This window comes from Centropristis striata, chromosome 9 (genome assembly GCF_030273125.1).
Source record: "Centropristis striata isolate RG_2023a ecotype Rhode Island chromosome 9, C.striata_1.0, whole genome shotgun sequence".
Taxonomy (NCBI): domain Eukaryota; kingdom Metazoa; phylum Chordata; class Actinopteri; order Perciformes; family Serranidae; genus Centropristis; species Centropristis striata.
Window position 1 is genome coordinate 27,877,918 of NC_081525.1, and position 511,845 is coordinate 28,389,762.

Here is a 511,845-nt window from a genome sequence, read left to right on the forward strand (position 1 = left end):
CACACACTCTCCAGCTCGAGTGTTGGGCTTTGTAGGGCTCTAATTACCTAAGCTGCCAGCACCAGGTGAAGTGCATTTCAGCTAACGAGGCCTTAAACAAGGTTCATCCGGGGAGTGAGGTTCAGAGGATGTGTACTGCAATGAAGTTGAGTCTTGAATGTGATTTATTTTCTGTTATACTAGATGATGTTACAGAGACGAGCAGGTATATTATTAATTGAATTATTCTGTTGGGGAAAATTTTTATTTTTAAAGCTGTCAATGCAGATTCTTTGAACATTAATCAATTTAGGATGCTTATTAAACGTTATTTTGTTTTGGAAGGTTATATTGCTAATAGGAATGGTGATGTTGGACGGTATTTGGAAAGGTGGGAAAGGTTTATTGAAGTGGAAGGCTGGCATTTAACTTAACCCTTTATCATTTTCTCTTAGGTTATTAAGTTTACTGATATACTGTATCTTTTATGTGGTAATTACATTACATTACATTACATTACATTACATGTCATTTAGCAGACGCTTTTACATTACATTACATTACATGTCATTTAGCAGACGCTTTTGTCCAAAGCGACTTACAATAAGTGCAACCTAATGGTACTAGACATAGACCATAGGAATCAAGTAAGTACATAACTTTAAGAGCTAGCTGTCATCGCTACAGGAGTGCTATATGTTAAAGAAGAAAAGAATAGAAAAGAAGCAATTTTTTTTTTTTTTATATATATATATATGTTAGGTGACCATGGCTTAACTGAGGTATTGTTGGAAGAGGAAGGTCTTCAGCCTGCGGCGGAAGATGTACAGGCTGTCTGAGGTCCTGATGTCGGTGGGGAGCTCGTTCCACCATTTGGGAGCCAAGACAGAGAAAAGTCTGGAAGTGGTTCTGAGGGAAGTTGACCCACGCAGGGTGGGAGTCGTCAGCTGTTTGGCTGATGCAGAGCGGAGAGGACGGGCAGGGGTGTAGAGTTTGACAAGGTCCTGGATGTAAGCTGGACCTGAACCGTTAGCAGCAGAGTACGCCAGAGCTAGAGTCTTGAAGCGTATCCGCGCAGCCACCAGTAGCCAGTGGAGGGAGCGGAGGAGGGGTGTTGTGTGTTTGTTTGTGTCTAGTTTAGTTTTAATGTTATTTAATGTGTTAAAGTTCTTATTATTGTTGTTTTATTTATTTATTAAGGTTGGTTTTGTGATTTTTGTTGTTGTTCTTTTTCTCTTTTTTTACTGTGTTTGTCCATTGCTGATTTAAGTTGTGTTTTGTTTAAATTAATAAAAAAATAAAATAATGCAGGTATTTCCATCCATCTATTGTCCATAACTGCTTAAAGGCTAATACATACTCAGCAAGAACAGAGGTGGCTTTGAGGTGGCCAGGACATTTCATACTTCACGAAAAACTCAGGTGCAGAACTGCTGGGAAATCCTCATAGGGCCCTCCCACTGCAGTACACGTCAAATTCAAATTTCTGACCACACAATAGTTCTTGGACAAGAAAAAAGTTCTGCAAAGTTGATGCGTCAAGAACAAAGCAATTTGTTCTCTCTGCCAGGGCTGCAAGAAGAGAATGGCGTCATATGTATTAGCCTTTACTTTGGTCATGGGGGGCTGGAGCCAATCCCTGCTGACATTGGCCGAGAGACGAGGTATACCCTGGACTATCGCAGGGCTGACACATGAGCCGTGTTTCTACTCAGGGGGGAAAGTGGCCACCGGGAAAGTCTCAGGCCACACCCTCTCGAAAGTCGCTCACTCTGCGTGTCTCCACTACAAGTTAGCCCCCAGAGGGATTTAGAGACTCTGGAGGTGACGTATGGTTTTTGCTGTCGCTAATTGCAATAGCAGCTGAAAGCAGCATGGCTAATTATGCACAGTTATGCATAGACCCTTCGAGAGGGACTAAAAAAGTCCAGAGAAAAGCCGGCTCTGGACTGCTCGTATTCAAATTAGGGGCGTTTTGGCGAGTGAGACCCGCCTCATTCCGGGTATTGCCTGGTAGTGGAAACAGCCCTATGGAGACAGACAACCTTTCACACTCTCACTCTCAGTCACTCCTACGGACAATTTAGTCACCTACTCAACCTAAGCTGCATGTTTTTTCACTGTGGGAGGAAGCTGAAGGACTGGGAGAACATGCAAACTCCACACAGAAGAGAGTGTAGCCCGCAGGCTTATCCCACATAGCATGCTAGATGTGTAATGAGGCCTAATTTGACATATCCAAATGGAATACAATGTTTACATGAGTCATATTTAGAACAGTAGTGGAATATTAATTGGAAGATTAAAGCTGGATCCCGATATTAAATATAATAATTGCATAATTTAACTGTGCAAGAAAAAACACATATGATTTAGTTCAGAAGAAGTTTACTAGCATTTACAATGTGATGAAAAAGTGTGACAATGACATTTGAAGAGTATAAAAAGTTTCTTTATGCCAACTTGCTATGCTGACATCACTGTTGACACCTTGGCGAAGTGCTGTTGATGAATGAAAAGAGAGTGTCAGCCATTGTATATTTTCTTGCTCAAGGATATTTCACCAGGCCTGATGGCCGATGATATTTCTTTTCCTCGAGTGAACATAATAATGAACTGTTACCTTAAAAGGTACAGCTGGCCTCAGCTGTGCCTGCATGTGGTATTGTTACAAGACTGATCAAAGAGTAATAATAAGATCCCAAAGGCACTTTATGTAGCTCTGTATCTGCTTATATTATTGGTTATCATGAGCATCATTATTCTACATGTTCGCATGCTACAACACATCTTTGCCCACATGTATGTACTTAAGTCGGGCCCCATGTGGCCTTTGGCGTCACTCCCCTGCTGTCCCATCTGCTTTCTGCTTTCCTGATGGAGCGGCGTGCCAGGGGAGGCCTTCTGTAGCACAGACCCGCCCGGCCTGGACCCGTGATGCTCCAGACAGGCAGCCCCTGTTAGCCGCAGTGACAAAAGACTCTGTTGGGTTTGTGTTTAATGAGGCGCTACTGTGTATTCATTCAATAATAACAGCCAGATGGTTGTCATCGCTGAACATGCCTCCACACTTTGCTAGAAAGTTCGGCTGCGTCTCCAAGGGAGGACAATTAGCATGGTGATGTGCAGTGCATTGGGGTGGGTGGGGGTTGCTTTCTTATGTTTGTTCATCAGTTAGAAATATGACTGTTTGGAAATTTAGAGTTGGGAGTTGACATCATTAATCAAGTGCCAAAATAACCTCTGCCTAATGATCTCAAGCACATTGTGGGCTACAGTCTCTGTAGCTCTCGTCAACATATTTGCTATCAAACTACTATTTATTGGACATGTTTTATTCATCTATTGGCTCTCTATATCTTTTCTTTAACCTATTTTGTTGCTGATCAAGTAACAGGGCATGGGCACAAGGTCCCAGGACAGGCAAATGTGGGACAGAGCAGGTTATTATTGAATAATAATAATAATTATCTATAGCAGCAGTTGTTCACCTGCTACACGTAAGCTACCCGTTAGGCAGCTTTCTAGTTCCTGCTTTTTCCACCTGAGAAATATCAGCAAACGGAGAACAGTAATTTCAAATACTGAACTTGAGATGCTTATACATGCCTTCATCTCATCCCATATCGACGACTGTAACTCACTTTTTTCCTCACTCAGTATGTCCGCTTTAAAACGTCTACAGTCAATTCAAAATGCTGCAGCAAGGCTCCTCACTAGGACAAACAGACGATCTCACATCACCCCGTACTCAAATCTCTTCACTGGCTCCCAATTGCATACAGGATCCAGTTTAAGATTCTCACTCTGACCTACAGGGCACTGCACAATCTGGCCCCGCATAAGGAACTGAACTACTTCACCCATATCCCTCTGTTCGCTCCCTCTGATCAAACACCTTAAATTTACTGTCTGTCCCTCCACCCGCCTTAAGACTCGGGGTGATGCAGCCTTTGAATCAATAGCTCCCAAACTCTGGAACGCTCTGCCTGCACGCTTACGGTCTGAGGTATCTGTGGATTTTTTTAAATGTAAGATTAAGACAGATCTGTTTCGGCAGGCATTTAGTTTACCTGGTCAACTAGACGTCCAGGCTTATATATGTTTTCTTGATGTATTTCTAGTTTTTCCTGTGTTTGCCTTTATGTTGTTTTATACCCTTGTAAAGAACTTTGTGGTTTTATTTTCCTGTGAAAAGTGCTTCATAAATAAAATTTACTTACTTACTTACTTACTTAAACCCACGACCCATTTGCTGTGATGCGAAAGTGCTAACCACTACACAGTAGCCCATCATATTAGACTTTATCAACTGATAACAGTTGGTTATAGTTTGGAAGCATAGGCTATAATAACTTTTACTATTAGTCATTAACTGGATCGTTTTAACTACAGCAGCGTCCCCCCCTCTCCTGGAGAAAAACTTGTCCTGTGTTTTAGATCTCTGCTCCCTGCTCCAACAAAGCTCATTCACATGCTCAGCTTGTCATCAAGCAGCTTCAGGAGTTCATAATAAGTTGATCATTTGAATCAGCTGTGCAGGACAAGTGGTGCTCAAGGAGAGGTTTGGGAAACATTGAACGATAGGATGAAGGATACATATTTATTTTATTAATGGGAAAAGCAAGCATTGCTTTGCTTCTGGTACAATTTTTTAAATTATTTTTTAAAAGAGATTGTTCTTGTTTTTATTCAGTTCAATTAAATTAAACTGTATTAATATAACACAAAATCACAAACGTGCCTCAAAAGGGCTGTACAGCATGACAGCCATGATGGAAGAAGAATGAAGTTGAATTTCTTGAACAAAATCTGCTTTATCACACGCAGTTTTGCTGGTATTGAAGTAATTTGTTCTTACATGCAGCCAGCTGTGTCTTTCTCAGCCACATCTATTGTCTCTGCAGTAGTAGAAGTCCATGGATGGGTAGACAGGGTCAGCCAGAGCTTAAATCACATTCAAAAATATATGTTATGTGGAACTCAATATTAAAACCACTGCAAAGTCAGTCAAATGCCGTTGTCATTACAAAAATGTAGCTCGTTACTGACATCAGCGGATTATAGCGCACAAACAATTACTGCCTAATTTTCAGAGACATACATTCACCTGCATTTCTAAAGGATTTACAGCATAGGAGCACCCGAAAACAAGAGCACAACAAAAAAATTGCTTGAATCTCAACAACACAGGACTTACAGCTCCGGCGCACCTATACGACCAACATTATAAACACTGCTCGCTCATCACATACCAATAAATCTCCAAGCAAAAGTTCTGGTCTGAAAAGCCTAAGATGAAGATGAAGCCTAGATGTTTGACAGAATACTGACAAGATACCCAAAACTGACTGTCATGACACCATTATGATGGTGTAATGAAGATATTCTCTGACCTCAAGTAAAGTGGTAACATTTTGATTTGTCATTAACATATCATGAAGTATAATTTGACTGTCATGACACCATTATGACAGTGGAATGAAGATATTCTAACACCTTATAATGTGCTGTTAGAAACTTTGTTAAGACTTGTTCTGTAACATTTTGACCAAGCACAACAAACACTGTCAGTAAACAATATAGCAGTTTAATACTGTGACAACATGCTCAACATGCATAACATACTGACATCCAACATAGTACAGTCAGCATTTGTAAATGTCAGAAAACAACAAATAAATACTTGAAGAAACATGTCTGGCATGATTGACTGTCTGTCAAAAGTGATTACTTTTGTGCCTTCTTTATCTCGTGCACTAGTCGACCCAAAATGCAACCATGATGCCGAATCCCCAGCCAGTAATACCACTCAATCATCTTAAGGTGTGTTTTGAGTGATTCTTTTGATCTATTACCTCTCAGTCGCCATATTTGTTGTTTGTATGACTGCCATGCCCGCTCTATATGCTGGGTATGGGCTCCAGTTTGTGGGTTCACAAAATTCTACTTATGGCAAACACAAAATTGTTTGTACCCATACCGGGCAAGGCGGTCCTTGTAAGCGCGCCACTCATCAGAGACAATGTTGGCATTCCGCCTGACATGCCTCAGGATTTGGCGCAAGAGGGTTCTCCTGCAGCGGTTCCTCACTAGTTTCAGGATGGGTGTCCTAGATTCCCCATCCACTTCCAACATCCCAAAAACCCAGTTGTCAGTTTATACTTCATGATATGTTATTGACAAATTAAAATGTTACCACTTTACTTGAGGTCAGAGAACTTCATTACACCGTCATAATGGTGTCATGACATGTCAGTATTCTGTCAAACATCTATGACCAAGTGCTAGAATTGGTCTGTAACCTTGCACATCTAATTATAATAATCATTATGCCAACTTGCCATAAACACAAATATAGAAACATATTTTGTTTATGTCAAGTTGCCATGACAAAGACATTTTGTGGTAATGTCACTTTGATTAAAGTCAAGTTGTCATGATAAGGACATCCCAAACAAATTTAATGTCAAGTTGTCATGACAAAGATATTTTGTGGTAATGTCACTTTGATTAAAGTCAAGTATTCATAATCAAGACAACCCAAGGAATGTCAACATGACAAAAACCGAATGACACTTAATGACAGCAGTCATGAACGTTTATGACATTGACATAATGTTTATGACACGGCAACATTTTTTCATTTTTAAGGGCGTTTTCAGTTTTTTTTTATCTAAATTTCAATTTTGCGAAGGGTCTCAGTGGCCAAAACAAGTGTATGCAGTTAGTGTTCTAAATTAAAAAAAACTGCCTTGACTTTATCTTGCCACTGGCATTTTACAGCTCAGACCAACTCAACATCATTATTGTACTGATTATTCATTTGGACATTTAAAGTCAGTGTTTATCCTGCACATGGGCTTAGAAATTTCAAATCAGAACATTATTATATTCTGCACTGTGGTACAATGATGCAACTGAATATGATGCTATACGAAGCTGTGATTCACAAAATGTGTATTGTGTTAGAGACTGTCTATTTTCCACTCCCCTAATGCATTTTCAATTTTCACCTATTTTCACCGATTTGATGTTTTCAGAAGCAGCTGAAAACATCGGATCTGTGTGGACCAATGAGAAGACTACAATGTTCAACATAAAAGACATATTTCCATGTCATATTTTACATGGTTTTCCCCTTTTTGAGGTTTGACTCACGCCATCATATTGTGCTTTCCTCCTCTGCAGTGGTTATATGGCACGGGATTGGAGAAATCTCATAATGAAATGGATATAAATGCACATTAATTTCCTTCTTTCTCTGAGCAGATTTCTTAAAAAGTGGTCAAAAAGCTCACAACATTTGGGCTGAAATCTTTCGAACTACATATTTCCCAGACTGCTGATGTTCAGATTACCATTCGGTGCAACGTACCCGAGGCAAACTATTCCCATAAATATCCACCTCAGCTTGGTTTGAGTCACAAAACAAGAGGAATAGATGCAGAGAATGAGCCAGGTGTCTGCTCCACAGAGACAGTGTAGTATATTCTGCCATTACACCTCCCCTGCTCTCCTCTGTGTGTCTCAGGCCATAAAACATCTCCCTATTAGCATCCCAGACACTTAGCTGAGGAGCAGCTTCTCTCTTTATATGCAGGCTCAGGCACATGATCATTTCCATTACAATCATTTGGGTGAAAATATGCAGCAGACACAAACATGACATTAATTTTAATGCTGTGCCACAGCTCTGTTCAATTACATTCCATAAAATATTCACAGGGGATCTCACTCGGATTTAGGTAACGGGGGTAAAGCACAGGTGGAACTTCATGGGTGTGCTAACACTGAAGATAATATAAAAGTGTGTAGGAATTTTTCATGGCAGGGACCCTATGTGCTGTGAGTGGAGTCAGGGTTTCTACATGCTGTCCTGGTTTTTTATTCTAGGGTACTTTAAAGTTCTTTCACAGGTTGCATATTGTAACATCTGCGATTATGGAGCTGATTTGGAATATAGCCCTATAGAGGGGCTGGATCTGCATCAAAAGCTACAGCTGTTATTTTAGGATTGTAGCTACAGACCAATTATCATTATGGAAAAAATAGTACATTGTTAACAATATAGGCCATTCCCTTTTAGGCACAATGTCATAAAAAAGAAGAAACAGCAGGAAATGCATTGTAAAAAAATACTAAAACATCTTCCAACGGGATTACACAAGCTGTTTTTAGCCACTATGGCGGCCATCTCTGAAACCAGCTTCCAGAGACCATCAAAAACGCTCCAACTATCGACATTTTTAAAACAAAAGTGAAGACCAAACTCTTTTTGGATGCTTTCTGCAGTTAATGCACATTGTTTTTATGTTCTTATGTTTTTTGTCTTTTTTTATTATCTCGTTTACTTTTAAACTGCCTCTTTGCTGTTGATGTTCCATGTATGTATATATATATATATATATTTTACTTTTATTATTGCTAAAATTGTGTATGGTTCCATATTTTTATTTTTTAATTTGTGTGAAGCACATTGAACGTGTATGAAATCAGCTATACAAATAAAAATGCCTTGCCTTGCCAAATTAGGCCAATGGTGTAAAATTAATGGGCACATGGTTCCTTCCCTATTTCCTACTCCCTTACTTCCTGCATCCCGGCTCAGGCTCAGACGACCAATTTTCAAACTTGGTCTTCATTTTAATCTCAACTACACACTGTAAAGTTCCAAACTGCATTGTGCACAGTTGTGATGCTAGCATTGACAAAATAACAGACATATACACGACAGAGTACTCAAAACGGCTTCTCTGCTAGTTCCCACTACAGTAGGTGTCTCCAGGACCATGTTTTGCCATCCATCCTTCCATCCATTGTCCTTCACCGCTTATCCGGTACTCTGGATGCTGGGGGCTGGAGCTAATCCCAGTTGACATTGTTTGAGAGGACAGGTCGCCGGACTATCATAGGGCAGAGACATAGAGACAGACAAAAAGTTGTTCTCATTCACTCCTACAGGCAATTAAATGTAACCAGTTAAAGGGAGGAAGCCAGAGGACCCGGAGAACCAATGCTGACACTAAGAGAAAATGCAAAAAAAAGAGCTGCAAGCCGGATTTGAACCTGTGACCCTCTTTCTGTGAGGTAACCTCATGTTTTGCCACAATAACACACAAAAAGATCACACTGTCTCTCAACCTTCAATAAAGCCTTGAAAATGGCCAAAAATCTTAAAAGAGAACAAAAAGAAAAGAAAAAAAGATCAAAGGGAAGACTGTTTTCTGGCTAAACCCTGCCACCATTCCAGAAAAGAGAGCCTACTTCCAGCACACTACACCTGGACAATTCAACCTTGCCAGCTCATACACATGAAATGCGTTCACAGTCATTCAGTAAGTGTGTGTTTCTACAGGGGCCTGCCACATGCCCTATCAATCTGACAAACAAACAGCTGCTGTGAGCATCTCTCCACAGCAACACCACTGAGTTTAAAATCTAAATTTAAAAGTATAATCCAAATGGAATACTACTGCTGAAACATTTACACAATATGTATTAGTGACTTGACAGTGCTGAGGGTCTGGTCTGTCACTGATTAAGTTTTGCCCTTCATTACAAGAACTGCAACAGGAGGGAAGGTATTTGTCTGAGAGGATCATTGATTTACTTGTTTCAGCAATTTTGAAAGAGTGTTTAATCTCTGTTTGACCTGTCAACCAACTGAACAAAAAGAGTTTGAAAGGAGCTGAAAAAGGTTGGTTCCCTAACACCTCGTAGAGTCTATTTTCTGAATAGGCTGACTCATATATTTCAATTATGGGAAGAGTCTCACTGGCCAAAACAAGTGTAGTATTTGGTTAGTGTTCTAAAATAAAAACTACCTTGACTTTATCTTGCCACTGGCATTTTACAGCTCAGACCAACTCAGCATCATTATTGCACCGATTATTCATTTGGACATTCAATGTCAGTGTTTATCCTGCACATGGGCCTACGAATTGGAAATCAGAACATTATTAAATTCTGCACTTTGGTACAATATTCTAACCAAACATGATGCTATAAGAAACGGTGATTAATTAATTAATTATCCAAACGTGTATTGTGTTGGATGTTTATTTTCCACTCTCCTTATGAGAAAAGAAATGTAAAAGTCAGATTTTTCACATCACTAATCTAAAAACCACATGTCTTTTACTCTCCTCCCCAGAAAAACAACCCTATATATCGTTTGTATGTCTTTTATGACCCATATTTTGATTTATTGTTAGGTAGCCCTCTCTAATTGGCCCTAGTGCTTATGGCAGAAGCCAAGGTAGAAGTGAGGATACAGAGTATAAAGAGCGGAGAAGTCCACTTAGGGAGGGTTGGAGGGTGGTGGATAGGTCAAGCAAACACCTGACTTTGAAGTTACTAATGCATTTAAATTTATGTGCATTGCTACATCACGTTATGCCACCTATGTGACTATTATAGCTCACATCCAGCAGTACTTATTATGCACCAAACTACCCTTTCCTAACCATGTGATTTTCTTTTCAAAACTTAACCGAGCGTTTTGGATATTTTGCATTGACCAGACTGTGACTGTTGTTAATTAATTTGAAGATGTATTAAAATATCAGACATATAGCAGTTTAAAAATGCATTAAAACATGTTTTGATAAACACACAGAAATCTGACCAACAGTCACAGTCTCTTCACAGGAAACTTCTGCTTGATTGAGATATGAACAGCTCTGATTTAGGAAATCCCAAGTGTGCTCTTTTATCAAAAGTGGAACATAACAGGAAATTACAGGACATTGAACTTTAGTTACACAGAAATAATGACGCACGAACCTGCAAACTAAAAAGAGAAACACAGTGTGTTGTCTCTCTCAGTGTTGTTCTGGTCTTTGGATTTGTCTGTCACCTTTGGCATCTGTATCTGTTTTCGATATTTACAAATAAATCCCGCACAAGGCTGCTATTCAAATCTACCTGGTCGTCAAGTGTTATTCTTTAAAGATTTTCTACAACATAAGCAGATTTAGGATGAGTTGATTTCTGCCACCTGTAGGGATGGTAATTTAGGGAATGCTTCTGTGGTTCATATCAGAGAGTAAGAACAATGACATACTGCATTTGATCATATAGTTTGTATATTTTCCATATTAAATGTGTAAAACCCATGTATGCTTAAAGTGACATCAGTGTCCATGATATGTGAAATGATGTGTCACATACCATAAATACCATGTGGTGTTTTGGTGTTTCACATGAGAAATGTTTAATATTAACATGCCTATTTGACTGAGTAGAGATTCTTTGCTGCCACTCCACCTGCACACCAGAAGTTAAATAGAAGTTTAAATTGTCTGAACATTATATGATGAAACTGGTATCCATCAAAAGCCATTTTTGATGGGTTGTCATTGATAAAGTAAGACAAAAGCCAGGCCACACCCTCTCTAAGTTAGCCCCCAGAGGGATTTAGAGACTCCGGAGGTGACGTATGGTTTTCACCGTCGCTAAATGTGCACAACGTCAGCAGCTGAAAGCAGCATGGCTAATTACGCCCAGCGTCTCCGCTTATCATAAACATAATCATTGTGAATTAACGGCATCACTAACTGTGCACAGAGTGTCTGGTGCTTGTTGTAAACAAACAGAGATCGCTAAGTGAACACCTCCTGTAGCAGCAGCACATACACACTGTACTGCTACAGAGCTAACTGTAGCTAACTGCCGTTAACAGCGGCTCTTCTTAACAAGCCGGCCTTCTATGAGAAATCATGAGCAGAGATAAAAAACGAAATTAATAGCTGTGTTGTTAACCAAAATTAGAATATCAATACAGACCAGTATTGATCATAAAAAAGATAAATGACAGAAGAACTGAAAAATATTAAGATCAGAGTTAACATAGATTTAAATAGAATGAGCAGCTGTGCTTCATCCAGCAGGAAGAAGAAAACTGCTTTTGGAAAAGTAAGAAAAAAATCACAATGTGACGTACATATGGTGTTCTACAGGGACCCCTCAATGCTGATGTCGGGGAGTTGAAAATAACATTTCCTGTCCCTCTGACAACTGTCACCAATACAGGTTTTGAGCATAAATCATCTTATTCTGTATGTAATGCTGTAAGGGTGAATGGCTCTGCCTACCAGATGGACTGTAATGTCAGCTAAATCTACCAATTCCCCACAGCTCACCTGGGACCAACCTCCTCCATCAGTATTAGCAAGTGTCCAGTTCTTGCTAAAAACTGACTTCCTATTAGTGTTAGCATCCGTTCCAGTACTTTTATAAGGTGGATGTGACGCCTTCAGAAAAAGGGCATTTGGGTTATCCTATGGTGATGTGATTCAGCATTGTCATTGCCATTACAGTGAGGTCAGGAAGGTTGTAGAAATTGGCAGGAAAGGTGAAGTGAGACCGTGATATGAAACTCTTTTCATATAGGAGGCTGGTGGTTGAAAGTGGTGACAAAGCATAGCTGGCCAGGAACTGCAGCATATTGTTTGCTTAGTTCTGTACTCCTGAACGTTGCTACTGTACTGGCACTGTGGGCATAGCATTCATAATACAATATGGGGGTTTAAAATGTCCTAATATGAGCACAGCTGATCAATGCATTAACACCTGTGATAAGTAATGTACCAGACCATCCTCACCCAAAAACAATGGCTGTATCCCAATGTCAAGGAAGGATCCTCAGACGGCTGAATCTGAAGGATACTACGTCATCAACATCCGTCGGAGGACTGTCCCGATGTCCAGGATCCTCCAAAGGACAGAGCTCTTCTTTTGCCCAAATTCCAAGGATGCACGTGTGTGTCCTCTGTGCGCCCTGAGTACCCATAAAGCCTTGCAACCGGGTTTTAAAAAAAACAGCGACGCCGGCGGCGCAATATGCATTTAAATATAGAAGCATTTTCTGTTTACACTGAATATTTGTTATCACATAACTTACAAAACTTGTGTTCAAAGTCAAGCAAAACATATGCACAAACAAATGCCAGAATATTTAGCTAAAAGATCATAAATATCATCTTGATACATTGCCAGTTATGTTAATTGATGCGTCTCAGTCGCTAAAGTTGATGATGATGATGTACTATGTGCAAAGTATATATAGCTATGCCATTCAGAAAGTTATACATTTGTTTATTGTGTTAACAGACCGACAGTCCGCTATTAACCATTATTGTTATTTATAAATAACTGTTACTGTACTGTACTGTAAAATAAAATTTAAAAAATCACAGAACACATCTCCATGGTGAGTTATGCGTTGCTGCTTTTATGAAACTGAGTAGAGGCCAAATTCAGCCAGGACCAGTGAAATATTCAAGTTAAATTCACTTTGTGGCTTTTTTTTTTTTTTTGCTAAATCGTGGAGATTCAACCATAAAGCATTTATGAAACTGAGTAGCGGCCAAATTCAGCCAGGACCAGTGAAATATTCAAGTTAAATTCACTTTGTGGCTTTTTTTTTTTTTTTGCTAAATCGTGGAGATTCAACCATAAAGCATCTTCTTCTATGTGTCAGAGTGCTGATGCCAAAGTCACATCATGTCTCAACTGTTTTTTAAATTGCGGCGCTGAATTTAAGCAGGACGTCGAAATGAATTACGAAATGACGCACACCTGCACACACTGAAGGCTGTCCCATTAGTGCGTTTTTACAGTGAAGGAAGGACTCTGGCCTCGTCTCTGAAGGACCCGACTCCGAAGGCAGGAGCCTACCAAGGGAGGATCCTTGACATTGGGATACAGCCTATATGTCTTGAAGTTAGGTGGCGACCTCTCAAGGCCATAGTGATGGTAAAGGCCATAGAGGTATGGTTTGGGTGGAAGGGAGATGTGGTGGATGGGTCAAACATGACAGCATTTGACCCTGCAAAATAGTACAGTCAGAGTTGAGTTATTTTAATTTAAGTGACGGTTAAGTCATGCAGCATAACAAGCGCACACCATTTTTTTTACTAACCATAACCAAGTAGTTCTGTTGCCTAAACAAAACCAAGTAGTTCCAAAGAAAAACTGTGTGACGGTGTGACAATGTTCAATAGATTTACAGGTTATGAGAGTCATTGACAAACAACTAATTATACTGTCTAGGAATGAGGATGTGTTTACTGTTAATCCAAAGAATCAATATTTGGGGAATCTCTGCATAAGATAAAGTAACAGAATAGTTAAGATGAAATGCAATAAACCTTCAGTAGCCTTTAAATATTCATCATGTCTGTCAAGTTTGACCACAAGCACTTTGTAAAATCTTCAGTTGTGACTGAATAAAAATAGCTTTTGTCACCAAATAGTATCAGACACAGTTGTAGAATAAAACTAAACCTACCTCCTGGAACCAGAGGTAGAAAATGTGTATACATTTTAGTATGGCTACAAGCTATATTTACAATGTTTAGATGCTGTATCTTTGCAGATTGCCTCAGAAAATGTCTATCCCAGATAATAACTATTTGGAGATCGCTGGAACTACTGAACATACATTACATTTAAATGGGCTGATATGCACATGGATAGATGAGATAGGATAGCATTATCCTCATGCACCCATGCCTGCTTTCACCAGCAAAAATAGTATTCTACAAGGGTGTAGTAATCTCCTTCTTCCTCTATCTTTCTTCTATCTGTGAAATCTGAAAGGCTCAAATTTAAATGTGAGAAATGCAGGACAATTTTGTTTTGTGTCATTCATTCAATTTGTGCTCACAATCTGCATGTAATTATCATGTGATTCACAAAGGCGGTAGCTTATCACACAATCATGCATGCTACTTTCGAACAGGTGCCTTATTCCAGGGAAGGAAAAAAAGAATGAACTTGAACCTTTCATGCAAATTTGTCCCTTTTATTTGTGCAGTAGAAATGCCAGAGTGTGTGCAGAGTGTGCATGATTCCTGGCACAGGAAGTTAAGAAACTAAGGGCAAAACATTGACTGCCAATCACAGTATCTCTCATGGCATTTGTACAGTATAACACCTAAGACACCACCACATTTATCCTAGTGGTGGTAATAATCATGCAGCCTTGACCTGAGACATTAAATTGCTTTGTAAGTACAAACTGCCACATCAAGAAAAAGGTGAACCATCACCTTAAGTGGGATACACTTAGTATTAGCTTGCTCATGGTCTGCAGGTACTTTTTTTCAAAACTTTATTGAGAAGTTCCAATTACAGTCAAAACATTAATCTTGGGTATAACAAAAACAAAGTCTGGCATCACAAATTGAGAAAATAAATAAATATGAGACAAATTGAATGAAGTGCATAAGTCAGTACAGGTGTAAATTAACCCATAAGAACCCAGACCCAGAAATCCTAAAGGAAAAGTATGGGGGATTTACCACGTAGAACACATTTATGATGTTTTTATAAAAATTCTGCCCCTCAAATATCTTTGATGTGACATATATGATACAGTGGGCGTTTATTGTATTTATGTTTGTATATTTCTTGTTTTAAAATTAAAAAAATATTAGACACATAGATAGATAAATAGACACATTTTCTGCTTATAGAAACAGAAATTTGCCTTTTTCTTTGCATCTCCACAACATATTTCAAAATTGTGACGTTATTAGTGCTGTTTAACAATAAATTATTTTTCAGATTTGTAAAAAAATAAGAATAAATCAAAAATGAATTAAAACAAATAACCTTAATAAGCCTTTTTCTTTGCATCTCCATAGCATATATCAAAAATGGGACTTTAATTCATTCAGTTCCCTATTAACGGATTAAAATTGTTAAATGGGTTTAAACTTAGCCTCGTAACAAAAAATAAGCTTTTGAAATTAGCCACTTTCACACCCACATTTTGGAGAAGTCACTTCTTGTCACAGTCACATGACCACCACACCAGGGTGTTGAGTATGTGTCGCTTAGGGATTTAATGAGTTAAGGTGAAGCATAAAGCTGAATATGGGAGATTCTAGAAGATTTAAAGTGTTTGTTACACAGGTGTCACCGTGGGTTCTTATGGGTTAACCCATAAGGACCCACAGTGACACGGGTGTCACAAACATTTTAAATGTTCTAGTAATGTTCATGTATGTTTTCTCAGGTACATAAGTGTGTTTTTTAATGTTCTACAGCTACAGTAGCTTGTTGAGACGCCGTCAAATGAGGCAGTGTTATTTATATTTATTTATTATTGATTTATTATTATTGTGTTACTAAAACAAATCTGAAATGGAATTTGTTGTCTAACAGCACAATTAATGTCACACTTTTTATATATGTTGTGGAGATGCAAAGAAAAAGGCAAGAAAAGGTGTCTCGTTATAACACCATAAACGCCCAATGTAACATATATGTCACATCAAAGATCTTTGACATTTAGTAGGTAGGTAGTATTTTTTTTTTAAATATCATAAATGTGTTCCATGTGGACCACTTGGTCTGTTGTATATCCCCCATAACTTTGCTTTAAGGATTACTGGGTCTGGGTTGTTATGGGTTAAGGTATGTTAGAGTTAGGCAACTAAAACACTGCTAGACAATGCTAGACAAAAAAACACAGTCATTTGTTTTGTTTTTTTAAATATTACTGCAGATCTCTGAAAAGTTGTGTGTCCTGTGTGAAAAGGCAAACACCCTTATTTTCCTTCTTGTTACAAACATTACTGGGCACATTACTTCATGCATTCATATTGGAGGCTTGTAATGGCATACATCCTAAGGATGGTACTGTCCAATGTGGACGTATCTCCCAAGACTCTTGGCTGGTCAGACAGACTGTGATTCAATTCTCTTTGAAACGAGGTACTGATATTGAGGTTTCACTTTCTGTCTATAATGTAAGTTGCATAATCATAAATGGTACAGTCTAAAATACTGCAGCTGTCTCTCCTGATGTGTTTCAGGTGTGTTTCTATTTAATTTCCTGTTGGATGACGGCTTGTGATGACAGAAATACGGCACTGGGGTCTGATATAATCTAAAAAAAAATCCTATTGAATAAAATAATAAATATAAATGTCACAATTTGCGTCATTTATTCCTGCAATTTATAATCTGTTGCAGCATAAAGAATCAGCTGTCTGAGGTTCAGAGCACATTTGTTAGTCATGCTTTTATTTGGGACATTAATGCATTAGAGGGTGTCATGATTTGTTGTGACTATGCACAGCACCATGCAGGCCAGGTACTGATATGATAACCTGTGTGAGTAAACAAACATGCTTGGCTGCACAGAGTGTTGGGATGCCTGTCTAAGGGTCTGAGTACACATGATATGACCTGGCATTTGGACCTTGCCAGTGCCCCTTGGCCGGCTAACTGCTGTGCCCTCTAAGCCACCTCTTGCTTGGAACAAGGTGGATTGGGATACAGACAGAGGCAAATCACCATAGTGGCATCATTTGGCTGTCGGCCACATTGAAAGACAGGCTGTCAGCTGGGCCTGCAGACCTGACGTCAGGTAGTGTTGTGCATCATAGCATTACCTCATCCTCTGACAGTACCTGCAGACCCAATGTCTGTCAAAATTTGATGTTAAGCCATCGATATACTTTTATATTATAGCAAAAAAGAAAGGAAAATTCAACACTTAATTATATTAATTTGATTATTCTAATGGCGAAATTCCACAGACATAAAGCCACATTTTCCAAAGGTCGACCTTTCTTTCCTGTTTTTGAAATTTAATTCAAGAACTACCTTGAATGTATCAAAAGAATTGATAATAACAAATGTGCACATACTGTTAACATAATTCAAGAAATATTTGGAGAAATGTAATATGTCATGCCTTTTTCTTTTTTTCCTCCTTCCTTTTTATTTATTTAATTAATCTGTTTAACCTTAGTTTATTTGCCATAATGTCTAACCTGTTGTCATGCACATATACTGCCTTTATAAAACATTTTTTAAAGCATTTTAGACAAAATTGTTCTTTAATGAAAAAGGCAAATTGTCCTCACCCATAAAATAAGCAAACAGCTTATTACTGCATACATTTACCTCAAAAGGCAAATTTTCTCCCCTGAAAAAAGCCTGGTTACTGATTGGATAGATCACTAAGTGGGATGTGATGTAGTACTCTATACGATAACAACACACGCCATTTGTATAAGCCGGCGAAGCAGTGTTCCCACCTTAGCGACTTTGTTGATAAATGTAGCGACTTTTCAGACCTCCTTTCAGACCTTTCTCAAGAAAGCGACTCGAGACAAATCCAGTGAATCCATCTTACTCTTCTTAACGAGCTGCTAACGAGCTGGAGGCCGGCTATGAGAGGGTGTGGCCTGAGACTTTCCCAGTGGGGCAGCTGTGGCTCAGTTGGTAGAGTGGGTTTCCCACCGATCGGAGGGTTGGTGGTTCAATCCCTGACCATGGCAGCCTACATGTCAAAGTATCCTTGAGCAAGATACTGAACCCCATATTGCTCCCGATGCTGCGTTCATCAGTGTGAGAATGAATTCCCAATGGTGGCAGGAGGCACCGTTTAGGGTAGCCTCTGCCACCAGTATGAATGTGTGTGTGAACGGGTGAATGACTGTAGTGTAAAGCGCTTTGAGTGGTTAATAAATAAGTGCAGGTCCATTTACCATTTTTACTTTTTCCCCTAGGTTATTTTGGGAGTCATTGGCAAACAGCAGACTGGTTTAAAAATGTGCTGTTTGTTTGATGGGATGGAGGATTCCTTTTGCAATTAAGTATTCAGAATACTTCTGTAACCTGCATGTAAGAGCTAGTAAACACCAACTGGCTAAATCCATTTTTCAGAAAGACCTGACAACCCTCTGTAAAAAGAAAGAGAAAAAGAAGGGCGACATGCAAACCAGCTTTTCATCTTTTCAGTGAAGCACAACCAGACCAGACAGGTGAAGTAACTACACAGCATCACCGTAACCAGACAGGCTGAAAGAAGCAAAACAAAAACTAGCAGAAACATAGCCCAGCACATGATACAGTCCTTGCATAATGGACAATAAACACAAGGAAATATTTATACTAGCCTGACAGGGAGAATTTGGCTTTCTCCACCTGAGGGATCCCAGGGGACGCCTTATAGCGGCCCTTCAGCAACTTGACAGATATCACAGCAGACAAGGCGCCCAGTGAAAAGCTCCTCAGTTCCTTGGGACTGTAAATAGTCAGTTAGGACTTTCCCTAAACCGTGCCTGAGTCTGTATTTGACATAATCTAATATTCAGGCAAAATGCAAGGACAGAACAGAAGTCCATGGCAATGCATTTATCTAACCTTTGTAAGATAACAAACTCAACACAAGGTTCTGTTGTCTCCGTGTTATTCCTGCCAGTATTCCTTTACATCATGGTGTGTGCAACCAATCCAGGATACCCTATGAAGTAGCTGGTTATCAGAGAAAATCCCTACCTTCAGGCTTGAACCTCAGAAATCTATAAACATAATATCTTACCTTCCTTTGGGGTGATCACATGAAATGAAATAATGAGCTACAGTTTTAATTTGTGTAGAGTGTACGTGGGTGGTGAACCCACTGGAGGTGCATCTTTCTATGTTAATAATGTGCCCTTTAAATAGTAGGAAAATAAAGTGCCCTTTGCTTTAAGACCAGATTTGTATTGGCTAATGGCGTAATCACGTTCTGATGCCTGAACATAGTGTAATATGAGATTTATTTTTCATAGGTTCCTAAATGAGGACATTTCTGCTGAAGAGAGGGAGGAATGTAATATGATTTATTTTGTTTCACAACTATTTTGATATTAAGTAGGCCTATTTTCTTATTTTCAATTTACTTAAATATGACTGTTGTTTATTACATGTTTAACTAGTTTAATTTGTTGTGGAATAACTTTGGTCTTCTGGGTGAAAGGTGATGTTTTTTCTTCGGCATGTGAGGGGAAAAAGTGTTGTGGTTGTTTTTCCTGCACGCCTGAGTAAACAGTGGAAGCCTGATTTGGTCCTTGAGCTTTTCTCTTAACCCACGACTCAAAAGTAACTAAATCAATTACCAAGTGAGATTATAAATGAATTAACATACGGAAAGACCTGCGTTACAACAGCAATACCCCAACAATGTTACCACACGTCAGTTTAAGAGCATTATGTGTGTTGAGATGGGCAGAAATACATTTTATGTGGGTGCAAGGTGAAAAAATTCCACTGGGTCGTTTTGAAACCAGCAATTGAGACAGAACACCACGCGTCATACTCTCGCCCGCCAAACTCTCAGTGCCACAATATACAATCCAACAAGTTCCCCAACAGAAACAGCAGAAGAGGTCAGGTGTCAGTACCACAAATTACGGCCGCATCGCGGCTTGTATTTCAGGGCACATATGTAGGTACAACCATAGACATCTTATACATAGACGCAGCATCGAACGCTAACTGCTCACTGGGCTGACGAGACGCGGGGCCGCCATCTTGAAGTGGTGATCCGCTCCACTCAGTGTAATTAATTTGGCAGGAGCAATGAACTGTCAGTGCATTTAATTAATCTTACCTCACTGAATACCACTAATTTTCACGTCGTTTTTTGTCATACGTGTAGCTTTTCCCCCTTTCTCTGAGATTATGTTCCCAGTTTTGATCTCTTATAGCATATAAGAATATTCTATTACTGTTAAGCCAACTATGAATAATAAAACACGCCAAAAAATGTGTCCTTTATCATGGCTACACGTATGACAAAAAAATGTGTGAAAATCAGTGGTATTAAGTTAGGTAAGATTAATTAAATGCGCATTTAATTCAGTTCATTGCTTCTGCCAAACAAATTACACTAAGTGGAGCGGATCACTGCTCCAAGATGGCGGCCAAATTTCTCGCCTCACAGCAGCCAATGGTGCGTCTATGTAGATACATGTCTAAATAGCCCACACGTAAGGTCCGCGTTGTAAAAAAAAAGGCTGCAGTTTCTGTGGATTTATGTTGTAAAATCACTTACCTAGGTTTAGGGCAAAAAATGTCTGGTAAGGAGTTATAAAAGACAGTAAATAAATGTATGTAAATGCTGGAAATGAGGTAGTTACAAGGGTCACATGAATACCGCAAGTCACATAAAAAAATGATACGGACACATAGCTCATTTTTCGCTGCCTGTACACGTGACCTATATTAAGGTTTTTGACAGGAGAACAGGCTGCACAATCACGAGCTGCAACGCAAACAGAATGCCTGTTTCTAGCCAGAACAATAAGAATTGCGCACATCATATGGAAATTTTAGCACTAAATGTTCACCAGAAAGGACAAGTTGGCTGTAAGAAAGCTAATGTTAGCTGTATAGCTAAGGCACTTAATACTGCACAGCTTTCTGAATTATCCACATTTGGCTACAACACGAATTATATATTGTCAAATGCTTTAGCTTAACCCTCTGGAGTCCATCTATTTATTGAAAATACATGTTTTATTTACAGTAATAACTTTATTTATATATGATATGGAGACAAGCTGAGAAAGCCAGTTGAAAGTGCAATCATAGGAGCTTTCACAGTGTGCCATTTATGTTTCTAGACCATTTTTAAAATGTGAATTTTCTTTCTAAAATGAAAAAAATTACTATTTTTAATTTACATACAAATGGACTGTTTTGTATTTTTATTGTTTTACTGTTTGTGTGTTTATAAATGGTATTAAATTAAATTAAATTAAAAATGGTACATTTCCATAGAAACCTGTGTCTTTTGTTTGTATTTTCGGTTCCTGGCAGCTTTATACCTTTGTCCATTAAAGTAAAATGAAAAATCAGACTGATAGCCAAGTTTGTGTGGAGAAAAAGGAGCCATGCATGTGATGTAAGGACAGACTGAAAGATACTAAACGGATACAGAAATCAATGCATAGGAAGTTGACAAATTTGAACAAAAATCTCCTGGACTTGGGAGGTTTATCGTACAGAAATGTAGTAAGCCTAAAAGTGACTTTGAATATATGACTTAGTGACAAAATGCACTGCATAAGTAAATTTGCAGTCAGTTTCAGGATTCACACAGTTTTCCCCATTGTAACAACTGATGTTTCAAGCGTGTATGTGTGTATCCACTTTTGTCACTTTAAAAGTTCAGTTTTTCGGTTTGTAAGATTTTAAAATCTTAATTATGGGTTCTTTATCCTGTTGGTAGAACACCACACAGCAGCTTTAAGACATTTCCTGTTGTTTGCTAAGAGTCAAGGAGGCTCCTTCTTTTAATACAAAGTTAATGGGGAGAGATCGAGGTCAAAAACTAAAAATCCAAAAGATACATAAATGGATAACAATAAACTCAAAAATAATAATAAAAAGACAATTTCATCAAATAATATATGACATGAGATGTACAATACAGCACACAGAAACAACTTTCTTCTCACACAGGTTTGAAAGCCTTGGAGAAAAAATGAGTTTTAAGAGAAGATTTAAAAATGTCCAAAGTCTCTGACGACCGGATATGCAGCGGTAAACTGTTCCACAGTTTAGGTGCAGCCAAAGATCGATCGCCTTTTGTTTTTAGCTGCATTTAGGCACATCCAGGTAGGACTCATTTAGACCTCAGAGCTCTGGTCGGTCTGTGAGCATGTATGAGTTCAGCTAAATACGCTGGAGCCAATCCGTATAAAAATTTTAAAAACAAACATCAGGATCTTAAAATCAATTCTGAAACGGACAGGAAGCCAGTGCAGAGAGGCCACAACTGGGGATATGTGTTCACGATTCTGTTTTCCTGTTAAAAGACGCGCTGCAGCATTTTGTACAAGTTGTAGGCGTCGCATTGAGCGCTGGTCTAAACCTACATACAACGAGTTGCAAAAATCCAGTTTTGTGGAAATGAAAGCATGAATAACCTTCTCCAAGAGATGGATTGTTTCCCCCTCTGATGGTGCACTGTCTCTATGACAGGGTTACACTGCCCTATGAGACAAACAAGTGTTCTTCCCTGTTGTTTCCTCCTAGTAGTCCAGAATGTTGCTTGTAACCAAAAGCGTAAACACAGACTTTCCCTAACTAAGCATTTAACAAATTGAACCTTTACCACAGAAACACTCTCACTGGTATGTGATCCATTTACCTGCAAATGTCTTCCTGAAGTGTGTATGCTGTCGCTGACATTTGCAAAGATAACCCCTGGTTTTTGATGGGCTCTCTTAATGCCTTCATCCCCACACTGAACTATGGATTCGCTGTCTGATGAAAGCCCACTTCTTGGATGTTTATTATGTGAGTGTGAATGACGGCAGGGTGGCATGAACAGAAAGTCTGATTGGATAAGACATTGAATAAAATAAAAAAATCCGAGCTGCTCTTCCCCGTCAAAGTCAGTTTTCATCAAGGTAGCATGAGTGGAACACCTCGTTCACTCAGACTCTATTGTGACAGGAGAGAGAGTGAAATAGACAGCAAGTACTATAGCGCAGTTAGTTTTACATCAAAACCCAGTGGCTATTCTTTTTTTCTTTCTTCATGGTTGTTGCAGACAGCCCCACTGTAAATGTCAAGCCAATTCACAGATGTCAAATTTGATGCAGTCATGCAGTTTGGAACAGAGTCTAATTAACTAGAAGTGAGACAATGCTCTTTGTAATGATTAATATGTTGACATGTGCATTTGAAGAATATTTAATCTGGCTGTTTGAAGAGTGTTTGAAATGTAGAGCATTCAACAGGGAAAGTGGCTTCTTCCCATGGTTTTAAGTTAAAGCACTCCTTTATAGAGGCTGATCATTTTTGTCAGATTCTGGATAACTTTTTTAAACATGTGTGTTTGTTGCATTTTGATATAATTCAAATATTACAAAAAGAACACAGACAAAGAACAAGCAAGATACTGTTGGGATCATACCACAGGTGAATCTTGGGTTCATTTGTGGACTTTGACATTTGTGGACTAAATGAAACATTTTTCTGAGTTAACTCACAAAATGGCAGGTCAGTGCCATTTTGTGTCCTCTCAAAAACTTCCCTCCCAGAATGCACTGCATTTACGACACCTTCCAGGTCACCCCCCCCCCCCCCCTCACTCCCTGCTGAGATCCTCTTCATCTGAGGGTGAGACCTCATTCAAAATCTCCTTTCCATAAGGAATTCTGGAACAACTGCAACTCTGACCTTCTCTGCGCACCAAAGTTGCATGAATGACCACAAATTTCATTGCAACTGCCAGGGAAAGCTTTACCTCAACAACAAAGACAACCAGCAACTTAATTTGCAAGACGGCAATCAGCAGAAACGATTTGACCTGTAATTAATGATTTGGTTTATATGTGTGTTATAAGTATATTTGTGTGATATTTGTGTTACAATCAAAGTTGTATGTTAATCTTGCTTTATACAGACAGTCAGTCATATATGCAACTAACTTTGACCTGCTCACACACTGATTTACACATAATAAATATTTGAAATTAACTGTAACCAAACACAGTTTTGCAGCTCTCACTAGGCCAAAAGGCAAGGCCTAGTCACCTGGCTTCACAGCTGGAATTTTTTACGACTCATTGAGTGGGGTGCTTCACACACACACACACACACACACACACATACGTTCCCTCTATTTTGTAATGTAGTTTTCTATACTTTATAGATGTGTACCTTTATTTGCTTTACTTGTTTTAGAATAAATACCTTTTGATTATGAATGCTGTCTATTTAATGTTGTACATTATGAACAATATGCTGGCCTCTGCTGTGACAAGAATTCACGATTCCTTCAACCACTACTAAATATTAATGTGGTAATTTGATTATAATTATATCATAATTAATAATCAGTGTTCCAAATTGATAGTTTAGTAACTTTATGAGACTTTATGAGATTTAGGTGAATTGGCTATATTTTTCTCTGTTTTACAGAGTGGTGCCCCCAACTAGCTTACTGATAGCAAATCAAGTCATATCATTTCTTATGATTAATACTTATTTATGATAATTATTAAGGCCTCGGGGCAATCGCACCGAGCACTACTGTTATACTGTGGATTTCTTCTTATTCTTCTTGCGGACGCAATTCCGTCCCGCTACTAGTCCTGCAACTCGAAGAGTTGCTGGACAAATTACATATCAAAACGTGCGGTTTAATCGGGATCGGTGTGCTATTACTTTTCTCTACGGAATACGAATTTTTCGCGGCGTAAGTCGCGAAAAACTGCCCAAAATTTTGCATTGAAATGAATGGGACAGCCGAAAGAAAATGAGCAAAAAAGAACATTAATTGAAGATTTTCAGACGTCTACTTCTCCGGCATAATTTCAACTAGAGACTCCATTTAAACTTTAAACAGTAGACACAAGTCTTGTGTATTGGTGTATTAATTTGCGTTTCGATAGGTCATATAGTTTTTTATCAATCCCTGTTCAATGACCATGATAATTTTTGGAGAAATTCTGAGATTATAATGGGTGTGTATTGCACGGAATGTTCGTGTCAGAGTGTGTGATGTCATCGCTCAGAGTGTAGAGGGAGAGGTAAAACTGTCAAAAAATAAATTTTAAAACTGCGCTCCAGGCCGCAAATTCCACTCTACAGAAATATTTTTTACATAGAAACGTAGGAAAATTTGTCTTCTCACTCACAATCCTCTGGTAAAGCTGTCAGAGTTATAGTTTGGGCGTAAGACGCAGAGATGATCCACCAACACCACCAACTGCCTCATTGGCTCCCATATTAAAAACGCAGGGAGATTTCTGAGCTGTCTGAGATTTAACTGTTTTTTTAGATCGCTCTAACAAAGCTATTTCTTTTATTTTTCTTCACAAAAAACATATGTAGACGTTCAGGAAGAACTCAGGACGCTCAAAGTGAAGTCGGATCAATATAGGTATTATGGTTTTGCCAAAAATGCTTTCTGTTCGAGGCCAGAAATTCCAGTCCTGGACCTCTGTCCACTGGCTGCTGTCACAGGTGTCAGTTATTTCTGTTGATTGCTTTGATCTGATTGCCTTTGATCTTTCATGTGATTACAGTTACAGATACCCACACACACACATGCGCGTAAGCGCTCACACTCCTCACACATGCATACACATGCTTCAAACACGCGCGTGCGCACACAGGTAATTTTATGTGATTTTAATTACACAGACAAACACACACACACACACACACACACACACAAACACACACACAGGTAACTTTATGCAATTTTCGCTACACACACACACACACACACACAGGTAACTTTATGCGATTTTCGCTACACACACACACACACATTTTGAGGTTAAAGGGCATAGTTTGAAATCTCTGAAGAGTCTCATCATAGTGTACACACACCGGCAGTAGCCCCCGTGGCCCTTTCAAAATTTCCCCTGAGGAAATTTTCTAGTTAATAATTCTTATAGCCATCTAACCACACTTTTGAACCGTGAGATCCACACAAGTGTTGCTCAGGTTCATCCCTACATATTTGGTATCCTTATGGGAGGGATAGCATTTATTACAACGCCCTTTTATTTACATATTTGACGCCCTGTGCATTCATAAAAGAGGCATCCTTAATTCCCAACATTTTTGGTGATCCTTAATGGAGGCAATTGGTTTCTGTAACCAGATACCCCAACATATTTGACGCCCCATTGCGTAGGCCCAACAGTACAATACAGAACATTCACAGCAAGACATTATCATAGTATACATATCTAAATGTCTAAAACAGGACTGCACATTGAGTGGTCACACAAGGCCAGAAATAAATACTCAGAATTCTTACCCATAAAATCCTGACCGACCAAAGGGAAAGCAAAAGGGGGGGTCATATCAGAGATCAAAACAAATTGTAATCTTCTCCCCCTCTAGAAATGCCATAAAACATTCCCATATTTTATCAAAGGTGGAATATCATTATTATTAATATCCCTAAATGTAAGTTTTTCAAGTGCAAGACATTTTGACAGTCCTGCAAACCAGACTTGCAGACTAAATAATAATACCTTTTTTTATATAGCACCTTTAAAAACAGCATTCACAAAGTGCTTTGACAGAAGAAGCATGGATAAAACTCCTGCAAGAATAAGAAACCAATAATGAAGAGGAAATAAAAAAAATAAATAAATAAAATATATATATATATATATATATATATATATATATACACATACATGCACACATACATATACACACACACACACACACACACATATATATTTATATATATACACATACATGTATACCACACAAATAGAAAGACATCACATGAATGCAAGTCTGTAAAAATGTGTTTTGAGAAGTGATTTAAAATAATTCACTGATTCAGCGAGCCCTAGGTCCTCAGGCAAGGCATTCCAAAGTCGAGGGGCCCACTTGGTCTCGTACCAGATTTCCAGTATTTGGCTATGGTGTGTTTTGCTTGTAACAAACAATAGACAACCATTTTCTTATCAGTACTACTTAGAAGACAATCCACAGGAAAAATTCCAAGAATGCACAGTTTGGGGCATATGATCAACTTTACTCCAGTGACATTGGAAATTACCTCCAATACCTATATAGATTCTGATAACTTTAATTGCTCTCTCATGCTGTTATCTGTTGAAAATGTTGACTTTCACACGTATTCTCTTGAGTCCATACCTCGTCACACATATATTGTTTACATGCCAGATGTTTCACTTGGTCACATCTGCAAGACCATATGTACTGGCTTCCCAGGGGTGATAATGAACCATAGTGTTAAATCACTCCTTATACTAGTCTCTGAGCTTCTGCCGTATGTACATCAGCTGAAACATGGTTTATCCACAATTTTCATAAATTCTTCAGCAGAGCAGCTACTGCTGTGCTTCCAGGTATTTCCTTGTGTTTGTTATGTGTTCCCCTCCCCTTGTATCTTCTCTCTTCCCTTTTTTTTCTCAGTGGGTGGATCTCAATTCCAGATTTTGTGCCTTCTCATTTTCTCGCCTCTCAATCTTGTGGCTTGTAACCTGGAAATCGATCTTAGCACTCAATCTTGGAAAATGTCCCAATTCCTTGAAGTATATTGAGGAGCGAGGAGAGCAAGGAGGCTCGATGGAGGAGATATGCTGCGTTCGATTGCACTCGGAACTCGGAAATATCTGAGTTGGAAACTCCGACTTCCGAGGTAAATGCTTTTCATTGCTCAACCTCGGAAAACATGGCTGGCCACAGCAAATTGATGTTTGTTTGGATGTCTTTCGAGCATTTAAAAATTATTCTGGGGAAGTACATCAGCTACCTAATATGGGAAAAACTATAATATATGTTACACTTTTACTGTGCTTTTTCGTCCCTACTACGCTCACACAAACTCTTTAATTAACAGAGTGGGAGTGTAAATACCACTACCAAGTAATCCTACACTTTTAGTAAAACAAATGATAAATTAAACGACACATAACAGACTAAATGTTGAAGATAAAGTGACTGTTTACCTCTCAAGGTGTGTGACGCCATTTTGCTTTGACGTTTTCCTGTCAGGGCTGAAGACCAGAACTCAAATGCAGACCAGAGATCAGAGTGATAATGGTGAATTTATTTGAGGTTCACAAGAAAAACAGGTCGTGGTGGGAGTTGCTGGGAATTCTGATGTGGGTCCGGGCTCCAGAGCTCTCGGTTTTGGCTGGGCTGGCGGGCTGGACTGGGTGCAGGCTGGGGTGAGACGGTCTGAGGCGAGAACAGAAAAAACAAGTTTAGATACAGGCATACAATTTAGAGTTTACTTCAGTATTAGCTGGTGTGTCTCATACGAGCTGATACGACGATCCGGCGGGGACTGGAAGGTCGGTCTGGTCTTTATAGGAGAGTTGCTTGTGGGATGAGGATTGATGAGATGAGTTGCAGGTGTGTTGGCTGGAGTTGCAGTGACCACGCCCACCAGCGGTTCATTCATGTGGCTGTCAGATCACAGCCGGAGGGTTGTGATGTTTCCACGTATTTCCGACCTGCTCCGGCTGCTTGGATCCTACCCAAATTCCCGAGTTGGAATCCTGAGTTCAAGGGCCGTTTTATTGCACTTTTCCGACTCGGAGGTCGGATCTTTCCGAGTTCAGAGTGCAATCGAACGCAGCATTACAATACACAAGTTTAAGCTTTGTGGAAGTTTTGAGTTAGTATATCTTTATGAAATAAGCATAATCAATTTCCGTCTCAAGTAATCAGGGATAGAGAAGAGAGAAGGAATATTGAGATCAATGCTGAATCTCGATGCCGACACTCACAGACTTTGAGGCACGTTTTTATGTGAAGTCTTACGGGGCTTAGAGCTGTCCCACTGCCAATCGTCAAGTGCTTGAGGGCTCCCTTGCGGACATTTTGAGCCCTTTTTGCATGATTTCTAGAAGTCCACATTTCTGCAGACTTTGGCAGGTGGCACATGGGCGTTCAGCTGGGCATATTAAATATAGACAGAAACATTAACAAGGATGAATGGGGAAAGAGATTACATATTCAACACATTAAATCAGACAAATTCAAGCATAAGCTGTTTTACAATCCATTTATTCATCAACCATTTCTTTTTATTTTGCTTAATGATGCTGTTCTGACAAAAAACAAGTGAATTGATTATTTGAGTATTTTACCTAATCCCTTAATTTTGAAGTAAGTAAAATACCTAAAATTAAACGTCCCAATTGTACAAAGCATGCAATATTTGCAATGTGTGCCAGGACTTTGAAACACATGCAAATGTAGCATAATGCATCTTATTTATTATTTTTTAACTTGCACACAATGCCAAACAGTATATGGAGCTTGGCATTTTTATAATTCTCAACTGTATATAATCCTTGTATTTAACAGTTTACTTTGTGGTGCTTAAGGCCTCGTTCAGACTGCCAGCCAAAATCAGATTTTTAGCCCATCCAGATTGGAACTGGATGGCTCTTTTGAAGTCTGAACAGTCACAAATCACATGAAATCCGATTTTTGCAGACCAGATCGAAACCACCTTCGGGAGGTAGTTTCAGATTGCATTTGGACAGATGCGTCTCAGTCTGAACCGCTCCAAACACTCAGATCGGTTTTGACTGTCTGTGACGTCACTCTACGCGGCACGCGTAGCACGGGAAGCGCAGAGACGAGGTGTCTTCCGGCAGCTGCGCCCGACTCATGCGGGCCCCGACGGGGGCGTCCATCCGCCCGGTTTCTCCTCTGGTGCGTCTGAGGTGTTCAGGACAGTGATAAGGCCAATATACTGAGGTGACCTGCCTCCCTCATGTTTGTTGTTGTTGATGTTGTTGTCGCTGTCACAATTATATGGCGTCAGACGCTCTGACGCCGTTACTACAGCAACCTGTCAGATCAGTCAATAATGTGGCCCAGGCTGAACTGAGCCATATCCGATTTGGACACTTTCTAAAAACAGTGTGGACAGTCAGCCCTAAAAATGTCTAGAGTAGGAATCTGATTTGAATCAGATTCGCCTGCAGTCTGAATGCAGCCTAATTCCCTCACTTTCCTGGCTCCTGATTTCTGCCAAGATGGTTCACCTGGTTCAGACTGCACACCTGCAACCAGTTCCACTAATCAACACTGCAGTATCAACCCCAGCAATTTACTCATTCCTTGCCTGATCATTTCTCCCAATTAAAGTTGTAATCTTGTGTTGTTGGCCACTTAAATTGTTGACTTTATTTATTTAATGCTGGGCTTACACCAAAATATTTCCCCAGTCCCAGACTACAAACTCAAAGTCTTTAGTAAATCTAGGAGTTTTACTGGAGTCACAGCGCTCCCGTCATCTCGATCATTAAGTTAAAGGTAGTAATCTGCTCTGATTCATATCAGTCTTTTCCTAGTCTTGGGTTTGGATCATATCAAATGTGTTTGATATTATCTATCGGGTAAAGGTCCCCGGTTCCAGACCGGCCAGTAAAACCACTACCACAGGAAAAAGGAACATCAAAATAATGCTAGTAAGCTCATTCCTCAATAAAAATATAGTGATGTCATATATTTAGATTTTTGGGGGCGCTGTTTCTTAGTAAAGAGAACAGTAAGGAGATCCAGTTAAAATGTATAAATAAATATATACATAAATAAGTAATAAATAATGGATGATTGATGTATGATTAACTAAATGAAAATTGATAGAGCTGATGAATATAATTATTCAATTAAACAAATTATAATTAAATAGGACATAAATGTATATCATGAATTCATTTCTAAATGTTCCTTTCCTTTATTCTTCCTTATATCTATTTTTACTGTAAAATAGTCAACTTTTCATGTCAGATATACAGAAACCCTTTTTCAGCTTTGTGAGGGGGCATTTTGTGGCGTCTTCTCTTCTTTTTGTTTTTTTGTTTTTCAACACAAACCACTGCACACACTAGAGCAGCCAGAGCCAAAAGCTGCTTCTTCTCCATCTTGTAAGTTTTTACTAAGAGCATGGTAGGAAAAAACTGCTAAAAGAATCTAGTTGTAGTCTTATAAATACTGACCCTGCAAGATTCACAGTCTTTGTAAAATCTCAGTGTGAGACTGGGACTAAAAACTCTAAACACTTGTCTTTAGATGTGAGCAGGTGTGAGCTGATAGTTTTCTGGGAGTCTTTTCCAAATCTGTTCCAAGTCTTCTGATGTAGATGAAGTCTAACTGCAGTAACTACACAAAGGGTCGAACTGAGAAAAACTGCTTTAAAGTTTTTAACGCGTTTTAACTGGCCAGCCAAATTAGTTAGACTTAATATTATAAAGAAATGTTATATTTTAGTCTTAATATAATTGTATCTCACTTTTGTACTTCACCACTATCTGGATAATAATTTCCCTTTCAAATAAACTGATAATTTCTATTATTTTTATGTTTAAATTAGTATATATATCCAAAGCAGACCGTGTTAAGTACAATTACTGCTTGGTTTTGAGTTGGATTTTGTGGGTTTTTTATCATTCTTTCTCTGAAATAAAGCAAAATTGAAATCTAAAACTTTGTCACAAGATAAAACAGACATCAAGGAGTTCATTTTTAGTTATAACTAAATGTTGACCAAACATGTAGTTACCGCAATAGGTAGCATTAGTTATTCTCTTTTTTCTTGCTGAGACTTGAGTCTAACTAGTTTTTCCTTGTGCCCTAGAATCTCTGCCTTCCTGTTCATTAGCTGCTTAACCACAACCAGATCCCAGTTATCTCTGCTCCGACCAGGCTGATTCCCCTCAATCACTTCCACCTGTATGATATGCAATCAGGCAAAAATATCTTCCTTCAACATTAATTTTTTTTCCCAGCTTGTTGATCATAACATGAATTGTACATAACAGACAACTACAATGCACTTTTACAATCTGGGCTCATCAATGATGTGTCATTTTGTCATTTAGTGGATTTAATAGGTGTCCTTGTCTGCTTCAGCCTCACTGTAATTTATGCTGCGGGAGCATTTTTACATAAAATGTTGATTAGTGCAGCTGCAAGACAGCTAATGGTTTTTAAATGTTTTGGGTTTAATTTTGTCACAGTAACACACACTTCTTAAAATGATCTTGAACTTGCTTGCACATTTGCTGTTCGCTCCTTTCAAGACATCAATTCCCCATCCTTTAAAAAATCTGTTTCTTAGCCAACTGGACATCTGTCTTTCCCAGTGTTTTTTTCCTTCTTCTATCCAGCCATCCATTCATGCCTGCTCTTGCATTCCACTTCTCACTCGCCTCCGTCCACCACCTTTTTCTGTTCCTTCCTTTTAGTCATCCATCTGTGACAACCTACACCTCCCTCAAACACTTAAAGTTTGTCCATTTGTTGCTCTCTCTCACAACCCAGACGCACACCACCACTCGCCCAATTTGTATGTCTACCTGGTTGTGTGTTCGTCCTACACGCACTCACACTCTGCAGCCTCTTTCCTGACACCTCTCCTCTGTCGTTCTCCTGCACAGCACTTATTTTGTCTTCCCACATTGTGGGTGGTATAAAATGCTTGTGTTACAGCTATGAATGCACCATTTCTTAATTTCCCTCCACTAGCTAAAATCAACCCAACACACAATGTTTTCACATAGACACACAGTACTGCTTTTGAATGTTGAAAGGCAGTACTGGACTGTTTTGAATTGGCTTACCATCCGTAATATCTCAACTATTTCTGCTTGCTCCTATTTGGGTTTGCTGATGTGTAAAACTACTAAGTGCAACTGTATTTGTGACTCTAACCTTAAAAAACAGCTATAGGTAATCCGTGCAAGCAGCTTATTTTGACCCATATTTTGTTTGTTGTTTGGCTCAACCTCTTGTGGCTGCAGTGATTATGAAGCAAAGGAGGGTGTCAGGTATAAAGGGTGACAAAGTCCACATAGAGAGGAGGTTGGGGTGGTTATACAAGTCAAACAACACAGGACTTTCACCTAGACCAGTGTTTATGTTCCATAATTTATCAGAGCCATTGGTTTTGTGATATGCTTAAATGATATTGTCAGTTTGCTAACAGCACATAACTTTAAAATGTCACAACGTATTTTCCTAAAACTAAAAAAGTAGTTTTGTTGCCTATAAACTTAACCAAGTAGTTCTGTATCTTGCGAGTGTGGCAGTCACATGTTTAAAACAGACACTGTGGGGTCCTATAGGTAGTTCTAAGAGTTATTACCCGTGTTTCCACTAGGGGAAAAGTGGCCACCGGGAAAGACTCAGGCCACACCCTCTCAAAAGTCCACTCACTCTAACTGTTTCGACTACAAGTTAGCCCCCAGAGGGATTTACGAGACTGCGGAGCTGATGTATGGTTTTCGCGGTTGCTATATGCAATAGCAGCTGAAAGCAGCATGGCTAATTATGCACAGAGTCTCTGCTTATCATAAACATAGTGATTGTGAATTAACGGCATCGCTAACTGTGCACAGAGTGTCCGGTGCTTGTTGTAAACAAACAGAGATCGCTAAGTGAACACCTCCTGCAGCAGCAGCACATACACACTGTACTGCTACAGAGCTAACTGTAGCTAACTGCCGCTAACGGTAGCTCTTCTTAACAAGCCGGCCTCCGGCTCATTAGTGGCTCGTTAAGAAGAGTAAGAAGGAGTCGCTGGATTTGTCTCCAGTCGCTTTCTTGAAAAATAGTTGCTAAGGGGGTCTGAAAAGTCGCTAAATTTAGCAACAAAGTCGCTAAGTTGGCAACACTGCTTTCACAAATGGTGTGTGTTGTTGTCAGGTAGAGTACTACGTCACATCCCGCTTAGTGATCTATCCAGTCAGTAACCAGGCTGTTTCAGGGGAGAAAAAAGACCCTGCTCTTCTACAGGGACTAAAAAAGTCCTGACAAAAGCCGACTCCGGACTGTTTGTATTCAAATTAGGGGTGTTTCGGCGAGTGAGACCCGCCTCATTCCAGGTATTACCCGGTAGTGGAAACAGCCCTATTGACCTTTTCTGTCACCGAGATATTAGGACAATTTGCACAATATGCTTGAATCCTTTGATAAGCAGGCTAACCAGAGAAGCTGCTCTATTCTTGCAGTACATGTGTAAATGTTATAAAGAGCACATTTGATTTGGATACCACTCCGAACACTTTTCCCTCTTGCTTTTTCATCGACTTTCTATAGTCTAGACTCTAGAGAGACTGTTTGTGTTCATTATTGTATACATTTATGTATTTATTTATTTAGTTAGTATTCTACAGATATATACTGATTATTCTGAAACAACACATTAATCATTGCATATTTTGCATCCATATCTGCAGCTCTGGTGTTATTGCCTCGGGCTGTAAAGCTCCTTACTGTGCCATCTTGACTGATTTATTTGCTCCCTCTGTGAGTCACTGTGTCACTAGATACCGCCTGCTACGTTTGAAATTCTTCTGCGCAATAATCACAAAACACATTTTAATTCACATTCATGAAATAACAGTAGAAAATGTATGGAGCACCTTCTTCTAAATCATCACTGACAGCCTGCTATTGTCTTTTCTATGGCTTTTTCTCCACTCTTCTTGGCTGTAAACATTCATATACAACTGAACACTGAAAACATTCCTAGAAAGATAAAGGTACTTTGTTTATTGTGAAAGGAAACTATGTTGTCACAGTCACATTAGACCTGGGATGAAAAGAATAGCACAGGATAGAACAAAGGACAAATAAAAACTCTAAATTAGAAAACGTGGTACTCTACCCAAGCATCCGTATGTGAATATAATTTAAATCAAAGTCTCTCTCACACACAGATTTATAAAACACCACAGGAGTAAGATTTAGTACCTTTCCCACATATGTAATCATACAAACAGGAAACTATTTTTTATTCACCCAGCACATTCATTTATAGTGTCTTCATATTAATGCGTCACGTCATGGATGTGATGTGGTTTCACTTTGTGAAGAGGGCATACAAGGACTCTGCAGGGCCCTTCAGACTTCAGTCTGGAGGTTTGATAGACCTCACAAAAGCCAGTTCTCCCTGAAATGAAAGATATGGGGAAATTGGGAGTAAAATGGAGGTCCACCAATGTTATTTTTCCAGGGAGATGAAAAAGAAGGCTTTATTTTTTTCTTCCTTTTTTGTACTCAGAGTGGCTTGGGTGTGTTGGACTGAAAATATGGGGTGTTATTCATTGGGTTTCAGGACACACTCGGGATAGAACAAGGCAGGGGGGCCATTGTAGTTACTTCAGAGAGGGAGAAAAAAAATCGCCAATCTCTTTCTTTCAGGATCTTTCGTCCTCCACCAAAGTGCTAGATAGAAAAGGGGAGATGGATCACACAGTTGATTGCTGTGGAATACAAAATATGGATTTGAGTGTTTTACTGTTCTATCGTCAGCCTACCTGAAAATAACATCTGTTACAATCTAATTAAAGAGGCAAACAAAGTCACAGTCATTAAAAGATCATACAGCTAAACTAAAAGCTCTTTAAAATATGAGCCATTAAACAAGGAGTCCTTGTGTTAAGCTGCAGCTTGAGCTTTATAGCTGTTTGCAAGTGACATGTGGGTGACCATTCAAATATCAAAACCTTATCAGACTAATGACTTAAACCACCAATATTGTGAAATGCTTACTATATTGATCATACCTAGGGATACAAAATGAATGTGTACAGATGTCAAATTTGACTATTATTTAGCAGATAAATGGATACATTGCAGCAGAATACTATGACTCCTGTTTTTTTCTCATCATTGTGTTAATTGCATAACAATCTTTTTTTTTTACTTTTAATTTATTTACATGTACAAAGAACATGAAATCATCATGGGCGTTACAGTTAAAATCAAAATATTATTTTACACATACATATACATCATTGCATAATGTCACAATATTCAAGGTGCATACACAATCCCTTTTTTCCAGCGTTCAGTACATTTCTCCAGCTGAAGTCTTACAACAAAAGTAAGTCTCTCCATACAGTAAATTTCTTGAATGATCCTGCACCACTGGACCAATGTTGGGGGATCTGGTTGCAACCATTTTCTGGTTATGGCTTTCCTACTACTTGCCAAAAGGATCATCAGTAAGTATTTGTCCTTGTGCAGGACTGCTTCCCGAAATTTACAGAGATATAATGTAGCAAAAGAGAAATCAAAATCCACCCCTATGATTTTATTTGTCTCTGTTAATACCTCCCTCCAGAATGACTGGATTTTCGGACAGGCCCAAAAATGTTAAAGTGGTTAGCGATAGAGGTTCCACATTGTCTCCAACAGAAGCCTTGGTTCTGTGTGCCTGTTTGCAGTGCTGTTATTTTAAGAGTTATGAAAAATCTCACGACATTCTTCCAGCCAAACTCTCTCAACGATCTTGAATTTGCAGTAGTCACTTAATTGCATAACAATCTTAATCTTAACAATTTCTACATACATGTAAACATAATATGAATGTGGGACATGACACAACAGAGAGATGACAGGCCTGATCCCCACTACAGTAAATACTACTACTACTACTACTACTACTACTACTACTACTACAACACTACTGGAACGGCTCACTCACTGTAACAAACTGTAATATAGGAAGCATTAAACTCTGAGGCTCATATTCAGAGGAACACATTCACTAAAAATATAACAACGAGATTAGACAAATTATGATCCACTGCAAATACCCATGTGGGTCCAATAAAAGTACAGTGATATAAATAATACCAATATGAAACCATCAAAGAGTATGAAGCAGGTTTGGTTGCTATTGGAAACTGCTTTGCAAGGGAGTGGCTGGTACTGTCCCTAATACCTCTGAATCCTGGTGTAAATAGTCTACATATATATGTATGTACATGCACACACAGACATACACACAAAACAGAAATGACCGTCCCCATAACACCACTGTCTCCTCAGTAGCAACAAAGAAGATGTAATCCACCCTAAAACCCCAAGAAAAATAGGTTTGAAAATATTTCTTCTAAATAAATTGATCTTATCTGCGCCGTCTTCAACATGATCCACGAAAAATGGTTCTGTTTAGTTCTCAATATCTAACTTCAACATTTATTACTGGACGACATGTGTCTACACAACCCTGTCTCCTAAACATTATGTTCCAATACCATGAAACTGCATTCTCAACTACATTTCCGGGGAACTTTATTTCCTCAGTCAGTTTTTAACAACCTGATCTTACAAAATTACGTTAAATGAGCATGTTTTCTTTTAACATAGAATATACGTGCCAGCAGCACATAAACTGTCCCAATGTAAAGTCAATGGATTCTTTTTCGTGCTGGGCACGTTTTCCCTGAATCATCGTTCTAAAAATAGCACAAACGCCACGGTTTATGCTTGTAAAAAAGCTGCAGTTTTGGTGAATTTATGCTCTAAAACCACTGACCTGGGTTTAGGGCCTAAGACTTCCTGGTAAGACTTTAAAAAAAAAGATGTAAAAGGCATTTAAAAAGTAAATAAATACCGTAAATGAAGCCATGGCAGTTACAAAAAAAACGTAAGTTACACACAAAAACATGATTCACAAACTGTAAGCCGCGTAAGTTATATCGAAAAGTGTAAATTACATAAAAAGTCATCAGGCTGACAGTTTGGTTAGGTTTGGGCAACACAATTATGTTTTGTTTTGTAAAAGATTCTAGTTTGGGTTAAAATGATCGAATGAATGTTTTGTACGTACAACCCAAATTCTAATGAAATTGCAACACACAAAACTACGGCATTCTGTTTTATTTACGTTTTAGGTTGTAAGTCAGTGTTTTCTTTTGGTTTCACACAGGATGTGACCAGCAGAACCCCAGCCTCCACCATGCACAGCCATCCGTGGTCTCTGATTAGAAATATTTTTGTGATATGCCAAGAACAAACATAATCCAGGAGAGAAATATGTTTCCCCCAAAATGTAAATGACCATGCAGTTTCAATGCATGGAAACATATTTTTTAGAAGACAAAACTGGTCCATATAAGAGGATCAAAAATCTAGAACTGGAAGAAAGCAAACACTGGTCTACTAATGCTGAAGACCAGAGAATTAGATCTGGCAGAGAGTGCTTGAAAGTGGGCCGTAATATCTACTACGTGGCTAATAAAGAGTGTGATCAGGTTTAGTGGTAGGCGGGAAGGTTAGGTACTGCAGGGCAGGAGGGAGTGGCACAAACGACAAGAGAGCTAAAGCACGACAAAGAAACAAAGCAGTCAGGACTAGGATTCCAAAGGGGTGGTAAATGTACGGTAAATTTTCAGTAACTTTCCATGGGAAGTTAAGCTGGGGAATTTTGGAAATAGAAACTCAGAAACTTTAATGGGAATTATGGAAATGTATGGGAAATAACTGGAAATTGAGGTTAATTTAAACAAACGGTATCATATTATTTTACTGAACAATATATTATTTCATTGAACAACAAAAGCATGTGAGTTCAATATTATGAAAAAAAAGTCCTATTCAAAATGTTAAATGAAAAGAGCCCCTAGAGCCAACCTTCCATTTTGTACATTTCCGGTTTATTCCCAGTTATTCCTATGAATTCATGTTAATTCCCATAAATTCCCAGAATTTTCCACCCCTTGTCAGGACATTGTTGGAACTCTACTTTAACTCACAATTTGAGAGAGGTTTTTCTTTAAAGTATGGTATTGTTACCATTAAAAAAACATACCTACTTTACCTAAATACCTAATTTCCTAAATTACCAAGAGTTCTTCATCTCCCAATCAACCAACTGACCAAACAATAACCTAAAAACGTGTTCACATGAAGCAACATGTGCTATCTTCATCCAGAATCTTATTCTCCTCACACTATTTACTGATCAATAGGTGCATCATCGGCAGCAGTCAGGCTGAATCTGTCTGTTTAGGCGTCACTTCATCTCTGTCTCAGTATTGTGGCAAGACAAGGCTCACCTGGTGCTGCAGGGCTGTAAAGTCTCCCTATCCCATCACCAGCACCACCACCCACCAGGAGCTGATTGGCCCTGACAACCGCCCACTGTGGACATCCAGCAATCACTGGGTGGATAGAGCTGGGAAGCAGAGACTGATGGATAAATTCTCAGTGGGTGTTCTGGGTATTGGTAGGGCAATGGACTGAGGACAGACAGGTGGGATGTGAGGTAAGGACAGGTGAGGGAGAAGTTATTGAGATAACATGAGACTTAAACAAGGTTGATCATTGAATCAGAAATTACAGTATAATCTGGAATGCACACTGGAAATGTGATATCAATGATGTGAAAAGTATTAAGTGTTAACAGTAAAAAAAGGCGGCAAGTGGTTATTGCTGTGAGGACATGACAGGTGAGTTGTGTTGGGGGTATGGTTATGGTACTGCAAATGTTAAAAGGATTGGGCTGGCGTCTCTGTGTTTGTGAAGTGGCAGTGTGGGACAGTCTGAAGAAGTGCAGACAAATAGCACACCTCTCTGCAGCAGGTTAGAGGTGAGAGATCAACAAAGGATGAGAAATAGAGAGACCACTGGGTGAGAATGAAAGATGAGCTGAGAGTAGAGAAATGGAGAGTAAGAGACAGACGGACAGAGAGAGATGAGGCAGGTGAGGGAGGCAGATGGATGGACAGATTGAGGGAGTGTATAGCTTCAGCATGATTAACTGCCATGCCACACTCACAGCTCTCTCTCTCTCTCTCTCTTTCCTCTTCTTCTTCCATATTCTTGCCCTACTCCTCCTTCTTATAGATCCATTTATAGAGGGGAGGTCACACAACTGGCCTAGTCCCTGCTTAAGTCCATTCAGAAGTCAGAAATTCTTTGTCGCTATTGGTTGGAAAGTCTTTTCATTCCAACCCTGAATTTCATAAACGTGGACATGTCCTCTGTGATGCCACTAAATGACTTGTGGACTTTTGAAGCGTGGAGTTTGGCATTTTGGCCATAGCCATTTCGATTTTTTTGGCGACAGAAATTTACGTATTTGGACAGTACACTGCAAAAAAGGGGTGTCTAAAAACAAGATAAAACAGATCATTTCACTTGACAAGATTTCTTAAATTAAGATTATTAAATCTAGAAATAAGCATGTTGTAGGTTTAAAATAAGAAATTAACTCTTAAAACAATATAAATTAATGCTGCAAGCAGCATGAACTGGTCCAAGCAGAGTGCGCTGCAAATTATTTGTTTCTTCCCAAGAAAAAAAAAACCCAAATTTCTTATTTTAGGCGTTCAACATGTTTATTTCTAGATTTAACACTTTTCACTGTACATGCAGCAAGATCATTTCCCTCAGATTTAGTGATTTTATCTTGTTTTTAGACCCTTTTTTGCAGTGTGGAGTTTGGGAGTAGCATGCTTACTCATGAGCTAAAACTAGCAATAGCTAGCTAGTTTGGTTAGCAGGGTCTTTTAGTACTATTGAATCAGGAACAAGACATTTTCTGAGACCAAAATGTACCAAATAACTTAAATGAACTGGGAACACACTGAAAAGATCAAAGTTCTAATAAAAAAAGCACACATGTGTGCCATCATAGCAAATTGTCAGTCACAAGCTAGCCATCATGCTATATTGAAGAAAACTTATAACTAGCAAGTGAGACTGTAAACTCATTAGGAAAAAGTTTACTGTGGTAATAAATCAGGTGAGAAGTAGGGTAATTAGGGCCTCGGGGCAATCGTACCAAGCACTGGTCCCATACAGCAATAGCTGTAGGGACCAGTGCTCTGGGCGGAGGTGTGTTCGCCCCGAGCACTGGTCCCTACAGCTATTGCTGTATGGGACCAGTGTTCGCCCCGAGCACTGGTCCCATACAGCAATAGCTGTAGGGACCAGTGCTCGGTGCGATTGCCCCGGACCCTAATTACACAACATTGCAGTTTCACTCACAAGTACAGAGCATTGTAGCATCTTTCAGCTCATTGTTTTGGTTATAGAGTTCAAAACATGTGGTTGGATTGCTTTACTCATGTTTCCAGCTGTAGCACGCAAGTGTTGTCACCAAAAAACTGATTAAGACATTCTATGCTTCCCGGTCAGTAACAAAGAACAGCCAGAAACAGTTAGAAACTAGCTGTTGAACACAATTAAGTTTTAGCAGCCAGATTTTTCCCTCAGGAGTTGGTGGTGACTAAAACAGAGGTAGAAGAATGTGTGAACCTTGAACTTCCCTTCCCTAGATGACCAAAAACAGGACTCCCAATGAAAGCCTGCTACATGTCTGCTGGGTAGAAATAGGCTGCTGTTTCCTATTAGGTCCTGAGCCTTTTTTGATTTTTTAATTGTGCATACAACATTGGATGTAAGAGCTAAGAAGGATAATAGAAATGGGTTTTGTTAACATGATGTAATTCTCACCACTCTGGACTTCTCCACGCTGCCTTCTTGGCAAGACGGCACCCCACCTGGTCCTGTCTCACACCAGGCTTTTTCATAGATTACCTTTCATAAGAAATCACATCACACCTGACTGATCCCTTCAGCAACGCATAATGTATCATCCAGTAACAGGCACACAGCAGTTGTTTAGTCTAAGCTTTCAATGCAGTTGTGGTAATGCTACAGTACAGTAAGCAACATTGTGTCTTAAACCAGTTGGTCAAAGTACTTGTCACTCATGTCCAGGACCTCCCTGAGGTAACTGTCTGAAATCCAAAAGGAAACAACTGTCAGTCTGCAAAGCACAGCTGATCATCTGATCACAAAGATGTCTTTTACTTTGTTGTTATTCAAATAAAAACAGGCTTAACAATTTTAATCATCTGTTTGTGTGGAAAGAAAATATTTGCAATTATATTAAATTTTGGTGACAGTTCTATTGTGGATCCAATCATTAGACAAAATTGTAGAGAACAACCACAAGATAATAATATTTGTTGATTTCGGAGATGACTTGCATCTTGTATTGTTGCAATAGACTATTTTTTGCGTCCACCTAATCGCAGGATTCATTGTATTTATTCTTTATTTATTTTATTGTGGAAAAAGATGCTTTAACTAATGAATGTCTTCAACTGTTATGTGTAAGCAAGTTACACATGACTGATTTAAAAATGTAGTTTTCTATTATGCACTAAGAAGGATTCTGTCCAGTACCAGCTGTAATTTAAATAAGTCGTGCACTGTTTGACAGCCTCCAATTTGTGTAGCTTACTGGGGATATTCTCAGATCATCAGTAATGTAGGCGGTTGGGTTGAAGATTGAACATTTATGACCTTTTAAAGGTACGCATGGATCCTACCTGTGGCTCACTAAACACTCATGGCCATGGGCTGCGTGCTTAATCATCTTTATTGTCCCAAAGAGGTGGTTTTTGTCCAGACATCAAGGTCATATCAATAAAAATCTGATATTTAAATATCACTTGGTTAGGCATGAGTCTTGGGAGGGATGAAAAAAAGGAACAAATATCTCCTTTAACGTTTCAGGGTTATCTCACTCCAATACATGATGGATGTTCAGTACAGCACTTTTCCTACTTCATGTTAATGTTGATGCTACAGTAAATGCAGAAACTGTGACCTGTGTAAATGAGAAAACCATTTAGCACAGTTTCAGTGTTTGGTCTGTTGCCCTACGATATATGGAGATCTATAGAAAAGAGGAAGACATCATTAATGTTTGAATAATGTCATATTACTTCAGTACATCCATGTTAATTTATTGACGAGTGTGTTTATTTCAGCCATTGTAGTATGTTGTTGTAGTATGTTGGCACTGGTGCAATTTTACAATGAGCAGAAATTCCCCCTTATAAGTGACACTGGCCTTCATTTATCAAATGAGCGTACGAAAGAAAGTGAGCGTAAAGTGGGCGTACGATCATTTGTACACAAAGCTCGGCATTTATCAATGTGGACGTGAGCGAAGATTACGATCAGATCTCAGTCTGCTCTCAGCTCGTGTACGCAAATTTGAGTCAGCGTGAAGTCCACACGTCTGAGTCTGAGAATTGATCTTAGACTATTGTATCGATGCCTGGAGCTGATAAAACTCTAAGGTGTTTTTTAATGGTGACAAACCAAAACATGTTTAGACTACATCATTTATCATTAAAACATAATTTAAATAAATACACCCTGCGACCGTGAAATTCTTTGACCAGAATATTAGCCGAGGCTATTAAATGTTGTTGTCTTCTGCTATTAAATGTTTTCCGTTATCCTGCTGGACACCAGAGCGTCAGCGCCTCCTCCACCAGCGGTTCTGCCCAAATACAAACACTTCCAATCAGCGCTGCCACACGCTCCTCTGACTGGGACAGAATTATTACTAAATGTAAAGAAGTGAATAATATCTCTCCATCATAATAATAACACTATTGTATAGGCTAACAGGCTTTATATATCAATGTTTAACCCATTAAGGCCTAAAACGCCTGGAAAAAATGCCTGGAAAACCTATGGGCGATTTTGAAAGAACCCCCTAAAACCAGAAGTTTTTCTGGAAATTCAACTGAAGATTTTTCAGCCTCTGTAGCAGATAGAAATGAAATTCAAAAAGTATTTGAGAGCTTATACCCGTGGCTTTCATGAGAAGTTGAGTTTATTTGTCCAAACCTTCAATAAAGTTTTTTTTTAAATCAACAAACTCAGCAAATGTTACATTTGACTGAATAAAAATCCTATGCATAATACTAATACATGCCCATTAGCAAGATGCAAACATGATATGACCATTGGAAGAAATAGACATAGTTCTCATTAGCCTACTGTAATAAAAAAAAATAATAATAATTATCCTAATAATAATAATAATAATAATAAATAATAATAATAATACATTTTATATATTGCACTTTTCAGGGTACTCAACAACGCATAAAGTAATATAAGACATAAACAGTCATGATTTCTTATATCATCATCACAATCAATTAGTGTTATTATTAATATATTATTAATGAAATTATTATTCTCTCAAGATGGCTAGAAATCTGTCTGTTCTTCGGTGAAAATATGTAGTCTAAAAACATATTCCTCATCCATAAATGCCGATCGATTGGTTCCGAGGGTTCAAAGTCCGGATCAGCAATAAAGTCATCGGCGCTGTTTTCATCAAGATCGCTTCCGTCACTTACTTCTGAGCTCCTCCACTATAGTCATCCTCCGCCATGATTTCAAAGTTCTGGAAAAGTCCAATGTTGCATTGCGACACTCCCACATGTATTCTGATCATGATTCTGATGCATTTCATTGGCCAAGAGACCGAAAATAGGTGGAAAAAAATACAAATACTACAAAACGACGTATCCTCTGTCCTGGCCTTAATGGTAGAATAACGCAACAGCGTTCCCGGTTTTAATGGTAGAAATGCGGAAATGCTTTCCCGGCATAAATGGGTTAAATTAATTACTCAAACCTCACTTTCTGCCTCTGAGAAATTCCTCTTCTTTTGGGATTAAAACTTTAAAACATTGTTTACCTCCTTCAACCAAAAAGCTGTAAAAACTTTTAAGCTTGTGCTCCAAATGTAAAATATTCACCGAACTTGTTTGAGTTTATAAGTACTTTTATTTCATAAATCCCCGTCACTGCATATTTCTGTAATATGTTTATTTCCTCATGTTGTTATTTGTAATGGTGCACTTTGCTAATAAAGCATACTTTAGGGGGAAAAATCCTCTTTTTGGCCGCATTGCGTCCTTCGATGTTGTAAACTCTGCAGGCAAACCATCTGAATCAGGTATATATTATATATATATGTATTATATATATTAAGGCATGGTATTTAAATGACGCTTGTTTCAAGCCGCAACATTTATCAACAGCCGATCATTCAATCGTTTGATAAATCACATGTGGACCCTGTCGTAAGACGAAATATACACTCAGATCTGCGCTCATTTCTACACTGGTCTGATAAATGAGGACAACTGTGTCCACCCAGCAGGTTATCCATTGTTAAATGATGGCAAATGGAGTGCACTTACATAGCGCTTTTATCCAAAGCGCTTTACACTACAGACTGCGCTCATTCACCCGTTCACACACACATTCATACTGGTGGCCGAGGCTACCAGGGCACACTGATGCCACCTGCCACCATTGGGGATTCATTCTAACGCAGCATCAGGAGCAATTTTGGGGTTCAGCATCTTGCTCAAGGATACCTCGACATGTAGGCTGCCATTGTCGGGGATTGAACCACCAACCTTCCAATGAGTAGACGACCGCTCTACCACCTGAGGCACACCTGACCCTAATGACACTGTCCAATTAGATCAAAATACAGATACTTGTGAATGGCACTTAGATGTAGGGTTAGGGTTGTTGGGTTGTGTTTATGATCTGGGTTTACCCATGAGCAGTTGAGTCGTAACTTCATAATAACAAATCTGTATCTGTATTGCATCGTCACACACATACACACTTGGGGATGTGATCCAGGAATTCATTGTTTTCCACTTATCCACAGTTTGTATGGTTGACTTCAATCAGTTGAAGGTAAACACAAACCACATGTTGATTTTTGTGACAACACAATCAATTCTGGTTCCATTTCCACATCCAAATGCAAACTGTGTTCCCACTACAGGTTAATTTAATAAGGCAGCATTGATTTGTTTGTCTTCCTCTGGAATCAATTTATCATCTTCGAAATTATGAATCCTGTGTTATCAAGCATCCAAAATGAAAGTCAAAACATTTCTAAATAATGACAAATAAAAATGACAGATCCCTGCTATCCAAATCTCCAGCCTTGCTAATATCATTTGCATAATTCTGACATCTTCACACAAGATTGGTGACATCTGGGGTAAGGGGGCGAAGGGAAGAGAAGTAATTGGCGAAAACAACCATTTCGCAACTGGAACACAGCTTTGCCAGTTTTTTCCCACACTGGGGAGAGAGATAGAGATAGTGAACGAGAAAGAGACAACAAAAAGGAGCCGAAGAGAAGAGGGGGAGAGAGGAACATCTGGGGTCTGCTGGAGACCGAGGAGGTTCCCAGCTGTCAGAGTTTCCCAGCTGCTCTGCCGACCTTCACTGTGCCAAAAAGGGAACCATGGGAATGACTTTGCTGCTCCCCAGGTCAGGAGCTGATCTACATGGCCTATAATTACTTTTTTTGCCTCATATTGCCCTAATATCTTACTGTGTTTTGAGAGAGTAAAGTTTCAGGATTTTCATTGCTGTCAGTGTTGGTGCCCTTGATCATATTAGTATTTAAAGTCCTGAGCGGTCTTGAGACAAAACCGAGCATAACTAGAAGGGCATGTAACGCCCGAGAATGGAATAATGCCCACAAACATAATAAACCACGAACGTAATAAAAATCTGCAGCTTTTAATGCAATAATCCCACAAACGTAATACATTTTCCACAAACATAATAGCTGCTGCCGACTACAAACTCGTGAAACTTGTATAGTTTTCACACCCAAAAAGTTAAATTATCTTGTTAAAATCCTTTTCCCTTATTAAAATCCAGAATCAAGAAATATGCAAATATATGATGTCCCAAAAGTTTGAAACCCAAACATTCAAGTGTAGGAACAATATGAAAAACACATTTTTGAGTGGAGGGGGATGCGTGGGTCAGTGCGTCTTTGGTAGAGAGAGAGAGAGAGAGATAAAGATTTCCACTTCCCCACAAATGTAATAGTTACTGTAATAGTTATTACTTTTGTGGGAAATTGCGTGTTACATTTGTAATAGGCAGCGGCTAATAAATTTGTGGAAAATGTATTACGTTTCTGGGATTATTACATTCAAAGCTGCAGATTTTTAATACGTTTTAGGTTGATTACGTTTGTGGGCATTATTACATCACACACACCATCCTGCGCCATGCCCTATATTACAATTTTAGCAAAAGTGAAAATTAATTTGGGTACCTGCCTTGGCCACCAACTTTCATGAAAATCAGGGAAGTAGTTTTTGCGTAATCTCTATAACCTTTCCATAATCTCTGAAGCCATTGGTTATTGTCTGACGATGAATTAACCTCAGGGGGCAAGGGTCAATAGTTTTTGGGTTCAGGTTTAGACAGCGGATATGCAAATAACACATAACGGATATCAAGACCAAGACTTCCTCTTCTGCCTGCTGGTCATTGTTGACAGTGCAATTAACAGCTTGAGACGTGAAAATAGAAGTCGAGTTGATAGATGACGTCTATGACTAGACTGCTTCTCTGCATATATGTGGATACATTTTAAAAATCTAATAAAAAAGCTAAATCGTTGTCTCGTAGACTAGAAGCCAATGAAACTGAGGCATTATAATAAGCAATAATATTGGAATAATATGGTGACTGTCACTAAGCTGTTCCTTCCAACATTAAAAGTTCTAGCCTTGGAGACTAGACAATAAAGTATGGCAGAATGTGCTGGTGAAAAGAGAAGCCACTAAAATATTTTTAAAATATTCCTTTATTAACTCGTAATATTTCTCTGTCATCAGTATTTATTCCTTGTTCAACTTCATTCTTTCACTCATCCTGTCATGGGTTTTTTTTAGACTCCCAAAGAGTGATATTTTACTGAAGTTTTATCAGTTTAATAATATTATCAAGACAGCCTGTGCGTCCTATCCACAGGCTGTCTAGATGGGAAGCGGAGAGATTTGTCTGCCAGTTGTCAGTCAGAGGTGGAGATGCACTGCTCAAAGCTTCTCACTGTAACTGAAATATTCATAACACACCCACATTATGATCCCCACACTTTGCACAACAGCATCAGGAAACTAGAGGCCTATTTACTTTATATTGTTACTACTTGAATGCAGTATGGACAGTATTGACAGCCAGCCCCGCTGTGTCCTTTTTGCATAACAGAACCTTAATGTACAGCACAAGCAAAAAATGTCAAAAACTTTGTGTAGGTAAATATTAACACCAAACAAGCAAATCTACAGCCAAGGTGGGTAAGGAAAACTAACAGGAAAGGCAAATGATGACTCTAAATAATCATGGAAAATAATCCAATCCAATCCACTTTATATGTATAGCACATTTAAACAACAAAAACGTCTCCAAAGTTTTGTACATAGAATCAACAATAAAACAGACATTTCCATATAACAATCAGCAATAAATAATAAGTGTATAAATCTAAAATGATGCTGTAAATAAAACAATAAAATCAAACAGATAAACATAGTAAAACAAATAAAAGGCGTAGTTAAAAGTAGTAAAATAAAATAAAAGACAGAGTACCACAAAACTCATGCAAAGTTAAAAAGCCAGGGAATAAAGATGGGTCTTAAGACGAGACTTAAAACACTCCACTGTGGGGGCTGTTGGGACATGGAGGGTCTCTGGGTCTGGGGCCCACCACAGAGAAAGCCCTGTCCCTTCTGGTTTTAAGTCTGGCTCTAGGCACCACCAGCTGAAGATGACCCTCAGACCTCAATCCATGCGCTGGAGTCTAGATTTGGATGAGGTCCTTCATGTACTGTGGGGCCAGTCCATTCAAAGCTTTAAAAATAATCAATAAAATCTTGAAATCAATACGAAAATTAACAGGGATCCAGTGCAAAGACGCAAGGATTGGGGTAATGTGTTCCCGCTTTTTGGCCCCTGTTAAAAGTCGTGCCGCGGCGTTCTGGTCTAACTGCAGACAGAGAGGGCTTTGTGGCTGAAACACCTGAGTAAGGTGCATTGTAGTAGTCCAGTCCAATTGGACATCAGGATTCCACCCTACTAGCTTCAACGTTGGTGTGCCAGCCAGGCCAGCTCCAGAATCAGCACCATGGACAGCGGTCTGAAGACTGCACACTATGGCCCGATGAGTCTGGTCTCCCCCCAAAAACAATCCTATAAGCGGAGTGTAAATGCAGCAAAACGCGACTCACATTTATGCTTTAGACTGTCCCCTATGCCATCTTGTGGAAGTACTAGTAATATTTGACGACGATGGGTTGAACAAATGGCCGACTTTCACCCAGGAGAATGGGGGTACGTGTCTTATGTGAAAACAAAAGTAAAAAAACATTTTTATGTAAGTTCCTTTTTTTTCGTAACTTCCGTGGCTCAAGTCACCCTCATAATTACTCCACTTCCAGCATTTACATACATTTATTTACTGTTGAACTTTTTATAAACTTTTATAATGCCTTACCAGGAAACTTTTTTCCCCTAAACCTAGGTCAGTGGTTTTATAGACTACATTCACAGAAATTGCAGCCTTTCTTACAACCAAAGCTAAACATGTATGTATAATGAAGTGTGTGCCCTTTTTACTACACTCTGCACTACAGTGAGAAGCGAAACGCTTATTTTGACAAACGCCCTATTCTGTCGTTCAGGTTGGAGATCTTGTTGGCCTGGACACAACCAACCAAAGGTATAACAAACAATGATTTTGCTCTGTTGATCATTCACATTTACCAGAGGACCATTTTTTAGTGTCACCCTAAAAGAGCTACATAGAACCTGTTATAGTGTGTTTTGATACATTGCTCATTTTGGTATTATTTAAAGTTATACATAACTCTTTAATTTTGTTTATAAAGTGGCCATTGCCACAGTGTTGTCTTTCAGTTTTCTCTGTTTGTGTCTGTATGTCTTTAAACCAGTCTCATTCATTTACTTGAAGGGATGTTGACAAGCCGGAAAGACAAAAATGTAAAATATTCATCAATGTGTGCAATTGTCTGTAAAATGTTATGTGCGCTTGAATGTCAAACATAAACTACATAGGAAGAAAAAATAAAGTGGTGATTCAAATGTAAATGTCAGAATCCAACAAGTTGATGATTATGCGTGCAATTTTTACTTTACAGAAGACCACAAAATCGAAAGTCCAGATACATTACACAACCCACAGAAGAGAATACAAATTTCTAGACAAACCATAATGAATTTCTGATAATTTTCTTAATACCTAAAATGTACTTACACCATCTGAAACAGGAACACATCTCTGCTATGCAGTATGTTGTGTCTTCCCGCCCACCCCTTATCTCTTTCTGTCTCTCTCCCGTGGCTGAGGGGTGCCTCTTATGTAAGTCTTTGTTTAAACATGAACATCTGGCACAATTGGCAAACACCATTGTTATAACTCTGTTGGAGATAATCACTTATTCTAAAAAAGAAAGAAAAGAAAGGAACTGTCTTGAGCTGTCATCAGGCTGCAAATTTCAACTGTGTATTTATAAACTCTTTGCAGGTTTTGGTTATAAATTACCTGTATGAGAAACAGATTGGTTGCAGTCATAATAAGATTGGGAAATACCAATTAACTCTCAAGGAGTCAGCACATTTATGCCAAATTTAATCAGAGACTCTAGTGGCACAGTTGCCAAATTGTACAGACTCTATGTGTGTTTGCACTTATCCAAGCTGCACGGTGTGATTGTGTGTGCGTGTGTATGTGTGCTAAATCTGTGTGTGCCTACATATTGTAGACATGCACATACAAAGTAAGTATGAGATTGAATAAGTGAGTTAATCCAAGGATTTATTTGTCCATGGAAATGAGCCATTGAAAACAGTTGACGAGTGTGCCTCCATGTGTTTATATCTACTTACAGTAATAATGTCAAATATCAAACATTTGTTCAAGTGGATCTGTGTTTATTGTACACTCGCACCATAGATTGGAATGCATTTCTGCAGGCTGAGGTAATAAAGGCACCATTACTGCAGTGACATCTGAGTTGTGAAATAGCTCAACACCAATCTTGGAACCCAATGGCTGCTGACGATGTATCCTCTGGGGACAACGACAAATATTTTGATGTAGCCAGATATTCAGATAACGGACATCTGGACCAGGACTTCCTCTTCTATGCTCTTATCATTGTTTGTATTCCAATTAGCTCCTTTTGTAGGTGTATTAGGTTCAGACAACATTTTCTGGGGATTTTCCTCCGGGTGCCAAACGGCCGTGGAACAGCTCTGCCGCAGTATTGCTCCGTCCTCTGCTCGGCGTCAATTCACACAGGGCGCGGAACGGCAGCACAGCGAGCCAGCCGTATACACACGAGATAACGAGAACATGTGATAATTCTGAAAGTGATAAACTGTGTGTATAAAGTAAACAACAACAACAACCAACAGCTTACTTTGCTTCTCCGATGTGGAAGATCTGTTGATCTGACCATCTATCCTTATAAAAAGAATGTGTTATGTCATAAATGATTGTATGCCGTTCCACTTCAACAATCAGTCTCTCGTCGTCCATGTCTCCGACCCTTTAATTGATTGATTGCTGATCTGGTGCCACCGGTCAAGACGTAATGTTAATGTGAAGTAGTTTAAGGCTGCATGAACTGCGTATTGTGTTTTATTTTGAAAGGGGGTAAAAGTGTATTACGTTGATTCTGTGTCGGATTTCCTGTCTGGTGGGATCTGCTCTGTTGAGCTTGACGCGGTTTAGCAACGGCTCGCACAAGAATAGAAATGCTACCGATCGCTGGGACGCTGCTGAACCATTCGGCGCTGCGCCTGGTGGAAATGGTCTCATTGATTAGAGTGGCAGCGGTCAGCAACGGAGACCGCAGCGCAGCCGGTCGTTCCTCGCCCGTCCCTCGCCCGGTGGAAATCAGTCTCTACGATTATGCCTCTATACAGATATCTGCATGCGAATGCAGATAAATTAAATGAAGCTAATAGAAGGTAAAAGGCAAGTTGTCGTCCGGTGATAGCATGTGGGTCCCAGGGTTGCATTTTGGCCAATGGGTTCTGCCTCTTTTTGCAGGTACTGTTTATCTGCTTAAACGTAATTTGTTATTCCTCGGACTCAGACTACAAAGTTAAAACTAGAAAGTTAAAACCAGAATAATTACGAACGCTCACCCTGCTGCCCGCTGATTCTGCAAACCTATTCAAATAACTGTATATACTGATTAGCTTAAAACTGTCTTGCCTGTTATTTATTTTCAATGTCTTTGCACAGATTTTGCCAAAGATGTCTCCAGCTGATTCAGTAGAACCTGAAAAACAACAAATCATGAAAGGTGATGCAAGCTAAGGCTCCTGTGGAGAACAAACTTTGTATTTTTCTCCTTTGTAATAACCAATATCAGACTGAGTTGTAAGAATAAAGAACAACCACATTCACAGCTACATTAAATAAGTAATTAAATCCTCTAGCACATTAGTCTGTAGGATGCGTGTGTATGCATACATGTGCATCTGTGTTAGTGTTCCTATGCACACCATCATATGTTTCCTCAGTGTAACAAGATGTCAGGGGGGAGGCAGACGTGTAGTAGTCCGGCATTGGGTTGGGGGTGTGGTGTTGTTGGGGGGGTCGGCTGGGTACGAGGCACCCTGTGGGAGAAGCTGGCACAGATGGAGCACCGAACCCACTGAGCAGCACTTGATGTCAGCTGCACTGCTCAAGAGAGCCCCTGGGATCCACGGGGCCTTTGGCAGACACGAGCACTCTGTGTTTTAGTCAGCAATTAGTTTAATGGAGCAAAGTCCAAAATCACTTTAGACCAACACAGCTATGAAAAGAAATGACAGGGGGAACGGCTTTTGGTCATTACTCAGGTCTAATTCAGGTAAGCTGTTTACATGGACAGACAGACAGACAGGTTGGTCCTTTTGGATCTCTGAGGAGTCTCTAAAGAGGTTTTTGGCACCAGCAATTAAGTTGTAGCTGCTTGGCACTGACATGTTCACAATGGGAATACCTAAATCATATTAATTATTTCATCATTACATTGACAAAATTGAATGTGGTTTCATAATTTTTCCTCGAAGGGATTTAGTTAGACATTCTAGTACTTAAGTTTGGACTTTGTTCTGCCAGGCTATATAAAAATTCCTCTGGAATATAGCTCAACTTCCTACTGTGCCCATTCCGTCATGCCACACAGATTCCCACTCAAGTGACGTGAACGTCACTTTTTGTCTGTTTGTCCCTCGACTTTTCTATCTGTCTTCCTCTGTACATCTAGTGCAGCTCTATACCCCTTATCCTTCATAAAACAGGATCGCTTGACTGACCATAAAAATGTGAGAGCAAGCAATGCAGCCAATTAGACCTCTTTCACTTCCCTTCACTAGAGGAAGGCTACTGACAAAGTCCAAGAGTTTGTGTGTGTGTGTGTGTGTGTGTGTGTGTGCGTGTGTGTGCGTGTGTGTGTGCCTGCATGTGCACGCAAGGAATTGTGGTAGTTCTCACTGATAGGTTCCACACTAAACAGCCAAATGTATATATGTGCAAATATCCAGATGACTTATATAGAAACATAGTAAAAATATACATTATAAATAATTCATCATGGTAGATATGTTTGTGTGTGTGTGTGTGTGTGTGTGTCTCTTTGGTAAGAATATATTCTTCCTTCCTTTTTTTTATTACAGTATATGCATGATAATAGATAGCCGATTTAGCAAAGGTTCTGCAGGGAATATTGTAGAAAAGTAATGCAGCACTGAAAACTGAGTGTGTGCTGCTGTCTGAAAAGCAGTTATGGCAAATCAGATAAATATGAGGATACTTTTGGCTCATCGTTTTTGGCTTTGTCAGTGCATGCGTGAACATGAGCAGAGAAGCATACAGATATGCAGATTCTAAATAAAATATTTCCACCTTGACCAATGTTTTTGCTTTTACCATGTTATGCCAAAGCTGCTCTAATGAACATATGCTGATTCACTTTACCAAACTCCTAACACAGTAAGCTGTAGAATAGAAGGATAAACCAGCCCAGTCACCAGAAAATGTTTTTTTTTTTTTGGCATTGTATGTTTAAAAAAAAAACACTCATACATACTTTTTTAGCATCTTGCATCATCTTGCATTTGGATCTCTGAGGAGTCTCTAAATCTAGCAACACAGGGTTTTAATGTAACTCCAATTTAAAAACATTGGCATCAATATTAGATGCTCAGAGTGCTCTGGAAGCCAGGTGACACAGTATAATAAATTATGGGACAGGAGACTCTGTTAGTGCCCCATTAGTGTCCATTGTACAAGTCAAGGTTAAGCTACGTAATACAATTATTTTAACCCAAACGACAATCGTTCCCTAAACATAACTGAGTAGCAGTTGTTTGAATTAACATTAACCACGTTTTTAAAACTGCGACTGTGTTATAGTGTGACAGGAAGGGCTTCCAGGAGTATTTAAAGTGACGTCAATGTGTACTGAGAAAGCGTGAGTATGTGATGAATATTGTTTCAGCTTATCAGAAACGTTGAGATTCAAAATGTTTGGTTTGCAGAAATATATAATGCCAACATGGTATGTAACGCCCGCAAATGTAATCATGCCCACAAACGTAATAAAGCACAAACGTAATAAAAATCTGCAGCTTTTGATGCAATAATCCCACAAACATAATACATTTTCCACAAACGTAACAGCCGCTGCCTATTACAAATGTAACACGAGATTTCCCACAAATATAATAACTATTACGTTTGCAGGGACTTATTACGTTTGTGGGGAAGTGAACATCTTCAACTTTCAATATTGTAATAACTTCCCACAACTGTAATAATGCAATGAATGGTTGGTGTGGTTATTGTTGTTTGTTTGTTTGCCTATACACACACTACTGACCGTGGGTGCAAAATCAGGCTGCTGGCTCTCTGCTCCGCTATCACACAACGGACGTAGGTACGCACGCAATGAACATGATTTGCCATAACTGGTTCTCAGACAGCAGCACACACTCAGTTTTCAGTCCTGCATTACTTTTCTACAATATTCCCTGCAGAACCTTTGCTAAATCGGCTACCTATCATCATGCATATACTGCAATGAAAAAAAGGAGGGAAATATCTATTCTTACCAAAGACACACACACACACACACACACACACACACACACACACACACAAACATATCTACCATGATAAATTATTTATAATGTATATTTTGGAAAATGTATTACGTTTGTGGTTTATTTTGTTTGGGGACATTTTTTAACATTCGCAGGCGTTACATGGTAAATGGACTGCACTTATATATCGCTTTTATCCAAAGTGCTTTACACTACAGACTGCCCTCATTCACCTATTCTCACACATTCATACTGGTGGCCGAGGCACACTGGTGCCACCTGCCACCATTGGGAGTTCATTCACACACTGATGAACGCAGCATCAGGAGACATTTTGGGGTTCAGTACCTTGCCCAAGGATACTTTTAAATTTGGGCTGCCATGGTCAGGGATCAAATCACCAAACCACTGAACGATCAGTGGGCGACCACTCTACCAACTGAGGCCCAGCAACACTTCATTCTGGGTTGGGATCAACACAACAATGGCTCCGGTGTAGCTGCCACTAAAATACTGTACACAGCAAAATGCGGAGTGTTAATTCAACTCAAAGAGTGTTAATTTAACACTTTTTTGAAAAGTGTTAATAGCACTTTGGATAAAAGCGATATATAAGTGCAGTCCATTTACCATGTAACGCCTGCGAATGTTAAAAAATGTCCCCAAACAAAATAAACCATACACTTTTTTGAAAAGTGTTAATATTTTAACTCTTAATAGTGTTAAATATTTGACACCCTTGGTGTTGTTTTATGACACCACATAAGTGCACTTTTAACTCGAAATTGTGTAATTCCTTTTCACTGTGAGTGTTAATTTTTTAACATATATTGTGTTACTTTTACACATTAAAGTGTATTTTCAACCCTAAAATCATGTTATTTCCGTTTACTAATGTGATAATTAACATTCATTGTTTTGTTTTACGATACATTAAAAGTGCATTCTATCTTTAGCCTAACAAGTGAATCTGAAGTGAATCTAACTCAGGTGTCAGGTGTTAACAACATTGGCAGAGCTTTTTGATCACTAAAAGTGCTAAAAACAACTCCAAAATCAACACTCACCAACTCAATATTATTAACACTGAAAAAACAACACTACAGATTTTGCTGAGTAAAGGCTGACAAAGCATGTAGCTCTGACTATCATTATGGTGCATTGAAACAACATGCCCTGTTATTAAAACCTGCAATATTAAAGTAGGAAAATGTTCACGTTAACATTCGCTTAAACATTCTCATCTCTGAAAAGTATTTGCCACAGCCTATTTCCACTTTTTTCACCCAATAAAGCAATATTATTGCATTAAATATTTAAATATAATTTGCATTCGTTTTTCATTATAATAAACCACATAAACTTCCAGAGCATAATCATGCATTGCTTTCATATCAAAAGCCTAATACACAAGTTAAGTTTTGACAAGGTTGTATAAAACCTAACGGCAAAATATTAGTAAATTTTAACCAATAAGAACATTTTTGCTGCAGTCCCAGTTTATCATCTTTGCCTTCAGCATCTGTGCCGCAACAGACATCACACAATTTCATTTCCGTTAATTGACTATTTTGAAGTGGAGCAACGAGAGTTTTCCATCATCATATTGTCAGGAAGCAGCTGCCAGCTGCATAGCAAGCCCATAATGCAATCAGCTACTTTGTGGAGGCCTTCAGATTCTCATTGTGTTAGGCGTTGCTTAGACTGCTAATATCCCTCCACTGGTCAAAACATGCATCATTTGTCTCAGATGGCACTATGTGTCCACAATTCATCTTGAACTTCATCTTTGGTTTCATTTCATCATTGCATTGATTTTATATGAACTACTGTATGAAAATATTTGCTTTGAACTTGCATTATCAGACGTTTGCCTTTGATGTTCAATAGGTGAAACATTCTGGCTTCCACATCTGCCAAATTCATCAGTGTGTTAGTAATAAGCCATATCAATTTTTGAAACCAGATAACAACCATGAAGCCTTCTAGACAACAACATAAATTGGGTGATAATTTGGGCAAATATTTTGCATGTTTTAAAATGATGTGAAATAAACATGACAAATGGTCATCTTTATGCCAGAAATTCACTCAAATGAGAGGAATAAATGCATTATGTGCTAGCCGCATTATTTCAGGACCAGACTACAACTCCTTATTAAAACAGAATCTAATGAATTTTTTATTTAGTTCACAGTTCCTGAGGCATGAGGGGCAGCTTTCACTGCAAGTGTAACAAAGTACCTCCCCCTAAACCAATCGTCACCTCTATAATATCATGATAAGCAACATTTTCACTTTTTGCCCCACTTCTTTTTTTATACCAATTTCAAACAAATGAAACCCATAGCAGTAGCACAGCCAGGGTTGGCAGTTTAATTTCCATACATTAAAGCATGGATATGAGGCACAGTAGGATCACACAGGCAACTGGTGTAAAGAATACGACTTTGCTACATGTGCACATCAGTGACACTCATCACATCTTTAGTCTTAACGTTAGACCCTCCATCAGTCTTATATATATATATATATATATATATATATATATATATATTATATATTCTGCAGGATTTTAATCATCAACCAATCAAACGCTAAACTGCCTTGATAATATCTTTTCATTCTGTGCCTGCATTTATTTGTTTATTTCTGTCATCTCCCTTTATTTTAATGAGTAATATCCTGAAAGGATTATGGCTAGCCTCAACACAGTTTAGTAGTCAGCGAGAGATAATTACTACTCTTAAGATTGTCACAGTTTGACTGTCTGAGAGGACTCTAATTGTTTTTGACTTTTCTTTTTTTAATTGCTGCACATTAACACATATTTAGTTGTCACATAAGAGTAGCTGGCTCACAATGAAGCAGGAGGCAGATTGCAGATGAGTTGTTCTGTATGAGGATATATGGATAATTAGTGGAGGCAGTAATGCAAGAATTGATGGCAGCTGGAACGTACTGCTGTGATGGCAACATGGACTCAAAGTGAGCTTCTATGTTGTTGCTAGTAGAATGTAGATGCTGTCATTTTATGTTGGCAATACAGTACAGTACAGTACAACTAGACAGAGGAAGCCAGGGAACGCTGCATAACATCACAGTTAAACCTGTTTTTAAAGGTCACACTTTTGCAACAACTGATTGTGTGTCAGCTCAAACCCAGATAGGCTACATTCCCTTTAAGACATGAGGGTGAGATGGTTTTACATTCAAGTAAGGTTTTACATTGTATTTTTACATAATTTTGGTGCAAACAGTCAGCCATCTATGGCTACAAAAACTTCCATCCATCCATCCATCCATCCATCCATCCATCCATCCATCCATCCATCCATCCATCAATCCATCCATCCATCCATCCATCCATTTTCCTCCGCTTATCTGGGGCCGGGTCGTGGGGGAAGCAGGCTAAGCAGGGCACTCCAGGAATCCCTCTCCCCAGCCACAACGTCCAGCTCCTCCTGGGGGAGGGGGAGGGGGAGGAGGGGGAGGAGGAGGAGGAGGAGGAGGAGGAGGAGGAGGAGGAAGTTAAAACTTGTAAAATAAATGGAATAAATTCTGTTGCCTTACCAGTCAGTTATTTTGTCAGTTTTTTGTTGTTGTTTAGCTTCCTCTACTGGTGGATTTGGATGGCAGTAATTTAGGTCATATGGTATGTCTCTATGACATCATCAGTGGCAACAATAAGAGGTGGGGGAAAAAATTGATGCAGCATAGTACCGCGATATTTTGCATGGCAATGTTAAATTAATTCATGGCCGCCTTTCTGGCCAGCTTTCTGACGGCCTGCCGGCAGTCACTATTTTCGTCGTTTTTCTTTTTTCCTGGAGGCTCAATTTTAGGAATAAACTGGTGATACTGTTGTCATATGAAACTACAAGATCTAAGGAATCTATAATAAGAACCATGTATGTCAGGTCGGGAAGTTGTTGAAAATAACGCTGCAAAGTTAGGCTATTTTTTAATGTTTCATGGTGATTTCAAAGTGGTCATGTGACCTCTGAAGTCATGCTATCACATGAAAAAAGGGCTCTCTGGCATCCTACAAGTTGACTCTCATTGTGGAGAAATAAAATGACTGAAGTGAAATAAAGAATTTTCTATCATTTGACAAAACAACTCTTGATTAAATTACATGTTTTGGACACAAAATGCAGTCAAATAGTAAAATTGCAATAATATTGGATCGTGAATAAAGTATTGGGAAAAAATTGTATTGTGGGGCCCCTGGTAATTCCCTCCTCTAGCAACAATGTAGTCCTCCATGTCAGAGCCAGGGGAAAGCCCATGCCCCTTTGTTATCAGACATAATCCTGATGGTGTTCGGGCGCTTGAAAGCATCATCGGTATCTTAAAATGAACTTTGAGTTCATCATTTATCAGGTATATTTGAACAAATCAGAGATATGTGTATGATTTATGTGCCCTTAAAATACAGATCCAGCACATAGCAAACAGACACACATTATTCTCAATCTATGGTCCAAACACTAGGGGGAAAAAGTAAAGCAGATCACTTGAAATGAATGCATTTATGTAAAGGAGTGACTAAGAGAGCAGTGTATATGACCTTACTGTGCTGCCTCAACCATCGCTATGCATAGTGAATTATTTTAGTACAAAATACAGGAGGTCAGCGTAAACAAGCCTGACATTAAAAGGTGCTGTGTAGATCAGTGAGTACATTGGATGCTTATAGCAGTAATGCAGATATGCTGCCTGCATACAAATAGAAAAATACAGTTTATCCAAGTAATAGCTTCTTCCTCTGTGCTCCACAAGTTTGGCTATGACAACAACATAAACCTAATATTCTATGTCATGTTTATTCTGCTAGATAATTGCTTTGTTCATTTTAAGAAATTAAAATTGAGCAAACCAACACAGCTGGATTTACACACCGCACTTTACATCTTACTGACCAGCTTTGAGAGTGAGCAGGTGTTACTCAGCTAAATCCAGGTCAGGCTGAGGGAATTTCTACTCCCCTCACATTGTCTTCATGGCCTGTTCCTGTCTTAATTAAATTGTTCTCCTGAATCTGTCTCTTAATGATTTCTGTTAGCTTAACGGAAGGCAGTCTATAGTGCTACATGGCTAACAGTTTGTTTTTATTGTTTTTTCATTGACAAAAATGTGAAAATGTGGACTTTATGCTATTTTTGCTACCCAAATTGCGCTGAGTTCTGGCTATCAAGAGTGGCAAGGTTGAAGCAGTCATGACATCAACGAATTTAGGAACCATCATCTGCTGTCATTTAACAACGATTTAGCCCCTGGAGCTAGGGCTGATATTGTTTGGGATCCAATGAGGCCAGCAGATATCCAGGCCTGGAGAGTCCCTCTCCCATGCGCTGGTCATTGTTTCCAGTTCATATACTTGAGAAAAGAGAATGGAGTTGGTGTTGAGAGTCAACGTCTATGACTGGGTTGTTTCAGAAGTAGCTACTTTTGCTAAGTTAGCTAAGCTAATAAAAAGCTAAATCAGATAACGTCAGATAACAGCTGATGGGTTCCAAAATTTAATTTTGGCTAATGCGTTCTGAATGTTTTGCTCTCCACATCGACATTAATGGATCTTCTTTCTTTTTTCTCTTTCTTTCTTTCTTTCTTTCTTTCTTTCTTTTCAAATTGACTGTATTCTCCATCTGCTTCTTCTGCACCTGTGAAGGTGGAGAGTGACAGTTAGCCCCAGCAAGCGATGACAGGTTTTGGGATGGAAACTTCACAAAAGAGGGGCAAAGGCGAGAAACCAATCATACACTTACTGCCTGAAGATGAACAGGTTCATATTGTACCTGTTGTTGGGATTCTGTCCCTGGAACCAGCTTTAGCTCTTGGACCTAATCTCTTAGCCCAAACCTCACTCAGAGCAGACTGTCTAGTTTTTTAGTTTAATCCAGATGCCCCCATGTTTCACCTATTCACCCCCTATACTGCCCTTATTTACCAGAGTCTTTTCATCTTCTACATTTCTTTCCTGTATCTCTCCTCCTCTCATATACACATTAACTTCCCTTTCACCTGTTTTTCAGACACACATTGCCTTCATCTCTAGAAGTCTTGTTACAAGGGGTCGTTTCCTTGGCTGCAGGGTGGCCAAGTAGTGAGAGAAATTTTCTATTGACCAAAAGGTTCAATCTCTGCAACACCTTGTGTTTCCCAGCAACAGCTTCTGTATAAATCATGTGGAGGTGTGCATGAACAAAAGACTGAACCTACAGTTATTGTAAACCAGGTTAAAATGCCTGCTAAGTCCATCATACAACTCAATGTCCGTGGCTGTCGTCCCTTTACCCTAGTTAAGGATATTGACAAGATACTGTACTGGGGATGTTTGGTGAGATAGTGGAGACCCTGCTTAACACCAGAAAACACACCTCCAAACGTAGGGGCCCTATTTTCTTATCTTTATCCATCATAATGGCTTTTAGTTACATTAGATCAATTGACTAATGGCCACTGCTGTATACAATCACGTATACTAGAGAAGACTGAAAGTGTCAAACAAGATGCATTTTTACAAATGGAATAAGGCAATTTGTTGTAAAGTAATACCGTCAAATTGTGCTTTTTTATTGATAGAAAAACCTTGTAGAGAAAGGTCAATCAAGAGCAGCTTATTTTTTACCCTGGTTTCCTTTATCCATGAAATAGTTCAAATATATTAATCATAACTCTTAATATTTTTCTTCATTTAGTCGAAATGTGTCTAATTTGGGATGGATGCTTATGTGAAACTGTCAGTCTCTGTGATGCTGACTTAACTGAGGGAGCATTGGAAGAGATCTGAGCACCTGCTCCCCAAAGGCTGAATGTTACATACACTAAGAAGTTCTTTAATGGAAATTAAAACATGATGTGAGGCAATGTCCTTTAAGCAGTGCTTGACTACCAATTAGCCATTACATAAGCAGTATTTATCCTCAGCAAGGAAATTGATCAAATCAATCAAGGGCGGGTAAACATAATTCAGAGGTAATTATGAAGTCTGTAGACAGAATGATGAATAACATACATGGCATACCTTTAAATGGTGTTTACGCGACAAGGCTACAGTAAACACAATTTACATCCTTTTTTCTCAGTAAGCAGGATTTGCTGGGGTAGTTTATAATTGAGTCTAGTGGTGCATGAACTTTATACAGCTGCAATCTGTCTAAGCACAGCTATTTCTCCCTCTGCAGGCCCCAGCTTTCTTTTGTCATCTGCCTCACGTCGCAACAGTCCCCAAATGTGAGAGATCTTGATGAAAGCAGAATGTAATTATTAGTGTGGTAGTTCTAGGATGGTGGCAGGATCTTTACATGGTTCAGCGATCAACACGCTCTCTGTTCAAATGAAGAACATTCGCCTCCTTTCAAGGGCAATTATTTCCACCCTCAGTCAACCACCCCTCTTCCCCTGAATGTCAATGGAATAGAGTTGAACTGATGTAGAAGTTATCCGACAATCTCATAATATATTGGTAGCTGTTATAGTGTTCCTTTGCATCAATATAGCATAACTGAACATTTTTCATACAGAGCAGAAAAGCTACATAGGACATATCTTACATGTCATCCCTGTTCCCAATGTTTCTTATTTCTTTTATGTGTCTGTAAAACTGTTGAGAAAAAAAGTTCAAAGAATTCTCTTCGGAGAGTGGGGCAACAAATCAGCAATACTGCAGGAAACATACAATATGTCAGGTTTTCTGTGGTCATGTTCAGCTCGACAAAGCTTCCAGTCCCTCTTCAGCATAAGATCAAGGGTAAGTGACACTTTTTAACCCACTAACCTCCCACCATCACCACTTGGCTTCATGCTGGATGATGCAATCTTAATATGCATATGTGGTAGAGTGTTGGAAGGGCTTTTCTGTCAGGAGTTGAGAGGAAACATGGCGACTGCAGACTGAAAATGGGTGATTGGCAGCCGAAAGGAAAAGAAGAGAAGAGGCCCTTCTTTAATCCGCTGAGCAAAAGAGGTTAGGTGGACTTCGGGAGCTTTGTAGAGAATCAATAAGGAACGTGATGGAAGGATTTTGAATTTCAGGGCTCATGGAATTGTTAGATTTTTTCCTTTGTTGGATGGAGTTGTTGCAATGATACACTGACAGAGTTTGAAGACACACTTAAAGGTATACATTTCTCCAGCTCACAGATTTTTTATCAACCCTCTGAGAATGTGGTGGATGATGACAGACACATGTAAGCACAAAACAATGACAGTGGAAACAAAGAAGGGAATTCTTTTGGATTAGGTGCAATGTCTGCATGAGAGCAACTCCCCTGCTTTATGCTTCCCTATGGTTCAGATACTTTATGGCTTGCTCTCTGCTTTGTATTGTTTAGTTAATATTGCCATATTTTTCTTCCTTACTAATCGAGAACAGTTCTAGGACTTTTAAGCTTTTATTTTTTTTCATTTATCTTCTGCAGTACCATATCTTTCCCTTCCCAAAAGCTTTTAGCAGTGTTACTCATACCTGGAAACATTGCAGTTTGCAGTTAGCTGAAGCTAACAAGCAGCAAGTTACACACACACTCCAGAGACAATGATCACACACTTCAAAAGAGGATAGTAATACTTGAAACCTACATACAGTAGATCCGCCAGGTAGAAATCAGTCGATAAATTCATGGACACTGGGAACTACCTTGAATGTACACTTGGCAATATGCAACAAGAGAGGCTGACTAATGTTAGAATAATCTGTTATTCTGTCTCTGTTGTCTGTCTCTGTGGATGGGGGTCACTATCTGATTGACGCAGGTCACTATCTATGCATGTGTAATTCACTAACTGTGTATGTAACCTCTCTCTGTGCATTTATAGATTAATCAGGCAAGATGCTTTGATACAATGATCATGTGCTAATATTGTTTTAAAACTAGATACATTTATTCCATCTGCTTAAACTTTCTCTGCCCTACTTAGAGTAAGATTCTATAATAAAAAACAAAAATATGTATTTTATGTTTTATATTTTATATGGACATTGCCAAATCTGTGTCTCCAATAATATCTCTGCAAGTCATACCAAGGCAGGAGTTGTTGTGTTTTGAAAGTTTTGTTAACAGGTCAGGTCACGGACATGGTGTGCTGAGCACAAAGATAACTGGTTTCTCTGCTTGGTGACATGACGTGTCCACGTATTGAATAAACTGACAAATCAGCGGATCGAGAGGCGCCACCTTCTGGAAAGGGATCTACCTACATTCTTAGTAAACTTTGTAAGGCAATAAAACTTGGTTTTAGGGAAATTATACTTGGTCCAGACTTCATGAACTGATCAGCCTTTGTGTAATCAGGGATGTAGATTGAACCCAGAGACTCTGTAACTGCACATTTCTTGACGTATTGTAATAAAATGAATTTAAACTGAGAACTTGAACGTCCCCTGCTCATCCTTTCCCCATCAAATGTTTGGCGCAGAGAAATAGGTGAGGATTTTGTGTTGGAGTCAGATAACAATGCTGATCAAACACCAAAGCACTGTCACATGACAGTAAAGCTCAGCCAATCAGTAAAAGTGCTCTTCAGATTTGTTAGAATAACTCAATCCAACTGGGAACTGGAGAGATAAGAGACAGCAAAAGTGGTTGCCATTGTAAAAATAAATGTAAAACTCCTTAACAACTGAGCCTGAAATTTAAACAATTTTCTAGCACTTCTGCTGACTCACATCTCTGATGACCCAGCTTCACTCTCGTCTATTCTTTGGCCTCCATTGTATAAAAATTGTATATGTCGAGGGAAGAAAATAAGACTTAGAATAGCTGTGATACTGAGGTATGCAGATGACACCCAGATGTACCTCGCTTTGTCAACAGAAAACTGTTGTCTTAAAGAGTCTGTCGATAATAAAAGAAAGTTAACATGCTGTTGGACAAAATGACTTAAATTAAAGGATGACAAAGAAGAAATATTTGGCAACGCGGATGTTGGTTTCATTAGTCACATTAATGCAATAAATAAATTAATATTTTATCATTTCAAACAAATAGCAGGAATTAGTGGATTTAAGTCCACACAAGATTTGGAGAAACTTGCCCAGGCTTTCATTTTCAGAAGGAGGACGACCAATTACAATGGTCTTTTGTCATGTCACTCTGCTGGACTCTAATTAAACTGAGAAGCTCATACATATGTGCATCAATAAATAACGTAGGGCAAAGTACAGATAAAATCTGTATTTTACCCATATTTAGCTAATCACACCACAATTTTTTGAACTACCTAATAACGCTTTGCACTTGGTTCATTCTGAGTTACAATAAATATTCCTTGCTCTGATAATCCATGTCTGGTCTGCTGCCTAGTGTGAGGTCCAGCAATGCTATAAGGTCTTGAGCATATAGGCTATTTCTGTCCTTAATTGAAAGCCTTTCTTTGATTTAGTGGAAGGATCAGCTAGATTAAAGATGATCTTACCAAGAGCTGAATAAAGACTCATCACCTATCCCAACTGTTCTTGACAACTCTTCCCTCCCCAGAGGGTTATTGACATGTTGGTGAATTACAGAAGAACTATTAGAGCTAATCAAAGGCAAGTAGGTGGTGGGGTTCTTTCCCTTGACCTTTTGCCTTGCTATTCCTGTCTAAGTCATAAATCAGTGCTTTTCCTTTACGTTCAGATTGGATTTCTATCTTGGAAAAAGAAGTAAAAAAATAACGAATTAACCCATCCATTTTCAACTTGTTTTTTCCTGCTCAGGGGCACCCAAAGAGTCCTTTCCCACAGTTTGCTCCTGCTCCTCATTGGGAGGAGGTCTTCCAGGTCAGCTTAGGTATGTAAGCTTGATAATGTGTCCTGTGCCTGCTCCTGCTCCTGCTCCTGCTCTTAATTAGCTAAATCTGTCAGACTCGCAGGTTGTATAGATTCAATGGTCAAACAGCACATGATGTATAGTACCATGAAATATATCATGATAGGAGAAATAAGGGTGAATAAAGAGATAACAAATTGAAACAAAAATACAATTTGTAGGACTAATGATATAAATACAATGTACATCTGTTTTGGAAAGTGTAATGAGATAAAGTATATACAGTACATAATGTATTCTAGTCTGTACAAGGGTCATTTTGTTAATATAGCCTTACTGACAATCCTTTCAATTAAGTACTTTGACTATTATATGAGCACACAATTATTTCAAGTTAGTGTTGTTTTGATCAAATCAAGGACTTTTTCATTTGCAAACTGCAAAGGGTATTTTTATGACTGGTGGATGTGGTAGACATGCCATCACACACCTGTCTCTTTGGCACACACTCAAAACTTCCAAATTTGGGCTGTTGGATCCACTCACTGTTCAAGTGGGTGGGAAGATAAAAACACAGCAGACCTATTTTCAGAGATTAAAATTGTGAAAACTGCCATGGCATATCTTGGTACAGTTTGCTGAATGAGGCTTGTCAGTGTTTGCTTAGTCTTCCAGGACGTATCTCAGAGGTAATTCAAATTAATGGTGGCTAATCTGATGCAATCACTGTTTGTTTGTGGCTCAGCAGGCAACCAGTCTCCCAGAGGTCTGTTGCACCAAAGCTAAGCACGGAAAAACTAACAAAGAGCCAAGGCAAAGAACAATACACCACATCAAATGCTGTGTTTCTCAGGCACTTTATCCTTCCTGAAGTGTGCACCCAAAGGCATGGTAACCAAATTTTAAAAGTGGTGTTAATTTGTGTCGCACCTTTCTATAATATTGCTATCCCACACGTGATAATGACAAACAATTAATAGTGTATAGAAGAGATTTCTTTTAGCTACAAAATTCCAAACAATGTAGTTGCACATAATTATTCTTATGGATAATGGCTTGTACTCCCCACCCTGTTTTTCTGGCTTTTTAGTAAGAGGAAAAATGTGAGATTTGCTTTATAAATGGAACATCATCGTCCTTCTTCAACCACAACTCAGTAATCATTAAAAAGAAAATCTGGGGCATTTGACAACATAAAACCATGACAGATAAAATATTTGTTTTAATACAAACCCTTGTTATTTTTAGGTTTACGATAATTAATCCTATTGCTGAGAAATATATGATCCACCACTATTATTTCATTGTGAATTGTTAAACTTTAAATGAACCACATGGGCTGCATCTTCTTTTAAATTTGTTTTGCGAGTAGCTCACAGTGAAAAACTGAAAGCAATTGTATTCAGACTACATATTAGTCCCCAAGGCCTGTTTGGCTGGACTCCTCAATAACATAATAACACTAATGGATTTGTGAGAATCACAGGTAAGATGCAGGATGACAGGACAATGAGTATAACATGGAGCTTAAAATATTACGCTTTCATTGCTTAGGCAATTGTGATGACCCAACAACTTCAATTGTTTCCAAAGTTTGAAAACTACTGTGTCATTTGAATAGAGTCACACCTGAGGCTCAATTGTTGTTCAATTGACCATACCTGCCGGGGACCTGACTTGCTGCTCCATTGTATTCAGGTGGCAGGAGCAACAAACAATAATGAAGAACATCACACTTATCGCACAACAAATCAGGTCATTGTTTACAGACCAAATCTGGATTATGGAAAGTATTTTAATGTTAAAAAAAACATTTTAGTTGATGTAACTTGACTGCAGCATCACTGTAACCTTACAGTATATGCAACACATGCATGCAATGCAGGACATGCCTTGTTAGGTGCAGTAATAGGCCATCATTTTCTGATCTGCCACCTCAAAACTGGATTATTTGAGTTGATTTCATGCATTTGTCACTACAATCACATTTGTAAACATCAAGTCCATGTGACCTAGGGTCCTAGGTGGACCCATTTTACTCCTGGATTACTTCATCCTTATGTTATCTATATTTCTACCATAGATAAATGGAGTGTACCATACTCTGCTGCTGTTAATAAACCCCAGCAAAATTCTTAGAATCTAAACAAAGCTCCCTCATCTGATTTGTCGCTCGAAATAGCCCAGCTCCAAAGGCAGGGATGCCGGCAGAACTTGCTTGTTTTGTTCAATGACATTCCCCAAACAAAAGCTGAAAAAGAAGCCTGTCTTCTTTAAGGGGGGAAACAAAAAATGAGGATATCTTCCAAGAGGTGCCAGAGGGATCTGTCTCTCTTTCCTTTCCATCTCCCTGCCGTGACCGGGAGGGGGTTTTCTGAGGAAAACAACGGTGCTGTCGACAGCTAGTGCAGTGAGCGCTACAGGCCAAACGGAGGAGGAAGCATCACTTAATGTAAGGGAATGGATTAGAGAGGCTGATTATGCCTCGGAGGTGAGAGCAGAACAAAGTGAAAGAAAGGAAAAGCTGGAGCAAGCGAGAGTGAATTTGTCTGTGTGCATGCATCTCTAGCAGGCCTGTGTGCTGTATGTATATATTAATGAATGTATGTATGTATGTATGTATGCATGTGTTTGTAGGTTTCTTGGTGTGCCTGTTTCTAGGTATATGAATGTTCAACTACATTGGTTGGTTTGGTGCACTTCATAAATCATGTACTGTATGTGTTTGTGTGTCAACTTCTGTGGATGTGAATCTATTCACAAATACAAAAAAATGTGCCATTCCACATTTCCATGTGTAAATCTATTCCAATATACCAAAGTAGTATAATTATCTACACCAAACACTCGTGATAATGGATCATATTACAATGGATTGGTGTACCTAATAAATTGGTGAATCATTTTTTCATTGATATCTTTTCCATGAACCAAAACACTAGGGCAAAATCATAACAAAAGAGCCTCTATTATATCTAATGCTAGTGGTACTGTTATGTGGTGTTTCTCAAAACTACAGCAATATCAGGTTACCCTTTAACCCTGCATTGCACTTGGTGCTGCTGCTGTCTCTGCCACTACTGAAGAAGATAAATGTTTAAGAAGTGACTTTATAGTGGCCTTTCATTCCTCTCACCATCTGCCATTGTGAAAAACTGAAAGCTTTAGCTCCGTTTTAGCTGGTTGTACTGGAAGAATCATGTCATAAATCAGAAACAGCATAATTCCTGCCATCTCTGACCTGGTGGCACACAATAAAAATGCTGTGTAGAGGCCTGGAATCTACTGAGTGATGTTTTCTACATTTTTAGGAGCTGTACGCAACATTCAAATCATTAAAATAGGAGTAAACAACTATTTATTATATGTAGCGTGAAGGACTGTTTGCAGTGGCGTTAGCACCATTAGCTGCTAGCAACTGTCTTAGCCAACACCAGGTGGAGAGCCATGTGGAAACAATCATTCTGCTCTAAATTTAATTTACAGACACTTTAAAGGGTATTGGTTTATGCAATATAAGTCAGAACTAAATATATTAAAAATGAATATAGTAGCCTATACAGGCATAGATATGATTGTAGACCTATGTCTTTACTCTGTCAAAAGCACACCTATTGTATGAGCACCTAATTGCACTGGTGACATTGGAAATATTTGCCACATACTCAACACAGACAGTATCTTCTTAACAGGAACAATTTACAGCAAATAATAGTTGCCAAGAATAAATTACCAGCAAATGTCTGGCTGCCACTGACATGCCTTAATGGTGCCTGAGGGAGCAATGTCATCATGATGTGCACCCTAAATCTGTAATCCAAAAACCACAATATAAGATATCTCATTACGTGTTTTATTACAAAATATGGGTCCTCAAAGATAAGGAAGAGAGTGCTCCCGAGATTCACATGCTCCGGTAAAGATGGTGATTTGGGAAGAGAGTACATGTTTCAAGTGTTATTTGTTAATTTAATTGCAGATTTATAGTATAACAATATTATGAAGAAAATTTTGTATTTAGAAAAGGATATTTTTTTGTTTTCACCATATTTGTAGCAACTACACTCTCCAGACATGCCTGGAATACAGTGTGTGTTTATGGCCATGTATTACTCATGTTGTGGGGACATACATATGTTTACACAGTTAAAATGTGGGGACTCACCTTCTTTATGGGGACATAAAGTCCCAAGTCCCCATAATGTCAAACATTAAATATAAGGATAGAGATTGAGCTTATATTTATGATAAGGGTTAGGATTAGAAAAGTATGTGAATATGTGGGTTTTGTGTGCAAGTGTGTGTGCGTGTGTTCTCATATTTCCTACATAGTGAGGACCGGAACATGTTTTTAACCAACAAAGAAGGGACAATTTCAGGAAGGGAAGAATTCTCAGTTAGTCCCCACTTCTTGACCTGTTTGAGAGTTTAGATTTAGTTTTAAGGTTAACCAAGCTCAATGTCTAAGGCTAAAATATGAAAAAAATGTGGAAGTGCCAAAAACTTCAGTTCCTCAAATAGCCACTTGAGGCTGGCTCCTAAATCAAGACAACCCCCACTGAATACACCCTATACAAAAATGTCCAACTTTACAGCAATGTGTAGAAATACACATTTAGTCTGGTGTAAAAAAAATAATATATATATATGTATATATATATATATATATATATATATATATATATATATATATATATATATATATATATATATATATATATATATATATATATATATATATATATATATATATATAGTTTGGGCCTCTATAGCCAATGTCCACATTCAAAACAACTGTACACAGGGTTACTTGCGTGACTCAACCATTTAAATGATGTGTTATACAGTCTTTATTTCCTTTACATAACGTAATGTTGACTATAGGCACCTGTTTATATGTAATGCTATGAAAACATCACAGGCTGAAATTGCCTTAAAATTGCTTTTCAAGGTCTAAGAATCATGTTGATGGATTTCCTTTTTCACAAAACATTATTTCAAAGCTGAATTTTTGTTTCACATTGCAGTATATCACTTTTGCTCACCTGATAGTTGTTGCACAACTGATTCTTGTACAAAACCTTTCTATACCAAGGATTGAAGATCTAAAATGGTATATGAGAGTAAGACAAAATGTTAGAGAGATTGTGGTGGATTAGACAATGGCTAGGAAGGTGAAAAGAGAGGTATAACCAGTATTAAAGTTAAGGAGCTGTGAAAACCATGAATGCAGTGGCAGTTTGTATCAGCAAGTTTTATCACATTTTTACAACTCCTATGACACAATAAACTTTATTCATGACAGCCCTGTAATTAAAGGCTGTGTTGTCATGCATGTCAAGAGGTCTGCTGGTTAAAATGCAAATCATGAAAAATAGATGAATATAATTAAAGTATGTTTGCCTGAAACATGTATCAACCACAACTTTACATTTGTGATAATGAATTTTAGCAAATGGCACATTTACTCTTAATTATAAGACAGAAAATGTCTTAACTAGACATGGTATTTGGGTATTCGTCTGCCCATAATAACCTTGGTTACCATAGAGACCAGTTACCACTTCCAGCAAGTTATATTGCTTTATGGAAACTAATATTGTTTGCACAAGATACTGTAATGAGTTTCATTCAATGACACAATCATGCCTCCCTTTTTCTGCATTTTCATCAAAATACCCTCCACCTCTGACTGGAATGCCAATGATTTTATTGCCAAGTCTGTGATATTTGAATTGTTTCATTACAAAATGCTGATAGAAAAAACAGTTACTTGTAATTCCTCACTATGTGGTTCAAAATTATACATCATCTTCAAACTTGTCAATGTTTTATAGCAGAAGGTAAAATATAACTGCTAACTTCAGTGTTTCTCCAGAATAAAGCTTACACAGCGTAATGTGAAAATTAAATAAATATTGCCTGGGACAAAGGTTACACTTTGTAACATTAGTTCTATGAGAACAGGTAGAGATTAAAGGCAAGGACACTTCTGCAGAGCAGCACATTGAAATTTGTAAGTACTGGCTTTGGCAAAAGGGCCAGACAGTGGCTTCTTTGGTTAGCCTTGTCACCTTCAATGACTAAATGTGACCAGAGTTAGAATAGGGTACTGGAGAACATCGCATTGAAGAAGAGGATACACGGCCAACCTATATTGAACCAAATTGTCTTATTTGTTTGTACTGCAGTTTCAGGCAATGAAAGAAAGCAGACCCCCGGGTTATTACTGTGGAATGGCCATTTCCAAAGGAATCTGTAGGTCCATCCTGATTGGCTGACACGGTGCGAATGTCATTGCAGTTCAGTTAAAGTCTGGAGTCTGAAAAAGGACTAATTCCATCAGTATGTGTAGGTATTACTGTTTCCTAAATGTACATCAACCATTTGGAGCCATTTTAAGCTAGAAACCACACAGACAGCCAACAGTTACCTACTTGCAACCCTTTTGCTGAAAAAAGATTCAATGTGTGTCTTGGATATAATCTCAGCATGGTGGGAGTATGTATTCCACTCACAATGTCAAAAGAAAAAAGAACAGGAATTAATTTGTGTCTTACCTTTTGATTATATTGGTACCCCACACTTGTGATAATGACATAAACCATTAATGGTGTCTAGGAGAAATTTCTTTTAGCTACAAAATTCCAAACAATGTAATTGCACATATTTATTCTTATGGATAATGGCTTATTCTCCCCACCCTGCTTTGCTGGCTTTTTAGTAAGAGGAAAAATGTGAGATTTGCTTTATAAATGGAACATCGTCATCCTTCTTCAACCACAACTCAATAATCATTAAAAAGAAAATCTGGGGGATTTGACAACATAAAACCATGACAGATAAAATATTTGTTTTATACAAGCCCATCCACGGTGCGAATGTCATTACAGTTCAGTTAAAGTCTGGAGTCTAAAAAATGACTAATTCCATCAGTATGTGTAGGTATTACTGTTTCCTAGATGTACATCAACCATTTGGAGCCATTTTAAGCTAGAAACCACACAGACAGCCAACATTTATCTACTTGCAACCCTTTTGCTGAAAAAAGATTCAAAGTGTGTCTCGGGTTTAATCTCAGCGAGGTGGGAGTATGTGTTCCCCTCTCAATGTCAAAATAAAAAAGAACAGGAATGAAAGTAGAAATCACTGATTCTGTTTAATCTCCAACATCGAGGCAGCCTTAACTTTATTTATTTGTGTTTCTGAACTCTACTGACATGGTGTTCACTGTAGCTTCAGTGAAGTTCAGCAGTTTAAAATTCAAGTTTAATAAAGTCTAGCATTTCCAAGCTGTAACGCCCATTCTGTGTTGAGTGTATATGTACAGCTCTTGATATTCAATTCAATTCAGTTTATTTGCCAGGCTCATGTCCAAATGCCATGCAAGACAGGACAGATAAAAACAAACAAAACAAGACAAGCAACCAAACAAGAAGAAAACAGATACAAGAATTTAAATACGAACCTGGTCTCACAGGAATCCGTGAAATAGCCTCGGATTTGCTTAACTCAAAATCCATGGAATAGCCACGGAATCACTCAAATTTCAGTGAAACTGACACGGATTTCGCTACAATGAAAGTAAGTATTTTTTCCTATTGGTTTGTTCCAAGTCACATGACTTTTAAGGTCCCGGCGGTCAGAACAAAAAACATGGCATGGCATGTATGTTGGAATAGCCATGGGATATGACTGTCATTAACTTGCATTGTAGCGAAATCCGTGTCAGTTTCATGGAAATTTGAGTGATTTCGTGGCTATCCCACGGATTTTGAGTCAAGCAAATCCGTGGCTATTTCATGGATTCCTGTGAGACCATGTTGTAAAATACATACAGACATTTCAGCCAATGTCCTCTCAGTGTGGATGTGTACCTGGAGCAGCTCACCAAGGGATTTGACAGTACCACCACGATACTGTTGGTGGACTCATCCAGACGTTGCATAAACTTAAACATCACATTTCTTAAAAGTGCTTTCAGTGTGCTAACTCCTACAGATACAAACATCTGACTAGCACTCCCTCCTCTGGGAAAATTCTCATTGCATCATTGTAGGCAACTTGTAACTTCTGCAAGCTGGATTTTTGTAAGAAGACCACAGATGGGCAGTATGGAGTGGTGTGCAGTAAGCTTTGAACAGAGCCACTTTAACTTGAGTAGAACAGCAGCTAAACTTATGTGCTATGGTGTTTGCCTGTGCATATAACTTACAACACTGTTCAGTTCAGTTCAGCTTTTTTATTTCGAACATGTGCGAGTAACACAACAAAGTAAACTCAAAAACAAACAAATCCAATGAGAATAATCAAAACAAAAAATAGCAATAGTCAAAACAAAAGCTATAATGTGAACGCAACGTGTCCGAAAAGGACTATATCATCATCATCATCATGATATGAAACCCACAAATATAGTTTATGAGTGTAAGGTAGGGGGATCTTCAATCAAAAGATTCAGATCCATTTACTGCTGCCTGGCCCCTGTGGAGAGATCAAACAAGCTAAAAATCATAGAGGTAATATGGTTTCACATCATCTGTGTCATGACTCACGCTTCTGGCTTAAACCATGCACTTCTTCCTCTGTTACATCTCCCTTTTTCTCTTCTCCGTCTCTCCCTCCTTCATTCCGAGTGTCTTTACTCAATCACTCCTCCACTGCACACTCCTCCAGTCTTTGCATATCTTAACAATCTCAGGTTTAGTAACAAACCACTGCTCCTTCATTCATTTCTTTTTATATATCATACTCGTTCTTTACTTGAAAGATAGAGGAGATAGAGTATGTGTGTGCGTGTAAGTGTTGGTGGGGGTGGAGGTGGAGGTAGTGGGGTGCTTAGGGGATGCCTGAGGCGAGACAGAATGTAAGCACAGCATGAGTAATGAAATAATGACTGAAATATAAAAAGACGAGGCAGGCCGTGCTCTCTCTATCCGGGGGCCGACAGGTGTTTGCTGGAGCGCCGGTGCAGAATCCATTAGAAGGCTGTCAGAGGACCGCCGCCAAGAAGTGAGGGTGCTGTAATTACAAGCCATTCGAGACAAGACAATGCTTCATTCCTCACGTGTGCCACTAGAAAGAAATGCAGAAGGGTGGCTGTGTGGTCTAGTGGACACCTTTTTTTGTTGTGTCCTTTTATTCTTTCTAATAACCAAACCAATGCATTTTTATTGAACAAATAGGTTCGTATGGCAGTATGGATTTAACAGTGGCTTGTGGTCACCATTCACTTTTTAGAAAAGGGGGTCAAGAGGCTAAAAGGATTGATGGTCACCATAACGCTGTTTATGAACCAATGAATTGGAGGTCATAAACACAATGATGGCATATTGGAAGTATGTCTACATTTCCAAAGCATTGAAATCTCGCATGTCAAAGTATTGATTAGATAGGTTAATTGATAGGGAGCATAACGGGTGGGATGCATAGTGATTTATATCGGCATTGACTGAATTCTGGCCCTGGTTGTGCCTCTTGTACATAAAGCCGCCTATAATTGGATTTCCATTTAACGGGCACATCAGAACTAGTTAATTAAACAATAAACTCTCCAAATGTCTGTTTCTCACAGTCTACCATTTACACATTCTTTTAACCCCGTTCATTTTAGCCTGTATTGACTCAGGTAATTTATCAAGAAAGATTATTAACTGCCACCGTGCATGTCATGCAAATTGCAAATTGTTTTTCCAACAGCTGTTCTCTTTCTCTCCTGTGCATTGTGTGTCACACTGAGATATCTCATCGACGATATCTTCAAAATCATATGTAATGCTCCTCAATTTGACATTTGAATCAACATTAATTAAACATTTGAGAGTAGGTGTGCCAAAACAGCAGAAGCGTTATCTGCAGTCGTGTATCTTAGGTTTGAATCTATTTCAAATGACTGAGGAGCCTAAATATATGCACATATTTCACACTAAAGATTGCTTGCTTGTTTGCACTTCTTGTGTGAAGATTTTGGGGGGGAAATCCATTCATTTAAGATGAGACATTTCATCCAGCTACCTGTATGATATACTGTAGACTTGCCAACTGGCCAACAGATCTAACAGTCCCTGGTTTATTAACATTAGCCCTTTCAGACAGAGGTAGTACATAGTCATTGTTTTGCAAGCCTCAAGACTGCACTCAAGTCTTTTTCAAGTCCAAGTGTAGTCAAGGGCTTCTGCTGTTAAAGTCCAAATCAAGTCTCACTTCTGCTTTTAGAAAAAAAAGTTCCAGGAACTATGAGACAACAGCAACTAAACTAAAAACTTTTTTTGCATTCCTGTTTGTTTCCTCTTCATCTGAAGACCTATGGCCATTAAGATAACGAGCCATCGTGTTATTCTCGATTGCATGCTGGATGTTTCATTGGATGTAATGAATGAATAAGAGAGGTCAAAAAGGAGAAATCTCCACAGCGACTGTCTAGCACAGTATCGCTGAGTGCTTGGTGGTTATTTATTTCACTTCAATTAAGCGGTTTCATTTCTCTCCTTTACTGCTCTAATCACTGATCCCTCTCTCATTCACCCGCTAACCCCCTCGACTGCCACTCTCTCAAGTCTTATTTCCTCATTCTCTCAGCTTGTTCACACACTCTGTCTCCCTTTTCCATTCACTCTCTTTAAAATGTATCAGAAGCCAACAACATAATTGTCCAGCACTCGTCCTAATAGTGATACTGCAGTTCCCCAGTACTTGAATGGAGCTGTACACAAGTTGAAGTGACTGCACGGTCTGTATATTACCAATCACCAACCCTGCAATCTTTGCTCCTATATTTCCAAAAACTACTAGAAAGCCAGTTTTTTGCCATCCCAGTTCCTAGGAAAGTTCCTGCAGTGGATATATGCCTAATAAGAATCAATTGAGTGACCATAGTCTGCAGTATCAGGACCCAAAAGCATTGGTCAATCAACAGTTAAAATCAAAACAGCCCACAGGTTCCTCACTTCAGCCTCCCAATGGAATAGCAAACTCCAGCTGGAAGTTTAGAGGTTGGGTCTGTAATTGTTTATTTTTCTTGCCCAAGGACATCTCAGGTGGCGAGTAAATGAGAGAAAATAGAGCAGCTAATTAGCATTGCATGCATAAATTAACTGTTTGCGATCTTTCTAACTACGTCTACATCTCACCCTCTGTGCATGTCCATCACATTAGCAACATCATTAGCAAAGCCTCTTTCCAACATATTTGCCTCCATCCTGCTGTCAAGTCTTGCCAGCAGTTTCTGATTTGAAAGAGTGCTTGTTGGATAAATAATGGTCATCACAGTACAGTTTATATTTACTCCAAACTGCGTAGGCTCTGCTTCTTCTTCAAGGTAAAACTAAGATATGCAGGGTATCTTGTTGATAAGGCAGCAGAGAGGTTCCTGTTTTCTCATGACACAGACAGAAGAGAAGAAGTCATGAATTTATATGAGTTTCAACAGCAATGAAGCACCGGAGAGCATTGCCGGTGCCAGGTTTACCAGGCCGAGGACCGACACAGTAATTTTATGGGTTCATCCAAAGCTAGTGAGGTGTAAAATAGACTGTGGCGATAGCCCAAACACACTCAATGGCAGCCCTTGTGTCTCCACTAGGCTCTGAAATCATATTCAGGGATAACAATGAGTTGTGGAGCTGCAGAGAAAGTCATAGCAAACTGAGACACGAGGTGTGCCAAAAATGCTTTGAATAACAATTTGTAGAAAACTCAAAGGATAGTTTAAAAATAATATTCACATGTAGTGTAGTGTAGTGCACATTAACCCGAAGTTATTTTGTGAAACATAATCCACTTGTGAAAAACAAACAGTTTGCTTATTTACACTTGTGAGTTGGGTTTTATTAAGATCTCCCACAATGTTACATCTTTGTTATTCATTTGTGACATAAAAGAAATGTCCCTTCACAATCAATTAGTTGTTAGTTATTAACAATATTAAATCGAACCATTGAGCCTGTAATCATTGTGTAGATGTCTTGTCAGAAGACAATGCATGACAAAACTTTACATTTGATCAAGGCTTTTGAAAGACATTATAAAATGTAACTTCCATTTCACCTGTCTCTATAATAAACACTGCAAGTGTCAACCACCACACTTGGAACCAAAGTGGATTTGGAAATCATTGACTGTAGACTTAAAAATAATTTAACATTAATTTCCCATTTCCCATTTTTGCATTGTGAACCCATCTGTGTCTGTTTAAATACTGCACTCTTAAAATAGCTGCTTTACTTTAGACCGTTTTTTTGTTGGTCAATTGTGCAGTCACTCTCGACTGCTTCAAGATAGAAATGCACAAACACTGCCCTGACCACACTTCATTTTAAGACTCCCATGGACAGGGCTGGACTGGGACAAAAAATCGGCCCTGGCATTTTTGCCCCGACCGGCCCATCACAACTGATAACTCACCAACTACCTTAGTGCTCTCCTAACCATGTAGATATCTGAACTATATCACTCCACACTACACTACATTTAGGCTACATAAGATGGCCAGTGTCAAAACACAGGAAGTCAGAATGGATAACTTTAACTTTTTAATATCAACGCAATAACATGCAGCACAACAAAGCAAGATAATAGGCCTGCGGGAAAAAATGAAAGAACACACAGTACTGTAAAAGTACAGTGGCAACGCCATGCTTAATTTAAAATGGTGTTCTACTAATGCTCAAGAAACAAATGTTTACATATCTAAAAAGATCCTTTTGGGTGGGCAAATTAACCTGCAGAGACAGAAATGTCCCACTAGCACATTTAACACTGTCACACTAGTATCATAACCTTCACCTCCAACTGTTAGTCTGTTTATCACCTCCAAATCTATCAACAACTGATCAAGCTAGCACAGACAACAGCAAATCAGCTTCAAACACTAACAGGACTGACCAACATGAAATTTTGACGAGACACTAGACTGTTAAACTGGTAACAACAGCTAGCCTAGCATGTTGCTGTGCCAGTCAATGAACTTCAACCAAAAGTCATTAAGTTTAAACTCCATTAAAAGTTCAGACATGCCAAACACGTAATGCAGGCAGCAGAAACATTCCTCTCTTCCTGTGCTTTGCCCCCTGGCTGCACACGCAACTGTTACTGTTTGGTTTTAATGAAGGCTGGGACTTTAACGCGTTAATTAAGATTAATTAATTACACAAAAATGTACGTGTTAAAAAATTGACGCACTTCTCACTGGATGAGTTTCAGGCAGACCGATTATATTGGAGCACCAACTAGCGTTCATGAGTTCAGACAACAACAAACAACAGTGAACATGAAGGAAGAAGCTGATGAGACGCTTTGGTTGGCCCCGTGGATGATGGGACATTTTGTTACAAAAAACCAACGGATGGAAGCGTCGATAAGAGCATGGTTGCGTGCAAGCCATGACCCTAAAACCAAAGTATTATAGTTTACAGAAGGTCTACCTACCTATAGGCTACCTGAATTTCTGAAACGTACTATATTTCTAAATATGCCATTGCTACACTTAATGGCAAAAATTGCACTGGTCTGTTGGACTTAAACAAAAATAAACAATATTTTTGTTGCTTAAGCTTATGTATTCAGTCATTATTCAATGGTATACTAAAAATCTATGTGAAAAAAATTACTTCTCACTGTTCTCAGGTCAAATATTTATATGCGATTAATTTCGATTAATTAATTACAAAGCCTCTAATTAATTAGATTAATTTTTTTTAATCGAGTCCCGGCCCTAGTTTTAATGTCTTTCAGCAACAAGCTACACATTCCCACCTATGGAATCAGTAGTCCGACATAAGGGGCGTGGTCAATCAAAAAATGTAAAAGTATGTACAGTATATCAGTTAGCAACTTGTATTATGTTCTGTGTGGTGTTGGACTTTTATTCACCTCGCCAGTATTAAGATGAAGAAGCAAGTTATCGCAGCAGTGACTTTCGAGGGTTGTCTCCCAAGACAATAAATTGATATGCAGAGACTTGCGACGTTAAGCCTTCACACTGGACTTCCTGAATTGTATTTCAAACCCTCAGTGAACCAGATGCATTCAAGTTCACCAGCTGGTAGGCAACATTCACCTTCGCCTCCCCTATCTGATCCGCTGTGCTGAAATAAAGTGCTATGATAATGCTGCTTAGCTTGGAGCTCAGGATGAAAGGATTCATTCCAGGCATCCAATATCTGAGAGAGAGCCTGAGCAAATCCACCGACATGTCAGATACGTCTCAAAGAGTGTCAAAAAAACGGAGTCAAGTTGTTCACTTTTGAGGATTTTCTACTTGCCATTGTGTTCTTTGTGAGAGCTCTGAGTGCTGACATCCTAAAAGTTTGATGTGTATATGTTAAGCACTTCCTGTATGGGAACTAAAGCAATGATCTGTCCTGACCTTTGGGTTTGTGTGTGGGTAGTGATTACAAGAAGATTAAAGATTGTGTTGTTACATGGACATTTCTATGATTCTTCTGCTTTATTTAACCGCAGCTATTTTGATGATATTGGATCCTTTTAAACAATCTGTAACGCATGGTCTTAAGTTCATGATGCATGTACATTTTGTGTCCAGTTAAACAGCGCACAATTTGGGCTCAAAGTAAGGGGCAGTGGCAGAAGAGTTGTATTTTGTCTCTTAATTAATCATCATGTCTTGTTTCCTTTAAAAGCCAAGTGCTCCTTACACACTGCTATTTAAATGTCGGATTCTGCAAAGTGGAGAAGCAAGCTTGTTTCTGTCCCAATCCTCTGTCCCATCAACAACTCCATTGGACTGTATATGAGCAAATGCACCAATAACCTATTTAACTCAGGGATGTGCAGCAGTGCTCATCCTCCTGTATGTATATGTACTACACGCCAAAAGTTTGGAAGCAACTTAAATTTTGTGTTCACAATGGTTTTCTTAAAAACAAGTATGGATTCTTTGGATTTTTGGATGTGTTTACTGCATGATCAGACTTTACCTTTATTGAATTGAACCATTTTCTGAATAAATGTTACCAAAAAAAGAAGGGCCTAGTTTTAGGGTCACAACTTCAGTGCAAATGTAAAAAACAAATCGCAGTTTGTATTATTCACTTTAGCTCTTTGGCTTTTAAGTTTGGATACAAACATCCCATTAAATCTTAACTGTGTTCATATCTCTGACAAACTACCACAGAAATGGCTCAAATTGAAGCAACTGAGTAAAGAAACAAGAGAACAGATTTATACATTAAAGAAAGAAGGATACACAAAGTCTAAGCAATAGAAACCCAAAAAGTCCTGATAATTGTAGTAAAAATGTGTTCTAATAAGTGACTCTTTATGTAATAATCACCTTTAATTCGTTGCAAAATATACCAATGAAACTATGATATTTTTTGTACAAATTATTTGATCTTGCTTCCAAACTTTTGGCCTGTAGTGTATATAAGCAGAATGTTTCTATTTGGATAGTGCTCTCCTAAAATAGCTGAAAAGACTGCACCATTTACTTTAGACCGTTTTTTGTTGGTCAATTGTGCAGTCACTCTCAACTGCTTCGAGATAGCATTGCACCAACATTGCGCCTGACCACACTTAATTTTAAGACCAGCACACCCAAAGGAGCACAACTTATGTTTCTTAGGCTGCTGGGCGGGAAAAAGCCAACTGTGTCAGTCGGAGACAAGCTATGACAGTTGTGCTGTGCTCTGTGCTGCTTTGCTCCAGGCATAAGATAGGGCCTGTTGTGTCTGGGTTACTGCAACCTTATGCATGTTTCTATGCATCATATAAGCTCTACTTCCTTTTGCTGTGTACTGTATGTGGTCTAGGAACCGAAGCTTATCCTGCTGTTGGACTCACACAGAGTTCAACAGCAGCAGAAAGATGTCTAAAATGTAAATGTAGCAACGTGGTACTTGCAGTTCTTTAGCTTCTCTTTGATAATTCACTTTCCTGGTCTTCCTCTCTTTCTGTTGAGGTGATTCTCAATGCTGACAGACTTTTGCAACACAGCATTACATGAATTTATCACTCAAGCTTGAATTTGCCAATATGCAAAGTTATAACTATTGTACAAAGTAAAGCCGCCCATTTTCCTCTTTATCCTATGATCTCTTATTATGGCAATTATAGATTTTGTCCTCTACAAGGCATTAAGGGGAGAGATGAATTATGTTGAATTGTTTCTGAATTTACATCATTCTGATTCATATGCTTATGTTTTTTATTTTCATTTTGATCTGAGCAGCTTGCATTTTTTCTGTCTCATCTGCATAGATTCATGAGATTTTCACTTTTTCTATTTTGAGGTGATTTTATAAACACCTTAAGGTTCATTGTCTACCCAGTATGAAACTGTGAGATTTTTAATGTGCTATATAACAATCTCACAGTTTGTTAGCATAAAATCATGGCATGGATAAATCATTCAACAGATTATATTAACATTATAAACACCTCTGAGCCTATACCTAATTCTCCTTCTCACACAGTACCGTGGCACACTCTTCTGTAATTTCAGTCACACTTACTCTAAGCCCCCGATTCAGCATTCATAAACAGTATAGAGACATTTAATAAATAGTTTATTATTTACCAAAATGTTCTTGGAAGCAAGAATAAATATTAAGTGTTTATCAGCAATCATAACCTCTCCTATAAAGACTATGAATATTTTATTTTATAACAACTGAATTACATTGTCATTTATTATGTGTTTATACTCCACTAATGAGTGCCTATAAGACAAATAATGCATTAATAAACACTTACATCTGCTTACAACTACATTAAAGTATATTATAATCCTTTTCTTAAATGTTTATTTACCGGCTTAATGCTAAGTAGAGGGGCTAAAGGCAAAGCTTTGCGGTATTTTTGTACATTCATGACTTTGTTGCCCTTCTGCTCATTTTTTGCTCCTACCACCTATCCTCTTTATCCCATTCATCTCTTCTTTACCTCATACGTCAAAACTACAGTGAAGTTGATTCATGCACTGGATCTCATAGATAAGGGCTCCCTGACCTGTGAATGTAACAGAGAGAGAATGGCTTTTCACAAACATAACCCTCTTACCTCCTTCCTCGTCCAATCAGGTGAGAGGGAAAAGCAATGGGGATGTTATAGTGAAAAAAAAAAGCGAGTGATCTGATGTGATTATTCATTAGGCTATTGAATTTAGGTAATTTCAGCTTTCTTTGCTATCTGTGTATCTTTTATGTTGGTTATATGCGTATGCTTGTAAGCTAATAAAAAAGGGTAGAAAAGTCACTTTTCCCCCGCATGAGCATCCTTTGTGAGCATTATATGTTGCAGTGCAGCAGTGGATTTGTCTTTTTTTTCCACTGTTTGTATGGTTCCCTTGTATATTCATGTGTGCTCAAAGGCTCCATGTGATTGAATATTATCTTTGACTTTTGGGTCACCTTCTGTTTCCTTCGCTTCAGAGAGTTTATTTAAAGAAACTTGGCATGGGATGAAGCGTGGAGGAGTCACTCCTCTGCAACCTGTGAATATTAAACTCAGCTATGAGATATCAATATCATCTTGAAATGATGATGTAGATTCATAGTTTGTAGAAGCAGATTTCCACTTGCAATGAATACTGAATTGAATTGAATTGAACGAATAAGTAAAGTATATTTTTTTCATCCTCGTCCTCACAGATGTCAGAACCAGTCGTGGCAACTTAGCCATTCAGCTGTGCTACCAAAAGTCTCTCAGAAATAACATGATATTTCATTTTAATATTAAACAGTGACATAATGTGTGCCCTTTGCTTTTTTGGATTGGATTCCATTTAAAACACTCTTCTGGTATCCGTAAATGCCTATTAGTCGGGAAACCCTACATTCATTTTTGATTTCCAAGGGCACTGAACAAAATACCTCTGAATAGACCCACAACGGATCAGTTTTTCAAAGGAATATGAAAAACAGGATGGCCAGGCCCAAACTTTCCAAACAGTACACTACAATGTGTCGCAAAACATTTGAACCACACTGGATGTCAGTGATCCTTACCAAACCCAATGTATATGACATAAACAGTCGTAATGCTACACTGTCGTAATCTGTCTAAATGGAGTGACCAGGCTCATCTGCTGGAGCAAATAAACCATGAACATGGCTGATATGACTAGTTTCTAGGTTAGTTTTCTATGGAAGGGGCTTTTGGTAATACTTTAATTGCTAAAACAATATATTACCATCTAATCACCAGGGGCCTCATGTATCAAAGAGTGCATAGCTTTCAAATTTGGTATATATATCAAATAGTGGAAATAGCAGAATATATAGACTTAAGAAAATAAACAATCTTAACATCAAAACATATAGACTTCAACATACTATCGCTATTGCACAAGTAAGCAGCAGTACGCAGGTGAATATGATAATAGATGAAAAGAAATCATCTATCCCCTCATATTTACAATGGGTTATTGGTCGTAGAAAATGGCATTTTTCCTCCAGTTTCCGAGAGCTATGAACTATAAAAATAATGCCAGTTTTGTGTAGTTTGAGTGTAGACATGAAACACATTTTAAATAGAGCATAAAAGACAGTAGTTTCTTCCAAACAAAAGTTTGCAGTGCCACTCACTCACATTCTCACGGCACGGCAAAACAGTGTATGCAATGTTTTTGTGCTCACGCAGCATTGATACATGAGGCCCCTGGTGGTTTTAAAACATTTCTCTCATATTTGTTTTTGTGGACTCCACCCTAGTTTTCAAACCGATCAGTTACCTGAAACAGTTGCCTTTACCCCTTTTACACAGCCATTTTCAACACAGGAGTGTATGGGTTTGTAGAAGTTTTTGAAGACAAAATTGGAAGACAGACTTGTTCTAATGGAACAAAATCGACATCTCTGGGAAAGGGGCATGGCTGCACAGCTCGACCAACAGGTGGATAAAAATGTGATGAAGCAGCGTTCCGAGTAAGTTACTAATAACTTAAATTGCTTGGGGGTAGAACGGTCTCCACCCTGGCAGTCTGTATCTCCAAGTATCCTTTGAGAGTTTGGGGTTTTACTATGTTACCAATGTTGATCTCACTGATGCAAGGTAGCCTAGCCAGCAGTGTGCGAATGGGTTAATGCTCACTTGTAATATAAAAGCATTTGGTCACAATGACTATATAGCAATAAATATTGCTGTACAAATGCAATCCATTTATCATTTGGACGCTGACGCTGCTGTTTACATGTCATGTGTTTTTTGTTTCCAGAATGCCGCCATGCTTTCTTAAATCACACACTGGGGAGGCATTATGCCACTGTTGTTTGGTCCAATGTGTGTGTAAAAGAGACTACACTTTGACACAGTTGTAGTTTGTGATTGCTATGAAGGAATTTGGTTGGTTTTGGGGGTCATGTTTCAACTCAGTAAAGGATGATACCAAACTTGATCCCATGACCAGCTGAGAAAATATAACCTTGGACCACTTTGGAAACAATTGGTGTCCACATGTCTCTAAGCAACATATGCAAGACCCCCGCCTGCTACACAGGAACAACTAACCAACAGTAGAGAACTGTGGTTGGCAGAAATACATGCTGAGAACTATAATTAATACATACAGTGTGATAGAGCTTGTTACTATATTCAGGAAAAAACTTCATTAGCTAAGTATACACAATGGAAATACACGCTGAGTGCTGTTTTCTTCAATTAACATACATAGAATACGTTACTTCCAGATGGAGTCCTCTAGAATGATGTGTAAATGTATTCATAAGGATAAAGTATTTAATGATTTCATGTGTAAATATCAACACCTATAGTTGATTGAAATTGTTCAATTGCAAATTATTAAGATGTCTTTTAAGATGTTTTAGGAGTGTAACCATCTTGATTAGGATTAGGATTAGGATTAGGATCTGTAGTTTTAAGATGTTAGCCTATGTTTTAATTTAATTTTTCTTTCTTTTTAATACCAGCAAAATGCAAATGCTGCATCAATGGGAATTAGGATTATTCCCTTTAACTGAAGAATATTTTTCTATGTCTTTATTGCAAATAGTTTCTATTTTCAATGCAAAACAGAATCTTTCGAATCTTTCAGAGTCTTTCTACAATTTTGTCCTCCAGTTAAAGAGGTTGATGTGGTTTAGACAGTTCATTAAAACCTAGGTTTTTGTGTATTTGTTTTTTAAAATAGAGCAAGGTACACTATAAGAATGTGGAAATATATATTTCAGAATTCCATGCCAATATTAAATCATTTGGCAACAATTGCATTACTGAGCAATATTACTGTAGAAAATACGTTGCCCAATTTGAAATTACTTTCTGGATGAACCATGCCCATTGTAGCTATTCTATCCATATACAGATATAGAGACAAATAATATTGTTAGTTGAACAGATACATATACGGATAAAGATGTCTCTGTACACCTCTACTGGGAACTCATTTTAGATTAAACTATATTTTGTATTTGCAGTGTGGTAAATGCATTTCCCAGGCTCTAAGCTCTATGTCAAGTACAGTATGCCCCTGCTAACTTTTTCTTTCTGACCATCACACACTCACACTCACAGTCAATCAAACTCATTCTATTTTTACCCTTAGATCTCAACACAGTGCCATGCACACTTTCTGTATTACACACACACACCAACCCCAGACACGAACACTGAACCAGCCGCCAATTATACATTGTGATTAGGATTCGGCGACAGGCCCTGCTGCCACTTTCAATTGGCACTAACATGGCAGTGGTGTAATAAGGCAGGTCTGCCGGGTCAGCGGTGGGACATGGGGTCACATCAGCCATCTGATGTGATGTCAGAAGTTTGGCCTCCGGGTTCAACGGGCCTCACCAGAGTCAGAGTCAGACTGGGGAGGATTGGAAGGTTTGAAGGGGACCTGTATGACAAATGTGGGAAAGCAGTGTATGTGTCGGAGTGAGTGGGGTATTTTTATGGTACGCAGCTGAAGGCAAGACACAGTTTCTCATTTGACAACTTAAAAATTCCTCTGAGCACCAAAACAAGGCCCCCACGATCAGATTTAACTTCTACATTCATGCACAAAACAACCACAAAAGACACAAAATGACTAGAAAGAGATTCAAAAACACCCTGAATAGATATAAGCGGCACAACTTAGAAACAAAACGATCAAAGAAAGACACAAATGATGACAACAAAACCCCAAATTACCAAAAAATACAACATGGTCTCACAGGAATCTGTGAAATAGCCACAGAATCACTCAAATTTCCATGAAACTGACACGGATTTCGCTACAATGCAAGTTAATGACAGTCATATCCCGTGGCTATTCCAACATACAAAGTGATTATGTTCACTCACTGAGTGACTATTTAGAAAATAAAACATATATTTCTCGCTAGAAATGTAATCAAAATCCATTTTTATGCAGAAACTAAGTCAAAATATTGATTTTTTCACTAAAAATGAGAGAACTGTCCGCCATGTTTTTTGTTCTGACCGCCGGAACCTTGAAAGTCATGTGACTTGGACACAAACCAATAGGAAAAAATATCAATGGAATAGCCACGGGATATGACTGTCATTAACTTGCATTGTAGCGGAATCCGTGTCAGTTTCACGGAAATTTGAGTGATTCCGTGGATATTCCACGGATTTTGAGCTAAGCAAATCCATGGCTATTTCACGGATTCCAGTGAGACCAGCTTCCAAAAATAACACACTAAGTGATTATGAAGAATAGAAGAAATTACTACAAAGATACCAAAAAAGACACAACATGACTATGAAGAAACCACAAACAAAAGACACTATAAAGAGATTTAAAACTACTGCAAAAAAACAAAATTACCAAGAAGACACAACATTAGCATGACAAAAGTCAAATAATGACTACTGAAAACCAAAAAGGACAAAATGACGACAAGAGACACAAAATGACTACAAAGAAACCTAAAACAGACAAAAGGATACAAAGTGACTATTAGGAGGTTAAAACATCAAAAAAAGAGAAAAATGACAACAAGTACAAACAAAACAACAAAAAAGAATACTACAAAGACACAAAATGAACAAAAAATAAAAAATGACTATAAAGAAGTTTCAACTGACCATAAAAACACACAAACAGTGGCGGTTCTAGACCAATTTTACTGTGGGGGCCAAGGAGGGGCCAGTGTTTAATCAGAGGGGCACATTAGCACATGAAAAAATGGCAAAGATGATATTTAAGTATTCAAAATCTTTGAATGTCTTGAAAAAGACACAAAATGACCAAAAAAGACACAAAATGAGAAGACAGAATAACCAAAAAAAACCCACAGAAGAAATAAAAATGACAAAAAAAAGACACAAATTTACCAAAAAAGACACAAAATTACCAAAAAAAGACACAAATGACCAAAAAAGACACAAAATGACTTACAAAGACACGTAAAGACATGAAAAGGATCCAAAAATGGACAAAATAGCCCCATAAGACTCAATGGAGTTAAACTATTATACAATGTACACATTCTGGGTTCCTTTTGTGTACAATGAGATATTGTTCCATTGTTCATTGTTATAAATTGATCATTTTATTATTAATTTGACACAGGGGCCACAGCAGGGGCCAAAGGCTTCTTCACAGGGGCAGTGGCCCCTGGAGGCCCCTGTGTAGAACCGCCACTGCACACAAATGACTACAAAGACAACTCAAAACCAAAACCACCACAAAGTCTGTATGTCTTGCTCTTATATAGGAGATGTGATGGGGCCTTTTGAATGTCTGCACCCAGGGACCCACTGTCTCATAATCTACACATGGTGCTTATCCACAACATTTTATCCATTTAATACTTGCCATGAGCAACAATCGTCATATAGTATAACAAAACAACATACCTCATGTAACTTATGGATCATTTCACTTGAGATGCTCATGAAGATTGCATCAAAATCTTCCTTGGTCATAAAATTTAGACAGCATTCCCAGCATTTGCAATGGAGATCAGGACGTTAGACATGTAGAGCAGCTTTAATGTATGGAACATGTTTCTTGACGAGCCATAAAGTGCATTACAGGAATAAAAACATGATGAATAAAACATAAGGACACATTAAAGATCACAACACAAGGAAAGGCTGTAAAACCCAAACTCTGAAAGGTTATTTTACACAAGGATGTTATCAAGGGGGCTTTAAATGAAAATACAATATAGGTAAGGTTATCCAAGGAAATAAAACAATAATTGAATGAAATGAAAACACCACAAGTAAAGAAGCGACCACAAGAAGGTTGACAGGGGAAAGGATATAAAATCTAAAAGGCTATTAAAAAGTGAGTTATCAAGAGAGGATTAAAAGATAACGGAGCACAACACAACACTGGGATGGTAAACAAAGACATGGTCAGGAATTAAAGGAAGGCTTTTATGAATATGTGTTTTAAAAATAAAGCAACAGATTGCACAGAATGTCAAACAGCCTCGGGGCATTACAGCATGAGACCTTGGCGTATAGAGAGGGCACTACACACAACACAATAAATACACTCAAGATTTGAAACATATGCCAACAACAACAAAAAAAAAGAATTCAACAGTTTTTACACATTAGAAAAGTATTACCAGTTTACAATTGAATCAAGTGCTCAACAAAAATGTTTGCTCAACATCACATTCAGGTCTGAGCCAAGTCTGAGTCTGAGCCAAAAACTAACAAACTGTTTTAGCCCCAACCTGTTCCAAAACAATATAATAATGTCAAAACTCTCTCTCTCTCTCTCTCTCTCTCTCTCTCTGTCTCTCTCTCTCTGTCTCTCTGTCTCTGTCTCTCTCTCTCTTTCATTCATTATAATAAGCTAACCAGTGGACCAACTGTAAAAAAAAACTAGAAAATTTCTAAAGAAATTTTGATTGTGTGCTTGCCTCTGGCCCTTGATTCTCGTTGATTAAATCAGCAGTTAAACAGGGACTCTGCTCACAGACACCTCATACAAGTTTCTAGGACAAACGGTCCATTAGTTAGTAAAATGGGGCGTGGCTAATGAAAAGGGGCGGGGTAATCAACCACCAATTAAACAGGAACTCTATGCCGAGTAATCTGACACCTTATACAAGTTTCTAGGAGTTTATTAGTTATGAAAGGGGGTGTGGCTAATCAAAAAGGGCGGGAATTTATTAAATATTGTTATGTAGAACTGGTCAGTGATGAACCATCATCATGCATGACAAGTTTGAGGCAGATTGGACAATGTATTGTCAAGTTATAAGGTCTCATGCTTTTTGAAAAAACACCATGTCCGTTAAGTTAGAATGTCTGTCTTGGAGGAGCAACCAGGTGGCCAGGTGGAGTTGACCAATCAGAGCAGAGCAATCAAGCCGACGACCGCCATCCTCTGCTTCAGAGAGACAGCATGCACCGCTGGACTGCAAGGTCTCTGCTCCGTGTCACAGCAAACCCATTCAGAAACAAGAAATATGGTGTCATATTTGAGTCAAAAATTCGCGCAAGCGATATCACATCTGCACGCGCATTTATTTCGTGTCACGCAGGCAGATTTCAACTGCCGCGCGTACTTGTTTGATCTACGCACATATTCAGCAACTGAGTGACTGACTTTTGACACGTTGGGGGCGGGGCCAAGGCTGACCCCGGGCCTCTTATGATTGGTCATTTTCCAGCCCTACACGTGGGTGCCTTTTCAGTTTACTGCTGACAGCTGGGAGCGGAGGCATCATCTAAAGAACAACAAAGGTTGTTTCATGACGTTCACGACTACAACTCTACGCTTCATCACTGGTAATAAAAAGGTTAGAAAATGCTGTTACTTTATGGCGTCATATTTGATTCAAAAGTCGTGCGAGCGATAACACATCTGCATGCGCATTTATTTCGTGTCACGCGCGCAGATTTCAACTGCCGCGCGCACTTGTCTGATCTTCGCGCACATATTCAGCAACTGAATGAAGCAGATTCTCCCCCGTGCTCGCTCGCGGTGGAGCTCTGCTCGCGCGGAGCGAGGACTTTTGACACATTGGGGGCGGGGCCAAGGCTGACCCCAGGCCTCTTATGATTGGTCCTTTTCCAGCCCTCCACGTGGGTGCCTTTTCAGTTTACTGCTGACAGCTGGTAGCGGCGGCATCATCTAAAGAACAACAACGGTTGTTTGATGAACATTGGAAGACTTTCTGATCAGAGACTGGAGCGGTGGTCCGGAGAGAGGAGGATGTGGAGCCGGAGCTCGTCTGGAGGGGCGGAGCGGGTCGGCAGCACCTGGTGTCGGTGTGTCCTGAGTCTATCTGCTGTCAGGAGGCTGACCTGGACCATGCCATGCGTGGTGAAGCATGTTTAACAAATGTTCGCACATTTGTGTGTCGCGGAACAGCGGCTGGGAATCACTGGACTCGGCCTCTCTGGCTTTTCGTCTGAGGTAAGAAATGTTTTTATTTGCTGTATATTTCGCTAGCATACTACCGTTACAATTGTGCCTTATAATGTTAGCATTTTCATATTTGAACTTTTAAACTACTGTCGAAAATTTTGTGAAATGTAGTTGCAAGTTATTTGAGGTTTTTTTTGGAAGATGTTAGTCGCGGCTACTGGTCTTAGGTCTGAGCTAGCGCTCTCTAGCGAGCTAGCTTTAGCATCATGTCAAGCAATTTACAAATGGTCCGTCGAGGCAGAATATCTTCACAGTTACTCCATGTTACAGTTACCATGATGCCAACAGTTGTTATAACAGTAGATGTGTCTGGTGTTAGCAAACACTATTGATTCTAAGAGTGCATTGCATGGTTTGACTGATTTGATCCTACTGACAGACAGCCTATAATGCATTGTGGGTTGATGATCTAGGCCTCAAAAGTTTATGATTGCTGTGTTTTGTCTTGTGTCTATCTGGGAAGGGGTCATTATGCTAATAATAATATAATAATGCTAAAAAATTGATAGCTTATACTATTTTCCTTGATTAATGTTGTCCAAATGCCATTTTTAATGTAGGGTTTGTGTACAATGTTGGCCTGACTACTTTTTGTTTAACTGTGATATGTAGCTAATTGTATGTGGATTTTGATGGTAGCTTCTTGATAATGTAGTCCTGTTTTTTGTGAGGATGTTTTGGTATTCTTATGTAATAAGGTGTAATAGTAATACCAATGTCATACTCATCAATGGCTAAATTTGAACATTCGGTGTATTTGGATAATATTAAACTGAAACTCATGTCACTTGGTAATGAGAGGTGAAAAAGAAAAGATAATCATGGGGATATACATTTAACCATGGAGTCAGGGCTGTAAAAATGTACTGTAATGATGAACTTTTACTTCACCATTTAAAATTTACATTGTGTCAATGTCAATGTTACTCACTACTGTTAGCAGACTATTACCAAAACTATTACCATTTCTTTTTTCCAATTTGTCATGTCAACTGGTACCTGAAGTATGTGTTCCTTTGACTAATATTAATGTACTCTGTGTGTGTGTGTGTGTGTGTGTGTGTGTGTGTGTGAGAGAGAGAGAGAGAGAGAGAGAGAGAGAGAGAGAGATTTATTGGAAGTTGAAAATGTAGGCTTAAACAGCTTTGGATTAATTTGTGTGTGTGTGTGGCCTCAAGTGGTGCTGCTCTTTTCTTCTGATATTAATACTGCAGTACTATTTTGATAATAGAGGTTATTACGTAATAAGGTGTATTTGTAATACCAGAGACATAGCCATTAATGGCTTAAATTTAGTATAGGGTGCATTTGGGTACTATTACACTGAAAGCTTTTGAAAGTATTCGCCACTATTATCAGATTATTACCTAACTATTACCATGGTGTTACCGAGCTGTGGTGTCAATAGAATTATCAACCGATCCATTCATATTCATCTTCTTAGCAAGCTTTAATCCTGTTTTTCACCTCACAGATTTACAGCTTGACCATTTATTTACTGGTGAGTGTTTGTCAAAGACTGTTATTAACATAAACTACTTGCATAAATTATGCATTTTTTTTTTTTTTAACCCTTGTGTGGTCCTCCCGTCGACTATATACCCATGGTCCTCAGGGGTCAAAAAGGATCCCATGACACAAGACTGTTTTTAGGACATGTAGAAAAAAAATATTACCAACTTTTTTTTTTTCTTAATCATTTTATCATTTAAGGCAACTCATGCCCCAGAAATTGATTGATTGATATATAATTTTCATAATTTTTTCTTTATTATTGGTCAATTTTAGTCAAATATTCAAAATTAGGCCTCCACTTCAAGAGAGAAAAAAGTAAAAAAAAAACCTGGATACTTTTTTCAATAGTAATAGTGGAAGAAAATAATTCTTGATTGGAATGCACAGAGTAGGTCATGTCAACTTTTAGTGAAACTTATGTTTTGATATTTGTATATTTGAATAAAATTGATCAATAATAATGAAAAAAAATGAAAATGAAATATACTTTTTTTTGGTCATGAGTTACCTTAAAAGGTGAAAAAAAAGTTGGTAATATTTTTTTCTACATTTCCTAAAACCAGTCTAATGTCATGAGGTCCTTTTTGACACCTGAGGACCATGGGTGCTATAAAAATGTATAAAACATGTAAAAAATGTATGAAGAAAGTTAAAATGTATATTATCTATAAAGGATGCAGAGGGGCACATATGCTGAAAATTTTGCTATGTTTCTAGAGGTGCTATATGTGTATTTAATCCAAATTATTATATTCAGCTTCATACTGATTTTTATGAATAAGTGATACATTAATTCAGTTATTTAAAACATTAATAACACATTATTGTTACATTGCTGCAATGCTCACGGTTGTCATCCTGTTCTAGATAAACACTACTTCACCTAAGAGACTTGAGTATCCAGTTCTTCATTGACCTTCAGCATTCAGTTGTTTGTCTTCACCTTTTCAGGTAAGCAATTTAAAAAAAATGCTTCTGTAATGTTGAGAAACACTGAAATTATTATTTATAAAGAACTTTCAACCACTGTTCTGTGATGTCATGTATAGTGATATACAAATATATTTGAAGGAATGGGGGAAAATAGATTCTTAGTACAAAAACTAGTAACTAGTAAAAAAAAAATTGGTAACAATAATGTTCACTCATTAATTGACGCTTGGTCAAACTCTCATCTAATTAAGTATTGCTGTCTCATTAACATGTTGTATTTATTTATTTTGTAGGCTAAAACCAGAGAAGCCATCTCCATGTTGTTGTTTGTTGTCATTATGCAGATTTTTCAGCATGTGGTCCTCAATATATAGTATAGAAGTCACAGCATTTTCTGACTTTTCCAGGTTTCCTGTGTCCAGCATCTTCAAGCCCTGCCCCACTTAGCCCAACCACTTCCAACCATGGGGTACCTCAAAGACCTCTGTCAACCAGCCGGCTGTGGATGATGGATAACAGACCCACAACTCCTTCTCCAGTCTACAAGGTATGGGTTTGTTTTTTTCCCCATCACAGTGGACACAGACATGGTCTGATAATACAATCTGCTGTCTTAACTACTTCCTTTGAATAATAAAATATTAATTCACAATTGAGTATTTATAATGTATGAATACATTTGGTATTGTGTGTCATCAGGTTCTGAAAATACAGACACCCCCACAGTCCAAGAACAGCTGGATGACCTCTGGACCCACTTGCCCCCGTTCACCAGTTGAAAAGATAAGCTTTATAAAAATTCTTCAATTGTTAATTCTGCACAAAGTGATACACAAAACATTGTCTGTATTCCATTTCAACAAACACAAACATGAAAAGTATATTTAAATACATGACTTAATGCAAGTCATTCATACTAAACATCATCTTTTTTTTTAAACCAACCATTGCACACACTTCCATCCAAGGAGAGGTTACATCTTGATGGTAATTTTTTAGATTAACAAAACTTTTGTGATATTTGTAATTGCTGTTGCTGGGGAGGGGGCGGAAAGGGTAAGTCTAAACATTGCATGCAAGAGACCAACACCGGCGTCTCAGGGGAAAGCTATCTGTATACATAACTATCAATCTACTTGGTTGCTTCAAAATTTTACGATAGTTTTGCAAATCCTGACCCAGAGAGAAACACATCAAACAAACAAAAAAGCAATGGTAGATTTTCAAGGCCTTTCAATGACATTAACATTATTTTCAATGACATTCATTTTGCAATTAACATTAGTTTTATCTTCTAAAACATAACTATAATGACATTCAAATGTAGATTACCACAAACACAATAATAAACTTCAAGTCTCATTGGATAAAATGAAAAATTATTGACAGTCCTGAAATGATGGGTTAAACATCCTTAATAAGCCCGCATTAATAATATATTAATTTCAGGTGAAATATTATTTTTTTTACTTTAAATTCTAATCTCATTTAAAGAAATTGATACTAATATAGTATTTTTCGTATGAAATTATGTAAAAACAAAGAGAAAAGAAAAGTCTAAATCTAAAAAGTGATCTTCCTCGTCTCACATGGTCTCTCAGCGGCAGAGTCGCCGGTTCACATGGTCTCTCAGCGACAGAGTCACCGGTTCGCATGGTCTCAGTAGCAGTCGCAGGTTTGCATAGTCTCAGTGGCAGTCGCAGGTTCGCATGGTCCCGGTGGCAGTCGCCGGTTCGCATGGTCCCGGTGGCAGTCGCTGGTTTTCATGGTCTCAGAGGCAGAGTTACTGGTTTGCATGGTCTCAGAGGCAGAGTTACTGGTTCACATGGTCTCAGCGACAAAGTTACTGCTTCACATGGTCTCAGCGGCAGAGTTACTGGTTCACATGGTCTCAGCGACAGAGTCACCGGTTCACATGGTCTCTCAGCGACACAGTCGCCGGTTCGCATGGTCTCGGTGGCAGTCGCCGGTTCACATGGTCTCAGTAGCAGTCGCAGGTTCGCATGGTCTCAGTGGCAGTCGCCGGTTCACATGGTCTCAGTGACAGTCGTCGGTTTGCATGGTCTTAGCGGGAGAGTTACTGGTTCACATGGTCTCAGCGACAAAGTTACTGCTTCACATGGTCTCAGCGACACAGTCGCCGGTTCGCATGGTCTCAGTGGCAGTCGCCGGTTCACATGGTCTCAGTAGCAGTCGCCGGTTCGCATGGTCTCAGTGGCAGTCGCCGGTTCGCATGGTCTTAGCGGGAGAGTTACTGGTTTGCATGGTCTCAGAGGCAGAGTTACTGGTTTGCATGGTCTCAGAGGCAGAGTTACTGGTTCACATGGTCTCAGCGACAAAGTTACTGCTTCACATGGTCTCAGCGGCAGAGTCACCGGTTCACATGGTCTATCAGCGACGCAGTCGCCGGTTCGCATGGTCTCGGTGGCAGTCGCCGGTTCACATGGTCTCAGTAGCAGTCGCCGGTTCGCATGGTCTCAGTGGCAGTCGCCGGTTCGCATGGTCTCGGTGGCAGTCGCCGGTTCGCATGGTCTCAGTGGCAGTCGCCGGTTCGCATGGTCTTAGTGGGAGAGCTAGTGGTTCTTATGGTCTTTGCGGGAGAGTTACTGGTTTGCATGGTCTCAGAGGCAGAGTTACTGGTTCACATGGTCTCAGCGACAAAGTTACTGCTTCACATGGTCTCAGCGGCAGAGTTACTGGTTCACATGGTCTCAGCGACAGAGTCACCGGTTCACATGGTCTCTCAGCGACACAGTCGCCGGTTCGCATGGTCTCAGTGGCAGTCGCCGGTTCGCATGGTCTCGGTGGCAGTCGCCGGTTCGCATGGTCTCAGTGGCAGTCGCCGGTTCGCATGGTCTTAGTGGGAGAGCTAGTGGTTCTTATGGTCTTTGCGGGAGAGTTACTGGTTTGCATGGTCTCAGAGGCAGAGTTACTGGTTCACATGGTCTCAGCGACAAAGTTACTGCTTCACATGGTCTCAGCGGCAGAGTTACTGGTTCACATGGTCTCAGCGACAGAGTCACCGGTTCACATGGTCTCTCAGCGACACAGTCGCCGGTTCGCATGGTCTCGGAGGCAGTCGCCGGTTCACATGGTCTCAGTAGCAGTCGCAGGTTCGCATGGTCTCAGTGACAGTCGTCGGTTTGCATGGTCTTAGCGGGAGAGTTACTGGTTCGCATGGTCTCAGCGGGAGAGTTACTGGTTCGCATGGTCTCAGCGGCAGAGTTACTGGTTCACATGGTCCCAGCGACAGAGTCACCGGTTCACATGGTCTCTCAGCGACACAGTCGCCGGTTCGCATGGTCTCGGTGGCAGTCGCCGGTTCGCATGGTCTCAGTGGCAGTCGCCGGTTCGCATGGTCTTAGTGGGAGAGCTAGTGGTTCTTATGGTCTTTGCGGGAGAGTTACTGGTTTGCATGGTCTCAGAGGCAGAGTTACTGGTTCACATGGTCTCAGCGACAAAGTTACTGCTTCACATGGTCTCAGCGGCAGAGTTACTGGTTCACATGGTCTCAGCGACAGAGTCACCGGTTCACATGGTCTCTCAGCGACACAGTCGCCGGTTCGCATGGTCTCGGTGGCAGTCGCCGGTTCACATGGTCTCAGTAGCAGTCGCAGGTTCGCATGGTCTCAGTGGCAGTCACCGGTTCGCATGGTCTCAGTGACAGTCGTCGGTTTGCATGGTCTTAGCGGGAGAGTTACTGGTTCGCATGGTCTTAGCGGGAGAGTTACTGGTTCGCATGGTCTCAGCGGCAGAGTTACTGGTTCACATGGTCCCAGCGACAGAGTCACCGGTTCGCATGGTCTCTCAGCGACACAGTCGCCGGTTCGCATGGTCTCGGTGGCAGTCGCCGGTTCGCATGGTCTCAGTGGCAGTCGCCGGTTCGCATGGTCTTAGTGGGAGAGCTAGTGGTTCTTATGGTCTTTGCGGGAGAGTTACTGGTTTGCATGGTCTCAGAGGCAGAGTTACTGGTTCACATGGTCTCAGCGACAAAGTTACTGCTTCACATGGTCTCAGCGGCAGAGTTACTGGTTCACATGGTCTCAGCGACAGAGTCACCGGTTCACATGGTCTCTCAGCGACACAGTCGCCGGTTCGCATGGTCTCGGAGGCAGTCGCCGGTTCACATGGTCTCAGTAGCAGTCGCAGGTTCGCATGGTCTCAGTGGCAGTCGCCGGTTCGCATGGTCTCAGTGACAGTCGTCGGTTTGCATGGTCTTAGCGGGAGAGTTACTGGTTCGCATGGTCTCAGCGGGAGAGTTACTGGTTCGCATGGTCTCAGCGGCAGAGTTACTGGTTCACATGGTCCCAGCGACAGAGTCACCGGTTCGCATGGTCTCTCAGCGACACAGTCGCCGGTTCGCATGGTCTCGGTGGCAGTCGCCGGTTCGCATGGTCTCAGTGGCAGTCGCCGGTTCGCATGGTCTTAGTGGGAGAGCTAGTGGTTCTTATGGTCTTTGCGGGAGAGTTACTGGTTTGCATGGTCTCAGAGGCAGAGTTACTGGTTCACATGGTCTCAGCGACAAAATTACTGCTTCACATGGTCTCAGCGGCAGAGTTACTGGTTCACATGGTCTCAGCGACAGAGTCACCGGTTCACATGGTCTCTCAGCGACACAGTCGCCGGTTCGCATGGTCTCGGGGGCAGTCGCCGGTTCACATGGTCTCAGTAGCAGTCGCAGTTTCGCATGGTCTCAGTGGCAGTCGCCGGTTCGCATGGTCTCAGTGACAGTCGTCGGTTTGCATGGTCTTAGCGGGAGAGTTACTGGTTCGCATGGTCTTAGCGTGAGAGTTACTGGTTCGCATGGTCTCAGCGGTAGAGCTAGTGGTTCTTATGGTCTTTGCGGGAGAGTTACTGGTTTGCATGGTCTCAGAGGCAGAGTTACTGGTTCACATGGTCTCAGCGACAAAGTTACTGCTTCACATGGTCTCAGCGGCAGAGTTACTGGTTCACATGGTCTCAGCGACAGAGTCACCGGTTCACATGGTCTCTCAGCGACACAGTCGCCGGTTCGCATGGTCTCGGAGGCAGTCGCCGGTTCACATGGTCTCAGTAGCAGTCGCAGGTTCGCATGGTCTCAGTGACAGTCGTCGGTTTGCATGGTCTTAGCGGGAGAGTTACTGGTTCGCATGGTCTCAGCGGGAGAGTTACTGGTTCGCATGGTCTCAGCGGCAGAGTTACTGGTTCACATGGTCCCAGCGACAGAGTCACCGGTTCACATGGTCTCTCAGCGACACAGTCGCCGGTTCGCATGGTCTCGGTGGCAGTCGCCGGTTCGCATGGTCTCAGTGGCAGTCGCCGGTTCGCATGGTCTTAGTGGGAGAGCTAGTGGTTCTTATGGTCTTTGCGGGAGAGTTACTGGTTTGCATGGTCTCAGAGGCAGAGTTACTGGTTCACATGGTCTCAGCGACAAAGTTACTGCTTCACATGGTCTCAGCGGCAGAGTTACTGGTTCACATGGTCTCAGCGACAGAGTCACCGGTTCACATGGTCTCTCAGCGACACAGTCGCCGGTTCGCATGGTCTCGGTGGCAGTCGCCGGTTCACATGGTCTCAGTAGCAGTCGCAGGTTCGCATGGTCTCAGTGGCAGTCACCGGTTCGCATGGTCTCAGTGACAGTCGTCGGTTTGCATGGTCTTAGCGGGAGAGTTACTGGTTCGCATGGTCTTAGCGGGAGAGTTACTGGTTCGCATGGTCTCAGCGGCAGAGTTACTGGTTCACATGGTCCCAGCGACAGAGTCACCGGTTCGCATGGTCTCTCAGCGACACAGTCGCCGGTTCGCATGGTCTCGGTGGCAGTCGCCGGTTCGCATGGTCTCAGTGGCAGTCGCCGGTTCGCATGGTCTTAGTGGGAGAGCTAGTGGTTCTTATGGTCTTTGCGGGAGAGTTACTGGTTTGCATGGTCTCAGAGGCAGAGTTACTGGTTCACATGGTCTCAGCGACAAAGTTACTGCTTCACATGGTCTCAGCGGCAGAGTTACTGGTTCACATGGTCTCAGCGACAGAGTCACCGGTTCACATGGTCTCTCAGCGACACAGTCGCCGGTTCGCATGGTCTCGGTGGCAGTCGCCGGTTCACATGGTCTCAGTAGCAGTCGCAGGTTCGCATGGTCTCAGTGGCAGTCACCGGTTCGCATGGTCTCAGTGACAGTCGTCGGTTTGCATGGTCTTAGCGGGAGAGTTACTGGTTCGCATGGTCTTAGCGGGAGAGTTACTGGTTCGCATGGTCTCAGCGGCAGAGTTACTGGTTCACATGGTCCCAGCGACAGAGTCGCCGGTTCGCATGGTCTCTCAGCGACACAGTCGCCGGTTCGCATGGTCTCGGTGGCAGTCGCCGGTTCGCATGGTCTCAGTGGCAGTCGCCGGTTCGCATGGTCTCAGTGACAGTCGTCGGTTTGCATGGTCTTAGCGGGAGAGTTACTGGTTCGCATGGTCTTAGCGGGAGAGTTACTGGTTCACATGGTCTCAGCGGCAGAGTTACTGGTTCACATGGTCCCAGCGACAGAGTCACCGGTTCACATGGTCTCTCAGCGACACAGTCGCCGGTTCGCATGGTCTCGGTGGCAGTCGCCGGTTCGCATGGTCTCAGTGGCAGTCGCCGGTTCGCATGGTCTTAGTGGGAGAGCTAGTGGTTCTTATGGTCTTTGCGGGAGAGTTACTGGTTTGCATGGTCTCAGAGGCAGAGTTACTGGTTCACATGGTCTCAGCGACAAAGTTACTGCTTCACATGGTCTCAGCGGCAGAGTTACTGGTTCACATGGTCTCAGCGACAGAGTCACCGGTTCACATGGTCTCTCAGCGACACAGTCGCCGGTTCGCATGGTCTCGGTGGCAGTCGCCGGTTCACATGGTCTCAGTAGCAGTCGCAGTTTCGCATGGTCTCAGTGGCAGTCGCCGGTTCGCATGGTCTCAGTGACAGTCGTCGGTTTGCATGGTCTTAGCGGGAGAGTTACTGGTTCGCATGGTCTTAGCGGGATAGTTACTGGTTCGCATGGTCTCAGCGGCAGAGTTACTGGTTCACATGGTCCCAGCGACAGAGTCACCGGTTCACATGGTCTCTCAGCGACACAGTCGCCGGTTCGCATGGTCTCGGTGGCAGTCGCCGGTTCGCATGGTCTCAGTGGCAGTCGCCGGTTCGCATGGTCTTAGTGGGAGAGCTAGTGGTTCTTATGGTCTTTGCGGGAGAGTTACTGGTTTGCATGGTCTCAGAGGCAGAGTTACTGGTTCACATGGTCTCAGCGACAAAGTTACTGCTTCACATGGTCTCAGCGGCAGAGTTACTGGTTCACATGGTCTCAGCGACAGAGTCACCGGTTCACATGGTCTCTCAGCGACACAGTCGCCGGTTCGCATGGTCTCGGTGGCAGTCGCCGGTTCACATGGTCTCAGTAGCAGTCGCAGGTTCGCATGGTCTCAGTGGCAGTCACCGGTTCGCATGGTCTCAGTGACAGTCGTCGGTTTGCATGGTCTTAGCGGGAGAGTTACTGGTTCGCATGGTCTTAGCGGGAGAGTTACTGGTTCGCATGGTCTCAGCGGCAGAGTTACTGGTTCACATGGTCCCAGCGACAGAGTCGCCGGTTCGCATGGTCTCTCAGCGACACAGTCGCCGGTTCGCATGGTCTCGGTGGCAGTCGCCGGTTCGCATGGTCTCAGTGGCAGTCGCCGGTTCGCATGGTCTCAGTGACAGTCGTCGGTTTGCATGGTCTTAGCGGGAGAGTTACTGGTTCGCATGGTCTTAGCGGGAGAGTTACTGGTTCACATGGTCTCAGCGGCAGAGTTACTGGTTCACATGGTCCCAGCGACAGAGTCACCGGTTCACATGGTCTCTCAGCGACACAGTCGCCGGTTCGCATGGTCTCGGTGGCAGTCGCCGGTTCGCATGGTCTCAGTGGCAGTCGCCGGTTCGCATGGTCTTAGTGGGAGAGCTAGTGGTTCTTATGGTCTTTGCGGGAGAGTTACTGGTTTGCATGGTCTCAGAGGCAGAGTTACTGGTTCACATGGTCTCAGCGACAAAGTTACTGCTTCACATGGTCTCAGCGGCAGAGTTACTGGTTCACATGGTCTCAGCGACAGAGTCACCGGTTCACATGGTCTCTCAGCGACACAGTCGCCGGTTCGCATGGTCTCGGTGGCAGTCGCCGGTTCACATGGTCTCAGTAGCAGTCGCAGTTTCGCATGGTCTCAGTGGCAGTCGCCGGTTCGCATGGTCTCAGTGACAGTCGTCGGTTTGCATGGTCTTAGCGGGAGAGTTACTGGTTCGCATGGTCTTAGCGGGATAGTTACTTGTTCGCATGGTCTCAGCGGCAGAGTTACTGGTTCACATGGTCCCAGCGACAGAGTCACCGGTTCACATGGTCTCTCAGCGACACAGTCGCCGGTTCGCATGGTCTCGGTGGCAGTCGCCGGTTCGCATGGTCTCAGTGGCAGTCGCCGGTTCGCATGGTCTTAGTGGGAGAGCTAGTGGTTCTTATGGTCTTTGCGGGAGAGTTACTGGTTTGCATGGTCTCAGAGGCAGAGTTACTGGTTCACATGGTCTCAGCGACAAAGTTACTGCTTCACATGGTCTCAGCGGCAGAGTTACTGGTTCACATGGTCTCAGCGACAGAGTCACCGGTTCACATGGTCTCTCAGCGACACAGTCGCCGGTTCGCATGGTCTCGGTGGCAGTCGCCGGTTCACATGGTCTCAGTAGCAGTCGCAGGTTCGCATGGTCTCAGTGGCAGTCACCGGTTCGCATGGTCTCAGTGACAGTCGTCGGTTTGCATGGTCTTAGCGGGAGAGTTACTGGTTCGCATGGTCTTAGCGGGAGAGTTACTGGTTCGCATGGTCTCAGCGGCAGAGTTACTGGTTCACATGGTCCCAGCGACAGAGTCACCGGTTCGCATGGTCTCTCAGCGACACAGTCGCCGGTTCGCATGGTCTCGGTGGCAGTCGCCGGTTCGCATGGTCTCAGTGGCAGTCGCCGGTTCGCATGGTCTTAGTGGGAGAGCTAGTGGTTCTTATGGTCTTTGCGGGAGAGTTACTGGTTTGCATGGTCTCAGAGGCAGAGTTACTGGTTCACATGGTCTCAGCGACAAAGTTACTGCTTCACATGGTCTCAGCGGCAGAGTTACTGGTTCACATGGTCTCAGCGACAGAGTCACCGGTTCACATGGTCTCTCAGCGACACAGTCGCCGGTTCGCATGGTCTCGGTGGCAGTCGCCGGTTCACATGGTCTCAGTAGCAGTCGCAGGTTCGCATGGTCTCAGTGGCAGTCACCGGTTCGCATGGTCTCAGTGACAGTCGTCGGTTTGCATGGTCTTAGCGGGAGAGTTACTGGTTCGCATGGTCTTAGCGGGAGAGTTACTGGTTCGCATGGTCTTAGCGACAAAGTTACTGCTTCACATGGTCTCAGCGGCAGAGTTACTGGTTCACATGGTCTCAGTGACAGAGTCACCGGTTCACATGGTCTCTCAGCGACACAGTCGCCGGTTCGCATGGTCTCGGTGGCAGTCACCGGTTCACATGGTCTCAGTAGCAGTCGCAGGTTCGCATGGTCTCAGTGGCAGTCGCCGGTTCGCATGGTCTCAGTGACAGTCGTCGGTTTGCATGGTCTTAGCGGGAGAGTTACTGGTTCACATGGTCTTAGCGGGAGAGTTACTGGTTCGCATGGTCTCAGCGGCAGAGTTACTGGTTCACATGGTCCCAGCGACAGAGTCACCGGTTCACATGGTCTCTCAGCGACACAGTCGCCGGTTCGCATGGTCTCGGTGGCAGTCGCCGGTTCGCATGGTCTCAGTGGCAGTCGCCGGTTCGCATGGTCTTAGTGGGAGAGCTAGTGGTTCTTATGGTCTTTGCGGGAGAGTTACTGGTTTGCATGGTCTCAGAGGCAGAGTTACTGGTTCACATGGTCTCAGCGACAAAGTTACTGCTTCACATGGTCTCAGCGGCAGAGTTACTGGTTCACATGGTCTCAGCGACAGAGTCACCGGTTCACATGGTCTCTCAGCGACACAGTCGCCGGTTCGCATGGTCTCGGTGGCAGTCGCCGGTTCACATGGTCTCAGTAGCAGTCGCAGGTTCGCATGGTCTCAGTGGCAGTCGCCGGTTCGCATGGTCTCAGTGACAGTCATCGGTTTGCATGGTCTTAGCGGGAGAGTTACTGGTTCGCATGGTCTTAGCGGGAGAGTTACTGGTTCACATGGTCTCAGCGGCAGAGTTACTGGTTCACATGGTCCCAGCGACAGAGTCACCGGTTCACATGGTCTCTCAGCGACACAGTCGCCGGTTCGCATGGTCTCGGTGGCAGTCGCCGGTTCGCATGGTCTCAGTGGCAGTCGCCGGTTCGCATGGTCTTAGTGGGAGAGCTAGTGGTTCTTATGGTCTTTGCGGGAGAGTTACTGGTTTGCATGGTCTCAGAGGCAGAGTTACTGGTTCACATGGTCTCAGCGACAAAGTTACTGCTTCACATGGTCTCAGCGGCAGAGTTACTGGTTCACATGGTCTCAGCGACAGAGTCACCGGTTCACATGGTCTCTCAGCGACACAGTCGCCGGTTCGCATGGTCTCGGTGGCAGTCGCCGGTTCACATGGTCTCAGTAGCAGTCGCAGGTTCGCATGGTCTCAGTGGCAGTCGCCGGTTCGCATGGTCTCAGTGACAGTCGTCGGTTTGCATGGTCTTAGCGGGAGAGTTACTGGTTCGCATGGTCTTAGCGGGAGAGTTACTGGTTCACATGGTCTCAGCGGCAGAGTTACTGGTTCACATGGTCCCAGCGACAGAGTCACCGGTTCACATGGTCTCTCAGCGACACAGTCGCCGGTTCGCATGGTCTCGGTGGCAGTCGCCGGTTCGCATGGTCTCAGTGGCAGTCGCCGGTTCGCATGGTCTTAGTGGGAGAGCTAGTGGTTCTTATGGTCTTTGCGGGAGAGTTACTGGTTTGCATGGTCTCAGAGGCAGAGTTACTGGTTCACATGGTCTCAGCGACAAAGTTACTGCTTCACATTGTCTAAGCGGCAGAGTTACTGGTTCACATGGTCTCAGCGACAGAGTCACCGGTTCACATGGTCTCTCAGCGACACAGTCGCCGGTTCGCATGGTCTCGGTGGCAGTCGCCGGTTCACATGGTCTCAGTAGCAGTCGCATTTTCACATGGTCTCAGTGGCAGTCGCCGGTTCGCATGGTCTCAGTGACAGTCGTCGGTTTGCATGGTCTTAGCGGGAGAGTTACTGGTTCGCATGGTCTTAGCGGGAGAGTTACTGGTTCGCATGGTCTCAGCGGCAGAGTTACTGGTTCACATGGTCCCAGCGACAGAGTCACCGGTTCACATGGTCTCTCAGCGACACAGTCGCCGGTTCGCATGGTCTCGGTGGCAGTCGCCGGTTCGCATGGTCTCAGTGGCAGTCGCCGGTTCGCATGGTCTTAGTGGGAGAGCTAGTGGTTCTTATGGTCTTTGCGGGAGAGTTACTGGTTTGCATGGTCTCAGAGGCAGAGTTACTGGTTCACATGGTCTCAGCGACAAAGTTACTGCTTCACATTGTCTAAGCGGCAGAGTTACTGGTTCACATGGTCTCAGCGACAGAGTCACCGGTTCACATGGTCTCTCAGCGACACAGTCGCCGGTTCGCATGGTCTCGGTGGCAGTCGCCGGTTCACATGGTCTCAGTAGCAGTCGCATTTTCACATGGTCTCAGTGGCAGTCGCCGGTTCGCATGGTCTCAGTGACAGTCGTCGGTTTGCATGGTCTTAGCGGGAGAGTTACTGGTTCGCATGGTCTTAGCGGGAGAGTTACTGGTTCGCATGGTCTCAGCGGCAGAGTTACTGGTTCACATGGTCCCAGCGACAGAGTCACCGGTTCACATGGTCTCTCAGCGACACAGTCGCCGGTTCGCATGGTCTCGGTGGCAGTCGCCGGTTCGCATGGTCTCAGTGGCAGTCGCCGGTTCGCATGGTCTTAGTGGGAGAGCTAGTGGTTCTTATGGTCTTTGCGGGAGAGTTACTGGTTTGCATGGTCTCAGAGGCAGAGTTACTGGTTCACATGGTCTCAGCGACAAAGTTACTGCTTCACATGGTCTCAGCGGCAGAGTTACTGGTTCACATGGTCTCAGCGACAGAGTCACCGGTTCACATGGTCTCTCAGCGACACAGTCGCCGGTTCGCATGGTCTCGGTGGCAGTCGCCGGTTCACATGGTCTCAGTAGCAGTCGCAGGTTCGCATGGTCTCAGTGGCAGTCGCCGGTTCGCATGGTCTCAGTGACAGTCATCGGTTTGCATGGTCTTAGCGGGAGAGTTACTGGTTCGCATGGTCTTAGCGGGAGAGTTACTGGTTCACATGGTCTCAGCGGCAGAGTTACTGGTTCACATGGTCCCAGCGACAGAGTCACCGGTTCACATGGTCTCTCAGCGACACAGTCGCCGGTTCGCATGGTCTCGGTGGCAGTCGCCGGTTCGCATGGTCTCAGTGGCAGTCGCCGGTTCGCATGGTCTTAGTGGGAGAGCTAGTGGTTCTTATGGTCTTTGCGGGAGAGTTACTGGTTTGCATGGTCTCAGAGGCAGAGTTACTGGTTCACATGGTCTCAGCGACAAAGTTACTGCTTCACATGGTCTCAGCGGCAGAGTTACTGGTTCACATGGTCTCAGCGACAGAGTCACCGGTTCACATGGTCTCTCAGCGACACAGTCGCCGGTTCGCATGGTCTCGGTGGCAGTCGCCGGTTCACATGGTCTCAGTAGCAGTCGCAGGTTCGCATGGTCTCAGTGGCAGTCGCCGGTTCGCATGGTCTCAGTGACAGTCGTCGGTTTGCATGGTCTTAGCGGGAGAGTTACTGGTTCGCATGGTCTTAGCGGGAGAGTTACTGGTTCACATGGTCTCAGCGGCAGAGTTACTGGTTCACATGGTCCCAGCGACAGAGTCACCGGTTCACATGGTCTCTCAGCGACACAGTCGCCGGTTCGCATGGTCTCGGTGGCAGTCGCCGGTTCGCATGGTCTCAGTGGCAGTCGCCGGTTCGCATGGTCTTAGTGGGAGAGCTAGTGGTTCTTATGGTCTTTGCGGGAGAGTTACTGGTTTGCATGGTCTCAGAGGCAGAGTTACTGGTTCACATGGTCTCAGCGACAAAGTTACTGCTTCACATGGTCTCAGCGGCAGAGTTACTGGTTCACATGGTCTCAGCGACAGAGTCACCGGTTCACATGGTCTCTCAGCGACACAGTCGCCGGTTCGCATGGTCTCGGTGGCAGTCGCCGGTTCACATGGTCTCAGTAGCAGTCGCAGTTTCGCATGGTCTCAGTGGCAGTCGCCGGTTCGCATGGTCTCAGTGACAGTCGTCGGTTTGCATGGTCTTAGCGGGAGAGTTACTGGTTCGCATGGTCTTAGCGGGATAGTTACTGGTTCGCATGGTCTCAGCGGCAGAGTTACTGGTTCACATGGTCCCAGCGACAGAGTCACCGGTTCACATGGTCTCTCAGCGACACAGTCGCCGGTTCGCATGGTCTCGGTGGCAGTCGCCGGTTCGCATGGTCTCAGTGGCAGTCGCCGGTTCGCATGGTCTTAGTGGGAGAGCTAGTGGTTCTTATGGTCTTTGCGGGAGAGTTACTGGTTTGCATGGTCTCAGAGGCAGAGTTACTGGTTCACATGGTCTCAGCGACAAAGTTACTGCTTCACATGGTCTCAGCGGCAGAGTTACTGGTTCACATGGTCTCAGCGACAGAGTCACCGGTTCACATGGTCTCTCAGCGACACAGTCGCCGGTTCGCATGGTCTCGGTGGCAGTCGCCGGTTCACATGGTCTCAGTAGCAGTCGCAGGTTCGCATGGTCTCAGTGGCAGTCGTCGGTTTGCATGGTCTTAGCGGGAGAGTTACTGGTTCGCATGGTCTTAGCGACAAAGTTACTGCTTCACATGGTCTCAGCGGCAGAGTTACTGGTTCACATGGTCTCAGTGACAGAGTCACCGGTTCACATGGTCTCTCAGCGACACAGTCGCCGGTTCGCATGGTCTCGGTGGCAGTCACCGGTTCACATGGTCTCAGTAGCAGTCGCAGGTTCGCATGGTCTCAGTGGCAGTCGCCGGTTCGCATGGTCTCAGTGACAGTCGTCGGTTTGCATGGTCTTAGCGGGAGAGTTACTGGTTCACATGGTCTTAGCGGGAGAGTTACTGGTTCGCATGGTCTCAGCGGCAGAGTTACTGGTTCACATGGTCCCAGCGACAGAGTCACCGGTTCACATGGTCTCTCAGCGACACAGTCGCCGGTTCGCATGGTCTCGGTGGCAGTCGCCGGTTCGCATGGTCTCAGTGGCAGTCGCCGGTTCGCATGGTCTTAGTGGGAGAGCTAGTGGTTCTTATGGTCTTTGCGGGAGAGTTACTGGTTTGCATGGTCTCAGAGGCAGAGTTACTGGTTCACATGGTCTCAGCGACAAAGTTACTGCTTCACATGGTCTCAGCGGCAGAGTTACTGGTTCACATGGTCTCAGCGACAGAGTCACCGGTTCACATGGTCTCTCAGCGACACAGTCGCCGGTTCGCATGGTCTCGGTGGCAGTCGCCGGTTCACATGGTCTCAGTAGCAGTCGCAGGTTCGCATGGTCTCAGTGGCAGTCGCCGGTTCGCATGGTCTCAGTGACAGTCATCGGTTTGCATGGTCTTAGCGGGAGAGTTACTGGTTCGCATGGTCTTAGCGGGAGAGTTACTGGTTCACATGGTCTCAGCGGCAGAGTTACTGGTTCACATGGTCCCAGCGACAGAGTCACCGGTTCACATGGTCTCTCAGCGACACAGTCGCCGGTTCGCATGGTCTCGGTGGCAGTCGCCGGTTCGCATGGTCTCAGTGGCAGTCGCCGGTTCGCATGGTCTTAGTGGGAGAGCTAGTGGTTCTTATGGTCTTTGCGGGAGAGTTACTGGTTTGCATGGTCTCAGAGGCAGAGTTACTGGTTCACATGGTCTCAGCGACAAAGTTACTGCTTCACATGGTCTCAGCGGCAGAGTTACTGGTTCACATGGTCTCAGCGACAGAGTCACCGGTTCACATGGTCTCTCAGCGACACAGTCGCCGGTTCGCATGGTCTCGGTGGCAGTCGCCGGTTCACATGGTCTCAGTAGCAGTCGCAGGTTCGCATGGTCTCAGTGGCAGTCGCCGGTTCGCATGGTCTCAGTGACAGTCGTCGGTTTGCATGGTCTTAGCGGGAGAGTTACTGGTTCGCATGGTCTTAGCGGGAGAGTTACTGGTTCACATGGTCTCAGCGGCAGAGTTACTGGTTCACATGGTCCCAGCGACAGAGTCACCGGTTCACATGGTCTCTCAGCGACACAGTCGCCGGTTCGCATGGTCTCGGAGGCAGTCGCCGGTTCACATGGTCTCAGTAGCAGTCGCAGGTTCGCATGGTCTCAGTGGCAGTCGCCGGTTCGCATGGTCTCAGTGACAGTCGTCGGTTTGCATGGTCTTAGCGGGAGAGTTACTGGTTCGCATGGTCTTAGCGGGAGAGTTACTGGTTCACATGGTCTCAGCGGCAGAGTTACTGGTTCACATGGTCCCAGCGACAGAGTCACCGGTTCACATGGTCTCTCAGCGACACAGTCGCCGGTTCGCATGGTCTCGCTGGCAGTCGCCGGTTCGTATGGTCTCAGTGGCAGTCGCCGGTTCGCATGGTCTTAGTGGGAGAGCTAGTGGTTCTTATGGTCTTTGCGGGAGAGTTACTGGTTTGCATGGTCTCAGAGGCAGAGTTACTGGTTCACATGGTCTCAGCGACAAAGTTACTGCTTCACATGGTCTCAGCGGCAGAGTTACTGGTTCACATGGTCTCAGCGACAGAGTCACCGGTTCACATGGTCTCTCAGCGACACAGTCGCCGGTTCGCATGGTCTCGGTGGCAGTCGCCGGTTCACATGGTCTCAGTAGCAGTCGCATTTTCACATGGTCTCAGTGGCAGTCGCCGGTTCGCATGGTCTCAGTGACAGTCGTCGGTTTGCATGGTCTTAGCGGGAGAGTCACTGGTTCGCATGGTCTTAGCGGGAGAGTTACTGGTTCGCATGGTCTCAGCGGCAGAGTTTCTGGTTCACATGGTCCCAGCGACAGAGTCACCGGTTCACATGGTCTCTCAGCGACACAGTCGCCGGTTCGCATGGTCTCGGTGGCAGTCGCCGGTTCGCATGGTCTCAGTGGCAGTCGCCGGTTCGCATGGTCTTAGTGGGAGAGCTAGTGGTTCTTATGGTCTTTGCGGGAGAGTTACTGGTTTGCATGGTCTCAGAGGCAGAGTTACTGGTTCACATGGTCTCAGCGACAAAGTTACTGCTTCACATGGTCTCAGCGGCAGAGTTACTGGTTCACATGGTCTCAGCGACAGAGTCACCGGTTCACATGGTCTCTCAGCGACACAGTCGCCGGTTCGCATGGTCTCGGTGGCAGTCGCCGGTTCACATGGTCTCAGTAGCAGTCGCAGGTTCGCATGGTCTCAGTGGCAGTCGCCGGTTCGCATGGTCTCAGTGACAGTCGTCGGTTTGCATGGTCTTAGCGGGAGAGTTACTGGTTCGCATGGTCTTAGCGGGAGAGTTACTGGTTCACATGGTCTCAGCGGCAGAGTTACTGGTTCACATGGTCCCAGCGACAGAGTCACCGGTTCACATGGTCTCTCAGCGACACAGTCGCCGGTTCGCATGGTCTCGCTGGCAGTCACCGGTTCGTATGGTCTCAGTGGCAGTCGCCGGTTCGCATGGTCTTAGTGGGAGAGCAAGTGGTTCTTATGGTCTTTGCGGGAGAGTTACTGGTTTGCATGGTCTCAGAGGCAGAGTTACTGGTTCACATGGTCTCAGCGACAAAGTTACTGCTTCACATGGTCTCAGCGGCAGAGTTACTGGTTCACATGGTCTCAGCGACAGAGTCACCGGTTCACATGGTCTCTCAGCGACACAGTCGCCGGTTCGCATGGTCTCGGTGGCAGTCGCCGGTTCACATGGTCTCAGTAGCAGTCGCAGGTTCGCATGGTCTCAGTGGCAGTCACCGGTTCGCATGGTCTCAGTGACAGTCGTCGGTTTGCATGGTCTTAGCGGGAGAGTTACTGGTTCGCATGGTCTTAGCGGGAGAGTTACTGGTTCGCATGGTCTCAGCGGCAGAGTTACTGGTTCACATGGTCCCAGCGACAGAGTCACCGGTTCACATGGTCTCTCAGCGACACAGTCGCCGGTTCGCATGGTCTCGGTGGCAGTCGCCGGTTCACATGGTCTCAGTAGCAGTCACCGGTTTGCATGGTCTCAGTGGCAGTCGCCGGTTCGCATGGTCTTAGTGGGAGAGCTAGTGGTTCTTATGGTCTTAGCGGGAGAGTTACTGGTTCGCATGGTCTCAGAGGCAGAGTTACTGGTTCACATGGTCTCAGCGACAAAGTTACTGCTTCACATGGTCTCAGCGGCAGAGTTACTGGTTCACATTGTCTCAGCGACAGAGTCACCGGTTCACATGGTCTCTCAGCGACACAGTCACCGGTTCGCATGGTCTCGGTGGCAGTCGCCGGTTCACATGGTCTCAGTAGCAGTCGCCGGTTCGCATGGTCTCAGTGGCAGTCGCCGGTTGGCATGGTCTTAACGGGAGAGTTACTGGTTTGCATGGTCTCAGAGGCAGAGTTACTGGTTTGCATGGTCTCAGAGGCAGAGTTACTGGTTCACATGGTCTCAGCGACAAAGTTACTGCTTCACATGGTCTCAGCGGCAGAGTTACTGGTTCACATTGTCTCAGCGACAGAGTCACCGGTTCACATGGTCTCTCAGCGACACAGTCACCGGTTCACATGGTCTCGGTGGCAGTCACCGGTTCACATGGTCTCAGTAGCAGTCGCAGGTTCGCATGGTCTCAGTCACAGTTGTCGGTTTGCATGGTCTCAGAGGCAGAGTTACTGGTTTGCATGGTCTCAGAGGCAGAGTTACTGGTTTGCATGGTCTCAGAGGCAGAGTTACTGGTTCACATAGTCTCTCAGCGACACAGTCACCGGTTCGCATGGTCTCGGTGGCAGTCACCGGTTTACATGGTCTCAGTAGCAGTCGCTGGTTGGCATGGTCTCAGCGGCAGAGTTACTGGTTCACATGGTCTTCTTTTTGGGTCATTTTGTGTCTTTTTTTTTCGTCATTTTGTGTCTTTTTTGTCAATATGTGTCTTTTTTGGTCAATTTGTGTCTTGTTTAGTCATTTTGTGTCTTTTTCTGGTCAATTTGTGTCTTTTTTTTGGTCATTTTGTGTCTTTTTGGTCAATATGTCTTTTTTCGTCATTTTATGTCTTATTTAGTCATTTTGTGTCCTTTTTTGGTTAATTTGTGTCTTTTTTGGTAATTATGTTTTCTTTTTTAGGTCATTTTGTGTCTTGTTTAGTCATTTTGTGTCTTTTTTTGGTCAATTTGTGTCTTTTTTTGGTCATTTTGTGTCTTTTTGGTCAATATGTGTCTTTTGGTCATTTTGTGTCTGTTTTTTGGTCATTTTGTTTCCTTTTTTGGTGATTTTGTGTCTTTTTTTATCATTTGGTGGTCAATTTGTGCCTTTTTTTGGTCATTTTGTTTCCTTTTTTGGTCATTTTGTTTCTTTTTTGGTCATTTTGTTTCTTTTTTGGTCATTTTGTGCCTTTTTTGGTCAATTTGTGTCTTTTTTGGTCATTTTGTTTTCTTTTTTTGGTCATTTTGTTTCTTTTTTTGGTGATCTGAACTGTGCGTGTGAGATTGTGTTCAGTGAGCGGGGTCGCTGACAACATGCATGTTAAATTGGGGGTCGCGACTCAAAAAGGTTGAGAATAGCTGCCATAGGGTTACATTGGGGGAATTTTTTGACGTGTTTTTGCCCAATAATTTGCAAACCGTTTGTCAAAACCCTTAGAAAAGCCATAGCACACTTGTCATGGGTGAGTCGGTCGATTTGATACCTTTTTTGTGTATGTGCGGCCAAAACTCTGGGAGGAGTAGTCGACTGAAAAATGACACGGAAGAAACGGAAGAAGAATAAAAAGAAGAAGAATAAGCCCGGTGAATAGTAGTTAGTTTGCTTTTTCAAGCAAGCACACAAAATTAAGACATAAACATAACTGATATAGCTCTCACCAAGTACAGAAAATCAAGCCATTTCTGGGGACAAAAAACAATGCAAAACACATCATGAAAACACTTTGAATTACTATTTAATATTGTAATCTTACCAGAAAAATCTGTAAAATATGACCTCACATTTTATGTAAAAATGTAATTTTTCAATCCGTAGAAAAAACACTTTGAATGACAACTGAGCACTGTAGTTTTACCTGCATCTTAGTTTTCATGAACAGGAAAAATCTGTAAAATATTACCTTACATTTTAAGTAAGAAAACAATCTCAATCTGTAGAAACCTAATACATTGCCATAGAAAACACAATATCAATATGATCTTAAAATAACAGTTAATTACTTTTATTATTTATTTAGTCATTTTAAGCGCAAGCTTTCATTTTACTGTCAATGTCTGGAAATTTACAAGCTTATTTCCTGTAGAATTATGTGTATTTTTTACAGTGTAGTACAGATTCTTTAACACTTTCGCACTTTGAGATTTCCTGTAATGTAAAGTGCATTACAAATAAAATGTATTATTATTATTATTATTATTATTATTATTATTATTTAAAGCCCTAAAAAGAGGAAACTGTTATATTCTATTATTTTTAGAGCGGGGACTTTAACGCGATAATTAAGATTAATTAATTACACAAAAATGAATGCGTTAAAAAAATGGACGCATTTTAATCACACTTATTTTTGCACCGCAGAACGTTTCTCACTGGATGAGTTTCATGCGGACCAATTATACTGGAGCACCAACTAGCGTTCATGAGTTCAGACAACAACAAACCACAGTGAATATGAAGGAAGAAGCTGATGAGACGCTTTGGTCGGCCCCGTGGATGATGGGACATTTTGTTACAAAAAGCCAACGGATGGAAGCGTCGATAAGAGCATGGTTGTGTGCAAGCTATGCAACAAGGAATTCACACCTCAATGCAAAAGATATAGCAGCTAGCGGCTAGTGTGGCAGCTAGCGTGGATTGTGTTTTACTTCAAAAACCAAAGTATTATTATTATTTTTTATTAGTTTACAGAAAGTCTACCTACCTATAGGGTACCTGAATTTCTGAAATGTACTATATTTTAAATATGCTATTGCTACACTTAATGGCAAAAATTGCACTGCTCTGTTGGACTTGAACTAAAATAAACAATATTTTTGTTGCTTAAGCTTATGTATTCAGTCATTATTAAATGGTATACTAAAAATCCATGTGAAAAAAATTACTTCTCACTGTTCTCAGGTCAAATATTTATATGCGATTAAAATGCGATTAATTTCGATTAATTAATTACAAAGCCTCTAATTAGATTTTTTTTTTTTTTTTTATTGAGTCCCGGCCCTAATTATTTTATATAGTATTTAATTTTTCATATTCTGCAAAAGTAACCTTTGCACCAAATGCACAGCCAACACTGTGTACACTTATGTAATGTTAACTTGCAAGACTGGAATTCTGTTGCAGTGTATTGGTTGATTGTATTGTTGAATGGTTGCATTGCTGATGTTTTGTCCTTATGTTTGGTGAGTTAATAAATGGTTACACACCTAATTTTCATCCTCAGCTGCTAGTTTGTAGCTGTGCTCAGGTGTTCAGCTCCTCTAGCTCAGTTACAGACACACATTGTATATGTATATTTGTGCCATCGCTTACAATAAAGTTGTTTCTCACAATAAAGCTGTTCTAAGACCAGAAGTGTGTTTTAATCTTCATGTGTGCCATTGCTAACCAGCCTGTGTCGCCTAGCAACGACAGCCATTTGCTGTTGTGTGACGTGTTGAGGTTATTTGCATTATTTATGTGGCCTTCTTGATTTCATTTGCATTACAACAGGAATGCCCCTATCCTAATACATGTACTTTTGTCAGAATAAACTATGTAGATTTTTAGCAATTACCATGTGCTCCTTCAGGTGTTCACAGTGCAGTACATAAGACTTCAACATACAGCAAAAAATCTGAATAAGAATCATGTACAATCAGTACATACACATTAATAAACATCATACAGTTAAAAAAAAAAGGGCAACAGAACTATAATAGTAATTAAAAAAACAAACAATAAAACGAATATGCAAACAGCATATTTTTTAAATGGGTCTTTTAAACTCGTTTGTTTCTGACATGATAAATATAATACTTTGTGTGAATAATAATAAACCATGTTCATTGTAGCAATTAAAAAAATTGTAAGCCCTCCTTTGTTTGGTTTATAAATGATTTTAAAATAATTTTTCTCATCACTCAATATAAGCTAGTAACCAACCAGTGTGAATCATGATGTGTAGGGGTGAGCCATTGTTTTAAATATTTTAAATGACTTGACAGGTGATATAATTCAAAGTTGGGTGCATCTAGTCCTCCTTGACACTTGGGTTTTTGTAGTGTTGATAGTTTTATGCAAGGTGTTTTATTTTTCCAGTCGAACTTTGATATTGCTGTATTGAGGGAATTAAGCCAGGGTAAATTTGGAAGTGAAGGGATCATGGTGAAAAGGTAATTGATTTTTGGGAGGACTGACATTTTTATGGTTGAGATTCTTTCTGACAGTGAGATTGGTAGATTTATCCAGCGATTGAGGTCATTGTGTATTGATTTGAGTATTGGTGCGTAATTTAGATTGAACAGCTCTGACAGCTTGTGGGATATGTGGATTCCTAAATATTTAATATTTCCTGTGGGTAAGTGAAACTGTGAGGTGAGGGCTGCCACATCCCTTTGGTCCATGCATAGGGGTAGGATGGTGGATTTGGATAAGTTGATGGAGTAGTTGGATAGAGATGAGAATGATTCAATGACTGACAGACATTCTTGTAGTGATGAGTGGGGTTCTTGAAGGAGGATCAACACATCGTCTGCATAGAGGATTGTTTTGTGTTCTGTGGATATTGATCTGATACCTTTGATGTTATTGTTTTGTCGTATACTGGCTGCAAGTGGCTCCAAGAAAATTGTAAAGAGTGACGAAGAGAGGACATCCTTGTCTGGTGCCGTTGTGAATTGTTGTGAAGATAACCCATTAGTTGTGATAGTGGCTGTTGGTGTAGTGTATAGTGCCTTGATCCAGCTAATGAATGACTCTCCGTATCCAAATTTTTGTAGTGTTATGGAAAGGAATGACCAATTGACTCTATCAAAAGCTTTTTGTGCATCTAATGCAAGTCCACTCTTGACAATTTCTGCACATTTGCAGTAATATAATGAGAAAAGACCCTAAAAGAATTATTTCTGTTCAGTTTTGTTTTTTCAAAATGACCAGAAGCAGAAGTCCCCACTTGGATAGGGTAGGTTGATGGTCCTCTGTTGGCAATATCGCAATGCATGTGTGTATGTTTTGAATGTTTGTTTTTTTAGATAATGCCAATATGAAAAGTCAGTAACCAGTCAGGTGTTTACGTGCAGGTAAGTATACTATGGTGTGTCATGGTGTGTGCTAGTTGCAATGTGTGTTGATCATATGGTGTGAAGTCTATGTGTGTGTTTGTCTGTGTATATGTGTGATGATACTGTGTTATATGAATACATGTTGATGTTAATACTGCAGTCCTTGATATCATAGTACATGTTGCCAAGTTACTTCTGATTTTCATGCAAAATGTGTATTTTTAAAAAAAATTGCCACGATTATTTTTGTAGTATTTGTATCATCTTTTATATTTTTGCAGTTGACAAACACTCATTAGGTGAAACAGTTAGTGCAGCCTGTTTCACTGCAGTCCATGAACTGGTCCCCTCTTTGTTGCTTTGACAGGCAGTGATCTCTCAAAGATGCAAGTCCCCTCTTGGCAAATTCTGCACATTTTCAGTAATTTCATGAGAAAATACCTTAAAAGAAGTATTTCTGTTCAGTTTTGTTTTTTCCAAAATGACCAGAAGCAGAAGTCCCCACTTGGATAGGGTAGGTTGATGGTCCCCTGTTGGCAATATAGCAATGTATGTGTGTATGTTTTGAACGTTTGTTTTTTTAAATAATGCCAATATGAAAAGTCAGTAACCAGTCAGGTGTTTCCGCGCAGGTAAGTATACTATGGTGTGTCATGGTGTGTGCTACAGTAGCTTATGTACATATGCTATTGTGTGCTTGTCAAAACTGTACCTAACTGAAAGTGTCCCAGAGCATTCGTTGTAGCGGCTACAGATGATTAATGATTGTTGACTCAAACACAAACACTGGGAAGCATAGACAGAGTGAGACAGATGAAGACAGATAGAGGCAGAGGGAGAAGCTCAAGTTAAATACCCCCATATCAACATTGCAGACGCTGTGTCTAATAGGCCTCTAAAGGCACTTCTTTTTCACCACAACCACCTCCCTAAAGTGCTGCAAGAGTACAATTTGTATAAGAGAGACAGGAAGGGAGGCACGTTGGTGAAGAGAAAGAGCAGATCTGTAGGTCATGCTGTTCACTCCACATTCAAACACTTACAATGTATTTTAACATGACAATCCTGCAGCCTTTACACTTTCGCTTCTCCATGTCTTCCCATGTCAAAGACTGGTTAGCTTGTAGCTGTCACTTGGGTTCATGAAGTGTGAGAATTTGTAGTTCAAGCTGAGCTCCATCGTGTTTTTGATTGATATCTTGTCATGTGTGGATCCAGAGAACAGAGTTATATGTTCCTTTACCTGTAAGCAACCTTTTAACCTAGTGATCCTAACAAGTCATCTTCTCTATTATTTATGTCATCCTTATTCGTGTCTTCTTGACACATGTGAAATGCTGGAGATGGAGAAAGCCAGTGTGCTCATGTGTGCCTGTGAGATAAGGGTTGAAAGCTGCATGCAGGTTAAGAGAGTTCAGGCATCAGTACGAGCAGTTGCAGTAGCAGTCGGGGGGTGTCTTCCAGCTGATTATCTGCAGAGGGATATCCAACCAGGCTGAGCTAATGGAGACTACACTCCATGAAAGGTAGGAAACCCACCAGGTAGCAGTGTGTATTACACAGGTTGAGATCTTGTTTGAAAGGGACAGTTCACCACAGTAAATGCATATTTGTTTATCTTACCTGTAGTGCTATTTATCAATCTAAATTGTCTATATCTTGAATAGTGTGTGAAAAAGAAAAGAGTACAAGAAGAGGTTGAGCAAGAGAGAAAAAAAAGTTAAAAAAAAAGAAAGAGGTTGTTAATCGGACAACTTTGGCCACACATGAGAGGAAATATGTCTTCAGGACAACTTTAAATTGCTTTGGGTTTTCCAGTAGAGCAGAAACAGATGATCAGTCATGTGAATCAAATGTTCGCTATGTCAGAACTTATTCAGAAAAAGAGTTTCCATCCCCCATTTAGCACATTAACTATTTTTCGAAAAAGACAAAAACCACCTCAAGTGTAAAAGCTTTTATGCATTTTTGAAAGTTTTAATGAATTTTTGTGTTTCATCAAGCTTTTTAAAAATGCACAAAGAAATTTGTTGATGGAAACATGACTATAGAGACAGACAACCATTTATGCTGTAATTCAGACGTACTTTAGAGTAATCAAATAAAGGGATTTTTTTTCTTTTAACCAAATTTTTATCCTCTCTGTCAGCCTGAACTAGACTCATGCTTCCTCCGACACATGAGCAGTTAGCTTCTTGTCATGAACACAAATAAGTGTTGAGTCTTGTTGTTGTTTCATTTAATGTTGTTGTCTTGTATTTATTGTTGTTTGTTTGTTTTTAAATGTTCATCTTTTATTTTGTGTTCAAATAAATTCTCAATCAATCAAAAAACCTGACAGGGGGAGTTTCCCCGTCAGGACGTAGCACGTGGGAGGATCACGTTATTCCCACCGTTTTTTTTTCCCAACCATCAGGCGCCCCGACCGACCAGAGGGGGGCACTATACCGACCAGGATCACTGAATGTTTTTGTGAGAGGTCCCTGTAAGGGGAACCTCGTGGGACAAGGGGAGAACATGCAGACTCCACACAAAAAGGCCCTTTTGCTGACCCCACCAGCCCCACTGGCGCTGGGGACATGCCAGTGGGGACATGCCTCCAACGCCCACAGCGTCCCTGGTGGGAATCGAACCCAGGACCTTCTAGTTGTGAGGCAACATCGCTACCACTGCAGACTATCACCTACTATTGCCTATAGAAGATGATGGTCGGCTAGTTCCCAGCTTGAAGATCCAGACACTCCAGGCAGGAAAAATGCATATTTTAATCACCTAAAAAAAGGCCCACTCTAAAAACGTTATATCCCTTCATGTATATGATATATTAACATTATGTCCACCCACTTTTGTTGCTGTCTTCAGCTGTTTCATTTGGCACTTTTTTTCAACCGCAGGACTTCCATGTTCCTACACATAAGCACCGCAGATCGGTTGTTCCAAATCAATCAGAAACAAGTCCCATTTATGGTCCCAATAGCTCTTCAGGTCTGCAGGCGGTTTACAGTTTATACACAGGCACCACCAGGTAGCTTGGGCTCTTTCTGGGCTTCACGTTTGCGGTCTAGTTTCCACAAATGTTTCCCCTCTCTTTCTTTGCAAAAGTTCATCTTCCATGTATTCCAGTTCAAAGCATATTAGTGCGCTTATGTGTAGGAACACAAAAAAAGATGCACTTTCCCTTTAAACCTCAGCAGGATGCCTTGGACTGTGATATGATGCCAGATTCAAACCCACAACCCTCAGTGTAGCGACTACACCACTGTGTGTCCCGCCATTTTTATTATAATGTGTGAACCCTTTACTCCTTTTTGTGTTTACACACAGAGCTCTGTCTCTTTTTTCATAAGTGAAAGCTATTTCCATCCTCAGATGTTATCGGCAGCCTCGCTGCTTTATCTTGTGCTATCTCAGTTTAAGCACACACGCGTCAGTTCCCATTCTTTTGAAAAGTACACATCTCTTTGTCAGTAGTCATCTTAACCTCAGTCATAACCTCTCAACGAACAGCAAAGTAAGCGGCCGCTGGCAAAACATTGGTAACTGACCTGTCTTAGCTTGTTTGTAGAAATAGAGCTGACATAGCAGCTGAAAAATGTACACAACAGTAGATTTACTATTTTCAACCTGCTGTATGTTGTGAGCGAAAACAAATAAATGGTGCAACTTAAGGATTTATTCATGACTTCGTGGCACCTGTATAGCTTTAATGTTGCTCAGAGTGCACTGGTTTATCACTGGGTTATCAAGTGGGCACCTCCCACCCCAGATGTTTCTCTGATTCAGACCCCAAACACTTCCAGAAGGCTGTACTGTGACCTCTGGCGTTCCATCGTGAATTATTATGTGTTGTAATGTATTCCATCTGACAACTGCTGCAGTATCTGTACTCTCACAATTTTTCCATTAACTTTTAATTACCATACCTGCTAAAGGGGATCCATTTAATTTTCAATTTCTCAGGATTTCATCTGTTATTAAAGCCTTGAATAATAGTCTACCCCCCCTTCATCATTACTTGTCAGACCCAGGAATACAGTATGTACTGGGAATTGTTAGTGAGAGTTAAATAGGTGGGAGTTCTTCCATGAAAGAATAAAGTGCACATTTGTGATAACGAATGTATGAAAAATATATTAAAAACCTTGAAATATAGCTCAGTAGTCTCATATCTAATTCATGATTTAACTTACTTATGTAGCACACAGGAATGTTGCGTTTATGATCGCCAAAGTTAGAATTGAGAAAATAAGTGTGATATTATTTACACTTGTAATAAGTGCAAATGTATAATGATACCAGAGAAGGAGGTTGAGCAGCACTGGAGGCATTCAAGGTCAGGCAATTTCAATTCAAACTTTCAAGTCAGTGAAAGGACTTGCATTTGCAGCAGCTACATCACAAGTGGTTAGACAAATTAACATTTTTCTTTTTGTGAAGTTGCACATTAGCACACTAGGGTGTTCCTAACAGCTGAGTATAACACTCAAGAGACTGCAAATCGCTTAGTAACAACAAGGCCCAATTCCATTTCTTATTTTTACTCGCTTTTCAAGGCATCGTAGTTGAGATCCTCCCCTATAAACTGGGACAACCCTCATATGAGGGTGTTGTACCATGTGAAGTCTGTGAAGCCCTTTGAGGCAAATCTGTGATTTGTGATTTTGGGCTATATAAATAAAATTGATTTGATTTGATTTGATATGTCATCAGTAGTTGTTGATGTAGTTTATATAAAGAGTTTGTTGCCTGAATAAGCAAATAGGTCAAAAACAGGTGTTATTTTGGGAATCTATGTGGTTACTGTGGAAAGCCTACTTTATTAAAATCATAAGAAAGTGCCATAATAACATATTTTAGCCTTGCTCAAAATCTCTGTGGATCACATGACTGCCAGCCTGGCTACATGGTGGGGGCAAGGAGGGTAAGAGTGACACAAAGACCCCGTTTAGAGGAGGAGGTTAAAACGACAAAATATTTTATCGGAAGTGCCTTCCGTTTAGACGGTGACAGTGTTTTTGGGGCTTAAAAACGCAAAAATCTGAAACCACCCTCCAGAGTGTAAAACTGTAATCCGCACTGCCGTAGCGTGTCCGTCTACACTGACAAGGCACAAAACTCTGCTCAGATCTGCTCACGCCACGTACGCGTTTACGTCACATACATGCCCCAGTGCAGGGAAACAAACAAACGTGGGATTATTTCCATGCGTCGGACCTTCAAGCTGCTCTGGCAGCTCTAATAAACTTACAGGAGTCTTTCCACCAAATGTACAGGATATGTACAGATAGTATTAGTGAACAGAGAAGGATCTGTAATTACCTCTATCACATTTGCACCAATTGGTGGGAGGCGAGCCAGACGGCTTTGGACGAGACCTGGGTGATCTTGTGGATGGTGGAGAACTTTGTGGAAGGAGTAGCTGATGAAAATGCGTGTCGTGAAAACTTCCACATGCCCAAAGATGCTCTTATCGCTTTAAGTGATGCCGCCTGGCATGCATACCCAATCACATTCACACACTTTATCGTCACCGTATGCACGCAGATTTCCTCCTGAAAACGCTCGTCTAAAGACGGAATAAAAAATGAAGACGTGACGCCACTTTTGCGTCTTCTGTTCAGACCGTCATCATGTAAGTGTAGTGTACAAACATGCTAGCAGCATATTGAGGCTGTGAGTTAAAGGCTGATGGGGAACAAGAAAGTTGGGTTGTTGTTGTGAAGTTGGCTGAGTAAGGCGAAGAGTGAAGTGTTGCTGATCAAAGATATCTGTCTCCATCCTGCTGTCTCATTTTATAAACATACATCTGTGCTAAATGTCATGGTAATAAATGCTTTTCTCCTCAGAAACACAAGAAATTTCATCCATCCATTTTCCTGTGCTTATCCGGGGCCAGGTCGCGGGGGCAGCAGACTAAGCAGGGCATTCCAGACGTCCCTCTCCCCAGCCACAACGTCCAGCTCCAAAATTTGACAGATCAAATTGTGAATTAATTTTTTCTCCATTTATACATGCGACCGAGTTCAAGCTGACTGGCTTGAGTTGCTTTGACATTCAAAAAGAACCTGTGAGAAGGGAATGATGCTGAACTAAACACTGCATACAAGCCCAAAACTGTAATCTGCCCTTATCTGTTAGGCTTATTTCCTCCCTTAATGGTACCCTCATTCCCTGAAGGTGACGTTCTGTAGTAGTGACACGGTAGTGGTGTTGTTCGAGGTGATGCACCTCACCAAGGTTAAGTCAGATCTTATCACAGCGCTGGTGCGAGAGGGATGCTGTTTTGCAGGCAGTTGAAGTGGAGCGGAGAGGGTAGGCAAAGGTTGGCTGATAATACACTGATGAGCTGCAGCCCCACTCGCTGACTCACTGCCGGCTTTTTTCTTCCTTTGGTGGTCCTGTATAAATATATAAAGCGCCTGTGCATAATGTTAAACTCGCTCAGGGTGGCTCCTGTTTTTTGTTCAGTGGAGCATGGCACTACACCTGTCAGGGTTAAAGGTTTCATTCTCAGTGTTTACAGCCATGGAACTGTGAGGCAATTTAGATAAAAGCACCCATTGAAAGACATTTATTAATTTTCTAAAATATCTTTTGTATTTGTGCCATCATCATGACATGCTTGTATCACCACACTGTGCGACAAAGAGTTCCACCAAAACATCCACTGACATGTTTTAATTTCCCTGAGCTTCAATGAAACAAGCCTATTGGAAAAGTGCATTGATGAATGGCTTGTACCTGTCGTAAAACATCACAGTTTAACTGTGTGAGCAAGTGAGAAACAATACAAAATTTAATTGGTGTTCTTTGTGCACTTTAACCCTCTGGAGTCCATCAATTTATTGAAAATACACGTTTTATTTACAGTAATAACTTTATTCATATATGATATGTAGACAAGCTGAGAAAGCCAGTTGAAAGTCAATCATAGGAGGTTTCACAGTGTGACATTTATGTTTCTAGACCATTTTTAAAATGTGATTTTTTTTTCTACAATGAAAACTATTACTGTTTTTAATTTACATGCAAATAGACTGTTTTGTAGTTTTATTTATTATTTTTTTCTGCTTTTTGAGTGTGTATAAATGGTTAAAAAATGGTACATTTCCATAGACACTTGTGTCTTTTGTTTGTATTTTGGGTTCCTGTCAACTTTATACTTTGTTAATTAAAATAAAATGAAAAATCTGACTGATAGCCAAGTTTGAGGAGTAACAGGAGCCATGCATGTGATGTAAGGACAGACTGAGAGATGCTAGACAGAGACAGAAATGAATTCATTGGAAGTTGACAAATTTGAACCAAAATCTCCTGGACTTCAGAGGTTTAAATACACCAAATGTGTTTTACCCATTTGTTTATTAGAACAGTGGTTCTCAAATGGGGGTATGCGCACCCCTGGGGGTACGTGAAGGCACTCCAGGTGGTATGTGAGATTTTAAAATATACATTTAAAAAGTAGAATCCATGCAAAAATCCTTTAAATATAATTATTTGATAAATAATTTAGGAAATATATAAGTATATGTGCATAAAATACATTTTATATTCAGTAGGCTATTCAATTTCATGATCCTAAAAACCCAGAGTCTCCCCCATACCAGGATGGTTGGACCCAACCTGTCATATGCCACCTGGCATCACCTGTCAATCACATGAAAACTCAAAGATGGAGTCGTGGTTGAAGCGTAACAGTTACAGTTTTAAATGGTTATATGCTCACTGTTTTTACTACATTAGTTTGAATCCCTACATTTTAGTGATGAGAAATATTTGCAATACATTTAGTCATGGATTATTAACATTTAAAATATTTGAATTTTTTTTTTTTCAAATGTTTGCATTTTGTATGTGTTTATCAGTTCCAAAGTTTAATAAATCAGACACTGATGGCGAAGCGCTGTGTTTTTAAGGTTGTGGTTTTTTTTAACCAAAATTGCTTTGTCCTGGTTAGGGGGTACTTGGCTGAAAAAATATTTCACAGGGGGTCAATCACTGAAAAAAGGTTGAGAACCACTGTATTAGAATGAATGAAAGAAACCTTACCATTATTTTAAAAGCCCGGCAAGGGGCGGCAAGTCGACTTCTGATAGGCGCTCTATATACACATGATATATAGAACTGTGTTTTCCTATGAAACAATGTTTGCCTGTTTTTCCCATTAAGTAAATAACTAAATACAGGCATGGAGGTGCAAACATGATCAATTATTTATGACAAACTCAAGTGCAACAAGCTTCTACAGAGTAAAGGTCCAGGTTTTCTATTTTCCAATCCTCCCTGGTTCTGCAAAAATAAAGTCTGGCCATCACCTGCTATTGTAGATACACCTTCCCTCTTCTTTCTTTAACACTGTTTTCTGATGGAAATATTTCTGCCCCAACATACAGGAATATGTGAACCATGTCACCTTTATGGATTTTTCTCGAAGCTATAGTAACCAACAGTTGGATTTGAAAAAGTTATATAAATAGAAACAGAATATACCTGAGAAAAGATAGACAAGGTGGAAGAAGATAAAGGTAAATAAAATGTACCTAATAAACCTCCACAGATCCTTTATTCTTCACTGAAACTAACCTGTGTGTGTGTGTGTGTGTGTGTGTGTGTGTGTGTGTGTGTGTGTGTGTGTGTGTGTGTGTGTGTGTGTGTTACACATATCTTTTTTTTCTTTAAGGATATTTTTTGGGCCATTTTCAAGGCTTTATTAATAGTGAGAGACAGAGTCGGATTCGAACCCGGGCCACCCACTCACGAGGACAGGGCCTCTATGGTACACGCTCTACAGGTGTGCCACCCATAGACTGTATATAAATAATGGACGTAGTCACCATGACGTCACCCATTGGTTTGTGGTTCGTTGGAAGCATCGAGTTCATCGTTGCACTCGTCGCCAGCTTGTGTCGCCATCTTGTTTCCGATACGGGGAGCAGACCATAGAAGTCGCTGCTAATTCATGTTAGCATTAACTGGAGCATTAACTGGGATGTTAGTTTTGGCTAGCAAAAAACAAAAACAAAATGTATGTTACTGACCTCAGAAAACTGAACAGCGACTCCTTGGAGTGTCTGTTAGTCCAACCAAACGCTGAACAAGACATTTTTACTGAACAAAACGTTCAAATAAACTGTCAATAAGTGAAAATACAGTGAAAGGGTCAAAGTTATGAGACCAAACCGCTAAACGTCCTTTTTAATATCTATGTAACATTATATTTAACTTTATTGACATGTTGCCATGGACACACATTGCTCTGCTTCTCTCCTGATGATGGCTCACCTTGTTAGTGACCTGTCAATCAAAGGTAGCCACGCCCCAAATCATACGATTCTTTATATTCTATTTTCTTCTAAATGGGGCCATTATTAGAACTATTGACATCAAATTGTCTTGAAGAAGATTTTTTACTAGTGATTGAGACTATAGTGTTGTCCTGAAAAAAAATTCTGAGGTAGTAAATCAAGTGAGAAGTTTTCAAAATTTGCACTGAAATTAATGGGCAGATTTTTTTTTGTTTCGGTTAAGACTTGGTTTTAAGGTTTCAATACCTTTAACCAATATTTTTTGACAGCTAATAATTGCAAAAAAAATGGCGTCTACACTGCTGGAAAGGATGAAACGGTCCAAAGTGTGGCTTCATTTCAGAAAAAAAAAGATGACAACAGTGCTGCTTATTTTGTTTGTAAATTGTAGTTTTAAGTAAGGATGGAAATAGCAGCACACTGTTGTAGCAGGCCACTACTTTAATGTCTGCCACCACAAAAAAACTATCACGATATTGTATGAATACTCATTTTATCTATCAAAAATGAATGAAAAATAATAATTAGTTCAAATTCAGTCATCATAAAATGGTTGCATTGATGCTGAAAAACCTATGTCAGCTTACTTTTTCCCCGCACAGAAAATAGACGAGGAATCTATAAGGGGATCAATGAAGAATTGGCCCAATAAGCGTATCAATATTGGCTTTATTATCAATAAAATCGTATAAATTCCCATCCCTATGTGTGTGTGTGGATAAACTGTACAGCACTGAATGTATAAATCTAACTGTGCCTATGCCAATGCGTGACTGAACATGAAACATGCAAATACAAATATAACCAGAAGATCATAACAGCGTTTTAAAAATCATGCCTAACTGGTAGACTGGAGTCACTGTGGGCCCAGATTGCTCATTCACACTATTTTCCACTCGTTAGTATATTATGAATCCAAAGGAGCCCACCCAGAACTATTTTAACCAGGCTTTACTCTAAATATCCACTAAATTGCTATGATGATAAGCCAACCTTGTGAAGATCCTGTATTTACGCAGATATCATCTATCATGTGCTTGTTGGGTTTTTTTTCTGAGGGATGTTCACACCTTCGCCCACCTGAATGTCCTGTCAGGCTGTTGCTATAGATATCCACGCAGAGCACAGCGAGGAGGAGCAGGCAATGACTGAGAAAAAGTGAGAAGGATGAGCAAATGAGAAGGAGCTACAGCAGAGAAAAGACAGAGTCGGGGAGCGCAGAGAGCTTAGAGACAGCGAAGACACCGAATGGGGAACAATAATCCGTCTGGTAGTGAGTTTATCAAGAGTGAGTGAATGTGTGAGAAGAAAAAAGCAGGAATGATGACAGGGGAAGAGCAGGAGAATGAGCTCTCTACCTGTCATCTCATCAAAGCCTTGTCGTGTCATATACTCACCCGCTCACACACCCACTCATCCCCTCAATGCCTCAACCTAATGAGCCAAGTGCCTCTCAATGGCTCCTGTATACACCAGCACCCTCACACAGCCATTATAAGTCTGTGTTATAGACAATTTATCGCCCTGTACAGCAGTGATTCTATTTCCATGCGCTGTTGTCACAACCTGCACCCTTCATACTGTCATGTTACCTACTCACTGACTTTCTCCATAGGCAGATCTTTCCTAATGCCACAGCATTTGTCATTGCATGGGTGGTTTCTATCCATTGCACCTTACAATAACATGTGACTACACTTGGGTGGATGGGAACTTTGACTGGGAGCTGATACCCCAAGCTTGTTAGGACCATCTCTAAGCGACATGTCTGTGGCAGGCATTGAATTAAGACAGCATCACGATCACCTGCTATTGTAGGTACGCCTTCCCACTTCTTTCTTTAACACTGTTTCCTGAAGGAAATCTTTCTGTCCCATCATACAGGAATGTGTGAACAATGTCAGCCTTATGAATTTTTCTTGAAGCTATAGTAACCAACAGTTGGATTTTAAAAAGTTATATAAATAGAAACAGAATATACCTGACAACAGATAGACAAGGTGGAAGAAGCTAAAGGTGAAAATGTACCTGATAAACCTCCACAGAATCTATGAAACTAACCACTCAGTGTGTGTGTGTGTGTGTGTGTGAAACGTGTATCTGGAGGATAGGGCGCGCTTGTGTGTGCGTATCTGTAACTGTAATCACATAAAGTTACCTGTGTGTGTGTGTGTGTGTGTGTGTGTGTGTGAAACGTGTATCTGGAGGAGTGTGCGCGCATGTGTGTGTGTAGCTGTAACTGTAATCACATAAAGTTACCTGTGTGTGTGTGCGTGTGTGTGTGTGTGTGTGTACTTGTACTTATTAAATAGTATGGACCAGAACAACTATTTCAACCAATAGAGTGAGGACAGTTCGGGGAAGTCAGGACATTTCAGTCTCTAATCCTGTTTCAGCTAAGACTTGGTTTGAAGGTTTCAATTCCTTTTATCAATAATTTTTTTGACTGTTGGTTATTGCAAAACAACGGCCTCTACACTGCTGGAGACTTGCAACAAGAACGAGACATCGCGGATAGGAAAGTGTAGCGACATTGCAGGAAAAAAAAATATGACAACAGAGCTGCTCATTTTGTCTGTAAATTATAGTTTTATGTAAGGGAGGAAAAAGCAGCACACTATTGTAGCAGGCTAATGTCTTTGCATCACCTTTTTAAACTCTGAGGTTTTTTGTGGCCTGGCTGATCAGATAAGATCCCATCCCACTGCATTGGTTCATTCAGATCATGTTTTAAAGCCATAAATGGGGTGAAACATTTTCAAATGTTCTTTTATTGTAACAACATATTCTTCTCTTTTCAGTTTCTGTATTTGTCAGGAGCTATATAAATACACTTGTCTTGCATAACTGTTTATACATTGTGAAGTTGCCAACAATTGTTGAGAACAAGAGCACGGAACAGATCAATAGTTGTGGTTGTATTTCTAATATTAGTCACCTTGGTAAAGACAGTCCTTTCTGCGCCACAGCTGATCCTCGCTGCAGCTGAAAGGATATGAGAATGAACAGATTCAAATACTAAACTAGAATGGCACTAGAAGAACATAGACCTGCTTCGAGCCCAATGCTGCATTCAGGTGTTACAGACATGAACAAACAACATGTGTTGTGTGTTATTGTTCAGAGCATTTACCCAACTTGTTGGTAACCATTTCCAGCATTTGCATAACTATGAAGAGCAAAGAAAAACAGAAGTTAGCCATGAAATATGGAGATAATAAGGTTCAGCAATTGAATTGTATGTAACGGATAAAATTGGCAACCATTCTTCTAATTTCAGAATTTCTTTTGGAAGAATGTGAGAACTTGAAAAAGAAGAAAAAATGGCAAGTAATGTTTGGATCAAAAACAATCTAAACAGAAAATGACGTTTGTCAATACCAACAGAATTTAGGCTACAAAACCACTTACCTACATTTGGGGGCAAAAAACGTGCTGGTCAGGCATTATAAAAGACAGTTGCCGGAAGTGAAGAAGTTATGAGGACGATGTGACTACTACATAAACATAAGGTTTGCCATTATAAAAACAAAGGCTGCCAGTTTGTTGAATTTAGGCTACAAAACCACTGATCTAAGTGTAGGACAAAAACAGCCTTATTTAAACAGTAAGTCAATGAACATAAATGCAGCGCGGACATAAATGTTGGCGCTCCTCACACAATGAGTCGTAAAAAGTTCAGCTGTGAAGAGCCAGGTGACTAGGCCTTGCCCTGGTCATGTGAACTGTTACCAACTGTGTTTAGTTCCAGTTAATTTAAAATATATCTTGTGAAAATCAGTGTATGAGCAGGTCAAAAGTTAGTAAGTTAGTTGCGTATAAGACTGACTGTCTGTATAAAGCAAGATTAACATACAACTTTGACACGAATATCACATAAATATACTTAAAACACACATATAAATCAAATCATTAATTACAGGTCAAATCCTTTCTGCTAAAGTCCTTGCTGATTACTTATCTAAGCCCAGTTACATTACTCATGAATCCAGTTGAAAGGGGGGGAAATCCTTTTTCAGTGGCAGGCGTGGAAAGAAGGAGTTCAATAATTTGACGTCTTGCAAATTAAGTTGCTGGTTGTCCTTGTTGTTGAGTTAGGCTTTCTCTGGTGGTTGCAATGAACTTTGTGTCTGTTAAGGTGACTTAGGTGCGCAGAGAAGGTCAGAGTTACAGTTGTTCCAGAATTCCTTATGGAAGGGAGATTCTGAAGTCTCACCCTCAGCTGCAGAGGATCTCAGCAGGGAGTGAGGGAGGAGGGGGGCTGGTGCATCCAGGCCTCTGGATTCCCTCCTGAAGAAAAGGTGTTACCCCTCTGGGAGCGGTGGAGAAAGAGGGCAGGGAGGACTGTCTCTTGATAGCAGACTAGCTGACCTCCTGTGGTGTCAAGAGTGGCTTGACCAATGATGTGACCTGGAAGGTGTCGTAAAATGCAAAGCATTCTGGGGAGGGAAGTTCCTGAGAGGGGACAAAATGGAGGTGACTTGTCATTTTGTGACTTGACTCAGAAAAACCTTCATTTAGTCCACAAATGTTAAAGTCCACAAATGAACCCAAGATTCACCTGTGGTACAATCCCAACAGCAGTAACTATGTTTTTGGGGTCAAATAAATCATCATGATTTTTGACACATGTAGAAATAAGTGTCCCCTACTTACCTATAACCCATTTGGCTGGCCAGTTAAAACACGTTAAAAAACTTTAAAGCAGTTTTTCTCAGTTTTACCTTTTTGCATAGTTACTGCAGTTAGACTTTGTAGGGCAGTATAGTTCATTTCACTCACATATTCTGAGGCTTACATCTAAATAATTGTGGTTAGCACTGAGCTGGAGTTTTGAAAGAAAAGCCAGAGTCAGTGTGGGTTTGAAGGGATGGCTGCTTGTATAGCGCCTACATGTTGCTGAAGTGTTGCTTCTGGTGTGAACTCAGAGTTAGAGCCCTTCTCTTCTTGCTAAATGTCACAGCAAGTCAACCCCGCCAACCCCCACCCCCCCAGGCAGCAGTCACGCCATGCTCTACTCAACTACAGTACAGGCCCTAAGATCTTTAACCGTTAAGACTATCGTTGCCGTGTGGATGGGGCTCACTTTGATTGCCATGGTAACAAAGAATCTCTCCTCAAAAGCCATATCTGCATCTCTCTAAAATGTAATAAAAATTACCCCAATGTTGGCCAAATCTCCACAAACACACACACATTACCTCTCTCCCTATTTCACTTGCAATAAAAATGTGTTTATTTAAAATACCACAGATCTTGTGTCACTGTCGCTGCCCAAATGTCCTGTTTTTCCTATCCACTTTCTGCACTGTCAGTCAATATCCTTCAAAGGTACTGATATACATTTGTTCAGGTATCATAGGAAGAGAGAACTGGGCTTCTCTAATAAACCATGCCCTAAAGCAAGAAGCTGTGAAATTATAATTTTCATTATTCCTTTTCAGGAGCTAAATTATACTGATAGTCTTTTGAATAACAAAGCTTTGGGTAAATGGGTAAGGAGCATCTGAGGGTGTTAACAGATTTTTTTAGGTAAGTTCTCTTTGACAATACCCACGTTTCTGGGACATTAGTGAGCAGCACAGGGGCTCCACAAGGCACTGTTCTGGCTCCATTCCTGTTCACACTGTACACAGCGGACTTCAAATACAACTCTGAGTCCTGCTACATCCAGAAGTACTCGGACGACACTGCTATTGTGGCGTGTATCAGGAATGGACAGGAACCTGAATATAGGGATCTGATAAAGGCCTTCAGTGACTGGAGTCACAAGAACTATCTCCTACTGAACACCTCAAAGACTAAGGAAATGATCAGAGATTTCCACAGGTTCAAGCCCCGTCTTCAGCCAGTGAATACCTGTGTGGTGGACATGGAGGTGGTGCCAAGTTCTAAGTATCTAGGTGTATACCTGGATAATAAGTTGGACTGGTCCCTAAACACAGACGCTTTCTCTACAAAAAGGGGCAGAGTCGCCTCTTTTTCTTCTTGAAGCTCAGATCTCTGGACATCTGTAGTGCGATGCTGCAGATGTTTTATCAGTCTGTGGTGGTGGTAGTGTGTTGTTTTATGCTGCAGTCTGCTGGGGAGGCAGCATCAGACACAGAGATGCAAGGCGGTTGGACAGACTGGTCTAAAGAGCTGGTTCTGTGGTTGGAGCCAGGTTGGACACACTGGAGGAGGTGGTGGAGAGATGACCTGTCAAGATGTTCTAGTCCATCCTGAAATACCCAGATCATCCGCTACACAAAACCTTTATGGACCAAAAAAACAGCAGTGGACGGCTCCTCTCTCTCTGTTGCAGGATGGAGAGATTCAAAAGGTCCTTCTCTCCTACAGCCATCAGGCTGTCTCATTCTAACAGAGATTCTACCAGACTAACTGAATTTACCTTCGGGGATAAATAAGGTAATTTTGATTGTGATTGTGATTTTGATTGATGTACAGGTGTTATTTGAGCCCACTGCCTCTTTCTGCTGTAGATGTCCCAAAGCTATTCGTCTCCCATTTTACTTGCAGGTAAATTAAGTGGTAAACACAAATTATAGAAACAACATGAATGGAAATCCAATATTGTCCAAGGTAACTGAAAGACTGTGACTCAAATGCTGCTTTTAATCCAGTCTGGTCACATTTTCAGCACTCTTATTGCTGAAATCTTCTCTCCCCAAAATACCACTTGTTTACGTCTGGTTTGCATCAAAGCGTGCAAATATTACGATGCATAGCAGAACGGCAGTAATGATGGATTTCTCGTGAAAATGGTTTTAACAATATGCTCAGTCTCATTATGTGAACTGTCACTCATTGGCTCATGATTATTATATAATACTCAAGCTTCTTTTAAAAAATTCAGTGTTGTTATCTTTCACTGAGTGGTACAAAGTTCTCCAAAGTTGTAATGATCGTAACGGCTGCCAGCCTGGGTATCTTTTATTCTACAGACTATTTTAGTTTTTAAATTTTTTCAGATATTCTGTGTTGACATTAATGCAAACCATGAAACATTCTTACATTTTAATGGAGGGGAGAAGAAGCCACACGATTTGAATTATCATGTATTATACTCTAAAGGTAAAGAAATGTCACATTAATCTGCGAAAGAAAAGTGTGGATTGATTGATTCATGAATTAACTTAACGCATGAGTGAATGATGCTTGATGATGATCATGATAGTTCAATGTAGCGCAATTCACATGGCTGAACAGAGTGCTATTGGGGACTATCGTGTTGTAGCGTTCCTTTCATACTTCCGTGAAGGCCCCGGACTCGAGCACGCCCTCTGTTCAGCAAATCAAAAAAATGCTGGTATGGGGAATTCAAGATGGCGGCCCGCAGCTACTGATGAGGAAGAGGTCTAGTCCATCCAGTGTCTGCTCCGTTAGCCTGCCAATCCCTGGCAGCAGTTTTCCCAGTCAGTATTATATGTTGTAGCGTTCGCTTCTCACCATTGGATTAATCCACTTGCTCCAAAACTCCTGGCTTCAACCCGATGGTCCTTCTCCGATGTCTGCCGCCAACCGGGAGGTAAAGCCGCGGTCAAAGCTGGTTTATTACTTTGCTTGGGTTTTGGTTAACCAACTTTTATTTTCCAAAAACTGACTATTTTGTTTATTTATTGGGTACCTGAAGAGGACTATTTTTGGTTGAAAGAAAGAGACTATTTTTGGTGTTTTGGCTGTGTGATTTATGGGTTAAATTTGGGACACTGAATTGTATAATACACTGTGTTGAATTGCAAATTATTGTGTGTGTGTGTGTGTGTTTTGTGTTTATTGGGTCGCCTTTGGAAAAGGTTATGCTTGATTTCTGGTTGTTAGTAGGGTCCATGCATGGGGAGGCATGGGTCCTGTGTAAGTTTGACGAATCAAAAATACAAAAGATAATTGTCAGATTAACTCTGACTGGCACTGTCAAACCGCTGCAGTGTAGTAGGGAGAATAGTAGAATAAACTAGAAAATTTCCTCTGGGGAAATTCTGAAAGGGCCAAGGGGGCTACTGCCTGTGTGTGTACACTATGATAAATCTTACAGTCAATGAGGAGCAGAGAGAGACATGGCCGCACTTGGAGGCTACCCATTTAAATTCAATATGTCTCTCAGATTTTTTGAGCACATTGTGAGAGACATCAAGACAACAAGTATGTCTACAAATTAGGAAAAAAATAATGTGTATAGAGTGTAAATTGTGGCCAGGAGGAGTGTGGAAAGAGAAACGTTTCAGACAATTTCAGACCACTTCTCCCACTCTGAGCGATGATGTCACACACTCTGACACGAACATTCCATGCAATACACACCCATTATAATCACAGAATTTCTCCAAAAAAATGATCATGGTCATTGAACAGGGATTGATAAAAAAACTATATGACCTATCGAAACATGGTACAACATAGCTCTTAAACTGATTTTTTATGCTAAAATATAATTATTATTGTTGACGATGAATTTTCAAATTTACCTTTTTACCAAAAAACTGTAAAAAATAAAAATAAAATAGTAAAGCACACTATTATTTATTGATTAAGATGTCAAATTATAGTTATTTATTTGCATTCCTAAACAGAACAAATAGTTTTAGTGGTTGACTGTTTTGCTTGATTAATTTCCAACTTCTCAGAGAAACCCAGTGAGACAGCTCAAATCTGGGTAAAAAAAAAAGTTTAAAAAAAATTCAGTTTGTTATTTGCCAAATTAATAACAATAACATTTAACGTCTTAAACAAGCTTTTAAAAATATTTGTGTTTTTATGACAGGTGGTCTAATAAATTTGTTAAGCACTGTGTGTAAATGGATATAAAATCCTTAACTGTTTAACAATTGGCTTGAGTGCAGGTTCAGTAGACAAACACTAGCAAATACAATATGTACAAAATTGGACTGTAATTGCAAATTTGGTGTGGTTTGGATAAATAAATCACAACAGTAGTGCATTATCTTTATCTCTAATCTAAGTAAAAGCTCTTTTAGTGTATCATGGAGGCTGTATAACACTTCTACAATCACCAATCAATTCATGGCCTTGTCCGACTTTTCTCCAAGCTAGTGACTCTTGATTACCCCTACTTCTCCTCTAATGAAACCATTCTTCCAGACACTCTGACTGACATGTGTTTCCACACACAGGTAAACATATTAAGAAAGAGGGAAAAAAGTTAGACAGATGCAAAGTCAAGTGAGCAGGGCAGGATTGGAGAGGAAGTAAAAGATGAATGGTGGTATGGAAAGAGGTGAAGGGAAATAGAAAAAGAGCAAGCAGAGAGATGCTGTGAGAAAATCAAAGACATGGTATAGTGTCTTTTTTTAAGCAGAGTGGGTGTACCACTCCGCTTATCTTTATTTAGACAGAAGGGCATCTGAGAGGGACACAGACCCGAGCAAACACCAGAGGAAATGTTCAAGGCATTATTTCCAAGTATAGGTGTCATTTTATCAGGAAACGTTGACATATCAGCCCCAATCATGTCCCCCGCACTACACTATGTCAAGTGTCTGCAACAATCTCAGCCCTCCTCAAAGGTATGAGTAACTGTGAACTCACTCAGCTACTTAGTCATTTGACTTGCTTGAGTTGGCTAAAACTACACCTACATTTCTCTTCAGCTGAGGTCAGCTGTTAGCCATCATGCACTCTAATTAAGATGTAACAATAACCTGCAGGCCTTTAGGCATACAGCAAATGGTAGTATTAGGGTGCTAATTTTCTTTCAGAATTGTGTTTTTCTTTCTTTTTTTCCTGCTCAGGCAACAAAGAAACCATTGCATTAAAATCACAGCAGAGTGGGATTGGATTAACCTTGTATGGAACAAGGTAATAATAGTTTTGGATTTTTCATTAGTTTTCATTTCGTTGTGATTTTTTGTTTTCAAATTCAGTTAGTTTTAGTTTGTTTTTAGAGTGAGTTTACTAGTTTTAATTGGTTTTTATTTTTTGGAAAATGCTTAGTTTTAGTGTTAGTTTTAGTTTTTTTTATTGGGGTTGGGTGCCAGATTAAAAAAAGTCACAATAAACGTTTCCTTTATTTCCTTTGTCTTATCCATCTCAGCCCCAATAAGGTTATTAAGTCATAAAACCAGATAGATGAAATAGATTTCGTATCAACCAAAAAGATTTACGTATGAAAAAAGTTGACAAACACCAAAATTAAGGACATTTTCACTATAAGTTATTAGTTTTAGTTAGTTTTGTAACCACAAAATACAGTTTCAGTTAGTTATCGTTTTTTAAAAACTCGTTTTTATTTTTATTTCAGTTAACGAAAATGTTTTTTCAATTCTAGTTTTCCTTATTTCGTTAGTTTTCATTAACTATAATAACCTTGGTATGGAAGCTGGATTCTTCAGGTATATCGTGAGATCACACACACAAAAACATTAACTTCAGGCTTCAAATAAAGCATGTGGGCGTGGTTTAGTGGTGTGTAACGACATCGAGAGGCGACTGTTCGGTAATTTCTAGAGGTTAGGATAGACGCTGCCAGTCCCCAGCAGAGTCATTTCTGAAAGTGCAAACCCTTTTCCAAACAGTTTGATTCCTTCTCAGATTGTTCTGTGTAACCATGGTTTGGACAGCTGCAGAAATACACAATGCAGAACTGGAGAGTACTACTTTATTCTGATTTTGACACTGAAGACACAAAACAAATTACAATTCTGTTTCTCTCAATGTCACAAACCCCAACGACAATGAATCACGTTCTTATCCGTTCAGATTCCTCCAAATTTCCACTTCTTTCCCCTCCAGGGGTATTCCTAGAGCGGCATGGGGTGTCAACTGAATTATCATTGCAGCCCCAGAGGTGTTTCCAGGTCTTGTGCAGTACCACTTTTCAAGTAAGAGCCTCTTTGTGAGTGCAAAGAACAACGCACAAAAGCAAGACAGAGAATTGTTATCAGTGTGTTCTAGCCAATTTTTCAATGCTGTGTTTATTTCTGACGTCATTTTCTGATTTCCCACAAGCTCCCTGTGGTGCTTGTTTTCCTCCTTTGACACCTCATCTTAAAAATCCTGAAATTCCCTGTTGAACCTCAACCCTTTCCGTAGCTGATTTCCTCCATTAGTCATATACTAGCCTAGTTTCACTTACCATATGTTTTTATGATTTCCCGCCCTACTTTCAGGTGTTTTCTTCCTCCTGTTCTGCCTCACCAACCTGTGTTTTATCCAATGGACGTAGTCACCGTGACGTCACCTGTTGGTCTGTGGCCCGTAGGAAGCAACGAGTTCAGCGTTACACTCGTCGCCATCTTGCGTCGCCATCTTGTTTCCGATACGGGGAGCAGACCATATCTGGACTGTGGAGGAGCGAGAGGGATCTGATCACTGACTACAGCCTCTCTACACCTCAACCTGACTGAGAGAAGTAGCTGCTAATTCATGTTAGCATTAACTGGAGCATTAACTTGGATGTTAGTTTTGGCTAGCAAAAAACAAAACAAAGTGTTCGTTACTTACTTCAGAAAACTGAACAGTGACTCCTCGGAGTGTCTGTTAGTCCAACCAAACGCTGAACAAGACATTTTTACTGAACAAATTGTTCAAATAAGTGAAAATACAGTGAAAGGGTCAAAGTCATGAGACCAAACCGCGAAACATCCTTTTTTATATCTATATAACATTATATACAACTTTGTTGACACGTTGCAGTGGATACGCATTGCTCTGCTTCTCTGCTGATGACGGCTCGCCTTGTTAGTGACCTGTCAAATCATAAAAAATCATACATTTTTTTATCTTCCATCTTCTTCTAAATGAGGCTCTTGTTAGAACTGATTACATCCAACTGTCTTGAAGAAGATTTTTTACTAGTGATTGAGTCTATAGTGTTGTCCTAAAAATACATTTCTGAGGTAATAAATCAAGTGAGAAGTTTTCTCATTTTGCACTGAAATTAATGGACAGAATGTTTTTGCAGCCAAACTTAGCGCCCCCTGTTGGAATTTTCGGTAGAATGCAGCTTAAGTCACTTCCTGGTTTGCCTCCATGCTCAGACACGGAGGTTGCCGCCTTGTTTTATCCTGCTTGCCTGCTTCCCGGGTCTTCTCTCTTCTGCCTACCCCTCACTGAATTAGTTAGCCTAAGTGTCTAGTATTTGACCTGGTTAATTGTCCTTTTTTTACAATTATTGTCCGTTCAAGTTTCAGGCTTTTGGATTCTCATGCCAGTTTCCTCGGAAACGTGTCACACTGAGATCAATTGAGAAAACTTTTGTATTAGAATCCAATGGTTTTCATTGCAATAGCCTTTCTCATTGTGCTTCTTTGACCCTGAATAGGGCCACTGCAGCTGAGACACATTAATTCATTGTCGTAGCTTTTTTCATCATTGAAGTTATTTCTGAAACACCCACCTTGAAGGCACAGCAAGGCCGCAACAGCCATTGTACCTCGGAAATATTCAGGCTAAGTGTTTCATTGATTGGTCTTACACGTGTAAATTGAATTTATGGAAATGTAGCAATTTACGTCACAGTAACGTCACACTGCAAAAAAACAAGATAAAAACACTTAATTTGAGGGACTTTACATTGCTGCATTGACAGATAATTTCACTTGACTAGATTTCTTAAATTAAGATTGTTAAATCTAGAAATAGGCATGTTGAACGCTTAAAATAAGAAATTAACTCTTAAAACAAGATAAATTATCTAACACTTCTAAATCTAAAGTTTTTTTTATCTTGGTAAGAAACAAATAATTGTCAGTGCACTCTGCTCGGGCCAGTTCATCGCTGCTTGCAGCTTTAATTGATCTTGTTTTAAGAGTTAATTTCTTATTTTAAGCGTTCAACATGCTTATTTCTAGATTTAATAATCTTAATTCAAGAAATCTTGTCAAGTGAAATTATCTGTCCATGCAGCAAGATAATTTCCCTCAGATTTTATCTTGTTTTTAGACACACCTTTTTTGCAGTGCACCTATTTAATCACCACCAGTGAAGGAAAGTTTTATCAAAACCCCAAAATCTGCATTTATAAAATACTCATAGTAAATATTCCTTGATCCTACATGCCACTCTCTTAAAACCAATTTAGATTACCTAGATGTAGATGGACTAAAACATTTTCTAAACATAAAATTAGAACACAGCAAAAGCACACATTATACAAGAAGAGACAAATATTAAACTACATACAGTACCCGAGAGCTTATTGTGAAAAGCTCACTTGTAAAATCCTACATTTAACCCTGCTGACTGTTGCCTTGCGATTCCTGATGCCCCCTTGCTGGCCAGAGTACACATTATCAAAGGAATGTCCAATTATCTGAAGTAAAGGCAAAGACAGACAAAGGACAATCAAATTATCAGTAGTTCAGGGGACTTAAATGCTTTAGTTGGGCTTAAAGGTCACACATGGTTCTGTCTAGCTCAGTGGGAAGAGAACGGTTGAAGACTTCCAAGGTTAGAAGTCTCATCCCTGCTGGGGCCACAAATGATGAAATTGTTAGCTCTTGCTGGGTGCCCATCCAGCTCTTAATTTATGCCTCATCATCTCTTTGTTCTACCTGCCCGTGGCGCAGGGAACGATTGACGTCTGTCATCTTTTAAGGACCACAGACATATTTTGTCATGTTTCAGCCCATTCTCTAGAAGTCAGGCTGACTTTTCATTGTTGCCAAAATTTCAACTCATGTCAGTTCAATGACATTCTCTGTGCTTTACAGAGGCAGTCAGTCACTTTGAACAAATTTTTTTTATGTTTTGAAAAGACAGAATAGAAACAAGTGGCTGTGTGATTTGGCAACAAATACAGCTTTAACCCTCGATAATGATTTGTTTTATCATAATTAATGCAGCTTGTAATAGTAATTTGCTGTGCGTATGTAGATGTGGGACACTATAGGTCAAAGACCTCATCACATATACCTTACATATTGTTTGCATCTGTTATGTTTTGAAATTAATACAACCCCGAAGAAGTTGAGACACCGTGCAAAACCCGTAAAATCGAATCAAATTTAGAATTTAGTCAAAAGTTTATCAGTTTGAACATTAACCTGTTAAAAGCCACCCACACTGGTAGGTTTCCTTGCAGGGCAAGGGTTGGGATTAGAGCAAAAATAACTATTTACATTTCACATTATACCATATTACTTTTTTAATGTGTTCATTTTGCTTAAATCTACCATTGCTAGTGCAACATTGCATCACTTACAATCCCGGATTTGTTTGTGTTGGCATCATGTTAATGTTGACATCAGGTATGTTGTGTCTAAGTTAAAGCAAAAACAAGAGCATAAGTTAGTTTCAGCTAGCAGGTATAAACATTGTTTAATTGGTTGTTTCTTTGTTCATACTCACAATTGTTGTTCCTTTGCTCAGACCCACCATGGGGCCAGCCATTTTCTCTCCTTCCATCTTTATTGGTAAAGATTACATTATACAAATGATACAAAACACATAGAACAAGGCAGACATTTAAAATAGTTACAAAAACATGCATCGCCAGGGGTTTGTTTGTTTAGCCAAGACTGATAAAGAATGGAACAAATTCAGTAAAAAAAAAAATCTATCTATCTATCTATCTATCTATCTATCTATCTATCTATCTATCTATCTATCTATCTATCTATCTATCTATCTATTTATATAGATAGATAGATAGATAGATAGATAGATAGATAGATAGATAGATAGATAGATGGATGCATTTATAATTATATACTCACACAAATTCAGTAAATATGTTAAATCTGGAGCAAAGAATTACAGTCTTTATAGCATTTTGGTTGAGGGAGTTAGACAGCGTTTTAAAGTAAAGTTCTAATTCTTTTTTGAAGGCACAAAAAGCAGGTTGGGTTTTTAGAACCTTGCATATATGGATATAAAACTTAGCTAACAGTATAATGAGGTTGCATTGATAATATTCATTTTCAAGAGCCAGCCAAGGATTTCCAGATTTTTATAGTTGCTGGTGATGTCATCACTGATATAACTGGGGCATACCAAGTGGAGGATTTTTGTTCAGTTGAATTGTTTCTTTTGGGTTGTTTGTGGGGTTAAGTAACATGGGTTTGGATTACAAATCTTTTATGTAGCCATCTAGCTGAGTATATGCGCTTATAAAAGTGTCCAATAATATTCTTTGATTTTCCTGGTCTAAAACTATTTGGGTAGAGTCCCCTACTGGATTAATATTGGCCAGAGCACTTAAGGTGTAAATGGATCACCATATAAAATGAAGTCCAGGCTTTGCATGTATGGAGGTAGGTGAGCTGCTGCTGCTGCTGCGGTTTGATTGAGTTGCTTTTGTGCTAGTTCCCTTTATGTTAAACTTCCCTTTACTTTACACTTTTTAAAATGTGTTATTTTTGCCTAAATTGTGTGTAATGGCCACCACTGTAAATAAGTAAATATTAAACTCAATATTGTACCCATCACCTTCTATAACCCCAAGCTAGACTTTTCTACAACAATGTGTACATGTATTGAGGGAAAGCATGAAGGGCCAAGCTCCAGCAATGGGCTACACCTCAGCTTGTCCCTGTGAGAGCATCTGTGCACCAATTTCTGGAGTGGAGGAAAGCAGCCCTGCCACTTTAAAGATTTGATTAAGTAAAACCTGCAGCTGAAGTTGATTGATTAAACGCCCTCGCAGTCTTTTTCTTTCAGTTTCTTTTAGCAAGCAGCCAGCAGCAAAGTCAGAATGCAGAAAATACCTTACAGCTTGTTCATCCATTGTGAGGAATTTAAATGCATTTGGAGACACTTTAAATATGCCAGTTAAAATAGTCTGTTAGTCACTGTTATCCACTCATCTACTCCATTAAAATGATTTTGATTATAAATCAGATTGTTCTACTCATCCAAAAGGAAGAAAATCACAAGGGGACTTGTTTTTACCAACTTTCAGTATTTATAATAAGAAATCATCATAATGAAATATTAAACATCATGTGCACTGGAACAGATTAAATCAATCCACAGTCCCATTGACAACAATTGCATTTCCTACTCAAATCAAAAACACACGAGTTGTTAAATCACTGATTTATTTGCAGTGTAGTATATGATATACACGATGAACCTCACCTATAACTCTGATAAGAAGATATGATGCTTTATCTTTAAGATGCACTGGCTGCACCGGGGAGGGGGAGGCTGCCTCGACTCAGTGTGCAGCGCGCATTGGTCTGTTTCATGCTACCTTACCTCCCCTCTTATCCCGGGTAAAGGCAGCCTGACGATGCTACTGGACGATACCTTCAGTGAGGCGTGGGGTAACGCCATGACTTCATCACGTCAAGTGGAGCACTGCAAAAACATGTCCTCAAAAGCAAGTTATCCAGCCTTGTGTGCCAGCTTTAAACCTGATTTAAACGTATGGAGAAAAAGTGCACCCACTGCTCAATAAACAAAAGATCGCTGTGCTAATGTATATGGTTTATTTTGGAACATTAAGTAACATTTTTGTAACCTGTTTGGTAAAAGTCTCTCCAAACCGAAATTTAAATATTTTGTGCTGGATTAAATGTTGTTTTTTGTCTTTTTTTTCAGTGCAATTGTTAAAACAGCGTGCCATAACGAAAGAGGGGGACGGTGAGAAGAGAGAGGGGGAGAGAAGATTGAGAGAGCCGTGAGTTAAGGGGTGGCTGGAGAGGGAGGGCCGGACGCATGACATCATTCCCTCAGCTTCCCTGCGCGGACAGAGCTCTGGTTTCTCCAAGTGCGCACGGCGGCTGCTGCTGAGGGAGCGACTCCTCCTGCCGTACCCAGACGCGTCCTGAGCAACCTGCGCTCTCGGGGTGGATATTAAAAACATTATTTAACCCGGCAGAGGAACCCCGTGAACCGCTCCTCACTGGACCTGCCGCAGGGACGCACACACAAACCCCGGGGATTATTGCTTGTTTTAATCATGAAGATGTGAGGGTTTATAAGCTGAGAAGAAAGAAAGAGGAACTCCGAGGCTGACAAAAAAGGTAGGAACACTTCCCTTTCTTTCCCCCTGACTCTATCCTGCTACTTTTATCTGCCGGGTTGTTTTTTATTATGAGAGCTGGGAATTTAAATCACAGCTTTGTCATTTTCTTGAACAAAAAAATTGTCATGTGGGCATTTGGTTTCGGAGCGCGCATTATTCTGCCGTCTTAACACCCGCACAGACACACGGGCAAGTGCCAAAAGAGAAGCATCATATCAGATACTGCAAAGAGGCTTGCGTACGGAGCTTTGCAATGGAGAGAGAGATGCTCGATAGTCCCGGACTCAGCGGGAGACCCGACTCTGCCACTGCAAAGCTGCTGGTGAGCACAGCATCTCTGCTGCTTGAGGACGGAAAGATATCCATCATTGTGAACGACGCTCGTAACAGACACGGCTTCCCTTCCATTCCCCCACTGAGAGTTAATTACAATTTTAATCCCCCAAAATACAAAAGAAACCTGGGTGGTTTCAGTAGCAGAAAGAACAAGAATTTCTCTCACACTTGTATGCGTGTACATAACGCATATTTCTGAATCATCTTTTTTTTTTCGGGCGGAGGTGTGTGTGTGTGTGTGTGTGTGTGTGTGTGTGTGTGTGTGTGTGTGTGTGTGTGTGCGCGCGCGCGCGTGTGTGCGTGCGGGAGGGTGCTCCATCTAACAAGTGCATCTCCACAGGGGGGCTGCTTCATTAGCCAAGTCAACCGCGAGAAGCTTTGCATTAGAATCCACTGATATGAACATGCCAATAGATCATGAGATATTCAGTTCTTTGCAGGCATCAATCGGAAATGCAATTCTCCATATTCCATCTCTCTCTCTCTCTCTCTCTCTCTCTCTCTCTCTCTCTCTCTCTCTCTCTCTCTCTCTGTCTCTCTTCTCTCCCACCCCCTCTCCCTCCCTCTCTCCATCTGTGTGCGTGTGCGGACCGGTTGTTTGATGTGATGTCAAAGCCTGAGGTATACATGTTGCACTTTTTGAGAGTATACTGTAGTGCTGGTCTACACCCCTGGACCGGATTTGCCTTTTGCGCATCACGCTGTCAATGGCGTGTAAAATGAGTTGGGGCTTATTTCGAGGTGCGCAACTCGAGCTCTCCACAGCCCCACCGAGGTGGAGTCAGCACGGCAATGACACTGACTTTTTCTAAGTGCTTGTGATGCCCTTGTTGAATGTTGGACTCTTTGACTTGAATTAAAACCTTTGTCAGCGGGTCTGTTTGTTGAGATGCAGTTTTATGTCCAACGAAGAATATAACAATGAGCTCTAGAATAGATCAGTTACAAACTTTCAAATTGCTTATCATTTTAAAATGCCTCTGGAGTCTTTTCGCGTTTTATGATGATTCTTGGAAATTACGCACAGAACTGCTGTCACATAATAGGGCTCCATGAGCGTAAAAATGACATATGATGATAAAAGATGAGTCCTATTTGTGTCTATTTCTATAAAACCGGTGCAGACACTTAATTCATTATCTTAAAAAGCATGAGAGAAGATTTGTGTTATCTGATGAGCGAATTTTCTATTTGGATGTTCGTGTTTAAGCGTTTGCAACAGAACAATCTAGTCAATTTCCCCTCCCGAAGTTGTGCATTTTCCATCTTATTCGTCTCCTGCTCCGATCTCGAGGAGCGCATCGCGCGTCTGCAAAGCTCATAAAAGCCAGAGCAGAGAACAATATCTCGCCAGCGCCCGGGTTGTTAAAAGAAAATGGCTTTATTCATTTTTCTTTGTACCCGTGGTAACTTAGTTATAGCTTTTTTATGGTGCCTGGAAATGGCTTACAGGCTTGCAGTGCAATGTAATGTAATCAAATTTATGATGTTGCTGTGTATTACAATTCCCTGTTATGCTCCGTCACATGAGAAATTTGAAGTGACCCCCCTCGCTTCCCCTCCTCAACACACACACGCACACGCACACACACACACACACACACACACACACACACACAGAGCAGAATGCACAGGAGCATCAGAGCAAGGCAGGTAACATCCACCAATGGGTTTGTAAGAGAGGGGGCACACACCCCACAGTTGCACCCAACCTCTCTGGAAATAGTCCACAGTCCTTTTTAAATATATTCCGACTTATGCTACCACTGATTTATTCTGGCAACCAATCATATGCTTCTTGAGTTTTGCCTTTTCCATATTTCATGCATATTTGTTAAAAAATAACAGCAGAAAGTTGTGACTCGTGCAAAGGAAGACATTCAAATATGTGGAGCTGAACCACACTCATGAAACAAATGATGTAATGTATGCGTTACACAAAGACATGCACACAGATTTGCATTCTGCTTCTCTTTGTGATGTCACATCTTTTTTTTATGCATGACAGCACCCCAGGGATTTTAGGCTATTATTTTCAAATATCTCAGTTACAGTAATTCTTATTCCCACTTTGTCTGTATGAGTCCATGTGGTGCCACCCAATCACGACTATGACAGGAGGGAGTCACTCACACTCTGCTGTCTTAACAGACAGGCCTGTGGAAGGACAGCTATTACTGGAGTCCTTCCGTCAGACTTAATGGGCTGGACACATTTTATGAAGCGTCTCCTCACCCCAGCGTTTGCTCATGGAGCAATCAAATACCCATGTTGGACATGCCTAGAGGCCACACACTCTAAAAAGTAGTGGTTCACTGGAGGTTCCTCTGAGCTCTGAATGCCAGCGAGTACTTTAAGGTGCTTTACTTGATAAAATAAAGTATAGCTTGAAAAAAAAAAACAGGTAATAGCATTCTGTGAACTACAGGGTTGGCTCATTTTACCCCTTTGATAAAAGGGATCATCAAAGGGGTACTCATACCTTGAAGAAGCTGTACACTGTGAAATCCTTGGTTTCCTATATTAATACTACTGCACTCTCACCAAGTCTCAGAGAAATTACTACATGACTGTAATTATGAGGCCAATTTATTATCACAGGTCACTGTTAAGTGAGGTGGCTCTTGTTAATGGAGAAGAGGAAGGTTTCACTGTTTACACTTCTTACTCTGACATCAATCAACCCCTCTCTGTATGTATGAGACGGGTGACTGGATGGCATGTTCAAGCATCCGTTGTTGTCTTTTGCAGAAATGCTCTTAAATCATGTTCACCTGTCACCAGCCGGGCAACAGTGATCAACATGCACCTGGTTACACACACACACACATGCACATTTATTTTTATTTTATTTACAAGATGAGCTATACGTTACATTTGGCAGTCTCATTACCGGCCACCGAGCCTAAGTGTGTGGCCATGTCATTAATGCAGTCAAAATGGAAATATATGGCTGGCAGAGCTGTTTAAGGGCACCCAAACACGTAAAGCGAGAGGAGACAGAGAGAAGAAAATATTTAATCATAAGCACACTTTATGGAGAGCTTCGCCCATGTGCACTGCGGCAGTCTAATTACCAGGATGGTGCTTGTTAGTTGTCACCTCCAGATAAACAGCAGGCTATTTTTTTCCTCTCATGTTTTTCCCCTGCCTGTGGCAGAATTTGAAATTCTAAGTAGCAAAATGTCAATTCAGAGTATCCCATTTCATCCAATCCTCACCTCCTCTCCTCGAGGCACATGCAAACACACCAAGGTCATTTGTTTTTTATACATGTCAACCGTCAGGGTAAATAAAACCAGTGAAAGATTGACATCCATAACCAAAACTCTAGTAGCTTGCACTACAGAGGTAATTTAGATTGAGTTAATCCTTATAGAAAAGCAAAGGAGGGATTGTATAATGTGACAGAACATTTTTGTACTCAGCCTTCTGCCCAATGGTGCCATATTGTACAGTAAATCTTGTCAGGAAGCATATGGTCCTCAAATCCATATGCAAATGAGTGCTGGAATATTCTAACAGCAGAGAAAGAAATTGTCCTTGCGTCTTTTGAACACCGCTTTTTCATTTGAAATGGCTGAGATATAAGCTCTTTAGAGGAAGTCTTGACTGCCAGAATGAGGGCAAAAAATGCACCATTCACAAGTTTTCCATGAACATTCTGACCTGGTTTAAGCCCACCGTGGCGCTTGACACTTTAATGGCTTTGATGTGTACAAAATTTCCTGGTACATTCCCAGATGTGAGGAAGGGAAAAGATGGGCGACCCTAGAGTGATGCAAGATTTCTCCTCCCTTCCCAGGAAGGAGAAGACCACTTGTAAATGGTGGGAGGTAAAGCCTCAGGGCCCCTCTCTCCCTGTCAAATATGTTAAGCTTCATTTCAAAACACCATTACATAAATCAATGTCTATTCATGTCCGTCAGCCACAATCCCAATCAAAACAATGTGAATGGGTTAAAGTGGCAGCTTTTTTTTTCTACACGGAAGGTTTGATTATGTGGTTTTCACAGAAATAACAAAAGTGCATATATTGAAAGAAAAATGTAACCCTGTCAGGGTCCAATTTCACTAGTAAGAGGAACACATCATAATCACAGAGGAAGTCTTAGTTCAGGTTAAAACAGCATGTTAGGTGTTCAAAAGGCTCTTTACTCAAGGATAATTGCAGGGGTAATGTGTGTGTTTAGACAACCTGAGAATATGCCAGCAAATAGTGCGTCCAGGTGTAGTCTAAAATACATAGTCAGGGGACATAATAGGAAGAGGGTCAACTGTGGGGCCAACTACAATGTGTGCAGTATGTCCCGTGTCCATGTGAAAAAAAATATTGCAGTCATGTGTCAATGGGGAACTTTCACTTGATACTAATGCAGAATGGTTTATTGATATTTGAAAGAAAAGTCTGACAAGATTGAGACAACTGCAGCCAACAGTCTAGTCTACTAAAACAATTAGAGTGCAAAATGGCAATAATATATAAAGTTAATATAGATGCATTTTTCTCACTCCTATTATTTATTTATTTATTTTACTTCAACTTGAGGGATAATCAGTAGTTTGGGAAAAAATAAATACCCATAATGCTTTGGGAAACGTACACAGGCAGTGGCAAGACCCCCCTTTTCTAAACTATTTGTTTAGATTTTGGCAAACGAATTGTGTATAACGGTTCCAGTTCGCAGTTTTATTTTTGGATGTGCCGTCAACTACTTCTGGATTACTTTAACACGGAATAAAACTTAAAAACGGCAATTACCAGGAACGTTCTGGGATTGTAAGGAGCGTCTTTTTTCTCTCATTTCTAAGTGGATTTATGGACGTTTATTCGCAATGGACACCGGGGATACTGATATCCTGTATAAATGTAAGTCACACCCTCTCTTTAAATATGTTTACCACACCTGTGTGTCAAGATTTGAGTATGAATTGTGATGCAAATTGCAGCATTTGGGCATTATGAGTTAGGCTACCTTAGCTAACATCACCATAATTAGGTTCTAACTCATGCAGTGTCTTTGCCTCATGTGACACCCACAGCCTCACAGTTTGAAATGAGCTACAATTATAGAACTCATAAATGTTAATTTACCTAAGATATTTTTACTGTGAAATTTTCTAGACATTGAGCTGTTATTGTGCATCCAAAGATGTGGATGAATGGTGGCTTTTATTTCTGCTAACAACATTTCTGTTGGTGCCAAAAATACACATATTTAAAAAAAAAGTCACATTCCTACACAGTGAATTAGGGCTGGATGATTTGGACCAAAAGTCATATCCCAATATATTTAGGCTGGATATCGATATACGATGGATCCCGATATTTTTATCACAAAGTGAGAGCAAATGTTCAGTCAAAGTCAAAGCCAAATAGAAAACCAAAGTAGTTTTATTGAAACTGCTTATTTTAGTGAACATAAATACTGTATAACAACAGGAGTACCTTTTAAAAAAAAAAAAAAAGTGCACATTTAAATAAATAAAAACTTAAATAAAAACAAATTTGACTCTGTTTTCACTTAAACACACTCATACAACCAAGTGCTTTCCAAAATCAAGCTTTAGAAATATTCTACATTAATATTATTTTCTCGTTTCATAGTGTATTTTTTAATCAACACCAGTCCTAATCATAAATATCAAATATATCATTCATTATATTTTCTTAATATTAATCCTGAAAGTGATTTTTATGTAAATTTGCGCAAATTTGAACGATATCTATATATATCAATACATTTTTTTATTGATATATCGCCCAGCCCTACAGTGAATGATTTGATAACTACACCGTCTTGTGACTTTGTAACTGTGTGTTAACTGCATACATTGAAGCTGACATTAAAGCAAAAGTTGTTGCATTGTAAATTATCATAAATAACAGGTAAAATTTCAGTAGAAGTGCCTTAAGTTTGGGAATAGCAGCTGACCATATCCCACTCTTTATTAACCATATGGACCCAGCTGATCTGAATAGTTAAAAGCTGTCCATGTTTGCCAGCCTGGCAGGATGTTTTCCAGAAAAGCAAATAGAGAACCCCTCACTGGATGAGACAGATGTAAATCTCCTCGGGGGAGAGAGCTTACAGAGGTTTATTCACCACTCCAGCCACCACCCACTCCCGAGAGTCGTAACTCTTGAAGGTCACGGTAGCATTTCACCATCCCCCCCTTTTCTTGCCCACGATAACTCCAGAGGGTATCGCCGGATGTTTCCCGCCATGATAGTGAACTGGTGCTGATGATGGTGGGGTGGGAGGGGGGTTATGTGAGGATGATGCATCCCGACAACAGCAGGAATAACAAAACGCTGTCTCGCCCGTTTACTACTAGCCTGCATCATAGTCAAAGGCACCATAAAGAATGAATGATTCATACACTGTCTTGGATAGTCGTTTATGTTTAATTCACAACTGTACTGTAAGGCGCCGGCCATGGTCCTCTTGTGGCATGACGGGGTCGTCTCCTGGAGTGGGTGGAAAGTGCAGGCGAAGAGAAGGAGGAGGTGTGTGGAATGTCACGCTAGAGCAAGGCAGAATTAAGACAGAGAGAGGAGAGCATTGGCGGTGGCCTTGTATGTTTCATCTGCAGGCCCTAATAAAACCCTCACAGGCCGGCATTGATCTCTCCCAGAATAATCCATTTAGACTGAGCGTGCCTGGCCATGTGGGGCCTCTTCAATTATTTATGGCAGAATGCTGTGCAAGCTTCCGTTGGGATGCAACAATGTGCCCTGGGAAACCTGTGAACTGCGGATTGCAGGAGAGCACAGGGAGACACGGAGGGTGGAGAAGGAGACATGGCAGATGGAAAGAGAGGACTGGCTGGGGAGAGATGTGAGGGGTGGCAGAGGAAGGGGAGGAGAGGTGGAGGAAGGAGGTGATGGAGGGCAGGTAGATTACATTGAGGGCTGCAGGGAGAGGTAGTTGAGGAGGAAGTGGGAGAGCTGAGAGGGAGATGAAGATGATGAGAAGGAGTGGTGAGAAAGATGCACATGTATCCATACATGTGCATGCATGAATGAATGAGAATAGTTATTGTAAGCAGGAGTGACAAAAAGCTTAGGAAGAGAGAGTTGAAATGGAGCAGATCAGAGTGAGGAATTCATTGAAGAATGCAAAGAATGAGTAGAAAGGAGAGGAAGGAATGGAGCAAGGAGAAACAAATGGGGTGTTGGGTCATTGAGGGATAACAGAAGAAGAAAGAGCATGTGAGGAATGATTAGATGAAAGAGAAACTGAGAAGAAAAGCTTGAGGAAAGAAGAGAGATTCTATAAGAGATGTGAGGAAATTAAGAAGGAACTGAGGAAAATGCAAGTGAAGAAGGAAAGGGAGCTAGAGAAGGAAAGATTAGCGAGAAGAGGTCAGGAAGCACGAGAGGAAATGAGGTAGAATTATAGATGAGACAAAGAGGAAGAGATGACTGGAAATGAGGCAGGAACTGATGCATAGGAAGAGGGTGGAGAATGGGACCTTTTTAAAGGAAGTCATGGAGAACTATTGATCACATCAGAGTTATTGTTGCTATTGAGCTAAGTGCAATAATGCCTACAGAGCACGCCACTCCAGCTGTTTTAAGATGTCACAAGAAACAAGAGGATTTCATCCCATTGGCAGGTGTTCTTTATTGAAACTGTGTGCTCAGAGCTACATATCATAAACTCCCCTCTGTTTGCCCGGTCTATCGTCCGCTATTAGGAGCTCACACTCGGCTCTCATAAATCCAGACAGATTTGTCTTACCTGATTCCCCCAGCATTCACCATCAAGCTCTCCTCCTATTGCTGTAATTCCCAGCACCCTATTAGGCTTTCCGCCCATCGCCTGCTGCAGAATCAAGATTTCTGATCCAGCTGAAGACAACTGGAATTGAAATTTCCATCTGTACGGCCGAGTGATTATGTCTGGCACATTTTGAGAGGGTTTCACTATATTTCACTAGGGCTCTAACCCTTGTGACCTCTTTGAAGCTTTTGCTGAGACTTTTTAGTCAAATTTCCACTATTTGGACATGACATTTTCTTTTTGCATTGTACAAGTACCTCTTTATTTAATTTAGTGTATTTTGCATATGTGCTGTGTCTGTAGTTATTTTAAAAAGTCCCTCTGCATTTATAAACCCTATAATATTACTGCGGATATTTCATTTTCTTGACACTTAGACTCATATTCATATAGTACAATACAAACTTTCTGGCAGTTAAACACCCACACTGATTCTTGCAGCTAACAAAAAGCTAATCAACCTTAAAGGAATGGAGCTGTATGTCTTGCACACAGTAAGAAAAAAGGTTTGTAAAGGCTATTACACTGCCTGTGTCAAACAGCCTAATCAGATGGGCTAAACGGTGTAGCGGCATAGCTATTAGCTAACGATAGCATACCAGCGGGTTTCTGTTTAATTAGTAGGAACCCATTCCACACCACTTGTCGTTGTCTGAAGCAGCCACCGAGGATTTATTGTTTGTCCACAGCCATTGATTATCGGATTCTAGTAATTGTTTTGCCTTCGCTTGATTAACAAACCTGTGTTTTCTCCAGAGGCTAGCTCAATAGCAGCCTTTTAATGGCAGGACCCTAGCCAAACTCCTAACGCTAACAGAGTGCTCACTATGATGATGGAGAATCAGAGAGGGGGGTTTAAGAGGGGAAGAGAAACCTTTCTAATTCTCTCATTTTTGTGTCGGTGGGTGGTTGTTGTTTCACACCAGTGAGACAGTTCATTAATAAAGGTGCCAGTGCCAGTGAATGGTTGCATACACAAATCAGTGCATGGGTGGCCCCTCCGCCTGATGCTTCCAGGTGCACTGTGTTTTGCGGTTCCTGTCCAGCAGTGATTGATGAGAGATGTGTGGCATTACTGGCATGTTAGGAATTTGAGAAGACTGCCTTGTTCTTTTTTTCCTCTTTCTTTTTTTTAGCAAGGTTCCAGGAATACAGGGTGAAAAGTAGAATGTATCCCAGCTGCGGAGGAGTAGATACATAATGATTAGGAGGAGGAGCAGAAGAGGTGATGGAGAGCTTTTGGAGCAACTTCAGGTCATGCTTTGGAGCTCAGTGGTTTGGAGGAAGTGAGGGGGTGGGATGTAAGCAGCATACTTGTCTTTTACTCAGTATGTATCGCCTTTCATAAGCCTTGACTCATGTCAGTTTGATTAGGTATCTTTCACAGATGTAGGGCCTGGAACCTAGCATCCCCCTGAATCAATGTTTTTCTACTTACTAGGAACACTGCGAGTTCCTAGAAGGGTGAGAACTTTTTGTTCTCGTCTTATTCAACACAAGGGCATATTCATTGTGCCGTTGAACTCTCACTAATGCAGGATGTTGCTTCACTCCAGCAGATTCTTCTCCTTGGTGATTCATTTTGGATTTTGGTTGCAGTTGGAAAACATCTTGCCAAGAAGTGCAACACCTTGCCAAAGTATTCCCTTTATACATCTCTCTCCATTTGTTTTCCCTTGTAGCTTTCTTCTTTGCTCTTACACATCTTGATCATTGTCAATTTCAAGACTGTACTCTTTGAAAGTCCTCCAATAAGGGAAGCAGGACAAAAAACAGTAAGAAGGACTTTTAAGGCTGCAGTCGACTACCTGACTCTTCCCTTTTTCTATCAGTTTGCGCCGTTAGCTCAAACCAGCTGCTGAGGGAGAGGAGGAGCAAGGTCTACTTAAAGGTAATTTATTTCTGCTGTCGCTTTGTTGGGTGAAGAGGAAGTGACAAATGCGAGCTGGTTGTTTATGAGGCCTGGCTAAGTGCTGGCAGGGCTGCTTTCCTCTGAGGAAGTTGGCTCTCTGTTTAATTCATGTCCTTGGGAGGTGCATTGCTTTGTGGCATAGTGTGTGGCAGGCCAGCTAATGAGAGGTGAACCTGTCTGCTTCTTATTCTCCATCTGCTCCCTGCTTTCTCCCACTTTTTGCCCCTGTCCCTCTCACTTTTCTTTCCTCCATCTCCTTTCTGACCTCTTTTACCTCACACTCTGTCCTTTTCTTTCCTCATCCATCCCTTTCTTTTTTTCAATCTCTAAGCCTTGGAGTCAGAAAAGCAAAAAAAAAATCTCCCTCGAATTGCCCCAAGCCTGCCCTGCTCGTCTGGAATGGAAACATGGAAATGGAGAACCCTCCCTTCAATCACCTCAAGCCAAAATAAATCAGCCAGACCTTTGACAAACCCCAAATAGGACTGCCAATTTTTCAAAGCTGTCCCGTTCATCAGTTTGATTCATCTTACCGGTGATGGAAGGCATGTTTTCTTCCCATGTCATCTTTTTTTTCTCCCCCTCCTACGTTTACGGTCAGTGAGTTAGCGGGGGAGGCCGGGTCACTGCATTCAGTCTTCAGTGTTTGAAAGGAAAAGCAGTTCAGTGCAGCACCAGTGGCCAGGCTGTGAGCTCTAAAACACTCAGAGAGATGGACAGCAGAAGGACAGGGTGAGCTAAAATGTCGACCTCTCCGCCACCTCAGCTCAGCTACATCCTCTGTCTTTTCCTCCCCGTCCTGTATACCTTTGTAAAAGCCTGTTTTAATTGACACTAAGAAAGAAAGCTCTCTGGTTATCTGGCTGCCTGCTCTTGTTTCACGTCAGTTGAGTTAATTTTTTTCCCTCCTGTTCCTTGTCCATCATTCCTCTTCTCTGTCTCTGCCTCTCGAGCTGTCCCTTCTCTCCTCTATGCTTCTGTTTTTCTCCGTCTCTCCTTCAGCTCAAACCCATCCCATTCCCCACTGACTGCCTGTGTTGTTTCTCCTTTCCTCTTTCCTCCATGTCGGGTTATTTACATCTCCCTCTTGTCTCCCCTGCGCTGCTCTCTCCTCGGCTCTGACTTCAAAAGTTTTATACGCTTGCTTCGCAAATTACAAAATGAAGATATCGTCTGAACAATATAGATTCCGTTTGGAAAACAAAGCAGTGAAAGTTCATCAAAACGCTGGCATTTCTCCACAAATAAGATTTTTTACATGATGAATAATTAACATCTTGTACAATAACTGTAATATTTGTGATGTTTACAAAATCATTAGTTAAACATTAAAAAAACATGATCAAATAGTCTGTACATTTTTAAATGCATTTTTGACTACTTACAAAGGAAACCTAATTTTGTTGATAAAATATGCAACAAATGATGATAATATGTTGCAATAACTGACTTTTTCTGGGTTTAAATGCATTGTAAGTAGAATTTACTCATATGACAATGCAGAAACCCATTCCAGAATTACTCCACTTCTGTAATTCTGTCTTATGTCCTATTGATAGCACATCTTTGAATAATTTACAAATTGTATCTAACATGACTGATAATAAAATAATAATCACTTATAAAAGATGGGTTGTGGTTTCATAATGACTTATGAAAACATTAATGAAAGCTCAACAAATTTCTATTATATACAAGTCTATATACATAATGTTTAATAATTAATTCCGTAATGGTTAATAGATAACCACATCACAGTGCCTCTGCAATATCGCTTTATCTTATATTTTACTCTGAATGGGACCATCATTCACAAAATAAACGTAATGATGTATTAAAGAAGACTTCAAACTATAGAGACCATAAATACGATAATTACAGAATGTTCACTGAGGTAATAAATCAAGTGAAAAGTAGTAATTTTTCTATCGATTTATATATAAACAGACTTCTATTTGCAACCAGTGGAGTCGCCCCCTGCTGGCCTTTAGAAAGAATGCAGGTTTGAGGCCTTTCCATGTTGGCCTTGCCTATCAGGCCCAGGGGTTGCCGCTACTTTGCGAGGTCATTAATAACTAATTTCAAATATTTTTTTGTTTGTTTTGCATGGAGACTGCTCTTTATTAATTTAATTTGAACAGTTGAAGATATAAAAAATATATCAATATATTTCAAATGTGATATGGAATTGGATCATATCATATATATCGATATAGTTAAATTTTTTTCTTTCTTTATATATTTCTTTATATATTCTTTCTTTCTTTTCTATATAAATGCTGGCCTTACCAGGGTTTGTCATATTTAGTTCTTTTGTAATGTTCTCTATTATTTTCTCATATAAATATATTCATTTCAGAAAAAGATTGGCGATTTTATTTTTATATTTTATATTTATGTTGACTTAAATAAACTGTTTCGATAAAACTACTAGTGGCATGTTATATCTGGCTTTAACTTTGACTGAACATTTGCTCTCACTTTTGCTTTAAAAATATCAGGATATATATCGTATATCAATATTCAGCATAAATATATCTGGATATGACTTTTGGTCCAGCCCTACTCGAAGATGGAAGTTACTTAAAATCCCAGCTACAAACGAAGCAAAATGAACACCTACTGGCACTCCTGAGTTCCAACCCTTCCTTGATTACTGAGCTATCTGAACATTGATCTGACATCGCAGAAATAAACTTGCACTGGAAAGATTCCTCCCCTCTCATCCTCTGCTCTGAGGTACAAGAAGAGTTTTGTTTGACTGACACCTCTGTATGGGCTTCCTATGTTCAGATCCTTCAGCCCTGAAACAGAAAGTAATACATTTTCACATAGATCTGTTAAGATTGCTACCTGAACACACACCTCTCTGCCTCAGTGCTATGTATTCTTATTTTTTGCAGTGTATCATGAGCAGGTGAATCTCATCCAGGCGTACTTCCCCCTGTGATAGGAAGCAGGACTGACAGGAGACAGACAGATGGCAAATGTACTTTGGTTTTCAATGAAACTGTTAACAACCAGGTCTGTAGAACACTTTGAGTAAGTGTGCGTCTTTCGTTTTGGCATGTAGAGTGCCACCAACCATATATGATTGAGTTTATTATGTGCACAAGTGATGTCAGACAACTTTATGGCTGTCACTCCCAAACCTTGGGAAATTATACCCTAAGCTGATGGATAGATACTGCTGTGAATGTGTTTTTTTGGTATTCAAACTGTTTTTCCATGAGCACGTCTGTGATGGATGCTGATATGGCTGATATGGCTAAAATCTACTTTATAAAGGTCAAATCATTGTCAGTTTCTAACAAAAATTGTATGAGAAAACTAAATACATGAAAGAACCTGTTTCACATAGATAGGTAGATTAATGTTGCATTATTCAGATGCTGTTCCTATTGTAGATATACTCATTTCTATATGACGCCTTCCAAAAATAGCTCTTAAGTGCACAGCCTGTCATCAGGCCCTATGTACAAACGCCAGACCCACTTAACATTGATAGTCACCCATCATGATTTTTTTCTTTTTAGTGCCTCTCCCTGTTTTTCATCCCTCACTTCCTCCCTCTGCTCCCATCCCTCTAACCAGCCACTTCTATCCCTCTGAGATGTGGCTTTAACCTCTGGTGCAGGTTTTCACAGGCGCCCTTTGTTTTCATCTATTGTTCTTAAAAGTGATTATGCCCATCAGACAGGCCCATTAAATATTTAGCCGCTGCTTTCACTGGCTTCACAGGAACACACACCACAGATGTTCAAAGTGTTTCTCTGCAGCGGGGAGGTGCACAGATATTGCGAGGGGCAGTTGCTCAATTACATAAAAGCCGCTATTTGACACACGGCTGAGCATGTGTATTTTGAAGGGTGATGCTCGTGCATGTGTGCATCTGTGTTGTTTAGACATTAACTTACAGATTTCTGTGTGTTTGTGTTCCGTGAGCATGTGCGTGTGGTACATTTCCGTTCGTGTATGTGTGGTCTTTGTGCCGTATTTACTGCTATAATCATTTCTGCTGCGTGTGTGTATTTTTCAGTGGCTGCCCTTCAGATTACTTCGCTGTTCAATATTAGAAAATGTATTTGCAAGTCCATCCATTATTTCCACTGCAGGAAGAATAGGAATGATCAGTTGCTTGAGAGCACAATAAATAAGCTGCTCTGCTATTGATTCATCTAAAGACACTGTGGGACAATAGCTGCACAAATTATCTCTCCTTTTACTGCTACGTTTAAGGATGAAGTTGAAATCTAAGAGATTGCACCCTTGTGTTATACTTTATGCATATACAAGAGAAGTTGCATTTTATGTGTGATATTATTCTTTTAAAGGAATTCATGTTTTTAACCCCCTTCTCTTCCTGTTGCACACTTTTTCCAAATTAGAAATATATACCCCACAGGTATGAGGTCATATTAGGGCTGGGCGATATGGACCAAATGTTATATTCCGATATATTTAGGCTGAATATCGATATACGATATATGTCCTGATATTTTTATCGCAAAGTGAGAGCAAATGTTCAGTCAAAGTCAAATATAACATGTCACGAGTAGTTTTTTGAAACTTTTTAAATGAACATAAATACTGTATAACAACAGGAGTACTTTTTTTTCTAAATCAAAGATCCATAAAGTGCACATTTGGATAAAAAATATCTTAAATAAAAACTGCAGCTTGCCTGGAGCAAGGATCACAGTGCAAATTTGAACTATACCAGTATATGCGATATGGTCTAATTCCATATCACATTTGAAAATATATCGGTATATCTTTTATATTGATATATCGCCCAGCCCTAGGTCATTTGTATCGCTAATTATTCTTATTTTAACTCACTCATGTTCAGCATTGAAGTGTTAGATTGATCAATAGTTTCTTTGATGAGGGACTCATTTTATCATTTTAACTAGTGAATAGAAGATTACTGGTTAAAATGCTGTAAAATGTATTGTTGATCTCATCATGTCCTTGTAGCAGAGCAGAGCTTTGTTGTCTCAGCTGTTATTATTCAAAAGGAGCTGAGCAGCATTAGCAGCCAGGGGTCCAGTGTCTTGCTCAAGGATGTTTTGGCTGTTCTATTAATGAAATGTGATGTGCCAGTTATGAGACTTCCAACCACAAGCCCACTCTGCCAGTTTATACTTAATGCTGAGGAGGAAGGAAGGTTTATACTTAATGTTGACTGCAAGAGATGCAAGAAATACTTCACTTTCTTAAACAAAACTCAATTAAGAGACTCAGATTAAAAAGGATTCTAAATAGTAACCTCCCACAGTCCCAAAGCAAAAATGTAATCTAAATTAAAGGACAAAATACATTTTTTGTCTATGCATTAAACAACTGGAAAAATAAATGTAATCAAAAGTTTAGACAATAAAAATGGGGCAAAATCAAAGTTTGTCTTAGTATGACTACTTTATAAAAGTAAGGGAACTTGGTTGCAGTACACTTGGTGAAGTTTTGGGAAAAATCATCATTTAAAAAAAAAAAAGTTAATCAGTTTGAAACAAACCAATGTCTCAAATCTTGCGATTGAGACCATAAAGTCATTAGGAAAATTTTTACTGAGGAAATAAATCAAATTCGAAGAGAAAAGAGAAATCATATCGTTTTCTTATAGACTAAGCATCAAGCTTCTTTTTGCAACCAGTGGGGTCGCCCCCTCCTGGCCATTAGAAAAAATGCAGGTTTAAGGCACTTCCATATTGGCAGCAACTAATGTGGTTTTGAGGCACTTGCTGAATTGACTGATGCCATCACAAAGACATGCAGGTTAGTCTGACTGGAGAAGCTGAATTGTGAACTGCTTCTGTCAGCTTTTTATTTCTGAGCCTTGTGGAATTGGCAAACTGTCCAGGATGTATACCCTGCCTCTGGCTCATTTTGTGCTGGCAAAGGCTCCAACCTTGTGAACCTAAACAGCAGTTTACAATGGCTGGATGGATGGGAAAAAAAGAGGTGTACTGGAAACCAAAAAATGTTCTCAACACATTCGGATATTTCCTCACTCAAGGTGTGGTCCTAACATTTCCATGTTCAAGAGGCTTCATGGAAAGATTCATAACCATAACTGAACTCAAAATTTGTGTTTGGAGACAGACAGTCAATTAGTCTACCTCTCTCTGGTTTGGAGTGCCCATTCTTGGCTGTTGTCTTTTTTTTTTTTGATAGATAAGACTTCTTATCAGAAAATACTGGGAACAAATTGTAAATACTTTAGAATCTGTTGAAGCTAGGAGTGTGATGGTACACAGAAGTCACCCCAAATGCATAATAATATGTTTCTTTTCATTTACTTTGAACGGACTGTAGCGCAGGTGTCAAAGACAGAAAATCTTCTTGCTGGGGACGAAGGTAGCATTTTGCCCACTGGCAACTTTGGTAAACTATTTTCATTCTAAAAACAAGGTACAATCAATTTCTGTATTATAATGTGCAAACACTGAACAAACAATTTCCCAAAAGGTAGTAAAACAAAGAAGCATATCTTATGCTAGATATTGAAAATACATAGAATAATGTAAAGTAAAACATTAGAAGTGTTCATTGGCATATAGGTGATGCTGTTGAATGTATGTTAGTATGTGGTTTCCATTCAAACATCCAACAGCAGTTAGCAACGGCGCACACCATCCTTGTCTTAGTCACTACTCTGTCATTCTATTTCTCTTGTAGCAGACTAGGGCTGTATCCCAAAGTCAAGGATCCTTCCTTGGTGGGATCCTTCCTTCAGAGACGAGGCCAGAGTCCTTCCTCTGACTTTAATAACACATAAATGGAGCAGCCTTCAGTGTGTAGGTGTGCGTCATTGCGTAATTGGACGTCCTGCTTAAATTCAGCACTGCAATTTAGTTATAACTTTATAGTTATTTATAAATAACAATAAAGGATGATAGCGGACTGACGGTCCCTGTTAACACAATACAAATGTATGATTTTCTGAATGGCATAGCTATGTATATTTTGCACATAGTACACCATCATCTGACGCATATAAATTAATTAACAATAACTTTCGCGAGTGAGACAGCATTAATTAACTTAAACAGCAATGTATCAAGATGACGTTTATTACATTTTAGCTAAATATTCTGGCATTTGTTTATGCATATGTTTTGCTTGACTTTGAACACACGTTTTGTAAGTTATGTGATAACAAATATTCAGTGTAAACTAAAAATACTTATATATTTAAATGCATATTGCGCCGCCGGTTTCGCTTTTTCTGCGCTCGCCATTTTTAAAGCACACTGGTAGACCGGTGGATATACACATGCATCCTTGGAATTTGGGCAGAAGAAGGACTCTGTCCTCTGGAGGATCCTGGACTTTGGGACAGTCGTTCGGCGGATGTCGATGACGTAGTATCCTTCAGATTCAGCCGATTGAGGATCCTTCCTTGACATTGAGATACAGCTTAGGAACCCAAATAATTCCCAAAATACAGACAAGTCCGACCTTTCATTTGTGTTTGCCACCGTGTGATTGACTTGTCCGCCAATCAGCTTGTTGTAGTAAATGTTGTTTACGACATAATGGCTAAAAGTTTATGGAAGGAACTCACGCTTGTTAACTTTGGTTCCACATTATAACCATCAATCTACATACAATGTATTTGGCATTCAGCTGCGTGCTCCGGACAGTGAAACCCATACCGCTACAGTACGACAAGAACACACAAACCATTACTGGAAGCTGGATTAATGAATATGTCTGGCACAGCATAAGGCTCAATAGAAGATTAAATAACTGGATAGGGCCAATATATGTTGCAGCAAAGAGGCATCTTTTAAGAACAGTTTCATACTTATGCAAGTCCAAGTTGAAAGTCCTTGGTTTTAAAGACTATCTAGTAGTTGGTATGGAGAAGAAAGTGACAAGCTATGATATGTGCTTGTATGGGCCAGCCAGCTAACCCTCTCTAGCTTCCTCTCTCTCTGAGTCTTTGCCTAATGGCTGATAATGAAGAGGGCATCTTTGCCGATATGACATGTGCACGTCCTCTACTGGGCACACACACACACACACACACACACACACACACGGAGCACAGAGAGAAGCTGGGCTGACTGCCCTTCAGAATACCAGGCCTGACATTAATCTTTAAATGACTGTTGCCTCTTCCCCAAGACTTTCAATCCATTAGTGGCCACATCTTGAGATGGAGAGAGATTGCCATAAAGGAGAAGAAGGCAGGGAGGATGCAAGCATACACTGTGTGTATGTGTATGTATGCGTTGAGGGCGGGGTGGGAGCGGTGGAGAGAGCGCGACAGAAAGGATGATGTCAATGATAATGGAGGATGAGGACGGAGAGAGAATGAAAGAGAGACAGAGAAAGGTTGAGGCAACATAGAGGTATTAGAGAGAGAGGGATGCACTGAGAGAGAGAAAGAGAGAGGACATGCTTTTGCTGCTGGATGCATGTAATCACTTCTTTTTGTTTGTTGGGAGATTGAATAGTGGACGTGAAAGACTAAACAATGACCAAGTTACTCTCTTGGCTCATAAATGGTACTGTGGGGTTGTTGTTTTTCTGGGTGATCAGAATTTCTTGTTATTGTGAAAGACACTATAAACACTGAATGAAAAAAAGAAAAAGAAAAAAGTCAGTGGACTTGTTAAGCTACGAATATTTTGTCTAAATGTTGTTCTCAAGGTCAAGAAAGGAACTTCCACGCTATCACTTTGGATGTTCTATTCCCACGCCTCTTTTTTCTCCGTCTACTCATCCAAATGCAAACCCATCCTTTGTTTTCTCTCTTCCATCTCGACTCTCCCTTCTCCTTCTCCACTGTCCTTCAACGTCTCTCATCTCTCCCTTTCTTTTTCCCACCCCTCCCACCCCGCTCATGTCCTCCTTCCACATCTCCTTTTCTGCTTCCTTTCCTTTCAATTCATCTGTCCACCCACACCTCCCTCTCTCTATTCATTCTCGTTGTTCACTTCTTCCTCCTCAGCTTTGTAGTCTCTGCTTACTTCTTTCCCACCTTTTATTTCTAGTCTCTCGCTGCTCCCATTCTTCTATTTTCTCCATTCTCTCTCCTCTCTACCTTTTTTTCATCTCCATCTCTCCTGCTTCCTCACTTCTTCCCATCCTCTCTCCTCAACCCTCTTCCCTTCCCCACATCCTCCTATCCCCTCGTATCCTTTCCTCTGCTGCTCCAGCGGTGAGCTATAGTGACTCTGACATCATTACCCTTGTTGTGACAGGTTTCATTTGTCCCCTGTGGACCTATACATCAGCCTGAGTGATAGTCCGGGGCCCGGGGCCAGCGGAGCCCCGCCCAGACTGGGACAGAGTAACAGACAGAACAGTCCTAAAAACCACTCCAGCTCGGGTACCACTGGATATTTTTCCATTACCCATTCTGATATGTCAAACTCGATGCCGGTTCAAAACACGCCCCAACCATTGGCTTGCTTGAAGGAACACTCTGAGACAGTTTTTATAAAAAAAATAATAAAAAAAATCCACTGTGGCTCAACAAAGAAAAGGAGGAGAAAATCCAGAGAAAAAGATGTCAAAGTAGCACTTGTACTGTTTGATTGACAGGAAAGTGATTTACATAAAAAATAAAGAGTGTTAAATACCAAGGAAACTAAAGAGAAAGTCATTAAATATGGCATTTAGCTCTTTTTCTCTATGCAAGACAAAATGTCGGTTGCATGAGTTTTGTAAGGTGATAATTTACTTGTTTCCATTGAATCACTGACAAAAAGAAATCCTGTTCAAACACGTTCTTTAATCATAAGGTGAGTCTGGAAATGTCATCATTGATTTGTATTGATTCTGATGGAGTTTCAAGGTTGTTTCAACAATATTTCTGAACCACCAAAGAGAGGCTCAATTTAGTCTTACGGCTCAGTCAATACAGGACACTGTATGCATAACTCTCCTGTATTAATCCCCCAAATGTACAATCCATTGACACTGTTTACTTCATACTTTATGATAGATACTTTTAATTGAGAATACAGGGTTTTATCTTTAAGTCATTATAAATATTACAAGGTTATTTGATTACATAAAACATAGTTCACTTTGTTCTTTTGGAGCTTTAATGTTTGTTATTAAATACATTATGAACTGTGTTTTATAGCTTGTAAAGTCTTAACAGTACCTTTGAGTAATTTAACAATGCATGAGTTTCTCTACAGATCTTCAGAAGAAGTTTCCTTCTGCAGCGAGGCAGCATTAAAACAATTGCATCACAATTAAACAAACAGAATTAGTTGTAACACACAGTGAGTTTAATTTCATTTCATTGTGATTAAGTTACGCAGATGATACAATGTTCCACGTCATTAAATCATGAGTCGAGATAACAAAAATTGGGCTCCACATTGTAGATTTGTTAAATAGCTTGGTTGGATATTTCCCATGATATCATCCAATCATTATGTCCACTGAACATTTTTCTTGTGTTGTCAGAAATAAATATTTCAAAGTGTGTAAAAACGGGTCCTATATCATTTTAGCGGTCATCATTTCCACGATCACTTCATTCATCGAGTGAATTACTTTCTAAAATGAAAACCTTTCATCTAAATAATGTCTTTCTGTTTCTCATAAATTGTTTCTACTTATCAATAATGCTAGTTAGCACTTTCAAAGGATTAGAGGTCTTCCAGTCAACCTTAACCCATATCCATCTCTGCAGCCCCATAAATCCAGCCAATACATCAACAATACCTTCAGACTGCTCACAGCCCCATTGATCTGTGGTCATATTAATGTGCGGCTTATGAGCTGGCTGGCATCCTTTGTGGCCAGACAAAAATGAATCCACTTGAGTGTGGAGCTTTTAATGGTCAAACTACCCTGTTCTTTCACAATGGAACAGATCCCCATTGTATTCATTCCGTTGTACGGACTAGAAAGCTTGGAACAGGACCATTAGTGAAGAATCAGAGGCGCTTTCATTTTACAGGCGCCTGGACCCCCGTCAAATGTAAAATGGAGGTATTTAAGGAGGAATTATGGGAGAGGTTTGAACATAAAACTAAGTGGTGTACAGAAGCCAAAATCCTGCATCACAATATTTTTGTCATGATATAACAGGATTGGATTTTTCGGATTCTGTTTTCTTTATATTCTAAAATGTTTCTCCCTTATAAATTACCTTGGGATATGATGTGTTTTTGTGTGTGGAGAACATAATTATCACAGCACAGCTTCTCAATAGTAAATCCTATTTCTAAAATACTTACTCTTGAATTTCAGGTATCACTTCTTTTCCAAATATGCAGTTAAGCCCTTTATGTGTCCTGAGACTGTTCTGTAACTGAGACGATCTAATGATACCTGGTGATGAGGTGTGGTTAGCTGTAGTCAAAATCAATCATTCAAATTAGGGCTGGGCGATATGGACCAAAAGTCATATCCCGATATATTTAGGCTGAATACCGATATATGATATATATCCCGATACTTTTATCACAAAGTGAGAGCAAATTTTCAGTCAAAGTCAAATATGACATGTCACAAGTAGTTTTATTGAAACCGTTTATATAAGTGAACATAAATACTGTATAACAACAGGAGTACCTTTTAAAAAAAAAAAAAAAAAAATCTAAGCTCCATAAAGTGCACATTTAAATAACTAAAAAACTTAAATAAAAATTGCCTATGAAATAAAATAGGCCAATCTTTTTCTGAAATAAATATATTTATATGAGGAAAGAATAACGAACATAAGAAAAGAACTTAATATGACAAACCCTAGTAATGGCAGCATTTATACATAATGAAATAAATTATATCGATATATGCGATATGGTCTAATTCTGTATCACATTTAAACATATATATCAATATATTTTTTTATTTATCGATATATCGCCCAGCCCTAATTCAAATCAAAATCAAAATGACTTTATTCATCCCAAAGGGGAAATTCAGACATTGAGACAAATTGATGGCTGTAGGAGCGAAGGACCTTTTGTATCTTCAGTGATGGAAGTTCTATGGGTTGAGTTCTTTCCAATGGTCTTGTGTGCTCATCGTGCTGCGAGGCTTCCTGGTGGCTCAGCAGGAGCGTTTATTAATAAAGGCTAGCTGTCTTGTTCTTTAGTCAATACCCCTCCATTCACAACCGAGGTTAGCCAAGAAAGGAGTTGAGCTCAGACATTTTTTATCTATTATCCTCTGGAATGTAACCTTGTGGTGATAATGTGTGTGTGTGTGTGTGTGTGTGTGTGTGTGTGTGTGCAAACACCTGTGTAGGTTGGTTTACGTTTAAAATGTCTGTTCTTTTTGCCAGAGTGCTTCCACACCGGAGCCTCTGTTTATGTGTGTGTGTGCTGGAGAAGGAGACTGACCACACAGAAGACACATTAATCATCCTGTTTTTTTTTCACCCTCTGCCTCATGTAGTGTGAGTTGAGACCTGATGGATGGCTCGTCTCTTCCAACAGAAAGGCTGTAGCCTATCGACAGGCCAGAGACCCCTTGGGGAATCCCCAGCTTACCCCACAGCCCATACATCTCTGGACACTCAGTGGCTCCTCATGTGTTTATTCCACAGATGGTGGATGCACTGTACCCTTTTTTTAAAGCTGCAGTGGGAGGCTGTGCACTCACAGTCCAAAAGGGCGGCACATTACACCAGCACGTTCTCATTCATTTTTAGTTAAATTGGACTCTGGTTTGTTTTCCTCTTGGTGCTGTTTTTTTGGGCATACGCACAGTTATCACACTGTAAAAAATGTCTGTAGATTTTACGTTGAAAAGCTGCTAAACCATGACAGTAAAAGACCGTAAAATGATAAATGGGTTATTTCAGGCCCCGTTCACACGAGGACGGTCTCAACAGAAGACGCAGAAGTGGCGTCGCGTCTTCACTTTTTATTCCTCGTTTAGACGAGCATTTTCGGGAGGAAATCTGCGTGCATACGGTGACGCAAAAGTGTGTGAAATTCGATTGTATGCATGCCAGGCAGCATCACTTAAAGCGATAAGAGCATCTTTGGGCATGCAGAAGTTTTCACGGCACACATTTTCATCAGCTACTCCTTCCACAAAGTTCTCCACCATCACTAGATCTCCCAGGTCTCGTTTACAGCCGTCTGGCTCGCCTCCGACCAATTGCTGCATCCAAAATGTGATAGAGGTAATTACAGATCCTTCTCTGTTCACTAATACTATCTGTACAGATCCTGTACATTTGGTGGAAAGACTGTAAGTTTATTAGAGCTGCCAGAGCAGCTTGAAGGTCCAACGCATGGAAATAATCCCACGTTTGTTTATTTTCCTGTACCGGAGCATGTATGTGACGTTAACGCGTACGTGACGTGAGCAGATCTAAGCAGAGTTTTGCGTCTTGGCAGTGTAGACGGACACGATATGGCGGAGCGTATTTAACTTTTCCACTTTGGAGGGTGGTTTCAGATTTTTGCGTCTTTAAGCCCCCAAAACGCCGTCACCGTCTAAACGAAAGGCACTTCCGATAAAATATTTTGTCGTTTTTACCCGCGAGCGTCCTCGTATGAACGGGGCCTCAGTTTCAGTAACAATGAAACATCGTAAATGTATATATCAGCCAAAACAGTATTTTTTACAGTTTAAAAAACAATTAAAAACATTACTCCACTGTAAAATGCACTGGCACCGTGTTTGTAGCAAACATATACTGTAATATATGTACAAGCCATCATTTTTGCATTTATTTTTGGTAAAAATACTTTTTTTCACTGTTAAATGTACTAAACACCAAATCTTTACATTTTTTTTACATTACATGTCATTTAGCTGACGCTTTTGTCCAAAGTGACTTACAATAAGTGCATTCAACCTGATGGTAAAAATGCACGAGAGAGTTACAGCTTAAGCTATAGTTTTAAAGGCAGAAGACCACACCCCCAGAAACTTGAAAACAAAGCCTTATTTGAGCCAATTTGAGCTAAGTAACTAAGGCCCGTCAAGTCAAAACGAACTAAATAGAATAAAATAAAAAATACAGCAATACCAGAGCAAGCAGAAAAGCAAATTTAAAGCATAAACTTTACAGTGCAGGTGAGTGCCAAAAACACCGGACCAAGACCCTTTTTTCTTCTTGTACCGGTCCCACAAACTCTGAAGCAGTTTGTTTGTTGTGGTTCAACCTTGACTAGCCAGTATGTAAAATGGTTTGTAGTGGTGCATTTTTGTTCGCCTGGATTTTTCATTCCGTAGTTTACAAACTGATCGACAGATTATGACCAGAAAAACTATAGATACAAACTTATTTTTGTATTTGATTTATTTAAAGTAAACTGAAGCGATACATTTCCCTCACTAGGATTCCATGTGGTCAAAACTGGTGAGTCTGTAGCATCTGAACTGAGTGTTGTGTTGAAGTCGAGGCTAATATAAATGTAATTTTTTATTCTAGCTATTATGCATTTGGAATGCATTACTAGACTCCATATCACACCTTCTTGTGACATGTTATGCTGTATATCGTACAGAAACAAAGCAACAAACAACTGATGTACATCTTCCTATTTTTTATCTGTCGTCCTCTGTCAACAATATCTGAATAACAAGAAATTTAAATAAACTGTAGAAAGATAATTAATGTATCATCTTTACATCCATCCTGTGAGGTTGCACTGTATTGCTAATTAGAAATGAGAAAAATGCAGTATAGTCCAATTTTAGAATACAAACAAAGATTTCAAAATATAGTTCAGCTGCTACACTAAAACATTTTTCATATTTTCTTGACCTGTAAATGCACTTTGCCTCCCAGTTTGCTCTTTTAATATCCTTTTTCAGAGGTGGGAGGAGTAGCATGTGATTAGAGTTGTATGTAAATGAAGTAGCACATCATAATACATTTGAGTGAAAAGTGATTACTGTCAAGGAGGGAGACATCTGTTCACTGTGCATTTGCAGGATATTGCCTCTGCTCTACCAGCATCTATTGTCCACATGGTCTAAATGCATGAGGGCCATTCTTTTCAGGTAATTCCCTCAGCTGTCTGTCAGAAGAAGACTTGCATTTTTTTGAGTCTGACAGTGTTGATCTTTGTTTGATTAAGTAATCCATGATATTTTTACAAATAGTCACGTTAACAGGATTACTCATTGAAATCATGTTAGTGGCTTGAACAGACTTTTCTATGTTTGGTACATAGACTGTATATGAATAATGGACATAGTCACCGTGAGGTCACCCATTGGTTTGTGGCCCGTTGGAAGCATCCAGTTCAACGTTACACTCGTCGCCATCTTGTTTCTGATACGGGGAGCAGACCATATCTGGACTGTGGAGGAGCGAGAGGGATCTGATCACTGACTACAGCCTCTCTACACCTCAACCTGACTGAGAGAAGCTGCTGCTAATTCATGTTAGCATTAACTGGAGCATTAACTGGGATGTTAGTTTTTGCTAGCAAAAAACAAAAACAAAATGTATGTTACTGACCTCAGAAAACTGAACAGCGACTCCTTGGAGTGTCTGTTAGTCCAACCAAACGCTGAACAAGACATTTTTACTGAACAAAACGTTCAAATAAACTGTCATTAAGTGAAAATACAGTGAAAGGGTCAAAGTTATGAGACCAAATTGGTAAACGTCCTTTTTTATTATCTATATAACGTTATATATAACTTGATCGACACGTTGCAGTGGATACGCATTGCTCTGCTTCTCTCCAGATGACGGCTCGCCTTGTTAGTGATCTGTCAATCAAAGGTAGCCACGCCCCAAATCATATGATTCTTTATCTTCTATTTTCTTCTAAATTGGGCCATTATTAGAACTATTAACGTCAAATTGTCTTGAAGAAGATTTTTTACTAGCAATTGAGACCATAGTGTTGTCCTAAAAAAAAATTCTGAGGTAATAAATCAAGTGAGAAGTTTTCTCATTTTGCACTGAAATGAATGGACAGATTTTTTTGCAGCCAAACTTAGCGCCCCCTGCTGGAATTTTCGGTAGAATGCCGCTTAAGGCACTTCCTGGTTTGCCTCCCTGCTCAGACCGGGAGGTTACCGCCTGGTTTGGTAGCAGTCATTATTGCACTTAATAAAAATAACGCAATGTAGAACCGTGGAATAAACTACAGGAATGATTGTGTAGCAAATTGCCAGTGGCTAAACAACATTGCTCCTGGGTTGAGTTTGGAGAGCATCTCTGAGCACTGCCGTGTCTTATTTGTGTTATCATGAAAGTGAAACAAGGGTTGGAAGCAAACATACCAAGGGGTAATTTGAGTTTCTGTATCATTTTTTTGAAAACCATATTTTGTGAGTTTGCTGCCTAACAGTGCAATCAGTCTGCCCACAATCCCCTCCTGAATAACTAACCCAGATACACCATCGTGTCACATTTACACTTTCTTTTGTAATACAAAATCTGAATCTGTCTCTTCAAGAAACATATCATGCCGTTCACTCTTTCACTTTCCTCTCTTTTCTAAATAATCCTCCCTTTTTATGTTGAAGTTTTGAGACTTGAGTGCGTTTATACAGGCAGCAAAATACGACTCATATTTACATTTTAGACTTTCCTTCGATGCAATCTTGAGTTAGAGTTGCTGATGTGCTAGTAGTGATTGATGCTGATGGGAAGTTTAAATGGTGGATGTCACATTCGGGGTGGGAGTGATGGAGAGGAGGTGGATGGGTCAAATAAATTACGGACTTTAACCCAGGAGAATAAGGTTCGTTATTTCTCTGGCTCAAGGTTTGTGAATCACCTTTTTGTTTCGTAACTTCTGTGGCTCACATCTCCCTCGTAACTTCTTCGCTGCTGGCATTTTTGTACATTTATTGTCATTTATAACACCTTCCCAGAAAGTTTTTCCCCCTAAACCTAGGTCAGTGGATTAATAGCCTAAATTCACAGAAACTGCAGCCATTTTTTTACAACCGTGAACTGAACGTGCATACATAATGACATGTGCTATTTTTTAGGCTCCACTCTGTACCTTGAGTACCTTGAGCCGCGAAATGCTCATTTGTGTTGCAATGTATTGACAAATAGTCTATTCTGTGGTTTAGGTTGGATATATTGTTGTATTGATCTATAATAGTGGTACTAACAGGAATTGAAATCACCTGCCAATTTTCCTAAATGCAGATTTTTTACCTCTCAAAAACCAAACGAAAAATCAGATCATCTCCACTACAGGACAATATATTGATTGTCCTGCATCAGGTTGGGTTTCTTTCTGTGCTGGTCAATGCTCCTCTTTGACCTTCGTTTGGATTATTTGCAGCTCCTTGTTGTGTGACAATTATTGATGTAGAGACAGCATTAGCTCCCCTCTTTTTTCAAGTGACAGAAAGAGATGGGGACAAGGAAGTAAGGCAGAGACTATTGTGAGCGGGGAAAGAAGCATTATTTTTGTATTGTGAGTGTTTTGAGAGTCACAATAAGAAAAAAATAAACCGACAGAGAAAGAGAGAGAGAGAACAGCAACAAAAAAAACCTAAGGGGGAAATGCAGAGGCAAGAGGCGGCTCGGAATTCTAGAAAAAGATGGAAGTAAAAAGGGACATGGGAAGAATATACGGATGGACGTGACTGAAGCCTGCCTCTCCTGTTTTTATTCCCTCTATGTCTGTCTCCTCCCGTCTCTTGTGTCTCAGTAACTCAGCGTTGTCATTCACCTAACCTTGGTGGCAGAGTGGAAGGTTTCTTTGCGCCTGCCAGTTGTTCTTGGCACGGCAAAGCAAGGGAATAAACCTCAGCGCTTTCATGATGAGGCGCTTAGCAGATGTCTGATGAACAGCTCGACGAAACTTCGATCTCCCAAGGACACGGTACCTTTGGGACCTGTGGTGGGATGTGCATGTTTATATGTGTGTGTGTGTGTGTGTGTGTGTGTGTGTGAAGAATCAGATATTGAAATAGTAAATCAGATATCAGATGGTTAGAGATATTGGCTTGGTGGCCACAGTGCAGAGAGAGAAAAAAACCAACTTGCAGTAAATAGAAATGCATTAATACACTGCAAGAAATATGTCAGTAACATTCCTACTAATAAATGCCACAGAATTTTTTTTATATCAGTGTGTTCATACTCATGAGGCTCACTGTAACCTAAATGAGCATTAAACATAATGCAGAGGTTGTAGCCATCAGGGTTGCAAAGGGGTGGAACATTTCAGGTACATTTCCAGAAACTTTCCAAGCTGGGGTATTTTTGAAATATTCAAAATGTAAGAAATCAAAACATTTCAACAGATTTATTTGTAAGTAGATCTTCATCAAGTTTTGATTATTTTAATCAATTCTTTCATGAACAAAAAAAACATGTTGTTGAGTTAAATACTACTTGTCAATCCCCGACCCCACCCCAAGTAAAATGACCCCCCCCCCCCCCCCCCCCCCCCCCACAACGCCCACAAAAAATCCCCAAAAAGTCCCATTCCAAATGAAAAAAATGAAGAGTCCCTCTCCCTCCAAAAAAAGAAAAAAGAAATCCCATTACACATGTAATTGTTGATTTGAACATGTGATGGAGGAATGCACAGTGCATGTAGGGGGCGTGGCCTCTGTACAGGGGCGTGGTCTTGGTAGCTCTGCAGGGATGGGCAACTTAAATGCTGGAGGGGGCCACAAATTTTCATGGACACAACCACAGGGCCACATATAGGACCGTGCACTTAACCAGATATGATGAAACTGCAATTTTAAATATGTTTACAGCGCAGTAACTTAACATATTTCATGCTCAAATGCATGCATAACAGTATAAATAGGAATACAAAAGGTTTGAAGCAAATAAAAAATAACCACTTACTGTGATTTATTTTTTTATCAGTGCAAGAACAGCAGACCAACAGTTATTGCAAGAAGTAATTTTGTGCATTTTTACACTGCACTTTTAAGATTTCATGCCCAAATGCATGTAGTTGTACTGAGGGCCACTTCAAGTGAGTTGCCCATCCCTGCTCTGCAGTAAGCAGCTATGTGCATGTGATTGAGGAGCATAGATATTTAAGTGAAGTTGCATGGAATCTGGTTGTTTTAGTCAAGATAGTCCAAAATATATTTTCACAAACTATATTTGAGTTCCCTGTTAAAGGCCAACCTTCAATTTTGTAAATTCCCTGTTTATTCTCATTTATTCCCATAAATTCCTATTAATTTCCATTAATTCCCATAAATTCCCATTAAAGTTTCCAACTTTGAAAATACCCAGAATTTTGCAGTCCTAGTAGCCAGAGTCTGTATGAACATAACTTCACCTGGAAGTCTAATATTTACAGTACAGTTGGGGCCTGCCTTCATTGTGTAGGTAAATGGATGGTGACAGACGCTTGTGTCAATGCCAACTGACACAATTGATTGTGACGGTCTGGGTCGACGTGTTCTGAGAGCAAAGGAACGATCGTCTAGATTTCCAGCAGGAGATGAAGAATTTTACCCCCGGGATGTCTCAGCCTTGAACATAATCGAGCCTGTCCACTGCCAAGGTGGATGGACTGCTCCGAAGAGAGCTGAAACAAGGTTAAAATGTGGATAGCATACCAAATGCTAACTGTATGTAAGGGACAGGAGTTGCTTCCAGCTGTCGTTATTGCTTAAAATAAGTTAGAAATAAAAGAGGGACAAAAGTTTGAGTTTGCCCTCTCACATAAATATTTCTAAATATAGCATTTTGGTTGTTTTTTTTTAATGTGAGAGCTCTTTGAAATGGTAACTATTTTAGGGTGAAAATATCTGACTGCACATGCTTCACTGGAAAAGCCTTCAATTGTAAAAGCCTTACAGTGACAGAAATCAGTTCAGGCTATTTCAGTTGTTTTCTATTGATCATGAAGAACAACTCTGGAACTGATTCAAATGCTAAAGAGATCATTTTGAGTTTCTGATCACCACAGCTTTGTTTTCCCTCAAATGGCCTATAAGTTTGTTAGAGGAGCTATTTTAAGGTCCCCCTTGAAAACTACTCTGCTATGATAAATACATGGTAACATACAATTAGTACCTTATATCAGTATTTGTACAGAAGGTCTGTTCATAAAAGGGAACACTAAGTATAAAGCTGAAGAATGGGCTATAAGGACCAAGCATTGGTCACAGTGGGTGTACTTAAGCAATGCAATATATGTGTATATATTCTGAAGTGTTTATAACCAGGAGGAATATAAGTATTTTATCTTTTACAGTAGAGTATCCATACCACTCTAAAAGGGTGGTGTGGATTAGGACTATGACTTGGCCTGAAAAAAAAAAAAGATTCAGCCTGAATGGTTTTTTTTGTGTTTAATCCCTGAGTGCTCAGACATCTCCCTGTTCAGTAGAGGAATATGAAAACACCTCTCTTGAGAGAAACTTGCACAGATACAAGTAAATGTAGTCAAGATTAGACATTTTAGAGGCATAAAAACATGAGAAAAACATATTTTTTGAGCTCACATGTTGGTAGTGTGCTTTAAATGCATTTTGATAGTGTTAAAAATAAGTTTTTTTTGGTTGTTTTATTTACAAATTCCACGCTAATATTAAGAGGTACTGTTTATCTGCAGGCTTTCAGTTCAGCCTAAAGTGTTGACTGTTTCCAAATCACAAAAAGCTCTGCTCCTCAGGGGAAAAGATAAGCGGATCCAGTTAGCCTCCCTGATGCATACTATTCTGCATTAAGTAATTAATTCTACAATGGCAAAATCATATTTTTCCATAACATTTCAATGCCCATGCATTACAATCCCTACCATAACTGCACGGTTAAATGACATTGTGATTCAGCTGCTTTCACTCTGGATAATCCCAGAAACAAGTCAAGTTCCACTTCAAGTCCTTCAAGTAGTTCTGTGTGCGTGTTGGAGTATTTGGCAAGCTTCTTGCCCGGGTTAAATACCTTGTTCCTCCATTGATCTTTTTGCCTGTTTCACTGGCGTTGGTTGGGCCGGCGTATTACCTTGATTGAAATGTGGTGGCTGGTACAAGAGGTCGTAAACGGGGGTTAACAACTATTGTGATTAAGCCTCATTCTCACCCAGCATGTCGCTCCATAAGAATCACAGCAGCGTAGCCTACCAGGTACGAGATGGCAAATAGGCAAAATGCTGAAAACAGCCTCTTGTGCAGGCGTTCCCTCTGTGACTCAGAATGCAAATTGGTCCCGCTCTTAAATCCAACTGTTTCAGCGAAATGGAAAGGGAGGAGGGGGGCACTCAGGCATTGACACAAGTGTACAAAAGCGGACACAAAAGCATTTATACACACACAGACACACCTCGCTCACTCTCAAGGTCAGGAAGTATTGGCAAATGGCAAGATAAAAGCATCCCTGGCAGCCATTGAGTAGTCTGGAGATAACATCACATTCAGCACTACATGAAACACAAATGCGGCTATGTATTTAGGCTATGTATTTATTTATATTGGTGCTTTTTTTATGAGCGCTTGTCTTCTTTTCATGATATTGAGACAAATTGCGTTGTGGCCGTGAAAGCTACTCTGCTGATTAACTCTTCGCGGATGGCTTTTTATCTGTTGGCATTTGATGTACGACATCTTTGTAAGGGCTACGGTCGAATGCAATCACGGGCCCTTTCATTGCAGGGGCCTCCCTCAGATTGCCTGCTAGTTCTCGAGGGAGGCCATCCTTCAGAAAATATTGACTGTTGGACAGTGAGCGCCTGTGTGTGTATTAGGAGGGCTGCTTTAGAGAGAAATTGCAAATGCTTTTGTGTGTGTGTGTACGTGTGTGTTGTGCCTGTCTGTCTCCGTGCACTAAAGGAGAAATAGGAGGAGGGAGCCACCAGGAGGGCAAAGGTCACCCGTCTTGTAAAAGGGAGAGAGGAAATTCCATTTTCCCTGGATACATTGCCCCCAAATGTACCAACTCTGTTTTCCCTCACTTTTGATAGCCGACACTTAAACACACGTGAAAAGCTCCCGAGCTGCATCTCACCTGCTGCATTCTCATCATTCAGCAAGGCTCTCTGCCAAACCCAGGCAGGCTTTTCCTCTCCTTTTAACATGCCTCAATCATGAGTAACTGCCTTTATTGTGTCATCTTTGTCCTCAACTACCATTTTCTGTTCCTTTTGTTCAGTTTGTGAGGAGAAGTGTCAGGGAACTTCGTGGCAACATCCAAGAAATGACACTGTCTTTCTTCTTACACTGAAAAGCTTTTATGTATTTCTGCACTTCTCTTTCAAACAGCACATGACCATTTTAAGGGCTCACAACAGACATAGAAAGCTCTTGCGGTTCTTACTTTTTCATTTCTACCAAGGGTTGTAAAATTCCGGGAATTTTCAAAGTTGGAATCCATGGAAATTAACTGGAATTTATGGTAATATACAGGAATAAACCAGGAATTTACTAAATTGAAGGGAGGCCCTTCACAGGGAACTTAAATGTAGTTATGGAAAATACATTTTAGCATAATCGACTAAAATAACCAGATTTCATGCAATTACAAGAATATCTGCTATTCCTCAATCACATGCACATAGCACACTGCTTACTGCAGGGCTACTGAGGCCACACCCCCAACATGCTCTGTGCATTCCTTCATCACAATTAATTTACATGTTGAATGGGACGTTTTTTCATTGAAAATTATTTTTTGTGGGTATGAGTAATATTGACTCAATGTTCATGTTTCTTTGGTTCAATGAAATAATTGATTGTTCAATAAAATAATTAAAACGTTATAAAGTTCAACTTCAAAATAAATTTGTTGAAATGTCATTTTTTTATCTTCTTATCTTTTATCTTTTTTATTTTCAATATTTCCAAAATTCCCCAGCTTAACTTCCCATGGAAAGTTTCTGGAAATTTCCTTTGCAACCCTATTTCTATCTACTCATTACTTGCATGAATGATTGTGCCTACTGTTTAAAACAAAATAGTGCAAGAACAAGTACATTGAATAGGTGGACTTACCCTGCAGGCAGGACTAATACGTTTGTTCTGAATATACTGTATTAAAATATACCACTGGGTGCTGATATATCTCTCTCAAAGACATTTCCAACATGGAGGAAGGTTATGCTCTGTTGCCCAAAAGCCATCCAGCTTCCTGAAGAATGCCTGGTGGGATTTGGACTTTGTGGTGACCTTTATAGGTCACACTTGTCATGCCCCGTCCCATGCCGATACTAAACTGAATATCAAGTGACAGTAATGTGAGCAGTGTCAAGGGTTAATCTATTGTTTGGGTTAGGGTTAGAAAAGGGGTCAGGTTTGGGTTGTGGTTAGGCTGGGAAAAATGGATCAGTTCATGGCTAATGTGTGGATTTCTTTTTTTTTTTAAATCAAAATAACTTTGTTAGGAACTTAATTTGTGTAAAAATGGAGGATATTTAAAGGCCTTTGATTAGATGCAGATGTTAGATCTGGTCCAGTCCAATGATTTTGCTGCTGATTTAAAAAAAATGGGTGGATGTTGCTCAAAGCACAAACAAGTCATGTTGCAGAAAATGATAGATTTAATGAAGCACCTGTAGAAAGCTGGGAAGACTGATAGATAGTTCCCTCAGAGAGAAGAGGAGTTGCTGACATTCAAAGAAGATCATTTCACGGTTTGGTTTGAAAGTGAGTTTTATGGGGTTGAGGTATTTGTCTGCATCCACAGCCATCGACTTTAACCCTTTGGAGACTTGGACTCTCATTTCTGAATACTTTTATATAACACTTTATACTAATTTACAGTGACGACAAGTACAGTTACAAACAGTAGAGAAATACAAATTCAAAATACAAGATAAATGAATGAGTAAAAATGCTGATTAACCCTATGGAGACTTGGGCTGTTGGGCAGTTTTTTGAAGATTTTTCATTCTGCCACTTTACTAATGTTTACCATGCCAGGTTGGTATCATTTTTTTCAACATTTTGAACACAAAACAAACACAAAAATACAAAATCGGATATCTAAAATGTTTAGGTTTTTTTACTTTCAAAACATAATCACGCTCAATTAAGAATTTTTAACGTTGCAAATGTGAACACAGTTTGCAAAAATAACATATAAGAGATAAAATTAGGAAAATGTCTAGTTCTATATTTTTATGCTAAATATGTTTGACATTATCTCTGTTTTCACTTATTATCATCAAACAAAAACTGGCATGGAGTTTCAAGCCAGGACTTTAACCCATTTAGGCCTAAATCGCCTGGAAAAAATGCCTGTAAAACCTCTGGGCGATTTTAAAATAACCTCCTAAAACCTGAAGTTTTTCTGGAAATTCAACAGAAGTGTCAACGCCTACTAAATAATAGATTTTTCAGCCTCTGTAGCAGAATGAAATGAAATTCAAAAAGTATTTGAGAGCTTATAGCTGTTATATCTGAGCTCCCTTTTGATATAGTCGTCTTCCGCCATGATTTCAAAGTTCTGGAAAAGTCCCATGTTGCATTGCGACACTCCCACATGTATTTTAATGCATTTCCTTGTCCAAGAGACCGAAAAATAGGTGGAAAAAACTACAAATACTACAAAACGACGTGTCCGCTTTCCCGGCTTTAATGGTAGAATAACGCAAGAGAGCTCCCGGTTTTAATGGTAGAAATGCGGTAATGCTTTCCCGGCTTAAATGGGTTAAATGGAAGTTGACGGCAGGGCATGACACTGTTTAGTTTTTAACTTGTGACATCATGAAGAAATTTTGTGGACTCCAGAGGGTTAACTAAAGGCATGGTGAGCTGTCCACAATGGAGATATGTGACTGACTGGGTTGGTTTTGGAGACATTGGTTTGCAATACATCAGCGTGGCACTGGGAACGTTTGTACATTTAAGTTTTTTCACCTGCTTGGATTGCACTTTTGAAATGAATTGCATTTCTAATAGATCTTGAATTTTAGTTCACTGTCCTCAGTAGAAGCACAGATATCTGGGTCTAAAAAAACAAGTAAGTCGGACAAGAGAAACAGCTGTTCATCTTGTTGAGAGGCATCAGATCATGTCATTTTGAAAGGCAAGAACAAATTGCATCCTTTGTTATTTTGTTTTTCAGGGTTTTTTGTTTTGAATAATGATTCACCAGGCTTCTTGTGTTTCAAACAACTCTCATGTGTGGAGAACCTGTGTACTAATTGTTTGAATATTTGAAATCCAAAGCCATTATAGCCACTGCAGTCACAAATGTACCAACTCAAACAAAAGGAACCATCACCTGCACGCAGCAGGTAAACCCAAATGTTAAAAAATGTTTATTAACAATTCATTAGGATCAGAACTGCTAATGTTCCTTACATCAACACTATGTCCTTGAGAAAATCAGTTAGACTCTATACCTGCTTTCTCCTTTTTAATGCACCAGCAGTTTGGATACACTGTAAAAAAAGGTGTGTCTAAAAACAAGATAAAAACACTAAATCTGAGGGAAATTATCTTGCTGCATGGACAGATGATTTCACTTGACAATATTTCTTAAATTAAGATTATTAAATCTAGAAATAAGAATGTTGAACACTTAAAATAAGTAATTAACTCTTAAAACAAGATAAATGATGTAACACTTCTTTAGTTTTTTTTTTATCTTGGTAAGAAACAAATAATTTGCAGTGTGCATGTGGTGCTCAGGGCTCGGCCAAAAGGCAAATACATTTGAAAGGAGGTTTCAATTCCAGAAATGAAGCCTCAAATAGCTGGTGTAAGTTTCTCTTACAAAGACACAGTCACTAGCTAACACACATTAATCCCCGCCAGTGCTATGAGCTTTCTGCTTGAATGACAGTAATTATCGCTTCAGTCTTGACGTGGAGACTACAACACTCTTGATGTCTTTGTTTAAACTAAAGTGAGAGGCCTGCCTCAAACGCCCACACAAACACAGTTGTCTGGCTAGATGTGCAATTTGTGTGTGTGTGTGTGTGTGTGTGTGTGTGTAATGTCAAAATCAATTAGAAAAGGCATTTTGCATCTGTTCTGGATGTTTGTGAAGTTACTTTATATTGGGGAGGAAAATGCATGTGTGTTTGCATGTAATGGTACCATCTAAAGATGAGGGCATTACATTTTTAAGGTATATAATCATAAGAGTTATCCTTATTGGGGAAATACAAGTAAAACTGTGTAAAAAAAAAAAGTTATAAATCTATTTAAGTTTATAAAAAATATATAGCCTTTGGGGTTTTCAAAGTCTTTTCAAAGACTTGGCCCCGCCTCCACTCACAAAAAAAAGGAGACAGCCCCTAATATCTAATATAACTCTGACATCATTCTGTCAGACAAGAATTACATAACTGGAGCCTTTAAGAAGCATGATTTAACTTGTGAGGTATCCCTGTCAGGCACTTTTCAATTATACTGTTATCTGATTATGGAACCAGAATTTGACCCAAAAAAAGATTTTTAGCTTCTTGAAACCACACTTAACCTCAATATCCAAAACAGATATCAGGTCCATCCATCTGGTGTCTCTGGAGGAAGATTAGAGGAAGCCTGGACAGGAGAGCAAGGTCACACCTCATGATGCCCGGGCTAAAAACATGTCTTTGCCCAGTGCAGGGCGGGATAGTATGTCATGTAGCGACTCTGCCTTGCTCAAATAATGTGAGGGATGTCGGAGGAAAGAGAAAAAAATCAAGGTCTTGCCCTTTTTAACCGTGTTCCTTTGCTCTGGGGTAACAGCCCCTGGGGTAGATAATAATGGAGTAATCCTCTTATCTGTTGCTGCTTCCCTCACCCTCACAGATCATTTTTCTTCTGCTCTAGTGTATCATTCCATACTGAGCTGGCACAGTACTGAATGTTTTCCCATTTGAGTTTTGTGCACAGTTTGGCTCGGTTCAGATTACAGTGGTGAAATGCAATGAAAATGAGAACTTATGCAACAGTTTTCAGAGAAAAGTCAAATGATATTAGTACTGTATCTTACCAAGAGCGCTAGGGCTGCCCCCTCCATTTCATTGATTAAAATGTATAAAATTACTGAAGGGAGAAACTGTCCATTTCCTTTAATGAGAAGTCATTTTAGGGCTGGGCGATATGGACCAAAAGTCATATCCCGATATATTTAGGCTGAGTATCGATATACAATATATATCCTGATATTTTTATCGCAAAGTGAGAGCAAATGTTCAATTAAAGCCAAATATGACATGTCACATGTAGTTTTATTGAAACCTTTTATTTAAGTGAACATAAATACTGGATAACAACAGGAGTACCTTTAAAAAAAAAAAAATCAGAGCTCCATAAAGTGCACATTTAAATAAAAAAATATCTTAAATAAAAATAGCCTATGAAATAAAATAGGCCAATGGTGGTATACTTTGTCCAAAATTAGCTGAAAAACATTATTATATATCTGTGGCCTAGAGGTTAGGAAATCAGCTTGTTACCACAGGGGTCGCTGGTTTAAATCCCAGGATTTACAGATCAAGTACTATTTGTCAAAAAATAGCGAAAAAAATACCACATTATGGGATATCCAAAAATAATTCCCTCAAAAAAACCCCTCATATTACAGTATGTTTATTTTTGTCAAAAATGGTCAAATTTGAATATGCCTAAAAAATGCTTGAAATGAATCAATTATAGTCTGTTGAAACATGTTTGAGCATTATATGACCAGAATATTTATATTCATATGAGATAAGAATAACTAACATGACAAAATAACTAAATATGACAAATCCTAAAAAGGGCAGCATTTATATATAAAGAAAGAAAAAAAAATTAACTATATCGATACATGCGATATGGTCTAATTCCATATCACATTTAAAAATATCGATATGTTTAAAAGCAGAGAAGCTAAAGACTTTCTCCTGGTTCCTGAGGATATATGTCCTTGGTAACATGCAGCATTCTTTGTTAGAAAACACAAAAGAAACTCACTGGCACAGATGCACACAGTAGCTGACAATAAACCCTGCAAAGCTACACACATTGGCACACATATCTGCGCCTCCATCCAGGCATGTTGGACATGGTGTGTGAAAGGTGTCCTGCTGTGTGGTTGGTGACAAAGACTATTTCTGTACTCGCTCTCAGACAGAGACACAAGCAGGATGTGAAGGAGATGAACTCTCATCACACTGTGCTAAATAGCACCAAGGGGCCCTAACCACACCTAACATTAGCCTGATCCTTTTCTAAAGCTGTCATGCCTTTGGGCCACCGGTCTGCAGCTACTGAAAGGTCATATGAGACCCGCAAGTACATACACATATCGCTGATGCATAGGATTTTTCATTCATCACTGTTGGCTGCCTATTAATCATATTATAGCTCATTGTTTGGAAAAAGCTGTTCCTTGTTCCTGTGATTCTTCTTGTGTACATATCATGGGGAAAAATACTCAACCTGCAATTTATTGTAGCAATAAATTCAGCTGCCACTATTACCTGTTACTATTTTTCTGTTCAGCCAAAAGGTATGAAATGATTCTCCTAGTTAGCCAACTGACTATGAGATAAATACAGCATGCACTTACTCTATGTAAGCAAGTGTTTATATGACCCTACTGTGATGATGGGTTGTAAAGAAAACTACCCTGGTGTGATGATAGCTATGGTGAATGAAGTGAATGGCAACACCACCAGCTCCACATTTTTCCTCCTGTATGTTTCTAAGTGTGTGTGTGTGTGTGTGTGTGTGTGTGTGTGTGTGTGAAGGCGTTTCTCAGAGGGCTTCCCTCACTGTGAATCCAGCAGCCTCTGACAGGTGCTGACTAATTCTGTTCAAATGGACACACGTGTGGAAATGGGAAATTGCAATTCCAGAGTTGGATTATGAAATAGATTGGTCCTGGAGCAATATCTCAGAGCCATGGGCTTTTTTGGGAGCCTCATACAGCAGCATTCTTTGATTTTATCTGTTACACATTACAGGAATATTTTAACCTCTTTTGGAGTCGCCATTGTTGTTTTTAACAAGCAGTCGCCTCTTCTTATTGTCACAATGTCACAAGGTAGCTGCCAGTAGTTCCTCACAGGACACTGTTCGGTCCAAACCTCTGTGGCTCGGACTCAAAAGCTAACCTGAAGCCAGACAACGTGGATTTGCAACCTTGTGATCCCACACTCTCGTGGAGTCCAGCTGTCGTGCGGGGAAATAAAATAGCTTCAAAAAAACATTTTACAGTCATTTTCTATGTCAGAAAACAAATTCAAATGTTGGAAGTAAACAGTGTTTTTTTGCTGTTGAGGTTTACCACAACATTTGAGAATCTCTTCATGTGTGCATCAGGGTTAGAAAAGTGGATTTGTGACTACAAGGTCATCTTTTAAGACCCTAAAGATGGAAAAATACTGGAAGGTAAAGTGAGTGAATAGCACTCTGTCCTTCCTCAGTCGTGGCTATACAGACAGACCAGGTTTTCTGCTTACATGGAGGATATACTTACTAACATTTTATCACCTTTGCTCAACACAACTTTTTTTTTTTTTTTTTTTTTACAATTTCTTTTGGTGAGAAGCATGAATACACAAACACAGCGCTTGATATACAGTTTTACAATTTTTTGCAACCCCACCCCTAGAACTAATCCTCAGAATAACCAAAAAACAACAACAAAGATAAAAAAAAAAATAAAAAACAATACATTAAAAGACAAAAAACAATAGATAAAATTAAGAGAGATAATTTTTTTCTAAATGCTAAAAAAGTTCTCAACGCAGCTTTTCAATGGGTTGCTACTGACATTGGTTTTAAAATGGTTTAACTATGTCTAAACTGCAAATGCAAATAAAGCTTTTGTTACTAGCCTGTTACTAGGCGAACTGTACTGGGTTTTGCACAGCTGCAGCATGTCCCAGTCAACTTTTTGACCTTTGACCTTAGTTTCTAATATGAAGGTGTGATCACTCCCAAAAAACTCTGTTCTGCATCTCAAATCGTCAGGAATGAAGCTTCATACTAAGTGACACGATTGACGTCTAATCTTAAGACTTAAGGAACGCCGTGGAGACGTTGGATCATCTATGCTCCTCTCCAGAGCACAGGGTTGTCCTGTCATACCCACAATACTTTTCTGCTATCACCTGCACTTCCAGGTTGTGATCAGCCAGGGTCTGATATCGTATCACATAATAGAATCTAATAGAGGTGAGCGACAGGCGGACATAGGGAGATGTATTGTTTGTTGGAGGAGGAAGAGTGGGGCCCATTTGTCACGCCGTTATCGGTAGCATCCCGGAATTTGTCAGAGTCAATAACAAGACTGGCTGTGCATTGACAGACAAGCCTGTAACGTACAGTGAATCTGTAATTTTTCACCCAACATCAATGTCTATGCATCAGCTCTATATATATTATGGCTTGTTTTGGCAGGGATTGAGGAGACACGGAGGGGACGCCGCTAACAGGAGTGGAATACCAACTAAGTGTGGCCTGGATGCGTAAATAGCAGAAGAGTTTAGACACAACAGCCTATTCTTGTTTGTGTTTGAAGAACCAATATTGAATTTGTAGATAATGTAGCGGAGATGAAACAATGACTGATCAGACGGCTATTAGCTGCATCCTGACGCTACTTGTTTAAAGTGCTTTTTCGCTCGCCTCTCCTCACACATAATGTTCTTTTAAGTGTACTCATATTGAATGTTGGGGAGATACAAATCTTTAAATAGCACTGTGGTGGTAGGAAGGGTACTTGCGCAGGAGGGGTGCAAAACAAGTTGATCTTTGATGTCTGTGTTTTACTTAACCCTGCAAAAGAAGCCTTGATGAGATTCCAGGATCGATAAATCTCAAGGGAGTACAAAAGATCAAATATGGGCCCTTTGTTCACTTCCACTTTTTCCTTCTTATTCCAGTCCCCTCGGCGGGTCTTGTGTGCGCCTGTGCACCCAAAGGAGCGTGTGCCTCTGCTCATTGGCTCCAGTTGCATTCTCATCCCTGCCCGGCAGCCGCTTCCATAACGTAATGATTAGTGTTTGAGAAAAGGGCCTCCTGGGGGTGTGGAAGCAAAGCTGCGGTTGAAAAATGATGTTCCCACACAATTATGTGAGGATAGTGTTGGATTCCACCCCTCTTCTCTGCAACTTTTGGTCAGCTGACAGAAGGAAGGAGAAAAATGCTCGCCGTTAGCAGCAGATTCAAAGTTGTGGTTGGAGTCAGCAAGGTGTGCCAAGTATCACAGCTGTATCCTGCAATCGATGACCTGGCTACCAGAGAGCCGGGATCAATGATGCCCTCCCTGTTCACACTGCAGGCTTCTCTTGTTTTTTTCTCATGGGCATGTGCTACAATCCTGTTTTTTCTTTGCTGAGCCTAGGTGGTGAGATTAGTTGCAGCATAATTTAAAGCAGACAGATGGAGACAGATAAGTACTGAGTTTTATATATTTATCTATTCAATGCAGATTGACTGCAAATACCTTTTTTTCTGTCAGCCAAATTTCCAAGGGCTGCTCATGAACATGTGGTCACGGGCTTAAAAAATATAAAGCGTCTGGCTGTCTCGCAGATTTGATCCTTTATTACGGGGTCAGGCAAACATGGCATAGCAAGAGCTAATTTCCGCCGGTTTCGAGGGCAATCGGCTCATCGGGTCTTTAAATCCCTGCAAGGAAGGAGGATTGTACTTAAATAGTGGCTGATACTCTGATGTCTGTTGTGTTGAAGAGGCAGAAATCACAGCTGAGTGCTGTCTGCTCGCTGTGTCCGCTGGCTAGAGTCTGCTTCTTAGATAAGTTTGAAGATGGGTGTAAGTAACTGGTGTGAATTTTAATGCAGATTGTTGATATTTCTGCAGTGCAATAATGTTTACAAGTTGTCACTATAATAGGGCTGGGTGATATATCAATATTAAAAATATATAGATATATTTTTCAATGTGATATGGAATCAGACCATATTGCATATATTGATTTAGTTAAATTTTTTCTTTCTTTATATATAAACACTGCCCGACGTGCCCGTACTAGGGTTTGTCATATTTAGTTATTTTGTAATGTTCGTTATTCTTTTCTCATATAAATGTATTTCTTTCAGAAAAATATTTTTATTTAAGATATTTTTGTTTTATTTAAATATGCACTTTATGGAGCTTTGATTTTTTTTTTTTTTTAAAGGTTCTCCTGTTGTTATACAGAATTTATGTTCACTTACATGAAAGGTTTCACTGAAACTACTTGTGACATGTCATATTTGACTTTGACTGAACATTTGCTCTAATTTGCTGATAAAAATATGGGGATATATATCGTATATCGATATTCAGCCTAAATATATCAGGATATTACTTTTGGTCCATATTGCCCAGCCCTACACTATAGGACTGTCACAATTTCAATTCTAAATCAAAGGTAGATTGAAATTAGCTTTTCAATTTCAATTATTTAAATTGGAAACATAAAATTTGACCTATGGCCTTAGTGTGATAAATGACATTCATATCACGCTTGATGCCATTTAGAGAGGAATTCTTAAAATGTAATAATTGTCAGGGCAACCAATGATCTGTGGATTTGAATTAAGACTTGATAGTCAAACATTGGCCAAAAAATGTTTCAGTCGAACTGTAACCTTAAAATCAAAAGTCCAACTGAATCGTGGATCGGAGACTTGTGATAACTCTATAGCTGTCATATAAAAAGTCATAGAAACAAAAGACATGTGGTGAACTTGAGCGCAGCGGATCAAGCCGGTTTAAAATATGGAAGCTGAAATCAGGAAACAGCTGAACATATCTCAACAAATTATTTGGATGGGTGAACAGGGTAATTGCTGACTTCAGATGTTTTTGTGGTGACATCACACTTTTGTCAAGATGAATTTAATTGTTCCAACCAAACCTACACTTAGTCATACCCTTGTCTTGCATGTTACGCCGCCAGTGGAGCTCAAATTCTAAACTTATAAGCTCTTGTCTGAATGATAATGAGACGTTTTCCAAGAGGGACCCAGTTCCAAAAAGGCATTGGGGCAAACGGGGAGCTTCTAATTCCCCCTCTGCCTCTTGGGTCTTTTGGCAAGCTAAGAGCTCAAGAGAGGGAGAGGTTGTGGGAACGCCATCTCCCTGCTCTCTATCCTAATTCTGCTGCCCGGCGCAGTCGGATCACGGGGCCACCGGCACAGCCTCCAGTGTTTCAAGTCTGATTAATCCTCTGATTAGGTTAATCCAGCTATGCTTCAATGGAGGGAAGCCTTCCCCCTAAGTCTCTTGCTCCGAAAGAGACTGTATTTTTCTTTGTATCTTTTTCTTTGTATCTGTTCTCTGAGGTTAAAGGTGTCGCTCTTTATCACACACCTCTCCTAACCTGAAAGTCTTTAAACTTTACATCAGGATTGTGTTTCCTCTGAGGATCTGCGCTGGACCGCCTCCTGATTTAATTTCAGTTTAATTTCTTTTAGTTTCGTCTCCCCAAGACAAATACCTCCTAAAACCTGTGTTCGATCGAGGCTCTGCTTATTGTTTAAAGAGACAAAAGCTAATGAAAGTCAAGTATGGGAAAAATGCTTTAGTGCACGCCACTGGATACAATAGGAGCCATTTCCTGATTTATCACCAGAGTTGGAGCAATGAATAGAAGATGTTAATGAAGGTCAAATGACAAAACGCTTTCTCTGGGTTCAAAGTGAGGTTGGGTCTATTAAATGCCCCCTCCCCCTTCCACCACACACACACTCACGTACCCACACACAAATTCATTTATTTAGCCCTCTGCTGCTTAATGATCGGCGAACATTTACTGCACACAGTGTCTCCTGTTCTACTGGATAATGTTTTTGTAAAGAGTTTCCACCTAATTAGCCTTTTTGCTCTCTGTAACACTAGATAAAAAGGATGTGCTTTGCTGATGTGCAAACCTCCCAGGCAATCCTCTGGTGTATTTAATAGTGCATTTATTTTTCAATAATCAAGCATTAGAGATTGGTAGTAATCCTGTTTTTCTTGGAATGCTGCCTTTGTCTTCGGAAGGACAAATTAATTTCTTTAGTTTAAGTGATTTGAGTGATCATAATCACTGTGATTATTCCTCCACAAAAGAGACTTGGGGGTTCTGTTTGTGTTTGCCTCACAGCAAAACTACTATCTACACGGTGTAGCATTAATTTTGAATAATTTTTTCAATTTGTGTGATAGGCAATTGTCCTGCATTTGTGCACTGTAGGAGTAATCAGAAACATTTGTTCCTGGTCATATTTCATGGCTCACCTGATCAGTTTTATATTTAAATACAGCATTTCACTGTCAAACATCTGAAACTGCCAATGAGCTAGTCCAGGGGTCTGCAACCTTGACTAACAAAAGAGCCAAAAAAAAGAGAAAAAATGTCGGAATGGAGCCGCAAAACAGCCTAACTAAGTCTAAATGAGCCTATCAACATGATTAATAGGCCATAATGAACATTTATTAATATGAAGAATGCAGCAAAGGCCAAAGTGCAAATAAGAGGCTGGACACCGAAGAAATATCTCAGGAAATTTGGAATCAAAAGCTCGCCTTGCTAGAAAAACTCAAAACTAGACTTGAAGTCTACAAAATTTAGAGGTTAAAGCACCGGGCCATAGACTTTCTTAAGTTTCATTAGCTATGATGCAGATTTTAGTTGCCTTTTTTTTAATGCCATGCACATTTTTACAATTGAAAAATACAAATTCCAATGGGCCGACGCCAATGATAAATAAAAACAAAAAATGTAAAGAAATCAGTATTCATTTCGTATAATTAATTTATCACAGACACAGCCTCAGGTTGCCTACCCCTGGGTTAGTCCAACCCAATTATACAGCAGGTACAGGTGTTGATCCAGCTTATCTTGGCCAGGTTGAGCACCTCAAGCCTAAATTTCTGTTAGACGTCTCATTTTCATGTAACTAAGTTGACTTTTCGAACTCTGTGTGTGTGTGTGTGTGTGTGTGTGTGTGTGTGTGTGTGTGTGTGTGTGTGACTTTGAAGAGTGGGAGGGCTGGCTGGTTGAAAGTAAAACTGGCACATAGTTCAATCATCCTCAAAGTAGAGTCTTTGAAGTTTGGTTTACATTTACGGCTTTTGGCTCGTTGTGTCACACGAAGTGAGTCAGTCGGAGGGAGCAAGTCGGAGTTAGGTGTCTTGACACTTTGACATGACACGTAGCTGCGGGTAGAATCAGTGTTGTGCTGTGAGATCAAGCCGGTGACCTTTTAGTTACACGATATATTCTCTCTAACATCAAGGCCACCCTGCTTCCTCTCCGGATGTAGGGCCCCAGAGCAACAAGCATCACTACTAAGTACTGCTGTGACACAACTCTGGTTGGATATCGGCCCTTGCAACCACAGTGCTTCAAGTTACACTGGGCACCAACCTAAATGGGCTTAAATTTTTAATTTGTGCTGGAGTACAGAGATCACATCTTGGGAGGATAGCATATCTGTAATTTATTTAAGAACCCCACAGAGGGAGAGTTATTTTGGAGGCAGAGAGCTGGAAGGGAAGTATCCATGTGGCATTTTTTGTTCAGCCCAAGGGGCTTGTAGGTAGACTCCACTCGGCAGTGACCTTCTCGGTGCTGTGGAGGAGCGCTGAGGATGAACATTCTATTTATGTTCCAATCCTCGGGTAAAAACTGTTGAGTGCAGAAACTATTTCTCTTCCATCCCGAGGAACAATGAAAATGTTTGAATAATTGATTTGAAGTTTTGCTAAAACTCTGAATCCTTTTAAATTTTACCAGAGAAAAAGTGATTCACTAGCTCTGTCACCCCACAGCTTGTCTCATCTTGAATTCCTCCTCCGTTTAAAGATGCACTTCTCTGAAGAGCGCAGTGAAGAGTGCTCAACTTGGTCAAACACACGTCACCTCCACTGGCTCTGAGTAAAAGCTTTGTCGCTATTAATTAAACTGGGCCTGATTAGCGCTGACAGGTGTGGCAGGTGCTCTGTTTACTCGGGCAGCGGCAACAAACATGCACGCAACAATCTGCAGTAATTTATTAAAATCACCATCAAAGCTGCCACTTATCCATGGTAGTGGGGTGAGTGTGTACTCAAGTGAAAGTGGGGTAAAGGGGGTGGGGTGGGGAGTCTGCTGGTGGTGGCACGCTATCATGCAGTTCATCCTTAATGAGTGTGGATTAGTGGGGATGATCCGGGCTTTGCAAAACCCCTGGTCTAGGGCTGGTGGAGGTTGTGTATGTGTGTGTGTGTGTGTGTGAGGTGACATCATAACTCAAGCCAGTTTGGAAATCTTTCCCAGAATTCTCCACAATGGCAGATAACTGTAATAATACATTGGATGAATTAGAGTGTCTGTGTGTGTGTGTGTGTGTGTGTGTGTGTGTGTGTGTGTGTGTGCATCTTCTCCTCTCCCCGCCAATCACCATGCAGTGCATCAGCCACCTCCCTCCCTCGCAGATGAGCCTAAGAGCTGATTAATATTTCTCTGCAGTGATTTACTCATTCATTTAATTATTTGCGAGCTGTTGCCTGCGAGGGGATAACAAAACATGTTTGTTACTCTTTTTTTTTTTTCTTTTAATTTCTCAACATTGTATAAAGAAGAAGCATAGACATGGGGAAAGGGAATTAAAATGTTATGATTATTTCATGATTGGACTACGGAGTGTTTTTGTATACTTTGTTTATAATACTAACCCCTTAAGGCATGAATTCCTGAGTGTGCTGCTACTCAGGGCACAAATAATGCCCGCGCTTACAGAGGGTTTGGAGAAGCATGTGACTTGGGACTGTAACATCACTAGTTTGAATTGGCATGCTGGAAGTTCAGTCAGTGTCTGCATGGAGGAGCATGTAAATGAGTTAAAGTCTTGCTCGGTCCTTTAGCAACTACTGATGAGCCTCTCTTGAACTTTGCAACTCAACCAGTGAAGCTGCTCATGCAAGCAGGTAGAGGAGCTGGGTTTCCTTTAAAAAAAAATGATAATACCAGTACCAATACCAGTAGTCTTGATGTGATACAAATCCCAGTAGAGTAGGTCATTTTATACCTTTTTAATTACTACTTTATTAGATATTGGCATTTGAATATATTCAGTTGCATAAAATGCCACCATCACTCGTTCCCATCAGAATAATTTTTTACCCAAATACATTGAATGGTGAAATACACCACTCTCAACTTCAGCACACCACACACTTTATTGGTTGTAGCTGCTGTGATAGTGGGCCAATCACACAATGCATTAAATAAAAAAAAAAGTTTGCTTTGATCGTCTACAAGCAAAACTAATAAAAATAATCTTTTTTTCTAGATGTGGGTAGACAGTATTTATGTTCACTTAAATAAATGGTTTTAGTAAAATTACTGTGACATGTCATATTTGACTTTGACTGAACATTTGCTCTCACTTTGTGATAAAAATATCAGGATAAATCGTATATCCATATTCAGCCTAAATATATCAGGATATGACTTTTGGTCAAAATTTTTGGTAAAAAAATGATCAATTACAGGTTTTTTTCAAAGTTTCAATACTGCTGGATACCATTTTGGTTGATATCTTAAATGCATTAGGGAAGAGGACAAAAGTGTCTTTTTAAAATGTTCTTCCCTAAATGATTGATTCCAAGCTGGAAGTTGAAGAGTCAGGAAGTTGCTATTTCACAAAGGTCCTGAAGCTTTGGCATTCCAAAATAAAATAGCTGATGCCCTAGTTTTGACCCCAAGCTGTTGACTTTTCAAACACCCCATAGTCTCAAGTTCAATGACAGCCATGTCTTTCCAGCCAGTTGCTAATCCAGAGATTTTCAGCAGCCACATTAAGACCTTACAATAATATGTTTGCTGTCAGAAATGAAATATGGGCCATTGACACAAAACAGCCGGGCCATTCTTCGAGTCAACCCTAGACCTTTACTGTTGCAAACACAGTGCACACACTGCAGTGCACCCGATGGAAATCGCAAAGTCAGGCAACAGTTTGAGTAGCAGCCATAAACATGTGGCCTGGGAGATGATTTATAATAATTAATCCGCTGTGTCCAGTCCCAACAGCCTCCCACTCTAACCCCCCAACAATCCACCACACACACACACTCACAACCTCCCCACCCCCTAGCCAGTCAGGCTTGGGAACACAGCTGTGACCAGCTCGGCGCCTTTCCAAACCAATGTCACCAACGTCCCTATCGAAGGACATCGAAGGGGATTTAGTCTGTCTGTCTCTCTCCCTGTTAAACCTCCTGCACCTTCACAATGGAACATGCGCCGTACTTTATCATGGCCATCATATCATGAACCATTAACATGAAGGCCTACAATAACATTATTTATGGAGGCGTTAATATTAATATCGACCTGTGTGCTGTCAGGCGAGTTGATTTAGTGAGCGCTGGAATGCCGGGCCGTGTAGGGGTGGCAGGTGGACTAATTGAATATCAGTCATGGCGTACAGCATGCCGATAGACACTCACTCACCATTGAACAAGAACACGCACAAATGTCCAATCTATACATGCCAAAAAACGTACACGCATGACCTCACTCAAACTCCTGAACTACCTCGTGTGCACAGGTGTACATCAGACAGACTTTTACCCAATGTTGCATGGCAGTAATTATGACTGGGGCTTTGCTGAGAGCATGTTAGTATAATGGAGGCTTTTGCACTTATCTGCACAAAACAGGCCTCACTAATGAAACTTCAGTCAGAGTGGCTCATTGCTGGAGTGTTTCATCTGCGAATGGTGGTGTTTGAGTCTACGGAGGTTGTCTGACGGAGCACGGAGGTGCAGGATTAGTTAGCAGCCGTGGAGAATAATGAGGAAGCAGGACAAAGGCACTCTGGTTGAGTGTGGAGTTTGTTTTTGAAGGCAACTCTTGCCAGTTTCACTGATTTTGAGGCCATTTGACGCAAAGGGTTTTCACAAAATATGTTACAGGAAACTAGTTGAAAGGGCTTTCTTTGTGCATCTTCCAGCAGCGTTACAGCTGAATCAGCTGCTTCCTAGTTTGAGGACAGCCGACTCCTAAGCGAAAGCACATTCATGGACCTGCAGCCTTTCATTTTGCAAACATTTTCCTGTTGGTTCACATGCTGTATGTACTGGTCGTGCATTAATCCACACATGAATGAATGAACTGGAATGAATAAATGCTAGAAACACAGGGGGGAATTGTTTTACTGATGTGATGTGAGAAGATCGATCAAATTGGCTCTTTCACAGTGTTTCCTTTTTTTGAACTCGTTTTGTGCATTAGAGACAATAATTGAGATAATAGATTTCTTGCAGTGATCCTAATCTGAATTAGAGTGCGGTAAATGACGTGCATTCAATCTCTCTCTGCATATTAACCATGTGCTGCTGCAGCCTTAACATTAATCTCACTGCAATCAAATTGTTTAAAGTAACCAGGGTGCTTATTGAAACATGAGTCCAACATTTCTGAAAGGGCTTAAGTGAAGGCTTGGGCTGTCACGATAACCGCAATATGGCAAATGCACTATTGACAAGCCAACCGCAGGGGATTGAAGCAACTGCCACAACCACTATGTTCACGTTTTTTTCTTTTCTTTAATGTGTAAAGGTCTTTCTTGTTTTATACTCCAATGTGTATGAGTTGAATGTTAAATGAATGAATCATAAATTCATAAGAGTTTATTTTCCAGCGGATAAGGGGGCCATTTATGATTTAAAAATGGAATCGCTTCCCTTGAAAACAGGCTAAGGAGTTGGTTTCTTAACTTAAGTTACATTGTGTACTTAAGTTACATTGTGTACTTAAGTTCTGTAAATCACATTTTTGAACATAACTGTAGTCCGATGACCCTTGTAACTACTTCACTTCCGACATTAACATACATTTATTTACTGTTTAAACTGTGTTTTATAACGTCCTGCCAGGAAGTTTTCTCGCCCTATACCTAGGTCAGTGGTTTTATAACATAAATCCAAAGAAAATGCAGCCTTTTTTACAACCGTGAACCACACATGTATGTATAACGACTTTTGCTATTATTAGAATGTGCCGCTGTACCGCATAACGTGTGCTGCGATATCTACATACGTGTTGTAATGGGTGGTACTGACACACGACCTGTTCGTTCGTTTAGGTTGGAGATCTTGTTGGCTACATGCTTGGAAAGGGATCAGAGCCTGGTGAGATAATCAGTTGATTGCATTCTGCAACGCCACTGGACTTTTGATAAAACCATTAGATAGCCCTTTGAGACTATTGTTAAGCTAGCTGGTTAAATACGCAATTGTATAAAACAAAGAAATAGTACAAGGAAGACATGAAGACATTTGGTCATTTGCAGTCTTTTGTGGGTCAGAATGTTGCCTGGAGTAGATTGGAATGCATTTGAATGACTAAAGGAGGTTATTATCCAATGAATGTCTCATTATTTCTTTGTCAGAGCCCAAAGGGGCCTTGAGTGGTGCCTCAGTGCCTTTTCTAAATGGCTTTGAATTGAAACAGTAACTTCCATGAGGTTGATTCTTCTCCTCTACATTTGCATTATTTTAGCATTTAGCCAATGCTGTGAACCAGAGCAGCTTACAGTGACTGATCAGGCACAGACTTGTTCAAGGACACTACATCAGGAGGGCACACAAAGCTGTTGACAGCATTTCTTTTCATTAGGACTCGGGTTAGGATTCTCAGTCACCCAGGCGTTTTTTTTCTTCTGTAAACACATAGTAAAAGTGCTTCAAAATAATATGCTATCAGAATAAGGAATATGAGAATGTACTGCAACAAGGTTGAGGTCGATTCATTAATGATTTTACTGAGTTCCAACAGTGTCTCTTTGCACCGTCAAGGTCAGAAAGCTTCCATTCCTGGTAGAGAAAGCAAAGCTGAGTGGTATGCCAGAATCTGCCAGCTGTTTATTGCTTGATATAATTCAAACTGAAATTAATCTTATATTACCATCTTTTATATGAGCAAAGAAATCAGAGAGAGAGAGAGAGAGAGAGACACGATAAAGTTACACATTTTGATCCCATCATTCCTTACTCAATATCTTCATGATTTCACAATTATATATATATAATTGTGAAATCATGAAGGCATATTGATTTGTAACTTTATCACCTCTTCCTTCCTAATGTTTTGACAAATCTGTAACTTTTCAGGATGGAAGAGAATGTAACGTTGCATGTTGTATCAGCCTGACAAAAAAATCCAGTCCAACGACTTAAAAGCACTTATCTTTTTGCTAAATACTTGCTCAAATGTTTTATTCATTTTTAAAAATGAGAGATTTAAATTTGGATTGCACATGAATTCACAGAAGCAGCATTTAAGCTCTATTGTTTCCTCATATTCCCGACTGCCCTCCTCTCTTCCTTTTCCTGATCTTATTTCTCCACTTGTCATTTCCTCTCTATTCCACTCTCTCTTCCTCTTGGCTCGCTCGTTTGTCTCCACCCCCATTATCTCCTCTCTTGTCTTTTCCTCTCTGCTCATCCTTAATTCTCCTCCCGAGTTTCCCGCCTGCCTTCTCTTCTGTCTTTTCCTCTGGCTTGTGTTCACCTGTCGTTTCCTCACTGCTTTCCTCTCCTTCAACTTGTCCCGTCTTGACTCCTCCTCTCTCCTTCTTGACTTACCTTCTCCTCCCCTGTCACTGTCTGCTCTCCTCTCCCTGAACTCGTCCTCCGCCCCACTTTTCCTCTCGTTTTTCTCCCTGACACATCCCTGCTTATTGATTACCTGAACTTCAACCCCCCCCCCCTTCCACTCTGCGCTTCACACCATTTTCCTCTCCTCTCTTTTCATCCTCTGCTCTCTTCTCTTTTCTCTGATAAACATTTGGTTTTAATTGCTTCAGGGCATTACAGTCCTTTTATGCCTGGAGAGTGATGGAGGATGAGGGGAGTGGGTGAGGTGAGGACAAGACAAGAAGACCTCAGGTGCCACCGTGGCAAAAAATAAATAAATAAATAATTCCAAGAGAAGAAAAATCTTTTTACTTTTGTCAAACCGCAGAAACTGTATTGACATTTCATCATCTGAGGTTGAAATGTGCAGTTTTTCACTTCTCTGGCAGCAGACCTGTTGACATTTGCACAGTAGGTCAGCCTTGCATTTTTTCTTACTTTGGGCTTTTATTTTTTCACGTATGCTCAGTGAGTGAAAGTTCCCCTGTTCTTACTATTTTGAATGTACCCTATGTGGTCACGTTGCTGGAGAGAAAATACATGGACCCATTTCTGAGCATGCATGTTTTCATTTCCCAATTTGCCATGCACCATGATGCTCGGCCATCTGTCTCAGCGCGGTGACTAAACTCAATGCCAATATGTTGCAGGGTCATGAGAAAACAAACCGGAGCTGCTTTCCACATGAGTGGACGAAGCATAACTTAACCCCCCGATCCACGGCAAAAAAAACAGAGCATCTTGCTCTCACCTGCATGCTATTGTGAGGACGCCGGGGCGATATTTCCACTAAGATGTTGATTTAAGATGAGTTTTAGCTTCCGTGCTGTTCGGCCAACCCTTCATTCCAGCTTATTAATGGCGACTCGCCCAGCCAAGGGAGTGTCTCATGCGACGGAGGAAGCGGTAGTGCAACAGCGTGTGTGCAGTGAATAAATGCTGTACATTAAACAAATTCCCCCGCGCTCGTCTTGGCAGCCAGGCGTGTGGGAGGAGGAAGTATTGCAGAATCTGCCTCACTTTTTTTCTCTCATACACATGCAAGCATGCACAAGTGTGCACACAGCTACACCTGCATTTTTTTCCTTTTTCAGATTTTTTTGTCACAATCACACCACATCAGTGCTGCTTGCTTTGAGACCCACAACATGCACTCCAAAAAATGTTTTGTTGAATGAACATCATTTCATTATGACAAGTGGTTGCACGAAATAATTTTATCTGAATCTAGATATTTTTATTATGTTGACTGGACTTATACATTTTAAGTAAATAAAAAAAAAATGATATCATGTAATTCTTTCTCAATTATTTTTGAGTTCATTTTACTCAAATTTTCTTCGTAAATCCAATCAAACCCACTTTAAATTAACTTAAATAAATTGTGTGGAGTTAAATAACACATGATTTCTATTAAAATATGCTTAAATAATATATGTAACATTTACTAAGGGTCAAAATCATTTTTTTCAGTGTGCAAAATGATGTACATACACTTTACTCACATGCATACCCTTACGGATTTATTGAGCTTCATAAGAACTGTATTTGCCCCCATATGCACTCTACATCACCTTCACACACCCATGTTGTAACACACACATGTACAGATCCATGCCATAAGCTCCCCTGTGCTGCAGTCAGTGTATCAGGGGATTCTTCTGCAGCCAGCCTGTTAGTTGACACTGATTGGCCAGCAAGGGCCGACCTCACCCCAGTGGCCTGTCAGAATAAAGGATCATGTTGACCGTTGGCCGTTGAGGTAATAATGCCCATAGAGGATGCTGGGAGACCGTCTACCAGCAGCATGCAGTTCCTGAGCCAAAGAAGGAGGGGGAGGAGGAAGTCAATATCAGCAGACTGAGGACCGTTAGGAGACAGTAGATATTTGTTGTTGTTCTGTTGCCAAACACAGCATAAAGTTGTCTTAACTCTATGGAGTCTGGGGCTATTTTGTCCATTTTTGAATCCTGTCTGTATACACCACTTAAAAAATGTTTAAATGCCATGTTGGTATATTTTTTTTCAGCACAACCTCACCTATATGACCTAATAATAATTGAGTCTTTATTCTGACTTACTGGATCAACATTTTGAACCAAAAAGAAACAAAGAAAAACCAACATAAATGTGATCTTGTGTGTGATCCTGTCATCCAACTCTGGTTTTTATTCTAGTAGGACTCGATTTTATTTGTGTCTTGTGTGTTTAGTGTAACAATTTTGGTCATTTTGTGTATTTTTCAGTCATGCTGTGTCTTTGTAAATAATTTTGTGTTTTTCTTGTGTCCTTTTGATCATTCTGTGTCTTTTGTTGTGCCTTTTTTTGTTATTTTGTGTCATTTTTTGTCTTTTTTTTTTAGTCATTTTTTGTCTTCTGTGTTTTTGTTGGTCGTTTTGTGTCATTTGTTCCTTTTTTAGTCATTTTGTGTCTTGTTATGTCTTTTTTAGTCATTTTGTGTCTTCGTCTGTGTTTTTGTTGATCGTTTTGTCTCCTCATTTGTTCCTTTTTTATTCATTTTGTGTCTTTTTTGGTCATTTTGTGTCTTTTTTGGTAATTTTGTGTAATGTTGCAAATGTTTGCAAAAAACAAAGGTTGCACATATAACATTTAAAAGGGTTACATCCATTACATCTACAAAATAGCTTGTGTCCAGTTTATATATCATCATCAAACTGAAACTGGCCTCATGGAGTTTACAGCCACTTTAGAGGTAAATTTACAGTAGGGCTCCACGCTGCTTTGTTTTCTAGTCTGGATGTGATGAAGAAGTCATGCTTTGGAGCTTTTGGTGACTCCAGACATAATGTCAGTTTTTATGGGACTTTTGATAATGTAGCAATTAAAAATTACGATGAAATTAGGTATACCTTAAGGCTCAACACAAACAACAGCATCTTTGCCCCACAAGAAGAGGGTTGCAGGTTTGAATCCGGCTTAAGGCTCTTCTGTGTGGAGTTTGCATCTTCTCACTATCATTTTTGCATTTATGTTTTGTAAAAAATCACTGTTAAATGTACTAAACATCATATCTTTAACAAAAATATACTGCAATATTTAATGGTAAAGTTTTTAATTCATGCATTTTCATTTATAAAGTATTTTCTTTTCATTTATATGGCAGAACAGCATGTCTTTTGATGGAAAAACCTTTTATTTATACGGTAAAAAATGGAATAAAATGGCAGTCTTAAACGTGAAATCAACAGTGCTAATATCTTTTTACCGTAATATTAAAACAAGCTCTACCGTATTTATTACGGTAAAGTTCTGCTGCCGCAACCACAGCTGCCGGTTTTTTACTGTAAAAACAACAGGTTTTTTAATTATTTTTTTTTACAGTGTACCTCAAAAACATTGCAAAGGGAATGCTGGCAGTTTTTGTTTTTTTTAACTTTCTCTGACCTCTGTACACCGTAATTACTGTAACATCTGTATATTCACTTCAATTAAAATGCCTATGTTTTATTTAATTGCTTCTGAATTTGATAGTATACTGTTGCTGAGAAGACTGACCATTTAATCATAATGGAATGTTTTTTTATAATTAAAAAACTTGATAGGAATATTACTTATTTAACTTAAATTAAACTGAAGTTGATACTTTATTTTTTAAATCAAATCTGCAAGGGAAGTTCAATTTCAGCATCACACCCACATGATGCAAACATCCAGAGTTCGAGTTGCTTTAAGGAGCAGAGCGCTCGACGGTAGCAGCACTCAGCATAATTCAAGAATCAAAGCATGAAAACATACATAGACGTTATGCCTCGTGGATAATGATATAGCATGAGCATTGCATTTGCGCTTGGTATGAATTATGCGTTCTCATTACTTGCACTCTATCTGCATAATGATTTGATGGTGGTGTGCAGAACTTGCATAAATATTGTATTTTTAACTCCCTTTTTTCAACACAAGCTTCAAATCAAAACTGTGTTAATTTGACCACAACAAGCACTGCACACATTGCATTTGGGGAAGCTCTATAGAAGCCTCAGTGTCCGTATTAATCGATCATGCCCCTGTCTTGCATTCCAGCAATGATTTTCATATCGTTATCTGGAAGAAGACTCTGGGCGCAGGGTAATGATGAGCTCCTCTGACCTTTTAACTGGAGATAACCTTCCTCAGCTGCTCAGTAGAAGCTCCTTAGGGGTGGACTCGTGGCCGCCCACAGCTGCAGACTGTACTGAGAGTAATGACTGAATATTGAGTGAGGCTATGATGCAGTAGACATGGCCTCCAAATGCATAGAAACTCACACAAGCATGCATTACATTAAGAAGCGCAAAATAGGTCGATATACAGTATGGAGTCATTTATAAGCAGTTGAAATTACAAAAATAAAGCTCAAACATAGATACATGCCTCCACAGATTATGGATCTGCACATGTATTGACCACACTCATGCACACACGTACACACACATAGAGTTGGACCAGGCTCATTAAAGATGTGAAGGAGAAAATGATCAAAAAAAAAAAAAAAAAAAAAAGCCAGCAGGGATTTCATGCAGATTCGCACTCCACCGCTCTCAGGCAATCAGCAGCAAGCCTCCTCTTCGCCCGAGAACTGTCGTCCTGTGGTCACAAAGGGCAAGGAGTAAAGAGAGAGAGAGAGAGAAACTCATCTCAGCGTTTGTCCAATTCCCCCACCTACCACTTGAGGAGGCAGTTCATTTAGTAGTCCCTTTCATTAATGTTTCTCTTTCATCTTTCTCCTCTTTCTCTTTTTCTCCCTCTCCCCCTTTTTCTATCGACTTTAAAGGTACAAGTGAGCGAGTAACAAGAAGAAGAAGAAGAAGAAGAAGAAGGCGCTCGAGCAGCTGAAGATATGAAGCTAAAGAGGTTTTGAAAACAACCCAGTGGTAAGTGAACGCCTCATTTTTCGCACAGTGCTCCGCCACATTAGGAAAGTCATTTTGGTCTCCAGAAGGAGTCTCCCTCCCTGCATAAACACTGATTTTACATTGTTGGGCTCAAATCTACCCTTTTTTATTATCCTCAGGTCTGTCTGGGTTTTTTTTTAGTCCATCTAGCTCTTCCTCCATCTTTCTCTGCCTGTGGTTACAGATTTTTGATAGTCACAGTGTGGTGTAATCCAGTGTGAATAAGATATTTTCTGTCCATGTCCTTCTCGTGTTTCACACCACTGCAGATGGCACTTAATAACTGTCTGAAACAACTCTGTGCTTCAAAACACTGAATCGATTTTTCGATGACAATTTCCATTCAATATGCAGCAAGGAAAGCCTCTTTACGGTGAAATACTTCACAAAGTAGGGCTGCGACAGAGCCCCATCCCTGATTAGGAAGCTGCAGAAAACTTCTATTTGTCAAATTTATTTATTTATTATTACTGTCCCTAATGGACTGTGGCACACTGTACAGAAAGCAGGTAATTAACAGTAGAGACAAATACCCGGAAAAATACATTTTTAACAATAGAATCATCTGAATTATCACTAAAGTCATTGCCTTCAATTCACAGTATACACCGTTAAAAACAAAAGGTTATTTTCCTGTAATTTACTGTATTAATTTTGCAGTATTGTATTATTTCTTTTTTTCATTAAGTGCAAATACCATAAAAAAAGTAAATTGTTTTTTTGTTTGTTTTTTTACAAATTATTCCATAAACTGGAAGTTGAAATCTGTAAATTAATAAATTAAGACAACTTTCTTTTTTTTCTCTCTTTTTTAAAAAAAGTAAAACTGTTAACCTTTAACAAAATTATGTAAAAAAAAAAATGGTTAAACATCTTGCAGCAAAAGTTGCGAAACACTTACTGTCATATTGAATTAAAATGAACTATTCTACAGATATATAATACAGTTATTTACCGTATATTATCTGTATTTTTTAAGAAATTATCAATGAAATAACTTAGGGATGTTTACTGTTATATGATGGTAATAACAGTGTTTAGCAACTTTTTCACAGTGTACATTTTCTGTGCACTCATGTCAACTATTTTGGGCAAAGACATGCACAAAACTGTGAAAGTTTATTAAAGTTGGGTTGAGAAGTGACACTGCAGGACCTGTGTCCTTATTTTCCCTTCCTAATGATCCCCATAACACGACACACCTTCCGTCATCTTCCTCCGCATATTTCCGTTCTCCCGGTGCCAAAGCCATCCGTCCATATTGACAGCTGAGCTGAGGCAGAGAAGGAGAGAGCTATCATCTACCTGTCACAGCCAGCTGACACTGAGCCGCTCCTCCTGTATCTCTGCAATTCTTTCATTCAACAATCCGCACTGGTGGTTTCCAGACCTGGAAGCTATCACACATCAGTTTAGAAGTGTAATGTACCCAGATGCTTGACTTTTTCCAGCTTCATTCATATTCACCGCTCTTCCATACCACTAAGTGCAGAATTCATTTTAAAAGCTTTCCACACATACTCGCTTTGAAATTGATTAACTAATTATTTTTGCACTGTGTGCATCCTCTCGAGATTAAAAGCTTTGTAAAATAGCATCCCAGGACTCCTTTAATTGAAATCTGCTTTTAATTCTACCCGTATTGTTTATTTATTTAACTTTTATTTTACTGGAATATTCTCTTGAGATTAAAAACATCTCTCATTCTGGGAATTCCTGGACAACATGACAGCACATTCGACTGATTAAAAATGATGCACATTGATCATCGTTCACATTCTTGTACTTAATATGTTAGGCAATATGGACCAAAAGTCATATCCCAATATATATACGATATATATCCTGATATTTTTATTGCAACGTGAGAGCAAATGTTCAGTCGAAGTCAAAATCAAATTTGACATGTTACAGGTAGTTTTATTGTTGTATAGGTTTTTTTTAATAGTTTTATTTATAACTACAGGAGTACCTTTTTTCAAATCAAAGCTCCATAAAGTGCAAATTTAAATAAAAAAATATCTTCTATCAATCTAAAAATAGCCTATGAAATAAAATAGGCCAATCTTTTTCTGAGATAAATATATTTATATGACAAAAGAATAACGAACATTACAAAATAATTAAATATGATAAACCCTAGTAAGGGAAGCATTTATATATAAAGCAGCTTTCCTGGATCAAGGATCACAGCTCAAATTTGAACTTTATCGATATATGCGATATGGTCTAATTCCATATCACATTTAAGAAATATATCGATATATATTTTCCATCGCCCAGGCCTGTGTGTCACTCATATCAGATTATTAACCCCAAAACTATTATTGTTATGTACCTCTTACCTGTAGTTCTATTAATCAATCTTGATTCATTTGGTGTGAGTTGTCATGTATTGGAGATATGCCTGCTTTTTCTCAAATATAATGCAACTAAATCACACTCAGCTTGTGATGTTCAAAGATTTTTTTCTTTCTACTGAACTACACTGGCCAACCATATCACTGCACACTGACACAAGCACCAGCCTCTTGTCCATGAGTGGATGCACGCTTCCTACTCTGTGGATAAAAATGTTAACAGGTGTAGTTCGGAAGAAAGAAAATATTAAATGAAACTTTTCATAGCAAGGTCTGTGGATTATCTCGATCAACCGGGTCATAGTTTGTGGAAAGAGACATTGCGGTTGAGTTTTTTCAAATGTATTATTTGGGCACTTTTAGCACCTGAAGCGATGTGCTATCTAGTTCCATTATACCCAAGATAAGGTTAATATCTCTAAAATTAATATTTTCAGCACTCTGCCACTCACCCCAAAGCAATCTAGATTGATAAAAAGTACTACTGGAAAGAGGTAAATATGTTTTTTTTTTAATTTTGGGGTGAGCTGTAGCTTTAAACTTTATTTTTTTTTACCAAAATGAATGGCATTAGGGAGAAACATACACAAAAAATGCGATTCTTACAAACCGGTAACGATTTACAGAAGACAATCGTGTGTGTTTTTAAAAAAAATTAATAATAATCATCCGTTTTTGTTTTTCTAATGCAGTTATCAATTTTCATAATATACCTCACCATTTAATTTATTGGTGCACTGTATGTCTGTGTAGATGAATTCTATTCATCCAGATCAGGGATGGGCAACTGGAGGCCCGGGGGCCGCTTACGGCCTGCACCCTTATTTGAAGTGGCCCTCAGTACAGCTACATGCATTTGAGCATGAAATCTTAAAAGTTCAGTGTAAAAATGCACAAAATTACTTCTTGCAATTAATGTTGGTCTGCTGTTCTTGCACTGAAAAAAAGAAATCACAGTAAGTGGTTATTTTTTATTTGCTTCAAACCTTTTGTATTCCTATTTATACTGTTATACACTGCAAATTATTTGGTTCTTAAGAGAAACCAAACTTAGATTTAGAAGTGTTTGATCATTTATCTTGTTTAAGAGTTAGTTTCTTATTTTAAGCGTTCAGCATGCTTATTTCTAGATTTAATAATCCTAATTTAAGAAATCTTGTCAAGTGAAATTATCTGTCCATGCAGCAAGATCATTTCCCTCAGATTTAGTGTTTTTATCTGGTTTTTAGACACACCTTTTTTTTTTTTACAGTGTACATGCATTTGAGCATGAAATATGTTAAGTTACTGCACTGTAAACATATTTAAAATAGCGATTCATCACATCTGGTTAAATGCACGGTCCTATATGTGGCCCTGTGGTAGTGTCCATGAAAAATTGTGGCCCCCTCCAGCATTTAAGTTGCCCATCCCTGATCCAGATATTACTGTGCACCGTCAGATCATAATGTAACCTCTCATCGTTTGGCAAAATGTCCTCATCTCTACAGCTCCAGTCCAGTGGATAGTTTAATTTCGATCTGAAATATCTACTGTAGTTGACTCCGCTGCCATTACATACACTGCACACCCCGTCCTCATTTCCATATCATAACCTGATTATTAGTGCTGCTGGCAGAGCGCTAGACATGCAGAAACTGCGGATGAGTGCGAGCTAATGGGTGTCAGAGCAGATGCAGGCCCAGACTTCCCCTCTCCATGTGCAGGGGGTGGCCTGCTCCTCGTCACCTCGCCGCCGGGGGCCACCAGCCTCATATTAACAGCTGTATTTGGCACATTGGGCTGCGATGAGAGTGAGGCCTCGCTGACCTGCTTCATGTGACTGCAGAAGTGGTTGGAGAGGCGAGATAGCACATCTGGACCCCCCACAATGGGCTCAACAAGCTGGAAACTGAAAGAGCACAGCGGTGGTTTTACTGCCTCACTGTGTTTCTTTTACACATCGGCATAGGGGTTTCTGAGAAATGTCTTTTTAATGTGAAGCAGGAGGTGATTTCACCTGTGCAAAGCTTTAATACAAAAAAGACACATTTTGATTAATATATTGATTAACAATAATCACAGGTATTCAGGTACCTTGCATAGCAAAACTTTGTATTTTAGGGATATACCCTGATTGCTTTTCTGTTAACTCTAAGTGTAAGACTCTGATCAACTCTGGCCTCCTACAGAGACTGAAGTATCCTCTAGTCTACACAATCTTGGATTAGAGAAATGCCAAAGTGTGTTGCATTAGAAAAGCTAATCTATGTAATTAGGGGTAAAGTGCAAGAGATGTGGGCACCCTTAATGGACTTTCTCAAGCAACAGTAGATTATGTTTATCTGTAAGGCTATGTGTAACAATTATTATTTATTTATTTATAATATGTTTTATTATTTTACGTATGTACTTAAAAAAAATAATATATATGTATATATATATATATATATATATATAGTATGTTTGTGTATGCAGCGAGGTTTACTTGCTTTTCGTCTTGCAATTAGTGTGGGAAGTGTTGATGTATTTTGAATGTTCTTATTGAAAATTAATAAAAACATTGTAAAAAAATAAATAAATATATTGATTAACGTCACTGTATCACCAGTCGGACAGCTTTTTCACATAAAATAAATAATCATTTTATGTTTACATTTATTGAGGTGGTATGAAACTAGAGTCTAACTTCTTGTCTTTCAAACCATATATTTCGTGTGCGTTAGCCTCGGGTTTACCAGAGTCGGCTAAAGGACACTAATGCCGGTGAATTAGCCGTGTGATATCTTGTGTCACAAATCGGACACTTCCATCTCCTCACTGCAGAACAATGGGCGCTGCTGTTTTTGGGGGAGAAATTGAATGTTTCTGGGCCCATGGGTAAGCCAAATAAATATCAGCATTGTCCTTCACAATAGAGTACACACACTTTTAAGGCATAAAGGTTATCACAAATGTCGCCCCAAGCGTTATAACTTTCTCTCATCAAAGTTACTTTCCTATTGTAATTAGAAATGTTTATCTCCATTTACAAAAACAGAAAGTTCACAAGTAGATTGTAAAATATGTACAAATCAATTGTACTCAATCATTTTCAAAATGCTCATGAAAACAAGTTCATCGTTGCATCCGACTGGTGAAATAGTTACTATATTCATTCTGTATCCCAAAGTTTCCTCAAATGATGGAAAGCACCATTTTTGTGGCTGCAGATGCTCTCCTGATCAATTAAAGAAATGTTGGCTTATCTTACAGAGGTCAGGTGGCACCTACGGCCAACAATGCCAATGATGTTGGCCTAAAATCTGCTTGGTTTCTTGAATTTACATTGTAAATTACAGAGGTGCAATAAAATCCCAGTGTTCTGGCTTCACTTCAGGATACTTTACTGCCCAAACAACAATATAAACATGAGCACATAATAAAGCAATCTTACCAATAAAAGGATTACACGATGAAAAAGCACATTAAAAATATATTCTACGTAACAACGAATAGATGTAAAAGCATTGTTCAATAAAGAAGAAATCATTACACATAAAGGAATAAGGACATTGCACATTAAAAAGTCAGTTATGGCAGCAATGACATTACACCCACACAGCACATTAAAATGAGATTGGTGCCTTACATTGCTGCATGCCTTACATATTGATGAGTCTAATTGCAGGCGGATAAAACACGTGTTCATGTGTCTCTGACAAATCCTGACTATTATTCGAGAAACAGGCAAAACCATTTTGCAGAGCTGCTTCAGGTCTTTTACAGAGCACCATTAAGCCTCCAGCAAGGATACCTTCACACTGATAAAAGGTCATCAGTGTTAGATTGCACTGTGCCGCCAGGTGTAATTTCCAAGTTTTAGTTTGCCCAACAATAACATTTCCACCTCCAGAGAGGGAACAGCATCTAATTGGACAAAATGTCATTGACTGTAATGTTTGATGTTGTTTATCCCAACTAGTGAGGAGAGAGTTTGCTTTTAAGGATGGTAATTTAGTTAGATTTGTTTCTGGTTCAGTACTTTGGTGCAAAACATTTCAGCCTGGCCTCCAGGGGCCACTAGTAGATGTTTTCTTGGTTTAAAACATAACGTTAAGAGAAGAAACCCTTTATTAATCAGCCCACTGAGATTTGTTTGTCATTGGATCTGTTTTACTTCCAAAGATCTATCTCAGTTTGATGCTTACCTGTGCAATAGAGCGCTTGTTGCTGATTCAGGTGCCTCCCTCTACAGGGCGGGGTGCTGTGGGGGGTTCTCTGAGCCTACCTGACTTGGCCAAATCCCTAAGGCCTTTGCACCTGAATGCACATGCAGCAGCAACTGTTGGCTTAGCTTTTAAAGACAGTTTCTAAGGAAAAAAGAGAGCAGCAGCTTTTAAGTGGCTCCTAGGATGTTAGCAGCACAATTAAACAAAGCTCTGCTAATCTTTACAGCTGGCGTCAAGAGGCACTGTGTTCCCACAGAGCGGTGCATGGCACTGGGAGTCTGACAGGCTGGATAATGTGCCCTGCGAGCTGCCGCCACCCTCATCACAGCAGTGCCTTCAAAGCGCACGTACTGTACTCCCAACAACCCCGAATATACATCATAAAGAGAGAAGACAAAAAGCACAGCGATGAATTAGCATTATTCAATTATATACGCTCCACTTATTTGTAGCGACATTTAAAGAAATGTAAATTGACCTCAAGTTTGAGGTAATGAATTTGATTATGCCAGCACATGTAATTTCATGGCATTTGGGAATGAAAGATGTTTCGCCTATTACACTTTCTACACAGCGGTGGTGGAAAGTCATGCAGCGTGATGCATTTTAAAGGTCCCCTTTTTGTTTTATGTCTTGTATCATAATGACAGAATTTTCCATTTTCTTTCTTTGGAACTTGGAGCACATCCAAGCTTAATTTATGCCATTACTTGTTCAGTGCAGCTCAACTATCAATTCTGACAACCTGTTACAGGTTGAACTCATCTATACACTGCTTTTTATACCAGCTGGAGGGCTCTGGCTGACCCTGCCAACACTCAAAACTTTAACACTTAGCCCTCAAGTACTTTGCAAACTATCCTGCTTAACTTTGGGGGAGCTGATGGATGAAAATAAACAACCTGCTGATGTGTCCTAATATGAAAGACTTGGATGGAAATTTTTAGGGTGGGGTGGGGAGATGCTATCTTAGGTCTATTAATGCAGTCATTGCTGTGTTGCCCCGGGCCGTAGGGCCTAATCCAGAGGAGGGAGAGTGAATGGGACTGTGGCTCGGGCTTGCCAGACCTACTTAGGTTCTGGTTGAGAGCACAGTGCTGTGTGGGCGAATCTATTCTGTCCTGGGCAGGGCACAGCATAAACATTGCCCAGGGAACGCAGGCAGGCAAGCAGGCAGGCATGCAGGCAGTCAAGCGGACAAGAGCAAAACTATAAGGATGGTTGCCTTTAATTTCCTTTCCACTGACTCCCCTCAACTGTCCAGGGCCTGAGAGCAGGAGAGGGTAAAGAGAGAACAGCGTGTGTATGTGAGTGGAAATTACCTGTAGAAGCGATCTTTTTTTCCAGGGCTTCACCAAAGTATGTACTGTTATCCACCCTCCTCTGTCTGTCTCACACAACACACACACACACACACACACACACACACACACACACACACACACACTCCATCACACTCTTTCACGGCGAATCTGCCCCGATCCATCCGGTTGACGGCCGTGAAGCAATGACTCGCTAGCTCTCTTACTGTCTTTAAGTGATCTGTGTTTGCTCCATGGCACTCTGGCGCTCTGACCTTCTGACCCTGCGTGTAAACAGAGCACCGCTGCTCCCCCTCCCCATCCACTACCCCGCCACCACCATCCCCCACCCTCCACTACCAAATAAGGAAGACGGAGCCACTGAGAGCCAGCAAGTCGGTCAGCCAACCCACTGAGGAGGCCATTAGTGAGCCAGCAAGCCAGCGGAGGGGTTGGTAGAAAACCACCTCTGGCATCACTCATCACTCCTGGCCTCTCTTGCCTCACCCGCCTCTTCGCGGTGCAGAAACACACACACACACACACACACACACACACACACACACACACTGCCAGGATGTGCACAAACACTCGCTGAAAGGCACACTTGCATCCAAACACAGCAGCATGCGCACGGTGACCCGAAAGCGTTAAAGGCACTCAAATGCACACACATACAGTAGGCTGCATACAATGACACACATTGAAAGGCACATGTGCTTGAATATACACATTGTGAAGGACACGTATGCACACACAGCACATTAAGAATCACTCAGAGGCACACGTACACAAAAGACATATTCATCGGACGCTACACGCACACAAACATGTACACAGAGTAATGACATATTACTACATAAAAACACCCCTGCACACAGCATAAATTATACACTGTGCTGTTTCAGCAAACAATAAAAGATGTGTTTCAAACTTTGCTGAAAGATGGATTTACATGGTGCTATACTATTACAGGTACTTATCACTCAGTAAAAGTGCTTATTACTGCAGTAAAAACAAGCCAGCACAGAAATCACTGAGCATAATAAGGCAAGAAGACTTTTAAACGCCTGTAAGCAGAATTTAGATTTAACATGCTGATATCTGGCCTTTACATTTAGTCAGTTTTAATCAGAACCTCATAGGATTCTGTTTACACCAGTAGTCATATCATGCCTTGATACATTTTGGGATACATTTTATTTAAAGAGACACAAAAAAATATCTAGAAATCGCCTGAATTAAAAATCTTATTATTGGAATGAAATAAAATGGTTTTTTTTTTACTTTTCTTCTACATACAGCAGCTGTAGTAATGTTGGACCACCAGCATTGAGTATTGACATGACTATCTGATATACAGCGTGTAATAACTCTACACATGATGCACACCAGTGGAGAGCATATGAAACCTTCACTAGTTTACAACATTCACAGTTAAACTAACTGTCTGCTCAGTCCAGTAATGCCAACATGGAAATAGAAATATACTGTAGTAGTGGGCACCGTATAAAACCACACTTGTCAGTTTAACAGTATTCACAGGACACACCGTTAAACACAGTAATACAAAACACTCCCTCCCTGTCTGTGTTTTGGCTCCTTCTGTCCTCGCTCTTTCTTCTGAAATTCTTTGGTTTATTTAGCTGCACTCTTTCACCTGCCTCCAAATGTCAGCCGAGTTCAACAGAGCTGGAGGGAAAACACTCTCCGAGAGAAAGCCGTATTGAGAGTGAGCCCGTTAAAAGAAATGCAGGAGGATTGAAGGAGAAAGAGAGGCTGGAGAAAGTGTGTGTTTGGTAATAGAAAAATCCTCCAAGAGGGTTATACTGACTCTAATGCATTATACTAACAAATAACACTCTGTGATTTAGGCGTTTATCTGATGTCTTCCCCACAGAGGCTATTGTTAGACTTGTTAAGTGAGGACTCTTATCACGCAATCATGCCAGGATGCATTTAATGACGGACTGGATGCACAAAAATGGGATTCAGCTCTATTGCTCTGAGGAGTGAGCAAGTCAAAATACAATACCAGTGAGCAGCATCACCGAAGATGTCACCAAAATCACCAAACTAGCACAAATCAGATGCTGCAGTGCAATTGCTCATAGTTATTTTAAAATGGTGGGGAAAATGGAAAAAACTAAACAGATTTTTTTCAAACGCACTCTATCATTACGTTTACATGACACACACAAAAAAACTAATTATTGCCTTAATCTGACTATAACTGGACAACTGAAGTGCATGTAAACTAGTTGGTCCGACTGATGTCGGAGTTCTCCAACTCTGATTAGGACACCCAGATAATGTACTTTGAGGCGTGTTTGCCATCTTGCTTCTTTGCGTAAATAGGATTTATTTTATTTTTTTACGTTTTCCACCGGTGGCACACAAAACATCCTTTTTTAATTCCTTGTATCACCCCTAGACAAGTTAAGCATTGTGATGTTTGCAAAAGTAGTGAAAGTAGGTGTGTTAAGTCTTTAGACCAGAACCATCACTAGACCAGTGCCAGCTGTTGGCTGGATGGTTTGTATACCACACACAGAGCTGACAGAATAGCTGGCTAATCATGAACTAACCTTCAAATTTCTCCAACTTTTGCAAACTGCTCTTAAAAAACCCATAATGAGATGACTATTCCAAATATGTTGCATACAAAAATGTGTAAAGACTGCTTATAAAACTGAAAAAATAGCGGCATATCTGACAAGACTTAATCAGAAAAACTCCTTATATCCAAATGGAAAAAGCTTTTGACATGCCGCCTATCAAATTCAAAATATTGACATATTTGGAATAATAGTGTAATATAAGTGTGCATGTGAACATTGTCAATAAAAACCGTTACGTTGTGTCGGCCCCATGATACCTGACGTCTAATGCACCACACACAACATGGCATTTAAAGAGCTCAAACAATGCTTGAAATACAGACAAAACAAAAAGATTTATTTTATTGTCTAGCCGGCAGCATGTAATTCATTGCATTCCCATCCCGGCCCCACCCAGTACACCCAGCGAGCTCCCATCTCCATTCTCCGACTCCTGTCTATCGCGGCGCTCACTTGTGTATCAAGGTAATGAATTCATAATCTCTCACAAGCTCTGTGTAGATCTCTATCGTGGTGGGAGATAAGAGGGAGCATCGTTGCACTCTAATAGCCGTCAGTCTGCCTGTGTTCCTGCTTCTGTGTGTGTGTGTGTGTGTGTGTGTGTGGGTACAGTATGTGTGTGTGTAAATTACCCGTCGCCACAAACCCCAACACACTATCCTCCATTTTGGCTTCCAGGGTGAAAAAGGATTCTAGCCCAGAGCAGAGTCACTTATCAGTTAACTGTTGAGGCTGCGTGTCCACCAAAGACTGACGTTCTTAGCGCTCCTCTCTCTGAGATGGGGAAGCACCGAGCGCCGGCCCACTTTCTCTCTTTCTTCCATTGTTGTGTTCGCACTGAAACACCACATAGCACTTTCCAACTTATCTGACAAACACTCAACCACAGGAGAGTAAATATCTGAGAGGGCAAGGCAAAGTAACTAAACTTGCGACTGGGGGTGGCTCTTGAGGGCCGCCGACTGCCGCGTGCGCGTGTTTTTAATTGTGTTTTCGGCGGGGTGATGAAATGTCCTCCATTTGAGCGCGAGCTGGCAGTAAGTGGGCTGTCGCCTCCAGGGACAGAGTGAGCGATGGCCCGCTGCTATCGGAGGTGATTGTGCCTCAACCCCTAGGGGTGACAGATGAACGGAGGGGAGCAGGGAAACAATAAGGGAAGAAACTACGTTCTTCTTTGAACAATCTCACATGGAGTTAAAAACAGGACTGGGGGCTAGACAGAATTGGGAGTATGCATTTAAATCTCGAAAAACTAAACTTAAGTAGTGTTGACAAGTTTGTGAACCTCCCTTTTGAGTTGAACGCTTCTGTAAATATAAATAAAGCAGTGATGTATTGAAGGAAAAACATGCCTGAACTTAATTTATCCACCCTTTTGTTAAGGAAATACAGTTTGCTGAACTTTAAATGGTGGCATAAATATTTTGGATGTCAATGAAGAAGCAAATTCTGTAGGTTTTAGGCATTTTAAATTGGGGAAAGCAAAACATGACACTCTTCTATTAGTCTAAGCCAGGGGTCGGCAACCTTTTCTAGCAAAAGAGCCATTGTTGGACAAAAAATAGAAATAATGTTGGAACGGAGCCGCAAACCTTATTGTGAGCCTCACAAAGAAGATGTAACAGCCTACTAAGTCTAAATTAGCCTACCAACATTACTAATAAGTAATAATGAGCATTTATTAATATGATTATGACTTGAAGTTGGCAAAATGTAGATGTTAAGGTGCCGGGCTGTAGACGTTTTAATACCGTTTATCCGGAAAACAGAAATAACTGTTCATGTCGTATGATTTTTTTTGTCGCCACAGGGAGCCACTGCAGAGGGCCTAAAGCGCCACATGTGGCTCCGGAGCTGCAGGTTGCCTACCCCTGGTCTAAGCTAATGCATTATTAAAGAAATGATGACCACCAACTGGGCGAGTTTATTGCTTAGGAAAATCACAGATTGGTTCCAGTGGATCTACACGTCTATGGACATTCCTATCATGTTAATGTTAAGTTTCATGGCCCCAAGTCCTTTAAAATCATGTAAAACAACTATATTTCATACATGGAAGTAGTTGAAATGCTTGTGTTTTCTGTTGGAGAACAGTGATAAGCTGACGTGTTGGTGAGGATCACCTTCACTTGCAGACATAACAGTCGACAGAAGGAGGCCAGGAGCTTCAACAGGGTTCACTGGTCGTTGGGAGCGTCTTTGCACAGTACATGCTGTTACACGATTCGGTAACAAGACGCAAACGATTAAGCGCTTTCCCTTGAGCACTCGCCACATCTTCCGCTCTCTGAATTTACATGGCGTTTATGAACACTCACAAGGAAAACAAAAAGTGGAGAGGGAGAGGGAGAGGAGGGGGAAGAGAGCTCCTAGTGTGGAGGAGTCTCATTATTCCGTTATGGATTGCACATGTCAGGCGGTAAGTGCTCTTTTTATCCTTCTAAAGCACTAGCCTCGGCCACTGAGCGCATTTCCCTACCCGAGTGAAATTTACCATGTTAAGGCTCACGCCACCAGGGGAATGGCGGTGAGAGCTCTGGGTTGCCGCTAAGATTTACCGGCCTGATTAAATAAGAGGCTGTAGTGTGAATAAGAGGCCGAGGGAGAAATCTACGTAACATAAACGCATGTTTTTTCACTCACCGGTTAAATTGATTAGACCCCCCTCCTCACACCCCTTCCCACCTCTTTATGGTGTGTTACATGTCACGCTGGGTTTTAAACAAAGAGCAGAGAGAGGGCAGTGGAGGATTGCTTGTGGCTCCGGATGGCTTTCTGCCAACACACAGCTAAGATGGGTCTTTTTAAAGAGGTCTGTTCCCATCCATTACTGCCTGCATACCTTGAAAAGTTCACACAAAATATATTGCTACTCTCCTTCCAATTGGGCAGGAGAGGCCTTTCATTTGATGCACTGTGCCGCACAAATTGTAGCCCCCTTCCCAAGACTGCCAAATTCAATCTCATTCCCTTCAATTTCTCATCATAACCCCAGGTCCTTAAAGCTTCAGGAAGGTGATTTGACGTAGCCGGCGACAGGCATCTTTCAGCTGAGCAGTTGTGGCTGGGCTAAAGGGTCAAGTTTATGTTTTTTTTTTCTGTTCAGAGGCCACAATGGCTTGTAAATCCTAGAATCAGCCGGTCACTTTCCCCTTCCTTCTGAGCCAGAAGGGATTAGGGATTAGAATAAACTCAAACAAAAGTAACGACACTTTACTGACCTCAGAGTGAGATGAGGTAACTTTTGGCTGCTGGTAACTGGCTGTGGATTGATATGTCTCCAACCTGTGTCCCACCTCCCTACTGGACAAATGGACACCAGCTGTTCAAATTCAAATTCTACCAGCCAATCAGAGTTTGTAGCTCCGCTCAAAGCTAATGCTATTGGAGGAAATCATTTCCAGATCCCTCCTCACTTCCAGCAGAGTTAAAAGAAGTGATGACCCTCAGCAAAAGATGTTGAAAATCAATGTATATTTTTCTGTAATTAATTATATTATATTAGACACACAGAAATGATCACAGAAATTAAAACAATTTCTGCTAATTTTACTAATTTTGAAATTTAAATGGGGACAAGGACAAAGTAGAGTGGCCATTGAAAAGTAATTAATATTAATTTAAAAAAAATAAAAAGTCACAGAGCAATTCCTGTTGGTCCAGCCTTGTACTTTAGCTGACGTGCAGTTTGCAGACTGTATAATGTGTATGCTACTCCGTGATAACTCTAATGATGCTGCAATTGGATCAATATTGGCTAATTGCTTAATCTACACTGAACATTACTGTGCAGTTCATCTGGACATCTAAAGTTGTTCATTATTCCAACCATATGCTGAATCTGGGTTAATATAAGGACATGTGATGTTTCATTGGATATGCACATTTTGGCACCACTGACTCTTTACATCTCTCTCAGTGCTTATCATTCATATATTATTAAGGCAATGCAAATGCTTTAGAATCTGCTTTTTAAACACATTCTGTGTCATATTGATGCAAATGTATGCTCTGATAAGTTGACTCTGTTGCACTGAACATGTTACTTTACCAAAAGTGAATATTTTGCTATAGATTAAGCTAGAGCTGCAACAATTATTCAATGAATCGAACAATAATCAATTATTAAATTAATCGTCAACTATTTTGATAATCAAATAATTGGTTTGAGCAGTTTTTAAAGACAATAAGTCCAAATTATCTGATTTCAGCTTCCTCAATGTGAATATTTCTGGTTTCTTTGTTCCTTTATTACAATAAACTGAATATCTCTTTGGTTTGTGGACAAAACAAGAGATTTGAGGACGTCATCTTGTGGTTTGGGAAACACTGATTGATATTTTTCAACAATTTATTGACCGAACAACTAATCAATTAATCGTTTATATAATCAACATATTAATTAATGAAATAATGAAATGAAAATAATCGTTAGCTGCAGCCCTTGATTAAGCCTATTTATAGCTAATTGAAAGTAGATAAAAAATGCTTGGTAACAATAGACATTTGTCACACGTTTTACTCCTTGCATGCAATTTCATAACTTTTTATAGAACATTAGAACATAGTGAGCACAGTGAAAATTGCATATCAGGTTCTTGTAGTTTCGCACCTTATCCTAGCAGTTTGAAAAAACAAAGAAAGAAAGAAATCTTCAAACACATTTCTCTTCTCAGTGATTTATTCCACCACACATTGCTCTGAATATCTGTCTTCTCTTCATGCTGCCACGGCTGCACAGATTTATGAAAATAAAAGATCAGCCAGGGTAACTCGTTCCGTTACAGGCCCCATTGTGTTATGATTTCCGACTAAACGTGCTTGAACGCACCGAGTGGTCGGATTTACGATTCAGCAGAAGTCAAGAGACGAAGTTTATGAGGCGGCATTGAACGCAGCACAAGGCTCCGTATTTTTTCACTGCAACAGAGGGGAGGGAGAAGGGGGGTATTTGACTCCTGTCTCCCCACCCCCAGTCCGTACGAGGTGGATTTAGGGAAGAAAGGAACCAAAAAGCTGGGACGCGGAGATAACGACACACACCAATAAAGAGAGATACATTTGGAGATCCGCGCGCGGCGGTGTCGCGCACGGATTATTATAGGCTATTTTTTATTTTTTGCTTCCACTGAGGAGATTCTGGCTCGGAGCGTCTGATCCGGGGGGGAAAGGAATACAAACGCACCGGGAATAATAGAAGTATCTATACTCTCCCTCCGTTAACAAGTGACTGCTCTGCTGCTGGACAAAGTGGAATATAGCGGGGCTTTTTCTCCACCGTCTGGGATGCCAAGTAACAGATTTTCTGAGGGAATACGACCGCTCACCCACAAAGAATACGGATTTTAAAAGCTGTCCCCCGTAAACCAAATAGGGGGTTGTCTCATAAATACTTTTTTCACGCCGTTCAAGTAAGTGCTTGCAACTTTTCTTCTTCTTGAAATGTTTGATATGGGTTTAGAGAGCAGGTAACGGAACCTATAAGGTAAATAAATGTGTGTGAGAGTGGGGAAAGATCCAACTCTACAGCTTTTTTTAACCCACTGCTGGACCGTTTTATCTGCCGGGGGTCTCTGCCAGTCTGCCGGGGGGAAAAGAGAATAGTTTTTGCTGTTCTCTCTTATTCTCAATGTGTTTAAGAAGAAAGTTATTTGCCCTAAGATTTTTTGTTGTAGGAAGTTTCTTTGCCTTTGCGATTTTGTCCCGAGTCTGCGCCTTAAATGCAGATGTTCCCCAACAATCACACCCAGGACCCCCCAAATACACATAAAGTACTGATAGGCGACATGCTACCATACCTCAGCACTTTATTAAACTGGTCACATAGTAATTACCCAACAAACTCTAGTCATTGCTTAATGCTCAGTGTTCAAATGACAAATACTGAATTTGGAAAAACTGCTTTCAGTTCTTCTGCTGATCTACCTGGAACATCTTACAACATTCACTCAAACTCAACACAATTATAACTATGGGCCAGTTTAAAACTATGATAACCAATAACTCTGCCTTTCACTGTAACTGTTTTTAATGGGGTTTTTTTTGCATGCATTTTGTCTGTGCTGTTTTGTGTTTTCTCTCTACTGTTTTGTGTTTTCTCTGTACTCTGCTTTCTCTCGATTCTCGACATCATTGTAAATGAGGGGTTGCCCTCAATGATTCCTCAAGAAAATAAATAAAGGATAAATGAAATGAGAAAATGTTCCCCAACAATCACATCCAGGACCCCCCATCTACACAGAACCAAAACTGAGCCTGAATTCTGCTGAGATTTTGACCAACACATTATTTTGCATTTGGAAACCACTTCCAGCGACTTGGTGTGCGTCTTTTGCTGATGTGATGCATGGCAAATACATCAACAATTTCAGTGAAATAGCCTATAATAAGCAATTAATGTTATTAATGATAAGGGGAGAGGAAATTGCAGAATAAGAATCATGTAAATCATGCCTGAGTGGTTTTTTTGTCCCGTTTTGTAGCTGAAATGTTGTTTTTACTTGTTATGCTACTGTAGTGAGCTTTTTGTGGGGTTTATTTTAATTAACTGGACTCTTTGGTTTTAACAGGGCTGTTTTCTTCTTCTGATGTTTGTACAGTCAATATTCTTTTAATTTTTCACCATCACTTCTTTTAACTTAAGGCAAATCCCCCGCCTTGAGAAGTAACTTTTGTCTGATGGTGTTGGAAAGTTTAGATACAGCTCCAGGCTATGGCTTTTTTCTTTTCTTTAAGAAATGTTGTTATGGCAGACTGCAGTAAGTCAAGTGAGTCCAATTTGAATTGCAATGGATCTTAATTTTATCAGAACATTTAAGGCTAAACCTTCCCTGGGCAACATACACCCCACCCCTCCCCTCTTTACCCTTCCACCCCAACAGCAACTGCATGCCAAAAAAAGATTAGTAATGCATTTGGTTTACTGCGACTTGCTGAATAGAAGAGACCCAAACACTGTTGTCTTGTTATAATTAGCAGGGTGGTTTCTTAAAACTTAGTGAGGTCAGAGGTCAGGGTCAGGGCTGGAAATGGAGATAAAAGACAAAGAAGTCAGTTTAACACACCAGTCAGTGCTGCTTTTATTGGGTTTTCCCTTTTTTTTCCACATTTGTATTCTGTTCTATTCTCCTTTTCTTGAAAAATCAACATAAATTCCACCACTTTTCCATTCGTAATGGAAAATCTGATTTTTACCTGTGTTGTAACTCCAAATCATCCGTCTTGCACTCCAGTATTCAATCAGCCTGCTCGCTTGTATAAATAAACTCATTTGTCTTATGATGAGAGTCACATGTTGATTGTCAGTAGCAAGAAGGAGTCTTGTCCTTCAGAGTAATTGGACAACACGTATACCGAGAGGCTGTGCGTCAAGTGTGTTCTGGATTCTTAATGTGGCTTTAATTGAACAATTTATCACCCCTGATCACTGTCAAATAACTGGGCAAGAAAGACAAAAGGCAATGAAAATGCCATGGATAAGCTGCCAGGCACAGCCAGCTGAGCGTGACCGCCGTGTCTGTCACAGCTGCATCAGCAAGGTGCTGTTTTATTTAATTTGACTTATTTATTTAGTTTTTGTCCGTTGAAATCGCAGATCGATGCATTTGTGAGTGGCACGCTTGTAAGCAGTGGTAATGAATAGTGGAGAAGGAGGGGGCAGTGAGAACATTACATCCTTGAAAACTTCTTTTATTGGACAAAACTTTTGATTTCTCCCCGGAGCTCCTTTCCCTACACTTGGAAGAAAAGCTAATTGAATTGTGCCCCGGATATGATGCTTTTTTCCCCCCAAAGTATGAAGGTGTTGAAGAAGTGTCCTCCTCTGGGTTTTGAAATTCATTTCCTTTGCAATTATTACTTTCTGAGCTGTTTTCTTTTATTTCCCCTACCTCAACAGTAGGGTGTATTCTTCCTTTCATTTTCAACAGGATCAAAGGGTAGAAGAGAGGGAGATTCTAGATAGCTACGGGCCTCACAGACTGACTGGGAGCCTTTCAAAGACGTCTATTTGACTTCAGGAGAGTTCACAAGTTGTCATCTTTCTGACTTTTATGTAGTTTTTGTTCTTTGGGGTTCTTAACATCAAGTGCTTTTTTGACAGTTTGACATACAACCAACTTAAGCTGTTGGATTTTTATTTTAGAGGCAAAGCAAGCAAAGCTCTTGAGCCTTTTATCATCGAGACTTTCCAGATGTTGCACTGAAACTGAAACCTAATAGAACCATTAAGGAAAAAAAAGTCAGAATTAGATCTCTGCCATTTGTATCAGTCATATAAACTCATAAATAGGGCTGGGCAGTATATATCGATATATTTCTAAATGTGATATGGAATTAGACCATATCGCATATCGATATAGTTCAAATTTGCACTGTGATCCTTGCTCCAGGCGAGCTGTGGCTTTTATTTAAGATTTCTTTTTATTTAAATGTGCACTTTTTTGGAGTTTTGATTTTAAAAAAGGTACTCCTGTTGTTTTACAGTATTTCTGTTCACTTAAATAAACGGTTTCAATAAAACAACTTGTGACATGTCATATTTGGCTTTGACATTGACTGAACATTTGCTCTCACTTTGCTATAAAAATATCAAGATAAATGTCGTATATCGATATTCAGCTAAAATATATCGGGATATGACTTTTGGTCCATATCGCCCAGCCCTACTCATTAACACACCTAACGTTTATATTGGATGATGCAACAATGAATAATGAGTTCCTATTCATAACTTTTATCTCTTAAATGACTCTAGATCAGTTATTCTGATGTTAAAACATTAATCAGCAGACTGTTCACATTGACTGTATGTATGTGTGTAAGCCAAGGCCTTTGTTCAAGGCTTTTAGGCCTACAATTGCACAGTCACCCAATTTTTTACCAACCAGTGCCCTGTTTACGTTATTCAAATTCAAATTAAGAGCATTTTGGTGGCATCAAGTGCTTTGCAATTAGTCACATCGCACTTGACGCAACAACACAGTTAATAACAGCTGCTCTGAAGTGACTGTCGTCGCAGAGAGAAATGTGCGCTTTGTAGAGGCGCTGTTGCACTCACAGCTAATTGTGTTTATTCATTTTAATATGCTCCGAGTGCTAAATCAGTGCTCTTCCAGCGACACAAGGTGCAATTAGTCTGACTGTGAAAACAGGCAGTGTGTCTTGTAAAGTGTCCCCTCCTCTCCTCTTTGATTTGTGGATTAGCCGTCCTCTCGTCATGCACGTTTCTTTTATTGCCACATTACCAGGATGGGAAACACTCAACATATAACAACTTCATGGCATCAAAGCCAATACGCACACAATGGAAAGATCATGCACATTACAACATTTTTGCATGTATATAAACCTACTGTAAGAAGTAAACACTAGCTCTAGATATGACAGTTATGCACAAAATATTAGGCTCTGCTTTATGATGTTGTTATATAATATAATCCATTGTACTCATATACTTTTAAGCCACAAGAGATCTTGGCCTGGTGTCAGCTAGAATACTGGAACTCATTTTTACAGAACAATAGGACATGTTTGTGCCCTCGGTAATCCATCATCTTGGACTTTATTTGTATTTATTCAAACATTCAGCAGCTGATGACTAATAAAAATAATAATATCCCATGTGTTATAGTCATGAACTGAGGTGCACTGTGTTGGGTTCCTATATTTCCAAGAACAACTTTTGGCAACAACAGGAGTGACCTTTAGGATATTGAACTGTAGCTAATATGAGTAGTGGAGTTCCTTCTATCATGAAAAGTAATTATTTCAGCCCTTAAGCCTGAAACATCATTTTGTGCCCGAGAGTCTGTAAACACATGCAGTGTCGCTTTTACCAAACCTGAATAAAAAGCAGAAAAATAAGAAACTTCAAACAGTAAAACACATTTTTACTACTTATGTTTGTGCTTTTAGCTTGCATTGTCATTTTGTTCCATGTAGAACTCATGCTTTGTGTTTTGTATTTTGACTTTTGTGTGTTCAAGCCTCTGCAAGCTGGAGTTACTCACAAAAACTTTTTCTGCTTCAAAACACACAAAAGATTGTGTGCTGCGCTTGATTGTTGTAAATGAGACAAAGCCAGTAAATAATAGCTGAGGAGAGTTTTTTTGTGGTCTGATTCATTGTGAAATGTTGCTAACCATCACAGGCATTAGAGGATCTCTTAAAGTCCCTGGAGCCTCCCATTTTGAATATGCACTCTCAGCACTGTAGGGCACTTTGGATAAAAATGTCAGAACTTTTACACCTGGGAAAGCGTTATTTGTCAAGACAGAAATAGCCAAGCAGTGAAAGAGGAAAACCAGAACATTGCAGTCACGACAATTTAAAACATCATCAAGGTTAAACTTCCGGAGGCTGGTGTGTCATTTTCACTCCGTAGACCTACTTTTTCACCCTGGCTATAGGGGTAGAAACTTGAGCCGAGTGGCTGGCAGAGGAATTATTGACCACTCACTCAGACACCCCTGCTGGTTCCCTCGGGTCTAAAATTGGTAGCTCTGTCCTCAGCAGACCTTGTTGGAGGTGAGAAATGGCCCCGGCAGCACCCAAAAATTCATATTTACACACCAACTCTCCTGAACTCTAAAGGTCAGCTCTCCATAACCAGCCGGCGATGGTTTTGGGCAGAGGTGACACACATTGAAAGGCAGGGGCCAGATAAGACGAGACTATGATAAGGCATGTGAACTCAGTAGGATTGGAGCACAGGATATATTTTTTGCTACAAGAGAACTTGGCCTGGTGTGAGCCTGATCACTGGAACTCATTTATTTTGTTGTTTGTGTTATTTTTTGGCCATGCTTTTTATTGACAGTGGAGTGGTACAGAGTGAAAGGGGGAGATAGAGGGGAAGACATGCAGGAAAAGGCTCCGAGCTGGATTTGAACCCGGACCACCTGCCTGCCAGGACAAAGCCTCTGTGGTAATCGCTCTACCCCCTCATTTGTTTTTGTCTTTTTGCATTTATTCAAAACATTCAGCAACTGATGTGCACCACTGTTGACTAATAAAAATAATAAATCTCATGTATTACAGTCGTGAACTGAGGTGCACTGTTGTTGTGAGTTATTTTGGCGAGATAAGACGAGACTATGATAAGGCATGTGATCTCCGCCTGATCTGTCCCTCGCCTCTTGACTTAGAGCCCACCTCCCAACTTGGCATTCTGTCAGCCCCAGTGTTTGTTCACTATTTAGTTTCTCTTCATCCCCATATCTCCCTCACTAAGTTCCTCAGTCACTCAGTTCCTGTCTCTCTATCTCTCTGTCCTCTGTCTACCTAACTTTAAACTGTTCACATGTAAAATGCCCCTGTCTCCTGTCTAAGGGTGTTTCCACTACAGCCCAATACCCGGAATGAGGCAGGTCTCACTTGCCGAAACGCCCCTAATTTGAATATGAGCCGTCCGGAGTGGTCTTTTGATGGGACTTTTTCGGCCCTGTTGAAGAGCAGGGCCATTTTTCTTCCCTGAAAAAAGCCTGGTTACTGATTGGATAGATCGCTAAGCAGAATGTGATGTAGTACTCGACGCCACAACAACACGCGCCATTTGGAAAAGCCGGCAAAGCAGTGTGGCCAACATAGAGACTTTGTTGCTATATTTAATGACTATTTTTTTGAAAAGCGACAAATCCAGCGACTTTTTCTGGTGTTATTGGAGACAAGAATCGAAGCTGCACAGTCCTCCAGCAGCAGTCTCTCCCAGCTGCAGTCACAGAGGAGGGGATGTTCCCCCCTTAGCGTCCAGTCTGCAAATTGCTAATAGGCTAACAGTTAGCTCTGTAGCAGTACAGTATGTATGTGCTGCTGCTACAGGTAGGTGTTCACTTAGCAATCTCTGTTTGTTTACAACAAACACCGGACACTCTGTGCACAGTTAGCGATGCCGTTAATTCACAATCACTATGTTTATGATCAGCGGAGACGCTGTGCATAATTTGCCATGCTGCTTTGTTTACGATCAGCTGCTGACTTTGTGCACAGTTAGCGACAGCGGCCACAGTTGCGTTTCCTGTGTCTAATCTGTCGCGTATGTGATCACGGATCACGGTCGAAACTGTCCCTAAGCGATTTTGTGAGGATCGAAAACCATTCTTCACCTCCGGAGTCTCTAAATCCCTCTGGGGGCCTTTTTGTAATGGAGACACGCAGAGTCTCCATTACTTCTTTATTTGGATTGTGCACCAATTTTGCACCAAGGCAGAGGTACTCGGAAGACTTCTTCTCATTATCCATTTAAACATATAATGCATTACATTGTCAACCAGTTCTAGAAATAAAAACTTAAGTGAACGATAAGTAAACATTAGAACTTTATGTTCAGTATCAGTTAATTGCTGACCATTTGAATAAAACAAATCAAATTAAATTAAAAGTGAACACCATTTCTAACTCACCGCAAGCAGTATTTTCTGCAGTGTATGTTATTTTAAAAAGAGGTTTTCATATCGGTTCATATCGGACTCCATGCATACTGATTCTGTTAGATGCCAATATTGTCAGATATTTTCACATTAAATGTATACGCTTCATGCTTTTTTTTTTGCACTTTATCACCTTAGATATGCCAGGTGGAAAAGGGCTCTTCTTCAGAGTATTAGCAGCCATCAAGTTATTGTGTTGAGAAGCGAAGGTAGCCCCTCATACACATAGACTCCACTAATCCCTGCCAGACTATCTGGTAAAGCCTTGGGGAATACATCGACACACTGTCACCTCCCCAGCCTCCCGCCCGTTCCCCCGGTACCTCCAGGTTTTACAAAAATGATTCGCTCCAGCTCCTTCTGATGAAGTGACAGTAATCTGCTTTTTGACGACGAGCGGTAGCCGACCTTCTGTTGATGCCTGCTACTCCCTCCTTCACTCCAGCCTGCCTCCCTCAAGATACAACACACTTTCACAAACGTAGTGCATAGTTTGTTAAAACCCCAGAGGAAACTATAACCAAACACCGCTGTACTCACTCACATAAACACCCATTTGTGCTCCTTTGCCTCTGGCCCTGATCCTATCCTCTTTATGGTTATGGAGTTAATGTGAACTGGTGTTTCATGGTGAGAAGTAATTAACACCCAGTCTGGGACAGGCATCAAATGGATGTCTGATCCTGTCTCTCTGTCTGCATCTCCTCTGGCCGTCTCCTGATGCTTGCTGTGGGGCTGTTCTTCTGTTAGTGTGATTACCAGCTGGCCTCCCCCAGATTGATACACAGAGGTTCCCCTTGGGGTGTCTGCCTCCCCTTCCTCCTCCTCCTCCTCCTCTTTGCAAACTAGGTCTGGCAGGAAGGGCTGCCCTGCGCCCTGGTAGTTTGACCCCTCTGAGGTTTCAGACACGTGGGTGGGGTGGGGGTTCTATGGACACCCATTCTTACGCCCCAAGGGTTCAAACAGGTTGCATTTAGCTCATTTAAATGCTGCTCATGGAGGCCGTTAGATGGTCCACACCAGCCTGTTGAGCCATCTGTATGAAGTGTTTATCTGTGAAGCAGGATGCAGTGGAGTGGAATATTTTCCAAAAACATTACAACACTATAATTAGAGCCTGCTTTGAATATTTTGCCATTATCTGTGGTTGGTCTACAATACACTGTAATAAATGATTTTGTAGTAATTTCATTTTACTTTATATATTTGATAAAATGTATTAAATATAAATGCATCCTTGATTTTAAGGCAGTTGTTTAAGTAACTTTAATATAAAAATGTTTGGGATAGAATCTACTTGTTTTGATCACATTAAATATAATCTTTATGTGTATGTAATTCTAAATCAAGAGAATTTTGAAAGAATCCAACACAATAGAATTAGCCTGTTTTTAATTGACAGGCACTTCCTGTTAAGTTGTTATTAACTCAACTTGTAACGTAGTTAGATTTAATAAATAATTGATATTGCTTGCAATCTGTTGCCTCAGTTTTATTGAGTAGCTATTGTTTTGTTTACAGTGTAGGACTTGGCGATTGTACGAATATACCGATGATTGACAATTGGGGTGGGTCATTTTTTGTCTTTTAAAAACATTTTTTTTTTTAATTTAATGGTCTTACTGCAAAGAAGGAGTAAGTGCCACTGTTTATTGGGCAGAGTGAGTTACCAGGATGGTTTTGGTGATTTTTCTTTCTTTTCATCAAGTTTGAATGAAGTGTGTTTTATTGTGCGTTAACAATACAATTAAGCTTGTATTAGTTCTGTGAAAGAGAGAGACTTTAAATAATAAGTTGTACGGTTTTATTTTTCAGTTGAATAAGAAATAGGTGGAAGAATATTTCCCTTTTTATCATTTTGTGAGTTTTTGTTGTTTAGTTATTATTAGACTAACAAATCTAAGAGTTTATGGAACAAGCGGCATGAATGTATCAGCAAGCCCCAGTTTTTGGGTTGATGGTGGCTGGTGGAAAGTTTTAAATATATCATCCCCCAACAATGTCAAGAATGGATTTATTTCTTAGTCTCCTGCTTATTCCCACTATCGTTCTTCCCACCATAACTTACAAGACACTCTGACTGCAGACGCCACACTGCAAACAAGTGGTTCTTAGTCTACCGTTTGCTTGCAGTGCTGTATTTAAGAGCAGCTTGGCAGCTTTTCCAAATGTGCCAAATAGCACTTTATTTACAGTTGTTATTTATTCAGTTACTATATGAAAAGTTAATGTGACTTTCGCTCCAGAATCCTCCATCCATTCAGCATTCATCCCTTTGGAGAGAAAAAAAAGAAATCTTAAGGTTGAAAAGACTGCAAGTGCAGCCAGCTATTGTAAGTAGAAGCACATGGTAATATTTTTATAAATTAGCAGAGCAGTGTCTGACCTTCATAACATCTTGGTTATATTAAGACTCACAGACACCGGTCCAATAGCCAGCTTTGACTAATTCACACCAAACACAAGCCTTTCCCAAGTTGCTGTTTCAGTGTGAATTGGTTATAAGAGAGGTGAGTGGTTTTATGTGTGTATGTGTGTTCTCAAAGCTGTTAATCTGATGGTGCTTATTGTGTACGCACTGAAAGCCAAGGGCAAGATGGCTTGGCCCATTCAGACAAGTCCCCCGCACCCACCCATCCGCTTGCCCCCCAAACCCACCACTCTGTCCTTTTGTTCCTGCCTTCTCCCCACATGCACACCCTCACCCAAACTTTAGGGACATCTGGTATGAGGGGGGGGCTACAGGAGGGGTGAGGGAGGAGGAAGGAGAACAAGCGTGTGGGGAGGTACACTCAGATGCCCCGAGGGGTGGGAGGTGAGAGATGGGGGTCGCAAAGAAACATGTGTATGCAGGATAGTGGGGGTTGTTGTCATAGAGTAGAGAAAGGGAAGTGGGCTAGCTAAAGAGGAGTAGGCAGATAATTGATGGATGGAAGTAATTGTGTGTAATGCAAGCAAGGAAACATGGGCCTCTGGGAGGGCGAGAGATAGAGAGGGAGAAAGAGAGGGAGCCAGTGCATAGGAGTAGAGAGAGGAGGGGTGATAAATAGAGGAAAGAGAATAATGAAGAGAGGGAGTGGGCAAGGAATAGGAGGCTGGAGAGAAAGACGGAGATGAGGAGAGAGCGAGGAAAAGTACAGAGAGGAGAGGGAAGCAGGGGAGGAGGGGAGGAGGAAAGGGAGGGGGCCTGCTGTTCTGTTGCATCACTCAGCACTAGCCGGGGTTAAGAAGGAGTAACTACCTGCCTGTCAGGCTGATTGTTCATCCCTATGCATCAGGGGATACGCGTCCTGGTTTATGAGAGATGGCGCAGAATCACTATGTGGGCCACTTAACCACAGAAAATGGCTGCCTGTGCATCTCTGGGAATATAAGCAGCACTGCCAGGTTGGGCTTTCTGAGCCGGCGGTGGTTGCTTTGTATGCAGATGACGCCATCATCTCCTTTACTACAATATGCTTGTTGCCGCGCCTTTTTTGGTGTTTTTCTCACTTTCCATTCGCAGTCTGGGCTGACTGCAATCATTTATTTTGTATTAATAATTCCCCCACCACAACAATACCACTCCGTTGAAAACCCCCCAATCATAAGGCCTCCTCGGTAATTACAACTCCAGCAGGCTGGCCGCCTTTTCAAACAGCACGGTGCCTCATCTTTCAGTGAAATGGAAACAAAGCCTATGTACTTCAGTCTGGATACACAAATTACAGCATACCAGTGGCGCGTAAAAAAGAGAGCGAAGATAGAGAGAAGGCACCAGAGGCAAAATGCATTGAGTTTCTTCTCACTTTCTCACTGTGCATCACAAGCTTGTCTCCCAGACGGGGAAGAAAGGTTTGTCAAGCGCATCACGGTGGAGAGAGTAAAACCTTCCCCAGCCCCTGGGAAGATAGAAGGTGACATTTGTATGTAAATGGAGACAGGCACTCTCCACTGTATTGCAGCTGACAGGAAACAGAGTGGGCAACCTGGCGTTTCTTTTCTTTTTTGAGAAGTTGAAGATTTAGTCATTTCCCTGACATTTGTTTTTTTGAGAGGAAGACAAATAAAGTAAAACGGCTGCTTTAAAATAGTTGGTTGCTTGTTTGTAGAGAAAAATGCTTCACAGACATACAGTACATGGACACATAGAACAATTTATGAAACTGACTCTGTTTGGGTTTAGCAAGACCCCAGTCCACACACAGCAGTAGATTGTTGCTGTGTTGTTCTGAAACATTGACCAACATGGTTGTCAGAATGCTACCATGATATTTATAGATGTAGTTTTGGTTGCAGTCTGTCCTGTTTTCTTTGCTCTGGGTTTACAGAATAATTTAGAGCAGAAGAACAATAAAGATAATCCCAGTAATTCCAATAGGGCTCCAGCACCTGCAGTGGCTGGACCTCTAATTAACTCTTGAGTCTCAGTGTCAGAGAAGATAATCCTGATTAAAAAGTGATGGAGGCTGGTGGAAGAATGACAACATAGCAATCAGAGATACCAGCCACGGTTTGGGAGATTAGCACTACCAGAGGGTGGGGGGCTTCCCCCTTCCTGCTCTCACCCTTTTGTTTATGGATCAAATCCATGGCACGGTTGTGGAAATTTTATTTTTTTCCATCGGTTTTATGTACTGGGGAAAGATTGTCTTGGAGACCAAAACCGCTATATAGTGTAGTGGTAGTGGTTTGTAACAAAATAGAGTACAGTAGCTGGTTATGAACATTAGGAGTACTTGTTTCCAATGTTTAGAATCAAGCAATAGGTTTATTTCAAGTATTTTAATTTAAAAGCTGCCTGAGTCATTTGAATTGGTTGTGGAGATGTTTGGCCAGGTGGTCACTGGACAAAGGGGCAGCTGATTTGGCGTCTCCAACAGGTTTTCAGAAACAGCATGTCAGGGTCGTTATGGCGACTCATCACCCCCCTGCTGTTAGAGGGTCACTGTTACCCAGTTAAATCGGCTTCCCTGCCTCGCCAGCTTGTATAAGATAGGGCAACACAGAAGTAACAAGGCCTGGTTAAGGAGTTCGGTGTGTGTTCGGTACCAGGGAAACACACTTAAATGTGTAAGAATACTGCACTTTTTATTTGTTTTGAGCAGATAGTAGTTCAAGTTTTAAAGTCAGACAAAATCCTCTTGCTGAGGACAGATGTTACATTTTTGCCTCCTGGCCACTTTGGTAAACTATTATACTACTATAGGGAACAAAAAACTTCTACGTTACACTGTATGGAAACTGAAAAAAGACTTTTCCAAAAGCCAACTGCTCACAAAATGAAACTGAGAAGCATTTCTTCAGTCGAGTAGTAGAACAAGCTGATTTCTCACCCTGGCAAATGCTACAACACTTAGTGTGTGTTTCACCTTTGAGAGATGGTCTTGTAACTGTACAGTCTCAGTTATCCCTGCAATAGCAAGGTTTATTCATCACTAGCGGCAAGTCTTGTGGGAATGTCTGCACCAGCTACACATTTGCAGATTGTTGTTTAAATCCCTTCACTATAGAGTGTAATATGTAAGCAGTCACTCGTTGGTTTATCCAGTGAGAGAGGGAATTGGGCAAGCAGAGTTGGAGTAAAGTAGATGGATTTTTTAAAGGGAAATAAATAAGGCTGTTATCAGAGTCTGTCTATTTGCCGCTGATACAGGGAGATAGTGTTGACACAGAGGGAAGCGGGAGCCAGAGCTGCTCTGATTATGCTTGCAGCCTGATGCCACCAAGTGGGAACTAGAAGAGAAATGCACTTCAGAGATAGCGGGACATCATATACGTAGATGAAGACAGTGCAAGGATGCAGAAAGAGAGTCTTACTTGACAGAACCAAACACAGTTGCAAAATACACTAAATAATTCAATTGGAACTCTTAATCCTTAATGCACTTTTTTCAGAAGCACAGGGTGGTAAGTTACAGGAACATATTTAAATGTTTGATCCCAGCAATGCCCAGTGATGCACAGTGAGTGTCCTTGAGCAAAAGCACCATCTGCAGTATTTGCATGCTCATTATAAGTTATTCTAAGTAAAAGTGTCAGCTACAAAGCTAAAATGTGATTGCAAAGCTAAAGCCAGGCAAGGACACACCCTGTCTACTGTTTACTGTGACTCAGTATTTTAGCCAAAGGGATAGGTGGGGAGTATTTGGAGATAAATCTCCCCCCAAGGCAGGCCCTGTGACATTTGTCATCTTACAGCCCCCAATCTGTAGTCTCAACAGGGTGGAGGTAGGGCTAAAAACACAGGGACAGAAGGGAAGACAAAAGCAGGTCTGGCATGGAAATGGGGGTTGCTGTTCACAGCCCCACCATACTTGCCCTTGGGTTAGTGTTGCTGAAAAGGAGGGAGAGACAGAAACAATGGAAGGAGGAAAGACAGTGAGAGAGCTGGAAGAAGCAAGAGAGAGAAAAAAAGAGAGGGGGAGAGGAGGAGATCAGGCAGGAGGGAAATGGAGACTGCAGCTTAGAAACAGGAGGTAGATGGAAAGCAGAGGGTCTCCCATTTTCATGGAGATAAAGGAGCGCTAATGAATTTGAACCAGTGCCCTCCAGGGATATACCATAAGGGCAAAAATAGGAAGGAGCAGATTGGGGTTTAGTGGCTTTTTAAACTACAGCCAAACTGTCTTTTAGGCACACAGGGGTGCTCCCAATCCTGCAATCACTAAGATGGCCGTCACCCTGCTTGCCAACTGCCGCGGGTGAGGCCTGTGCCAAGGCTAGGAGAGGATTTGATGCCAGAGGAGATAAACCTAACTGGCCAGGCCAGAACCACTGCTCCAGCCAACGAGATCATTTATCTGCCCATCTAACTCAGTTTTAGTTACCTCGTTTGCACAGCACAGGGTGTGCTGATGTGTTGATTACAGTGTAGCAGTATGAGGTATACTGCACCATAGTGTAGTCTGGACCCGTGCAAAATAACAGGAGGGATTTGTTTTCTTCTCTAGCATTCTGGGTAAACTTAAGCACATAAACTCCCTGGGTGTCATTCTAAACATCACTGCATTCATGGTGGCATAAAATGCTTTGGATAAGAGTCCACCAAATGACAGATTTTTATTACATATGTCTACAGTTCTTACAAATAACCACATTAAATGATCAGTTTTAGGCCGTGGTCAACCACAAAGCTAACATTTAGCAATGCTTTTAGAACACCATGACTTAGAGTTTGCCCTGAGCCTACACTTACATACCATATCTATCATTTTTACAACGTGTTGTTTTACAACACAGAGAGACCAACTGCGGCCTGTGGCATCCACCCCCATGTGGAGCTAATGGTCTGGCCCCCAGGCTGTAAGCCTGTGACTTAATAATGAAGTGGGCCCCTCAATTGTAAATCACAGAGGGGTCTTGTTTGGCTGACGCCTTTGGGAGAATTGCATGGAAATGGCATGTGTTACGAAGGACAGCCTGGCTGCAGTGCACGCAGACACTGGAAGAAAGAAAGAAGGCAGCTTTGTACATGATGGATGGTGGCCTTTGCCTCTGTTTGTGTCATATGGGTTCTGAATATTAAAAGGGAACTTAGGAGATGAGACATGAGCTGGGGTGTCATATTTATGTTCAGTCAAGGGCAGTTTGTTATGTTTTATTCTTCTTGGGTATTGGCATTTTCATCCAAAGCGGGGATGGCTACAAACTTTGTGACCTCTTGCAACTTTTGCTCCCAGAACAGCCTTTTGAACTTGGCAAAGATGACTGGGAAACCAACATGCCTTTGTTATTTAAAGAGCTGACCAGTGGGATGCAGTTACATTTCAGTTCAAAGTCTTGGTGCATTTAGCTGATACACATAATGCAGATTAAACTGTATTGAAAAAGTAAGAAATAAAAAAGTTATTCTCAAATTACTGATCCAAGCAAACAAGTAAGAAGTAGAATCTGATTTACATTGGTTTAACAGTGCAAGATTTATTTGCTGGGCCCTATGGTTGCGAAGTATAATGGTGTGATAGGGAAGGACACAAGAGCTGAGGAGAGAGGCAGGAAGGCGATTCCCTCCTGTGACTTTAACCTATTTGGAAGAAATTTCAAGTGTAACAATTTTGCTATAATGCTTCTTGCACACTGACAGCCAACATTAAGCCTCTCAGGCAGAGTGGAGTTGAACGTACTATGTTTTAAAAAAAGAAGCCAGGAGGAACCTTGAGGAACCTGGGCCGTTCTTTGAAGTCAGCTATTTTCCTTCACTTCAAGTGCGTCACTCACTTCAAAGAGGGAATTTCACACAAAATGTACTGATTCCCTCCCCCCCCTTTCTCCTTTGTGTAGAATTTACAGCATATAAAAGGGGTCTGGGTCGACTTTGTAAGAAGGTATCTGTAACCTAAGATGACTCCGTCTATGTGTGTGAGTGTGTTTTCATGCCTCTGACAGCTTGCAGGGGCCTACAAAGCCCTGTGTGTGATCTTGCGCATATCCACATACAGAGGCCTGCAGATGATGCTCGGTGGTGGTCCGAGGCTTTGCTTTTGTTAACGAGATGGAATCCAGAGAGCGTCACTCGCGTGTGGAGTCATGGTTAGATAGGTTTGACCCCTGTGGTTTATGGTTAAAGAGGGGGATTTGAATGTGGTTGGTGAGTAAGACTCTTCAAGTGTTCAAGTCATCAGCCTTGCTAAAAAAGCTTCAAATTCACATTCCAAGTGTGTGAAAAACAAAAACTGCAGCAGTTACAACTTCCCGTGTGCTAATGACTTTGATGTCAATGAGATTAAAGGCATGCGCGGTGAAAAATGTTTGGCATGCCATAGAAAATTAGCTTTGCTTGTGTGCGTGGAGTTCAGTCGTGTTTGTACGGAGGAGTTTTAATGGTCATTAGCCCGTTCAAGCACCTTTAATTTTTTCTTCCATGATTGTAATTGGACCCTCTACTTGATACTTTCCACTTAAAAAGCTGAAGCCAGCACTGGCACACGAGCTTGTAAACAGATGAGGGTGTCCTCTCCAGTAACCGCAGCAGCGTTGGGTGTTTGTGCACGCTCACACATATTACACATACTCGACTGTCTGCGTGTGTCTGAATTCGTTTGTGATCGTCACGTAATTTGTAACAGAAACCGTCTGTGCATGTGAAATTGTGTGTACAATTCGCAGCTGCAAGCTTGTTCGTGTGTGAGTGTTTGGCTGGCTAGTGAGGAGCTTTCCCTTTCCAAACATGAGTGGTGAACAATGGAGAATTGTGTCCCATTCATCTGTAGGGGTCAGAGAGTGGAGGACCAGTTTGGGGGCATGCTATCAATCAGCTTGCACAGTCTCGCTTGTGATTCCCCCACAGCCCATCACCTTCTCCCATATGTACCTACCAACCACCAAGCACACCCGGCTGCACCCCCTCACACAAGTCTTATTCCGAAGGTGACTTTGGCCCCCAGTATTCCTGGCTTCAATTTATCTGCTGGCCAAACAACACTGTAATTGACTCTGGAATAACAAACAGGAGGACACTTTGCCCTTCAACAACCACGCAAGATGCTACACAATTTAAAATGCTCTTTTGTTCATTTTTGACAATGCAGATTGGATCTGATGCGCATAAGATGTTTTTCAAGAGTTCAAATCCTTGCCCACCGGCATCAAATGCGCTGCAAAGTCCCCCCTACACCCCCCCCCCCCCCCTCACAAAGCCAATTTGCACTTTGGCTTTGAATAGCAGCCAAATGTGTGAGATATTTTTACCCAGAGCCCGTGATCTCGCTTGATCTGTGTCGGTGCAGGTTGTTAGCTGAGGCGATTGCATGCACTTGATCTGTTAGCGCGGGCGGCGTGGGCACACAACACTGGGTGCTAAGAGAGGAGGGAGGGGAGAAGGGAAGAAGGGAGAAGAATGCAGAGAGAAACACACACATACACAGCAATTTTTTCTCTCTACTAGATAGGCAGGAGAGAGAGATGGAGGCAGGGAGTAGGAGGAAGAGGTGGAGAAGAAGGAGGGGTAGATGCAAAGATTCCTCTGAGACTGAGGCTGCCAGCCCCGTCAAGGAGAAGACTGGAGAGGGAAGAACAGAGTGCATGAAAACAAGAGGGGAGGAAGTATGCGAGTGAGAAGAGAGAGCAAATTAGAAAGTATGAGAGAGAAAAGGAGAAGAAAGACATGACAAGGAAACTTTATTACAGTGATCGTGAGCAGTTAGCCCCTCCCCTAAATGAAAAAAGAAAAAACCTTCTGTTGGTTTGACGTACCTAATGTTTGACCTGGTGGTTTGATGTGGACCTCATCAGATTTTAATGATGCTCCACTTTGCCGGTGGGCAATTGTGTACCCCTCTGAGATTAGCATGTCAGCGTATTGCAGGATAGGGGAGCGAAGGCATTGGAAGGACATGGCCCGATACCCCACAAGAGAAGCCGTCCCCCCCCCACCCCCCAACACTCCCCTTTCCTTCGCCTTGTTATCCCGTCACTTCCCCTCCCTCGCCATTGAGGAATGAAACAATGCGAGCGAAAAGCTCTACAGCTGTAATCTTCTCTTATAGCCTATTCAATGACAAAGTCTTTCCCCCTCATTTCAGGCCTAATGTAATACATCCACCCATTTTTACCTCGGCGGGCCCTCTTACTGCTTACTGTGCCTAGATTGCAGTTGCTGCCTTTGGGCGACCTCTGTGGTGGGGGAGAATGGGCGACAGGCTACAGATGGAAATAAGGCGACAGGTGATCTGCAGTGCTGTAATTATTGGAGGCAAGGTTTCTTCCTGCCTTCAGAGGTTGCCTTTGGACTATTAGGGGCCTGTTTGATTCTGCATGAGCTCTTCTATCAAGTAAACATGGCAACATGGTGCGGTATCGTTAGCCTTGTCAGGATGTGTTTTTATCATTTCCTGGGCTGAATGTCATATCAGGTTGTAGTGTTGTTGACATCAGGTGAGTTAACCTCCCCTCTGCTTTCATCTTTAAGCAGCACCCGACTCGTCACCTGGCATGCCTCAACAAAAATCCGATGATGCCGCTTGATGTTAACTTTAGTTTCTTTATTCCTGCCAGCAAATGTCAGCCCAACTTTTATTCGACATGATGTGCTGCCACTGAGCTCCTTCTCCACCTCTCTCATCTATCAAATTGGCCTGTGGTGGTTACCGGCAAGTTAAGCATGATGGGTAATGTAGTTCCGTCATGTCACTCCCAGCATTGATGATCCATAGCAGCACACAGGCAGTGACTGTCACCTGACGCTGTCATCTTGTCCTTCACACGTCAGCTCAGATTTCACAGCAGGCTGCAGTTTTGACAAACAGAGACTTTACACTGTCGAACAAGTCTGTCCCTCAGAGAAGGTCGTTGATTGGATTAGCGTCGTGACATTGCCATTGATGTCTTCGGGAAGAAGATGGAACCCCCTTTGAAGACGGCCTGACGTACAAACAGCTGTTGACAATTTCAGGGTTGCCCGTGACAGGAATGTTGTCTTGCTATGGTGCGGCGGCATTTTCTCAAGCTAACCTTGCTATATTCACACCCTCGCCCCTTTCAACTCGCCACATCTCAAAAGGCTTGTGGCGTGCCGCAGCATTGTAGCGTGGCATCCAAGAAGAATTGTCCCCTTTGCCACGATAACCCTTCATGTGGCCATGTTTTTATTTGGTTTTGGTACCCAGCTGTCGCGTTGAGGCTCCCAACCACCGTCACATGGTCTTTAGATGTAGTGCTTGAAGCACACACATTGTTTTGGGCTGTAAGCCAGTGTTAGTCAGACTGCACTGCAAAAAAGGTGTGTCTAAAAACAAGATAAAAACACTAAATCTGAGGGAAATGATCTTGCTGCATGGACAGATAATTTCACTTGACAAGATTTCTTAAATTAAGATTGTTAAATCTAGAAATAAGCATGTTGAACGCTTAAAACAAGAAATGAACTCTTAAAACAAAATAAATGATCTAACACTACTTTTTTTTTTTATCTTGGTAAGAAACAAATAACTTGCAGTGCACTCTGTTCGGGCCAGTTCATCGCTGCTTGCAGCTTTAATTTATCTTGTTTAAAGAATTAATTTCTTATTTTAAGTGTTCAACATGCTTATATCTAGACTTAATAATCTTACCTTAAGAAATCTTGTCAAGTGAAATTATCTGTCCATGCAGCAAGATCATTTCCCTCAGATTTAGTGTTTTTATCTTGTTTTTAGACACACCTTTTTTGCAGTGTGGATAATGGCAGTGACTGGACGAAGGAAGGTTTTTCTAGTCAGAGCTGTGGGTGTTGGGCACATTCACATCCCACACAATGTAAAGCTTTAGCACATATAGTTAGCTAACTATAGCTTCACGGCCACATGTAGACTGACATCCATTGCTAAACTCAGTCCCCACGGGCTGTGGTATTTTCCAACATTGTGAAAGACTTCTGTCTCCATTTCTTTTATTTAGCTAGAGAGATTTGCAGAGGATACGAGCTGTTTTTACGCACTGTCTATCTTCATATTTATCCAGCTCCACACACCGTCTCCTGGGAGCTCCCTGTTAGATACACAGATACTTATTTTTTTACCAAAAAGAAAATGTATCATAGCCTTTGCATTGGGACGCCAAAGAACAGTCTCATCAGAATGTAGTTAACAAAAGAGAAGAGTAACTCTGGACATTAAGAGTTCACAGCAGTGGTGGTGAAGTCATCTTTACTGGCTCCTTGAAGGTCCTAAACTTACTTCACCTTATCTAAACCAGAGCTGTCTATGCTGTTACATTTAGCTTCCAAACTCGCACCTTAAGATATAAATTATAGCATATATGCCCACACTGTTTGAGGAGAAAGAGCAGTGAAAGGGCCACGTGAATCAAGGCAGGCACCGTCTGGAGAAATAAAGCTATATTTTTGGAGCAGTAACAGCATAACGGCTCAGAAAGAGAAAAACAGCTTTAATATAGAGGCCTTTGTTGCCCTTAATGTCATCTTGTGTCCTTATAAAAATGCCAAAAAATGTGTGGCGGGATGGTGAATTCTGGGTAAATTTGTTTTGAGTTTTTATACCCTGGAGTCATAATGTTTTAATTTGGCTCCGGCCCCCCTGGTTGTGAAATTTCCGTGGCCCGCTGCCGCGTAAACAAAACACATTTAGCATAATTGCACCTTTGGTGTAGGCCTCTCTTTAAGGCAGGGTATTGATTTTCTCTCTCCCTCTGTCTCTCTCCCACTCTGCTCTTTGTTTTTCTTCTCCTCAGCTTTATTTTCCCTTTTGCATTCCTCGGCTGGAGTGCTCGCTCACATGCTCTCTCTCCACTTTCTCTCTCTCAGTGTCCCCTGCCCTCCCCCATCACTTGCGCTCTCTTTCATAGATGGCGCTCAAGTGGAAAAATAGCAACAAGAATGCAATTTGATTACAGTAGCCAAAATAATGTTCACCTTAATGACAGTGAAAAGCCTGGCTGACAACCAGTCCATCTCTCCGTTTCATGGTGAAGTTGTAGCGGCTGAAACCAGTGCTGTTTCAGTTGAGGAAGTAAAGAGGCTTAAAAAAGCACTTGTAGCTGTGATTTATCATGTTGATTTGTTAAAGGACACAATAGCAGCTCTGCAGCATGTGGGAGGAATCCTGCAGACGGCTTCCTCTCTGAAATTGGAGACGAGTGGAGTGGAGCTGTTCGGAGTCCTACTGTGCATGACACACACAGATGCACATAATTCAAACTAGGGTTGTCACGATACTAAAATTTTCAACTCGATACCGATACTCAGGAAAGTATTCGAATCTCGATACCATTTTCGATACCACATACCAAATACAATAAACAATAACAATTAGAACATTTTGAGGTTGTATGCTGTGCACAATATTAGGCAAGCTTGATAAATCAATTTTTCTGCTTCATTCTGGGACTTCAAGAGAGAACATAAAACTTTTCAGTCACCAACATTTATGTAAACTTATTAATTCAATGCTTATGTATACTGACACTGTGTCAATTAACGTAATATGGGCATACTATGTGCCTGATTTATTTATTTATTTATTTACGTTGTTTATAATCATTAACGTGACGTCAGCCTTTAATTGCTAGCTGCGGCTAATGGCTAATAATAACACGGCCAACAATAATGTGAACCACCGGCCACGATAACATCAAGTAATAGGTCAGTTTAAAATGAAAGGTCGGGGGGGGGGGGGGGTATCGATACTTTAGAAAATGAGTATTGTATCCGGATACAACGTTTTAGTTGACAACCTTAATTCAAACACAGACTTTCAAATGTGCATACCATTCACCATTATACAGTTTAGATGGATAATATCTTTATGAGGACTTCTATGGTTTAAAAAAAAAAAATCCAAAATGCATTCTCCAGGGAGCAACCTGCTGCGTTGCCTCTTCACCAGCAGGTCAAACACTTGCTGTGCTTCTCGACCAACACCCCCACACCCCCCACACCCCTAAGCTCACCAGCTGCTCCACAGTTTTATCATTCCTAAATGATCTGATAACTTCCCCTCTCTTTAATTAATAAGCAGCACTAGAGTCCAGAACATGTCCAACAGGTTTTAAACTGATCAAAGAGCGTAGGCTCAGTGGTCATTACGGTCCACATCTCATCTCAAGTGTTTTTTTTTTTTTTCAGCTCTTACTTCATACCTCTCAAACTGTTTCTGTCTCCCCCTCTTGTATGATACATCTACCAGAATGCACCTTCAAACTTTTCTATTATCCAATACAGAGGAATCTTCAAATAGCAGGAAGGAGAGAACTTTGGACAATGGGGTTAGACAAGTTTTTTTGTAAGTTCAATCAAAGTCAGAGTATTTTACATCAAGGCATACATCTGGTGTTTCAATAATCTGTTGCAAGCAAGAAAATTCACCAAATTCTTACATCCAACTATAATTGAGAAGCAGTATTGCAGGTTGTCTCGGATGAGGACCACAGGACAGTTTTTCCTCTTCTTTTTTGAATTTCAAGGTTTGAAAGAGACTTATTCCATTCCATTTTTCAGGGCTTGAGGGAAAGGTTACCTGTAGTGTGCATGCACTTCTGATTTCAATAGTGCACCTATCATTCCCTTACCTCTTGGATGTAAAGTGGTCGTTGAGTGGTGCCAGTAAAGGTTGAATATTGGTTGTAGTCTTTTCGTGTAAATTGTCAGCTTCTCATGAATTTTTTATTCACACAGAGAGAGATTGAGGCAAAGAGAGAGGGGGTGATAGTGGATATGAAATGGCTGTGTATAGGGCCTGGGCTTCGTGTTGATCTTTCATGGTGTCTCTGCGTCAATTTTCATCTTTCTCTCTCTGTTCCACTGTGATTTTATGTTGAATTCAATCTGTGTTATTGGGCAAATATGCCAAAAACGATTTCCAAATATGTCAAAAGATCTGAAATGGTAGCCTCTTGTCTCTGCGTCTATCTCTTTCAGTTCTCCAGTTCCTCAGCTCCTTTATATTTATCAGTAGAAAACATATTGACCGGTTGTCAAAAGATAAATCACTATACTACTAGAATATTGATATCGGATTTTATTTGAAATTCAGAATTATTTTCAGAAAGTCAAACAGAATAACGCTGAATTCAACAGGTTATAAAAAATACAAACAAAAAACTCACCAGAAGCAACCTCTCTTTTTTTATTTTTTCCCCACCACATAATTGGCTCCTTGGGTTCTTTTCTGGCTGTTATTCAAGACCTCCTAATATGCAACAAATTGCATCTCCCCTGTCTGTGTCTTATGCTGTTTTTATCCATGGTGCCGCTCTGCTGAATGTGTGTTCCTGCTGCATTTGACCTACTCTTATCAGACTGCAGCCACGGGTTAATTTCTGGTCACACTGCTAACAGAATATTGAGTTTAAAGGTGTACCGTACCTACATAGAAATACACAAAGTTACAATACATTTGAACTTCATGAAGTTCAAGCAGGTGACCCATTTATAATGACCACCAACATTTCAACGGACTGATGTAAACACACTTTGTGACAGCCATACACAAACACACACGCTAGCCCAGATTTAGATGGGCAACTTAAATGCTGGAGGGGGCCACAATTCTTCATTGACGCTACCACAGGGCCACTTATAGGAATGTGCACTTAACCAGATATGGTGAAACTGCAATTTTAAATATATAACTTGACATATTTCATGCTCAAATGCATGTATAATAGTATAAATAAGAATACGAAAGGTTTGAAGCAAATAAAAAATAACCACTTACTGTGATTTCTTTTTTTTTCAGTGCAAGAACAGCAGACCAACATTAATTGCAGGAAGTAATTTTGTGCATTTTTACACTGCACTTTTAAGATTTCATGCTCAAATGCATGTAGTTGTACTGAGGGCCACTTCAAATGAGGGAGCGGGCCGTATGTGGCCCCCAGGCCTCCAGTTGCCCATCCTTGGTATAGATGGTCCCATACGGGTTATCACATGCCGTGGGTTGTGTTTCTTGATGTTTAATTTTCATGTTAGCTGCCTCTACGGTTGACCACATGTCAGCTGAGTACTTGTCTGCTCCTTGTCTGACTGGACACACTCGTGCCTCTCAATGTCAGCACACATGTAATGCCATGTCGCCAAGTTTATTAACATACATAAGACATGCTTAGGAAAATATGCATGGATGCACGCTGTACAAACACGCTCTAATGAGTACATGTCGCTACTGTACATTTCTATAAATACACTCATTTGCACACATCAGCTTGACGTGTGTGTAATACGTTACAGTGTGTGTGTGTGTGTGTGTGTGTAAGAGAGATGGAGAGAGAGAGTGAGGGGGAGGCAGTCAGGAAGTTATTGAGGGCCCCTCAAGTCTGGTGGAATGCTGAAACGGGGGGGGCGAGCAAGGTTTGGTCTGACAGAGAGGAAAGTGAGAGAGACTTTGAGAGAGGGGTGTGGTTCTCTGAATTCGAGAACACACACACACACACACACACACACATTCAACAGCCTTCTATATTTTTACAGTATGAATAGGCTCTCACAGATGTTCACTGTTTATATGGCCCTCATCAGCTCAGATTCAACCCTCCTTCTGAGCAGCTGCGCCAAGCTCACACACACACACACACACACACACACACACACACACACACACACACACATATAGTAACAGGCTGGAACTTGCTATTTTTAGCCACAGCCTTGGGTGATGAGGAAGCTAAGAGTGCAGCAACAGGCTTTACTTGGAAGAAGAAGAAAAAAAGCTAATTTGTGGTTTTCTCTCTTCATCTAACACCTTTTCTCTTCTTACTTTATCCTGGCTGACTGGATATAATATTCACCTCGTAAGCTGATAGGAGAAGGGGTTCCAAAATGAGGCCTAAGCCCTTCCTCACCTGGTTTAAATAATGCGGGCGACAGAGGAAAAAAAAATTCAAATCAGCATTCTTTTAAACCACATGCTCCTCAAAAATGTCTGACACCGACTTTTTACTGCCACTCTCTTATTCATTGTTCATCCTTGGTGGTTTTATCTTCAGTTGATAGCAGCTGGCAGCGACAGTAAGAGCACAGAATCCAATCTGTGTGTATATTTGAAGGTTGATGCCAATATCAGTGCCTCCGATTGAGGATTTAGCCAATGTTTTGTTGTCCCGATAAAACGGTGGAAGGTTTTTGTGCAGAAGGAAACATCGTGACGCTAAAAACTCTCAGTGATATTCATCATATTTTAGTGGATCAGCATGTTGGAGCAGGAACACTAGTAGTGGATGGTACTGCTGGACTGATTTTAGATTAACATCATCACAACACCTGAGCAAATAAAAGTTTTCTTTGCGTCCTTGTTGTGGGGTTACTCAAAATGATCAATGACTCTGTTGCAGGATGAAAACATTGATCTTTATAGTGTGGTTAGAAAGCCAGTAGTTGATAGTCATACTGTGATATCAGCTGTAGTGTCGCATAATCTTCAAATATATGAGAGATAGAGTGATAGATGTGCTACTTGTCAGCCGACATCACACTCAACAGCGACCAAAATTGTTAAATCCAGTCACGAAATCACAGTCTGGAAAAAGTGGAGAATACTGAATTGGATAATGTGAAGGAAACTTGTCTCGTGTTGAAAAGCCTGAGGAGAATCTCACTGCTTAGACTGACTTATCTGACAGAATTACACATTACATGCAGTGGAATGGACATGTTGCTAATGTTGTAGTATTTCCACGTGTGTCCAGTTATTCGGCTGAATGTCCAGAGCTCGGCAGCACTAAACTAATAAAGAAATGTGTGTTTTCAGTGTTTTGAATTTCAATGAGGCTCAGATGCGTAGTGATTGGAGGGGGAAGGGGGGAGGAGGGGGTTAGGTAAAATTGATTTTCGGCTGAGTAAAAGCAGATGCATGAGAGCGAACGAGCGGGCACAGGCGAACACACGCACACACACACACACACACACACGTCAGCAGGAATATGCCAGCACATATGCACAATCACACACACTCGCACTCACTCAGACTACTCACACACTCTCCTGTATTCAGGAGGAAGGTTAATTGAAGGTTATAACTGGGGAGCTGAAGACGAGAGGCTTTCAGCAGTAGCGCACGTGTGTGTATGTATATGTGTGTGTGTGTATGTATGTGTGTGTGTGTGTGTGTGTGTGTGTGTGTGTTTCAGCCCCTTTGCTTGCCCTGACCTCCCCACTCCCAATTCATCCCCATTTCTTTCTCTCTCTCTTTCTCTCTCTCCTCACCCAAAGCCCAGTTAAAATGTGCAGCCATGCAGATACCTACAATCTCATTAATTCAACCCATCGGCTATACTGCAGTGCTAGCTCTCTCTCTCTCACTCCCTCTCCTTCTCTCATATGCAAACGCTTCCTCTAAAAGGTTAATATAATCTGCAGCTGCTGAGGTTAACTATCTGTGGATACACTCTAAGAAATGATGTGTCAACACATCTCTCTGTCTTGTATCTGTCCATGAATCTATTAATCTACATAGATTTTTAAATGCTAGGTAATGTGAAAGAATGTCATTAAAAGCAACTTATCCATAGCCTTAATGTGTATTATATATTTTTTTTGTATAAAGTGGATGGACCAAATAAAATATTTTATACATCATAGACTGTATGAAGCATGTTGCTGCCTTGACTTCCCCTGCAGGTTTGTGAGATGAGGCGAATGCAGCGGCTACCAATCTGTGATGATGCCCACCTTGCAGAGGACGCACCCTTCATTATGTATAATGTTAAGCCTTAGTATAATTTGTAACCTATATAAATTCACCAACCATTAATTTGTCATGAACAGAAATATGGGCTGTAGAGACCTACATTTTTTTTTTGTTCCAGGCTGTAAATATGTGTATTTCCTTTGTTAATTTGGCCATTTTAACATGTGGGTGGATGGGAATTGATTAATTTTTGGAGCCAGCCTCAAGTGGCCAGTCGTAGAACTGCAGTTTTTGACACTTAAGCTTCGGCTTCATGATCAAAACTTGAATGGATGTGTGGTTTTGAGTAGGCTAACTTGGTCACAAAAGAAGTTCAAATGGACTAAAAGCCATTTGTAACGTTTTAGTGATTTAGTCTTGTTCTTTCACATGCTTTAAACCTCATGTTATTTTCAATTTTGGTAGTCTAGTTTATGGCGAAAAATGTCCCTGAAATAAATGACCTGAGTTTAAACTTGTTGAACCTGGGAACCAGAGATAAGCGTTGTCCAACTTCCTGCCTGTCAAAGTGATTTCAGGCAATATGAATTAAACCCCTATAAGCTCCAGTGGGCTGCTCTGTAGCTGACCCTGACCTCTGACCTCCGTGTGGAATGGAAAAGTGATACTTCCCTGTAAGCATCAAAACAAGATACCATCTCATCATTAAATCTTCTTTTTCACATGGACTTCCTGGTTGGCAGGAGTGGAACTCTTTCCAGGGAGACGACAACGTGCTTAGCTGTCAAAACACGGCAGCCATACTTTTTTTTAATGCTCTGGCTTATTGTGGAGTTAACTGTTGGCGTGTCAGAATGGAGATAGTGAACACAGTCCGTGAGCACTGGCGAGTTGTTTGCAGTGATTATTAAATGTCTACATCTCTACATGGCGGAGACTTGTGTCGTCGAGGATAAAACCCTTTCGTCAGTGTCGAGGATTGGCTTTACGTGATAGGAGGCTTTGATGACTGTGTGTGTGTCTGCTAATGTGCATGTGTGTGCATAATAGCACTTTGTATTCACGTGTGTCCGTCTGTGTGCGTCCATATATGTGTGTGTGCATGTGAGTGACACTTGTGCACAGTAGCCCTTTGTATCAGTGTGTATTAGTCTTTGTGTGCATCCATGCGCTTGTGCGTATGTGCAACCTTCTATCGTCACCCTCTCAGAGCCTCTCTCCCACACACACTCATTAAAATGTCATCCTAAGCAGGGCCATCTATTCTATCTGTGGAATGCAGTTGGCTGGGAGGGAGTGAGGCGGCAGCCATATTGAATTTCTGGAAAAACGGAGGGGCTGCGAGGGTACAAGGCATAATGTAGCTTTTTGTCAATGTGTGTGTGTGTGTCTGGGTATTTTCTAAAAAAGCCTTTCGTGGGTTTCAATTATGTACATTCAAAGTGTTTATGGTAATCAATAATGAACTGTTGTCAGAAAACATTTACCCAAAAGTTGAATTGATTAGTTGATTAACACATTGATTAACAACAATTTTGATAACTGATTAATCACTTAAATGTACAAAATGTGATTGCTCTCAAAACAAAACAATAACAAAAGACTTGATGATGTCGTAAAGCAGTGTGGGATCATGGGAGTAGTTGTTTTCATAGTTAAACAGCCACCATTGCAATGAAAATCTTTGTGACGGGACTCAGGCAGAAATATTGTTCATATTGAAGTAAGTCACATTTATGCACCTTATATCATTTGATTCTTATGAAATAGCTGCAGTCATCTGTTATCAGGGGTCAAATCAATCATTCTAAAAGTTAACTTTATGCACGTGTTAAACATTGTAATGTAATATTATAATGTTACCGTACGCATTATTTTTTGGCTGGAGTAGGACATATAGTAAACTGCAAAACTGTGTTGCAAAATGGCATGAAATGAATGAAAAATGGATGCTATGTGGCAGAAAAAAATCCTGTACTCACTACTGACTTGTTATGGACAACCAAAAACCAAAGATTCATCAATAAAAAAAAAGAAGTGTCCCCATAAGACAACATATGATAAGCCTGAGGGTCGTCTGTGGCCATAGAATATCTCATAGTGTTTTGTAATATCACCACATAAAGACACATTTTAACTGTATAGGAGGATTGTAAGGATATACTCAAGGAGATACAAACTGCAAACTAGCAAAAGGCTTCTACAAATGAATTATTGAATACCACTGAAACACACTCGGATTATTATAGTAACCCGATTGTGAAACCACAGCAAATAAGAAATGCCTAAAAGTAGATACAGCTGCCGCAGCGTCTACTCAATGCAGCAGATCATTATTGTAAGATAGGGACTTCACACATCAGAGGCTCCAACTTTCTCTCACCTCCATCTTTTCCCATTTCCCCAAACCCCTCCATTTCCATGGTAAACAGACAGATGAATAATTTAATCACGATCGATTCGTTTGTTTCGGGCTCAAATGTCAGGGTGTCATTTGATAGCTCCCCACCCCTTCTCCCTCCACTCTACCCGCCTGCCCGCCTCCTCATTACTCTGTTGGGCCAAACAACAGGCTTTCCTCCTTTTAATGATGATGATGATGAGGAGGAAGATGCCTCTCTGTCACCGAAATGTGTTTATTGAAAGAATTGCTGTTTGTTTTTAGCACTGATCTGTGTGTTTCACGATTGTTTGCTACTCGTGTGCGTGTGTGTGTGTGTGTGTGTGTCTTTCTTTCTGTGATTCTTCTATTCTGATCGTGCAAGTGTGTGTGTTTTTACACAACCTTAAAGATACGACTACGTGTGTGTGTATCTTCTCTGACCCCGGCGCTGTTAGCATTACTGTGTGAAGACCAGTCACTATGTTGTTATTTTCTTTTCTTCCTCTGCTCGCGGAGAGCAAAGGAAGCCTGGCAGACAGGGGGTGGACGGAGGGAAAGAAGTAGAACAAACAAGGAGAAAAAACAGGCAGATGAGTGATGTTAAGATGAGAAGAAGGGGAGAGAAGGATGAGGATGGAAAGCAGCAGGGGAAGTTTTGAAAAAGTGAGGAAAACAAGTGATTGTCAAAGGAATTAAGGGAGGGCATGCAGAGCACGGGGGGAGATTGAATGACAACATTTATATAAAATAGGGGGAATAAAAACAGAGGAGTGTAAACATGAAACAGAAAAGCCCGAGGTGTACTTGCTGCATTACTGCATCAAACAAAACAACATGTTTGTGAAGAAAATCAAGCATATTACCGCCAGTGCCTGATTAAGCCATGAATAAAATATAATTCATTCAAAATATCACATGATTGGTTGCTTTCCTACTTATTTTGTGGGAATGAGTCACTGCTGTTTACATCCAAAGTCACACCAAGTGTTTGTGCATTTTTTTGGTTTGATTTTGAAATAAATATTATTTGTTGACGCACAAGACAGTAAAGTAAAGGAACGTGACTTTATGTTAGTGTCATGCAGACAATGCGACCGACCCTCATGGGTTTACAAGACACCAAAAAAAAACAATTTGTTACATTTAATGTAATTAAAAATGATCAGATATTTAACAGCTTGGACTTCAACAAAATATTCACTGTGGTAATTCTTATGAGACAATGAGCTTGTAATTTTTGTTTATCAACGGACCATTTTTCTCTCTTTTTTAATTATTCTTTGTATTTTTTTATTTGTCATGCCAGGCACTGTTTTATTATTTTAGAGGATCTAGTTGAAACTCTGTCAGTTTGAGAAAGTAGCAAAACAATTAATTCCAAAATGTGTCTAAATCCTAAAAGATACTAAATGCTCAAGATTGGCAGTAAAGCAGAAAAGAGAGTTGAGTTAGAGTTGAAAAGAGAGAGTGGTGAAAACAAACGACAGTGAGTGATGGAGAGAAGATAATAAGGTAATGAAAAAGAGAAGTAGAGAAAGTTTTTTTGTGTGTGTATGTGTGTGTGCACGTATTTGTGTGTGTTGGGGGGCACAAAAGCCCCTGTGTTATCTGCTGAGGATGATGAGGGAAGAAGGGGCAGCTGGTTCACATTTCCATGGTGCAGGGAGATGGCAGCCAGCTGCACTACAGCGCTAAAGTAGCCTGCCCCTCGCACGCACACACAGACACAGACACACACATACACACACACACACACACACTGTCACTGTGGTGGAAAATGCTGGATATTGCTGTTGTTGCTCTGGGTTCATTCATGAGTCGACCTGGCTACAAGCTATGCTGCAATGCCCAGGTGACTGAGGCAGCCTCACGGGACCTTGTTAGTGTAGACACATACACACACACACACACACACACTCGCCATACACACAATCCAGCCCACATTTGATATCTGGGGCACAGAGCAGTCACCAAAGAGACATTTTGTTGCCTGATTCTGACCAGCATTTGTTTGTGTAAAATATATGAATGATAATATTCACATAGAAGAAGGTATTGGTGATAGAAGAAAAACAAAAGTTATTTTTACTTCAGTTTTATTTCGTTAAAATAGATTGAAATGCTGTTAATAATAATATAATAATGCTAGTTAGTTATGTTGTATTATTTTTCTGAAATAAATATACTGTATTAGTGCTGAGCAATGTATAGCAAAAATCCCCAAATCCAAAAGAAATTTCATATCTCCATATTTACCCCGATACAACATGTTTTCTGGTAATAAAATAATACAATTTCCCCGTAATTCTATTTTTTTACACTCCCGTGTGAATAAATACTAATTTTAAATAATACTAAGATAGTTTTTTTTTTTTTAATTAATAGAATTTCTTTAATTAAGAACTTTTACTTCAAAATAAACATAACAGTTTCAAGTGAAATTATCTAGATTTTTTTTTTAAATACATTTGCGCTCATATATGCCTGTAATTATAAACTTAGATGACGTGATATCTCTTGATTTATGATGACATGATTCCATTTCATAAACTGTCATTTTAAGTTATTGCCCAGCCCTACTATATATACAGTATATCTTATCAAACGTAATGAAATATTGAGTAATTTATTTTATCTTTATTGCCCAATTCTGCTGCACACAAATTCTGCTTTACTGAGTTGTAAATGAGCCACAGTGTTAAACTTATAGTGTGCCGGGGGCCTGGGTGGGTTCTGGGGTTTTGGTCTTGTTGACTCTCCAGCTGCTCATATTGTGTCATTGTCTCTAATTTACCTCAGAGGCTTTCCTGCTTTCATGCCAGCAAACACAGGGCTGAAACGAGGGATGAAAAGGTAATAGAATACTGATTAATTTTATAGTACCTGTTAAGCTGCTGTGTGTATCTGTTTGTGTGTGTGAGAGTGAGTATACAAGAGATAAGTGGATAAATAGAATATTGTCAGGCACATTGCATAACCGGGAGAATGGACACAGATTTGTGCATGTGTGGGTATTCACATGAGTGCACGTGATAGTAAAAGCTCATGCACACTTGTGCAGACAACACACACTCACACACACGGAGTCTCGAGAGAAGACGGAGGGGTGGGTTGACCAGATGGAGCAGCCTGCTTCTTGCTGAGCGAGCTTGACGACAGCTGAACAGCTTGAGGTGTACCGGAGTGGCAGGCCACAAACACACACACACACACACACACACACACACACACACACACACACACATATACTGTACTTACAAACACATTGACACACTGCATTATGCCCTCATGTGTCTGTAGACTTGTCATAAAGTCACACGCATGGACAGTCATGCTCACACGTGCTCTCATTTAGACATGCTCCTAGAGGGCCAACACTCTACACACTCCATACCACATTCCATCAGACGAGGCCTTCAATCAGCTCCCATTTATGTATAATCAAGAGCTATGCTGCCACTGCTAGTAATGGCTTTTTGGCTCGCTCTCTGTCTAGCCAGGTGCCTAAAAACATATTGTTTCTCATGATAGCCACTTCCTTCCCTCTCACACTCTCCCGCTCTTCATTTTCACCTCCTTCCCTCCTATCCTCCATTCCTCCCTTGCTACGAATCGTGACTCTCCAGTCAGCCTATTCCCTTAGCTGTGATTAAGGGCTTTGGATTCCAGCCTGCATGCATTTCAAGGCCCGGAGGCTTTGGAAAAAAAAAACCAGCCGTCTTTTTCAGTCCAATAAAGAACGGCGAGTGAGGGTGATCCAAATATGCGAAAGCGAGCAAGCGAACGAGTTGTACACAACTCTTATGGTGAATAAGCAAAACAAAAAGAAACATAAAAAGCAAGGGGAGAAAAAAAATGGGCCTCCTGGTTGAATGAAAGCCAGCACTCTGCCTGGCGCCAAGAAGATGAGCAGCTTGGTGGTACGGCAGCCTGGCATGGATGTCATCTTTTTATGCTCCTTCTCAATTTTTTGTTCACTTTGTCACTCTTTTCCCACGATTAATTGCCCTGGTGTTTGTGTGGTTAAAGCTCTTTTACTTTTTTACATCTGCTGGCCTGATGTTTTGATTTAAGCCTTTAAAGGCAGGTGGTCGCTTTGTTCCAAAGCCTCCATCATTTAATCAGAAGCCTGAGTCAGTGTGTGTTCTCATACCACCGCTTCCACAACATGACATCCCCTGATTTCACTCTTATACCCCTTTATTCCCAGAATTAGCTCTGGTCCTTAAACCGGTTCAATTCAGGATTCTTGAAACCCTGGTGTTATCTACCAAACCATCACGTTTGCCACCAGTTTTGAGCTGAACCTTTGTAATCAAGTATGTGTCATAAATAGAGGGTGTTTTCACAATGCACACCTATATATGCACTAATGCACTGAACTATTGTTGCAGTATTGTGGAACACAGTGATTACCTGCAAGCTTTTAATTTGTAATTAAATATATTAGTTTTTATCCAAATACAAACCTAGACCAATTATGAATGGAAAAAAAAATGTAGAAGACTATAATGTCTTTCCAACCTCTGATGGGTCCAAATTAGATGTGGGGAAATGAAAACCAGTTCTATGTTAGAGGAAAAGAGGATTCTGTTCTTGACCTTTTATTGGAAGAAGTTCTAAGCAAGTTCAGGCTAATTTATCTACAAAGCATTTCGTCAGAAGCATGTTCTGAAAGACTGAACAGCTGCAGAAAAAACTGCCTAAGTCTAACTCATCAGGAGTCAGAAATAGTAATGTTACTAATTATAACAGTACCTTACCACACTTTTTGCATAAAATGGCCGTAAAGGAAGATAGTTGGCCAGTGATGGTGATTCATTGGCAAAGACACGCTGTGGAAAATGGCCACTGGGTTCATACATGACAAGACAATGGAAGAAAACATTTTGTGTCTTCACTTGGGAACCGGCTGTGGCTTGGCATCTTCCACAGTTTTGTGTTTACCTCCTGATAGCTCCTCAAGGGAGAATCACAACATGAGAATGCAGGTTGTTGGAGTTCTGGCCCAAAATAAGAAAGAGCTAAAGACATAATGGTCGACACCAGTTGCCAACTGACAAGTCCAAAACAATAGAAAATGGGTCTCCAGACTTGACATTAAACTGAGAACAATCTTGAGCCTGGTTTAGGATTACATTGTAATAAACATGGTAATCCATAACTGGATTACAATAGTAAAACATCTATAATGTAGCTTAGGGCCTCCTTCCATCCTATGCAAAGCCGTGGGCCAAGATTCTGTCTCTGGCTGGCGTAGCGTAAATCACTGAAACTGAAAGGTTTCTGGTTTAATCCTGAGACAGGAGGGTCTTTTTGAGCCGCAAGCTGCTGATTCAAGGGCGGCAGGAATTACAGTACCTGCCAAAGTGCTCTTGAGCTAAGTGCTCAGTGCCTAAACTGCCACATGAAGCACTGACTCTGCAGTGTGAGGTCTTGCAAGACTTCCCTCTCTAACAGCCTCTCGGAGTATACATTGTTCTTTAGATCATTGTCGCTGGCAGTGGCTCCACAGCAGTGTCTGGGGCCAATATGATACATTCATCCGTCTCCATTAAGTCTGTATCTTAGACCCCCACCACAGCACATCCCTCCCATGGCTTCATCATCAGCCTGTCAGACTCATCCGTCGATCAGACTCATCTGCTCTGGATGTGGTTTCGCCTGGTGTGTGACTGTGTCTCCCCCTCACTCATGTGCTCTCTCTCCTAATCTCTCTCTCTTTTTCTTTCCTTTACTCCTCGCCAGCTACTACCACATATTCGTGCATATAGACATATGTGGCTCCCTGGGTGGGTAAGCATGTCACATTCTTTTTAAAGTTATAGCTTGAGTGAAGCTATCTGCCTCCCACCCCCCCTCTCTCTCTTTCTCTTTCTTTCCCTCTCTCCTCCTCACTCCATGTAGCGAGGCACACAGCACAACAATACACAGCATGGGTGTGTAAAGTGGTAAACACACAGAGGAAATGAAAGACAGCGAGACGGAGAGAAAGGGGTCTTGTTTATGCATTAGTTGCAGGACTTAAAAGCGCCCCCCCTCCATAACCACTCTACCACCACTTAAAATCAGCGTGGGTACTGTAGGCAGAAAACCAAACAAACCCGGTACCCCCTACCCACCCCATCTCTACTGGGGTGTTGCTTTTTTGAATACCGCGGAATAAATTTGCTTTTGTGTTGTCAAGTTGACAAAAAATATATGCATACCATAGCGTAAGTGTGGCATATACACACATTTTGAGGTGTGAAAAATCTTGTTGCATACATATGCTCAGAGTTAAAAAGCTATAGCTAGCAGAGCCCTGCTGTGAAGGAATGTGTGGTGTAAAGAAGAAAAAAAGAGGGTTTAAAGAGGTTTACCAGCTGTCTGACCTCTCACCTTTGACCTCAACACCCTCCTCCGCTCCCATCCCTCCCGAGACCCTCTGAAATTCATTCTCAAGTCAACGACACACAAAAGGGCTGTTTCCACTACCGGGCAATACCCGGAATGAGGCGGGTCTCACTCGCCGAAAACGCCCCTAATTTGAGTACAAGCAGTCTGGAGCCGGCTTTTGCTGGGACTTTTTTAGTCCCTGTTGAAGAGCAGGGTTTTTTTTTTAACTCCCGAAAACAGCCTGCTTGCTGATTGGATAGATCACTAAGCAGGATGTGACGTAGTACTCTACACAACAACAACACACGCCATTTGTAAAAGCCGGCAAAGCAGTGTTCCCAACTTAGTGACTTTGATGCTAAATTTAGCTACTTTTCAGACCCCCTTAGCGACTACTTTACAAGAAAGCGACCCACCGTTAGTGGAAGTTAGCTACAGTTAGCCTTGTAGCAGTACAGTGTGTATGTGCTGCTGCTACAGGATGTGTTCACTTAGCGATCTCTGTTTGTTTACAACAAGCACCGGACATTCTGTGCACAGTTAGCTATGCCCTTCATTCACAATCACTATTTTTATGATCAGCAGAGACTCTGTGCATAATTAGCCATGCTGCTTTCAACTGCTGACGTTGTGCACAGTTAGCGGCAGCAAAAACCATACGTCACCTCCAGATTCTCTAAATCCCTCTGGGGGCTAACTTGTAGTGGAGACACACAGAGTGAGTGGACTTTTGAGAGGGTGTGGCCTGAGACTTTCCCAGCGGCCACTCTTTCCCCTAAAGGAAACACGGCTAAAGTGACAGGCTTTGGTGGGGGTTTGGAAGGGTCAGCAAGGGGGTGCTTAAAGGAGTGATTGCTGACTTTGTAGACACACTAAAGTCCATGTGTGAGAGAGAAACACTGAATACACATGAGATGTTTGTGTGGCCACTGTATGAGCCACTTCTAAATATGTGTGCGAGCGGGAAACTCCATCATGTTATCACCGCCTTTCTCCTGGCTTTTGCCCACGCGCATACCCGTGGTTCACAACGACCTTCTGTCTGCGACACAAACAAACTCTTTATTCCGCTGGGTGGGAGGAAAGTAAGTTCCAGTTCGCAACACTGGCTCTGTGTTTCAATAATTTATTGTGGAGGAATACATTAATGCGGATCATGCCGCATTATTACCTCCCACTGAATCACCCCCCCCAACCGACCGAACAGCATCTGCCAACCGCTGGCTAAATGCACAACAGGTCACATGAGGCGGCTCCAGCTTCAGTAGTTGGCCAAAGGACACAGGGCTTTTCACACTTGGTCGTCTGATGGTTATCAGAGACAAAGGGGGATTTTTGTGGGAAATTTTGGCTTCCAAAAATACAGCTCTTGAAATTATGTGATTATGTAGTTTGTCTTGTGGTCTGGGACCTGGACAAGAGCAACACAGAAGCATCAAAATACATTTAGAATAGTTTTATTATCACAACGTAGCCCTCTGAATCGGAATCGAATGGTGAAGTTCCTAAGGATAATGCTGACCTTTTTCTTTTGAACTTGGTGAAGCTATGATCACATAACTTATTTATCACTTCCCGTTCTCCGTCCTTTCTCTTTAGGTGTTTCAATGCAATCCCTATAATGTGTTGCTCATCCTTTTGCTTGTAAGGATGTGTTTTAGTGATCTCTGCTCAACTTGTCTTTGTTATTTCATCTGAAGTAAGTGGGCTTTTTCCTTTCTCTCTTCTTTTCTTTGATTGCCTGGTTTGTCTGAACCACACCATATCGGAAAGCTGGGGCTTGGCTTTTCAAGATGAAAGTCCCGATTCAAAGCGTCACATTTGCTGCTGTCTGTTCCGTGGGCCTTTTTAAAGTGGTTGTAAAAAACAGTTGTCTTTCCCAGGCTTTCAGTGGTAATGCTGGTGGTGGGACCTTGATGGGTGGACTGACAGGCAGAAAGACTGAGTGTGGGTCAACTTCACCATCTGTCTCTGCTCTTTACAATGCTGTGTGATTGACAGGGCTACAGACACTCCCCTAACCTTCAGCATAGAACCACAGTCTGCTGCACAAGAAGTTGCACAACACTAATTGCTATGGTAGCATGTTTATCTTCTTTCTTGTACATTGAACCATGTAATCAGACCCAGTCACTTCAGTCAAACACAGTAAAAATGCAGCAATTTGATGTTTGTTCATTCATTATCCTTAACCGCTTATCCTAACTCGGGTCGAGGGGGTCTGGAACCAATCCCAACTGACATTGGGCGAGAGACGGGTACACCCTGGAGACGGATTTCTTGATCAATAATTTTCTTGTTCACTCTTTCAGTCAGTTGTCAGAAAATAGCAGAAATAAGAGCAAATTAAATACACCTTCCCCACTCACTCTGACATAGAAGTGGTTAAATCTTAGAAACTCTGGCTTCCACAGTGAGGTTACTAATGCTCCTCAACCAGCTGATGGGCTCTGGCCCAGTTTCAGAGGCAAACTACCAGGATTAACTCCATTTTCAATTAATTCCCCTGAAAAAAGGAGCTTGAAAAAGATGACCACCCTTAATGAAGAGAGTGTCTGTTAACAACAGAGCCAATAGAGTTTCCCACGTGTGCTCTTCTATCAGTGTGTCTTTGTATGTGAGTGTTTGTGTGTGTCTCTCTCTCCATTTCCCACTCCTGAGACATACAGGATTAATCAAAAAAGCTGCCAGGACAAAAGAAGCCTTAGATATGAAAGCTGTAAAAGCAGACTTGCTTCAGCCAAGGTTACAAACTCAGACAGTATGTTACTGAACGACCATGGCCAAAGAAGGTGAGAACCTTATTTTGAAACCTGCGCATTGAAAGGCACAGCATTGTCCTAATATGCTGGATGCTGCTGGCTGAAGGCCGTGTCCATGTATTAAATAACTAAATTGAGAGGACTTCTAATACTGCTCTAAATTATTATATTAAGCTGTCACATTCCCTTGATGGCTCTGTGGTAGCATATTCTTCTCTAATCATCTGCCATGCTGAGTTTATAGTGCAAATACTTCAATTTAGGGGTGTAACATCCTCTTTAGCACACTGAATGTCTTTATATTTACATGACAAGCACTTAGTAGTTACACTGAGCTCTCTTGTTCCACTGCTCTTTTATTTCAGAGGGAAAAAAAAATGGTTCACTTTCTGTATAACAAGAAGACTTTTCATTTAAACTTTTTTAAAGCAAATGGCCAAAGATAGCTCTCAGTTGTGAATTTTCTTAACATGCCAGCAGTCATTTTGTTGTGTAGGTGTCACAGTTTTTCAAATGGTATATATCTCATCTTGGAAATGAAACTTCTCAAACCACACAGCAAATGTTTCACGGTGAGCGCTGCCAATTACACAGAGGAGTTTTGGAGACATTTTCTAAACACCCTGGTCTGCCAGTCTTTCCCTCCTCCGCCTCCTCCTCCATCACTTAGAATAATCTCATTCCCCCCCATCCGCATCCCATTTCCGGAATGAATATAAAGCCTTCTTCCTCAACTGTCCCGGCCGCCCTTCAGAAACTTCTCTACCCCCCCCTCCTCCTCCTTTGGAAATTTTTAAAGGGCGTTCAAGCCCCTGGCCAGTCTGCGATGCTTGTCAGACAATGTTGGCAGGAGGCCAAATAATTGTGTCACCCTACATACCCCTCCTTTACCCAGCTCTCCTAACCACTACAGCCTCTCTTGCACTCAGACCAAGGTTATAATAGTTTTGGATTTTTGATTTGTCTTAGTTTTAATTTCGTTGTGAATTTTTGTTTTCAAATTCAGTTAGTTTTAGTAAGATTTTAGAGTGAGTTTGTTAGTTTTAGTTTATTTTTTATTTTTTGAAAATGCTGTGTTTTAGTTTAGTTTTTATTAGTTTTAGTGTTAGTTTTTTCTAATGGGGTATTTGTTGGATGCCAGATTCAATAAGGCCACAATAAATGTTGCCTTTATTTCCTTTGTCTGATCCATCTCAGCCCCAATAAGTTTATTAAGTCATAAAACCAGATAGATGAAATATATTTCATATCAACCAAAAAGGTTTACATATGCAAAAAGTTGACAAAGATGAAAAATTTAAAATGTTTTTTTAATTCTAGTTTTCGTTATTTCGTTAGTTTTCGTTAACTATAATAACCTTGACTCACACACACACACACATACACACACACACACACACACACACACACACACACACACACCACATCCCCAACCAACTGCCTCTTTATTGTCAAGGACTGTCTCACACCCCAGTCTCACATCCCTTCTCCAGCTTCCAACTGTGACCTGTACTGTGTCCTATAATTAAATGCCTCCTCTATATAATATGTAGCAGGCTCTTCTAAGACAGTGCCACCTGTAACCTTTCACGATCCGTGGCAGCCAGTGTGACAGAGCAGGAAAATAAACCCCCAAAAACAACATGTGTTCCTCTTTGTGTGTGGATCTTGTCTGCCAACTTGTGGCGTCACAGCATGGCGAGGTTACACGGGAGACAGATAGTGTGTCACCCCCTCGGTGGTGAACAAAATGGCTGTGCAATAAAGTCCACATTTAGGAGGTCAGCTTGCTGCCCAAGCCTCCCAGCTGCCAATCCGTTCGCCCCCGCTGCACGACCCCGACGCTTGCTGCTGTGCACTCAACCTCAACCGAGGTGGATTTCAGCTAAAAGCCTCACAGCCCCGGGTGTTTATTGGGAGGACAGTGCAGCCTCATAATGCTCAGAGTAAACCCATTTCCCAGCGATCGAACTCAGGGCAACACCTGGAGAAAAACAAAAGGTTGAAGATTCAATGGGCTTCAGGTAATTTGGTCTTGAATCTTTTTGTAAACCTCCAGTTCCTTTTGGAGCCAGTCAGACACAGCAGTCTATCATTTTCTTTTTCTTTTTTTACAAAAAGCTGTGCAGGCTGCCTGAACATTGATCAGGCAACATCACAAAAGTCTGATGATTCTGAGCTTAAAAAGAGCAATTTTGAGTCTGACTTCAGTAACCCTTAGAATGTTACACTTGCCAATATTTCACAAGTTGGCAACATCTAACAAAAAAAAAACAAAAAAATTGTGATTTTCAGCAGTTCTTTGAAGCAAAACTTCTTTTTATAAGGCAAAGCGGAGCTCGAAAAAGCTCATAAAATCCCTGAGAAAGGTTATGGCGCTCTCAGGGGGATGGCAGATGGCCGACACAAGGTGTGTCTGAGGTGTCAAGCACCATTTCTGGGTCTGGGAGGTTGGGAACAGTTGAGGACAAATGCTCATGGGAAAAGTGCTCCAAGGAGAGGTTGCTAGGGCAGGGCGTTCTGCAATCTCTTAATGAGGTCACGATGGTGCCATTTTCCCTATGCAAACAATCTTCACTTTGGGAAAAAACAGGGTGCTCATGCGTTGCCATAACAGAAAATACATTTCAGTTGAAATATGATCTGGAGTTTAGCTACAAATATCATTTGCTTGTTTTTTTTTCTCCTGGATTCTTTTCATTCAAAGACCAAAGTGGATAAAAACTAAAAATCTGGCTGTGATTTATAATACCAAAGCATGCAGGGTCACAGAAATAGCTGTCATATTTGTAGTCGGAAGACTTTGGCTCTGATTCCTGCACACCTCACTACCTGTTGCATGAGTGCAGTTTATCCTACTGTTCCATTTAATGTAAGTCAAAGCCAGATGTTTCAAATATTAATGTTAGAGACAATGCCATGCAACACCTATGAAATGTTTTCTTCTCGTAAGCTCTTCTGCTTCCACTGGGGCTTCCCAGCACATGGTGGCTACCGACAGGTGTTTTCAAATTCCTGTGAAACAGATCTCTCCGGATGGAGCGGATGGCGAAGAAAAAGGGAAGCTGGGAGGTAGATACACACTAGGCCATTTACATAATAGTCCTGCAGTTCCATGCAAATTCATGTGATTCCCTACCAAACATCTGCAATGCAAGCATAGTTTAGTATGCATGAGTTGGAGGGAGGGAGGGAGGGAGGGGGAGGAGGAGAGAGAGGGGTAGATGGAGAAGAAGAAAACAGAGATGGAGATTTTGAAGGACGACTAGTTTGATCAGGAGGATATATTTAGAAGCTAAACACACCTCCCTTCACACACACATACTGCCCATATGTCTCTCGCCATTTACAGAGCTTTAAGGTATTACAGAGCAGCATACACCAGGTTGGATTTTCCCTTTTTTTTTTTTTAGCGTGGTGGATTTTGCCTTCAGATGTGGCCAATATTCTGATGCAGAAGGCTAGAAGGGTGCAGCGAGTGAGGGATAGAGATCGAGAGAGAGAAAGAGGGAGGGAAACCTCACCAATGACACATGGAATCAATACTGTTTGGATTTCAGAATGGTGAAAAACAGATGGTTGCTGTAGACTGGTTTTATAGCTGAGGTCGCGGTGTGTGTCTGGGTATATCGCAGACACACATATGGGCGCATAAATAAGTTTGCTTTAGATTATTACATACTTATATGCCAAATGCACACATAATGCAAAAACATGTGAAATCAACTGTACACAAACTACTGCAAGTATAAAGTACTAGGTACATATATGCAGAAATAAATAACATACGTGTGTGAATACATACTAATATATTTTCAAAGATGAATAACCTCGGAGAAAATAACCTGTTCATAACACATGGAAACACATTGAATTACGTGCATCTTACATCAGTGTGTTGTTGGTCTTATGTAGAATATGAATCAATGAAGGGCAGTGAAGTGGTTGAGGTAAAAGCCTGACACTCGGGGCTGACGCATAAAAACTTCATCTTAGGTAAAAGACTGCAGAGGGAGAGACCGTGGCTGAAGGCTGAACATAAACAGCAGATAGAGTTTAGAGCAGGTCGCTGAAAAATATGTATTTTTCCATCATCCTATGGCAGAAAACGGTACAATTGTGTCATAACAATACTGCTCTACAAAGCCTAACTGCAGAAACTACATTTTTGGTCGAAATTAAGTTATAACTAAAAGTGAACTCCACAGTTTTATCTTGTGACAAAGTTTTAGATTTCAATTTTGCTTTATTTCAGCAAAAATTATCAAAAATTATATATTTTGCATTAACATTGCAGCTATACAAAACAAGTAACTCCATTTTTGGGGTCAAGGGTCAAATAAATCGTCATGATTTTTTAGCATAAAAATAACATCATCAATACATGTAGAAATAAGTGTCATATAACTTAGCGACCTGTAACCCATTTGGCTGGCCAGTTAAAAAACATTAAAAAAAAACTTTAAAGCAGTTTTTCTCAGTTTTACCCTTTGAGTAGTTACTGCAGTTAGACTTTGTAGGGCACTATACTGCTTCTATTTTAAATGAAAAATCTATGATAAGGAGTGATTTCAAGTCATTCCTGTTGATTTCTGCTCACCAAATCCACATAATATTGTCCTAGGAGATTACTTCAGACAGTTATTTTTCCACATATGCTCTATTCTGGAGACAATGCTGCATTGTGAGATCCATCTCTTTACCCTGATACTGTCCATTTACCCCACCTGTAGTTATCAGAACCACCGCGTAATGCATAATGTTCCAGCGGGCTGCTCTTTGTATCACAGACGTGGAGACTTAGTGCTTCCCTGAAACATTTACACAGAAAATGACATGCCATTACACAGCAACAAGACAATGACTGCTGTTGTGCAGTTTGGAAAGGTCAGTCAGAACACTGAGAGCTACCAGCAGCTAGCGGCTAGTTAGCCATTCATATCAACCATTTATTAACCAAAACATCTTTACATCATTACTATGTGAAATGATATTCTCAGATTTCTGATTCCCGAGACACATTTGACACAAACAATCACACATCCTCCTCAAGTTGGCTAATTTCAAACTTTTTTCATTTTAAAAGTAAGTCACATAAGATGCATTTTAAAGTCATTTTAAGAAATCGGTCAGGCTGTTGTTGCAGGCAGTGAACAAGAACGCTGATGTTATTCATTTGGTGGCCCTTGTTGCAAATAATGTTCCCATTTGAAGGAATTAACCTATATAGGTCTCAGCTCATTTCATATGACCTGTGTTGCCCTTTACAAATATAATAATAGTTAATAATAATTGGTCATTTCACTTACAGGAGCTGCTTAAGTCCTAAAAGGTTGAATATGTTATGGCCCAGACACACCAACCAGCATCAGCAGCTGACTGAGGATGACTCATGAGTTGCCTCGCATTGCATGTCTTGGCCAAGAAGTTGCACTTGAACACACCACAAAGATGAGAGCTAATGTCACACTTACATCTGTGTTCTGTCAGATGGTTATGTTAGGAAAATACTCATATGATCAGTATGACAAATTAGCCTTATGACGTTTTCTTGTTTTCTGACTTCCATTTCTCTTCTCGTGCACTGATGCAACAGCCAATCAGAAATACTTTGGTCACCAACAAGCTCTGCTACCAATTTAACAGACAAGATACAGTGGTGCAGGACACCCCACAAAAACTACCTTTGTGGTATGATTGACTTTGCACAAGCTATCCTCATTTAGTATCATTCTGATTAGCCCACCTAACTCTAACAACATTTAGCAAATGTTAAACTTAAATGTTAAACATCAAATGTTGTTGGGTTTGTATTATTGCTGCACTGTATTTTTTAGGCTTGTATCCTGGGAATTCATGTGTTGAAAATTGGATTTTCTAAAAAAGAAAACCTTTACTCCCTCCAGTGACATTTAGAGAGATTTTCTGAGGCTGTTTGCCATAACCTCCTCAAAGTTCCTCACAGGGGAGAGGGGCCAATACACATCCTTGGAGAATAACCACATCCGTACCGGTCTGCAGCAGGGAGCCACTATAAACAGGCCCTGTCAGAGTCCTGGAGCCAAAAATGTAGATGTTGTTGATACACACACTCTAGAAACCAAACAATGCACGAAAACATACCCCTGCAGAAAGTCCAACTTTTTTTGGACTAGACAAACACAGAAAATATTATTCTTTTTGAAGTTCTAGACATCAAACACTCCGTTTTGATCATCAAGCCCGACCAAACTGAGGGCTTTTTAACTGTGCTGTGTGTGTGTGTGTGTGTGTGTGTGTGTGTGTGTGTGTGTGTGTGTGTGTGAAGTGAGCTTACTGTTCACCTCATAAAAGGGATTATTAATGTGGTCCCTCAGGTGATGAGTTGTTGTTTTTCCTTGCGAATACAACTTCACATCTTTGCGGCGTGTGTGTGGGAAGAACTGAAGAACTGTAACAGTACAGTGTGTATGAGTGGATGGAAATAGCTTGGTGTCTTAAAGTCACTAGACTCATCTCTCCTTGAGTAATTTATGTACATACTTACGGGGACCTTCATTCACTTTGTGGGATTCGCTCTTTCCTTTTTAATTCTTCTTGGCCCATTGTGGCATGTGTGTAGATATGCACAGTGTGCACAGTTTTATATCCTATCTGTCCTGCTCTCATTTCATGCTCATGGCGCAAAGTCCCATCTCCCCTTCCCTTTGCTGCCTTTCTCAATCTCAGTAATCAAATGCATTAGTATCAATATTGCATGGGGAAACGAGCTGAATTTAAAGCTTGACCATGTCAAAGTGAGAGTCCCTGATAGCCAGTGACTGCCACCACTCTGTGGGAATTGGGCTGCCATTTTGGCTGTAATTACTGGAGCTTGACGATTGGTTAATATCTGGAGTGATGGCCAGATATTTTTTTTTAAAAAAGTTAAAGAAGTTAAAGCTTCAAAATATATTCATTGCCCATCAGTGGGAATAACCTAAAATTTAATAGACTTTGTCACAGTAAATCTGGCTTATAAATGGTTATGTATGGTGTCTGAGAAGGATCACATGAATGCAGCAGCTGCAACGCAAATGTAAAAGTGAGCTTACATTGGTAACACTTTACAATAACCAACTAAATGATGTTTATAGATGGTTATAGACCAATTATTAACCATTTACAAAGTGCTATACATATTTTTTAATCTTTAAATGTTTTCAACCAATTTCTTAAAGGTATATGAATCATTTTATTTAATGGTAAACAATAAATTATAATTTAATTGTTTGTTAATGGTAAAGTAACTATAAACTTACATCAATATACCATCTATTGTCATTTATAAATGATGAAGTTAGTTAAACATTAAAATATTATGTATTTACCATTCTAAATGTCTATATACGGTTTATAAATCTGTTTATCATTTATAAATGATGGTTATTGTAAAGTGTTACCCTTACATTCGTATGAACCTTCTCAGCCACCATACTTATGACTTATATGTTATCTAGCTACTGCACAACATTGGCTTGCAATTGGAGTTGCACTTAATGAATGAGAGTGCATTATTCAATCTGGTTTGGTGGACAAATGTCTCGGAAAAACTTGCTACCATAAAACTAATCTTAATATAACACTTGGGAGTTGTCCTTAGCTGGGTACTTTACTGTGAATTATGCCAGTGCGGATTTGATGATGCAGCTCCATTGTCACAAAACTGCTGCTAGCACTGATTTCCCCTCATTACAACAGCTAACGTTGAACAAAAGCTGTTTTGTTGGGTTAGCATACAGTATTAAGTTACTGCAGCCAGCAGTGGCAAATGACTTGATATATGGTGTTTTGACTCCCAGTGCTCTTCAACTATTGCTAATGAACTTCTTTCCCAAAGAAATTAGTAAATTGTTGCAGTTGTCCTTGTCACACTGAAGTCTGCAAAACCTGACCATTAGCAGTTTCCTCTCGATCACAGCCTTTAATGTGGAAGCACCTGAGGTAATGGTTTATCAATCGATTGGCCTCTCTGCTAGCATTGCCAGAATGCTAAATACTCTATCTTTCCTCTGGCCATTTCTAGAGGCAAAGTGATGAATGCTTTTAGCAAAAGTTGACAGGTTTTCCCATGGAAGTGCTAATAGCAGGACACGCATGCTGTGCTTCCTTCCTTCTGAGTGAAAGAATATGTGCAGGCATGTATGCACCTAAACTTCTTTATCTATCCTTGCTATTTTTTTGTTACCGTGCAGCGTTGAACTGTGTAGACGGGGTCTATGGTTAGACTGGAGCCCCACTTGGCCTCAGGTTATGTTTGGCAAGGCCGTTCAACAACAATAGCTGTTGTAATTGTGTTGTGAAGTTTGTATAGCAACCAGAGGTGGAGATAGAAAGCCAGGCCCGAAGGGGAGGGTCATAAATCATAACCTAGGCACTTTGAGAGCATAGATAGAGTAAGTCCCTACAGGCATGGTGAGATTCCCTCCACCTCCACCAATGTTTACAGTCAGAACAATGGGGGCATCATTCAGAGGTCTCCTGGATAATTTGATACTCCCCCATTCTCTCTCTGTATTCATGTTTCTCCCTCACTTCTTACCAATGACATCACCTGCCCCGCAGGCCAAGAAAAAGGAGAAAGAGAAAAGGAAAACAAGCAAGGACACACATGTTAGTCGTGTGTGTATAGTATTGTGCTGAAAGATGAGCTTCTGAAAAGACACCCACTCCTTCCTGGCATGGCGTCGCCACAAAAGACCTATTGTTGATCTCTCCTTTTGTGTTTTTGTAAGTGTGCATGTGCCACGCGTTCTTAAATTTCCCTGTTTGAATTTCGCACATCAGTCTTGTGTCTTATATGGGCTTAGCCGCACGCATTTGTGGTTTTATTTAAAGTGTGCTTGCTGCTGCATGTGTCTGTGTGTTTCATCTCGCCATTTGTAGAGCCTGGTCCTGTAGCTGTGAAGGGTGGGGCGTCTGTATACGCCTGCTGTCTGAGGTGCTTGGTTACACTGCAATTAGCTGTGGCTGTCTGCCTCTCTCACAAGGCCACAGTCACAAATGTAGCACTGTAAAGCAGCTGCATATATTAACCTCTCAACTCCAATATAAAACTTTTCAACCGCAATTTAGAAGCTTGATATGGCTCACGTAATTCCTCAATTTTAAGTAAGGTGATATCTACTACTTATCTACTTTTCTTCTTTATGTAAGTGAGGTATTTCTCTATTGGGATTATATATCTCTCCATTCCACTGGTGTACTTTCCCTGTAAGGTTGTCTTTCCTGGGCGATGTACTTCTGAACCTGATTGCATCTGAATGATAGAGATTGTAACTGTCAGTCAGTTATGCTATTTTTGAAGTACATTCAGTTCTCATTTCAGCCACTGACACTCTCGTCAGAAGCAACTCACCGTGAGTTGGCTGGTGAGGCTTTCATGAAGTGTTCAGGGACAGTTTGAAAGTGGCCGTTTCATGGATCAAAACTGTAAACCCATGTTGACAGAATATTATCTTCAACCTCTGGGTTACTCAGGAAAAAAACAAGTTGCTTTAGGGCCTCTACAATAAAAATGCACACTCTGTGCACAGTTTGTTCTATATCGCACCCTGTTAACCACCCAGTGTGCAGGTAATTAATCTCACTTCTAGAGTGGCCCTCGCCACTGGTGTGGTCTCAGCTGAGTAGTAGCATCCCTGCAGCTGAGAACGCTTCAGTGTCTCGCACAAGGACGCTGAAGCAGATCAGATGCTGACACTAGGGCTTGTACCTGGGTCCTGTCCTCTGAGAAAAAACTGTTTAGTCAAGTTTATTTTTATAGCATATTTCAACAGGTGTATTTTGATTAAGATGTCAAATTATAGTTATTTAGTTGCATTGCTGAATACAAAAATTAGTTTTAGTGGTTGAATGTTATGCATGATTAATTCCCAGAGGGCTGGCTCAAATTTGGATATATATGAAGGTGAATTCAGTTTGCTATTTGCCTTATAAATAGCAATAACATTGTAGTTTTAAACAAGCTTTTGAAAGATTTCTAAAATATTTATGTTTTCTCATTTCTTTTGACAGGTGGTCTAATAAATGTGTAGCTTGATTACTGACACCACTATATAAGATGTATAGATGATAATTGACAAACTCATTATATTCATGTCATGGATATGTCTCACTGCTCTCTGTCTTTGTGTCTTTATTCACGTCTTTTTAATTAAAGAGTATGTATAACCACTGGGTGGTGGCTCTGTGCTGCACCAGACATATCAATGAGAGAAATAATGTGTGTGTGTGTGTGTGTCTGTGTCTGTGTCTGTGTGTGTGTGTGTGGTGGCGGACCTCCCCAGTCCTTCTGTTCAGCTTGGGGGATTAATGGCAATTTGACTAAAACAAAGAGACGGTGCCTGGAATATCATTGGGTGCCTGTGTAATTACAAGGCAATGAGATAAGCAAATAACGACAAGATCCGGCGATTAGGAGGGAAAAAACCCCGATAGAAAACAGTGACTCCCCTGCTAATTAAGAGATGTGAGGAGACCCTAGTTGAGAGCTGGGGAGGTTAGGGGGTTTTTGGTTATGTGACACTTGCTTCTGTTAGTGTCACCAACACCCAGTTTCTTCCATTTATGTGTCAGCAGTAGGGTTGTCATGTAGAACCTGAAAATGTAATACATTCCCAATAATGTAATAACCCCGATAATGTAATAAAATCTGCACTTGAGTCCATTAAAAATGTAATAAAACCTGATAATGTAATAACTTCCTGATAATGTAATAAAGTGCATTTCCCAATAATGTAATACACTTTTTTACCAATAATGTAATAAAGTATTACATTATCGGGAATTTATTACATTATCAGATTCTACATGTCACGATACAAAAATTTTCAACTCGATACCGATACTCAGGAAAATATTCGATACTCAATACCATTTTCGATACCACCAGGATAAAAACAAGAGAAATATGCTTTCAGTAGCTTGAAATGTGACGTAAGTAACACATGAGACTCTGGCTGGCCGCCACAGTCTAGGTAATTTATGGGAAACCCTTACACCACTACGTCAAGAAGTAGGAATGTTGCCAATATCATGATATGCATTTTTTTAACTGATAAAATAATTATATCGGTACAATCGTGAACGATACGATATGGCACACCCCTAGCATCGATACTTTTGAAAATGAGTATTGTATCCGGATACAACTTTTTAGTATCAATACTTTTTTGAGTATCGATACTTTTGACAAACCTAGTCAGCAGCAATGAAAGGTTGTGCAAATGTGTTTTTATCCACGTGACGTCACATGTCCAGAACCTTCACCTTTTTACTGCACGTGGCTCTGGCTGAGAGCATACTGTCAAGTGCTTAGAAATAAAACATAGAGTTGGGCAGCATTTCATTTGGGCACTCTCCAATCTAGAACTGGTGACTCATACTATTTGTAAAACCGTCTGAATGTTTACATTGCAAAAAAAAAGTCTAACTTTCCTCGTCTTTCTTTCTGTCTTTTTACAGAGTGCCAAGCCGTCCTGCGTGAAGACCCCAGCCTTCCCTGCGCAGTCGGGGGCCTCGGCTCTCCAGCCAGGTCAAAGATCAGTCCCACCCCACCCCTCCCTGCCCCCCCCTTCCCTACTGGAGCCAAGATGGCCACCAGCGGTGCCCCTCGCCTCTCCTTGCCACTCCTGCTGCCTGTCACCACTCTGCTGCTATCACTGCTGCTCACTGGCGCACACGCCTTATGTAAGTATCAAGACACCGAGTCGCCATGCTGCCGCTGATAACTTTTCCGCCTTCCCTGCGTCGTGCCCTTTGCAGCTCCATAGCTGATACAGTATATGATACACGGTTAAAGGTGGAGGCTGGCAAGATAGAGCTCTGGTTAGCATTTCCTTTCTAGAGACATTCATGAGGGTACTTCAGCTGCTTTTCACTACTCTCCTTTTGACTTTGCTTTGGCTGAGCATGAAAAGGCATGTATTACCATCTCAAATTGTTGATATGTCATATATAAAAGGCTGTGTGCTCCAAGATTCAAGGACAAGGACAGTTTGTTGTTATATAAACTGAACATGTGATTTTTCAGAGATCAGATTTTCCTGTGAGATAAATCAGCCCCATATCCATGCCGGCATTTTAAAATCATGCTTATCTCATACTATTTGCAGTTAATGCATGATGCCTATCCATATAAATCGTCCTCCATAACTTGTCATGTAAGCAACGGAGAAACGTCAGTAGTCTCTTATCCCACCCTGTCAACTCCTGCTTAGGATTTGTTCTGCACCATTTCCCTGTTAAGATGGGCTTAGAGAAGCATTAAGGAGACAAAACAAAGAGGAGGCTCTGCAGAGAAATAGAACAAGAGTGATGGTGAGGTGGGGAGGTGGGGAGGTGGGGAGGCTCCCCCTTGGGTTTCATTGTTTGTAAATCCTGTGTGTATGTGTGTGTGGGTATATGTGTGTTGGTGAAAAGAATTATGCATGTATGGCGTGTTGATGTGTGTATATCTGTGGATCAATGTGAGCACGTGTGTTGGAGTGTGTCAGTGACAAATTTATGCAACATGGAAATTATGTGTTTTTATCTGTGTTTTATATATGTGTCCAAGGAAAAGCAGGTTGGAACTAATCTCATTCTCACTCTAAATTAAACATTTGCTCAATGAAAAAGTAAAAAAAAATAAATAAATCTTAAGTTCATTTTTTAAATATAGCTCCTAAACAACAAAATATGTTTGTACCAAAATGCTTTTCACAAAAGGAGCAGGTATACATACATTTGCACGTAAATGATCAAAATGCAAGAAGCTGTTTTCAGATGTCAACCAACTTCAAAACTAAATTAAGTCTGCAAACACATAATGGAGTGAGGAAAGTCAAAAAAAGTGACAGAATCCCCCCCAAAATGAGTAAAACATTAAAATCTGTCTTAAAATGGCACTTAAAGTGCTGCCAATGTGACATTTCAGGCATTCCAGGTGCCACGAATTATCTCCGAAAGTTGAGTCATGCTTGATTTCTCTGTCCATCTTCGTTAATTTGCAAGATAAATTGCATTTCTTTTTTTGCCTTGTTCCCTCTCTCTTTTCATTCTTCTGCGTTTCTGACATCCAGTGAGTGTCTTCTGCGGTAGTTCAAGATAACATGAGGAGGACTTGATTTTTTTTTCTCATGTTGCAACAGAGCTGTCTGCTCTTGATTGCATGGCGGTTTGAGTGTCTGGTAGGATAATTCGAGTGTCTTTCGGCTCAGCTGGCTGAAAACATCTGAAATTGCACTCAGACAGATGTCAAACAGATGTCTTTGTTCTCTTCCCTTTTTTTGCTTCTCCTGTCTCGCTGAATGCAAGGCCACACAGTCATTTCCAGAATGAGACTAAAGTAAATGTGGAACTAGAGTAAAGGTGCAAAAGCTGCCTCTCTTAACATGCTACGGCAGTCTGTTGTATATTCTCATCTTCAGTTTACTTTTCTATTTTTTTATTTTTTTGGCACAGTTTTCAAAGAAAGAAAATAACATAACAACAACAATAATAATACAATTTATATATTCCATATACATATTGAATTCAAATAAAGACACGCCAGGAAAACCCAAAAAACCCTCATAGGGCTTGAATAGTGGGATATAACATAAAAATAAAAAAGAACAAGGAACATAGAATTATACAGAGCAAGAAACTAGAAAAACAAAACAAAGGCACAACATAGCAATGAAAGAAGAATTATAATAGGTTATTGAAATAGGTTTTTTAAAGATTTTTTAAATGATAAACGAGAAAGGTGAACCTGGTCTCACAGGAATCCGTGAAATAGCCACGGAATCACTCAAATTTCCGTGAAACTGACACGGATTTCGCTACAATGCAAGTTAATGACAGTCATATCCCGTGGCTATTCCATGGATATTTTTTCCTATTAGTTTGTGTCCAAGTCACGTGACTTTCAAGGTTCCGGCGGTCAGAACAAAAAAACATGGCGGACAGTTCTCTAATTTTTAGTGAAAAAAAATCAATATTTTGACTTAGTTTCTGCATAAAAATGGATTTTTATCACATTTCTAGCGAGAAATGTTTAATTTTCTAAATATTCACTTTGTATGTTGGAATAGCCACGGGATATGACTGTCATTAACTTGCATTGTAGCGACATCCATGTCAGTGTCACGGAAATTTGAGTGATTCCGTGGCTATTCCACAGATTTTGAGTTAAGCAAATCCGTGGCTATTTCACGGATTCCTGTGAGACCATGTTGGAAAGGTTGACTAAGTAAGGAGGAAGTGAGTTCCATATCCTGGATCCTCAATGCTAAACTTTGATGAGGTGGTTTGTGATTTGGGAGGCCGAAGTTGTAAAGCTTTTGTTCTTACTTGCCCACTTCTTCTTTCTCCTACTCTATACTTGAACTTATTGATAGCGTCTGTTTGCTCGCCCTGGTTTAATAACATTCAGTCTGCTCATCTTTGATGAACACGCATACATACTTAGAAACACACTAACAGCATGGCTCCCTCCCATCTGTCACTCTCTGCCAGTCTTTGTCTGCTCTGCCTGTGGATATGATCACTGTTTTCGTCGAGCTCTCATTGTCTCTTGCTCACACTTTTTTTCTTTCTTTTCTTGTCCTACCCCTCCCAGCCACACACACACACACACACACACACATATTCTTGTAAATCTATCTTTGTGAGGGCCCTCGTTGTAATAGTGAATTCCCTTGCAAGGTTATAATAGTTTTGAATTTTTCATTAGTTTTAGTTTCAATTTTTGTGGATTTTTGTTTTCAAATTCAGTTAGTTTTATTCGTTTTTAGAGTGAGTTTGCTAGTTTTAGTTTGGGTTTAGTTTTTTGTAATGGGGTATTTGTTGGGTGGGAGATTAAAAGAGGTCACAGTAAATTTTGCCTTTATTTCCTTTGTCTTATCCATCTTCATTATGTATGAAAAAAAGTTGACAAAGACGAAAACGAAGGACATTTTCACTATAATTTTAGTTAGTTTTGTAACCACACAATACAGCTTCAGTTAATTATCATTATCATGTAACCTTAACCCATAAATTAAAGTCTGAAATCTCAAAAAAAGCCTTTAAAGAAGTGAGGACTGGCCAAAATGTCCTCACTTTGCAAAAATGTCCTCACTCTGTTGGTTAAAAACGTGTTCCGGTCCTCACTATGTAGGAAGTACAAGAACACACACACACATACTTTTCTTTCTCATCTCTTTTCGGGGCCACTCAGCACATGCCCCACAATTATATCTGGAAATATATGCACACATTCACAGACTACCTTTTTTACTCTCCCTGATTGTCTTTCACACCCACATGCATAACCACACACACACACACACACACACACACACACACACAGCCCAGTGGTGCAGTTGTCCAATTATATTCACTCCCACCTGGTCGACAGAGGATTGGTGAGGGAAAGGGGGGGCGACAAAGACACCAACCCCCACCACGTATCACTTTTTTTCTCCAACACACTGACGCACACACCCACACACAGTGGATGCCACCCTTTCGCAGAAAAGCCCAGCTGAAAGCATGATGTCATCCCTTCCTCTCACATCCCTCCCCCTCTCTCTCTCTCTCTGCCCTCCATCCCTTCCATTAAAACCCATAAATCACGGTGAGAAGGAGACATTTTTAATCAAAAGAGAAAGAAAGATGGCTCAATAAATCCTGCCACCCAACTGTAATAATGCTTGGCTCCCTGTTTGTGTGTATGTCTTTGCATGTTTGCATAAAATATGTGCACGCACGTGTGTGTGTTTGTGTGTAAAGGCTGCATCATACTAATGTGTGAGGTGTCACCTGAGCTTTTTTATAGGTGGCTATAGCATATTGAGCAAGTAGGTGTTTAATATTTGTTGTAGCACAGCTATAAAAGTAGATGGCAGTGTCGTGCATTTAATTTATGAGAATAACCCCAAGTAATTATGTTGACATGTAATATTCTTTTTTTTTTTATTGTTTGTTGGGACCTTTTAACTCAAACACACACCATCCAACAGCCCATAAATAACAGAAATATTTAAAACATGTATAAGTTTGACACCAGCAAGCTATCACCATATGTGTGCTACAAAACATTTCCACGCAAAACAACTTTATTTTTTAATAAAACAGAATCAAAGTTAATTTTTTGTCATTGGACATTACTTGCAAAATAGATGTCATTGTGAAAGTGCAATTCAAGTCAGCTATTTATAGAATTTATGCAAAATTGCAGCCCAGGGTGCTTTTTAGTCATGATTAAAGGGGGGGAAAGCATCAAACAAAGATCCAACAGCACTGAAAGTTGTATGAGTTAAATATATAAGCCAGTAAATTAAACAGTACTGGTGGAAAAAAACGGAATCAAACACAGTCAAAAGGTGTGTTTAATTTTTCACTTCAAACACCTAACGGTTGTGTTTCTGACATTATCAGGGAGGCTGATTAAAAAATCCTCGCTGAGCATTGAAAGTGTAGGTAATTACTGAATTTATTAGATGTATGAATACCATCTTGTGATATTAGTTTTTTTGATTTATGAGCTGCGGGGTGACAGAGTTACCACACACACACACACACACATACACGCTTACTTACCCGCCCTTTCACTTAGGCTTAACATAACCTTAACCACTGACCTAAAAATCAGCTTTTTCCCAACTGGGGACACGTCTTTTCCCCCCAGTTGGACAAGCCACCCCCCATTAACTGGTCTGCAGTCCCGAAAATAGTCTGAGAAATAAATATATACACAGACAGTGGACACTAAGACCGTTGGGGCACAGGTAGGGCTGGGCGATATATGGATATAATAGATATATCAATATATTTTTTAAAGTGATATAGAATTAGACCATGTCACATATATCGATATAGTTCAATTTTTCACTGTGATCCTTGCTCCAGGCAAGCTGCGGCTTTAGTTTAAGATAGTTTCTTATTTAAATGTGTACTTTATGGAGCTTTGTCTCCTGTTGTTATACAGTATTTATGTTCACTTAAATAAACTGTTTAAATAAAACTACTTGTGACATATCAGATTTGGCTTTGACTGAACATTTGGTCTCACTTTGCAATGAAAATATTGGGATATATATCGAATATCAATATTCAGCCTTAATATTTTGGGATATGACTTTTGGTCCATATCGCCCAGCCCTAGGCCCAGGATTACTTGTACAAACAACGGCCATTATTAACAATTACAATTATGACAGCTCCTTTAATTTGTCATTGCATGTTCAAATCTTCCCTAAAAGCCAAATGCTATTGTGGTTTTTGTGGGGATGACAAAAATGCAACAAACAGCAGTGTCATGTAGAGAGGAAGATTCTTCACCATAATGGTGTTTTGATAGGCTTAAGTTGATATTTCCTCACTGAAAGGAAAAACAAAACATTTTCATCGTTTTCCAATATATTGCAAGTTCTTCTCTTTTCTTCAGTTAAGTGACTCTTCTATTATTTGTTTGTGTTTGTTTTGTTGGACAGGAAGATAAGGTTATTTGTCAGCCTTCTTCTTGGCCTTTCACCTCCTCTCCACTTCTTCTTCTCCATTCTTTTGGCCTTTCAGAGTCCTCAACAGTAGCATTCTTGGCAAAGTACTCCTAATAGTAATTGGCCAGAACTCACAGTGATGGGGTGAGGGTGTTCAATTATTTATATTCCTTTGAAGCTGCCAATTGGAAAAAAATGAAGGCCCTTAGTGGAGCTGTTATTTTCTTGTTCTTGTTCCCTACATCTCGGTCTCTCTGTTGCTCTCTCCTTGTTTCTATTGCTCTCTGCCTCCCTCACTCCTTATCTTTTCCATTCAAATTATGTTTGAGCCAACACTGTCAAGTTAATTCTGTCAAATTCAATTTTATATGCTCCCTGCTGTTTCATGCTTGGCCCCAGTGCTTTTCTCTATACACTGTTTTTCTCTCAAATGAGAAGAAAACAAGTACATTTTTAATTGAGTTAGAAGCACGAGTTCCTGCTAAAGTAGCCTGGCACTGTTGACAATCTGAGAGTTGTTGTAGGTTGAATTCACAGAGCTGTATGCTTACATTTGGAAGAGGGAACCAGTTTGATTTAGTAGTGAAAGACAACATCTTTTCTTCTTGGTATGTGTCCTTTGAAAAGATCAAACTAGGGTCAACACCATTCTCTATTCCAACATGGTCTCACAGGAATCTGTGAAATAGCCACGGATTCGCTTAACTCAAAATCCGTGAAATAGCCACGGATTCGCTTAACTCAAAATCCATGGAATAGCCACGGAATCACTCAAATTTCCGTGAAACTGACACAGATTTCGCTACAATGCAAGTTAATGACAGTCATATCCCGTGGCTATTCCAACGTACAAAGTGATTATGTACATTCACTGAGTGAATATTTAGAAAATAAAACAAGTCAAAATATTGATTTTTTTCACAAAAAATGAGAGAACTGTCCGCCATGTTTTTTGTTCTGACTGGCGGGACCTTGAAGGTCACGTGACTTGGACCACAAATAGCCAAGGTATATGACTGTCATTAACTTGCATTGTAGCGAAATCCGTGTCAGTTTCATGAAAATTTGAGTGATTCCGTGGCTATTCCACAGATTTTGAGTTAAGCGAATCCGTGGCTATTTCACGGATTCCTGTGAGACCAGGTTCCTCTATTCAGGTACATAGGTACAAAGTGCAGCGTACAAATGTTTGCTTCTAAGACAGCTGAACAGTGTTGAGAAAAGAACTTCCTCTCTTGCAATATTGAGATGATTTCCAAGGCTTACCGATAAACAGATCAGCTAGTCCATATGGCTGATTATCAAGAGGTCTCAGGAAAGCATGCAGTGAATGTCGTCGACTGTTAAAAAGGTTCTGAAAGATTAGTCATTGTGGCGATGGCGTCATAAGAAAATCGAGGCAATTTAAGGTGAAATGTACTTCTAAAAGCACAGTTTTGGTCAGCACAATGGATGAAATAGCTGTCCTCCAAGCTTGCAGCCACAGCGTGGGTGATGCTTATATCTCGTCCTTTTTTCTTTGCCATCATCGCTCCTTCTCAGTCTCTTTTCAGTCACATGCTCCAGTAGTTTGAGGGATGTTATATGAACTCGGTTTGACAGAACAATAGGAGTGATTGAAGTGCGTGAAAGGCGCTATCCCTCGACGTTTTTTTTTTCTTTTTTCGAGCAGGGAGGAATTCAACAAACCACCAAGGTGGCTTTTAAAATTGTAATGCTTTCCCTGCTTTGATGAACAAGTTTAGATCTTCAAAGGTTTTTGAAACCCTCCCATAGAAAGATATTCCTCGATGCCTGACTACTGGTCCAATAATTCTCAGCCTGCACAGGTGGAGACTTTTCCTTGTATATAGCTTTACTTAAAATACAGTGTTTTTTATTTCTTGTTTTTTGTTTTGATCAGACCTTTAACATCTTTTGCCAATTGTGTCCTCTTCATTTAATGAGCCAACAAGTGTCGATTGCCTCAAGTAATTCTAAATGACACAAAATTGTTCCCATTCCACCTCTTCTGTGTGTGCTCTGTGGCCGTTTTGAAATCAGACACACACTTAAGCTTAATTTCCCTTCCCTCTCTCTGAGGAATTGAGCCTATTTATTTCCAATGGGCGGAAGGATACTTAGTGTGTTTCACTTTTTTCTTTAGCCTTCAACAATGGTTTCAATGGGACCAATTTGTGCATATTATGAGTGTGCCACTCTTTTTAGAAATGCAGCCTCGCTGTGACAGCAGTGTGGTCGGGCAAAGTTTTTCACCTCTGGGTACTAACACTCCAGAACTTATTTTATACTGGGTTCCCACATCCTGCCACAAATCCCTCATGGACTGCAAAGCCTGAGCCCTGCGAGTTTGCTTGGAGTGCAGTCACATAGATAGCACACTGTGTGATGCAATGGGGAAGGGTTTGCACAAAAACATCTCATCTTTCCTCATTGCATGTACTACTGAGCCCTGAAATCTCTGTTTTCTCAAAACAAAGGAATGCATTTCCTAATGAAGTGACATCATTTCAGTTCTTGGCAGTGGAAATCAATTGCTTTGAGAATTGTCTTGAAAGATGTGATAATGCTTTTAAGTTAGGGCCTTCTTTTTACTCATATCAAGAAATTGTAATTTGCTACATGAAATCTCTTCAAATAAAGTTCAATTATACTCAAGCGGACAAAATAATCCTGCCTTTTTATTAAATTGTTAAATGGAAAATTTGATTTCAAGACACAATTTGAGGTGACGAGATGGAGAGTTTCCAACTGTGGGAACTGCCTGTACGGTCCAAGCGGCACAAACTCACTATGTGAATCATTATAGCCACAACTGCTTGACACCCCAGCTGCCCCTAGAGCAAATCCCAATTAGCCTTCTTCCTTATTTTTTAATTGGAAAAGCAACTGTTTCATTACCCTTAAGCCTGGACAGCCAAGGTAAAGGTTACATAGGGATGGAACCTGACCCAAACACAGCCAGTGGAACATGCTGAGATTGGCTTAGACAGAATTGTTTTTTTATCCTAACAGAACAAGCATGCTTATTTCATGCACAGCGTTCAGCAGTTTCAGAAATTCACACCTCACAAGCACAATCTTCAGCACAGTTGTTTCATAATTGGCGCTACAGAGTTCTATAGGTGCTCCCAATTAAACTGATATGATTTCATGGAAATGTACTGCCATCTTCCAAGATTTGCTAAATTTGATATGAACATTTATATCCGACAACACATTTTTGACTGCATGAAAGTAAAATTGTCAGCCCTGTCCTCCTTCTCCCTAGCTTGTGTATGTTAATGCCACCAATTTGTCCATATTTTCCCGCAAAAACTTTTTCCCAACAGAAATTGGCGACAGACTGAACTTTTTTTCCTCTCCTGCCTCGCCGGGTTCAAGTTTTTTGCAGCAGTCTGCCGGTCTTTGTTGGCAGTGATTGCGTGTGAAAACCTCCAGACAAGACAAAGCAAGAAGGCTTTAGAGTAAAGGCTTGGTTTCCATAGCAATGGCACTTGCCCAGGCAGCTTGTGAGAATTGGTCCTGATTGATGGGGCCTGGTTGTTTAGGCCTGGAGGGTGTGTGGTGCGCGTGTGATTGGTGAGTGTGCCTGTGCCTGTGTGTTTGTTTGTTGGTGTGTGCTGCTCCATGCATCCATGTGAGTAGATGTGGAATACAATCTATCTATATGTCCGTCATCCTTGCATCTCTATGGATATAGATGTATAGTGTGTGTGTGTGTGTGTGTGTGTGTGTGTGTGTGTGTGTGTGTGTGTGTGTGTGTGTGTGTGCGCGCGCTGATGAAAGCTGGTAGAGTTTAAGTCAGGTCCAGGACTGACGGACAGGCAGTTCTAGCAGCTTGGCAGCCTGCTGAGTCTTTTGGATAGCTGTTAGGTGGATACTGCAAGCTGGTAAATCTCTACACCTCAGAGGTTCACATGGCTGTAGTTCAACGTCAGCAACATCTCTATGCACTGCTAGTCCATTTGACATCTTTTATAAGTGAACAGTAAAAAAAATTGTTGAAAGTTCAGAAATGTCTCAACGTATATTCGAACCAAAAGAAAATGTCTGAAGTGCACCATTAAAAAGGTCGTTCTGAACTAGCAGTCAACCAATACAGGTTTTTTTAAGGCCGATGCCAATAACGATTATTTTGACAGTTATCAGTTTTAACCGATCCCTGATGTGTGCTGCAGATGTTTTTGTGTCGATTCTTGAAGCCGATATTGACTTTTCTCCCTCCATTTACATGATAAAAATAAACCAATGATAACACATGTTACACAAGTCTCAATTTAAACAAAAAAGAAACTTTATTAACAAAACAAACAAACATATAAACATTTGGATAGCAAACAATGTTGTTCGAGGCCTCGAGGTGGTGGCGCCTCAGATGATCCACATATTTGATGTGTTTTTCATGTATCGGACAATGCAGATACAAGTAGAAAACTCAAATATCGGCCCGATATATCTCTATTCTGAACATGTCGGGATAAGAGCCCGATCAAAATGGGAATTTTGAGACAGGTGTTGATACTGATTTTGGAGAAAAGTAAAAAAAAATATTGTAGCTTTTTAACTGGTATGAAAATAGACCTTTTTTATGTGGATTGTGCACCTATTTTTCACCACTCTGCAAATGTACCCAGAGGGCTACTTTCTCAAACATTAATAATGTATAACAATGTTAAATTTAATTATATACAGATACAAATAATGTATTATATTGTCAGCTAATTCTATAAATTATATCTGAGAAAATAAGGAATAAATAGGAATATAATAAACTGCTAAATAAACATCATTACTGTTCAGTTTCTTAACAATTGCTGAAAAAAAAGGAATAAAAAATAGCTAACACAATTTCTAAATCGCGGCAAGCAACAATTGCTGCATTATATATTGTGTAAAAAAAGTTCACATACCGTCACATAACAGACAGTATATACACCAATGCGTTATGCCTCCGAGAGGCCAATATCGGCTGATAATATCAGTCAACCGATATATCTGTGTGGCTTGTTGATGCCAAATTGTTCCACCTTCAAGTGTTTTTATCCTCAAGCAGCCTGTCTTGACAGTGCCCGTTTGTGAGTCATGTGTCTACTGTTTGGCTAATACAAAAATTAAGTTTAATCTCAGCCAGGATTAACGAGTAAATCAACTTTAAATCAGTAACACACAGTCATTCATATGGCTGTCATCCACTTTGTAAGCATACTAAGGAAGACAGGAGATCATATCTGTTAGTACAGGTAGTGGAGTGTCTGTTGAGAGATGAAGTGGCAGTGTGTGGGATGAAAATATGTAGAATAGGTTATATGCTTATGACCTGTTGCTCATATTCAGAGCAACTAAAGAAAAGGGAAATGATGTGATCCTCACCAGTATCCCAACCTTGACCAAACCTTCTTCACCTCTTGAGTGGCAGGAGGAAGTGAAATTTGTACAGATAATAGTACCAAATGTTCTTTTCAGTCATTGCTGGAAAAAATGTCTCTGTGTGCTTTGAAAGATACCTATTTGTAACAAGATGGATAGTGCCCTTTCCCCAATTCTCTGCAAATCACTGAATGACTGGGCGTCATTTTGTCTCCCACTTTGCTAATTCAGCGGATAATGGATCCTATTTATGACCCAAGAAGCTTTTCCCCATCAATTACTGTATTAGTCATAAACCCAGCCCCCTCCCTCCTCTTACACCCCCCTCAACCAAACGACAACAGAAAAGAAGTGTAAATGGAGCGGTTTCATATTCACATACCCACCTCCCACTCTCCACCACTTAATAATCACAGTTCTGGTGTATTCTGTCTTATCAGGCCCAACAGAGGTAGCAGCCAGTAGCAGGTGGTAGCTGTATTAGCTAAACAAGCGTCTGTGTGCACAGTATGAGTTTTTCCCCCACCCCTCCTGCTTGCCGCTCGTGTTTGTGTGGATCTGTTCTATTCTCGGGGCCTTGTGAAGATAGCCGGGCCCCCATAGCTGGTTATTTTAGCTCAGGCCATGTCCCCCCGCCAGGCAGATAAAGACGGGTCTTGTGTGCTTATCTGGGCAGTACCGTACCTCAGTCTGTCCGAGGGAAGCTTGGGGAATAGAGAGGGACTTAGGTGGAAGGGACAAATGGCCACTGCGGGTGCAATGTCCTTTCAATGTCATCTCTGGTAACATAACGCACACCGTTTGGTGCAGACTTTTTTACAAGGTACCTTACAGCAGAAGAAGTGTACATTTTTAGAATAGGCAGCACCGGTGGGAATCAAACCTGAGCACCTCTGGGTAACAGAAAGGACATTCTAAAGCATATTATACAGCCATGAAAAGTGGAAATATACTTTTACCCTGTCAACCTTAAGTTGCTTGATGATTAAAGATGCTTAATGTAGTATGATTTACTATTATTAAAAAGCTAGAAGTAATTATACAATTACTCTAAATTAAAATACATATTTCCTCTTACCTATAGTGCTATTTATCAGCATTTTGTAGCAGTTCTATGTTGGAATTATATCAGAAAGAAAATAGTTCCCATTGAAACTGCCCACATCAAGGTCTGTGGATTATCTTGGGCAACCAGGTCATGATTTCTTGAAAGAAAAACATTGCTGGTGAGCTTTTAAAATGCAGCTTTTAAGTTCCGTATCTCCAATATCTCCAATATTTGGCATCAAAATTGTCAAGATTAATAAATAGAACTACAGGTATGATGATGAAAAGCATTTCTGATTTAGGGTTGAATTGTCCTTTTAAGCATATTATTATTTTTTAAATGTGTTGCTTTACCACACCGAATAGAGTAGAAGAAGTGGATCAGAGATAAATCTCCCAAATGGGAAAGCAACAGGTTTCATGAGAAATATCGTTTTTTATATAATTATTTAGCTCACTAACACTAGACAGCACTGGGCTGAGATAAGATGAGAGTGAAGCTGGTTCTAGCTGATAGTAGTAGAGACTGACATAAAATATGAATGTGATTTATTGATGTTTAAGGATTCTGCACATGGCACCATTAAAGAGACAGTCTTAAAAACAGGAAAGCCACATGTTTGATTCGCCACAACAGCCAGCTTATAAGCTTATCTGTTGATAATATATTGTGGTCTATGCCATCACTCATTATTGAACATTTTTTTAAGCGTTTTAATCCCCGACACCACTCAACCTTTTCTACCCTGCAATTACTGGCTACGTACCAAGGTTCAAATTCTGAGAAAAAAAAAAAAAAAAGCAAGACTCAAAGTCATCGGTAACTGGCAGCAGAAGCCCAGAGGCACACAGCCGAGGAAAATTGAAAAAAAGGTTAATTACGCTCATCAGAGTTCATGCAATCACACACTGCATACCTGTAGTAATTGCACTGTAGTAGACATTAATGGGCCCACAGCTACAGTCTCTACCCCTTACCCAACCCGGCTTGATTGGAAGTTAAATAATGCTGATGTTCAAACAATATTAAACAGATTTCCTGAATAATGTAAAAAATAAATAAAACTGCAAAAATAAACAAAGCACATAAGTGGGTAGAGAAGTAGACAGAAGAGCTCTAATTGTACTTATGCAATATAATTATATTTAATTCTATGGTTTGCGGTCATGTCTATGTGGAACGCCACTTTGAGACGCACGATTAACTTATGACAGCAGGCTAATGTATGATGTATGTATGATGTGAATCATTGCATAGTATCTAGTGTCACAAATATCTACTGAACAGGGCGTCATATATAGTTCAAGGGGACCCTGCAGGACTCCACAGACCAAATGTGATCAGGTAAAAGGCATAAAGTAGGTTGCCAGGTATTCAGGTGCATCTCCATAAATTAGAATATGATGGAAAAGTCAATTTCCAGTAGTTCAAGTCAAATAAGTATTGAGTCTATATAGCTGGACATACTTTTTAAAATTGGTCTTTTCTAATATTCAAATTTTTTGAGATTGAGATTATAGGTCTTCATTAAATGTGAGCCATAATCATTATATTTGGAATAAATTAAATAAATTAAGCCATGAAATGTTTCATATTGTGTGTAATGTCCATGTATTGTCCAGCCTATATGACACCCTGCTGTGTGTATGTTATATATATATATCCAGAGCACACTTCATCACATTTTCACCATTTAAAGCAGAATTGATCATGTTTTCTCCATTTACATTCACCTAGGAGGGCACTTTATCATGTTTTATCCACCATGGGGACATTCAAGATGGCACTTATGCAGTATTTTATTCCTATAGAGAATTAGCATTGTGGAAATTGATGCAGAAGAAGGTTGAATAGTGTTTTTTTTTAGATTTCTTTTCTGATGATATATTCAACATTTTCTGTCCTCCCTTTTCACATCATCTCCTCTCGTCCCTGGACCTCCTGTCACCTTCACTCCTCTCCTCTCCTCTTCCAGCTTTCTCTTCATCACTGACCTCACCACCTCCTCTTTTCTGTCATTCTCTTTCTTTTCAACCAGTTTCCCTCCGAGCTCCCTATCTTTCTTGTTGAAAACTATATTCAGTCCATTATGGGAAATCTTGATTCTGTCCGGAGCTTAATTCAGACTGACATGCCAGTTGGCACATTTATTGTACACTTCTCTGTGAAGTGAGATAGAAGGAAAGCGAGAAGACGACTGGGTGGAAATGTCGACCGGTCCAGGGGAAAACTAATCAAAGAGTGCTGGCCTTCAGCAGAACCACTGCCACAGGCCTGCTCTGTGTAAATCCCTCTTCTGTCTCAACAGAGGGCACATTGCAAGAGGAGGTCAAATGCAAAGGAGCCGTGTTGTGTAAAGCTGTGTTGTGTCATTACATGAATGGAAATTGAGATTGAAGAATGCCAAAAGGGATCATTGTATGGAGCAGACAAACAAAGTAGGCCTATTCCTTGAACTTAGAGAAAAGCCGCAGTGCTCACATATCCAATCCAATAACCTTCATAATGTTATGTACTCTTGGGAAATATACAAGTAAATAGACATATTTATGTTATTCTTTTATTCTTTTATTTGCTGGGTAATCTTTTACATGTATAATCTTATGAGAAGGTCAGATTTGTTCATAATTTCACATCTTAATAATGCATTTAAAACACATATGCAACATGTGGAGAAGACATTTTCAGCCAATACTCCACTTTTTGGCTTGTTTGGAAGATGATAATGTATGATGTTTAAATAAAATTTTAATAAAAGTAACAACAGTGCATTAAGCAACATTTGGCTAATCTGCAGTAAATTGAGTTTTCTACCATGTACATTTAGAAACTGGTCTCCCCTCAAAAACGACAATATAGGTTGTTTGTACAGGCAGCAAAATACGAATCTACCTCTAGTATTTACTTTTTAAACTATGTTTTATAACTGTATTTTTTGCCCTAAACCTAGGTCAGTGGATCTGTAGCTTAAATTCACTGAAACAACAGACCTTGTATGTATAATGACGTGTGCTATTTTTTAGAACGCTCCACTGTACCGTGAAACGCTTATATGTCATTATGGGTGGGTCTATTTTGTTGTTTTAGTTGAGTTAGTTGAGTGTTTTTGTTGAAATGTAAGATGTATAGATGCAGCATAAACAAAGTAAGAGTGGCCTTTTCTGACACTACATATTGTTGTCAAAACTGGCCTCCACTTATTATTTGCTTTGAGGAGAGTTTTTGTGATTTGAGAGATAAATAGAGGATTGTCACATTGCAGCAGTCTTCCTAAAATGTTTATCATTCTGTTATGAACCTCTCCAGTGTGTCAGGTTATCTGACTTCACCGGGGGTTATTTTTTATCCGATGTAGAGTAAGACTTAAAGAAATTTTTGAAGGATGTTACGATCAATACACTTTAATTTGACCATCAGAAGGACAGGGATCAATATCTCCCACATTAAAATGATTGCCAGCAACATGGCCCTTTAATATCTCTTTTAAATGCTGAAGAGTTTCATCCTTACCCTTTGGCTGATTTATTTATGTTGTCTCACAGCCTGTCAGAATGCTGTATTATCATATATGGCAATTTAATTCACATATGGAATGAAGTTAGCACTTTGTGTGCACAGTGGGAACTACACCTTTAATCCTGGCAGTGTTTTCAGTGTCACACTCTACCTCTACCGCTACATATGCCCCAAATTAACAAAAAAAAAAAAGGGCATAAAAAGTAGACAAAAATCAAAGCGAGTAAGAGTAGCTCTGCTCATCTGGAGGAGAGCAACTCTGGCTGCTTAAAGAAAAAAAGGGATCATAATAGTTTTTAGTTGAAAGCAATTTTTTTTATCTTCATTTGACCATGGACAGCATAATGAGCACATATTCTTGCTTTCAGCGATAATCTTGCATTCTCAGACATCTAAGCTTGTAAAATCAAGGTTAAGTGTGTCTCACACTGGCGCACACTTGTAAGCAGGGCAGGAACACATTTTGTATTTGTTATAACGCGCATAAGCACTCATCTTCAACATCCTCTTCTGGTTGAGGAAGTTGTGGAAAATGCTTTTGTTATTAAGTAGCCACCAACCAGTAGTTAAACCAGTCTGTGAATGCTTGTGGGTTGTTAGTTGGAGGCGGTGAGATGAACTCTGAATACGGTGCCTCCGCTTTCCTCAAGCAGTACACTCACCCTTCTTCTCTTCTTTTCCCTTGTCCTACGGTATTTCTCTTTGCCTCGTTCTCTCTAAAATATTTGCTCTCTATCTCTCTTAACCCCATAATGAATGCAGGAAGTCTCCTTCATATGTGTTTAGTAGTGCCTGGAGACTGGTGTCGGCCCATGGTCCCTTAATTATTAATTTGACGTTATGCGCTGGCCGTTTGATCATCCCCACATATCTGTATGATTCAGATTTAACAAGTTCCCCAGGAGATTCTGTTTTCTCTCTCCCTCTCCGTTTCTCTTTCTCTATCCGACTTGTTGTCTTGAACCTACTGCAACCAAGGCATCGGTGAAAAATCTCAGCACCAAAACTCTTTCTGATGGACGTGTTAACGAAAGAGTCTCAGTTCTGTGAGTTTAGACTTTTGAAGTATGTGTGGCCAAGTGAGAATTGAACCACTGACTGTGTCTTTGTCAATGCTATACTCTATCCTCCTTGAAAATCAGACTTTACAACACAAAATAGACACTTTTGTTGCCTTATGGAAGGAGTCTCTGCCTGTCCTTCGATTTTCTTGACTGTTGGTCTGATCCACGTCACATTTGGTAGGTTTATTGCTGAGGAAGTGCATGAATTATTTTGTCACTGGAGATAGCCAGGTCCCAGATAAGTAGCTGCACACTGTAAAAAAAATTCTGTAGCTTTTACGGTTAAAAACTGCTACACCATGACAATAGAAAACCGTAAAATGATAAATGGTATAATTCAGTTTCAGTAACAATGAAACACCGTTAATGTATATATATCAGCCAAAACAGTATTTAAAAAAAATGTTTTTTATATAGATTACTCTACTGTAAAATAAACTGGGACCGTGTTTGTAGCAAAAAAAAAACTACTGTAATATATATACAAGTCATCATTTTTGCATTTATTTTTGGTAAAAATCGTTTTTCTCACTGTTAAATATACCAAACATCACATCTCTAACAGAAATATACAGTAATATTTAATGGGAAAATCTTTAATTCATGCGGCATTTATAAAGTATTTTCTTGTGAAATTATATGGCAGAACAGCGTTTGTTTTGATGGAAAAATTTTTTATTTTTTTTTACGGTAAAATGTGGAATAAAATGGCAATCTTAAACATGAAATCAACAGTGTCAATATCTTTTACCGTAATATTACAAAAAGTTGCACCGTATTTATTACGGTAAAGTTCTGGCAACAGCTGCTGTTTTTTTACAGTACATGATGTGTATACTTGCATTGTTGGACTCACCTATATCATGGCAGATGTATTGTGTAGGATCAAAGGAAGTGCAGTGTCTGTACTGGTTATACCCAGGCTCCATTTTCCCTATGGAAAGATCTTTGAGCTACTAATCATCAGCATTTTGGCAAATCATCATAAACGCACAGCACAGAATTCCATAGCACTGTAACCGTGGTACTAGATGAGCCCAGTTCTTTAAGTGTGTGCTACAGGGGGGATTCACATGACTACGTGGCCTTGTGGTTAAACGGTCCACCCTGTCACAAAGAACATGTTCAATGGGCAAATCCCAAGAGCCCCACAGTTAGGACACTTGATTTGATGGATAAAAGGCAAACTATCTCTCTTTCTGTTTGTCTGTCTATTTATTCTGTGTCTCAACTCAAACTGGCTGTCTCCCATTACTTATCAAAGACTTCGCTCTGCTGCAGAACAGTGTGTGTGGGTGTGAGTGAGAATAAGATGCAGAAGGGGTTGGGGAAAGGAAAGTGTGGGATTGTGTGACATTATAGAGACGTGTGTCTGTGTGTGGAAATAGGCATTTGGTAGTCAGTCCTTTCAGAAATGTAATCACACTTATTTAACGCTGCCTTGAAAGGAACTGTGTTAGCGACCAGTGCTAATCCCTTTTCTCTCTCTCTCTCTCTCTCTCTCTCTCTCTCTCTCTCTCTCTCTCTCTCTGTGTCCTTCCCTAGCATCACCACGGTTCACTAAAGTTCCCGTCGACCAGATTGGTGTCTCAGGGGGAGTGGTCTCCTTCGTGTGCCAGGCGACGGGCGATCCTAAGCCAAGGGTTAGCTGGAATAAGAAAGGCAAAAAGGTCAACTCCCAGCGTATAGAGGTGAGTCACAAGCCCGGCTGCACTTGGTGGATGAGAAGTGCAACTATTTTGTTTCTGTCCTGTAACACATCACTGAAATGTCATGCAACACTACGCTAAAGTGTGGGATGAAAAACTAATATGTGACTCTGTTTAACCTTTGTTTGCACACACAAACATGATATAAAAGTGGTGCAAAGCAAAAAGAGCAGTTTTATCTTGCAGTCTGGTTCCACACAAACACAGAAAAGGGTGATTTTGTTTTCTTTCTCCACCCTCAGTTTCTGGACAACAACTACCAATCTTTTCATGGACTGACCTCTCTAGCCCCTGAGCAATGTGCAGGTTCACCATTGGCTACAGTTGCCCAGAAACCCAAAGCGGAACCAACCAATTCTTGCCTTTCTGTCCTCTTTGCACTTGACTGACTCCGTCTCCATTGTCACATTCTTGTTTCCAGAGCCGCTTCTTTTTTCTGCATACCGCCCTGTCTGTGTGAATGCGTCTGTCTGTGCGTTATTCATGATGTTTGTTGTTAGGTTCTCGGCAGGCGTCCCAGATGGCATCTCTAAAAGTCTTGATTGATGCTCAGTGTCTCTTAATTAAAAAGTTGCTTTCGTTAACGACGGCAGTGCGTAGAGATAGACATGCACACTCTGAGGCTTCAAGACAACCACAGGGGAGGGGGCTAAAAAGCGAAAATGACAACAACATCAACAGGGGGAGAGGCAGCATCTCAATGGAGGACAAAATAAAAAGACAAGTTGTGTTTGTACGTTCTCTTATTCTGCATGCTAAGTGGGAAACAAAGCCAAGGGCGTGAAGGAGCCGGCAGAACGGACGCTTCCCTTCCTCCGTTTAGCATGAAATAAAAAAATTTGCAAAGGGGTTTTGAAGTAGTTATGATCCCCCCCCCCGTTCTACCCTCTAGACAGCTGCTTTGATATCGATCATGATGCCATGCTCTGCAGTGTTTTTAGCCTAATTAGCGGCTCAGCCCTGAGATGTGCAGCAGTGGAGCAGCAGGGCTGCTGAAGACTCATACTTATATCTCAAAGTCATGCTTTGCTCCGAGATCTCAGCGGTGAATCCTTCGTCGAGAAGCTCGTCTGAGGAGCGATAGATGTTGAAAGAGTAGGTTTGGACTGGCAGACGGGCTGACCATCTTCTCTAACACTTCATCCAAAATGTAGAGCAAAAGAGATTAGCGGGGAAATGCCTGGGTATATTAAAAGGAAGGGGTACTTGGTTCAGAAATGCCACAATTTAAATTCCAGTCATTTACGTCAGTCTCCAGGTTGGGCTTCTAGCAGGATACATGGCTGTTAATGTGATTTTCAGGAAGATCAAACCTGTGGCTCTTCAGAATGTGTCTGGCGGACAGTTTTTCTAACTACTATGTCCTACTTTAAACTTTACCCATTGGCATCACATTAAAAAAAATATGCATTTAAGAGGTCCCCATTAAAGTATTTCTGCTTAAGTCCAGACTATTTCAGACATATAATCTTGATTTTAACATTTAAAACATCAGGATGCTAATGTCCTGTTGGGTAAAAGTGAGTTCGGATTTGTGAAATTGGCAGTGAATTATTATAATTGGCCTTAATACCATGTAGATAGATAGTCATATTAATGCTGTCCTTTGCTATGTTTTGTTACACTTGAATGCTTCACATTAGAAAACTCAGTGAACAAAACCAGCTTTGACAACAGAACACTTTCTACTTTTAGAGTTAAGAGACGATGACTGATGTTGTTACTGCGAGTAGCCTTTATCATTTCTGATTTTGACACATAAAGCATATCTTAATAATTCAAACATAAAGGTTGTTAATGTTTATTTAGCTCTTCTTAAGTGGATTCATTTTTGAAAGTGATTTTTTTTTATTGTAACTAAAGCTGTCTTTACTCAGTATTCTCAGCACACGTTGCAGTCTGATTTTGTTTTTAAGAAGCGCTTTCAACAAGGTTCAAAACAAACGGGCTTTACAGAGAACAAAGGGCATAATTACAGATAAAAACAAGAGATGAAAACATGAAAAAGCGAGCACATTACATGCTGATAAGGGGCCGGCATTGTGTGAGCGTGTTGTGAAATAATGTCTTCCCATATCGTTAGTGAGAAAGAATGGAAACACGATGCCTTTATTACCAAGAATATCTCATTGTAACTTCAATCAGCCTTTGCCGTTAGGTCAATTAAAGGATCATTTTTGAGAAACTGATATGTGAGTTATCATAGTTACAGATGGAAAAATAAGAACTCTTACACCAAACTAACCCTCCAAGAAAACTGTTTGCTCTGGTGCTCTTTTTACTCACCTATTATTTACTCTTCCCTACAGACGATTGAGTTTGACGAGGGTGCGGGCGCCGTACTCAGAATCCAGCCTCTCCGAGCGCCACGTGACGAGAACATCTACGAATGTGTTGCAGAGAACAGCGAGGCCGAGATCACTGTCAATGCCAAGCTGTCCATCATCCGAGGTGAGTCCTGCATTATGAAACACTGTAACACACTGCAGAGGGGTAACTACAAAATAAATCATAAAAAAGGACGCCTGTGAGCCCCTCCGGTTTTTTTATGAAAACATCTTGCCTTGAAGTTCTTGAAGTGCACTTGCCAGTGAGTGAGAGCTGTACTTTGCTTGGAATTTCTGGAGGCAGTGCTTTAGTATTCTGGTAAGACATTTTAGCGTTGTTAGAGCTATTCAGCTGGATCTTTTCACATATGTGATTTTATCACATTTATATCATACAAAGATTGTCTTCCTGTGTGCTTTATAGACCTAACTCATAAAAGCATTCATTTACCACAATATAAGCTAAATTAGTTCCATAAATCATTCAAGAGAAACCAAATGAATATAGGTGGAAAAAATGAGGATTATCTCCTATTGTGCAGGTGTACGTCACCGTCTGAAATAGACTCATATTCAACAGATTGACAGTTTATCAAGGATCTTTCAATTTGATGGAACTAATCAAATGTCCATTCATGTAAGAACTGACCTTCTATTTTCCGGTGATGAAAATCCATAGGATCCCGGAATGAAAATACTGATTGGTGTCCAGCACGCAGCCAGGACACGGAGGTGGATAGATGCACAGACAGATAAAATAACAAAACAGCTGAACTTTGTGGACCCTTTATATGCTCCCAACTCGTCAGTAACCAACACTTTGTGATGGCACAAGGCAGCCTTCAGTGTGCATATGAGAAGCACCAGGTGTTGCTTTGACTGTAATGTAAACCTGTCCGTGTTGCCCTTATATAGCCATTTTATCCAAAGCGCTTTACACTACAGACTGCGCTCATTTACCCACTCATTTACACACACATTAGAGCTGTTTCCACTACCGGGCAATACCTGGAATGAGGTGGGTCTCACTCGCCGAAACGCCCCTAATTTGAATATGAGCAGTCCGGAGCCGGCTTTTGTCGGGACTTTTTTAGTCCCTGTAGAAGAGCAGGGTCTTTTTTCTCCCCTGAAAACAGCCTGGTTACTGGTTGGATAGAATGCTAAGCAGGATGTGACGTAGTACTCTACAGGACAACAACACAAGCCATTTGTAAAAGCAGGCAAAGCAGTGTTCCCAACTTAGCGACTTAGTTGCTAAATTTGATGACTTTTCAGACCCACTTTTCCCCCAAGTCAAAACACAGCTATTCATGCTGGTGGCCGAGGATCCCAGGGCACACTGGTGCCACCTGCCACCATTGGGAATTCATTCACACACTGATGAACGCAGCATCGGGAGCCATTTGGGGTTCAGTATCTTGCCCAAGGAGTCTTCGACATGTAGGCTGCCATGGTCAGGGATCGAACCACCAACCTTCCGATGAGTAGGCGACCAAATGAGCCACAACCGCCCCGTGCTAACGCTAGATAGCATGACTAAATGAAGAAATTTAAATAGCACAGATATTCAGGGAAGGTGGGAGAGGAGGTGATCGTGAACAAGGAACTTTATTTTGAAAAGCCACGAAGCATGTAGGTAGTTGAAAATGACACACTGTCCCTGACGTGTCCAAAGCCGACACAAACAGGTTCCATGTGCGTCAGCATCGCACGCCGATGTCCACAACAAAGCGTCAGCACCCGACGAGTTGTGATGAGAATGTGTTTGGTATACCATTCGTTTAGCTCTAGCTTTAGAGGTCATGGAGGACGGTATCCTAGGCAAACAAGCATGTGGTCCCACACTCCTGCTTTCTTCTCTCTCGCTCTACCTGTCTCTGTCTGCCTCATATACATAGACACACACACACCCAATGTCTTCTCTTCTGTTCTCTCCTGCCGCCATCTGCCATGTTTCCAGGGCTGGATGAAGCTGAGCTATTGCTGGCTGGCTGGCAACACACAAGCTAGGCCTTCCTGGCTGTCAAATCCACAGGCAGTGTGGTGGGGTGGGGTGTTGGACCAGGGATTGGAAGCCTGGCCCAGCATCCTGGGTTAGTTATTGTTAGCAACAACCCCCCCTCACCCTTGAAGCATGCTGTTGGGTGCTAGGGGTGTGTGATTGCCTCAGGCGCCCTTCAAACTTGATATACATTTGAAATGCAGTACTAAGACTTTAAAAATATGTTTAAGTTCAAATTTGTGGCAGTCCTACTCATGCCATTGCCTGGAGTGATGTACATTGAGGGAGCAGGCAGCAGTTCGCTGCTCCACTTAGACTTTTTCTGCCACTCCTCGTGCTATTGTATCACCTTGTAGGACCTTGTGTGTAGCTTATATGGCATTACAGGAACCAAATAAAGCAAACTGTACAACCTGTATCACTAGCTCCATAAATTATGTTTATCTAACGTTTTTCATATTTAGAACCAAAGTTATTTATGCTGTGGAAATGAAGTCCAGAAACAGTGGGCAGACATAGATTGGAAACAAGGAAATGAAAAAAAAAGAAGCAAGTAGACCATATTTTAAACTACAAGCCCAGACATGTGGACTGCAGTGTGTGTAGTTGTGTGTAAGAGCACAGGGCCATCCACGGGAGCAGAGGGAAAATGAAAAGTTATTGGAATCAGCTCGACAAGGTTTCCTCAAGAGCCCAAAGGAAGACAGCAGCTCTCCTGCCCAGGCAAGACCCAGCACTGAAGGGAGGAGAGGGTGTGATGATGGGGGGGTTAAAGTGCAAGATGAGCAGCAGAGGAGGAGAGCAGTAAGTTCTCTCTGTTTTCCATCTTTAATGAGGTCGGGTCCCCCTGCATTAACCCATTAGCAAGGGAGAGAAAACTGGAATATATGAGAGGAAAGAGCTATAATTTAATTCACAGCAAATGCATGTGAAGATGGAGAAAGGTGTTTAGGGTGAAAATGGGTAGAAAATGAGGAAAAGATTGAATGTAGAGAGAGAATGCAGTATTGTAGAGATGGAAGTGGAGCAAACCCGAGGAATAAATAGAGAAAAAAAAATTAGAAAAGTTGGCCAAAGATGAAGGGAGACAACGGGGGGTGTTGCGGACGATTGGCAATGTAGAACAGGTGAGGAGGACAATAGCCGAACATGGGTTCTTGGAACAGGGGCAAAGGATTATGGGATATGGGACACGGCGCAAGGGACACATCCAGAGTAAACAGAATGGTTGTGGTGTGGGATCTGGAGAGGCAGAAAATGGGTCGCCACGATGGGTGACTTGGCCAGAAAGCCATGGCACACATTTGCGAGAAAACACAGCTGGATGCACACACGCTCCCAACTAACTAATAGAATAACATACATTTAAACAAACATGGCTTGTACATTAATGTAAAGCTGGCGTGAGAACACAATTACCGACAAAAGGTCATGAAAGTCTCTGAACAGGTAAATTACCATGAATGCTTCCAATTTGCTGGAGAACGAGAATCATTTTTCAGCAGTGCACATAGACAGGCACATGAATATATGCATAGTCACTGTTTAGCACACACACACACACACACACACAAAGAAAGCGTGTAGTCCACCAGCTTTTCCTGTCTTGGCGCAAACTCATCTGCCATGACAGCATCTGGACTCTGCCTAGAGTTTGAAAGGAAATGAACAGCTGAACAGTGTTCACCACACAAATACCTTAATGCTTGTCTGCACTGATAAAGATATGCATATAAGATACACACACACACATACGATGATGTGCATGCATATTACGACTCCAAAAACATACTGTACATCATCTACTTCCACTTAAACACATGAGGGTTGTTTCCACTACTGGGTAATAGCTGGACAATACCCGGAATGAGGCGGGTATCACTTGCCGAAACACCCCCAATTTGAATACGAGCAGTCCGGAGCCGGCTTTTGTCAGGCCTTTTTTAGTCCCTGTTGAAGAGCATGGTTACTGATTGGATAGATTGCAAAGCGGGATGTGACGTTGTACTCTACACGACAACAACACACGCCATTTGTAAAAACTTAGCGGCTTTGTTGCTAAATTTAGTGACTTTTCAGACCCCCTTAGCGACTATTTTTTAAGAAAGCGACTGGAGGCAAATCCAGCGACTCCTTCTTATTCGCTATCGGCAGTTAGCTAGAGTTAGCTCTGTAGCAGTACAGTGTGTATGTGCTGCTGCTACAGGAGGTGTTCACTTAGCGATCTCTTAGCGCCGGACACTCTGTGCACAGTTAGTGATGCCGGTTAATTCACAATCACTATGTTTATGATCAGTGGAGACTCTGTGCATAATTAGCCATGCTGCTTTCAGCTGCTGACGTTAGCACAGTTAGCGACGGTGAAAACCATACGTCACCTCCAGAGTCTAAATCATTCTGGGGGCTAACTTGTAGTGGAGACACGCAGAGTGAGCAGACTTTTGAGAGGGTGTGGTCTGAGACTTTCCCTGTGGCCACTTCCCCCCCTAGTGGAAACACGGCTATGGATACAGACATTCTTATACACACAAATACTTATACAGGCATTAATGTATACAAACAACGTTAAGACTTAAACCTCATCTCCAATGACACAACCCCACCTTCTCTTCTGTCATCTCTGTGTCTGTGTATGCGTCGTGTGTGTTGGTGGAAATGGCAGGGTGCGTTTAGGATCAACTATGACACCTCCTTGGCTGTTGCTCCACTGCCTCAGCTGAATACCTAAGATGGGGGCCATCTGGCTCCACTAAGACTTGCACACAGTCCTCTGGGAGTCCTTGGAGAGGGACTGACAAGCGTATGAAGCACACTCTTGAGATCTGACTCAACTTACAGCTTGCTCTGGGTTTCTTGTCATGGGAACATTCTTTTTTTTGTTTTTCGGATTTGCCTTTTTTTTCAGGCAAGTGTTTTCGAGTGTCAAAAGGAAAGCAAAGTTGCCACTGGGATACTGTCAGCTCATGCTGTTGTGGGGAGATCATGGGGAGTTATCTGGCGTTGTGTGCTTGTGTTTTAGACTGCTGCAGTCTTTAGCCTTGTGATTACTGTTGCAAATAGATTCTCCCCTGTGGCATCCCAATGAGCCAAAACTGTGATTGATGAGATTTGGTCTGATATTCCGCTTTTTTTATATTGAAGGAGTTGTAAATATGATGTGTCTATCTGTGGAAAACCCACCTTTCAGATCACAGTAAGCCAGAGCTCCTCTCAAGGCAGAAACAATCATGTTGGCTGAGTTAAACCTCAGTGTCAAAGCCATGGAGCTGCAGTTTTTCTCGTGAAGGAACAGTCAAGTACGCTCTGGGCTGTTTGATCCAGCTGGCACCAGAAACTCACCTCTGATACACTTGCACACACACAGTTCAGCTCTCTGCTCTGGCCTTATGAGTACTAGATAGCAAAAACAGCCCTGACCTTCATTTTCAGCCGTGCACCTGTGTGCACACAGTCACGCTCACATCCTGCTTCTTTTCTGTTGCCACTCCCAGCCAGGTGGAACCAATCAAACGTACCCTTCTCTGTCTCTCACCACTTTCTCACTCTTTCCAAACCTTTTCAATCAGCTTGCTTTCTGTCTGTGTATGCCAAGTCTGGTTTTTATCCATAGCACTGATTTAGTCCATATTTTTTTAGGGGTTTCTTTTTCATTAGTTCCATCTCTAACCCATTCTAACCTCACTCCCTCCTCCTCTTCTTTCTCAGCTGAAAGCTTCTTGGTGAAATCATTTGTTCTCAGCAGAGAAGGCCTTCTAGGTAGAGTCAAAACAAGTCAGATCAGATAGGCAACTTATACAGTACTGTGCAAAAGTTTTTAGGGAGGTGTAAAAACATACTGTAAAATAAGAATGTTATCAAATAAAATTGTTAGTTTATTTTTATCAATTAACAAAATGCAAAGACCATCCTTAAAACCTGCATCAATTCTTTGAGGCATTTTTTCACACCTGCTTAAGACTTTTGCACAATACTGTACATCTAGAAGTAATGTCTGACAGGGTCAATGCAATCAATATAAATGTCTCTCAGACCAGACTTTGATCTAAGTTTATAATTGTTGGCAAACCATGTTATCAGAAACTTTTCAACAGTTTCCATTTTTATGCACCAGTGACAGCCTTCTCCTCACCATGATATCACACAAAAGCCTGGAGAGAATTTATTTAAATTGGCACAAAAGTACTCTTAATCTTAGTTATACACTGAAAAAAAACAAAAAACTTGTTTTTACGGTAAAAAAAATCACAGCAGTGGTTGCCAGAACTTTACCGTAATAAATATGGTGCAACTTTAATTAATATTACGGTAAAAACGTATTGGCACTGTTGATTTCACATTTAAGGTTGCCATTTTATTCCATTTTTTTCATTCAGGTTTTTCCATCAAAAGACACACTCTCCTGCCATATAATTGACAAGAAAATACATTATAAATGAAAACACATAAATTAAAGATTTTACCATTAATATTACAGGATATTTTTGTTAGGGATACAGTGTTTAGTACATCTAATAGTTAGAAAAAGTATTTTTTACAAAAGATAAATGCAAAAATTACAGTGGTGGCTTGTGTATATATATATATATATATATATATATATATATATATATATATATATATACATTACATTAAATATATATTACAGTGTATTTCACAGTGGAGTAATGTATTTTTCAAAAAACTAAACTGTAAAGAATACTGTTTTGGCTGATATATACATTTACGGTGTTTCATTGTCATTGAAACTGAATTAACTCGTTTATCATTTTACGGTCTTTTACTGTCGTGGTTTAGCAGCTTTTCGCTGTAAAATCTGCAGACATTTTTTACAGTGTATACTAATTCGATTTTTGTGATCAAAGTTCAAGGTCACTGTGAACACACACTCAAGATTTCCTCCTCTAAAACGATCAATATTTCTGTGATGTTCTGCAAAAACATTTTTCTGGCAATTATTTAGTAGCTCAGGAACAGAAGGGGAGATAGAGACCATATTTCACATAAGGTTGGGTTCTAATCAGTGTGAAGTATCCCTGTTAGAATGTGTTGCTTCTTTGTAGCAGGATTCATATTTTTGAAGCATTCTCTATCACGGCAGACTTGGTTGTAAACAGCAACTTGACTGGTTTGCGGAGGCATACAGCCACAAGGAGGTTAATCTAGTTTATTATGTTGATTGTTCAAGTGGGATTTTGTTTTCTTGCCACACGTTGATTCAGTTCAACACAAGCTGCGTGTGCCGTTTCATTTGCTGGTTTTAAATTGACTGTGAACTCCGCCCATCTGCCACAGTGAGCCGGTCAGGTTGGAGAACGCACCCACTATTACCCAGAGGGGAGTTGGGGCGTAGCGTGCCTACTGTTTGATCAGGCTGTCTGCTAATTGGCCGCTCTCTCTTGTGAAGGAGCAGGTAATGGTGAATTTTAATGGGATTCTGGATCCTGATACATGAACAGTCTGAGCAGAGATCAAGCCCAGTGAATTCCTTTTATGGGAGACGGGTTGAGAAAGAAGGGTGAATTGGGGGTGGGAGGCAGACAGAGGTGTAATGATGAGAATGGAGGGAATAAAAGTGAGCTGCAGCAAGAGGGAAGGAGAACCGGAGTGAAAAGTTAAAGGGACGGAGACCAATCAACCTTTCAACTAGTAGTGGCTCCAGGCCAGGCCTTAAGACATTCTATTTCCTGTCTTCACCTTTGCTTTCTGTTCTCCATCTACCCTTTTCTGTCTCTCTTGCACAATATCTCTACCATTATGTTCTAGGCTCTCTCCTCTATCTCTCTCTTGCATACGCCTTTCTGTCTCTACCAATCTTCTGTCTTTGTGTTTCAATGGGTTCTGCGTGTGTGTGACAGAGTGAAAGTGCAGCCTGTTGGAGTGGACTGCAGGCTAGAGGGGGATGTGTGTAGTCACGGGTGTGTATGTGTGTGATGCAGCCATTTATCAAGTGGATTTTAAGCAAACTGCAGAAGCATTTCTTAAAGGTGTGCTGGAACACGGAAAGTTAAATATTTTTGCAAATGTACAGAACTGCAGAGCATCCTACAGACTGGGCATATTATTTTTAGTCCTTCATTTCTTACAAATCCTTTAGAAGACAACAATATTTTACTTGAGCATTAAAATGCTTTTGCTGTACTGCAAAAAAATGTATATATGTATGTATATACTAGAGAAGAGGTTGAAGATTTGCCTTACATTACATTCTGATCTCCACGGTTTTAAGTGTGAGTATATTTGCAATCCAAGTAAAGAAAAAGTGAGATTTCAAGTGTGTGTGATGCAATCTGATTTCAAAATTGTTTCGGATTTTTAAAAGTCTGAGCCCAGGCTAAGACAGAGAGGAAGAGACAGTTTGAGAAAAGGAAGATGATAAGAAGAGAAAACCAGAGAGAAAATTTCTCCTCCTTGCTATTCATTTCATCAGTATTCCCTGTACATATCCAACAAGCACCAGCACAAATACACATTTAGTTTAGTGAAATATTCCCCTTGAGTCCATTCATGACCCCCTGGGTTTTTGTAACCTCTTAAAAGTACATTTTACATTCTCTCACAAACATATGGTTGTTAAAGAGAAAACTTTTCCCTCCTTAAACTTGCTTTTTGCAGATGAAAGTTTTTCTGTTTTTACATTTACATTTTTCTTTTGCATTGATTTGTCCGTGGTTTCTCTTTGTAGTGCTAATGTCGTGCTGTTATGGAGTTGAAGGGTTGAATGCTTATTTTTTTTGTGTTCATTTCAGGGAGAAAGAGGTGAGTCCAGGGCATCAGACCAGCTGTATGAAAAATTAATAAGACACATAGTGAAACATGAGCGGGTGTATGTGTGTGTGCGCGCATGTGTGTGTGTGTATAAGACAGTTTCTGATGCGTGTGCAAGTATGCATGGTTGACAGCCGGTGTGTGACAGTGTTTGTGGTGTGTTTAAGTCTAATAGTGTGTTTGTTTGTGTGTATGCGTGAGTGTGATTGTGTGTGTGTGTGTGTGTGTGTGTGTGTGTGTGTGTGTGGGAGAAAGAGGAAGGCAGAAAGTTAGAGAAATAGAGCCAGCAGGCAGGCTGTGACTGCCCTGTAATGAGACAGTGAAGAATAAGCTTGGCAGTATCAGCAACAGATCTGGCTGTTCTTCCTCTTCCTGTCTGCCTGCCTCTGAGGTGACCTTTGCCCTCTTCCCCTAGTCTCATACACCTATAGTGAGAGCAAGAAAGATAGGGGAAAATGTAGAAAACAAAGACAGGAAGGTGAGAAGAAATTAAACACTAGCAGTAGTGTCATCAAGAAATAAGTGAAGGGTTCATTGGAATGTTTTCAAGTTTAGGAATATGCTTTAATTTCAATATACTGGAAAAATGCTTTGACTGTGTTACATTTAAGTGCAATCTGGTGTTGAATCTTTGGCTGCGACTAACGATTATTTTAATAATCGATTAACCTGACGATAATTTTTTCGATTAATTGATAAATCTCATTCAAAATAATACAAAAAAGCATTAATTTCCAACCCTGTATTCCAAAAACAGAACTGATAAAAATGTAACATGATTAACGTTAGAAGTTGTTCTCTACTTCTCTACTCGACGCATTTTAATCGCACTTATTTTTGCACCGTGGAACGTTTCTCACTGGATGAGTTTCAGGCGGACCGATGATACTGGAGCACCAACTAGTGTTCATGAGTTCAGACAACAACAAACCATGCTGATGAGACGCTTTGGTTGGCCCCGTGGATGATGGAACATTTTGTTACAAAAAAACAACGGATGGAATCGTCGATAAGAGCATGGTTGTGTTGCTATGCAACAAGGAATTTGCATATCACATCCAGCCTCAAGTATCACCTCAATGCACAACATATAGCAGCTAGCGTCTAAATATGCTATTGCTACACTTGATGGCAAAATTTGCACTGGTCTGTTGGACTTAAACAAAAATAAACAATATTTTTGTCGCTTAAGCTTATGTATTCAGTCATTATTCAATGGTATACTAAAAATCCATGTGAAAAAAATTACTTCTCACTGTTCTCAGGTCAAATATTTATATGCGATTAAAATGCGATTCATTTCGATTAATCAATTACAAAGCCTCTAATTAATTCGATTAATTTTTTTAATCGTGTCCCGGCCCTAATAATAATACATTTTATTTATAGAGTGCTTTACATGGTACTCAAAGACACTTTACAGTTAAAACTCAGTGAAGACATAGAACTACAGGACTAAGCATGTGGAGAGATAGTCTTCCTCACTGAACGTTGGCTATAGCTTCATATCTTATCTTGCACCGTTGATGCAAAAAACATAAAACATCTCTGGAGACTTCATGAAACGTTGACTTCTTCCACATCGCAGTGCTTCTTTTGCATCTTGGCTGCAGGTGTTCTGCTCGTATCCCCTCCAAAGTTTCCGTTTTTTGTCTCCTAGCCAGTACAGCCGTGCTTAAAATGTTTATACTTCTATGCCAGTTGGATGAAAGAGTCCTCAAAATGACACGTACATAGATGTCTGAATAATAGAGTGAAAAGAAAATAAGGCATGACTCTCTTAACGGAGCCAGAGACCTTGACTTACCTCATATGACCGAGTCCAGACTGAACTACTCTCTCAGTTGTTTTTGCCAACTGCTTATCTGTAGCTCGTCCCTGACAAACAAGTCAATTCTCATTCCCAAGCAGCTCTCACCGCCTCCACCAGTAAATAATATATTTGTTTAGTGCTGTTAAGATCTACACCCACTGGCGCAGGTTACCTGCTCTCAGTGATCCCATTCTTGCATGAGGCACCTGTTATCTGCTAGTCAGTGCAAGCCTTATTTTCAAATGCTCTCAAGCCACATGCTTTCTCTTTTTATGCACAGTCACAATAACTAGCCTTTCAGTTTGTTTTCTTTCAGCAGTTATTATTTGGCTCTTACTTTTTAGTAGGATTATGTTGGCAGCAATTTCCTTGTTTTGTTCTGTAATGGTGCTTATGAGGTGCAACTTCGTGCTGTGTTAGGATTCTGCTGTTATTGGTATATAGTAGAGGTGAGGCTTGGCACAAACAACAAATCAATAAGTGATTGTTGACCACATGGATGCCACTCCTGCCACTCATTTGTCATTGGAGGCTTAAGAAGTTTTTTGTCTTTTATTCCAAAATAATCCCTTTGCTGTCCTGCAGTGATTTCGGAACTTCCTTTTCACTCTTGGATGATATCTCTCTACCTACCTTTCACCTTTTCCTCCTCGTGCCATACTTCATACCTCCATTTTGGCATTTGTATGCCTGCCAGACTATTGCCAGCCTTCTATCTTTCTCACTCCGTCTTTCTCTCTTGTCAAAAAAGTTCCCTCCAGCGGAAATTCACTCAGATGAGAGTTTATGGCCTTTGAATCCTTTGATCCTCGGAACCTGTAATGCAATAATCATGTGTGATTGAAGGATGAGGAAGAGGGACACAAGCTGAGTGGTAGCAAGGAAGATAAAGGTGAAAGAGGGAGAGAGAAAAGAGGTGGTGCAGATGGAGCGGGATAAGTGGAAGGAGCTTGCCTCTAGCCAGGGTTGGCTAGCTCCTGAATCACCGCCATCAATTTCATATAATTCCTCCTCAAGTAGAGCAACCCTGGCCACCCTAGACATCTGGCCAGCCTAGACATCTGGCCACAGCCAATACAAGACACTGAGGTAGAGTAAAAAGGAGGAAAAAAGGGAGAGATGAAGAGGCAAGGAGTAGGAGAAGGAGGTGCGAGCAGAAAAGGAATTAGGAGTTTGGTGATTGGTTTACTTCTGGCTAGAAAGTTGAGATAATGGATCCTTTGTCGCAGGAGCGAGTTGACCTGGAGACTGAATTGAAAGATCAGTGTCTCTGAGACACTTTGACAACGATAAGCACTCACAGGGCTGATTGTCTTGGTGATTCACCCTGTGGAGGTGGGAACCCTTATGTTTCCTCCCATATCAGGTCATTTTCATAATCTCTTCCTTAATGACAAACTGAAAGTGGCAAGGCGGAATTGTTTCGTCTTTTTTTATTTCTACCTATGAAACAGCCATTTCCACCTTCCATGTGTAGAGCCCCAAATATGACAAATGTAATGTCGACTTATCTGATGGGTATAAAAAATGTATATCAAATTTTAGGCACAGTGTGTTAAATAGATTGCCTTTGCCTCCACTCAATAAAACATAAAATGAATCAACAACTTACTGTTAGATGTCCAAAAATATCAAATCAAATGTTTTTAACTTTAACATTTAACTTTAAATCAAATTAGTAGTCAGTTTTTCTGCAACAATGCCTTTCGTTATATTTCATTAAATTATTATTATTTCATTAAGTATTTTGGTCCCATATGATTTTGCTGATGACTGAGAAAATGTCTGCAGCTACTGCTGTTCTATGTGTAGATCAGGGATGGGCAACTGGAGGCCCGGGGGCCACATACGGCCCACACCCTCACTTGAAATGGCCCTCAGTACAACTACATGCATTTGAGCATGAAATCTTAAAAGTGCAGTGTAAAAATGCACAAAATTACTTCTTGCAATTAATGTTGGTCTGCTGTTCTTGCACTGAAAAAATAAATCACAGTAAGTGGTTATTTTTTATTTGCTTCAAACCTTTTGTATTCCTATTTATACTGTGATACGTTCATTTGAGCATGAAATATGTTAAGTTACTGCACTGTAAACATATTTAAAACTGCAGTTTCATCATATCTGGTTAAGTGCACGGTCCTATATGTGGCCCTGTGGTAGTGACGATGAAAAATTGTGGCCCCCTGCAGCATTGAAGTTGCCCATCCGTGGTGTAGATGAACATTTAATGTGCAATTGGAGGATCAGTGCAGATTCACTTGCCGCAATAGTTTCTGATTAACCTGATTTAACTAAAAACAAAACAAAAAACACTGATAATAAATATTGCATTATGGAACAGAATATATTTTACATATTTACATGTTTAATAAGCATGTGGAATTTAAAAAAAATATATAGATGCAATATCGATGCAATAACAATGCGCAGGAATCGAATAAACAATCCAAACTCTACCAGGATAGTGTAGGTGCTCCACACTAAGGTAAGGAATGGGAGTTGGGAAGTCGAGTTGGTTCCTGTGGAAACGGTGTGAGTGACGACCTTTGGAGCGGCCCTTCTCATGCATAAAGAAGACCAAAGGGATGTAGCCTGGACCACCAGATTCATGCATATACATTAGCCCCCAGCCCAGGTGACTGAAGTCATACAACGTGGAGGTTGTGCTGGGGGCCCTGCAGGATAGACAGAGTTAACTCACAGTCCTGCATGCTTCACAAGTGCTGCGCCGACGCTTCCAGGATGGAAAGCAGGATGGAGGGATAGTATAAGTGTATTAAGTCTCAAACTAGGGATACAGCTAGGGTTGTCACGATACTAAACTTTTCAACTCGATACAGATACTCAGGAAAATATTCGATACTCTATACCATTTTCGATACCACAAGGAACAAATTATCATAAATATCATAAACAATAACAATTACAACAATATTTTGAGGTTGTATGCTGTGCACAATATTAGGCAAGCTTGATAAAAAAATGACAATAACTTAACTTAAGTGTTCCTTCCTTGGCTATGCTTTACACACATAACAATAAAGTAAATCGATACTTTTGAAAATGAGTATAGTATCCAGATACAACATTTTAGTATTGATACTTTTTTGAGTATCGATACTTTTGACAACCCTAGATACAACCCAATCCATGCACCTGCACTTTAGTTATCATTTTGCAGATTTTTTGTCACAAGATTGTTGGTCGCAGAGTCATTCATGGCTCCCAGTTGCACTAAGGAGCAGAGAATTTTATTTATTTTTAAAAGATCTGGTTTGTGCAAACGCTTTATTTTTTGGCAAAATAATGAATAACAAATGTAGAATAAAGTGATTTTGTTCTTATTTTGCCATTTTAAGCTTAGATGTGGTTATTTCCTCCAGATGGAAGTGTTTGTCACACATGATTTCTTCATGGACCATCTTAAAGTTAAAACTCCAGCTTTATTTTCTGATTTATCAGTTCATGACTGTGATAAATTGTGTCTTTTTTGTAATATGTTAAAGAAAATATGTTTTCTAAAAGCCTCAGGCGGTTGTGGGGTTCAGAGGGTTAATTTTATGAATAATTTCAGAGCATTGCAGTTCTCAGTGAGATGTAAGGTGAAGTTATTAGAGTGAACAGAGAACAAGAAGGAAATAGCAGTCAGAGAGAGGCCAGGTGGAAGATGCTATCCAGGACTTCTTGGTGATTACAAAGCTTGTGTTCTGGAGTGCAGCCCAGATCCTACTGGATTTAACCACAGCTGTTCATATTTAAAGAACATTGTGCTCTTTGGCCTCTAAAGGGCAACGTCACTTCCAACATGTGTTGCTCTATAGCCTCTGTCTTTCCCTTCTGTTCACAAAAGCATACACCCACATTTTCTGTCACATCTTTCCATTGAAATACACAGAGTTCAGTTTAATCATCACTTCTCTGTGCGGAAGGGAGCATCGATGGGTTGCTACAAGGGGAAATTGTTTTTTTCTCTGTTGGTACTCTCTGTATTTTTCCTTTCCTTTTCTTTCTGTTTATTTATCATTCACCAATTTATCTGTCAAATACTGCTTTACAACAGGAAATGGTGGTGAAATTGCAGCTGAGGTCTTGTGTTGTCCACTTTTCCCTCATAACGGTTACCTTATCAGCATATCCTCAACCTCTCCCTCTTGTCATCTTTTTACGTGACTTCTTTAACCAGCGCTCCACCTCTTCTGTCCCTGGTGAAGGCCCACCTCCTTTGGGACCCTCATTGCTAATAGATATACTGCCCTACAAAGCCTTACTTTAAAACTACATTTTAGGTGTTTTAGATTTCAATTTTGCTTTATTTCAGATAAATAATTATATAAAAACCACAAAATCCAACTCAAAACCAAGCAGTAATTGCACTTACCACAGTCTGCTTTGGATATATATACTAATTTAAACATAAAAATAATAATAGAAATTATAAGTTTATTTGAAAGGGAAAATGTTATCTAGATAGTGATGAAGTAAACAAGTGAGATAAAATTATATTAAGAATAAACATTTCTTTATAATATTTCTAAAATACACACATCTTTGAATAGAGTTGTTAAACACTTTTTCATACACTGATAACAAAATCCATTTGAAAATGTTTATTCACTGAAAAACAAAATATAGAAGCTGAAAGAAGACAAAAACGTTGTAGTTACTGCACTCTGTTTTTGCATTACTATTAGAACCTTTTACAGCAAAACCAGAGAGCAGGAACTACATTTTTAGTGTCAAAGGTCAAATAAATCGTCACGATTTTTGAGCAGAAAAATTAAATCATCAATACATGTATAAATAAGTGTCATATCACTTACCTACCTATAACACATTTGGCTGGCCAGTTAAACAAAACATTAAAAAAACTTTAAAGCAGTTTTTCTCAGTTTTACCCTTCAGATAGTTACTGCAGTTAGACTTTGTAAAGCAGTACATATAAGCAACGGCCTTCACTTTTTCCAGCCACTGCATGTTCACAATTGTCTCACCAAAGGTACTAATGGCCTACCTAGACAGCAACCTCACGCCCCAGCTACACACACATCTCTCTACAACTCTCTCCGAACCCTTTTGCAATTACTTTCTGACTTTGTTTTCAGGTTTCGGTATTTGTTTGGGTTAGATTAGTCACTTTGGCAGAAATGGCACGGTGCAGCAGCTCAGCCTTCTCAACCTGCCGTTGTTTTGGCCCACAGTTGTTTGGGAAGCTTAGAGAGGCCTTTGTCCCACATGTCAGGAGCACCACGTCTTGATTCTCACACACACATATGCCCTGTTCACCTCCCGTTACAGCAGCGGCTTCGGCATTCGGTCTACCATATGAAAAAAATACACGTTAACTTTTTCCACACAAGGCCGCCCTAAATAGATCCCCACAGAGGAGGCACTGCCGACGAATGGTGATGAGTTGGAAAATATTGACACAAGTGTAGAGGAGCATTCTCAGTTATCATGCAGGCTGTTTAAACGATGAATTCTAAAACTTACTTTGCAGTTGAAAGGCTTCCTATGACTTCATTGCCAAACTTATGGAAGATGCTGCGCCTCAGTGAGCCGTCAGAGCCCCCCCCCCCCCCCCAGAACACTTTCTCATCAATGTCATCATTAATTAGGTATGACATAAAGTTATGCTGCCTAGTTACATCGCCTGGCAGGATCCAAGCCACTTTAGTTATTTTTTTAAAAGTTCTATGAAATAAGTTGAGAAGTTTTGGCTCTCATGTAGCTCCTATTTTTCCCCACACACTGCAGGGGGAAAATCCCTGAAGATAACATGTCTCACTACCACACATTGGCTCAGTCACAGTAGTTTCATTATCAACACGTTTCATTTTGCGGATGGGAAGCGATAATTAAATGTGAAATGTATAACACTGCTGACTTCAGAGGAGCACAGGACATGCATTTAGGGTAATACATAATAATGTTCAGTTCGATTCACACTATCAGAGAGGAATTCATTTAATGTTTTTGAGGCTGAATTGGACTGCATTATATTGAAAGGTTTTTCAAATATTTCGTCCACCACATTTACATAAATGAGAGGGGCAGAATCGTAGAAACACCTTTTGATATTATACACCCCAGTACAAAACTATCACCCACTTTGACTTTGATAATAATCATAAAGTAAAACAATTACCTTCTGACAGTGTAAAAAAAGAACTCTCTTGAGTCCCCTATTGTGCCAGTGTGATCAAATCACGATTTCCTCATGAGGTCACAACATATAAATGAAGCAATATCGATTCCTGCTGCCAACTTCCCTCTCGAGCCTGACTTGAAACCTCATGCCAGTTTGGTGATGATTTGCCATTTAAAATCAGTGATATGGTCAAATATTTATTTGAAACCTCTATCCACATTTGCAACATTTAAAATGATTCACTGATTAAAAAAAACATATTTTTTTTTACATTCTGACTTTCTTTGTGTGTTTTTTTGTGTTCAAAATGTTGATCTAGTAAGCCAAATTGAAAAAATAATTATACAGTCAACTAGGTGAGGTTGTGCTGAAAAAATCATACCAGCATTGCATTGTAAACATTTTCCAAAGTAGTGTATAGAGGCAGAATAAAAAGTCAAAGAGTTGGAGTACATTCCATTGTACAAGTACCTAAAGTGTATTTTTGTATATAATATGCCATTAGACATTGAACATACTGTTCCTGTTACTATGGCTGCTTTGAAGTAAGGCATAGTTAAGTGCTCCGATGTTCTTGTACATATTTCCATAGTGATTTTCATGAAAAACCAACCTTGACAGCAACATTTCCAGAGTGGCGTATGCATGAAAGAGGCTATACATTCCATTCAGCAGAATATAGCAGAGCTCTTCTTGTGTCTTGTGTGGCTTACATTACATGATACAACTCTTAAATCTCTCACAATTAAACAACAGAAGTCCATTTTTTAGAGGCTTGTACAGCAGAGTTGCCACCCACACTGTGTGATAAACCAACATCAGGTTTCAAGGTGCCCACTGCGCCTCCACACACAGTCCCACCCCCCCCACCCCCAAACACATGTGCATGCATACTTACAGGAACACGCACACACACTCAGAGCCACCCACCACTAAACCAGACCTGACTGGTTGACGTTTCTCTACGGTGAAGCATTTCCTTTAATGGCCCCGGCCTCATCCCCTGTCTCCCCAGGAGTTCGCCTGTCTTACCCCAGACGCCTCAGGAGCCTGACAAGACAGGGGAGAGAGAAAGAGAGAGGGAGAGAGAGAGGGAACTCGATAAACTTCCACCGGTTGAGGCGGATAAACAGAATTTTTTTTCCCTTTTATGTTTTTTTCCCTCCACCTCTTCTCCTCGCCAGCAGGGGATCTTTGGAGCTGTCCTAGACAATTACTCCTCTTTCTTGTCTGCGCTGTGTCTATCTCGATGGCTCACCACATCAGGGAAACGGCCTGTATTATATGTTTTTCCATCAAACACTGGACCCTGGCTTCTGGCATTTACAATTATAGATACTGCAAGGACAGCATGTCAGTCATAGGAGAGCCTTCTGATCGGGTGAAACACATGGGCTTGGTAATAAAAGACACTGTGAGAAAAATAATGATGAGAAGCTATCTTGCATTTTTCTGCAATATGTGTGTGACAGTCTTCATTGCAGCTTCCTTCGGTTCATGAGTTGTAATCTCGATTATTGATTCAAGGAATGATGAGGCAGTTAAGGCATTCTGTGCTTTGTCAAAGTAGTACAAAAGGGACACGTCACGAGTCACATAAGGTTCATATTACACTGGTTTAGTGACAAATACCTTATATATATATATATATATATATATATATATATATATAAACTAGTGGTACTACCACCTTATAAAGTCCATACAAGGTAAAGCATGTTAAGATTGTAACTCATATACAACAACTCCCTTACTTACTACTAATAACCAATAATTCTAAAGTTATTGAGCAAAAACTCTTAGTTAATGGCTTACTGGTTGTATAATAAGGCCATGCAGAATAAGGCATTAATAAGTACTTAATAATGACTAATTGAGAGTCAATATGTTACTAATTTGCTTGCTAAGAAGCAACTTATTAATCTTGACTATGTGTACCTTTATATAAAGTGTTACCATATATTGTATAATTTCAAGAAGTAAGCAATTATTCAGTTTATAATATTATTAAGATTAAAAAAATGTTAAAAAAACGTTAGAAGCTATTCAAATGCCACATGCAACAGACAAAAAACTCATTGACAATTCATTTAAATTATTTGAAAAGCCTTATGTTCTCAAAATATAGCAGCCTCTGGAGTTAAACGGATAAAACCAAGTCCTTTCTTTGCCCATAATGGACAGGAAATTATGCCCTACCATTACCCAGCTCAGCCTGGGGGTAAACTGATGTTTCCTGCCTCGTGCTACAAACAAGCTTTTCTTTACTTGTTTTGGTTCCTGGTACCTGCCAGTACTTCTTTGACAAAACTGTGGTGGTAGTTTCTACCTGTGACGGTTGTTGCCATTTGTCCTCCACCTCTTGGCTGCAATCACTGTCTTTCTTTGGCAAACAAGCTGTCTACTCTCTGTTTAGCTCCGTGCTGATGATAGCTTTATGAATGTGGCCTAATATGGGGATGTGTTCAGTATTGGAGGTCGTGTGGAACGTGTTTGCAATCAGCCGACAGTCAGACCAGTCAGTTTGAATGCCAGACTAGAGTTCTTGTCACTCACATGTACACATATTCGCATTTTGAATATAGGGTTGAACTGCAAGAGTCATGGACAGGTCACTCATTCCAGAGCACATAGATTCTAAAACCCCCATATTCCTTACAAAAATAGTCCAGAATAGATTTTTTTTATTATTCTCTCTCAGCTTTAGAGACCTACAGGGCATAGAGTCAACCAACAGTTACCTTGAATTCTAAAGTAAACTGTGAGATGCATATAAAACTCCAACAAGAAAAAATAAAGCAAATAGATGGTTCGCCCTGAGGGGTCTTTATATGCTCACAAAGCTGACCCAACAAACTCATTTTGCAGAGCAATAAGCAAACTTCTGCCTTACTTTCAATGTCCCTCACACTTATTTCAATCTTTCTGTCTCTCTCTTCCTTTGTCACTCTTTCCTCTGCCTCTCTTCTGTTCTTTCAGACTATTTCTCTCGGGTTGTATTTCGGAGATTTGGATGTAAATGTTGCCCTTGGTGGCTAGATGTGCTAGGTGTGAAGAATACCAATGGGACATCAGACGTCTTTCCGGGAACAGAGCAGGGGGGTAGAGGTTGAGTGCTCGCTGTATAATAACCATTATTCAGCTGAGATGGCTATCCAGAGAGGGCTATCGGTGCCGGGGCCAGAGACACTGTGATTAGATTTCCCCAGTGTTGCTATTCTTCTTTGTCCCTGGCTCTTTCTGTGTCACTGTTCCCCTGTCTTCTTTTGTATATTTCTCAAACAATTCAACAGGAAGTTGCTATAGATTTCAGGGAATGTGATGGAAAGATGCATTCAAGATAGGAAAATGACAGATATTTCTTATGCTTCTATTCAGTTTGGTTTGAGAATATACATTTGGCAGCCTTGCCATCTGTCAGCCACAGACAAGAAAGCTGCTAAGTGAAACAGACTAGGGTGCTGTTTGTATAGAATAAAGAGCAGAAGCTTACACCTGGTTTCACACATTTTTTTCCAATAGCTGGTGGCTTTTAGGTGTTCACAAGAAGTGCAAAAACAGATTGTTCTATTCCACAACATAAAGAATAGAATCTGGTTTTAAATGTACCCTGAGTCAGGAAACGTTTAGCCTAATAGCATATATGGTCATTGGAATGAGAACTATGTGATCCATATGTGATTTATGAAGCAACCTTGTTGACTCAACTATTATGGTAGCTAAGGCCCAACCCAAGTGCGATATTTGAGACCAGTTCAGAATTTAGAGGGAAGAAATTCACAGCATTTTTAGAATTGAATAAAAAAATAAACCTTGTGGACCAATTTTGCAATGACATGAGCTCATCAGAAATCTGCATGTATCCCAGTCCTTACTGCCTTACTGTTTGCTGACGCTTTTTAATGAGTTAACATTTCGTTAGTGATCTGTCAACAAACTGTGGAAATGATTTCTTAAAACTATTAAGTCTTGGGCTATTTTGTCCAATTGGAATCCTTTCCATCCTGCCTGTATACACCACTTTAAAAAAGTGTTTAAATGCCATGTTGTTATAATTTTTTTCAGCACAACCTCACCTATATGACCTGATAATTGTTTTTTCATCCTGACTTACTTGATCAACATTTTGAACCCAAAAGAAACAGAAAAACGAGCATAAAATGTGATTTTGAATCAGTTTTAAAAAAAACTTCCAAATCACAATCATGCTCAATGGAGGATTTTGAATGTTGCAAATGTGAACAAAGGTTGCAAATATAACATATAAGAGGGTTACATCCAGTTCTATAATTTTATACAAATATATTTGACCTTGTCTCCAGTTTTACTTGGTATATCATCATCAAACTGAAACTGGCACTTCTTTAGAGGTAAATTTATGATGCTGCTTTGTTTTTGGTGACTTTTGGTGACTCCAGAGGGTTAATCACTTCAAGCATCATTTTCTGCATCATATATTCCATATCTTGCCTCACAGCAAGAGGGTTGCTGGTTCGACTCTGGCCTCCTGGCGACCTGTCCAGGGTGTAACCTGCTTCTCGCCCAATGTCAGCTGGGATCGGCTCCAGTGCAGATAAGCGGTTAAGGATAATGAATGAATAGTTTTCATATCAGTGCATATTGGACAACATATGAATATACCAATATAGCAAATAATATCGGTGGGCAGATATATTGTTCTTGCTTTAATGGTGCCAGGTGCTGAAACTATCCTATATGCTTATCATGGATGGGGCCTTAGCCATCTTCTAGTTGGTGCTTTAAATGTGTGCATGCTTCCAGTAGATATGGCAGCATTTGCCAAATACATACACCCACTGACCATTCATGCACACATGCATTCTAGAAAATAAACCTTCAAAAATACCCTTGTAAACCAGTTGTACTACACAACATCCCTCTTAACACAAGCACTCTTCTCTTTTCTCTGACCTTCCCGTTTGATGTGAACAGTTGTGTGTGTGTTGTAGGTGCAGATGAAACTGCCCATTAGTTAAACATCTATTTATATGGGTGTGAAAGAGTGCGTTCCATCAGTATTCTTCTTCCTCTTTCACTATATTTATCATCCTCTCTATCTGCAGCTTCTACTCTTTCTGTATCTCTTGCTCTTCTCACCCTGTCTCTCCTCTCTGTGGTATTAATGCACAGACCTGCTTAAAGCCTGTGTCTCTATGCTGTGGCGCTGGGTAATCAGTTAACCTGATTACGCTGCTGATGAAATTAAATCATTTCAGTAAGTGAAAATAATAATATGAGTAATGGGTGCGGGGGACGCTGGAGCACCCCACGGCATTTGCTGCACTCCCAGCCAGTCGGGTTTTACCTCTCTGCCTTTCTCTCTCGCTTTATCTCTCTCCTCTCCGGGAGATAATTGATGGCTCAGAAGAAGCACCTTTAAAGCCACTGTGTCAGAGATTTTGACATCAGATAAAAATAGATGACGTGCAGTATAATAATATAAAGATCCTGACCAACGCTCAGGACTAATGCTACTCTTAGTGATTCAGTTGCCGGTTTCTCTTTGTGTCAGTCAATGGGGGGGCAAAGGCCTAGAACTGGCGAGTAAAGTGCTCGTTGAGTTGCGAATAGTTTCGGTGTATAATTAATTTTAATAACGGAGTATTACATTGTATTTGCTGGTGAATATTAGGTTATTATGGTATAAGGTTCCGGTGTTCCGGTCCGGACCATTCAAGCATAGCCTAAGTATACTGTATGTTGGAAATGGAAAATGTGCCCATTAAATGTTTCAGCACAAAGCCCTTTTGTATAACACTGTAGAACTCAATATGTGCATTTATGACCATACCAGACTTAGATTTTTTTCTATAAAAAAAAGAGATTTGGTAGCAGTGAATCACTGGGAATGGGATTAGTCAGGATAGTTAAATGAGTCTAAAGGACGGACCTTTTAAGAGGGCCACACTTAGCATGATAGAAAGCAGAACGCAACAGCAGGCATGAGTCTGCAGATTAACAGCCGGGCAGTGGCTAAGCTAACCAGAGGCTGATTAAAGGCTTTGCACCTGTCACTTGTGTAATGATATTAAATGGTGAAGCGAAATTAAAGACAATTATGGATAATGATGGCACTCAAGCCAACCCTGAAAAAAACAAAGACAATGACAAAAATCACAATTGAGAAAAGGTCAACTGAAGCCTGTAAGAGGCTGGGCATTTGAGTCATGCTGAGCACGCCAGCTGTTGCCTGAACGGTTTGCCATTACAGTAATCCTGGGTTACCATTCTCTTCTTGCATGACTCGAACGCTTTCCAAACTACGGTTATTGTGTGATAATAAATGCATTCTTCACTGTTGAAAACATGTTTGTGGGTATAACATTTTTAGTCTGATTAACTTCAGAATGGTCTCAGTGGTGTTTGTGAAAAGTCCTTTGTCATTGCTGCCCAAGTGCTACACATCACAGCAGTTTAGAGCTTCCAAAATGCAAAGTGTATGAGCACTGACCAATTTATGAATCAGTGGGATGCATCAAAATTGGTTTTGTGGCACTTTAAAAAAAACAATGTGGCCCAACAAAGGGGACTGGTAGCATGCTGCTAAGATTAAGATTGTCTGTCTAAGCCCCCCACCTTGTCTTATGAAAGAAGTATACCTGTGGAGTAGTCAAAGTTTTTTTCTTTTGTAATCCGATGGTTGAGGCTATTTTGGAAGATGATAATGACATAAGAGTTAATAAGATAGTTTGATTGAGTAATTATATTTTAGCTTTAGCACAGGGGTCTCAAACTCAAATTACCTGGGGGCCACTGGAGGCAGTATCAAAATTACTAAAAAAAAGACACAAAATTACAAAAAAGACACAAAATACTGAAAATACATTCAATTACTTAAAAAAGACACAAAATTACAAGAAATTACAAAAAAATACACAGAATTACCAAAAAAGACACAAAATGACCAAAAAGACAGAAAAAACGAAATTACTTAAAAAAGAAACAAAATGACCAGAAAGACACAGATTTACCAAAAAAGACACAAAATTATTAAAAAAAGACACAAAATTATTAATAAAGACAAAATTACCAAAAAAAAGTAACACACACAACACGGTAAAGTGCCATTCATATAAAACTCACATTAAACTTTCATATCAAGGTGGGGGCCGCAATTGGCCCGCGGGCCGCGAGTTTGAGACCCCTGCTTTAGCACTTATACCGTGATGAAGAAAAAAACATTGTGAGTGAATGCTTGCATCTGTGAGATGGAAAAAATAAATTCAAAAGTGATAAGGTACTTTGAGAATTATGGCACAATGAAGGGTGTAACTGCAGCATGTGTCTCATGGCCCTGTAGTAGGATGATTGTTGGCTTAAGTGACAAAGGTTGCTCTTGGCAGAGTAAACAGCGACGTTGTCATTGACCAATAGTGCACGAGTGTTGATTCTATTTGGCCTGCCAAGACTTGTCATCCCAGAGAACCCCCAGTACACATCATAGAAATGCAATTGCTACGCCATTATGGGCGACTGGCCCTTTGGGAATTCTAGGATACTATCAGCCCATGTCATTGGTTTGCCTTCTCCTCAGTGAGGATGGCTAACCCTGAAGTAACACTCCCTCGATGAGTGATCTATTTATTTTTGCATGGCCGCCTTTATCGACAGAGCCTGTAAGCTTCAGGGGGAAAAGATGGTATCAGATTCTATTCCTGGGGAAGTAAGCAACCAGCATACATGCCATTTATTCAGGAACGGCTGCCGGTGCAGTATCAGGTCAGAACAGCTGTAATGATAGCATCATCTCTCCATGAATCCACCATCCCTGCTTCTTGTTTACAGCTGTTTTGGTCGGGTTGTTTGTTTGCCCACCTTTTTTCTCTCCTCCCTCGCTCCTTGAGGCAGATTCCCTCTGTCAATTGCCTAATTTCATTAGTCTCAAATCCACTTACTGTGCGTATGTTTTCAGCTTCATTAATGTAGTCTGTGCAGGCCTCTGTCTTCTGTTTTCATACCATGGAAGCAATGTTAATGTGATGCGAAGCCCAGATAGGGCTCGGCAACATCAAATACATCAGAAAGCAGATCCAGAACACCCAGAGTGCAGGCCAGACCTACCTTTCACAGACAGAACTAGCTAGAGGGCTACCAGAATGCAGCACCTTTTATGGCATCTTATACATAGATCATTGATGACACACACAAGAGGGAGTATGTGAGAATGTATTGCTTTGACTTGTTCTGAAGTTTCTAAAGTGAAGCGTAGGCTTGCTGTTGCTTTTCTAAGCTTCAGGGGAACTCTGTATAAAGAGATTATACACGGTGATCATTAATAATCAATGGAGAGGATACAGCACAGAGCCTAAAACAGTGTAAACGCCTGTACTTCTCTGAATCTAGCATTGAAATATTCATGTGTTCTGTTGATGTCAGCCTGAGTTAGTAACCTGTCTGGACTTAGTTTTGGGGCCTCCTGCTCTTCTCCCATATGTCATTTATTTTCCAAGATTCTATTTTTTCAAAATGTGAACAAAATCAATATGGACTCATGGCTCTCGATGCATAAAACAACACACAGAATAAAATATTAGGGTTAATTCATTATGTAAGCAATGTCAAATATGAAATACATGAATATATATTGCCATCCTTTTAACATGAAAAACCTGACTGTCATGACTCAAGATTTTTCTTTTTCTATCATGATGTCATTGCTCACAGTCCCATTTGTGTAAAATGGAAAATGTAATATGGAATCCATGTCCAGACAGACCAAGCCTGCTTTTAGATTATGTCACTCGCAAACTCAATTTGGTCTGTCCAAATTTCCTTCAATTTAGTGCTCCGCGGGTGTCAACGACACCCATGTGATGTCTGCGGAGTGGACATGAGGTCACTGACTCTCGGGATGAACAGTGACCCCCGCTGTGCCACTGGCCACATCTGAGTCAGTCAATCTCCTCTGAGTTGCGATGTGTCCCTGGGCTTCTGATGCATATTACAGCTCAGGGTGCTTTCCCCTTCGGCTCTCATCATCTAAGGATGAGTCACGGCTCTGGCTCCAGTCGGGCCAGATGTCAAGTGATTTGACCCATGGGACTAATTGCCCCAAGAGATCAAGAAGTCTGCAGAAGGAGAACAATGACCATAGAGCACACTACGCTGTCAACTCTTAACGGTGAAATAATTGCTCAATCATGGCTGAGTATTAGCTGCTATGATATGACAGCCTTTGCTGGCCGGTGTAGCAATATTTACAGTCAAGGAGGCTTAAATCTGAGTCTAATACACAACCCGAGCACCTTTAAGGCCAGAGTGAAGTCTAACCGATTGGTTTTCAGTCCTGGACTGTTGGTGGTTATTATGTGTCTGAACCAAGTAGTGGTTTTGCAGAGCTTTGTGCAATCTCAAATTGACTTGAGTGCCATGTATTTCACTGAACATGGGGAAGCTAGATGGTGAAATCACCAGGATTACAAAGCTTTTCTTCTATTACTGATATTACTCCCTCTCTGATCTTCTATTTGCACCAAAAGCCTTTTTATTTTGCTGTTTGTTATACTGAGAATATGTGCAGGGAGTCAGTGTCTTGCTTTAGGTAATTTGTTTAAGACAGATGGTCCATAATGGACAGGCTGGTTGATAGTGGGAATGTAGTGTCTGGCTACAGGATGGATTCTCCAAGTCAAAGAAAGCACAATGGTTTCCTTCATTCCTAAACCTCTCTGATGCCTTAACGCAGCCCTCTGGGAGAGCCTGGTTCTTAATGAAATGCAGTTTATTCAAGTCTTATCTCCTCAAATGGTTTATTAATTTATCTGGCTACTGTAGATGGCTGGCTATAATCTCACATTCCAAAGGTACATTTGTCTCAGTGGTCAAGGGTAAACTGGGATTAGGAAAGTCCTCTGAGATAAAGCACAATGTTGAATACAAATAGATAATTAGGCTCTGAAGTCAGCCTGTTTCATTTTATACTTTTGAGGGAATTTGAGAATGAGATTGTATGATTTCAAGGTGGCTGATATCCAAAAAAGTGCGCAAGCCAGAGGACTGACATTTCTTCTCTTCCTGTTCTTCTCACAGAGGACCTGCTGCCACCAGGCTTCCCTAACATTGACATGGGCCCTCAGCTCAAAGTGGTGGAGCGCACTCGAACAGCCACCATGCTTTGTGCCGCCAGTGGCAACCCTGACCCAGAAATCACCTGGTACAAGGACTTCCTGCCCATTGACCCCAGTGCAAGTAATGGGCGAATCAAACAGCTACGCTCAGGTAAGGAAAGCCCATGTATAATGTTACTGCCTGTTTACCTTTCATGAACTTGTTTGATTTCAAGACATTTTGTTCTTAACATGGCAGTTTTTGTGCTTTGCAGCTAATGTGGCTTCGGTGCCCATTCTCTTTTTCCCTCAAATTGTTAGATATTGTGAAAAGTGTAATTGAGAACCCTTTGTTTTCTCTACAACATATTCATATCTCCAGCTTCGGAACATATATGTTTGGTAAGGAAGTTACTGCAACACTCTGAAAGATCACTTCAAGTGACAACATGGAACTAAACAGGAACTACAGATTCAACACTATATCTTGCGTTCAAAATAAATCAGATGTGTCTTGACCCAACTAAATGTGGGTGTTTACTATCTTTAAAGTGTTTAAACATCAAATCATTTGGGCTTTATTTTATACATTACAACACAAGAGGCTTCCAGTAGTATAAAGGTCAAGTTTTATAGCCGTCATGCTCTGACTGATCATCCTTCAGAACATTTGTAGAAAACACAAAATTAGATTTAAGAGCAGAACATTTCTGAATGAGGTCAAATGATTCACAACATCCCAGAAGTGTGTCACAGTAGACAATGAGAGCAAGGTCCATGTTCTACTGACACAACTCAGCGGCTGATATGTTGTCTTGTTCCCATTGATTAAACCCCACTGAGAGGCCCAGTAAGGCAAAGTCTAATTATATTGCTAAATAAGTGCAGGCCCTGGAGTGGCCTCGGGCAATAAGGGGTAGATATTTTAGGTCGATGATTTGTCACCATTTGAAAAATCCAATGAATCCTATTTGATTTGTTGCTGCAAACGTAAATCAGTGTAGACACCACTAAATAAAGAGTCTGTTGCCACTGAGTCTTTGCCCCAGTTGTGGCCCTCATGAGCTGTACACTCAGAAGAATCAATGTGTCATCTCATTATTTATGCGTCGCCAAGGCCACAGCTCCCAAAGATGCTTTTTAATTTTAGATGTTTCATATTAGGCTTACTCAGGCACAGTTTTGAGGTAGACTTTTGACTCTTAAGATGCCCCTGCTATCGAAATATGTGTGTCTATTTGCTCTTTCTGGGATGATGTACAACCTACTGAAATGTCGGCCCAAGGATTTCCTCTGGGGATGCTAGGTTGTCCTCAGGTGCTCTGCAGAAGGCTGTCAGCCAGTGCTTTTCCTCTAGTTTAAGGGAAAAATAACCTCCACAAGGTACTCTTTGGAAGAGTGCTTTAATGTAAATGTTTTCACCTTCATACTTTCATGCTCATCTTATTGCACTGCCAGCCTTTCTGAAGCAATTTAGGCCTTTAACCTTAAAGGTGCACTATGGAGGTATACCTTGTAAAGGAACCAGAGATGTTAACGTTAAGTGTTTCTCACCAAAATGTATCCTTGAGGTCCAACAACATGTCAGAGCATTTGCTTCAACATAAAATAAAGGATATTTCTTTGTTTCAATATTTGTTTAACAGCACTACGAGTGGTCAAAAGCTCCATGGGGTAACTTTAAATGTTCAGATAGTGTTACATTGGAACTTTACGATGTTGGGGAAATTAAAAAAATTGAAGGATATCAAAATATTCAAGATTTCTCAAGACTTAGATTAATATTAGAAAATGCGGTGTCTCTTTCTGAGGTTCATTTGGCAGCTGGTAAGCCTGTCTACTCCACCAGAAAGTTCCTAAGTTGTATATAATCGTATGGAAGGACAGCTCTGCTCTAAAACAGGATTACCTGTTCACTTTTTCAACATGGTTTTGTGAGTTTTGAGCCTCTATGATGGACAAATAAATCCAGCTTCCTGTCTGTTGTCTTACCTCTGTATCATCTGTCTTTATCTGTTTTCATGATTTTGTCAAATGTCTTTGTATGTTCTATCTAACTGAAACAGACTGATGTTCTGCTGTCTTTCTCTTTATGTGTTTTGTCTCTATTTGTGGCTGAAACTCAGATGTGTGTCACATCGCAGAGTTTTCAACACATTTCATTTAGTTTGACCCATAACACAGGATAAAAAAAAAATAAAAATAATAAATAATCCAACAAATAAAATCCAACAAAAAATAAAACAGAATCTTTAATTGTTTTCCAACTGACACCAAAAATGGGTTAATGTGTTTTTCACCAAAAAATGTCTCTTATTAGAATTATAAATTGTAAATAGAATTTATGTAACATTAAAATACTGAAGTGGAACACAACACCCAACTAAACAGTAGTCCTTTTAATTCTTGCGTGGCAGTCACTTAAACCTCAACCTAAAATGAACTATGTTGTTCTTCCCTTTTTTCTATTTACTTTCCTCTTGCATTGTCATTTTCAGAAACCTTTGGTAAGTGTCTTTGCAAAGCCCAGAAAGCCCACCCACTCTCCTTGAAGCAGATGGCATATTTAAACTACTTTCCAAAATGCATGCATCCCCCTGCTTTCCCCTCACCCTTGTCCTCTTTTACCACTTGTTCCCTATGTTCTGTTTCTATTTATGTTAACTTTTACTATTGTTTCGCCCGCACTCCTTCTGCCTACTTTTCCCCCACACTGGAACTTAAAAAAGGCAAATCAAGGACAAGCAGTAGCACGAGTTGGGGAGGTGGTTACAGAAGGCACCACAGTCCACCTTAAAGCAGCTCAGTTTTATTTATATGGGAAAGACTCGCTGAGCAAGTCTTCTGAGGGAACATCCTGCTTCCCTTTTAATGCTAATATACATAGAGACTTGTGTTGCTCAGTTTAACCACCTTTTCTGCATCAACTTTACTGGACTATTTGACGTCATAAGTACCGTGTGCAAGGTTACCTTGGAAGTAGCTGTTATGTACCTTATGTACTTTTTACCGTGACCATATTATCCAGATTTTACACTGCTGATGCCTCCTGTCATGTTTAGTTCCTTCTCTCTGCTGTGTTGCGAGACAGCAGGCTTTGAGGAAATAATTGGACTCTGCTTGAATCCAAGACAATTATTCCTGTGCAGTCATAGCCTACAGTATTTTTGTCTTCTTGGTGAGACATATACTAAACTCTTTATTTCACTTTCACACTGTTGTATTATACTGAGGTGTAAACAGTCAAACTTAACTGATCACAATAACAACTCTGCTGCCCAAAAATAACCTTGGAAAGTGCAGCGAGTACTGAAAGGGGCTGAAAGAATCTTGAGTTCTTTCCAGGTGAAGGTTACTGCAGGACCGTTGTATGGCTGAACCCTCCAATCCCACACATGGGCTGGGTCGACCCTCTGGTCTTGGCCAAATATTTTCTCAAGAGAGCGTTTTCTTCTCTTGCCAATTTGGCCCTCATCCCCACTGGCTTACAAATCTCCAGCTTAGGCTCTATTGCCCATGCTAGAGGGCGAGGGCTCAACTGATAGTTACATTTGGCCACATTTTATACTCCTCCTGACTTTTTGAACTACTTGCAAAAATATAGCCAGCCATTTTAAGCTGGGTGTATTTTACCAACAGGTCAAACTATTTGTGTATGTAGGAGGGCAGAAAAGGAAATTACTTTCCCTTGTTTCAATAGCAAGGCTCTCATAAGGTAATGTTAGCTCTTGCCTTTTTTCTGTAGCCTTTTTGCTGGAAAGCTCATTCAGCAGCCAGGCAGGATTTATACTGATGAGAAAAAGGCCTGCTTGCTCAAGCCCTCCAGGTTGCCATCTTCTTGTGTCCTCAGCACTTTGAGTAGCCATCTTGGGTCTACAGGATTTGGCATTTAGTCATTTCAGGGTTGTTGTTTTTTTTCAAAAATAAAAAAAAAGGACAAAGATCAAAGTTTTTGTGGTAGTCTTTGAATGGGTTTTTTTCAGCTTCTTCTGTTGATCAGATTGCTGTTGACAATTTTGAGGGCTACCTGTTTGCTCTTTTGCTTCAGGCACACTCTGAAGCCTCAGGGGGTAACTCTGATGGATGCTTTCCCATAGAGGATGGTAAAATCAAGACTTCTGGGAAGAGACGGGGGAGCAGAAAAAGGACAGGGGAAGTGGAGTACGAAAAACATACTCAGTCTCCAGCTCCTGCAAATGAATCCCCCTACCTTTCTCATTTGATCTTCACTCCATCTTAAGTTGAAATGTGCACACTGATCCGTCTTATTCCTGCCGAAAAGAAAAGACAACATTGCAAGAATAATTTTGAATATATATATATATATATTACGGGTGTGCTATATCGTATCCTTCACGATAATATCGGTATATTTTTTTTATGGCTAAAAAAAATGCATATCATGATATTGGCAACGTTCCTATTTCTTGATGTAGTGGTTAAAGTTGTTTTAATCACAAAAAGCTACTTACTCCCTGTCGCTAAACACATGCAGCTTTCAAAATAAGAGCACAGTGTGTTAAGAGAATCCACCACAGAATTTACAAGAAGACTGTCAAAATAAGATGCCTTAAATAAAACATAGAATAACCTTTATTCTCCTTTACAAAATGTGATTAAAATATGCCCCCGGAACCCCAAAATGGTTATTTTTATTATTTGCTCATACTCGAGTCAAGAGTAAAAAATTTTGTATTTGGCAACTGTTTAGATTTGCACTTCAAACTACATTTTAGATTTTTAATTATTTATACAGACTAAAAAAAAAACATATTTTCTATATATTTTTAAGTAATTCCTAATATCGTCAAGAATATCGTTATCGCAAAAATAGCCTGCAATATCATGATATTCTTTTAGGGCCATATCGCCCACCCCTAATATATATATATATTAGAAGATAGAGCATCCCGCACTTGTTTGTTAAATAGCTTCCTAGCTGGTTTAGTCGTTCTTCATGAGCCAGACCATGCTGTGCTGGCGGGGCAGTGATATTTGCGTCAGGCTCCCCTGAGGAGCTCCTCTAGAGGTGTGGAGGGAGCCTGACATTTCTGCCCAAGTCCCTGTGGCTGCAGACCCCAGGCCCTCACTGGCCTTGTCAGCCAGAACAGATTAACCAGAGGCAGGCGAGACAGTGAGAGGATCAGCAGGAGTGCATATTCATAAAGATTAAGGTCCTTTTAAATATACAGGTTTAAAATCATGACCTGGCATTGGATGGTACAGATTTATGTGTATTCCAATGTTAATTCATGCCAACTTCTATTCTGCTTCATCTGAAATGTGTAAGAAAATGCTCACATTTGTTGGCATCAAAGCTGCTCGGCAGGGAGTGGCCAGGAGCTCTGCAGATGTGGTAACAAGAGCCAAGTTTTCCCTGAGACCTGCTGAGACACCACCAGGACCCCAGACGGGTGTCTGTGTTGAAGAGAAGGTCAGCCAGACGCCCTCTGGAGGGTGGTCAGGCTCTGACAATCGGCCAATCACGCAACCCCATCCGCCTCATACGCAGATGGACAACATCTCTGGCCAGATTGCCTTTGGCCAGACTACATCCTTCAATGATATTTTTAATATATTGAGAGGGTTGTTTAACTAAACAGCTGGGCTGTTCTGTGGAGCAAATAATGCCACATTTGGTAATGCGAGTGGGTCAGCGGCCTGTTGAGGTAGTTTTAGGTCACTGTCACTGTAAGCTGATCAACCCCTGGCTGACCAAACCTAAGAAGGGGAGCTTATGGCCATTAGGTTGTGTGTCAGCTGTACAGGTGGATTTGCCATTGTAATTGAATACAGCCTGGCCACTCTAAACCCAGTCTGTCTGAAGTTTTATTGTTATCCCCCAGTGCTGCTTTATCATTCAAATATTAGTTATAAGTTCCAATGACCTCCTCATTTTTTTCTATTTTTTTCTATATATTTTCTTTTGGTGGAACAAATTCCTTTGAACTGAACAACCTCTTGTCCCTCTTCCTCCTTATTACTTCCCTCTCTCTTTGCGTCCATCCTTTGTTGCCCAGGCCTTTATAAGGTCCACATGTGATGACCTTGTCCTTTATAAACCTGCTTTATTAACCTTAACCTTATCCTAACCTCAACCTAACTTTGACCTTAACCTCACCTAACCTTTAACTAGAAACCTCCTAACCCCCAACTAAAATTTCATCACAGCTAAAGCAAAATAAACCAACAGCTTCTGCAGCCTTTAATCAAACTCTAACTTTTTAACAATGTAACATTCCCAGAGCCCTATTGTCCTTTGTCTTGTGATTATCGATGATTATGTGGTCTCCAAAATAATTGCGGAAATGATTGTGTTTAATGTTGTTTTGCCTGGTTTTTCAATGACTCTGAACTACCTCAAAATCTATCCACTTTAACTGTGGGAATAGCTGAGAATAAATGTGATTTTTAAAGACATTTTCTACTTTCCTCAAACAATGTGGAAATCTATTATAAATAAATTTATCAAATGTAATCATTTTAAATTAATGGATTGTTAATGGCAGTGGAGTATGAAGATCCAGTATAATAACATAAATCCATGCTTTTGTTTAAATCCTAACAATATGTCCATAATGGTATACAATTATGGACATATTTTAAGATGTATACATAAACACAGTACAACACAGTGCACAGCAACTCTAAAGAATGGAAATAAAACCACCTGGGTTCATTGTAAACCAGGCAGAACTTCAAACTCATTGATTGCCTCCTACCTGCTGGTATCACAAAGGACGCCTCTGTATGCAGATCTGGAACAACGATGCGATCATAAGGCAGTGAATATTTCATCCACCTGCCCAGCCGCCCACACCCCTTAATGTAGTGTGTAGGATATGGAAATTACTGGCACCACTTAAACTCCAGGTTCTCTTGATTTTATTTGATTTTTTTAACTGTGAGAGTTGTTGAGGAGATCGACAAGCAGATTGGTAGGACATCAGCAGTAATGCAGAGGGAGATGAGCCAGAGGGCAAAGCTCTAGTTAACCAGTCAATCCGTGTTCCTTCCCTCACTTATGGTCATGATTTTTGGGAGATCGGGAGCACAAGAAGCCTAAATTTCCTCTTTAGGATGCTGGGCCTTACCATTAAGTTATATCTGTAAGTATGCAAGGCTCCACTAGGGTCCATGTGACATACATTTCCTCATCAGCTACTGCTAGTTTATTGTGAACATGACAAGCGGTGGCATTGCAATCTACTTTGCATGTGATGCATGTGTCGTCCAAGCAGCTAGAACTATTCTGCCCTACAAAGCCTACCTGCAGTAACTACATTTTTGGTCGAAATTGAGTAATAACTAAAAATGAACTCCTTGATGTCTGTTTTATCTTGTGACAAAGTTTTAGATTTCAATTTTGCTTTAATTCAGAGAAATTATTATATAAAAACCACAAAATCCAACTCAAAACCAAGCAGTAATTGCACTTACCACAGTCTGCTTCGGATATATATACTAATTTAAACATACAAAAAATATAAATTATAAGGGAAATTATTATCTAGTTAGTGATTAAGTAAAAAAGTGAGATAAAATGAGTGAGACAGGAATGATATTAATACTAAAATATAACATTTCTTTATAATAAGTCTAAAATACACAAATCTTTGAATAGAGTTGTTAAACACTTTTAAATACATTTATATAAAATCAATTGTTTATTCACCTGAAAACTAAATATAAAATATGAAAGAAGACAACAGCATTAGTAATTACTTCACTGGTTTTGCATCACTATAAGAACCTTTTACATAACCCATTTGGCTGGCCAGGTTAAAAAACATTAAAAAACTTTAAAGCAGTTTTTATCAGTTTTACCTTTTGTTAAATGGACCTGCACTTATATATCGCTTTTCTAGTCGCTTTGCCACCACTCAAAGTGCTTTACACTACAGACTGCGCTCATTCACCCATACATTGATATTGGTGGCAGAGGCTACCCTAAACAGTGCCACCTGCCACCATCGGGAATTCATTCTCACACCGATGAACGCAGCATGGGGAGCAATTTGGGGTTCAGTATCTTGCTCAAGGATACTTCAACATGTAGGCTGCCATGGTCAGGGATCAAACCACCAACCCTCCAATAGCTGGGCAACCCGCTCTACCAACTGAGCCACAGCCGCCTGCGTAGTTACTGCAGTTAGACTTATAGGGCAGCATACGCTAACCAAACTTTTACTACACATCCATGGTGTCCCAAGCGGTCCATGAACACATCTGATTTGGAGTATAAATGGAAGCTTTATAAATAGGGTAAGGAGCTCGGATATGTCAAGAATGCACAAAGTAGAGTTGCTACTCCGTTACACTGAAGGGCAACCAGTTGAGGTGGTTTGAGCATCTCATCAGGATGCCTCCTGGGCGTCTTCTTTGTTAAGGGATTGACTGGTAGGAGTCCCCAGGGTAAAGCCAGAACACAGTGGATTTTTTGTATATCTCATCTGGACTGGGAACACCTCGGGATCCCCAGGAGGAACTGAAATATGCTGCTGGGGAGAAGAATGTCTGGACTGCCTGCTGCCAACTCAAACCCAGCCTCAGATATGCAACAGAAACCTGGTGTAATGATGGAAGGTATTTTTGCCTTAGCTAGTTTGGTAGAGTGGCTGTCATATTTTGTATGGAACTTGCATGAATGCTTGCACACACACACACAAGGACCAGCCGTGTAGTGTTAGGCTCAATGGGCAGTCCGTGCCCTTGACCCTCAGCTCCGTGCCTGCAGGCCATCCATGCTAAGTAGGGCACCTCCCCTGGCTTGGTACCACCCTGCTGAAACTCTCAACGGATGGCCAAGGGCATGTTCTTGCCATGAGTCATCCATAGATTTAGTGAGGGAGAGTAAGAGAAAGGCAGGAGGGAGGGAGCTGTGGGAAAAACCGAGACACATAATAAATAAAACAGATGAAGAAAAAGGAATTAGGAAAAACTGTCAGAAAACAATGGAGAAAAAAGGCCAAGAGCGGAAGGACAGTTTAATGCTTGGCAGAGAGGACACTGAAGTTAAGCTGCCTCCTCCTACCCGCACCCAAAGCTCTGCCTTAAAGGGACGCATTTTACATCACAGCAACAACTCGGGCTACGTTAAAAAGCCCACCAGCCACTGACTGGACAAGCTCAATATTTTATTGTCCCTAATGGGACATTTGGCTTGCAGTCAGGCATGTAACACAATACAGACTCACAATAAACAAAGAATAGGGAATCATACAAGTCTTCGTAAAATGAAACAAAAGAAAGAGGCAAGAGATTGAATGACTGGGGAGGAGGGATGAAGCTTGAGGTGAAGAGTCTATCTGTCACAGTAAAGCAGGTTTACGACTTGTAGGATAAATAAGAACTTCAATCTGTTTGATTTAACTTGCTGCTGCCTGAAGGTGCAGCCTGAAATTCTAGTTCAGCAGAGACTCCGCTCCTCCCTCAGCAAGTTTGTTCCATACTAATGTAGATATAAAAAGTGGCACCCCTAACTTGTTTTACTGACCTTTTATATAAGGTCAGTTGGCCAGGAAAAAGCTTTTTCCACTGGAGCTATCCATGTGAACTGAAGGTCTTGCTCTGCATTTGCACCTGGAGTTGGAGCCATGATGAAATGCATGTCAAGACCTTGAGGTTCTTCAGGTCTGACCATGAAGCATTGTGCTTCCTGTCTTCATATGTCTAAGGCAAGTAGGGGAGAAATAAAGAACAATAAGGCAATGGAGTGTGCCAGTCATATAAAACTCCCTTTTCCTTTGTGATATCAGCAATAAGAGGCACTCTTTTATCTTTTTTTCTAAGAAAAAAACACCCATCTCTAAAAGAGACTGCCTAATGGTTTGATAATCTAGTTCCAGTGATCCACCTTCCAACCCAAATAACTCCTCTAACTATTACTAACATTAACGCTGAACTAAACTGATGTTGTGTCTTCGTTTTTGTGTCTCCTCCAGAGGGTACCCCGATTCGAGGTAAGATGTTTAATGCAATGAAAAAAAGGAAAAAGAAAACACTTTAACTTACATTAAACCAGACATAACCGCTCCTAACTCCTAACCCAGCTGACGTAATACTGAGAATATCATGTGGCTTTTTCGTCTTCCAAAAAATGACAATCTTTTTCTATTTCCACTAACATTAATATGTCATCTGTGTTTGGGCTCTGTGTACAAACTGTTTTGTGAGCGTGGTCATATGTGTTTCACACTGTCACTGCCATGTCATCACCCACCGCTGTGGACGTTCTGTGTTTGTGTATCTGTTCCACGTCATCAGTGTCAGGAAACTACTGAGCATTTCAAATGGTGTTTCCAGCTCAGTGGCGGACTCAGAGGGGGGGGCAGGAGGGGCAGCCGCCCCCCCTCGTGCCTCCATGGTTGAAAGAATGCGCTAAAGTGCCCTCTAGAGTGGTGAAAACGAGAGGAAGTGCCTTATTGGCTGCCCTTTACACATGCAGAAAAATGATTGGGTGCCCTCTAGGGTGGCCCTTCATACAAAACATTATGTGCCCTCTAGAGCAAAAAAACTTGATAATGTGCCTTAATAAGTGCCCTTTTAGTGCCCTTCTGGTGCCATGGTGCCTCTCTTTGGTAGCAGACGAACGGGGAATGCAAAAGAGGCGTTGCTTTCATGTGGCGTCGCTATGACGAACAGCTACATCAAGTGGTACTAAAATCAGCAATGGATAACGAAGCAAAAAGCAGATTACTAGTCTGCCTGAACCCGTAATAGAAAAGCACGATAAAGTGCCCTTGCAAAAGAGAGAAAAAGAATCCCAGTGAAGAAAATGATCTGCAGTGATTAATAAAAGTCACATTAGGATATCAATAAAGATTCTATAATACAGTATCACCCAACTGTGAAAAATGTTATGTGAGGTGTTTGCTCTCATTTAGCTGAAAAAGTGGATTAGATTGATGCATTTTACTTAAAAATGTACAAATTTTCTCCTGGGGGGGCATGCCCCCGGACCCCCCTACATGGTTTGGTTCAAGGGTTTGAATTGTCAATACCATATCATTAATTACTTTGATCTGGATCTCCTTTAACTTAATGCTAATTGTAATAAAGGATGAGGTCTATTTCATCATACATGATGCATCAGAGCTTTTTGGGTGTTGGTGGGGCCAAATGTTGTGCAGAATGTGCCCTTTTTATTTTTTCGCCCCTGCCCTTCAAACTGTCTGAGTCCGCCACTGTTCCAACTGGTTATGATACAGGACTGAGAAGGTTAAAAGCTGAGGGGGAGGGATGGTGAGGGGTAATACAAGTCGGCTGTTTGCTCTGTGCCTCTGACATTTAAATTGTTTGGACACGGACATGGGGCTTGAGGGTGGGGGTCGGCGTTGGGAAGTGGTCAGGCGGGCGATGGGGGCCTTGCTTGTTGATCGGGCCAGGCTGCTGTAAACTCAAACACAATTTTAGCGACCACCTTCTTTCTTCTCTGCTTTGGTATCCTCCACATCGTTCTGTCCACCACCAGAGCAATAGCCACATTCTGTATATTAATACACCGCCATCACTTTAATGAGTTCTAGCTGGAGATACTCATGGTATGTCAGGGAAAAAGCCAGCATAAATTACGTTTGATTTAATTCTCTTCCTCCCCGTTACTGTGAAGCACAACAATTTATAAAGGAAAAAAATAACGAGGCCACTGTGTGCAGTTTCAAAAAAGGCAACATGTATATCTTTTATTATACCACCAGCAGCTCTTACAGTGTCAGAGGATGAACAGGAGGATATCAATGTGGGAAAGGTAAGAGGTAAAGCAGTGTGATGCTGACAAATTACACGATAGCTTTGTCAAAAACAAAATCCTCTCTAATTTTTTTGTTTCTCCGGACAATTTAACTTTCACTTGTAATTATCCGCCAGGCTTTGTTGCTGAAGCGTTCTCTCCCAGTTGATTCATTGTGATTGTTGATTTGTGTAAAACGCTTTTGTTCCACAGGCTGAGCAGGTAAGTGAATATCTCAGTTTGCCATGTATGTCCCTGTATTCATGGGGACAAGATAAATGCTTTTAGTTTCACGATTACAGTACGGTACAGCAGAGCTGCTGATTCATTTGGCGATAGAGTTCCTACGGCGACATTAAGGGTCTCCATCCTCAGTCATTTCATACAATCCGTACGTGACAGGAACCTCTAATCAGAAGCATGTTTTCACACCTGAGGTTTTCGACTAAATTCACACCCTTCATTCCTTTAAAGCCCCCACTCATGACCATTGCATAGCTAAACCCAGCCCTCCCTCTTTTGCTTTGTTTGAATAAGAAGGTCTCATAAATCATATTGTGGCGAACAAAAGCAAGCGTGACTTATGAACTCTGCATTTGCATAATAAGATAAGCGGACTGAAAAAGGCAGGTTCTCCCTACCGCGTTACCGCATGCTGACACTGACTCACCGTCAGGGATCTATGCTGCTCATACAGAAAGAAAAAGAAGACTATAGGATGTGGAGGGAGATGCAAATGTAATTGAGATCAAGGTGTCTAAGAAGGGCACCAATGGTTTGTTTGCAGAGGTGCAGGTCCACACTAATGCAGACTTTCATTTAAAAAAATGACTTTCCAAAAGCATTTCTCTAGATTACACATCACTTGTCCTTCTGCTGTCATTTTATGGCACTCCGTGTCAAGTCAAGTCAATTTTATTTATATAGCGCCTGTAACAAATCACAAATATGCCTCAAGGGGCTTTAACAATCTGTACAGGATACAAAGCACACCATTTGCACAGATAGGGGAAAGGACACAAACGCACAAATAGAGAGGGACAAGACAACATGCACACAACAGAGTGTGAGACAAAAGGACACGGCATCAGCCAGTGAAGAGAGCGAGGTGGTGGGACGGGCAATGGTCCAGCAGAGACGCCTGAGTGAAAAAAGAGAGGACAAGGAGGAGAGGATGAGGGATAAGAGAGAGAGAAAGCTAGGCACACAGGTTGAATACTCATGTGCTTTTGGGACAGCAAACAAACAGAGGGAAGGAGATACAGTGGTTCTCAGAAAGTATTCTCTTCAGCAGTGCAAACACGGACTTTAAGTACGAGGCTTAATAGATTCATTGAGACTGAGCCGCCGGAAGGATAAGCGTAATAGGTACAAGGCCTGAAGTAATCAAAAAACCAGCAACTAACTGAAAGTTAGGCCAAAAAGATGAGTTTTAAATTTGGATTTAAGGGCCAGAGCTGAGTTAGACTTCTGATGCGAATAAGGAGGTTATTCCAGGGGAAGGTGGCTGAAAGAGACAGAGCCTCGAGACATTTCATAGTTCACATAAGAAAAAGTTGTGTTACTATAGGAAACATACTGTCTTCTTTCAGTATTGTAAGACTTTAGCCATGCTAGAGTTAAAATTATTTACTTGGTAGGGAGATATCAAAGCTGGGTTAGCAGAAGGCCCACTTCTTTTAGGAAAAGACGTGGGAAAATCCTAACTGCTGTAATTACATTTTTGGTCAAAATTGAGTTATAACTAAAAATGAACTCCTTTATGTCTGACAAAGTTTTAGATTTTAATTTTGCTTCATTTAAGAGAAATTATGATATTAAAAAAAATCAGTAATTACAAAATCCAGAAAAAAAGGGAGATACAATTATATTAAGACTAAAATAAAACATTACTTTATACTATTAAGTCTAAAATGCACAAATCGTTAGATAGAGTTGTTAAATACTATTAAATACACTTATAACAAAATCAATTTGAAAATGTTTATTTACTGAAAACAAAATACAAAAGCTGAAAGAAGACAACAACATTGTAGTTACTCCACCCACTCTTTGCATTACTATTAGAAGCTTTTACATCAATGCTAAACCAGAGTGCACTAACTACATTTTTGGGGTCAAAATTCAATTAAATCATCATGATTTTTGAGCACAAAAACTACATCATCAAGACATATAGATATAGGGGTCATATCACTTACCTTCCTATAACCCATTTGGCTGGCCAGTTAAAACACTTTAAAGCAGCTTTTCTCAGTTTTACCCTTTGTGTAGTTACTGCAATTAGACTTTGTAGGGCAGTACAGTTAACACAACAATTGTTTGCGTCACATTAATCAGCGTCACAGCTTCATGGGAAAGAACGGATTCCCAAAATATGAATTAATTTCCATTCAAGGCCACCCAGGTGCTGGCCTTGAGGTAACTGTAGGTAGAAAGGTAGGTGGACTCCCTACCTGCTTCATTACTGATTTCATGCGAGCGTTACAAGCCAGCAGATGGGCGCTGACAACAATGGCGTCACACGTGGGACCACATGCTGGTGCGATCACAGTATAATGACCTTGGTGTGGTGGCAGAGCGTACCTGAGTGACAGGATACAGGCAGAAGGAAGGGAGACGGAGGGATGAGGGTGTGTCCAGACTAGCTGTCTTCTGTATTGTGCAACAGAAATCTGTAACTTTCCTGCATGTCGTTGTGTTGATCTGATGTCCAGCAATACAACAGTAACAGTAGTTGGAACCGTTCTGAACTAGCTTTAGCAAAACTTGCAAAAAATGCACCAGGCAGTGAAGTGGGCTACTACTAGGCTTCTAATATGTATACATAATGTGAAAATGATGATGTTGATATGCAAACACGGTGTGAAGTGTATGAATTCCAGTTGCTGCTTGTGCTTAAGGTATCGTACCCTGCACTTTTCCGTGCCCTTTAGTGAGTGTAATTCATGTAGTGGAAAAGGTTATTATTTTGAGTGTCTATCCACTTATCCAGTAAGGTGCTAATTTGGGGTTTTAATTGCACTGTAGTAGAGCTTTAGTGAGCAGTGTTGGGATAAGAGGGTAGCGAGGGGAGCGACAGGAGAGGAGATGAGAAATGAGAGACTAATGAGAGACATGAACTGAAAATGAGAGATAAAATGATGAAAAGAACAGTGTGCCACCGCCAGGCCTGAGTGGGCTGCGGAAGGAGCAAGAGGGAGGGAAAAGAAAGAGTGAGACTTGGCCAGCCATTTTGTTGATCGCCTAAACAAATCAATCAAGGCCCGCTGGAGCACACTAATTGAATTACACAAATGGGACTGGGGGGGTACACATGGCAAAGCTGCTACAAAGCAGCAACGGGGGTGGGTAGACCGCGGCTTCAGGCACTTTCTGAAATTAATCATCCATGCTTGCCCCTCCTTGCTTTTCTTTTATCCCCTCATCTGTCCTTCTGTTTTTCTGTGCTTGTCTGTCTATTCAACTCTTCTCCTAGCCCTCTCTGGTTGTTTTCCTCTTTCTCTCTCTGTCTCTCTTTTGCACACTGCACCTCTCATAAATGAGGCTCTCTCAGCCCATCTCTTTCTGTCTCTTTTTTTCTGACACTTTCCCCATCATTACACTTTTGTCATTTTCCCGTCTGCAACAGCCTAGACAAAAACTAAAACTTGATCTATATATGGGCTTGTCAGTATTGATATTTTCTCAAAAATTAGACATTCTCTGAAATTGTTTCCTGCTTGTTTATCGCTAAAGAAATCCCACAAAGAACTGTCATAGTTTAAATGTAGCAAAGCATCTCAGTTTCCCTATTTTGGCAAGAAAAACATGACATTTTAATGTAATGAAGACTACTGGCACAAAATGTCCACTCTAAACAGCTTTGGTACGAGACTGTCTGTCCCACAATCTGAATTGGCCTTCAAAAACATGTATTTGTTGAACTCTGCCCAGGCGGTCTTCTTTGTTATCACACCTTGGCACCTCAACGCTCCTCATCAGATCAGCCTGCAGCAAGCAGCGCTGTTAACCAGGGCAGCTGTCACGGCTGGGACAAATGTCCCAGACCCCTGCCCATTACAGCCCTCTTTATCGAATGGATGAAGGCAGGGAACATGCTGCACGACAGCCAGGAGTGGGTACAGCAGTGGAGACTGGAGGCTGTGCGTGTTGGTGAGCGGGGAGGGTCACTTTGACTGAGATGGAGACTAATTGGTCCACATGGAAGTGAAGTCATTATTATCAGGGACTCAACTGTTTTTTTTCTTGTTTTGGATCCTAATGGTGTAACACACATCATGGAATAAGACAGTCGGGGGAAAAATGGCACCAATCTTTTCTCCTCTGACCCAGAAAAACATGAATTATTACTCAGCAGGGGCAGTATTTGCTGGGGTGGCCTGTAAGTGGAGGTCCAAGGTTCAATACCCAAAACAGCTCACAGTCATGTGTCCTTTTTTAAGTGTCCTTGAGCAAAAAAAGTAGTTCTCACTTAGTAATTGCAATAGTTACAATGTAATAAAATATGCAGTACTGCTGTACCAATATGTGTATATTTGGTAACTTCATCGGACATCCAAAATGGGGTCCCCTGCTCTCCATGAGGTCGTAGAACCACATGGATTTCTCCTGGCTAATCAGCTAACCATGCTACCGTTACAGATAGTTACACCATGGCATCTGACTATTCAGTACAATAATAATATAATAATGATAATAACTCCGTTTTCTTTGATATGCAACATAAAAATGAAAAAAAAAAAAAAAGTCACAAAAGTAAAAGTCTTATAATATCCTCCAATTACACTAGGGTTGACATTCTCAATTTTCAAGTATTTCAATGAGTGCCCTATAGGGCTACAGGTACAAATGACAGGCCACTATATTTACCCACAGAGAAAACCTCCTTTAAAGAAGGAAATTTAAATTAGAATATTTTTGCTAAAGTGACCCTAACATTAGAAATAGTAAAACATTGCTTTGCTTATATGTTTATGAAAGCTGTACACCGCCACAAAGACGGTCTCAGGGTCATTTTTGACCTAAAAGAAAATCCTTTCCATGCCACAAAAACCACAAATACCGACCCAGATTGGCAGGCATTAATTTGTTTATTCATATATTTATTGTTTCTTGACCTTGTGGACAACGGGTCTAAAATTGGTTAATACTAGTATTTTTTAATTTAGTTTGTACAATTATAAAATCGTGTTCCCAAAAAAAATCAAGACTGTTGTTTTTTCCTTCTGAAGTGTGAAGAGTAAACCCTATATTTACGGTTTGTGGTGAATAAAAGGTTGTCTGTAAGTGTAATTTTGGGAGTTAAAATAGAATTTTGCTGCTTTTTCGGTTAAACAAAGGCAGATCGTTTTGAACCGTTAAGAAAAGGGCAGTATACAGAATGTTACACAAGGGTTAAACAATTAGTTGACACAGTCAAACTGTGCTGATATCATAAAAAGTAAAACAAGCAATGCTTTTTATTGATCTTGTCCTGGCAAGCAGCAACTGTCATAAACTGTCTTTCATGTTTTCTAATGACATCAGGCGAAAAAACAAACTTGTTAGTAGTGATAAAACTTCATAGCTGAAGAGAGAGAACACGCTATTAGGCCCCATATAGGACTTAGTTCATAAGCACACCGTAAATTGCTGTTTGTCACCAGCCAAGTCTTTATCACTAAATTCCCATTGTGTTAACAGACTTGGTACGTGGTTTTCATTGTGCTTGCGGAAGATAATTTTCCTCATTTATTTCATTTCTTGTGTTTCCTCTATTCTTGATAAAAGACAAAAAAAAATGCCAATGGCCACTCGGGCTCTGGTGAGCCACAGGCTGGCAGGGTAGACCGAGTGCAATTATGCAAAACACAGAGAGTGTAGTCATATTAAAAAAAAAAAAAAAGACAAAAGGAAATGGTAGGGAAGAGACACATGCTGGTGACAAGAGTTTTCAAAGGGTGGAGTTTGTTTTGTGTGCACATATGCACGTGCATGCTGCTGTTGGAGATAGGACATCAAACATGGTTTGTTTGGATTGGTGTGTTAAAAACCCTTCCAGTTCTTTAAATACTCCTATTATCAGACTTTAAACTGAGTGTCTGTTCACCTAAACTGAAAGGCATTTAAAAGGGTGCAGCTCATGCTAGACATTAATGTAATATATGCATTTAAATTAACTTAATTGTAGTTTTTGGGACAAAATTGGGATTAGTGGAAAGTGAAAATGACAAAGTAGACACAACACATGTAACACCAGCGGGATATTGCATCTTCACTATGTGTGAATCTGACGGAGAGAGAAGCATAAAGCCTCTCAAAATAGAATGAAGTTGTGATTTCTCTTTTGCTCTCCATCTTTCTCTCTCTCTTACCTTTTCTGTCGCTCTCCTTCTGGGCTTCCTTCATCAAACATTTGTTCACACAGATCTAATTTTACCAGTGTGTGCAATTAAATTCATCAGTATTTTGCAGTTGTTGTTGTTGTTGTTATTCATTTTTCAATGTTAATCCAGTTTAAGATCCATTAAAATGATTTTTATGTGGGGGGAAAATAACGTCTGGGTAACGTCTTTAGAGTCAAACTTGGGGGTTTCAATTTGAAGACAGAATAAGAAATAGACAAGTTTAACTCAGAAAATTAGAAATATGATAAATGAATAAGAATAAATCTCTTTCCCTCTACATCTCTTGCTCCCTTTGTCTCTCTCCTTCTTGCTTTCCCTCCCTGCCTTTTTCTTCCTTGCTTTTTTCCTACTTCACTCGTTCTCCCTCTCTCTTTGTTCTGCCAGTGGAAGGAGTCTTTATGTGTTCTTCACAGCTCAACTAAATAATAGCTAGAATATGTAATGAAGCCAGTAGGGGCTTGGAAACAAAAGATAAAGCCACCTAGTGAGGAGCCTCCACCAAAGATGGAGAGGAACAGATGAAACTCCCTCCATCCCCTCAAACACTCCTCTATTTTTCTCTCCGTCTCGCTTTCTCTCTTTCGCCAGGAGGTGCAATTTGCAGCCGCCAATGTTGGTTTTAATTGGCTCTCAATTAATTTTGTTTGGCTCATTATCTGTCACCCTCTGCATGTTGGTGGTTGTGTTTTGTTGACCTTCTGATGACATTTGTTGAATATTATTTTCAGATAGAGACATTTGTATTAGTTGGAAGCGTTTGGATGTGCAGACCTTCAGCTGTTGGCGTGCACAGAATGAAATGAAATATAGAACATTTTATTCTGATTTACCTTTTTAGTAGCAGTCAACAAAACAGAGAGCTGTGGCCTACCACAAGCCCTTCAGCATTACTATTTATGAAGCATTGAAACTTCAACTTCAGCCTTCCAAAGATTTTAGAATTCAGCACAGGGACTTAGGCTGACGAGCCGCTGGCAGAGCTTTCTGGAACTGTCCACCTGGAGTTGAACTTCACACAGTCCTTACTTTGTGGTCTCCCCGGTGTTGAGGCGGTAGGCTTCTGAGCACATTCCAAGCCACCTGCCACCAGGCTGGCATTTGCTGTTCCAAGCACACATCAAACACATCCAAATCAGATCCCTGCATAAACGCAGAGAAGACTCCACCACCTGCACTCTGCAGGTAGACGTTTTCATTTGGTTGATGAGCTGCGTGCCAGGAACAGCTCCCTCTGGGGGAAGATCTGAGCTCTAGAGGGAAATAAAGAGAAGAAGAAAATGGAGTATAGATTGTTCTAGCTTGAGGTCTGTTTTATTTTCCTAGAGTAGATATCTATGTACTGACACCAAGGTGTAAAATACTCTTAGAGTATTAGGCCGTGGCCAAGGTGGAAGCGTGACTAATCTTTATAATTAAGCAGGATCGATGGTCTCATTTGTGGCACAGCTGAAAAGTGTTATTAGACCAATGTTCCAGAATAGCAGCTTTGTACAACATTGTGTTCACTTCGCTTGCTGATGTGATGGAGTAGGTTATGGTATATTACAAAGCATCCTGGGCAGCGGCTGGCGTATTGATGCTTCCTGGCTAAACGCTAACGAGCGATGGTGCTGTGTTTGTCAGGGAGGCCTGGGCTGCAATCTGTCTGCTGAGCCAGCCAGAAGCCCTAATGATATCATCAGGAAGTGCCGTCAACAGCGCTCTAACGAGGAATGATCTGACGCCCGTTGTTTCACCTCCCTCCTCTGTCCCCCCCACACCCCTTCAGTGGTGCTGCTGAGCTTTTAGGATGAGTTTCTTTGCACAAATAAGAGGATAAAAAATCAGATGTGATAAAATATACAGTCAGTTGGAAGCACAGAAGCCTTAAGGGTTCATAAAAACCTATGAGAATATGTCGAGAAGGTAGGAGGAGGACTTCAGAGTAATTAAAACAAAACACATGAAGTCAAAGAAAATACCATTGACTAAAACATAGGGTAACACTTTACAATAACCAACTAAGTAGTGTTTATAGATGGTTCATAGACCAATTATTAACCATTTACATATTTAATCTTTAAATGTTTTCAACCAATTTCTTAAAGGTATATGAATCATTTCAAAATCATTAACATACTTAATGGTGTTAGAACTGTTAAATTGAGTGCAACTAAAACTATTGACAAACTATTAATTTTAATTTAATTGTTTGTTAATGGTAAAGTAACTATACACTTACATTATCATACCATCTATTTGCCATTTATAAATAATGTAGTTTGTTAAACATTAATAAATGGTGTATTTTTCATTCTAAATGGCCTATATATGGTTTACAAATCTATAATAATCTGTTTATCATTTATAAATTATGGTTATTGTAAAGTGTTACCAAACATAGTGTATGTAGCCACAGTGATGTCCCCCATTGGTTTGTGTACTACCATTAAACCCTCCAGATTGGATTCTTGGCCATCACTGTCTTGGTTTTTTGGAACCAGAGCATGCTCAGAATGGATCAGGGGCCTTAAGTTACAAGCTAATGCTAGTCCTAGCTAGCTTGGTTAACTTTAAAGTGAAAGGGTCAAAGTTGTAAGATGAAAACACACAGTGTGCCGTGGTTGTGACCTGTCAATCAGAATGTAGCCTCGCCTTTAAGCATAGCCTGCCTTATCGTCTATTTTACTCTAATTGGTAAATAATTTAGAAAATGAACATCATGCTGTAGGTAAAAAGACTTGAATCTATCATATGAGACCATAAACTCATTTGAAATTGTGTTCTAAGATAATAAGTGAGTGACAAGTAAGATTTTCTCATATACTTTTATACAAACAGATTGCAGATTGCAACCAATGGGGTCGCCCCCTGCTGGCCATTAGAAAGAATGCTGGTTTTGGGCACTCTTCATACCTGGAGGTTGCCATTTGGATGACACCAATAATTAAAAACAACCCGATCACAATGGCAGCTAGTATATCAGCCCTTATGAATATAATATATCACTCCTTAAATATTTACAATATATAATGTAAGGATTAAATGTGTCTTTAATTCTGACAAGCAGTTAACACATGATTGTTGGAGTGGTTTAATGACAGAGAAGCTGAGCCTCTGCATTATGCACCATGCCAGTGTTCATTTGGACATGAACTACATGTCTGGATATTTTCCCATGACCCCCCTTCCCCCAACACACACACACACACTCTCCCTTGGTGAGTGCTATGCAAAGGGCGATTTGTTAGTCTCACTCTTTCACTCTTTTTACAGGACCATCTCAACACCCTTCTCCATTAGGCCTCCCTTTCATCATACTTACATCATTGCTTTGTCCTTATTGCAGTCTTTTAAGGAGATCTCATCTCTTACATGAGTTGCATACACCAACGTTGCTAGCTACAAATTTAGTGTGACTGATTCAGTCCATTTTTATTTATTTAATTCACCCTCTCTTTTTTTTTCGCGGATGGCTAAGGCTGGAGAGGAACCCAGTTCGCCATGGTAATCTGCATTAGCATTGCAGAGAGAAACAGTTGTTGACAAAATGGTCCTGAGAAATTCAAGAAACATTGCATTAAGAAGATTGTCTGACTCCTTCATGCACTGTCACTGACAAATGGACTAATCACATGCTCCCTGCTTTCTTTCTTTCTTTCTCTCTTGTTCTCTCTCCCCCCTCCCCTCTTGTCTTTGTCGCATGTTGTATTTCCCAGGTGCCTTGCAGATCGAGAACAGCGAGGAGACGGACCAGGGGAAGTACGAGTGCGTGGCGTCTAATGTGGAAGGCGTGCGCTACTCGTCCCCTGCTAACCTTTATGTGCGAGGTAGGGAGCAACCCGGCCCCAGAGTCAGGCCAAAAAATAAAAACACCCACCCATTCTAACTAAAATGTCTAAACAGTGCAGCTCAGCTTTAAGTGGCATTACTGTTGAGCTTAACAAATGATAATTGCTTCCATTCTAGCCCAGCTGTATTTGCACAAAATGTATTTTGCAAAATAGCATTACCCGAGTAATATAAATCTTTTAGCATTGATAGTATTGCCTGCCCACAAATGTAATTTCATATGCACTGAAACTTCCAAATGTAAAACTATAATTGACCAACTAATGTTCTTCTCTGTTATGATGTTATGCTCCATTTTGTCTTTGAATGCCCTCCCCTACTCGCTCGGAAGGAAATGTGTAGCACAACAAGCCGTATGTCTTTACTTTATCAGTTGTAAGACGCCTTTTACCTGTAACTGTGTGCCCGATAAAATGTCTCCCCTCCGTCAAAGTTATGGAACCCAAAAAGAGTCGGAAGGGACTTCTTTTTGATTAGCTTTTTTCAGGTACAGGAGCACAACGGTAAGTCTTGATTTTGATTGGGCGGCGAGGTATTAATGCCTACCAATCAAAATCTCAACCCCTTCTCCTTCTCCAGATTTGGGGGTTAAAAAAGGATTTCCTTGTGGTGAATTAATAGAAAAGGACTCTTCATACAATCAGCTGCTCTGTATTATATCATAAAAAAAGAAACTCTATCGCATTGATTATAAATAGTCCAGTTTCTCTACTTATTCTTCATGGTGTTCTGGAGCATAAATCCATAGTATTCCCCTGTTTCTGCTTTGGGGTATTATCTTTAAAGTCTTTTACAGTCAGCAGTAATTTTGGCTTGCATGTTCCAGCAAAGTGAAGATATGAAAAACAATCAGTCACAGAGAACGTTGAGTTTCATAGGAAACAATGAAGACAAAAGCCAAGCCTCTACCACTAATGCTAAATGACAATGAATCCCTGTTGAGGGAGCTCTGATAAATTGAAGCAGATGCATTTTCGACATGTATTATTTATATTGTGCATATTAAATAAAGATGCCTCGGTATCTACTCAGTTTGTTCCCTCTGCTGTGTACCAAATAACTTTGTTCCCAATAAATAATTCACTACCCTGACATTATAAAATGGGTCAGGGAGCTGCTTTTTCATTATTATTGCTATTATCATACCCTGTGAAGTAGCAGCATAGGGAAGACAAATTCAACCGTGAGCAGTAGAAGGTAAAAAATGGTTCATCAAGATTAGTGTCTCTTCTTGCCAGCATTCATCCTGGAGGCTCATGCTGTCTCCACCGTGATGCAGTGACACTTAATGTCAAGTAGCTATCCACTTTTTCCACGTACACCATTGTAGAAGTTAAAAGGTTCGTGGCAAATTGCAGTGAAGAGCTCTATACGATTCATTAAATATCAATAATGGGAACGCTTTGTTGACACAGCACAGGGATATTTAGTCCTTTCTTTGGTCAAAAACACACAGCTATACCCTGATATCATTTCCAACAATTCATGCAATCTCCATAAACACCATCAGCATGCTCTTAAAAGCCTACACAACGGTCATAATTAGCCAGGTACTTCCACACTATGTAACACACTTGTTATGCCTTGATGGTGTCAACCTTTGTCTGTTTTCAGTTAACTTTTGTCAATCAATTCTGATACTTGATGTTGACTATGTTTTGTTCACAAAGCGAAATGCACTCGAGATTAGCAGCTGTGGTGGGGATCAATTTCAGACAAAAAAACCCAACAATATCACAATCCTAAATTTTATCTGGGGCGTACTGTACCAGGGGGAAATTGGGCTAACTTACCAAGCAGAAATCCTAGTGACAGTGCTACTGATTGGCTTCTCACAACATTTTACTGTAACCGTCTTGAACTGCAGCTGCTAATTTCAGCCCAAACTGTGTCTTTTTTTATTTTCAATCTCTCATTAGTTTTTCTTTATTTTCTCTTTATTTGGTTTCCTTCTCTAACAAAAGCAAATACAGCCACCACAGGAGCCTCTCCTTGTGGCTATAAGGAGCTTGTGAAATTTTGAATTATGAGTATGGTACGCTTGATTTGACTCCAGTGGCGCCTCACTATTTTTTTTCTTACCAGGCGACAGTGCGGCCACTGGGGTGTATCTGATTGTTTTGGTTCAAAGTTTATTTAAGAGGGTGGGGGGGCAGGCAAGTGTACTTAAAGACGGGTGTCACTGATAGCAGGGACAAGGGAAAAGGAGGAAAAAAAAGATTAAAGAAAAGGGAAATGTAGCTGCAGCTAAACACCTTGAGGTGGCTTTTTTTACTCTCTCTGTGTTTCCCCTATTTTTCTCTTCTCCTCATGTCATTGTGTTCTGCATCAACCCCTTTACATCCCTCAGAGCTTCGAGAAGGTTGGTGTGTTTTTTCTTTTTTACTTTTTTTAACCCACATTTGAAAAAAAAAATGAAAAATTTTAGCTGTATTTGCCTATTACAGAGCTCGATTAATTACTAATTTGAATAAATACTAATCAGTTAATCCAAACTGCTAAATGATTATGAAAGAAATGTTTCTTTATTTCCAAGGAAGAAATGATGAAAGCAAACCCGATTAGCTCGGGTCTTGTTAATTTACTTTTATGTTTGCATTGTGGGGCCTTTTCTCGTTTTGCATCCTTTCGTATTGCTTCTGCACCTAAAGGCTTTCTTGCACGTGTTGTCATGGAAACCCAGCACGTGGAAATAACAGAACCTGTTGCATGATGGGAGAATGTAACTGCGCTTGCATGCCTGTACAAAATCCCTTTGGCCGTGTTGGTCTTTTTTTCTTTCTGCATTCCCTGTGTTTTGTTCAATTGTTTCCTTATCTTCCTTTGGTTTCTCAACAAGTGTTTTCCCTGATTCAACCTGATTTGTTGGCTTTCCTTTATTTAGTTTCATTTTTTGTGTTGTGATTATGGTGTTGTGTTTGTGTGTTTTCCTTTGGTTTCAGTTCTGTTCCTGAAGTTACTTTTCCGTTCAAAATGTTTGTCTTTTTGTGGTTACTTTGTTTGTGAGATTTGTGTTTCTTTTTCACAATGATGCTGCTCTGCTTCTTGACTCTCGGAGTGCAAATGCAAATGCCGAATGAAATAATAAGTGTGTATACAGCCAGTGTTCCTGTCATCTTGTTTATAGCCATCCATTACTGAAAAAATTAGACCTGATTGGGCCTGATTGGGTTCCATGGTGATTTCAGGCAGCCATTAAGGGATGCCATTTACAGTGTCGTGTGGATCAATAACAATATAATGACTTCGACATCACATTCGCTGTTGCTTAGCGGGTGCTCAGAGATACTTTTAGTTTCAAATGGCAGCAGCTAGATGTGATTGGTTTTGCTGAGTGACTGCTGTTTGTGTTCCCTCGCAGTCATGACACTCAATCAAATTATAATTTATTATTCAAAAGCCCTCCTTCCCTCGAACAGAATAGAATTGATTTTCAGGCTGATGTGACAAAAGTAATGATGATTCTCAAACTGGACCGCAACAAGGAAATTGTTTCTTTAACCATTCATACTGTACAAGAATGAGAAGAAAGTGTTAAATGAATTGATGGTCAATGAAAGCAGCATTTACTGATTTATATGCAATTGGCTTTGCACCAACTTTCTCCTAAGATGTTCCACCTAAATGTCAGCGTGTGCACCAGATATATCCAACTAAATCAAATCTATACTGAATCTCGTGTCACCTGCTGCTGCTTGCCTGCAAACTTTATGCCTCCAGTAGTCTTCTGAATACATCAGATACATATTTTTGGAAAGGAACCATGGTTTTTGGCTTGTATTACATGCGGTTCAACATGTCTGGGCAAATCAGGCATATCATTCATTCAGATAGAAAAGATAATACACTTTCACCCCTGTCAGTCTCCTCTGAGAGTGGGAGTATTTGTATGTGCGGCTGTCAAAGTGTGCTGATCTCCAGGAGATTAGACTGATCCCTGTAAAGTATCCGAAGTCGTATTGGAAATGACGACTGCTCCAATGGCAAACAAATTAATTCCCGTGCTTCGGCAGTTGTTACTCATCCAAAGGAGTACATATGTTTTCCCAGCAACACGCTGCACCAAATGTACCTGTTTAAGTCTTCTGCTGTTGACAGCTTTGGAATTTTGAATCTGTCTTTTCCTTTCCATACCTCACTTTCCTGCTTTTTGCTTATCAAGACTTTATACGAGCCGCACTAAAGCTCCAAAATATTAGTTAGTGAAACTCCTTCAAAAGATTTTAGCCAGTGTTTTCCTTTTCAAAGATGCTGAGGATAGCTGATATATTTCTTTCCATTGCACCAGCCACATCATTTGTCCTTAGGGCAAGTCATTAGACAAATATGTATAATCATCCCTTCTGATCTAGCAGTTATCTCCGACACAAATGAGGGATTGAATTCCAACACCTCTACGCACCAAATGACTATCAAAAGACTTTCTATCAGTAATTGTAACAGTTGAGTCTGTTAAAGCCGCCAGTCAATAATCAGTCATTGCCGCACTCCACATAATAGTGTCCACAACGTACGGCACCATCCCACTGTAAGAAATGGAGAATAATGAAAGCCTGACAAAGTCTATTAAGCCTTTATATCTTATTGTAAGTCTGAAGAATAACACTGATGCAGAAAGACTGCGCTGTGATGTACGCATGTGCATGTTTGCCCTCCTACAATGGTATCTGCCTGATTTTGAATGTGCTTGCATGTCCTGCTATGCATTTGTGTGTAACGTTGGGAAAGAAAGCTAGATTACACCTTATGTTCTCACTGGCCAAAGCAAAAATCCTGCCATCTCTATTAGATGTTTGTCTCAAGGAGTCCTGAAGTTAATATCCACCCTTCAAAAAAAATCATGTTGCCATTTGAAGTGCATTCATTTGTCATACAAAACAAAAGTTCCATTACCCCTTTTATTCTTATACAAATGTATGAATACACTCCCTTTCACAATCTGACTGATAATATTCACTTAAGGATCACGACAGTGAGGGGACATGCTTGCGTTATCATTTTGCTGCATGTCATCTACCTGTAAGACAATAGAAAGAAGTGATACACTCTGAAATCCCCTCAATCCGCTGCTTGCTATTATTAGATACCCCTGCCATGATTCCTGTCAGTTTCCTTTAGGTAATAATTTCCATTTTGATGAGCCACCGATAGTGACTGTTTAGCATTGGCGCAGCCAAGGTATGTTAATTCAGGCCGACCCCCGCGGCTTATATGTAAATGCCGTAGGCCTCACCCAGCAAGTGTGACTAAAGGATCTCCATACTGCGCCTGTGTCCTCAGGCAGCAAGAGGGTGTAATCTCAGCTTCAAGGTGACACTAAAGGCTGCACATTATTTTGGCTTCCCCCTTCATTTTGGGGCAGCAAAAACTGCCTCACCAAAATGGCCGATAATGTCCACCTTCTGACCTCTGTTTTTTTGGCACAAATCCCTCCACAACACCGCCCACTATTAGAGTTAGTGCAGTACTCTGGCGTTCTCTCTCGACTGCTTTTCACCTCGTCCACTGTGAGGCTTCTTGTCTTTCTCTCCACATTGGGGCTTGAAACAAGATTATATGTTGTTAGTAGTCCAAATGAAAGGTATATGTTTGTTTTATTATCTCTTAATTCCAAATGGGCCGGCTGGGCTCCTGGTCTCTGTGAATGAGGAGCCTGTCCATGCAATTGGGATTCTTTATTTTCTTTGTTTCACTTGCACTAAGGGTAGCATAGCAACACACATACACAGCTTTTGATAGCTTACCAGACCATTGGCATGTCACAGGTACATTCCCAGTTAACCATTCACTCATGGCATACAGGCCTATAGATAATGACTCATTTGCATGTGATTCTGACATTTAGACACCAGTAAATGTTGGTCCCTAACATTCCTGCTGGATTATAAGATTTATTGTTGTAGTGTAATGTGCTCTAGCATAAACTGACCTTGAGCTTTTGATCTTCTGTTGTAACCAAAGACCAAATTTATTTACGTCAGACACACTGTGCATGCTGTTGACAGGTACAGTCACCCCCAACTTTCATCATCTGTGTGAGCCCCCTTGCAATGAGAGTTAGTTTTTGTCTATTGGCTCAGTGATTTGTATTATTTCAGATTTCACTGACAGGCCACAGCCAAAAGTTACCAGCATTTGGCAGGTGGCTGGTGTTAATTCCCACATTGCCCTGACAGTGTAGGTACTAAAAGGTGAACAGAGACATCTTCCTGTGGGGAAACCTCATTCACTCAGCCAATTCAGCTCCCGGTCCATTGGCTGACCTGAGCCCCAGGGAGAGAAGAGCACCATCAGACACACTTTGATTGGACATTTCCCCTAAAAAAAATAAAAATAAAATAAAAAAGAGAGAAAAAAAAGAAGAACAGACCCAATGCCATTTTCAGTTTTCACCATTCTTTTGGATTGGAGGCAAAATTCAAGCAGAGACAAATCATAGCTGAAAAACATCTAATAGTATTGATGCACACCTCTTTGTTGAACACAGCTGCACTCTGGTACTGTCTATGCTGTTCGGACTTAGTTCTTTTTGTGGAATTGTTCAGTTTGATTTATTTCCTTTTATTTAATTTGTGTGTGTCTGGAATAATGCTATATTTGGAAATGAATGGCATGCTTGGATGGGCTTGGGTGACATTTTTGGATTGTATTGGTTCCCTGGTGTCTGCCCAAGTGGATGGGGGTGCACCTTTATATGTCACTCATGCCATAGCCACACCCATGCATGTCTGTGTGAGGAATGGGCTGCCCTTTGTTGTTAAGTAAGGCTTTTTTTTTTCTTTTTTTTTTACAAATTAGAATGCAGAGGTATATTTTCTGTACCTAAAAGGGCCTATTTTGCCTTTTGTCCAGTTCAACATGTTTTTTTAGAACACTCCCATTTGGACTTTCTAACTATCCAATTATACCTGTCACGATGAGACAAAGCATGATATCTCAACCGAAAGGTCATGCGTCCCGTTGTTTAATTTCATTTTTGTAGAGTCAGATCAGGGCAGAACAGGTTATGATTCTTGTTTTTCACTAATTTTTTGCAGCCAAGTGTGCTCCTAATGGAGGCATTTTTACTTAAATATATTGAAATTTGGCTTCTTTTTTTTTTTTTCAACAGACTCTTTGAATCTGCAATTTTTTCTCGTTATCTTTTATGCCGAATCAGTGTGCGAGTTTGTGTACCACAAAAGAGCATTTTCTCAAAGGTCAGCAATGAAGTTTTTGCCCTCAAGGTCAGGTCGTGTCTTGCCCAAGGTAGTAACATAATTGACATTAACAATGAATTATGAGACTTAGAGGATGCATGTAGAGTAGTGCAGAGAAAGATAAATCAAAAGCCCAAAAGCGGCTGCAGAAGGTCTCCATCCATGTTTGATTTTCACAATGAACATAATTGACTAGTAATGCAAATATGTTCCATATGAAGCAGAATGGAGTGGTTTTGTAATACTAAATACAACATGGCTGTTAAAAGCCACTAGTAATTGCATTTTTACCATTTGGACATTGCACATACTACTAGCTTGATGTTATCTACTAACATGCTCGGCCCCTGCAGACTACATGTGAACATGCTGTATGTACATTTTAGTGACTATTTCAGTGCTCAGGTCAGTAAATGTCAGAGTGTGTGTAGGTGATATTTGTGCCCTTAGTTTGTTGGAAAAAGTGTCCCATGCAACGATCATATGAATCCCATTTGGATCGACACGGTGTATTTTGGAATGCTACCTATCCTTGATGCCCCTCTCAGTCCCCGCTCCTCACCCTGAACCTCCCCCTTAGTCCCCACCCACCCCACACACACACCTCACATCCGCCCACCCTAAGACTTCCCAAGTTACATTTGCATTGCAGTGCAATGTTTAAGGCGGGAGGAGGGGAGGTGTAGTTGAGTCTTGATTTTAAGCCCCAGTGTGTGAGACCTCCAAACCCACTTTGAGCCATGGTCTTTTTTTTTTCGTTTTGTTTTGATTTGATTTAGAATCACAGTCTCCTTATTCTATCCCCCACTTATGCCCTCCTCCTCCTCCTTCCCTTTCTCCGACAACCCAGACCCCTTCCCTTCCCCTTTGCGTACTGTACAGTATGTCTGCGTGCCCATCCGTCACTGTCTGTCTGCCCGTCTCCCTCTGTCTGTCTTCTTGTCTGCTGTCTTGCTGCTTGAGTCTGTTTTGTTCTGCCTCGTGTCTTGTCTCCCGTCCCTGTCTTTCCTGTCTTGTCTATCTGTCTGTCTCTAAGTCAGCTCTTCCATTTAGTTCATCATTTTTTAAAATTCTACATCTGCACTACTTTGCTTCTCTCTCTTTGACTTCTTTGCATCCCAACAAACATCTTGACATTAAATAGATTTTAATAGTTTGCAGCAGTTCTTGAATAGTAAAATGGAGACAAATGGAAGTTATAGATTCCAACATACAAAGTGATTATGTACATTCACTGAGTGAATATTTAGAAAATAAAACATATATTTCTCACTAGAAATGTGATCAAAATCCATTTTTATGCAGAAACTAAGTCAAAATATTGATGTTTTTCTCTAAAAATGAGAGAACTGTCCACCATGTTTTTTGTTCTGACCTTAAAAGTCACGTGACTTGGACACAAACCAATAGGAAAAAATATCCATGGAATAGCCACGGGATATGCCATGGGACATGTCATTAATTTGCATTGTAGCGAAATCCGTGTCAGTTTCACGGAAATTTGAGTGATTCCGTGGGTATTCCACGGAGTTTGAGTTAAGCAAATCCGTGGCTATTTCACGGATTCCTGTGAGACCAGGTTCCTGTAGTAAGTGTTTATATGTTTGTTTGTTCAAAATAGTCTCACTATTTAGATTCTTAATGTACTACAGGATGGTTTTCCCTCCTCACAAGCTGGTACCTAACTTTCAGGCATGTAAAACATTTGTTTCTCCTGTGATTATATACGTTGGACGTTTGGCAATCGACCGAACAGCAATATGGGCAGCTCTCCAACTCCTCTTGGCTTAGGCAGAAGAAAAACTAATTTTGTGCACATTAGATTTCAAGGAAAATCCTGCAGTGTATAACAGTTCGAAAATGTTGTGCTCATTTAGTGTTGAACTTGTCCACCTCTTGCATGACACTATTTGTCAAGTGCTTGCTGGGATGCCGCTCATGAACACACAGTGTTTTTGCTAACTCATACTCTGTCACTTCCTAACTCTCACATACTGTACACACGCACACTCATGCCGATACCAACGCAGAAAATATATACATTTATGTATATACACATACACACACATGCAAGTACACAGTACCTTTCACGCCCTTCCTCTGCGTCTCAGACTCATTATCAACCTCCTTCCACTCAACTCCTATCCATGAGTTTTGAGGTCCTCCCTGTCTCCCTCTCTTAGCTGTCATTCTGCCCTTATTCATCTACCTTTCTCTTTCCCTTTCCCTCGACCTCTCTTTCTTGTTCTCTGGATTTCTACTCCCTGTTGATCCAGTTCTGTTTCTTGACTCCAACACTCTGTGATAGTAGACTCTCTAGTTACAACTAGTTATTTTTCTATGTATTTCTAGGCACACACCTTGTTCCTCAGTACTTATTTTGTGTTAACTGGGACTGCGATGTGACAATGTGCCACCATCACATTTTGTCACATTTGCTGGAGAAAAAACAAAGTTTACACAGCATTGAAGTGGGTTACCCCCCCTTCACCCTCCTCCAAACCTTCCCCTCTCTTTTTCTTCCTCTGTCACTCTTTGCTCCTCTGTTCCCTTTCTTCCTCTCCTCTCCTCAGAAGCTTTATCCTCTATCTTGTATTTCTTCTTTCCTCTCCAATCGTCTTTTGTCTGGGCATGCTAGCGACCCTTCAGTTATATTCCTCTATGCATTTTATCTCAATTTTATATCTGATTTTGTTATCATTTACTCCTTAATTTACCTCGGTCTATTTATGCATGCTGTCTGTGAAACTGATAGCTGCATCTATCAATGGAACCGTGTCAGATCTTAATAAGGCTTTGTCCAGTGGATCTACCCTAAACCACAAAAATCTGATTAAAGTTTCTCATCTTTAAGCTATCTAGGTAGAAGAGACAGGTGTCAAGTACAAACTTACGCTGGAATGTGTTTAGAGATCTCGTAGAGATTATCAATAGCAGCGTAACCCTACACTTCCTGTGCTGTGGGAGAAGCCTGTAATGGCCTACTTCCTGTTTGGCATGTGTGCCTGAGAGGACAGGAAGTTCCAGGTTGCCATGGTGGCTTTATGTGATAGCATTATCACATGGCCTTTACTCCACACCTCCATACTTCGTGATCAGGTTATGCTGTAGTCGTATTTATGTCAGCAGTTCAGTTCCAAAGATGAGAAACTCGTAATAGATTTTTGTGTCTTTAATTGTGCTGTGATGGGTCAAATATTGGTCAATGGAACCTTGTTGCTATGAATCGTTGCTTTATTGTTAATCTACTTTGTTGTTGAAGCAGTTCTGTTAGTTTAGTTCCTTCTCATTATTTGTATATTTTTTATGTTTTGAAAAGTCTACTTCTTTTATTTTGTGTTTCAGTTCACATGTACCATGTTGAACCTTTTGTGTTAAGTATTTCCTTGAGAAGGGTCCATTTTCATCGGCCTCTCTTGTTACCTCCCTCTTTTTTTTGACTCCCTTGCCCTCTTTTGTCATCCTCTCCCCTTCCTCATGCCTTCCCCCAGTCCGACGGGTGCCTCCTCGCTTCTCCATTCCGCCAACGAGTCAGGAAATTATGCCCGGTGGCAGTGTGAACATAACGTGTGTGGCGGTGGGATCGCCCATGCCTTACGTCAAGTGGATGCTGAACTCAGAGGATTTGACACCGGAAGATGAGATGCCAGTGGGCAGGAATGTTCTCGAACTGAGCAGCGTTCGTGAGTCAGCCAACTACACCTGCGTGGCCATGAGCAGCCTTGGCATCATTGAAGCTGTGGCACAGATCACTGTTAAATGTAAGAGATAACTGTGCTTGTGAAGAGGTGTAAGAGGTTCAGTCTGAAATGATTTGCAGAAAATTGCAAATGTGTATTGATTAATGTCCTTGAGGCCTTTTTAGAACTAGAAAGTTCTTCAACTTGTCGTTGTTCTGGTAAATGACTCTTCTCTTTCCGTCCTGTTTTCTCACCATGACAGCTCTTCCCAAGCCTCCAGGTACCCCTGTGGTTACTGAAACCACTGCCACTAGTGTGACCATCACCTGGGACTCAGGCAACCCAGACCCTGTGACTTACTATATCATCCAGTATAGGGCTAAGTCCCCAGACAGCAAGTATGAGACAGTGGATGATATCACCACTACACGATACAGCATTGGTGGCCTCTACCCCAACACGGAGTATGAAATCCGTGTCTCAGCCGTCAACACAATCGGCCAGGGTCCTCCCAGTGAGCCAGTAGAAACCCGGACAGGTGAACAGGCTCCTGCCAGTCCACCACGAAACATCCAGGCCCAGATCATATCCCAAAACACCATGATGGTACGCTGGGAAGAGCCCGAGGAGCCCAATGGTCAGATCAAGGGCTACCGAGTTTATTACACCATGGATGACTCCCAACCCATGAGCCTCTGGCAGATCCATAATGTCCAGGACAGCATCATCACCACTATCCAGAGCCTGGTTCCTCAGGAGACATACACAATCAAAGTCCTAGCATTTACCTCTGTAGGAGACGGACCCTTCTCAGAGCCCAAACATGTCAAAGTACTGCTGGGAGGTAAGCATATAAAAACTGATTTCCATTGCTTTTGTTAAATTTCATGTCTGGAAACTGTGCATACTATAGGCACCAGTGTAATAGTCAAAACAAGTTGCTGAGTTAGTTTTACATAAGTTGTAGAGAAAGTGGTGCCTTTGACAACCAATGAAAAACATCTTAAGCAGCACGATTTCTTAAACTTTAGATAGCCTCCGCCTGCTGCCAAAGAGACAAGTTTTCCCCCCTGCTGTGCAACGTTCACCCACACATCTGTGGCTTCTGCAAATGATGACAAAAGTCAGTTTGATCATGTCTGAAAAGAAAATCAAATTTGAGGAAAAACCGAAATCTAAGGCCCAACCAGTATCAGCTTTATAGCTGAGCAAAATCACTCCATTCATGCTCGGAGGCACGTCCAACATCAGAGAGCACTTTGTACCCTGCTTGTGACTGGGCCACAAACATTTGTACTTCATTATAACCTGTTCCTCTCAATTAACTTCATCTAACCCTCTGCCAGATCTCATTATACTCATCATAATAATATGTCGATAGAAAATATGCTCTTTTTTAAGAGTTCATTGAAGAGGGAAATAGGACCTCATTGACACATTTTTAGGACTTTTTTCAGATGGTAATTGGGCGGTACCCCTCTTATGTGTATAACAATAATAATTTCCAAGTCTTGACCAATTTCTACTAACTTATCCTGCAACATTGTCTTCTTCTATCTTCTTTAGTTCCAGGTCAACCATCCAAATTCCAGATTGGTGCTGTGTCTGACACCAGCATTGAACTGACCTGGGAAGCCGCCTATGAGAAAGAAGGAATTATAAATTATGAGCTTCGCTACATGGAAGGCAGTTTTGGCACCCAAGTATGATTTTTTTTTGTGTGATTTCAAATTGCATTACCTTTTACATTGAGAGTTTTACTCTACGTCATCCATTCATGACCCAAAATTTCATATGCAACCATTTCAAACTTGTCAATAATGTTACTCTCCATCAATAGATGAAGAAAACATTTGGACCCACATCATCATATGTTGTGGAAAATCTCCGACCAAACACGGAGTACCACTTCTCCTTGGCTGCCATCTCTAACAAAGGCATTGGAGCCTTCACCAATGACATATCACAGAAGACATTGCAAGCCAGTATGTAACCCTTTATTCAATCTTCTCTCCTGTTCTCTTTGTGGGTTTGGCTAACAAAAGATTTTTCCCCAGTAAAGCAGTTAAATGGTTTTATGTTTTTACTAAAGTGAATTCCAACAAGGTTATGTGCTTTTTTTTTTTTTTACTCAAGCGTATAAACTCTATTTTCTCTGATGTCCACTGCATCATCACCTTTGAACTATGACTGTGTTTTCTCAGACATAATCAGGGTTCAAAGCTGATCAGAAATGATGAACTGTATAGCAAATTGACTTAACTAATGTGCTGATGAATTCTTGTTAAATCATGTGGTTCTGATATTGTTTTTGTTAACCTCAATGTGACAATATAACTATGGTATTTTCTAGGTAATTAACACAACAAGCGGTGTGTTTTGTGGAGAGAAATTAAGCCACAAATGGCTAAAGTCACCTCTTTTTAGTGTTTTACAACTTTTTTTATTATAGAATTAGTTTGTTTTATAACATGGCTTTGGTGCCAAATATGCATGAGTGTACTTAACACTTTCAAACAAATCAAGTCTACGTGGACTGCAGTTTCTTTATTTCCCTTTCACTTTTGTTCATATTTGCTTTTTCTTTGTCAACAGCAAGTGCACTTTCTTCTGTGTGACAGAGACACAAAAAATGTCAGCTCTTCTCTAAAACCGCCAAGGCTCTCATATGAACTATATTGGGATTGGCTATGGGGAGTTTTGGGTCAAGTTTAGTCATCAAAGAAAAAACAAAACCCTATCAGCAGTCACCACCAGGCAGTGGGCATGTACACACATGAATTTATTCTAGTATATCAGTTCTGCACTGATTATTTTATTTTACAGATGGCAGCAACACAATTCATTCATTCACCCATTCATTATCCTTAACCGCTTATCTGAACTTGGGTTGTGGGGAGAAACACAATTTAATTATTTAAACCAGCCAGCTAAAAATAACAGGAGTGATATAATAACTCAAAGTAGTGCAAGCTGTAGAAAAAGAAAATACACACAGCTTATCCAATCAAATATCCAAAGGGACTGTTGGGATGACAGGGTATGAAATTCATATCTTTTTGGTTTGCACAGCACATAAAGATTAACAATGATGATGTGTATTGACATTTAATACATTAATGGTAAAGGGCATTGGAAATGTAGCTAGATTTAGGGGATTAATGACTGATCTGGGCTAGTCATTGTGGATCCTGCTGATACAGAATTCAGACAAATATCATGTCTGCATTTATTTTCAGGCTACCTTTATTGCCAATAAACTGGCAGAGGACCTTCACTGAGTCATAGGAGAGCCATGGCGGTGGGAGTAGACCTCTTTTAACACATTTTCTGTTTCTACCAGTGCAACTTGTTGGATGTGCCCCCACATCTGGGCTGTGGGGGCTTTGGAACAACCACTTCACAGTTCTTTTTGGTACTGCTGGGCAGCAGAGCTACACAGACAGTGCAGAGTGACTGAGGAGAGCACCAGTTGCATGTAACATTCACTCCTTCCCACTCAGGGTGCTGTTGAGAACTTATCACTGCACCGTTGGTCTTTGATCAGTCCAGGCATGAAAATGCTTTATGTTCATACAACTCCATTCCTGTCTTGGCGTCTCTAGAGTGTCAGTACCCATCTTCACCTGTCGATGTGTGTTTGTGATTTCCTTACCTGTGTTTCTGCATTTGTTCTTGACTGGTAAACCACCAGCTGATTGGATTGAATACACTCCTCTTGTCCTCTTACATCACCCTTCTCCAGCTGTGTTTCTCTCTGTGCCACTTGTTCCCCCTGTGCAATGGAACAAAAGCTCTCCTTGGAATGGCTTGACATCTCCTTGCTCACTTTGTGTCCTCTTCCTTTTAAGTTGAGTCTTTTGGAAAAAAAAAAAAAGTTTTTGAGTTAGATTTTTTTATTTAATTATTAATTTATTTTTCTTTCTGGGTTATCCAAAAGAATATTGGTTTGACATCACTCCAAACAGTAGCTTGCAGCTATTTTCATCTTTCGGTTGGGTTCCTGCATGAATCCAAGTCCACTACAGCCACAAACAGCTACAACGCAGCAGGCAGAGCAGACAGCACTGACATACCCCCGCCCGTAGAGCAAATATGGGGGAGAATAAGTCCAACTGATGGCTTTTCTCAAGTCTCTGCTCGAGACAAGGGGCTCTTCCTTTCAACTCCCTCATCCATACAATACAGTGGATAGAAATGATAACTGTATCTAACTGGAATACTGATTGGAAAGTTTAACTGACATTTTTGCCTTTTCTATCCATTCTACTTCTAAGGTTTTACCGTAGTGCTTTTGTTCCTGGTCTTTCAAATGTTTTTAGTACTTTTATTAAGAGTCCCTGCTCAAGCAAGTGTGAGATAATCTATTGGTTTCTAACTCCTGAGGTCAGAGTCAGAAGTCAGACAGAGCAAAAGGTTTCCCACAACACAATAAATAACTTGAACTTTTGGATCCCTTGAGGTAAGTGTTTGTGTGGTTTAGGGATTCAGTCTGCCGTAACCTTTCTCAAATTAATTAACGACCCCCCCCCCCCCCCTTTTTTCCTAAACAGAATTGGAAGGATAGAGTAAGCAGTCTTTGTACATGACACCGTTAAATATTAAACTGACATATCTGCAGTTTGGCTCCTTATACAGGTCAGGAATAGCAGCATCTCCATGCATCCAAGCCAGCGAAGAGCCTTGTGACATATATAGCTTGAATTAAGTGCCTTCAAAGCACACTGAACCATAGACAGTTTAAACTGTCAGCTTTTGGGAAAACACTAGAAAAAAAAGCATAGGGTATAAACAAAGAGCATATAGACCGCGCATGAATACACAAGTAGATAGAAACATAATGGCCTCAAGTTTGAGGACAATAAACTGACACACGACAGACTCTGGAGTATCATATGCCCTCTATGGGTGTTGCACACAGACACTCTAAAACTGAGTAATATTTTAAGATTACTGACGTGTTAAAAAAGGATCACGAAATACACAAAGGACAATGAAATAAACTGCAGTACAAAACAAAGTGCCTATGCCAGTTGGATTATTTTACCTGAATCACATTACAGAGCAATGACTGCATACAATTTTAATATCCTCTCTTTGACTGTTGGCATTGTTTGTGCCATTGTCACGGCCCTACAGAACCACTTCAACCTGGACTTGATCCTAATACATTGTCTGGCAGACTGAAACCCTTTCCCACTAAGTAAAAAGAAAGACAGACAACATGATTTCCCTGTTTGCTTTATTGTCCATTATCTGTGGTACAAAATGTTCGCAGATTGTTGAAGTTTGTGCTCAGTCCAAGCAGCATTACCAGGGGCTATTGTCATGGGGACTACTCTGTCAAGAACTCGTGAAAAATCAATGCAAAAAATGAATAATTTTCATGGTCTTTTTTTGTTCCATCGTGAGCAATGCCAAATAACTCCCCAAATCAAAGAACAATAATATCCTTTCATTGGCTTTTTTGGTCAGTATTGCAGTCGGCTGAAATAAATCCACGAGATGTTACTGGCAGCAGTAGTCCTCATTCAGAAGCAAGGCCTCTTGGGGTATGCTGTCATAATCAGACCAGGTTGAGAGACCATTTTTGTGAGACCGTTCAGACGTGGCCGGAGTGGGTCCACAACCCGAGAGCTGGGAGGGCCCAGTATTCTTCTAGCTGTCCCCCAGTTGCAAAGCATGCTAACAGGGCCTGAGATGGACCCTGGGAGTGGGTGTTAGGGGACTGCAGGGCCCCAGAGTGGCAGATAAGAATCCCATTTCATAGCGTCAGAATTAATTTCATGCTTTGCGATGAGCTATGAGCCAGGCCCCTGGATTGTCAGGCTTTGTTACACATTTAGATTATACCTAGAACCTGCCAGTAGCCAGTCAAGTGCTATCTCTCAAATTAAAGTGGCAGATTCTAAATCCTCTGTATTTAGCCAAACAAGCAGTTTAGCTCCCCCCACTTACTGTAATTGCAGGAGGTTTTCAGATATATTGGAATATTTATGTGAGCCACAACACGGCCATTTGGCATCGAGGGGATTAATTCCATAATGATCTACAAATACGAACATCCTGTCATTCGAGGCTTCTAATGAAAATACAATTCAAATGCAGACATGTGCTTATACCCTGATAGCAAAAGCATTGTCAATCTGTGTCATTTTAAGAGTTGACAGCAGACATTGAGTAATGGCCTGTGGAGCTAAACTGTTAGCAATGTGTGTAATTTATATCCACGGAGGATGTTGCACTAAAAGCACTTTTAATCTGAAGGTAGTCATAATGATTAGGTATGCCACCAGTACTTGACATTACAGACTTTATACCCAGAGCTCTTAGTCATATCACAACAGACTAAAAAGTCAAAGAGAAGGATATGAATGCAGACATGACTAATTATTTGTCAAATAGCATTTATGAAACTCTTTCAGGGAAGCTTCAAAAGAACCTCAAGTGAAGCATTAGCTGAGTTTCTTCTTTTGTGGTTGTATAGTTCTTCAATCCATAATCCTACCACTGGCCTTCATGGGATATGCACTTTATTAAAGCTTCGCCCCGGCCACTTTTAAACCGTTATCGGGCGTGAGGATGCCTGTGCACTGTGATAGCCTGGCCCCTGTCAGATTTGCAGCCTTTTCCGCACCACAAAGATTGAGAACTGAGCAATCATTCTTGACGTGGAGAGTTTGCAAATACAATATGAGCGGAGGAAAGAAGCTGAAAGGCTCAAAATCCAGTAAGACCGTAAGTAAATAAGCCCATTGGACACAGAGAAGGGTTTGGGAACTGTGGCTGAGGTCCTGCCCTATTTGTTGTGTGCAGGAACATTCAGTCTTCACTGTGAGGAGGCCTTTCTGATAGTCACAACCCCTGTTTTTTTATTTTTCGTTTTTATTTAAAGCTGTTCTACCCAAAGTGACACTGCAGTCGTTAAACTTTTATGAATTCAGAAATACATGCTTTCCGTCTTGCTTACTCTATTCTTGTGCCTTGGAATTCTACATAGGCACAGGGCTATGAAATGGGATTTATTTGAACAATTTTTTAACTCCGATGGTTGCCTGTGTAAGTGCAGAAGAACAGAATATCTTGGAAGGGAGTTTTCACCCTAAGGCTTCCCCTCTCACAGTCTTGTGGACCCTCCGGCCCAAAGATACATGAGTATTAAACAGCCCTGGCTACAGCACAGAACCAACGCTCTCCCTCCCAATAACCCTAAAATTGGTCCAAAAGTAACTCTCACTGAGTCAAAATTTAAGGTCTTATTTGCTGATTCGAAAATGTGAATTCTAGTTTTCTGAGAGGGAAAGTGTTGCAGTTCACTGACTACAGAGGAAGCACTCTCTGTAGGCAGGTGCTGGTGGTAAGAAAGTCTTAACAATTTAGTATTTGTGGGAGTCAGGTACGTATGATGCAAACAATGCTTGTGATTTCTTTTTGTTTGTTTGTTGTTGTTTTTTTTAGAAGTTAAATGTTCTTATTTTCTGTTCATGCTGAGTATCTTGTTTTTTCATGTTTTCTCATGAGTTGTCATTTTGAACCTTAACTGTTGTTGTGATTCTTTCTTTCGAGTCACTTGGGTTACAGAGAAATTCATTTCCCAGTACCCTCCTTCAGTTCATAATTTATTTCTTCAGCCTTTGTTTTTGAGAACATGCTGCTTGTTTCCATGGGTTTCATTTGAGTTATTTTCTTTAGTTGTTGTTGTGTGTGGAATGCCTTTTTTTCTGATGGTATTTCATTTTGTTTTTGGTTATTGTGCTATTTCTACCTTACATAACAGACAAAATGTAATAATGAACTGGGTTTGTCACACCAAGATGGATGGAATATATTCTCGCACAAAACCAGGGGGAGAGAGGAAACCCGACTCGGATAGAAATATTTTCATACATGTCCTTTTATCCGTATAATACCAAACTCTGGATGAGAAGTGAAACGTTTTATCGCTCCCTGCACAGCACACTCTCTGGACGAGCACAAGCTGTGTGAGAGCTTGGCACAGATTAGAAGCGAGAGGCATTGAATTTGATTTAGAAAGTTCACAGATGTGTAGGTTTTAATATGTTTTGGAAGAACACTTCAGACACAAATAACAGCCACCGTGTTGGAAAGCTTTCATACTGTTGCAAATTAAAAAGGACAGACTACACTACCTAGCCTGCTAGCTTATACATAGGGAAAAAAATAGCTTGTTATAGCTTGTGTTAATTTGGCTGAAAGTTCTGGTACAAAAATTACAAATGCTTTCCAATGGATTGTTTAATCATGCTCAGTCAAGGTAAGATGGGCATGACAATAGCTGCCAGAAATCATTATCTGTTGGACTGAACAGTACACATTAACACAGAACATATTTAGAATATAGTCATCTTTTTTATGCTGGCCTTATGGAAATGCCAGTATGTAATTAATCCTCATATGGATATGCCAGTGGCTTAGTGGTTGCAATAATTGCAGAGACCCTGAGGGGGAAAATTATTATTTTTTTAGTGCTCACAACTTACCTTGTTGATAGGTTTTAGTTTTTAAGGATTTAAGCCTCAGCTCAGTGCCTGAAAATAAAATACACAATGGATATTCCAGCCCATCTGGCACTGAAACGTTCGGAATATTGAGTACAGGCTTTAACAAGGATGACATGAGCAAGAAAGTGTCGCACCTCCTGTAGTGTAATACATTGCAGGACAAACAAATGGGTTCTGTTGTAAATCGTCCTGAGATAGTGTTGCAATGGAGGAATCTTTTTTGACGTATATCCAAGTAATCTTTCTTGAAAAAGCCAGATTCTACAAGGTTGATTTCCTCAGTCGCAGTACTATGTGAGAGTTCAAGCAGAAACTTAACACCACGAAGCTTGTGATACCCGTTAATGATTAAAAAAATTTAAAAAAGGTTCCCCAGGAACCTCACGAGGATAGCCATCCTGATTCATTATTACACAAGCTTGTGCCATTGTCCATTTATGCCTCTTATGTTAACATTTGCTTGATGATTTTATTTTTATTTTAAACATATTTTGCCTCCGTCTTTGTTTTGCAATTTTTGTTTGAATTACTCTTATTGTTTTTTTTATTCTTTTATCATTTTCTTTATCTCTCCCATCTTTTTATTTTTTTGTTTTTCACCCCTACCTTCCCCCTTACCTTCCCCCTTCCCCCGTCCTCCTCCTCGTCCTCGACCCCCTTCCTTCCTGTCCTTTCCACCTCACCAGAGCCCTCAGCCCCCCCTCAAGACATTAAGTGCAGCAGCACCAGCTCCACCACCCTGCTGGTAAGTTGGCGCCCCCCGCCGTTGAAGAGTCAGAACGGTGACCTGGCGGGGTATAGGGTGCACTACCAGGTGGTGGGCCCGTCAGAAGGCGGCAGTGACGACGGGGACCCCCCGGAGGAGCCCACTGTCCCTGCCACTGAAGAGCAGGTGCTGCTGCAGCGATTGGAGAAGTGGACCCAGTACCGCATCACTGTGTCCGCCTTCACTGTGGTTGGGCCAGGCCCTGAGAGCGAGCCCCTGACCTGCCGCACAGATGAAGATGGTACATGAATCCCTAATCTATAGAGGCTTAACCTAATGTAGAAATGCAGCTATTGATTGTTAGTTAGATGGTGAGCACGCCCTTGGCTGCGGATGTTTGTTTGTGTCTGCACTACAAGAAAGGGGTGTCTGAAAACAAGATAAAAACACTAAATCTGAGGGAAATGATCTTGCTGCATGGACAGATAATTTAAGATTTCTTAAATTAAGATTGTTAAATCTAGAAATAAGCATGTTGAATGCTGAAAATTAGAAATTAGATTTATTTACAAGTGTTGTTTTTAGAGTTAAAGTTTTTTTTATCTTGGTAAGAAACAAATAATTTGCAGTGCACTCTGCTCGGGCCAGTTCATTGCTTTAATTTATCTTGTTTTAAGGGTTAATTTCTTTTTTTAAGCATACAACATGCTTATTTCTAGATTCAATAATCTTAATTTAAGAAATCTTGTCAAGTGAAATTATCTGTCCATGTAGCAAGATCATTTCCCTCAGATTTAGTGTTTTTATCTTGTTTTAGACACATCTTTTTTGCAGTGTGTGTGTGTGTGTGTGTGTGTGTGTGTGTGTGTGCAGATTGTTTCTTTCTTACAAGTGTCCATTAGAAAGTGTTCTAAACTTCAGTCAAATGCCAGAATAATTGGAGAATTGTATCAGACATACCAACATCTCTGTCCATAAGTAACAGAACCACATACAGCTGTGTAAACCATATGAAAGGAAACACTTGGAACAGATTTCACACTTGGGAAATCAAGTGTGTTGCTATTAAAACATTACTAACCAAATGTAATTCTTAATAGCTGCCACATCCCATATCCTGCCTCTATCTGTAGGCTTTTAACTGAAACCCATTGCTCAGCTGAGAGTCATAAGCATTTATGAGTGCTGCACACTGCAAGGCCATATCGGTCTGTGCATTTATGGTGGCAACAGTCGGTTAGAGGTTAAACAGGCAGGTGTGTGTCCACTCAGGTTGAAACTTGAATCTCCTTACTTGAAAACTGTAGTTGAGGATGAACAAAATAGAGACAGACAGGACAACAGATTTCTGTTTCTCTGCATAGCTCGGCATGTGATGCACTATAAAAATATTGATTTTCTTTGGAAAAACAGAGAAGTCAAAATGCTTGCAAAAACATCTCAACCTCAAAATAGCAGAAACTAAGCATGATACCACTAAGTTGGGTAGCAGAAAATAAATGAAAAAGGAGAAAAGTAGTTGAACAATAAAATACATAAACTGACAAGTAAAGATGTGAGCTTGTCACAGCACATCTCAATCACTGACGGATGGCTGACATTGGCTTCTGTTCTCCACGATCCATTTCACATCCATTACCACAGCATTTTAAGCTTTTTTCCGACACTGATGTACAACGAGTGCAACAGTATAGACGAGCCTAAATTCTCATCATGCCTGTTTTAAAAGACACCGGTATCAGGAATTACAGGGGTGAAAGCCACGGCGCACTGACAACAGCTATAACACATTTTCTGGTGTCATTACAATAATAATGTGTGACAGAGAAGTGCCAGGTAAAGAAATAAGAGTCAGGGCTAAAAGGTAGAAACGATTTTGGTAATAAACAAGATTGGTGCATGATCCTGGGGAAGATGGGGAGAAATGGGGTTGTGATTTAGGGGGCGAGAAGGGGACTTGAAGTGTTTGTGGACGAGCAAATGGAAGCAGTTTGAGTGGAAGAGTTCTATTAATGGCACATCCATCTCAGAAAGGGCCAGTCTGTGGCACAGCGAAAGGCCTAGAAGCAAGGCCTTCCATAAGCCTGTCATTATGACTGAGAGCCTCCAACTGATGCGTGTGTGTTGGGGGGATATGAAACTGCAGAAGGACTGACACTGGAGAGTGTTTGTGTGTTTGTTGTTTTTATTATCATTCTTCCCAGTTGCTGGTATGTCTCGTGGATATTGCGTGTGCATGTGTGTGTCAGGGGCTTATTAATGTCATGACAGTTTTATTTGCCTCTCTCATCCTGTATTGCTCTTGTAAATAGTGTGAAGGATGTCGAGCAATTTCACTGAGACACTACTGTGTTTTTATTGCACTTGTTGAAGAAACTTTTGCACAATCTCAATTATATCTGAAACTACTGGATCAGAACCACAGTAAATGTAAAAATGATATTCTGAATTGAGTTTTCTTCTGTTACCCACAGTTCCTGGGGCTCCTCCCAGGCGAGTGGAGGTGGAGGTCCTCAACTCCACAGCACTAAAGGTGATGTGGCGCTCCCTGACGCCGGGCAAGCAGCACGGTCAGATCCGTGGCTACCAGGTTCACTATGTACGGGTTGAAAATGGCGAGTCACGGGGCCTGCCCCTTATCAAGGACGTCATGCTGGCTGATGCCCAGGTATGAGCATCTGTCACTTTCTTTAGTACAAGTCATTTATGTCAGACAATTTTAAATTCCACCTAGAGGCGTGCTTATACCATGCAGCAAGTTTTTGCTCACATTAAATTGCAAATACCCCCCGGTCTGCCTTTGAAACTGTTTTTCAATCATGATACAAAGAGACTTCCCCAATTAAGCAGATTTAAACATCACAGCGATTAAAACCTCAGTGGACATTTCAAAGAAACTTTGCCCAACTTTTTTCCCTGCACAGACTGCAAATTGTGCACTTTATTCTCACTGTTGTGGCTTTGCAAGTATTGCTGGAACACGGGAAGCGATATGGGTGCTCTCCCCTCTTGGATTTCATTTCATATTGCTGTAATATTCTTTTCCCCTCAGCCCACAACAAGAACTGTAATCAAAGCTTCACTCATCTTGTCCTCCCTCTTCTGCCTCCATGGCTTTTATTAGGGATGTCTAGACCCCTGCTTTATGGCAACATCTGCCATGAAATGTCTGATTGTGTGCTTGTATCAAACGCAAAGACTCAAAGAATATGCTGATTATAGTATTCTGTGCCTGGGGGGAAGAAGTAGAATTGGCATGAAAACATTTCACCAAAAATCAGCCTTCACTGACAGCTAGAATTGTAATGGAGCCCTGTATAATGGCCTTTTTTTCTTTTTACAAAACTTGTTGGAGGAATCCTGCCAAAATGAGACTTTTGTGTGCAGTAGCAATCATCCAAATGGAAATTATAGCCTTGAAGCAATAGGGTAAACAACACAGAAAAGAATAGTTGTATGCAATTCTGCATATTTTGGGAATGAATGAATCAAAATCTATTTTTTTTCCACATGAAGGAAGGGGCCATGCAGGCCAAATGCCACCAGCATCATGTTGACATTTTTGGCATTTAGCAGACCACAAATCCAAGAGTAGAATGATTTTAAATAACTTAAATTATAAGATCCAAGCAATGCACGCACCCAGCAGTCAACAAAGAATGCCTGGGTAGAATATCTTTTCAGCTGCATGTTTTGTTAGTATGTTTAAAAATGACCTCATCATTAAAGAAGCTTCTTATGTCACTACTGGCCATAGCTGTCAATGATTTACAGTAACACGGAGGTAGCTGGATGTTAGCTGCACAGTAACATGGCTCAGCATCCTCAGGCCCCACAGGCAGACCTAAACAACTCTCAGCCTTATTTCAGCTTCTCCCCATAACATAACCTTCAAACAGCTCCTCTTTCTTCTGACCTCACAAAACCAGTGACCTATTTCTGATACCAACCCTCTGCTCCCAAACCTCTAATGCCCCCGTCTCTCACAATCCTATTTCTTCCCTTTCTTTTTTCTCTCTTTTTAAAAAAAAAATTACTTTCTCTCCTGCGCTCTCCTCTTTGGCGGGGGGGTTAGTGGGAAACGGACGATACAGCTGAATATGTGAGTACGAAGTTTCGCCTGAGTGCTTTGTGTAGCTGAAAGGGGTATAAACAGTGGGTATTGCATCAACTTGGTTGGATTCACAGTTTGCACAACCCCTCCAATCTTTATTTAATAAGTTTGGATAACAAAGTGGCTCAGAGGTTTCACCTCAGCTGTCCTGCCTGCCAACCTCCACACTATCTCTATACGCCGCTAAGGAAAAAAGGACAAACTTTTATTGCCAGCTAGCTCCTACAAAGTGATGGCTGATGCAATATCCACTGCCCACTGTGCCTGGAATGCTAATGCTACTCGTGTCATGCTGTGTGTTGATACAGTATGTTTTGTCTTGTGCTCTGGTGGTGTGTGTTTTTTTCTTTTTGTGTGTGTGTTTAAACCATATAATTTAATTTTTCTGTGGTGGCTTAGAATTACTGTGTTCACACACAGTTTTTTGTATATCTTTGATGGAAAATATCGAAGCGGTAGTCTACATAGCGTTCATGTGTGACCCTACTGCAAAATCCTCATCGCATCTCTGATGATCGTTCACAACTGCAGATTTCTTTCAACAAATTGTACCCTTCTTTTGAACCCAGATTTGAAACCCCAGTGTATCTGCATTACGTGAATACCATCTCAAGTGCAAGACAGTACTTATAGCTCATTTACCTTTATTGACCTCTCCCATCCCTCTGCCAACCAGCCTGTTAAAAACCTCATTCTGCATTCGTTCAAACCTGCTCCCCTGAAAGATTCATTAGAATTGATCGGAAGCCTCTCTTTGAAGAGGACTCAAGGAAACTTAATGGCTGTGGTAAAAACTGCCAGCGAATGGGCAGGATGTATTCATCATGCATTTATCACAAAGTTAAGTTGTTGATTGGAATATTGCTGAAGGAATGAGGGGAGCTACTTTCCATATACATGCCTAATATCCCTCCTCCACCTTGGCAACCCTAAGGATTTACTTAATGGAATGGTCTCCCATTACACAGGGGAAAAACATTACATTTAATGCATGCCTCTTGGAAATTAATAAAGAGGACCGGGAGACACTTCACATAGATTAACATCCTGGAGAAAGCATTTTGAGCTGCATGAACGGGGTCAAATCATCAAATATTCATGACACACTATGACATTTTCCTGTTCTTGTCTCTTTCCTGTCTCCCATAGGAAATGGTCATTGGAGGACTCAAGCCAGACACCACTTACTCCATCACGGTGGCAGCGTACACCACCAAGGGGGATGGAGCTCGGAGCAAACCTAAACTGGTGGTGACCAAAGGAGCAGGTCAGTATTAGGATGAAAAATGTTTTTGTTGGTTTGTTTAAAGAGCCGCCTGTTTTCTGCAGCAGTAATGATAGTGTATTGTTTTTCAGTCTTTTACCGCTAGGATATCATCCCTGTCTATGATTCACAACATTAAAGGGACCCAAATTTACAGATTTCACATTGTGGTGTGTTTAACTGATCCAAACCTATTTGGAAGATCTGGAAAAAAGACATGAACAAATGCAAGATTTATTAAAAGGTTATGAAAGGTATGTCTCCCGTTAAAGGGACAGTCCACCTACAAGTCATAAAAACAAATGTATTTTCTCTGTCATCAGTCTCAATTGTTTTAGTATGATTGCAGAATGTAGGAGATATCAAGCTTTTCTCAATATAATGGGACTGTATGGCACTAAGTGCAACTGTTGTGAGCAGCTTCATGTAGAAACTTTATACATGAAGCTCTGCGGATTATCTTGAGTAATCAGGTCATAAATGCTGAAAATAATCATTGCTGTTGAGTTTTTTCAAATGTATATTTGTGCTTTGAGCACCACAGACAGAGTGCCATATAGGAGGCAGATCTCTCTATGGCCGATCAAACGTGCAAGTCACACCAAACAATCTAGGATGGCAAAAAGTATGCATTTGGGGGTGAACTGATCCTTTAACCCCTCTGCCTCAGAAAAACATGTTTTTGAGCTAACAGCCATTCTCAACTGCAGAATTTATCTTTGATATTTTTTTCCAATGAACCATTCTGATGTATATCTGGCTTCACAAACAGTTCAGTCAGTTGAGTTGATATTTGCTTCTACGAGGGCTGCATTTATCATTTGAATCAAGTTCAGAAGACTAGCCACAGATTTTTAGAGATCAAGGAGATGGTATGGGGTGCGTGGTAGATTTTTCAGACAGATTATGACAGCTTGAAAACCCCTGTTGGGTCGTTGGTTTGAGCTTTAAGGATAAAGTACTGGAGGCTAATGCCTGCACACTGCAAAGCCTTGTCTTTTTCAGTTTTTCTCCTTGTTACCACCGGTAGGCATACCAGTTTTACCGGACCGCTTGAGCCTGTTGGGACGCCAGCTTAGTTACCATGAACATGATCTAAACCTGTGAGGCTGGCTGCCTGAGAGTGCAGAAGCCTTCCTTGAGAGAATTTAAAGGCACTCAGCCAAGATAGAATCGTCTATTTGTGTGAGCATCTGTGCCAGTCAGCTTTGGGAGGCTTCAGAGAGCCAATATGTACACAACTGCATACATACTTATGTACACACACACGCACACACAAAACGCACACGCCTGCATACTAGTTACTCACACACTCATGAGCAGTCAACCTCACACATACAGTAAGTGCAGACCTATACTGTGGCACAATAATGAAACAAACCGATAGATACACACATTTTTGAAACCCGACACACACACAAACATATCCTGACAGGTGTGTGTGTTACAGGTGTCAGAGAGTGCGACACTGCCAAAGGGGCTTGAGTGAGTGCTGTCACTCCCCATCCTCCTGTCAGGGCCGGCTGACTGATATGCCACTCTGTCTGTCCCTCAGAGGGAAAGCCTCTCCTTTTTATTATTGAAGTATAAAGAAATGGTTTGTGCCAGGGGGCCAAGATAAATGGAAAAAGGAGAAGGGTGAGAGGTGGGGGGAAAACGAACCTCAGCAGCCTTTTTTCGGAGGTGAAGTGGTTGTCCTTCTTGTTCTGAGGGATGTTAGGATGGCCTAGTGGAAAGCAGGGTTTCCCACTGGTTATGGTATTTTTGAAATACCATGGAATTTCCTGAGGTCTGTTTCGGGCAGGAAACAAAAGGCATTCTACTTTTCGGTTCTCTTGGGACTTAAAAATAGCTTACTTTTGGGAAAGATACCCACATCTTTTTATGTTTTGTTGGGGGTTTTTGTCTCAGTTTTTCCTCAAGAACAACCTCAACACCTTAGTGGACAGCTTCAGAGCCCCGGTAAATTCAATTTATATCAATACAATGTTATTTATGTAACCCAAAATCACAAACTTGCCTTATATAAGAAAGAGACAGAGATTGACAGCAACAACAATGATAACACTAACTTTATAAAGATGCTTATGACTAGTAACACTAGCAGTGAATATATTAGAATGAATCCGTAATCAGTAGCAGTAATAATAAAATAAAATAAATATTAATAATACTAGCAGTAGAATGGGATAATATAATGGGATGATAATTACTTAGCTGTAGTATGAGTAACAATAATGTAGCAGTAATAATAATAGAAATAAAATTATCAATGTTAATAATAGCAATCAATATGATAAAATAGCAATCAGTATGATAAAATAAGAATAACAGCAGTAGTGTCATTATTAGCGTCAGCAATAATACTAGAAATATAGATAATAATGTTAATAGTAGCTGTCAATATGATAAAATAAGAATAACAGCAGTAGTGGTATTATTAGCGGCAGCAATATTAATGGAAATATGAAGAATATTGTTTGATATTGTTTGCACTGAATATAATAGAGTGAAAATAACCCAATGGAATGCATAGTAAACTTGTATGTCTATATGGAGTATATCAGATGATTAAACCAGATGTATGCGATGTTTGAACATCTTGGTTCTTCGCTGTACAATTTATGTTTAAATGTCCTCTGCAAAGCGACTTTCTAGTGGTTCACCCTCGTGTAAACTCACTCATAAGTGGGCACACTTTGAAAGAGTGATGCAAACACATAAAATGCTTTACCACATGAATGCTTTTACATGTATGCACTTCTTAAAATACAGACAAAACACATACCCTTTGCAACAGCTCTTAAAAACGTTCTTTTTTATTACAGAGAAGCATGCACTTAAAGTAAACAGTCGCCTTCACAAGCAGTGACATTATAGCCATGTTCTTTTAAGGATACATAAAGGCCTGAAAAGCAACATCAATACAGAACATCATGACAAATAGAGCAGTCTGATTTTAGTGACACCTAAATGTCGATTCACATAAATGAGCAAGTATTTTCACCATCCAGACATTCCAACAAGCCTCTCTGTTAGTTTGGTGTATCAAAAAGTATCCAAAAAATCTATCTCTGGATTTTGTAGGATATAAAAACAAGTATAGCTGTGCACCTTTTTTGTGAGTCACAGACAAACAGCATTCATTCTGTGGCTGGAACTGTCTTTGTTTGCTGAATGAAAGCCAGGTTTTGAAAGAGCCTTTTCGTGATTCATACTTCCCATGCTCTTGCTTTGAGGAACAAAGTTTACCATGGCCAATGTGAGACAAACTTTAAGAGCGGGCCAAGAGGAATTGTTATTGACAAAAGATTAAAATGTTTGTGTTTCGAAATGTTATTCACCCATCCCATCTGCACAGTGAGGAGTTTTTCACTGGGCTGAAAGGAGCAGCAATCAATAACCATGCTCCATCACTTCTTATCCGTTTTTCTTCTACAGGTTCAAATGGAAAATATACATTGTCCTCTATTATAAGAAAGTTTTCCAAAGAACTTAAGAACTAACCAATCAGCAAACTCCCGAGAAAAATAAAAGACATATCACTCTATAGAAAACCCTACAGTATGATGAGACCTCTGAGCCTACAGTACAAGGCATACATCTTTAAGAAATCTATAAAAGTGGAAGATTTGGGGCATGTAGGGAGGGAGAGAAGACGGCTGATATATGTGTAGATTCTCATATTAGGAAGTAGGGAGGACGGACCTATAGGAAAGCACCATAAACATAAAATAAAGGCCCACAAGTGAAACAAAATACCAAAGGAAGTGCCAACAGACTGTTAAACCCGCAGTAATTCAAAGCTGCATTTGGAAACTTCACACACAGTATTATTGGCCCCAAATGACAGCAAAATGTAGCTGAATGTTGAAGATTTAAAAACCAGAAGTCATGAAAGGTAAAGTTGATGCCTGTTTGTTAATCCTCTACAGTATTGTACTGTTTTAATGTTGATAGTGCAGATTTTTTGGCAGCTAGCATTTAAGTCTTATCTTGCATTTTGGGAAGTTTTATTTGTGTTGTTTGTAATTATGTAAAGTGGTTTGCATTATTCATTCATATTGCAAGTCAGAGTGGATATAGACTCGAATGAACTCAGTCACACTGCTGTTAGACAGGCACTGAAGATATTAGTAGGGTATCCTGCTCTTGTAGTATCTTGACAGCTTACAACTTCACAACACTTCATTTCGATTGTTGCATCCTGTGAAAGGATGCTCAGGGATTCATGTGTGTGTGTTTGAAAAGGGTTTGGATACTTATTCAGATGCTGACTGCAAACAGCTGACTTGAAACATCAGACCTGATCCCCTCATTGCATGTTTAGTAACTTCCTGATTGTTATTTTTATCCAGTGAGAAATAATCAATGTAATGGCCCTGTCTCTTTCTCTTCTCTCTCTTTCTCACATGCTTTCTTAATAGCACTTGTGCCTCAAATGGGCCATGTGAATTTGTTGTAAATTTGACTCAATAGCATTTCCTACACTGCCAATTACACCACTTCACAAACCCCTGCCTCATACACACCCATATAGACTCCTTCAGGAAGCAGACTCAATTAAAAGCAGAGGGAAATGAAGATGGGATAGTGATGGATTTATCAAGACCTTTAAGGTTAAAGCACATGTCCTTGGATATGTTAAGCCTCCTTAGACAGGCTGTGGCCACAGGTTAATCAGTGTTTGTTTTTTTCCTATGTGAAGGAGTGCAGGTCAAAGCAAAGAACCTTATATCCGGGGTGACAGATGATTAAAAATTGCATATATGTGCACCATGCCATTTGCACACAAGCTATATGTAATGAGTTTGTTTGTATGTATATGTCGGTGTGCACAAGAGACAGGAAATGAGAAGGATACCTGATCGCCCCTCTCTCAATCAGACTGAGTGAGTGTCAACAGCAGGCTGTTAATACTGTGGCCTAATGGGAAACGTGCCGGGAGGCCCACAAGGAGGGATTGAACCAGGGTCAACCCTGAAATGGACATAGAGAGAGGGGGGATAGAGGGGGTAGGGGACCAGCTTTGGAAATGAATAGGGGGATTGGGCAGTGTGCAAGGGGAGAGATGGGGATGGAATAAGGTAGAGTGTTGGGGGGGGGGACAATCAAAGTGTCCAGGAACCCCAGAATCACTCTCTCTCACACACACACGCACACACACACACACACACACACACACACACACACACACACACACACACATCTCTGCCCCCTCATATCCCTATTGGGCCCTCTTTGCAGCAGATTGCTCCTTGTCCCCAGTCACCTTCATCATCACTCGTTCACTCATTTTTCACCCACTCACCATGCTCTCGCTCTCTCTGTCTCACATCACCCTGTAGCACTACACACACACACACACACTTAAACACATATATTGTCCACACCAAGAACATACCCACCTGCTCCCAACACCAATCTGCTGGCTCAGTACCTGTGATCTTTCTCCCCCGGGTGCAATAAGCCACTGTTTTAAATGCACGAATAATAAATTATTTTCATGGCCACAAAGGTTTTAATGGATACATTTGGTAGCCCGTTGAGGTTAGAAGCAAAGTATAGAAATTTAGAATGGAAAACACAAAAAAAACCACATGCACACACTCACAGGATCATTATCTCAGATTCTATTTCCTTGATTAGCGGTGGGCATGAAGGCAGAGTGGGCTTTTAAATGACACCAAGCCGAGCTGTAGTATGTAGCAGAGGAGTATTAGGAGCATTCGTCTCACCCAGCTTGCAGCACCCCCGCCTTTCCATTACCGGCAAAAGGCTCAGCTGACTAGCCACCATCCACCCACCAACCTCCGTCTTCCTCCAGCAGCAACCCTCAGAAAGAGGACCATTAGCAAACGGAAATGAATAATACGAGCAGAGGGAGTGGACTGTGTAGAGTGGATTGCTTTGTGTGTGTGTGTGTGTTTTTAATACATGCACATTAAGACTTGCATCTTGGCGCAGGAACATTTACTATATGTAGGCACATGTACACAGGCACACACACATATACAATGATACTATTCCACTGAGAGGGAGTACTTTTGACCCAGACTAATGTTGGCTCCTCCAAATTACTTTAAGTCCATTCTGGGCTAAAAGCCAAAGAGCTCTGTATGCAGGTGGAATGGTGATATAGGAGCTGGCTACAAATCCGGCCCTATACTATCACACACATGAACATATAGTACATGTGCATACACACTGCAGTTTAGTGGGGATAAAAGCTAAAAAAGGACAATATTTTTAATCTAATGGACATTGAATGGAATTCTTTCCGGAGAGGAGTGAGAAGGATCTATGTCAGTAAGCTGAAAATGTAAATGTTTCCTGCCAGCTTTACAACTGTACATCCAAAACATGACATGAACTCTAAAACAGCTATTCCCAACCTCAATTGGGGTCGCGAGATGATTTTTTTTTTGTCATTTTGTGTCTTTTTTTTGGTCATTTTGTGTCTTTTTTGGTAATCTTGTGTCTTTTTTGGTCATTTTGTGTCTTTTTTTGATCATTTTGTGGTCAGTTTGTGTCTTTTTTGGTAATTTAGTTTCTTTTTTGGGCCATTAAGTGTCTTTTTTTGGTCATTTTGTTTCTTTTTTGTTCAAATTTTGTCTTTCTGTGGTAATTTTTTCTCATTTTGTGGTCAATTTGATTCTTTTTTGGGTAATTTTGTGTCTTTTCTGACAAATCCCAAAGTAGCAAGTTATTACTTTACAAGGAGTCTCTGGATTGAAGCTGACTGTTACACACTCAGGAGGTCAGAATGGACCTTTAAACTTATAGCAAAGGACTTAGATTAAAAGTAACAATAAAATATAAAAAAAATGTATAAAAGCACTGACAGAGAGATGTTTTAGTTGTTGTCTGCTTCATTATTTGTCCAAAATTCGTCGTATCAACTGAGTTTGTATGATCTGAACTGTGAGATTCTGTTCAGTGAGCGGGTGTCACAGACAACATGCATGTTAAATTGGGGGTCACGACTTAAAAAGGTTGAGAACTACTGCCCTAAAAGATAGTGATTTTTTTTGCAGATGTACATAAAGCATACATCATAAGAAAAAAGGCTCAAATAGATGCTGCAATTTAAATTCATCCAGTGTAACAATGAACACTTCGGATGTATGGTGATGAAGAAGGCAAATGTATCCATAATCATGGCTGCTTAAGATAATGATGAAATGTATGTTGCACATTAAACTAGAGTTAATCATTTGTATTCAACTTATTCAGCGTTTTTAATTTATGCTGAGGAAGCTCTAACTGCCAGGACTAACCTATTTTCTCTCGACCCAGTTGGCAAGCAGTTTGAATGAGAAACATACAAAGATAGCCAATATTCTCACCAGTGGCCGCACAGTCTCACTTAGAGGCATGAAATTAAATTGATAATGGTAAATAAAAATAACAGTATTGTATTTTCTGCTCCATTACCTGCCATTATCATTACCTGCTCTCATTCATCCAGTCTAATAATACAAAAATAACAGATATCCATCCTGCCACTGCCTTGTATTTCAAGTCAAGTGTCAAGATAGAATGTATTTACAGAAAGATGGGGCTCAAGTATGAATCAGCCACACTCATCTCTCACAAAGCTTTGACGGCAACTTGAGAACTGAAGGCTTCCCATAACTGCTGCAGCCTCTATCACACTGATGGGGCCTTAAAAGGAGAGTTAAGATGAGACGTGTGTCATCCATAAGAGCAGCAAAACTGGGCCACTCTGAAGAATGGTGTCTAGACCCCAAGCGTAGATCATCCATTTTACAACAAGAGATGACTCGTACAGCTGAAAGAGGCACTGTTCTCTGCTTGAAGTTTTAGTGATGCTTTGCAGTACAGATTTTGGCTTGAGCTTGTATCATGAAATGGTAATGGGTACAGTGAACACTCAAGAATTAAGATGCTGTGAAGATCTCCCATGTCACCATGCAACACAACCTGACTCAGTTTGTCAGGGTGTTATCTGATGGATGAATGGAATTTAAAATATTACTGAAAGTTAAGATTTAATCTGTTTTTTTCTTTATGATACTCACTGAATATGTTTAATTCTCATTGGATTTCCATTCTTGTATTGTACCATACAGTGTTATCAGACAGGTCTGATACAGGTATTTCTTTTCCCTGCTATATAAATAAGTACTAGTATGCTCTAGGTATCAATAGCACAATGGGGTTCTTGTGCCTTATGATTCAGGTAAAGAGCATTGGTGAGCACAATTATGTGCTTAAATGTGTGCTTCAATACACTTAAGTTCAATGTTCTGAGCTATATATTATTATATATTCTAAACGAACACACAGGAATCAATGAATGGCTTATTTTAAAATAGATTACATTTCTTATAGTTGCCAAGTGGCCATAAATTAATATAATTACAAAAGTGTTTTTTGCCTTGTGAAAGGCAACAATAGTTTCTTCAATTATTCCGTCTTCACATAACTAGAATGTACAGAAAATAAGATTTGTTTTATTTCTGTGTTTGTACAGTGCCTGGTCTGCCCTATCTGTCAGTGGCTCAGGACTCAGAGACATCCGCATCAGTTCACTGGGACCCTCCAGATCTCACCAATGGCATGGACCTGCAGGGTTTCCGGCTTCAGTTTGGCAGGAAAGATGTCTCTCCTTTGGCCACACTGGAATTCGCTCCGCAAGAACGACAGTACTCTGTGGGCAACATTCACCGAGGGGCCACCTATCTCTTTAAAGTCTCAGCCAAGAGCAGGGGGGGCTTTGGGGAAGAGGCTGTGGTAGAACTCAGTGTGCCCGAGAATACGCCAGGTGGATACCCTCAAATTGACGAGACCTCCAACGTGACATGCTGCTCAGTGCAGCTGTCCTGGTCTCCTCCCGTGCTGGCGGAGAGAAATGGGCTAATCACAGAGTACACTTTGGCCTATAAGGAAACCGGTTCCGGAGGAGCACCACGGGAGCTCCATTTGCCACCCAGCCAGTCCAGCTATGTTCTCAACAGCCTCAAACCAAACTCAGCGTACGATGTGAAAATACGTGCACACACCAGTGTAGGTCCAGGGCCCTACAGTCCGCCTATCCAGTATCGGACGGTGGCCTTTGATCCAACAGGTAGGGCTTGCCTGCTTCTTTTCCAACCCGGTTGGCAGGGGGTTGGAAATCGGCTAAAAAAAAAAAAATCTGCAACAACACAAAAATGAAAACTGCCCCACCCCCTCCTTCAACCACCTCCACTTCTCCTCAAGAAAGAGAAAAGATTGATATATAAATTGTTTGCCGTGGGATACTCACTTCACTAACCCAAACAAGGTAAAACCCAAGTCAGTAAGTTATAGTCAGTCATTTTAAGAAAGAGGAGAGCAGCCTAGAATTTCAAGGTAAGTGCTGTTTGGTCAGACACTCCTGTCAGTCATCCTTGCAGCCCTTTGCCAAGCACATTCACGCAGCTAATGTCATCTCACATCCCCAGTTTACAAACAAGGTAGGAGCTCAGTCAAACCCAGTCACTCCAAGAGTATGTTTTCTAAGATGACAGAAAGCAGATTTTGGTCCTTTTTTTATTTTGGGTTTTGGGTTTGTTTTGAGATATTCCCCTTTTCCTAACCCCTTTCCTTTCCTAATTCCTCCTTCCCCCTTCCCTTGTCCCTCAGTGGGACAGTTTGTGGCATGGCATCCCCCAGATGCACTGCTAAGGACTGTTGGCATGCTGTGTTTTGAGTCTGTCTCTATGCCCGTCTGGTAGCACGTTGGCAGTGCCAACCCAGACTCAGTAGAGCCGTAGGAACAGTTGGCACTGGGACCACATAGGTCAGTTGTTAATCCTCAAGTGGTCATGGGTTCAAAGACAGTGTTGAGATGGGTTGGCACTATCCACGAGAGCTAGCCAGTGGGCACACCCTTGTGCTCCATGGGTTTGTCGTCCATGAGTCTTACGTGCTGTGTGTCTTAACCAATGGCGTTGCCCTTCTCACAGCCAATCACAGCTCACCGTTACACTCACTCTCCAACCCAGAGGAACGTTGCAGGGGAACAACAGCTTTTTTTTTTTAAACCAAAGGTTCTTCTTTTGTTTCTCTTTCCTTGTCTTTCTACATGTTCGATTAACTAATAAATGCACTGTGTTTGTTTTTTGTTTTTTTTTCTTGCTTTTCTCCACTCAACAGACGTTCCAAAGAATTTCACTGTCAAATGGGCCACCAAGACCACAGTGGTCATTGCATGGAAGTTTTCTGAAAGCAGGTCTCCATACAAATGCACGGTGAGTATAATGTTGGCAAAAAAAGAGTTTTAACGGTTGGGTTACATGAGGGCTGGCTATCGATTAGAAGAATTAGCTAATTAATCACACAATTATCTGTCATTAATTGCAGTTAATTGCTTTTGATAATGGATGTTTGGGGAGTCTCAAGGGTACCCATAAAACCATAGAACCCTGTTTCATTCAGATAGCTTGAGTTGAAAAGAGCCCGTTTTGGAAATGGCCAATTTTATGGCTTGTTTTTCCACGTGCAAAACTTCATTTTTTTTTTTTTGTTTTTGCCTTATTTAGACGACTTTACATACAAGATACAAGGTATATTTACTTTATCTTTAAAATTAGCCCACTACAGCCCAGGACTTTTATCTTGAATTAATTATGTAATCTTCTTTAATGTATTAAATATTTCTTAAATTTCCCCAAAAAATCCTGCTCTGAATTTTTTGAAAATAATTTTCATTTGGTTTTTCGTAAATTAAAAATGACTAGATTTAACAGTAGTGCATTTTTAATTTTCATTTTAAACATACCCGTCTCCCGACTCAAAATACACATTCGTACCTTCATCTTACCTAAATCCACATCCTTATGAGCCTCTCCATGTCTACTCAACCACCAACCTGTTGGCCACAAACATGATCATACATCCAACAACCCTTTTCACCAACTATCAATTAAACTTCACGACCATGTATTGAACTCTAGATTGAGTACAACCGTCAGAAGATGGATGTGGATGCCAGGCAAATGAGGGTGCTTGTCACTGGGTTGAAGCATAACACCACCTACGAGTTCAGGGTGACCTGCCAAGAAAGCATTGACGGTGGGCCAAGACACCGTGTTGTGGCCAAGACAGCACCACTCCTCCTGGTCAAGAAACCCAAGCTGGACATCTACGCTGAGCCCGACAACATACTCACCATGTCATTTCCACCAATCGATGCCAAGGATGTTAAGTGAGTATAGCATGCTGAAAGATTGGCTTTGTCTGAATTTGTCTTTGAGGGTTGGGGTGTTTAGCTTTAAGCCTAAAATGCTTGAGATCTGATGTGATATGGATTAGGATCTAAAGATGTCTGAGATGTTGAAATGGGAGCTTAGGTCTGAGGCTTTTTGAGACATGCTGAATTTTGCTAGACCACTTGCAAGTATTGAAGTATCACTTCAATTTTCGGTCAACCCTGTGGCAAGTGTTGTCATCTAAAATGCTGTACATTATCAGTAAAATGTCACCGTCATTTTTTTTTGTAATTCATTTTGGTGCTGTGTTTCCAGAATCTTCTATGTTGTTGTGGTGCCACTTAAGAGGACCCCAGGAACTGTCAAAAACCTGAAGAACCCTGATGAGATGGATATGGATGAGGTATGGTATTTTAAAAGCTAAACATGTGAGGTTATTCTGGCACTGCATAAATGATTAGGGTTGATTGGGAGCACTGGCTCAAACAGAATGAAGCACGTGTAATAAGAAGATGCAACTTCAAAACATCAGCAACACAGACTTTCATTTTTTTTTTCTCTTTGCTGTCAAAACAGAGAGATTCCTGAGACACTTGTTTGTATAATAACAGTTGCATGTGCTAGGCATATTTCATTGTACACCATGTACCTAAGTACATCTCAGCTATGCTAATTTATCCCCTCCAAGCATGCAGAAGAGAGAATTACACAGTCTTCTCCCACTCTCACCGTAGCTGAGGTCACCTTGAGCGCCAGATCAACAGCAACCATCCCTATTGGATTTGGGATTACACACATTCCCTCTGCTTAGTGCCGGCCTCTGTCTGCAGTTTGAAATGAATGAGACGGGTTGGATGTTGGAGGGGGGGTTGGAGCCTGGTTACATGGAACATTGCCAAAGAGTTAGCAGCTTTTTGAATCTAAGGGTGCAGTTACACCTACAGTTTGTTTTCTTTTTGGTCTCAGTCAGTTCAGGGAAAGGAATTAAGTTATTGTACAGCATTTCAGCCGAAAGTGCAAAAAGACAAGAGGCTAGGAAAAGGAAGACATAAAAAAAGCAAAAGTAAACTAATGCTCTTTCACATCAATCAGCTGTTGCGGGAGGTGACCCCAAAGCGTCGCTCACGCCGTCAGCTGGCTCAGCTTGACCAGAGGAAGCCCTACATCACAGCCTGCTTCAGGCAGCTGCCCTCTAGCTTCACGGTGGGATCTGACTACCGCCATAGCAGCTGTGAGAACAAACCTCTTGAACCTGGCCAGGAGTATGTCTTTTTCCTGCTGGCTGAACTCAACGCCACCTCCGGGGTGAGTAACCAGTTCAGCTCGCTTCAATACAGCTCAGTTGACTTACTTTTAGTCAATTGCTTTTTTGTCAGAGTGGCTTTAATAATTCACTTCTGTTCATTTAATCGTGTTTCATTTCAGTTTTCATCTGCATCTCATCACGTTTCATTTTTGTGCTGATACTCTCAGTACACCAGACGTTAACTCATGCATTTACCATGCTGTGACCTTCTCCCTGATCTTTCTTTGCAGAAAATGTTTGCTACCAGCCCTTATACTGACACAGTGATGACTCCCGGGTTGGTGGAAGACATCACGACATTAGACACTGGTGACGGCCTCATATGGGTGGTGGGCCCGGTCCTCGCTGTGGTCTTCATCATCTGCATCGTCATTGCTATTCTCCTGTATAAAAAGTGAGTTGGTTTGAGAGATGTAGCTTTTGTGGACAGTGCTGTATGACTTGTTGGTGTAAAAATAACATTGTTCAATGTCAAATGACAGAAAAAACACTCAGGGGTTTGGTTTAGTGTACAAGGCATTTGCATTGGCTAGTTTAAAATGCTTTGTCCCAGCTACTATTTTTAAAAATATATATAATCATATATTTAGCCTCAAAGCAAGAGGGTCACAGGTTCGAATCCAGCCTGTGGCTCTTCTGTGTGGAGTTTGCATGTTCTCCCTGTGTCAGCGTGGGTTCTCTCTGGGTCCTCCAGCTTCCTCCAGCAGTCCAAAAACATGCAGCAAGTTTAATTGGTGATTCTAAATTTCCCATAGGTGTGAATGAGAGCGTAATAGTTGTCTGTTGTCTCTATGTGTCTGTCCTGTGATAGTCTGGAGACCTGTCCAGGTGTCCCGCCTCTCGCCCAATGTCAGCTGGGATTGGCTCCAGCCCCTAGCGACCCGAGTTTGAATGAATAAATGTATATTTAGTAGGGACTATACACAGTGCATGTATGCCAGATATAGATAAAAGCTCATTTTCACCCATAGTTCCTTATCATTAAGATACACAGGGAATTGAACCATATGGCTTGGTGTCTTCCTGCACCCACTGCTCAAACCAAACACCATCACTGCGATCCATGTTTTTACTGAATTATGGTAAACGGCCTGGAAATTTCAATGTCTTTTCTTATCCAGCAGCACACAATGAACATTTTCTTGTCATTTGATGTTGAACCAGTTATTTGCAGTGTTACAGGGGAATTGGGCTATTGAGAAATAATTGCATGTTAGGAAGCATGTTGAAAGAGGGGGTTATTCTGTATTCATAGCAGCATGATATTCAAAAACCCCAACAACATTGTCGCATGCAAATACGAAAGAGCTTTTCTTGTCGAAAAGATGGTTGTGGGAAGTGAGGGGGTTGGAGAAAGGAGAGAGGAGGAGATTCTTTGAGATGGTGCTCAGACTTAGGATGGTACAATCTGCCAATCAAGAGATGTCACAGATTTATTAATACATTTATATATTTAAATAATACCTGTTAATCTGGAGAGAATACTCTTACAGGAGTTGATGACCCTATTTTCAAGTATCGGACCTCAAACTCTGCATTTATGATCCTTAGAGGGGACAGCTGTCCTCCTGTTCCAAGTCTAAATACTATTCCTTAGTGTCCTGGGGCCTGGAACATATTGTACATATACAGTCAATATGTCGCCCTTGTTTGACAGTTAGTTGTAGCTTCTAGTCTCAGTGTCTGCAAGTCCCAACTGAACAGTAGTGTAAGAGGTCGCCCTACATACCAAGGAAGATCCCTGAATTATTTTAAAGGGGGCCAGGGCTGGTTTGAGCAGCACAAGTACAGCTTGCTACTGTCAGATGATCCCTGACTGTCTGACCTTGCCTTACCTCAGTCTTTGTGGTTAGGGAGAGTAACATCTCTCCTTGGATCTCTCTTTTTTTCTCTCTTCTCTTTCTGTCCCGCTCACTCTCCCATCTCCCTCTCCATCTCTCCCTGGTGAATAGTGTTTCCCGGGTCTGCCCTTGGCCCTGACATTCCCCTTTCCCATCTGTATCTGCACCCTCGTGCACACACATAATCACACACACCTACACTGACACGCAGACACGGGCTCACGAATGTATGCATTAACTTGCACATTTCATTGACTACTCACTCGTTCTCACACACTGATACATAAGCACACACACGCACGCGCATGCACGCACCTCCCCCAAATGCTGATGGGCTTTATCTCGCGTTTTGCGAGCCCAGCAGCGACCCCTGTGAATTTTAAACTGCTCTTTATTGATTTATCTCTCTTCTTGCCTCCCCCCTTCTCCCTTTCTCCTTGTGTGTTGTGTTTTTGCCATCTTTATATATTTATTTGACTCCTATTGCTTTCTCTGGAAGCAGCAAACCTGACAGGTAAGGTTTAGCCGTACTTTATTGCATTTTACAGGGGAAGACAAAATAGCTTGCCTCAGCAAAAAAAAGATGCCTTTAATTAGAGAGGGTGAAGGAGAATTTTGCGTACTTGATACACTTTCTCAACTCCCCTGTTTTTGACTGGCTTTCACCTGAGTATTCTTGACCTGCTGAGTTACAGACAGTTGGAGTTGTTTAGCTGTCGTCATTAGTGAGAGTGGTGACTGTTTTGCTTGATCCGGTTCTCACTAAAAGTTATCCTGTATTTTTTGTTGTACGTCTTCCCCTCTTTCTACTCTTTGTTTGTCTTTCTCTCCAGCCGCAAAAGAAAAGAGTCAGAGCCTCGCACCAAGTGTCTGCTGAACAACGCAGACATTACGCCCCACCACCCCACAGACCCTGTGGAGATGAGACGCATCAACTTCCAAACTCCAGGTACGGGAAGAACACACGGCAGGAAACATCTCATTGTGAAGTTCAACAACATATATAGGAATAGTTAGTCATATCATGTTTACTACACAATATGTTTGTCCAGAAGTTTCCACATTGGCCTTTTAGTAAAAAAATAGAGTTGCTTTTTCACTAACAATATATTAGATGTGGAGATGGAAGTATTTAACATGTTAGGGTGTAGAACACAGCGGGATGCATAAGTAAAAACACAAGTAGCTGTTCATTGCAAAATACTTCATGGGTTTTTGAGATAGTAACAGTTAATGTTCTTCATTTAGACCTCCAAATAAGTGCTTTTGATTGTTGGATAAAAGCCGGCCTGTTAAAAAGCCATCTAAAGCTTGTATTTCCTTGGCCTAATTGGATTTGCATTTGAAGACAGGTTCCACTGGAGCGCTCATGTTATCTCTGCAGCGACAGTGGTGTGTACAACATGAGGCCGGTTTATAGGTTTTATTTGGAAAGAGACCAAAGAAAAAATCATGCAGGTCATTGTTTCAGTGGCTTTAACAGAGTAAATGCTATTTCATTAGTTTTCACCCTACAAATAACCAACTTTTGCAGAAACTTCAAAATCCTCATTTTTGGATCCCACTGAAATGGGAAGCGTATTTAAGAATTTGGCAAAAAATGTTAATTAGTAGCACCTCTAATCCAAAAATACCATTATCGCCTGTCTAAACCTCTTACTGCTATACTACACTACTGTGGGCACTTGAAGAAACAGACCTGCAGAAGACCTTCCTTTTTCACTTAATGATGCATTTACAGTAAAGACTTTTCATTCATATGTGCAGTTATGTGTGTTAATATACACATACCTTACATGTGTAGTGGCAGCATATTGCAACATTGGCACACACATGCACACAGCCCACACAGAGATTAACTATTCACAAATGATGCAAGTTAAAGTTAAATTTATGCTGCAGCATAAATGATCCCCATGAAGTGCTCCCACATCATTCTGTTTGACATTATGTGCCTTCATAACTACCTGCAAGCCATATTTATGTGTTTGCCATGTCTCCATGTAACAATTAGCCATTTATGAATAACAAATCGTTGGAAAATGATGTCAGTTGTTCGACTTAATGTGTTCTGTGTTGGAAACAAATCCTGTTTTGAAGTTCTCCTGGGTTTTTACCTGCTTTCTCTTTTGTCTCAGTTTCCGTCTGCTGTTCATCCGAGCTAAAGCCTGGTGTTAACAACAGAGCACATTCGATCCAAAACTCATTCTCTAAAGCTTCCCCATCTTCCTCGTGCCTTCTTTTCAGACCCATTATCTATCTATCAGCCTATCTTTCTGTTATTTAGCCTCCTGTGATTTAGACTATCATGGCATCAACAGTTTGGTGTAATTGGTCTGACTCGTAGGGGAACCAAGATTGCTATTTTGTGTATATTGTATTTGGTTCAGTTAAGTTCTCAACGTTTAATTACAAGCCATGATTTGAAAAAGGCATTTTGTTGAACGAAGGTTAAAACAAACCTGATTGCGGCAACATTCTTAACCTCTTGCTAAGCATCAATTAGTGTGAGTTTTCCATGCGATAATTTAGATTATATTCTCTCTTCAAGTAGTTTATTCTGCATGGAAACCACAGCTGCATTTTGCACTGTATTTCAAATGCAATGTTCTCACCTGCCCAAGCCAATGGCAGAAAAGGAGTAAAATCTCCAGAGGTAGAATAAACACATCTGCACTCTTTTCTTTTCTTGCCTCCCGTCTTTCTGTCTCCTCACCTTGTTGTCTCTCAGCCTTCCATCTGTCATCCACGGGCAGTCTCTGCTCCATCAAAAGGCTCAGATTTCAAAATGGAGTGTTTCTCTTCAGCTTCTTTGGGAGCCCAGTCATGCTGCCTGAGTTTGGAAAAAAACTGACTTCTTTACATCAGAGAAGAGAGACACAAGGATGAAAGGAGATGCACAAACCCGCTCATACACAGAAATGTGGAAGTTCAAATTACTTCTCCTCATCTTTATCTTGCCTGGTATTCAGAGCCTTATCAGCGGCTCTGTAATGACAAGGTTATAATGGCCGTTGCTGCTATTTGTCTCTCTGACTTCCAGCACTTTCGCCTGTGCCCTCAGCTGTCCTCCTCCGTCCCTTAAATAATAGAAACCCTTGTTACAATCTCTCTTTTACATAACATTCGCCAATACAAGCTGAGACTTCTCTTTATATATGGCAAGCATTCTCATTCGACAGGCCTGCCGTTGTTCCGCAGAATTGGGCGATGTCGTTATCTCCGCACCCGGGGAATTTAATTTGAATGGACATTTTAGCCCAATTAAGTGGGCCGGTGAGCATTTGTGAACATCCCCATCAGCTAATAGCGACCATTGTTCAAATGAGCATACTCCCAGTGCACTTATCCAAGGCCTCTGCTGTCCACCAGAGCATATGCTGTATCGGCAATGTATGCTCAGTGACCCCTTGTGCTGGGGAGCAAAAAATATGTTTTTTGATTAGGCGCCATATAAGCTGCGCTTGGCTAATGCGTTTGAGAGAGAGTGTGTACATGGTGTGTGTGCGCGTGTGTGTGTGTGTGTGTGTGTGTGTGTGTGTGTGTGTGTGTGTGTGTGTGTGTGTGTGTGTGTGTGTGTGTGTGCTCTAGGTCAAGTGACAGCCTCACAGTGACATCCCATAACTCCTTGGGGCGCAGAGTGGCTCGTTTTGTCATTATCTTCATTGGTGCCTGGGGTTTAATTGTCAAATGGGGCCCAAGTAATGAAGCAGCACGACTCAGTGGATATCTACTGTCTATCTCCAACCAAGCCCCCCCTTTTTGTTACAAGTACTCACTCTTTTCTCCCTAATTTTTTTCCAGTGTGTCTCTTTTTGTTTTTTCCCTTGTTTCTCATTTGACTTCCTGGTGTCGGAGTTGAAAAGCTGCTAAACTATAACAGTTGGTGATCATCGTGAAAATTACCGCCTGCGATATATATCTTATCTAAAAGACCGTGCTTCACATCATTACATTTACATTCCCTACTGTGTTCATATGAATTCACATCATAACTCTTCAGGGACAAATACACTGCAAAAAAGCCAACTTGTATTTTTTGGCCTAGAACAGTGATTTAAATTGGTAAAACTTGGAAATATAAATTATTGATATTTAGGGCAATAATGTAAGTTAGCACAACAAAGCGAGCCAGTTGTATGCTCAAAAACAAGTTGGGGAGTTGTCACTTATATCTTTAAGTTGGGGTTCAAAACAAGGGGCAATAGTTCTGCTAACTCTTATTTCTTTGTTTTGAAATGCGGAAAGCCAACTTTTCGAGTTGCCGCTGCACTTGAAGTCTCATTGTAGCTGTGCTGCCTCTAGCTGGAGTCCACACATGTAAACAACCCTTATCATGTTTTTTAAATTACAGTTGAGTTGACAAAAATCAGAATTCAGAGTTGAGCAAACTCAAAGCAAAACTGAAAATATTTAGTTTAATTGTTCCAATTCTTTTTTTGCAGTGTAGAAGAAAAAAACCCTGGGTTTACTCTTTAACCTATCTCTGCTATATATTCTATATATGCCGTCTCCATCTGTGTTTCTCTTTATCTCCCTCCCCTCCAAACAGCGGCGCACATGGCACATCACGCCCCCGTAATTCTGTCAGATGAAGCGACTTCCACATTTAAGCATGTAAAAAAAAAAAACATTTTCCTGCAGACGGCATCGCACTATTGCGAAACCCGCGGAGACCAGCCAATGGTTGCATGCATCAGCAGCCTACTTGTTTCTCCCGATTTCAGTTCAATCGGATCGCACACACACAAACAGCACAGACTCACGCATAAACATAATCAGACACGCCTGTACCGCCCTCCCGCTGTGATGAATGACGTTTGGAGACAGTGGATGAGAGCACCCCCCGCTAGCTTTAATTAGTCATTGTCACAAATCAATTAGGGAGAGGGGGATGCTGGATGTCTTCCTCTCTTTGCGTTCATCTAGCACCACTGGCCTGACGTCCCCTCGCTAAGACGCCGGTGCAAGGTAAACCCAGCAGAACTCAGTTTAGCAACTTTTCTTTTGCAGACTTGAGCTTTGCAGTGTTTTAAGGCTGGCATCCATCCTAATGAGGTTGGTGTTTTCCTTCATTCACTCCACTGATTTTAGCTTTCGACTGGGTTTGATGGCTTGACCTGCCTTTTTACTATATCAAAGAGGTGTTTTATGTTTGGATATTCTACTGAAAGAACAGAGTTTCTTTGAAAAAACAAACTTCTTTTCATTTGCCCATAAATCATATTTCTTTGCCATCCATTTCTCACTTCTTATACATGCTCTGGAACAAATTATCTGTTTTTCTTTGGATCAAAGTTGCCATCTTTGGGTGATGTGATCCTTTCTTATCACTGAGCGCCCCTGTTGATCTGATTCTGCTTTCAGCCATGGCAAAATTTATTCCCCTTCACTTGATGGGCAGGTTGGCAGCATCCCATCAGGCTGCATCTCTTAGCCACATGTCCAGTTAACGTCGTCACAGATGGCTCCTTTCTGCTTGAAGAGCTGAGAAGACCCGAGTGTACCCGGACGTAGCGTCGATGCCTGTGGCCTCAGAGGACTTCTCCTCTGGAGCAAATAAGACTTTGAACCGTCACCGCACTCCTCAGAGCTCTGACTCTCATCAGCTGTGGCTCCACAGCTGTCAGCCAAGAATGCGGACACTTTTCCACACCTTTCACTCCCGATGCCTCAGCACCAAGCTGCTGACAAAGAAACCTTTCAGAGTTAGTTTTCTCCAGGAAATATAAGCTGGTTTTTCCCCTCTGCTGTCTCTTTTCTCATTGATGTCAATGGGCCCTTGCAACTGGTGTTTATGAAAGCTTAGAGATAGCAAATCAATTTTCTTATCCCTGATCTCTATGACCGTTGATATGAGGCTTGGCAGAAGGGTTGTCTCAGCAGGGAAACTAGTGGCCGATACCCATAGCTAACCAGTCTGTTCCTGAGGAGAACTGTAGCTGATCTGATGTGATCTCAAAATGTTTGCCCTACTTCTTCTTGTCAGTGTGGCGGTCTGGTCTCCAGTGTGTCATCCAGGCCTCCCAGGGAAGGGCCTGAGTTCATTGATTGTAAACTGTTGGTTCAAAACAATGCTTTGTGTTTTATATATTGGCCTTTTATCATTTTGCATACTCCTGTGTTTTCTTTTTACATAGCATTTTCTGTTGCATTCCAGCCTTTTGAAACCATTTCCCCTTATGTTTGCTGTTCTTTACAGATTCTGGTCTAAGCAGTCCTCAGAGTGAAGCAGATTTTGACTATGAAAGTTAGTCTCTATGCTTTAAGCATTTGCGTACCAGCTTTCTTTATCTTTTTTTTTAAGCACGCTTGCCTCCATTTACAAATACATAATTTGCATTTGTTTGTTTTTTCACGTTATGCAGCAAAATTTCAGCACTAATTAATATGATGTTGGTTTACAATGGTATACTGGGCTGTTATTTTCTGTAATTGGATGTCAGTCACTATATTCACTTGGGCTGTTGGCTGTGCATTAATCCACCATGCATAAATAACCTGTGCGATCACTTCTGCTGATGTAGAGATGGTTGAGGGGTGTTTTTTTTTCTTTTTTACAGGAGTACAATCTCTGTTATCCCTCTTTCTCTGCCTCCCCTTCCTCACCTCCTTGTTGTTGTTCTCCCGTCTCCTTCCTCCTCCTCCTTCACCACCACTGCTCCATTTCCATTCTGAAGTAACGGGGTCTTTTCTGTGCTCTGAGATAACGAGCAGAATTAATTAAAGCGGTGGCAAACAATGGCTCGACATTTGATCACCCCCTCTCCCTGCTCCCTGCAAAAGGATCATCCGGGAGAAAAAGCAGAGTTTCTGGTTTTCCTCTTCCCCGTTTTTCCCCTTTATTTTCTCTGCTTACCCACAGCCAGACTTCTTCCCTTTTATATGGAAATGCACAACATCATAAATAGGCTTTTCAAGAGAGACTGCTTTGGCTTATCAAAAAGAATCATTATATTTCTCAGGCGCATCGACTGCGGATCGGGAGATTGGAAATGTGTAATTAGACGCTAGTTTGTTTTCTGTGTTCATTGATCACGCTGTTGATTGCGCTAAAAAAAAAAAAGAAGGTCTGAACGTGGATAGTAAAAAGCCGTGGGCGAGGGGGGTTGCGTTGAAGGGAAGGAATCGAGCTTCAGATTGGGGGTAGGGATAACAACGATAAGTCCTTGAATGACTTTGCTAGTACGGGTCACAGCAAAGCATAGTTTTTGAAAGTAAATCTTTTCTTGAATAAACACTGCAAAGTGCCTTGCAGTGTGTAAATGACAAAAGGAATGAGGGAACAAATCAGGCGTGATTGTCTCATTTGTCTCCAGAAGAAAACAAAAGTAAACTGAGGGAGAGAAAAGGATGTATAAACTGATCATCTGTAGAAAACATGACAACCTATACAGCATTATACAGCACTATGTTGGAAAAGTGGAATAAGGTACTATGAGGGATTTCCGCCTTTAAAGGATTCAAATAGTCCAAGTTTCTGAAAACATTCTAGAAAAGTTGGAGGGAATAAACAAACGTTAATATGTATAACCTTCAGCCTATCCCACTGGCAGGGCGTCATGCTTTATTTGGATGTATATGTAAACACTTTGGCCTGATATATCTCCCCAACCCTCCCAGGCACTTATACATGCAGACATTAATGTGGGCAGTAAACACAAACTGAAAGGAATTGATGGAGTTTGAGTATATCAGTAACTCACGCACACTCACAAATACACATAGCAACACACAGAGTAAACTACACAAGCACACACACACACACACACACACACACTCAAACATTCTTTGATCTCCCCTCAAACAACCCACTCTTGTTCTCTCAAGGAGAAGTGAGGGCCCCTCATTTGCATACACATTTACTTATTTCGCTCATATTTTCTGATACCTTTTCCCTTTGAATCTGAGGCGAGTAAACTGACAGCCAAATTTAATTTGCAATATTTTCGCTCTTTTTCTTGATGCTCATCTCAATGAATTCCTGCACCAGAAGTGATTAATAACTGTCTCAATCTCAAGTGGTGCCACTGCGATCTTCATGCTTTGTCAGCTTATTTAGAAACTCAAGTATGAGTAAATAAGCACAGTTTTGTCCAACTACATTCATATAATTTAATTACCTTGCAAGGGTTTTGTTTTTATTATATATTAAGATATTGAAAAGACAAAGACATTTTAAGGCTTTAAACAATAGAGGGAAACTATTAATTCAGTAAACATCTTTTAAATGATGATGATCATTAAGAAGGGCATGGCTGTTTGTCAAGTAGGCTGTTAATACAGTGCGCCCATTCATTTTCCGGAGGATGTCACGGCATCTAGTGTCTTCTCCATTTGTCTCACATATGCATTGTAATCTCTGTTAATCTTCATGTAATTGACGCTGCTGCATTGTTTCTGTGAGTGTAAAATAAATTACCATTACTAATGAAGACTGTCAGTGCAGAGAGTTGGGCTCCCTCTCTTAAGCGCAACAAAAGCAGCCAAAACATCAGTGACCCACTTGACATTGGAGGGGGGGTTAGTAAGCATTGTGGGAAAAGGGAAATCAAGGATGGTTAATGTGATTATGCCGATTTGCACGCCCAATTAAGTCTCAGTAACTTTTTTTGTGAAGAGATTTCAACATTTTGACTTTTGACCTCGTCGCTCGGCAGGAAGCGAGACCTCTTACTAAAAATATGAAAGCGTTAAGTATTGCCAGTGTGCATGGAGGGGCAGAGCCACAATCTATGGCTGCTCCATATTCCATTACATGGCCTCAGCATTATGCTCCTAAATGGATTAGTGACTGGAGTGCACAGCAGTGCTGATAATATTGTAGCAGCAGCGACACAATATTGAGTGAATATTGGAGTGGGCCAAAAAGAAAAAAAATTACACAATTTTCCCACCCAACTGAAAAGCTTGTGTTTCTGGAAATTCCTGGGAATAAATTCGTTAATTTGCAATTGATAAATCAATGTTTTTTGTGCCGCTAAAGACGCATGATTTTGGAAATTTAAAAAAGTTGGACATATCTTCACAAAACAACCCAAAAGCAGTATAAGAAATATTCCCTGGACTGCAAAAAAAAACAACAATATATTATTATCAGAATCAGAATCCCCTTTATTGTCATTGCACAGAGTACAAGTACTTAGTACAGCGAAATTAGCCATCAACCCGTCCAAATGTATAAGAACACTAACAAACAATATGACAGAGATGAACAGGACAGGAAGACAGGGAGGAAGAGAGAGAAATACAGCACACGTGAGGAGAGGAAAGGAGGAAAAAACAGTGGAAAAAAACCTCAGCAACATGAGCATAACACTTCACAACATGAACAGACTTATGACATGCCATGTTTTTATAATAAAATTGATCTGCCATTGCAAATTAATTCTTCAAAAGGATTAGGGAGGAGAACGTAGCAGACAACTGAAGTTAAGGGGTGTTGATCTTGGAGCCAATGTCCACTGGGTTGAGGGAAGCAGCACATGGAGGAAAGGGCAGAAACAGCAGCTCGCTTGCTTTGCACTGGCTGGCTGGAATGGAGCAGCTCACTGTGTCACTCAGCATCACTCACACTCCTAAACCTCCTTATCCCCTCCCACCTCCCCTCCCATGAGCCCCCAGGTCAGGGCTCTGTTCTTGAATAAGTGCCTTTTTATAGAGGCAACAGTCAAAATTGTCACCAACAGAGCACAACAACAGCATTACAGATTAAGGATACAGTTGTGCAGTATCACTGTGGGAAATGGGAAGACTGTTTCACAGCGTCTCTCTCATCTTTCTTTTGAAAATAATAATATACAGTATTTATGTATCAGTAATGAGAAATAACTGTTGGATCTTTAAGTAAAACACACCTTAAAGCTGTATTTGCAGAGTTGTTGTTTTCCCACCAACCAGTGATCCAGGATTGAATTCTCCTCTTCTTTTTTTTTGCCACGCTGAAAGCAGATATTACTTTTGATTATCTTCAATGAGGAGTACAAGGCATTTTGTCAACATAAGCATTCTATTGATCTAAATACTTTAAAGGGCTGATGTGTTTCTTGTCTGTGATCCCAACATCAAAGACGTAGACTTTTTATCTTGTGTCATTTTTAACAAATTTCCCAAGAATATTGATGTTTTTCTGTGGCTACACTCAGCAGCGTTGGTCCTATCGGTCCGTCTGTCTGTCAGCATCACCACCATTGTTGGAATTTATACAATTTGGTCTGAAAGGGGCTTTGCTACCAGCTTCTTGAGCAAATAATCAACCAGCCCTGGCCTGGTCTGATCGAGTGCCTATAACATCACCAGTCTATACATGTTCTCTGTGTGTGACATTCACCATGTACTGCACCAGCTTCCTCACCACTAAAACCCAACCTCCATTGTTATGTAAGCAACAAAATGCTCACCCATAGATGGTATGTTGTGTGAAGTTTTGCACTTATTTGCTGTACTAATAAACTTTCTGTCCCCTTTTCCCCTGTGTGGACTTTCTCTCTCAATTTTTTTGGCGAGCAGGTATGATGAATCATCCTCCTATCCCTATCTCAGAGCTGGCTGAACACACAGAGCTTCTCAAGGCCAACGACAACCTCAAGCTCTCCCAGGAATATGAGGTGAGTGAGCCAAAGGTCAAAGTTTCTTCTGAGTATTGATTCCTGTCTGATTGTGTTTTCATTGGCGGGGGACACTAGAGTCCCTGTTGTCCTCCAGGGAAATGCCTTTTTCTCGTCCTTTTTTTACCCGCTTGAGGAAGCGTCTGCAGCTGGTGGTGCTTCAGCAATTATGAAATATGGGTTGTTCTAAGCCACTCATTTCCTCAGATACATGTGCAGCTTTAACATGGCAAAGGAAGACAATTGTCATTTTCAATTATGTAAAAAAATTTCCCCTGGCGGGTTGTTGCAATTCCTGAAGTCCCAAATGCAATTTCCTAAAATTCTTTGCTAAATAAAATAATCATTCCACTGTAATGCATCCCCACTCTTTCACCAGGAAAGTTGAATATTTCTGCTGCGAAATGAAACGTCCTTTTGTGACAGCCAATTCTTAGAAAATTGGGTAACTGCACTCAACTGAGGAAAATAGAACCACTGAGAAATTGAGACAATTAAATCTGTTTGAAACATTAAATCATGAAAAGCAGAAATTTCAGATTTAAGGCTTTGGCTGTCTTAAACACTTAGTTGAGTAATAAACATAATGGCTCTGTATGAGGATAAATCAGTGTTTTTAAATTCTTCACACACACTCCAATGAACTGATGTTCTTCCAAAATGGAGATATAGTCTGGTTTAAGCACAACTCCACTAATGTGTTTTTGGGAAAAAGCACACAGGCAGTCAGTCTTTAACATAGTACTGTGTAGTGTAGTGTAGTGTAGTGTGTGTTTGTGTTTGTGTGCGTGTGTGTGTGTGTGTGTGTGTTCTTGTACTTCCTACATAGTGAGGACCAGAACACGTTTTTAACCAACAGAGTGAGGACATTTTTGCAAAGTGAGGACATTTCGGCCGGTCCTCATTTCTTTTAAGGCTTTTTTGAGATTTCAGACTTTGTTTTAAGGGTTAAAGGTTACATGATAATGATAATTAACTGAAACTGTATTGTATAACTAAAATTATATTGAAAATGTCCTTCATTTCCGTCTTTGTCAACTTTTTTGAAGATGGATAAGACAAAGGAAATAAAGGCAAAATTTACTGTGACCTCTTTTAATCTCCCACCCAACAAATACCCCATTACAAAAAACTAAAACCAACACTAAAACTAATAAAAACTAAACTAAAACTAAAGCATTTCAAAAAAATAAATACCAAACTAAAACTAGCAAACTCACTCTAAAAACTAACCAAAACTAACTGAATTTGAAAACAAAAATTCACAACTAAAACTAATGAAAAATACAAAACTATTATAACATCGCAAGGAAATTCACTATTACGATGAGGGCCCTCACAAAGATAGAAGTACAAGAATGTGTGTGTGTGTGTGTGTGTGTGTGTGTGTAGAGGGGGTAACTGAGCTGTCTGAGCTCTGAGACCGCGGCGGTTATAAATGACACCAGAGTTGATTAGAAATCAGGAGTGCTGAATCAGCTCTCGTTTGCATACAAGCAATATCCCCTCCTCGCCATTCCTAAATCACTGTGCCTGTCGCCTCGCTGCACGCCAGGCTAAGGTAGGAAGCAGGTACACAAGCATAGATTGCTGTCATCATGCCTGCCGGGGGATGTTGGTGGATAATGACTTCTCATAGCGATCCAGTATTTCTTGGGTATCTATTATTCATAAATCCACATCCGGGCTATGCACCAAATGGACAAGCTTGTTCCATTCGGGGAGGAAGACGAGAGACGTGATGCCAAAGTTGACGCTTTGCTACAACCGCAACTTCTAATTACTTGGCTTTGAGAGAACATTAAAATCGCCCGTCGGTCTTTTCCCCCACTCTGTCTTTTTCACTCTCTCTGTCCCCCCTGCCCCTTCACAAAACCACCCCCCAGGAAAAATAAATGACCAAATTAAATAGAGAAGTGTAATTTTAATTTTGTTATTTTCTTGATGAATGGCTGCTCGTCCGGGCGCCCTGGCTTGCCAAGCGCAGCTCTACGGGGCTTTGACTGATTGGTTTTTAGCCAGGCGGGATGTGAGGGAGGAGGAAAAATGGAGGGAAGAGGGGAGAGAGATGAGGTGGAGAGGCTCGGTTAATGATGAGGATTCAGTGAGGGGAGAGAGAGAGAGAGCAGGGCATCTCAGCTGGGGAGCGGAGATGAAGAGGAGATAATCTGACACACAAACGGCAATGAAAAAAGCAGCCACAGTTTTACCTGACGACACTGAAGCCGTAGAGTTTGTTATCTGTCTTTTGTCAGGCAGTTAGCAGCCGTGTCCTGTAAAGCCGGCATTCCCGACAAGACGCTGTCATTCCTCTTCAAACGTGTCATTGTGGATCATAATGAGCAGCAAGAGAGAGAAATTGTAGTTGTTGCAGAATTTGAGTATGGACCTTTGCCACGTATGCGTCCTGAATGGAATTTATAATAAAATATTTCAAGTTTGGACTGCACAGATGCGGTTTTCAATTTTTGAATTGAGCGATATTTCAGGGAAGTGACCCCATTCTTTATATGCACAGACACACACACACACACATACACACACACACACACACACACACACACACAGCCTTAAGGTAATCTGGAGAGAAAGGGAAAATAGCTGCAGGGTGGCTGCTAGAGAGGGAGTGTAAACATCAGAGAGGAGACGGGAGATGAAAAAAGAGATAAAGAGAGAAAGAAATATGGACAAAAAAGTGGAGGACTTTGAAGATGGAGAGATGCAGATAAGGAAAACAGGGACAAAGAAAAGGGATAGAGATAAGAGGGCAGAAAGCAAGAAGGAAAGAAAGAACCAGATGGGTCGAGGCTTAAACAGAGGGAAGCTCTGATTGCCGTAATGATTGCATGAAAATTGTTAGATCAGGTTTCCAGTTGGACTTCATTCAGCTTCAGTCTCTGTGCAGCCCCACACCCAACACGCTGAAGCCCTAACTGGAAAATAACCTTCAAGCCTATGTCCCCACACCAACAGAGCGCCAGACGCCTATAAGCAAACAGCGAGTCGTAATGGAATACTTAATTATCCTGACAAGGGAACAGAATATTTATCTGGATTTCTTGTATTTTAAAGAGGCGGACGAATTTGTCTTTCACCCGAGCGCCGGGCCTCGCTTCACGCCCTCCCCTCGAGTGGAAGAGCCGCCGCTTTCATCAATATTGTTATTTGTCATTATACACCCGCTACTACTTTAATGATCCTGATAAAGTACTGTGTGCAGCTGCTGTGAGTATTTAAACCAGGCAGTGAGCAGATTTTCATGATACCATATTCTTTTTTCCTTTGGGGAAATCACCCTCTCAATCTCTCTCCTTCTTCCCCTCCCTCTCTCCTCTCTTTGATAACATTCAGGTCCTATTGTTATTGCTCAGCTCCTCCCAAGGCTCTTCTGATTTCTTCTTTGTGTGTGCATGTTTTGCCTGTCTCTGCCCCCCTTCAGTCTATCGATCCGGGCCAGCAGTTCACCTGGGAACATTCCAACCTGGAGGTGAACAAGCCCAAAAATCGTTACGCCAACGTCATCGCCTACGACCACTCCCGCGTCATCCTGGCTCCCATCGAGGGTAAGCAAGCACTCTGCACCTACACCACCTCAGACATGAGCTCAGCTTATTGCAGATCATTTGGGAAATCCTCATAATTACAGAGTCAGTTTAAGTAATTAGGAATTTATACCGGATAGACCGGATGGGAGTCGACAGTGAAGTGCACAGCAGTGCAGAATAGAATACATTAATACAATGATGTCATTTAAATAAGAAGAATAGATACACTATTCTAGACTGGATTACCCGAGTATCGCAAGAATATGAAGCAAAATAGAAAGAAATGTGTAAATTAGAATTTAATCATTTATAGTATGTGCAGTTCAGATTCAGTTCAGTTGCAACCAGTGAATTTGTAGAACAAAAGAGGCCGAACAGAGGACTCAGCTCAGCTTGGACCTGAGCAGCTCAGCAGTTTATATTTGTGGGGTGAGGTGAGGACGTGTTTGGATCCGTCAAATCTCACACTCAGAGTAACCCAGGAATTTGACCAGTGTTTTCACCGTCCCATTTGTCTCATCAGATCTGCCCCACTCCCATGAGTTCCCTCTAACTGGCCACAGACACAGTACTGAGAATCTCGGAGCCATAGAAACTCTTCCCCTGACTCCTAAATCTCAAGGGACATTGTCAGAGGTAGTCACCCTTCACCGCTGACATTGTTCTGGCGTTGCATCACCAGAAGAGCTCCAGACTCCTCCGAGTAGTGCCAAACTCCCGCTCCGCAGTACACTCCCTTTTGTGTGAGCTAACTGCGCCGACTAGATTTCGACATCTCGCTATAGTCAGGCCAATTTGAGGGTGCGACAACATGCATAACAAAATTATCCCAAGGAAAAAATGCTTCGTCCATAAATACATAAATTAATCAAGTCTGAAATTTCTATTTTACACTGCAGTGATTTTGCCATTAGTCGCAGCAGTAGAACAATTCATGCACGCTGCCATTCTCTGTTCACTTAGCTATGACTAAAGCCAAGGCACCGCAGTCGGATTGTGCGACGTGGTATCCGTTTTAATGACATTTGCCTCTCTTTTCTGTCTTTTTCCCCCTTATTTCCATTCTTTAATCATTCTTTTTTCTTTGCTCTTTGTTCTTTACCCCCATCTCTCTCTCTGTATATCTTGATCTCCCACCCTCATTTTCTATCTTATTCTTCCTCTCCACCCTGGTTGTTGTCCTCATTGCGTCTCCTCTCTTAAATTAGCCCAGTCGAGTGTTTCATTGTTTGTCGCTTGAGTGAGGACACGTCAGTCAAAGAGACGTGACTCTCCAACACAGATGCCTCCACACTGGAGTCTCTGTTCAGCTGACAGGACTGTAGAAGTTGGTGGAATGAAGATGGGCAATGTTGTGTCCTATCACTGTCAGATAGTTAGAGATACAAATGATTCTGTTTGCTTAAGTTCTCGATCAGGGATTCCAAAAGTGTGGTGCGCGCACCCCTAGGGGTGCACGGGCTGCCACTAGGGGGTGCGCAAGATGAAAAATGTAATGGCGGTCTGATAATTACACAATTACATTTTTCTCCCCAAACAATAAAGACGTGTAAATAAACATTTTCTTCGTAAAATGTAAAATCAAAAAACTGTAATATTAATTAATAAATAAATGCAGGCTATTCAAACTGCACTTCATCTTAAAATAAAGCGTAGAAGAAGTTATCTTATTCCATTTTTCCTACCCGTGTTATGATGACGGGGTTGTGTAACTTCCACGGTCATTTAAACTTGCTGCAATTTTGTTCAACGCGGCTCAAAATATTATAACATTTCCCCAACTTATCTGCTGTCTGCCTCTGATCCTGATCCTGAGCCTGTCATCATCCTCTTTGTTCTTAAAATTGGAAGCTTGCGCATAAATTTGTTGCATTATATTGAAACTGTGTTACAGTGTTTCAGATTAATTCAAATGCGAGAGCTCATTGTTGTGATTATATTATTATATGTTTGTTCTGGTCATTTGAGCATGATTAAACATGCCGCCTTTAATATGGCTATAAAAAAGCTTATTGCATTTTGGGGTTTTTTTAAGGTGTGGGGGTGCGTCAACCCGGTTGGGACATAGAAGGGGGTGCGCGGCTAAAAAAGTTTGGGAACCGCTGTTCTAGATCAACTTTAAAGCATGGAACACCTTGCATTGTTGTTTGTAAGACAATCAACACCACCACAACACCCTGACTGCCATAAGCTTCATGACTGTATTGTTCTGCACATGATGGTCTAGCATGTTTCACATCTTTGACACTTGGCATCATGAGCAATCCTGATGAAACCTTAGCTTTGAAGTGTCCTGTTACTGCTGCACACACATTAAAGGAAGCTGCAGAATACTTTGACAGCTACATGCAGTCAGTGGAAGAAGGGTTTTGCGACAGAGCTTACAAGTGCTATATACACCATCATTATGTTTCCAGTACACATTCGTCTACCCAGCAATGTGGAGGCGTTCCTTACGGCTAGATTTAGTGGACTGGTGTGCAACAGAGCATGGTGGCGGGCTGAGAGGGATGGTAGCTGGATCTACCTCCCGGCTGTGGTGGCTGAGTGGCTGATTTACTCCTCCTCACTATCCTCCATCTACAAGCACACTCCATCCATGGTGGTGGTAAATCAGATGTTGGCTGTTATGACATATCTACAGAAATCTAGGCACAGAGGTAGAAAAGAAAATGATATAAGAGCAGCAGAGGAAGTTGTGACCGTTGCTGCATTTGAATCCATTCAAATGGAACAACAACTAAGATTTCCTTTAGCTCTGCTGTAGCAGAGGGGGAGAAAGGCTGGAGACTGTTTTACCATCTCATTTAACCGTGTATTATGATTTGAAATATTGTTTTTAAAATAAGCACTTAGATGTATTCAGCAGGAGTAATGTAAGGAATATTTCATGTCCCAAAAGCTGTCGTGATCTGCCATAACTTGAGACGCTGCCACTGCTCTCTGGATAATTCCAACATTTCACAGATATTAGCCAATTTTCACTTGTTTCAACAATAAGAGGTGTGAGAACTCATTACATAAGAAATTTACTTGTTTGTTTTTTTTCCAGTCGAGAATCTTTACACCTTCATTGATTGGGAAACAGGGTTATGTGTGTGAAAACTGGGAATTATTGAGGCAGATGGCAGCAAAACACAAGGGTGAAAATAATGAGTAAAGTAAAATAATGAAAAAATCAGAGAGATAGAAGACAGAAAACGCATTAAAAGAGGAAATGCCGTCAAAAATAAAACGTTCCCTTTAGAGCTGCAACAATTATTAGAACAATAATCATTTATTAAATCAGTTGTCAGCTATTTTGATAATCGAATAATTGGTTTGAGCAGTTTTGGTTTCTTTGTTCCTTTATGACAATAAACTGAATTTCTCTTTGGTTTGTGGAAAAAACAAGAGATTTGAGGACGTCATCTTGTGGTTTGGAAAACACTGATTGATATTTTTTAACATTTTATTGACCAAACAACTAATCGATTAATCGTTTAAATAATCGACAGATTAATCGATAATGAAATTAATAGTTAGCTGCAGTCCTAGTTCCTTTGAATATTCTCTCTTTTTTTACTTGTTGTGGTCTTTATCTAGGTATCACAGGTAGCGACTATATCAACGCCAACTACATTGATGGCTACAGGAAGCAGAACGCCTACATCGCCACCCAGGGTCCACTACCAGAGACGTTCGGGGACTTCTGGAGGATGGTGTGGGAACAGAGAGCAGCCACTGTGGTCATGATGACCAGGCTGGAGGAGAAATCTCGGGTAAGTCCCCTCAAGCATTATCTGAACTGATGCTGGGCGCTGTTTTTGGTGGATTTCTTTTTTAACCCTTTGATGCACAACATGGGTCTAAAGTGACCCGATATGTATGAGTTTTATGTTCTATATCTTTACAATAAATTATGTTAATCATTCAGTATTCCAGGTTTTCATCAATTAGTTTGTTTTTGTTTTTTCCTAATTTTAAGTTTTCCTTTATTCATTTTTTTAATAAAATCCCTTTTTGTGTCACTACTCTTCTAATGCACAACATGGGTCAAAAATGACCCATGTCCATTTTTTAGCGAAGTAGCTTGCTAAGCTAACTACGTAGCTAACTTCTCGGCTAAGTATTTAGCTAAGTAGCTTGCTAAGGGAAACACTTAGCTAACTTCTTAGCTAAGTAATTAGCTAAGTAGCTTGTTAAGCTAACTACTTAGCTAACTTGTTGGCTAAGTAGTTAGCTTAGCAAGCTATCTAGCCAAGTAGTTAGCTATGTAATAATACAAAAACTTTTTTTGTTCATAAAGTATGAGAGACAAAATGGAAATAATGATCTGTTGTTATCAAAAACAAGATATTTAAAGAATACTGGGAATATTCAATCATAAAATATGTTGCTATCAAAAGATAGAGCACAGAAACACACAGCAAGCATTAAACAGCATGGGGAATGAATATGTTTATCCAATATGTTGTGCATCAAAGGGTTAAAGCTCCACTGCTACAGTGACCTCAAGAACCATATCATTTTGTCTTCTAAATAAACATCAAAATAAAATCAGTGGTTCACAAGCTGTTAGAAGTGGCACATATTTACAGTGATTTCCCAGTTTCATACTTGAACTGTCATTGGTATGTAATCAGACTTATTTTTTTCCTGACATAAATTGCTTTTAGAGACGTGCAGAAATTTGAATGGGGTGAGCAGGGGAGGGTGATAAAATAGAGTTACTCAAAGACATCTGATAAGGTAGGCTGCGTATCCACTGGGAATATCTTGGCTCTCATCTCTCTCCTTATTTGCAGTGAAAACGACAAGCTGTTGCTTGTTCCCTACAGTGCTGAGAGCTTAGCAAGTTTTAGCGCTCGGAGTGCACAGTGCAGGAAGCTAAAATAAAATCTTCAGCAACAGAGTCCAACAGAGTTTTTGCAGTACCTGTGACCAGTGCCTCCCACAACCATCTGTTGATAGTGGAAGTTAGAGGAAAGAGTGCATTGAGAGCACAGTGGCTAAGTCCCAGAAGGGAGGAATGAGATGTCAGGGTGTGATCACACTCATCCACTTTATTTTTTTTTTCTTTTCTTTTCTTTTCATACATTATGTCTATGGGAAGTGGCCACACGATAAGATGGAGAGGGAGACTTTCACTTGTTACAATAAGTCCAACTTTTTTGATGATGTAAACACTTTTTTGTCAGGCAACTAACTTCAGAAAAGAACTTCATAGTTAGAAGGCAACATCAGCACAAACTACCAGATAAAAAAATGAATTGTTTTGAAAAATTGGCACCTGGCATAGTGTGTGAGTAGAAAGAACATTGCCACTGTTATAGCAGTCTCTTAAGTGTTTGACAGTTCGATATCAATTCTGTTTGCCCATAGTGACAGCTAGTCATTAGGTAAACAAAGGGCCTCACGAATGACCAATTTTTCTAATTAATGAGCTGATAATGTAGGTGAGTGTTAAAAAAAACCCGACTGGTGTGTGTGCACCTTTAGGATGAATCTACAAAGATTTTTTTTCTATGCTATCAAGGAGTGGACTTGTCTAAATGTCAAAAAGCCTACCCTGATTTTTCATCCTGTCAACTCAAACCTGAGTCAACATCAGGCTCACTCACCCCAGGTGTCTCCACTCATTTTCCCTCCCTCTATCCCTTTTCAATTGTTTACCTATCCTCCGTCCCGACATGCGCGTTCCACTCCTGTCAAACGTGATCAGGATTAGCAGGCGGTAGAACTTGAGTGTCAGTTTGAGCAGGAAATGGGAGAGAAAGCTGGAGAGCAGCGCATCTCCTTCACGAGCTGTCACATCTCATCTGATGTCCGCTGGTGCGTCACACCCCATATTGAATGAATCTTTATTAAGTGAGCTGGCAGGGAGAGAGATAGGAGAAGCAGGTGTTATGTTTTTAGATACACTGTAGAAGCACTGGCAAAAAACAGCTACGAAAATGAGACACTGATTCAGGAACTGTTTTTTTTTTTAAAAAGTCTCATTTTGATTTTACCAAAACATGTAGGAGAATAGGAGTTTTTGATGTGAGAATCTGAAATTATAGCACTTAATCAGGCTTTTATATGACAGATACTGAATTGTTTCTGACTTAATCATGAACCCTACAGTCCTGCACGCTGATGCTTTGTATTATTGGTGAACATTTTTGTTTTAAGACATAGAGAAGGATGCATGCAGATTTGGTGTAAGACTGGTGAAGTTAAGCTGAAAGAGTGGAGTTGCTGTGACATTCTGGTCACATCTGCTCAGTCTGCATAGTGTCGCTTCTCAGATTTGAAATGGAGAGAAGCTTCCCTGGTGTTTCTGTCAACACCGCCTGGAGTTTTAACCCACAGTGGGGGGGCTCATAAAGCATTATGAGTGAGTGCATGTTATTATGTCAGAGAACATGGTTAAACTAATGTTCTTTACTCCTTCTTTTATGTGCATGATCTTGTTTGTAAGTGAGACTGTTGAGAAATGCATTGAGGAAACCTTTAAAATTAAATTATCTGACTACAAGACAAAATCCTCACCTATTTCTCTGCACCGATCATTTGATTGGGGATGATGAGCAGGAGACGTCCGAGTTCTCAGCTGATTTGTCAGTTTATTGAACACGTCATGTCACCAAGCAGAGAAGAGAGTTAGCTTTCTTCTCAGCACATCATGTCTGTGACTTGACCTGTTAACAAAACTTTCAAAACACAAACTCCTGCCTTGATTGGACTTGCAGAGATATTAGATATTAGATATTAGATATTAGATATAAGTGGTAACACTTTACAATAACCATCATTTACAAATAGTAAACAGAGTTTATTTATGTTTAATCATCATGTATAAACCGTATATAGGCCATTTAGAATGGTACATACATAATGTATTAATGTTTAACTTAGTAAATCATTTATAAATGACAAATAGATGGTATATTAATGTACCTTTATAGTTACTTTACCATTATCAAACAATCACATTATAATTGATAGTTTATTAATAGTTTTAGTTGCACTCATAACATTTTTAACACCATAACAAGTATGTTAATGATTTTGAAATGATTCATATACCTTTTAAGAAATTGGTTGAAAACATTTAAAGATTAAATATGTATAGCACTTGGTAAATGGTTAATAATTGGTCTATAAACCATCTATAATGAAACTTAGTTGGTTATTGTAAAGTGTTACAGAAGAAGTTTAAGCAGATGCAGTAAATGTATTTAGTTTAATCATAGTTTAAGAACAATATTAGCACATGATCATTGTATCAAAGCATCTTGCATGCACAGAGAGGGCACACACACACAATGAATTACGCATGCATAGATAGTGACGTTCATCACACAGAGACAGACAACAAAGACAGAATAAGAGATTATTCTAACAGTGCCTTTCTCTCACTTCCAGATTAAGTGTGACCAGTACTGGCCCAGTCGTGGCACAGAAACCTATGGTATGACCCAAGTCACCCTGTTGGACACCATAGAACTGGCCACCTTCTGTGTCCGCACTTTCTCCTTGCACAAGGTAGGATGATTTCTCTCTCTCTCTCTCTATCTCTCTCTCTCTCTCTCTCTCTATCTATCTCTCTCTCTCTCTATCTATCTATCTATCTATCTATCTATCTATCTATCTATCTATCTATCTATCTATTTGTGTGTCTCTCTCTCTTTTTTTTCTCTCTCTCTCTTTCTCTCTCTCTCTCCCTCTCTTTTTTCTTTCTCTCTCTCTCTCCCTCTCCCACACACATCTGTACACTACTGCTGTCTTCTCTTCGCAGTAACAACCCAGCAAGGACATGCAGAGAATCTGTGGACATTGCTTAAGCAGATATAATGCTACCATTATATGTATTATCAAGTTTGATAGCCATGAATAGCAATATCATCATCCAAGGTCTGCCCAGTAAACAGAGTTCACGGGTCACACCTTGTACAAATACAAATACAAATACAAATACAGAGCCAAGGCGACAAAAATGATTGCAGGAACCGCGTGCTGTTCATCCATTGGACGTAAAGTTACATACATATATACTCCTTCGTTCGCATTGTCCTTCCAGTCCACCCCTCTTACCTTGTTCAGCTCTCTCCCTCCTCAATAGATCATCTGTTTATGTGCGTCTGCCAAATTGAAGCACTTAGGTAAAGTGAGCAGAAGAGAAACTCAATATACATAATTGTCAGACTGCTCTCATGCTGCTGTGCCCACACACACACACACACACACACACACACACACACACACACACACACACATACACACACATATACAGAGAAATTTAAAAAGTGAAACACAGGAGGATACAGAGTCTGGACTACAAAGCAGCCTGCATGAAGCATTTGCACATGCAATCTCACATACACACACTGCAAAAAAGGTGTGTCTAAAAAAAAGATAAAAACACTAAATCTGAGGGAAATGATCTTGCTGCATGGACAGATAATTTCACTTGACAAGATTTCTTCAATTAAGATTATTAAATCTAGAAATAAGCATGTTGAACACTTAAAATAAAAAATTAACTCTTAAAACAAGATACATTATCTAACACTTCTAAATCTAAGTTCTTTTATCTTGGTAAGAAACAAATTATTTGCAGTGCACAAACATAGTGTAGTAAAGGTCACACACAAAACCCCACATGTGTGTTTACATACCTGTGACACATTTGCATAAATTTGATGCCACAAATTCTACATCTGTAGACATGAAAGAAGTGTATGGAAATACAGACACTCACCCATAGGCACAGAAAAAAAGAAGAAAGAAAGAAACACCAGCACATTTACATGCAAACTCGCTCTCACTCTCACCTCATTGTCATGCAAACACAAGCGTTGTAAAGCGACCTGCCATTGGAAGGATGAGACATTTCCAAAAACTGTTCCTCTAAAGCACCACGCTTAAGGCACAGCTGACTTCGTAGCTTTGTAGGAGTGTCAGCGGAACAATGAGCACCAGGGCACACCAGTGACGGTAAAGATAGCTACATATCAGCAGCCACGGTGCTTTAAAGCTCGCTGGTTGACATTCAGGGCCATTTACATTCTGCCGTTCTCAGCGTCCATCAAGCCTTACCGATAGGATTCTTTTTCTATCTGTCGTCTGCTTCCTCCTTATAACTGCAGCAATTGCTGTGATTTCTCACTGAGCTGCTTTCACTTTATATCTCTGAGAAAAAAAAATGCTGTGTTGAATTTGTGTGAAGTATAAGGTAGCAGAAGCCGACAGTACACACACAAACAGACACACAGCGTACCTATCCATATGTGTGCGTGTCCTGCAGTCATTCCGAATTGTGTCTACAGATAAAAACCTTAACAAAATAAAATGACATTTAAATAAAACCAGCACCCGAGCACCAGCCGCATCATTGCATCCTGCCTCAACTGCAGAAACGGGGAATGTCCAAAGGAAAATAAAGGGAAATAAGATTAAGGTCAGTTTGCTTTTAATTACCGCACTCATTTATTCATTTATTCAGCAAGGAAAAAATTCCCTCTGTCAGGGAAGCAGAAACACGCATTGAAATGCAAACAGTACCTCCATTAGAGGATCTTCTGAGAGGAAAGAGAGGAGAGGAGGACAGGAAGCAAGATGCAAGGGAGATTTTTTTTCTCGCTCTCTTCTTATCCTTCTCAAAAACCTTCCTCTGGATCCCAGCTTGTATCTTTGATGCGTTGAGTTTGAGGCGGGAGCTGACAGACGTCTGTGTAATGTGGGTGTTTGCTGCATGTATCTGTAGATGTTCTGAGCAGCTGTAACGTGAGAGCAAGAAGATATAATACCTGCACTGTTCACTGTAGAAATAATCATACTTATTATACCTTGATGATTCCATCTGATCAGCTTCATATGAGTGCAAGCGTTTCCCAAAGGAATTGTATGCCCTCTAAAGCGATACTGCACCAAAAATCTGCTTTAAGTTTGAAACACTCGTCCCTTTAAGAAGAAGCTCTACAAAATTGGTAGTTTGCAGCCCACAGAGAGCACAGCAGCAGCAATGAATCTGGTTTTTAATCTTTTTTGTCTGAATGAAACTGATTTAATCAAAATAATGCTAAATGCACAATTCACATTTTACTCACTGTGGCCTAGTTTTTCACTGCCACGTTAAGTTCTGGTCCTATGGGGACAGCACAAGCATGTACACAGTACAAAGATTTAAAAAATGTCTTCACTGCAGTATAATATAGTTATAATGCAATAAATATAAAAGGAAATACAATAATGCAAGTTGAATTTATCTTGTAATTTATTTTTCCAAGTGCTAATAATTGTTACCAACATTTTTGCAACTTATGCTCACAGACTGTCTTGTCCTCTTCTCTCTGGTCTGTGCAGCCTGCAGTTCAGTTGAAAATTCACTGACAGCAGAATCATTCATGGCTTGCCAGTTGCGCTGGGAAAATTAGCTAAATTTATTGTTTTTACTGGATTTGCTTAGTGCAAACATTTTAACATGTAGAATAAAGGGGTGTTATATCACTTTTTTAAGCTAAGAATGTTTATCTTTCCTGATGGAAGCATGTGTCACAAATGATTCATTCAAGGACTGTCAGAAATAAAATAAAAAAACAAATAAGACAATTTCTTTTTTTATGGTTTTTGGTTTTCTATAAATGATGTCATTTTAACAAGGTTAATTTCAGCGAGTTATGTCGTTCACAGGGTTAAAACTTAGAGACATCTTTGTATTGAGTCATAGAGTTTGTACTCTACACAGTAAAAAAGGTGTGTCTAAAAACAAGATAAAAACACTAAATCTGAGGGAAATGATCTTGCTGCATGGACAGGTAATTTCATTTGACAAGATTTCTTAAATTAAGATTATTAAATCTAGAAATAAGCATGTTGAACACTTAAAATAAGAAATAACTCTTAAAACTGACCTGACAATTATTTGTTTCTTACCAACATGAAAAAAAACCTTAGATTTAGAAGTGTTACATAATTTATCTTGTTTTAAGAGTTAATTTCTTATTTTAAGCGTTTAACATGCTTATATCTAGATTTAACAATCTTAATTTAAGAAATCTTGTCAAGTGAAATTATCTCTCCATGCAGCAAGATAATTTCCCTCAGATTTAGTGTTTTTATCTGGTTTTTAGACGCACCTTTTTTGTCGTGCAGACTGCAGGCCTGGGCTGGGTCAGGTGGCTTTACCTATAAACTCATCATACAATAACCCCTTAACAGCAGCACACACACTTCATTTTGGTTTATTTTTGTTACGACACAAATAAAAACCAGTTGGTAAGTCGCTCCAAACAAAACTCCACCACCGTGTCCAACCCCACCTCTCTCTGCTCTTTCCAGAATGGCTCTAGTGAGAAGCGTGAGGTCCGTCAGTTCCAGTTCACGGCATGGCCTGACCACGGAGTACCGGAATACCCGACCCCCTTCCTGGCCTTCCTCCGCAGGGTGAAGACCTGCAACCCACCTGACGCCGGACCCATCATCGCTCACTGCAGGTCAGTATCGACGTGTGGCTGTTAGGGTTGGTTAAGATGCTCTTAAGATATCCTTTTCTTTTTTATTGCTCTAAGATCCAAAGTGGTTTAAAACTTTTATGGAAGTGGAATTTCTGTGCTTAAGTTGGACAGTTTTATGTGTGCCTGTGGTTAGCTTGATGCCATGAGAGTAAAAATGAACCCTAGACATGCAAGAGGGATTTTTTTGTTTTTTTGCCGCTGACCATAGTGCGTGTGTGCCCATGAGCAAACAAAATGGCAGATCTCCCGTGTGACTGCTATTATACATTACATAACACATGCTCTCTTTCTTACCAATGATCCTCCATCTTTTCTTTTCTCCATTGGACACATCATCTTTCTCTTTAAGGCATCCCTTTTTTTCTGTGCCTTTATTCTCTTTTTTCCCTCCCTATGAAAAGCCTCGCAGTAATCCCTTCCCATCTTTCTTTTGCTCCTTAGCCCTTCCTCCTTTTACAAGCGATATTTCTCAAATGGCTTATTCAAATTGAACCCTTCTTTTTTGTCAAGATAAGAAGACTTCAGTGAGTCCAAAGCACGACACAAAAGAACGGAAATGTGACAGCTTGCTTCGCTCGGTCTCCATCACTGTCCTCTTGTTGTTCTATCTGTCATTTTTTAGATGTTTGTGTATTCCCTGTCTTGCTTTCACTATATCCTCTCCCACTCAATTATTTAAAATGTAATGCAACAAAAAATCTACAACCAATACTGGACGTACATAATCTTTTAATTCTTTTAATCATTTTTAGATTACAGAAGTGAGAATAACCATAAATTACACACACAGCACCCTGAGAGGATAAGACCCTAGAAATAAGGGCAAGAAAGAAATTGATTTCTTCCTTTTCTGCTCCTCCTCCTGCAGTGCGGGTGTCGGCCGGACAGGCTGCTTCATCGTCATCGACGCCATGCTTGAGCGTATCAAGCACGAGAAAACGGTGGACATTTACGGCCACGTGACGCTGATGCGCTCGCAACGGAACTACATGGTGCAGACGGAGGACCAGTACAGCTTCATTCATGATGCACTGCTGGAGGCGGTTGCCTGCGGCAACACTGAAGTGGCTGCCCGGAGCCTCTATTCCTACATCCAGAAGCTGGCCCAGGTGGAGAGCGGAGAGCACGTCACTGGCATGGAGCTAGAGTTCAAGGTACAAATGCTAGTTTATTGCTGCAACTGAGATAACAGTTTTATGAGCTCAATGTCTTTCTTCCTATAATAATAAACCATCTCTGTGGTGACCCCAATATAAGTTTTCACAAATACAGGTGCCAATTAAAATAGCAAATGACAGTTTAATAGCTCACCTGTAAGAATGAGCTGACCTGAAACTACGGCTGAGGTTGTCACAATGACATAATTTTAAACTTTGATACAACACTAGGATTAAAAAAAAAAAAAAAGGCAATACTTGATACGTCTTACAAGATTATGGCAAAAAAAATCCTAGGCCCCCAACATAGAACAATTGTACACAATGCATTTAAGTTGCTGAACACATACCAATACATTGTTAATATTAAATTGCATTATTATTACTATTCTGTAATGTTTTCCCTACCTTGTAGGACTTAATATTGTGTAAGACGTTATTATTGCCTTTAGTATTAGTTCTTTTTTCTCCAAGGTCCTAAACAGTACAATGGTCTCTGTGGGTTTCCATTCTATATTTTACATGTATGTATATTACAATATTTCATAGCTTTTGTACTTTTTGTACTATTACATGTATAATATCAAACAAGTGGTATAGAAGAAGTAAACATATTGATACTTTGACAACCTGAAAGGTACAAACAACCTGCAAATCAGATCAATAGTAGCAAACAAGTGTATATATTAACTTCTCACTCTTTGGATTTTATCACGGAATATGAATATTGAAAGACGTAAATACTAAGTTTTGTGAGTTCTATCACCTTGTCTTTAGCTACTGTAAGCCTTTTAAATGAGGCTGGCTGCCAGCTTTATCTTCCCAGAAGGTATTTTCGATGCAAATCCAATTTCTCTGCCTTTGTGCTATGCTTAATTGTTGCGTGCAATAATGGCTTTTTTGATTTATGTTCACATATTTCTTTGCATTTTGTGACTTGATGAAAACATATAGTGGCTTGTGAGTAGCAACTGTGTTTCTGGCAAGAGTCTGCAAGACTAAATGAGGAGACTGGGGAAGACATAAAATGGATGATTACTGTGGCTGATTGGGGAAGTGGGAGAATAACAGTTCAGCTGAGTGAAAAAGCAGTTTACAGAAATACTTAGTGTATCTCAGACAAAGTGAATTAGACAAGAAGCAGGTTAGGTGTTTATTTTGGCTTGTTTCTCATACAGATTAAATGGAAACAGAATGAGCAAAGTGTTAACAAGTTAAGAGCATAAGATAGAGACACTTCTCCTGCAGATGTAATACCTTTCAGCCCCAGGTAAGTGGAATGTAGATTAAAGCGGCCTTATTTACATGGCAGCTATTTGTCACTTTATACTGCTAAGCAAATCTCTTTTATTTTCTTGAGCCTCACTTCAATGACTTAATCACTTAGATACACACTATTTGAATTATTATATTTTGAAAGCGAGAAAATGGAAAATTGAAGCCCTTCACTATTTGGCCCCCGTGTTCATTTTGGAGGATTTGGAATAATATGCTTAAGCAAAGAAATTGGGTTTAATCTAGCAGGAACAAGACAAAGCATTTTGGCTGGAAGCAGCATGGATTTGAGTTTAGGTTTTGAGAATGTATGTGTTCTCAGAGAAATCCACGACAAAGCAGTAGGTGAGGATAAACAGCCGGGCGCTGTGTTTACATAGATCTCCATTAAAGATCTCAACATCATCAACTCATAAACTCACCTCGGCGTCAGCGATCCAGTCAGTATCTGCTGACCTTGAATTGCACAAGTGTTAAGTCTCGAATCATCCATCATCTTCCCAACGCCATTCACCAACACGGCCCCCCTGCCAAGAAACAATAATAGTGCTGGTGTGTTTCAACCTTTTTTTTTTAACTCACTGGCGCACAACGGTGATGGAATCTCCATCGCCATCTGTAACAAGGATAATGCTGAGCTGGCGTCAGGAGTCAACTGGGGATTAATAACGTCCACACTACAGTCAGGATAGAGAAGAGTGCGTGTGAAGAGGGGTGGGGGAGCTAAGTAATTAATACTTGATGATGACAAATGGAGGTGGATGGCAGGGCAAGTGGAGGGAGGAACGTTTGGCTAATGAACAAAGGGACGACTGTATGCTAACTTGGCACTAAGGAAGTGATTCGACAGAATGCTGCACTGTAGGGACGAGTGGGAGTGCATTGTCATTCTCAGGTGGGAAGCGATGTCATACAGAGTTAAGCTGCGGTGGGAGTTCAGCAGGGAGAATGAACTGTAAAGAGGGACTTGTTGTGGAGTTGTCAGACTAGTGCATGCTGCCATATGTACATGAATAACAGGCATGTTCGGGGTAAGATTTATGCACATGCTATAGAAGTATTCAGCAGCATACAGTACATGATCACAACACAAACAAAGCTACTGGGATCCGTTTCAAATTAAAAGCGAATGATATGGAATTCAGCAGCAGTTTTAATTGGAATCCAAATGCAAACATTAAAGACAAAGATGCTCGTAAAACAACACACTTGCTGTGGTGGTAGTGTGTTGTTTTATGCTGCAGTCTGCTGGGGAGGCAGCATCAGACACAGAGATGCAAGGCGGTTGGACAGACTGGTCTAAAGAGCTGGTTCTGAGGTTGGAGCCAGGTTGGACACACTGGAGGAGGTGGTGGAGAGATGACCTGTCAACATGTTCCAGGACATCCTGAAATATCATCCCAAAGTCATGCACACACTAATGATAAACCCTTGTAAATACAAGTGTACAAAAGAGATTTTGATTTTTCATTGTATTAAAAAACACAATCATCCCGTTCTTAAAGCCATTTGATAGTTTCAGTTTAAACAACATTTTGAACTGAGCCATGTTGGTTTTGAAAATGCTGACTCTTCAGAATGAAACAGATCACTTTTCAAGCAATAAATTAAGGCCAACAAAATCATAGACATTTTTAACAAATATACTAATTTCAGCATTTTGTACAGAAAAAGATGGGAAGTTGCACATAGACTAGAAGGGCACAATTATCCCGATCCTGAACAAATTTTTCCAATTATTCTGTCGCAACATGAATGTGAAACAGTGTTAATCATCCACTACACAAAACCTTTATGGACCAAAAAAACAGCAGTGGACGGCTCCTCTCTCTCTGTTGCAGGACGGAGAGATACAAAAGATATTTCTCTCCTACAGCCATCAGGCTGTCTCATTCTGACAGAGATTCTACCAGACTAACTGAATTTACCCTGGGGGATAAATAAAGTCATTTTGATTTGATTGATTTGACAAAGATGCTCTCCAGTTCTAAATAAAAATAATAGCGACAGTTTACAAGAACTTTGTTTGGGGTTACATCTCGGGCAGGCTCGGATTAGAATATTCACAAATTTGTAAGCCCTGTGTTGTGACATACAACACTGAATATGATTATCCCCATGCTTAATGTACAGCAGCTCTCACCTTCCAAGTGAAAAGATATGCAGTACTATAAATGGGTAGGGAACTGGCAACCGTGACCAAAGGTAGTCGCTGCTTCTCTGCCCTGTTGGATGACAGGTTGCCAGGTTTGGCTCCGTTCCCCCGCACCCTCTGCGGTGTTTGGTGGTGTAGCCGTGGGGCCTCTTTAGCTCTGCCAGGCCACCTCGAGCCTTTCCAGGTGCCTTTGTGAAACACAGATCAAAGGGAGAACGGTAGCAAGGGATGAAGGGAACAGAGAAGGAGAAGGGCTGGACGGACTCCAAGTGGCCACTGACACAGAGATGCTGGCGCTGTGGGGGAATTAGAGGGAAATAGAGGACAACGCTCTAATGGGAAAAAGAGAGGAATGGTGAGTTAGGCCGTGTTCACACTGTGAGGAGTCAAGGAGAAACACTTTTTCTTCGCACAGCCACTGAGAGACAAGGAAATAAATCTACATTCCCGCCTACTTTTTAGCAGGGTCAGTTGAAACTCATCTCACTCTCTCCTCCTCCTTGTGTTGCTGCTGGTGTTTTCAGCGCGCCACGATTTTTCTCCGTCTGAAAAGGTCCCCAAAACAATCTGATTAGGGTCTCTTCCATTTGCAGGCAAAACGCTAACAAGCAAGCACACGCACAGAAACGCTTTGTTGCGACGTTGAAGCCAGGAGGAGGCGATCATAAGACTTGCTGACCCACTAACTCCCACTGAGGTCCCTATGACGATGATGATGTAGCAGTACAGCTTTTCATTTTGATCATTGTGCAGTTTGTGTGTTTGTATTTCCCTTTGTGAGTCTACATTCTTATGCACACATAACACACTGCCATTATCAAAGGCACTGGTGACCCACTTTTAGACGAGTTTTGAGTTTGTTGCAGACTTGATCCAGAGGCTTGTTAGTCTGGGTGTGTGGCATATTTTTCGTCGCTGCGTCTGACCCTGCAGGACCCCACAAGTTGCGGAAGGGGACAAAGTTTTTGAATTGCTTTCCCGATAAGTGTGTTTTTAATAAACAATGTCCCTTTGAAGCTGTGTCATCACCGGCAAAGCAGATTAGGTTTGCTTTATTACTTTCTGTCATTGATATGCTCCTCTCTTTATCTGTCTCGCACCTGTCCCCCCTGCCTCCTCATCTCCCCACCTCTCCTCCTTTTATCATCCTCTCCTGCTCTTCCTCCTCTCTCTTCTCTTTTCATGTCTCCTCTTTCCTCTTTGTAACTACCATGGCTTTTGCCAATTCCTTCCCTCTTCCCCTCACCACTGTACTCTCTTTTCATCATCTTTTCATCTTCCTTCCCCTCCCTACCTTTCATTCCCCACTGTCTGTGTCATTTTATTTCCTTTAACTCTTTTTCTGTGCATCTCTTTCCCTCTACTCCCCCATCTATACATCCATCCATCTTTCCCCTGCAGCGCTTGGCCAACTCCAAAGCCCACACGTCGCGCTTCATCAGTGCCAACCTTCCTTGCAACAAGTTCAAGAATCGGCTGGTCAACATCATGCCCTACGAGACCACACGTGTCTGCCTGCAGCCAATCAGAGGCCTGGAAGGATCTGACTACATCAATTCCAGCTTTATTGATGGATACAGGTAGGAAGAGGGGTGAGAGGGTGGGAAACATGCCAAAGCAGAAGGCCTGTATCAGCTTTTTAAATAGCCCGGAAACATCTTTAATAATTCAAGACGAGGCTTTTTGAAATTTCGGCTATGCGAGGTTAAACTTAAAGATATATTTGTAAAGAGAAGGCGCAGAGGGTAAAGGGAGTGGGGTTATGATTTCGATATAAGAGAAAAACACATAATTCAAACTGAAAATACAGCTTTTGTTTTCTTCATAATCCCCAAGTCAGTTGTTAAAAGCTTTCACTGAGGATTCTTTTTCAAGAATGTATCAAGTATCAGCGTTTTTCCCAGAAACTGGTGTTAAAAATGGTACTGATCAATTATACAAGCCAAACATAAATGGTTTGAATATGTTTTTCAGACAACAGAAGGCCTACATCGCCACACAGGGACCTCTGGCAGAGACTACAGAAGACTTCTGGAGAATGCTCTGGGAGAACAACTCTACCATTGTAGTCATGTTGACCAAACTGAGAGAGATGGGACGGGTAAAACAGAAACGCACATGGATGCAGTTTGACAGATTGATGTTATTTCAAATATGAAATAATATGAATTAACAAATTATGTCTGTCCATTTTCTCAAACAGGAAAAGTGTCACCAGTACTGGCCGGCGGAGCGCTCTGCCAGGTACCAGTACTTTGTGGTCGATCCAATGGCGGAGTACAACATGCCCCAGTACATCCTCAGAGAATTCAAAGTCACAGACGCCAGGGTAAGACATGGGGCTGTTGGATGTAGATTGGGTGTCGATGTTGCAAGCCTGAAACAAGCAATAAATTAAGGCCAACAAAATCATAGACATTTTTAACAAATATACTAATTTCAGCATTTTGTACAGAAAAAGATGGCAAGTTGCACATAGACTAGAAGGGCACAATTATCCCGATCTGGAACAAATTATTCCAATTATTCTGTTGCAACATGAATGTGAAACAGTGTTCATTTTCTGACTTGAGGGGGCATTCGCATGAATTTTCCTGGTTGGGAACTGATTTTTCTGATTTTTCCAATGTGACATGAATGTGGCACAAATCTCAAGTGAAAGAAAATGAAAACAAATTTTTGTATATGAACAAAATAGACAAACCCGGCTGAAAACATGACCTTCTTGGTGGAGGAATTGTGATGTAAAACATATGTTGCTGGGCCACTTGTGTTATTAAGTTGTTTTACTTAATTTAATTAATTGTTCTGTATTTTATTGTTGTCAAAACTCTTAAACACCAGTAGTATTTATTAAGAATTCAATAAAAGTCCCCCAGATTCAAGAGCAATAAACTCTATATAGATTCTTCATATTATACGGACATTCACTACAGGACCAGAATGTTCTTATGAATATTTGAACAATATACGGAGACGACACTTTCTCACCTCAAAAAACCGGAATGCAATGCAGCACCAAATTATTCTGTAATTTCCACAATTGCACTGGCGACACACCCTTCAATAGAGTGTGGGAAATGTAAGAGACTAAGCAGGTTAAGCAAAAGTAGGTCACATAAACACAGAAACATCATAAGTATTCCTTTCCTCAAAAGTCCCTAAAATGGCTCCGATATTGTAATTTTCCTCTGTAGTTAGATGGGTTTCCACACGAAACAAGATATCACCATGACTTAATGTTGAAAGTAACTTTGTTCACATATTAATGAGAGTTCACAATCAAAGTGGCTTTGCTTGCCCTGAACTGTTTATAACCTACTCCACACTGCTGTAGTTATCTTTTTACCTCAGGATTTCTGGGTTTTTTTGGGACCAATTAGGTCGGACAGTTAGAAGCAGCAGCAGCAGAAATAAAACTGCTTCCTCTCTTTGCCAAGTAGGCTGACATATCCAATGATTTCCCTGGCGGTGTGGCAGCTAGTTAGCAGTCTTCCTGTTGGTATTAAAAAAAATTAATACATATATCTCTGCACACACACACACATTAGTTGTACTCAAACAGACACACTATCCGGTGTGGAAACCAGACATAAATGCTGTTTAAGCTGGTATGCCATCACCTCACACACACACACACACACACACACACACACACACACACACAACCCTGTGCAGTGTGCAAAATGCCTCTCTTAACAGGCTCAAACACACACACACAAATTTGCACACAGGCTTACTTTCTGCCACATACCTATCTCCACACTGATTTGCTATTCTCCACACAAATATACACACCCATTCATACATATACACTCGCCTCCTTATATTTTTTATTTACTTTTTCAATACTAAATGACACATACACTCAACACACAGGTATTTTATTTCATTTATTCTAATGCACTGTCCAGGGTTGCTGTCAACGGCCAACAAACAGTCAAAGTTCATCATCAGAATTAAGGAAACCAAATATAGAGACAAAAAAGGTTCCTTATGTTTTTTATTTGCACATTTAAAAGAAAAGTCAAATACATGTGCAGTGAGGGAGACACACACTAAGGGTTAATCTAAACACCTCACCTAAGAGAAATGAACAATATATAAATATGTGTTAATATAAAGAAAATTATGTTAAAAAATGATTTGGAAATAACAAAGCAACATAAAATATCCATTAGCATGCATATCTTTTAAATGCTTAATGATTTTTGAACTTGTGATATAGCTGTCGATGAATAGCAAATGTTGCGCTATGTTGCAATAAAAATTGAATGTAAGATGATAGTACTATGTATGGAAATAGAAAGAAGAAGAGCAATATGAATTGTTAAGAAGCACTTTACACGTAGATGTGTGTTATAACTCAACATTACTGATGTTGTTTGCATGCTAAAGTGTGTAAACTGGTTTTAACCCCACATACCATATACAGCGTACTATAGATGCATGCTTGTGTGTTTGTATATGTATAGTGTGTGTGTGTGTGTGTGTGTGTGTTTGCGTGTACGTTGCCAGCCTGGGCGCAGTAATAGCATAGACTCTACGCCTCAACACTCACATCTAGCGAGCCAGTCACGTATTTAATCACACAATTTGACACGCCGCGTGGGCCCTCAGGTTGTGTGTTAAATTTTCCTCTCCCCTTTTTTTTCTCTCCTCTCTTTCTTCGGCGTGCTCGCTTTATTGTGTTGTTGTCTTTGCCCCTCTTTCACTTTTAATCCCCCCACTGAGGCAAAACGTTTTTGAGATGAAAAACAAAAGGCAACGAAAGAAAGGAAACATGCAATGCGTCATAAAACAGGGAAAGACACGAGATGCTGCACAAAGAGCGCCTGCACATGGAGCTTAGCTTATTAGAATCCAAATCACCGTATTTGTCAAGTATAATAAATGTACAAGAATACATCTTGGCGGCGTTGGTGCAGCAACATATCAACAGCTAACATAGCAACATGGTGCATGCTGCCACGTGGGACAACAGGACTTTGCATTCAGAGTACAAGGACTCAATAGACAGATTATGTAGATCCTTTGACATGCAGGAGCTGCAAATGCATTCAGTCCACATCTGCATTTAGCATGCTAGCATAAGTTGGCTTATGGCAAAAATGAATGTATAAATGAATGAATAAGAATATAGTGCAGTCACCATGGCAATATGCATGATGAATAAAGAGCCTGAGGTACTTTTTTATATCAACACATATCACATATCACACTATTAACTCAACATGATGTCCTTTCTGACCGAGCAACAGAAAAACAATTTTTATTCGTTTTTGGTTTCATGAGGTCATTTAATAATTGTAATAAACTTACTGCCAAGTTAAAATACAATATAAAGTGTCAGGCATGTCCATAAATGGCGTTTGGCTGCAGGTTTTTGTTCTATACATTGAAGAACACACCGGATTTGACTAATCGACTGTTTCCAGCCTGTGTTCCTGCTTGGTGTGAATAAAAACCTGCAGCCAAGTAGTTTGGATTTCCCTGGCATACGCTATCCTGCCACAATGCTATTTTTATCCCCAGTCATCCATTGTGCGACTGCTTGCTGGTCTGGATGATACCAGAGAAAATTAAGTGTAAGCTATTTTTACCCAGCAGCCAGTGTGAGCAGTCACTCATCCTCACTTTGCATGAATCATTCTTTAGAAAAGAAGAGCACCTCTATTTGCGTGATGGTTACCTGACATCTAAAAGTCAACTTCAGGAGATAAATGTACCTGCCATAATCCAGCATTGGCACCATGAATATGTACGGATCTTTCTGGCATGTTTATATGACTAAAGGTGAATTACTGAGAGATATCTAGCAAGTTATCCTGCAGAACTCCTGTCATGCACGTGGTCTTGCGTCTTTTCACGTGTCATTTCTCGCATCTTTTGTTGACAAAACCTAGTGTAGAGACCAGACAGGGTTGGGGATTCCTCCTTGTGACTCACTGCTGCCGATCAGCCGTGCAAACCACAACAACTTCAAGAGCGCCCATTATATGACAGACAGCCGTGTAATGTGATCAATACAGCAATCTGTCTACATGTAGGTGCCATTATGCACAGATTAGCTTTCGGCCATTCTAAGGCTGAAGAGAATTAGATACACATTGATTGTTACCTTTCTGTCTATTTACCAATTCACTGCCTCTGTGCATAAATGTAATTTGTTTATCATTACCAAGCTACTCAAACAAGTGCAGAAAATGTGCTATATGGGCAGCATAATTCTGTTTTCCAAACACAGTTTTACCTGTTATCTTCCATATTACGGTGATTGTATAACACACAATTCGGAATAAAATCGCTCTAAACCTAATTTTTTGAGCGTATAATTCTACACCATCTAATAGCAGGATAACAAACAGGACAAATGGAGCCCAGTTTACTTGCCAAATAGAAGAATGTGTGAGAATGACACATCATGTCTAAACCCAAGAAATGAACACCTGGTTGTCTTAATTGCTGTTGGCATCAGGCAGACAGCTCGTCTCAAAATGCAAAAAACGCTCCTCTCTGCTTACTTTGGTGAGAAATGTTTTCTCTCCAAGACAACTTGAAAAGAACGTTCTCTACAAGGACACAGGTATCGACTGTGCGTTCTCAGACTCGATGATCAGCTCTCTCAAAATAAAGCAGATCGATTCACTTGTCCTGGTGTGAAGCCACCTGATTGTAAAAATGTATCCAAATGTTTTTGTTTGCATTGGGAGCAATTGCAGGTGCGCCACTAACACAAGATTATAAGAATCGATATAAGATTAAATTGTTAAGATTGACATTTTGTCTAGCCGGCTTGTCAGCATGTCAGGGTTTTTGTTTTCAATTTTCATTGCCCAATCCCACCTCCCGCTCCGTTAGCCCTCCGTTCTTCTGCTTCTTACCTCCATCCATCAGGTCGCTCTATCGATCGCATCACAGGATTATCCTATTCAACATGGTGTCTGGGAGAAGACGCTTGTCATGGCAGATACACTATTGATTAGCTTTAACTAGGACCTACTTGTGCTACACACTCTCTCTCTCACACACACACACACACACACACACAGAAAGACGACAGGAGAAAATAGAGACAATTGGGTTTGAGGTAGAGGAGAGAACACACTGTCCCTCTGTGGTGAGATGTGTGTGTCATTATACATTTATTTTATGGAGAAAACAACAAATCAACAAATACGATTTCATTTAAAGGGACAGATTGTAAGATGTTACTGGCTAATAGAGCTCTCATCAGGGTTGCATCATCTGCAGTATATTTCTTAAATGATCCAAAGACTGTGGAGTGTAAAAACCACGAACAAAGATCCTCTCGTAGCCTGTTTCTAAGCAGACATTGCCTTTGATTCCCTTCCTCTTCTTTCTTCACACAATCTACAATCTCCGTCTTCTATCCTCACTTTGTTTGCTCTGTATTTGCAGGATGGTCAGTCCAGGACAGTAAGGCAGTTCCAGTTTACTGATTGGCCGGAGCAAGGCGTTCCCAAATCCGGGGAGGGATTCATTGATTTCATCGGCCAGGTGCATAAAACCAAGGAGCAGTTTGGACAAGATGGACCAATCTCTGTTCACTGCAGGTAACGCATCTCACTGTCATGTTGCATCAGCATTTCTGTACTGCACAGTACTGTAAGATCCAAAATGCATGACACCTTCTTAAAAAAATGAGTCAGAATAATTTGTTTTTCTTGAAAAGAGGGGTGTGATGTTTCTAGGCACAACTTGTTCACCTCAGACTGCGCACAAAAGACACACTTTCCTCCTGGAAAGCGATATAAAGCTTTTAGTATCAAGACAGATTAAATCAATCCTTAAGGTGGTTATTGTTTTGCACTGCAGCACCTCCTGCGGTGCAGCTCCAACAGCATCATCAGATACGATCCCTCCTCACCTTTTTGCCACCACAGTACATACCCCTGCACCCCCACAGGCCCATCTCCTCCATAATTGATAAGGCTGAGATGCAGCTTGGCATTTGCAAAGAGGCGGCACATGAAATGATACCACCATTCTGTTTGGTTTTTTATGATAGCTCCGTGGTGCATTTTTATCACCTTGGGTGTAACTTCCAAGGTAACCTTCATCATTAAGTTGGCATGTTGGACTTAGGTAGAAACCTATATTTGGTAGTGGTCAACAGCAAGGCCTCAAATTTTACTTATTTATTGATAGACCTTGAGTGGGGTCCATCTGAATGAGAAGTAACATTTTTTTGCTGGACAATGGACGTCCTTCATAGGCTTGTTTTTGTATGCTCTGCAAGACTTGAAACGGAAAAAATAGATGTCTAAAAATGCATTTAACTACGGCACTAACTTGTATGTGATCCATTTTAAATGGTTAGGCATTCAGCAAAAGCTCTGAGAATACAACAGTCCCTTTGAATGTGATACTGTTAACAAAGATGTTAACACACTGAATAATTTCATTGCTGTCTCATAAACATGGTTTACTTTTGTGACAGATTAGGTGTCACTTTTCCCCACATTTCTATCGCACAGGCGCCATGACATCACCCGGCATAACATCACCTCCCCTGTATTAAAAAGCAATGATGTCACCAGCCATGAAATGGCCCCTTGGGAGTTGTAAGATGTGTCAGGGAAGCACCAATAAGACTGAGTTATTCCTCCGTTCTATGAGTCCGAAGAGTTATAGGAGGGGGGGAGAGCTGTCTTAAAGCGAAAGGAGCGGTTATTGCTGCAGGAATTGCAGTACTGGAGCATTAAACTGGTCTGCAAGAGTCACGTGACTATGTTGTATTCGGCTGTTGAAAGCACAGTGACACATCTCAGTGAACTCTGCTAGATTTTTGGAGCCCCGTAAGAGGATTAACACAGAATGTCTGCACCCCACAGTGTAGTAAATCATTACAATTTTTTGCTGTTAATCTGCAACTTAAGTCACCTGCAGTTCTTTTAAATACTTTGTGGTAATTTTGTACTTTGTACGAGTCCTTTTTTTTAAGAGTAGGTGTCACTTTGTCTAAAGGCAGATATCTAATTTAGGAAAGAAGTTTCTCTTGAGTAGTGATGTACAGAAAAAAATGAATTAAGCTTCCAGTTCTTTGTCTGTCACTACCATAGCCACCTCCTGCTCCTCTTCATCCCCCCCTCCCCCCTTCAGGCTTTTCATCTCCGAGTGGAGAGCTTATGCCTTCCTTTTCTCTTACTCTTTCGTCTTCTGTCACCGGCCTTCCCCGTCTGTCATCCCTCTGTCTGTTTCTTAATCCTCTCTCTCTCTCTCTTTCCCCTCCATCCATCTATCCATTCTCCAGGCCCTCTTTTCTTCCACTTTTACCCTCCTTTTCTTCTTCCGACTCCTCTCCCCTCCTCAGCCACTATCTAATAGACCCACATGCTTTTTGTCATTAATTGCCTGATTACTTCCTGTGAATGGGGACACAAAATCCTCTCAGTCTGCAGCGGCTCGGCGAGCCTTCAGATTTGGAGAGTCGATCTTCCTGGAGAGAGAGAGGAGCTGAGTGAGTTTAAGAGTCCATGTGACAAGCTGTGACCGACTCCCAGGAAGAGGCTTTGGGTGGGCTCAGAGTTCCTGCGGCGTGGGGGTTGGTAGCGTGGGGGGGGTGTAAATGTGTTTGCGGTGGTCATATGTTCTGCATGATTAGCCTCAGTAACTACTGTATTTGATATCATTTAATTTATTGTCCAATAATACAAGTCGCCTTTTGCCCGGCCTTGCGCTTTGTGCCCCAACAGACACACTTACACACAACCCACACTCACACATACACACACACACACACACACACACACACACAAACAGAGAAACTAAAAGTGCCTGCTAGCAGCCACCGCTTTCATTCTTCACTCAACAAAATAGCATCGGAGGCTGGAAGAAGCCCAAATAAATCTGTTGTCATATCAATTATTGTTCCATTGGTGAAGTGGAAGTCATTTCACAGCAAAGCAGCTTAGAGAGGCAGCTCTCAAGTATTTCAGGATCTGAGTTAAGACTCAGTATTTCTGGAGAGCAGCAGCAGCCTGAGTTTCTCGACACATGGGAGGGGCTTAATGAGACAAAATGTTTCCTCGGTTGTTTGTGTGCCTGATTTGGAGTGCGAGCGTGTGTCCTTGGGGGCTCATTGTGTGTTCGGTGAGAATGTGGGAACACACGATGGTGGTTTCACACATGCAGATTGTGTCCTTGACGTTGCGTTACTCCACCAAACATGCAGTTGGTGCTCAGTGCAGCTTTACAAGAAAATTATGTTTACAGGGGTCGACTGTCAGGAGAGGCAAAGCAGGCAAATGTTTGGGGCCCCCAAAATATTTGGGAAAAGGGGTCCCCAGTGCCACATTGTGCAATGACTGATTGATCAATTGATAATGGATAGTCAAAACAGTCAATTAATTAGTAACTTTGATCAGCAAATAGTAATTTTTTAAGCAACAAGCCAAACATCTGCTGGTTTTATTATTCTTAATTAAATGTGAGTGTGTGATTTGGTGTCATACATGATAATAAACTGGATAGATCTGGTTTTCTGGACTGGTCAGATGAAACATACCTTTGAAGATGTGACTTTGGGTTCTATGAAATTACACAAGGCATTTTCTGACATTTTATTGGTGTTATTTTGTAGGAGGGCCTCGCTGGGCTTCTTTACCTGGGTCACCGCTGTAGATAAAGTGTGCATTTTAAAGGAAATTTTGGATTTAAATTATTCAAAGATGCCTGTTATTCTGCAGGTGTTGGTAAGGTTAGACTTGTGGAGTTATAAAGAAGAAGACATGACAAAAAGACAGAAAATTCCTGAGCACGAATTAAGATTCCCCATTTCCTCAAGACACATCTACAACATTCTTATTAATTCACTTTGTCACTCTGTTTGTAGTGCTGGCGTGGGCAGGACCGGAGTCTTCATCACCCTCAGCATCGTCCTGGAGCGAATGCGCTATGAAGGCGTGGTCGATATCTTCCAGACAGTGAAGATGCTCCGGACACAGAGGCCAGCCATGGTCCAGACTGAGGTCAGAGGTCGCACAGAAAGACACACAAAAACATACACTGCTTCTGGTTCTTGGAAACACACAATTATACTTTTAACCCTCTGAACCCAAAGCAGTTTTAGGGCACTTTTTTTCCTCACTGTGGCTCTCTAAAATAGCCATAAATCATTAAAAAAAAAGAAGAAAAAAATGTTGACTTTCTATAATTTGTTGTGACACAAAATAGTAAATGGTAAATATAGTACAATTGTGGCAAGAAAAAATAACTTTCATTCAGCGGGTTGCAGGGTTGAATGGGTTAATGTAGTTTGAAGTGCCATAAATAGAATAGAATAGATTGTCACTATACACATGTACAATGATATTTGAAAGCTGACTCCAAAAAGCAGTGCGACAATAAATAAAATATATATAAAATATAAAAATATACAATACAAACATAAACATATATAGGCAAGTAAATGTAAAGAAAAATGTATATGATATAATGTAAAAATAGGCAAGAAAGGGAGGTAAGGTGCACAGTCTTCAATTAAATTTGCCAGAAGCAGATATGATGCTATGCAGTGTTCATAAATATATTGCACGTTGAAGGACAAATTATTGTGCAATATATGTTGAAAGACCTGCAGCACTTGACTCAATTCAGTAAAATTCTCTATTAAATCACCTTTATAAGGTTATCTTAGTCTCTGTGTGATGGATTAGTGCTGTGACTTTAAACTGAAGTTGTCTAAACTGTTAATCCCTCATTATTATAGAAAACTCTTTAAACTACTGGTGAGATTTTTTTCTGATGCATTTTTTCTTTTTGTGTGTGTTTCCTCCCTACAGGATGAATACCAATTCTGCTACCATGCAGCTCTGGAGTACTTAGGAAGCTTTGATCACTATGCAACGTAAAAGCCATCTCTTCCCCCCAGAATCCTGTCGCCCCCCCCTCAACAGTCTCCTGAGCCATAGAAACTTTGAAATTTGAAACGACGACAGCAGACGACGATAACCACCATCACCAATTCAGATACGCCAAACAGGATCCTATTGTAGATTTTTTAGAAGACGACGCCCAACCAGCCAGTTGAGAATAATTCCAATTCGACTAAGAGACCCTTCGTGCGAAAGCGAGGAAAATTGCCCACCATCAAGAAAAAGAAACCCCTCATCAGGAGAGGAACCAGACGCTGTGGCTCAAGCTGTGGGGCGGGAATCGATCAAAGTGTCAGACTGCTTACCTTACCTCAAGTGTTTCAATGTGGAGGACATTGTAAACATTCGTGGACATTTCTCTTCTTAAAAATATCTTCGTGATACAACGGTAACAAGCAACAGTTAATGAAGGAGAACAGCAAAAATCAACGAGAGGCCGATGGATGTAGCCAAGACGGGGTGACTTTCTTGTTTTTTGATATGTCTGGGTGTGAAAGGGGGTTCAAGTATTTCTATCAACACATTTTGTGAGTGATCTCCAGAGGAATGACCAAATTGTGGTTGCCTGTGTGAACACAAATGGTTTTCCCCAAACTCTGGTAAGACAAAAAAAATCAAAACAGTGGAAATGCGACTAGCACGAGAACGCTACCATCTAGCATCAAATAAGCCTCGAGTTTTTTTACACTGTCCCACTAATGATATGCATAATTTGTGTGGAAAAAACATTCGACTATTACAGTATACATCACATAAAAAGGCCTGTACTCGAGCGCTAAGAGCTCAGAGAAAGGCACTGTCAGTGGTTGTGGGGAAGAAAGCAGCAACACATATCTTAAGATCAGTTAGTTTCATGAATGAACTTGTGTAAAATCAGTATCCCCAGCCAGGTAACCACAGTGATGTTGGAAAGTACCGCAGTGTATTTAAGAAGTGCCCCAGAAGGCTCGTGTCTCAGTCGCCGGAGAAATCGGGGGAAACCCTCAGCTGCAAGAAGCTGCGGCTGGGTGGTCTTGCGGATGGTCACGGTGGGAGATATGGCAACCGTGTCCCATGATTTTTCACTCCTCTATTTGGAACTATTGCATCATGGGGCTATGTTGTTAACATCCACCATTTTGAACAAGACATAAATCTGGTGGGCGAGAAGCTTTGGAACAAATGGAACAACCAAACAAGGATTGCCTCAAAGTCTGGGCTTTCTTTGTGTACAGTGACCAACACTCATCATCATTGTTTTGAACTTTTTTGTCTTATGAGGAATTATCTTTTTTTTTTAACTATTATATTATTATAATTTTCTGTCAAAACCAAACATGCTGCTTATCTCGTGTATGCTGTAAGTGTGACTCTTGAGGGAGAGGAAACTGACGAACAAAAAGATGCCAGCTCTGCTAAACCGCTCGCGCAGAAAGCGAGCATGACTGAAAGCGCATCCACATGACAACATCGTCCACCGGTCTTTTCCACCTCTCCTTTTTAATTTCTCCAGCCTCCTCTATAATCATCTATTTCATTGTATAAGACACTCAAGAGTGGCAGAGGCCTGTTGCAATTACAAAGCTGTACGTTCATGTGGTTGAAAAATTGGCCTTTAGTTCCACTGTGTGTGTGCGTTTGGTAAACAGGTGGATCAACAAAGTAGTTGCTTTGGTTTTTGTCCTCCGTTTTATAGATGATGTCTCTGTGGGCGACACAGCCAGACAAGGCAGCCATGTTGGATCTCGATGCCATGATGTGATAATGAAATTCTTCGGTACTTGCACATCCCTAAGGAAAAAAAAGAAAAGAAACTTGAAACAAATACCCCAAAAACAACTGCAGGTTGGATTTGACGCACTAATGTATATGTGTCCGACTTAAAAAGAAAAAAACAGAAAAATCAAGCTTTTGAAATCCCCAGGTTTTCATTTTGAAATCAGTGCTTTGGTACAGACGAGTGTACGGATTCTGTGGAGGTTTCCAATGGGTGTGCACAAAACCAGAGTGATGGACAGAACTGTGTGTAATCTTTTCTTATTTCCAAAAAAGCCTTATTGTTATTGTAACATTATGAAAACATTACTGTTGTATTATGACGACTTATTTTACATTTACATAGTTGACTTTTTATTTTATTTTTGGTTTAGTTTTTTAACAGAGACGTTGTATCACATTTTTTAAAATTAGCAGGAAAAGAGAAATGCTTATTTGTTCATATTACGTTAAAAGACATTCTATTTTTTCACTGTAGAAACGCTAAGTATAACATGTCTGTGTGTATGTGTGCATATATGTATGTATATATATACTGCACACTCACACATGCATATATATTTAAATGCAGAATATAAAGATATATCCAAACACTTAGTATTAAATACATTTTTCTCCTCATCATCTTTTTTTTATACCAGCCAGTGCTCATGTTTGAAAATATGACTTTTCATTGATTTCTTTTTGTTTGTGTGTTTGTTTTTTGTAATCTTAGAAACCTTGTGCGTTTCTAGAGAAGAAGTGGAGGTAACGTCAGTCATTGCTATGCCTGAATCCTCTGCCTCCACTCACCATGTTTAACTTCTGCCCCTCCTGGGTAGATCCTGTGCCGATGAGGAGATGCCATTTTTAAACCTTGTTGAGATTCTTTATTATCATTAACTTGTAGGCATTAGTATTCTTTTGATTTTTTTGAGCAACTGTTGAATGATGAACTGGTCTACTTAATATCTAATCAATCAAAAATTTCATAATTGAACTTTTTTTGTTAGCTATATCAGCCCAACTTGACGTACTGTACCTCTTATGATCATGTACAGACTATGACCCTCACAGTTTTTAAGAAAATCCTCTTCTCTTTTCTTTTTTTTTTTACTTTTATTATTTTGACATAATGTGGTCATTCATTTTGTTAGATATCCACTATGATCTAGAATATACCTGTAAATAAACAAATATATAGATTATATGTATTTGTATCATTTGACCCTCAAAAATCTCATATTTGAGCGGGAACAGAGTCACAAAGATCGAGGTTCTGCTCATATACGACTTCCTGGTGTTTGTAAAGCCTGTTTTCTCTCCTTCTGAAATGTTCTTTCTCCAGCCCTGCTCCCTGGTCTTTAATTACCACTCGCTTTTTTTCTGCCTTTAATTTCCCCTGCTAGCAGTTAAACTGGGAAACAAGCCAGCTCCTGTTCTCACACCTATAGCCTCAATGAGGGCGAGCAATCAGCATCAGTGATCTGCTGGTATAATTTAGCTGTGGATGGGAAGTTAGTCCACTCACTAAACATTCGAAATGCTAATCAGCCATAAATTCAAGGTCCTGTTACATTCTCATTCTCAATGTGGACATGGACTTTTTCTTGCCCTGCATTAGCCGGGGTCTAATAGAGAAAAGACAGACTTATCTCTTTTACAGAACAGCAACTAGACTCGATGTAGATAATTAGACCTCCAACAAAAAGGTTGATTACAAAAATGTAGATTCTGAATTTCCACTAATACCTTAAAGGTTTCCCACAACTCCCAAGAAGGACCCAGCTGTCCAACTGCCTAAAATGCCAAGGTGTTATCCATAAATATATTATTGGCTGATGGACAAATGCAGCTATGCTACAGGCCATACACGGTTCAGTTGCAACATGTTGATTTCTTTTCTAGAGCATTTTAAAGCGTTGTATAGAACCATACTCTGTGTTTTTGTTCAGCCATGTTTCGTTGTGGGATGCAGAAAGAAATCAGGACTCAATGAAACAGAGCAGTGCGATGCAACCAAGGGAAGACCAAGACAACCAAAAACTTGCTGCAAATTCACATTTCCAGCACGTCATTTCTGAACAGTGGGAACCTTGAGATGTTTCATAACGAACTTAAATCCTTGAACTGAAGTCTTTTGGAACTCGAAAAAGACGATAGTAAAAATGGCCCCAAATGCCAAAACTGAAACCGTGGAAGTCTTTGGAAGCTTGTGCAATGTGTTACTCTTTTGACTTCATGTAAAGATGCTAGACCTTTGAAAACAGACGCCAAATTTACTGGATCATGTTTCAGAATATTTGGGGGAGGGGGAGGGACTAACAAAAAAAACAACACTAACAAAAAATGACATCAAAAAGAATAGAACATATACAGTACATACCGACAAAATGAAAAAGAACCCAAACTCAGCAAAATAGTTTTTCCTTTGTATGAGGGCCAAGTGCTATCACTTTCAAACTGTTACTTCTAACTGAAACAATAATTGGTTTAAAGCCACTGTGTATGTAGATATGTTGACTTTGTATTAAAGAAATGTTGTCTGAAAACCATTTTGCCTGTGATTTTTTCCTGATAAAATGTAACATTGAGGTACGATTCCTCAACATATTTTTCTCTCATGTCTGACTGCGATCTGTGTGCAATATGCAAATAGCTGATAAGACTTATTTAACTAGATCACTTCAATTGCACCAGCACTTACTTTGTACATCATTCATTAGACAGGGACCTGCATTGAAAAATCTGTGCTACAAGAGCTCGCAGGACAAGTGATGAAACAAACAGATGGTGCACCTCCTTTTGTTGATAGACGGCTTGATTAGCTTCCTCCTATATTTGTCCACCAGCCTCTTCACAAATATATCCCGATGGGTCTGTTAAGCTCCTCTTCAAGCTTGATAAATGTCACCCAGACAGGCTGATATGGGTGCAGAGGTAAACCTTCACCTGGTGGTATTTGCTCTCTCATCTATCCTCAGATATTTGATCTTCTCAAAGTAAAATGTCTGCAAATGAAAGGAAAATGTTGGTGCCAAATCTCACTGTATTTGCTCAACACTAGCTTCAGATTACAGAGGGCAAATAACAGTGTGATTACGTAGTATGTAGTATCAATAAAATACTTTAAGACAAACATGTCAGTACAAGGGTAAAGAAAGAGGTTGGAGGGAAACAACTTTCAGCAATCACTGTTAAGTTATGTAGGTTACATTTATTAAAAAAGCATGCATGAGTTACAATTCAGTCATAGTACTCAGCAATTAAGATAAAGCATTGAAAATGTGTGAGAAAATTGCATTTTTACAGTGTATGTCCAGGGTATACAGGTTGTAATGGACATTACACTGTAATCACAGTGTACTAATTAGTCTCTTGTTTAAAGGAACTGTTCACCACAAAATCATAAATACATATTTTTCCTCTTACTTGTAGCTGGCTTTAACAGTATAGGCCTTTGAATTTGACATAGTGACCAAACCATGCAATTATATTTTCATCATGTTTCATCACAGTGTCTGAAAGGAGTTTCCCCCATAGACTTACATTGTGAAAGAGATGTATGTAAGTCAATGGATACATTTTTTAAGCACCAAAACCACTGGGAAATGACACTTTTCACTATCAGAATTGTATCCATTTGTCAAGTCTAGAATTCCTGCACAATTGAATCTGCCCCACAGTGAGAAAGAGCCATAGAAGATAAATGTATGCATGGAAGTCGTACTTCTTTGGCTTCATGCGGCACAGAACATTTCCTAGTAATGAGAGTAGCCCCGTCTCCAATGCTATATCCAGTTCTCTTTACACATCCAGAAGCTGAGCTGTAACATTTGCTAGCAGTGGTGCTAGGGGAGTTAGAAGTATCTACTATAATTTAACATGTTAGCCTCTCGCCATGAGTAGAAGCATGCTTCCTTCTGGGTGGTGATATAGTTAGCAGGTGTGTACTACAGGCCAAAAGTTTGGAAGCAACTTAAATTTTCTGTTCAGAATGGCTTTATTAAAAATCAGTATGGATTCTTTGGATTTTTGGATGTGTTTACTGCATGATCAGACTTTACTTTCATTGAATTGAACCATTTTCCTCAATTTACCTTTAGGTATACATTGATGTTAGCAGACCATTGCTGAATAAATGTTAACTACAAAAAAAAAAGAAGGGCTTAGTTTTAGGGTTGAGAAGATTTGGAAGAGTCACAACTTCAGTGCAAAAGTAAAAAAACAAATCACAGTTTTCATTTTTCACTTTAGCTCTTTGGCTTTTGAGAGTTTGGATACAAAAATCCCAATAAATCTCAGCTGTGTTCATATCTCTGACAAAAGAAACGAGTACAGATTTATACATTAAGGAAAGGATACAGAAAGTCTAAGCAATAAAAACCCAAAGACCTGATAATTAGAGTAAAAATGTGTTCTAATAAGAGACTCTTCATATAATAATCATGCTTTTTTTGTTGCAAAGTATAGCAATGATGATCTTTTTTTGTACAAATTTGATCTTGCTTCCAAACGTTTGGGCTGTAGTGTAGTTCATTAGAAAGAAACTGGTTCCTACATGAAACTGCTCACCAGAGTTGGAGCAGGGGGTCCAGCCCTGAACGTTTTCTCAAAAGGACCAAAGTTCTATTACAGGGGAAATATCGCCGTCACAGTGCCATGGGCGTTGTTCGAAGCTACTACTACTACTACTACTACTACTACTACTACAGAAATGTGATAAAATTGAGTATTTAAGACGTTGTTGTTGCCCATATTATTATAGTATGGATGTAAATGTCACATTTGTCAGCTATAAGTTAATTCTGTGAACTCTACTCCAGCATAGTATATCGTTCAACATGTGACATGTCAACTTGTGTTAGGATTTAAGAATGATGGCAACACTTGGTGAACAATTACACACAAAACAGGACACAGGCTCTATAGTATGATTTTCCCCCTTGGCAACTAGCATGTTTGATTTTTTTAGGCCTACAATTAACAAATGGCTGGAAAAATAGTGCATATAGCTGTCAAAAATGGGAAAAATATCTCTGGGTCGGGGTATATCCCTGGGGTTTGGACTGAGCCCTGAATGTTTAGAACATATGGCTCCATCCCTGCTGCTCACAACAATGTCCACAATGTTGATTGGTCATGATTATTTGAGAGAAATGTTTTTTAAGGGGTTTTTTTGGCACCTTAAGCCAAGTGGCATCAAGTTACATTATATTTGAGAAAAAGCAGACAGTGTGACCAAATCTCCAACACAGTGCAACTCACACCAAAACAGTCTACATTGATAAATAGTACTACAAGTGAGAGAAACAATATGTAATTTTGTCACTTAAACACTTTTCAAGGTAATTTCAAAGTATGAATTAACTATGAAGGCTTTCATTCTTTTTTTAAAATACTTGTACCTGCAGTGTGACTTGCTTGTATGTACCCAATAAGTGCAAATTAGTTTGCACTTACTTCCTGTACTTCTTCCCTTGTTCCTACCCGTAATGTCCCAGTAATGACTTACCCTGTATGCTCACAATATTTGCAGTTGTAATCTAAAAGTGTTTCCCTAGCTTCAATTATGAATGTTTTGACTAAAGATTAAGTGGTGGTTTGGTGAAACATCTAATATCTCTTGTCCTGTCTCCATAGACTTACTGTTCATGGCTGTTTAATTCACACGTGCATCAGCTTCAGATGATGTGCCAACGAGCTCCTCGTCACCTGAAACAGCAATCTGCTAGACAACATTCTGCTAAATCGCAAGAGGATTGTCATTTATTAAAGGCTAATATACGCAGAATGACACCCTGATTCAAGGATGATGTTACTAATTGTCTGCTCAGAAAGCTGTGTTTCAGTCCATTCTTTTCTAATAGTGGCGAGCCAACAGAGCGAGTGTGAGGGCAGGCGAGGAAGTGAATTAGGGCGGTGATTATGCAGTGATTCAGACAGCAGCTCATTAGGACCCAGCTAAGCAAGCAATCAACGAATCGATGTGACAGTGGACCCAAAAGCCACAGAAATTTGTAATAAATGGCAAAGCGATAAATTGGATTATCCACAGCCCCGTGGCCAAGCTCTTTCTGTTGCAAATGACAAATCAATCCAATCACGCCACGAAAAAAGCCAAAGGAACCAGAAAAAGGGGCCTGGAGTTGCACCGGCCGTGGAGGTTATCTGTCTGAGATGTGCCTTGTTAAGGTTGTGGTTTCCCAGAGGTCATTTCTGTATGATATTCAAGGCTCTAAAATATTCATGCCAGACCATTAGGTGTTTATGACCGCCTTTTATAATAAGAGATTTACAGACATTTGAACTGCAGCCAGAATAGTAAAGGTGTCAGAGGGGTGCCGTGCCACATGCCTACTGATTCACCGAGCAGCAAGAGGCTCTGCTCTGGGATCTCTGATGATGTAAATGAGCAGCCGAGGAGCGATAATAAATAAATAAAATGCAGAGACAGCAGGATCTCTTCTCACCTCAGGGTATTCCAAGTGCAAGTGATGGATCCACTCCATCTAGTTGTCAAATCGTGATCACTGAATGTCACTATCATGAGTGGAGCACAAGGTGGAGAAACAGTGATATGACATTGATGGACAAAGACAAGCACATAGATAGATAGATAGATAGATAGATAGATAGATAGATAGATAGATAGATAGATAGATAGATAGATAGATAGATAGATAGATAGATAGATAGATAGATAGATAGATAGATAGATTATATTGTGTATTTTTAAAAAGTAATGTTGCACTTATCCTGTCTAAACTGTATTCTTTTCTTATTCTTCTTCCCCTGGATGGATGGATGGATGGATGGATGGATGGATGGATGGATAGATAGATAGATAGATAGATAGATAGATAGATAGATAGATAGATAGATAGATAGATAGATTATATTGTGTATTTTTAAAAAGTAATGTTGCACTTATCCTGTCTAAACTGTATTCTTTTCTTATTCTGCTTCCCCTCCTGAGGAAAACTCAGACCTGATATCTCAAAAGGCTTTGCTGCCATCTGCAGGACATGATATGGCATTTCATCATTGTGAACACAATAAAGGCCAATTTCCGTTCAATTAAATCAGAGATTAGAGTAGATGATGTCTTGAAATGTATTGTCTCCTCCGGAGGTTCTAGTTTTCTCTGTGCTAATTACATCAGTGTGAGATATGCTAAGTAATGAGTGACGGACACATTTAGTTTTAAACACCAACACCTGGAGTCTGTGCATTTTGACAAATACATGTAGCTTTGACACAACAAATAAAGTTTCACTTTGCAACCAGATAGTCTAATGTATGAAACATGTATTTTTTTTTTCCTCCCTGCTGTTTGAGCATCTGCCAGCAGTAATCAGTAACATGGCTTCTGCATTTATGCCCCCATGCTGTTATTTCCCATAATCTGTCTGATATTCCCTCCATCCTCTCTGTCTCTCTGCTACCAGCTCATCCACTGACTGATTGCTGCTATTAAAACAGGTTCCTGTTGCAGAGGGACAAAGAGCTTTACTCGCTCATTTCCCCTCTCGGTCTTGCTCTTCACACTCATTTTGTCCTTACCTCAACCACCATTTCTATTTCTTCCTCTCGCTGCTCTGTTAGTCCTCACTCTCCTCTGTTTACATTCGACACATAGCTATGCCAGTGGCCTTGTTCTAGGGATGCCTCTGCTGATTGATCGGTGCAATGCTGCTCCAGAGTGAAAGATATCTACAAATATTGGAGGGACTACTATAAAAATGTGTTGCCACAGGATGAATCCTTCACAGGGTTTTTATCAGCGTTTACCTCAGTTTGGCTTTAACCCTCTGAACCCCAAGCTGTTTCAGCCTTTGCTCTTTTTACATTTTACTCACTGTGGCCTTGTATTTCACTGCAATATATAAGTCCTGCACGTCCATAGAATCAGCACAATCATGACTAGAAGTGGGTGCAACTCAAAAATGTAATTTGTGCAGAATAACACAGTTATAATGACATAAATCATAAAAAAACAACAGCAATGCAAGTTGAATTTCTCTGATGGCCATGAATGCAACCTCTCCTGTCCTCTCCTCTCTGCTCTGTGTTAACAGCCTGCCTGTTCTTTCTGTTTTTCAGTGAAAAGTAAAATGGTAAATGGTAAATGGGGTGCACTGATATAGCTCTTTTATCCAAAGTGCTTTACACTACAGACTACGCTCATTCACCCATTCACACACACATTCATACTGGTGTTAGAGGCTACCAGGGCACACTGGTGCCACCTGCCACCATTGGGAATTCATTCACACACATATAATGCTGTTTTTATAGTGTCTTTCTACGATAAAAATATGTATTTTGGGTGATTTTGTAAAGAAAACACATGTATCAAGGGTTTAGAGGGTTAAAGGCTTCAGATTGTTTTATATATATTTATATGTAGATAGATTTTTTAAAAAGCTGCTCTTGCCCAATGTCAACTGGGATTGGCTCCAGTCCCCCACGACCCAAGTTCAGATAAGCGTTAAGGATAATGGATGGATCACTCACAAGTCTTTGTTGAAGCGTGGCATTACATTTCTGGAGTTCCACTTTAATAATTTGGCAGTGCTGAGATCGTTGCCTTCATTTAACCATGTAGTTTGGTTTGCTGCATCTTACCAGTGTGCTCACTAGGTCTGCAAAGTCCAAGCAATTGTTTTGTTTGTTTAGGTATGATTGAGCTGTTCAAATTGGCAGCAGAAATTAATATTTAGAATTTGAGTTATTCATTTAGTTAATAATTTAGAATTGACTTATCATCCTGTGAATGAAGATTTCCCACCAGTGACTCCTGCTAACAATTTAATTTGGGAAAATAGAGAAAACCATTTAATTAGTTATTTACAAATCTGGTGTGCATAGCTTAAAAAGCTTTGCCCGTGGCTATTCTACATGGTTCAGTGTAGACATTCGTGTGTGCCTTGGGCTCTGCTGGTGTCACAATTTATATTATTTGCAATGCAGTTAAACCCTTTTATGGTACTTCCTTAAGTATCATTGCCATGCAAAAGGTTGACAGATCTGGTTTCAAGATGCATTTGAACAGTGGAGGTTCTACACAGGGGCCTACAGGGGCCACTGCCCCTGTGAAGAAGCCCTTGGCCCCTGCTGTGGCCCCTGTGTCAAATTAATAATTTATAACGATGAACGACGGAACAATTCTTACCTATTTTTTGTTCAAACAATATCTCATTGTGCACAAAAGGAACCCAGAATGTGTCCACTGTATAATAGTTTAATTGTGCAATAAAAGCTTGTGTATATATATATATATATATATATATATATATATATATATATATATATATATATAAAAAGATCCTTCTCACTATACTGCACTTTCAAAATAAAAAAAGTAGTTGTGCACAAAAATGAGAAATGTCATTGAAGTGCAAAAATAATTATTGTTGGTAAGTCTCATTGTTTCAGTCAGTGTATTTGTATCTTCCAAATATACTTAAATTACTTTTTAAATGAGCTAAAATAAAGGTTTTGAATGCTTAAATATAATCTTTGCCGTTTTTTAATATGCCCCTCTGATTAAACACTGGCCCCTGCTTGGCCCCCACAGTAAAACTGGTCTAGAACTGCCACTGCATTTGAAAAACATCTTACACATAAAAATTGCGCACAAGGCAATATTTTCTGATTCTGAGATGGGGTTTTGATTCAGTGTACAAAGCAGGACATAATTCTGGCTCCGTGACTAAGAAGAAAGCCACATTTTTCTTGTTAAGAGTCTTACTACATATGTCCATACAAGGATAAGGAATGCCTCTGGCAAGAATTACTCTGATAACAAATGGCTTGGATTTAGAGACTGTCACTATACATGGTCTACAAATGGTAAAAGCAGTAAATAAAGTCTTATTTCTTGAGAAAACTATTCTTGTTTCTAAAAACAAGTCATTTGGACTTCATCTCTCAACACTTACCACCAAACCGGCTGAGTTCTGTAGAAATAACGGTTCTGTAATGGGAAACAGAGCGTATGAATGGTGGCAGAGAATAAAACCCCACAGTGCTATCTGCTCTTTGATGCTCTCAAGTGAATTTTACAGAAATGATTAAGGACGCATGAAACCATCAGCAGTGGAACCAGTAAAGCCTTCCTGTAAACACTTGAACACAATTAAATCACATTCCAGAAGAGTGAAGAGCTGAGAAATTGAGTTTAGGCTGAAAAATGATGATCATTTTTATATAATTGTAGTTTTACTAACACAGGTGGAGCGCTTTAACAGGGCTCTACATGTTCTACCTCTCATCCCAGTGGATCCACACACTGTTATTTGCATAATGCTCAGTCAGCCATCCAGGCCTAAACCCGCAAATATGAGCCCTGTAAAAGGAGGGCGTTCACCGGCTAACCACTGAATCCATTCAAGTTTGCCGCATAATGAATTGGGCTCTCTGCCTGTGTTCTTAATGTCGCCTTTATGGCTTTAAGGGGCTAAAATCAGTCTATATATGACGTTACGGTGCTGTGAACTAAGCTTACCTAGCAGTCTGTATCCTCCCTCTGACCATGGTGGTGTGGTGTTAACATAAAGTGAAGTGGATCAGCCATCGACGTGACACCTAGGAAGTACCTGACCTCTATCATGGTAAATGTGTCCTCCTGTGTAAAAATATCTGTCATGCTGAGGCAGAACTACTGCCCACTATGCTGAGATGGACCAGGCCTCACTTCACAGACCGGGCCTTGATGATCAACTCTCTCTTTCCCCAGTGTTTCTTCCAGAAGGTGTAGCATGCTGGGGAGAAGAAGGCTCAGTGTATTCTTAAAGTAAAGCTAGGATTTATTCCTACTATGGTGCTTGTTTTGTAGCTCAGGTTCTCAGATCTTGCAGTAATAAAAGTAAGATCAAATAAGATTTTTTAAAAAAGGTATTTCTAGTTTTACCATAAAGACAGTGGGTTATGAAGAATGTTCAAGCGAATGAATTTTGTTAATTATGACATTATATACATACATAAGTATACATATACACATTATATACATAAAATATTTACATGGCTGCAGTTGAACGTTATTAAAATTGCACATAGGGTTTTTCCTGAGAGTATTTGTCTTGCACAGATAGTATAGAATAGAATAGAATAGAATAGAATAGAATGCCTCTATTGTCACTATAAGCATGTACAATGAGATTTGAAAGCTGACTCCAAAAAGCAGTGCGACAATAAATAAAATATATAGAAAATATAAAAATATACAATATAAACATAAACATACATAGGCAAGTGAATGTAAAGAATAATATATATGATATAATGTAAACATAGGCCAGAAAGGAAAGTGAGGTGCACAGTCTTCAATTTGCTAAAAGCAGATATGATGCTATGCAATGTTCATAAATATATTGCACGTTGAAGGAAGATATTAGTGAAAATAGATTGTTGAAAGTTAAATAGATTGTTGCATGTCATATGTAATATGAACAATATATAATAGTAATAAATAAAAAAAATCGATGTAAATATATATACAAAAGGATATACACAGTATAGTATAAAGGGTATGAAACAAATATATATATATGGAAAGTATACAGAAGATATTTACATGGTAAATGGTAAAGTAATGCTGTGCTTATTAAAAACTCAGAACACAATAACTTTGGTGATTTCCATATTTTTAAATAAGCTACCACTTTTTTTGGATGACGGTGAGCCCACCTGTAATGTCTCTCTGCACATGAAATACCAATGCTCACAGTTAGGGTAAATACAGTAGGTCAAAGTTGAAGCAGGAAGTCTTTATTGTTTCCCTTCCAACTCCTCATTGAGTTCTTTTTCTGTTGTTGCCTGGGCTCCCAGCTGTCTGCCTTTCTGTTTGCTTGTTTGTGCTGGCTGATACGCTTTAATTAGAATTGAGTACACCAGGGGTCCTTTAAGGCAGTGCAAGATAGGGAGAGCAAAGCTTGGTTTCATGTGAGGGCTCACACTAAAGAAAAGAGCACAATCTCCTCTGTTACCAAGACCATGTGGACTTGTTAATTGTGGCCTGTGTGTTACTGCTGAACTGTGAGAGCGTGGGCTTATTTCGGGGGACAGGGGAGCATAATGAACAGCTCTCCAAAGGGCCTACAAAGTTATTTTTAAATGACAGTAGCTGAGAAGTTGAGCTGTTGGATTAATGCGAGTGCAATAATGACTCAAAGGAATTTTGAACCTCATTGTTTTTCTCTGTGAGACGTTTTGCTCCAGGATCTGAAGCACAGTTAATCGGAGAGGGAAAAGATGAAGTGGAGCTCTGTCACGAAAGATAGTTGTCACTCTCTGGTTTACTTCTTATCCACAGTTTATTTTTCTGACACAGCAAGTGAGATGAACTTACTTCAAGAGGTTGGTGTTTGACAAGTGGCTGTTATCTGGATTTGATAATTGAAGTTTGTCTTTTTAACCAGCAGGCTCCAAATTTAGAGTCCACAGGGTCGATAACTCCCAATGTGTGTCCTTTTCCTCACTGGTGACCCATTTTTAAAGCAAAAAGCATCAGCTTAACCCTCTAGGGTCTAAGATAATGACGTCCTGATCAGATCACATGAAGTTTAACAAAAAAAACATTCAAAATTGACATCCCTAGGTCATGTAAAACCAAAGATATGATAGGTTTAATTTCGTAGTACAGAAATATTTGAGGGTTAGTGTAGCTCTCTGTGAAATTTTGCACATAGTTTGTTTTGAAGAGTTGCAGCTAATAAGGAAAAACGCCTGTAATACATGTTTTTATTGGACCTTTTTCTATATAGTTTTATTATATTCAAATGTTTACCTTTTTATATGTTCATATTTGTATCCTATGTTTATATTTTCAAGTTCCAAAACAGTTCATTGAGCATGTCTGTGGGTTTTTATTGTAGTAAATAGTATAATTTTCCAACTCGGATTTCATGATTTTTGTGTATTTTTGGGCTCAATATGTTGATAAAGTAGGTTAAAGTGAAAAAATAATTGTCAGATCATATAGGTGAAGAGAAAATGGATACCAAATATGGTTATAGTAAACATTTTTTATGTTGTACATGGAGGGCAAAATCAAAAGTAATCAAAAACGGCCAAAATAGGCTCAGACCCCATAGGCTTAAAGCCTTTATTCTGAAGGTTTTAAACACTGTGTCCACCTCCTTACAGACATTAGCAAAATGACAGCTCTGTGAAATGTATTAAATATGTCAGATATCCAGAGATGCAGATTGTGGTTTCCCACCATGAACGAGCAGTATGACTCACGCCTTTTGCATTGAGTAATTGGCCTCTAAACTTCTGTTCCAACATGCCTGCTGCACAGATGGATGGGGAACAAAGCGAGAAGTGGGACATTCCTTTTCGGCTTTATTTCAAGGTGCGTTCATGTCTATGAGGAGACCAAAAGAAGTCGTCTGCAACTCCCTCAGCACATCCCAGGGAACTGTCAAATGCACTGTCATCTGGTTTCAAGAACAAAACACATTTGTTGTGTCTGTGCTGCATCTATGGAGACATTTGCCACAGGTAGGACCTCCTGGCTGAGTTCATCCAAAGTTCAGTGAGCTGTTATCTCGGGCAGCTTTGCTACACTCTATCTTTTCCGCTAGCTTTGAGCTCATTAGAGTTCAAACGAAACAGCATGCCTGGGAGCTGTGTGTTTGCAGACAGATGTATGTCAGCTTTAGAAATTGGTGGTAGATTGATTGAAAACAGCACTTTATATGTCCTTATGTTTGTTTTCCTGAATTTTCTCTCCATGTGTTGATTTTAGTTCATCCAAAGATAACAGGGCATTTATCACGTCTGCCTTGCTTTTTACTCATTAAGTCGTACACATTTGTACTTTCCTGTTCACCTAATGAGCAGCTTCACTGCAGGAAAGTTAAATGACTTGCTGTTTAGAGAGAAGTTACCAATGTCCTGGTTTAGCAGCAGTTTGATGGTCGGTGCTCATTATTTGCACTTATACTGGCTAAAATATTGCAATGTAAAGGAATTATCTTGTGCATGAAAAATAATGGCCCCAGAGCATCAGAGAATGTTTTGAAGTCATTACAGTTTGCAAAAAAGTGTAATTTGATCATTTGCGGAGACGATATATTATAGTGGCAGGTAGCACTGCTTAATATTTCTCCACTCATTTCCCATTTAATAAATTACTTGTTTTCCTTGTATGATCTATTTCATGGAAGTTTGCATCACTCTTATGGTACAGGTATGTAGGATTCATACATTATGTATTGTTATGGCATTCAGGGAGTGTGGAGATAGATTTGTTTCTGCATTTTCTGTTTGGCTTCTGTGATGACCCCTTCCACTGTGTTTGTGGCTCTTGTGTGGTTTTCCTTTGTTTTCCTGTTTCTGTTTAGGAGGCCATACCTGAAACCATTCCTCATAATTACTCTTCCTGATTCCTATATAAGAGGAAAATGGTAAATGGGGTGCACTTATATATCGCTTTTATCCAAATCGCTTTACACTACACTCTACGCTCATTCACACACACATTCATACTGGTGGCCGAGGCTACCAGGGTACACTGCCACCTGCCACCATTGGGAATTCATTCACACACCGATGAACACAGCATCGGGAGCAATTTGGGGTTCAGTATCTTGCTCAAGGATACTTCGACATGCAGCTACCAACATGCAGCTCTACCAACTGAGCCACAGCCGCCCCTTTACCATTTAGGCCCCGTTTACACAAGGACGCTTGCAGGTAAAAACGACAAAAATTTTTTTATCAGAAGTGCTTTTTGTTTAGACGGTGACAGTGTTTTTGGGGCTTAAAAACACAAAAATCTTAAACCACCCTCCAGAGGGGAAAACTGTAATCCGCTCCGCCGTAGCGTGTCCGTCTACACTGCCAAGACACAAAACTCTGCTCAGGTCACGTACGCGTTTACATCACATACATGCTCCAGTACAGGTAAAATAAACAAACATGTGGGATTATTTCCATGGTGGGACCTTCAAGCTGCTCTGGCAGCTCTAATAAACTTACAGGAGTCTTTCCACCAAATGTACAGGATATGTACAGATAGTATTAGTGAACAGAGAAGGATCTGTAATTACCTCTATCACATTTTGGATGCACCAATTGGTGGGAGGCGAGCCAGACGGCTTTGGACGAGACCTGGGAGATCTAGTGGATGGTGGAGAACTTTGTGGAAGGAGTAGCTGATGAAAATGCGTGGCGTGAAAACTTCCACATGCCCAAAGATGCTCTTATCGCTTCAAGTGATGCCGCCTGGCATGCATACCCAATCACATTCCACAAACTTTTGCCTCACCGTATGCACGCAGATTTCCTCCCAAAAACGCTCGTCTAAACGCGGAATAAAAAGTGAAGACACAACGCCACTTTTGCATCTTCTGTTCAGACCGTCATCATGTAAACGTAGCCTTAGGCAAGAGGGTTTTGTTTGATTGTCTTGGGTGTTCTATTAGCTAGTGGTGCCCCATGAAGCCTTGAAGCTTTTCATCCAATTGGTTCCAAAAAAGGTTCTTTTCTCAAGGCTTCATGTGCTCACAAACCCCCCTGCTGGTCAAATCCTTTATTATCATTTCAACTTTTTGTGATTTGCCTATTGGCTGTCTGCAGCAGTGTCAGCATGGGAATAATCACTGCCAAGAACAATTTTATTAGATTTTGTGTGGTTCATTCATTCATTCATTCATTTAATCTTTTTTTGATTCATTTATGGCTAATGGTAAAAGTCTATTAATGTTAAAACTGTTGCACAGGTTTCCAAAAATGGGACAGTGGTTGTGCTTATGAATACTGGGGTGGTGATGATGATGATGATGATGATGATGATGACTTTATTCATTTTTATTAAGAAAGATTATTTTTGCCACTGTGCTTGGACTCAATTTTGCGGGGATCCATTGCGCTTTATCTATGTTCATATATCACGCCAACCTGACACCAACACTCAGACCATTCCTGAACCAGCGACGCTTCAAACATCATCAATGACGTCACTCGCCCTCAAAGAAACAAGCCTCGATACGCGCTTCATAAAAAGCTTCCCGGATTTCTCGACACACGCTCCGAAGCCTCTGCACAGTCCATCCCATCACTACTATTAGCTCTACTTTCCACATTACACTTACACTCAGCGACACTTACAGTTTGCCATTGCACCACTGATTTTCATTTAAATGCTTCACGTTGTTTTGTCTGGAAGAAAAACAGAAGTTGTGTTTCCATCAACAAATATCTATGCACATTTTGGAGATTTGCATAAGAAAACCTTTATAGAAACTAAAACTTTCCGAAAATGAACTCATGAAAGTTTTGAGGTGGTTTTTGTCTTTTCCAAAAAAGATTCAGTGCACAAAACGGGAGATGGAAATGCTATTTCTGAATAAGTTCTGACATTGTGAACACTTAACTAACATGACTAAAAAAACAACAATTCAAAGTTGCCCAAATGAATCCAATTCCTTCATTTTCTCATGGATGGCCAAAGTTCTTCTACTGTTTACTGACTAATTAGCCTACAGCAGCACTGCCATCTCTGGATGAAAGTATAGTGATGCTTTGTTTATTTGCTTGATACCAGTTGACGGAAACATTCCTAATTTGCATTTTCTTTAATGCAACATTCCACTCCACTTTAGTGGAAACTTTAATTGACAGAGAGACGGCCCTTTGCCTGGTCTCTGTGAAGTTAACCTTCAAAGTTTGATGTCATCAAGTATTTTTGGTTCACTAAATCAAAAGCTTTTTGTGTACTGTAAACGTCTGCAGTGAGAAAGCTATGAGATGATGCTTATTGATTAGAATAGACACTCCTCTTTGAAGATAAGAGGAATTCTAATGTTAGAAATATATATGGGGCTGTGAATTGAATAGATGAGTTTCTTGGTGCAACCAAATATGAGTTGCTAGTTTGGTTAACTGACTAAATGCTTTCTTTTGCCTGTCAGTGGGTGTTTTGAATATCGATTTACAGTGATGAGATGTGAAATAAAGAGTATAGTGTGAATGTATATTCCTGCAGTATCCATAGTAGGGATGACTGTGTATGTTTGTGTAGTCATGTAGAAAATAAATGCGGTAATAATAAACATAGAAGAGAGGTAGAGAGTGTGTTTGTTTTTGTGTGGGAGTTAAGAAATTGTGTTAGGAGAGATATGAAAATGGATGTGAAATGGCCTACTATGGTCAGGTCTCATTCTGCATAATGTTTAGAAAAACACTTGGAATCCTTTTAAGGTTTAGCCGGAGTGGAGGGTAATATCATTTACTGGGATATGGTGAGCTTACACACACACAGAGTGGGTCTGCGTAGGTAATCTATAAAGAGAACAATGGAGCAGAGCAGCTCATTTTATACTGTGAACAGAATGATACAGTAGGAAGTGATGCATGCAAACTAAATTGTGATGTTAATTGGAGTATCACGCTGGTCTCTAGTAGTTAAACAATAGAGCCAATATTCAGTTTACGATGACAAAGGGAGAGTAATGAAGTCGACGTGATGGGATCAAAGGGGGTTAGATTGCTTGTCGGAAATCACAAAAGCAGAGGACGCTGCGCTTTAAGGTGTCTCTGATGAGTCTGTGGTTGCTCTTTGTGTCTCCCACATGTGTCTTTCTGTTCTTCATCACGCATGTACAGATTCCTGTTTAGGGAGAAGAGAGTATGGGCATGTTATTTGTTTGTGCTGAGAATATCAAGTGAGTGTGTGTATGTAGAATGTCTGTAAAAATACATATGATTATACAAATTTGAATGGGATTGTTGAAATATGTGTTTGAGCTGAGATTAGGAGAAGAGAAGTGGGAGCAGTATGGGTGGGAAATAGATAGAAACAGACAGTGGTGAAAATGAGAGAAAGTGCCTTATTGGCTGCTCTTTACACGTGAAAAAAAATGAATGGGTGCCCTCTAGGGTGCCCCTTCATACAATAAATTATGATGATGTGCCCTCTAGTGCAAAAAAATTTGATAATGTGCCTTAATGAGTGCCCTTCTGGTGCCATGGTGCCTCTCTTTGGTAGCCGACGAACGGGGAATGTGAGGCGTTGCTTTCATGTGGCGTCGCTATGACGAACAGCTACATCGAGTGGTACTTAAATCCGAAATGGATAACGAAGCAAAAAGCAGACTTATAGTATGCCTGTACCCGTAGTAGAAAAGCGGAATTAGATACCAAGTTAGAAAACACGATAAAGTGCCCTTGCAATAGAGAGAGAAAAGGAATCCCAGTGAAGAAAATGATCTGCTGTGATACAAAAATGTCACATTAGGATATCAATAAAGACTCTATAATACGGTATCACCCAACTGTGAAAAATGTTATGTGCGGTGTTTGTTCTCATTTAGCTCTCGAAGTGCACAAGATTGATACATTTTACTTAAAAATGTACAAATTTTCTCCCCCGGAGAAAATGCCCCCGGACCCCCAGATGGTTTGGTTCAATAGTTTTAATTGTCAATACCATATCATTAATTACTTTGATCTGGATCTCCTTTCAACTTAATGCTTATTGTAATAAAGGATGAGGTCTATTTCATCATACATGATGCATCAGAGCTTTTTAGGTGTTGGTGGGCCCCATGTTGTGCAGAATGTGCCCTTTTTTTATTTTTTCGCCCGTGCCCTTCAAACTGTCTGAGTCCGCCACTGGAAACAGATCATGTCTAGATATAAAGCTACACAGTGAGGAAATGTGTTGACTTATTCTGCCCTACAAAGTCTAACTGCAGTAACTACACAAAAGGTAAAACTGAGAAAAACTGATTTAAAGTTTTTTAACGTGTTTTAACTGGCCAGCCAAATTGGTTATATGTAAATAAGTGATATGACACTTATTTCTACATGAACTGATGATGTAATTTTTATGCTAAAATCCATGATGATTTATTTGACCTTTGACCCCAAAACCGTAGTTACTGCATTGCTGTAAAAGGTTCTAATAGTAATGATAAACCAGTGCAGTAACTATAATGTTGTTGTTTTCTTTCAGCTTTTATATTTTGTTTTCAATGAATAAACATTTTCAAATTGATTTTGTTTGGCTATCTTTTAAAGAAAACATACATTTCAGAAGGTAAATGTTAGCCATGGTGTCACCAAGCTGGTTATTTCACTCGTTTTCCTTGTTCTATTTTGCTGAGGTTTTATTTTGTTGAGTTGGTTGAGCTGTTCCCTGGCTGAAATTGAGACCGTCCTTTAAGGGCCAGGGCTCTCTCTGTGTAAAAACCTCAATAAAATGTAATTCTGGAATCAAGAATGTTTTAAGTCTGAGAAAGGATTTTATTGGGACATTGTTTCGGGAAAAGGTCTTGGTAGCTTGAGGTCAGTTGGATATTGTGTTTAAATAGACCTTTAGGCAGAATGTCTCCAAGAGTGGTCTCACTCTCAACAGTGATGCAATAAGGCTCAAGAGTCCTGAAGAAAGGAAAAGAGAAGGCCTCGCTTTTGTCCGTTGTCTTCCTCTTGCCTTGGGACTTTATTCCACAAAATCTCAATCTACATTTTGCATCAGTCTGATCCCCTGATGTCTGATAGACCTTCCAATCTGTTTGGTAACCAATGTAAGTGATGAACTTTATGTCTCATTGTAAGGGTGTTTCCACTACAGCCCAATACCTGGAATGAGGCGGGTCTCACTCGCCGAAACGCCCCTAATTTGAATAAGAGCCGTCCGAAGTGGTCTTTTGACAGGACTTTTTGACTTTTTTAGTCCCTGTTGAAGAGCAGGGCCGTTTCTCTCCCCTGAATAAAGCCTGTTTACTGATTGGATAGAACGCTAAGCAGGATGTGACATAGTACTCCAACTTAGCGACTTTGTTGCTATATTTAGCGACTTTTCAGACCCCCTTAGTGACTATTTTTCAAAAAAGCGACTGCCGACAAATCCAGCAACTTTTTCTGGTGTTATTGGAGACTTTTGGAGACGTTTGGAGTCGAAGCAGCACAGTCCTCCCGCAGCAGTCTCTCCCAGCTGCAGCTGGAGCCGGAGGGGATGTTAACCCCTTAGCGTCCAGTCTGCAAATTGCTAAGAAGCTAACAGTTAGCTCTGTAGCAGTACAGTGTGTATGTGCTGCTGCTGGAGGAGGTGTTCACTTAGCGATCTCTGTTAGTTTACAATGTAAACTAACGATTAAACTAACGACTAACGATTAAAATGTTTAATCCATTGCGTCGATTGAAAACCATACGTCACCTCCGGAGTCTCTAAATCCCTCTGGGGGCCTTTTCGTAATGGAAACACACAGAGTGAGCGGACATTTTAGAGGGCGTGGCCTGAGACTTTCCCCGTGGCCTCTCTTCCCCCTAAAGGAAACACGGCTTGTGTGTCTCTTCAAATGTTGCTTTAGTTGAGCTGTTCTGTCCTTTAGTTCTAAACAAGGAACTCACACATTTTCACTGTATATATATTTAAGTGTTCAAATGTTGATTACATGTGCAGAATGCTGTTTCGATTCATGTTTTTAAAAAAAGACATGTATTGTCTCAAACAAGGCCATCGTAAACACATCACCTTTAACCCTCTACTGTGCAATTCAGGAGCCAAATCTTGCCTGCCAACTAGCTCTGAGTTGAAAAAAATTAGAGCGTCAACCCGAGGACACCAGCACCTGACCCTTAATGCAATTAGCTGCCAAATGGACCAGTTTGGAGTTCAACTAAGCAGAACCTGTCTGTTTGTTGCCAGCAGATGGCCACTGTGTGATGCAAACAGTGGAGCTTTGCAGATTTTTGTTGATCACGTAATTTTTCTCATTGTTAATCACACTCTTCTCTCTTTGTTTTTAATACGATTAGGATCTCTAATCTCCAGCCCCTCCTGTCAATATTTTATTTGTTTTCCGTGTTTGTGGACTTTTTCTATATTTAGTTGTGGTCCCGGAATTTGTAGAGCATTTCTATATTAGGTTGTGTTTTCTCAGTTTGCAGCACTTTTTTTTTCTCTTAATGCTGCATGGGTTGTCAAATCTGTTGTTTTAAGACGTTTTTCTTTCTTCTATTTGCATGTGTTCTTTTAAACTGCATCTTTCAGGGCCACTGTTTATGTACACATGGTTGCGTGCACCTGACAATGTTCGAGCAGTCTTGTAGTTTGTCTTGTATAAACTAAAACATTAGGCAAGTATTTTCAGATTTATACACACTGCAAAACTCTTAGGTGTGAGAAATGCTTGCTTAGTGTGGAAGGAAGGTCAAAATGAGGAGAAGATGTGACATTTAGGTTTAGCCAGCTCAGTGTGAACGTGGTCTTAGAGGTCATTACACTCTCAAAATGCCAGCAAAACATTATATACCACCTAAGCACAATAATCTTGAAATGGTATCCAATACATTAGATCTGTGTTCATGATAGTAGGAGAGAACAGTGTTTGGTCTGCTCCGTGCTTTAACGCTATGTCTCTAATCTTAGCTTGACTCTGCACTGCATCTGTTTTCTTCACTCACATACCCAGTGTATAAACCCCAAAGGATTGCTTAAGTGTAATAAATTGTAGTTATTCGGCCACCCACCATTTCATTCCTTATCTCAAACCCTTTCATCTAACACATGGGGGATAGATGAGGGAATATCAGTAGCGCTTTTGTAGGAGGAAAACATCCGCACTGGCCTAAAGCAGGGCCGTAGCTCGCTGAAGTCAGTGCATTCACTGTGCTATGCTTCACTGCTTCAGATTGTGTGCTGTACTTAAATTGTTTTGTTTTTATTGTTTTTGGTTTAGTTTTGTATGGAAACGTTGATTTTTGGGGGATCATATTTAATGATAAAATAAAAGCACATTAACTCATACTTGCATATAAAAGCAACTCAGTCATTAATGTGTGATGCACTATAAACAATTTTTTTTTTAAATGTATAAAAGCAATTCATATTCCCAAGGAGCCACATGAGATACTGTGAAGGGCCAGACCAATACTCTGAATTTAATTCTGCTCAATGTTAATTTCATCGCTTAATAAAATGCACTAAATTATATGATTTTGAGCTGTGTCTGTCAAGAATGCATATTATGACAAGTTAAGACAGTAGCCCCTTTTCTAGTGCCATCCCGCAAATGTCCCGCAATATTGCCGGAAAGGTCTGTGCCGGCTTTTCGCTTTAGGGTGTTCATAGTGATCCCGCAAAGCGTGATATTTGTACCCTTTCATAGTGCAGTCTGGCGTCGCAGAAGGTTGGGACCATGGTTGGGGAATAGTAGAGGTGCGACAGAGCAGCCAGGGCCGGTTCTAGCCCATTGGCTGCCCTAGGCGATATTGAGATTTTGCGCGCCCCCCCGAACCACATCCATTCCATGTATTCATTCTGATATAGGTACACTATGTTATATGTATTATGCTGTACACTAATATTTGATACATGAACTACAAGCAAGGTAATGGTCTCAGAACATTTTTATTTTTAGAAACTTTGGAACTTTACCAACAACAACTGAATTGAAAATACGAATAAATAAATAAGAAAACACAGATCTTCATCAAATTAAGAATGGCAAAGACTGAAAATAAATAAAATGTAGACATACAAATGCAATAAAAATAAACATAAAGAAAACACAATTTTAATTAAACTTTAGAACTAATGTCCGAGATGAAAATACATACCTCTATACTGTGCTTTCTTCTCCTCCTCCTCTTTTCTTCGTTTTCGCCCCTGTGCACCAGACAGTTTGGTCCTTTTCATTTTGCTAGTTGACCTTCTACGACCGTTAGCGTTATCTAGTTCTAGTGTTTTGTGACTTGCAACTGCATCGTCATGACGAGTGACGACACCCATGCACGTATCATATTTTATATAATATAATATTACATTTTCATTCGAAATATGGGTTGGGGCATGTTCATTTAATTCAATGAGGGTTTTATTGCCCATGCTTTTTAAAAAATGTTTCATTAATCAATGTTGTTAAAACAAAGATGTATGCTTAAGGGCGCCACAAGGGGGCGCCCCCTGCCAATTTGGCGCCCTTGGCAGCCGCCTTGGTGGCCTGTAGGAATAACTGGCCCTGAGAGCAGCAGCAGCACAATGCTAATATGCTACACAGTTAGCACTGTAGCAGTACAGTATATGTTGCAGCAGTTTGAGTCCCACTATGTTGCCGGAAAGATCCATGGTGGCTTTTCACCTTAGGGCATTCATAGGGATGCCGCGAAGGTGTGATATTCTGGAGACGATAGTGGGTGGAGATGATAGTGGGAGGTAGTGACGTGCGACAGAGCAGCAGCAGTGCTGAACAGTAGCACAGTGCTAATAAGCTACACAGTTAGGACTGTAGCAGTACAGTATGTATGTGCTGCAGCAGCATGTGTTCAGTTAGCAACCTCCATTTGTTTCCAACAAGCATCGGACACTGCACAGTTAGCGACGGCGGGTTGTTCACGATCATCGGCGGGCACCATGTTTACAATAACCGGCGGGCGCTGTGCCGAGTTAGTGACGGTGGCCACAGTGAACAGTGATTCGATGACTGTCAGCCAAATTGGGAGGTGTATGTTTGACGTCATACATGACGTCAAATATCCCGCCTTGCAGGGATGGCCCATTCATTAGTTCCATAATTTTTCTCTAGTTGGGAACACTGCTTCGGTGCCTTTTACAAATGGCATGTGTTGTTGTCGTGTAGAGTACTACGTCACTTAGCGACCTATCCAATCAGTAACCAGGCTGTTTTCAGGGGAGAAAAACGACCCTGCTCTTCTACAGGGACGAAAAAAGTCCCGACAAAAGTCAGCTCCAGACTGCTCCTATTCAAAGTAGGGGCATTTCGGCCAGTGAGACCCGCCTCATTTCGGGGATTGCCCGATAGTGGAAACAGCCCAAAAGACTGTATAAAATAGGATTAGTTCCCATTCATAGTGGTCCCGTTTCCAACAGTCCCACCAATTGGTGGGATTATTTGCTCCCGGCATCCAGCTTCGGGCGTGTTCCTTAGTGGAGGCGAGACGTTACACAGCTGTAAATGTCCTGGTATGAAACTGTACTATGAAAGGGGCTTATGTTACTGTGGAGTAAGTCAAATATAGCAGTAAAAACTAGTAAAAATTCCAATCATTATCTCACTTTTCCATTTATTTTAAACAAAGTATACATTCAAACCTGTAAACCTGCAAAATTTAAGTGAAAAAAGTGTTTCTGACATGAATGCATGCACATACTTGCCTTGTGCCCACAGGCCCACAGGCCGCCTCTTGCCTGGGTTTCTCTAACGTGATCCATAGGAGTGTTTTCCAAATTAGTGCTCATACCCGTAGCAAAGCAACATGTCGTCATCCCTAAACGTAACCGTAGCCAAGCAAGCATTGCTTTAAAAAGCAATTAATGTTGTCAAACAGTCACAGTTTGGTTAAGTTTAGTCAACAAAATGACATGGTTGAGCTTAGGGGAGATATGGTGTAAAATAATTACTCAAAAACTTGAGGTAGTTACAGAAGTTATGGTAGTTACATAGGCTACATAAAAGTTGATGTAAGATTATGCACGTAAGTTCAATAACATGCATGACCTAATATAACAAAACAGCTTCCTGAAAGTCCTGTTTGTTTGATCTATTCCTCACCCCTCTTGCTCACGCTAAGTGGAGTTTGTTGTCCTTCAACCCTGCTTATCCTCACTTCCACCCGGGTTCTGTCCTAATTACTAGGGCCACTAGAGGAAGACAATAAATGCTTGTCGTAAAAACTGATGGATAAACGACGTAAGGGTCATTTTTTGTGGGGAGCGTGGTCTCTTACTAAGATTTCTAAGGGGTCATTGATGGGACATTGGTGTCCACTGCCACATATTCTGAGGATAAGGCATATTGGTCTGACATTTAGAACAACAATTTGACACATTTTGATGTGTTTTTGTTGCGAAGCCCTGAATAAATGAAGTCATAATATTTTAGCCTGGATTGAAAAAAATAATAAGACATGTTTCCAGATCAGCATATAAAAAAACAAACCTGAATCTTAATAATGTGACTAAGGTAAAAATGACTGGCCCACTTTAGCTACTATTTGAGCATCTAATGATAGGTCTGTATCAAAGATCGCACCAAGATTGCAGGCCTCCGTCTTCAAACTGGAAAAAGGCTGGCCAAACTGAAAGTAAGATTGCTCAAAGTGACGGGCATGGGCAGAGATTACAACGATCTCTCACGGATAATGATACCATACTCCATCACTGTCATTCTTGTTTACATTTCTGTTGTTGGTCGACTCTCTCATGTTGTCCCAGTTGGGTAGGACCCAGATTGTGAGGTTGATATTATAGTTGGTGTTGATTCAGTGCCCACCTTATTCCCAGGCTCTGATCAGCGCTCAGTCCATTTGTTTCCTCTGGTGGTGAATGCATGTAACAACTTAAACTATTAGTCAGTCTTTATTGTCAGACCTTAGTGAGGAGATATTAGATAATAAAACAGTTTTTTATCCATCCACCTACTTTGTACAGAGCATCTCCTATTATCTTCCTGGTTGCCTTGCTGACATGACTAGTGAGTCACATTGTCCAGCTGTTGTTCCAAGTTATGTCATGCAATATCCCCGAAAAACACATTTATTTTTATTTGAGTTTATGTATGGCTTTAACAAACAACATGCATGTCAAAGTTGTTTTTGTGTTGATTTTTGCGGTACCGTTTCCATGAAAACCACCACCTTGTGTTGTAAAGATGTTGATCTGGCTACCATATGCATTTGGTTTTGAAGCGAGTAAAATAAAGATGCAACTTGTTTTTGATACGTTTTTTTTTTTTTTTTTTTTAAAGGAAACAGCTGTTTTAAGGATGCACAGTATCAAGGTAATGTGTCTGATTGTGGTGATGTAAGATTAATGTTCAAATATGAAGTTGGTGAAACAAAATTAACTTGTTGTCTTACAATTAACTGTTGTAGCCACCATCCACTGTCTTTTTTTTCTAACCTTTTAAGACTGTTTACTTCACGTCTACTGATGCACATTTTGCCAACAAAGGGCTATTTTCCTCAGATTCAATACACATTTGTAGACTGTACATAGTCATCGTCCAAGAAAAAGGCTGTTATATACTTTAATCATTAATAATCCTGTAATCTTCCCCTTTTTCTACCTTCATTCTGGCTAGACTGTTTATATCTGATTTGTAGGCCTGTGCGTAGCTGAAAGAGTTTGGCAGCACTGCACACCACATCTGCACTGCATGTGTCTATCTGAAGTCTTTCAGTTATATAAACTGTGTAAAGTTCGGATTCTATGTAAAAATCTGAACAAAGAAATAAAAACATCTGTTGATGGCATGTCCAGCTTTTTCCAGTATTCTTGAATCAAATGTGTTGAGTTGTTACATGAGGTTGATTTCTCAATTTGCCTAGTCGGCAAAAGTCTTGCAAATTAAATTGTATTAGAGACATTTTTGTCATAGAGCTTTTCTCACAGGCTTGATGTAAAGAATAAGATAACCTACTTTAAAACTTCATTTGACTTTTATTGGCATTTTGAGCAGCTGTTCATAGCATATGTGCTCAGTTAAATAAATAAAAAAAGAAATACCATGTTTTAGATTTATTGATACATTTTTTTTAACCTCTTTCTACTGTAGAGCCTGTGGGGAAAGCACGTCCACCACTCCATCACATTCTCACACATGTACCAAATTAAATAGAATTGAAACCAAAGATGACCACTTTTTTCAGTCTTTATGACTTTCCTCTGTTGCTCATTCTCCTGTTAAAAATACGACGTGGTGTCTTCCCAGAGGCCGTCCCCTTTTGTTTTCCGGGGAGGGCTGAAGTGAGCAAAAGGAAGCGTGACTGGAGGGGGAGAGATGAGTATCTGAGCTGCAGGGGAAGGGAGTGCAGATGATCGGGGGGTTCCTGCTTACAGTCTGCTGCAGGACTTTATTTCCATCACATGGGACATGGTGTGTGTGTGTGTGTGTGTGTGTGACATGTTTCCCAACTTTTCCTATGACTATTACTGGTGCTATTAATCTTACAAGTGCAGAGAGATGGTTTTAATGGAGTAGTGCAAACTTCCCAACCAAGAGTCAACTTGAAAGTGCTTCTGTGGTAAGACACATTTTTTTTACTTATTACTTAAAAGAAAACAGCCATGTTTAAAGTGACTATAGTTTAGCAGAATAAATAGGCTTTGTGTAGGATTCTTTTTTTGTCAGGGCAGAAGTTGCATTTTGTCAACTTTAACTGTTTTTGCAAATGTAAATGTATTAGGGATAGTTTCAACAAATGGAAAACTTTTAAAATATATATATATATTTATTATTATATCACTTGTTAGAAGTCATATTTCAGAGACCATTAAATTACCATTGAGAAAAATATGCAGTAACTTTAAAGTAAAGTTTAGTGCAGATTAAATATGGACAAACACACACTCTGTGTTACTATAATATAATGATATAAATTACAGAGTTTCATTTAGAATGATCATTCAAATTCTACCAAACACTACAACATTTCATGCAAAGTATTTACTTAAGCTTAATGATTAATAAATTAATTTAGTTGCTCAGGTTTCATCAATGAACTGCCACTGATGCTGCACAGTTTAAATTAAACCAGACCCCTGGGGGAGAATTGTTTGCCAGAAACTGAAGCTTTTAATGACAGCTTTTTGGAACTCGTGCTGGATCTTGTTTCAAGTCACTTGCCGAAGATGCCCCTCAACCCTAAAGAACATGGTCTCACAGGAATCCGTGAAATAGCCACGGATTCGCTTAACTAAAAATCCTTGGAACAGCCACGGAATGACTCAAATTTCTGTGAAACTGACACAGATTTCACTACAATGCAAGTTAATGACAGTCATATCCGTGGCTATTTCATGGATTCCTGTGAGACCATGTTGACCCTAAAAGTTAGTGATGCACAGCAGAACAGCATCAGTATGATGGTCTCTGCCTTGTGACCCATACAGCTCATGTAGCTTAATATTGCTTGAAATGTGGACTTAAGTCTTAAAACATATGCAGTAAAAGACTTTGTGATGTCTCTGACCCAGATTGTAAAAAATAAAGACTTGTTTCCTGCTGCCTGTTTCTTCAAAATCATTTCTATAAGTCAAATCAACCAGGGCCAGCTTCAAAATCCATTAAAGAACTTTGTTAAGCTCATCAGCATTATCAACAACTTTTCAGATAACTTGACAGTATATACATCCAATTTTTGCAGAAAAAAGTAAGATTTTTGTCTCTTGGCTGTACAACTCTCTCTCTCTCTCTCTCTTTGTCTCTCTCTCTGTCTCTCTCTTTCTCTCTCTCTCTCTCTCTCTCTCTCTCTCTCTCTTTGTCTCTCTCTCTGTCTCTCTCTTTCTCTCTCTCTGTCTCTCTCTTTCTCTCTCTCTCTCTCTCTCAATTCTGTTGGATAAACTGCAAACATACGAATTCCATTATTGATAGGGTTAATCATACAGGGTCAAGATTTTTACAACAATTAAGTTGATATTCTGGGTCTTCTATATGAAATATTGTCTTATAAGAAGACCTACTGAACCAGCAGGCTGTGAAGTTAGTGTTTTATTAGTTCACCTCAGTGGGAGCACAAAGCCAAAACCACTTTATTGGCTAAGAAGACTAAATGCAAAGGAATTTGGCTCTGGCTTGTTTTTATTATCTCCTACATTTATTGCTTGCTTTTATGTGCATTTGTCTCTTTTGCCTTGATAACGTAATGCTTAAAAAAACTTTTTAGTAAGAGGCTTTATTAATAAATATGATTAAGGGCTCTGCAGTACCAACAACAAAAGCAAATCATCATAAGTACTGATGGACTGAGCAGAATTTTAGACTATAGCAGACGATTTAAGAGGTCTCAGTGTATTTTAATTTCAAGCAACCACAACTAGGTAATGCTTCACACCACAAACCCTTCTTCAAAAGTATCTTGTGGAAGCCAACAAAATTGTTGAGAATTTGAAAAAAAGATCCTTGGCAGTTACCCATCCTCAGCTAAGGAACCTCTCCACACATATTGTGCACACACTTTGCATTCTCCATGGCACTACATGCTTGTCATGATTAAGTTTCTGTGGTTTCCCATTAGTTTGAATAGGAAACCACTGGACTGCCTCCGTGAAGCAATTTGGAATATGACATATTGATTTTAGACGCTAACAGGCTCTTTTGGCTAATGGCACACTCGGAAGGTTTTCAGGGTCATAGAAAAGCTGGCGCCAAGCACCGTCTGTTTCATCCAAGTATCCCCTAAGGTATGAAAGGACCGGATAATAGTGTAGTTAGCTTTTAGCAGACGATTCTCTCATTTCATGTGTTTTTACATTTCCTGCCTTTTTGGAAAATTCAACAATTAGACAGACAAGAAACATGCTGTCATGACTGTTGGGTAACATGAATATGTGTTTAAAAGATTATACACTTTGTATAATGAATTGCACTGAACGTCACTTATGTATGTATTCAGCAGCAAAGTTCTTGAAATCTGGGGATGCTCAGTTCTCTGTAAAAAAAAGTCAAAGAGTTTAACCCAGGTGTGAGTCAGCTACAGCATATAATTTACAGAGGAAAATGGCAGCAAAAGTGATTACAACTGTGATTTGCGTACGGTATGCAGCTGACCTGTGTTATTGTTTTTGTTAAACAAGAAGGTAATTAATTTCACTGGAACTCCTTGACCTGGTACAAATATGTTCCAAACAAAGCAGAAGCTCAAATGCTGGCATGCATGAAGGCATGTAGTCCTGGCTAAATAAGGCTTAAACCTACAACTGAAGTAACACTGCTCAGGGACTGTTGAATTTAATCAGAATCAGAATCGCCTTTATTGTCATTGCACAGAGACAAGTACTAGGACAGTGTTTCCCAACCTTTTTTGAGCCATGGCACATATTTTACGTGAGAAAAATCACATGGCGCACCACCAAACAAAAACCTGGGCCTGTTTAGTTGAACACAAAGCTGATATTCTTGCAGGATTTGAAGAAAGATAAACACCAAGATCTTCAATAGCTCTGAGTTTCTCTCTTTTCTTAGTCTTTATATTAGTCATGCTTGAAAAGCCCAGCTCACATAGGTTGTGGAGAAAGGGAGAAGAGCTGAAACTGCTTTGTTTCCCAGAATAGAGAACTCCTTGGCAGAAATCAGCCAAAAACTGTCCAAAGGTAGATCAGCAAAGCTCAGCTTTAGACCCCGATTTTGTCTCAGTTCAGTTATTTCTTCCTGCTCCTGCAAAGTCATGTCCCTTCAACTGCAGTTGAGCTATATGGGTTCCTAACCCAGTCAGGGCAATCAGTGGAAAGTTAAGGGAAAGAACATGACAACTTCTGCTCAAGACTGCAGACGTTTACCTATCTCACACAGTGTGGCACTCGATGGCGTGCCAACATTAGCTGGCAATCGATAGCGGGCTAGCTTTACCGGGCTAGCAAGATCAAGACCAACTTGGTGCCATTGAGAGAGACCAACTAAAACGTGTATGATTCATTTATTTGATTTGTTTAACTGCAATGTGATTGATACAGGCTAGCGGGCTAAAGCTAGTGGGCTAGCACACCGGAAACCGGCTCTGGTCGAAGAACCTTGTTAGAGTACCAATCAGGTGAAATTGGATAATCTTCTTCTGTGGAACAGCGGTTGGGAATCACTGTACTAGGACAATGAAATTAGCCATCAACCTGTCCGAAAATATACTTAACATACATACAATATGGCAAAGGGGTGGACAGGACAGGGAGACAGGGACACAAAGGCATTTTATCGAAATTATATATAGGATTCAACACACTTCCCCCAATTTTAATAGATTTGTTGTCTCTCACTTTGGAGACATGAATTCATGGTCAATGCAGGCTAAAAAAAAGACACCTATTTCCTGGTTTTGTTGTGGTGCAGTTGAACCGTCAGATGTTTGATTGTTTTTTCCCCAGAAAACTACCAGTGTGTGTTACATCAGTCATGTGAAGTTTTCAATGCAGCAATGTAAAATAGCATCTTAACACATCATTATCCAAAATACAATTTGGCATAATTTGTTCAACAGTTTGTCCAATTTTAAACACTAATAATACAGGAAAATATGAGGGCAGAGTACATTAAAATGATAGATTGTGGTGCTGAAAACACAACTTATTTTTTAAGTCTGCGCTGCATGTGCCTTCTTCTTAAGTGTTCCTGCTTTTAAGATCAAGTTACTAAACCCTTTAGCCTAAATATTAAATGTCCTTTAGAATCAAGGATGCATCTTCTGTGTTATGTATGAAGGCTAAACAATAGAAGATGCCTGGACAAATGACAAGAATTTCTGTATGCAGGAAAGTCCAAGATATACTGTAGATATCTTAATGACAGGATTTCTGGGTATTGTATTAAGTAGCTGGAAATACTACACTTTCAGTTTCATTCTGATCCATTTTTAATTCATTATCAGTGCAATTTATTAATAGAAACATCTTTTAATTTATATTTATCTTGGTAACTTCAGCTGAATTATGTGTATTTCCTCCCATTTTATTTTTTTCTCTTCTTCTTTGACCCAATTTCCTTCTTCTAAAAAGTTTTACTGTAACTTGAAAATGATCACACCTCCAGTATATGACCTTATTTTAATGTGTCCTGTTTATTCCTTTATATTATTCAGGATAATATCATATCGTCATCATGATATCACACATGTAGTTTGTTTAGAGAAAATTATGTTTATTTATTTCCCATATTTTATCACACTTCACTATCCAAACGTCTAGTGTGTTTGCTCAAAGCCAGTCTCACACAGTTTGACTATGATGGGCAGTGTATTTGGGACAGACCACTAGGGAAAACAGCATGGACTGATTGTGACACTATGTGTTTATTTCCTGTTGGTAACTCTGTCAGTACTGTTCACATAACTGCATTTCCTGTCAGGATATGACGGCTCTCCTACTCTCTGTCTATATCACTATCTGTGTCACTCTCTCCATCTCTGTCCCATTCTGTCCCTGTCTGTGTCACTTTGTGTGGGTGGAATGAATGTGCTGTATCTGTTCTACAGTTACATTGACTATAAATGGCTATATAGCCATCCTAAAAATACACTAACTGTACTTCAAAACACACATTTTTAAAAGATAATTCTGGGTTATTAGATCTTATGTCTTATTTTTGTAGTTTTAGCAATCATTCTTATTAATTCAGTTATTATACTTACCAAGTCAATTGCTGTAATCTGTAAAAGAACACTGGCTATCCTTTTTTCTAACCTTGTACAATGAGGAATTATCAGTATTTTGAGTGACCATATTTGAACAAAAGTTGGAGTTCACTTATCAGCAAATTATGAGGTAATAAATTAAGACTTTCATCTGATTTATCTGATTGAGCAACATACCCAGACGTGTTCCCAGATCTCAGCAAACACTTTGGTGAATCCAGTGCTGTAATAAACTATATGGATTGTAAAAATCCAGAGACTGTGATGGATTGCCAATCTATGAAAGGTGTTTCCTTTATTTTTTTGCATGCTTGGATAGGTTTCAGCACAGCCTCATATGCCTCTAAATAGGAATAAGCATACATAGAAAATGGATGTATGAATAGAAACCAATTTTAAGCACCAGCAGTTTTGCAACATGCTCAGCCTCAATTAAGGGTTGGTTAAGCCTCATTTAGCATTGTATACATAAGAGTAAACAAAAAGTCCATGAAGGCTGCCACAACCAGCCTAACTCACAGTTTTTAGTGTTGCCCTTTCACTTTGCTCAACTCATTTGTAATGTATGACTCAATTTACCTTTCCTCTTTTTTCTTTTTGAGGTTAAAGAGAGAAATGAAATTCCTCACACAACTATTGTCACTCCACCTCTGAGTCATCTGAAATCAACGACCCCACACCAGCTGACAGCCATGAATTCCTCAGCCCTGCCGCTCACCAACAACACCCCGCTGTGCTACTCCATCAGCAGCCCTCCATACAAGTACCAACCCACCATCGCCTCCGCCTACTTCTCATGCATCTTCGGCACTTTGGGTCTTACCTCCAATCTCATTGCCTTCATAGTTCTCATCAAGTCCTTCCGGCGGACACATAGTCGCTCACGCTCCTCCTTCCTGATCTTCCTGGGCGGCCTGGTGGTCACCGACTTCATGGGTCTTCTAGTCACCAGCTCTATTGTGATCTCCTTCCATATTACACACTTTAATTGGCGCCAGTTAGATCCAAACTGCCATTTCTGCAACTTCATGGGTATGTCCATGGTCTTCTACGGACTGTGTCCCCTGCTGCTTGGTGCCGCTATGGCTGTGGAGCGATTCATTGGCATCAACCGTCCATTTGCACGCTCAACCACCATGCCCAAAAGCCGGACAGTCTCCATGGTTCTGTTGGTGTGGCTGATCGCAGGGTGCATAGCTTTGCTGCCCCTAACGGGTATTGGAAGCTACCACATGCAGATGCCTGGCTCCTGGTGTTTTTTCAACATCAGCTCTGATGGAAACGACCTGGCCTTTTCCCTGCTCTTCTCTCTGGTCGGGTTGATTAGCATCGCTGTGTCATTTCTGCTCAACACAGTGAGCGTCGTGACCCTGATCAAGGTGTGCTGTGGACAGGATAGGACCCAGCGTCGCAGAGACCATGAAATAGAGATGATGGTTCAGCTCATCCTCATCATGGTCATCGCTTCTATCTGCTGGTGTCCCCTTCTGGTGAGTTTGCCCTTTTTTAAATAAGTATACCCTATATAAAACCCATATACAGTAATACTTTTTCCAACTCTCATCCTTATACAAAACACATTTATGTGGCTCTCCACTCTTTTTCTGAAGACCCCCTGAGCCAACTAAATTGCAGAATAAATGGAGACACCTAAGGTTATGTGTAGCTACAGGCAAGCATTTTTACAGGAAGGTCTCTGGCCCCGTTTCAACCTGTGAGAATGAGCGGGGCCTCTGTAGCTGTAGTCTGTGGTCTGTGACAGTGTGTGTCGTTGGAGATAAGACCCAGGGATGAATGTTTCTTCTTTGGCTGCAGGCAGAAGTGGACTATCTGTCCACTCCATCTTTGTGTTTTCTAATGTTTACCTTAACATTCTGCACATTTTTAACAATTGACTATAAACACCTTTGACCAGCAGAAAGCTATTCACAAACACCATCATTTAAGTCTCTTCGTCATACTCAAAACTTGAATTTGAATTTGTTTTAAAACCAATATAACCAAAAGAAAACCTCTAAAAAAAAGTATGATCTTACTTATAAGGTTTTTGGTAATACTGTTAGCAGTTTGAGTCATGATGTCTACCAAATTCTGGATTTCTTTGCTATCTGAAAACACCTGACCCAGACCCTATCACTCCAGTTCTTGTTATCAGTACTGCACTTCAGTTGTTTAAACCATAATAAGTTACCAGAAGGTCCTAATCTGCTTTCCCAGGTTCCCCACTATATGCTTCATTTCTTCTCTGTAATGCAGCTTCCTGAACAGTTGACTGAAAGCCCTCTGATCTTAGCCTGGATCAGAGCCCCTTAATGCCTTAGTGGAGATTACCTGTGCCAGCTTAAGAGCAGGGGTGAAATCAGTGCCTTTAAAAGGTAAAACTCGAGTTCATAACAACTTGGATTTTACTTTTGTAGCTCTGACCTCCAGGGCTAAAAAGTGAAGCTCTAATTGTATGTGAGTCAATGAGAAAATTACCTTATATCTTAGTAAACATTTTCCATATGAGTTTATGGTTATTGCTCTTCAAGACAGCATGATGTTCATCATGTAAGTGAAAGTCCCATTTAGAGTAAACTAGATATAACAGCAGGGTATAATTAAAAGGGATAAGGCAAGCGGTTTTTGTCTTGGAACCTTGACCCTTTCAAAGTGTGTTTACAGTTCATAAAAGTTAATTGTAACATGTTCGTTGTCTAAAAATGTCCACAAACTAATGAGTGACATCATGGAGAGTTTGTCCAGTTCTTTTATATGTCTGTGATAATTGGTGATAACATGGCAACATCAATAAAAATACGTTGTTAATTAACCCCTGGGTTATCTGGCAAAAGTATAACCCAACTGGTCATTGTTAACATTTTCTACAGTATGGATATCGGATTAAACTTTGACCTACTGCACTTGCCGTAGTTGGTAAGTAGTTGGTAAAACATTTGGCTTGTTAACAGCTTGGATGAAGATCTGATATCATTTAGCTTATTTTGAGGATTTTGACATATTCTAAGGTTTGACGTGTTATAACTAAAGGGGCATGATACAAAAATACAACCCAAGTTGTAGGTTAATAAACTGCCTGTTTAGTACTGTTCAGTGCTCATAGCTGAGCAACAATAAGAATCCTCCAACCTACTTAAAACCAGATGGTTATAATACCTTTCAGTTTTCTGATGGTGGTCAGTTTTCGTTAATTTTGTTAAAATGAGACAACGCTGGTGAAAACTGGTGCAGCCCAGCATACATTGCCATCCACTGCACCACTCTGTCATTTTGGATGCTACCACTAAGAGCTGCCAATTGAGAACTTCAGAGTAAGGAACAGAAGGGCCAAAATACTTTTCTTCTACAGACCTGTCTAACCTCAGTTGTGTGACATCCTGCACAGATATATGTTCTGATGAACGTGGTGACAGCCGAGCCTGTAAGCAACGAAATTGTTTTGTTCTACATACGAATGGCGACCTGCAATCAGATATTTGACCCCTGGATATACATCATGTTTCAAGTGTCCCGACTAAGGCGAGTAAAAAGTCAAAATAAAGAAAGGCTGTCACAATAATACAGCTTCCCTGTAGTAACTACTCACCCCCATCATATCTTTGGGCTTTGGTTGGCCGGCTAAACACTATAAAGACTATAGAACACAATTACTTGATGCCTTGCAGCTTCCAAACCATTACCCATAAGTGTCATTAGCAGCATGCTTCATGGTCCCATCATGTTTTTTCTCCTACATTTCATTCTGTTCCTTGTCAGTTAATAAACAGTTCAGCTGAATGGTTTCAGCTTTTTGTCATGTTTGTTTATTACACTTGTGCCTGTTTTCATTTCCCATAACTAACATAAATCGTTTGTTGTCCAGAACTTGATATCCTCACAATCTGTAGATTGTAGTTGTTTAGTGACTCAAACATTTCCTGGAAGCAGAGCTGCAGAAATCTTAACATAGAAGAGATGAACATCAAGAGAGTTGTCCAAGCTCTTTAAATGTAATGGTCCTGAAAAATTCAGTCTTGGTACAGTAGCTTATCTAGCTTGAAATAGCCAGTTACCAGTGAGCAAGATCAAGAAGGTGAAAGTGGAAGCCACTGAAACAATTTGCAACCTCGGTCAGTAGAGCACCTCTGCCTCTGGGAAAAGTTTGCCTCACTAAAGCTGTGGCTTGCACTTCATTCCAACACTTGCATGCAACAGTTTTTTTCCATGATGAAGTGGATTTATATAACGGTTTCCTTGCACTGCTCGGGTGTAAACCAAAGTAGAACACTCCTTTGGCACCAGCTGAATTTGGAACAGAGACAACAATAAGCCAATTTGTCATTCCTTAAGGAGCTTGTTAGCATGTTTTTCCCCCACAAGAGACTGTGGGGCTAATGCTAATAAGGCTATGCCTCACATAAAATGCTGCAGCTTAACTAAAGCAGAGGGGATAATTATGTTGTAGAAGCCACTGCTTCAGGATGGCCATGGCAAAATTAGTCTAGCCATTCCCTCAGTAGACTTAACACGTGTTTGTGCATTTGCAATAGTGACCAGTTTCATCTTTTATATTCTATAATTTGCTATTGTCACAATTTGTCTTTTCTCCCCTTCAACTATTGACTTCCTCTCTTTAACCCTCCCATCTCATCTCATCTCACCCCTCCCCTACCCCTTACTTCTTCACTTCTTTGCCTCTTCTTTCCTCCATCTTTATCCCCACCTCCAACAGGTCTTTATTGCACAAACTGTGCTGTCCGGAAGTAAGCTGCAGATCAAATACCTACTGCTATGGCTACGCTTCGCCACCTGGAACCAGATCCTGGATCCGTGGGTATACATCCTGTTTCGGAGGTCAGTTCTCAAGAGAATCAACCCCCGTCTCGACTGGTCTCGGGGCTCCATCATGAGCTTGTATCCGTCTTTTAGCGACACCGTCAGAAGGTTCACGCGCCCTTCACTTGGGAGCACCACAGATGAAACAGGAGAGAGGCGAAAATCGAGCACAACACAACCTCCTTCTCCGTGATTCTTTTGGATTTGAGCTTTTGCAGCAGGCAAGTGACATCATGGGGTCAGAGTCTGTGTTTGACTGTTATTTTAAACTCTGGTGAGTTTTCATGTTAACTGTGACTAGGATAAGAAGCAGGATTGCACCAGTAATCCGGAAAGATTTCATCTTGTTATTTTACTGCATATCACTGAAATGTTAAACAGTATTAACAATGACACTTTAGCAGAGTATAAAGAACAAGCATGGACTGATTGGACACATCTATTGTCTCTGTAACCATTATACAGAACACAGCAGTGTGCTAAAACAGATTTAAAGCTAACTACATGCACCACTATCTCTACACATACTGCTTCATCAAGTGCTTCTGTAATGTTTTAATCAATTGTTTTCTAGTAAGGCCACTCTGGGGCCCTTCAAGTGATTTTTAATGTGACACTTTATTCTGGTAGGACATTACACCTTGTACACTTTAATTTGATGCCCCTGAGTGTCACACTAAACCCAGGAAAAAGTATTGAATCATGTTTTTTAAGGCTGAGTACTATTTGTATGTTGTTGTTTCCTTTCTGAAAGTTATTTCTTTTAAATTCTTTGGAGAAAACCTTGAATGTTAAAAGGAACAAATGCGTGTGTCTTCCGTTCAATCCATATCCGTTTGCAAATCACAACGAGAAAAAACAAGTTTGATTGCATGTTGTATTTTTGTTTTTGTTTTTTTGTGTTACTTTTTTTAAGTAAAAAAACATATTATTTTATTCAAAATATGCCTGTAAAATAGGAATTGATTGTCATTTCTCATTTTTATTTTCCATGTCTCCCTTAACATAAGAAGATGAGAAATGAGACAAACAGAAAATGAAAAAATTGATATTTTACCCCCCTCCCTGTCTTGCTCCGGAAGGAATTGATGCGGCAAAAACGTACAGATATATTGACAACCGTGGCACGTAGGGTCGGCTATGGCATCACTTGAGCCGTTCGCTGATTATATTATTTATCTGTTCCGAAACAGAATTACATATGCAGACACATCTGCCCATCTTGCAGAGATGGATGTGCGGAACTGCTCGAGCATGAGTGTTCGGCGATTTTGCCATACCCACAACCTCAGAAGAAGAACTGCGGTCAAGCCACCCCCCATTTCAGACTATACAGTCAAGCCAGCTGCCACTTGTTTTCGCGATACATGTACTTGCCATCGTGTTTGAACAGCCTTCAAAATAAAAGCAATTTTCAGGTTTAACTGTACTTCCATCTAATTTCAAATTGCAATTAAAAGGAAACTATCCATGATCAATGCTTCATTTTACTTTAGATGGACAGTGGACCCCCTCAGGGTGAATTTCAGGAATTGGGGTCCACTGTCCAGCTGAAGTAGAATGAGTCTCTGATTATGGATAGTTTCCTTTTAATTGCAATTTGAAATTAGAACGGCCTTCAACATAAAAGTAAATACAAAAACAACTGGTGGCTGGCTTGACTGTATTTTCCAAACTGGGGGATGGCTTGACCGCACTAATATACGGCATATTTTGTCGATGGACATATCCTCCAACATTAAGTTTACCCTCCTTTAAAAAGTGTCTATGTGTCCATGTTTGAAATGTAATCAAATGAGGAAGTGTGTCTGTGCTGTTGCCTGTTGAATTGACTGGAATTGAACAGAATCCTGACCACATGACCACTAAATTGCAAAATGTAAATTTTCTAAATCAACTTTCGGGCCCTTATTCTCATACTTGATATCCTGTTCATGCATTGTGTTTTAAAAAAAGAAAAAAGTGGGACTTTTATATAATGTAGTAATGTAGGTTGATTGTTGATTATTGAAAAAAACAGGTAACTTTTTATTATCCGTGTTTTGATTTCCAAACGGATATGGATTGAACAGAAGATACACGGATTGGAACAGTGACAGTGTAACAGTTCTCAAGCATATATATGTATGTACCAGTAATGATATATATATATATCATTTAGAGTTCAGATGATACATGGAAATGTATTTTTGTCTGTTTTAAATGTTGCATGTGTTGATGCATGCCAATGAAACCAGATTTTCAAACCTTGAAATGATCAGGGGGGTTTTCAGAATCCCTGATTGTGTTCAGTCCTCATGCTTGTCATGGATGGACACATCATGACAGGTTTGGTAGAAGAAAAAGGAAAATAGATGGATGTGTGTAAGAATGTGATAATTGTAGGAAATGAAATGTACGAAAATGCAAAGTTAATGTTGTCAGTGATGGGAGAGAGAGTTTTTTCTAATGTAACAGTAGCAGTAATAATTGAACATGTATTATGCTGCATGAAATGTCATATTTACATCAATAGTATAAAATACTGAATAAACATATTACTGTCATGATAACTAATGTTAATCAAAAAATGTAATTGTAAAATGAAGATTCAAGATTGAGTCATCTCTGACAGTGTTATAAAAAACTATAAAATTCCTGCCATATTTGTCACTATATTCCTGGTGTTGTTTGGCCTTCCTAACTCTCCCATGTTACAGTAAATTGTCAATCACACCAATTCAAAAACAAATATTTCCTTATCTACCACTATCGGTGTCTAGCCATGAATGTAGCCATATGTTTTAATTACTTGGGCTTTCAGATATCCACCATTCAACAAAACATTTATTTAAGTTTAAAATAAAGTTAAGTGCAGAAGTTTAAATGTCAGTAAGAGTATGTTTTGTTTTGAGAAGAGGCTTACTCAAATGAATGACAGAGTAGCTAAACAGTACGGAAATCTAATACTTCCATCTGGAGAAAGTATCATTTTTGGATTTAAACTAGCATATGAGTGCCCCTACCTCGGTTTTAGATATGAAGAATTTTTCCTGTGCAAATATTTATTAGACTCAGGAAATTGGAAAATCTAAAATAATGGATTGTTTTCGGGACAGACTTGGAATAAGAATCAGCGTCACTAACCAGCTGAAACTGATACAAAATCTCAGTATGGGTTCATAATTTCACATTCACCTCATCTGAAGAAACATCAAGTCGCTGTCAGCTGAGAGGGTTTTATGATAACACTGAACAGGGAGTAGGGGATAATTTAGTTGTTGCATGATCCAAATTCAGCCCGAACACTGTAGCTATATTGTAAAAGAGAATGAAATTGTTATATAATGAAACTGAAACAGCCATTTCTTGCTCCACTTGACTATTCAGTCATCTATTCACACTGATCTGTTTTGAACATTGCATTTTCACTGATGCAGTCAGTGTCATTCATTACCAAACAAATCACTGAACAAATGACTGATAATGGCTGAGACTCCTGGGTAGTATGATGCAGTGAAAATGAAGTGTAAATGTTGAATGTGCTTGACAGAAATGGCATGTGATTGTACATATAAATAAAGGATTTGTAAAAGATCTGAACATGGGCTTTTCTGTTACACATATACAGACTGTATTTTTAACCCTTTTACTTACAATTTAAACATGTGAAATGTGCCATACATGTTTAGGTCTTCATTAAGAGGTGTAATCATACAAAGGATTCAAATAAATTACTGGTTTAGCTGAAACAAATATTGGTGAATGAAAAAGTAAATGCCTGGAGTCAAAACGTATTCCAGTATTTACTTGCTTACATGTATGCAAAATATATGACTTGTGTATATTGTTGGTGAGCCAGAAAACTCATATGTTAACAAGCAGTTTGATGCCTTCTTCATTTCACAGTAAATACTCTCCAATGCAGAAAGAGAAGGAGAAAGCAGCACATTGAAACTAAGTGATACTAAAGTATAAAGGCTGCAACAAACTGACACTTTATATTTACATGTTCTCCTTGATACAAACCAGAAAAGTTTCCTGTGAAGTTATGGCAAACGTGGGAAGTACATGAATATGTGATACAATGTGTGAGATTGGACCTTAAATTATTTCAGGCATAATCTCTGCAGGGGACTGCAAAGGAAATGCTTTTCCACGTACACAAGCTAGTTTTATTTGTTTGTTTTTTCCTTCGTGGGAATTAGGTCTTGGTTTCTGTTTGACAGTAATGATCATGTGGGAAAATATGAAGTGAAAAGCAGTGGCATCCAGATGTACATGGTCCCCTTGAAATTCCCAGATGATAACGTTTCCAGATGATGTCTTTAGAGATCACTTGTTTTGTCATGTGGAGTTCAGATTAGCCAGTCCTACGGAAGCCTTGGAAGGCAAGATGATAAGAATATAATCCATGTATCATTCGTTCTTTCCATTTTCAATTGGCAATCAAAAATCAAATAATGAAAAATTGACTGGTTATTTTGTTATTTGTTTTTTATTATAACACAAAAAAATTTAAAAAATGCTTGTTTTTTCATATATCAATATTAGGCTCAGATCAAAAATATGAAATGGAAAAACGGGCACCAGGACTGAATTTGATTTCAATATTTAATTGGTCGGGTTTACGTGACCCGGAAGTTTGACTGCGCTTCTCCATAGTCAAGCCAGCCCTATATAATGTAGTGACCCATATTGTGATTTTTATGGTAAATTCATTGAAACTGCTCCAAGTGAGCTGACATGAAGGATAAACACGTTACTGTCATTCTTTTTCACTTTAATTCAGTATAAAACTCTTAACAGCAGAGAGGAGATGATGCATTAACTTTACATGAACACATCACGTGAAATAATTAAATTGTGTCGCGCCAAAAATGTATTTGTTATGTCGGCGTGGAGTTTTCAGTTTTCAGAATAAAGTGTTACACAACCAGGCCAAATATCAGATGAATATGAAAAGAAGATTCATTGCATGATATTCACAGAACTGTTCACTCAGAATTTTTTTTAAATAAAACGCATTTGGGTATAGATTGTACAGTAAAATATTACGTTACAAATTTCCGGGTCACGTAAACCCGACCAATTAAATATTAAAATCAAATTCAGTTCTTGTGCCCGTTTTTCCATTTCGTCTTGATCTGAGCCTAATATTGAAATATGAAAAAATAAGCATTTTTTTTTGTTTTTTGTGTTATATTAAAAAACAAATAGCAAAATAAACAGTAAATTTTTCATTATTTAATTTTTGATTGCCAATTGAAAATGGAAAATGGAAAAGAAGGAATGATACACGGATTTTGAATCTTTAAATTGCAATTTATTTTTTGTTTTAAATGCACTGGGGCCACTTGTTTTTTTTGTTTTTTTTTTCAAAAATAGCAGGCCACTTGTATAAATATATTACATTATATTTGCAAACATATTATAACTTAGAAATCATGCACATATATCTCTAGCTTGTATATGTTATCAATAATGGAGTAGTGGAGGAATATATTCTGACTCTGAGACCCAAAACTCCTTCTTCTATTGTTTTCCCCAGTGGGTCTTCATCAGAGGGAGAAAGGTTCCTGCAGCTTATCTCACTTCCTTGATTCCTAGATGGCTGGCTGATTGTCCGCCGTTTTGCTGTTGTTTTTTCCTGATACATGTAGCATATCCTTAACTTAATACGTATGTATGGGAAGCGAACCCTCGAAATATTTTGTAAATGTTTAGCTTTAATCAAAGTGACTAACTTGCTTTACCGTAAAAAATGTTAATTTCTGTCCATTCCATGTTTGGTGTCAAAACATTAAGGATAATGATCTTCTTATGGGCAAATTATCATAATTTGACTGTTTAAAGGAAAATGGTTGAATTATTGCAGTCCCTGCCGTGGTTTTAAAGAAAGTGATTACAATTTTAAAGCCTCTACACATTCTTTCTCCCCCACTAGATGTACCAGAGAACAGATCTCTCTCTCTTTCTCTCTCTTGATGCTGTTGGTAAATGTCTACATTTTACCGTTCTTGACGTCTCCAATAGCTCCCCATACATCAAACAAAAACACATCAGGGAAAGCAAAATCTCCCAGAACTGAATCCAAAGCCTCTGCAAAGTCATCAGGGTTCTTCTTGTCTTTGCCTGCTTCCACAATGGTGGTGGCTGCAGAAAATAAGGGATGGGACAGATTTTATTGAATGGAATTGACCAATTACAGTTTTTCTCAGTCGCTTTGGTACATTTCTCACATCACTATTAACATTTGCACAACAGTTAATGCATTTCTCAAAACAATTAGTACAAACTGCAAAATCTAGTTGATAACCTGCAAAAGCGTGTCACTTGCTCAAAATGGATCATAGCTCATTCCTCAAAAGCAAGTATTCATGTCAGTGAAAGTGTCAGTGACATCAAGATGAAAAGTCCTGACACCATGTTTATGAACAAGATAGTCAAATGTCTCAGTCATGTTTTCATTATGACAGTTTACTCTACTCAGTTTACTCTTGCTTGTTTTCCAATGCAAAAAAGTCAGATCGTGGTGACGTTACCTGAAAATGCTCCAGACAGAACTATACACTATTAGCACAGCCATTTGAAAACTACAGTAAAGTTACAAATTACTGTATTTATTGAGGTAACTGTACAACACACTGAATATTTATGTTTCATATTTTTATTGCATATGCTCTTTTCAATTCTAATGTGTTTACTGCATTGTGCAAAAGGAGAAAAAAAACAGCCTTATTTACAACAAACATAAATTCCCTTTGGGTCGAGCTGTGACAGTCCAGTGTCACAGTGGTGTAGAAATGGTCCACACTATGTCCTGATGGTTCATATGTGTTGTAAAGTGTTTATGGATTCAGCTCTGAGTGATTGTAGAGAAGTGGCTTATCATTGGTTCAACTAATGCTTCACACAGCCCTTCTCATCAGTGAAAGCTGAGATTCACCTGAGAAAAATTATTCAATTTAGGAGACATTTTCAGTAAAAAATAAAGATTTTAAAAAATGTATAAAATTTGCTCAACAGATTTTGACAAACATGACATAAGCAAATAATACAATAATAAAACAGCAGAGAGTTGTATGAAAGCAATAGATGCATGTCCAAAAGTATTTGTAATTTGTTGTAAGGAAAGAGAAACTGCTTCTATGATGAACACAAATGACTAAATGTTGTGGAGGTTGAACTTACTGTTTTGTAAATGTTAATGTTGATGTGAGATATGCACCAAAGCGACTGAGAAAAACTGTAATAATGTGATTTTTTACAAGGCAAAAACATGGTTGAACATGAAATATATGATAGATTCAAACGGACACATTAAATATTTGCCCAAAGCGGTGTATCTTGATGTTATTTTGATATTCAAATAACAAATCAAACAAATCTGATGAAATGTACTCCTGAAGCTTAATAAACTGTTTTACATCTGCTCACTTCCATCTGATCATACTATCTCCATATGTATACAGACATTTACAAACAACAGGATCTCAAAAAGAATTTGTATGCTAGGTAGATTTCCATGTGCTGGAAGATATCTGAGCAAAAATATCAGCTTGGATCCCCCAGTGACATGAAAAATGCAGTAGCTGAATACTGTGACATTAGGTCAACAAGAGACGTGTTAGCAACCCTGTCTTGTCCTTCTAAACAAACCGATTGTGAGACTAAATCATATTTTAAGTACTTTTCTCACCATTATTTTGAGAAAAGCCATAATTTACGGTATATTTAAATGAAAAAAATGCCACCCACTAACATGAGCAGATTAAAGAATCTCAATGAGGTCTCAACAGCCAAACACCCATCTGGAAATCAGGTCATTGGCCTTGGGAGTCTGGGAAAGGGCAAACTCTGCTACTGGCCATGTTAAGTTCATGTCCCCCTGATTCATCCAAGGACCTTCTGCATGAAGAAGACTACTTCAAGTGTTGAACACAATAAACGATGATTAAAACTAATTCTGAGCATGCAAGATGCTGCCAGTTGCCTGCTTACAGTGTTGTCAGTGAGTGTACAGTTCATTCTTGACCTTGAGAAAAAAAGATCTTGACTCTACCTGTTTTAACCCTCTGGGGTTAATGATCGTGCCGATCAGATCATGTGACGTTTAACAAAAAAACTAGATCACATGGAGCGCTGCTATCAACGTCACTCCAAAGTACAGACTTGAAGCTTTCTCTCAATTTTTGTTTGACATTCCTAGGTCATGTACACTGCAAAAAAAGCCAACTTGTATTTTTTTGGCCTAAAACAATGATTTAAGTTGGTAAAACTTGGAAATATAAATTATTGACATTTAGGGCAATAATGTAAGTTAGCACAACAAAGGAAGCCAGTTGTATGCTCAAAAACAAGCTTGTGAGTTGTTGTTACTTAATTTGAGGTTCAAAACAAGGGACAATAGTTCTACTAACTCTTATTTCTTTGTCGTGAAATTCAGTTATTAGGGAAAGCTAGTGGCTAACTGATGCTAGCGGCGCTGCCATACCTACAAGAGTCTATGTACAAGAGTAGCCATTAGCGTATCAATGCTAACTCAAAATTGTGGTCGCAACATAAGCTGACATTTCATAGCGGTGTTACAATCGTGTCAATTCATCACATTGCAGAACTTAGCAGAAGTAAGGATTAAAACTCATTATAACTTATAATGTAAAATTATAAGTAAGTACAACCTACAGTTGAGTTAACAAAAATCTGAATTCAGAGTTTAGCAAACTCAAAAACAAAACTTAAAATATTTAGTTTAATTGTCCAACTTAGAATTTTATCGAAGTTTGTTGCCTTGAAATTTTGAGTTCACCCAACTTTTCTTTTTTTTTGCAGTGTAAAACTAAAGATAGTAGAAGTAGCACATAGTTTGTTTTGAAGAGGACTTTTTTGTATATAGTTTTATTATATTTAAAAGTTTACCTTTTTATATGATAATTTTTGTATCCTATGTTTACATTTTCAAGTTCCAAAACAGTTCATTGAGCATATTTGTGGTTTTTATTGTAGTAAATAGTATAATTTTCCAACTCGGATTTCATGATTTTTGGGCTTAATATATTGATAAAGTAGGTTAAAGTGAGAAAATAATTGTCAAAAGTATTCAAAAATGGCCAAAATAGGCTCAGACCCCAGAGGGTTAATGGTTTTCCTCAGCAGGTGGAGTTTGCTTAATTGAGCATGAAAACTAAACACACTTCAGTTGTGTGAAAGCTCTGAAAAAGCTTGTAAACTGACTTGAAATATTTTTCCCAAACATATACCGTTAATGCAGCAAATCAATGGTGAGAAAAAATCTTGAGGAAAAATAAAATTTTCTACCTCACAGAAAAAACACACATAGCAGCTCCCTGGATGTACACTTTCCATTCTAGATTATTTATGGTGAGTATAAATCTTGAGGAAGAATTTTCCAGTCCAGGGCCGAAGTAGACTGGTCTATCTCAGCATGTCAGACAGGCAGTGAGTTAGACAGTTTGCTAGCAGTAAACCCGACCCAACTCCTGGATCTGTGTGTCAACATCCATTCAGCAACGGCTTATGTTCTTACACCCAAACGTGGACTCAAAGGTTATGTCTATTTTAAGGATCCGAGAGTTATGTGGGTGGTCTTACCCAGCTCCAAATCCCGGATGCCCATGTAGCTCTCCAACAGGTCGTCCACTTTCTTGGTGGCCTGTTCTTCAAACTCATTCTGCTGGCAGAGCAGACAGGAAAGTACAGAGGCGTTAATGGAAATTTAGTGGTGTTCACGCTCTAAATACGGAGGTACAAACTCTGTGGGAGCATAGCTTGTCATGCCAAAACATACAAGAGCCAAGAATATTTTGGGCTATTGTTTAACACTTATCCTTATGTTATATAAATATAACAAAGTTTATAGATTAAGTCCAGTACTTCTTGTAGGTGTTTGTCAAGTGTGCTATATTTTTCACTTCTTGAAATCCGGTGAACCTTTTTAGCATCCAAACTTTCTCCTATGATCTATGAACTATGATCTGAATCTCTTTGAGATTCAGATCATAGTTCAGTGCACTGAAGTGTAGGAAGTTAGAAGTGACAGAGGTCACTTCTGGCGAAACGTTTTTTTTTTTTTTTGTGAACAACTTTTTTTAATTGCTTTTAAAGACAAAACAAGTACAGCAGTCCGATAAAAGTAAAAGGTACATTGCAATCCAATTAAAATAATAATAATCATGATCATAATCATAATAATTAAATAGATAGAAAAATGTAATGAAATTAAATTAATTAATTTTAAAAAAGGGACCAGGCAGCGGCCCCCACCCCCAACTTGGATCTCTATAAAACTCTTACAGGACATGATAGACCATGTTTTAACAAGAAATGCAAATAAAAATATTGATTACAGCAATTCCTTGATCTTATCTGCCATTGTTTGCCATGCTAGAATGGTATCAGCTCCAGCACTGTGCATTCTTGTCACTGAAAGCTCCATATTTATGATGTCAATGTATGTGTTAATTCAATGGGGCTTGGTAACTGTATGTGAAGGTTTCCAGCGTAAAGCCAGCATCTTTTTGGCAGCAGTGATGCCCGTTAGGAGAATACGTATTTTCCAGCATGTCAATTGTAATGAGGTGGTATCATTCAGCAGCAACACAATGGGAGAACATGGTACAGTGACTTCCAGTACATTAGATAAAGTAGCACAGACCTCACCCCAAAAAAGCTTCACATCCTTGCATTCCCAGTACATATGTAAATGAGCCTGTGAAACTGATTTTTTAAGGATCCGAGAGCTATGTATGTGGTCTTACAGAGGTCTTACACAGGTCACTTCTGGTGAAACCGAAAGAGACATTTTTCTATGATCAGCTGGCACCGGCTATTGTGTGACTTTTTTGGTGACCTGTGTCAACTGAGGGTTTTCAGTTCATTTTGGGTCATTCCAGTTCTTTAATAATCCACATGGGAATCTCAGATTTTTAGCATGACTTGCCAAAAAAATGATAAAACTGGTCTAATCTTCAGTAAAGTAATTTAGAGAAGAAAACATTAAAAATAATCAACAGTTCTGTGTCCGTTCTTATATGTGTGTACGTGTCAGTAAATGAGTTCATCAGGAAGTCACTGTCCAGCAGAGCGTGTGAAACTCACCACTTCCTGAACTGTAGCAGCACCCTTTGAGCGAAGACGCAGCGTCTCCCTCCCGTTCACCATCTTGCCCTCAGTAGATTTTGGCGCTCTGGTCCTCATTCCAATCATGTCTACCCACAAAGACACAAACAAACCATTAATCAAATGAAAGAGACAGCCTGTGGGACTTTTATGGATTTCTTTAATGTGTGACCTGTTGTTTTTTACACAATTCTGTCCATCCCAGTTGTCACATTCTTTCAAGTTTTCAAGCTAAAATTTCTGCAGGTGTCACTTTTTTCAGCGTCTGTTCAACCCTAGAGACAGAGCTCCACATGTCATAGTCTGAAGAAAACTATTGGTGCTACAATATGCAATCAAGGTCTTAAACACTAACAAAATGCCTGTTTCTTTCTACAACTATTGCATTTTAGCACCTTATAGCTACCAGAAAGGACAAGTTGGCTGTCCATATACATCTTTGTCCACTGAATGCTCATAAAAGTTTAGTTTTTTCAGATTTAAAAAAATTTGTTATGGGTTCTTTACCGTGTTGGTAGTGCATTTCACCACACAGCAGCTTTTCTGCTATCATGTTCTTCTTCTATAATTTAGAAACCAAAGGTGCCTCCCACACAGTATATTTATTCCTGGGAAAGACGAAGACCAAAGCACACGCCATAATTTACATTCCCTTAATCTCTCAGGAGTATTTCTTGTCTCACAAATAACAAACTGTGAATCTGGGGGTAGCCTACCCTAGTACTGCTGCTAGTTTTAAGACATGGACTATTGTTTTTTATAGGTCATACTTTGTGTTTCAAGTTTCAGAGTGGAGTATTCCCGAAGTTCCAGTCAAGCACTGGTTCTGCAGTACAGTAAATGTGAATCATTTATTTCCACCTGTGGTCTTACTGACAATACCTTGTGTTTGTGTTTACAATAATGCTGACTGTGAATCAGCTGCAGGAAATGAAACCACATCATCATATCCTTCCCAAATAACTGCAAAACGAATGTAATTCCCATCAGCATGTTAGAATGTTAGGTCAAAGCATCGCTTCAGATAGCAAAATCATAGTCCTGTTATGTTGCCAAACTTCTTTTCTCAAATAGTTATTTTAAACCGACACGTACCAGGGTTTGCGTGGAAATGCACATCTGTTTTTTAATATGATTCTCACTGGTTAAACAAAAGGGAATTACATTTCTTCCTGAGGGAGTTCAGAGGTCAGCATCAGCTATTTCATGCTGTGTGTGACTGATTCTCAGGAAGTAAATACTGTTATGTGTACTACGTTATTTGACCTTAAAAACTGACATGGAAAATGATGTCACTTTTATTTAATGTCAACAATGTAGAATAGTGACATCAGAACTAAAGCTTACACACACTCCTCATTGGGATTGAATGTACTTTATTTGTATTGTAATGTACTGTAATCTCAATTTTCTTTTAATTGAATTGTTGAAACATTGACAAGAAGGTTATCTTAGTTGTTGAATTCCCAATGTGAATTGCTCTCTCTGACCTTTCTGACACTAAGGGGCCATAATGAAGCCCCAGCTCTGTTATATTCTGGATTCTAATTAGTGTAACAAATCATTTTACACATGAAATCTCATCTATCGTATGCAGATTTGGCATCCAGCCATCGTATGTGTGTTTCACTTATTAAGAGATTTAAGAGATTAAATTACTTTTATTACTATAACTATAAAAACTGTAACGGTGAAATGAGTGTTTCTGCTTTGCTCATGACTTGTACCAGATATTAAACTGCTACTCCTGTTTAACTGTAGACAAAGCTACTGAATGCCGAAAGACCCTGATATTACCTCCAAACCAGGTTGTGGTGTAATAATATACACACTTTTTTTAACGTCATTTACATACATTAAAATGTCCACCAATGTGCCATTTCTGTTGAGCTTCTTTGTCTTCAACACAGAAGCTCACAAAATAAAACTTTTTAAATCAGCATAAATGAGTTTGGACATCAATACTGCCCAAAAAAGTCTAACTGCAGGAACTACGCAAAATGTAAAACTGAGAAAACTGCTTTAAAGGTTTTTAACTTTTTTTCAAAGGAGTTATAGGTAGATAAGTGATATGACACGTATTTCTACACATATTAATGATGTCATTTTTACACTCAAAAATAATGAAGATTTATTTGACATTTGACCCTAAAAACATAGTTACTGCACTCTGGTTTTGCCGAAACAGAGTGCAGTAACCATAATGTTGATGTCTTCTTTCAGCTTTTATATTTTGTTTTCAGTGAATAAACATTTTCAAATTTATTTTAGTTTTAAGTGTATTTAAAAGTGTTAAACAACTCTATTCCAAGATTTGTTTATTTTAGACTTAATATTATAAAGAAATGTTAGATTTTAGTCTTAGTATCATTTTATCTCCCTTTTTTACTTGATCGCTGTCTACATAATAATTTCCCTTTCAAATAAACGTATAATTTCTATTATTTTTATGTTTAAATTACTATATATATACAAAGCAGCTTTGGTTTTGAGCTGGATTTTGTAGTTACTGCAATTTTTATATCATTATTTCTCTGAAATAAAATCTAAAACTTTGCCACGAGACAAAACAGACATCAAGGAGTTCATTTTTAGTTAAAACTCAATTTCGAACAAAACTGTAGTTACTGCAGTTACACTTTGTAGCGCAGAATACTTCCACGACGACTGAGCATGCTCAATCTGCAGATGAAGGCCAATATATACAGTCAAAAGCTCCAGAACAATGGAGCCAATAAGTGGAACTTAACATGTTTTGTTACCTATTTTACTATCTCTTTATAATATCTGTAGTTATCGTGACAATACAATTGTTAACGGGACATGAACCCATTGACCATGACTTTAGTTTCCTGTCGAGTGGAAAGGTTGTGGACAGCTTGGCTCCAGCCTAGCCGGCTATTACCACTCTGAAAAGGCAACTTCCTTTTGTCCTCTCCATGTTCTCCGCTAGACGCAATAAATAAGCCACTTAATGCAGTTCCGACGAGTGAAACATTTCATGGGAAGGACAAGGGAAAAGGACGCCCTCACATTGATCGTCCTGAAAAAAGCTCACAAGTTCACAACAAGTGCACAAATTTGCTGTGCGTTAGTGCAGATCTGTAGAAGAAGTATAACTTTAGGTGTAAACACTTTAATAAATACAGAAAAAGTTGGAGAAAGAAGCAAGGATTTACTAAAAAAAAACAGGTCACTGTACCCAATGAATTTGTTTATCTATTTCTATTCCTGCCAGATAAATAGCTGAAATGTATATGAAAGTGCCTTTCAGGCTCTCCAGGGAAAGTACAACAAGTATATCTGGATCAAATATTTACAGCTCCTTTGGCACTGACTTCTGTGTGACTGCTAGCATATGAAAAAGTGAGGCACTAAACATTACATGTTCTCTCTCTCTGTCCATGTTTACATGACTTTGGACTGAATATTATTCCCACTCAGACAAAAATTCAGTCCTCATCAGGCTGTTCGTTTATTTTTGGGACTTGATTTTGGGGTTGAACGCAGGTTAAATGTTATCGCTGTGAATGTAGAGGTTATGGGTAAGGCTAGTGTAAGATTCCAACGAAACAACTACAAGTCCATATCAGTACAGTACTTCCTGGGCCCAGACCTTCGAATCTGCCAACTCCACAGAATGACTGACTGATGTAAACAGAGCGTAACAAGTTTATACTTCTGTCTGACATCAGGCTAGTACAGTTGTGGTTTGAGTGTGTGTTTATGTGCAATATGTTTATGAGGACACTTTGGCCAGCTTTTAAAGGGTTTATTGACAGTGAGAGACAGAGGCGGATGCAGGAAAGCACTATCAGGCCCCCACCGGGACGTACACTTGAAGCCCTTTAAACATTGAATTTGACATTTAGGATTTAGGGGCAGGTGAGTTATTGTGTCAAAAAAGGCCGCCCTGTTGTAAACTACAATTTTGAAATGCATTGGCGTGCAGAAAAGCCTGGTTTCCCCTATGTTTGGGATGTGATGGAAAATCCCACAAGCCTTTTTAATTCTGTCCGGGTATATTTATACACATTAAATAGACCTAAATTATTGAATTACTCTCCATTTTTAGAAATATTAATCACATTAAGCATTAAACCCATAAATCTTTGATAGCAAGTTATTGGATCACAAAAAAGTATAGTATTTTACTTTTAAAATAATGTCAGCGACATTGCATAAGAATATACTTACTTTGGTGAAAACAGCTATGAACTGATAATTTTTTTTTTTAATTAAATGGGGGGAAAGTATTGTTATTTATGAAAAATAAATTTTGATTTAAAATATAAACAGCTATATTAAAACAATTAATGTCATATTTTTCTAAAAAAAAAATATATATATATTTTTAGAAAGACAACAAGAAATTTCTACCACTTGACAATACCATAATTCTGTCCGGGTACATTTGGGTGATCGCAATTGAAAATGAATTTGAAACTGAATTTAAAGAGTTGATTTCCATTAAATCTCATCATCAAAATGTTTATTTATTTAGTGTCTGTGTAATGTTATGACTCACATCTGAGCCATGCGTGTCCCGACATAGCCACTTTAGTACATCTACTGTTACACAAGATCCTTTGGGCAGAGGCTTAACAACACTGCCATAATAGCGGTCAATTAATTAGCTGCTAAGTTTAACAACTTTTCCAGATGCATTGGCAGACAGACAGTTATCTCTAAAATGTTCCTGTCTCCTCTTCCTGTTTGCCTGATGAGAAATGGCCAATAGAGTGGCACCAACAGGATCCAGCTGTTGGTGCTACACCTTTCATGGACAGTCCTGTCATAAAAAAATATTTGAGATGACATTAAATGTCACTGTTATGAATCATAATCAACACACACTTCTGCTAACAGAAACAGATGTTTCTTTCTCCCTGCAGTATTGACTTCCAGGCTTGTACTGTAAGCTGAACCCCACCTGTAAATAATGTTATGTTCACATTCAACCACCATTGCAGGCTGATTTAGGAGTGTTTGTTTAGAATTCCCAATCTTCATCTGTTCTGCACATGACAGTAAAGCCCAGTAATCGGGAATGATTTTCCACTCACCAAAGGCCTTGTTGGGCCCCACCAAGCGCAGAGTGAAGGGTATGCCTCTCGCTTGCTCTTTTAGCATCTTAGCCACCTCATAGTGTCTACAGCCTACAATGCTCTGGTCATTGATGGCCTCGATGTGGTCACCAACACATACTGTCTTCAGCCGGTCTATGGTGCTGCCTTCCTTTATCCTCTGAAAGAAACAAATTGAAATGTTTCAAATGTGTGGGGCTTTCCAGTTTGAACACTGCAAAAAAGGGGTGTATAAAAACAAGATCTGCTGAGTCTCTGTCATTCTTAAAGACTCAGCTTTTTCACGAACACCTTCACACACAGTGGACATGAATGATAAGGTATAAAAGAAAAAAAGTTTATTCTGTGAACTCTTTGCACACTGCAAAAAAAGGTGTCTCTAAAAACAAGATAAAAACACTAGACAAGATTTTTTAAATTAAGATTATTAAAGCTATAAATAAACATGTTGAACACTTAAAATAAGAAATTAACTCTTAAAACGAGATAAATTAAAGCTGCAAGCAGCGATGAGCTGCCCCGAGCAGAGTGCACTGCAAATTATTTTTTTTAGTCAATACGTTTTTTTATCTTGGTAAGAAACAAATAATTGTCAGTGCACTCTACTTGGGCCAGTTCATCACTGCTTGCAGATTTAATTTATCTTGTATTAAGAGTTCATTTCTTATTTTAAGCGTACAACATGCTTATTTCCAGTGTTTTTATCTTGTTTTTAGGCACAACTTTTTTGCTGTGAAGCCGTCTACAGATTAAGATAACAGGGCTCAGCATGCTCTGCTCTATCACTTGCTCACCTTGATGAAAGCATATCCAGCTCCGTTGTCTGTGATCGTGAGGCCCAATGCGTCTTCTGTCTTTGTCACCTCCACCTCCTTGGTCTCCCCTCTGACATGAGCGAAGATGAAGTCTTCCAGTCCGATCTGCCCCCCCAGTAGCTTCTGCATGTCCACTTTATGAGAGTTGAGGGTGCAGAAAAGGATCTAAGGAGCAAGGGTGGACAAAAAAATGTGTTGTTTCTCTTAATAACCGAACGGTATCCAATATTTTGAACACCTAAACTAAAGTGAAACACATTCAATAGACCTAAATTATTGAAATAATCTCAATTTTTAGAAATATTAATCACATTAAGCATTTAACCCATAAATCTTTGATAGCAAGTTATTAAATCACAAAAAAAGTATAGTATTATTATATATTACTTTTAAAATGATGTCAGCGACATTGCATAAAACTTTACTTACTTTGGCAAAAACAGCTATGAACTTATCATAAAAAATATTAAATGGGGGGAGTATTTTTTTAAAAATACATTTTGATTTAATTTAGAAACAGCTATATTAAAACAATTAATGTCACATTTTTAAAAAAATGAAATATGTTTAGAAAAACAACAAGAAATTTCTACCTCTTGACAATACCTTATTATACAGTCATAGAAAAAAATAATTGGATTTTCCAGGGTTTTCTTGACAATGATTTTGGTTATTATCAAGAAAACCATGGAAAATGTCTAGATATCAGCTCTTAAATTAAACTCTTATGAGCTATATTTGTTGTCATCATTATATTTTCCAAACAAATTTACCTTAATTTAATTAACCTTTAAGTGTACCAGGCATTAAAATGAACAAGAAAATGAAGAAAACAAGGGTGGTTTAACACTTTTTTTCCCATGACTGTATTTTTTGTGTTATTCCCTGGTGCCCCTCAGAATTTTCTAAAATGTGAGGTATAGAGATTAACCAGCAGAGGGCAGCAGAGCCAATGGTTTGATTTTGCTATTGTGGCCATTTTGTTATGAGTCATAATTATGACAACTCACTCAGAGTTGCATGTTTCAAGATGAAAGAGTAAAATCATATAGCTGATGGAAATGTATACTTAAGATAAATACCTGTTTTCCAAAACATAGTGGTTATCTCTTACACCATCTAATATCAGCCAGTAGAGCAAATGTGTGTTAAAGAAAAGCATTACATAGGCCTACATTAGATATTGTCAGATGAATCATGTGACTCTGTGATAACATCTCTTATGGCTTATTTATAGCTACAACTGTCTTTGTTTTCAAATAGCTTTGTTTTAAAGGTGTCTTTTTTTCCCCTTGTATTCTGAAACCTGGGGTTAAAGTTCAAGTTTGACTATAATCCATAACGGAAATTCAAGATAACCTTAGTGAACTGTTATCGCACTTGGAACGGTTCCTGTTAGATACCACTGGTAGTAATTATTTTACTGGAACAGTCTGACTGTAGTTCAAGGTCTTTTTTTGTTTCTCGCTACACTGTAACTTTATGCTGCAGCTGTCTAGTCCTTCTCACTATCACCAACTAATTGCCTGATATTTCTCATAGAGCGTGTTGTATCTTCAATTCTGGTTGCAGTTCAAGGTCTTGTAGATATACAGGAGACTAAATTAACTGTCAGACACAACTATTCATCTATTAGACTTACTAGTCTTGATATATCAATAAAGACCAGAAAAGTTGTGTGCTTAACCCTTAATAGGGCATTCATAAATAGAAATACTTGCAAATTCCAAATTTCAACCCTAGAGAATTTTGGAGGATATTACATACAGCCAGAATGTGTAAAAAAAACAAACAAAAAAAAAACATACGGACCCGGGGAGGGGGATAATATTTTGAGAAATACATTTACAAGATTAAAGTGGCAAATCTACGAGAATTTAAAGTGGTGAATCAGCAAGAAAACAGTTCACTTCTTTCACACTTTTTTCTTGTAAATATGTGACTTTTTTCACACAGATTTGCCACTTTAAATCTCTTAAATCTGCAACTTTTTTTCTTGTAGATTTGCCACTTTAATCTAGTAAACCCCCCCGGGTTTGTATTTTTATTTTTATTCATACTTGCCGCTAATATGCCGTCATAGTCAAGTTCTCCTGGTACAAGTCATTGAAGAATAACTCTGTTTGTACGACTGTTCCTTGCAGATTGTTTTTCTAAATTTTTCATTTTTACATTGGAGGTCAAGGTCAATAAAGTTAATATTATTATATTATTATCATACTGATTGGTCAGATGTCATGGTGTCACCGATCTTTGCTGATTATCTGGAAGAAATCCATGTGGTTCTACGACTTCACAGAGAGACTTGGGGACCCCATTTGGATATCCGCTAAAGTTACCAAATACGGTTCTTCGCCTGATAAAGGGTTAATAATTATTCTAGTCTTCTGAATTAGAAGACTAATCGCTGATCGCTGAAGATTATCCCAGTATATTGGAAGAGTTTTAGGTCTCTGGACAGGTCTCTAAGCTTCTACATGGCTTACATATAAGAAGAAAACAGGAATTTCAAGTTTTTAAGTCAATTTGGACAAGAGCTTCTGAGAGTTGCAACACACAAATTCCATGCAAACTGCACAGAACTGTGAGGAAAAAGCTAGATCTTACATAATAAAATGATGTATCTGTCCACTCATCTTCATCCAAGTCATTCCGGGCAAAATTCTCAGCTAAATGTTAACAGTGAAAATGTAATATCAAATTATACATGAATGTGATCATTGAGGTGTGTAAATGTACTTATTTATGTTGTAATTAGGTGTGACATCCTGAATGAACATACATTTTTTTCTGCATTTACAATGTCACAATTTCAGTTAGCAGACAATGTTATCCAAAACAACATATATGTGAGATTTCACACAACGCAAGAAAGGATCTAGTCAGAAGACACATAGGTAAGGGCCATGGGGTTAGTCCTATACTGTATGTATCAGGCAGTGCACAGAGGCAATGCACTGCAAAAAAGGTGCGTCTAAAAACAAGATAAAAACGCTAAATCTGAGGGAAATGATCTTGCTGCATGGACAGATAATTTTACTTGACAACATTTCTTCAATTAAGATTGTTAAATCTAGGAATAAGCATGTTGAACACTTAAAATAAGAAATTAACTCTTAAAACAAGATCAATTATCTAACACTTCTAAATCTAAAGTTTTTTTTTATCTTGTAAGAAACAAATAATTTGCAGTGCACTCTGCTCGGGCCAGTTCATCGCTGATTTAATTTATCTTGTTTTAAGAGTTAATTTTATTTTAAGCATTCAACATGCTTATTTCTAGATTTAATCATCTTAATTCAAGAAATATTGTCAAGTGAAATTATCTGTCTGTGCAGCAAGATCATTTCCCTCTGATTTAGTGTTTTTATCTTGTTTGTAGACAACCCTTTTTTGCAGTGTGCAAAGAGTTCATAGAAGAAGTTTTTTTTTTCTTTTATACCTTATCATCCATGTCCACTGTGTGTGAAGGTGTTCATGAAAGAGCTGAGTCTTTAAGATTGACAGAGACTCAGCAGATGGGATGGAGTTTGGTAATTTGTCCCACCACTGAGAAACTAAAGAAGAGAGCAGATACTGACATAGGGTCCTGTAGTGACAGAAGAGTATTGGCAGAGCATAGTGTACAGGAGAGTGTGCTGACCTGTCCTGAACCCAGAAAGTGTTAAGGTTTTGAATTTTATGGAGGCAGCAACTGGAAGCCAGTGAAATAATATGAGCAGTGGGCCGGCATGTGCGCTTTTGGTTGAAGACCAGACTCACTGCCACGTTCTGGGTCACTGATGAGGCTTGAGTATGCGTATGAGTATGTGTGGAGACCTGCTAGTTGGGAATAATCTACCCACTGAGTTAAAATTAGGGACCAATAGTAAAGCTTTTAACAAATGACTCAAACAGTGGCTAAAATCTAATCAACAGTGCATGCATGAATAGTTCTTAACTGGTTTACTGCCTGCTCATATTGTCTTTGCTCTTGCCTTTTTATGTTCCTTATGGAAAATTGCTTGGACTTCTTTGACTTCTTTTTCCCATTGTTGCTGTTTTTTTCTATCTTTGCTGTCCTTTTTCCATTCTTATTATTTTAATTGCCCTATATTTTAATTGCCCAATTTAAAAAAAAACTGCCTATGGACAAGTGTTGTGAATTGGCACTTGTGTTAAAACACTTAAACAATGCATCTGGTGTGTCCAATGTAATTGCTATGTCCATATCAAATAAACACTAAATAAATAAAAATAAAAATAATAATAATAATCAATGTGTGCTTTCCAATTAATACTGTGTCACGCAAGGAAACAAGCCAACGCATAAGATACAATCATGGGTTGCTGTTGCCTGATAAGCTCGAGGTTAGCTCTTATCGCTTCATCTCTCGTTATTTATGTTCAGCAGGTATAATTTAGTATGTTGATAGGAAAAGCCTTCATGGTGACCTTCATAGCCGATAAGTATTAGATAACGCCAATGCTAAATATTTATTGCTCTGTTACTATATCATACTGCTTACTGTATGTGACTACCTTTATCCTTGTTTAAAAAGGTTAAACTCTTTCTACAGATTATCCTTGAAGTATATTATGCTACAGTTTAGTTCAGTGAACCCATTTCTATAGACAAAATCTACACATGCACTAGACACACAATCTGTTGTCTATACCTAAAGCCCTGCTACAGTATTTCCTCAATATCAATTTCCTCCCACACACTCTTTAACCCTCTGAAATCTTGGACTATTATGTCCTTTAAAAAAATCTGTTAAAAAATCTTTACCATGCCATGTTGATATCAGTTTTTTCAGCGTTACCTCACCTATATGTCCTGATAATTAATTTTTAACTTTGACTTACTTGATCAAAATGTCGAACCCAAAAGAAACTAAGGAAACATAAAATCTGATCTTGAAAAAGATGTTTCACACACACAGGAATGTACATGTTGCAAATATAAAAATATATGCAAATATAACATATAACAGGTAAAATGAGGATAATATCTAGTTCTATACTTTTATACTAAATATATTTGACATGTTTGATGTTTTACATGGCTGAATATAATCCAAAAAAAATCTGGCATGGAGTTTCAAGCCAGAACTTTAGAGGGAAGCTGATGGAGAGACTCAATGTTGCTTCATTTTTGTGTCTTCACATCATGAAGAAGTAATGTGCAGGTGGTTTCATGGACTCTAGAGGGTTAATCACCCTTCAGTTGCAACTACTTCAAGTTAGGCTGGATAAATGTCATCTAAAAGCCTTTATGATATGCAAAAATCAAGAGGAACCACTGATAAGTCTGTCTGTGACATTAGCCTGTGGCCTTTGGCTGTGTCGACACTGAGAGCAGTATCAGGCTGCAGTGTGGTTGGGCCAACCCTGACCTACTAAAGGTTTAGCCTTCTTCTCAAGGATCCTGGCCTTGTGAGCAGCTGCCTGCTGTAACCTGACTGCAACCCACACATTTTATTCCCTACAGTGCTCTGAATTAAATGCTTAGTGCCATAATGTTGTATAACCATTTTGGAAATATGATTTACCTAACATTTGCTCTTCAGTGTGTCTGAAAAAGATACAAGTGAGGTTTAAATGGGAACTTCATTTTCAAAGATAATAAAAAAGTTATTTTCTAATGTCTTATGTGGCTCTTAAAAAGTTTTGTCAAGTCTGAGAAAATAATACTTGTGATGTCAACAAGGGATTGTCTTGGGTTGGGCTTGGACGCCACAACATTATAAAAGCTAACCTGTGTTTCAAAGCAAGAAAGGTTGAATGAAAAAGTTTCTAATGTTTGCATCATGGCAAATGTACCTGTACGAGCTTCATCTGTACTATATCTCTGCTGCTTCTACACTAAATCACCAGAGTGCCCCTTTAAAAGACGTTTTTACTTGAGCATATGACTACTTTCCCTTGGTTCCTGTATGAGATGACATGTAGCTCTTCTGGACATAAGTCTGATAATCATATATCAGATTTTTCCCAATGAATTAGGCAAAATAGGTTCAGTAATAGTCTGTAATTATTATGAATAGGTTGAAATTGGAGAGGAGATTTGCATCATTGTAACTGAACACGTATTCTCTTTACACTACTCTATTGTTTAAATAATTTTAAAACAACGTCACCTGTTTTTGTTTTTCTCTAAAGTTACTGTAACTCACGTGTGTGGTGTTTACAGACTACATAATAACATATATAACATAACATAATATCTGGTTATTTGTTTCCATTATTGATCTTGGTCAAGGTGCAGATGAGTACAAAGTCTGGCAGACAGTAGTGAGGCCAAATGATCTTCAATAGTGCATCATGGAAAACAGCCTAGAATGGAAACCTAATACCTATTTGCAGCTGGTGTGCCAGACCAGAAAAGAAAGAAAGGAATAACACCATGTTTCTTTAGCTTGATCATTTCTAACAAAACTCACAGTAACAAATGATCTTTACATGTATAGCTGGGTTTGTTTTTTTTACCTCTGAGGGGGAGATGTTGAACACTTCAGCGATCTTGGCATACAGCTCCTTGACGTTAGTGAATCCGTGGATGCGGCCTGTGGGACTCCCATGAGCCAGCTGGGTGTGGAAGATGAGCCTTGGCCTTGGGTATTCGGGTGGCCCTGGTGGTGGTGGTGAAGGAGGAGGAAGTGGCGGCGCTGAGGGCTCCGCACACCCGTGATTCTGGCTCTGGTTCTGGGCCTTCTGCTCCTCCATGACTTCGGCCCCTGCTGCCTTGGAGTCCTGCAGGCTCATAGCCTCCCCGTTCTGCATCGGGCCCCAGCTCAGATATGGTCCACCTCTGAGAGGCCTGGTGATGCACTGCTCTGGCAAAGAGAGAAACTCTGTCCTTCCCCACGCTTAGCCGACCAACCACACAACCACCCAGAGCTTTGGGGTGAAGAGCAGATAAATTAGTGATGAGAGTAGCCTGGTAACAGTAGCTGGAGGAGGCCGGCCAGACCCTACTGGGTAGAAACCCTACACCCTTTGAGTTGAGAACTGTATGTGTTACACCTGAGCCTCTGGCAGCTCACGCATAGAGAACAAAAACAAAACACACCAGGTAAAGGTTTCTTCATACACATGACACGGATAAGACTCTAATCCCCCATATCAGTCTGGGTGCGAGACATACATGACCCCTGAATATGTGAACATCCCTGCGAAGTGTGAAAAGACTCAGCATATCTGCAAAATGGATTCCAAAGTGGGCTTCTCGGAGATGGCCACAGACAATGTCCCAGTGTTACAGGTAAGATGATATCATTGGGCAGGGAGTACTGGGCTCCCCCCTTCGCTGGCCTCATTGAATGAAATTGGCTGTTGCTGGGGTGAATCCTTGGTGATACACTGACCTTTTTGACCCCACAGACAGCCCACAGATACGACAGATGACAGTTACAGCCGCTAAACACATGTTTAACTTACTTGTCTAACTTACTAATTACTTCTTCATGATGTGAAGACATAAAAATGAAGCAACATGGAGCCTTGCCATCAGCTTCCCTCTGAAGTTGTGGCTTGAAACTCCATACCAGATTTTATTTGATGATATTCGGCCAAGTAAAACTGGAGATAATGTCAAATATATTTAGTATAAAAATATAGAACTAGATATTATCTTCATTTTACCTGTTATATGTTATAATTGCAACCTGTGTTTATATATATATATATATATATATATATATATATATATATATATATATATATATGCAACATGTAAGTACATTTCTGTGTGTGAAACATAATTTTCAAGATAAGATTTTATGTTTTCCTTTGTTTCTTTTGGGTTCAAAATTTTGATCGGGTAAGTCAAAGTTAAAAATTCATTATCAGGATATATAGGCGAGGTTGCGCTGAAAAAACTGATACCAACATGGCATGGTAAAGATTTTTTAACAGATTTTTTAACGGACATAAAAGCCCAAGGTTTCAGATTTTTAATTCACACAGGTTTTTGGTGCTTCTTGTAGTTGGACGGTTTCTAAATATCATTTTCCAACCTGACTGTACCTACATGTGTGTAAATGTGACAGCCCTATAAATAATACTATATATTACTATTAATGGACTCCTAGAATAGAGGATAAGCAGGATATGTATACAATTTTAAAAAGTGATCAAGTTTTGAAGTATCTTGAGGAGCAGTCTTTTTCTTCTGAATTGTGGATAAAAATCCAAACCATAAATAGCCATGATTAATATATCCCCATTTCATTCTGCCCTGGTGGTCTGCTGGCCTTAACCATGTTATTTGTCACACTCTGTCCCCATCCATGTGATATGTTACTCATGCGCAGACCAAGAGATGCTGTCATGCCGGGACACAAAAAGCTATCTATGTCTCCATCAGATCTGGAAATTCCACAAAAATCACATTCTAAAATGCCAGCTGGGAATGTGTCCTTTTAGACAAAGATTCTTTCATGATATATAATACGGCATGTACCAAAAGAATTTGAGATGTGCAAATTGTTGACTGGATTCAATCACTGAAGTCTGAATACCATTCACACTGTCATTGTATGTTGCCATGACATTATACTGACATATACTAGGCTTTGTTTGGAAATAGATATTTTAATAAAATCTTTATTTTTATGTGGTGGTATAAACATAGACAAAAGACAGCAGGTTAACCCACTGCAGCACACAGTCAGAGAAATATATCCTACAACCCCATAGCAGGGGTTTTCCTTATCCCTGAAATGAGAGAAGAAGAAAAAAGACTCCCACCACACCGTAATTTACCTGTTTCTTTTCTTTAATATATTGCAAAAAAGGTGTGTCTAAAAACAATATAAAAACGCTAAATCTGAGGGAAATGATCTTGCTGCATGGACAGATAATTTCACTTGACAAGATTTCTTAAATTAAGATTATTAAATTTAGAAATAAGCATGTTGAACGCTTAAAATAAGAAATTAACTCCTAAAACAAGAAAAATTAAAGATGAACTGGCCCGAGAAGAATACACTGCAAACTATTTGATTGTTATTTGTTTCTTAAAAAAACTTTAGATTTAGAAGTGTTCGATAATTTATCTTGTTTTAAGAGTCAATTTCTTATTTTAAGTGTTCAACATGCTTATTTCTAGATTTAACTTGATCTTAATCAATCTACACACCTTTTTTGCAGTGTATGGGCAGATGATAACTCCATGTCAAAAACACTTTTACAATAAGCACTATAACAATTGACAGAAACCTTAATATTATTCAGAACAGCAGGGGTACAGCCTGTGATGTTCTTTCTTTTACTGCTTCATAAGCATTCCTACACACCTGTGCTGTAACGTGCACTGCTGCAGCTGTCTCTGCGTCATACCCTCGTTTTTGAGGCCAAGGTGTAGTCAGCCCCCTCCCTCCCCAAGGTCAGAGTGTTTACACAAGCAGCTGATAATAAGAATATCACTGACAAAACATTCCTTTTTCAATAGATAATACAGGAAGTCCTCGAAGCAAAGGATATCTGGCTTTCTCTCCTTGCAGAGATATACATGATAACCTCTATCTACATCTTCTAAAACCATCAGATGCCTGATTAAGGCAGCATTAGTGACAACAGACTGACTCTGGTTTCTCAGATGTGTAACTAGCAGCACATTTACAAATATTTTGTTTGAACATCTTGATATTGGCTCAACAGGAGAGGACCTCTGCTGTTGTTCAAGTCAGAATGACTTCCATCCACCATGACATGAATGTTTCATTATTGGCCGTCGAACAAATCTAATCAAAAAGTTGATTTAGCTCACAGTCGTCTCTGAAATTCCTTTCCAATCTTACTCCAATACTTTTCACAAGGTGAACTCTTCTTCTTGTATTGTCTGCAGCCACTAATTCTGCAAAGGTCAAGGCAAAAGCTTTGTTTGGAAATTTCAGGTATAACTGACAGATAAAGTTTTATCTTTACAGGCATTAATAGTAACTTTACATGCAAACAATAATGACACATACAGGATCAAAGACAATAAGAGCCAGTAAATGAAAGCTGCAAAAACATTTCCATTATTTGCAAAAGCATATATTTAATACGCCCTTCTTATGTGACTCTCATCTCATTGGCTCTGAACAGATGGTGTGTCATTCACAAATATTGACTACATTAAGAGTGAACAATTCAGGCTTTATGACTCAGACTGTTAATATTAGCAAAAAGTATGGCCTTATGTGACGAAACCCATTTGCAGTTAATAACTAGATTCTTTTATTCCTTTTTTTATTATTTGTTTTTGATTTGCTTGGGCTTTGTGATACAATGTTTTCATTCAGCAATGACTACTACTGTGCTGAATTTGAATTTCACTTCAATTTCACATTTCCCTTACACCCAGTACCTCTCTGTATCTCTCTACGAGTCAGTGCCTCAAGGTGATCATCTTGTGAACGGTCCTCCCCTCAAACGATTTACATCAAACCAGTGCTGGTGCTTTTGTGACTCGTCCTTGCGTAGTTTCCCACTTTGCCTAATTATCTATACAGCATTCACAGTGATGAATCAACACAGAAAAGCCTGTTATTGCCTACGCTGCATCAACACCCCCTTATTGCATCACATACTTCCTTATAAAGCGTGATTTCCTCCGCTCTATCTGCTTTGTTTCCTGGCAGGGGAGACGGAAGGGAAGACCGTGGGCTGGCTGCTGTAGGCCAGATTGCTTGAGTGGGTGTGTGATGTGCTTGCTGTGTCGTGCGGCAATACATTGCCTGTTCTGTTCCTGGTGGCGTAGTGGTGCCTGAACTGAAAAAAAGGCTTTCAATGCTAAGAATTGTGGATTTCTCTGAATTGCCATCTGATAATGGTTGGTTTTCTTTTTTTATAGGTGATCAAGGTCTCCATCAATAGAGTGGTGAGATACTCACAGGAAAGCTGTGTCTTCATTGGCATCCCACTGATTTGTCATGATGTGATGTAACATTGACATCAACAAATTCTGGAACATGAAACTGACTAATATCACTCTCCTAAGCATGTCATCCGACTGCTAAAAAAACCCATAAATATTTAGTAGGGACATATGAAGAATTCTAGCCGTAAAAATAGCTATAAACACAGAACATTTAACAATGTATGTCTTCTGAGAACTCTGGGAAATTCCCCCCTTGGGAAATTTTTAGAAACTTAACAGCGGAACTGACCATTTTGAAAAAAAAAAAATCCCTGATAATTTGTTTATGTTGTTTTAACAAGATGTTATGCTGTTATTTTGGCATAGCAAGACCTACTGACATGTTCTTTTTTTAATTTATTTTTTATTAACGAATAAACAAGAAAGAACAGTGGATTACTTATTAGGAGCCACAATATGAAAACAAGACACTAAAACACAATTCTAGACAACAAAGACTCAGAAACATATTTACAAATTAGACATAATGCACACAGATTAACATACATAGAATAATATAAAGGACAACCACAACAACAACAACAACAACAACAACAATGAAAACGACGATACACCAGTACAAAGTCACACGGTGAAAACAGACAAACAAACAAACAAAACAAAAACAAAAACAAAAAAAAACTGACATGTTCTTGATGAGAGTGAAACTTCCTGTGCCTTTAAAGGAACACAATATAATATATGCAAGATATATGTCTTTGCACTTTTGTGTCATGTGATTTCCTAGAAGGTGACTATTTTCACTGACTTCCTCCAAGTCACCTCTGCCTGCCCTGTCTTTAACTAGAGAAAAAGTCTTGTGTTTGACATTGATTATCTGCACACAGCAGTTGAGCAACAGCTTCTGCTGAGGTACAGCAACAACACTCTGATAAACCACCAACTGCCCTACACCGTAACACTTGGACCAGTAGTAATAAAAATGGCAAAGGTTATTTATTTTTTTCTAAAACTTTGTTTATTGTAATTTTTCAACATCTGGTACAATGCCATATTCAGTCATAATCAATGACTGACTGTGTACAGTCATTATTGAAGGGACAAGAAAAACAAAACAGAGCATAATAATAATGATGATGATAATAATAATAATAATATGTATTATTATTATTATTATTATTAGTAGTAGTAGTAGTATTTATATCATTATTATTATTTAAATATTAAGATTAAGATTTTTTAAATAATCATAATATATATTTAATATATATAGATCAATAAATATGTTTAAAGTATTAATCATATATAAAATAATATTTTTAAAAGCTTGTCTCAATACACCATCCTTTTAGAATATATAGTCACAAGTCACACAGAGTCATCCAGTGTGACTACAATGTGACCTAGCTGACGATTTAGCTCTGGCCTTACGGCCTTAGTCTGCTGATTGTACAGTAGGTGTGTGACTTTGCCATTTGTTGCTGCAGTTGTTGCCTTATTCTTCCTCCAGTAAGGGGGATGGTGAGAGACTCGGCCCTTCATCAGCTGCCTGCACAACACTGGGCTGAAATGAAGTGTTTCATGCTGTGGTAGGCTATTAGAATAAAAGCCACCAACTGAGTAACTGACCAGCCTTCTGAGTCACTGGCCTTACTTCCCCTCATAAGAACAGGGGAGGATGTTCATTGTGATTCGTGGGATTAGAGTAATTCTACTTTTTAACTTCCTGGGTGCTTCTCAAAGGAATATGACTATTTATAATGGTTAAAATGCCAATATATATATATATATATATATATATATATATATATAGCAGTAGGTCTATACCACATTCAGATGAATGATGAAGATTTTCTTTTATTAATATGGCACTATTTAGGGTAGAGGTTTACCATTATACACCTACAATACATATCAGCTTTTGTTTTACTTGGTACTGTAGGTGTAAAGCAGAATGTAAAACTGCCCCACCCAGGTGTACCAGTAGTTATTGATTGATCTTGTTTAGATTAAGCATACTGTAACGTGGCAAGTAAAGCACTATTGTTGAACCACTATGTGTATTCACCATGTGTTTCACACGTGAAATGTTTAAATCACATGTAAATCATTAATTAAAAGCACCAGACCAGCACAATAATAACACAGGCACTACCTTTTATAGCTCTCAAGAAAGGGACAACCCGACTACCATACAAGGTAATGGGCGGTCGGTGAGCGCCAACTACTCCGTTCTGATTGGACAACGGGTCTGACATGACCGTTTTCACCAAGTCGTCGTTGACGCTGATTGGTTGTCTGACTTGGTCCGATTTAGGCTCATTATCTTAATGAGCCGTGGATGGAGTAAGGAGGCAAGGAAAAAAGCAGAAGCCAAACAAGAACGGTGGAGTCTGGCGTGGAGCGTCGTTTCTACACGAACCGACGACCACTGGCTGAGGGAAGAATGCTTGAAAACAAGAGGGAAAGATTGAAAACCTTCCTGAGGAAGATTGACGAGAAGGCCATCGTCAGAATCAAGCATTTCATGAAGGAGAGGTGAGCGGAGTGAATGTGACGAGCTAACCGCTATCTGCCGGTGGCATCATCAACAGGGTCGTTGCTAACGATTAGCATTGCTTTGATGATGACAGCCTATCCGATATGATTTTACTGTTTTATCTCATGTTATGGTACTATTTAGCACTGAACAAGTAAATGTGTTTAAGAAATTGATGTTTACTGGAACGCAGAACACGTCTTCCAGTCACTGAGTATAAAATGCTAGTAGGTTAGCCATCCGGCTAGCAGAAGGCGTGTTGGCATTTAAATAACCGTTAGACAACATTAAAGTGACACACTATCAACTCAGTCACTGACACTGAAATAACACCGCAAAAAGCAGTAATTGTTGGCTTTATAGTTAAATACACTCGGTGTTTGGTGGCTGTTGCGAGCATCTTTGCTATATTAATCTTTGTTAGCAAAAGCAATACTGGAGGCGCTGTTGGCTTAGCTAGCATTAGTCATTGATTGAACTGTTGGTGACCTGAGCGCCTGGCATCGTTAATATAGCATGATTTACCCTCTGGAGTCCATCTATTTATTGAAAATACACGTTTTATTTAAACTTAATTCATATATGATATCGTCACCCTGTCAAAATAATCGCCTAACTCATTTTTTAAAGTTTTGCAGGAAACACAAAAAAAATTAATCAAAAGTGTAACATATGACATTTATTGATCATTTCAGCCAAAAAGGATGTACCAAAGGATGGCTATTGGCATAGTAATAACACTCAGTGTTAAATATGTAACTTAAGAGAAATAAATTACTTGGGCAAATTTTTGAACATGCCTTTGTGACTTAAGCAAGATATGGTAACACTTTATTTTGAAGGTGTCTACATAAGAGTCACACAAGCCTGTCAGAAACATGACATGACAAGTATCATGAGCATTAATGTTACTTCAAAGTGTCATTAATGTTCATGACACATCCCATGTCATGTTTATGATACGCTCATGTCACTCTTATGTAGACACCTTCAAAATAAAGTGTTATCATAATCTTGGTTAAGTCACAAAGGCATGGTAAAAAAAATTGCCTAAGTCACATTTTATTTTGACATAGGCATAATAAATCCGCTTAAGTCACACACTTGGCATAGGCCATTATCTTAAAGTGGTAAAATCACATGATCTGATCAACTGAGGATGTAGGTGATTTTACCATATGTGGCCAATGTCATGAGGAGATGATTTGGCAAAAAAAAACAATTTTGACAAATGACTTAGGCGAATATTTTATCAGTGTGTCAATATGATATGTAGACAAGCTGAGAAAGCCAGTTGAAAGTGCAATCATAGGAGCTTTCACACAGTGTGCCATTTATGTTTCTAGACCATTTTAAAATTGTGAATTTTATTTCTACAATGAAAACTATTACTGCTTTTTTAATTTACATGCAAAGAGACTGTTTTGTAGTTTTATTATTTATTCTGCTGTTTTTGTGTGGTGTAAAAAAAATATGGTACATTTCCATAGACACCTTTTTGTCTTTTGTTTGTATTTTTGGTTCCTGGTAGCTTTATACTTAATTCAGATAAAACTAAATTCTGACTGATAGCCAAGTTTGTGTTGAGAAAAAAGAGCCATGCATGTGATGTAAGGACAGACTGAAAGATACTAAACAGAGACAAACAAATGCATAGGATGTTGACATATTTGAACCAAAATATCCTGGACTTCAGATGTTTAAGGACAGACTTGGATAACCTTGTGTAAAATTAGCTGTAATTATTTTATTCTTAGAACAGAATCATGGTCCGTGAAATTTTCATAGGTTTAGTTTGTTTTTTGTGTAGTGTCTGTACAGATTCAATGGAGGGGGTTACTTCTGTAGTCATTTGTTTCTTTTCCATTGGGCCATGTCCAAGAACACAATGATTGCTCCACATTTGTCCTGTAAAGTGGTGTATTGCGTGTGTTGTTGTTTGTGTATGTAGTAGGTAGCTGATCTAGTCCAAGTAGCATAAATAAACACCGTTACGTATGGAAGAGTGGCATACAGAAAAGCTAGTCCAATCTTGTTTGAACATTATCTCATCCATGCCTCCTGTTAGGGAATAATGACTTCATTTATTAGCCAATGTGGGTCAGAAAAGTATAATTTTGAATGATCCAGCCATGTTGAGATTTGGAGCAAACCAGCCTGGCAGAGGCACATTTATGCACAAGTGCATTCACTCTTTTAAATATGCACACATATATTGTGTTACCCCTAGGGAAACCAACACGCTCCCTTGTCGCACATGGGACGAGCAAGTCTGTTTTCCCAGGAAAGACTATTTTTAGCTCCCATGAGTCGACCACAGGTGGTACATGGTGTTATATAAATGCTCCCTGTATCTCACCATTAGTACTCCTCGTCCTCTGAGCTTGCCTCTCACTTTTCTCCCCATAGATAGCAATTTGGAATCTGGAACCCCAGCCAATGAGACTTAGCCTGCTGCTTATCAGCACAGCTACAATGTGTCTGTAGTATGGTATGTGGGGCGATTATCTGTTTCCACAACACAACCATATGCATGACAGTGTTGTGGCAGTCTAAGGACTTAGTGACCCCAGGCTCTGGACATGTAAATGCAGCATCTTTCCATTTAATCTGATCTATATTCTAGTCAGTTTTCTCTTTTTATATACTTAAATCTTCCCTATGAAGGTGAATGTTATAATAGCCAAGTAGTTGTGGCTAATGAACACCTACTTGGGACTCATTTTGTCAGTCCCTGCATACAGGTTTCCAATGCACATTAGCAAAATTATGAACAGCCTTGACTCGATAGGGAATAACCTATTGCTGCAAAGCTTGTTTAAATGGAGAATCCTGGAATAGGCTGGGTGGGGCTGCTTTGCAGGCGTTCTGTTGGCTCCAGGAAGATGCTCCCAGGATGTAGCTTCCTTGCCGCTGTGGGCAGTGCAGACTATGTAGGTCTAAATTATGGGATGTGCTGCAGGCGTGGAGGAAAAGCTCAAGTCAGAGGATGAAAACCACATCTGCAGGACTTTTTTATCGCTAAATGAAGGGTTGCATACTAACCAGCTGGTCAGGGTTGAAGTTATGTGTTGCCTCTGTCAGGCTGGTGCTAATGATCACTCCTCTGCCCTTTTCACAGAGCCAAGAAAAAGGCGATATTCTTTTTAGCTTTTCACCTTTTGGTACTCACAGTAGCCTGGTGAATTCCACCTAAAGTAGTTTGCCATATGTTAGTCTAATTTCAGACACACAAGGCTTAAAGCTTGGTGTTCTGCTCAGAAAGATAAGGCATTTGCAAGAAAGGTTAAACCTCATTTATCCGGACCTGTGAAATCTGAGTGACTTAATTTAATTAAAGTAAACCAATTATGTTTTTTTGTGTTTCAGTGCTATTCTTGTAGTCAGGATGTATTCTGCAGGTAGTTACTAATCAGTGAAGTCACCAGCTGTAGATTTCTTTTATACACCTCACCTTTAATGATGCATGATATATATATATATATATATATATATATATATATATATATATATATATATATATATATCATCATATATTTTGGCATTTAAGCTGTACACTGGCTTGTAGCAGGTTTTAAGGTCTACAAGTGGCTGTGGAATTCATTTTGGACACAAAATGGCTATAGCACATATTACATTTTTGGAAATTTTCTTTGCAACCTGCTGCTTCGAAGAGCAGAGATCAACAAAATTATACTGCGGATTAAATCCCTAAAGCCCTGGTTATATACAGTAGAGTGGCCGACTTGTATTTTTAACGATTTTAAAGTCAGGTGAGATTTTCCAGACACCACCACACCATGCTATCCCCCCGCTCACACGCCTGGTTGCTGAAATTTCAGTCGTCTTGAAGAAAGACCCTCTCTGTCTCTGTGCCCAGTTAGCACAGAGGAAGTGGAGGCAGCCGCTGCATGCACAAGGCCACATGACTTCCAACCCTCACACACACACACACACACACACACACACACACACACACACACACACACTCATTCTGTAACACATGCACACAGACGCGTTCTCTGTTCCACTTGGCACACATGCACACCCAGTTTTTCTGCGGACCAAGCCCTGGCACTGCGCCACAGGCGGCATGTTATTTCGCCATGACCACTGGCTTGCTTCCCTGCCCTTCCTGACTGCTCTATTGAAGCTAACACACATGCACACATACAAGCACAGACGCATAATACCTTTCAATCCAGCCCAGAATAATTGGGTTGTCTTAAATTTTGTAATTTTGGCAATTATTTGTTAATTTGTTAAACATAGAAAACAAAGCTTATGACCGATTAGAAATCCCAGATGCTGTGTGCGTGGTTGCAAAAACTTTAATATCTCTACTGTCCCATTTGGCTCAATAAAGCACAGCTGCAACAATCTGTTGTTTTGCTTTGGAATCGGCTGATTTTTATTGGATGATGGGGAATCAGCTGTTCACATGACAAAAATGATCCACAACCCTCCAGAAGAGGGTGCTCTCATATTATCTGGTTCTGTAATCTCTCTGAACTCTTAGAGCTTTCATGGATGTAGAACTTTAGTCAGACTTTTGTGTGCAACATGTTGTTTGAGCAGGGATGTGTGTGGGAAAACTTTGACATAAGCATTCTATACATAAGCAATTTAGTCTTAAGGGCACTAGCACTAAAGAGCTGACGTATATGTGACGTCTGCAGCAGGACTCCTGGGATCATAATGTCTCATTTCAGGACAGCAAATGAAAGCATCATAACTCTACACCCAGAGGAGTTATCTTGGCAGCTGGAATGTCCTGTACTGGAGAAATCAGCCTCCACTTTAGTCCAGTGAATTTAAACAAATTCATCTTTCATACGCCTACTATAGATTTAAAATGACTCTTGCTGGTGTTTTATTTTAATTTTTTTTTAACATTTAGAACTCATTTCCTGCCCTGTTTGATTTAATAAGACAGCCAGTGTCAGCATCGCACACATCAATTTTTATTTGTGCAATTTGGTATCTATAGACTAAAAGGTAAAGGTTTATAGCACCTATAAGCATTCCATCAACATTGTCAGCAGCATATACTGCATGTCAATGCTCAAATGTGGAAGTTAGTTGTCCAATTTGATATAAAGAGTATTTTAATGAGGTCTTGTTCAGGATTAAAGATTAACATGGCTGTCGTGCAAAGTGCCCTTGCACCTCCTCATGACCATTGTGCAATCTTATTTGTAGAAAAAAAAGGGAGAGTGCCAAACACAAAGGTAGAATTGCTCATGAGTATGTATAAAGGCAGTGTATGTTGAATGTATTATGCAAGGCAAAGTGGTCTGTTTCATTCTGAATAGTCAGCTTTTTCAAAACCAACATGGCTCAGTTCAAAATTTAGTTTGAACACAAAATGTCTCATCTCTTCTCTGACATGATGTTGACATCAGATGATTTGCATTTCATAGTGATGTTTGTCCAAACAGAGAGACTGTTGTGTCATCGGTCACTGGGTTTAAATTAATGCCTCTGACTGCAGTAAATGCAGAAAAATCTAACATCTGTCATTAAAGGAATGTATTAAAATAAAACTGTCTTCTGATTAGTCTAAAAATCAGATTTCTCTTTTCTTGCCTGCTAAACATGCTCAATTTCAAATAACTTCACCTAAAAGCACTGTGATGTGCTATATTTTAACTGTTTACATTGTGTTCTGTAATTATATATCTCTCTCTCTCAACAACAACAACGGAGGAGGAGGAAAAGAGAGAGAATCTCTCTCAACAACAACAACGGAGGAGGAGGAAAAGAGAGAGATAGATCCCCATGTGAGCATTATGCAGCTTTTAAGTTGCTTGATGAAGGTAATCGTTGTGTGTAAACTATATCCAAAGTCGTGGACTGTTTCTCTGGAGATATTCAGGAAGTGACTTTATGCAATCAGGGCCAGCAGGCTTATGGGATAAAACGGACGCCCGTTGGCCTGTTGAACCATCTATGGACGTTGTGCAATCCAGCACTGACTGTTTAAAATGTTAGTACACAAGACAAATGTGTAGTTTGTCTGTGAGCAAGTAGGTGGTTTAATTTCATGTCCAAGAACTCTGAGAGGCCACACGGCTCTAGCAAAGGGCAAACCTGTGCCATTTTGGATATGGGTAAACATATTTATAACACAGCTGTCTGACAGTGTTCATCCTGCACCTCGACACCAAGAGGTGTACAGTGAAAACATGGCAGGTGGTGAGAGATGAGAGGTAAGAAGTGTTACATGGTTGCTAAATGAGGACTGATGTCATGAGCGGAGGTGCACTGTCTGCTTGAGTTTCCTGGATGGTGATATCATTGGTCTGGAAAAAGCCTATTGAGCAGCATGCTTCAGCTTAGATTTGTGAATGGAACAAGGTTCTGATACATAGTATGAAGTGTAGTGTATTCATTTATTGACTTTTTTATTATATATTTCTCAGCCTTTTCTCCCATTTTCCCCTCTACTCAAACACAAATATTTTTTCTGTCTGATGGCTCCATTTACATCATCCACAAAGAGTATAAGCTAACTATTGTCATGCACATTACGCTGGCTGCATTTAATGCCATCTCCTTGTTATTGAGAACAGGCCATTGAATGTTTTTGTTAGGAATCCTACATTGAGAATGTCCTGGCAATGTTTCTTTCACCCTCACATTTCCACAATCTACCCCCTGCTGTTGTAGCTGTTTCCACGACAACACAAACTAAAAGGACTTTGAAAGGACAAAGCTTGGGAGGGCATTTCAGGCTTGAACCCTAGCCTGTCTTTTTTGTTATTCTAGTCACCCCTTTTTTCTCATTTTCTTTCCTGCTGTGTGTTTTTGGCTCTATCATCACGTTGCTGCTTTAAAACGTTGCAGTAAAACGGACCTTTAAACCTTTGGATTTGGCTGCCAGTACTCAGGGTCTAAGTGCAAAAGGTACCGCCATACTCATTTCACTGCTTCAGCCACTGGTGGCTACAGGCTTTTAGAGGTTGTGGAAAACAAGCGAAGAGCTCTTGTTTGATCATGGAGAAAGGGAAAGGCTTATTGAACCAACAGGGTGCTGTGGCCAATTCTCAGTGCTCGGAGGATCCTGGAAGGTAAGGCGAGCAAGAGTATCCAGTTTCTGAACTAAGCCAGTACTTCTCAAACTGTCTCCGACAAGGAAGGTATTTCAGTAAATACAGGCTCATTCTTTGTGTGTTTTCCCCCTTTTTTTAAAACAAAGGCTGACCTGTTTTGTTTTTCCACCAAACTGTGTGCCAAACTTTTTAAAAAGTGTTGACTTGTCATGTTTTCACCAGTGTCATATCTGTGCTTCAAATACGAAAAAGAAAACTGTGATCGACAGCCCATTTGCTCTGAGAAGTTGTATTGATTTGTTTTCTCACCAGGTTATCAAGGAAAATATGCTAACATAGCAGTAGGGCTGTGCTGAATAGATTGAAGATTCCCTCATAAAGTTGGTATTCAAATTCTGTATCAATATGGCTATTAATTTATTGCAAAAAGTGAGATGTAATCATTTCCAAAATGTACTTGTTTTTATCTAACTAAATGTTCTGCTCCAAACTGTATTTGTTAGTGTTTACCTTTTTTAAAAAAAAAAAAATGTATTTGCCTCTTTACAGCAGTCTAACAGGTTATATTCACGAAAGAGTTGATTTAAGTTGTCTAACTCAATAAGAGGAATCCCTTTATACAAATGTATAAGGGTCATGTTTTAATAACTTACAAGGACAGACACTTGAAGCTTTAAAAAAAAACCTTTTGGATCTGCGTCAATGACCATTGAAACTTTCTCCTTGTTTGAAAATGTGTCTGCTCTCCTAAGATGGTAAAAGTGAAAGTAATCTTTGTTTCACAGAACATGTCGTCATGTGAGGTTACAGTGTGTCCTGTATTTTTCCAGACAAATTGTCCTCTGAAGCAAGTCCAGATAAATATGCTTTTGTAACCTCGTGCATATCCATCTTGATCTGTTGCTACAGATAATTTGATGTGTCTATGCCTGCTTTGAAATGTCAGGCGTGGCAGTTCAACAAGGCCTAACATTGATTATGTCACGTGGTATGACATAGTGCTGTTACAAAAAATTAGGTCTGAGGTCAAGGCCTCTGTCTGGCCATTACACACCCATTTCAAGTAAGCCACCTCCTGCTTTGTAAATATGTGGTCATTAAGAAACATTACTTTGGTGCAGTACATAGTTCATTCTATAATAAGATTTTTTTTTTTTTTTTCCCACGTTGTAACTTCTTGGTGATTACAGTGGTTGTCACGCACGTGTTCCTCCTTGATAGCTTTGGCCTTGAACAATTTTATAGATTATTGGTCTGACTCAGTTTCTTCTATTGAGACAGACTTGGCATGAAATGTACTTTCCATTTATGTCACTATCGGATGATTGGATTCTTTTTTTATGTCCATGTTTTTTTTTAACCATGTAACCTGCCTGTGTAGTGACATAAACCGTATTAGGGCTGCAACTAACGGTTATTTTCATTATCAATTAATCTGTCGATTATTAAAAAAAATTAATCGATTAGTTGTTTGGTCAATAAAATGTTGAAAAGTTGAATTGAAAAAGTGTCTCCCAAAACACAAGATGACGTCCTCAAATCTCTTGTTTTGTCCACAAACCAAAGAGATATTCAATTTATTGTCGTAAAGGAACAAAGAAACCAGAAATATTCACATTGAAGAAGCTGAAATCAAAATAGTTGACGATTAATTTAATAATCGATTATTGTTCGATTAATCGAATAATTGTTGCAGCTCTAAACTGTATTATTGAAGGTACAGTTATATTATGGGGTCTGTCTTCAGAGTAATACAGCGACTTAGCTGCAACATTAACAAGAAATGCATTTCACTAAACTTCCAGCATCTTTGGAAAAACTGCAACTTTTACCCGAGAATGAATACTTTTAAAAATATAAAGTAATGAAGCACATCCTACTGCAAGAACAGAGGCTGCCTCAGCGTTACAGGAAGTGGTTCCTCATGACCTTGTTAATGGTTACGGTTATTCCTGAGTAAAGAGAGGAAGTTGTTGAGAAATCAAACAGTCAATAGTCTTTAAATAACTGCCTATATTGCCCTGCCACTTTAACCCCCCCTGCCTAGTGGAAATAGGTCAGGTGAGCATGTTTGAACACAAACACCTGGTCAGCGCTTCAGCACTGATTGTAAAGATGTTCTCACAGTGTGTCTTTGTCCAAAAACTAGCCACAGTAGCTTTCTTGCACTAAAGTTTACAAGTTGTTTTTGATATATTAGTTCTAGAAATGTATATTGAGAATATAGGACATATATAAGCATTGGTAACCAACTTTAAATAAAGTTGAGAAATGTTTAAGTCAAAGCTTTCCAGCTTTGACTTAAATATAACCATAACCAGCTCATTGAGTTTTCCTTACCATGGTTAATAAATAACAGGCTAAAGCTTATGGCTCTTAAGAATGTAAATAACTTGTTACGCATAAAGAGGAAAACATCTCTTTAATGGCTTTCAAAGCTTTTTTTGTACTGATATGAGTAAATGGTGCTGGTCCCAATTTAATAGTCACTGAAGTGTGATTATAGGGCTTTGCTTTTTCCCCTCTGTCCCTGAACTTTACTCCAATTACTTGGGTGGCGCGATAGAAAGAAAATTGTTCCGGGTTTGCTATCAGGGTGAAAGAAGGTGTCACTAACTCTTTCATCTGGAATCCATACTGAACAAAATGTTTTGTGCAGGACTTCAGCACTGCAATGTATAGGGTGGAATATTTATTTTTTGTCACTTTTTTTTTTTTTTTTACAAATGTTTGACTTCTTTAAAAGAAGATCATAACACCCAAAAGTTCATTTTTTAGGTCGACTTGAGGGTGTGTTGTGTTGTTCTGCTATCTCCTTGGTAGGATTTGTTGCCTGAGGGGAGACGACGCATAATGCACCACTCCTAGACCAGGCAAGATGGGCCAGTCTGAGCACTTCACAAATATTTTACTTTCTCACTCACACACAGCTGTTCGTTTTTTGTTTTTTTTTGCAAGTCTCTTATCCTGCTTTGCCCTTCCAGAACAAATCCCAACAAGACAGGGTTTGATGCTGGAATATGTTTGACAGTGGAAGATTTTATGGAATTTGTTTTCTTGAACATGTCAGTGCCTGTGTTGTGCACTGTATGTGTGTGTGTGCGCGAGAAAAGGATTGCACGTATGTCTCATGCTTGTATGCCTCTGGGGGAGTGGCTGAGTTTGACGTCACCCACTACGGTGTATCACACCATTCTCAACACAAAGTGGCTTCCTCTTACCAGCACATTCATACTGCAATACAGCAACAGTGTTTTTTCTGGCAGGATGTGGCGAAGGACCCTAACTTAACTAGGACAACAACTCGTCTTGGATTAAAGAGAACTGTACACATATTTTTTTATTATATTGTCTTTATTTGAGAACTTCTCAGCTTTGAGACCAGTGATTATAGTTAGGAGATAATAGAACGTGTTAGTGTTTTTTGTTTTTTTTGTTCTAAGAAAAGAACATGCCTACTGTCAGTAGGTATATGAGTTTTCGTTCATCAAAGCGATTTAAAGTTACCAGGTAAGATGTTTTATCTTTGTCTTGAGTAGAATTGTTAAGTTGAAGGCATTTAAAAAAAAAAACTAATTTTAATAAATTCACCTGAGATGGGGGCTTCACTGACACTGTTCTGTTCTGTTGCTCTTTTGTAGTCTCATATTCACCCTGTATTGTGATTAATATTGGTTTCAGTAGACTTCTTAGTCCGTCAATGAATTTATGGCTTGTTTGTTTCTGGTCAAGGACAGGCCTTTGAGGAGCAGACTGACTGTAGTCAGTTGTGCAACCTGCCTTTTTATAGGATGTCCCACCAGTTTATTTAAATGGCATATTTGCAGAGGCTTGTCAGTTTTAGAGCATGAGCATACATCGTTTAGCTTGTAAAAAGTCAGAAGGTGTTATTGTACAGCAACAACCAGAGCACTGACGCACTGGATATCAATAAAAAATTCAGATTTAGGAACATTTCCACTTTTCCAACACATTATAAAGATAAAACCATTGTCTACCAAATGTCAGTCTATTCATCACTTAGCCTCAAATCATTTTCCTTTAATGGCTGTTAAGTGCTAGAAATGTGTAGATGGTGACGGGTATCTTTGCAGAGACGGTTATAGATTCAGGTGGTAGCTTTCGTTGATTTCCCACACATACTTCCGCTGGTGTTATTTGAAATGTTCTCATCATTTAGGTTTTCTGTTCATCTGTGTTCGAGACACATTTTTAGCTTACTGTGAAATGACTGTGGTGGAGTCATGTACTATTTTGAATGTTTCTACAGAGGTAGTTTTATCCGTGAGTCTGTTTGCTGCAAAAGGGTAACATTGTGAGCAATTGTGCTGCGTTTTTAATGTTTTTGCTGAAACTCTTTCCAGAGAAATTAAACATGCCTGTTGTATGTGCACATAAAACTTATTGTATAAAATATTTAGCATTTTGCTAAATCTGCCTTTTTTTCTTTTTTTTCTCATGTGCAGCAGCTACCCAGTGGAGAGCAGTGGTGGCGGGCTGCCAGCCAAAGTGAAGAAAAGCAGGAGCAGTTTAAGCAATGGCAGCATCAAAAAGGTGGAAGCCAGGAAAGCCTTGAGCTTGGAGGCGGCCCAGCTCGAGATCCAGCAGCAGCACAAAACCATCACCAGACAAGTAGCCATCAGGTATGACTGACTGGGGATTATACAAAATGCCATAAAATGCTTGCAGCAGAGTCCATGTCTAAAATTAGAATATGTAGATTTAAAGTCTAAAACCTGAAATGTGAATGAGGAATCTTTCAGTCTTTTCAGATGTGGGGAGAATGTGATTTCTCAGTGTTGAAATGCATCAAGTCACGCATTGGATGTAGTGGAAACTCAAAGCTATTCTGAACACGCATCACAAGACCAGAGCCAACTCTCAGCTGGTGTTCAGTCGTGACACACTCATGACTGCAGAGCCGTTGTAGACCGACTGTCTTCTCACATGATTCAAATGTTTGAGGTGGATTTGTGATGTTTGTCGGTGTGCATAGCAATATTAATCCCTACTGAGAGATTACCGAGCCGCTCTCAACACGAGCAACATCAACAGTAACCAAAGTTCAGTCAAAGAATGAGCCTGTTAAAACACGAATCTTAACAAGGCAATCATGTTTATAGAGTGATGAAAGGACTGCTTTGTACAGAATGACTTGATTCTGATGACCTTACTTTTTTAATATTCAGCTTTTTAATCATGCTTTTGATTTTTTTTGTCTATTTTGCTATTATAGCAGATTTCTGTGGCAGCTCTGAGGGAGTTAGAGGGGTTATAAAGTGTTTCTGTATCTTCTCACCTGAACTTGCTGAAGCCACAGACTTCCTTTCAATTGACAGCTATGATCTTTTTTTTTTTCCTATCAGCAGATCACAGACGTTTGAAGTAGAAGACAGAGGCTTCGAGAGAACCGAGGGCACCGGCACACAAAGTGTAAGTCAACAACTTTTTTGTTTAATTATTGGAAGAGATTGATTATTATACTTGTTAGGGTGGTGGTTCCATTATTGTACCATAATGTAAATACTATGCGGTAAAGAGTCCTGATTTAGCATTCATTTTTCTTTTCTCTGCCCTCTTTTAGAGTTTCATAAAGCACAACAAGACATTCCACAAGTTGTTTCCAGACATTCCCCAGAACGAAGACTTGATACATGGTAGGTCAACTAAAAAAAGAAAGACAATGACTGCTGAAAAAATTAAAGGTGATCGGCCGATTCTTTTACGTCAAACCGATCTTATCTTGCGATCTTATCTACCTCCACAAAGGTCTATTTGCTATTTATTTTAACATTTGAATAGCCACAAAGCTGCTGCATTTGGGCATTTGTTCTTGTTGTACTAAACAAAACCAAAAACTCGGGACACTTTATTTATGGTTGCACTTCTTTTGTTAGTTTGTCCTGTAAATTGTTGCTATTTATGTTAAGTTCAATATTTTATTAAGTACCTCAGACATTGTGATTTCCTTTATTTGTTAAAGAAAAATACTGATGTGTTATTGTTTTTCAATAAAATAAGATTCAAACACTGAAGGTGTATGCTGTGAGTTATAAAAAAATCAGTATCGGCCAAAATCTGAATCGGCAGGTCAGGCTATTTAATGATCGGTGATCGGCCAGAAAATTGCAATCGGTGCACCCCTAGAAAAAAATAAATGAACCACATGAAATTAAAGGTGTTTTTGTGCTCCTCTCCTCTTCCAGCATACCTCTGTGCCCTGCAGAAGGAAGTGCCCTACCATGGTCGACTGTACATCACTGACACCCACGCCTGTTTCTACTCCTCAGTTCTGCTCAAGGACACTAAGGTAGACCTCAGCTCTGCCCTGACTCTTCCCTTTCCTAATATTTTCTTGTCATTTGTTTGTCACCACATTATTCCACTTTGGTAACCATTTCTTGTGTCTGTGTGCCTTTGCAGCTAATTATTCCAGTTTCCTACATCCACATAGTGAAGAAGCAGAACACAGCTTTACTGGTACCCAACGCCTTGTCCATTCGCACCACGGAAGGAGAAAAGGTGATTTTCTCACCGTTCACCCCTCACAGCCATCTTAGTAAACACTTAATGACCATATAGACTATTTAATGATTAAAGAAAGTTCAAAGACTAATGTAAGCTTTATTCAACCACATTGAACTCTGCTTTAGATGTAATCTAATCAATGAGTGTGTTTTATGGCTCAGGTTTGCAGGCACGACATATGGCTAACATTCCCTCTTTGTTTTTTATTCCCTCTCGTTGATTAGTACCTGTTTGTGTCGCTGCGGAACAGAGAATCCTGTTTTCAGCTGCTACGATCATTATCTCCTCAGCTAGAGGTGAGTTGTTCAGGTCAAATGTTCCAGATGTTTTTTTAGATAATCAGAGTTTATGTAACGCTTTCTTTAAATTCATTTGCTCATAACATAAATGTCAGATTCAGTCAAAAATGAAGTTCTGGAAATGAAAAGATATTAAAATGCAAAGAGGAGCAATCCTGCTATTGTAACCTTGTGGCATATTTCTAAACTTTTAGCTTAGATTGTGGCAAAATGCATGAGTGAGCGCATACAGGCCATCAAGTACATTCATCAGAACTATCAAAAATATAGTTTTTAATATGTACAATCTAAATATTCCTCTCTTTTACAGGATGGCAGCACAACTAGTAGCCCTGTCTTCTCTTCTGCTGAGAACAGCTTTGATAAGAGCAAACTTGTGGTAAGCAGAACATAATATCTCTATTGGCACAGCACTGTGGACAGTTATAAGCTAGAACAGTTTGTGATGAGGTCCATTGCTTTTTTATCTCCACAGAACTCCAGCCAGTCCAGTCTGGATGACAGCTTTGATCAATTTGATGGCTCCGAGTCCCAATCTTTACAGGATCAGCCTCTGCACAGACCACACAGAGGTGAGAGCCCCTTCACATCACATCTACATGTGAAACACAAAACCTAGTAAATATCACAACTGTCATTTGTACCTAGAATCATCTTGTATAAGAGAGGAACCTGAAAACAAAAAGTCCCACAAGGTGCATTAAAGCGTCAACATCAGCAATGTGTAGATTGACTTAAGTGTTGACAGTTTGTTTTGTGTCATCTCTCACTCAAGGTTATAATAGTTTTGGATTTTTCATTAGTTTTAATTTCGTTGTGAATTTTTGTTTTCAAATTCAGTTAGTTTTAATTAGTTTTTAGAGTGTGTTTGCTAGTTTTAATTCGTTTTTATTTTTTGTAAAATGCTTAGTTTTGGTTTAGTCTTTATTAGTTTGTGTTATTTTTAGTTTTTTTTGTAATGGTGTACTTTTTGGGTGCCAGATTCAATAAGGTCACAATAAATGTTGCCTTTATTTCCTTTGGTTTTATGACTTAATAACCTTAATGGGACTAAGATGGATAAGACAAATAGATTAAATTGATTTCATATTGGCCAAAAAGGTTTATGTATGAAAAAAGTTGACAAAGACCAAAACTAAGGACATATTCACTATAATTTTAGTTAGTTTTAGTTGGTTTTGTAACCTCACAATACAGTTTCAGTTAGTTATCTTTTTTTTTTTAAACTCTCGTTTTTGTTTTTATTTCAGTTAAATAAAAATGTTTTTTCAATTCTAGTTTTCATTATTTCGTTTTGTTTTCGTTAACTATAATAACCTTGCTCTCTCTCATGCCTGTTGACTAAGTCCAAAGTCTAATAGCATGTTAATATTGACGTCTTTCTTCCCATCTCTCCCTTCTTCAGAGACAGTGCCTAATGGGAATGGGCCGGCTTTCAGGAGCCTACACATGCAGCAGAGTGATAGCTCATCCTCTGAGGAGCTGTCAGTATCAGGTAAGGCCTACGATCACGGGATTGCTATTTAACACCAGCTTAATTCCTGGAAAACGGATACTCACAAGTAAATTTATAGCGTTAGTTGGAAGAGGTCTATGTTTGAATCTTGGATAGTTACAGAGAAGCCCATCATTTGATATTTAATCCTAGTGGTTTGCATGATATTGCATAAGTAAGCTACAACGTGCCAGCATGAAAACATCTATATTTACGCCCTGTTTACTCCAACAGGTTCAGGTGGATCGTGGGTTTGGAACGTGACGGAAAAGGCCAAGTCCCTGCTGGTTCAGAGAGAGGCCAGCACCCTCAACACTCTACTCTTTATTTACCTAATTTTGTAAGTAGCACTTTCACTCTGTCGTGTGTTCTGTCTTCTGCTCTTCCCCTTAGTCACACTCCTCCAAGGAAATGCTGAGGAATTTCAGAAACCTGCTGTATGACTTGTAGAATCTCATTGCACAAAGGAAAATCAAAGCTTGCCAACATATTTTTTCAAATATTTTTTTCAAAAATAACATTAAAAAATGAACAAAAGTCCCTTTAAAGTATATTCTTAGCCAGTACTTAAGCCATATACTACACATTTTTTTACAACATGCAGACCTCCATTTTGAGGGTTGTAAATTAAGTTGTTTAATAGCTGTTCAGTTATATAAAATGCAATTGAAATGACTATAAATCATAGGCATTAGTCAAGCATTAAGCTGCTATTAGCTCCTACCATTGGCCTTTGTTAGAGTAATCACATCAGTCGACATGAGACAATGAATGAACATGACTCATCGTTTGTTCGTTACAGGGTTGTGCTGCTGCTGCTGTCTTCCGGGTACATTGGTCTGCGTATAGTGGCCCTGGAGGAACAGCTGACCTCCCTCGGGGCCCTGCCTGAGTTCACTTTACGGAGCGGGTAAGAAGCCTGAATATAAACACACCTTAATGTGGTTGAGATAGGAAAGTTGAAGATAGCAGATTATATCTAGCCAGTACAGCCTGACAACTACACTGCACTGCTAAAGACACATTCAGTAAAGTTGGCCTTATTCATGCCAAGACCATCTTCAATCTTTACACATTACTGCCACTTGCTGGTCGATGTTGTGTACTTACTCAAAGGAATAAAACAGAAGACTGATGTTTCTATCTAATAAATCTTTATTCCCCTCGAGAAACTAACCCAAAGTTTCAAAATCTCAACAAAACAACAAAAAGAAAAGATAAAGAATGTATGGAGCCTTATGAAACTGGAACATTTCAAATACAGCGTACATGGCTGTTGCTACGTTTTTGTTAAATATGTTTGTAGATTATATGTAGAAATAATTTCCCCAGAATTCCCTAGCTTTCTGTTTGCTCATAACTGGGTTTGTTCGGTTTCAAGGAAGTGGTGCAAACGAATTCCTGTAACAGGTGCAGCCTTGCTGCCAAGCATCTAAATACTTTACTAGGTGTGCATTTACTTTGTTTTTGATATGCCGCTCTAAACTGGTTCCCTTTTGTCTTTTCATAGGTACCAAGACACATAACACTCAGTGACTGAAGGAGAGATTGGTTGACTTGTGATTGGAGGATTATTTCGAGCCTCTTCCAGCGGAACGCCTCGGGAGAAAATTTAATGTACTCAAGACTGTGCTCCCAACGTGGCCGGTGCTGTTGGCTAGAGGACAAATGGCCAACCTGTGCAATTTCAGAGACACTTGTTAACTTGAAGGGCTATACTTCCTCCTAGTGCAGTAGACACATGGACATGCCATGACTTAGTCACACAGAGCCGAGCCAAAATGCTTAAACACACTGCCTGGTTGCAGCGTGTCCGTCATTGAAACCAAAGCCAAACGGCTCTAACTTAGCAATGTGCCACGCTAGCCAAGTCGTCGAGCACTTTTCCTGACAGAAACTGTTCCACATCTGTGAAGTTATGTTATCCATCATCCATGCAGACTCTCCCTGAGCATGCAGTCTGAATAGGGCTATACCAATCAGCATTAGCCTGCTGTAGTGCTTATTATTGCACCTCAACACCACAGACGTAGTGCGATGCATAACCAAAGATGCACAGAGTGCACGTCTTTTGCATGAGTGCACGGAGATGACTTTAAACTGATTTTCTATCTCTATTTACCCTTTCATCTATCAGTGGAATATACAAATCTGTCTCTTCACGTAAATCCTGTTGGGTACTTCTCTGTGAATGGTTCTTATCATCAGCTGTGGGTTGAAATGATAAGAGTTCAAACCTCAAAGTCAGATCAGCCTACAGAGGCCTGATCCTCTCCTGATGGTCTTATCCTTTCTCTCTTTCTTGATTCAGCAATGATTGCAGTATTACTTTCCTCGTCTTTGGCGTGATTTAAACCAGTTTAATGATCAATGCTCAGAGGTTTTTCTTCCTGCAGTCTCAACTGTGGATGAATGCATCATCAATGCACAAATACTTAATACAATAGGACAAAAGGTCTCAGAGGCATCGATATGTTTTTTCGTGTAAGGTTCTTTAATGACCTTGGTCTTCAAGACTAGATTTAAAATCTGTCTGCTGATGTACTGTTTACCAGTCTGACTATGTTAGGAGTCTCTTGAAGACCAAGAGGCATTTCTAGATTATCAGGTTATTTAACGTAGCACCAGTAATGTATTTCGAAAGTTCATGCATGTGTCTGCAATATGGACACTCGACTGACACTGTATACGCATTCTCCCTCTTGTAACCCGAAGAGGAGAATTTGCAACCACACTTGCTGCGAGGTCCAAGGTTTCAACAGCAAAAAACACGTGGTCCCAAGATGAAATTTCAATATGCAACAAATTATTATGCATGGCAAAATGTAATTTATCTTTTTTTTTTTGTGTGCTGTTTTTAAGCGGTGCTTGATGTTCGTGGGTAAGGAATTGTGAAAAAGAAAAGAAGCGATTTACGGGAAAGAAATAGCTCAATCGAGCGAGCGCACTTTAAAAAATGTGTTGTGCCTGTCACAATCCAAGACATCGTTTGGATTGAGAGGAAATGGAAAAGTTGGCGTTCTGTGGTATCTGACGGTGCTAAGACCTTTTTTAAATTGTTTTCACTCAGGGGTGGTGGGCACTACCTGCCACGTGGTTTTAGGTCGTCATGTTTCCTTTGTCATTTCAAATGTCCAGTGCTTGTGATGGAGTTCACATGTATCTCGGCTTTGGTGATTTCTCAAATGTCCCTTTTGAGTTCACTAGCTTTCATAGAGATTCACTTGACTTTACTAATTGATATAACTGTATTCAACTTCTCAGAATGCATTTTCTTTGTCGCCCTCTCCCTACGGCCCTTTTTAACAAACCTAACAATGCATATCCACGCCACATCTCAATGATTTTACAACACCCTTGTCGGTAAGCTGTTCTTGACGAGGTGTAGCCAGTGAAATTTACTACATCCTGAAGAGGATGTTCTTCTGTTCATGGTTTTTGTCAACATGCCATATACAGTACTGTCAGTTGTTATAATCCCCCACCAGGGGGCAACACACACACATACACTGTCCTCGAATGGACTCAATGCAAGAATCTCAATGATGAGGGCAGTATTTGTGTGGTTTTGCACTATTCAGTGTTGTAAATAATTTTGTACCAATTGTTAATGTCCTTAATTCTACTATGGTCCTATATATATTTATTTGCGTTCTGTGTAATTCAAAGTAGTCTCTGTGAGATGGCTTTGCTATTGTTCAAAATAAATCAAATGTTGCGAAGTTAATCATGTATTTGTGTATATTTGCTGTTGCTCACTGTTCCTACATGACATTTGATCAAATGGATACAATTTAATTTGGTCAAATTACGTTTTAGAAAATAATTTACTTATTTGTTTCAGATGTATTTGACATGCAGAAAGCAACCCATTTGTGCCTGCAACTGATTATTTTATTTTCCTTTGGAAGTGCTCTCTGGGTTTACCTAAGTACAAACATTTTTACATTCAGTCAAACTGTTTGGATGAAAGCAGGTTATTCTTTAGTTTGTCTTTAGGCACACAAGACTACTGTTTTTTTCAAAAGGCTCCCATTATATTTTAAGAAAAAATATCCCATCCCATGTGCCCAAAACCTAAATATAGTATGTTAAGAAAATGGCTGTAACTGAGAACTACTTGATTGTGCTCTTTGTAATTTCTATTAATTTAAATCATCAGCTCTGCACACGTGCAGTGATTATATATGCAAAACTTGCTTAACCCTTTGATGCACAACTTCAAGCTTCTAATGCACAAAGTCATTTTTTACCCATGTTGTGCATTAGAAGGTGTTTATATGTTGTACATCAAACGGTTGCCAATTCACCAATCACAAATTCAAAACCTGACAAAGAAGACGCAAATATTAACTATCCTATTTTGTTAAATTGGTGTTTTTCCAATGGAAATTTTTTGGTTGCTCTAATAAGTCTCCGATATTAATATGTGATTTTGCAATGTAATCTGGTGGTTCTAACAACTCTTTTAAAGTTAAACCTTAAAAATAAGACAAACATGTACTCAAATTGTTAATTTAATGTATCACTTTTTGTATCACTACACTTCTAATGCACAAGGTCATTTTTGACCCATGTGTGAAAACTTGACGTTATAATACAAAAACTATTTTTCTTAAAGTATGAAAGGAAAAATGTATATAATCGTTGTAATAAAAGATTTAAAAAAACAACACACAGCCAGCATGAAATAACATGTGAATGCGGGTCATTTTTGACCCATGTTGTGCATTAGAAGGTGTTTATATGTTGTGCATCAAAGGGTTAATGTATTTCTGCATCATATTTCAAGATTGTTGACCAATCAGAACAACATGTCCATATCATACTAATGTTTCTGGGCACACATTGGTTAAAATCCTTATATTCAATATAATTAGACCAAGACATGCAGACACAGCAAAAATATAATTTCTGCTGTAGATTTTCCATGTTTTAACAAACGTTTTGGTATTGGAGCATTTTTTGCTTTTTATATCGTAATAGCAAAGGATATTTTATTTTTAGTGCAAAGTCGAACGCAACTGTTCTTGCTGTTGAAAAATATCTACATCTTCATTCAATCTCACTTGCCTGTGACTTTGCACTTTCACGTTTTATTACCATTTGTTTTGCATCTATTTTATTCTAAAAATATATATTAAGATTCTATCAGTCATATAGATTCCCATAGGGTGACTAAGGGTATCCAGTTTTTAAAAACCAGGCAGCCAAACTGTTTGTTCATTGGCTGGTGTTTTGTGCCTCGTATGTAGCACATGATGGCCATCTAGTGGAAAAACTCAGACATTGCAGTACAAAATTACAGACTGGCATTTTAATTCTCATCTCAAAAAATATGTTGTCAGTGCATCAGAGTTGCAGTGAAACCACACAGGAGTCTATGATTTCTATTTATTCCATTCTATGTACTCATAATAGCAGTGAGATCCATTGCAACAGTCCTGGAACTAATCAGCATGTTTGTCTTGTTCAGCTGTCCGGGTTATTTGACGGAGCAGGTTCTGCAGTGGTCTGCTGGTAAGCACAGAGCTGGAACACGCCTAAAAGACACCGAACAAGAGAGGGGACAAATCTAAGTGATAAGATTTGATTCTTAAATGACATATCCATGGCTTAATATAATGTTTTTACAATAGCAGTTGTGGATCATTGTAACTACTGAAACAACTGAAACTTTCTAAATCATCTGCTTTAGAAAACACATTTTTTGAACACTAACCATCTTATCAAAAGTAGTTTTGCCACTGCACAATACAATATCTGGCTTTTTGTTTCTAACCAATACTGCCCTACAACACCTAACTGCAGTAACTACATTTTTGGTCAAAATTGAGTAATAACTAAAAATTAACCCTTGATGTCTGTTTCATCTTGTGACAACGTTTTAAATTTCAATTTTTCTTTATTTCAGAGAAATAATTATATAAAAGCCACAAAATCCAACTCAAAACCAAGCAGTAATTGCACTTACCTCTGCTTTGGATATATATACTAATTTAAACATAAAATTAATGGGAATTATAAGATTTTTTGAAAGGGAAATATATTATTTAGATAGTGATGAAGTAAAAAAAAAAGTGAGATAAAATTATATTAAGACTAAAATATAACATTTCTTTATAATAAGTCTAAAATACCCAAATCTCTGAATAGAGTTGTTTAACACTTTTAAGTACATTTATAACAAAATCTATTTGAAAATGTTTATTCACCGAAAACGAAATATAAAAGCCGAAAGAAGACAACAGCATTGTTGTTACTGCACTCTGTTTCTGCATTACTATTAGAACCCTTTACAGCAATGCAGTAACTATGTTATTGGGGTCAGAGGTCAAATAAATCATCATGATTTTTTAGCATAAAAATTACATTGACAATTCATGTAGAAATAAGTGCCATATCACTTACCTACCTGTAAGCCATTAGGCTGGCCAGTTAAAACACGTTAAAAAACTTCAAAGCAGTTTTTCTCAGTTTTACCCTTTGCTTAGTTACTGCAGTTAGACTTTGTAGGGCAGAATAAATGTATAATGTTGCAATGTACACCTTTAGATACTCCCACCCAGGCAATGATTGCCGCCCCCACACTTAACTCACAAAAAAGCATTCTTTTTTTTACAAAACAAATAAGAAAATTGCATAAATACCTGCTGCAAAAGCCAAAATGATGGCCACCCAGCCGATAATGTAGGACCAGGAAAAGCGCCAGTCCAAGAAGCGTTTGCCGAAGAAAGTGACAGTGACTCCAGTGTAAATTGCCAAAGCCAGCAGAGCAAGAAAACCTGAGGATAGAAGGTGAAAGGCATTTTTTTTTTTTTAATGACTGAGTATAATATGAAAATGGACAGATCAGATACAGGGGGATACTTTCAGCCTGTATACTGCCCTACAAAGCCTAACTGCAGTCACTACATTTTTGTTAGAAATTAAGTTATAACTAAAAATGAACTCCATAATGTCTGTTTTATCTTGTGGAAAAGTTTAAGATTTCAATTTTGCTTTATTTCAGAGAAATAATGATCCAAAAATTGCAGTAACTACAACATCTAACTCAAAACCAAATCAGACCACAGTAAGTTCACTTAGTTCACGTCTGATTTGACTGTGATACAGTGTAGCCTTGTATTTCTTCAGTGTGTTGAATAGTGAAGACAAGAATAATAGAAATTATATGTTTATTTGAAAGGGAAATTATTATCGTGATAGTGATAGTGTAAAAAGTGAGATAAAATTATATTAAGACTAAAATATTGATTGATGATTTTAAGCCAATAAAAATAGTCAAAGTCAGTAAAATATGCAAATATTTGAATAGAGTTGTTAAACACTTTTAAATACATTTATAACAAAATCAAATTGAAAATGAAAACAAAATATAAAAGCTGAAAGAAGAAAACATTGTAGTTACTGCACTCTGTTTGTGCATTAATATTAGAACCTTTTACAGTAGTGCAAAACCAGAGTGCAGTAACTATATTGTTGGGGTCAAAGGTCAAATAAATGATCATGATTTTTGAGCATAAAAATTACATTGTCAATACATGTAGAAACAAGTGTCATATAACCCACTTTGCTGGCCAGTAAAAAAAATGTTAAAGAACTTTAAAGCAGTTTTTCTCAGTTTTACCCTTTGTGTAGTTACTGCAGTTAGACGTTGTAGGGCAGTACAAGTCTATTTTTTGCATGTAGTTTATGTGTGTATGTATTGAGATGTATGCCTTGAATTGATGTAGCCATTAAAAGAGAATAGCTTGTGATTAACTTGCCGGTTGACTGGTACATTAACCTTAACAATCAGGTCTTCAATGTGATGAAGCTGCTAACTGTGTGTGTTACCTGACAGGACCAGGGCAATGCCGCCTGTACGGACTCTCCTGTTCTTGGTGCCGTTAGTGAAAGCGCTCAGGCCGAGCACCACACCAGCAAAGCAGCTCAGCACAGCCAGCAGCATAAAGGCCCTGGTGGCATCCCAGAAGGCTGGACAAACAAATAAAGCTCAGGATCACATACACATCAACAGATACTGACACTTACACACCTCGTTTTTGCCTGAAATGTTGTATTTTACTCAGCATGTTGGCATTTTTATTACATCAATTTGCCATTTGTCACTCAATTTGATACATACTCAGTTCCTCTGCAGTACTAAGTGTTTGGTACAGCCCTGACAGTGAAAGGATCCCTTTTCTAAATCAGATTTAGTTCAGTTTTCTCTCCTGTGTTTACAATTTAAGATTATGTGAAGAAAAATTGCTCAATTGTTCAAAACTAAGTTTCAGCAAGTGATTTTATTGGTTTTAATACCTATTTTGACCACAAGAGGCTGAAGAACATCACGGACAAATACTAAATTTGGAAAAACTGCTTTCAGTTTTTCTGCTGCATCTACGTGGAACATCTTACAACATTCACTCAAGCTCAACACAATTATAACTATGGGCCAGTTTAAAACGATGATAACTCTGCCTTTCACTGTAACTGTTTTTAATGTTTTTGCATGTGTTCACTACCCCATGTTGTTTTCATTTCTTCAGTACACTCTAAACACAAGGTACATATTGTGTGTTAGCAAGTTATGTAATCTTACTGGCATATGTACTTTTTTTTCTCCACCAGGCTAAAAATTATTTTTCCACCTGTTTCACAGATGAAAAAAAAATAGTTTAGGGAATCCTTTTTTATCACCTGATCTTATGTCATAAACACAGGATGGAAAAATACATCACACTTCAAAGATTGTTGACCAGAATTTATTTTCTTCCTGTTTTTAGTATGGCAAATTATTTTCAATTTTTTTTATTTTATTTTCTCCAAGCGGTATCTGCACCATTTTAGTAAGTGTTCTTTACATTAATAACAGTTGCCACACCTTTAGCCAGCCTTATCCATGTCACTAAACCAACCTAGATACTTTATTAACAGGTGTAATGTGCTTTAGCATGCAGAAAGAAGCGATCAGTTGGCTGAGAAGTCTGCATGACATTGTTTTTTAACTCTTGTCTTGTCAGAATGCCACTTGGGATGTACTCACCTACAGTTATGGTGTGGGCATGGCATTTGTGGTTGATGCAAAACCTCCAAAGCCCCTGATTGGCTGAGCTACCCGAGTAGCGATACTGCATCCAGAAGTCTGTTGCCGTAGAAACAATAAGAAGCACAAGGGCAGCAACGCCGCAGAGCGTGCCCCCTCCCGCTAAAGTATACAGCATGGTGGAGAAGCCAGGGGAAATACACTGTCCTCATCAAACATTCAGCAACTGTTCAGGGAAGAGAACACAGGGCGGGGAAATGCATCACTTAGACATGCTCATACTAACTGATGTCAAAAATACCCTTATACATTATTGTCTATGTATGTCCAATATATCAAAGGTCAACTTTCCTTGCCAATTACTACCCTAGCTCCTATTTGGCCTCATGCAAATGTAGCTTTTTGGTTATTATAGGTTGGAACAAAACTTATTAAGTTTCTTGGATGTGCTACACTGCCCTACAAAGTCTAACTGCAGTAACTACATTTTTGGTCAAAATTGAGTTATAACTAAAATTTAACTCCTTAATGTCTGTTTTATCTTGTGACAAAGATAAAAACAAAACATACATTTCAATTTTGCTTTATTTCAGAGAAATAATTATATAAAAACCACAAAATCCAACTCAAAACCAAGCAGTAAATGCACTTACCATGGTCTGGTTTGGATATATATATATTAATTTAAACATAAAAAATTATAAATTTGAAAGGGAAATTATCATCTAGATAGTGATGAAGTAAAAAAGGGAGATAAAATTATATTAAGACTAAAATATAACATTTCTTTCTAATATTAAGTCTAAAATACACAAAACTTTGAATAGAGTTGTTAAACACTTTAAATACACTGATAACATAATCAATTTGAAAATGTTTATTCACTCTGTTTGTGCATTACTATTAGATCCTTTAACAGCGATGAGGTAACTACGTTTTTGGGGTCAAAGGTCAAATATATCATCATGATTTTTGAGCATAAAGATTTTCATCATCAATACCTGAAGAAATAAGTGTCATATCACTTACCTACCAATAACCCATTTGGCTGGCCAGTTAAAACACTTAAAACACTAAAAAACTGCAAAGCAGCTTTTCTCAGTTTTACCCTTTTAGCTACTGCAGTTAGGCTTTATAGAGGTCTAAATCGGCAAAGAAAATCTGTTATGAGACGTGTGACTGACCTGCCATAAACATGCTGCCTCTTTTTTAATATCTGCACCAGATTTAGTTACATTTAGGTGCCATTGTAGCATGAGAGCAGACAGAACCAATTGATCACACCCAAGAAACCACTTGTAAATATTTAAAACTGTTTAAAAACAATAGCACGAGTGATTTTCTGGTTTTGGAATCACCAGATGATCCTCATTAATTTCATAAATTGCAAAAGCCAGAGTTTGACACAAATATTTCCATCATAGATGCCCACACATTAGACAAGAGTCATTCTTCAGTGATGCTGTCAAATTAGTCACAGCCAGCAAAGCACTTGACCCAAACCGCTGGATGACAATGAGCTTGCCTATCAGGCAGTTTAGAGCCATTGTTCACCACTAATTCCCCTCTATGCACCACAAACTAATGTTCCAATACTGAAGTGAACTGTCAGCAGGGTCTCTCTCTGTCAAACAGCCAGGAAACGAATGATTTCATACACTGATTCTCCGCCCCCGTACTCCTTACTGCAGCTCTCGAAAACCTTTGAATTCCCAATTCACTTTAAAATTGGACCAGTCTAACTGAATCCCAAATATGTCAGACAATATGGTTTAGTTTTGTCAAGAAATCTGAACAAACACCAGGGTCCCAGGTCCTTGTGTTAGCTGTAAAGATATTTTCCCTGGACAAAGGTCTCCAAACTTCATCTCTCCAGTCTTTGTAGTTCTCCAAAAGCAGGTTCCTAGTCGTTGATTGCCCTTTAAAACCCTCAAAGAAAGTACTACCTTCCTGGAAGTACATTAACAGCAGGTTTTGTGTAAGTCCAAGTTTTTTTCTGATACCTCTGGGTTGGCCGGTGTCTCTCCAGGGTTGCTGGCTGTGACAGTGTGCGTATCCTTTTTAAGCCCTGTACCCCTGGCTCTCATTGTCCACCTCACAAAAGAGGGAATGATCGAGCGCAGCATGTGAGTGATGTTAAATCCCTGCTTGCGCTCTTCTCTGCAGTTACCTCCATCCCTCTATCACCCTCTAGCTCTCTAACCTCTTGCACTTTGTCCATCTCTTTGTGTCCTGCATGACTTCTTCTCATTCATTTATTTCTCCATTTTTGCTGCAAAGTAGCTGATCATTTCTGGCATCTACAATAAATGCATCATGAGTTGTTGTTTTTTTATTATTCTGCCAAAATGTCATTAGCATGTCTCAACCCCCACAGTTTAGCCATAGCAGTGGTGGACAAGCATATGCAGGATAATCAACACAGGAAGTTATGTAGATTAGAAAATATGCATTTCCTAAACATTTCATCCAAATGGCTATAATTTAATGGTTTGATTCTGCAAACTGTCTTTTGAAGTTAGATTTTCCTGCATATGTCATGAGAATAAAAAACACATTTTAATTTTCGTTTAAAAAAAAAAAAAAAAAAAGCACCCACAATATCGAGCAGTGTGATCACACTTTGTGTCTTTATTTCATCAGATAACTTACAGCTCAGAAGTGTAACCTAAAAATAACTTTATTTATTCAAAAGCAAGAACATGTTTATTAGACAGCCACTATTTGATTATTTTAACAGTTTGAACCCCAGTGACCCCTTGGCAGTCCCATCATTACACACTTGTGTGCACAAACATTGTTTAAAACCACACAGGCTTCAGATGACACCATTGTGAATTATGGAAAATGTATAACAGGATGAAAAATACCTCTTTTATCTTTCACATCTATCAGGTGTCTGCATAGGTGCTCATTAAAAGGAAGATAAAATCGTAACCTTATTTTTAGCTGGGAGTAGATTTGTCATTTCACATTGTGCAGTAAAGCAGCATTCTTCTATTTAAAGTGCCTCATTACCATTGTCTTCTGCCTTCGAATCATTTGTTTTAAAAATCAACATCTGCATACCTCTTCACCACATTTTTAATCTACGCCAGCACTGTAAGTAACTTATCCAAGTTTTGATTGATCTATTTCACTTGTCTTGAACACAAAATCAAAATGACATTTTTGGTCTTAGACACTTTTACAGATTACGTACCACTGAAATGCCAAACCAGAACATGGTGCACTGCAAAAAAAAGGGTGTCTAACAGCAAGATCAAAACACTAAATCTGGGGGAAATTATCTTGCTGCATTGACAGATGACA

At 40.0% G+C, this 511,845-nt stretch overlaps 5 protein-coding genes and 2 long non-coding RNA genes across 10 annotated transcripts; 5 read left to right on the forward strand and 2 right to left on the reverse strand.

Moving 5' to 3' along the window:
• Positions 1-90,806: 90,806 nt before the first annotated feature.
• Positions 90,807-93,491, forward strand: LOC131978186 (uncharacterized). Its single transcript, XR_009394941.1, has 3 exons — positions 90,807-90,936; positions 92,423-92,449; positions 93,331-93,491. It is a non-coding gene; the product is annotated as an uncharacterized LOC131978186 (long non-coding RNA).
• A 48,270-nt stretch (positions 93,492-141,761) lies between these two features.
• On the forward strand, positions 141,762-263,427 carry LOC131977802 (uncharacterized). The gene is made up of 3 exons (XR_009394914.1): positions 141,762-142,049; positions 198,276-198,375; positions 263,341-263,427. It is a non-coding gene; the product is annotated as an uncharacterized LOC131977802 (long non-coding RNA).
• A 41-nt stretch (positions 263,428-263,468) lies between these two features.
• ptprsa (protein tyrosine phosphatase receptor type Sa) lies at positions 263,469-419,348 on the forward strand. The gene is made up of 31 exons (XM_059340375.1): positions 263,469-263,565; positions 281,868-282,013; positions 284,341-284,482; positions 311,140-311,328; positions 332,975-333,085; positions 343,798-344,067; positions 344,249-344,830; positions 345,553-345,689; positions 345,827-345,971; positions 353,195-353,515; positions 355,689-355,882; positions 358,478-358,595; positions 367,093-367,686; positions 368,739-368,833; positions 369,539-369,789; positions 370,109-370,196; positions 370,886-371,098; positions 371,330-371,493; positions 373,774-373,889; positions 383,450-383,547; positions 386,987-387,110; positions 390,678-390,853; positions 394,485-394,604; positions 398,400-398,554; positions 399,444-399,729; positions 404,564-404,742; positions 405,137-405,263; positions 405,366-405,491; positions 410,585-410,739; positions 414,021-414,156; positions 414,970-419,348. The coding sequence occupies exons 1-31, from the start codon at positions 263,469-263,471 to the stop codon at positions 415,036-415,038; spliced, it is 5,724 nt and encodes a 1,907-aa protein (XP_059196358.1). The 3' UTR covers positions 415,039-419,348.
• Positions 419,349-443,584: 24,236 nt separating this feature from the next.
• Positions 443,585-454,684, forward strand: tbxa2r (thromboxane A2 receptor). 2 transcript variants are annotated; one of them, XM_059341536.1, is made up of 3 exons: positions 443,585-443,802; positions 449,499-450,386; positions 453,608-454,684. In XM_059341536.1, the coding sequence occupies exons 2-3, from the start codon at positions 449,589-449,591 to the stop codon at positions 453,902-453,904; spliced, it is 1,095 nt and encodes a 364-aa protein (XP_059197519.1). In that variant the 5' UTR covers positions 443,585-443,802; positions 449,499-449,588; the 3' UTR covers positions 453,905-454,684. The 2 variants fall into 2 exon arrangements, with proteins under 2 accessions (XP_059197519.1, XP_059197518.1); XM_059341535.1 differs by having other exon boundaries at positions 443,606-443,654.
• Positions 454,685-459,694: 5,010 nt separating this feature from the next.
• Positions 459,695-477,631, reverse strand: gipc3 (GIPC PDZ domain containing family, member 3). Its single transcript, XM_059341115.1, has 6 exons — positions 477,206-477,631; positions 470,714-470,899; positions 469,899-470,079; positions 464,812-464,921; positions 463,306-463,387; positions 459,695-459,846 (listed from the first exon to the last, which is right to left on the reverse strand). Exons 1-6 carry the CDS (start codon positions 477,497-477,499, stop codon positions 459,695-459,697), a joined length of 1,005 nt encoding a protein of 334 aa, XP_059197098.1. The 5' UTR covers positions 477,500-477,631.
• Positions 477,632-483,933: 6,302 nt separating this feature from the next.
• On the forward strand, positions 483,934-503,226 carry si:zfos-943e10.1 (GRAM domain-containing protein 2B). 3 transcript variants are annotated; one of them, XM_059341112.1, is made up of 13 exons: positions 483,934-484,121; positions 495,644-495,820; positions 496,547-496,610; positions 496,762-496,834; positions 497,384-497,487; positions 497,601-497,699; positions 497,930-498,001; positions 498,315-498,383; positions 498,480-498,576; positions 499,410-499,499; positions 499,734-499,839; positions 500,302-500,409; positions 501,010-503,226. In XM_059341112.1, exons 1-13 carry the CDS (start codon positions 484,030-484,032, stop codon positions 501,023-501,025), a joined length of 1,167 nt encoding a protein of 388 aa, XP_059197095.1. In that variant the 5' UTR covers positions 483,934-484,029; the 3' UTR covers positions 501,026-503,226. The 3 variants fall into 3 exon arrangements, with proteins under 3 accessions (XP_059197095.1, XP_059197096.1, XP_059197097.1); XM_059341113.1 differs by lacking the exon at positions 483,934-484,121 and adding an exon at positions 491,042-491,195 and having other exon boundaries at positions 496,544-496,610; XM_059341114.1 differs by lacking the exon at positions 483,934-484,121 and adding an exon at positions 494,343-494,687 and having other exon boundaries at positions 496,544-496,610.
• A 1,709-nt stretch (positions 503,227-504,935) lies between these two features.
• On the reverse strand, positions 504,936-508,711 carry lim2.2 (lens intrinsic membrane protein 2.2). Its single transcript, XM_059341721.1, has 4 exons — positions 508,534-508,711; positions 507,339-507,479; positions 506,150-506,284; positions 504,936-505,042 (listed from the first exon to the last, which is right to left on the reverse strand). The coding sequence occupies exons 1-4, from the start codon at positions 508,709-508,711 to the stop codon at positions 504,972-504,974; spliced, it is 525 nt and encodes a 174-aa protein (XP_059197704.1). The 3' UTR covers positions 504,936-504,971.
• Between the last annotated feature and the right edge of the window lie 3,134 nt (positions 508,712-511,845).

Coding starts and splice junctions, on each gene's coding strand:
- ptprsa (XM_059340375.1), top strand. CDS start 263,469: ATGGCCACCAGCGGTGCCCCTCGCCTCTCCTTGCCACTCCTGCTGCCT. Junction 355,883..358,477: donor TCATGCTGGCTGATGCCCAG/GTATGAGCATCT, acceptor TGTCTCCCATAG/GAAATGGTCATTGGAGGACT. Junction 368,834..369,538: donor GGTCTCCATACAAATGCACG/GTGAGTATAATG, acceptor ATTGAACTCTAG/ATTGAGTACAACCGTCAGAA.
- tbxa2r (XM_059341535.1), top strand. Junction 450,387..453,607: donor TCTGCTGGTGTCCCCTTCTG/GTGAGTTTGCCC, acceptor CACCTCCAACAG/GTCTTTATTGCACAAACTGT.
- gipc3 (XM_059341115.1), bottom strand. CDS start 477,499: ATGCAGAACGGGGAGGCTATGAGCCTGCAGGACTCCAAGGCAGCAGGG. Junction 470,080..470,713: donor CTGGATATGCTTTCATCAAG/GTGAGCAAGTGA, acceptor TGTTTCTTTCAG/AGGATAAAGGAAGGCAGCAC. Junction 464,922..469,898: donor GGGGCCCAACAAGGCCTTTG/GTGAGTGGAAAA, acceptor CTTTGTGGGTAG/ACATGATTGGAATGAGGACC.
- si:zfos-943e10.1 (XM_059341112.1), top strand. CDS start 484,030: ATGCTTGAAAACAAGAGGGAAAGATTGAAAACCTTCCTGAGGAAGATT. Junction 496,611..496,761: donor AGGGCACCGGCACACAAAGT/GTAAGTCAACAA, acceptor GCCCTCTTTTAG/AGTTTCATAAAGCACAACAA. Junction 498,577..499,409: donor TCTGCACAGACCACACAGAG/GTGAGAGCCCCT, acceptor TCCCTTCTTCAG/AGACAGTGCCTAATGGGAAT.
- lim2.2 (XM_059341721.1), bottom strand. CDS start 508,711: ATGCTGTATACTTTAGCGGGAGGGGGCACGCTCTGCGGCGTTGCTGCC. Junction 507,480..508,533: donor TGCCCACACCATAACTGTAG/GTGAGTACATCC, acceptor TTGTTTGTCCAG/CCTTCTGGGATGCCACCAGG. Junction 505,043..506,149: donor CATTTTGGCTTTTGCAGCAG/GTATTTATGCAA, acceptor GGTGTCTTTTAG/GCGTGTTCCAGCTCTGTGCT.